This window comes from Rhinolophus ferrumequinum, chromosome 22, assembly GCF_004115265.2.
Source record: "Rhinolophus ferrumequinum isolate MPI-CBG mRhiFer1 chromosome 22, mRhiFer1_v1.p, whole genome shotgun sequence".
NCBI classification, from domain to species: Eukaryota; Metazoa; Chordata; class Mammalia; order Chiroptera; family Rhinolophidae; genus Rhinolophus; species Rhinolophus ferrumequinum.
Window position 1 is genome coordinate 3,719,841 of NC_046305.1, and position 452,415 is coordinate 4,172,255.

Here is a 452,415-nt window from a genome sequence, read left to right on the forward strand (position 1 = left end):
AAGAGTTGGGGCGCTCAGAGAAGCCTCGTTAGGGTGGTCTAGGCTTCGATGGAAAATCCCTGTGCGACAGCCTGGAAGGTGTGCAGATGTGTGTAGAGGAGGTCAGAGTATAAATGTACTCAGACAGGACTGTTCGGAAGGGTGGAATTGGGTAGCGATCGGGAACACAGATTTTTTTCACTCATAGAACCTTAATTTTATTCGAGTATCTGCCAAATAGCCTCCTTTTTTTAACTTCACTAGATTTTTCAACAACCACCACAGGAATAAAAATAGTTAATATTTTTTAAGTGTGTACTACGTGCCGGAACTGTTTCTGCACTTTACGCATGATTCATAGAATATGTACAACAACGCTCACAGGTGGGTACTATTATTACCCACATTTTACAAATGAGTAAACTGAAGTGTAGGCAGGTAACTTGCCAGATGTCATGGAACTGGTAACAGGCGAGGCTGAAATTCAAACGCAGGCAGGCGGACTCGGCACTGCACTGCTCCGAGCCACACTTACGTTTGAGATAGAAATACCAACCCTGCACTATCCCATAGGTACTAAATAAGGCCTGGGACCCATCGCAAGCATTCGATAAATGGTAAATATTACTATTTGTTTGCGAAGGAACTGCAGTGCCCTTTTGAGTGATAAAGCAATGAATTTAGATAAAAGGGTCTGGTTCTGTGTTCTAGATCTCGACATTGCTGGTTGTTTAACCTTGGAGAATTCATTTTCCTCCTCTGAGGCTCTCTTCCCTTCATCTTTAAAAGTTGGCATTAGAACATCTATCAGAAACAAGTTGTCTGTTTTGCGGAACCTTACCTAAAATAAAACCTAAGACGGTGCCCTGGTAAATTTGCAAATAGAATAGACGTGGAATATTAATAATGCAACGGGTGTGCACACACTTGCTTCTGTCCTGCGGGGTGCCGCTCACACTGAATAGGACAGAGTGATGGATTTGGGACCCACTCACTGCAGCTCCGCCCTCAGGAGCTAACTGTGTGCCCCCGGGGGCCTCTGTCAGGGCTGTTCATACATTGACTGGAGCTGAGATCGTACGGCGGCCTCTGCATCGCTTCCTTTTAGCAGAGGTGCAAACTCCTCCTTCAGAAGACTTGAAAATGCGTCCTCCTTTGAGCAAATACATTTACTTATGAACAGTTAGCGCAGGCTGTGGCAGGGTGTGGAGGGGCTGAGTACAAGGTCAGGCCTGACCTTGGGACCTTGGAGTAGAGGAAAGAAGCACCCATGTCACCCTTTCTATCATCGGACTGCGCAGTGTGATATGAGGAAGAGGCCTGTATGTTATCTGGGGTGCTAGTGGTGGTGTCACTTATTGGGATACTGGCCCGATGCAATTTTGGGGACATACTTATACAAAAAGTTATTTGTTGCTTATCTGGAATTCACATTTCACTGGGCAACCTGGGTTTTTATTTGCCAAATCTGGCAGCCCTACAGCACACCTAGAGTCTACAAGGATGGCTTTTCTAGAGAAGCGTCTGATGCTCCCACAGCTGCGCTCTGAATAAAGGAGACAAAAGCAGCTCCACTTCAGTGATAGTGGTGGTAGTGGCGGTGCTGGTGGTGCTGGTGGTGCTGCTGGTGGTTCTGGTGGTGATGATGGTGATGATGGTGATGAGGGCAGTGGTGCTGGTGGTGCTGGTGGTGATGGTAGGCACAGGGAGAGTGGTGGTAGTGGTGACAGGGTCACTGATTTGGGGACTGGCCCCTGCTAATTGATGAAAGCCCAGGCCCAGTTGAGAAAGGACCTCCCCAGTGCAGCATTATTCAAGAAGCAGGAAGGACTCTTCCTCCCTGGTCTCGCTCTGTTCTCTGTGTCCATTCCTAGTAGCAGAACCATGGGAAGGAAGGGAGGGTGAGCGCATCACAGGTACCCAGTGACTCACCTGCTCCCTTGTGAGGAGTAGAGGACAAGAGGAGAAGATGCGCCTGATCGCAGTGACAGAGGCAGAGCATCTGTGCCCTGGAACAGTGCACGTGCCCATCGCACTACCTTAGCTTGGAAATGAAAGTTCTAAGGGCCACATTTTCATTATTAACAAGGCCACTACTCCATGTCGCTGAAGACACAAACATGCACATGCAATCTGCATAAGTGTGACATACCGGGCACACTCGACACTTGGGTGTCACCAGAGCTGTTCAGTTCCTGCCGACCTGCTCACAGCATCCTCTGCATCCAGGGACATCTCAGGGTTACTCGGAATCCAGGGTTGGCCCGTGTGGCGACTTTATCCTTGCCTCTCGGTCTTATCTGAATTGAGGTAGAGCCAATTAAATTCCTTCCAAGAGCTGATTGCCAACAGATACTGGGACAGGTAGGACAACGCTCTGCCTGGATTTGACACCAAAGGCATGTCATCCATGTGTCAACCGCAACCCAGTGGCAGGAAAGATCACGGCCCTTAGCGTGGCATCAGCATTTCTCTTAATGACCCCACGTGTTCTGTGGAGAGGAGGATGACAGCTCAGAGCCCAGTGGAACGGAGGGCCTCCAGGGCGAAAGAGCCGTTGCTCTTGTCAGGGAGGGCTGACTTCAGCTGCGTGCGGCCCGAGGCCATGTTGCTCTCTGCCTTAGTTTGCTATATCTGGCTCACTTAAGTGCCTGCGCACTGCCTGCTTTCATTCCATACACCCACCCGTGGCAGGGAAATACAGACGGCTGCCATCCACACAAACCCCGGGAAGCTTGTAATTGCTCTCTGTTCCATAGCCAGGACGACTGGGTAAACAGAAAGGGAAGTTCAGGAAAACCGTGTAATGTACACTCACACCCCAGACCAACAGTTCTCAGCCAGGTCCCAGCGCTCGGTAAATCATCATTGGTTCTCAAGTTTGCTGACAGTGGCGTGTTACTAAAAATAAAGCAGGGCATTTGCAAATTGTTTACTTAACAGAAAGTAAGGTGCATGCAAACTTATCCCAGTAATAATCTCTCTCTCACCACTTTCATTCTGATAGGGAATTTTGAGATGGAGAAAAAGGAGCAGAGTTAAGGAGAGAACCCTGGGGTAAAATGCCTGTAACCCGTGGCCTGTTCTTATCAGCGTTGCTCCCATAATAGGGCAAGCGTGTGGGATATGTGCACAGGTAAATATCCCTGATCCCACTTCTCAGAAAAAGAAAAGTGAGACAGGATGCTCAGATCTGCGTAGACCTGCAACCTCCAGCTTACATGTGGGTCACATTCCAGAGCTATTTATAACTCAGGTATTGTCCAGTGGCCAGTGTTGTCCGTGGTGGCTAATTTCTAACACCAGTTAAATAAATCCCAGGTTTTCCATTGATAAAGAATGAAGACGTATCTTTTTCTGGGGACTGAAATGGGGTACTGAGGAGAAGGGGAGACGGAAGCAAGAGATAGAATGCTTCTGACTCCCGGTTAAATGTACAGATGGTTCCAAGGTCGACCTGACCAAAGAACTAGCTGTCACGGACATAACAGAGTCAATTGTATCCTCTAGAAATGGTTTGTGAGAGTTCTTCTTAAGGAAAGTAGAATGACAAATTAGGCGTTTCTTTTTCAAGCAAGGGAGGGTAATGACGCATGGCGCTGACCAGGACTAGTGTGGCCTGCCCAGTGGGCAGACGCAGGAATCGGAGAGGCATGGAGGAGGAACCTGGCAGGTTTACTGAGGAAATAGGTGGGGAAAGGAGACAGCAGGAGGGATGTTTGTGGCTGTCATGAGGATCGAATGCCTGGGACGAAAATCAGGTTTAGAGAGGCTTTCTAGAAGCTTCGTGTTTGGTACATTGGCTAAAATCTGAGGTTAACCCCTTTCAGTGAAAATTGATGCTTCAAAGCCTCTGGAGTTGGAGTGATGGTTCCATGTCATGTGACTCTACAGAGTCTGGGTCACACTGGCCCCTTTTCACAAGGAGGTCCCATAAGGATTGATTCACACCCTCACAGTCACAAGGTGAAGAATTCTTTCACCTGAGTAAGTGGAAGAATGCTGTATTTCTGAACACTGGCAATATTACATGTTCTGTCTTATGAAACTTGCCAAGGATTGGCACTAATCATTAAGCAAACGTGAATATAATGTTTTCAAGATCTCACTTTGCATGAGGTAGCATCGTAGGCCCCACTAGTCTGCAGATGCCTTAACAACACATTTTTTCCCTCAAATTTGCATAGTACATTCAAGCGTACAGTGAATTTTTATCTGCATTATGTCGTTTGGGGCTTCCAGTAACCTAGGATGAAGGCAAGGTCAGTATTACAAGCTAAGAAAACTAACACTTAGGGACATTTTACAGCTTGTCAATGTTCATCACAATAAGAAGATAGAGAACTTGGCAAGAACCCATTGCTTGTCCCTCCAGATACAGTGACCTTCTTTTGAAAAAAAATAAAGTATTAGCAGCCTAAGACAGAAGTGGAACCTAGAACTTCCAGGCGACGGGAAACGATCGTAGACAGTGGAACTGGGTCACATTTCAGTTACCCTTTCTACCACTTTCCATCGTGCATGACCTTGGAAACATGCGTAAGCTTGAGTCAGTTGCCTCAGAAACCAGCTCATCTCCATCACAGCAATCTGAGATAATAATCTGAGATAATAATTCTATTAGCATCATTTACATATGGACGGTCCACAGCCTGTGGTTACTTATCTTAGATCCTTTGGCCACGGTACCATTTCTGACCGTAGTCTTTTCCCGGTACCAATGTGACTTGAAAATGATCTTTCAAATCAGTGAACTGATGCGGTGACATTTCCACTTTGATCTAGCCAAACAGTAAATGGTCAAGATTTTAGTGGGCAACTAATGTCATGCTAATCATGGATAAATGTCGTAAGCATTTGTGTTTTTTTTAATCACTAGATGCTTTTGTATCCATCTAGAATTGAGCTCCAAACAATCCTTTGCTCGGTTAATATACCTGGCTCACCAGAAATCCTGGCTTCCCCTGGCCAGTCACTCAAAACCTGAGTCTCAGTTTCCTCATATGTAAACAAGGTAAACGGTACCTGACCTGAAGATGTGCTGTGCAGGTTCACTGAGCTCATGGAGATAAAACTGCCGAGCACAGTTAAGATAGAAAGATGATGGCTTCTAAGTATGACATTATGTAGCTCTTCCCTTGCCTTTTTTTCCTGGGAAAACTGGGGGTTGTTTCTAAAATTCCAGCCAATTCTCTCTGCCCGCCACTCTTTTCTAACTGCTTTGGAGTCGAACTCCATATTTTACTTCCTGTCTGCAATCTTTACTGCTCTATCTGTGACCCTTCTAATTGGCTCCTGTGCGTCTGTCCAGGTGGCCTGGGTCCTCGGACACTAACTCTGCTTTCATCATCCCAGGTCTGTGAGAGACTGTCCGGTGCCCCAAGCCTCCGTGTGGCAGGGCACGTCACCTGGGGTAAGTGTGCAGGTCTGGTGACCCGCCCGAAGTAGAGCATGCCCTGTGTCCCAGGGCACCAGACTCAGTAGGAGTGCAACTGATTGAGGAACTGGAGGCGAAAGTCTAGGTGAGAAATCAGTTTTTTTTTAAAACTACGCTCAAGGCTGAGCTTCAAACTAAAATCTGGGAACCACAAACATCAAAAGATCTTATTTAGTTTATTGCCCCACCCAATCCCCCAGGCTCGCACCCCCATGACAAGCCCTGCCCAGCCGAGAGGGCTGCCAGCCTATTGCAATGTCACGTGCATTTCTGGAGAAAACCTCAAGTCAGGTGTCATGAGAGCAGTGGGACCTTGGAGACTCACAATGTCTTCACACCCACCTCGGGAACCTCCCTGAGTGTGTCACACTACAGAATGTCACCCCAGTCCCTCCTCAGCCGTGCACTTGGCAAGCCCATAACCAAGGCTGAGGACAGAGGGACACACTCAAGGATGCCACTCATGAAAGACCGCTGGCGTCTCCTAGGGCCACAGAATTGTAACCCTTGATTTAGCTGGACCTTTGGAATAAGCTATGGATGAGGTGAGCTGAAGCGGCTTCCTTGATGCTTCTCTGAATTTTCAGGCCAGGGACTGTACGGGGAAAACAAATGGGTGAGAACCTGTAGTGGACACTGTGATAGGCCTGTCAGAGGCCCCCAGGCCTGAGGCACTGACTCCCCGCCCTCCTCCCTCCCTTGGGGACAGCACGTCTATAAATGTCCATCTCAGAGTCTGCTTCCCAGAAAACCCAAGGCACACAGAGATTGTCTCTGTCTCCGTTCGCAGCTGGAGGAGTCCCCAGATGCACCCCACACCTGCTGTGCTGAGGAAAGGGCCGCAGACGTGGATGGGAGGGGGCCTCAGCCATCAGTCTTCCCTGTAGCCCTGAAGTTTTGCAGAGGACAGACGGATGCTTTCTGCTTCCCCGTCAGGGCTCTCGCCTTGTGGAATACATCGAGGATTTCCTTAAGTAATTAGATTCTTTTTTCTTCCCATTCACCAATGCCCAAATTCAGAATATGAAGCTTTCTTATTTTTAAGAGTTTAGCGCATTAGAATAATCCCCAAAAATAGTATTGTCTGTCCTATGGAGTTTGCCTATTAGCCAGAGTTCCGTGGAAAGAAAATTTTGCAGAGGAAAAGATTTGTAGCCTCTGAGCTAAAACCGCGAGTGGATATTGCTCTGAGGGCTTGGTCCTCATCCAAACGCTTTGGTGTTGCTTCTCCTGGTTGGTTAATTACCCTCCTCACTTAGATTGTGTACTTACCATCTTTCTCATAAAGTCACGCCTGTTTGATAAACAACAGGGATTTATTATAAGCCTACAACATTCCATGCTTGTTAGGAGCATGGCTTCTGGAACCGTGATGGCTGAGTCCAAGTCTTGGATCCATCACCTAGCTGCTGTGTGACCTTGGGCCTTCGCTTTATCCAGCTTCAATTTCTTCATCTCTAAAATGGGCCGAATAATGAGCTGCTCGTCAGGACTAAGTTAACACGTGTAAAGACTCAAAACATACCAGATACAAGAAGTGTACCTAACAGTGCTGTGATTTCTTCTGCAACTCAAGAGCTCTTGCTGATCCACAGGACTTGTGCTTGCATGAGGGCCCATGGTCGACTGGCAGAAGCAGTGATCTTTCTTCTGCCTCATTTACACAGAATCAGTCCTTCTGATGCTCATTTGTACAGTGACTTCCTTCTCCTCGATTAAATACTCTGTCCTCGTCTTTACTGACTTTCATTAATTTTCTGGGGATACGCTTCCAACCCAGCAAACTTTTTTAAAAGGACAATAAGTCAGCGAACCCTCTCACACAATCTGGTCTGCACTACAAGCTTCATGATCCAGCTGTGTTCTAAGGGTTGGCCAACTTTTTCTGGAAAGGGTCAGATACTCACTATTTTAGGCTCTACAGACCTTCCAGTCTGTTGCAATCACTCAATTCTGCCATTAGAGTGCAAAAGGGGCCATAGACGATGCATAAACTGGCCAAGGCAGTGTTTCAATAAAACTTTATTTACAAAACTAGGTGAGGGGCCAGATTTGGTCCTCAGACCCCTCCTCTTCCATTTCCCTCCAAATTAATGTTTATTAAGTCACCTGAAGAGACAATGATCAACGTACTCCTACAGTACCCTCTTTGCCCGCCTTATCATTGTTGGAACTAGAATTTGTTTTCCAGTCCACTGGGAATGAGTCTGTGAAAGATGCGTTCAAAACCCTTGCAAAAGTTAAGTTCGGTTTTATCGATTGTGCCTCCTACCGGACCAGCCCTGTAGACCTCTGTAATAGAAGGATTACAGACCTCTGCAGTCTAGCTTCACGTACCATTGCTTCCCTGTGGGAAGCTTGTGTTCTAGAAAAACTGGGTACTTGAAACTTATTTTACTGGCACCCATTTTCCAAAACTCAGGTCAAATGGTACCTGCAATACAAAACTTTCGTAGGCTTCTGGAATGACGGGCGTGTCATCTTTGTCACGTCTCCAAGGCACATACAGACTAGTGCTCAGCTCCACGTCCTCTTCCAAGGACTTTGTAAGGTTCCCTTGCGCTCACCAGGAATGCTCGAGGGCACGGAACCTACCAGACGGTTCTCTCATGCCCATGGACCTGCCGCTGTTTCATGGAAACAAGGATCTTCTTTCGGGGAAACCCATGAATGTAACAGAATAAACACCGGCTGAAGCCTGAGGAGGCCCAGGTTCCAGTCTCGGCTTTGCTTTTAGCTGCATGACTTTGGATGAGCTTTTCCCTGCTCCAGGCCTCAGTTTCCTCGTATGTAAAATAAAGCAATTGAACTAAATGTTCCCTAGGATGCCTTCTGTCTGCCTCACAATGCTCCTGACAAAGGAGGCCAGGCTCTCGTCTTTAATTCGGTGGTCCCTGCGAGTTACCTGTCTTTGCCTGGAGTCCTGGAAGAGCAGTCCTGGGGCCTGCTGCCCTCCGCCCCCCTCCAGGGCTCTGGCACCCCTTTCCATCTCAGAACGTTCGCCTGGGCGGGAAATCCTTTTCTGGCCACTTCACTGTGAGCAGTGCAGAAGGAGAAGCCAGGAGCTCAGGGAGCGTGCGTCCCTTCTCTGTGAGGCTGGAGGCTTGCTCCAGGAGGAAGACGCTTCTCCGAGAGTCTGCGGCAGCATCTGCGGCAGCACAGGGGCCCTTCGCCCCTTTGCAGGATGTCCCTGGGATAGCTGTGCCACACCCGCTGGGACAGAGGATAATTGCCAGTGAGAAACGCTGTCCGCTCCTCGCGAGGCCTGGGGACACATGAGAAGAGAGCTGTGGCACAGAGCAGAGGAACTGAGGAAGAAACCAAAGGAGCCAGGAAGCACAGAAAGCAGTAATGAGAACAGAGAAGACTGAATGGAGGGATGATTTACAGCCGCGGCCTTTTTCAGGGACGGCAGATTGAAATTCCACAGAGCAGGTCTCTCTCCAAAGGCTTGCATTTCAGGGCCTCCCTGGGGCCCATCTCCCCTGGAGGACCCTTAGCGGCATGCAAGTTCTGCCCATCTCCAGTGGGGGGAGACCATGTTGGCACTGGGGCACATGTACTTCCCACAGTAATGGGAAGCGAACTAACGCTACTCTTTGGAAAGAGGGGGCTGAGCCAGAGAGCCATGGCCCATCTGAACGAGAGGTTGCTAAGCTAATGTGTTCCAAAGGTTTCACCTTCCATGGCAGTTGTCAAGGCAACAGACTAAAGTAACAAGCAAAGGACAAATGGCATCAGTGTCACGGGGTGTCATCACCAGTACCTGCCAACTGCAGGTTCAAGCAGCGCCCTCTCTAGCCTGGCAGCAGCTCCCACACCTGCTCCCAGACACACAGACAGCAGGATGCAGACACACAGACACCCTACCGTTCTCTGCATACAGGGCCTCTTCACAGACTCATAGAGAATTCGGAACCCTCTAGGGGCCTCACAACCTTTAAAAACATCTGTTACTTTTAACCATTCTGGCAATTTGGGGTGATGCATCATGGGAAGGAAACCCTCTGATGTGAAAAGCAACCGGCCAAGGAACCTCACAAAATAAAGCCAAAATAGACTTACGGTTCAAGGTGGTTTCCTTACTCTTAATTTCAGAGGGCAAGGTGAACATTCAGATTCAAATGGGCCCAGTAGCTTCTACCATAAAGAACACAGACAGCCTCAAGCATATCAGCCTCTGGAGAAGGAAGAAATCAGTGTTCAAATTGTGGTGAGCCCCAGTGTGACCGCCCCTCGAATGCAGTGCTGGGCTCTCCCCAGACGGAGTCAAGTGCGACCCTTGTGTTTTTCCTGGATATGCGCCACCAACGCCATCAGATACACCCCGTCTGTAAACTTTCCGAAGGGAAAAAGGCTAGAAAAACTTTGCAGTGAATTATGCATCAAAGCAGTTGATATGCTTTTAATTCACCTGTTTGCTCTAGACTCCTAAGCCGGAAATGTCACATAGACGCACCGTTGACTCTGTGTCCTGGTTTCAGTGACGCAGGCCGTGGAAGTCTTCCCAGAGGCGCCGACAGACTGGCTTCCCCTGCCTGCTGACCCACCCCCCTCGCACTTTGCGCATCCGTTTTATTAAAAACACCAACTACATTCGTCCCATATTGAGTTCTTTTGTGCCTGTCTTATCTCCTCGCTAGACAGACTCTACGCTCCTCGAGGACGGGGACGTTATAACAGTAGTCGTTGTTACAACCATCCTTCACGGCGTTTCTTGTTATGCATTTATCTATTCAACGAACATTTACTCAGCACCTACGAGGCCAGGTGTCGTACCCGGTACCGACGATAAGCAAGACAGAGAGTCTCTGCCACGTGGCACTACTTTTCTTGTGAGGGAGACACAAGTAACTAAACAAATGACCTGACGGCTTGTGATACGTTAGGATGGACGTACTGAAGCACTGTGTGCGTAATAACGGCTGACGTTTACCCCGTGTCCCACGGGCCACCAACTGTTTCAGGAAATTCATTTGCATCACCTCATTTAACCCTCACCAACCCCATGCAATATGTACTATTATTCTTCCCATTTTACAGATGAGGAAATGAAGGGACAGAAAATTTAAATAACACGCAAAGGCCTCAGAGCTAGTTAGGGCAGGGCTGGGCCCATGTTTTTCAGCCTCCAAGGAAGACCCTTTTGGAAAAGCTGGTTAGGGGAGGTCTCTCTGCAGGAGTTATGTTTAAACTGAGACCTGAAGACTGAGAAGGAGGCAGTCACAAATGTCTCCAGTGCCAGTGTCGAAATGCGGGACTCTCTGGGGAGGGGTGGCAATTGGGTGCAGCTGACTTCGAGCTCCTTTTGACTCACGAAGGAAGCTGTGGAATAAAAGGACTGTCACAGCAGCTTCAAGCATGGCATCAAGACTTCTAGTCTTTGTTGCAAGGTTTTCCACACTTCTTCCCAGAGTCCCTCTGTGCCAACCAGAGAAAAGTATTAACCTGCCTGTAGCCCTCTGGCTAATGGGCCCCGTGATCCAGTCAGGTTTTCTCATCAAACCAAAGCCATCACGGCCGTTTTCTGTAGGAATGGTCCTGGGCAGAACTGAGGTTGGCAGAGTTGGGCCACGTAACCGCCCTCCAGCGAGCATGCGCTGTGTGTGCCAGGTGGCGTGCTAAGGAGATACAGGAGACGCAGCCTGGGTCATGCGGAGATTAAAAGATTCGGACGCAGACACACCTGGGTGGACACCTAGCTCCCTGACAGCGTTCCCATGTCAGAACATGGCAAGGTGACCTCTCATCTGGCGAAAGTCCTCCCCTGACTTTCTCCCCAGAGCTGTTAGAAGGGTCAGATAAGGAAATAGTGGGGTCTGCACATGGGGGACATGTTAACCAATGCTGCTGTCCCCACTTCCCTCACCATCCAATGAGGGTTCGTAAGCCTGTGCCTGTGACAGAGGGTCATGAGCGGTGTGGCCTGGGGGAGCTGCCAGGTCTGAGAGGGACACGTGGAGGCCACCTCCCTGTCCCTTTCACTTTCTGAGAAGTGTCTTGTGTTACCTCTTCTGGCTTCCCAGACTTTCCAGTCTCTGCTTCTGCAATTCCCTGAAATGTGAGGTACCCAAGAGGTGTCACAAATTGTACATGTACTATCCCATTGACCTGTCCCAGCAGCCTTGTGGCCTAAGTCAAATTACTCTCTGTGGCATCCTCAGTTGTCGCCAATGTCTGCTCTCCCTCTCGTTCCTAGCACACAGAGGCATAAAATTCCTCACCCCTTTGTAGCTCAGCATAGCCACGGTACCCATTATGGACAAGGAAATGGGAGCAGAAGTGCCATTTCTCACTTCCAAGTGTAATGCCAGTGGTCAGCTCTACAGCACCCTCTTCCTCTGCTGTCATGACGTGGGGGGCACTTTCCCCAGACGGCGTTGCTGCAAAGTGATACAATGCAGAAAAGGGGGGCCCTGGAGAGCTGCTGGCCCGATGGGCAGACTGTGGGAATTAGAAATGAACCTTCATTGTGTTAAGTTGTGAAGCTGCTGGAGTTGCCTTCCTTTTTAGCATATCCTGGCCGATTTTGACAGACACATCCCTGAGACTTAGATCCTTTCTACTGGTATCCAAAGCCCATGCTTCTTCTTCTGTAATACTCTAGATGAAGATGCCACATCAAATATGTGCATTGAGGAAGAGTTCTGAAAACAAATGAGGAACTTAAAGGAAAGAATCACCGACGACAGATCATCAGGAACTCTGTAGGATCAGGAACGCGGAAAGGCCTTTGAAGTCGGCAGACTCTCCAGAAAGGGAGCTGCCTCTGTTGCAGCTCCCACTCTGAGAGTTTGCTGGACCCGCTGGAGCCAGAGCCAGGGGAGGGGCAGGGCCGGGAGCCAGGGCAGTGGTTCAGTCAATGTGATGGGCAGTGTTGACAGGCACTCTTGGGGGCTCGGGCGATATCCACCAGGGACAGCCCTCTGCCCCTTCTGTGTCAAGAACCAATAAGAAATGACTCAAGAGTTAAACGGATGGAGATCAACTTCATAAAAGGCTGGACTGGAAGACATGGCTTGGTCCACAGCAACATGGGCTATGTAATATTTCATCCCAGAATTACGTTTTCCCATCAAATCACAGATAGATGAACTACTTCACCTCCTGAGGAAGCAAAGCTTACCCTAGGAAGCCCACCCCATGAAAAGAGAGACAACGGGTGGGTACGAGAATACTTCCACTCCGCTAGGACAGAACAAGCACGAGTTCCTTCTTCCAGACTCCAGTGGGATGCGTCACGCCTCCTTCCCAAGGGTCTGGATGAGCTTCAGTCAACCATTTCTGTCCTCCTGCCTCAGTTTCTTCCTCTGCCGAAAAGGGGGTTGGGTTTAGCGAACTATGAAGTTCCTCTGGTATGTAATACTTAACACTAAAGCTAAGAGAGATGGTTTTCTTGCACAAAGCAGAGCAGTCCATCAGAAAGCCACTGGAGTATTTGCTGAGTCTTGAGAGGCACAGCAAACGCTCTGCAGCATTGCAGTTACTCCGGTGGGATGCTCACAGCGCCAGACGTGGCTGCAGGAAGCTCTCCAGACTCAGTGGAGCGGAGGTTAAGGAAAGGGTTTGCCCTGCAGTGGGCAAGAGGGCCAGGCCATGCACCAACGCTGAAAAAAAAGGTTCCAAACCAGGACACAGCCCGTTGGGACAAACCAAAAAGATATTTTGACATCTCTTTGATTTATGACCTACGATAGGACATTGAGACGTTACTTGTGATTGATACATGTGCCTGCTGGCATCTCACAGGAGCCGCTGACGTTGTCTCACGTGGCGGAGCTTGATCAGCCCAGTACAGCAGACACTCTAGCTGTGTCCTGCTGGTCCAGGCAGGAGACCCAGATGCTGTCATCTGTCTCCCTGAAAATGGTGCTGGGTGCCGCCGCCCGTGGGGGCTGATGCAGAGGTGTGGGTTTGCACGCAGAAGGCAGGCTGGTAGGAAGAAAACAGACTGTAACGCGCTTCTTTGCATAATTCTCATTTCAAATTTCGATAGCACCGCCCTTCTGTAATTCACCTTCTTTGAAGAACCACATAGAATAGCTTTGGGGCCTACGGGCACTCACTCTAAAGTTTCCTGGACATCCTTCTCCTAATACTGATAAAATGGAATGCTAATAAAGGTGAAAACTAATCTCGATGGGCATTTGATCAATCGCCATTATATACCGCATCTTATGCTAGATGATCTGGGAAACATAAAATTAGAAAGTATGAAAATTTTTTTTGAATATTTGTAAGAGTTTATTTGAGCCACACTGACCATATGTGCCAGGGAGCAAGATCTCAAATGCTCCCAACAGTATGAAGTATTTAAAATTTTGTTTGTATAGACTATACAACATTTTGTGTATGTAAAGTATGAAATTTAATTTGTACAAGGTATAAAACAGGAAGTTCCTTGTCCTCAAGGAGCTCCCTCCTGTTGGGGGCAGGGAGAGACCCGCTGTCCCTGGAAATTTAGCGGCAGTCATGTTCCTCGTCTTCCATTCAGTGCATGTACCCTCCCACCTCCAAGACTCAACATGCCTCCCAGTCACGGCACGTTCACTGCACACACGTGTCCCCTCCCTCGGAAAACTCGCTGTCATACCGCAGTGCCCTTGTGCGACTGAGTCCCACCTCTCTTATAAATGCAGCTGAAATATTAGTGTTCGTGGGAAGCCCTTGCTGAGGCCCCAGACGAGGTGAGAGTCCCCGGACCTGTGTGATCGGGGCGCCCTGTTCTCCCGCTGGCATAGACTCATCACACTCAGCTGGGATTCCGCGTTTGGTAGTCTGTCGCCTCAGCTAGGTGGTCAGGCGTGTGGGATAAGGGGCACGTCTGTCTCGGTCCTACCAATCTGTGTCCTCTGGCACAGGTTATAAATCCTGACACGGACCTTCCTGAAATACCCGTGGCCGCTCATGCTCTGGGAGGGCTGACCCAGCATCTGGTTTTGTTGGGAGGAGACCGTGGCCAGGAAGAGGATTTTGTGCATTTCCAGTGACTACGAAGTCCCCAGCAAGGAGGAAGTGGTCAATCAACATGAATTAAGGAATACGTATGATTCAGAGTAAGCGGATGAAATGATCACAGAATAACCCATGCTTGTCAGAGGAGTGACTGTCAATCCGAGAGCATCAGCCAATGGGATGTGAGAAGCCAAGCTGACGTTGCCCTTCCCCTCGCTGAGCTCAGGCTTGGAACCACGGGACTTGACCACATTTGTGACTTGAATATTCTTCCCCACCCACCCAGCCACCTCTTTTTGTTTTGACGCCTCCATTTGCTCAGCTGAGTCGTCACCAAGAGATGGGTGTACCCTTCCAACCTGCCCCCGTCTTTCCCTAGGACGTGTATCGCAAGGCAGAAGGTGAAACCCTTCTTGACGGTTTGTCTTCATCTTGACAATATGTCGTCATTATGTCAGCGGCAAAGCCTCCATTGGTTTGTCTGTGAGGAGCAGGCTAAAATCAAGAGGAGGGAGTGAAGGACAAAACCTGGTGATAACTGTAGACCAGGAGAAGTGGGATGTTCTCTTATTGGAGGTCTTTGCGGTTGCAGTTAAGGGGAGCAGACAGCGGCCATCAGGCAGTGGGTGGGGTCACAGCTCTCCCAGGAACTTGCCCTTTAGATGCTTTCGTCTATGGTTCTGGAGCCCCATTCCTGCTTCCCGTCCTGCCCTAGCCTGGCCTGGCCTGGCCCTTGCTGCTGATGTGGTCACTTCTTGTTGGTTCTTGGAGCTCCCCCTCTCAACCTGCTGTTCACTCCACAAATAATTGTTGAGTTTCTGTTCTGCGCTAGAGACTGGGGACTCAGTGGCAAAAAGCAAAACATGGCTGTTTTGCTTCAATGAAACCTACAATCCAGTGAATGGCACAGACCACAACACAGAACTGCAGATAATAGACGTAGGCTGGCACGTTGGGACGAAGGCCAGGAAGGAAAGGTATCTATCAGGTGTTGCGGAAGATTGTAATAAGGAAATGTTTTAAAGGAAGGGATGAGAGAGCTTGTCTAAGGAACGAGGGGCCTCGCAGGATGAATGGATTGAATCAGTAAAAGACCAGGGACGTCGTGCCCCCCGTGCAGGGAAGAGCTTGTGGGAGAGCCCCGGAGTAGGCAAGGGCTTTGCGCTTTGCAAGACATGGAGGAAAGCCAGTGTGGAGAGAGTGTTTGGGGAGAAGGGGCGAGAAGAGCTGGAGAGGTTTGCAGGGGCCTGATGCCCTGGGACTTTGCAGGTGGGCCACGGTAAACAAGTGGGCTTCCTCCGGTCAGAAGCTCTTGACAGTGGATTGAGGTGATCTTAGGACACGGGAAGGGGGAAGGGATGTGAGCTGCTCCGGACGGCGCTGCTGCTGCAGCCTGAGTGACACACCTGCCAGTGAAGGGACCGAGGGTGGTGGCCATACAGGCAGCATGACGAGGATAAACTGAGGATGTACTTGCAGATGAAATTGACAGGGCCCTTCGCCCCTGTTTCTCCACGGAACCCCCAAGAGTGGCTGGGTCTGCTTAAGCAATATGTGCTGATGTCACCCTGGCTTGGCCCCGATGACAGTCAGCGGGGAAGACTGTCCATGGAGCCGCCAGCTCCGCCTCGGCTGCAGTCTGCTGCTTTCGGCCGTGCAGACGTGGCCTTAATAAGTCTCCTTCTATCCCCAGGCTCACTGTCAAATCTGCTTCACACTGGACCGGAGTCTTTCATCCTGCTCAGCTCTGGGGGAGCAGTTTCTCTCCCAGGAGCAGCGTAGAGAGACAACCTGACCATTAATTTATAAAATTGGGGGTGCAGAGACATGATACAAGACGGCAAGAGTTTTCAGGACGAGAATTTTATGGTTTGGATTCTAATTAGTTCGGGGAGCTCTCCCTTTGCCAACAGAGGGAGTTGGCTGAGATGCTGAAGTGACGGACCTGCGCTTCGTGCAGGCACCGAGTCCACTTCAGAATGTTTTCTAGGGATGTTTCCCACGTCATCTATTAATTACCTAATTACATCGGCTAATTATGGGATTCTGCATGTATTTACACTGATTACGTAATTGGGTGCAATTATACCAATCAGGTTAATGAGACAGGATAACGGGCGACAAATTGCTTTAAAGGGACACTGGGAAGGCTGGTGGGCCCAACGCCCTTTGGAGGCAGGTCAGGGCCCGTTTCTTGGCAGCTCAGAATCTCCCTGTCCTTCTTCTTCGCCCTGACCTTTCAGCCCCACCCCAGGGAACAATGTGGGAGAATTGGCATAACTGTCGTCCGAGACCATGAGACCCAGGACAAAGCTCGGAAGGAAGCAGGCACGGTTTGTCGGGGACTTCTGTTTGTGGTGGACAGGAGAGTGGAATTCCTCCTCACAAGGATGGCTGTGCCCTGTGCCCAGAGCTGCGATTGCCTCCCACGGAAACGGGACTCTGCAGGTGTGATTAAGGGCAGGCCCTTGAGGTGGGGAGAGCTTCTGGAATGGCCCAGGTCTGATGACATGTGTCCTTAGACGTGAAGACCCTTTCCTCTCTAGATTAGAGTTGTGACCGTGGAAGGCAGAAGAGTCCGCTGGAAGATGGCAGCTTCAACAGGATTCAGTACCTCAGTGCTGGTTCTGAGAAGCTGCGGGTCAGGTGTAGGACCAGAGAGAGGCCTCTAGGGACGGGCGAAGGGCAGGCTGAGCTGGCAGCCTGAAAGATGGTGACCTTTCTCAGCAAGAAAACGGTGGCCTCCATCCTACAACCCCGTGGAACTGAATTCTGCCACCTGAAGGAGCTGGCAGTGGATTGTGCCCGAGAGCTGACAGGAAGGAGGGCGGCCCTGCGGAACCGTGACGCAGCCTGGTGACACTGGAGGTCTGACGTCTGGAGCTGTAAGGCAGGCGGTGTCACCGCATTTATGACAAGTTGTCACAGCAGCAATGGAAAACTCATACACTCCCTCATGCTCTGCAGCTCCTTCCTGCCTGGTGGTCCCACGTCATTTCTCTGTCACTGATTGTCGGACATCTTGCCTCGTCTGCTCTCTCGCTTATCAAAGCCGGTTTTCAAGGGGAGGTCTGGTGGCAGTCTTGTCCCCTGATATGAACTTACATCAGGGTTACCTCTCCAGTGACATTTGCTTTCTGAGTTTTGGCCTCAGCTGTGTGATAGAAGATTTTGTCCGTAGAAGCAGAGTGAGAGTTTGAACTTGGAGTCAGATTGATGTAGTTTCAAAGTCCAGCTCAGCCCCTTACTTGCTCTGTGACTATGGTGAGTGGGGACGTTGCGTGACTGACCTTCAGTTTCCTGCCCACAAAGCAGAGACAGCAGTAGCCTCTTCCTAGGGCTGTTACACATGTATAAGGGCATTGTCTGTGGTAAGTGCCTGGGCGATGTGTCCCTGGCTTTCCTTCTTTCCTCTGCAAAGAACTTGAGCCATCAGTGCCCAATGAGGAGAAGTACGAAGAGAGCAGGGGAACGTCCCTGTGTCTAAGAAATCACAAGATTCTATAGGGCAAAATGAAATGCTAAATGATTTATTTTTATCACCTTGGAACCACCAGTAGATGTGTCAGAAGTAAGGTCATCACCAAAAGGAACTTGGGGGTGGATGTCATTCCAAAGCACTTGCTCCCTCGCCTGCTTCTAATGGTGCAGGTAGGGAGTGGATGGAGACGGCCAGGTGGGGTTCCCCCCGCTGTGTCTGCCCATTGCAGGTAGAGGTGTGGATGGAGATGGCCAGGTGGGGTTCCCCCCGCTGTGTCTGCCCATTGATGGCTGGCCCTACAGACGCAAAGGGACAAGTCAGCTCAACATCTGGATTTTATCTGACTCCTGGCCATTTTGAAAACATAGGACTCTAAGCAGTCCTGCAAATACTTGTGGAAGACACTGGTAGAGAAAAGAGTAGAAATTGTACAGAAAGATAATAATAGTCGGAGTAGCTAACTTTTACATAACGTTTAAGCTGTCCAGAGTAGGAATATGTCTAGTCACTTAATCCTCCCCAAAACCCTTGCTGGGGACAGATGTACTGTTCTATCTGCAGTGACAGTTCAGGAGCCTGGAGCACAGAGATGGAAAGCGATTCCCCGTAGGCTGTCCAGCCAGTAGGCGGCAGCGTTGGGATTTGCCCCGGGTCCTATGGCTCTAGACGCAGTGTTGTGACCAGTTGCCATATCCTGACTCTCCAGAGCCTGGGGCCAGCGTCACAGCTGCTCACTGCTGGCTCCTGGTTCATTGCTCCCAGATCAGTCAGCAGTCCCAGCGCAATTGAGCCCCCAGACCCAATCGAGTCGGCATCTTGACATTTGCGTCAGATGAGGGTGATGGCAGCACCTGGGGTCAGACCCATCCTGTCTGCAGTCCCACCCCGGTGACTCCCTAGCCCGATGGCTTTGGAGAGGTTACTTAACCTGAGTCCTCAGGTAAACTGCGTAATGGTGGGCGGGCTAAAGATGGGAAGGAGTCTGGTTCTCACACGCCTGCGCCCCCTGCACGTGAGCCAGGAAGTGCTGTCCGTGGCAGCAGGCTTCACGGTGTGACCGAGGGACCCCAGCAGTCTTCCATCCCCCACAAAATAGGAGCTTACGTTTGACGCCGTGTCGGAAGTTCTGATCTGCTTCGGGAGCCAGCTTTCTGGGGCAGCTGCTCGCTGGCATCGAGCGGTTACCGACCCCGTCACGGGAATTAGCTCAGCAGCCGCCTCCGTGAAGTGGTGTCACCCCAAGTCGGAAAATGCGCCTGGTAATAACACCGAGGCTTATCTGTCGGGAAGGCTGATTTTGAGGCACTTCTGGGATAATTCACGTGAAGGCAATGAAAAGCGCTGTTTAATTTCAGCTCCAACAACTCTTATGTGGCACCTCCTCTATGCCCAGGACACGGAAAGAATTGTTCCTCAGCCAAATAGGTACTCGCTGAGTTCTTTTACGAAGTGAATCGAAGGAAGATGGAGATTCAAATACTAAGATATGCGATGAGAAACAACCCCGTGCATAGCTCCCTCATCGGATATGCTTCTAATGATCAAGTTCGATTTCATTTTCATCTGACCCAGTAAATATTCACGTCGTGAGGGCGAAGACTGTGTCGTGTGTACATAATAGATGGCTTCACACAACAGGTGCTCGGTAAGTATTCATCGAATACATGAATGAACAGAAACGTCCGAATAGAACTCCCCGCTGTCGCCTTCCTGGTCCTGCCAGTTCCCGGACTCCCGGGCCGTGAGGGCTCTCCCAGGCTCTCCCAGGCTCTCGCAGGCTCTCCTCGTTCCCAGGTGGCTGTGTGACCCTCCCCGCAGCTGGCTTCACAGCCCACTGTCTCCACCGGGAGCCACCCTGGCTTCTGCTCTTGGCAGGTGGCCCTTGGGGCCGTCTCCCTGGGCCGCTTCCGGGCGTCAGAGCTCAGACACTGCTGAACTCGCTTCTCCGCGGCCTCGTTGGCGATGGCTGCTACCTGGGGCTCTGCACAGCGTGTCGGCCCACAGTTATTGATCTCCTGTTTCAGGCCCCAGCAGAACGATTTCGCTTTCAACTGACTAATTGTGTAGGGGAAGGGCTTTAAGACAAGAAGGGGAAAATCCATTACGTTCTGTGAGACAGAGCCGAGGTCAGCCTGCTAAGTACTGCACCCACACACATGTGCTGTGAAAACAGATGTTCACGCAGACGCGCCTCCACTCTTAACAAGACTGCCGTGAGGAGATCGAGTTCTGCAAATGGCTCCCTAGGTTTGGGGGGCTTGGGGGTGAGCGGAAGGAATTCTGGATCTATATGAGGCAAACGTTTCCATTCATTTCTTCCAGTTCATTTGGCTGTTGTCCCAGAGCTGGAGGGCATGGGCACAGCAAGTGTCCTAAACGGGGAGGGGGCCTAAGGACCCTCCAGTTACACAGTGTGGACCCGTGCAGCTTTGAGGGTAACGGGGTTATCCAGGCCCCAGCTGCTCTGACTGTGCTCCTTGGAGGCGTAGAGTTCTGAGAACCACTGAAAGGGCCTCTGGGGGCGGAGGGGAGCTGGGCAGCGAGCTGCTGGGCTCCTGGTCTTCTGTCCATGTCTCACCCACCCTTGCCACCACGATTTATCTCTTATACACATATTATAGGATTGCTTTTGGAAAAAAGAAATGATTTTCTCTGCTTAAAAATACTTAAAGCTACAGATCTAGGCAGCGTAGGGTAGTGGTTGTGAAGGTCGGTTCTGCCAGCAGACTGGCTGGGTTTTTAAGTCCAAGCTTCATCACTAACTAAATGTGTGACGGTGCCAAGTCTGTACCTGGGCCCTGGATCAGAGCTCCTCTCTCCTACACGGAGACTCTGCCCGCCCTCCATTCTTCCCTCTCTCTCCTGTGTCAGCAACTTTTCCTTCTTAGCTGAATCATCCCAGCAACATTATAAACATCTTTTTTAAAAAAACAAACGGAAGAAAGTCTCTCCTCTGATCACCTACTTCCCCTGCTACATCTCTCTTCTCCTCTCACCTTGACAACAACTCTTCTCAAGAATTCTCCGTCTCGGTGTCTCCACGTCCTCACCGCCTTTCTCTGGAATCCACGCGACAGAAACGGCTCCTGCCATGGTTTCTGACGTTGGGCTTCAGTTCCGTGGCCAGTGCTCGGTCTCACCTCGTCCTACCTGTCAGCAGCGGTGACACGGTTCTGCGTACCCGGTCTTATGAAAACGTTCCTTCACTTGGTTTCCACAGTTTCCTCTTCCCACCCTGCAGACTCTCTCCAGGCTCCTTCCCAGCTCCTCTTCCTCCGCCTGTGTGCTGATCTCTGCAAACCTCCACGCCTCACTCTTCAAGGTGGCTGCTGCTTTCCTAGCGATGGTCATACCTGAGTGGCCTCGCCCCATCCTGTGGATGTAAATCATCTCTGTGCTGACTTCTCCCTAATTCCTATCTCGAGCTTCCAAACACTGCTCCGGGCGGCAGACGTATGTCTCCCTTGCCCACTTGACCTCTCTGCTTGAATATGTGAACAGCCTCTGAAACTTCACAGCCAAGACCGAGCTCCTGGTCCCTTCTTCCTCCAAACACGCTCCTTCCAGTCTTTTCCCCACCAGAAATGGCATCAAGTGGCTCAGGCCAAACCCCGAGAGTCAGCCTCGATTTCCTGCTGTCTCTCTCTCCCTCTCATGCCCACATTTAATCCACCAGCAAATCCCACTGGCGTGACCTTCCAGACATATCCCAGGACTAACTGCCGTCGTTTTCTCCGTTGTTACCAGTTGTCCTGACGTGCTGTCTCCCTCCCGGGGCTGTTGCAATAGCTTCTCCACCTTTCCGTCTTCTGTCTCTCGTTGTGCGCTCAGTCGGAGCGCTCCCTCCCACTGGGCTCCAAGTCACACAGAGAACAACTTCCGAAACCTTTATCTTCACCTACAGAATCCTCACAGGCCAAGCCCGCAGTCCCGTCCACCCCTGGCCTCTTGCCCTCTGTGAGGCCGGGCAGCCAGCTCTGCGGCCAGCAGCCTCCGGCTCACCTCCCTCACAGGAGGCACACTCGTCGTCGTCAGGAGGAGCCAAACAAAGGAATACATGTGTGCCCTCTGGGCCCTGACAGAACGGGCAGGCTGGGTCCTCGGCTGGGAAACACCACACCCACGACCGTGACCAGCTGCGTCTTGAGGGCAGATCAGGTGACTCTCAGGGACGGTTGTGTGCCACCCGCAGCGGGAGGGCGAGGGTGGCCTGAGAGTGGCTTTTCTGGACAGTGATTAGAAGAATGCTTTTCCTCTTCACCAGTGCTTACATTTTTATCCTGCTTTCCGGTGTCACAAAGCGTTGTCATATAGAGATCCGCCCCCCGCAGTGCCCGGACCTGGGAGCCCTGGGCCACTGGGAGGCTGGGAGGCAGCTGTCTCGTGGTTGGGGACGGTGATCATAAAAGTGGCCTAGGCTTTCTGGCCTTCACAAGTTAGCACGTTGTCTTCCCACCTGATCTGGGGTCTTGGGACCTCAGGGTGCCTGACCTGTAGTTTAGTCTCAAGACCCCTGTCCCTGGTCCTGCTCTGACAAGCCACCTCGGGTGTCACTGGCATACTCGTGCCTGCCCCACCGTGGCCCAGCCCCAGTGTGTGAGACTTAGTGGTACCTCAGTTTCCGAACGTAATCCGTTCCAGAAGACCGTTCGAGTTCTGAAACGTTGGAAAACAGCCAACAGCTAGGCCTTAGGATCTTGCACTCAACGGAAGCTGCGTGACATGTTCGACTTCCAAGGCGTGTTCAAAAACCGAAGCATTTACTTCTGGGTTTATGGTGTTCGTCAACCAAAATGTTCGTCTACGGAGACGTTCAAAAACCGAGGTACTACTGTACCTACCACACCAAACAACTTTTAAACATATAAACTGATTATTTTGAAATCATGAAGCTAGACATTACCTATCGGTGATGTCTGCCCGTTTGGTGGTAAATACACACATGCGTTTCTTGCCAGTTCAGAGGGCATGGGTGACGCTCGGATGTCTTTGGCCATCAGAACAAAGCAAGATCACTGCACGGGCAGAAACAAAACTGTCCTGGTCTGATACAACAAGCGCTGGGGTGGGCATACGTGAGTCTTCACCTCGTTGCCGCTGAAATCTCTCAGGGCAGAATCCAGTCTGGCTAATCTACCTGTTAATGACGTTGGTACGGAAATCAGCGAGTGGTCACTAAGTTAGAAAACAGCGAAGAAATAAAGAAAACATCTGTAACTACTGTGATGTAAAAGTAAAAGCAAGGCTTCCCTTCCCATCTCCACTTGGCACTTTAGGGGTGAAATAACCGAACCTCACCTGCCTCACCTGGGCTTGGATGTGATCCATCCTGCACACCTCTGAGCAGCTGTGACTTACTCTCATTTCCACCACCCGGTGAAGGACATGAGGAAAACAGCCACGTGGAAAACTGGGTAACCCTAGAGTCCCAGCTGTCTAACCCGCGGTGACGACTCGCGCTGCCGGGCGATACAGGACATGACGTGACCGAATGAACTCCAGGCACATGGCACGCGCGTTCAGTGGGCACTCGAGAAATCTCACAGAATGTGTGAAAACAAAGCATAAGACAAATGCAAGTTCTGTGGCCCCCGATCCCATGTGCCCTAAACAAAGGGTTTAGAACTGGCAAGCACAGGAAGAACCTAGAAAGACATGATGTAGGTCTGATGTCAGCTCGGCTTCCTTTCCTGAGGCCAGAATCAGATCACCCACCAATGCAGCTGACCCCCTTCTAACGGCCAGTGAGGGAAACACACACTGAGCTTTTTTCACGGGGTGCTAAGTGTTGGCTGCCTGTACCCCCCGAAACTACGGGGAAGTTGGAGGAAGTCCACCGGCGGCCAGGCAGGGACATTAAAGAAAACCCTGAGTCGTATAACATGCGGTGTCTTCTTTTTACTGCTTAGTTTGGTGCTTTGCCATTTTAATGGCTGCCTTAAACTCTATGGCCATAATTATCAATTATGCAAACAAAAAGCTCCTGGAGGGACAGATGATAATGCATCTTCTGTACATCTCTTCTGTGGTCTTTGGTGTCCATACGTGCCAGATGCCCACAAACACCCTTCGGCCACCATGGAATGTGATGGCTCCACCCAGTGACTTTCTGTAAACATCTAGACATTTATGTGATTAGTATATGGGTGAACTGATACATATTTACTGGTCTTCTTTTCGTATAAAAGTGGCCCCTTGCAACTTCCATCCCACAATGTGGAATCGTGGTAATGTCTTCAACCAGGCTTGGGGTGGTTAACCAAAAACTGTCTCCCTTGTAAAGCAAATGACCTCGCGTTGTGACAGGGTGACCCTTGTACCTGAAAACGAAAGCATAGCTCTCGGGGAAGCTAAAGGAAGCCCAGTAAGATCATGGCGACAAAAGCATTCCACTCATCTTCCCTGACCAGAAAATGTTGAGGTTACCTCCTAATCCCCTATGTTCTGCTGGACGTTTTATAACGAAAACGTCTCATTAGGCTAATGTGGGAGCCACATAATAACAAACCAAAAAAAAAAACCACTTAATGTAGCTGTTAGCCAGAAGATTTTGTCTTCTGAGGTGCTTCATTGGGAGATTTATGGGGGCTGTTTATATATGCTTTTACAGTTTCATAATCAAACTACGTGCTGTTAAGTGACTTAGGAGGTGGGGGGCGGGAGTAAAGCTCAGGAGCGGTAAATGCAGGCGGGGCAGCTTGAGAACCTGAGTGAAGCCGGGGTCTTCTGCAGAATCACAGTGGCATTTTCAGTGGTTACGCAGCATTTCGTGCTCTTCTCAAATCTTGTTCAGTGAAGATTAATTTAGTGGGGATTTCCTGGCTCTTAAAGGAAGGCCGTATGCATTTCAGAAACGGGCTGCCCTCCAGGACTGTCCCTGGGGAGTTGCTGCTTCAGTTCTGTCCTTGGGGAGACTGGGCAGAGGGTAGGGGTGTGGGGTCCCAGCTGAAGGGCAGAGAGAGCCCGGGCACAGATGGCTGAAATCCACATGGAGAGCCAGCCTATTTTTAAAAGGGCAGCTAGGACCTGAGGAGTCTGTGATTCTGCTTCTATTTGTGGAAACGTACAGCGTCAGAGTGAAGGAGCTATGAGACTATGGCCCTGCTGCTGTCCCCGTGACTCTCACAGTGCTGGCTGGCCACCTAGGTCCCCTAATTCCCTATTCCCTGATCGCCGTCCCCAACCACGAGACAGCTGCCTGCCAGCCTCCCAGTGGCCCAGGGCTCCCAGGTCCGGGCACTGCGGGGGGCGGATCTCTATATGACAATGCTTTGTGACACCGGAAAGCAGGATAAAAATGTAAGCGCTGGTGAAGAAGAAAAGCATTCTTCTAATCACTGTCCAGAAAAGCCACTCTCAGGCCACCCTCGCCCTCCCGCTGCGGGTGGCACACAACCGTCCCTGAGAGTCACCTGATCTGCCCTCAAGACGCAGCTGGTCACGGTCGTGGGTGTGGTGTTTCCCAGCCGAGGACCCAGCCTGCCCGTTCTGTCAGGGCCCAGAGGGCACACATGTATTCCTTTGTTTGGCTCCTCCTGACGACGACGAGTGTGCCTCCTGTGAGGGAGGTGAGCCGGAGGCTGCTGGCCGCAGAGCTGGCCACCCGGCCTCACAGAGGCGCTGCTGAACAAAGCCGTGTCCATCTTAGCAGGAGCAGCGGCTGCGGCCCTCATCTCCTGGGAAGGTTTGCAGCCCAGCTGAGGGCATCCCAGGGCTCCCACGGGCCCCACCACACTCAGGCTCTTGGCGGCTCCAGCATCTCTGCCTCGTGGGAAATCGCCACCCAGTCCCACTCATGCAGGACATGTCCCTGAGAACCACAAAGCCGGGCTACGTTTTAGTGCCATGTCACCCTAATAGGCACATGACACAGCGGAAGCTGGTAGTTGCTGTTGAGAAAGCTGCTGGCCCTGCTTTCCTGGTTGCCGGACCTCGAGTCCTAGAGGAGAGGTCATTATACACATGCAGGAACGATTCTGCGTCACTGCAAACAGTGTCATCCTGTCCTCTTCGGGACAGACGGCCCCCCACACAGCAGAAGGCAGTCAGCTCGATTAGATGCCACTACTGGTGACAGGTTAGGGGAAAATGCTGGGTGGGACGCAGACTGACAGGTTCGTAAATTTGGCTTCTAATTTTACGCGTTTATTTCTTTTAAAGGAAAGGGGGAGAGGGAATACCGAGAACCATGAGTCGTTCGGAGCCGTCCCCTCCTGGGCTGGGCCGCCGTCCCCGAGTGCGCATGCCGAGCAATCTCTGCAGCCCCAGCGCCACCCGACGGTATTGATCCACGTGTGGAAATTGGTATTGACTGCTGCAGCCCTCTGTGCACTCCGGCTTTTAAAGATACAGCGTGGAGGTGATTTCACTTTGTCCGTGACATAGCTCTGGAGACATTTGCTGAAGCACACTAAATAATACAGATTAAAAATCAGGCTCTCTACCTTGCTCCCCACTTAAGCCAAATGGGGGCCCACAGAGCTTCTGAACAGATGGCAATAAAAATGAAAGCCAATGGCGCTTTCTTAGGAGAGTTTCTGTGCGCTGTGGTTCCACCCCGACCACTCGTGAACGTCTTAGCACAGCCCCGTGTTGCTGAAATCCTTAGAGAGTCTGAAGCTGAATGGGGAGGGTGGTCTGCTCGGCAGAGGTGCTGTCCGACTTCTGTGTGGCAGCCTAACAAATCCCACAGATGCAGAGGCGTGACACAACACAGTTGCTTCCGTGTAGCTCTGCAGGCCAAGGGCCCAGCTGGGTCTCACGGGGCTGGCACGGGAGTGTCAGCAGTCTCTTCCCTCCGGGAGGCTCTCGGGCAGAATCCATGTCCTGCTCCCTCCGCCGTGTTGATGGCATTCGGTTAGTTGTGGCTGTAGGGCTAAGGTCCCAGCTTTGACGGGCCACTCGCTTTCCTTGGCTCATGGCTTCTTTCTCCATCTTCCAAGCCAGCGGTGGCAGGTCAGACCCTCCTCAGGTGGCGTCTCTCCAGCCCCCTCTTCTCACTCCTCTCTCATGTTTAAGGACTCGTGTGATTAGATGGGGGTGACCAGAAGAACCCGAGATCATCTCCTTCGTCACTGTCCTTCACCTAAAAGAGCTGTATGTAAGGTGACACATGACCGGGTTTGAGGACTTGGGACGTGGACATGCTTGGGAAGCCGTTATTCCGCCTCGCACAGGTGTCGTCACTCTGTGCTCCTCTCAATGTCTGTCTCAGGGGAGTCCAGCAGCAAGTGCTTTTGGAGGAAGCTCGCATTTGATTTTCAGTCATGGACATCACTGTTCTTCCTGCACGCTGTGAGCACCTCACGATGGACCCGCTTGCACAGTACAGAGAACTGGCTCCCCTTCTATCAGGCCTGTCTCTCGCAGGCTAAGCTGTTGAAAACACAAGTGCTGTGTCTACTCACGCGCACACGCTAGACTCTTGGAAACCCCAATAAACACAACACCACCTAGGGGTTCCAGAAACTCGCCGTTTAGAGGAAACATGGGGCGGCTGTTCCAACACCAGGCGGACTCGTGCTGCCATCCCATCTGCAGCCCACAGTGGGAGCTACAGGCTGGCGGCTGAGGTGTGTGCCTGCCTCCTGGAGCCTCCCGCCCAGGCAGGCACTGCTGGTCCCATTTTACAGATGGCTAAGCGAGGTCAAATCGAGGTCTGTTGCTCAGTGTCATGGCGGCCGGTGGGAGCCGGGCTCTAAGTGGCAAGAGCCCCCGTCCGAGTCCTGCTCTCGTGTAGAGTACTGCCCCCCACGGGGGCACGGTGCACCCAGACAGAGCGTTTTCACCTGCCCGTGTTCATTTAGGTGCTCCTGCACCTCTCCTCTCTGTTCCTGGGGGGGCCATGACTGTAACCTCTGCTCCACTAGAATCCCAGCCCAGGGCAAGTCTACTTCCCTCTTGCTTCTGCCCTGATGAGCTCATCATGGGTTTTCAGCACATTGCAGGCTAAGGGACCCTTGGCAGAGAGTCGCCCGTCAGCCTGAATGGCTAACAGGCCTGCGGTGTGCTGAGCTGGTGCAGCGCTGTCAGATGAGGGAGGAGGCATCATGAATATTTAATCGGGGAAAAGTCAATAGTAATGAAACAATTGTGTCTTGAAACGGTTAAGTTACTTTCCATGCTCCAGTCCGGTTTATTTCCACACAGACACTCACACACAAACACGCACACACTATACACTTTTTCACTTGTGCTAGTGATGTCCAGTATGATCTTTTAGCATAAGGAATCCTCTAAGCCTTCCTTAATTCACTCCCGAAGTTGGAAAAGCGATTCTGCCCTGAAACGTACAGTCTGCCCCTTGCTGGAATTCCAGTGGCTGCTTGAGTCGTGTCTACTCTGGTTTCATGGCCCAAAGCCTCACGAGCCATTGGGAGCGGAAAACCTTCACTTGAGCTCCTTGTGGTAATTGCTTTATTCTGCGTGAACTCGCTCTAGTTCACCCCAAACAAGGGAGGAGCTTAATTCTGAAACTTTAGTCCCCACGTTGTTTTCTCCTTCGCTTTCCCGGGTAAGCTGCCCAGGATATCTGGAAACACCTTGCTGTGGTTATATTCACCAAGATGCCAACAAGTTCTCCACTTGCGTTTTCCAGTATCGTCTCCTTCCGCGTGGTCTTTCCCTCTTGACGTTTTTGGAAGTTGAGTCAGTCCAAACTTGACCTCCTTGCACTTGTTTTTTCTGTTGTTCATCTTCATTTTCCCACTGTCAGATTCAGTCTTCCCCTTCACGTTCTCTCTTTTGCTTGAGTCCTACCCCTTCATTTTGTAGTTTATTCTTTGGTCACTACATTTCAGACATGGCTCTTTTAGGCTGCTTGGTTTAGGCTCTTCTGGGACCTGCATCATCTCCCCTGAGGCTGCTGAGCTCCTGGCTCCAAACGGTAACCTGGCTTCCCAATCAGCTTTGATCATCACGGTAGCCTTTCCTCGTCTCTCAATGCAACGCCCTTGCACCTAAAACTCATTTCCTGGTTTTCTGTTCCTGATCAAGTGACTTGATGGTCTTCCAGCCACTTTTCTGTCCTCTCCCTCTAGTTGTTGCGTCAGGGACCACATCCTGTCCTCCAGCAGTGACGGGGAAATGAAGTCACATGGGTGCGAGGACTCTTCCTGGGGCAAATCCAATCTCTTTGTAAGGCCAAGGTTCGATGACTCTTTGAATCTTCTCTGCAAACAAAGCATTTTCTCTGAATTCCATGGTCACATTTTACAGGCCATCCAAAGGTTACATCAATCTTATTATAAAAAATGTGATAGATATAGATAGGGATGGTAGAGATTCTAGAGATAGTGACAGAGAAAGAGAGAGATAAGATAGTGATAGAGATAGATATATATATATATATATATATAGAGAGAGAGAGAGAGAGAGAGAGAGAGAGACACACACACACATACTCGTCCGGGCCCCGCCCCGGGCTCCTGGGCTCCTCTGCGCGGATTCCATGGATACTCCTGGACCAGACGAAGCTGAAAGCAGACTTTGACATTCTGAGCTTCTGTAAAAACAACAAAGCTTGGAAATGATGACGTACAAACGTCTACATGCATACTTTGCTTCATAGGCTTGACTCCCCGGTGAATTATTTCTAAAAGAAATCCCATTTTACCTACGGAATAGCGTCCCATTTCAGAGCTGCCTTAGCTTCAGTTCTGTTTGATCTTCTGTTGGCGGCCGCGTCTGACAGTCGCGCCTTTTGCTGCCGTGTTTCTCCCCTTCCCCGCATGAAGGCCATCACCCGACACCCACTCGGTGCCACACACTGTGCCACGTGCCTTTATATCCTGGAAGGTTCCCTCACGTTGTTCATTTGACCTTAAAGGGGAAATTGCACCTGATTTTAGTTGTGGGCGGAAACTGCCTGAGCAAATGGATCCTGTGTCCCATCTTTTAATAAAGTGAAAAGAAATTTAATCCTTGCAGGGGAATAATCAGACTAATTGTCTCCTAAAGTGTCTATTTGTTCAGTGTGGATGGAGAGAGCATTATGTCTGTGCTTTGAATAGAGTTTCGATGTGTTTTGCGTTGGGAGTGCGTTTACGGAATGTCCACAGTGGCGTCCTCCCACGTCGGCCCTGTCGTACCTGATGGGATAAAGTCACGCTTGTGTTAGTTTAGTCCTTTGTTCTTGTACGAAACCGAGAACTGAAGCAGGTGACGCCAACGATGGCCAAACACAGTCCCTGACTTCTAGGCGCTCTTGGTCCCGTAAATACCTAATTATTGTGAAGCACAAGGGATAGAAAAATAGTGGTCTAACCAAACCTCGGGGGGAAAACTGAGGGGGCAGAAATTCACTTTGATTTAGAGAGAGCAGGAGCCAGGGAAGTGTCACAGAGGAGTCACACTTGGTCTGAGGGGCCCACAGTATTTCACCGGCGGGCTCGCGGCGAGGGGCACAGTGTGTCCGAAGGCGCAGAGGCTCAGAAGAGCCCGGCGTGGTGATTGAGGAGGATGTGTGCAGCGTGCAGCTATGACAGTGGGAAGATGACCTGTGGGGTGTGGAAATGGACCTCACCGCGTTCTGCACTGCACCCGTAGGGGAGGTTGCTAATCCAGGGAACGGCATAATCACATTTCTGTTTTCTATAGTCCAGTACGAGACATTTCAGAGATAAAATGTATAGATTCTAGTGCCCTGTGAGAGCCATGAAGAAGAGAAGGTGGTCAGAGAAGATGCCAGTATGCCGGCGTGGGTGACTGGAGAGTGATGCCATCAGAGATTACGGAGTACAAAAGGGAGAAGTGACTTTTATAGGTCAACTGAGGAGTGGAATGGAGAGAGCCCCGCAAAAATGGTAAATTCACCTTTGAACACATCTTTAGAAATTCCCATTACATATAATTCTAATAAAATTCTACAAAAATTCTACAAAAATTCTAATAAATTGTAATATAATTTACATATGATATATGACATACTGATACAATATAAATGCATATGCTATGTAAAAATGATATACCCTATGCCTGTGTGTTATATATGTAACATACAAAGTATGTTCAGACTGAATGTGCCGAGCCCCCATTCACACCTTACCGGATGTGTTTTGACAAAGCCCAAAGCACGTGCGGTGTAGACGCGGTGGGAAGGAGGCTTCCTGTGGCACTAGCGGCCGAGCTGGTCGCCGTGTAGACCACATGGAATTCAGTGTTTGGCAAACTGGGCCAAGGAGCCTGAAAGAAATCAAGCTACAGGACGCAGGCACCTTAAAACTCCTCTGCAGGAGAGCAGGACTAAGCAGGGGCCCTGGGGGCGGGTGGGAGGTCAGCGAGCATCCGTCTAGGAGAGGGGGAGGGGCGGGGGCAGGTCAGGCAGGGACGGGGACAGAAGGAGAAAGCATACCTATTTTATAGGCTGGTCCGGAGAGTTAAGTGAGGTAGGAAAAGTGAGGAGCTGGGCATCCACCACGCTCTGTAAACATGACTTCATCTTGCAACGTGCGCTGGGGACTTCAGAAAGGACGCTGGACAACTGTCATCATGTCCTTTTTATCAAGTGAGGCTTTGTGGTTCCTGGGACATAGTAACTCACTTTATGGAATTCCACGCAGAAATAATTCACCAAGTCACAGAGTCATCGTAGGACGCAAGCGGCGGGTGAACGTGAAGGGAACTTACTCAGTCCCAAGGGACCGTCCTGCTTGTACCCCGTGCTGCCGAGGCCCCTCTCAGCAAAGATGCTGGCATCTGGCGTTCGGACACACAGAAGTTTTTGCAATGGTTGCTCAACAAGTAAGTGACTAGTTATCGCCAGGAGTTGCTGTGGTGGAGAAAGTCTGTGCCGGCGTCCTGAGCAGCCTCTCCCGCTCCCGTCTCCTCTGCATCCGGGAAAGTTCTGAGCTGCGAGCTAAGGAGGACGCTGTGATGCTGCTCAGAGCCCAGTCACGCAGGAGCCACTACGGTGACTCCCCCGATGTCACAAAGGCTCAGCCTTGTTCTGGAACTCGGCTGAATTAAAGCCAGACTTCAATAACTTTTCAAAAAGATTCCCAACAGCAAGGCTACTTTTTAAAGTTTCAGCAGCCGGATGGATAATATTAAGCGCTCAAAAAGTATGAAGTCAAATAACGCGTTCAGTGGTGACACACGAATTTAATATTACTGTACAGTTAGAGACAGTTTGTTGATTCATGGGCTTTCTGGTTTTCTGAGCAGTGAAGAAAAGAAGGTTCATGTGACAGGGTGTTTTACACAAACATTTGGAAGACGGTATCTTGCACATTAAGTGAGAAACAGCTCTGTCCTTCCCCAGAAATTAGTTCCCTCTCACTGCATACTTTAGTACAAAATTAAGTACTTATTTTTAATATTCACTTAATTTGAAAGATTATTTTTAATTAGAATATTTTCTTTTAAAATATCTGCATGTCCCTATAGCATGCTAAAATTCTGCCTTCTTCACACTTGTAAGAAAACATGAAAGAGGTCCATGATTTTTGATTTTCACGGGAAAAAGGAAACCAAAAAATTAGATGTTGAAAAAGTAAAATAGGGCTCTATACGATTCCAATTTAAAATACAAACAAAGGGAACACAAATGACGCAAGACCAAGGAAGTCATACAATTAAAAAGGATTTTATTCCTGGATCGATATTTTGGCAGGTTAAAAAAAAAAAAAGGAATGCAGAGGAGCATTGCATGTATATATGAATGTGTATGTGAATGACGTCACACATATACCTGTACACACACACACACACACACACAGACCTGTTACACACACACACACACACACACACACAGACCTGGACTCAGATGTTTCACGATGCATTTCTAAATGGCTTACTAGTCCAAAGTGTGGCTGATGGAATTATGCAAATAAATAGAAATGATAGAAAAATGTGTTTTATCTTAAAATATCTCATAGTATTAGACAACAGCAGAATAAGAAGTCTACGTTTCCTCGCTTTGCACGATGAGGTCTCATTAAAGCTCACTGAAGACACGTGGAGAGGCTCCCTGTTACCGTGCTCCCCTTTCAGAGACAGAAACAGATGCACAGAAGTCGCATGACATCTCACAGACGATGTCAGTCTCAGCTGTCTTATCCAATACTCTGTCTCATAACTGGAAGGATCGAGGCTGGAAACCACTTTATTCCCTCCCTCCTCTCTTTTTATCCCCCTCTACTATTGAAGAGAGCACGAGATGACTTAGGTTTTCTAATACTCCAGCTCAAATCATCTGCTAAAATGATGTTCCGGTTCGTGGAATTGCCAAGTTAATTGGATTTTGACTCCACTTAAATTACTTTTAGGAGACCAATTTCTTGGTCAGGGAGGAAACAAGTGAGTGGGCTTCAGAACTACCACTCAGATATTGAAGTGACATCACAACACAGAATCAGCAGCTTATTCGGAGATGGCACATTGATAGTCGTTCCGTAATTTGTTGATTATGGACTCATTGCCCTTACAGAAAAACATAGCAGATATGCCTGGGAAATGCATCCAAACACTCACCAGGCTGATAAAGCCGTAAGACGTCAATGGCTGTGTGTGTGTGTATGTGTGTGATACAAAAAACACAGGATCCCAAAATGACAAATTTTAGCTAGCTACCTTCACGAAGGAATTGACTGCCAGGTCTATTCCATTTTTCTGTCTGTGTGGAACGTGGTCTTTTTCTAAAAATGAAAAAATAAAAAAACTGACCTACAAGCAATTTAATTTCCATAGACATCAACTACCCTGATGAAAGAGCCAGGATTTTTTGTCAGCTTTGCATTTAAGAGGAACGGTGCGCGGATGGTGTTTATTAGCATGAATAATAAATTTCACAGGAGTAGATGATCAAAAGCTGATATGAAAGACCAGACTGTGATCTGAAGGAGAGCAGTGTTTGGACGTAGCGTGGGAATAAAAATTAAGTGCAAATGTGGACAGTTTAATTGGTGATGTGTAAATGGCACTGAAGGAAGCAATGACAAGGAAACAGGGAGCCTGGCTAGGGAGCCACTTCAGTGTCCCAGAGTGGATGGGAGCCACAGTCGTTGTCCCACAAGCAGTAACAAGAGCGTAGAATAAGGAAGTAAAATGACATGGAGGGCAGTTGCGTATGAGAGAGGGCGTGGAGGTGAAATGGACAGAAACTGGAATCCAGTTGGATTTAGGAGGTGAGAAAAAAGGAAGGTAATCAAAAATCACCAACAATTTTAAGATTTAGGAAAGGAGATCCTGTGTATCGTGTTGGGCCTAGGAAAGCTCTCAGGGTTCATCGTGTACAATTTAGTCTGACAGATGAAATTTAAGTTCCAGAGAGTTTAGCAAGTTAACTCCAGGTCACGCAGCCGTTAGTGACAGAGTTAGACTGGAATCCCAAACTTGTGACTTCCAGCGTTCGTATAACTGATCAAAGGTTATGAAGGAGAAGTTATCAAGAGAAAGAATCAGCCTAAGGGAGCGCACACTTAATAACAAAAATAAGGACGAAGATAATAACAACAGTAAGAAAGTGGATGCTTACAAGCCGACACTTACCTGTAAGCTTATCTCTGTAGCCACTCGGTGATACAGGCTATTATCCTCCCCATTCACAGAAGGGAAAACTGAGACTTACAGAGTTTGAATTACTTCCCCCAAATCATAGCACTAATAAAGGGCAGGGTGCAACCCCAGACAGTCTGACTCCAAGTGTGCCTCCTTACCTGCTTTGTGTCTTACTGACTCTGAAGAGTCACTGGACACCCGAGTCCAAATGTCCAACAAGTTGTTATAAAGTCACTACCACGTTGGGGATGGAAGTCAAGACACGTAAAGGCCAGTGCTGCAGTCACGGAAACACAAGACTACAATGGGAGAGAGGGTAAGAGAAGAGAAGTAGCTGACACATGTTCTTGAAATGGGGCTGATTACAGAGCGGACGAGACAGCAGACCCAGGAGAGCAGTCACAGAGATGGGAGAAGCAGCGGAGTAATGGAGACTGCCATGCTTGGGGTTTTGTTTTAATTTTCCTTATTGAAGGGCCTCCCCAAGCCGACCTGAGGATAAGGTAACCCAAGAAGCTTATCCTGGCACAAAACATGTGCAGCTCAAGATGGCCTCTTCATCCAGAAGTTGCAGCTCTGCCTTTTCCATTTTGGATACACTCTACAATGCCAACTTTTGGCCTGATCCTCAGGTCCCAAGTTCTCCCCACCATTTGGGGTCAACTTCGCCTCATCTTGTGTTGTCTTTCTCGCTACAACCCATGGGACCCATCAGCTCAATGGCCCACCCAGTCCTGATCCTGATGTCACCAGTCAAGATGAGTTTAATTTCAAGAAACAGTAAGGATCTGAAGCAAGCTGAAGTAAAAGGAATGATTTTTTCATTCAGGGGTGTCGCGTTACTCAAGGCAGGAAAAAGTAACAGGCCACTAAAAGGGCGAGTACAAGGAAATGACACAAAGACGCTCTCTCTCTCTCTCTCTCTCTCTCTCTCTCTCTCTCTCTCTCTCTCTCTCTCTCTCTCTCCCTCCCTCTCCCTCTCCGTTTCTCTCCCTCTCTCTCTCCCTCTCTCCCTCTCTCACCCTCCCTCTCTCTCACACACGCGCACACACACACACCTATGTTGTGAACCTGCTTTATACTTTTTCTACTGCTGCTTGGTCATCAGACCCTCTGTCTGCAAAGCGCCACCCAAGCACCCCCAGTCTTTATGTTCCTGCACTTTTGGGGACCACCACAAACACATACACTTTTTCATGTCTCTTGCTTCAGATTCTCGCGTTAGAGAATCCGGTGGATTCACCTTGGTTTCACTGTTCACTGCAGTCTCAGCTCTGACCAACGGGCAGTTTTAAAAGTTCAGAGGTGGCCCCCCGGGCCCACACTTTCTACCGATAAGAAATTTCAGAGGAAAGCGTGTGGTGTGGTCCCTAGGCCGTGAGCAGCTTTTCCTGCCCCTCTGGCCGAGGGAACAAGCAGCCAGCTTGGAGCTTACAGTGTAGGGTTGAGAGGGGACAGGTGGGGTATGATGGGGTGAGCAGGGAAAGCCTCGGAGGAGGGAAGCCGTGGACGGCCTGTTTAGGCGAAGCATAACTTGTAGAGACACAGATATGTAAGAAGAGGAAGACAGCGCCAGGAGTGGCACAGAGGTTAGAAGGAGCTGGAAGTGAGCGCGGTGATGAAAGGAGGAATTCCGCACACGCTTAGCCTTTTCTTACCTTGGCGGCCTCCCTCTTCTGCTGAGTTCTTGACATCAGCACTTACCATGCTCCAATTTCTATCTTATTTAAAAACAAACGCACAAACAGCACCCTGACCCCCTTCCTACCCCAAGCCCTCAAGCTGATACCGCAGACTGTCTCGTGCATCCCTTTCATAGCCAAACACCTTGAAAGAGTTTCTACACTCACTGTCCCCATGTCCTCAAATTTTCCTTCCAACCATTCCCGTCAGACTTTGTGTCACCCCTCTATGGAAAGTACTGTCACTGAGGTCACCACAACTTCCGTCACTAAATCTAAAGGCAGGTTTTCAGCCTCCATCTTCTCTGATCTGTCAGTAGCATTGAACTCTGGTGGCCAAATCACCTTTCTCAAACTTCCTTTTTGAGGCTTGCCGGACGGAGTCCCCTCTGGGAATTACTCTTCCTCCCTGGCCCCCGCTCTCCTGAACTTGGACCTTCGGGTTTCCCAAGGCTCAGAACCCAGTTATTTCCTCTTCTCACTCGGTATGCGCTCACAGCAGTCTTCCCCATGCCGTTCTCATCTGTACACCGATGATTCTAGACTGCAGCCCAGCCACTCTTTCAAGGCCAGTACTTACACATCCAACCACCTCTTGACTTTTCCTTTCAGATCTTTCTGAGTCCAGTGTGTGCTGCCGGAGCCGGCTTACATTGGCTCGAGAGAGTCCATTCTAGGCGTTTCTTCCCAAGTCCGTGTTCAGTGCCCTCGTGCTGGTGAACAGAAATCCATCATGACGAGAGCGTTCGCACCGTGGAAATTGGCAGATGCCACAAAGTCATGTGATGTCTCCTCTTCTTCTTTTGGGAGAGCCAGTTGTTGATCGTTTACGAAACACCCCTGCTGAGGCTCCCTAACTTCGACAGCTCAGAACTCAATGCAGACTGTCCCTACTTCACCCAACTCAGTTCTGTTGCAATTCCCCCAGTTTTGGTGATGTTGCCATCCGACGTCCAGCTCATGGTTCGGCTCACGACCTCCCTCTTCTTCACTCACTCTTATCACCAACACCTTTTCCGTTTCTCTACCTAACGAAATATTCCTTCACTCCGTCAATTTCGATCTGCCTCCCTTGGCTATCACCACTTCTCCTAAATTCCCTGAAACAAATAGTCTACTAAACGGTTTTCCCGTATCCAGACTCTCCTCCACGTGGCAGCCAGTGTTGTAACGACACAGTTCTGATCATGTCCTCTCTTCCATGACATCCCATCACTTCCAGATGGCGATCGAGGCCCTGACCGTGGCCTCGAGCCTTTCCTCCCTCCCCCGTCTCACACCCACCCTCTGTTCTCTCTGCATCCCAGCAGACTCACCTTCTCCCGCTCCTTATGTGGGCTGTGCTCCTGCCAGCTCAGGGCCCGTGCACACGCGGCTCCTTCTGTCTAGAACAGTCTTCTCCTCTCCTCACCTAATAAACTCTACTCTTCCTTCAAGTTTCAGCGCAATGTTACTTCTTCAAGGAGTCGTCTCTGACCACTCTCATTAGGTCTCCATCTTAGTTACATGTTGACAGAGCAGCCCATACTTCCCCTGCACTTTCCACAACTATAATTAAACACATAACCATAGAATTACGTGTTCAATGTCTGCTTTTCACACCAGAATGTACCCAGGAGGGCGGGTAGCTGGTCCATCTTGCTCAACATGGTACCCCAGTAGCAAGCATGGCAGGTACTCAACTCATCAGTGAATAAATGCATTTTCAGTGAGTGAATGCAGACCACCTTCTCACGCTCCTGCTCGTTCATACAGAATAACCCATCAAGTTTCCTAGGCCACAGGGGTCGTCAGTGTAGGTGTCCCCCAAATCTAACAAAGAAACAGTGTGAAAACTGCACACACATCACCGCTCTGCCACCTGTGGAGCCAGAAGAGCAGAATGACGTGGAATGTTCCATTAACCGTCGATTTGACAGCCTAAGTGCCAGACATGACCCGGAACTCCTGGGAACGGAAGTCAGGAGCGACTCCACGCCCCCGGAACCACATCCAAATCACGGCAAGTGGCCCTGACTCTTCCTCACTCCTGCGAGGCTCCTCAGGAAGAACAAATCAGAGTGGAATGGTACAGGGCCGTTCCAGAAAAGTATTCCACCTCTACAGCCAGATGCATGCACTTTACGCCCACACTCCTAGGGTCGTTCTGGAAATGCACAGCCCAGGGAGGTTCTGCAAGGACTTGACAGAACCTGTGGATGGGGGCAGCGCCCGTCCCGGACTGCTGACATTGCTCTCCAGAGTTTTCTGAACCCAGTCTACCACATCACTGGCGGTGATGTTGAATGTATGAAAGAAATAATACAATGCTCATGACAAAAACAGTGGTAACAACTCCTCCTTTTCGTGATTAACAGGCGGAAGCGTCTAAGTGCTCTGACGTCCAGCCACACCGTTCGTCATGGCGACAGCCCCACTGACATCCTGCTACTCAATTTCATAGGTGAGCACACATGCGCAAGGAGGTCACGTCAGGGCCTCAAGGTCACCCCGTTCCCTCAAGTTCGCACAAATCCAGATGCAGCCGGGGCAAAGCCCGCACGGTGGTCACTGCACCACAGGACCTGATCTCTGCTTCCTGGAGTTTGGGTTTCGTAGAAACCAGGATCACATGGGGGTTCACGTGATCAGCCTGCACAGCACGCGCGTGAGGAGGAAAGCGACGAGCTTTCAGTCCCACACCTCTTGTGTCACCACCTGACACGAAGGGATATGCACAGCCTGTCTGGTTGACTGGGGTCATTCTCAGGCCTTTTCATCCCCCACGCTCACTCCATTCGTCACCGCCCTCGTGTTAGAGGCCCCTGTTCAAGTGGACGGGCGTCGAATGTTCGGTGGCACAGAAAAGCATGGGTGCGCTCACTACCCACTGGAGGCTAAGATGAAAATGGCAGGGGGTGGGCAAACTGGACGCCCAGGCGGGCAGCCAGGGCTCCTCTTGCGACACCTCAAGCCAGTGAAAGGCCAGCAGACCAGGGGTGTGCGGCCTCCTCCCCTCCTTAGTTGAATCATTGCAGGAGTGAAGCACAAGTATTGTTGGAAAGCCACCCAAGGGGGACAGAATGACACGACCGTATGGGCGTTTGTCTCGTGCCTTTGAAAGTCAAGCTGGCTGTCTCTGGAGCCGTCTCTCTTGCAGGCCCAACTGCGTATGTGTTTTGAAGAAAATGGTGTGTGTTCGGCTTGGTAGTTTTGCTAAACACTGAAAAGCATAAAAGAGAGTCATTGGAAAGAGTAGCAGCGCCTGGGAGCAGGGGCGGGCGAGGGGTGAGCGGGGGCGGCTTGGAGCGCAGCGCGTGCGCTTTCCTCTGGAGGAGCAGCAGCTCCGGGCTCAGCAAAAGCACCGTCCGTGGAGGCGGCGGCAAAACGTCAGAAGCCTGTCCCCGCGCTGGGGCTTAGGTCAGTGTCTGCTGAGTCTTTTTTCAAGTGCGTTTGACAGTAGCTAGTGAACCGATCAAGGTGGCCTCAGGCCCGGCCCTGAGTCGGTCGGTATGTGCCTCATATGGACCAAACGCCTCACAGCCCTGCTGCCCAGCTTGGGACTCACACCCACTTACAGGGCTAAGGCCACGGTGCTTCCCACGTCAATGTGTACGAGGAAACGCAGTAAAGGAACTGGTTTTCTCACCTTCTGATGCAGTGACACAAATGTGCTCACCGGGGGGTCAAGTCAAACCCAGAGGCTGTAAGACCAAGGCCTCCAGGTCATGCTCTTCCCAGAATTTTACGTTTTGTAATTTCATGTGTTCCTCATTTTTTAGGCAACATCTCCTGCCCCCGGTGTCTCACCCACCTGCTCCCGGGGGGAGAGAGTGCCGTTCCTCGGGATGAGAAAGATGGACGCAGACGCCTCCCACCTTCCCCGCGTTCCCTCTGACTCCCTCCCTCTCTGCCTTGGGCTTTGTCAGTTCCTTTCTCTCTACACTGCATCTCTTTTAGTTCCAAAAATAGATCATTCAATTTAGGAAGAACAATTAACTGGGATGAAAAAAAAAATCTGAAGTATGGGGAGGCATTTCAGCTTCCCTATCAGGCATGAAGTAATTGGCAACGCCAGGCAGTGTGTGAGCTGGGGTTCCGATTTGTTCTGACATGGGCGCGTCAAGGAAAACATGGCCTTGGAAAGGTCGGACTCAGTTTCTCCAGTTCCCCGGCACCTCTCTTCTCGGCTCCAGACATGTCACAGGACAGGGACACAGAGAAAAAAGACTTCACTGCTGTGGTCCCACTTGTGTTTGCACTAGATTTGCTTCCCAAAGAGCTCTTAGATGTGTTTCACAGTTTCCCGGCCAGTAGGTAAGTATTATCTCCTAATGCTTGACCTGTCCGTGAAAAGTAACATACGTGGAGCATTTCAATAGCCCCGAGAGGGTTCTCTTCCAAGACTGTAATCATGTAGGGCAATGGTTCTCAAAGTGGGATCTTCAGAAACACCTAAATCAAAATCACGTGAGGTCCTCGTAAAAAGGCATGTGACCGGTCCACTTCTCAAACAGGATATCCAGGTGATTCCAAAAGGCACTAATGTTTGAGAAATGCTAACGTACAGATTCTTCATGAAGATATGGCTGCTTTTAGAAATCTGAAGACCCTCTAGAGCAGTGGTTCTCATCCAGGGGCTGTCTGCCTTCTAGGCTGTCACAACTAGAGGACGTGGGTGGGTGACACTGCCACCTGGTAGGTAGAGGCCAGGGTTGGTACCACATGTGCCACAGTGCACAGGACAATTCTCCACAACAGAGAATCCCCCGGCCCAAATGCCAATGTTGCTGATGGTGAGAAACCCTGCTGTAGAGAGATGGGTCGTTCCTGACCCCAACTTGGAATTCCCAATTGCTGTACAGAAACCCCAAAAGTTTTTTAATGAGTTCCATGAATGCTTGCAAACTGTGAATCATTAAATCAGTGTAGTGGTTGATGGCCAGCATGGTTCTAATGGCACAAAATAAAACAGAGCAGAATAGAGTAAGGCAGAAGTGACCGAGTCAGAGTGTATCACACCCTGTTAGGGTAAGTAGTAGTTCCTGAAATTTGTTTCAGGCGCACCTGTAAACCTCATTCCTGTGGAGGGTATAAACGAGGATACAAAATGTATTTCTCTTTTATACACTTTAATGATTAAATATACCACATATCGAAAAAAGGACACAAACCGTACGTGTGTGACAATGCATTGTTACATCCATTGTTATTATAAAGTACACATTGTGTATCCGTCACCCAGGACAGGAAGTAGAACCTAGAAGCCCAGAGCCCCCGGGGACCCTTCACGTCATAATTTTCTTCCTCACCACTCGACATAAAAATTATCCTCACTTTTATGGTGATCACATGCTATTTTTCTTGTAATTTTTGGGTCCCCCAACTAGCGTAGTTGAGCTCTGCACAGATCGAACCTGATGTAAGTGGAATTCCATTATATCTGACTTCTTTCATTCAGCTCTGTCTTTAAGAGATTGTTCTACGTAGCAGCAGCGCCTCATTTTTCTGACCATATGGTGTTCCGGTGCGCGAATACACCGGTATGTTTATCCATTCTCGTTTCCTATATGGGGCTGGTACAAATAGTGCGTTAGCTGGCACACGTGTGGACACTGTGTTGAATGCACACGTAAGAGTGAAATTGCTAGTGTGAAGATGTGTGCGTATTTCACTCTAGTCAATGATGTTTCTCAAAGAATGTGTATTACCAGGAGAGTCGGAGAGCTCCGATTTCTGCACGTTCTCGCCGCACGTGGTATATATGTTCTGTATTCTTCTTTGTAGACATGCTGGAAGTTGTGTAGTGATATCATGTTGCAGTTTTAATTTTCTGTCCCCTGATTATTAATAAGATGGAGCATATTTTCCTGTCATTCCTCATCTTTTGGATATCCCGTTTGGCAACATGACTGTTGAAGTCACTTCACCATTTTTTGTCTTGGGTAGTCTGTTCTTTTTTTTATTAATTTGTTGGAATTTAAGAAATATGTTCTTTGTTGGTTTTATGTGTTGCAAATATCTTCTCCCACGAAACAGCTTGCCTTTTTAAAATCTTAAGTGTCCTTTGATGAGTAGATCTTGTTCATTTTTAATGTGGTCAAGTTCACTCAGCTCTTCCTTGAGCATTAGTGCCTGTGGTCACCCTACCCTAAGTCCAAGAAGATACACTCCTGCGTTATCTTCTAGAAACTTGATTGTTTTGCTTTTCACATTTAGGCACACAGTCCACTTGGAATAATTGCCGTGTGATGTAGAAGTAAATTTTCATGGTTTTCCCATAGGAATAGCTGTGTGTCTACCTTACACATTCAAAGAACTACCCTTGCACCAGAGTTTTAGAGAACCAACTCTGTCATGAATTGAGATCTCACATATGCATAGATCTGTTTCTTAGCTAGGTGTACTGTTTTATCTATTTTCTATTCAGTGGTCCTTGTAGCAATACCGTATTGTATAAATTAGGTTCATGGTGTGCCTTGATATAAGGTAAAGCCAATCCTCCTGCTTCTTCTTCTCCTTCAAGATTGCTTTGTCTCTTTGGTCCTTTGTATATCCATGTAGATTTTATAATTAGCTTGTGAAGTTCCTCAAAATATCCTGTGAGGATTGTGTTGACTATATAGATCAATATAATCAATATGGAAAAAGTTGGCATCTTGAAATATTAGATCTCCTGACCTAAAGACATGTTATCTGTCTCTATTAAGATCTTTCTAAATTAATTATGATTTAAAGTTTTCGGCATAGGGACCTCATCCACATTTCATTCAATTTATTGATCAGTTTTTGATATTTTTTGATATTGTCAATGGTAACTTTTTAAAATTTTAGTTTCTGATTATAGTTGACTATAGAAATATTTTTTATTTTTGTTTATTGAGCTTATATCCATCAAATTCACCTATCAATTCCAATACTTTATGTATGAATCCTTTGGGAATCTCTATACATATACATACTTTATATGCAATGATAGTTTATTTATTTTCTGATACTACTGGCTAGAAGCTCCAGTAAAAGACAGAATATTATTCTGGATATTATGCGTCCTGGTCTTGTTCCTGATCTCAAAGGAAAAGTTTTCAACACTGAACCATTAATATTCTTGTTTGCTAGAGGTTTCTTTACAAACAGTCTTTTATCAAATTAAGAATAGTCCCTGTGTTTCTTGTTTATCACAAGGTTTTGTTATGAATGGATGTTGGGTTCTAGTACATGCTTTTACTGCAGAGTCAATTAATGCTATTATTTTTCTCCTTTATTCTACTTACATGTCAAATAATATTGATATTTTCATTAATGCCAAACCTGTATTAATGAAATAAACTCAGTTCAGTCATAATGTATGCCCTTTTACATATTGAAGGATTTGGGTTGCTAATAGTGTGTTTTGTTTAGGATTTCTGCACCTCTGTCCATAAGAGAGACAAGCCTGTCGTTTTTTCTCTCTCACAATGTGTTGGTGGATCATAGATGTCAAAGATATGGCAGCTAGATAGTGTCGTTTTCTAATTCTCTGGAAGAGTATGTGCAAGACTGGTATTCTTTGCTCTTTAATTGTAGAAATACAACAGTGGAGCTTTCTGAGCTTGGAGCTTCTTTTGGGGGAAAGTTTGTAATTGCAGATCCAACTTCTTGAGCAGTTACAGGTCTATGCACGTTCTCATTTCTCTGTGTGGCCATTTTAGTAAGTTCAGTTTGCTAGAAATTTGTCACCTCGTTATTGGCAAATTTATTCACAATATCCTCTTATTATCTTTTTTCAGTTGCTACAGAATCTGTGTTGATAGCCCTTTTAAATTCCTAAATGCCTTCTTTCTTTTTCTCTTGATCAGTCTTGCTAGGAATTTATCCATTTTATTAGGCTTTATAAATGTCTGACCTATCATTTCTTGACAGATATGTGTTAAAAATGTCTGCCCCAAATTGTGAATTTTGTAGTTTTGAAAATATTTTGTCATATATTTTGAGACTGTTTTATTATGTGCATATAAATTTAGAACAACTGTGTATTTGGAAAATATTAAGTTGGACTCATATCTCAAATACATATCAGGATAACAAACTAAAAAAAAAAATGCTTTAAGAAATAATGGGAGCGATGCCCCATACTCTCTTTATAAAAGCCTTTTAGAATATCCCAAAAAACATAGAAATTCTAAAACAAAATATTGATAAATTTGACTATATAAAATCTTTTTTTTTTTTTTGGTATGGCAAAAAGCACCATAAGCAAAACTAAAACGCAAATGACAACACTGGAAACAAATATTTGCAAATCAGATCATGAAGGATTAATTTCTCTAAAACATAAAAACCTTCTATAAATCAGTAGCAATCTAAAAGAAAATGAGCAGAGTATTAGCCAGCAGTTTGATTAAAAAGAAATCCAAATGGCTTAAATCTATGATATAGTACTCAGTCTACCCACTAAAATACAAACTAAGTTTACACTGAGATATTATTCTTTCACCCATTAGTTGGGCACAGATCATAAAGTTTGGTATGTCATTGGCTTGGCAGGGAGGGAGGAAAATAGAAACTCAAACATAGATGGTGGAATTAAAAATTGATCTGACCTCCATGGAGGGCAATAAAATATGGCAGAATTTATCCCAGAAATACATGTACACAAGTGCAGAATGAGGTGTATAAAAACTGTTCATTTCAACCAGTGTTTGTTATAAAAAAAATTAACACAACCCACATATCTTCCAATAAGCCTCTCACTAAACTAGTTGTGGTGTATCCTGACAATAGACTAATCTGTAGCCACAAAAAAAAAAAAAAATCAGGCAATAATGTGCACTGATATAAAATTATTTTAAATATATATAGTTAAGTAAAACAGCACAGAATGGTGTGTATGCCGTCTATGCTACTCTTGTATAAAGAGGGTCAAAGAATGTATACACCTCACTAGTGTATGTATAACAACAATGTGTATGTTAGAATATATGCACGTGGATCTCACAAGAGTAGTTTCCACTCAGGGCAGGCTGGAGGTACCTCAGTGGAGGGATAGCAGGGGGCGACTTTTAGGTACATCCTGTTTTCTAAGTTTCCATTTTTTAACGATCTAAATTATTTCCTGTTCAATAAATAACATTTCGCTAACCTAAAACAGTTGAGTCAACAGTTTTAGTCATTTGCTCTCCTATTTCACTCATTTTTTTTTTGCTAGGAAATAGAATTTGGTGATGGCAAGGAAGGATCAGTATGGAAGAGAATTTGAGGAATATTATGCAGACATCTTCCTAGTTACGAAGGCTTGGTGATTCACAATTGTGCCTGCAACATTCCATGTCCTAAAGCCCAATGAATAGAAAAATACAGGCCAGAAATACTGTTGATACAAACACAAATCTTTACGTACTGTATAACATTAACTAACCCCGTGGCTTTTCAAGGCTTTTTGAACATAAACAGCAGTAAGAAATACACTCTGTATTCTGGCCCCGTGTATCTGTATACACACAAACACAAGTTTGGTTTTCAAAAAAATTAAACATTTTCTTGTCAATTTTATATATTTTTTATCTCTAAAAAATGATGTCTACTATCTAATTAATTGATTTTACAACCCACTAATAGATAATATGAAGAAATTTGAAAAATACTAAAATAACAATTATATAATATAATAATTAATAATAGAGAAGGCATTTTACACAGTGGGGAAACATCATACTATAAAAAAGTAATGGAGAATAAGAAAGAATTCTTAGGAATTAGACATGTAATAGACATAAAAAGTCAAATAGAATGCTTGGAAATATAAGTTAAAGAAATCTCCCCAAAAGGTAAAATGAACAAATAAACAAATAAGCAAAACAAATGAATATGGGGGAAAGTTAGAGGCTTGATCCGGGAGGTAGAAGACCACATAAACAGAAGTTCCATAAAGACAGAACAGGTGGGAAGAATTATTTAGAAAGTACAAAGGAAAAAAGTCTATTTCTTCTCTCTACCCTCAATACTTCTGGCCACCAAAATGGCGGTGAGGGTATCCCCACACCCTCCAATTCTCTAACTCTGCGCACCAGCTGGGTGTCCTCCAGGTCAGTTCAATGCTGACACTATCTGCCTGCACCTAGAGTTACATCCCACAAGTTCAGGACTCAGCCCCACAGACTGGCTCCCACTTCAGACATGAATCACCAACCCCACGTTGTTACCCGTGCTTCTGTCGACTCTCTGTAAATCAGGACACCCCCCTGGGATTTGGTATTTTGCTAGAACAGCTCACAGAACTCAGGAAAACAGCTCCCTTGCTGGCTCACCAGTTTATTATAAAAGGATGCAACTCAGGGACAGCGGGTGGAAGCCATGCATAGGGCTGCAGATACGCCACGCCCTCTCCAGGTGTGTCACCGCCCAGCGCCTCCACGTGTGCGCCCACCTGGAAACTCTTCAGCCCTTTGGGTTAGAGTTTTTACGGAGGTTTCCCTACGCGGGCATGATTTATTGAATCATTGGCTATTTGGTGACCAAGTCAATCTCCAACCCTGCTCCCCTTCCCAGAGGTATGAGGTAGGCTGAAGGTTCAAACCCCCGTGGATTTCCCTGGCAACAGCCCCCTTCCATCCATCCTCTGGGGTTTTCCAGAAGTTGCCTCATTAACATAATTTCAGGTGGGGTTGAACTAGGCTAATTATGAATAACAAAAGACTTCACTTTTTTTTATTCCACTGCCTCTTTTATAGCTCTTACCACGTGGGAAAGTCCAAAGGTTTTAGGAGCTGCATGGTAGGAAGGGGACAAAGACCCGGTCTATATTTATTACAAATCACAGTGTCACTGAAATCATACAGAAAAATTCCCCAGAACTGAAGGATGTAATATTCCAGAACGGAATGACCTAGTGTATGCCTAGGAGATGAATGATTAACAATATGATAGGAAATGGATACAGAAAGTCTTACTTTAAAAAAAAAATCAGTAATTTAAATATAAGTACACCAATTAGAAATATGGCAGTATTTAAAAAGTGCCAGAAGGAACAGCTAGCATTGTTGTTTATTGTCACTTCTGGGAAGCGGGACTCCACTGAAAAGGGACAGAGGACTAATGCTCTTGGTTAAAACCTAGAAGCATAACCTGATGTTTAAAGCTATGTGTATCTTACTTTGATTATTTTTTTTAAAACAGGAATTAAATGTAAAAAAAAAATATCCAACTCTTTTAAGATACAGTGCACTTATGTCAAGGAGTCCTTCCAGAAATTTGTTAGAATTCCACATATAAGCCTGAGTTCAAATGCAGTAATTACCTTGCCGGTTTTGGGGTAGCAGTCAGATTTTTTAATAGTATATGTCTCGGTGAACTCTAGAAATATAGCAGTTTTGATAAGTTGGCCAACTAGAAAGACCCTTAGAGCCCAGTGTTGGGACATGATTCATGATTTGAGAATGAGCTGCCGACTTAATTGCCTCAGGTTTTTCAGGGATTCTAAGAATTTACCTATCCGTTCATTAAATATTTATTAAGTGTTATATAAGGCAGATTTTCTAAGTGCTGAAAAGAATAGAGATTAGAGTCTAATGATATGACCAATGTCCAGGGATTCTTGTGAATCTGGGCTGGAATTAATTTCTCCAGGTGGCTGCGGGTATTTGAGACATTTCCAAGTTGTGGCATAGAAACCTGGGAAGGTCCACCTTTGGGGACTTAAAAAATATAGAGTCCTTCAGCAGAAGGGACCTGTGGCAGACCCTGTTAGTTACTTAGCCATATCAGTGCCCACCCCCTACTGTTTCCTGGCTAACAGGATGCTGACTTCATGGCCATAATACACCAGTGCCGGGAGATGGGTCATGATTTGCTTAGCCCATGTGACAATTGTGTTCCAGACTTTTACAGCCTCCCTTGCAGCTAAGCGAGGTCACGTGATCACTTCTGACCAATCATGTTAAGCTGAAGCCTGTTGAGGGAGTTTCTGAGAAAGCTTCTGTTTTACTGATCCAGGACGACAAACATGACTGGGAATAGCTGATCCCCCCTATCTTTCTGCCTTAGCATAGATATAAGGGTGGGTGCTCTAGCAGCTTCCTTGTCAGCCAAACCTCAAGGGCTCGTTGAGCAGAAGCATTAGGGTCTCAGTGTCTAAGGGCATCAGTGAGTCTCCGACTTAGCGACAGCACTGTCTTTCTTTGATTCTGTTGTTGTGTAAGTACTAAGATCTGTTCCTACCTTGAACATTTCTGACACCAAATGTGTGAAGGTTGGCTTTTTTTACCCTCACCAAACAATTCTCTACACCAGTTGGGTGTCCTACAATTTAATTCAATTCTGACACTGTCTGCCCGGAGTTGGCATCAGACGCCATAAGTTAATGGCTCAGTCCAATGAGACTGCCCCCACTTCAACATCCATCATAGCTCCAGGCCTCCCGTACTTCTGACCCACCAGATTTAAATCAGGGGTTCCCACAACCCCCTTCTTGGGTTTGATAATTTTCCAGAATAGCTCACAGAACTCATGAAGACACTTTACTTACTAATACTGATTTATTATAAAGGATACAACTCAGGAACAGCCAAATGGAACAGGTGCATAAGGCAAGGAGCGCTCGGAGCTGCCATCCCCTCAGCCGTTGCACGACCCTCCATGTGCTCACCAACCTGGAAGTTCTCCAAAGCCCATCTTTCAGTGTCTTAACCGAGGTTCCATTATGTAGCATGCTTGATCAAATCACTGGTGATTAACTCAGTCTCCAGCCCCTGGCCTCTCCCCAGAGTTTGACAGGTCTTGTGTTATAGTGAAAACAAACCAACGGAACAAATTTCAGGTCTTCTGTTCATCAGTGAGCCTCCATGCTAGAGAGGAAGCTTCCTTGTTTGCACGGGATGATAGCGGTGCCACCTTCACCATGGAGGGAGCGAAGCGTTGCGTGCACGTGTTCCACGCTCAGCTCCACTTGGCTCCTGATTGGTTCAGGCAGGAAGGCAAGGTCTGGCCAGAATCCTGAATTCAGCTTTTCTCTCTCTTCTTTGCCCTATTTGATAAGCAATGTCTTGCTTTCCTTTCAGTTACCTCATATTTGGGGAAGAATCAGACAAAACAATTATTTAATCCCAATTAATATAGGTATCAATATTGACTGAAGGGAAATAATTGCTATTAACCTATATATTTGACATTGACTTTATAAAATGTGATGCAATGAACAGAAACATAATTTTTTTCCATCATTTTGTCATCATGATTTAGTTTATTAAACTATTTTATGCTGACTTGAAATTTGTCAAAATCTAGAGTGCTAAATCAGGAATGTAAAATTCATTGATTTCAATTTACTTTTTCTGTGCAAAGTGTCTAAATACAAAGTATATAAATACAAAGTAAAGGGAAGAGTTTAGACAATTAGTTGTATAACTGAATTCTACTAACTTTTGATTTTCAAATATTCTGATGCAACAATTCAAAAAGAGAACTTTGCATAGAATTTTGGAGCTAGCAGGGATCTTAGGTCCAGCTTCTTTCTGAAACATGAATCCCATCCCAAAAAATAATTGTCTAAAAATGTTTCACTTTGTGTATGAAGAAGTAGATTGAGCTGCATGTTAATTAGAAGAAACAAAAAGAGAAGAAACGAATCTGTAAGGCGAGCGTGCCCTCTTTCCTCTTTCTTAGATACATGGAGATGTCCCCATGCGCCAGCCATTCAGGCACTGAGACTGCCCTCAGGGCACTCACAGGCCACTGGCAGATAGGTATATGAATAGAATGTAGGGGGCCTAAAGAATTAATCATGAATTTCGCCTGGGGAAGTCAGGGAGGAATTTGAGCTGGGTGTAGCCAATGAAAGGAGGAGGAAAACACTTCTGACAGAGCACCCACTGGTTTAGAGAAGCTGCAGTGCTGGGCCCGCTTGGGAGGCAGTAAGAGCAAACAGAGCTGGAGACAGAGGTTGAAGTCCTGAGATCCCACGCAAAGGCATTGGAACACAATCCAAACACACAACTCTAATATCCTAAAGCCAAGGAGCCCCGTGCCATGCTGGTTTTTCGGGATGCAGCCTTGCCAGAATCTTGGATTGGAGAGAAGGAAGACACGACCGGTGGATAGAGGACTGATGCAATCGTCCAGATGAGAGACGAGGTCTTGAGCCGTGATGTATAACTGTCTTTGTACATCTGTCGTCCTCACCCACATGCGCAGAAGCATCGGAGGGAAAGAGGGCGCGTTGGAGAGGACGTGGGCGTTGAGGGCTGTGGAACTGGAGGAGAGAAGACATTTTTTTCCCTAAGGGGAATGGGTCCATGGAGATGCCCTTAGCTGAGACGAGAGACAGACAAGGGAAGTTCAGGAAGAGAACGAGAGCTCGGTCAGCGCCCAGTCCGCCTCTCCGCGTGGCGTTCCGAGGCCAGCTGTGCAGTGGCACACTGTGTTTCCTTTCTCTTGTGAGCGCCTTCCCCGTCCACACAGCCCTGGCAGGAGTTTCCTTGTACAGGATTCCCATACGTTGCCCACCCCCAGTGTCCAAGCAGAGCTGATGATCCAGGGAGAAACCACAGACTCTTGATGACATTTGCTGTTCGTGGGAGAACATGGCTTCCTGCTGTCTCCTCTGCGTCACTTACATTGTTACAATGGCATCAGTTCGCACTTTTGTGAGCAACTTCCCTGGTTATGTTGGTTAAGCTAGTGTTTGGCTCCGTGTACCAGTCGGCCTCATACAGTGACTTCAGCACACACAGAAACAGTTTGTCTCACAGAACAAGAAATCCAGGGGTAGGTGGTCAAGGAGCAGTATGGTTTTCAAGGAAATCATTAAGGATCTAGTTTCCTCCTCTACCATCCAGAGCAACACTTCCTATTCTCATGGTCCAAAAATGGCTATTTTACATCCAGATATTATGTCTATGTCCCAGGCAATAAATAAGAACGGAAAGGGCAAAAGGCGTGTGTATGCTAAGCCCGTCCATTTTTAGCACTAAAAAATAGCTTTCCCAGAAGTTCAACCCAAGACATTTATTCTTATACCTCATTGCCCAGAATTATGACACATGACCACGCCTCAATGCAAGGGATCCTGGGAAATTAAGTTACCTGGCCGGGTACACTGCTGTCAAAATAAATTGTGATTTGTAAAAGAAGGAAGGTGTAGGTTGGGGGCATACAATTAGCTGAGTCGGCCAGTCCCATTTTCCTATTCAACAGACAAAGGAGAATGTTCTCTTACAGGTCGGAGTGTCTGTCGATCTTTTTGATCTACAAGCATCGTGAAGACAGAGGAAAGGGAAGCTGAGGGCTCCGCAGGGAGGATGCTGCCCTGAGACTGAGAGTCTGACCTGTTTTCTGCAGTAGCAAGTGCCTTCCCGATACATTCTTTTCTCCCCCCTCCAAACGTCCCTGTCACAGGGGAGAAGAGGTGCTTACGATTCCAAGACAAGGCTGACCCAGGAAGACTGGATGTGAGGAGAGCAGAGCAGCCTGGACTGGCGTTACTGGGCCACTGACGTACGCTAACTTCTGTCTAGTGACTGACTAGACAAGGGGTGAAGGAAACCCCGGAGGAGCAAGAAGGGCCCTAGGTCAAGGATCCATCTGATTCTTCATTCCACAAATGTCCCCAATTCTCCACCTCTTCCTTTGCAATGCGACTCTGTTGCTAATGTCATCGAGATGGTATAGATGGTGCCAGTTTCCCAACCCTCGAATCTGGGCTGGCCTTGGGTTTTGCTTTGGTCAATAGAATACCGTGGCTATGGGCCAGGGTCACAGGCCATCATGCAATTTTGCTTCCTCTGTTGGAAACCTGTCCCTCACAGAAGCAAGTCTGAGCTAGAACGATGAGTGACAAGGAATGCAAGACCCATCGTGGCTGACCCCCACACGATTAGCTCCCAAGTCCTGGTGGCTCTTCCTTGAACATGCTTGTCCTACGTGGCCTCTCCTTTGCGTCTCCTCTGCCACCTTCCTAATTCGTCTTCCTTATTTCGTCTTCTCAGAAGATTTTATGTTGGGCAACCAGATAATTCTTCTTAAAACCAACTTGCCTGCTCCCCTGCGTGAAACAAACCAACCGCTTTCCTCAGCGGCTCCCTGGTGTTCCCCAAATAAAACTCAGATCCTCGTAGTCAGACCTCTCTCATGATTTCCTTGTGCCTGGAGAGGAACCTGTACACCTTCCTGTCAGATGCCAGAACCCTGCCTTCCACATCCAGTTCATCCTTCAGACTCACCTCAGAAGCCACTTCTCATCCCCCTAACGGGCTCACCCCCCTTTCTCCTCCCATGCAGGATGCTTACGGCACAGTGTCCCGTCTATAGCATTTCTTATGTATTGAAACATATTTTGGCAACACTATAGGCACTAAAAGCACAAGTTTTGAGGCCAGACCACTGTGGTGATTAAATGAATCAAGCACTGACTATCACATGGAATCAATGCAAAGCACTTCATGCAGACTAACTTTCATTCCTATTCTGGTGGCATGCATGTCTTATTTCCTGCTAAAATGTTCCCAGGTAGCAATGCCCTTCTGGTAGGGATGGTACCTTTTCCATAACTTTGCCTGGCAAATTTTGGTCAGAGTGTTAGTGAGAATTACTTGCTCACAAACTGATTTCTTATAGGGCTCTGGGTTAATTTCGTTTCCTGCTTTAATGTGTGATAACTTCATCGTCGTGAGAAATATGATAATTCACACTCACTGTGATTGATGTGTGGTTTGAGGATGTAGTTTGAGGATGTACTCAACTTTTTATTAGTGTTGATTAAGAAAACCAGTTTACAAGTCAGGGTATGTGTGTGAATAGAACAGTTGTTATGAAGTAATATGACATTGTAGTTACAATTCACACTCCCTATTGCACGCCCTCGTGCCAGTGCCAAGTCGCTTGTTAAGAACTTTTTTGAAATCCTTTCGTAAGTGCCCCTTATCTTGCCAAACTAGTTTTTTTGTAATGAGGTTGGAAGGAGGTTGGGCTGATGAAAAGAATAACATTTTATTTGAGGTTCTCGGAGCAGCTGGCCAGGCTGCGTTCCATTTCACAGACTGAAGTGGTGCAGAGCGTTTCCTTTGGCTGTTCTGCCAGTCAGGAAGAGGGCTGGCTACCCAGTAGAATATGTCATATTCCAAAATATTCTGGGCTTTTCCTAAAGAATCCATCTGTTATTTTACCTTGTGGCCATACTCAGTTTTCCCCTCTCACCTTGCCTGATGAAAAGATTGGAGGCAAATTTATGGCCTACCTGGAACAGTAGTATAGGACTTTGGCTCTGAGTTTGCTATTAGTTTTTTTTCCCCTGATCCTATTTAACTTTTTTTCATTCTTTCTTACTCGTTTTCAATTTGAGTCATCTTGTTTGCTACGTGTATGTATCATTTTAAGCACCTTAAGTCTCTTTTCAAATAAGAGGGGCAAAATGTACATAACTAATTTTTACACTATTCGCTCATTTTTGTTAGATCAAGGCAGGCCGAGTAGCTGAAGCACCAGATTTTGGGAAAGAGCCAGAAGCCCGTTTGAATTCCAGCTTTGACACTTAGTCACTGGGGGACCTTGGACAAGTTGTTTAACCTTTCTGAGTTCCTGCTCCGTAGAATGGAAGTAATAATCCATAACTCACAGAGGGGTCTTGGGGATTACATAAAATAACTCCTGTAAACTGCTTGGTGCATAGTAGGCATTCAATAAATGTCAGGTTCCTTCTTATTCCAGTTAATAATGCTTATTAGACTATATTAAAAACTAGAACCAGGCTGTGATAATGCATTTCTTTATTACATATTTAAGCCAAATAACTAATTTCCCCCAGGGGAGGGGACACATATGTTGAATTCTGTTCATTTGGTGAACTTATTTATTAATCTGTTTCCCCAGCGTTACTTAGTTTCATACTCCATAATTTAGTTTTCATGCAACAAAAATATCACAGTTCGGTATTCCTCTTAACTCTACTGTGATTGTTTTTTAAAAATCGATTACATTTGCTGCTTATTAGAGATCATTATTAATGACATTATCAGCTCAGTTGTTTCCTACGTACTTTGTGCTCACAAACTTTTGCTCTCAACCATTTCCCTGAGGTCTGAGGATTTAAAAGGATCAAGTTTTAAATGGCAACGTTATAGCAAAAGAAAAACAGGGGTGGGTGGGGAGACCCACACCGCCTGTGTTCTTTCGTGTTAATTTTATACGTTTGCATTTAAGTGGAGCCACGTTTCCCTCAAGGAAGGACCTAAGGAGCGGCAGACAGGAACCCTGGGAGCGGACTAACAAGCTGGGACCAGGGTACCATTGCACCTTTAAGGACTGGAGGCTGGGTGTTAGCTCAGCCTCCTTCCCGGCCCACCTCTGAACCCTGATTGACAGGGCGCCGGGCGAGGAGGAGCCCAAGGAGGCCCAGGAGGAGGTGCCAGCAGGAAAGCAGGGGAGGAGGGGCCGTCTTTTCACCGATGGCCAATCAGGGAAGGGGGAGTGGCCCGTATTTTCTCGGAGGACCAATCAGAGAAAGGGGCGTGGCCACGGCCACCTCCCTCCTCTCCCCCACCGCCTCTCCCCGCCCCTCCCCCTCCCCCTGCCCCCTCCCCTCTCCTCCCTCCTTTTCCTCCTCCTCCTTCTCCTTCTCCTCCCTCTCCTCGCAGGCTGTGGTTTTTCTGTGTGTGTTTCTGGAGTCCTGAGCCTGAGCTAAACAAAAGCAGGAGGCTGGCGGGGCTGCTGGAGTTTGCAGAGCCGGAGGAGGAGCGAGCCCGTGCTCTGCCTGCGCCGCGGCCGGGGGATCGGCTCTGGCTACAGCCCACCCCCTTTGAGATCACTCCGGCCGGGAGTGGGGGTGGGGGGGCAGCGAGGGGCGGGGGGAAAGTTTGCATTGCAATCCCCCTGCCTGGCTCTCCTTTCTCCCGATCCGTGCATATTTGCAAAAGGATTAAGCCACAGATTTAAGCGCCGGGAGCCCATTCCTGCCTTGCCAAGGAGACCGGACTGAACAACCCCAAGCCAGCTCTGATTTCTTGTCGTCCAGTGGGAAGGTGGTTTATTTTCCTTGCTTTTTGGAGTCAACACCCTTCCCCACCAACCCTCCTCCCCACCCTTACCCCGCAACCCCTCCACGCCCCCTCCCCCTCCCCACTCCCCATCCTCCCACCACCCTGCAAAGAGGCAAAGGGATTTTTTTTTCTTTTGGTCTTCTTTTTTTCCCCCTGCCCTGTTTATCCTGAAAAGGATTTGAAGACAGCTTGACGGATAAAAGCCTGGTGCTTCCCGGAGCCGCGCTCAGGAGCAGGAACCGGGCTGCGCTGCTCGGAGATGGACGAGCAGCCCAGGCTGATGCACGCCCACGCGGGGGTCGGCATGGCCGGGCACCCCGGCCTGTCCCAGCACTTGCAGGACGGGGCCGCGGGGACCGAGGGGGAGGGCGGCAGGAAGCAGGACATCGGGGACATCCTACAGCAGATCATGACCATCACGGACCAGAGTTTGGATGAGGCGCAGGCCAGGTGAGACGCAGCCTTTTCTTTTCCTTTCTTGGGTTTTTTTTGTTTTTCTTCTCTCGCAGGGGGAAACAATGGGAACCGAATCAACACAGCGCTTTCTTTTAAAATGTTATTTCTTTTCCCATTTTGACGAGCAACTCTATGGCGGAGGAGTGAAATTTGAAGGAGCGTTGTTCTCTGAAGTGTAATCGCCCCTGCCGTGAGGTGGCTGTGTGCATATTGTGTGTGTGTGTATGTGTGTGTGTGTGTGTGTGTATGAACACAGAAGCATTCACAGATATCCACACAAACACTCAGGCACGCAGAAAATACTGCCAACTGATCCAAAAGCGGCCCTCAGCACTTTTTACTGCTTTAAAGAAAAGTGCCAGAGAGAACAGAATTGTCAAGTTTTGAACAGCATTCCATGTCTTCTTGGTTAGGGAACCAGCGACATTACAAAACAAAATGTTCCAAGAACACTTTATTTACAAATTTAGTTGACTCCTTACCTAAATCAGAGACTTCTGATTTTCTTTCTTGATATACCCCTCCAAAATTAATTTCATCTTTTCCCCTTTATCCCCCTTTTAAAAAAAGCAAGATAATCCTTTGTCACTAGTTGTCAGCTATCCAGAAAATATTGTTTTCATTTAATTCTTTCAAAAAGAGCTGATGGAGAGATATAAGAGGTACTTTTGCTTTTAGACGTATTTGTTACTTTTAAGAAACCAGGATGTTTAGTTTAACTGTATGGTCTCCTAATTTGAGCCGGTTTACTAACCTTCCATGGCACAGAATGTATGGTCCTTTAAAAAGGGGTTAGGGGACAAAAATCAAGCACTCTCTTTTCCCCATCTTCTCCCAGGGCCACTTAGAATGCAACTACATAGAAATGAAGGCATGTGTGAATTTTGTGTATTTCAATACTACAGGACGTGACGGTCTTCATTAAAGAAACATAATAAATAAACTGGGTAGCTTCTCAACTTCACCCATCGCCAGGTACCTAGCTCTCCACTCTAGAATTCTACGGTAAATTCTCTTTAAAATAAAACATAGACTCAGTGACAAGCCACTAATCTCTTGCCCTTGACCATCTCAAAAGGAAGAATTTTAAAAACCTAATGATCACATAGATGTTTATAGTTGCTCAGCTTTGTTAAATCTCAGAAGTAGTATTTAAATATAAAAAAAAAATACATACATAATTCCTGTACCTCAAATGACTCAGTCATGGAAAAGACATCGTCATGTATGTATTTTCATCTTAGGGAAATAGGAATTTTGAGTTGAGACGAGAAGAAACAGTTGAAAACATGGATGTTATGAATTACAGTCGTATTTAAGCACATGCAACATGTATACTCCAACAGTACTGAGGTTTACAGTGCTTGAAAACTTAGAAATGTTCAAAGACTGGAACTATTACAAATGTTGTAAAATAGGAGAAAGTTTTCCAAAATTAATCAGTGCTGTTTTTGAATTTTATTTTCAGAAAAAAAAAAAGCTAATATGTATGGTAAGGGAAGATTTCCCACTGGCAGTCTCTTTTTGAATTAGAACAGATTTCTCCATTATATTGTTCCAGAAAAACAAACTCAGATATACCAATAAACTGCCTTAATAGCAAGTTTGTGAAGTGGAAGAGGCCAGTAAGACTGGAGATTCACCACTTTTCTGGTGTTTATCCTGCTCCTTTTTGTAAAACTGAGGATAGCCGTTGCTTGGCGGTTCCCCCTTTAATGGCCTAGATGCCGAGAGAGATCAGACACAATTTGGGGACAGGGAAATGTCTCTTCTCTCGCTACAGCCCCACTGATATGTTGTGGAAATTCAGAATCTCTTCTGTAAAGCCGTGGGGGGGTTTCTTTTGCTTTTTTTTTGTTTGTTTGTTTGTTTTGTTTTGTTTTTTTCTTTCTTTTTTCTTTTGGAATTTGGGCCTATATAGATATAAGACTACAATTAGTGAAAACTACTATTTTAAAAGGCCCCCAAAGAAATCTTTGATACATTAAGTCTTTTCCACCTTTTTTTCACCGGACAAAACTAAATCACCACTAAGCTTTCTTTTCGGTTTAACAATGTAACTCTACTTAGCAAATACTGTATCTGTTTTTTTCTTTCCCTACTCACACCTTCACAAGATACATTTATTACTTACAAAGTAAACCACTGGTATTTTAGATACAATATATGTATTTATTTATTTTGATACTCTTGAATTTTGAGCTGATTACTCCTCTGCTGTACAGTACATAGAGCAGTGCTTCTGGTTTCTGTTCTCCAGGAGGACGTGTGTCTTATGTTTTTTTTTTTTTTTTTTTTTTTTATTTTATTTTAACTTTCAAAGGGATTAAAGAAGAATTGCATGCGTTTTGAATGCCAGGGGCTTTCATTTATCTTTACACATTAATTTTAGTTAGTACACAGAATTCCCTCAGCCAATAGCCAATTCGATCAGTGTTTTGTTTCCAAAACAATATCCTGCTGCTAAGTGCTTCCACAGTAAAATAAAGGGAAAGGTATTGTTTTGTTCTTCAAGTGCATTCTGAATGCAGACACACTCAAGAACCAGGTAAGTCACTAATCTAAGAGGCAGAATTGTATTTATTTTTTTCCCCAATGGGCGCAAGGTCCTAATTGTAAATAATTGAATTTCAACTCCTGCAAATAAGCGGTGTGTGCTCAAGAGGCATAATGTGAACACAGAGAAATGAATTTACTCCCCATATGAGTATGTTTGCCCCCTGGCAATGCATTTCCATACTCTTTAACTTGGGGACTGAAATTTTATAAATTGACAGTTCTGCTCAGAAGACCTTTCAAGCGTCTTGTGTTTATGAGAATACGGGGAATCTGCGGAATGAATTCGAACACATGGGTGAATTAAATTTGAAAACACACACACACACACACACACACACACACACACACACACCCCGAGAGGCAGACAGCTCCTAGACGGGGGAGGCATGGATTGTACAATACTGTTAACCCACGCTGTGGGCTACGCTGCGTACACTGCCCGACAGGATTGTTGGTTAAGAATTCCACTTGGATTCAAGTCCTTGAATAAAAAACCAAAACAGCTCTGCCTAACTGGGCGTAATTGGCGTTAGTTCTGTGCTGTAGTTAAACCCCTACTCTCCCCCTGCTAATTAATATGATTTCTTTTCTGTGGCGGGCTCTCTATATTAAGCCATGGAACAACTGAAGCAGGCCACAGACTTCTGCTTGGTATATCGTTTTGGCTCAATGTTCAGTTTTTTTTCCCCGCTCATACATTATCAGCAGTTTGATCTTGAAAGTGTACCTAAGCTATGACGTTGTTGTTTTTTTCTTGCAGAAAACATGCTTTAAACTGCCACCGGATGAAGCCTGCCTTGTTCAATGTGCTGTGCGAAATCAAAGAAAAAACAGGTAGGACCGAGATTCCGACACTTAAGCATTTTCTTTGGCCAATTGAGTCGCTTAACCAGCAATCAGGAGCCCATTCTTTAAATATTAAAATTGCAGAATAGAAGTATTGTCAAGATTGATCGCGTGTGCCATCCGCAGGGCGTCCCAGTGGTCTGCTTCCCAGACAAGAAGCACCAAGTGTCCTGGGCAGTTCTTTGCAAGCGTTGCTGGGTTATTGTCCTGAAGTCTGTTCCCGGCTTCTTTGGAGTTCGGGCTCACATCGCAGTTCTGAAGGGACATTTATAGAATGATGTGCCTTTGGGGGAAAATATGAAAGTAAAAGTCCATTTCCTGAAGGAATACGTTTGGTCCATCTTTGAAAGATTCATTCTGGGGGAGTTGTTTAAAATTGCCTTTCCTTTCGCTTATACTTTCCTGCAGCAGTTCTGCCGGTGTTGTCAGCTACCTCTGCGGGAAGTGCAGGCAGCCCCGCACCGCAGGGTCCGGGGGTCCGGGTGACCTGTGGTGTCCTCTCAGGGAGAACCCGTGCCTTTAGGAGAACACAGCGCCATGAGATCACTCTTTTGGGTGTTTTTCTACTTTCTAGACACCGTAACACGTCCCACGAGGGCATTTAAATTTTAAAGCAACAATTAAAAAATAGCAGCCATCCATCAGAGGTATTCTTAACAGATGTTCTGGAAAGGACGCGTAGCAACATCCGCTTGTTGGTTGATTTGAAGCCTTCACTTCCTCAAGTGGGTGAATCTCTGTCTCGGAGCAAGAAAGAGTGTAGGAGGCGATCTGAAGCCAGGGAGTCAGGAACCAGGAGGAACGCGGGGCGGTTCTAAGAAGCGGGAGCTTCTGCTGGGCTCTGAGTCGCTGGCTTCAGAGCAAAGTACCTGACATCCCCTTTATTTATTTATTTTTTACAACAAGGAGCGTAACAGTCAATAATTCATATCTCAACCATATAAGCAAGGGCATGACGTGAATGAAAGTGACAATAAATATGATTGCGTGCCCAGTTGATATACATTGATAGTTACACATAAAAACGGGGCGGGGGGCGCAGGGCACCCAGGGTGGTTTTCTATTTGAGAGCTCTCTCTGTGTGTTTCTCTTTTAAAAAATAAATAGTTTCAAGATGTGACCGTTGATGGACTATGTAATTACTTGGGGCTTGGATTGTGTGTAAAATTAGTAAGCAGCTGCTTTGTTGAATGTTATTTGCGCCGGGCATGGCATCCTAGACAAAGCGCCTGAGTAACGACACTGGGAGGGTCTTCTGGGTGCCCCAGGTGCCCTGGCCCAGCCCTAACCTTATTGCGAGGCTGTTAATTGCATTATTTCAGCTGTGAGACACCTTTTAAGAGATTTGTGGGTTGTGTGTACGAATAGCAAAGCGCCCGTTCAGTTTGTCACACTTTTCAGTTTTCAGTGGTGTTTTTTTTTTTTTCCTCCCTATTAACTCAGAGCAGGAAACGTAAGGGCATATATACATTTCGTGCCTCTCCCCTTTTTTCTTCCTTCTCATTTTCTTTTGTGGTCTTGATGCTTATTTACTCTGACTATTTGGTTTGTTGAAATTTGTTTCTAATCTAGTACGTGCCCTGCGGACCTTGACTCATAAGATGTAGAATCAAGATATAAAGACATATTGGTAATCCAGGCTCCAGGGACTCCGTTTTTGAGGACACGTTATGAGATTTTTATTGAAAGGAAGCTCATCAGGGCACTGAACTGGATGTTGTGGCCAAAGTGTTTAATTCCAGTCTTCTAATTAAAGCCCACTGAGGCAGTGGGTCAAAGTGAGTGAGCAGGAATGAGATCTGCTTCCGGTTTAGCTTGTGTCTTATTCACACTGGCTAAACTATGGTGCTGCGAAGCCGTTGCATTGGTCAAAATAACACACGGGAGCTGAAATTCATTGTTTGAGTATGTATTTTGTTTTTTTAAATTTTCGGTCATTTAATGACATGAATATTTGGAGATCTTTAAAAATCTAAATGAAGGTTTTATGTGTTGTCTTTAGAATAATATATTTAAAAATACTTTGTCAAGTACAAATCCTGTAAATTGAAAATGACCGGGGTCACTGCCCCCGTGGGAAAGGGGAAATATGCGTGCACACACGCGTGCACACGCGCACACATGCACACGCACACGTACACACATGCACGCGCACACGTACACACATGCACGCGCACACACACAGTTTTGGATTGAGGGCATCGGTGGGGGAAAGTGAAAAAAAAGAAAAGATGAAAAAGGGCCTAGTTCCCTCTTGCCTTCAGCTCGTGTGTTGGAAGGCCGAGGGGACAGAATCAACCTCCCCTGGAATGTTGTGTGTCCTGTCGGGGGGAGACCGTGTGGTGTTGCAAAGAACCCTCTGATTCTGGAGCTCGGTCACTTCCAGCTCAGGCTCTGCTGAAGCCTGGTCCCCGCCAGCCTGTGTGCATGTGGATGTGTCCGAGACACACCAAGTGTAAAGTTGCAGGAGCTTTTATTTTCTGTTGATACAGAGCGAGTGAAAAGGTCGCTGGGATGGTCAGTTCACATACATTCCTTCATTGTGTTCTTAATTTCAAGCCTCCCCCCCACCCCGCATTTAAGGAGTAATTTTGAGCTTCCATCTGAAGCCTTGTGGACGTGGCTTGGTTTAGGGTGGGCTTTGTGTGTTTGTTTGTTTGTATTCTCACTGGAAGTTCATGCATTTGGCTCACCTAGGTCTTTACAAGGCAGCAGGACTGAGAGGAACATGGGCATTGCATCCGTTTGCTGTTTTTGCTTTTGTTATTGATTTTAGTTGGAAAACTCTAAGTAAGTAGGAAAACCAGCTAAGACTATCTCACCAACCTTTTGGAACTTGAAGGAAACACATGCACCCAAAGTAGGCAGAACCGGCTACATTACAGTTGATTGATAGGTATTGAAGTCAGAAATTACTGTGGGGGTATTGAAAAAAAAAAAGAACCCATGTGTCTTCTTGCTTCAGAGCGTGGGTAAGCCTTTATTTGATACCTTTTTGCTTTTTAAAATAAATGCTAAGAAGAAAGAATGCCTACAAAATGCTCGGCCAGCAGATCTCAAACAGCAGCAGGGAAAACCCGTCTACATCTGCAGCAATGTGTATTTCAGAAGTGGCTTTTATCTGTTTGCTCCTTCTGGGGACCACTTAATATGTCATTTTCTTTGTTTTTCAGGAACCATTTCTTGTCTTCTGACATGTTAGCAATAGACTGCATTTTCCATATGTGTAAATGCGGTGGTAGTGGGTTGGTGGAATGGAAGAGAAGGAAAAACACAGGCAAAGATCGCTTTTCTTCAAAAGACCTTGAGTATCTTTTAAAACGTTTCTTGATTTTCCTTTTTACTTCTGTGTCAAAAAATCATGCCGGTTTAAAAATTAGGAAAACCCAGAAAATATTGGGTGCCATTTACTGAGGAGAATATTTATAGATAACAGTGAATAGCTGTGATTGTTGTGACTAGTTTTTAATTTTAGAACATAATAGCTATAGATGGCACTTTCTAGTTTTCCTTCTGTGCACTGAAGTTAACGCAAATCAAGTCACTGAAGGAGGTTAAAAAATTATTTTTTGCTCCCTTAACACCCTTTTGTTCTCTCTCTGTTCTTTTTTCTCTGTGTTCAATTAACACCCCCATCACAGAACTGTAGTTTTTTTTTTTTAAGTCTACTACTGTATTTCACTTTTGACACCTCCCTTATTATTCTCACCTGCCACTTCTTTTTAATATGGCAATTACATTATGGGGTGTCTACTCGTCTCCTTACAGCATTAGAGGATAATTTGCGTGTGCGTGCACACATGTGCACGTGTGTGTTTTATATGTAGGGGCAGGGGCGCTATGGAAGGACGCTGTATGGGGCAGGGCAATAATTGTGATCGTGTCAGGCCTTGAGCAGAGGACAGGGCTGAAATAACTTCAGACGATTTCGAGCTGCCTCTGATCAGATTCCCCTTGGAGTGGAACTGGCAAGAGTGACTTTTCCCAGAAGTCCATCTGCAGCAGGCAAATGCAAACCCTTTTTCTTGCTGATGAGAGAATTCAAGTATTTGTGGGGGTTTTTTTCCCCAAGGGGCTGAGAGAGAGAGAAGGGGCGCAAAGCCAAGGTCGGGGAGCCCCAGCGTTCTCCCTGACGTTCTCCCTGACACCACGCCTGGGGCTTAGCAACATGGGACACAGAAGTATTGTGGTCACACTGCGTCCCAGTTATTGTGACCTGGACGTCAGCTCCAGGGCTTCTGGACATACAGGGAGCTCATGGGGAGACGTGTCCCTCCGGTCCAGTCACTTGCGTGTAATCGATTTTTAGACAAATTCTGGCATCTGAGAGGTAGGGAAGAAGGTGCAAAGGGCAGTTGGGTCAAACGTAGCAGAAGAGATTTTTGGAAATTTGCTGTCATTTCTTCTAACAATAGGGGAGTCTATTTAGATTTAGGCCAAACCGAGGAAGCTGGAAGGGGATTTGTGAGAGGGGAAGCAAGGAGAGAGACTTGTGACCTAGGAAGCGTGGGGTGTCAGGAGCTAGGAGGAGAGGCTGTGGGTTTCCGGGGGCCGGGGGGGGGGGGCTGCCTGTGTGTCACTCAGTGCTGGTGCTGTCCTGTCATGTTTTTTCTACTGACATACATGAACTTCTGGTGGCTGTTGTGGGCAGGATTACAAAACATACCCCCAAGCAAGTAAACAATCCAAAACTTAGATACTGAACATACTTAACTAGGGAGGCGTTTTAATTCTAATGTGACACATAACCCTGGCTTCTTTGGAGATCCAGTTTTTACATGCACGCTTTAGGAAACCTTAGCCTTAATGCTGGTTTCAAACCTCTTCTAGATGGATGCTGTTATGCTTTGAACTTGGTGATGTGGATCTAAATATCCTTTTATTCCTTTTCCTTTTTATTAAAAAAGAAGATGTACCCCCAGCCCCACATGACAGAGGCAGTGTCCCAGGTCCAGCTCCCCAGACAGCTGTTATTCAGCGTCCTATGACCCGGGGGCAGCCGTCCATTTGCGCTGCCGTTTCAGCCGGGGCTGCGGGAATTACATAATGCTGGTTCCAGCCCTAAGCAAGTGTGGGGAGATGTAAGGAAAACCGTGATTGATAAATAAAATCGGGTGGACTAATGAGTTGTTTGCAAAGTGCTCTGCACTCTCTGGGCTGTATAATAAAAGATGCTTTAGCTTCTATAATAAATTATCTGAGGACTCATGTCCTGTTCCATCTCATAGCATGTCTTGTGTTAACTCTTTCGGGCCAACAAAGCACATCGACGCGTCTCTAACTGAGTAGTGGGTGGTTCGTGGTCCCTCGTGTCGAGGCGTCACGGGTTGAATCTTTTGCCCTGTCTGCATCTTAGAGATGTCACTCCTCCGAACTTGGCAGAGTGATTTCCAGAAAAAGAAAAAAAAGGGAAAAGAAAAAAAAAAAGTGCGGGTATAGACTGTCATAAGCTTATAAAACCTGTCTCCCTTTATGGCAGAATAAGGCCAGGAGTTACTCCCCGGAAGGTCTTCTTATCTCTGACAGCTCCGTTTCAATCTCTCAATTATTGGTGGAGATCAAGATGGCAATGGTGGAAAAATTGATCCCTTCTGGTTTAGGTCATGGTTTCAACGACATCTTCCACTGACACGAATATCATTAGTGGGTGCTGGGGTGGACGCCTCACACCTGTACTCGTTCTGGACCTTCCACAAAACAGTTACAGGATGACAGGCAAATTGCTTAAGTGACTTTAGGGGAAACTAGAGTAGTTAGGGACTTGGCTACGGGGCTAGCTGACTGGGCTAGCGTCACCGATCCCCCACATTTTGCTGTGTGACCTTATTCAAGTCACTAAAGCTCTCTGTGCCTCATTTTCCTCACTTAGCAGATGAAGATAATGGTATCTCTCAGGGGTTGTTAGGATTACATGAGGTAATATATGTAAATTACAGTGCCTGGTACAGAGTAAACAGTCAGTAACTGTTAGCTCTTATTATTTCTGGCCCTGTTTTCTTGGAGGGAAAAAAGAGGCTTGCACCAGATGGTCCCTAAAGACCAAGCCAATTCCAAGACTCTGTGATTCTATGCTGAAAAGAGACCAAAATTGCTGAATTTAAGATTGGCTTTCTTTTGTTTCTCTTGCCATTCTCTCAAAGTGAGAATTAGCTATCTCTGGCCAAAAGGCTGGCACTCAGTTGGAAGAAGAGAGAAGAAAAAAGGGGGTAAAAACAAAGACAAAGGTTTTTAATTATCCACACACTGGACACCAACCCCCTAAAAAGCTAGAATTGCATACATTAGTGATGGTGTTTTCTTAGTATCAGCAACTGGAGATATTATGTAATCACAGTGAAAAATATTTTCCCTCTAAAAACACATAGGCACATCCATTCAACTCACAAAGTTTCAAAGCAAGAAGAGTGTGTTTAGGACCTCTCCCTGTCTTCCTGAAATGTTCCTTATTTAGGAAAAATGTTCTCTTTGTCATAATAGCAGCCTTAATACAGAGTAGGTTTCTTTTTTATAGCTTTCTTGCGCTATATTTCATATATCATGGAATTCACCCCTTGTAAGTATACAGTTCAGTAGTTTTACTATATTCACAAAATTGTGCAACCATCACCACCGTCTAAATTTAGGATATTTTCATTCCCCTCCCCCCCACAAAACTCAGCACCCGTTATCAGTCAGTTTGTATTTCTCCCTTTGCCTAGCCCTCAGTGACCACTAAGCTCTGTCTCTATGGATTTGCCTGTTCTGGACATTTTCACATAAATGGAATCATGCAACACACGTTTTGTAAGTAGCTTCTATCTTTTGGCATAATGTTTTCAGGGTTCGTCCGTGCTGCAGCCAGTGTCAGTACCTCCTTCCTTTTTATGACTGGGTAATACTCCACCGATGGCTGCACCACTTTTTGTTTATCTGTCCATCAGTTGGTCGGTGGACATTTAGGTTGTTTCCGTGTGTTGGTGTTGCTGGGGATATTTGGTCACAAGTTTTGCATGGACATGTTTTTATTTCTCTGGTTAGATGCCTAGGAGTGGACTTGCTGGGTCGTATGCTAGCTCCGTGTTTCGAGGAGCTGCCCACTGTTCTGTAGGGGGGCTGTGGTAGGTGTATTCTGAAGTCATGTGGTAAGTGACGCTAAGTTTGTCGTCGGCACACCCAGCATTCCATTTTTTCAACCTTTTTCTCCAATCAGTGACCTCTCCTTGCCTCCGTGTTCAGGGCTCGACTGTCCTTTTTCGTCTTCTTTGGTCAGTACTTACGCTAAGAAAACAATATTGTGATAAATACGTTTGGCTTGAAGTGTGCATGGCCAGAATGTATGGGAAGGCCCTCTCAGCGATGTGCATGACGAAGAGGAAAAAACTCAGTCGAAGGAACAAATCTCTCCTTGGAGGTCCTGTGTCAGGCTCCCGAGAGGAAGCCTTTTGCGACAGAGATAGGATGGCTGGCGTGGCCTTTGAGGAAAAGCAACCTGGATTCCAGTCCTAGCTTGTTCTGTGACATGAGCACGTTGTTTGATTTCACGGAGCTTCAATTTCCTCATATGGGCAGGAAAGCTACCACGTCAGGTTGCAAAAAGGGCCCAACAAGACGAGACTGCAAAGCTCAGAGTTCCTCGGGTTTCCTCAGTAAATGGCCAGTACTGTTGTTTTCCTGAAACCACGCGGCAGACTGCTGCCCTTGCCTGCCACTGGTTTGGCTCTGTCTGTCCAGGCTGGGTGTTCTCTCAGCCCTGGCCGACTCGCAGGCCCACGGAGTGCTTCCCGGCCCTCCGTCAGATGCCTTAAATGGTTGTGGACATGGGAGGGAAAAACATCTTAGGCACAGCTCAGTGAAAGCAGCACAGCATTCCCGCATCTCCCCTCTTCAAGCCTCCAGTTCTAGGGAGAGCCTCGAGCAGGGCTGTTCAGTGAACACACACACACACGTCACTTGAAATGTAATGTTTCACATTTCTCGTAGCCCATTAAAAAAAATGTACAAAGAAACAGCGGACATTACTTCTAATAATACATGGTATTTAAATCCTGATATATCTAAAACATTTCAACGTGTGATCAACGTAAAAACTTTAATGAGACATTTTTTTTCCTTTTTTTTTTTTTTTTGTCCTAAGGCTGTGAAAGCCACTGTGTATTTTACACACACGGTACCTCTTCCCTTTGGACGAGCCACACTTTCAGTGCTCACAGCCACGTGCGGCTCGTGTCCACCTCGCCGGACGGCACGACCACGCAACGGCTGTTCTGGCACGAAGATTTGCTTTGTTCTTTTTTGGCGCCGTTTTTACACTCTGAGGAAGACATGTGGTTGTTCCTACTCAGATGTGACCTGCTAGTTCGGTGGCAATTGGAAGAAGCATGTCTGAGGCATCTCTTTCTGGGAGGGACCGTCCACGGCTGGGACGTCCCTCTCCTTCTTTCTTCCCCTAATGTCTTGCTTTAAGCTTTGTTTCCTTATTCTTAACAAACTCTGAAGTGATCCCTAAAATAGCATGACTGGGTGGCACAGCCCCCTCGTTCATTTTCTACAGCTAGAAACTGGGAGACGAGTACGGGGGGCTCCATGGTGTGCCCAGTTGGCTGGACCCCAAGCCTGGAGGCCGAGGCCTGACGCTGACGGCTTTCAAGTTCGCACGTTATTTTGAGAATGCCATTTAACCGCGTCGTCTCAGGTTTCCACATCCACGCGGTGGGTGTCTCTGGAGCGTCTAACGTGACCCACATTTGTGTGTCATGAGCCCGGCACGTCCCCTGCCAAGGCCAGGCTCCCTGGGCGGACGCCGCGAGCAGCACTGAGAAAAGGAAACACGTCCTTGTTGGGGCAGCTCTGACGTGTCCCGTGGCTCCTCTGGTCTTTTCCAGACAGGCCTGTGACACTGCTCGTGGCGGCTGAAAGCTGCCTGCACCCCTCAAGTCGAATTGGAGAAGGCGAATGGAAGGGCAGAAACTTCGTGCTAGTTCCCTTTTGTCAATTGAATCTTTGAGCATCACACCACAAGGCCCGGCAGGCAGGCCCAGGGCAGCCCCCCTGGCTGGCTCCGTGGCTGAATGCAGATAACGCTGCTCCTGCCTCCTGTGCGTTTGTAGCTATTGGGCTCTAGACTGGAAATGGCTTTTGGGAAATACCGAGACCTGCGGTTGCAGGTTGGGACTGCAGTGTATTCCTTTGCGAGTTTGTATGCTGCAGCCCAGGAGGTCAGGAAGCTCAGCTTTGGTTTTCACCTGGGCACTAAGAACTTGTGCACCGTTTACCGCCGCTGAAATCCTAAAATAATGTCTGCTTCCCACCTACCTGTCGGTGGGGCTGCTGGAAACTTAAAGTGGGGGTGTTCACAGAGGTGTTTGATTTTCCTTAAAGTGCGGTCCAGTGAGTGTGAGAGGAAAGCTGCGTCTCTGCCCGGCTTGGGAACGGTCGGCGATGCCCGAGGGCCTGTGCTGGGGGTGCCGAGAGCCAGGGGTCTGGCCGAGGGCGGGAGGTGCGCCTCCTGAGAGGAGCCCCGTCATAATTTTCATTGTCCACAGTTTGCCTTCATCTTCTGTCCCTAACACAGAAGGCGTCTCCCAGGCCCCAAAGCTGCGCCCAGCCTGCGTGCTCTGAACGGCTCTGTGGATAAGAGGGAGGAGAGGCACTTCCTTCCTATGGCATTTCATGACGAGCTCGGGGCCCTGCACCCGCGTAGGTGAACAGACACTTACAAACAGAGTGGGCAGCACAGGCCCAGCTGGCCTTTGTGTGGCCTCCTTTCCCGGGTGCCTGTAATCCTAACCCCTTGTGGGGCGCAGTGGGGGGGGCACCTGGGTGGGTGCCCGGGAGGTGCTGTGGGTGAAGGCTGACAAGGAACCACAGGGTGTGAGGAGTAAATTCAAGCAGCTTCGTCCTGAGGCCAAGAAGGGGGAAAGGAAAAAACAACAAGCAAAGGAAGCCAGCTCGGAGCTCAGATCAGGCGGAGAGAAGTCAGAGTCGTCTGGGAGGTGTTTCAGGGGATGCACTGCCCCCACCCCAATGAAACCTTTGGAACTTGAGAAAATGCTCAGAAACCCTGGAGGAGCCCCACGGCCTGGGGCTCAGACGAGAGGCCGCATTTGGGCAGGAGCGTGATTGCGGGGCCTTGGTGGAAACCCACACAACCAGCCTCGCAGAGGAGGGGCTAGGGGCATGAGGCCTCCTGTGCCAAGCTGCTGACCCAAGTGTGGGCCTCGTGCACGTGGCACGGGCACTCAGGCACGGAGAAGGGATGCGGCCTGAGCCCCCCAGCCCCCCAGTCCTGCACAGGCCACCAGCACGCACCAGGCGGCTGAGTGCCCAGCGTGGGGCTTGGCGCTGCCTTCGTTACGTCCCTGCTCGTTGGCTCCCGGGCCAGCCCCTCCATCCAGGCCGACCTCAGGGTGATAGAAAAGGGCCCCACCTCAGGAGAGCACTTCCCAGCCTGGGCCTCAAGGTACGTGCAGCTCTGTCCCCAGGCAGCAGCCCGGGGCCTGTCCCTGCACAGGTCCAGGCTGCATTTTGGGGGGCAGTGCCCATGCTGTGCAGACACCCTGGTGGTTGAGCGTACAGCAGTGAGATGCAGGGGAGGGCGGCGTGCACGCACATGGCCGAGTGTGTGTTCACACACGTGTCAGCGTGCAGCCCCTTTCTTGGGTGGCTCTGTGCTGTTTAGTCAGTAAGTATTCCCACTCATGCTCAGTGGTGTTGGAGTGAGTCAGACACCTCCGTGTGGACTTCCTGCAGTGACCCTGCCGTCTTCTCTCTCAGTTCTCACTGGGAGCACCGCTGAGCACCCATCTTCCCCCGAGCACTTCATCTTCCCCTGGGGAGATTTTTAACCCAGAGAACCTTGATGTCTTCAAACAGCACTGACATTTGTTTCTGTTAAGCTTGGCCTAATTTCTTTAACAGTTGGAGAAGGTTTGGGGCCCCCAAACCTGCCTCGTTTCTTCTATGGCAGCTTGTCTTGTCTCAGAGGAATGTCTGAAGGGGCCTCAAGCTGCCTTATTTTTGCAAGAGTCTTGGGAAAACAGAGACTAGATTTGGGTAGCTGCTCCCCCCGTTGCCCCCCCTCTTCCCCACACACAGAGTTGCGTCCCCTCCCCCACCTGGTCGACTGGAGCCCAGGCAGGAAGGGGCTGTCATCAAGCTCAGGCCCAAGCGGTGTCACTTTATTTTTCTTCTTAGAAAGTTCCACTAGGAAAGATGGTCTTGATGTGTGATTATTATTCTTAAAAGGATTCTTGTGCTTTCCTACGTGTTATAGCTGTTACAGTCTCGCAGGGCAACCACCAGGTCCTACGACAGACCCTCCAGAAACTTCCTATGGGATCAGTGTGGGAGAGCTGGAAGTCAGAAAGCTTGAATTCCCTAATTTCTTTGAAAATCTATGAATTGATTCTCTGTAAATTTCCACCGGCCCAGCCTGCGATCCACCAGCGGGAGGCTCAGGCCCCTTCTTAATCTCACAGGATGAGTTTCTCATCCCAGTGACTAGGGAGAGGGAAGGTTACTGTGTAGCTTGTGAGTTCCCATGTTACTATGTTACTTCTTATTGCTACAGTTGTGGCAGCTAAACGTAAGTGTAGCGAAAAGGAGAGCAGCGGGGGTGATAATAAAGAATGAAAGTAATTGCTTCCCCAGCTCCGGATTTGGACACTCCCGCCCCCAATCTACTGCCCTGACTCCTCCCTTTTGAGGGGATTTGGGTGAGATACCTTGGTAATGACCCCTGTGGAGTCACGGAGAGAAGCGGGACACGGTGGCTTCCATTCGGGCCATCGTGTCAAGATGCCATTGGAATATGTCTTCTCACCGCTCATGTCACCCCCGGAATGTCGCCCTTCAAATGTGTGGGTTGTAGGAGCTTGATTGTTTTTAAGTAAGTCTGGCCAAATATTTTTGAATCCCATTTATTCTGGAGATGTTGGGAGACCACCGGTATGTCCCACAGGTTGAATAAATGAAAAGGTTGAAAAGGAATTCCTGTTTCGTTCGGGTTTAGCTTTTCTGGACCAGTTAGCATTTTCATTTCAGATTTCGTGGAGGGCATGATGGAGTGGCAGAGTCTGTGCTCCATTTCGGTCCGCTCAGTGCTGCAGCAACTATTTCTGGACCTTTTCTGGAGGAGGCGTCGTGAAGGAGACGAGGAATCGCCGCGTGTAGCTTGTGGTCTTGTCCACTGGAACTTACGGCCCATAAGGGGCCTAAGTCACGGTCACGCTCCTGGTGTCGTGGGCCTCCGACCTGCCCCCAAAGCCCTGTGCCCACGACAGCCCTGCATTCCTTGAGCGTGTGGCTGTGACGGTCGTTCTGACTGAAGTTCATTACCAGTCGTGCAGAGGCAGCTCTGAGCCACCGTTGCTGCTTTTCACTTGGGCAGCTTGAGAGCCGCTCTGTGTTTGGGTCCTGGCACACGTGGCCTTCTTGTCTTTCCCTGAGGCCCGTCACCCAGGGCTGCATGTCCCTTCTGCGCTCCTTTCACTCTCTCTCGTCCCCTTCCCCCCTCCACAGGGGCCTCCCCCACACCTCCCAATTGCTATTTGCCCACTTTGTGACCTGAGAGCACTTGGCATTTCCCTGGGATGGCTGGAATTTACGGCCTGCTGACTAGGTATCCTGTGACATTTGCTCACCTGGGCAGCTTAAGCTCGCAGTGGGCCTGAGGGACCTGAGAGGAAGTGTGAAATTTACCTCCGGCCCCTGGGTTCCGGCAGGGAGACAAACAGCGGTGCGTCCTAGGAGCTGGAATTCGTTTTGATCACGGCACGTACTTAGTTATATATATATTCATAACACACGGATGATGTATTCAATAAATGCATTTAGACAATTTGTGCATTATCTCTCATTCTCTGGTCATTATTTTAACAAATTAAATTTTCACGGTTAGCTTCCTCGTTCACACTCGCACCGTCCCCGCACCCAGCTCCGTCCCCGCCGGTCGGAGGTGCTGGGCTAACGGAAAGCTCTCGGAGGCCTTCTGCCATTACCCCGTCTCCTGACAGTTCCCGAGATGCTGCTGCTGGCTTTCTCGTCGCGGCCCTTCTGCTGGTGAGGAAATAGCTGCGATCAAACTGGCCTAGGAGCTGGTTCAGTCCAGTTCCTGGGACAGGCCAGCCGTGGAGGCTGCTCGGCTTGTGGAACACACAGGCTCTCAGTCTGTCTGTCTGTCCTGCAGTCGGTTGAGGGAGGCAGGCGCACTGTCCTCGTCGACGGTTCACCTGTTACCTTATACGCATGTTTCCCACATCTAGGGAGCTCGCAGGGGCCAGTGCTCTGGGCGTCAGGTGGACACCTGAGGCTGGAGAGAGAGGGTCAGCAGCAGGTGCGCGGCTCCCGGCAGGGCAGGGCCCCGGCCGCGGCAGAAGGGCTGTGCACGCACACCGGCGAGGCCACACAGCTGCCGTGTGAGCCCCGGTGTTACGATGAGGAAACTGATCCAGAGAGTTTAGTAAACGTCTCTAAAGTCACGCAGCTAATGAGAGGCTGAGCTGGGACAGGTTTTATGGAGGAAGTTTGAGTAAATGTAGACTTTCCTACAAAAGTATTCACTCCCATTGAGTGACAGCCAGCTCTTCAAATTGTGATGCTTCCAAGAAAATTCTGTGGCATCCTACTCAGTTCCCTGGAAAACAGATTGTTTTCTTCTGTCCATCTCTGGTGCTGTTTCTCAGGTCACAGACGTAATCGCCCCTTGGCTGTGCTCGGCTGTAAACGCCAGTGCAAGGGGACACTTCCCACCTGCGTCTTGGCCTGTTTCCTGATTTTCGTTGGGCTTCTACCTGTTACCTTCTTAGAATCTACCTGATTTCTTTCAGGTAATACCGTGTTTCCCCGAAAATAAGACCTAACCAGAAAATAAACCCTAGCATGATTTTTCAGGATGATGTCCCCTGAATATAAGCCCTCATGCGTCTTTGGGAGCAAAAATTAATATAAGACCCGGTCTTATTTTAGGGGAAACAGTAAGTGTGACTACTTTTCATAGGTGGCCTAAAGCTTGGGTGCCCATCGTGTGTGTGTGTGTGTTTGTGTGTGTGTGTGTGTGTGTGTGTGAGAGAGAGAGAGAGAGAGAGAGAGAGAGAGACAGAGAGAGAGAGAGAGAGAAACCATTTCTAGCTCCGTAGAAGCCTGGCGTTGTGACAGGAACGTGAAGCCGGGCCCAGTGTCTTGCCTTGTCACCCTTCCTGGTCCTGCGATCCTGTCACCGCTGTGTGTGGCCATGCCTCAGGCGGGGTGCTCAGACAATGCTCGGTGGTGTAGGTGGAAGGAAGCCTCATTGCTGAGACCTCAAAGCCTCGTGTCCAGTGACGAGCGCCTCTTGTCAGAATGGCCCATCGAGCAGCTCCTTGTGTGGTAAGTGGGTGTTCTCCGTGTTGACGAGGTGACATCTGCTCCTCAGGTTTGCAATTGGCCCAGAGAGCCTGCTGGGGTGAAGGATTTGGGTGGAAATGACGTCCAGGTGATGGTTACACTTGCTGGGCCTGTTGTCACCATATCATCCCTGGTGTTGGAAGGGCATACAAGGTCTCCCGTGTAAATGTCTTGTTTCGAACACAGTGTAATGCCAGGAAGATCTTAATAAAGACAATTTTACAAAAGAAATTTAACCGCACTGCCCCAGCTCCATATCTGTTACCAGTATTTCCCCCCATGTCTACATTTTCTTCCTGTCATTTTCATTATGGCTGTCAGAATTTTCCTTTTTGGGGGTTGATTACGTTAGGGATATGATTGTCTTCTGTTTATCAACAAAACCTGTTATGTACCTTATTTCTTTATCACTCATCTCATCTCAAAGCACAATTCAAACAGGTTACCAAAAGATACAAGTGATACAAAGAGACTTAGTACATGAGTGGGGGAATGAGAAGAGAAAATTTAGGTAGAAAAATTAAATGCAAGAGAACGTTAGTGTGTAAGGCTAAACGCATGAGTCCTTTTTTATTGTGCTCTTCTCAATCTTTTTGCTGGTCTGGAAATAGCTACCCAACTCTTGGATCTTGTTCAGTCCAGATCCTGTAGACATTAGCTGCAGATTTGACTCCGCTTCCTAGAAGCAAAAGCAAAAAGGGAAACAGGATTAGTTTCAAATTTCAAAGCATTTAAAATTGAAAACAAATCAGTTGTTTAGGGAAAGCAGTTCTTTTTTTCTTGTTCTAGGTCCTGTGCAAAATTTCTCCACAGTTCCCAATAATAAGATGCTAAGAGATATGATAGACATTTTTCTAAACAGCATCTGCTCGACAATGACAAACACAATATCATACTTTATATTTTTTTATAGCCCTTTATAAACAACCTTCCCACAACACTCACCAAATTTTACTGGTTTACGATTTGATTTCCTCATTAGACTAAGGAATTTCTGCAAAACAATCAGGATTTATATGCCCGGCGCACTGTAGATACTCAGTTAATATTTTTCGAATTGAAACACTGTTTTACCTGTTTTGGAGAAATATCCATTTATTAACATTTAATAAGTACTTGCTACTAAAGAGAAGGATCAGTGAAAAGTCCCTGCCCTCAGAAACTTATGGTCTGCTGGGAAAAGATACATCTTAATAGATACATTGGTCTCTAGCTTGATAAGTGCTCTGTGAGAGAGGCGTTTTCTCTTTTGTAAAATGAGATGCAAGTTTGCGTAATTTACACTCTCAATACAACTAACTGCTCCCTGTGGAGTTTGGGATTTGGCTCCTTAAGCCAGGAGGGAGAGGAGAGAGGCAGCTGTCTTGCCGGTTTGCTTTTTGCTCCTGTTCCTTGGCTAACTAACCCAAACCTCCTTGTCCCCAGGTCACCAGAATGAGGGGGGTGAGGCCCCTTCTATGGACTCTCCCTGACGTGCCCTGGTGGCCTCCACCGGGAAATTCTGGTTCCGTTTTCTGGGGTGTCTGGAGTGGTGGCCACCAGGAGTTCCCTGTGACTGGTTCCCAGAGATAAGTCAGGTCCTGAGGCCAGGAAGAATGCACTGGCCCGGGGACAGATGTATAAAATGAAGCGTGAAAGGAGCAAGTGCCTGGCTGTTGTCCAGGTTTGCTAGCTTGGGGTAGTCCGAATTTTTACCTTCTTATGTCCCTTCCTCCCTCTTCTTCTTTTCCTCCATTTCAGATGCATTTCCCAGGCACGTACTTCTAAGCCAGGCAAGATGAGAAATGCAAGATAGGACCTTGTCCTCAAATTCCTTTCCACTGGAAGGAAAAAAGAGAGGGCTTCAAGGCCGGTAGTGATCAGGGCCTTGGAAAGTGACTAAGTGTAGCTTAACCCACCATGCGCACTCGGAAAACATTTCCAGAAGGACGCGTCTAGTTTGCTCTGATACTGTAAGCTTCCTGTTCCAGGTGGTGAAGTCCTGGAGAGCCATGCTTCATTCCTGTCTGTGTACCTGGCACGGTGCTTGGTGTATATAGGATGCTTCGTAATGTTCGTGGAGGGAAACATAGAAGGAAGTCACAGATAATTCATCTGAATCTAAACTGGACTTATATTTCAGACTGAACACCTATAGCAATTATTTCTAAAATTTCTGCTCTCTGCTGGGAGCACATTCGTGTCTGAACGTGACGGAGGCACCTTTGTGATGTGTCAGAGAACAGAGGCCAGGATGGGAGAGCGCTTGGGTGCGTCGGATGACGCCAGCTCAGGGCTCCAGAGTCCGTGTGGAGACAAAGAGGGTTCTGGTTGGAGCCACCCTGCTGTGGGGGGCGGGGGCCTTGAGTGGCTCCTCCGAGGTGGGGTTGTCTGAGTTCCCGGCTTGGTCTGGGGGGTATGAAGTGTTCCGTGGGGCAGACTGGGGTGGGGAGAGTGTGCAGGAGAGGACACATGAGAACCGTGTAAAGACAAGTGGTAATCAGACTTAGGAAGCCGGCGAGACAGCCTCCGAGTGCCAGAGGCAGAGGGAGAGGGCAGCTGCCTCTTTAGCTGATCAGTGGCTCAGGTTCCAGCACCTTCCTTTTAGTCCCACCCGCAAACTGCCTGTCTCTTCCCATCTGCAAAGCCTCCTCTGCCCTCCTGTCCCTCTCCCAAAAGTGAAGCCAACTTTCTGTGTGTTCATGCTGACTCTTTGCCCAGTTTTCCTCCCATAGGAAGAAATTGAAATGTTGGAAAAGGATTCCTTCATTAAAGTATCACCATCATCATCACCACAAATAAACCAAGAAGTTGAAAGTGAGATACTGTTTTTAGGGTGAAAGAGATTGTGGGCCCTGAGGCAGGGGAACCATTGAGGAGGAGGCTCCCTGGTCACCACACATCTCCCTCCCCCCAGTGTGAGCCCCTCCCCCCCATGTAAGCCCCTCCCCCCCATGTAAGCCCCTCCCACCAGTGAGAGCCCCTCCCCCCAGTGTGAGCCCCTCCCCCCAGTGTGAGCTCCTCCCCCCAGTGTGAGCCCCTCCCCCCAGTGTGAGCCCCTCCCCCCAGTGTGAGCCCCTCCCCCCATGTGAGCCCCTCCCCCCATGTAAGCCCCTCCCTCCAGTGTGAGCCCCTCCCACCAGTGTGAGCCCCTCCCTCCAGTGTGAGCTCCTCCCCCCAGTGTGAGCCTCTCCCTCCAGTGTAAATTCCTCCCCCCAGTGTGAGCCCCTCCCCCCAGTGTGAGCCCCTCCCCCCAGTGTGAGCCCCTCCCCCCATGTGAGCCCCTCCCCCCCATGTAAGCCCCTCCCTCCAGTGTGAGCCCCTCCCACCAGTGTGAGCCCCTCCCTCCAGTGTGAGCTCCTCCCCCCAGTGTGAGCCTCTCCCTCCAGTGTAAATTCCTCCCCCCAGTGTGAGCCCCTCCCCCCAGTGTGAGCCCCTCCCCCCAGTGTGAGCCCCTCCCCCCAGTGTGAGCTCCTCCCCCCAGTGTGAGCCCCTCCCCCCAGTGTGAGCCCCTCCCCCCAGTGTGAGCCCCTCCCCCCCATGTAAGCCCCTCCCCCCCATGTGAGCCCCTCCCACCAGTGTGAGCCCCTCCCTCCAGTGTGAGCCCCTCCCCCCAGTGTGAGCCCTTCCAGTGTGAGCATGGGGAACTCAAACCTGTGCTGGGGGGGAGGAAAGAATGGCTCCCACCCTCCTCCCTTAGGGAAGATTCCTAGTTGGACTGGATGTCTCCCACTGGGCTGTCACTTTGCAGGGTCACTCCCTGGGGATGCCCTTCCCCCAGGCCCAGTGCAGTTCAGATGCTTCACAGTGAAGAGCAGCGGAGGCTCCATTTGCCCCCGCCTCCCTCTTCAGCAGCCCCATCTGTTGGGTCCGGCTTGTGCTTTAGTGGCTTTGCTGGTGAGCCGTCTCTTGGGGGTGGTTTGTGGGGGGTGCGTCTTAGACACGGAATGTCACAGTGAACTTGGAGAAGGCTCCTGGGCCCTTGAGGACCAGGACATTTAAATACAAACTGCAGACTTCCTTTGCCTTGGCCTGAGGCCGCTGGGACCAGTTCTTGGTGGGACTCTTTCCTGTGCTTGGTCCACAGTCCCAGGACCTCAGGCTGCTCGAGGCTTCTTGTCTCTGGTCCGCTCAGGTGCCAAGACCCTCGCCCTGAGCCGGGCATCTTGGCAGCTGATAAACAATGTATGTCTCACAGAGAAACTCTGCATTTGGGTTTGTAAACCTTTTTCTTTACATACTATGCTCATGTGTAGTTTTTTCTTGCGTAAGGATCCCTTTCCTTTCTGTGATTAATCTACAAAATGTATTTCAAGGTATAGTCTCACCCCTTTTCTGTGACATCCCTTGAATAAATAGGGCTTGTAGGCATTGATTTATTCATTCAGATGTCCAACATGTGATGTCTTCCTGGGGTCCTGGGTGAAAGAGAAAAGCATCTGGGAACCTGGCGGGACGACTCTGATGGACATGCACAGGTAGGTGCTATACTCGCACCTTGGATGTCAGAGCACTTTGTAGCATGTTGAAGGAACCATAAATATAGGTGGTCACTGCGAATCCTACTGGCAAAGCCACGTGCCACACCCAGCAGGAAAGTGCCCCCTCCATCCACCCGTTTTCTGGGAGTTTGCACTGGTGGAGTTACCGCTTTAGGTATTCAAAGAGCGAAGGTGTTATCTGCAGGAGATACTCCCTGGCTGGCATGGAGCAAGTGGCTGCTGGGTGAGGACGCTGCAGAGACCCTTTGGGGAGAGGCGACATCACATCTGGCTCAGGAGTGCGTTTCCTCTTCGTTCCCGACACAGGAGGGAACCCCCAGGCCCGTTCCGAGCAGCACGTTGATTCAGGGACCAGGTCTAGGCTGTCCTGGTGTGGAGTGGAGGTGGTGAGGCCCGCCGCTCAGGGTGTCCCCTCACCTGGGACCTCACAGCCCCGTCCACCTTCAGCGTGGTGGTGCCTCTCCACTGATACGTGGGTGTGAAGTGCGTTTGTAGATGACGAAGCACGACCCGGCAGTGAGATCTTCTCTGTCACCTACACTGTCCCAGCTGCTCACAAAGTTGAAACAAGAGGACGAAGTCCCAGGTGGGCAGGCACGTGGAGGGTTTGCCAGAGGTTTGGAAGTCTGTGGAACGCAGCACTGGGGGTGTGCGGTGAGCATGGAGCTGGACATGCCAAGAGAGGCGCAGAGGGTGCGTATGGCCAGGGGATGGCCCGCTGGGACCTGCATGCCCACAGAGGGGACGGCGCTGCCATCTGTCGGGTCTGTACCCAGATGAAGCTCAGATGGGGACCTCACAAAGCCACACCCTCCCACGAAGAACGGAGCGCTGAGGACATCGCGAGGGGAAGGGCCACTGTGGTGTCTGCCGTGTGTGTCTGCCTGCTGTGTCCCTGTGTCCCAGGCCTGGTCTCCCACACCAGGCTGTAGTGGACACTGCGGCGGCTGCACCTGGTCAGGTGCACGGTGTCTCCTTCTTTCTGGGGGTGCAGATTGCAGCTGCGCCCTGGGTCTCAGTCCAGTGCATAGCTTCCCGGAGGGAATGTGCATGGTGGCAGGAACGGGAAGGGATGCTGGACGGGGCCTTAGGAAGATGGGTCCGCGGTAAGCTGCTGTGCTCTGCGGGGTCTCCACTGCCGCATGTCTGAGTGAGGGGCCCGCGTGAATGACTGAAGTGGCCTCCTCCTGGGGCGGGCGTGCCGCATGCCCTTCGTCAGGTGAAGAGCTGGTTTTGTACCCTTGCAGTTCGTATTACCAGCCTTTCTGTGCCTGTCGAGCGTTGATCTTTGTTTGGTTGGTTTTCTTAGAGCAAGGACGTCGTACAGTTAATCCAGTGTGTGGAGTTTGTTCTCCTCACAGGAGTGCAAAGTGAGAGGTTTTCAGTGCTCGGATTCTCTGAAGATGGGTGTGCGGCCGTCTTGTTGGCCCAGCTACTGTCTGTCGTCGTCACCGGTTTTGTGAAGCTGAGGCACAGACACAGAGCCCCGCCTGCAGCAGCTGGGCACCTGGGCACTCTCCTGGATGCCACCCCAGGGGCTGTTCCCAGGAGAGGGTGAGGGCCAAGTGCCAGAGGTTGCAGCCCCTCTTCCTGGCCGGGAGTGTGACTGTCCCACCCCTTCCCTTCAGCCCACTTTTTATATGCAGGGTGAGAGGGGGGTAGCCCAGGAATGTGGGCAGCCTGCCACCTCTCTGGTACAGACACTCACCTGATTTGGGGGAATTGTCTGAGGAAAACACCCAGAGTGAGGGTGTGATTGCACAACAGGCGCAGAGTGGTAGAACGGAGCTGGGGTGCCCCCGCTGGGCGCTGGGAAACCCCACGTCTAGAGGTGGCCAGAGGCTCACAGAGGAGAGCCCCGCAGAGCAGAGAGCATGATGGGTCATGAGTGGAGCCCACGGCGTCTTGCCGGCCTCACTGAGCAGAGGGCCGGCTGGCCCGGCGCTGGTACCGGTGCTTTCAAACAGCTCCGGTGCAGGGGGGGACGTGACCCGGCACAGTTGCCAGCCGTCGGGCCAGCGCACACACATGCAGGGGGTAGGCTGGAAATCAGGACCGCACGTTTCGGGGTTCGTGGGGCGAGGTGTGCCGGACGCTGACGTGCGTTTGCACGCACACTGCCTGCCATGCCTGTGGTCTGCCTTTCCCCATCCCCGGCGCCCTTCTCCTTCCCCTGCCCCTCTACAAGTCTGCTGTGGCTTTATTAGGAATTCCCTTTGGTTTGTGGAATAAAAAAAAGAGAGGGAGAAAGAGAGACCGGCTGGAGGGGGAAGAAACAAAACTGGCTCTTGGCGGGCCGCCCGCAGCATGGGCCCGCAGGCCCGGTCAGAGCCAGAGCCAGAGCTGCCTCTGCTTTCTTAAGACACCCCCTCCCCCAGCCTGCCCTCTTCTTCCTGAGGGGCCGGGAGGCTGTTTCTACCCCCTCACCCGCGTTCCCCCTTTCTGTTGTTTAAAGAGTCTCTCTCTCTCTCTCTCTCTCTCTCTCTCTCAGGCTTGAGTTGAGAGACCAGTGATTTCTCCTTGCTGGCCTCTCCTCTCCTCCCCAGCCCCCAGCTCCCCCCCCATGAAGAGTTCATCCAAAGTTCGCATCCAGACTCTGAACAAAGTGGCGCAGACCTTTTCCTGACTCCTCACCCTTTGTCCCCATCACTCAGTGACAGACAGGAATCAAATGCTGAGGACCCAGCCTGGAGAGGGGCCGTGGGGGAGGGACAGAAAGGAGAAGAGTTCCCATTAACTCACTGAGTCCTGAATAACTCGGGGGGGGGGGGGGGGGGAGGAGGATGGACGGGGAGGAGGAAGAGAAGGAGGAGGAAGAGGGAGGAGGGGGAGGAGGAGGAAGGGGTGAGGGGGGAGGAGGGAAGAGGAGGGAGGGGGCAGTGAAGAGGGAGGAAGAGACTGAGGAGGGAGGAGGGTGACGGCCCAGAAAGGCTGTCTGAGCTCCCAGGTCGTCTGCAGCGTCTTCATCTGGTTTCTGTTTGAGCAGCAGGGAGGGTAGAGCGGGGCTGGCCCCGGCGAGAAGGGACCGGAAAAGGCTCATGTGTGTGTGGTGCTTTTTCCTGAAGCGGGAAACGCAGAGGCATTTGGATCCTACTGTGAGGAAACAAGTTCTCAGGGCAGTCAGGGCCCCCCTTGTGGAGGTGGATTGCCCTCCTCGGACTGAGTGACCCTGGTGCCCTGGACAGAGCTCACTCACCTCCAAAAGGTGAGTTGTTTATCACCGGCAGCCGGCAGAGTATTGGCTGTAGTGCCACCCACCCATGCTCTCACATCCCTGCCAGGTACCTTAGGTGGAGGTGACATTCTCCGCTGGCACCATGGGAAGGGGGCTGACCAATGCCTCAGGTTCGCCTTCCCTGGTTGAATTGCTAGGGAGGGAGCGGAGGTGATTTGCCAAGGTCCTGCAGCCAGAGGCATCCTGAGGTCTCGTTTCTCGGCGGAGAGCAGCCTCCCGGAGAAAGGCTGGCAGGAGGATGTGTGCCAGCTCTCACGAGGGAGAAGCAGGCCAAGGGGACATGTCCGTGCTGTGTCCCCGGGGGTGGGCTGGCTGCTCCCTTGGCCTGCCTGCTTGCCGCCCTCCTGCCCACACTTCCCCGTGGCTGGCACCCCATGGCTGTGGGGTCAGTACTTGCGGGTCCAGGTGCTGGGGAAGGCAAATGGGGCCTCGGAGGGTGAGGAGAGGTTAAATTGCCAGGTGCTGTTTTGGGGTGAGAAAACCTGTGAAATCTTGGTGGGCGTCGTGGCCAGAAGACCTGTTGCCTTTTCCTTCTCAAATCATCAAAACCCCTAGTGAGCTTTGACTCCCGGAAGGAGATGCTTTCATGCCCTTCCCAGCGGGTTGCCTCGAGGACTTGGGTGGATTGGGACTTGATCTAAGGGGTCGGGACCCTGCGTTCCATATTCCTTCCGTTCATGGACTTGATCCGTGAACTGCAGACCAAATAAAGAACAGAGTATGTATGCTGTTTGCAGGGAAGTTAAGGGTTGGAGATTCCAGAAAGAACCTGGACTGCACGGCCACACCTGGTACACTTATTGAGGTTCTTTGTGCCTCTCACCGGGCATAGCATTCCCTGGGAGGTCATTTGTGTCGTCTCATTATCTCCGCAGCCATCCTGGGAGCTGGACATGGTGATTGTTTAGCCAGGGAGGAAACTGAGGCACAGGGAGATTAAAATCACATGCCCAGGTTAGTGAGCACTTACGAGCGTCATCATGCAAATACAGTGTGTCTCGGTGATGCTTTTGTGGCCCTGTCCCCAAAGGGGGCTGCAGCGAAGGACGGCCTTGTTACCTGGAGTCTCGGTAACTGGGCCCCGGAGTCATTTCAGGCTGCGCTGAATGCGAGTTACCTTTCCCCAGCTTCACAGAGGGCGCTTTCTAACTCTCTGAGTGGCCTCAGTGGTGTCCATGGAGTACTAACTTTCCAGAGATCTAGCAGCAGCACTTGCATACAATAAATGTTTTAATTACTCGACCCTCGCCAATTAATTCGAAACTATGTCTGTCATGGTGCCGCTTTCCTGGCAGCGCTTTCATTGATGAGGCACTTGTGTGCATGTTTCAGTCACACAGTGACACGTCTTTCCAACGTTTCCTTATTTCCTAACCCGGGTCCCCGTGGGGGGCATCCTGCTAGCAGCCATGGGCAGGTTTCTCCAGTCGACGGAGACACCCGTGCCGTCCCCTGGGCCTCCTAGGAACCAGGTGACGTGTCCACATTCCAACCCGGCACTCCTGCCTTTTCTCCGGAGTCTTGTAAAGGTCGTTTGCAAAGTTGGGGCCCTCTGCGAACGGGGCGGCGGGGGCGGGGGGGTACTGGCTGTTAGATGCCGTCTAGACTCCCCACCTCCCCGTGGCAGTTTTGGCAAGTTGACAGGTATAATTGATGAGTTATTCTAAGAATGTGATTCCGGAGTAACTCTAGAGTGCCGGGGCTGTGTTTCTGAGCAGCCAGTGTGGCTGGGGGCTGGGAGGCTGCAGGGAGACCCGGGGGTCTTTGTCTTTGTTCCGGCAGAGCTGAGTTCTCCGTCTGTGGTTCTGAGAGGGCCACAGAGAACCCTGGACAGCGAGCTCCTCTTAGGGCTTGTGGCTTCAAAGGGAGCAGGAAGCCCGTCCCTGTGACCTGTGAACTCCACGCCCAGCTTCTCCGCTGGGTGGTGGGAATTCCCACTGTGAGCAGGTGGTCTTGTTGCGGCCCTCATCCCCACTGGCCATTTCCTCCTGGGGGTCAGCAAAGTGGAAGGTCTGTTGAGAAGGAAAGGAGGCCAGGGTGGTGGCCAGCACCGGTCCTTGCCCCTGAAGCTGAGGTGTTTGATGTGCTGGAGCTGGCAGGGCGTCCTTCCAGTCTCACCTGGAGTGGCCGGCTGGCTGTGTGGAGGGCCGCTCCTCAGGGACCCCTCCTTTCCACCATGCCCTCCCTCCTGAGTGGAGTCTCTGCTGCTTCCTGCAACACCCCAGCCCCCGTCACCCCAGCCCCCGTCACCCCAGCCCCCCTGTCTTGCTGACCATGGCGCCTGCCTCCTGGGTTTTCTCAGGAGCACTGAGCTACAACAGTTTCGTCCCTTCCTCTCCCCACCCTGGGGATCAGCGTTCCCAGTGTTTGGAGCACACAAGCTGTACATTCTTTTTAAATCCAACCCACCTACGTATAGATCCAGACACACTATCTTATGGAGTCTGACTCCAGGGGGTTACGGTGGGAGCACTAATATTTCCAAATGTTAGGTGGACCCCCCTTCCAGGCCTACTCGAGAAGGATTAAATGGTGTCCTGAAAGGTTAGAAACACTACATTTGCCCATGTTCTCCCCTTTTTTTTCGTGATCGGAAGAACTAACCGGGTAGGGAGACGTGTATGAATCCCGGCGTCAGTGGGTACCAGCTGCTGACCTCGGGCAAGTCTCTTACCTAATCAATTATTATTTTTTTAATCTGTAAATATCTGGGAATTTGGCTCACCTTTAAAGTTGTTGGAAAGGCTAAAAAAGTAATGAAATAATAGCCACTACTTTATAAATATAGTGGTAATTTTCTTCTTTCCTTTTTTGAACTTTTACTGGGCCAGAAACACACACTATCCTATCTCCTGTGAGGTAGAAAGTATGTCGTGCTTTGTGGACCAGGATGCTGTCACACACCTGCCTGGCACTCACTGTCACCATCGCATTTTCTCCTGCATCTGCGTGACTGTCCCAGCCACTCTTGCTCTCCAGGATCTCAGCTCCCAGGGTCCATTCATCCAACAGCCTTGCAATGTGCTCTGCCTTCGGGAGAAGCCACATGTTACCTGCTGTTACCCCCCTGGTCCAGGTTGCTGTTTCATAATGGGGACCCCCGGGGAGGTCATAGCGTAGTGCGGTTATTTTAATGACTTAATTTGCATGACCGTTTACAAATTTCGGGTCACTTTCCCATTTCCTTGTACAGGAAAGGTGGCATTACGCCCGCGTTAGAGATTAGGAAATTGAGGCTCTATAGGAACCAGATTTTCATCCTGTCCTGCCACTGACTTGCCCTGGGGCGGTCACTCAGAGGCATAAAATGATACACCCAGCGTTCCAGCTGCAACTGAGACTGCGGAGACGCTCGGGCTAGTCCACCACTGAACACAAGAGATACCCTTTCCAGTTAAGCAGGAAATTTAAATTTGCAATCACAGCACTCACAAAGGTAAAAAGAATTAGGCGAACTTCATTTTTAAAATACTCCGATGTACCGAATGTATCATTTCACCGTGGAATCAACCTAAGAGCATTAGTGAGACAGTTTACATTTATTGTTCTGGTACCGTGTCTTCAGAATTGGGGGTATGTCACCCTTACAGCACCTCTCAATTCAGACCGGACCTCTCACGTGCTCGGCGGCCACAGGTGGCAGGTGCCACCTGGTGGGACAGCGCCCATCGAGCCTCCCCGTCAGTGGTACAGAGCAGGACGCCAAGGCCCACAACTGCGACCGGCCACTAAGTGGCAGGAATGAAACAGCCTGCGGTCAGAGCCCTTCCCCCGGCGCTCAGCTGTCCTCAGGATGAAGACGGAGCCCTGGTCTGCTGTTCTTTCACACGGTCCGTCTCCTGCTCCGTACCTCGGGCTTGGAGAGGGCTCCCACCGTTAACCGGCTTTACGACAGTGCCAAGCCATCGCCAAAGTGGTGCCACAGGCTTTCCGGCCACTGGCCGAGCGGGCCCTCTGCGAGCGTGGCCTTGCTGTGGGGAGTGTGCATGTGTGGACGGCAGCGGGTGGGCCCTCTGAGCTCCCTGTGCAGCCCTGTGGACTTGGCGTGACGCTCCCTAAGACCCCTGAAACTGTGGGCAGTGCCCTTGGCAGGCTGCACTGGTGAGTCCCGTGGGCAGTGCCACTGAGCAGTTTTCAGTTGTGGCCCATGCTGGCACTGGAGGAGAGCGTGCGTGATGTCTCTCAAAGCTAAGACTGAGCCCCTTAATTAGAAACAAGGTCAGTTACCCCAGCTGGGGACGACTCGGGCAGCCTTCTGGAAGTGAGAAGAGGAGCCATTTATTAACGGCCACTTCTGGCATGTTATGGACGAGCCATTCGTTCAGCGCCACCCCCCAGCTCAGCTTCGCTTCGAGCAGGTGTTCTCCGAAGCGGCACCATCACTGTGCATTCCGCCAGGGCGAATCGTATGTCTGGTGAGCGTGGTTATGGTACGATTATGACAATCATTATTATAAACATCATTGTTATTTAGTGGTACTCAACAGCAGTGAAAGAGGGGCTCGAACGAGCACAGAATTACACCCTGTGCCTGCCAGGGGGCTCGTGAGGATAAAAGAGGATAGAAACATTCACCCAGCCTGGGCTCAGCTGTGGAAAGTACATTCTAGGGACACACAAGTTGACTGAATAGCCAAAAAGATGACCATTTTCAGGGCTTTGGTGGAGTCCAATATGGCGCCCTGGAAATAATAGAATTTCCCTGGAAAACCACGTCAGTCGTTTCAGCCCCATGTTACTATTAGAAGGAGTTATAACGAGCGACACGAGGGCAAAGTTGGGTCTTTGGTTTCCTCGGCGTGTGGGTTCATGTTCACGCTCTGTCTGTCCTGTGTGCTGGGCACCTTTCTTAACGACTTTGAATGCCAGCTGTGTCATCACAGACCTGCCCGTGACGGGGGAGAGACTCAGGTCTAGTGGGAGGAGCTCCTGCCTGTGGCACAGGAGCGTCTGTTTTGTTCACCTTGGTTTCAGAAAACAGCGTTTCACTTTGCAGCTTCGGTTTCCGTCTGTATAAAGCTGGGATCGTCATAACTATATGATGCTGTTTTGAGAACTAAGGTATTGTGTTTTCTACCACAAGTATTCCACCCTAATTTTGTTTCTGTGTTCACCTCTGAGCTTTTTTTTTGGTTTGCTTCTTATGTATCTCACGTTCTCTAAGCTGAAATCCTTATCGAGGAGTGTGAGACCGGGTCTCGGATTTGGGTCGGCAACTTGGTTCCGCTGTGGCGCTTAAATTCCGGGAGCTTCTGAGAAGGCGTGTCCAGGATAGGACCGCTCGTTGGGCTTGGCTTTGGTTTATAACTTGCCTCACAGGGTAGGGTTCCGTTTGGGGATTGGTTATTGCAGGCACAAACCTTGAAGTCATGTTCACGCTTTGCGCATTGTCTGTTCTCTCAGCCCTGATGGCCTCCGAGGAAGGGCCTCCCCTCTGCTTGTCTTCTGTGCAGGGAACAGAGTTGGCGGTTGTGTGGTCTCCTTGGCAGGTAGATGGTGACTTCAAGGGTTGGTGGTTGGGAAACACAACACAGTGCTTGGGAAAGCTGGGACAATCTAGATTTGTCGGAATGTGGTATCTCATAGGGCTTCTGGGGGCACACACGTAGTTGTCTGCCACATTTGCAAATGTGGTGGCCAAAAAGCAGGAATTTCCCGGGTCGTTACATGGCCTTCTGCTGACCATGCCATCCATTTGGGTGTCCCCCGCTAAACTTGTGGCCTGGAAGCCAGGAGCTGCTGTGGACTTTTCCTCCATGAATCCAAGCTTCGTCCACTTGTAAGGAAGGGACTTTCACGGGCCTTCGTTCTGGGGTCAGAAGAGTTTGGCTCGTAACTCAGGGCCGTCAGGGAGCCGTTTAAGAAGCTCATCTGAGTTGTGGTCGTACGTTTCTGTAGGGTTCCCAATTCTTGGGTTTCCAGTGTGTGTGTGTGTGTTTGACCTGACGACTGAAATAAGAGTGCATTTCCCTGCGTCTTCTTCCTTTGTCCCTGCCCTTTCTGCAGGGCGGTGGAGCCCAGAGCTGGGGCGTGTCCGCCTGGAGTGAGGTGGGGAACGCAGCACAGCGGAGGACGTGGCCAGTGTCGTCCCTGTGGTGCCCTTGGCCATGTCTGCCGTCCGCCCCACATGGACTCCCACCCACCCCGTACTCAGAGCTCAGGGCGTCTGGGGGGGTTGACCGGGTGTAACCCCCAGTGTTCTGATGAGCAGAGCAGTGCCCAGGCATCTTTAATTGGATGCCCGGTGCCCTTAGTAGGTGGTGACGGCCTTGGAGAGAGAGCCCGGTCGGCTTTGGTTTTGTCCTTGGTCCTCATCCTTTCTGGGCGCAGGCTCCACCCTTCCCAGCTCCGCTCCACCCCCTTCCTCCTTCTTGACTCTTTGAAGGGCTACCTGGGCAGCCACATTTCTCACAGCCTCATGCCTAAAATAGCTTGACATTTGTGTAGTACCTCGGAGTGTACAGCATGTCTCATTCATATTATCAGCCTTGACCTTTAAAACCACCTGGAGGTAGGAACGAGAGGTATCGTTATCCCCTTTCACATCAAAAGAAATGGAGGGAAAGACGTAAGTGGCTCGCCCAGGGTTCTTCCACAGGTATGTGGGACAGCTGCTTTTGAATCCTGCTCGGTCCTTCCCAAGCCCTCTTAGCTGGTAAGGAAAGCGGGGGTTCTTCACACCAGACTCCATTTTCCTCCTGATGGTTCAGCAAAGAAGAGTCAGCTGCCGAATCCATGCTTCCTGTCCCCCTGCCTCTCCATCTCTCCCTACAGACTCCTGTCCCCGCGCCCCGCCTTGCTGTCCTCCGATGCTGACACAGACTCCACTTTTCCCGAAGTTGTGAAATTCTTTCTTCAGAGACCCTGAGCTTGGCCCCAGTCTCTCTCCCGCTCAGCCACGCCCCTCTCCATTTTTCTTCCTTTTTTTTTTTCTCTTTCTTCAGGCGAGTTTGGAACTGCTGGGCAAATATTTAGCTTGTTCTTTTTTTTTTTCACTATTCCCATGTGAATATTTTGTCAGTGGCCCCTTCCTAATTCTAGTGCTTTCTGGGGAAGGGTTAATAGTTCAAAGCCATCATTTTTGTCGTGAGGGTTGAGAGGACGAAAGCTGCCCCTCAGGGTGGGGAGGGCACAGGCCTGGGTGGGGCCCTGGGAATCCCGCTGGGGGGCTGGGGATGGCGAAGACCCTTGGCCCTTTTCTCGCCCTGCTGTAATAGAAGGGCTCGGAGAAGCAGAGACTAAATGAGTGGTGTCCTTCTACAAGGCAGCTCCCGGAGCCCAGCAGTGTGCTTTTTCCGTTGCATTTTCCCTGTTGATCTGCTAAGCAGACAGCAGGCTTTGTACAGCCCCTCCGTGTTTTCATCCCCCTTTTCTTAAAAAGCTTCTGTGCTCTTTTGAAACAAGCCAACCAAAGCTGAAGCCCGTATGTCCACGCCACTCGGACGTCATAGCCCTTCTTCTCCAAAGCGGGTTTTAATTCACAGCTGCCAGTTTCGGGGTAACGCTGAGTCCCTCTCCCGTGTTGAGTACTTTATAGCCGGTGCTCCCGCCTCCTAAGTGTTAACTGAGTCTGTTGGGTCTGATCATCGTGAATGTGTCCTAGGACATTTTGGATAGAATATCTGAGTCAGGACCGTCCTAAGGAAATCCAAGGTGTGTTGTTACTGTAACGTTGGACTGAAATGGGGAAGGTACGAAGGACCACAGTGTGGTACTGCTCCATCATTACCCAGCCTGCACGGCCTCTGTCGGGCTCCCAGGCGCCCAGGTCCCCGACCAGGGCAGCGCCAGGTGTGCTGGTGGATGTGGCTTACCAGGCTCATGCCCACCGTCGGGCCCACCCTGGGCTGCCCCCCACTGTGGTCCTTGGCTGCAGACACCATCCCTGGACGGGCATGGCCAGGCCTTAGATGTCCACTTCCAGTCGTACAGTGAACTCGGTGGGGGACAGAGTCCTTGGAAGATTGGAGCAGTCCAAACAGGTGACTTCTGATGGGTCAGCGGTCATGACCTTCACACCTGAGGACACAGAGCTCCTAACCGCGGAGCCGGGAGGTGATTGAGCCAGCCCACTGTTCCGTAGCCGCACCTGTGGGCGCTGGGCTGCCGCAGCTCCTGGATTGCAGCACAAGAAGGGGGCAGAGGAGGAGGGGAACCAGCTCGTTCTTTCTGAGGCCCTTTCACGGGTGGTAGACGGGTTTCCCAGGAAGCTGCTTCCTCTCTCAAGTGAGCCCACCGGGAAGATGACAGCGCTCTGACCACACTTGGTGGGAAAGGGGGCAGACGCCTGAGTGGTGGGGTTCGCGTCTCACCAGTGGGAGAAGCATGTGGGCCCTCTTTTCTGGGGCAGGTGGAATTGGGGGGTGTGGACTTGAGATTATACAGGGGGGGGGGTTGAGTCTTTGGGAAAGAGCGAGGTGCGGCTGTACCTGGTCCAGGTGCGGACAAGCCTTCTCTCCATCCCTGCCACCTGCCTCATTCTGAGCTTTCACCGTGTTTCCCTGCCAATCACATGGGTCCTCTGAAGTCAGTTCGGTAGCCGGTGGGGTGATTGGTCCGTGGAGCCCACACTGGATGGACTTGAGGAAACGCCTTTGAAAGAGAAGTTAGGACAGGACGGGGGCCCTTTGTCCTTCCCGTCCTGGCTGAGAGCAGCCTCCCCTCCAGGCCTAGGGGTCCAGGCTGTGCCCCGGGAAGGTTAATCGCTGATCGTTAATCCCTTTAGGTGAAGCTGTTTGAGGGAATCTGTTTAGCCCCCCCCAGGCGGGGCTGGAGTTCAAGTCTTCCCGACACTGGTGTGTTTGGGTCGATTGTTCACGGTGGCCTTGGGAGAAAAGCCGCCTAAGCAGTCCCCAGGCCCGGCCGAGAGCAGCCCGCTGTGTCCACGTGCACACAGGTGCTCCGTGCGCTCAGGTACCCAGGTACCGCAGAGAATGAGGAGAAAGCCTTGCCCCAAGGGCTCCGGGGCCCCACCCTCCCGGCCGAGGTCTCTGTGGGGGTGGAGGGGGTGGGCTCTTCCAGTTGTGGGCATTCTCCTCACCCTTTTAGCGCTGCTGGAACCCACTCGCCAATGAGTGTTGTGGTGGGTTTTGATTTTATTTTAATCTTCATGTTCTTGTTTACATAACTTCATGAACCAGGGTCTGGGTGTTTGGGGAGCAGGTCTCTGCCTTTAGTTCTAGAAGCATCCAGCACTTACACAGGACACGCGCCCACAGCCACGCACAGCCCCGCCGGACACACAGCCTCTCTGTCCCCGCACACGTACAGGCACCCTGGCCTGTCCTGCACCCACAGCTTCCCAGGGGCTCTCGTCCATTCCCTCCTCCACACCTCACCCCGCGAAGCCCCAAGGAGACAAGAAAAATTGTGCAAAATTGCTCGCTTGTGCAAAAGGGTTCTTGCCTTTGAGGAAAGCTCTCCAGGCACCTAATTCCTCTTAGGTTTCTTTCTGTCCTCAGAGGTCCCCAACGGCACTTGCAGAATGTTTGCCGTTAAACGGCTGTAAATTAGGGGCTGAGTCTGAAGCGTTAATGAAGCCGCGTAGGAACCATTGGGCCTCCCTCCCGCCTGGCAAGTTCTCAGTCCCCTCTCACTGCAGCCTAGTTCCTGAGTGTCAGGTTTCAGCGGTCCTTTCTTCCCTTTTTCTAATTTTCCTCGGCAGCTGTTTTTTCCTCTACCTTCCTTATCTTCCACCTCTTTCCTTCCTTCTCTCAAACCACTCCCCCCCCACCCCTCTAAGGCTTTTCTGAAAGTAACCACTAGGAACAGATAGGGAATATGGAGCTAGGAAAGCAGGATTTATTTCCAGTCCCCCCCCACCCCCCGTTTTTTCCTTTGCTCTCTCTTTCTGTGTTTGCTTTATTTCTTTCTCTTTAAGCCAAGCTTGGAATTGATGCTTGTTGCGAAAGAGAGGGATTTGAATAACTGCCGAAGTTAAACCGCATGTGTAGGAAGCTCAGCTTCGTCTCATGCTTTAAAAATTAAAATTCATGGAGAAGAATCCAACCGTCCCAGAGGGACTGGCCACATGTAGCTGGAGACCGTCTCTGAGTTGACACCTGGGATAGTGTCACTTAAGGCGACTCCGTTATGTGAAAATGGGGAGGGTCAGAAATACGCACAGCGGGGCCCATGCCTTCGGGGAAGTCTCTCTGTGAGCCGGTGGAAGACGTGGTTTTCAGTCGCAGCGTGAAGTAGCCACGGAAGCTAATGGGTTCTTTTCAGTTCATGAACTTCTGCGTTTGTTTAAGGGATGATTAACTGGACCAGAAATGCATTTCTTATCAGGGAGAGTATGCACTTAGGACAGGTTGTGTGGACAACACACGTATTCCACGTCCTCGGGTTCTGAGCGGGTCCCGGTGACATCCCGTGTCCACGTGGAGTTTTCAGTTTAGGCCGCGTGCCCTTCCCTTTAGAAACTATGCACCTATGACATAAACACAGTGAATTTTGTCCCACAGTGTTCGCTGTACATGGAGAAAAGCACCTGGTACATTATGTCATTTACTGTCATCCGCCTTCCCGTTTCAGCAATGAGGAAACTGAGGATCTCAGGCTCCGTATGAGCGGTCCTGGGCCCACGCTGGTTCACGGCTGGCCCTCCTCCCGTCAGTGTCTCGTCCTCGTGCTTCTGTGGTCCTCCTGCTCTTAGGATTGCAGTTGGACTTCTGAGGCCCCTTTCCCCCTGATAAGCATTCATTCATTCAATCAGTCATTCATTCATCATTCTTTCCCCGTGCTGAGTGCTTCCCGTGGACCAGGAAGCGCTGCCATTCAGGCCAGCCCTGGGTGATAACTGCTTGTCACAGGACCTACTGATTTAACCTGAACACATCAGGAGTGGACATGGCCCTTTCCATCTGTCCTGCGAGTCCTTGCTTATGCCATCTGCTTATTACTGAAGTACGCATAGGCCTCGAGTGACTTTTCAAAATAGTCATAAAGGATTGGCAGACAAAATGAACTGCTGGAGAAGCCTGCATTAAATTTTAATAGGAAGAATTCTTCGTAATAAGCTGAAAATGCGTCTTGGTGTAGAGCTGAGCCGTTCCTTTGATGTCTTCCCTGAGACCGCCTCATGTCAAGGACTGAGTTTTTTTCACTTGGGAACTTCATTTTTAGATGAACTGCATTTGAAATGTCTTACTCTGCTTCCCAAATAAATAAACAAAAGTAGAGATGGGAGAAGGTGTGACAAGCATCTCCCTTGATTGCAAAGAGGTAGCGAGTGTGCTGTCTGTGTACCATGCCCTGGGCCATCGCTGGGGAGACACCAGTGGGCGCACCCTAACCCTGAGCCCAGGGGCCAGTGGGGCAGACGAGGAGCTGCCCCTGCTCCGTGTAGGACGTGCTGTGAGGGGTACGGGCGCAGTGTTACGGGGTACACAGGTGGGCACCTCATATCGCAGCGGTGGTGAGGGCCACAGACATTTCTCCAAGAGCGGACGCGCCAGTCGGTCATCAGGGCTGTAAGGATGACGGGCCCTTGGTCACATGTGGCGGGGGAGGGGGGGAGCAGAGTGGCAGAAGGACATTTTTGTTGTTTTGGAGAAAGATGAGATTTTGTCTCTGAAATTCTACAGCAGAGCTTGCAGGGCTGTCACAGGGGTTGCGGTGTCCTAAAGAACATGTGACTGCTGCCTGTGGGGTTCCTGCAGAGGGGACCCAGTCTCCCATGCGCGCGCTCTCTCTCTCTCTCTCTCTCTCTCTCTCTCTCTCTCTCTGGTGCTGATGGCTTTTACTCTTCTTTCAGGTTAAGCATAATACAATCCCCTTAATTCAAACCCCAGTGTTAGAATGTTGGTGATTTGTGAATGTCATCCCGTCAAAAGCGGTGGACCTAGCCCTAGCGTGGAAGTCATATACCTTAATGACTGTTTACTGAGCGCTTAAGTATTTAGGGTGCTGGGTTTATAGGCTCAGATTGCTCAGGGGCGCGATAGCCAGTTCAAAGGAACAGACTTTTAAGAGACTTTATAGAGTGAGTGGCACGTGGAAGCTCTCCAACTCCAAGTGACACTCTGTTCCGAAAAGGCGGAAGCAGTTTACTTGCCGTGAGTGCTCACGTCTCACAGTTTTAAGATTTTATGTTGCACTCAAATTCTATAAACTCAGGTGCTTTTGGTAATTCCCGCCTTCCCTCCCGTTTCCCTCAGTTGGTGAGATTTTACTGCAATTGCGCGTTTCTTACAATAACAACCATGCCGACCATGGCAGCCATGCAGAAGGGCATGGTGAGAGCGAGTCCTTTCAATTTTAAGAGGTTTAAAGTGTTTTTCATGATTTCAGAGTTGTAATTTTTAAAATATATTTAAAACAACTTTCATCTCCCACGTTCTCCAATGACTTCTGCGATGCATGTACGGTGTCTGGTGATCTGATGTTGTGTTTGCTTACTGTCCGTCTTCCCCACTGGAATATAAACTCCCTGGGAGCTGAGGCTTTGTCTTTATTGCTGTGTCCTAAGCACCTAGAACATTCCCTATCATGTGGCAAGGACTTTGTTTTTATTTGTGGAGTGCGTGGAACAGTTAATGCTTTATTTGTGCTTGGACACTGATGACATTTGCAAATTTTGTATAAACTGGATTGTGTGAACATTCATACTGCCTTATGTATAACTTATTTTTTTTTGATGAAAGAGAGAGAGAGAGAAATTTCAGAATCTGATAAGATCATGTATTTACAGAGGACGGCGCCACGAGCCCTGCCAGGAGGCAGAGGGGACGTGTTTATTCCAAAGGGATGCTGGAATTGGGTTTCTGATCTTGAAGGACACACAGGTGTAGCTGAAGGGTGAGTCTGAGCTCACAGCAGGACCCGAGGCCGAGCACCTGTGACCTCAGTGGCCAGAGACCCGAGCCGTCGCAGGTACATGGTTACCAAGCTGAGACCTTCTGGTTTGAAGATTTGACCAGTAATGTCTTAAAGGGTGTGAAGGTAACCAGAGGCTGAACAGAGCTCGTGGGGCAGGAAGGTTAGGAGGACAGAGTGAGTGCGTTGGGGTTTGAGTAGCCTGCTGGACATTCGAGGGGAGCTGCCGGGGAGGCAGTTGGAAATATGTCTGAAGCTTCAGAGAGAGGTCAGGGCTGCGGACAGAGATGTGGGTGTACCCAGCAAGCAGATGGCAGTCGGTGTCCTGGGAGGGAAAGTGGTGGTCCAAGCGCCGTATGCCGAGTGCAGGAGGACCGGCTCAGAACTCGGAGAATGGCAAAGTGCGCAAGTTGGTGAGGGAGGGAATACGCAGGCAGAAGGAGGGCTGAGAAGGCAGGTCCAGCCACACCGCAAATGCCCGGCCTTCGTCTGGACCCCACACTTCTGTGATAACGCGTATCGTGTCACCTTTGTCTGTTACTGCCTTTCTCCGGATGATCCGTGAGCTCCATGAAAGCGGGGTGACAGTGTGTCTGATCTTTGTGCCTCCGTCAGGGATGGCAAGGGGGTTTCATTTCACATGGCCAAGGGCTCTGAGCTGGGCCCAGGTCTTCAGAGAAGACAGTCTCCGTCCATTAGTGATTTCGGATATGGGTTCAAGACCGCAGACCGTTGGCAGCTTGCCACGTGTTTTTCGTCTCTGCATTAGGCACTCTTTCATTCATTATTCAGCACACATTTACTGCGCAGCCAGCCTGTGCCAAGCACGGTGCCAGGTGCTCAGTAAACGTGTGCTGAATAAAGGCCGAATGGTTAAAGCCGTGCAGCCTTTCCCTGGAGTGGTCGAGGGGCCCGGCCAGCCCTGTTCTTCTCATCCACACTCCCCGAAGCGTGCTCGCTCGTCAGCCCAAGGTCCTGCGGACGGCGCGCCAGATGTCAGTGGCTTCCATGCAAGCTCTTCGCTTTTGTAAGTATTTAACTCTAATGAGAGGGCACTTGCCTCTCACTTGATCTCTGCATCACCCCGACAAGAACAGCGGGTCGCAGTTGTTACCGCATTGGGCAGGAGGGGTCACAGCGACACACCTCTGTTACTTGGAAGGTGCACAAAGCCGATGCAGGCGGACTCGTACTTCCAGCTCTGAGATCCCAGCACAGGGATTGGCTTCTCTGATCACAAAGGGCGGCTCTGAGCGTGGGCCCCACGCCTCATTTTTCAGAGCGGTTTTTCCGTGAATCCCCGGTGACAGGCAGCTTTTGGGGTGGTGGAAGGTCGGTAGGAGGAGGGAAGCCACGACTGGCTCCCAGAGGCGTCGGTGGGCTCCCAATTCATGATTCATGATTCCTTCTCTGTAGCTAATTTTTGTTAATATAAGAATTCCAGGAATCTTTCGGGAATTGGGAGAGACCGCTCGCTCCTGAAATATGAAACATCTGCTCTTGGTCTCTTTGGAGCTCCACTGTCTGGGGGAAAACAGGGAAAAAGGGTTGATATGAAACAGACATTGTTTCAAACAATAAATCCCCCTTTTCTCATTAATGAGAAAATAAATTTAGGGGCAGAGGTGTCAGACTTTTCAGGAGGCCTCTCTTAGTACAAACTTTTTTTTTTTTTTTTTGTCCTGAGAAAGTGAGAAGTCCAGAGCAGGAGATCCGGTCTCTAAGAGCACAGAATTGAGGTGTTGCTTGGATGTGGCCTTCCCCCCGAACCCCACCACCTTTCAGCATGTTAGGCAATTTTGGGGGGATCAGTTCTTTCTCCCCGATTATCAGGCACACACACTGCTGGGGACCAAGCCTGGCGGGACACGTGTGCTAACTGGGCAGATCATGCTCCCACCCCCTCTGCCCTCCGCCTGTAACCTTTCTCTCCCTTCCGTCCTGGGGCTCCCTGAGCCCTGCCCCCCCCCCAGCCCCTGGGCACAGTTCTTTGTGCAAATCACTGTGTGTGAACCGCATGAATTTCATGAAACCACCTCAAACCTTTGTACTGAGTTTGTAAATGGGGAAAGCCAACCAGTGTGGGGGTGGGGACCATGCGATTTTATCTCCTGTCCGCAGCACCCAACCCCATGAGCCCGGACCCCTGCTGACCGGCACACAGTAAACACTGGCTGTCTGTCCAGTGAAATGTGATGAATTGGGGGCCACGGTGAAAGAAGAAGAGGGGAGACCATGCATGGCTGTCTTCAACAGAGAAGGAAGCCCTCATGACGGGGGTGTCCCAGCAAATGCTTCCTGGTGGTGACAAGCGGTTAGACTCTCCAGAACCGAAACCTGTTACACCGAGGGAGGGGTCGTGCAAGTTCACGGATGCCTCTGGAGGGGCCGAGCCTTCTGAGCCTTCTGTGCCCGGGCGGCTCCTTTGTGGTGGCTGTCCCTCGGCTGCCTCCCTGCCCCCATCCCGCTTGCCTTCAGCCTGGGAACCTTGATGCTGCACACGCTGGCGCCTGGCAGCGTCTCCTGCTGAAAGAGACACTTGAGGGACTGGGCTTGGGAGGAAAACACAGGCTCCGAGCTTGGAGGGTGGTCCTCCCTCCCTCTTCTTTGAACCTGGAGGGGGCAGTTTTCTGGGCTCTGTGGGAAAGCGCTTTTGAAGGCCTGCTCTTGGGCCACGGGCACCATTCCTCTCTAGTGAGGGTTCCCTGTTGTGTTGCAAAGCAACTGTGGTGCGTTTCACATAAAAGCAGAGTTGAGCGACCAGGAACCCAGTGGGCCTTGTGGCTGGCCGGCGGCCGTCTTAATTGCTGGTGAATTAAGCCAAAAAGGCACTGGGGGAGCATGGAGGACTTTTGTCCGCAGTTAAATTCCTGGTGGAGTGATGACAGGATTAGCAAAAATTTGGTGGCAACAAGCAGAAAAGCAGGAGAAAATAGGAGAATCCGCCCTGCCCTGTGTCCCGCGAGCTCTAGTTCCAGTGGACCTGCTGTCCCCAGCGGTCCCAGGACTGGCACTGCCCTCCTGAATGTTTGCACGCTCCTCTGCCCTTAGAGACCCAGCTGGGCCACTGGGGAGAAAGGAAAGAGAAAGTGTAATGAAGTTTGACCAGCAGAATGAATGCGTTCTGTAGTCAGGCTTTCGTGTGTCTCTTTGTGTTTTATTTTCTGAATTTTCTTTCACCGTGAGTCCTTTTTTCTTCTCCTTTTCTCCTGAACATATTTTTAACTTTTCTGCCAGCGGATTCTGTCTGTCCCAGCTCCAAGGCCCTTCCAACCTTCTTTTTGTCACCGGAACCCCAGCCCTTCCCTTTGAAATGCTTTTTTTTTTCCTTTTTCAGATTTCAGGATTTCTTGCTCTATGGTTGGGTAGTCACTGGACCCATCTCAGGTCTGTGTGTTTCTCTGGCTTTGGGCCACATTCACATTTACGTCTTTCAAATACAGTTGTTCCCCTCCTTCACACGACCCTTGGGGCTCAGTTCCCTTTCCCTTGGGGCTCAGTTCCCTTTCAGGGTCTGTTTAGAGGACTCAGTCCTGCTCAGGACAAACACACACACACACACACACACACACACACACCCGGGCTTTGCCGTCTTCTGCCTAACTGAGTCTTTGCTTTGAGGCATGGGAATAAAAATTACTTGGCTCATCCACTCTGCCCAGAGAACAAAAAGGATGATGACCCCCCCCACCCCCCAACAAATGGGGGTAACCCCGTTCGGGAGGGAGGCCTCCTGATTTCCAGCAGATAGGGAGTGAGGGCCTGCCCGGGGCCTGGCCTCCCACCAACATTTCTCGGATCTCACTTTACCTCCAGCCAGAGGAGAGCTGACAGCCCGCGACAATGGCCCCCTTTCTTCTCCCAGGGCCAGTGTTTTGATAGTGTCACGTTACACCCCAGCCTCCCCCTGGCCCATTTATAAACCTGACACGGGCAACATGATGTAATGTTATTTTTCAGGATCTCAATGAGGGAATTTTTTGCCCCAGGTCAGAAGAACGCTAGTTGATTTTTGCTGAAATGAGCCATGGCATTCTATAATATATGGGCTTCTAGTTCAAGAGGGCCTGTGTGTGGGGGGGGGTTGGGGGGTGTTGCGCTGAGCTGGCCCTTCCACTTCCAGGCGCCTGTGCCAACCTCGGGCTGGGCAGCGGTCCTGTGGGCGGAGCCTGGCAAGGCCCTTTCAGGTCTCTTGCGGGGACCTGTTGCCCTTGTCTTGACTTCCAATGCATTGCCCCCGAGCGGCTGAGACTGAACTAGGAAGTGCCGACACCGAGGAAAGAGGGATGTGAGGGGACTTCCATGCACCTGGTCCGTCTTGCAGGCCCGAGTTCTGCCACCTCCTGCAGCCCAGTCTCCCTGCTGGGCTTTCGGCCAGTGTTACAGTCACCTGGGAGTGACGCAGCGGACGGGCCCAGGACTCCTTCCATGCCCTTCCGCCAGGCTGCTGCCTGTAGCCTTTCTGTGGGCAGTGCCCGCTGCCCCCTCAGAATGCTCCCGTTTCTGTATGTACATTTGTCATGAATCAAAAGGCTCCAGAGGCAGAGCCGAGTCTGTGGGGGGACCGTTGCCTGACGCTCACTGGGAGCCCTGCCCGACCCCGAGGAAGAGTGTTCTCATCCTGTGTCTCTTTCTGTGTGGGTCTCAGAGATGTGAGTGGCTCGTGTTCAGGCCTTACGTTTCCATGTTTCACCCATAATGCTTTGTTGCCACAAAAATAGGCAAGCCATGAGAGGCCTCCACCTAGACACGTGCACCAGAAGCCGTGCTGGACTGCCAGCCGCACTGAAGGTGTCACTGTTCTCAGGGGAGGTCACACCCTCTGCCCGCTCAGCCTTTGTGTGGTGTCCTCTGCCTGGACTGCATGCCCCTGACTGACTGCGCAGGACCTGGCAAACTGCTTTGTTCTCCAGGAGCAGCTCGGATGTCAGGAGTGCGGCCGGGCTCGCTCACCGTCCCCAGGCACCTGCAGTGGGTCCCTGCAGCCGGGAGAGCACTTTGTGCGGTTGCGGTGACCTGGGTCTCCTGTATGTGGAGCCCTGAGCGCTCAACAGGGCCGCTGTGGGGTCAGTGCCCCATGTTTTCAGTAAATAAATGAATAAACGCTTCTAGGTGACACCAAATAAATTCCCTTCTCTTACCGCCATCTCTGGGTGACGCTGCCTCACAGGAGAAAAAAGGAATCCAAGTCCCTGTGAGGAGGCACTGAATCCTGAACAGGTGGGGCGACGGCAGGCTGGTGCTGCAAAGCTGGGCTTCACAGGGGTGGGGGCGGTCCCCCGACTGTCCCTTCGGGTTCTCCCTCTTCTCCTCAAGCCTCGGGCGGTGATCCCAGGAGACCTGGCGGGCGCTCACTGCCTTGCCGGAGACGTGGCACCTGACTAAGTAACTACAACTCTCAGCATGACCTTTGTAGGATGTCTCCGTGGGATGCCTGATGGGGGAAGCTTAGAACAGAAGAAACCAAGCACAGTTTTTTGTCCAATACCACTCAGGAAGCAAAGTATAATGCTTTATTCCCTCCCCAAGTTGAGACGTCCACTAACTGGCTTTCCCTGAGTGCAGAAGTACACGAAAGCAGAATAGACACGCTTGGAGGATGAGTGTGCTTTCAGACCGTCTGTCTAACCCCTCTTGCTGCGAATGAGGACAGTGAGGCAGAGTGGTTAAGCGACCGTCCCAAGGTCACAGACCTTCCGTGGCAAAAGCTGCGTGCAGATCTCAGGACAGTGGTCTCTCCAGGCTGCCTGGTGGATATCACGTCAGCACGGTCAGGTCAGCCCATCGGCCCATGCGTTCTTCCTTATCTTCAGCTGGACCTTTCTTGTCCTGTTTCCTAGTTTTTTTCTCTCTGGCCCCCAGCCCCACTCCTCCGTCCTCATTACTACGCACATGTGACTTCTAGCACCTGAGCATTGCTACCTAGGTCCTTGACTTTTGCCGAGTGGCTGGTGAAGGGTCTGCTCTCCCCCTTTGTTCTGCCTCCATTTTCACCGTCAGAAATGCAGGAGCAGCTCATAAAAATGGGCTCCCACACCATCTGCAGATCTGGATGGGGTCTCCATGCTACAGGTTTGGTGGGGTGCGCAGGTGGCGCCTTCAGCGGGCTTCTCCGGTCCTGTCAGCTGAACTCTAAGCACGGTTTCAACTTTTTCCTTTATTTACTCATCAGAACTACATGTTTTTCAGGTAGTCAAAGGAACTTTAGGGGACACAATTTCTACTTGGAGTGACCAATGTAGGCACATTGGAAAAAGTTGAGTTGGAACTCATTTCTTTTCTTTTAGTAACCACTTTATTTCCATTTCTACTTGTGGCTGAAATGGTCTTTCAACTAACCACAGAAATCTTTAAGAAATGAATTCATTGTGCTTTTTCCTCCATTTCCTCTAATTTTCTCTGCACTGATATATAATATACAAAGATGACAGAGAAAGCATTATTTTTCTGTAGTAATTTTTCCTTCTTTCAGGCAAATGACTACTTGTAAAGGTGGAATAGTCCTGGTTTTATATGGCGGTGCTTCCCCACCGGTGACGTGTTCAAATGCTAGCCTTCCAAATGTTAGGTACCAGCGTGACCTTTTGGTGATTAATTGGTATTTATCCAGCTTTATTAACCACCAGCTGCTGCACCCTTGATTGGCTTGACGAGATGGTGTCCTGACAGTCACTGAACATGGCCAAAGGAACCGGACTGGCTTTGTGGCTTTGTTTCCTGGACGAGGCCTCTGTTCGTTAGAACACACTTGGTTGTGGCCAGCACGACGATGTAACCCCCGAGACAGTTGCAGATGACCTGTGCGTCACAGGAGGGGAGGAGGGACGTGGCAGAGGGACAGGGAGGGAGTGTTTGCAGGCCTCCTGCAAGTGACCATAACACCCCACTGACTTTGGGGTGTGGCTTCTCTGGCCGGATATGCCTGGAAAGTTCTTAGAGGTTAAGAGCCAGGAGTCTGGGGAAGCAGACGGCTGTTGTATTGGTTCCTGGGGTGCCTTCTAGGTGGTCACCAGGGAAAGACCCTCCACAGCATCTCATGAGCTGACGAGCCCAGGCTACGTCCATGTGGAATCTGGTCATATGACCCTTGGAACAGGGACGGAAAGACTGGCTTAGCGTCTTTCTATAATGGGCCTCTGCATTTGCTGCTGGGTGACTCCCAGTCACCCTTCCGATGGCCGCTGTCCAAACCTGGGGCTGATTCAGTGCGCAGCAGGTCTAGACCGGTCCTTGGCATGGCCAGCAGTGCCTGGTGCCGGCGGCACACTGCTGCAGCCGCCCTGGGCTGGGGGGGCCCACGTCCACTCTCCAGGCCTCTGCAGTCGCCCGTGTCCCTAGGCTGCCTCCCCACCTCTCCTTTCTCCTGCTCCTGTGAGGTGTCGTGGGAAACGCCGCTTACTGATCTGTTTGGCACTGGGAAACACAAGGCTGGGCCAAGTGATGGTGCCTCCTGATTACTTAGCGTTATGTTGGGTGTAGTTCCCTGGAGAAACAGATCCCAGGGAGTATACCAGTAAAGTGAGTTCAGATAGCTGAATCATGTTTTATAGCTTCTGATGTTATTAATGTAGAAATCTGTTCTCAAGGACAAAAGCTGGCCAAGGCCATCGCAACCCCACGCTGCCATTTTCAGTCAAGGTATAAGAGGCGTGTTCCGTGACAAATTAGAAGGTAAAAAACACTTTATGTAATGGGGGCAGAGAGAGAGCCAATACTGCCTCTTCCCGATGCTGACTGGAGAGGGAGCCGCATTTTCTGGGATTATTCAGTCCTTTTAAGTGTAGTGATAATAATTGATATTTTTTGATATTTATCATGTGCGAGGTGCAGTGCTAAACCCATGGAGATAGACCATTTTACATAACCCTCATAAAAATCCTTTGAGGAATAGAATATATTTCCCCTAATTTACAGATTTTGAGACCGAGGTCTAGCTAAGTAATTTGCTCAAGGTCACACAGCTGTGGAATGCTCGACCTGAGATTTGAACCCACCTGGAGTCCAGCTCCCGAGGTCATATCCTATTACCTCTCAACTGATTCTTTCCTGGTATAGGTGGAATAGTATACTTTCATCTCAAATATTATTTTAAAAATCCTTCACTTTATCTGCCAAAGCCCACTGGCCACGTGCCGGTGCCTTTACATTTCACGTCCCGTAGAGATTATAAGTAAGGCTAATGTGTGGGGCTAGTCAGCCCTGTGGGAGCTAATGGGAGCGAGGTGACAAGGTCCGACCCCCAGATGAGTCACTTAGCTGGGCTGAGTTTCACGGCCATGGAATTAACCTTTCACCTGGGCCAGCTGCCTCACCAGTGCACGCTACTGATCTGGGAGGAAGGAAGGGATTGTGGGTACCGTGGCGCACACCCCTCGACCAGCCCCACAAGGCTACAGCTGGTGCTTCCATCGTGGCGTCTCCAGGCTGGGACTAGGGAGCACTGCCATTTGGAATAGCTTCAGACAGCACCTGGGTGTCCTGTGGCGCTAACATTGGTTTCATGTTTGGGGTGAGGAGAGGTTGCCGTGTCCAGCGCGGGAAGTGGGGAGTTCACAAGCTTTCTTAACGGCAGGGCTTCGACGTGTCATGTGATGGGCAGGCGGCGTTTCCAGAATCCTTTGACTGGAGGACCTTTTCCCTGCTCTAGGATTCTCAGAAGCACCTTTGGGAAACTCAGTCTTCAAGTGTGTTTGCTCTCTTGTTCCATGTATTTCGAATTCCTGTAGTCGTGGTATCTTTACACACAGGAGACATTTGTTAGAGTTAAAAGGTGCGTTTGCACAGCCCCCAGCTTGTATGTGTGGGGGTCTCCCCCCAGCGGGTCGTCGCTTCACCTTGGAAGTACGTCCGCCGCTCTCGCCTCATTTTCTCCTCTTTTGCTTCACACCCAAGGTAGTGACACCGCGGGGACTGGAACCCACGTCTCTGGTTCGGGCCCGTTTCTCTTTCTCACAACGTGTGCTGCCTCCCAGTGGGCAGAGTGTTTGCAGGGAGCAGACATGGCGACACTGGGCCCTCTCCTGGGACGGCTTTGCTGAGCCGTCTCTGGCCTGCGATTGCCCCAGCATCCGACGTGGCGTGGTCTTACCTCTGGGCAAGCCTGAACAACCCCTTCACCCCCCGCCACAAATCAGCTGCATTGTTAATACACACTTACGCATCGCTTAAAGGGCCCGAGAGCAGATTCTAATCGACTTTTTACAGGGAAAAGAATCACCTTGGAGGGACTCGAGACGACGGGCACCAGCTCCCACCCTGCTCCACCCCCAAGGATGCTGAGTAGATCTGGTCAGTGCCGGTCTCCCACCCCAGGGCTCGCTTCCACCTCTGTTTCTCGGTTTAACTTTGTACAACAAGTGGCAGGTTTGGTGGTCTGATAACTTGGAAAATAAGGGCAAGAGTGGAAGGTAAATTTTACCTCACTTAAAGAAACTTAAACTCGAGCGAATAATCTTTATGCTCGACCCCGCAGTAATATTTAGGTGGTGCTCCTGAAGACGTCTCGGATTGCTGCCGAGGGCGTAGGGTTTTTACCCGGCTCTGCCGTCAGAATGCTATCCCTTACTTGAAGAATTCATTACACTGAAATAAACACCTCAGAAGGCCCATGAATACTGAGGGAGCGCCCAGGTGCCCAGCCAGCAGGAAGGAAGCAGGTGAAATCCCCAGCTACACGGGCCATGGCTGACTTGGGTTGCAACCTAGAGCTGCCCTGATGAGTCCCTATGTGGACATGCATTATCCTTCAGTTGTTCAAAAGCTACCTAATTATGAATAGGGAGGTATGAAGTTCCGGCTTTTAACGGAAGGCACTTACTTTTTAATTAGCCAGCGGCTTTGTGTTTAGCTCAGATGTATCTCCACTGGGATTGAAATGAAATGGGGAACTATCAAGCCAGTAAGCAGAGAAAAGGGAAAAATGATCCCTGATAATTAAGTGGCAGCGGGGAATTTTAAGGTTAGAGCAGAGGGAGAGAAACAAAACGAGGACATTCACAGGGAACCAGTGCCCTTCACCGCCCGCCCCAGCCCACGCCCGGAGCACCTTTTAATTCCCCTCTTGGGCCTTCAGGTGGGACCCACGGACACACGAGAGCTGCTGTCTACCAATTTGATCCTTCCTGACCTAAACGCTGAGCCAAGAGGAGGGCGGGGCTTTGGATGCTCCCTGTGCAAACTTGGCAGTGAAAAGAGACCGTTAAGTGAAGGCTAATTGGGAGCTGCCCCAAACGCAGACAGTTGCAGCCATTGACAACATCTTTTAAACAGCGACTCACCGTGGGTGGAGGGACAGGTGAGAAGGTGCTCAGGGGACGAAAATGACCTGCAGGACCAGCTGGTCTGGACAGGGTGGTGTGGGCTTTCTTACGCCCTTGACATATCAAGTGCTACCTGATCTCCGGCTTGGCACGCAGTTCAGCTGGCCCCTGACGGGATGACCAGCCCCTCTTCTGGGTCGTGTGTCCCTTTACATTTTCATGGAAGCCATGGCCTCTCCCCAGAAAATGAACTCAAATACACACAGTTTCTCCCTTTCAGAAAGCTATGGAACCTCTGAAAGACCATCCATGGGTCTTCTAATTTTCATGTTAAAAGTTCTTGCTTTACATGCTCGTCGGGAGGCGGGGGCAGGCAGTTTTCCAGACTCCAGAGAAATAACAGAGTGGGTTCCCAGGTGGCTCTGACCACTCTGAGGTATCCTGTCTGTTCAGAGCGTGTTGTTGGCCGTTCTCCCCGTCCTGCTCCACGGTGACTATAGGAAGTTCTGTTTATTTGTGATTTTGTAGTTTACAGGGCACTTTTTAAACCTCCCCTCTAGGTCTCCATGACACATGAAAGGCAGGCTTACCTGGCTCTTTGGAGATCACAAGCCACGTCTGGCTGGTGTGTGCTCACACACGTGCTGACACACACACAACACAGACGCACGGTTGCCATGTTTGTCACAACGCCCGTCCTCCCTCCCTCCTTCCATGCCTCCCTCTCTTCTCTGCACAGAGCACGCCCGTGACCTCCAGAGGTGAGATGTGCCCCGTTACACACGAGATGCTCACCACTAACAGGTAGATAGGGACAGAATGAAGGGCCCGGGGAGGAACAGAGCAATGTCGCCCGGGGTAATTCTCCGCAGAGGCTGTGTGCACCTGCTCTAACCACTCTGGAGAGGAGGGGGACAGCGGTGGGACACGCAGGGCGCACCCATGTGCCCCGCGTGGTAAGTCAGGAAGGGAGGGGATTTCTGTCCTCCATTTTCTTCTTGTCTAGGACATTGTAACAGCTTCCCCAGCCGGGCAGACTTCGCGCCTTGCCGGGCCCCAGTGCCCTCAGAGCTGAAGGCTGCGTAGGTCCCCCCGGAGTGGCCACGGCGCTGGCTCTCGGGTGCTGCCCTTCGGGCGTATGTTGCCTTGGCCTCAGGACGTGCGTCTTTCCCTCCCTACCTGTGTCCGCCCGCGTCTCCGTCCGTTTCTCTGTGACTTGGTGCCAGAGCCGGCTAGTCCCCACGTCGCGGCTTCTCGGTTCCTGCCGAGCCTGCCGGGTGCCTTCATTACCACATTAACAAACTCGAGTCGTGCCTGACGAGGACGCCTCATACGTTATGCTAATGATCAAGAGACATGTTAATGATATTTTAGAAGCCTAATTAGTGGAATATATAACTATATGCAATTTGGTAATGGACTGTGACAACAAGTTGTTAAAAGGGGGCTTGACAAATCCAGTTGCATGTGGCCTCAGACAAACAGCTGAGAATGGATGAGTGGAAGCCAGACAGGGAGACGGAGGGATGAGCCCTGTGCTGGGGTGTGAGTGCCGCGTGTGCGTTTACGTGGGGGTCAGTCTTTCCTGTGGGTGTCGTTCCTTTCCTGCCATCCCTCCACTGTCCTAAAACCACAAGAGGAACACACTGGAAGGTTTCTTTACTGATGTGTCATAAGCAATCGCTACAGTTGTCACTGACCACTCATTCACACACATCTTAGTTAGAAATGGTATTTTGATGTCGTTCTTCTCCGCAATATCCTTGCTTGCAATTTGCAGTAAGAGATGTATACACAGGAGACAGGAGAAGCGAGGTTCTTGTGCCAAAGAGAAATTGTATTCTGTTCTAAAGCAGCAGTCGAGACCGTGTGGACTGGGAAATTATTTGTGCCGTGTCTGTCCGTGTTCTGAGAGTGCTGGGAGGAGGGCAGCGAGGAGTCGTGTGCTTGACACCCTTCAGCTCTTGGAATGTCATTTTCTCTCACAGCGACTTGCTTAGAGGTCTGTGTTTCCTCCGTTGGGGTCCTCCTTCCTCGAGTGCAGTGATTCCCATTTCGAGGGCCAGGGAGGGACGCTGGGGAAGCCTGAACTTGTTGGAAAGGTTTGGCCAAGCGTCATCTGTAAAGAGGACAATGCCACGCACGCACACACGGATACACAGACACACCTAACATGCTTGGAATGCGTGAGATGCCGTGTGGTTAATGACAGCACATCCCCTCAAAAAAGCCCCTTTCGGTTCCTCTGGCCTTTGCTCCAGGTGCCCCTTTCCCCATCTGTAGAAGCTAAAGATGTAACGACTCTTCTGTGGTGGCCCTTGTACTTTTTGCCCCTTCAAAAGGAGACTGTACATTCACAAGGGGTGGGAACCTCTGCCCAGCCTGTCGTCATCAAGCCAGCGTACAAAGATTTAAGCAAGTGACTTCCCTTCTGACCGTTATTTTAATTCTAGGAAATATGTTTGTGAAAATTTCCTTCAAGTGTTCTCTGTTTCTCCAGTGACTATTAGTGTATATTTGGGGATCTGTTTCCATAGGGGAGGAACTCTTCTTAGTCAGAGTGGACTGGTTTTCGTACAGAGCATGTTACGCCTGCCACGTAGCGTCTTGGACGCTGCAGCGTACAGGGGGCACCGACATAGGGGACCTTCAACTCCAGATCCTTGTTCCCTTCTAGTGTCGTGCAGAACTAACTCCCGTGCCTGGGGAGGCACGCCTGCAGTATACGTATCACCACCAGGGAAAGCGCTCAGAAACATAAACAGATGCCTCCTGACTCAGTGGGGCTGCATCCCCATGAACGCATCTTAAGTCAAACATCCACTTAATACCCCACCTACCGGGCGTCACAGCTTAGCCCAGCCCACCTCCGGTGTGCTCAGAACACTTCCGCTACTGGACGAAACCCCATTGCAAGTCAAGGGGCATCTGTAACTGTCTTCCTCCTCGTCTCACCAGAAGCAGGAGACTCCGGTGGGCGCTTTGTAAACATGATGGGATGCGAAAGCACAAAACACGGTATCCCAAAGTGCTGGCACCACCATCACTGGAGAGCGTGGGCTGCTGACCCTCGTGCCCGCGGGCTGGTGGGGACCTGTGGCTCGCTCCTCTGCCCAGCACCATGAGAGAGGATCGGACCGCTCTGCTGGCCTCGGAAAATGCCAGCATTCCAAGTTCAGTTTCTACTCAGGGCGTGTTGCTTTTGCATCTTTATAAACTCAGGAAAATCGTTAACGGGAATGATCACAGATAGACCCACCGTAAGTCGGGGGCCATCTGTATTCAGCATGAACATGTCTCAAGTTCGTAGCTTCTCAATGGAGAAAGACAGTCACAGAGTTACGTTCTGGGCCTCAGTTACGGACTCGTGCAGTGCGTGACTGTTACCAGGTTATGGCAGCGAGGCGTGTTTGTGGTGTCGCCTCCGCTGTACTTTCCAAGGAGACCTGCCCTCCCACCGTGGAGGAGGGTGGACGGGGGTAGGCTGTTGTCTGTTTCTGAGTATTCCCTGAGCGCCAGCTCTGTGTCAGGTTTGGGTCTCTATGCTTTCTTTTGGCATGTCATCCCCCCTGGTTTGGTCCTGGGAGCGGCTCTCGGGGACAGGGTGGCTTCCCATCCTGACACTTGCCTCACTCTGTGTTACTTTAAAGGACTGATTTTGACAAGAAAGAAGGAAAAAGACGTATCAGTGCACTTATTGAATTGTGCTCTCTTGACATCCAACACATGTAGTCTTCTGAATGTAGACGCTGCCCACCGTCGGGCTTGTGAGAAAGGCTGGCTGGGGAGGGAATGTGGCTTGCAGAAGGTCGCGCAGGACCGACAGGACCTACCTGGAAGGAATGTTTTTGACTGCAGCAAGTCAAAAGCGCTGTGTGGTTTTGTTGCACTGAGGGACTGGTGCTTTTTTTCTCGTGTGTTCTTCCCTTCCTCCCTGACTCTCCCCTTCGAGACTTGACACACTTGCGTTCCCCGTTCCGTCACGGGGGCGGGGGGGGGGTAAGGTCTGCTGGTGGCGCCTGTGGACCCCCCCGCCCCCGTGTTCTGACATTGAAGGTGGACAGCACACTGCACTTCTTCCTTCCTGTTCCCCCATTTTTACCGACAAAGCACCGAGGGAAGGTTATGCATGAACCCAGGATTCTGTCATTACATCTGATACTTGTTTCCAATTAAAATGAGGACTAATTTTGGGGAGGGAGACGGAAGGAGGGAAGTTTGTAAGTGAGCCGGTGGAAAAAGCACATTCATGACCAGTGTCTTTCTCACTGAGTCGTTTGAAGCTGGGAAATTAGCAGGCGCTTTGAAGCTCAGATCTTTCATCTTTGTGTGTGTGAGTGCGTGTGCGTTAATATTAAGTTGAGATTCTTTTTCTTGCCTCTTATTTGGTTTTTCTGCTAATAATGAAAGTATAATGAGATCCCTGATGGGAATTTTTAAAAAAGGAAACAACACCTCCCGTGAGTTATCCCTTTGCCCTCGCTCCCCGGCCTGGCTGTGCCATCTACTCCGCACAATAGGCCTTTGTCTGTGGGTTGAGGCAGCACGGAGGGGGCCAGGAGTCCGAAATGCCCCCGCTGGGCTTTTTTTTGGGGGGGGGGGTAGGATACAAAGTTCCGTGAGGCAGGAAATGCTCTTTACCTGTACATGCCAGCCCTGCTCCCCTCTGCGCCCTGCCACCCCTCCCTCCCTAAGCCCCCCGGCTTTGAGTGGGAGGAGGTGAAGGCAAGTATTTGTGTTTGCAGGCCGAGTGCTCACTCCCTTTATTTCAGTCGTGTCGCCTACCTGCCCGTGACTTTCAGCGTCACGACTTGCTCTGGGGTAGAGGCCACATCTGTCCTGACGGAGCAGTCGGGAAACCTTGGTCAGGATGGTGGTGCCATCGTTCTCGTAGCAGCTTCCCTTCCTGTCACCCGGGTGCCTGTCTCCTTGTCCTTCATCAGTGGGCCTTTTGCAAACATCACTGCTTCCAGGGGGCTGCTGTCCTGGCCGCGCGTCTTGCTCAGGCCTGGGTTTCTACAGGTGGGCTGGGTAGCTGGAGCCCTGGGCAGGCTGGATTGAGGTCCAGAAGGTCCCAGGTAGACACATACTTCTCTCATTTCAGAATTTCTTTCCGCACGAAAGACAGCGCTGCGGTGTGTCCCAGGGAACAGTTTAAGCCTTGGCAACTCTCTGTTTCAGAAAATTCTTCCATGATCCAATCCAAATCTTTTCTGCTTCAGTGTTTTGTCATAAGTCAGAGGTAGCCAACTGCTGTCTGCTGCTCCTAATATGCTGGAAGAAGGGGGTGTAGAGAATCGGTGAACCTGGCTGTGCCTTGTCTATGTGAGAGGCTCAGTCAGAGGCTATTGCCTGAATATCCCGTGTTCAGGTTTTTCTGATCAACACTCATGACCAGTTTCAGGGCCTTACTCCCACTCATGTCTGGAGGGTCCCCCTCTCTTTCTTCCTTCTCACCATTAAACAGGTACAATAAAGCAGGGGGATCTTTACAGTTGGTGATTTTATATCATAGATCAAAGATCAAAGCACAGGAATACACAGCAACCGTAAAATTAACTGCTTTTTCAATTTTACAATGCTTTCCGTGATAGAGAATCTTATAAATTTAATATTAATTAAACACTTAGCTTTTAACCTCCTCCTGCATCTGCTTTTGGCTGGTGGCTGGAAGAAATTTATTGGGCATCTTAAATCTTGTGTCACTAATGCCGTGACAGGAGGGGTTTCAGAAGCACTTAGGACTTGAGCAGAACGTGGGGCGTCTGTCCTTCCACTCACCTAATTGAAAATGCCTTTTTTTTTTCCTGAAGGAAAAATGAACCATTTGCTAAGGTTTTTTTTAAGGAAAGTATATCTTCTAGTCCCTTTCCATAGCCGGAGCTTTAATTCAGTCCCTTGACACATTTAACACTTCACAAAATGGAAGCCGTTGAACTTCCATTATTATAAACGTCCTATTGATTTTAGAATGCGTTGGTCCCGACGTGTGGCTGGTGGTGGCTTGGCCTTTTCTCCGTGTCCCCCGCAGCCTCAGTGTGTTCAGTCCAGAGAGAGTTGCCTGCTGCTCCAGGGAGCCTGGTGGGAGGCAGGACTCGGCGGGGGGAGCCCACATGGCGGCTCAGAGGTGACGGCCCTGGAGAATGGACTGTGAAAGGGACAGTCAGGGGAGCAGAGAGACAGGAAACAGCCATCTGCGGGAAAGAAGTCCCGAGAGATAGGAAACCAGCAGGACGGAGGAGGTGTTTTGGGGAGGCCAGACTGGCGTGTGCACATTTTCCGAGCTTGGGAAGGGACTGGCTGTGGCCTTGTTGGGGGACAGACCTCACCGTGTCTTTACGAGCCAGGCAGGCGTTGTGTCTGTGCTTCATGCATGGCTTGGCGGAAATGAGAATGTCACTGCCCTGTGGCTCCGCAGTCCTTTTTCTCCAAAGAGCTTGCAGCACGTTCTTCCATGTCTCTCGGTTTCCCTCAGAGGTGGGCGGGGTCAGCCCTCTGAGTTTCCTCAAGCTGGTTTCCTGCTGCCAAGTGCCTATCTGGGAGTTGGAGTGCGTGGAGCCTGCACCCCCATGGGCATCTCTGTGCCTGTCGGATGCCAGGTGACTGACTGGGAGAAGCGGTGCATGGATTGCTTTGGGGACAGCTGTTCTCAGCACAGGGCCCAGTGGCCTCGCCGGGGATGTGCCCTTAACTTTGAGAAAGGCAATAAGAAACTAAATTTAGGGAGAAAAGAAGTCTTCATTCACTTTATAAACACGGTTCTAAGAGTCTCCTCGAAAATGGTTTAGTATATGTTTGCCTTCCGTCGCCGCGTGCTAGTCCTGTAAGCGTGGGGCGAGACGGTCTGCCCGTCACCACTGACCCACGTGTCTGAGGTGAGGCAAGCCCGATACAGCAGCCCATCTGCTGCACGGGGCTGCACTGGTCCTCGAGCTCCAGCGCCCCCAGGTCACCTCGACAAGCCCCGCTGGCAGGACGGAGGACGTACTGCCACTGCGAAGTGAGACGTCAGCTGTGGCGGCACCGCCGGGGCGGGGTGTGCTAGCGTTGGGCACCGGGCCGGTGTGCACGTCCGGTGACTGCATCACTGCCCCTTCTCAGAGCAGCCGAGCTTTCTGAACCTCCTCAGAGTGCGATTGGTAGGATGTGGGATTGGATGGCCCATCGGTTAAGGGTACCGATGAGTCTAGCGACTCTTAGAAGGTGGCCCGTTCAGTGTCGTGGCGACATTTACTTGTGTGTGTCTGTAGGTGTCCCCACACAGATCTTTATAGATGTGTCTCTCTGATTCTCTCTCTGTCTGGATGTAGATGATATGTGGGGTGCTGTAAAATTTTTAGTGCCTCAGTTTGGGCCGACCGCCTTATTACCCACGAGTGAGCTATACCGATCTTCCTTAACAAGTGGCAATAACGGCTTTACAGCACCCCTTCCGCTGTCACAGACTTTTGTTTAGGCCACATATTGTCTTTTTCCTTTTAAGTCTCCCTTTGCTCCTGTCCCTCTCAAGTACCTTCGTTGCCATGGCAACGGTTCCATCCTGGCTTCGGGAGGAGTGGAATGACATCGGCATGCCAGGGTCTGGACGCCGATGCTTGTTTGGGCTGACCTCAGCCACTCGGCTGGGGCCGGGGCTGGGGCCCTCATCCTGGTCATCTGTGGCACTCTTTTCTCTTCAGGGCCTGAAACTCTGCCTGTTAGACTGCGGTGGCTGACCCGACATTACTCATCCTTCCTGCCTGTGTACACCTGTCCTCTAAGGAATGTGAAGAAGCTGGCACTTAGGTGCTAAACACTGGGAAAAAAAATTACGTATTGTGAGTTCAATAAGGAGCCGTGTGAGGGGTTGGCTCCCTAGTAAACAGTGTGACGAGACAGAGCCGGGGAAACCCTCTGAGGAATCCCCTCGCGGACTCGTTTCTGCAGGTCAGCGTCCGCATTGGTAGGTCCTGCGTGTCTCTCGCTTTTCCCCTTCCGGCAGACTCCCCCTCTCCACGGCTTGTGGACTGTTGTTAGTGCTGGAAGGAGTCAGAATTGAGTCTCGCCACTCACTGCATTTATAGGGAAACTGAGGTGCAAAGCTCACAAGGCTCGCACAGCCTGCCGGAGGGTGGATGGGGCGGACACCCCCATCTCCCGGCCCTCAGCTGGACTTCAGCTTTGCCATAATTAGTTGATTCTTTAAAACCGAAATTATTTAAGAGGTATGACTGTCGGGCCAGCTTCCCATGCAGCCACCTCAGCACTTCTGTGAAACGTGAGTGCAGCCATAGTGGCGAGATTGGCAAAAGTAGACAGGTGGTGAGGCTCTACCCCCAAATTCCTCTGTTCTTTTTCCGACAGCAAGGTTGGCTTGCCAACTCCTTGATAAAAGGTAGGAGTTCCCATAATCTTTTATCTCAACCACATTTGGGATGCTTGCATATATGACTACGTATATTTATATATTTTATAAGGGCAATATTTTGACTGTTCCTTTTTTGAAAGACAGTGTGAATGAGTTTGCCAAAAATCACAGATGATATGAGAAATGCCGTCAATAAAAGCCAGTTTTTCAGGAAGGTGAATGAAACAATGTAAAGTGTCCCCTAGTATTTTGCGAAGTCATTAAGAAACCTAGTGCTGTGATCAGTGGGGCACGGATGTGGAATACTACGTGGCCAGCGTTCGTGATTTTTATTAGGGAAAGTGATTCAGATCTGAGAGTCTTTTGGCATGGGCATACAAAGAAAGATTTGTAATCCCTTCTTGGATGACATGAGAAAGAATCCTGAACGCATTTTTCCTTTCTGAGCGTCTCTTCGTCCGAGTGCGGTACTTTCCGTGCCTGGGGCGTGTGGCGTTGTTGGGCGAAGGTCTGTGCCACGTCCTCACTGGGCTTTCTAACCTGCACACATGGCGCTGTGTGTGCTCACCCTGTTTTCATGTGTAGGCCGTCACCAACTTGCCGTCAATCCTCCACCAGCCAGGAACATGGTAGTATTCCGTTTCATGTTATGTTTCTGGTTTCCAATCGCTGGGGAGATGAGAAAGCTAAGTCACGCTCCGACCACGCGGATGAAACACGGTCATCTATGGAAAGTACCCGACGACTCTGACAGTTGTTCCCGCTTGATGGATGAGGAAATCGAGCCCGAGAGAGTCAAGGGATTGCCCGATCTCCTACGACAAGGAAGTGACAACATTCAGGACTCCCCGATTCCAGAGCTCATGCTCTTTTCTCTAACCAGAGGGCCCCAGCGGGTACTTGGCAGCGCCTCCCTCCCGCCGTCTGTGGAGCCTGGCTTTCCTAATGCGCTCATACCTTTCTCCAGGACTCAGTCAGATAAGAACGGGGGGCATTTGGCATCATCACACAGAAGCCTGCGGGTTGGCAAGACTCCCTCATTATAAAGGTGCCTTTGTCATCCCGCCGGGTTTCCAGGCAGTATGACGTCACCAGTGTAGCACTACGTAACCGGCGTAATATGACGTCACCGGTGTGGTATGACGTTACCAGTGTAGTATAACGTCACCGATGTATGACGACGTCACCGGTGTGGTATGGCGTCACCAGTGCAGTACGATGTCACCGGTGTAGTATGACGTCACCGGTGTAGTACGACGTCACCGGCGTAGTACGACGGCAGAGTGGATTTTGAAATAGCACATGGACTGTGTGGAAGGGAGACCCCAGGGCCCGGCAGAAATTGCGGGGAGAGGGATGAGAGAGGAGGAGGAACATGTCGATCCTACTCACACACGCAGTTGCTCATCCTTTTTCTTGCAGGTTAAGGTACGTAACTGTTGTTTCACGGGTTGTTGTTGTTTTAAGACCCGTTTTAAAACCCTCCATCTGGCTTAGGTGCTAGATAAAGGTTCTGGTAAAAATAAAACAAATAGTTTCATAAACCCAGTAGCAGAGACAGTGTTTTTCTTCGGATGTTCAAAGTGCCTTTTGAACAAACGTCCACGTTTGCAAATGTAAACAACACAGAGAAGCCAGAAAAGGTAGCGCTCAGATTCAAGTAATAACATCAGGGGGGCCAGAGGAGGGGGACAAAGATTTAAGTAAGAGGGGGACTAAGTAGAAGCTGTCACTCTGCCTTGACCCTTTTACTGAGAGAAGGTGCAAAACGTAAATAATCCCCACGGACAGCGACAAGGCCGCTCATTAATTCATTATGTATTTTTCTTATTGGAGGGGCTGCATAGCCCTGGCCATATTTCCACGTGTCACAGAAAAGTCAGTCTCTGCCATGGCCATTTACAATCCACAATAGATAATACATAAACCAGACGTACCTTTTTTTGCAGATACTTACATCAGATACACTAAACAAACGAGGAAAGCAATTAATATGCATGTGAAATCTCGACGATAAATCAGCTTTTGTAGCAAATGAAGGGAAATACTACAAATCAAGGGACGAGGAACACGTTTGCTCCACATTTGACTGTTTTCATATTGAGAGACGTTATTTTAGAAGCTGGTGCAGCTGCCGCAGAGTCGGGAGCCGGGGAGCAGTGTGGCGACTTGCTTGTCCCTCGAGGCCAGCCTGGACGACAGACACTCAGAAACACGGTCACCTTCGTGGGCCGTCAGCTGGAGAAGCAGAGGAGAGCGGCGGCAGAAGCCACCCATCACAGGCGTGTTCCTTCCACTCAGCCCGTCCTCCTGGGTTTAATGAGTTCCCTACACGCCCCTCTCTGGGACCATGTCGGGATTGTTCCTGTCATCACCTTGATTCCTTGGGGCCGACCTAACACCCCTGCCCCCTGAAGCCAGAGGGCGTGGCCACGAGGCATTAGGCTGGACTGGAGTTGGCCTTACAAAGAAGGGAGCTGTATTCCGTGTCCCCACTGCCGTTGGCCCTTTGTCTTCATTTGCGTTTATTTGGCCCTGTGGTGCCCCCAGGTCTCCTGAGGAATTGAAGTCTCTGCTGCTCTGATCTCACAGTGGGGTGGGCAGGAGTCAGGCCCCAGTGCACGGGGAGCCATGAGACCCGCCGCCTGTCCTCAGGTTCACCGCTCTGCCCTTGTCCCGATCTGTGACCTGCAGTGTGTAGGTGTCGTAACCCATGGGCAGTTTCAGGGACAGCAGATGTCCTTTTGGAATGGAGCAGGCAGAGAGCCTGCGGCCTCCACGTGGCCCAAACCCTGCTGTGGGGTTTCCTCCCCCCCAGCACACTCCTAACTAGGCCTTTCTGCTGCTTCAGAGACGAGGACAGGGGCCACTCGCGATGTCCACGGTCTGGGACGTGTGTCCTGAGCTCCTCGGGGCTCACAGGCTGATGGTGGCAGGAAGGTGAACATGGAGGCACACAGGCATGTGACTGGGAGACCCTGGGGAGATGTGACGCTTGGACCCCAACCTGCGCAGGTGGGGCTGAGACCTGGAAGGGACCTCACTGACCCCGACCGGTTGTACTGGGAAGAAAAGCCGGAGTGGATATCAAGTGGTTTGGTTAGTGGCAGAGCTGGGACTGGGAACCGTCTCCTGACCTCAAGCTGTCTATCCTGCGCTCTCAAGGTCGAGGGTCCTCGAACCGTGTGACTGACTTTTTGTTTGGTTTTTCAGGGCCATCTTCTCTCTCCTTACACGTCACTTTCAATGACTCGCGTTTTCATGGCCAGGTCCGTTTCCTCTGATGAGGGTCTCGGCGTGGGTCTTCTTGGATGGGATGGGGGAGGGGCACGAATGGCGAACGTGGTCATGTCATAGCTAAGCGCCCAGGCTCTGGGCTCTGACCGGCCTGGTGTGAATCCCACTCGGCTGTTTACGTGCCAGCTCACGTGGGCCATCTTTTACCCAGTTTGCTTCAGTGTCCTAATAGATGCAGCAGGACGAGTGGCAGTGGCCCCTTCTTCTGAGGTGTGTTGCTCATAGTTGATAGACACAGTGAGTTGACACAGTGCGTGGCCCATGTCAAGCCTCCCTGTGTATTTGTTGTTCTTGGTAGTTATTTCCTCCGTCCTCCAGCAGTGGCCTCGAGCTACAACGTTACATAATTAACCTCCCACTTCCTGGAGGGAGGGGGCCCCCTGGAACATGACCTGGGCCATGGTCTCCAGCACCCCCAGTACCAGCTGTGTCTTCTCCACCTCACAGACCAGGTCTGGCCCTCTTCTGGCTCCCAGGTAGCTTCTCAGCTGCTCGCTGAGTATCCGCCTCCTGGCTGTCTTAGAGCCTGTAATGTTGGGTAGCTGGGACATTGGGCCGGACGCTCGTTCGGGGACGTGGTGGCCAAGTGGCCCTGGGCAGGACCCAGCCGTGTTCCCCACCTGTGGGACTGCCGTGGACTCAGGACGATTGTGCCACCTCCTGGTCCAGGTGAGAGCTGTGGAGAACAAGTGACCGTTTCCCCCTTCCTGCCTCCCGCCTTAAGCAAAATATTATTTCATGACAGCTTTGAAAAGAGGGCTTTCTCAACTAGACTTACTGTTGCCACTGTCTGGACCAGGCTGCCATGGCAGCACTTACTATCCGTTAGTTCTTCCCCTCCCCCGCAGTGCTCACTGGGTTCCGTTTCTGGATTACGAATTGCCCAAATTTGTTGTAGTGTCTGGTGGACGACTAGGCGCCCAGATGGAAGTGGCAGCGCCCCACGAACACCCCTCCCCCCCACACTTTCTTTTCGTGCAACATGGGGGGCGGTCAGGATTCCCTTGGGCATGGTTTAGGGCCTTTGTTTCAGGGGCTGCATTTTGGGGGTGCTTTTCTTCTAGCCTGTGGGGACTTGGTAAGGCCCAGACCATTGGGGCTCGGGCCTGCTGCTCAGTGTCCCGGGAGGACGGTGTCCCCACAAGTCCTCCAACACACTTCCTTACAGGGTCTGCCCACGGGCCGCCCAGCCCCCTGCGAGCTTCACGGTGACTGGAGGCCATGCCTTCTGTTTTTCACTCCAGCTGTGGGCAGGGGTTAACTCTTAGGCTGCCAACCTGCAGATGCTTCCTAATTTCTCCTTATAGAGGCAAGAGATGCAGCTCCGGGGAGGTTGAAGTGTGTGGGGAGGGGGTCGGGTGAGGGTGGGGGTGGGGAGGAAAGAAGAACAACTGTAAAAAATGTTAATTTATTAATCACTGAATATATAGCAGTTCATCTGAAATGCTGTTGCTATGCCAACACCCTGGGAGTTTATTTTCTTAATCCGTGGAGGAGCTCTCAGCCCCAGCCCCCCTGCTGTGTCATTTGAATTTGCTGGGGCCACCAAGGTGTCTGTGTTAGAAAGTGGGGGTGGAGGGGGTGGGGGTGGGGGGAGCTGGGCTGAACCACCGGAGCAGCCCTATGCAAAGCAGTGAGAGGCCTTTCTCAGTGCGACTTAGTAAAAATGACACAAATTAATATACTCTACTTAAACCAGAGCAAGATTAATGGTTCTCTTTCAGTGCAGCTTAGCCCAACTGTCACTCGACAGGCGTTTGTCGGACAAAATCAACACTAATCAACATTTATTCGTCTCTTGCCCTTGGGTCCGAGGAGCGTGCGCGGGCTGCGCCATTCTCCCGTCTCGCCACGCTTTTCACCCTCCATCCAGACGCCCCATACATCACCCTTCCTCCCGGTGCCTCTCCGCGGACGGATCCACACTCGCAGCTATCAGGGCACATTAGAGGCATGATAGATTTTCTGTTTTAATTTACATCTATTATAGTACAACATAACAGATTTTGATTCAGTGGAGACCCCGTCTCCTATAGCTGGACTCCTTGGGAGGTTTCTGCATTAAGGTATTAAGGTTTGTTAGGATGTGGCTTCAATAGGCGCCCGCGCGCGCGCGCTCTCTCTCTCTCTCTCTCTCTCTCTCTCTCTCTCTCTCTCTCTCTCCCCCCTCCCTCCCTCCCTCTCCCCCCTCTCCCCAGGCCCCCCCCAGTCCTTCCCCTCCCCCCTCTTTCCTTCTCTCCCTTTCCCCCCTCCTCTCCCTCTCTCGCACACTCAGGGTAGATGTCTTGGTTCCCCTAATTCACAAGCACAGTTCTATCTCTTTGCACGTGGCCTCCTGGGCCAGGTTCTTCCCGTACTTTCTGATTGGACTTTGATCAGCCAACAGTGGGCCCTCCCCTCTGGGTCCCTGGACTGGGGAGATGGTCCTTGACAAATCTGGTGGCCTAGTCAGTGGCCACCCCGTCCCCCAGGCATCAGTCCTAGCTTTCTACATCCTTTTTCCCCCCTCTTTGATTTCAGTTACAGTTAGATTTTATTTTGACTGAAACAGGTCTACAGAGCCAGGGAGGAAAAAGGACACAAGCGTTGTCTGGGCTCACTCAGGAGAAGGAGATAGAAAAGAGGACCGAAGGAATGAGTCTGAACAAGACCACTCTCCTTTCTACGCGACCACGTTGAAGGCTCTTAACTCCGTCTGGCCTGCCAGGGGGACAGGTCCGGCTGGTTGCTGGCACGTGGGCTGTGTGTTTGTCGTTCCCTTGTAGACTGCCCAGCCACCTCACTTATGAAATGAGCTTTTTCCTTTTCTCCGCCTTCCTTTCACCAGACGCTGTTCCGTGTCTCTTTTTATTTGGTGACGTAGTATTTCCCTTTGCTTTCTTGGTGGCACTGGGGTGCTGGCTCATTAAGCTTTGGCTATGGAGTGGCCTGTTAGCTGCAGACCGGCCAGGAGCCTCCCATCTGCCCAGACCCTTCCACCTGCATTGCTGGCCCGTGGACACCACGTCTTTGTCACATGCCCTGGGAGGCTGTCCTCAGATTGGCTGCCACGCTGGGTCCCTGGCCACTTAGAAGGCGAGAACTTTTCATTCTTTTCCGCAAAGCTGTCAATTCTAAATGGTAGTAAGTTTCCTTTTGTGGCCAGGGGCTGAGGTGGGGATGTGTGGTTGTGTGTGGCCGCCGAGACGCAGGATGGTGAGGAGGGCAGCACAGGACTTGTACTCCGCGTTCTTATTACGCAGCAGTAAAGTAAGTGCCGCTTAGTCTGGCTTTGCACTGACAGAACTGGAGCTGCGTTTAAGAAACAAAACTCCATCAGCAGGAGTGTTCAGCACCTTGATCTTGGGAGGCTGCCCTCGTTAATTTTAATGAGGGGAAAATTCTCCAGCTGGAGCTGAGAGGAACATGAAATACCAATGAGGGTATCACTTTGGATGAGCTCACTGAATTCGGAGTAGAATGGAAACAATGCTTGGAGAATTTTCTCCAATCCTGGGGAGAGATTTAGAAGGAAAACACATGCCCTTGATGGTGTGAAGAGCGTTTCCTGGGGTCAGGGGTGCGGGGCAGAGCAGAACTGGTTACGGCCCCTCCAAAAGGGGCTGTTAGAACAGTTATCACATTCAAAAGTGGGGCCTGAGTAAAACTGGAAGAAAACATGGCTTCACTTTACTCGTAGGTGGGTCCAGCCTGAAAACGACGAAGCTGACCTCACAGAGGCCCCGCCAGCTGACTGGGAGTCAGGGCCTCTGGCAGGTGTCTGTGGGGACACCAGCTTCCCTCGGGATTTGGGGAACCTGCTTTCTTTTTTTTTTTTTTTGTTACCGGAAAGCAGTCCTGTTACACCGTGGACAGTTACTCGATTTGCACGATGAGGTGATGCCTTTGGCCTTGCCGATGGCAACAACTGACGTTAGGTGACTGTGGCAGGGCAGTTCTGCCCTCCATCAGGAGCAGCGTGGCAGGGACCGCAGGAGAAGCATCACCGCTGCAGGTGTCCGGCCTCCTCCTCCATCCTCGTCCGCTGCACAGCTGACCCTGAGAAGAAGGGCCCCGCCGGTGAGCTCTTCAGAGGCCAGCTGTGGACAGACAGCTCAGGCTGCTTCTCCAAAAGCTCAAGCTGCCAGTTCACGATCGTTCCCTCCCTCGCTGGCACGTCACTGCAGCCATCGGTACAAATTCTAGTGTCCTCAGAGGGAGACTCTCTGATTAAATGGGGCCATCTGGGTATCAGTGGAATGTTGCAAAGCACCCATGAATACTTAGAAGCCCCCCCTGAAGTCCCGCCCTCCTCGCTGAAAGCTGTACGACGACAGTTCAGGGCACCATGGGTGCTGCTGTGGCTGCGAGTGTGTGTGACGGGAAATACTGGTTGCCAAGCAGCAGGGAACGGACATAACTGTGCTGCCTAGCAACAGCGCGGGCTGCGTGGTCACTGCGTGGATTTCAGGGCCTCTTCCTGTTTGGTCTGCTGGCAAATACAGATGGCTTCCTCGGGTCACTGTCTGCCTGAGCCACAAGGAAACGTGGTGGCCCAGGGCACACGTTTTACAACGATCGCTCCCCTAACCGTGCAGGGCCGAGCCCGGGTGCGTGCACAGCGTTCCTCAGTTTCCCCTTTGAAGTCACTGCAGTGGGGGGGCTGGAGGCTGCTTGCTACCCTGGAAGAGGAAACCGGCAGCCTTCACGCTGCACGTGTGCACATTATATAAAACAGCTAATTTGCTGCTGAAGACACACGCAAGCACTCACGCACACCGTGTGAAAAAGACCAGAGGAGCAGAGCGTGGCCACCCATTGTTCCTGGGGTCTGAGAACAAAGCAGTCAGGACAGATCCAGGCGGACCATCCTGTTGTTGGTGGGCCCTTGCGCCCGGCTGTGACTGGCACCTCTCCCTGGTGACACTCCTCGTGAGGTCACCTGCTCACTGCAGATTCTACGATGCCTGCTTGGCAGCGGCCTCCTGGGTCAGAGTGCCGGCCTTTGCTCTTGCGTGTAGAGCCGGAGGACTCGAGCTGGATGCTCCAGGATGGTGCCGGGCGGCGAGAAGGAGGGAGTGAGTGCGCTCGGCTCTGTTGGGGGAGTAGGCAGTGCCAGCCCACTTCCTGTCTGCAGGTCTTGGATTGGAGCCAAAGTACACGCTGGTGTCAGAGGCCCTAGTTCAACCCTTGTTTCACTGTGTCCCACCTCCGGTGGGCGGTGTGTGTGCAAGCGCTTGTCCCACCGGAACTTCTGTGTGCTCATCTCTAAGAGATGGCAGTGCCAACCTCACACAGTGGGCTCAGAGCTCCCAAAGGCACACGTGTGTGGGCACATCTGGCATGCAGAGAGTGTGCCGGAATGGCTGCTCTGAACGTCTCCCGGTGGGCAGCGGGCAGGAAGTGAGGAAAAGCTTGGGGAGCAGCCTGGTGGTATGGGCGCCGGCGTCTTGGCTTCTGTCTGCAGCCGTGGCCTTCCCAACCAAGAGCCACTGTTTCCCTCCACTGGGCCTGGAGAGGACGCGGACGTCCGTGCTGGTGACACCTGACTTGCTTCGCAGGGAGCCTGCAAGGTACTAATGAGTGCTTGGTATCCTCAGACAGTCCTCACGGAGTCCCAGCCGATGGGACAGTCCTATGGAACAGAGAGCTTTTTTGTGACCTATTTTGGTCCCGAAATGGAGGAGAATCTCAGGGCCTGCTGGCGTCACTGAAGCCCTGGCAGAGCCAGCAGGGCTGGAGCAGGTTGGGCAGTCACAGTGGGGGCAGAAGGTACTAGGAGCTGAGAGCCTGACTCTGAGACTTCAGACTTGTCTGGTCAGCCAGTGTCCTCCGGGCAGATTGCAGCCGGCTTCTCGAAGCCCAGCCTTCTCTGTCCTGTCTGGATGTGCAGGTCTACAGTCTGCAGAGTGGCCAGGGGGTCCCAGTGGGGGGGCGGAGGGCTCTCGCCTTGCGTCTCTCATTGCAGACCTACTAAGTGCTCTCATTCTTCCGTTTCCCCAGCGAGGATGAGGATGTTAAACTATTTGTCATAGTAAGGTCAGTCCAGGTTAGGAATTATTAGCTTTGACGTCTCTAAAGGGCTCCACTCGGCAGCTGCTCCCCACCCAACACAGACCCTTGGAAACGATGTGACAACATTGGCATGAAGGGTAGTGTTCTTACTCTTGGTGGCCACTTGTGTCTTCAAGCAAACACAGACTCAGCCTTTGGGACAGACAACTGTTAATCGCTTAACTTATCTGTCGAAAGCCGACTCGGTCTGTGAGAACCTTCTAGAGAGATCTCTTAGTGCTCACTTAAAGCCACCCCCAGACACCGACACCCCCTGTCTGGGGCTCTCCGGGCAGTGAGGGACCATCCCTCAGAGCTCCCGCCGTGGCAGCCACCCAGGACCCAGAGCGGAATGCCTGAGGCAGGTGGTCCTGACTCCAACCACCTGTTCTTTTGGTCGCGTCCACGCCGAGTCGCCGCTAACTGTCACATTCCATGGCCTGGTGCCACAGCGGACTCGTGATACGCATCCTAGCCTTTTGCTTGGGGGTTGGGGGCAGGGAGGACAGAGAGAGAAGAGAGGAGACACATGGTGGCGTCCGTTCACCCATCTGTCCGTCGTTAGAGGGGTCCACGGCTCCCACGGAGCAGCCGGGAGACGAGCTCAGGCCAGGAGGACACCCACTGACCGAATCCGGGGTAGGGCAGCAGTGAGGCCTTGTGCTCCCAGAACAGGCCCTCAGCGGCCAGCCTGTTTGACTGGATGTGGAACATCCTGCCTGTGGTTCTCTCTGAGACTCTTGGCAGGAGCCCTGGTGGCCACCAGCCCCGGCGGTGTCCCAGCTGCTGGTCGGGTGGGTGCACCAGGAAAGAGGACGGCTTCCCACCTGTGTCCCCCCCACCGTGCTCTCCCTTCCTGTGGATTTCAAGAATTCTGAGGTCAGAGAACATCGTGAGGACGGAGATTTGATTGTCTGCTGTTTCACCCCTTCCAAGTGCTGTGACCTCGTGGATTTGCATCCTTTCCATGACAAATATCACACAGTGTGTTTGGTTTTGCACGGTCACCGTGACTCTTGGTATTCAGCTGACACCCTTCCTTTAAGGAAGTTGTAGCATGAGAAGTTTGAAGCCTTTGATCCTCACAAATACCCCTGGAAAACTGAGGTCCAGGAGATGAAGTACCTCGTTAGTTACGTAGAATGCGTACTGCTTTTTGATTGTCTTTCTCTCCCAGTTTTTCGTTGAATGTACAGGTTAGTAATTTTTCAGTGTTCTGCTTTCCTGTGATCAGCCCATCTCTAGTACTTTATTTCCCTTGGGCCCCTTTTCTAGAACTCTCACGTGCATTTCCACGTCTCTGCGAGCGTCTGTACGAGAAGTCAGCAGTGACCCCTGTCACAGCTGAGGGAACTGGCCTGTTCCACCTTGTAAAGATGAAGCCCCAGTGAGTGCCGTGTCCTGCCCCGGGGACGTGACTGTTAAGTGGGCAGAGACACAGAGCTGGCTCCCCCATTCTGCCTCGGTGTGGTCTCCGACTAGGACACTTGGCGTCTCGCTCCATTTTCATATGACGAACCGCCCACGTGTGTGTCAGTGTTCGGTTAGGAGCGGTGTGGAAACGCATTGAGGGCAGCTCCCGGGCCTTGTCGAGTGACGTCCCTCTGAGAGTCCGTGTTCAGTGCACAGCTCCTGAGTTGGCACTTGCGTGCCGGCCCTTTACTACCAGCAAGGACGTAGTGAGCCCATGGCTCTTGCGCAGAGAACAACGGACATTGTGAGATGTGAAGGGCAGCGTGACCAAACGGTCTGCCCTCAGAGACCTCCCAGTCTAACGGTGGAGACCGGACGTACACACCCCGCCCTGCCCTGCCGAGACTGGCGTCACTGTGGTAAGTCTAAGATAACAGACCACGCCGTCCTCTCCACCCAGCCCACCTGTTTCAGGGCAGCGGACAGAGAGGTGCGCTTCTGCGGTGATGGAGGTGATGTTTTAGTTTAAGATAAAGCATGGAAACAGCTGATGGATAGGTTATAAAGTAGGAGGTCCAGGACGGCGCTTCGTTCGGGGGCATCAGTATATTTCACTGGGAGCCTCCTGGGCATTAATTCTGCTATTAATTTTGTTATTAGAGACCTAGGCAAACAAAGGGAGGTGGCACGCTCGAGGCTGGTTTAACCTTGATGAAACAGTGACTTCACCAAGCATGATATTCCCCCATCTATCTTCATCCATCAGGGCGCTGCTGAAATATGCTAATGAGCCTGCAGGTAGGAGCACAGCAGTTAAATGGGGCGTTGCAGGCGCTCTCTGTACCCTGTGACAGGACGATGCCACTTAACTGCCCAGATTTAGTGTCAGAGGGGAGCAGGGCTGACGTGGCCCCAGGTGAAGACGGACTAAAGGTAGAGGTTCCACCTTGCAGAAACGAAGGGGTCTGCGCCCCACACCACGAAGGACGAGCTTGCTTTGTTTGGGGTTGGCCTCTTTATTCTCCGTGACTCACCTTTGAGCCGATCCACAGAAGGAGCAGGTGCGTGATGGGACATACTTCACATACAGGAGCATTTTTGTTCGTAAGTTCCAGAACGGGATCCCCCACTTTGTGCCAAATCAGCGTATCTGTCACCACATCGGCTTGCATCACCGTGTTGGTTTCCAGTAGTTAAATGAGCTAATACCTTTTTTTTAAAGTTGTATTTATTGGGTACAAATTCCATATATGACATACACACATTCTTGGGCATATTACCAAGTTATGTTACGTGCCTGAATCTAATTAAATTCTTACAAACATCCTACGAAGAGGTGGAACTGTAGCATATATTTTACAGATGAGGTTTAGAGGTTGCATTCACGTCCAAGATCATGTGACCAATAAGGGGCGTGGCTGGGGTTCGAACACAGGTCCATCCATGTCCGTGACCCCTGCATGAAAGTGCTGTGGTCGGGTTCTCCTGTGGGGGTGTCTGTGCACCCCCACCAACAGTGGCTCGCTTACATCTGCTTTGGGTTCCCTTTCGCGTTAGTATTTCCACCGCATTTCTCTTCCCTAAACAGAGCAATGCTTTCTGAGGCCAGGCGGGACCCCCTCGCTAGGGTGCACACACCTCTGAGCAGTTTGATCACCCACTTGTCTGTGGCTGACACCCCTAGCTTCTCTGTGGCGGCGTCTTTGGACTTGTGCGTCTCGTGGGTGGGAGAACCGAGCTGGTCCGCCGCGTTCTGGTGTTTATACATTAGATGAAAGCCATGAAGGGCTTTATTTGTCTTTACAAGTTAATCCTACAGTAAAATTTCAATTTATCGGTGGACCCACTTCTGTGGGTCCTCGTGGCTCGCTGGCTTCATCCGAGCCAGCCGGGATCAGACCACGCTGAAAAACACGTGCAGTTTCGTTATCACTGCACAGTATCTCACGCCGGTCCATTCTGGGAGCTGCGTGCGAAAACCTGCCGACGTGGGACCGTGAAACTAGCCAGCCCGTCTTCTTCCCCAAGAGTAGGTCCTCAATTGCCAGGGGATGTAGAGAATCAGTAACCCCTGCCCCACCTTGTTTAATGGATATGAAGGAAGGCAGAAGCCAAAAGGAGAAAAGAAAGGTGTATTTTTAGAAAAACACAATTAAGATGCTAAGCTACTGTGAGCTCCCTATGTGAGATTGCAAGCTCCACCTGGGCCTTGACGTCTGTTCTGCCATTGATCCAGCCCTCCCTGGACTTTGCAGACTCTGCACTGTCGTTAAAGAGTTAATAACAACGGCCTGTGACTTCCAGGATGTCGTGTGGGTCAGTGTATCTTGCCAAAAGGTAACCTCAGCCAGTGGCGTCAGTTGGGCGCCCGTCTGGCAAATCTGTCTTCCTCAGCTGCCGTTCTTCCTCTCTCTAGCCTTGGAGTTCATATACAGTAAATCTTTCTCTTAATAAAGCCGTTTTTCAAATCTGACTTTGGGCTAGGGACTGCTTTTTCTCCAAATGCAACAGCTGTTCAACAGGGTGTGTTGGGCACGGCGTGTATCTCTTTGTTTAGTTTGGGGTTTTTCATACGAGCAGAGACATCAAGGGGTGGGAGGACGCGATGGATTGCGTCCGCTGTGAGTCAGCCTCCGGCCCCAGAGGCCGAGGGCTACCCAGGCCATGTGCCCTGGAGGACGAAGCCTATTGTCCCCTGCTCACCAGCGCAGGGTCTCCCCCTCCTTTTGGAGACGCAGAATTGTGGAACTCAAGGTGTCAGCCAGCAGAGGCCAGCGCCCTTGGCCCCTGGCTGTCCCGGCTGCACCAGGAGAGGCATTTGCCCCCTCGCTCTCATCCTTCTGTCACTGTCTTCTGTCCCCAGCGCACTGGGGAGCATTAATTCCCCGCAGGGGAAAAAAGTTCACAAAAGAAATGAATTATGCATATGGAATTCATTTCCGTGATGAATAGGGAATCCGAACAAACCCCATAGCTGTTTGGTTTTAAGGCAGAGGGGTAGGGGGCAGTAGGACTGAGTGGTATGGGGGCCGTGACCAAAAGGAATTTGGAGCAAAAGGTGGGAGCAAGTCCTTGGAACACAGTTCATGGTCCTTATTGTTGCCGACACACACACACACACACACACACACACACGCACTCGCACTCACACGTCCAGTGAGGGTGCAGATTTGTCGGCAGAGGAGTTGGGGTGGTGGGAAGAGGAACCCCGGGGAGAAATGTCACCACCATAGTGACAGGACCCCGCTGAGAAAAGCTTCGCAGCTGAGCCGCAGGCCCCTGGCACGGGAGGTAGTTGTGTGTGCAGAGAATTCAGGAGCCTGCAGGCAGCTCCCGGTTGCAGGCTGTGTGACCCTGGGCACGTCCCTTAACCTTCTCGGCCTCAGTTGTCTCTGCTGTAAATGGGTAGCATGGCCTCTGCGTCGTGGAGGAGATGTTAGGATTGTGCTTTCTGTCCTTGCCTGGTGCCCGGGACAAGCCAGACTTTCTCTGGAGCAAAATGAAGGTAACTGGTGGTTCAGGAGCTCATGGCGAGCAAAGAAAGGAAAAGGCCTGTTGTGACGCTGACCTCATGTGTTTATGAAAATCATTTACAACAAGCAACCTGATGTTTCTGGTGAAGTTCCCCGCGGGACCCGTGGTTGGTGCCCCCCAGCGGGGTTGGTCAGCAGGAGGAAAGCTTGTCACTGACAGCCACCTTCGCGGAGGAACCAACCGCCAGGCAGGAAACGTGGCCCAACTGACATCCGTGGTCCTAATTCCCCATCACGCCTTGTTGCTGATGGAAGGAGGGCTTGGGGACCCTGGGTCTTCAGGGGAGATGACAGAGTCACACGCACACATGTTAGGAGAGTTCCCTGCTTGCTGAGAGCAGAGATTATGTGCTAGTCTTGGGGAACTTCAGTTCGGTGTCAGGAGCCTGCCGTGTTTATTTTTCTCACAGCCCAATTGTAACACATGCAGTTCTCACTTGTTTTGCAACAAATGCCTTCTTTCTCTGTTTTTTGGGGGATGAAGATGTGCAATGGCACAACACTGTATCCTGTGGGCTGTTCTTGTCCTGTGGTGTGATGTTTTTCCGTCCATGCCCCCCAGGCCCCGGGAAGGGTGCGGGGTGCCCAGGGCTTGGCCTTCTGGCCGTGGGGGCAGGGGCGGCCAGCCTGTGAGGCTCTGGGCTTCCACCCCTGCTGTTGTGTTTCTTGTGTTTCGAGTCAACTTTATGGGTAAGAGTCTGCTTCAGAGAAATGTTTGCAACCCAGTCATGCACAGAATAGACGCATAACTCCTCTAAGTTATTTATTTGTTTATTAAGATTTTCATGGCACCTTTCCTCTGAGAGCGCCGGGCAGTATATGGCACACTTCAAACTGATAGCACTTAGCACTGAAGATGGAACACAAGGCCAGGGTGGAAGAAATACTGGGAAGGTGGGAAAAGAAGGAAGGAGAAGGAGCCATAGGAACAGGGGGTGAAGACCTACCCATGAGGAGGGACCCAGGCCTGCCAGTGAGGGGTCGTGTTGTTGAGAAAGTCACCTGTCCTTCCTGACACAACACGCAGGTGACCCCCAAACCCCACCCAGGCGTGATCTTTCATGGAGGGGAGCAGCTCACCTTTCAGTGCTAATAACAACGTGTCACTGTGCTAATAAAAATGTCTTCTCACTGCTGCGCATAATATACCCTTCAGTAACACGTGGATTGGGTCCAGAGGGGTGTGCAGCCCTGGCTGCCCGTGAAAACTGCCTGGGGAACTTTTACAAAATACACCTGCACGGGCTCCGTCCTGGACCAGTGACGTCCGAGCCTCTGGGGGCTCCGTGGGGCACTGGAGTGGCCGGCACGCCTCCGGCTTTTATTGTACGTTGTTCCCGGGCTGTAAACGACCACCATGGGTCTGGGGAGAGTGAGTAGAGGAGGTGAGGTTGTGGGTGCCCAAGCAAAGGACGGGACGGGCTTCTGACGGGCGTGATCTTAAGTGCCTCTCCTGACACTCAGTGGGGCAGGGAATCTCCGAGCCGCCTGTGATGACGTTCTCCCACTCTGGGTTATTCTTGCAAGAAGTGTCCCTGATGTGGCTTGTGTGGCTCCTGTTTCACATCCTTCAAAGCTCAGAAGATTCACCATTGTCCCAGCAACTTCGCTGGACACCTCTCTGCGTCCTGACCCCGTGGAAAGCGTGTCTCCCCCACGCCAGGCTCTGTTCTGGGCGTGCTCCCCTTACGATATTTAAGTTGCATGTAGCAGAGAGGTTGCTTTGATGCTCCCCATTTTAGAGAGGGGGAAACTGAGGCTCGGAGGAGGCTACACCATTTGCTTGGGGTCCAAAAACTTATAGACAGAGGGTATTGAACCCCTTATCTCATGCTAAAGCCACCTCCCTTTCCACTATTCTCACTGGTTCTCAGGACAACATGGGACTTGTTCATTTGTCACCTGCCCTCTTCTCCCCACTCCTTGTTTGGGAGGCCTTTGGGGGAGAAATCAGCTTGCAAAGGGGGGTTACCTTTGAGACTGAGAAGGCAGTGCTGTGTAGTGAAGACGTGCGCCTGAGCTGGTCGTCCACCCTCACGGCAAACTTGAAATCAGAACGGGGCACAAAGAAATTAAATGGTGGGGCCACACAAATGTGAACGTGCTGGGGAACATGCTTTGGCGTGACTTCCTGGGCATTCATTCCATGGGCGCCGGCTCTCTTGCTATACCCAGGCGGGCCTGTGCTGTTGCATCTGCGTCGGCCTGGACCCAGCTCAGGTGGCCCATGCCCATGCTGGCGTGTGTGACGCCGGCCTCCACGTGCAGGGTGGTCCTCTCCCAGGCCGAGCTCTTCACCCCGCTCCCTGCCTTCCCGAATAAATGGACTGTGCGTGTCTCCGTCCCCTAGAAAATGTTTTCTAATCGTATTTTCTTGCTCAGAACAAAATTAGTCTCTGAAAGGGGAAACACTTCTAAGGCCCTTCTGTAACTGGGCCGCTTTCCTTCGGGGATTGTGGTCCTTAGATAGGGTTAATCCATCTATTTCCACAGTGTCTGGAGAGGAAGGTGTTCACTGTTTTCTGAGGGGGAAACTGATGCTTTGTCAGTGTTGAATGTACACAGGACTTTTGTTGGGCTTCTTTAGACTTCAAACCCAGAGCATGTCTGACAGAATTGTGATGCCCCCCTTTTGTGACACTCCAAATCTATCTTGTTGCAGTCTGTGAAACAAACAGGCAGTTTTCTGACCTCAGTGGTTCCTACCTAAGGCCTGGGTCACTGCCACGTGGCTTCCTGGATCACGACCCACTAGTTCAAACGTAAGCGGCTCCCACAGCCTTCGCAGCCCTGCAGTAGACCCTGGAGCAGACGGGCAAGTTAGCTGTTTCTTTTGGCCCCCCAACCCCTGCCAGGGGTGTCACATTTGTGCACTCAGAATAACCACGCCGGGTCTGTTCCAGGGTGGAGCTCTGTCGCCGATCCAGCCTCCACAGACATTCCTTCGAATGCCCGTTAATACAGACGTGGTGGCTGTTTCCCTTTGGGTCATGATCTTGTCAGCTCTGGGCTGTCTCACAGTCTTCTTCGAGAAGTCCACGGCCAAAGGAAACGATGAATTTTGCTTTAAAGGAGGAACCTGGGCTCACAGCGTCCCTTCTCTCTGAGAAAGGCTTCTGGGAGGGGACATGGGGGAAGATGTCAGCTCTGGCAGAGGGGGGTGGTCTGCGTGTGACACGGGGAAAATCTGGCACTACAGAGACGGCCCTGGGCTCCCCATGGTGGCCGTGGGGAAGCCACCTTTCTCCTAGGGAACCGTAGGGAAGGGAGACGTCGTCTTGGCCCCTGAGGAGATAGGATCACGTCTATCCCAAGAGAAGAAGGCCCTGACTTAGTTTGATGGCAGAAGTTTGTTTCTTTCCCATTGTGTACAGAAGAGAAGGCCGTGGTGGTCCCTGAGACCCTCCGGGGCAGCTGGGAGCTGGGGGCAGGGCCCTTGCCCCTCTGTGTGCACACTCAGGCTGTGCTGGCGGGGTGTCACTCCTGCGGCCCTGCTCCGGCTCCGGCACCGGCTCCGGCTCCGGCTCCGGCTCCGGCTCCGGCTGCCTGGGCGCCTTTGTCAAGCTGCTCCCCTCCCCCCACACCTTTGAGAAGAGAGGGAGCACTGGACCAGCTTTCTGCTCCTCCTCCGCCCACTGCTCCCTTTAGTCACAGGGAGATGGAGGCACGGTGGTGGCTGAAGGTGGGGGAGTGATGCTGCTGAGAGAAAATCAGCCGGGGGCTGAAGGCAGGAGGAGGAGGGGCACTGCGGCCGGCCCCGCCCAGCCCCCCAGCTGCCTGCCCCCTCTGTCCCCTCTGTGTCCCCAGGAGGCTGATGAATTTGGTTCGTGCCAACATTAAACTGATAAATAAAATCTGTATGTTAAAACAATGATAATTTAATTGTATCTGTTTCCCCATCCACACTTCCGTCTCTCCCTCACCTCGTCCGCACTCTCCAGCTTGGGGGTGGGGGTTGCTGTGGGGAGGGGGCCCTGCAAGCTGTCGGTTTGCATTGTGCGGACCCGGAAAGGTCTCTACCTGGCTCGTTTTGTCCCCTTTGCTTAGGCTGTCACCGCTGACAGTCCTCATGTTTATTTCATCGCGCGTGGTGGCTGTCTCGTTTCCCTACCCTCCGATGTCATTAACGCACAGAGAGCGGGCCCTGCAGTGTTGAGCCTAATGAATTCCGCTGTGGTTGCTGTGCTCCCCAGCTCGTTACCAAAGCTCGAGGTGTCAAATTAAACCCAGCCCGGAGAGGAAGAGGGGCCGCAGTCCCCTCCAACAGCTCTCCAAAGGCGGGGAAGAAAGAGAGGGCAGGGCACAGAGAGGAGCCACAAAGGCTGCCTGCCGGTGACAGTCCAGGGGACCCGAGCCAGGCCACCTCCCTGACCCTCCACCACATAGAGCCCCCCGCCCCCCTACCCCCATGGGCTTCTGGTTTTGCTCTCAGTGCCAGCCGATTTATCCTCATGGTTTATGCAGATGGGGCACCTTGCAAAGGACACAGAGCTGGAGAGCAAGTGAGGACAGACAGCACTTATGGGAGATGTGTGTGTGCATGTGTGTGCACACATGTGCACGTATGTGTACATACACATGTACGTGCGTGCACACGTATACACGTATGCGTGCATGCACGTGCATGCATGTATGTGTATGTGTGCATGTACACGTGTACGTGTGTGCACATGCATGCATGTGTGTGTATACATGTGTATGTGTGTGCATATGCATGCATGCATGTGTATATACATGTGTGTGCATGTGTGCACATGCATGCGTGTATGTGTATATATACATGTGTGCCTGCGTACCTTTGTGTGTGTGTGTGTGCGCGCGTGTGTGTGTATGTGTGTGTAAGAAAAAGTGGAGGCCAAGTGTGAGCTCTGGTTTGTGGCTCTGGTCAGCTGCGGACATCAGTGTGTCCAAACGATGGGAAGAAAAAAATCGTCACACACGTGAAAATGACCCCGGGGGGCTGTAGAGTTCCTCTCCCCACCCTACCCCAATTTGGGGAATAAGGATTTCCTTTATCTCCTTTGTATAGCATACTATACCATTCACAAAGCATTTTTATATGATATTGGCATTTTATCTTTGGCGCATTTTGTTCCAAATGACCCTTAATACAGTTTTCCCATTTTCCAGATGGGAAAATGTGGAGTACAGATGTTAACTCGCCCAGGTGACAGGGCTAGAAGGTGCCAGCAGACAGGGCTTACGTTTCAGGGCCTCTATTCCCCAAATTCACTGTTCCCTATACCACTAAACTTCCTAGATTGACCTAAAGGTGGAAAGAGGCTGGTGATGAATAAGCTTGAGAATTTAAAAAATAGAAGTAAATTTGCACCCAGTAGCCTGGATAGATCTTAAATATACCCTTTGATGTGCTTTAACAAGTGAACGTCCCCATGTAACCAACACTCCAATTAACATACAGAACTCTTGTGTCACCCGAGAAAGTTTCTTGTTGCCCTTTCTGTTGCAGGGAACCATCCTCTCACCTTCCCCCAGACTACCATCATTCTAATTTTTGTCATCACAGATTAATTTTTGCCTGTTCTCACACTTCATGTGAATGGAATCGTGCACTATGTATACTTCGGTGCCTAGTTTTTGCTCATCATCGTGTTTTTTGGAGATTTTTACATGCTGTTGGTGCATTAATCATTTGTTCCTTTTTATTGCCAAGTGGGTTGGATGACCCACTGGATGACTGTACCACAATGTATTTATCCCGTCTCGTTTGTAATTTATGGCCCCACTTATCAAAGCTTGGCCCGCAGATTGGAACTTTAAACAGCTTGGGACTTACTTTCCTCTTTACTTAGGATTCTTTGTCCTTTGCTGTTATGACAGTAAGTGTGACAATAGGACATTTTCCTTCTTGGGCGTTTTGTCACTCTATGTTGGTTATTTGATTTTGAAACTCTGGTCCCACTTCTCTCAAGATTAAGTGGAGCTTTAGCTTTGAGACATTTCCACCATTTCCTTTTCAAACAGTAGAGTCAACTGAAGCATACCACAAACTGGAAGAAGAAATCTCTGGCAGATATTCTTGAAACACAAAGAATGAGGGCAGTCTAGCTATACTAAGGCGCCATTTTTTAGATGGGGACAATATGGAAAACTTTGCCAGGTTGTTTGGCAACTTAGAATAGCAAGAAAATTCAGGTTCCCTGACAAAACGTAGCCTGGTGCAGGTACTTTGAAACAAGCAGCAGTTTTGTGTGTGTGTGTGTGTGTGTGTGTGTGTGTGTGTGTGTGTAGGTAGTTGCCGTTTATGTTGACAGAAGAGGCCCAGTGTTTGGCACCCTGCCTAGTTAGACGTGGCATCATCGTAAGACATCAGTTCTCAGATCCGTTGCTGTGAACTTGTTAGGTGACAGTCATCCCCTGCTTGATCTCCGGGTTGTCTTTTTCCTGAAACCCACAGCTTCAGGCCTGCTGAGCACACTAGCATAGTGTCAGGATCGCGCAGCGTTTGAAAAGATGGGGACCTGGAAAGCAAGACATACCGGAGTTGAGATCCTTTCCTTCTTTACACGTGCCCTGGTGATACTCGTACGTTCTCAAGAGTCCAAGTGGTGAGAGAATGGTCTACGAGCAGACGTTCGGGCAGCACATCAGTGGTTCTACCCACTTCTCCATTACCACACATAACAGTAATGAAAAGACGTCGTCATCAGTCAGTGGAAGAGCCAAGGCAGTTCATGGAAGCTTGAGTGTCCATTTATTCATTTGGCAACATTTGTGGAGCTTGGGGATAAGAAACAAATCAGGTCAGCACCTCCCTTAGGGTGCTCCCGGCTGGGAAGTGGTCTGTGACTTGTATTATCACAGGGAGGACCGCGGGGTGTGATGGGAAGCGGGGGAGGCCCTGGTGTGTCCGGCGTGGGTCAGGACAGCCACCCTGGGGAAGATGACCGAGGGGAAGAACTGACTTTATGGAAATTTGCCCAAAGAAGTTATTCATTCGTAGAGCATGTCTGCTCCCCCAACTCTCACGTCTTTCTTGAGCACCCGTCTTGTTCAGGACACTGTGCCTTGGAGCATGGTCCGGCTTCTAACGTAGGAAAGCCCAATACTGAAAAGGTAGGGATCGCTGACGTGCCATACATGGGCACTGGAACCACCCTGAAGGTCCCAAAGGACGCGCTGCGCCAGGGGTTTTGCCAGGTAGCGGGAATACTCCTGGTGACAGTCTGTGAGTTTTCTTCTTGCCACCGACCTGGTTTCGTGTTGGCTGGTCTGGAGCTCCCGTCTCACTCCTTGACTGGGGTCATCTGTTTTGTTTTGTTTGTGTGTTTGCACCGGGCATTAGATTTAGGTAACACTGTGTACGGTTGTGTGATGTGGTCACACTAAACCTATGAGAAGGGGCTTTTCCATGGCGCCGACAGGTTGGCTTTGCAATGAAACCAGCACAATTTTATGAGAGTCGAGTTCGGACTAAAGACTTGATAAAGACTGTGTGTGACAGGTGAGGCCGCGCTGCCTTGGGGTCCGTGGAACAGGTGAGGTAGCCGCCCGCCACCGCAGCAGACACCACTCTGCCTGTTGCGACCATACACAGGGAGATAACTAGCCTTCCCCTGCAGGGACGGGGTGCAGTCAGCACGGCGCACTCCTCCACGTTTTCAAAATGTGTTTTCAGAGAGTCAAAGTAAGACGCTCTCATTATCTGATTAGTTGACCAGAAAGTGGGCTGAATCGACGGAATAGCTCTTAGGTTCTATCGATACAGCTCTTCAGTGGTAAGCTACGTCACTTACCTTCCTCCGAAATGACGGAACCTCTGGCCAGGCGACTGAGGCAGCTCTAGGAACCGAGGGACGCAGCAGCAAGAGCAGTTACGTCCCGGTGAAATCTCCCTTGTACTTGGACCAGGTACTAGAACCAGGGTCTTTGTCAAATAAATAACAGAGGCAAATGTTGTGTGTGTCCCTAGGAAACTTGTCCCAGCTGTATTTGCCTGTAGTCTCTGTATTCTTCTAATGAATTGAATCCATAGTTTGCAGCATCAGAAACTTTGAAAGAATAATGGAATTCATCTCTTCTGAGTTACTTCGGCTCAATAAGCTGGTGATGCTGAGCATTTAAGTTCTCTGGAAGGAAATTAGGAAAAATACTTCTTCCTAGCATTTCAGGACTAAGGCGGCTCCCAAGTCTATGCGGGACCCCACCTACCTCTTCTCTTAATCTCAGATACGTTAGGAGGAGAGAACTGTCTGGAAGTTAGCTGGAGCATGGAACACCCTTCGATGCCACTGGAGGGTTTGCAGTGTCGGCTTAAGGTTGTGTGACGGACGCTGAGGAAATGAAGCAAAAGCCCTTGTCAGTGTGACACAGAAAGTGTAAAGGACACGTAAAATGCTAAAATGTACAAGAAATTCTGGTACTATGGCTTCTTGTATACGTGGCTGTCAGTCCTGCTGCTGGTACCTAATTATGTAAATGGTGTAGCATTTACCATTACATCATCTATTAGGTGGTGTGGGTAACATGTTTATTATACTATTATACTCGACCAAGCGTAGATGGTAAGATTTTTTTAGCCACTGGCCACCCAAGTGCGAGTGTGTGGGTGGGTGATTACATGTATGACACTAAGCCTGTGTTCAAAATGAAAAAAACAGGATTAAAACTCCTGTGTGGGGCATTTGATGAAAGCGATGGTGTGAAGACACCATAGTGTCGTGTGAGTGAGTGAGTAGTCAGCTGTGTGATAAACAGAACAAACCCAGGGCGTGTATTGGGGTGCTTTTCCGCAGGGTGGCCGATAACAAGAACGCGTAGAGATGAGAACATGTCGCTGACTCTGAGACAAGCTTCTGAAACATGTGACAATCAAGGGACACGAGTGGAACTGTGTGTTCAGTGAGTGGCTCTACATGCTTGGGTTAAACGTTGTAGGCTGCAGGGAGTGTGGCACGCGTTGGTATCTACTCCGAAGGTGGGGACGTCTGCTGTCTGTCATGTAATGGGGAGACGTCCCTCTCGACAGTAGACGATAATAAAATGGGAACCCAAACCTCACATTATCGTGACGTATTAAAACTGGACTAATGGAAGCCAGAAAATAAAAACAACAGGAAATGCTTATGTAATGTGTTAAGTAGTATTTCCTTTAATCGTAGAAATAAAACAGTAATTTTACACTGTGGCCTATTTCCTGATACCTGTTTTACAAGGGCCGCAACAAGACACACAAGCCGTGCAGGACGCCCACTACTCCGTGGGTCCTGGACCGTGGGCGCAGGATGTGGAGGGTCCGTCGGCCGCATGTTCCGGTTCCACGTCGGGCTCTTTCTTGTTTGGTCTGCTCGAGTGGAAACGGCGCAAGACGGGGCACTGTTTGACTTGAGTCGGGTGGTCCAGGAGAGAAACGCCTCTTGCAGAGTCAGATCTGCTGTCGTCTTGCCTTTCATTTGCTCGCCCTGATCTGTGAGCTTTATCGACCGCGGTGTTTCGGCCCCCGCAGCCTGTGAGCTGTGTGGGATGAGAGGGATGGACAGTCCCAGAGTTAATCTTCCGGTGCCTCTGTCCTCCCTGACCCGCCACCCTGTCATTCCGGTGGTGCTGGGGAGGGGCTCCTGCTCAGGCACCTCTGGAGAGGCGGCTTCCAGAAGTGCGTTGTCATGGCTGCTGGCCTTTGTGCCCTGCGGGCAGGCGGATTCTAGGGGAGAAGGGAAAAGAGTGATGGTGGCAGGGGGTGGTGACTGGGGAGATGTACACTTTAACGGTTGGTCCCTTTCTGAACCACATGGCATTCAGAAGTTGTGGTTGTTTCTCAAAAAATAAATGAAAGACAAAAGGAAGAACCCAAAGAAGGAGCATTGGGGGGAGGGTGAAACGAAACAAAATCAGAAAACAAATCAACCCCACCACCCACAGTGATCCCGCAGCTGTGACTTTTAGCTCACTTGTAACAGGGACCCTGCACCCACACGCCAGGCGAGCGAATGCCGACATTTCTAAGTTCTCCGCAGCCCGGGGTGTAGACGGGCCAGCTGGAGACAGCGTCTGACCTGCTGTGGTCATCGGGCTTCTGGGAGTTTCCTTCTTGCTTTCTGCTTTTCTAAGAAGGACCAAAAGAGGTACAGATGACCGCTCGAGACGGAGCGCGAGAGGTCCGTTCATACAGATAATCACTGTGACAGGTCGTAGGCCTCACGACGGTGGGATGACAGCGTTTGTCCTGAATTGTGGCTTGATGTCCCCGAGTGCATTTGACAGTAGACGTGTACACAGCCTGGTGTCATGGAAATCACACTGGTTTTTCAGAGTCCAACCCGAGTTTGTCATGCCAGCTCTGCTACATACCAGGTTGGGTGTTACGACCGTGGACAGGCTACGTAACCTCTCCAACCTCCAATTATTGGTCAGTCAAATGGGGATTTTAATAGTGACTTTATAATAATAATAAGAGCCAGTATTTACCGAGCACCTACGCAGCAGGTACTGTTACAGTCTCTTTACATGTGCCACCTGTTTTAATGGCCCCTGCAGCCCTCCAAGGAGGAGGCCATTGCTCATTTTCAGAGAGGAAACGTTCCTGCCCCAAATGGCTAGAAACAAGGTTTGTTGTTTCCGGCTCTAGCAGTCACGTTCCCAGGGTGTGACTTCTTGAGCTTGATCCCCGTCTCAGCTGCACAGGGTGAAGGTTCCATTGAAAGACCGTCTGGGGAGGGGCACATGGAGGAGAGCCCCGCTCCTCTCTTTGTAAGCCTGGGACATGGGACACGCGTGTCCGCCACCTCCTCCCTGGGAATGCCGCCCCCTCCCTTTACGTCCATGCCTGACTTCTCTGAGAACAGCAGCTGTCATGTGTACGCGTACGCCCCGTGTCCACAAAACCCCTTGTACAGCCGTGAGCATGTTCTCCATATTCCAGAACTACTTGCGGCACCTCTTGAGTGAGTCAAGGGGAGCCGGGGTTTGTACTGAAGAGGCAGGAGACGCATCTGGGAAGAACGTCCCCTTGTCACTGGAAGGGCTGCTGCCGGGCCTGCCTCCATCTCCCACCGTCCCTGGCAGGGGGACAGGAGGAGCACTGAGCACTTGCCAATTGGACATACAGGCCCAGCCTTCGACTTTGAGGGACGTGAGCAGAGAGCCAGGATGACAGAGGTGGCGGTGGCAGGGATGCGTCCCCACAGCCAGCAGTGCAGTGCCTGCCCCCTGACTGGCTTCCTGGGGCAGCGTCTGGCTGTGCTGGGTTTCTGAGCCGGGTTCCCAGCTGCGGTTGGTTCTGAGGCCCCGCGCTCTGTCTTTAAGTCCCTGTGCTTTGTGTGCGGGAGCCAGAGTCCATGCCCGTTGTTTGCAGCCCAGACCTGGCCTGGTAGACAAGGTGGGGGGACAACAAATGCTGTCCCAGAAACTGCTCCCCATGTAAACGAGGAGGGGGCACGTGGGTCATTTTTTCTGCGGTTCTGTGATGGGACAGACAAGGTGTTTTGAGTGAGCGAAACAGTTCTGGTAGAAAGTAAGGTAGAAGCCACCTGGAGCTAGCTTGCACCTGGCTACAGTGCATACGAGAATGTTGTCTGAGCTGGAAATACTGGTTTGGGCTTTGAACAGGGGCCTCTGGGGACCTGGCCTGCGTGGGACATGCTGGGGCCTGGAGCTTGTGAGCTCACATGGGGTTGGAAAGCAACTGCCAGAGACTGGGCCTCACCTGCTGCTGACGTGGCAGCATGAGAACGCAGGGCACCTGTGTGGAGAGCTGGGCAAAGGACCCAGGGCACTTCCAGGATCTGCCGCGAAGGGCCTGTGCCTTCGTGTCCACTTGTCACCCTGTCACCAGAGTCAGTATCAGCAGCAGCGAAGGGAGAGGAGGTGGCGCTGTGCAGGCCACACGCAGGGGCTGCCGTGCTCACGGTGCTCGGCCCTTTGCGCACGTCGTCTGGGACCCCAGCTCCCCCAGCGACGTGGCAGGCGCAGAGCTTCGCACACCGAGCCCAGGATGTGTTCCTTAGTGTAGTGTTTCCTTTGGGTTCTGACAATAACAGACTGTGGTCTGTGCCTGTAAATAAACAAGGCATCAGCTGTTGGCAGGACGAGTCCTTTTTCTAGGATTTATTTCCTCCTCCCCACACAGTCCATGCACCGCCCCGGTGTCCGGCCTCACCCATGATGCTCCCCGGTGTCCAGCCTCACCCACAAGGCACCCCGGTGTCCGGCCTCACCCACGATGCTCAGCACCTTGATTCCTGGCTCTGTCTAGTGCTGAGGGACGGCAGCCAGGTAATGGCCACATGAAAACCGCCAGCACCTGTGCAGAGGCACACATGGCCTGTTCGCCCGACTTACGTCAACACAAACGAAAGTTCTTGTGCCTGCCCGTCTTCCCCGCTCTCCCTCAGTGGACTGCGTTCTTCGGACGTTGATCCCGTGCTGCCATGCATTGTCTCACCCTTCACTTGTTCAGCACCCACAGGGTGAGAAGGAGAGGCCGGCGGGCCAGTGCCTGAGCACCGGGCACGAAGCCAGCAGAGGTCCGCTCTCCAGGTGTCTGGAGCACCTTCGTCTGGCACGAGGGTTGTGTGGCCAGCGTTCATTCAGAGAGTCTGCTCGTCACAGCGACAGCCCTGAGCTGCCGGCGGCGTGTGGTCCAGGGACTCTGGCAAGTTCACTGTCTGCAGGTGTCTCCTGTAGGTCTTTACCTTCTCTTTTTGGCTTTAACGTGTACATAAGCATTACCACCTTATTGGGAGTTACACAGAGTGTTCGCAGCTCTTTGTTTATTTCACATTTTCGAGCAGGGGTGGATAAGTCGGTTATAGAGCAAAAAGGGGAAAAAAATTGAAGACCTCAATTGAGTATCAGGATGTTTTCTCCTTAAGTGCTGTCCAAGTCCTATCAAGTCAGTTCCTGCCAGACTTGAAGAAAGAGCCTTTTTTATACCTCCGCAGCCTGTTTTTGGAACTGTCAACCTGAGCAGATGTCAGGGCCTCCAGGGGACGTGGTGTGGGCGGCGTTCACGGACTCTCACCACCCTCGGTCCCAGGAAGCCTGGCCGTCTGGACACCCCAGCGCTGAGGTTTCCCCAGTCGGCCGTGCTGGTCTGCCATGACGCCCGACGGCTCTGGGTCAGAGGAGACTCAGCTCACCCAGACCAGCCTGGGGCCCTCCGGACCCATTGTGGGGTCCGGCCTGTGGACTTGGGGCCTCCCCTGGATGGAGCCACGTGCCCAGCCTGGTGGCCATGGGATACCTTTGCTCCGTGCGCAAGCTACACGAGTGTTTTGCACGATTGCCTAGAGTCCAGCTGCTCAGTTATTCTGATCGTTCTTCCTCCCCCACTGGTGCTTCCTGATGACGTGAGGCTTATCTGTGTTACCTGTGCCTGAGAATGTGCACGTGGATTTACTTTGTTTGGGTGTGTTTGGGGCGGGGGATGGGTATGCGAGGCGTTGATCACAAGTGGTTTTGCTTCCTCTGGAATCAGAACTGTCTCCCTCCTTGATCTTTCCACTGCCGTGTTACTCCAAGGAACTACACCTCTAAGGCACAGATGGTTTTGAATGCCGGGGGTGTCGTAGGCAGGCACTGGTGCCGACATAAGCACAACCTGGGCAAACAGGTCGTGCCCCAGCTTTGTAACTTTCAGATGTGCCCACAAACCATAGCCTCCATGCACGTCAGCCAAAGGGATGATGTCAGCAAAGTGTACGGCGTCCGTAAGTCTGTCACCTCCAGGTGTGGTCGGAGCAGACGGTGTCTTAGCGGGGTCCCTGTCGCCACAGGCACGTCATGGTGGAGTACAGTGACAGACTCCTGAGCACACGCCGGGCTTTTGGCCACGGCCCGTGGCTTGCCGGATCTAAGCTCTGAGAGTAAAGATGTCTGTCATCAACGTGCTGTGTGTTCTTTAAGAGGAAAGCTGTATCAGAGAGACTTCCGTTTAGTGAAATGAGTGCATCTGCCTGTCATTGCAATTAAAACATTTGTGAGCGCGTCCAACACCTTCGTGAGCACCCGTCAGTGTGCTGCTCTCGGTTTGGCGCCCGATCCATCCAAGTCCTGCAAATAGTTAACCTTTGCAAAGGGTGGCGAAGTGTGCTGGCACCTGAAACAAAGTATCAATCGCCAGGTAAGTTTGGGAGGGCACCCTGGGCTACCACTCCTAGTACAACCATTGCTAATCAGAGGATGTGTGTGTCAGTTACTCTTCACAGAAGCCAGGTGTTGAAGAAAGTCAGCCATGGGGTCCTCTGTATGGGGTGCGGCCTGCTGGCTGGTGCCTGGTGATTTTCTCAAGGGGTTTCAAATAGTCTCCCTACCCTGTTTCCCCGAAAATAAGACCTAGCCGGACCATTAGCTCTAATGCATCTTTTGGAGCAAAAATTAATATAAGACCCCGACTTATATTACATTGTATAAGACCTGGTCTTATTTTAAGTATAAATATTTAAATATTTACATTAAATATTTTAATTATAAATATTTAAAATAAGACCGGCTCTTACATTAATTTTTGCTCCAAAAGACGCATTAGAGCTGATGATCCGGCTAGGTCTTATTTTCGGGGAAACACTGTATGTGTTAGAGGTAAACCCCAGAAGAGCAAAAGGGCTGCAGTGTCAATCAGAAACCAGCAGCCGGAAAGGTTTGCATGTGGCAAATATATTGAATTACTTACTATTAATCCCCGTAAGAAAGGGAGGTAGCCTTATGTCTAAGAGAAGGACGCAGATGTCTCGGCTGAAGTAACGGACTGAGGTCGTGGAGTGTAGCGTCCAGGCTTCCCTCGTCATCCCCTGTTGACGCCTTTCCTTGTCGTTATGAGCTGACATTAACCAGCTGGGGCACCTTGTGCAGGTGTCCTGAGCTTTGAGGCGCTGTGACTTCCTCTGGGCAAAGAGGGACCTTTTTTAGGCAGTGGCTGGCCCTCTGGTCAGATGTCCATGTTGCTTCTCATATCAGTTGGCAGCAGTGCCAGCACTGGTCACAGTGTATTAGGGTTTGGGGCTGGAGCCGACCCCTCCGTCAGGACACACAGGTCCCTGGTGTCATCTGTGTGTAAGGACCTTAGGAAAGGGGCCTTCTGGAACGGCCGGGGCCGAGGACTAGAGCCTTCCCCATGGAGTTTCCATCCCGGAATAAAGTCTGTGAGCAGTTTAGTTACAAGATTCTCCTCTAGGTGGGCAGAAAGCTTTGGTGATTACTTTCGTATCGGCATCATAGCCGTATTGGTCAGAATTTTTACTTGCGTTAAAAATAACACTCTCCGGCTCCTTTAAGCAGAATAAAAAAACTTACTAAAAGATCTGGGGTTAAAAAAAGTACACGGTTCACTGAGCAGCTCCCAGGATGTCTGGGGGGCCACACAGCCTCTGTCCACAGCACCCCGCTCACTGGAAACACCCCTGCCTCTGCTGTGGCCGCCAGGACACATGGGACCTGATGCCGGCCACTTGGTCCATGTGCCCCTAAAGGACCACATGCCTCGTCACTGCGGCTGCCGAAAGAGCAAGTCCTCTGAATCCAAATTCAGCTGTTCTCTTCTTTGTCCAAGTCTCGCGAAGCTTCGTCTCATTGGTGGATCCCCTTTTACCCACCTGCCCCTCATGGCAAGGAGTCTGGTTTGCTAGTGCGGAGGTTTGGCCTTGGGAAGGTGAGACTCCAAGTGTAGGAAATTGTCTCGAAGACACGGGGCTGCCGTAAAATTGAGGGTTTGGGATTCTCAGTTTGGGGCAACTGCAGAGGGGTGTGGGGCCTGAGACCAGATGGCGTTGAGGCTGTGGGCTGGGACCCCCGTTCCGCTCCCTGTTCCCATGAAGGCCTCACCCCCCAGGGGACGTCCCCGTTCGCCATCCTCCTGGGGGCCATGTCTAATTTAGAGGCTCTCTCCTGGGGCTTTCTCAGCTGCCATGGGGCCACTCAGCTCATCCTCCCAACGGCTCCCAATGCTGGATGGAGAGAAGGGAGGCTGTGTTCGTGCCTGCACTCCGTGGAACATTATGAATGCCGAAAGCAGGCTCGAGTCCATTATTGTCATTCTTCTTATTTGCTGCTTTTGTATATAAATATGCCTAAGGTTTCAGAGATGTTGTTATAATGTTCTCGTGTGTTCATTTCTCAGATTGGTCTGAGAAAGAAAAATGAAATCATGATCGCTGCTCTAAGAAGCTTGATAACAGATTCTGGCAGATGGAGCAGATATTCTGGAGCTTGATAAGCTCCGTGGGACTGAGGGCCCTTGTTATTGCTCGTCTAGTAAAGGAAATGTCCCTGGACTGGCTTCAGAGAATATCAGTGAACGGTGCCTGAAATACATGGAGGACGAGGGGCAGGAATGAGCAGATTCCTGACTGTCACTGGATTTTAAAATGGGGAGGGTTTTCAGAAACTAAGGTCCTGACATTTGCCCCCGGCCCCAAAAGTAACAATTGAATCATTACTGTGCGTTCTTGAGTCCTGATTACGTGCTGAGGTCTTTATTAGCTCATCTCATTTAATCTTCACAGAGCCTTTTAAAGGTAGGCACTGATTCTCCATTTCTCAGAATCAACTGCGATTTAGAGATTTTATGCAACCAGTCTTTGTCACAGTTTGTCATGGATAAAGCTGACATTTTAACTTGGACTTGCTTATAAGCATTAAGCTACCCCCTTTCGTAGGTGTTTCTTAGGACCTGAGATCATGTCTGGCTTGGGATGGTTCTGTCCACTGCAGCTCATCTTCTGGAAACTTCCTTGCCCTCCCTGCCCAGACAGACGCTGCTTCTGAAGGATGTTTCCGGCCAGGTGCTCCATCTTCCTCGTGACCTTCCTTTTTTCTTGCGGATCTCATTTTAATCACACGTGTCTCTGTATTTAGTTCCCGTCTTTACATGGCAACGAGCTACGTAAAATGCAATGCAAGTGTTTTAGTTACGGTCCTTGCCTTGCAGAAGCTTACAGTCCAACAAAATAAATACTGGCAAAGCGATAACTTCGGTTCTGATGGGACGACAGAGTCCAGAGAAGCAGGACGTTTAGGCTGAGATGGGAGGGAGCCTGGGGTCGTGGCCGTGAGCTCTGTCTCAGAGCCTTTGGCAGCTGCTTCAGCCTGAAGACACCTCATGGACAACACCCCCGTCATACTTTGATAAGTAGTTTCTCAGTTAAGCACAGTGGAACCTTGGCATTCAAGGATTTCATAATCTTCGTTTTGACTATGAAAAAAAATGACCCCACATGTCTACAGGGTATAATTTTGCTAAGGCTCACATTTGAATGACTGGTGAGAGCCCAGCCAGCTGCTAGCAGCCCTTCTCCACAAGTGGCATCTCTGATAGCGGGTTCCCAGAGGCCCCAGAGACAGGCGCCCTGTAAAGGCGGTTTACGCTCCCCGCGTTACGTCTCCTGGCCTGCCCTTGTCTCAGGCGGTCCAGGGCATGAAGCGCACGAGGCCAGCCGGCCGTCCTTGTGGCCATACACGGGGGGTGCTGTTTGCAGGGGTCCTCCTGATGGATAGGCCTTGCGTGTGCTTCTCTGAGATGAGCTCCTCCTCGTCGTCTACGTGTTGGTCAGGAATGTGGCCTTGTTACTGTCCTCCCATCAGCTGTCCCCAACAGTCAGCCCTTTGCGACATGGTCCTGAGCTTGTCTTTTCAGGACTCTGTGAAATTGAGCACAAAGTTCCACCCGAGAGACTCATTTTTCCTCGAATGTCCTTTGTTGTCAACCTAAGCACTTGGTGAGGGGATTGGTGTGCCGTGTCCCTTTTCATCGTCCCCACCACAAACCTAATTGTGTCTGGGTCTGAGGCTCGGGAAGGCCTCTCACTTCTGTAGCGAAACTGGACAAGTGTGTATAAACCCTCACTCCTCTCCCAGGCCAGCACCTGCCCCACGCAGCCCTCTCCACCCTCGGGACCCAGGCTTGCCCCAGTGAGAAGCACATGGCCTCTTGGCCGAGACCTGGCCAGCAGGGTCCCCAGGTGACCTTCCGGTGGGTGGAGCTCACAGGAGCCTCAGAGCCCTGCCAGCGTCATTGGGCCACAGCCCTGAGATAATATTAGAAGTCCTCGTGCTCGGGGTGTCAGAGTGTGACGTGCTCTCCCGCTCTCCTTACCTTCCGCAGACGCGGCCAGCACTTGACGTCTTTTTATCAGATGAACGTGGCAGACCAGGCTCCCAGCGCCAGTGAGGCAGCGGCCACAGCCCCTCAGCTTGTTAGACTGAAAGAATGTGCCGTTTTAATTAATGATATGTAAATATCCTTGAATGGGCTGCATTTGCATATTAAGAGAGATTTGCGGAATCTGCGGAGTAATATATTTTAATTAAGGATTAATTAAAAATAATGGGAATTTCATTTCGCCTGGCAGAATCCGTTTAGATTTTAGCACACGTCTGCTTGGGAGTCTGGGAGGAAGGCTGTGTTACGATTCCCGCCGAAGAGAGGGCCACTCCTGTGTTTATCGTCCTGGAACCCCGTTCCGGGAGCTGGGGAGTCGGAAGGGGGGCATTTTCCTCTCGCCGTCCCCATCACCCACCCCTCGTCTTCCCTCCTCTTTGTGATTTTAGGGCTGTTTTGGTATTCTTTATGGTGAAGTAAGTAAATGGCTCTGAGACACGGAACACTAGTTGTGTTGGCAATTATGTTAATGGGACGCTATTAGGCTATGATTCTATATGAGCAATTGGGGAGAAGAAATGCCTTACTGAGAGAGAATGCTACAACAGACGTCTGTCTTATTGATACAGCGCCAGTGGTGCGTAATTACACTCGGCCACTTTGGTGGGGTGGGGGTGGGGCCGCCGCACCGGGGAGTCAGGGGCCGGGGATCGGGTAACGGGGACCCCTGACGGATGGCCAGGGGACACGGGGTGGCCGGCGCTGCGCGGGCCGCGGTTACGACAGGTGAGCAAGCTTGTTTCACACACACCCTCCTGTCCTCTTGCTTCTCCTTCTGCGCCCTGGAAGTTTCTCAGGGACGGACAGAGCCCTGGCTCCGGGCGTCCTTTCCAGAAGTTGACTTCTCTGGGACTACGCACAGCCTCTCTGACCGGCTGCCCGCATGTCTGCCCTGTCCTGAGTCCACACGGCAGACCCCGCCGTCCTAGGGAAGTCTCGGTCTCCCCTCGGCCCCAAACACCTGCTCACAGGCTCCCTACTTCTTGCCCCCCAGTGGGCTTTTGCTGTGGGTGTGCCCCGTTGGGGGCTGTCCGTGGACCCTCTGGACAGCTGCCAGCCCTTCCCTCCTCTCCCAACTCCAAACTGCCCTTGTCCTTCTGCAGGACTGGAGATGTCTGACTGCTTCAAGAGCCCGAGGGCGTAGGACGACAGGCACTCAGGAAGCCAGGCTCTGCCCTCAAGGGACCAAGGACCCCCCATAGCTGTCACCACGGAAAAGGCTTATTGGGTTCTCTTTCCTTCCTGTAACGCACCCTCCGGGAGATGGCGGAAATAGCCTAGGACCTCTTTTAGAGCTGATGGCCCGAGGCCTGCATCTTGACAGCAAATTTCCGGATTGTTTTGATGACTGCCAGGCCGCAGAAATGCTGGGGAGGGACCTGGGGGCCAAGGGCTCTGGCCGTCTCGCCTCCACACACCGTCCCTTCCCAGGAGAGGCCTCTGGGGGTGGATTTCAGCAAGTTCCCGGAAGTCTCAATTCAGTGTTCCCCTCACTCTCATTAAAACTATACATGTTGGCTGTCCCCTCCCGGTGTGACTGCTGTCATTCATGAATTTAGGGGAAATCCACCCGTCAGCTGGGCCGATGGCCTTTCCCTGTCACCATCCTGACATCTCAATAGCCAGCGGACTGAAGGCCTGAAAGGGAGCAGGGTCGAAGCTGAATACGGTGACACCCCGAGCACAGGGACGAGGGGTTTGCAGAGCCCCCAAGCCAGACGGGGGCTGGCAGGAATGCGGAGCCCAGCAGAGAGAGGGACCAGAGACAGACGGAGCTGGGTGCCCGTGAGGACGGAGGGGACAGTGAACACAGCGTGGGGTCCCTATCGGCCATGTCCCCGCGTCCGCGTGCCCTTTGCCGTGGCAGCAGGGCCGTGTCTCATGCAAATGGAGAAAATGTAGTTTCTGGGAAGTGTCCCCTAATAAGGAACATCAGGCCTTCTTCCCGATCAGTCTGTGACATCCCGCATTTCTCTTCCCTCGGCATCAGCCCAGGGCGGTTAATAATGTGCTACTCCCCACGGGATGTGAGGTCCCTGCTAATGGGTGCGCGTGAGATGGTGGGGCGCCAGGCGGGGTCCCCCCGCAAGTCCCCAGGCAGCTCCAACACACAGGGTCCTCTTTGTTTGAAAGTCAGCGAAGGTACCGTTGTTTTCTCTTTCCTTTTCATTATGTAGAAATCCGTCCAGGGCTGGAGGATTTCATTAACGGAACGAAGTAAAAAGAATCAATTTCACATGCTCCCTGTGAGTGTGGTAATGGCCTCTAACAATTCTGATTAGCCAGGCGCGATGGAATTTTTCTTTTAAATGACTGCATGTTGACATTGAACGTGGGCAAACTTTGGGTGTGCGTGTGCGTGCGTGTGTGCACGCGCCCTGCCCCACGGTGGTGCCTGGATGGAGCCGGGAGACGGGGAGGCCTCCTTCCTCCTGCCCACCCCTCCCTGTCCCTCCGCTGTCATGCCCGGTCTCCCTGGCGTAGCCCTTTCTCGTCCTTAGGCTTTCTGAAGGGCGGCTCTCTGTCCTTTGCTCTCTCCTCCTAAGTCTGGGCCATTTCTGGGAAACCTGGGAAAGGCTGATTTTTTTTTTTTGTAAGTGGAGGGGGAGGGTAGGAGGCTCTGGTTCAGTCTGCATTCAAATCAATAGAAAGCTGCTGGGCCTGGAGTGAGTGCAGGTTTTCTGTGAGTGGGTGGGTGTCTGAGCTGCTGGCTGTGTTATCCTGGTACCTGCCAGCCCCTGGGAACTCATCAGAAGGACCCTCACCTTCCCGTCTTCCCCAGACCCCCTTGTACTTCCAAAGAATGAATAAATTACATTGAAGGGAGTCCACAGTGGGTTTTCCATTATTAATGTTTCTTTTTATTTATTTTTCATGTATTTCTTTGCTATTCTTTTCTTTCCCTCTCTGATTACCCTGTTGACACACCAGGTATCCAGTCCCTCCCCGCACCCCCCACCCCTACCCCGTGCACGTGGATAGGATTTCTCAGCAGCCTGTGTGTGGTTCTGCACCAACACTCACAGGCGTAAACACACCAGCCAGGGCCACCGTGGGTGTGATTGTTGGTACTTCCCCTCTCAGAAGCCGTCATCTGTGGCCACTGCGGGGGGTTTGATCCCGGGGATCCCTCAACCCCGTAAGAGGCATTCAACACGGTCCAGACCCTGTGCCGTGTGCTGTCTGTGGACCTTTCACTCTCCTTTAATGAGAATTTCTCCTAATTATTTCAGTGGCTGCAGCAGGGAGCGCGGTGTACTTAGATCTCGATCCTGGGACGTGACTGTTATGCTGATAAAGGCAAGAGATCAATAATTTAGGCCCCAGCTTTAATGGCAAAGCTGAGAGCTTAAGTGTCTGCATTCAGGCTGAGCCTCAGCGGTTCCTGGAGCGTTCGTGATTGCGTTCAGGAAGGTGACCAGCCTTCCTGTCCCTGAGAGCCTGTCTTCATGAAAAGAAGTTTGAACATAGGTGCGTGTCTGACAGGCGTGTGCAGGGCCCGCCCGTGCCACGCGTGTGCACATCCCATGATTGGCAAATGCGTGTGCCCGCCGGCGCCCTGGTGGCCTCTGCTCCTGTTCGCTCTGGACAGGGCCCTCAGCCGTGTGTCTGCGTATCGGGCTGCCCGTGATTTGTCCTCGCCAAATTCTTCTGGTTAAATACGCAGGTGTGTCAAAGGCAGGGGTAAAATGTCATCCTTTCCTTTTGCTCTTCCTTTTTTCTTTTATTCTTTAACTCTCCCCCCCACCCCGTCTTAAAGCTACGATTGTGCTCGTTGGACGGGGGACCCCAAAGCCCTCACCTCTTCGAGGTGGGCGTGCGTGTGTCTGTGATAACGTCCTGAGTCATTGCCCCAGGTCGTTCTCTGAGGAATTCCCGCAGACCAATTGGAGCCCCAACAAATTCATACGTACATACATGCTCACCAGCCAGATAAGTGCTGTGAAAATGACTGCAGTAGGTGACATCTTTTCTATTAAGGTTGAAAAGGGAGGAAACAATGAAGCATCGCACAGTGCAGGAAATTTCTGGAAAATGAGTCACTGGATGGCCGCACCTACAGTACTGTAAGGTGATGTAACCAGTGCTTTTCTCAAAGGGTCAAGGTGGGGTGGGAAGCACCCGAAAAGGAGGGCACAGCTGGTCCTCCCCCGCGTCTAAGCTCTAGGGCCACCATTGTCAACACTTTTGTCAGCCCCCCACCCCTGTGGCATTTTTTTCTTCTTGAAAACACACAGATTTTTTTAGTTGCCTTAGGACACTAAAATCCTTTGAGTTGGCTTATAGCTTGGCATTGTCGATTCCATAGAGAAAGCATTTCTTTCAAGCCTGACTTTGCCAACCGGGTGGCCCTTTTGAGGGCATGTGGTGATGGATCGCGCTGCACGTGCCCCACCGGCCACAAGGGGGCAGAGTGACAGATGTGGTTTGGGAGGCCCGGGAGGGGTCTCCATGTCCACAGGCAGAAGCGCAGCTGGAGGGGACGTGCAGGGCAGTATAGAGGGGCTTCAGTAACCGTGTCTCATTCCCTGGGGACCTGGGGCACAGAGATGGAGTGACTCTGGGCCAGAATAAGACGTGGGTACATGTCGTCTCCGACAGTGAGCGAGAGACTCGGCTCCCATCCAGTTGCCCTCCCCTCCCGCGGCAGGTTTTGTTGCCCTTTTAGCCGCCAGTCACTGGTCAGCCCCTGTTCTCTGCTTCTTAAGTCCATTAAGGTTGGGGCTTCCTAATTTCACGTGAGATGGCATTGTTTTTGTGTCCCCAAAAACGCTTATTTCTATAATAGCAGTAGAGTCCCTTTCGTGGCCTCAGGTGTGGTTGTCCTGGGGTTAGGACTTCCGTGGGAACAAGGAGGAATGAGACGTTGAGCTCCAAACCAGAGAGCCCACAGCCTTGTGTTTGGAGCTGCAGTGTACAAACGGTTAGTCTTCCTCCCGCGTCCTTGACCTTACTTTGCTCTGCCAAGGTCATCATTGCTTTGCTAAGTGGGGACGCTTGGCCTGCTTTTTAGGAATGGTCACCAAAACCCTTTTCCAGTTGGGAGAGGTAACCTAGGGACTTGGAGTGAAAGCCAGGGGTGAGGGCATCCTGAGAAGACCGTCGGTAGACATGGAATGTTCTGGACAATTCTGTGGTGAGGAATTAATTCTGAACCACTAGGTACCATTAAGAACCTGATGCCAACTAAAAAGGCACACATTTTTACAGATGCTGCCAGAAGTAGGGAGCCGCCCAGTGTGCCGTAGCTTCAGGGGAGCAAAACTACTGAACAAACTGGGGAACCTGAAGAAGCGCCCAAAAGGCTGAGTCCAGTCCATCCCAGAGGCCACGGGCCCTGGGCTAACGGACACCAAAGGTGACCCTGGGTAGTTGGTCACAGAAAGCAGCCCCCGGCCCACCCGCCTGGAGGGACCTTACACTTGGAGGAGTGCTGCGATGGTTTCATGGTGCTGGTGAAATTCACTCCTTTCTTTGACGTCGTGCTTTAGAGTTTCCTAAATGCGTTCGCGTCTGCATTCCTAACCGATCCTCCAAACAGCCCTAGGAGACTGGCGAGGGAAATCCAGGGACCTCTGTGTTCAGATGAGGAAACTGAACTTGAGAGGTCTGGAGGGGCTTGTTCAGATTCACACAACCGGTAGGTGGCAGGGCCAGGACCGACCGCTGACCAACTTTTGCTTCCTGGTCCTGGGCTGATTGCTGATGTTAACACGTCTCTTCCCTAGGAGTTTTGGTGGAAAAAACTCTAGCACCGTTTCACCCATGGAAATGGGGTAGAAGTACAGCTTTCCTGCTGGGTCTTTTTCTCTACCTCTGGCCGCCAGCCCTGGCAAGGAGGACACGAGGGCGTGTCTCCTTCTGAGCCTTCACGTAAGAAGGATTAATAATAATGGTCTGTGTGGCCTGCTCCCCAGCTCCTCCCTGGGGGGGACAGCTGTCTCTGCCCGTCCCAGCCACCTCCCCAGGCCCAGCACCGCCCACGCAGAGCCGGCCGGAACCAGGCCTGGTGAGCGGGTAGGGGCTTCGCTTGTCCACAGGGTATCAGGAGCTGGGGTGAGGACGCCACACGTCCGGCTGCCCGTCACCTGCACCAGCTCCTTCACTCAGGCTCTGCTCTCGAAGCTGCAAGATCCTTCTACTCGGTGTCGCTCAGATCACCCCGAGTGGACGCCAGGACCCCGTGTGACACAAGGACGAACGCTGTCTCCTTGCGTTGGATCCGCCCGGACCCGCTTGGATGAAAACTCAGAAGCAGATGTGGGTGGGGACTGGACTTGAAATGCCAGTGTTTCACCCGTAGGTCACTGAGCTCAGGCCGCCATAACACAGCACGGTTCTTTCTCTCAGTTCTGGGCTGGGACGTGTGAGGCCAGGGTGCCCGCAGACTGAGTCCCTTGTCAGAGCCCTCCTCCGGGCAGGCAGACTGTCAGCTTCTCCGCGTAGCCTCACATGACGGACGCAGGAAGCTTGTCACAAGGCCACGGGTCCCAATGTGGGGCTCCATCCTCATGGTCTCATCGAAACCCAATCTCCCCAGAGGCCCCTTCTTCAGACCAACACATTGGGGGCAGGGCTTCCGCACGCATTTTGGGGGGCACATTCAGTCCATGGAACTAGGTGTTGTGCTTTTCGTGCGAGCCACATTTGGTGTGGCCTGCGTGCCAAGTCTCCTTCCATTTTTACAGTTGCAGCCTGGTCACCTCTGACCCACTTTCCCTCAGCAGGGGCTCTCCCATCATGCCTTGCTGTTCTGCTTGGCACAAGCTTGTGCAGGTCGCAGGCTCAGCCTCCCGCCCGGGTCTTGAGCCCCCATGATGGAGGAGGGCTGAGTCCACATGGCTGGCTGCACGGAGGGGAGCGAGAGGAGACGGAGGGCTTTTGCACTTTGGTGCCGCCCATCAGCCCGGGGGGTACACCAGGCCTGCACGGGCCCTGGACGTGCTCTGACCAATCCCTGGGCTTCCACTTTCAGTTCCAACTGTTTTCTTGTCCCCTTCTGAACGAGCCAACCTTGGGCATGGGCTTTGTGCAATAGAAGCCTTGGACACCAAGCGACTGGGCCCTCGCCCAAGAGGGAATGGAACTCGGAGGGAACCGTTGTGTGACATTAAAATCAAACCCCAGAAGACCAGAGTGTCACACCAGAAAGCACAAAAAGGGTGAAGAGGCACAATTGGGTAGGAAGGTGGGTGCTAGAGCCCCCAGCTGAAGCAAGATGGTCCCTAAGGAGAGAGGATACACGACGTCAAGCCCCGGGGCAGCCTGCCAGGGGCACACACCTTCTGGCCAAGGACATTTGGGGCTCAGACAACCATGAAATGCATGAGAGTGACGTGTGTGGGGACAGCCGCTGCAGTGGGACTGCCTGGTTCACAGCCGGCCCCTCGACGTGCTAGCCACGTGGTACTGAGAGCTTATTAACTGTCCTGCTTACTATGTGCTACAATGGTTTCAAAGAGCCCTGCCTGGTTCCCTCCCTCACTGCCAAGAGTTCCAATTCCTGAAGCTGAAACCTGACCTTTCAGCGAGGGGCTCAGGTCTGCGGCTAAAGGGACGTGCTGCTCGCGGGTCCCCCTCTGCCCCGGGCAGTGACTGCCTGGGTGCTTTTATTTTTGCATAAGGTGACTTGTCAGGCTCCTCTGATCACCATCACATGGATTTGGACACTCAGGGCTCTTGTTCTGGTTTCTACCCATTGCCGAGCTGGCAGGTCCTGCTAAGGTCTCAGCGGGACCAATGGCCAGGCCCCACGGTGTACGGGAAAGAACTCTGTCCCCGCGTGCACTGCGCTACAGTGTACAAACTGCATTGGTATGCCCCGTTTCCTCGCAATATTGAAGGTGCTGTGGGGCCCACGAGCACAGTGACGAACTGATGTCCGCCTTACGGGAGCTGCTAGTGTTTGGGAGAGTAGACGGCAACACGCAGAGTGCAGGTGATGCTGTTCAATGACGTTGTTCACTGGGTGTCGTGGATTAAGGGGACAGTGACATGTCCCAGGCAGAAGCAGTGGCTGGGGGCTCCTGGTAATAGCGCCGGCTTCATGGAGGAGAGGTGGCTGGCGGGGGGACGGCAGGCACGGTGGGCAGTGAGAGGGTCCCACGGAGGGTGACAGTGAGGGAACTGGCCCGGATGTTGTGCAGGGTTGGGTTAGAGAGGTGAGGGCGCAACCGAGTGGGCCGGGACCCCCACTGGAGTTCTGTGCCCCCCGAGGTCAGACGCGGAAACCCAGTCCCCGATGTGATGGCGTCTGGAGGCGGGGCCTGTGGAGGCGATGAGGTCGTGAGGGCGGAGCCTCACGAATGGGGTCAGTGTCCTTATGAAGGGACCCCAGAGGGCTCCCTCCCCCTGCACCACGCGAGGACTAGACAGCCTTCTCTGAACCAGGCATCGGGCTCTCACCACACACCCCGTCTGCCAGCGCCCGAATCGGGTTGGGGGCGTGAGCCGGTGGGAGAGAGATCGGGAAGCTGCTCGCGCCGCTGAGGGGGAGGCAGGTCCACCCTGTGATGCTCCACTGCGTGGGGTGCCTGTTGGTTGTCAGCAGCCAGCACACCCGCCCGCTAACAGTCATCCCGGGAAAGCCCCTCTCTGGGAAAGCAGATGCCTGCCTGGTAGATGCCGTGACCAGGAAGTTGTCAGCGAAGATCAAGAGAGGATGAGGCTTAGGGACGGTTCCAGGTCTGCCGTACAGCGTGTGGGGGGTTGAAGCTGTGAGTCTTCTCCAGGCTCATGGTTTGTCTGGTGAAACTGGTGTTCAGCAACCTGGTTTGCTGGCACTTGTGGGCAGGGGACAGAGGGACTCGAGCAGAGGCCGCTTTCTGGGTCTTCTCTAGCGGGTGGGCTCTTGCTGACTCCAGCCCACACGGTTCTCAGCCCTGATGATGGGGCTGGTGGACCCTGGAGGTGAACCTTTTCTCAGTAGCTTCTCAGCTCGCTTGCTAGAGATCATTTTCTCTTCCTCTATCACCAGCTCAGTGCAAGGGGACCAACGCTAAGGTCCCACCCCTACCAGCCCCGCCCGTGCCCCCGGCCTGCAGGGAAGTTCTGTGGACAACTGTGTTTGTCCCCTGAGCTCCTCTGTCAGGTAGGGGGCTGTATCCCAAACTCCAGGGGAGACCGGGGCTGGAGGTGGGAGGGGCTCTCAGGTCCTTTTCATTTAGATTTGTCTGAGACTGCAGAGAAACGTAAAGGGTAAGGAAATGTCTTCACGCAGCCTAGGGGAGGAAAAGTAAACCAAAGCAAATTCTGCATGTATCTTCTTGTATGGAGACTAATGTATTGCGAAATGGGCTTGCCAATAAGTGTAAAACCTTTCATAGATGTTTCCTCCCCCTACAGGGTACATGGGCTCCCACACTCCTAAGTAACCACATCAAATAATGTTTCTGGGCTGGCTGTTGGTTTGGTTCAGGAGAGGTAACCAGGGCAGAGATGATGGTGAGGAATGGAGGACTCGCAAACCCTTCCCAGACTCTGTTTGCACTTGGAAAGGGCTGAAATGGTTCAGCAGATAGTCCAGGAGACCCGGCTGTGGACACTGGGGGGGCCGATGGCCCCACGGGGCTCTCAGGGTTGGGGGGACCTCAATCAGACACACATGAAGTTAGGAGATAGTTGAAGGGCTCCCTTTGAAAGCAGGTGATGGGACACATATGTGTGCAGGCACCTGGGTCTTCAGTATAGGCAGACTCATTTGTCGTGTCACGATATGACGTCACCAGACTGTCAAACCACAATGAAAATGCCCAAACCATTGGATCTGAGACCTCACGTGGCTTTTCAAGAAAACGTTGAAACAGGTTGTATTCATTTAATTATTGTCTAAGTAATTAGCAGACAAGATTTCCTACTACTTTTGCTGTATGGTTATTTTTTAAAATTTACCCAACAAATAGTCACCCTCCTGGGAAAAGCACTCTAGGTCTCCATCAATGTCTGTGTTCTCACGTGATCTCTGTAACCACATGGGAAAGCTCAGAGAATGAAAGTGATGTCATGGGCTTCACACGTTTTGTCTTCTGACTCCAAACTCTCTGCTGCTGCTGGTTCTTCTCCGTCTGTTTCTTTTTTGTAAACTCACTGAGCTGATCTTACTTGGACAAAGGCGGTGTCGTTGGAAACACTAGTGACCATGTGAAAGTAAGGAATGCTTTCTCCCTTCCTGGCGGGCACGAGCCCTAAGCGTACAGCAGAGGCCCGGCCCCTGTGCTGTCGTCGGGAGACCTGGATGGTTTACCGACCGCAGAAGGAAAGCCCGCTTTTACGTAGATGGGTCCAACAGACAGCCCATGAGAACAAGAAATTAGTTGCTAAAAAATTATATTCTAGAAGATCATAGAGCAAACATTTACTATATTCACTTGCTTTTATTTTTAATTAAAAGAAAGCCTTTAAGCTAGTTTTGGGGGCATCAGAAAGGGAGGACATTACCAATTTTAGAATTACAGATTCAAAAGGGATCCACTTTTAAACTCCTACCCAGTGGACCTACCAAGATAGTGGCTGCTACAGAGCTGGCGAATGTCGTCTGAATATTGTCTAAATACTTCTAGAAATTGGTAGTAAGGTCACATTATTTTTCTACCTTAAAGGAGCCTTTTAGATAATTATTTTTAATTGAAAAGCTAGTAGGCTATTGTATACATCAAACAGGCTGTTGTTTTCCTCTGGCACTGAATCTGCCTCCGTGAAACGTTCCTCCATCTATCTGCGCTCTCCCCTTGGATACCTGTAAACCAAACCCATTGCTCTCTGCACAAAGGCCCCTCAAATGTTTGCAGACCAGTGTTTTTTCCTCTTCATCTTCTCTTCTCTAGGCCGAACACTCCCAATTACTTGAGTTTCTGTGTGTTATTTATACTTTCTTTATTCTTAATTTGTAATTCTACGGATATTTATAGAGTACCTACTATGCGTGAGCCTGACATTTAAAAATATGCAAACCTTTTCCTTGCAAAATGAATTACAGCCTGAGAACTGGAGAGGAAAACTGGTTGTAGTTTTTTATTTGTGCTCAGGTAGTAGAAAATGAAGTGTGTGTGTGTGTGTGTGTGTGTGTGTGTGTGTGTGTGTACACGTATACACACACACACTAACTACAGAGAATAAAACTGGAAAGCAAATAAATGAAAAATAAGGTGAAAAGTTAATTAAGTATTTAAAATAAATCTTTGGACTTTGGATGGTTTCAAATATTAACTGTGGAGTTAATTATAGCGGCCTTTTAGAAACAGCGCTGTTTAAAGATACGTGACCGCGGATTGTCAGGTCTAGATGCTGGCCGGTGAGTAGAGAAACTCTGCTTCACCAGCCTGTTCATCTTCGTTCCAGACTGGTACACAGAAAGTAAAGGAAATATAATTGCAAAAAGACATTAGTTTAAAGTCTACTCTTCTCAAGTTTTGATCTTTTGTCCCGGGGAACCCAGATTCACCTTTGTCTCTGCTGGTGAGAATATTTACTCAGTAATAAAGAAACTTCTTAAATAGATGAGTGGCATGAAAAAGACCTTAGGGGGAATGGTTTAAGTACTCAGCAAACAAAATCACCCCTGTTTGCGTGGTATACAATGTAAGCATTCCATAAACATGTATCAATATGTCACTTACATACCGTGGTAATATAATTCAAATCTTTGTTATAGACTTGTTAGAACAGAGGTGATGTACCAAAGACATTGTAGGCCTGATGGAAAGAGGTGGAAACATGTCGTCCTTCTGTCCTTTAACATCCTCTCTTAGCCAGCCTTCCCCAGTTTGGACAGGCTCTTGGCTTATGCTCAGTCAGTGAGAAAAAGGCACATACTCGTAAACTGCATTTTGGAATCACTCACTTTCTTTGCGGTGTTGAGAAATAAGAGTGATTTGGGTACAGCTCTTCCTGGACCCATGGGAAGCACCAATTTATCCAACCATCCTCCCATCTGTCTGTCCATCCGTCTGTCCATCCGTCCATCCATCCATCCATCCGTCTGTCCGTCCATGTCTATCCACCTGCCTGCCCAACCATCCAGCCATCGAATAAGTATTTATTGAGCATATATTAGATGCTAGGCACTGTTCTCAGTGCTTGGACTACATTAGTAAACAAAATAGAAAAAAAAAATCCTGACCTCAAGGAACTTTTAATTTAAGAATGATGACTTTTAGTCACTTAAAAGTTGATGTTTTTTGTCAACTATCAGCTCTACCCATGAGCTGCATACTTCCAGATTTAAGATCGAAACAGTAATCATGTGACCTCAGGATAAGCAGGTGCTGCCAGGTCTACCCCTTAGTTTTCTCCTCCTATTAAGTAGCCACCTCCCTCCACAGGCTGCTGATGGGATGCGTGGCTGAGTGACAGGCCAGTGTGGCCTGTGTACGCTGGTGGTCCTGCCAGGCCGAGCCCCTCCCGGATCAGAGCCCCTCACTGAGCTGGAGGAAGGGAATTCTCCCTTCCCCTTTCGCTCACCTCTACCTCCCTTCCTTCCTCAGGATTGCTGTGGACAGAGCAGCTCTCAGGGGTGTCAGGCTCCCCTCTTCCGTTCATTTATTTTCCCCAGGTGCCAGTTCCCTCAGAACCCAGGCTGCGAGCGTTCTGAAGAAGAGGAGAGCATATGCTGAGCAGGGAGAGATAAAGGGAAAGAAAGCCTCTTAAGAGAGGGCGGTTCTACCCGCATCATCCAATTTGGTTTCAAACTCAAAGTCGCCTGATAGAAATCAGGACGCATGGAACAACTCGCATTTGCAGGACCCTCTGTCCATCAGGGAGACTGGCATTTGTGTAGGGTGTGCAGCCCTCCAGCTCCATCAGCTGTGACTTCATTCGCTCCCCATCAGGGCGCCCCAAAGCAGGACAGGAGAGGAAACCCAGGATCCCCAGGAATTTGCCCGGGGTCCTGCAGAGAGTATCCCCAATGAGACTTTAATCTGGCCCTGAGATGGCAAGGCCAGTGCTCCTTTATCAGGCCCCGTTGTCTCACCCCGACCGCCGTGATGCACACGGCAAATGACACAAATAGGGCTGAGGTCATTGTCCCTGGGTCACAAAGGAGAGAACTGGGACAGGAGGCGCTGTGCATCCCCAGCGTTGCACAGGCGATGGTGCAGCTGGGATTAAAAGCCAGGTCGCGTGCAGGGAAGCTAAGTCTCTGCTGTCTCCTCCCCTTGTTGCAGTGTCGGGCCACACCCCACTTGCGCACGTGCGCACCGCCGGTCCATCACCAGCCGAGCTAGTTCCGGCCTGCTGAGCTGGTCCAGGAGCTTCCTGTGATGGGACCTTTTGGTTCTGATGTGTGCCTGTGCTGTGCTATGCTTTCTGGTGTTGGTGGAGGCTGACTTTAAGATTTATCATTATGCCCGTGATTTCTTCCCTGTTGCTTATATACAGACGATCGAACAGCTAGACGTACTTTAAACCAGCCTGTAGACATCCTTGGGACTTCCTCGAGCTCAGGTGTGCTGTTTTTGTTTTGTGGACGTATCCACACAGAGATCTACCTATCTCCAGCAGATAGCATTATCATGTTAACCCCGTTTCTGGATGTTGTATGAAAGTGTTGCAGAAACGACAGAATGGCCTTTATTCTTTGATCTCTTGCGTGCGTTATCAATTCTGAAAAACTGAGAGTGAACAAAGAAAATCGGTGCCTTACTGCTTTCCTTAAGTTTAGAGAAGCAGGTTTAGAAAATGCTTTAACATTTTTAGAAGACAAAATGGACAGATACTGGAAAAAAGGATCCCGCGTGGTCAGGGCAGACCAAGAGACTTCTCGGACCCCCGCTCTGGGCTTGGGCAGGCGACATGTTTCTGCAAGTGTCCTAGACTCAGAGACGTGAGTGGCCTGTCTGGGCATTGAGCTGTGACTTTATAGCCACATAGGTGTGACTTCCTAAGGATCGATGTTACGTCCTAAATACGGACAGACAGTCATCCCCCTGCACCCCCAGAAATCACTTAAAATGGGAGGGGGTGCTTTTCCTAAGCACTTCCTGGGACAGAGTCATCCTCATGCCGCGTCGTGTTGGCAAGGAGCGATTAGAGTCACCGAGCTCACGATGTCACTTCTTTGTTCTTTACTTACAGAATCCATCCATCTTTTGCCTGCACGCGTATCTACAATCTAGAAAGTAAATAAGCCTGAGGTAGCCTTATATGGTGAAGAACCACTTAGTCGTGAGTGTTGAACTTCACCAGTAAGAAGGAAACTCACTTCTAGATTTATTAGCTCATTTAGTCGCCACCGCAACCCTAGGAATCAGACATAAATTACTAGCGCCAATCATGAATTGGGAAACTGAGTCTTAGAGGGGTTAAGTGACTTCCTCGAGGACACTGGATGTCACAGACTGGGGTCAGGTCTCAAGCCCAGGTTTCTGAATCCAGACTCCCGGCTCCGTCTCTTAGGAGATGTCTGATAACCAGAAAGCACGAGCAGAATTCGGTGGTTCTGCTCAGACTTTTCCGCAGCCCACTGTTTGCAGGCTTCCTGCTGTCACAGCTATTCCTGAGAGATGGGGGTGGCTTCTCCTATATCTCTGTGCATTATTGTGTTGTTGTTATTTTTAGTCCTATTTTCATGAGAAGTGTACTTTTAGCTCACGAAAATAGCATCGCAGCGACTTATCGCGGTGTTCCAGAAACAGGAGGGCCTTATCTCACCTACAAATTAGGGCCACCTTCCTGCTTCCCAGGGTGGAGGTAACGCAGTGGACGTGGGAAGCAGCTATCAGCCACCTGAACCCTGGCCCCGCTCCCTGCTCCTAGAGACTGGAACATGTTTGGAGTCCTTCTGTCTCCCCCACAAGGGCGAGGGTTCCGGGAGACCAGAGGAGAGTTACTGTTCGTGGCTTCTGGACAAGAAGCAACGTTAGGGCTTCCGTAAATGTCTTCCCAGTGATCACAACAGTTCGATATGGTACGTCCCCTCTCCATTTTTCAGCCGGGGAGCTGGGACGTGGGTGAGTCACTTCTGCCAAGTTGCACAGGCCATGAGAGAGATTCCCAAGCCGGGCTGCATTCTGTGCACACGGGGGGCCCTCATGCTGCAGAAAACCTGAGACCGTGGCCTTCTTGCAGCCTCTGGGTGGAGACCAACAGGGGAGTGTCCCCAAGTGCGGCCCGGCCCGGCACGAAGAGCCCGGACGGAAGTCAGGCCCACGCTGGAATTCTGATGAGTCTGGGCTTGTTGCTTATCTCTCCAGACCTCCGTGACTCACCACAAAGGGGGAGCTACCCCCAGGCAGGGACCTGTGAGCACCAGAAGGGAGGGTACGCAAAGCCCTAACGGGGTAGGTGGGCATGACTGATACTCGCTGTTATGGTGGCTGCTGTTACACGTTTTATAGCTGAGGTGTCAGGCCTGGGTCCTGTTCAGCACACAGCCTTCTGATCTGTGACGGCACGATTTGCCTGTGTCCCAGTCTCTCCACTCTACTGGAGAGCCGGGTCTTACAGGCGTCTCTGTTTTGGCAAACCTGCCTGGTCTGGCTGAGTCAGAGAGAAAGATAAGGCTTCCACTTAATGTCCCTTGTCCCCTGGGCCCAGGTCAGGTACATCCTGAGCCTTGGACAAAGGAGTGATGCGTGGACCATTCGTAACTATTGGATGCAGAAGTGGCATTGAGACTATTTAACAGCAAGCCGCGTGACACAGGTAGAGAGGTGGGTTAAGGCACAGCCGTTTGTCACCAGCACGGAACATTTCGGGACTGAACTGGAGTAAGTACATTTCGTGTACTTACTGGTGTCTGTCGTGTGTCAGCCCAGTGTGTGTGACTGCCAGGTTTCAGTGCACATCTGAATAAAGCCAAACACACGCAAGGTCTTGAGAGCATTTTGTACGTATGTGTTACTGGCAATATGAGGTGGGACAGGCATCTAGAACTGTGACAGCATTGGCTGCTGGCACTTGGTTCTGAATTCTTTTTCAAAACCTCATATGTGGAGAAACTCTGGACTTAGCACTCACTTAAGGAAGAAGTAACTTCGATAAGAAACAGGTGGGTTTTTCTTTGTCCTTATTGGTTCCGTGTTTTTGGATCTCACTAACCTCCCCCAGCAGTGTCCTGCTGTGGGCACCTGTTTGGGACCGTGTGAGTTTGGCGAGGAATTCACTGGCCAGTTCCTCTAAGTAGGGAGACTCTGGTGTATCTGCGTGTGTCCACAGGCCAGTGACCATTGAAAGGGAGGTTTGGCTCATCGCTGGGGGGCTCTTAGCTACAGGTCAGGTGCTGTCAGAAGTGGAACTATACATGGAATCTGGTCACTGAAATGTGTTTGGTACCCTCGCTTTGCAGAACCCATCCATACGTTTGCCCGGGTGCTGGATGAGCCGCTGACCCTTTGCAGGGTGGAAGGGCTGCACTTTCTGGGGAGCATGGGAATGGCTGGCAGCTGCCACCAGGGGCGCCTCCCGTGGCCCCTAGGCCACCGCCTCTTGTGCACCCGTTCCTAAGGTCTCCGTCTGTGACACATGACGCTACGTCCACTCACTCACTCTCCTCCCAATGTTTGCCTTTCTGCAGGACAAGGCTTTGCTCTTCTCCATGAAATGATTAGCATCCTCTGATGTAGGCAAGAAAACACAGGATTTAACTTCCTTTCCAAACTCGGTCTGCACACAGCTTTTCCTAAGGACTGCGGTCGCGCGAGGCCCGTCTTCCCGGAAGTGGCCTTGTCGCCGGCTGACTGGGGAGTGGTGGGGTAGCAGTGCCATCTTGCCCCCTCCCCGCTGGCCCCACCCGAGAAGGGCTGTGCGTCTGGCGGGGGGAGCTGTGCCGCCCGCTGCCCGGGACCTTCCTGGGGGCTCCTGGTATCGAGCTGGGGAATGAGTAATTGGGACTCGCCAAAGTGTTTAAACACCAGAATTGAAATTAATGTCCCCTCATTGCTGGCTACGCTGACAATACATTACAGCAAACACCTTCCCAAAGTGAAATGAATGTTTGTTTATCCTCATGAAATATACATCAAAACATGTTGGTGGGAGAAGCGCTAATGAGGGAAGGGCCTGGTCTGCTGCTAATTCCTGGCGAAGAGGGAGCGGAGGTGAGGGGAGCGCTTTCCTCTCCGTCCTCGCTTCCTTTTTCCTTGTTTCCCAGACTAACCTGTCCACAGCTGTGTAGCTTGGACATTAATATGGGTTTAATGAAAACTCCAGTTGATCTGTCCAAAGATATTGATGAGCATTGCCCAGCCGTATTAATCATCCCTTCGAGGGAGGAAATGAAGGGATGGACCAGCAGGTTTCAGTCAGATGCCAATCCAGACGAGGGGACGCGGGGGGGGAAAAGGAAAATGTTTTTCAACCCTGCGTAGTTGCGTCCGTTTCCTGGGAGGGAACGAGAAGGACCCATGACAGCGCAGGAAATTCGGGGGCGCATTTCGCGTTCGATTGTGAAGCTCGTGCCAATAAACCCATTACTGGTGATTATGCTGAGATGGCCACGGGCCGCCGACGGTGTCCCTTCATTGATTTTCATTCTCAGGGAACCGACATTCAGGCTCCCACCTCATCCGTGTTTTCATGGGTTCCCCTCGCCTCTTCTGTCTCCCCCACGTCCCCGCCCCGTGTCCCCCGAGCTTCTGCAGTGAGGCGGTCCCCCCTCTCACTGGTGATACAGTTCTCTCCCTGAGTGCCAAATGTTTCTTGATAGGGAACAAGCTACACATTTCTTTATGGCTTATGGCAAACTGCCTTGATTACTTGTACTGCTGTACCCATTATGTGAATTAAATATGTATTCGGTTGCATGCTGCTTGCAGTGTTATTGCGGGGTGACATATGGTACTGACTCAATTAGAATGAAACTAGCATTAGATAACCCTTCTGATTACACGCGTCCTGGCCGGGTCCTCCGCCGTCTCCCCTCTGTGCCCCGTGCGCTCCAGCGTCTGCAGGCCGCAGGGTTTCATTAGGGGTCATCATCTCTGCCACGCCGGATGCCGGGAAGGGAGGGCGCGGTGGGTCTCTGTGACAGAAGGCACATCAGCCAGCCAGCCAGACAGACAGACAGACAAAGGCTGGTGGGGAAGGGATACAGAGGACTCTAAGCTTGCCTTTGGAACTAACCTTTAAAATTACACTTTTTGGAAGGGGATGTGAGGCCTACTGAGAGAAGAGTCCAGAAAGGTCTCTGGAGGGTTGGGAGCTGACGAAAGGGAAAAGGGTGCCCGAGGAATGACTGCTCTGTGTGCGATCGGTCGGTCCTCACCTTGAAAGTGATGCGTTTAAAAATAACAGCCTTTGCCCCCAGTGGAGAGCTGGTACTCTAATAGCAGTGACGCTTTTGTTTTTACAGCACACCTGTGTCCCACACGTGCTGACCCGTCTGATTTTGTCAGCACCAGACAAGTCAGGTACGGCCGGAGCCCTCGTCCCCATTTTATAGATGAAGCAATGGAGACACAGCGAGGCCACACCACCTGACAGGTCACAAGTCACTGGGTGGCGAGTGAGGGGCGGCCGTGAGGACGCACAGGGTTCCGAAGGGCAGCCTGAGGGCAGGTTAGAGGGTGATGGAGAGCCGGAAAGTCTTTAACACAAAACAAAACAGGACGCCCACGGGAAGAGTGTTGCGGGTGGGTCAGGAGGAGGGGCCGCGTCCTGTGTCCTGACCCAGCACAGCGCCCACCACGGAACAGCTGCTCATAGCGTCTCCTTCTGAGCAGGAGTTTCCCTCCGTGATCATTTGCACCACGTTTTGAGCTGTTCCGAGCCCCTTTCCTTTGCTCTTCCTGCCGTGTCATCGGCTCGCCACAATAGGAAGGGCCTGGAAGCTTTCTCTCCGGTCTCATCGAGCCCCACCCGGCGGCCACTGCAGCTCCCAGCCCATAGGCCACCTTGGACTTGCTCACGGCCGACGGGAAGCCTGCTGGACCCAAGGTTGCCTGACTGTTGCACCGCCGTCCAGTGGGGCTTCTTGCCCAGGCCCAGCTCAAGTCTGCAGGCATGTGTGAGCTCCTACTGTATGCATGTGTGTGTGCCATGCCGTGTGCTGTGGGAAATGTGAAAAACGTACGTGGTGGTATGTGCTCACTGACCACAGGCAGCGTGTCCCAGGGCAGGAAGGAGCACGAGGGTGGGGTAGGTGTCAGGGAGAAGGGCGTGGACTCAGAAGTGAGCCCGAAGCACTTGTTAAGCTCGGCGTTCCCAGAGAGACGCTGTCACCCACCCAGTGCCGGAGCGTCTAGGCCCTGAACAGACGTTGAATGGATGAATAAGTGCATGAAAGGGGTCGGTGCCAATGCGGAGAGAAGGCAGGTCCCCTCAGAGGAACCTGGGCCCCTCATGGGTAACACAGCCATCCTGCCTGCCCCCCTACTTTCAAGAAACACTGAAAAAATAAACAAAGGAGTAAAAGTGATTTATCTGTAGGAGCCAGGCCTGAGAGAGAGATGGGAGAGGGGGTTGAGGGCGGGGATGGCGAGCCAAGGGGAGCAGGACGCAGGGGCGTCTGGGCTCAATGACCGTATCGTAGAGGTGTTATTCGATTGTAAATGTTTTACAGTCCAATAACACATCTACGTCATACCACATTCAAAGTAATACCCCATTCAAAGAAACTTCCACGAGCACCAGCTCATCTAATCTTCCCAGTGACCCTGTGTGTGGGTGGGGCTCATTTTTATTAGGCCTGAATTTCACACAAGGAAACTGAGGCACAGAGAGGCTAAGAAACTTACCCAGGGCCACAGAGTTACAGTGTCAAGAGGAAACCCAGACTGGGTTTCTTCCACCACATGCCATGGCTTCTGTGAGCCTTGGCCCAACTGTGCTAATCCCCGGAGGCAGCCTGGGACCTCTGCTTGCTGCTGTCACTACGTGTGTCCCGAGTTCTCTGCAGGGGAGAGAGGTGGCTCGGGCTCGCCCCAGTCCTCGGCGACACGGCAGCTTTAATCTCCCAGTCACAGCGCTGGTGTGGAGGGACGTGGGGATGGCCTCTGAACTGGCCCTGCCGTTTGCGCTCTCTGTTGGGGCCTGGTACTCCCAGGGTGCCTGTGAGGGAGCTGGTACAATGACCCTGATGCCCCAGGACGGAGGGCGCTGGACAACACCGGAAGTCGGCGGTCTTGTAAGTACATTTAGACAAGCGTGGCGTGTGTTTCTCTGTGGGCTCCCCCGGGGGGCGGTGCCTCTGCCCCTCGGGTCGCCCGCCACGACACTCAGTGTGCAAAGCCACTTGCCACACCCGACTGAGAATCCTTCTCTGGCAGACCCAGTGCCAGCAGCTGCAGACTCTCAAAGCCATTGTGCCACGATCAGCTGGCACGGACGTCACAAGGAATGGTGGCATTAATAATGGCCTAAGACCTGAGGTTCGCAAGTTATTTAGAATGTTCATCTCATTCAAATTATTGCCATAACAACGTCACTTTCACGCCCTCGAATTCCCATGTGCTTTCCTGAGTGGGAGAAGCCGCAGCTTTCCATCTAGGCTGCTGGGGCTGAACCCTCCGGAGTGTGCTCTGCTTGTGGTCACCCCCGAGTGTGTGTGAGGGAGGCAGGTTGGGGTGTGCAGGTGAGCTCGGGAGACCTTGGCGGAGATACGTTAACCTCGTCCGTGCCTACCTTCCAGGGGTGTCCCCACCCTCTTCTTCTACCTCATTGTTGGCCACAAATGGGTGGTGTCCCCGGCAGGACCTGACACCTGCCGCCTTCTCTCTTACACCTTTGACGATAGTCTCCTCCAGCGGGAATTCCCGGTGCCCACTATCCCCTCAGTAAGTGACGGTCCATCCGCCACGTTGTCGCCGTCCTCTGACCCAGTCCTAGGTGTGCCTTCTTCTTCATAGTCCCCTTGCGTGGTGTGGGCCTTCATCCCAACTTACATTAGCTCGTCTCTGTCATTTTATTTCTTATATGTATATCTCCCCATGGGACTGGGAGCTCTCTGAGGTCAGTGCCTTTTTACGTTCTTCTCCCGACGCTTTGGGACAGGCTGGGGCACATAGGACGAACGCCATAACCATCCATCGTGTGAACGAAGGAGCCATCTCGTCCACCAGCCCGATGTTCTCCCGATGCAGGAGATTTTAGTACCACATCGTATCTGGATGGACTGAGAGAGCCCTAGACAGGGAGCCTGAGTCCTTGCTCAGCCCTGAGTGGTCATTTGGCCGTCGATATGCTCCGTAAAACTTACATACACCTGTGCCTATGTGCAGGGTCTGTCTGTGGGACTGTCCTTGGAAATGGTGGCTTAGACCAGGGTGGGGGATGTGTGGCGTCAGGAAATGTGGGACGTTCACGTCACCGTAAAGGGAGGCCTGCGTGGCCGGCATTGGCAGCGTGGCATGGAATGTCTAGCAGAGCAGGGCAGACGCAGGGTAAGCCATGGAGACCCAGTGGTTATTTACATAGATGGCAGATGCTGAAACCTGACGTAAGGACTTTTAGCTGGTAAAACGGGCGGGTGTCGGGATTGGACAGACACCGGAGACAAGGCTTTCAGCCAGGAGACAGAAGGACCTCTGCTCTGGGTAACTGAGTGGTATTTTGGGAATGAAAAGGATCAGACTTTTCATTGGAAAGACATGAACAGAGCCTGGTGACCATCTCGGTGTCGACGGTGAAGAGATGAGTCAGGGATGAGTGAGTCACTTAGTTCATTTATTAATTTGGAGTCCACAAAAAGTCTGAGATGGGCGATGACTCAGCACAGTGAACAACTGTTTAACAATCTTGCCCGTCCTCAAACAGCCGGGGTGTGGCCGCGTTATCGTGTAACCGCTGGGAAGGAGGCTTTGCTGGGCTTGTCGTCGAGGCACGGGCTGCAGTGTGTGCAAGTCTGGACGAGGCTTCAAGGTGTCTTCCCTCCCTGTGTGCGTCTGTGTTTATAGCTTTTCTGATCTGGTTTCCTGGGAGAATGGGCTTGGCTGGCATGAAGAACAAGGAAGTTAAGGAAAGGAGGGAGTTTGTATGGCAGGTAGAGTTTTGTCCCTGTCAGCTCGTGGCAGATCCGTCAAGGTCATGGACTTTGGGACCACAGCTGTGTGAGTGTCGATTTTCTGGGTGGCTGTGGCTCTGACATCCCTCAGCTTTGTTGCTCCAGAGACAAAGCATGATGTGCTAGGATCATGCCTCAGAAGTCGGGCCTCCAGTTCCCGGGACTCCTTTCTGGGGGGAGCCAGAGTTGGTGGTGGACCAGAACAAAACACAGTGGGGAGAACTTGGGCTTGGTGCCCTGGTCCTCCATCGGCTGTGTGACATCGGGCACGTTACCTCATGTCTTCCGTGTCTGTTTTCTTCACATTGGAAGTGGAGGGCATCATATTGCTGAGTTTATAGGGCTTCAGGAGGGGTTATAATGATCACCGCTAATCCTAATTGAGGGGTTGTGTACCCGGCACTGTCAGCCCGTTGGTTATTTCATTCACTCCTCCCTGCAAAAGCTGTAAGGTACATACTGTCATTGTCTCTGCTGGGTTGACCAGTGAACTGAGCTTAGGGGGGTCACACCACTTACCCTAACTGACCCAGGTAGGAGCTGGAAGAGGAAGCATTTGAGCCGTGGTTGACGGAGCAGCTGAGCCCGTAATGATGAAGGCACCTAGCCCCTCAAACGCCACTCCCCCTGTGGAAATCGGACAGCTCTCGTAAGACCCCGTTCAGATTCGTCACGCCCACTATCATGTCCCATAACAAAATACCTGTAGCTTTAATTAGCACGTACTTTGCCATTTTCTACCCCATAGTCAACCTCTCGTTTTAGTCACTGGTTCATATAGCCCTTCACTCAATTATAAACGTTAGAAAGCAGGAGCTGTGTCCACCTATGTATTTCCCACAATGCCTTCTTTACCCATGTGCGTCCCAATGTTAATTTGTCGGAGAGAAATTATATGAAAGGCTCACTCTTTCCCTAGGGGACACCTTGGATGCTGTGAGGTCACCTTTGCCATTGTGTCACGAAAACAGAAAAATTAAAGTGCCGAGGACTACTATGAGAGGCACTAATGAAACGCAATCATTTGAAATAATGAACTAATGTCCTTAGTCTGATTATGGTCCTTACTTCACCCCACGCGCACGCGCACGCGCGCGCACACACACACACACACACAAAGAAGTCATAAAAGCAGACGTGACCTGTGCCCAGTCAGGTGGGCTGTTGGTGGTTTGGGGGATTGAACTGGACGAGAAATGAAGTGTCAGGAGCCAGCTCCTCCGTGTCGCCGGGCGTCAGGCCTGCCATTCCTCATTCGGCCTTAACTTTTTCTCACGTGTGCCCGTTCCGTTGGAATGCAGGCATTCTTCTGAAGCTTTGCAGTGAGTGCCTAACCGAGCTGCAGTCTGACCTCCCCTGGTGGGGAGTGGGTCTGGGCAGGGGTGTGCGTGAGTCCCCAGGGTTCCCATTGTCAGGAGGCTTGGGCCCGAGCCTGTGCTTTTCCCCATTTGGCCGCCCCTGCCGTGGAAAAAGAAACTCCATGGCCCGCTGGGCAGCAGTACCAGGAGGGAGAGAGAGTCCCCTCTCAGTGCGTCTAGGTGCACAAGCACCTTTAATGCACTGCTGGGGGTGGGGGCGGGGGCGTGGGGAGCTGAGCACTAATAACGGCCCTGTTGGTGACAGGTACAGAGGGTCTCCTACCTGCCAAGGCGATTTATGCGTAGTAACTATTCTGCCTGTTCTTTCAGGGACAGCCCCGTGTGGTGGGATAGAGGGAATTACAGAACCGTGGTGGGCAGGCAGGGTTCCGTGAAAGAAAGGCCTTTACTTGTTCCTCCCGTACTGTCTTCTGCCCCCTGGTTACTTCTTTATCTTGAACGAGCTCCTCTGGTGTGAAGCTTCACCCTTCAGAACTCAGGGTGGCAGCCTCCCCCATCTGGAGCAACAGGGAGCCAGGGCGTTGATGTAGCAGGCCTCTACGCGACCGAAATAAGCTCTGTGCACGCAGGACACCCCGCAGAGTGCCCACGGCCACCACCCAAGCCCCGTTACTCTTACGCAAACAGTATTCTGAGAGTAGGCTTGTCTGCTTGCCCCGCTCCTGCTAGAATACATGCGTGGTTGTCACTGACATTTGCAGATCGCGTACTAACTTCAGACACCACCTGAGACACAGGTGTTAGCCCAGCGAACCGTCCCAGCTACCCCAGGAGCTAGGTAATACGCTTGTCTTCATTTTACAGGTGAGGACACAGCACGGCAGGGGTTCAGACACGAGGTCCCCAGGCAGTGCCTAGTCAGGTTTGGCTCCCACCTGCCATGTTCGGGCGGCACGGCCAGTGTTCTTTCCTACACCGTTACATACAGGACCTTCGACCAGGAGACTCGGGAGGCAGCAAAACGCCATGCAGGAGATCTGGAAGTTACCCAGCCCCGCAGGTAGAGTCTACAAAACAGGCAGGCCTGTGACAAATGATTCGGGTCATGAAGAAGAAGCCAGATGTTCAAGTGTACCCATCCATCCGTCTATCTGGATGTCTCTTAAAGAAGCAGGATGGAAGTATAACATGGTTTTAAGTGATTTATATCCAAAAGGATGGAAATAAACCCAGTTAGGGTAAACCCTGGGAAGGTGGAGACGATTTATTTCTCAGTAGTTAGCATTTCCCTGCCTTTCTACCTGCTCCCAGGTTCCAGGGCCGCTGCTTCCTGGCGTCTCCCCCAGAACAAAGGTTGAGGACCCGTGGACTGCCCCCCTCCTCCCGGGGATCTTGCTCCAGAAAAGACACAAGAATTTGGGGTGCACCCCACACCGTGCGTGGGGTGCCCTGCCCTCGCCCCAGGGCTGCAGGTACAGGAGAACGGTGGGCCGGGCGCCCGCCCTTGCTGGCGTGACCACCATGAAAACGGAAGCGGTGGTCAGGGGAGCCAGAAGACGAGCCGGGGAATCACTTCTTTGTCTGAGCGGGAAGTGCCAGGGCTGCCCCTTCAGGTCTGTGCCGTGTCTCGGGGACGAGAAGCGAGTTCTTCTCTTCTTGGCGCCCACCTCCCCCAGCCCCTTTATTTTTTCTCCCTTTGTAGAATAATAGAAAATAAAAAAGCCCGGCAGAAAGGGAGCCGGGATGCTGTCGTCCTGGCGTTGCTGTTATTTATTTTCCTCAGTTGCTGCTCTGGAAGCCCGGAGTTGACAGAGCGGTTTTGTAGAATAGAAACATTATAGACTGTTACTGTCAGAGTGTTAAATGTGATGGATAGAGAAATAGAGGCGAAGGAGGGGACTTAATACCGAGAGCCAGAGTGCTCATGGGAGAATAAACCATCCGCGGATAAGAAATGAATGAGGTAATGTGGCGGGAGGTAATGTGGCTCCAACACGCCGACCGGGGGGGTCTGGGGGGGGTGCTGCTTATTACAGGCCGTGCTTAACCCTCGGCGTGCCGACTTCCCGCCGCGGGCCCTCCGGGGGAGCGTGTGTGGCTTTTCCCCGGTGGGGACGCAGGCGTGGGGACCGGCTGCCCCTCCTACCGCTCTATTACCGGGAGCAGCCACACAGCAAAAGCCTGGGCTGCTCCGGAGGGGCTGGGGTCCCGGGGCTGTGGGAGACGCAGTGTGAGATGAGGGCTGGCCCGGGGACGAGCAGGGGCCGTCGGCGGAGCGCCAGGTTCTGCCGATTTCTCCCCTGGAGACTGAGGAGGGGCCTTGGTGACTTGGGGGCCAAGGGGAGTTGGGCACTTGGCGCTCTTATGACCCCTGCCCGAGTCGTCCCTGCCACTTCATGTGGCCAGAGCCTAGCTGTTCACCACAGACCAGAACGTGGTTGGTGGTTTTGCTGTAAGGTGGGGGGACAGATAGTGAGCGTCTGTGTCACCTCCTGTCGGCAGGCAGTGTTTGCTATACAGGAAATGACGTGGACATGTCCCATGGGAGGTGGACGAGCCGGGAGAAGTGAGCGCGAAGGTGCCCGCCAGGTCCACGGCGCAAGCTGCTCCTTGCCCTCGGGCTCCTGTGACCCTTCCCGCCCATCTTTGTGTCCTGGCCACCGCCAGCCCTGCCTCTGGCACATGACAAGCTCGTAGGAAATTCTGAGGACTCGGTTGCCATGGGCCCCCCTCCAGCTCTGGCAGTGACCTGCTCTGTGGCCTGGAGCAAGTCACTTACCTGCTCTGGGTGTTAGGGTCCTCCATTCTGCTGTGGGGACAACAGCACCTCATAAATTTATGATCAGATTAAGCTTAGGTATCCTTAGGAAAGTGTTGGCAGGCTATAAAATATAAAACATTATGCAAATACCACGATTTCTGTTGTTAGCACCAAAACACTAAATGTGTGTTAAGTGATAAGGCAAAGAACCCCCCCCAGGAAGCCACGTTTCCGAGCCGCAGCCTCTCATGCTCTTACCCGAGCAGGACCACGCTTGTCTGACCCTAATGTGTGTCCCTTTGCTTCCGGTGCTGGTCCCATCAGCAAGGAGACCACCCTGGACATTTGTATTGTCGGCATTGGGGCAGTGGGGGCCTTGAGTGCTCTTGCAGGCGCCCCTCCCTCTCTTGTTCAGCGTGTTCACGGAATCGCTGAATTTTGGACTTGGAAGGACCCTTCGTGAACATCCGTCACTGGCCTTGGTTTCGCTTGGAAAGCGCTTCCTGCTGGAGGACAATGCCCCCCCAGTGGCCCTGGGGTCTTGCCCTGGGGCGCTTCCCTCTGAGGTCCCTCAGCCCAGCCTCCTCTTCACGTCCCAGCTGCTGCCTCCGAAGTCGTGCCCCTGATTGCCCGTCCTTACTGTGACGATGAGAAGGCTCTCATTCTGGGGATATTTGGTTGTCATTTTGCTTCCAAGGATCCTCAGTAGCCGCACAGGAGCCAAAGGACCGAGGTTGGCTGGCATGGTCAACCGAGGTCTGGACTCCGTGCCAGGTCTCAGGGTGGCATGTGGTGCCCGCTGGCAAGGGGAGGGGCCAGTCATTCCGCCTTGCGTCCCTGTCCCTTCCTCACTCTCCTCCTGCTCCTTCTTTCTGTTCTCTGGGCATATAGCTCTGATCTCCAGCCACCCTTCAAACCAGCTTCTTCTGAGTGTGCCCGGCACCCACCGCTTGCACTGCGTCTGGCCGCCTGCGATTCCTGGAGTCCTGCTGCTGCAGGTAGCAGTTGGCACGTACCTGTTGGTGTTTCCCTGGTCGTTTCACACAAGAGCATCTTGTCTCTCCAAGGATGTTAACGTTTTCTTCAGAAAATGGTGTGCTCTGTGTATGTTTTTCTTGTCATTGGCATCGTGCTGTCCTCTTCTCCAATTAATTGTCATCAGTTTCATTCTAATGCTTTTAGAGCGTGGACCGTAGCTTTCTTTTGCTCATTCCCGGTCTTCCTCACCATTTTAGCGGTCCTTATGGAAAGAAGCTTTGTCTTAGGTGTCTTTGTCATCTGTCCCAAGGCATCTACTATTACTATCTAGTCTCTCTTATTTCTTCAGTGGTTTTTAACAGACAAGTTCTCTTCCTGCCCTGGTCCACTTTACATGCTCAGACATCCTTCCATTTTGCCTCGAACAGAATAGGAACAGATGCCACATGTAAATGAAAAACAGTACCAGCGTGCGGCAGGCTCTGTCTCTCACCAGACAATATTGTTGGTACCTTCGAGTAGGAGTAGCTCTGAGGATGAAGTGTGATCTACGTCTCGAGGGCTTCGGATGGTGCCTGACCCCCCGGGCTGCAGCCTTGTGGGCTAGGGTAGCAGTGATCACTGAGGAGGAGGAGTAGCCATAACACCTGATGCCCACTGATCTGCCTTTTGCTCCATTTACATCCTGGGAGAGTCCCACGCAGTGTCACGTAATGGACGGACTCCATGAGCTGAGGAACAGGGACACCAGGCCTTCTGACGGGAGCCTCCCCGGGCTCGTGGATCCTTGTGCCTCTTACTTGTCCTCAAGGCTGGGACCCCACCATGGTGTCATCCTGAGCGCCTCTGCAGACCCAGGAAACTGTCTTCAGATATGGTCCTACACAAGCCGACTCCTTTGGGTTGTGAGGGCAGCTCTGTTTTAGGACTGTTTTAGGACACAATGAAGCACACGTCCCTGGGTAGGTTTGAAATTTATAAGAAAGACAGTAATAAAGGAAGAGGAGAGATGCCACCGCTGTCCTTTTCAGGAGACTCTGTTTTTCTGGAATTGTTTAAATTCCACCGGGAGGCACAGAACAGTCGGGTGTATAGACCGTAGAGTTCAGGGGCCAGGGGCACAATGAGGCGGAGCTTCCAGGAAAACTCTTTGCCCTTGTCGATCGGTTATTTCTCTAAGTCCCTCTGTTTCTGTGTCAAAACACAGTGCCTGTCTTTGAACTTGACCAGCTATCATCCCAGAAATGTGTGTGCTGAGGCCCTTCCTTTTTGATAAAGGGAGTGTGTTTGGGCTTCTGGAGGGGACATGCTGGTGTCCTTCCGTCGGCAAGCTCCACGTTCTCAAGAATAGCCTGTGAATCTACATTTCACAAACACCAGAAGTCGATGCATGTGGTTCATCCATTACTGTCTGGGGATACCTCTGCCTGCACCCCTGTTCCAGGCCGCTGGTGCAGTGGTCTCCTTCCCGGTCCGAAGCTGATGACCGCTCCCCGTGAGAGCTTTGAAACCGCTGCCTCCACGCTCTCTCCGGCAGCACCTGTGAAACGTGGGGCTGCTAAGGGAAGGGCAGCATGGGTCCTGCACGAGGTGCCCTGCATGTTTGGGGAGCATTTCGTGTGTTTCCACCGAGCTGTGCACACTCGTGATGTGTGCACTTTTCTGTATCTTTGTTATATGCCAGATTTTTAACAAGCAGCATCTATTGCCCTTTCATTAATGTCACTGTGACATATGACCCAAACCCAAGAACTTGTGAGCTACCCTGAGAGCCAGCTGTGAGGAGGGTAAAGAACGTTTTTATAGATCCGTCGTTTTCCAGGGGGCTTCTACCTCTGAAGGGATATGGAGACACATGTGAGGACACCCCTGTGATCTGTGACGGTTCTGGGGGGTGCGATGGGGGGCAGGGCTCCTGGCTCCTCCTGGCTCAGTGCAGCCACTGCCACGCTGAGGCTTTCTGGTGTCCTCCTCCCATGGGTTAGAACGTTTGCTGTGTGAGCTGGGCGAGGAGAGGACATCGTACTGGGGCCTGACCGGTGCTGGAGATGGAATACTGAGCGGAGACAGGGCGCCCTGAGGCCCCCTCACGGGCGTGGGGCTCCAGCTCTTCCCCAGGTCACTGAGGCGCCTGCACCTGCCCGGTGCCTGTGCTTTGCCTCAGGCGGTGGGGCCGCTGCCCGGTGCACGTCACCTGGCGGGGCCTCCATGCCAGCACCTCCATCTTCGGGTGGACTGTTCCTTCAGAGCTGGCTGACGTGTGTTTAGTGTGAGCGTGCACTCGTACAGACACACACGTGTGCATACGTGCGTGTGCCTGAGGCTGAGACTGGCTGCGGAGTGCAGAGGTGACTGACTGGTGCCCAGTCCACGGATGTCTTTTGACTGTCAAAAAGCTGGTGCTTGCAGATATCTATTCTCATTCCTGTCTGGCCTTTTCCATTATGTTTTTTCTAAAGGCTGGCAGGCAGGGGGGGCTTCAGGGTGGTGGTGTGGACTTGTGAGAAAGGAGAATGCTTTAGTGCAGCTGGCTTGTGTGTAATGCATTGGTGGGTACGCGTTTTTTTATCTGTTGTTGAACTGTGGTGGTGGGACAGGGGCAGGGAGAGAGGATCTCTCTCTCTGTCTCTCTGTCTCTGTCTCTCTGTCTCTCTGTCTCTCTGTCTCTCTGTCTCTCTCTCTCTCTCTCTGTCTCTCGCTCTGCTGATTATCATGAGCCTAAACTCTTTTCAGCAGACATGACCTGTTACCAAGAGCCCAAGCCTACGTGTGACAGCTGGGGTGTCTGGCCCTGCTGGTCAGGCCAAGGCTCCTCCTCACTGGCTGTGCACCAGGGACTGGGAAACGGGCCACTTCTGCCCGCTGGACTCTGCTTCCTCTCTGAACCTAGAGGCGCAGACACTCTCACACTGAGAATGGGCCGGGAAGGAAAGGGCTGGTCCCCCTCCCCCTGCCTGTCCCTGAGCCTCTTCCCCACACAGACCCAACAGCACCCATGAGGACCCAGCACCCTGTTACAAAGGGCTCTGGCATTCAGAACAACTTCCCTACAAATCTCCTTTTATTGGCATTTCCTCCAATGGAACCGTCCCTGAATTGCATTTGAATCAGTTGAGAGAGGAGCAGAAGGAGGAGGGACCTTCACCTCCCCCACCCCCACCCCCGCTGTGGAAAAGCAGCTCACAACCAGCTTTATTTGGTAAAATGCTGCAATAGATGGTTGTCAGAAATAATTTATTCCTGTTAGCTGTAATCTGAAGGAAAACAGATACAAGTCCTATAGGTAAAAAAAAAGGAAAGTAGTCTTGCTTTCGCTGACAGTACAAAGGTGTCATATACAAGAAGGATTGACACAGACCAAGGGGTCTTGTGGGGATATGATAATAACTATAAAGAAGACAGATTATTCCCCAGTTGCCAACATTCAAACCTTTTTACAGTCAGTTCAAACATATAAAACTTTATTGCTCTAGCAGAAAGGGGAACAATTTCTGGTTACACAGCTTTCCCAGGGCTGGGTTTATACTGTCTGTGTTATTGCTCTATAGTGGCATTTTAAAGTTTATTGAACAAGACTTTTACAATTGAAGGAAGTATATAAAACTGTAAATTTATTAGATTTTTCAGGATAAGTGCCCTTTCTAGTTGTGCTCAAGAATTCGGAGCTACGAGAAACCGCTAGTTACAAGACTTATTAATATTAAAGACTCAGACTACACACATTTTATACCTTAACTCATCTCAAAAATAATATTATTATATTACTGAACGTCAGAGCTCTGATGCTGTAGAATTGGATGGATACACACGTATAGGACTCTAAATACCAGGCGTGTGCATTTTCCCACGGGCTAAAAAGTTAGCCTTTGCCGTGTCTTACCTGATTTGATTTGAACACAGTCGGTCAGGGTACACCTCTGTTCCTTGAAGGGTGTCTCAGGGTAAATGGGGTTTTCTCGGGTCCTCGCTGACCTGCCAGCCTTTCTCAGTGTGTGGCTCTAATGCCCAGATAGCTGGGACGTTTTACGGGCGTAGTTTAGGGGAAGTGAGGTATGGGAGCACGCACAGAAAGCAGCTATACGTTTGGTAATCAACATACCCCTAAGAGAAGGTCTCTTTTGTGTTTTCCAACTTCTCATTTTTCATTTCTTCCAAGCCTCGTAGAGACAGGACGTGGGGAGTCTCGTCATGTGTGTGGCAGTCTGTATGGGTCCTCAACCTCTGCCTGGCTGACTCTGGGGCCAGAGGAGTCCTGCTGGGGGGCCGCCCTGTGCCCTGTGGGACGTTCAGCTGCACCGTTTTCTGGCGCCAAGGCCACCACGTCCATTCCCTCCCTGTGACATCCAGCCGTCACCAGGTGTCTCCCGGGGGCCACTCGCGCCCTGTCGAGACGCGCTCACTTAGACAGTATTAGAATATGTCCTTGAACATGCTAAATGTCAGCATAAGGAAGCAACACGGGGTGTGTCTGGGAATCAAACACCTACCGTCACCAAACGTGATGAATCACAGGTTCTTCACTAGCAGAAATGTCTGACTGTGCACTTTTCTTACATCATGTGTTCCCCAGAAATGTCACGTAACTCGGTCTTTGAAACTTTGCCTGTAAACCACGTGACCCTGTCACAGGAAAGGTCGGGTGTGCTTCCCTGAGTCTGGGGGCCTGGGTTTGTGGGGGCGCCCGCAGGGAAGCGGATCGCGTATTCTTTTTGTGTTGTCTTACGGTTAACCACTTGTGTGTTTGCCTCTTTGATGTCTCATACACACATGCGGGAACATAAGCACGTACACACATGTTTATATTACGTGACCACGCGCCTAACTTCTCTGTTTGAGAAGTACAGGGACAATTTGGATGACAATGTTCTCACTTGACATGTTTGATTTTTGAGGCACCATCAGCTTGCCTGTAATTTTCAATTTGTGTTCTAGAACGTGTTTAACCTCTTCGGAAGGTTTCCTGAGTGGCTGCGTTAAAAACATCCACAGGGGTTGTTGAGCACACCTGCTCACCCTGCTGCCACCTAATGTTGTGAAGTATCTATCTGTGCGTGGCACTTTGATCTGCGATCTTGTGTTAATTTGCCTAATGGCCGCAGCATTTACAGAAATAATTAAGATAATATGCGTTCAAAAGAGATTAAATGATAATAGGCCTTTGGATTTTGACTGCCTGAGTTTTGGGATTCTGTGTTGGCCTTTTTGTTGTTCTTTAAAATTCTAGACGCTTGTGACTTACTAAGAGGTGTGTTGATAGTGTCTTGAGTCTGCTCTTTTGTGGCGCCTCTGTTCATTTCTGTCCCTGTGGCCTGGGTGGCTGGGCGATGGCAGCCATGTGACAATGCCTTTTCTCCTCCTCTTGCCGTGTCTGTGGGTCATTGGGCCCTACCCGTAGGTCCATCGGAGATTTTCTTTTCTGAAGACATGTGACATCCTTAAGAAGTATAGTGTAACTCACTTTTGTCACTAAATATCTTTCTAATAAGCTCGGTATAAATCGTAGGATTGGAAAGCAAATGGTATTAAAATTCTGCTCGTGAGTCCGGCTAAGACACCCATGGTGATCTTTCAGTAAACCGAGCGGTCTGCCCACAATCACCCTTCAGTTATAGCTGGTTTTCTTAAATTATCACGCACTTGGCTTGAGTGTTTAAACGACTGGTATCCACACCAGTGTGCCATTCCTTGTACTGATGGCTGCGCGGTCCCCACGTGTGAGGTGCCGAGTTGAACGTGGCCGTTGTAGAGTGTGCGTGGCCGCTGGGCCCTGCAAAGGACAGCCTCCGCATCTCTGATTTGCATCATCACAAGAACCTGGGAGACGCAGACACTGAATCAGGCACACACAGCATCCTGGGAAGCGCTCGTGGGGAAGGAGGAGTCTTCAGCGAGGCCCGTTAACCGCGTGCGGTCAGGTCCTGCTTGCAGCTCCCATGGTCGGGGCGGCAGGCACGCCGTGCATGAAACACCCGCAGCTTAACCCCGTCCCGGCGAAATCCCAGGAAGGCTTCATTCCTCTGCCGGTGCCACAGAACTGGACGCTCCTGGCAGGTCAGCAGCAGCCAGCGGAGAGGGACGGCCGACTCGCTGGGGGCCGAGCTGGACCTAGAAGCGGGAACTCCACGAGACCGCAAATGTCAGGGAAGTCAGTGAGCCCTGAATCTTTGATGAGACCTTGGGTATTCTGATCACAGCTCTGCTGACACGCGGTTGGAATACAGATTATGGGAGGGAGCGTCCGTGACATGGAGCCCAGGCTTAAATCTTCCCAAGGTTTTCACGTGCCTCACCGTATGAATATTTTGTTATTGTATTTGGCAGAGTTCCCGCAGAAGGCCAGGAAAGAGCGCTGACTGAGCCAGGGGTGGGGCGGGTCTGGGATGGGAGATGATTGCAGCCTCGGCCGAGACTAACACCTTTGTGGGGGGGGCAGGGGGAGGGCTGGAGGGACGCGGATCCCCTGTAATCCTGTCTCGTGAGGCCGGATGCCGAACCACTCGAGCTGTTTATGAATTCACTGTAGCTTCACTGTGAGAGGAAGGAAAGAAAAGAGGGCCGCCCCCCCCACCCCAAGCTGACATGAATTTTATGCTTAGAGCCTGTCTTGGGAATGCAAATAGCTTTCAGAGGCTCCAAACGAAGGTGCCTCTTTTGGAAAAGGGAAGAAAACCCCCATAACTTTGGAGACTGGAAGGGCAGTGGGAGGAAGTGGAAATGAGAAAAGCCCCTGCTCCCAGGGCAGCTGGTGTCCGGGCGAAACGGCACTGTGGGCAGGAGGCAGGTGGTCTGGGCATCAGCCCTGAAGGTGCTTGAATGTCCAGCGGGCAGGTGATTGGGGGCCCGGGGCCACACAGACGCTCGGCCCTGCGCAGTCTCGATGCGGCTTTCATTCTAGGCAAGAGAACTGGCAGGTCCCCAGCGAGCGGGCACCGAGGGGCACATGTGAAGTGGGCAGTGCCAGGCACAGGATGGTCTCACCAGGGCACAGCTGGGCAGCACATGGGATGGCCTGAAGTTTGCTTTTCCACACGTGTCCACAGGTAGGTCACACTGTCTCATAGCCCACCTGCAAGCCAGTTAGTGGAAGCAGAGTGACCACAAAGGACCGGTCACCAGAAGCAGAGAGGTTGAGTGGCCCAGTGACAATTGGCGTCCTAGCATGGCGGGATCGGAACAGCCTTCCCTCCATGCGGCCTTTTCCCTGGTCAGAGGTGTGTCCGGGCAGATGTGGGCCAGTGAGGGCTCGTCACTCACGAGTGAGGCATGTTTATCAGGCGACCGCTGTGTACCTGGTGCTGGGCCAACTCAGCCCCATTTTAGAGATGGAGAAATTGAGGCCGAGGCAGAGTTGGAAAGTGGGGTAGAGACAGCTTTGGACTTGAGGCTGTCTCCAAAGTACTTGGCCTTGAACAGTCAACGGGGCAGGTGTGGGCTGAGTCTTTTCCATCCTCTCAGCCGCCATTTCCTGACTCTGTGTATCAGGTTCCATGCTGGGGGCTGGGGACGCAGCCTGGAGCAGGACGGTGGCCTGGGCCTTCAGTGCTCGGTCATGGGGACACCTGAGCTAATCTGCGATGGCAGTGGCGTCACAGGTACTCTGAGAAGGCTGGGCACGGTGCCCACGGCCTGCCAGCCCACCCAACAGTCATGCTCACTGCTGTCACCACCTACCATCCCGAGGGCTCCACCTGCCTCCATGGACGCAGAGAGAGAAGAGGGGTCCTGGACAAAATGGGATGCAGACCCCCAGAGAAGCAGGCCCAGCTGCTTATTACAGGAAATCCTTGAGTCTCGTCAGCCTGAAACTGTGGCAGAACGAAGCTGGGTCCGTTGGAACACAGAAGCAGAAAACAAAAATAGAAAAAGGGGGAAGGGAAACAAACTTTGAGCTGAATAAGCTACCGCTGAGCTGACTCACATCCCAGGGTATTTTCAGTTCCTGACGGCCATTAGGGAGAGACTCCTGTAACCCCGAAAGTGTCCGGGGGGCTGAGCTCAAGACCCCCGAGACATGGCACGCGGACCACCCTTGTAGGTCCTGCAGATCTGCCGCCCGCGTCCCGATGATGCCACAGGGCAGACTAAGCCAGCTTTTGTTGGGCAAGCAGAAGAGCCAAGGCAGGTGTTGAAAAGCCGTGGAAAAAAAGAATGAAAACAAAAATGTGCCTCGGGCTCGGTTCAGCGGGCAGCAGGACCCCCTCCTCTTTCCTTTCTGCATTTGATATTATCACAGGAGCATATCACGGACTCGGGCGTCAGTGGACAGGGACGTTCCAGGAGTCGCCCTGGGCTGGAGGGCTGCGTGTGCGGGTCCTGCGGGGGGGGGGCATCCCACGAGCCCCTGTACTTCTGTGGGAGGACGGCGTGGACGGGGGACCAGTCACAGACGTGCAGAGGCCCTGGGACAGGCTGCTCCCCGGATGTGAGCTGCTGAGGATGCAGGAGACGCAGGAACTGCATGGGTGGCCAGGGAGGTCCCTCAGGTGACTCACGGACTGGTTCTGAGGGGCAAATCGGCACGTGTGTCTAGAACACCTAGACCAGTGCCCGCCTGGCCCAGACGCCAGGCTCAGTCAGTATGAGCTGCTGTGACTGCATTTTCCTGGCAAGCCAGTGGCCTTTCTCTGCAGGCCTGGGAACCGGTGTCGAGAAAGGGGGCAGTTGTGGGGCAGAGGGGTTTCCTTTGGATCCATTTACCTGTTTTCTGTCCTTCGACTCCGTCCTTTCATCCTCATTAGGAAGCCACCGGAAGTGGCATTTAAACGGGGGCTTCCCCAGTGCTGTTGGACGTATGACATCTGTGCACGGGCGGTGGAAGGTGCTGGCTTCCTGTGGTACAAGGGAAAAGACGATTGAGGGTTCAAGGACAAAAGGGGGCGGAGACAGAAGAGGGGCAGAAAAGGAAGGCCAGATTGAGGATATTTAACTAATTGAAATTTGGAGAAGCCTGGACGCCAAGTGGAAGGCTGGGTTGGCGTGGGGGCACCAGAGCTTATCTTCCTCGAAATCCCAGCTGCATGTATTGGCCCCATCTGGCCAGCCAGGTGTGCGCCCCGTGTAACCTCAGTAGCAGGGACAGCAAGCACCAGGGGACGCGTGCCAGCCGTGTCTGCCACTGTATGCGAGGAGGACGCAGTCAGTACCTTGAGCCCTTCCTGCCTTTTCCTCAGCTCCTTTCTTTCCACTCTGTGGTGACGCGTGAGGGGGACAGTTGCATCCCTGCCTGAAGGAACAGGGTGGCTATTGGCCATGTGCCCACAGCGGTGACCCAGGGCTCAGCTGTCAGCATCCCAGATGCCCGCTGACCCGGCAGCAAAGAGATGAACCGTTCCACCCAAACCTTCATCATCAGTTTCACCTTTTTGTTATGCCTCCCGTCCCTGACCTGCCATCCTACGTACAGGTGACTTTCAGTGACAAGCCTGAGAAAGGAGTTGTCACCACAGGGCATGGGGAGAACCCAGGTTTGGGAACTTGCTTTCAGGACCCAGACCCCGCCGGCAGGGGCTTGTCCCCCACAAGCGCGCTCTGGGGGGGCGTGGACACCTGCGTGCAGACACTGAGGAAAATGATGTGAACGCTCCTTTGTAAATATTCAGTCCCTGTGTGTTGAGCGCCTGCTGTCTGCGGGGCCCTGGCCCATGGCGCTCACAGGTGGGGGGGGCACTGGAGAAGCCTGGCCGTGGGGGACAAGGTCGGCCGGGGGTGACAGGACAGCTCATGGAAATAGAACTGGGGGGCTGGAGAACAGGGAGCTGTCCTGGTTCCCTCTGCCCCCTGTGCTGCTTTTTGTTTTGTCATCAGAGAATCAGAATGGCCCCATCTGCCTGTTAGGGAAGGGTCACGCTTGGTGACTGGTGACATCTGGGCCAGGGTCCAGTTCATTATACCACCCAGAATATCAAAGCAGTTTAGGGGCTGGCGACTAGGGAAGGAGGAGGGAATAGAAACCCAGCCCTGCTGCCAGCGGGCAGCTCACTGTCTGCCGGCTGCGGGCCGCTGCTACCCACTCGTTACGATTAAAATGAAGTGTCCGTCAGCGGCTATCTTCTCTGTGTGGCCCATATGTTTCTGAGCTGATACTGTCCGGATTATTCTGTTCGGGAAAACGATAACGGCTGTTTATAACCTTGGCAAAGACTGAGGCCTAATCAGGCTGGAGCACATTTTCACCGACTGGCTGATAACAGGCTGTTAGCAGCCTTATCGCTGGGGAGAGATAGGCCAAAATAAGCAGATCTGTGAGCCCAGGAGCCCAATCGAGTGGAGCACACTCTGGCCGGCTTTATTTTTAGACCCCCTTTGGCCGGTTGCTATCACAAGGCACAGAGGAAGGAGGTGGCGTGGGTGGTAATGTGTGCCCCCCGGGGTCAGAGTGAGGCGGAGGCGATGTTTAACCCACATGGGAGGCAGAGGGTCGGCCGCTGCCAGTGGTCTGGGCCCCCCTCAAATGACGGAAAGCACGTGCGCGCGGGTCTTGGGAGACAAAGGACGGGAAGGGACTGCTTCCCGGCCTGGTGTGTGGCCGGTGCCTGTTGGACGCAGTGTCTCCCACGGCTGGCGTCTCCGTCCAGACCGGCAGGCCCAGCTGCCGGGCTATTTCCACATTCTCTCCCACGTTGGGGCCCAACTTTCCTCTCTGCCTTAACCCACTTCCCCCGGGCGTCTTCATGGCTTCCGTCCAGAATGGCCTCCCTGTCCCCTCTCGTCGTCCTCAGACATCCTTAGAGACCGGGCCCTGGGTCAGGCTGAGAGGAAGCGACATGTCAGGCCCCTGACAATGCAGAGGGGACGCTGAGAAGCTCGTGCACTGCGGCCCCAGCGGCCGTCACGGGCTGATGACAAACTCAGCCCCCAGGGAGGGGCGGCAGTGGTCAGAGGGGTCTGGATTTCTGCCTCGTGGGAGGGCCTGCGGGCCCTTTGGACTTGGCGCTGGACCCTCACAGATGAAAGCCACAGGTACCGCCAGCTTGTGCTTCTAGACCCGAGTCTCCAAAAGCACCGGTTACGTCTGGGCCTCGACATATGTGTGGTTCTGGAGCGGTTTCACATGTGGGGGCGAAAAGTATCCAGCTAAGGTGTCAGGCAAGTGAAGGGCAGGACAAGTAGGAGGGAAGTGCAATAGCGAAAGGGAGCAAATTCTGGGAAAGGAGGACGTGTGAGGGTGGGTACTGTTAGCATGAAACAAGGAGACTTGAATTTTCTCTGTTCATTCTGCGTAACCCTTCCTACCGTAAGTGCACTGGGCTTTTTACTCCCTGCTCTGCCTGCCTGCCTTGCTGTCTGTCTGTCTGCCTGTCTCTCTGCCTGTGTCCACCTCTCATCTCCCTGTCCTGGCCTCTCCCTGCTCTCCCTGCACCTGCCTGACCCCTGACTCACCTCTGTCAGCCCACGATGGAAAGGTGGTGGGACAGAGGGCAGGGCCCGTGCCTGGGGGAGGGAGACGCTCCCAGCCTGAAGTGGGTGCAGGAGGCAGCAGAAAGCATCGTGACATTGTCATGCTACTGTTTACAAGGCCCTTTTATTCACTAATCTTTGAGCAGCAGAACTGTTCATCCAGTGTTTAGTGGGACCCCCCTGTGCCTGGAGGGCCAAACAAACGAGAGTTACGGGCACATGATATGATAGCAGGAAGGGAAGAATTCAGTATCACCAAAAGGACCCAAAGCCCGTCCTTCTGTCATTTAGATCTTTCCATGTGGGATTTCACAGAGCAGGTGTTGCAAAATGGCCGGCGGGTCAGCCACGCAGGAGACGCCCCCAAGTTCCGAGACAACCTGCAGGGAGGGCCCTCAGTGTCAGGAAGCTCCTCGTCTGCTTTTCAAAAACCCAAACAGAGGTTTTTCTGTATTTGTTTCTATTCTTGGTGGAAGTCAGTCCCCTTAAACGGAATATAAATGCTTTGGGTTAACACTTTAGAGTCACTGGTGACGTCAACAAAGGAATCTTTTATGTTACTTATCTTCCCGAAATTCATAGTGATATAATACAGAAAGCCTCAGTCCCCTCACTGTCGGGTAAACCTTTAATTAAGAGTTCTGTACACGTAGCCCAAGTCCCCATCCGTCACCTCACACATAGACTGGGGCCATTATCTCTGGAGCAGCTCTTACAGGGAGCAACTCTGCGATACAGACAATTAGCAGGGCCCTGCCAGGAGAAGCAGGGAAGGGCGCCCGCTTCCTTTGCCGTCGTTGGGAAGATGGCAGAGATACCCGCGGGAAAGGCCACAGAGGAGGACATGTCCCCAGGCCTCAGTGCCTCCTGAGAAGGCACGCACTGGCCACGGGAATGGAATGGCTTCCATCTTCCTCCAGGGAAGGGCTCTATGAGGTAGCTAAAGAACAGTTCTCTCTTTGTCCAGAGATGGAGTTCTTCAGTTCTAACCTCCAAGCCTGCTCGCTCCCAAGTGTTTGAACCAGAGCGTCTTAGAGCTGGAGGGACCCACTCTTAACGGACTGCCTCCTCCCTGTGTAGACAAGGGGTTTGAAACTCAGAGGGGGACCGGCCCTGCCCAACAGCTCAGAACAAGGACGAGAACCAGGGTATCCTGCTTTCCAGCTCGGGGCTTTTCATCTCTATGATGACTTTATATTATGATTTAGTTATAGGAAGAAGCATTTAAAATAAATCCCTTAACTGTCCATGGCACTGTCTACTCATCTGTAAAATGAGCATTGTAATTTCCCAATTGATTTTTAAGTTCCCCGAGAGCTGGGACTGTGCCATTCATCTCAGTGTTTCCCAAGGCACCAACCTCATCCAGGGCTTTGCACACGGCACTGCTCAATAAATGTTGACTATTGAATAGTTGAACGAATGAATGAATATGACTTTTAATTGGACTTCTCAAGTGATGACTCTTTCATTAACGGATTTTCCCCAAGCTGTGTGCACATTCTCAGCCATTTATCTCCTAAATCTCTTTTGGGAGAAGTCATGCAAACTGATGATGGTGTCTCTGGTGGTTCTGATGGAAGACCTTTCAGGACGGCAGAGGCCTGAGGAGACCTGTGGAAGTTTTGTTGCTTGTCTTCATGGAGCCTGGGGAAGGCCCAGTGGTCCTGAGACTCAGCTGCCTTTGGGGGTCTCGAGAGCAGGGGTCTGTGCATTCTGAGCGGCCCAAGGACCTTCTCCAGGAGACTGCTGTGGGGGCTTCCCATTTGTCCTGACCATAGAAGGAGAGCTTCCAGGGACCCTGATGGGGACCGTACCTAACTTGTTCCGTATCCCAAGGCTCCTCTCGTCACCACGCTGTGTGATGGCCACGCACAAAGGCCGCTGCCCACTCAGGCTTCTGAAAGCTGCCCTTCCGAGAGGTCAGAATCCAGGGCCCAGAGCTGATGGGGGATGGGGGGCGAGGGGTTATAACAAAATTGCAGTGTTAGTGGATCCAACTTGCTTCTCAGAGGTATGTGACGGGCATATTTGCATCATTAAAAATAAAGACATTCTGCGTATGAATTGTGCTGGCATGATGTTGTCAGATCGTGTGGAAACAGTGTGTGTGTGTGTGACTCGGAGCTCACCAGCCCCGGATCTGTGTAAGGCAGTGTACTCGGCACAAAATGTGACGTCACTCGTCCCGGGGCCTCAGCTCTCCTACACATTCAGTCACGTAAGACTCGTGTGAGTCAAATACTAATAACAAGACCCTTACCTACTAGAACACAATGTGAAGCCTAGACATCGAAACATTGGGCAGTTCAGCTCAGGGCAGAACGTGCAGGGAAAGCGTGACCTGGGTGCCCGTCGAGGTGCCAGCAGTGAGAATCCTAACTGTAAATATTTGATAGCAGCAGATACAAAGCGGCTTTGAGCGGGGGGGGGCTTTCAGCCATGTTCTGGCTTTTACACAGCACCCGCTAGGTGCCTGGTGCTGAGTTACGTAATTCCTTTCTTACGAGACCTAAAATGCCTTCTTCGTGTGAGCTCACTTTTGGTGCCAGAGTTCACCGTGGAGCATAATTAAAATATCAAATCTTATTATACAGACAGTGTGCCGATTGGCAGGCAGAGAGCTCCGGATGGGGTGGGGGCTGACGGTGGAGATGGGCTGGGGCTCTGAGCTGAAAGTAGGTGGACTGGAGTCAGCAGAGGGGACGAGAGTGGACACTGCCTGTGACAAGAGCCGAACAGGCAAAGGCAGGCAGATGGGAAAGAGGGAGGCATTTTCATAGCAGCTCTCACTATGTCTGTTTTCCTGCAGGTAAAAGTAAAGGAGGTAATACTGGTCACTAGTGTGCCACCAGAGGGACGCTAGCTGAGGGTGACTCACGTGGGAGCCGCCAGGGCCAGATGCTCTGTTCAACCTGCATCGGAGGTGCTGGGTTCTTGCATTTCCTGCGAGTTCTGCTTAAGAACGTGGCATCGGCCGTGCGCCTTGTGCCCACCTGCTGTCGGGTGTGCTCGGAACCGGACGTGGGGAAGAGGCAGGTCCTCTGTGACCAGAGGGAGAGTACAGACTAGCAGATGCATCCCAGTTGGAAGGCCTCCTTGGTGTTCCAGTGGCCCCTCTCTTCCAAGACCCGGCTCTGTCTAGGACGGTCAGGCAGGTGTTCAAATAAATAACATGGCTGAAAATGCTTCCCCGGCAGCTGGGACGGTCTTTGAGTAGCTCTGGGATGGTGGGAACGCAACCCCACAGCTACTTGGGCAGGTGCATGTTGGCTCCAGAAAGTTAGAACAAACCCCCTGGGGACACATCCCTTGGATGGACCACAGCCCTGTTTCTGACAGAGAAACAAACAAAACGTTTCTTCCAGTGCCGCCCCCCCCAACCTGCCTGGAAACAGGTGTGCCTTGGTTGGACCATCAAACACGGAGTTCACAACCAAATCGCCCAGGGCCTGGGGGGTTCAGTGCACTCTTAATCAGTGGCCCAGAGGCCTCCACTAGGGGGTGTGGCTTCAGGGCAGGAAGTGGGGTCACCGTTATCTGCTCCCTCCCCAGTTCTGTCCATCACTAACCTGGGGTAACTTCTAGGAGAAGGACCATCTCTGTTAAGAATTGTAATGATAACGGTGAACGTATAGGCAGCCTTTTGTTAAGCACTTCCTACGTGCCAGACGTAGTTGTTTTATTTAAGCCTCGAAAGAATACCAAGGTGGGTAATACGGTCCCCCAACTGCATAGACTGAGGATCTCAGGTTCAGAACAGTGAGGCCTGTTGCCCGAGGGCACACCTGCCTCAGTCGTGGCGCTGGGCGGTAGCGCCAGGTCTGATCTCTGAGCTGCGGGCACAGCAATCAGATCGGTAGTTGGCTTTCCGTGTGAACCTACCGGAAACAGCATGTTTTGCACTGTTTTGATTCTGGGCTTAAACGGATAGATGACTCTGCAGTAATGTCCTGTGGTCTTGGCATTATAGCATGTTCAGGGTAACTGGAGAATCCAGATTGTGTTTTGTAAAAGGGTCTGTCACCCCAATCTCTATAAAGACAGCCGTGCCTGGGGTGGAACTCAGCGGCTGCCCATGGAAGCTCCTGGTTGGGTCACACTGGAGAGCTCTGAGGGCCTGTCCCGAGAGGTCCGGACGTGGTGACCGCCGTCCTGTAGGACATGCATTAGGACTCCCTCTGGCACATGGAGGCCTAAGAGGAGTGCACGACCAGCAGGAATATGAGCATGGGGGTGACAGACGTGACCCTACAGAGGCGCTGGTGGCAGCTGTCCACACAGCGAGGGTCCGTGTGGCTCTGACTTAGGCTCCTTGGCATTGCCCAGGCTTGGGGACAAGCTACGTGCACCTCTGCTTTTGACTGTCTGACTGTGTAGACTTTACATAAAGGTGCTGGAGACATGGACAGACTCTCATCTTCGTGGCCGGGGCCAGTTTTGAAAGAGAAGTCGGCTTCAAAATGTCAGGTTTTAAAATGTGAAAGGGAATCGCAGGATAGGCTTAGTTTGTGTCTTTGGAAACTGCGGCTGGAGGGTAGTCCTGTCTGTCTGCCTTTGTGGTGCGTCTCTCTTCCCCCGCTGAGTGACACTTAGATTTACTGAACGAGAGGAACTGGCCAAATGACAACTTTTGGCTGATAACGCAAGTGTTTCAGAATTCGGCTCAGCCTCACTCCCAGCCAGTGACCCCATCAGATCTGATAAACAGAACAAGTGAGGGGTCCCCGGGAGCTGCAGAGGAGACACGCAGGGGTGCTGGGCCGTGCGCGGGGACGAGTGGTCAGCGTGGTCCCGGAGCAGGGAGCTTTGTGATGAGCCCGTTTTCTGTTCAGCCTCATTCAGGTTTAGCTTTGACGTGGGTTGGGAGGGATTCTGCTCTCTTGTGTTTCGTGCTGTGAGAGGGAAGTTAAAAAGCAAATTGTCCAATGTCTCAGGTAAAAGGTAGAATATGAGCCCTGACTCCAAAGGTGATATGAATTCCAGGACCTCAGGAAGGGCCAACCCGTCTTGCGTGGCCTGAGTATCCGAACGCTGTAGGCTGTTCATTGGAGCTGTAAGTATAGTATTTGCAGGCAGCCAGGGAGTATGGTGTGTTAGAATTACCTGGAGACCTTATTTAAGTTGCATGATCCTGGACCATAATCTCGGTGTGGGGGAAACCCCGGCATGTGTGGAAAGGCCCCTGGTGGTTCCGTGCGTTCCCCACTGCGAGGAGACCCAGTGTTCTAGGTAATTCTGTACCAACCTGCTTTTGTCCTGCAGCCGCCACGCCAGTGATGGCCCCTGTCCCTTTCATCCACGTTGGAAGGGTTTTGGCTCCTGGAGCATATGGAGTGCGCGTGTGTGCAAACGCGTGTGCGTGAATGTGTGTGTGCACACTCGTTTGTTTTCTTAAGCGCACTGTCTGCCGCTGGCCTGTGACCTGTGACCAGAGCGATGTGGGCATGGAAGCCGGGCGGGCTGGCTGTCCCCATGTCACCCTGTCTGCAACCAGAGTTTCCGTCCCCAAGGTAGAACCCTGAAATCCCACGCGGACCTGTTCGGGAAGTGTTATAATCAAGCTGAACATTTCCAGTTTCACCAGAAACGCATGCCCCAGGGGAGAACTCTTCCCTCCATTCTGTGACAATTGAGTCTGATTTCAAGGCACTAATTTGCACTGAATGCAGAACGTCCAGCCTCATCTGGGAGCCGGCAGGCCTCTTGTCCAGGCAGGTCCAATACCGTGTTTTTATTGGAAAGACAGGGAAACCATGAAAGATTGTGTTTTCTGTTCTCGAAAACCCCTCCTGCCTTGTTCCGCGTAGTTTTATTTCGTTGCCGTCCTGTGGGTCTGATGACAGCAGGAGCTCTGCAGCCACCCAGGCTCAGGACCGAGACGCCACCGCGTCTGGTTCTGAGGTCCCAGGTGGCAGAACCTGCGGGATCATGTGCTGTGTGCAGAGGCCCCCGTTGTGCCAAGGAGTCTGAGTGAACATGGCCCCTCTGAGAGCCCCTTGGAAATATGACTGACATTTGACTGCAGTCACAGGCAGCCTTTCACTGGCCACCGAGGAAGTGCTGCTGCTGCTCGCTCTGAGGATAGAAGCATGCACCCTGGGGCCGGCACCTCCTAACTCCATTCCGGAGAAGTCACAGGAACGAAAGCTGCTGCTACTTCTCAGGCTAACATGTGCTGACATGACCAGGAGCCCTGCGAGGGGGCCTCTGCCACGGCGAGACGGGGGCTCAGGAGAAATGGCACCCTCGGACCTGAGCACCCCAGGCCCGCTGATGCCTTGTCTTCAGCAGGAAAGGCAAGCTGTTTGGGGGGATGTGGAGAGACGCCTGTTAGGGTCACAGTGCCCGGGAGCATCGCGGTGGGACCTCGTGGCCCCAGCTGCAGGGCGCGTCCCCTCTGCCCTCTGACCCTGGCTGGCCTCGGGCCCTGGGCGGCCCCTGAGCTGTACGCACAGTGGCTGCAGCTCCACTGCAGCAAAAGGCAGGTTTGAGGGGCGTCCTTGTCGTCAGTGGGCATCGTATTTTGTTTCCTTGAACCAGCGAGAAGATGACTGCATGGGCGAGGGCGGGCGTGGGTGTCCGCAAAGGCTTCTTCTCAGCCCGAGTGAACCCTGTAAGCAGCTTGGGTTCATTGCAGGCTGTTCAGTCCTGTCTCTGGGGTCTGCCCCTAGGCATTGGCACGCAGGGGTTTTCTAGTTGTGCTTTGTGGTGGAAAGGTCAGCTGTGCACAGGAAGGTGGGGCTCACTGCCCGCTCCCCCCTGCACCCCGCAAGCCCTTGAGGAGGCATTTGACTGGGTTGCATATGAATTGGGGACACAAAGGGCCTGACACTCTTCTCGGTGCGGCCAGCATTCTCTTTCGGGCACTGCTCCAAATCTCGGTGACTCCATCTGTAAGGCTGGGTGGGCCGTGGTGGGTTTCTTCTCTGCACAGGATTGGGAGAGAATGGAGGGGGAAGCATAATGACTTAAAAGCAGAAACAATTGAATGCTTTGAGCTACATGCTGTCGTGAGAGCGTGGAGGTTCTCTGCAGTGGAACAGCCTCCAAAGCATCTATCTAGACTCTTTCCTTTCCCCACGGGCTGTCATTAGCTTGAAATATCGAGAGCCAGAGGGTCACGCGGGGCCCCCAGGTGTGAATACTGAACGTTTCATTTCGTTTCTCATTGATAGCTCACCTGTGCTCGTCCTTTGTCCGCCTGGCTCCAGCTTGGCCCAGGGCAATGGGGCCTCCCAGCCCAGGGCCAGCAGGGTGCGTGCACCCAATGGTGTTTCATTCATTTGTCCATCACGTGTTGTTCATGTAACCCAACTTTTTCAAGCATCTTTCTGGTAACAGGCTGTACGCTAGGCACCAAGAGCACAGCAGAGACAAAATCCTTGCCCTCACGGCGCTTGTATTTCACTGCGGGACATAGACTGTAAATAGGACAGAACAGGTGTGAAATGTAACCTGGCCTATAAAACCCTGGTGTCAGTCAAACCCAGTTTTGCATTGAACCCCGGGATGTGCTCTGAGCTCCAGGCTCCCTGGATGGCTATGCCTGGCTGTCACTGATTAAGGATACCTGCGGGCTTACGCTCGTGCTCTAACCATTTTCTGATACAGAATTTTCTTGCTCTCACCGAAGCCTTAATCTCTCACGCCGCGATCAATGGGTGTGCGCCTTTCCCACTTGGGTGCTCATTTTTTAATCCTTCCTGCCTCCCTCAATGTCATCCCGCTCCATTTTTCTTTATAGACTTTCAGGTCTGCTGTACCTGCTGATTACTTAGTGGAGAGTGCCAGACATCTCCCTTAATTAATTCCATCGATTTCAAATCCCACAAGGTCCGAGGTCCTTAGATTTTTGAAGCAGCTAAATGGAATGTCTAAATTCCAGCCTTTTGCTTTTGCAAATAGTTTTGCCACAGAGTTTCTGTGAGGAAGTGCTGTGGTTTCATTTATTTGAAGGAGCCAGTCCATGACAGAGGACTCTGCATTCCTCACGGGCTTCTGCAGACAGTAGGAGGCGTCAGGGGTTTGGCTCGCTCCCTCTGTCCCTTCTCCTTCTTCTCCCACCCCTCACCAGGACTCACGTCCTTCTCCTCTCCTTCCTCCTGGTCGCCCTCTCCCTTTGTCATTTACTTCCATAAACGCTGGCGGGGATGGGACCGTGTCGTGGCAGGCCAGGATTTCTCAAATTCTTTGGAGAAGAGTGTGACTGTCAACCAGGACTTCTGTTCGAAGCGGATACAGCTGACACCTCCGGCAGTGAGCTCGTGGGGTTCGACGTAGGGGGATTTATAAGACTGCCTGTGGGTAGGAAGCCTGAGATTCCGAGGCAAGAGTTCTCCGGACTGGCTCAGCGTCGTGATGTGTGTAGGAACAGAAAGCCTTCCACATGGAAGTGCAGAGATCAGCATGGAGGGGGACTCTAGAGATGGTGACTTAGCCCCCTCTTTTCCTGAATGCGGACGTGGGGTAAGGGACGTTCCGCCAACCCCGACTGAGCCCTTGCCGTGTACCAGGCCCTTTGCTGGGCGTTTCGCATGCATGGTCTCTGAATGGTGAGTGTCCGGCGTGTCACACGCTGCAAATAAACCCCAGCCTGTCCTCAGCCTCCTACTGCCTCTTCTGAAAGCAGATGGCCACAGAGAGGGCAGAGACAGTCAGTGTAAAGATGTTCCTTGATGCGTACGCTCTGCTCTGCCTTCCAGTTGGGCAGCAGCGATGGACCATCCTGAGAAGCTGGCCCTGCTCAGTCGTGCTGGGAGTATGGCAGTTACCAAAGAGTTCATGCCAGGCGAGCGTGGGTGGTGGCATAGGGAGGGATGGTGAGGAGAGCTACACAGCTGACCTCCGTTGTGCCATCGGACTGTGAGAAGTTGTGTGCACAGTGGATGGATGGACGAGAACACATTCTGAGGCGGGGCGGGGACCTGGGGAAAGGACGGTTCCTGCCCGCTGGGGCCGCTAGCCCAGCCCTGCACCGCCGGCCCAGCCCTGCACCGCCGGCCCAGCCCTGCACCGCCCTGCACCGCCGGCCCGGTCCTGCACTGCCTGCGGCTGACGAAGACTGTTGCTATGCGCCAGAAGCTTAATTTTATTATTGCTCTCCCCTATTTAATGTCTGTCTCTCAGGCAGCTGGTGATGTTTTAATGAAGCTGGAATTGTATAGTCTGTAGTGCTGGATAATCATAAGCTGCCGAGTCAGAATCAAATTAATAATTCATGAAATTAAAGTGTATAATTAATTTGAACCGTGCACAGGAGAAGAAGGGCCGGAGCCCACAGCCTGGAAGGAGCTGAAGTGTGGGTGCTTACTGAACTCGGCTTCTCTCCCAGGTGGCGTGCGGGTTAGGTGGGGTGAGTCTGTGGGCCCGTCTACGTGCATACGCACACTTACCTGAAAGCAGGTGCTTGTATCCGAAACGGGGACTACCCTTCTCAGGAGCTCCAAAGCTGTAGTTGGTTTGGATTGGCCTTTCCCTGGCCCAGAGGAATCATGGTCCACAGGGAAGTGAAATTGTCAGATGTCATTGGGCAGCGTGTCTTTGCAGCATGGGGTCCTGCTGAGAGCCCCGTCAGAACCATTAGTCTTCTCTGCCCTTCGCAGAGGCGTCCACCAAATCCAGAAGTTCGAGGGTTCTGTTGAGCTTGTATACCCCGTGATTTCTCTCTCCTGAGCGTGTGCTGTCACATACACACAGACACTCACATGGCCTGCGCGTGACTCCCCAGACAACGGTGCTGATCCGTTTCACATGTGGTGCCTGAGTTCTCCTCACAGCTGCCCTTTGCAGTGGCTGACGGCAGATGTTCTCAGTGCCATTCCCACCAAAAGTGAAGGCCAGGAACCCGAGAACCTCACTGAGAGCTGGGCACTGGCCTCAGGCTTCTGAACCAGCCTGTCCGTCTCGGATGCCACTTCCGGGCAGCCCTGTGATGTCCGTCCTCTCTAGGTATGAGAGCCACGGGTCCTGCTTATCACTGGTGCCGCTGATGTAACAAGTGGGTCATTTTGTCTGGATTCTGTGTCTGCAGGGATGCCCGAACTGGTCTCTTGTGCCACTCGGTTTGAATGACAAATGTGGTACTGTTGTAAGCAGAGGGGTCTCTGGGTCACGCTTTTCACTGAAAAAAAATCCCTTCTACGCATGATGTGTTCCTCCCCCAGTGGAGACCTGCAGAGAGTGAGAAAGCAAAGCAGAGATGTGTGACTGCGCGTTCCTTTTTGTCAGGCCTGTGAGAGTTTCTGCTCTGAGGGGACACATGGCTGGAAGCCATGATGCCGGCTAATAATGCAGAACCCCCAAAGGTTTGGGTTCAATGGAGGCTCAGTTGGCTTCCCATTCTTGGGTCTTTAGGGTGTTTATTTGTCCCTCATGGAGAGGCTTGCTCTGTGTGCCTCTGCTCACACACGTAAACACCAGGAGGAGGCTGTGCCAGCGGGAAGTCGCCTCGGAATCCCAGCGCCTCCACGCAGCCGTGTCCCGCACGCCGGCTCTCTACCCCGCGTGCCTCCCTGACTGCCTTTGCTCGAATGGCGTCAGCTCCTTCCCCACGGGTAGGGTCTCAGCCACAGTGGCTTGCCAGGCTGGCTGGTGACTCCCAAACACATCGCAAGGTTCTGTTTTGCCCCTGGCAGTCCTTAGCCTATGGCAAGTCTGAATCCTCAGACAAATGCACGAACCGGGAACGTCTGATGCCCAGGCCGTAACACGCATCGCAGGGTGCAAATCAGGTCCTGTGACCTGCCCGGCTTCTTCTCTGTAAGCAAAGCTGACGGGAAATCTTTCCTGTTGAGGCGCTCGCCATCACTTTTGGGCACGAAAGCCAAGACAGAGAACAGGAGTGACCTGCCCAAGACAACTGGTGTGACTGGTGACAGTATGGACTTGGCTTGGATTTACTTTTCAGTTGGTGGGTGAAGTCTCTGACGACCCCAAGAGCTGGAAATGAAATTTAACCACCTGACATCTTCTGGAATTGCCTTCTCTTGTGTTCAGTTGAAAATTTGTGGCTGCCCTGGGTGATTGGATGTTGTCTCGCTGGAAAAGTGTTATATACCGCGTGGTTTCTTGTGTGGCCCGTGCCGTAGGTCCAGTGTAGATAGGATGGGAAGGGTGGACCCTGAACAGCTGGACAGGGACCCCACCGGCCCAGGTATTTTGGTCACGCAAACAGTGAGTAGCTTAGATTGCCGTAGGATCAGCTTAATCAACCAGGTGGCATTCAGCCATAAATATGGCTGGAACCAATGAGTTAACGGTCACAAAATCTGGGCACATCTGGGTGCACGAAAAGGTACACGTTGAAGCCACATCAGGGAATTGTATAAAATGGTGAGCAAGGCCACTTACCTCGTCACTGAGCTGACACCATGTTCAAAGTCTACTGAAGACAAAATGGAGGTCCGTGGCATATAAACGTGGGGTTTAGAAAGGCTTTTAGCAAGAGAAGTACTTCTTGAAACTTCTAATGACAAAGTAACGCTTTACAAGGAGAAGCAGTGCTGCGTTCACACTACGAAACATTTTTCATAGATGTCTGCTGTTCGTGTCCTCCCAGCACTTGCTGTGTGGGGCTGGCGGAGTGCACGTCTGTGTGGGCAGAAGCTGACTGACGCCCGTCTACAGGAAGGGGTGTCGTCAGAGACCCTTCAGACGGGGCGCGGCAGCCATCCTGGTCCCCGCTTTCTCCAGGAGCCACTCTGTGCTTCCCTGATGCAGGAAGAAGCCAGCCCTTCAGTTTCGTGGGTTCCCTCCAGCCACACTCTGTTGGGTCACTCCCTTTGGGTCAGATGCTTGAACAGTAAGTGCAGGGTGGTGTTACGGTTTTGCTGAAGCTCGACACCACGCTTCGGCTTTATTGGGAGACAGATCCCTGGGGTTAGAAATGCCGACCCTTTAGCAGCTCCTGAATGAGTGAGGCACTCACCCCTTGGTAATGAACATGGGATACAACTCGGGAATTAACTTGGTTAATGTACGTATTTGTTTAATGTGTGGCCTTAATGTCTGTCTTGTGATCCAAGGAAATCACTGCAATCCTGTGGGTTTTCAGTGTGAGAGTCTAGAATATGGGGCTGTGTGCACTTTTCATACTCAGCGCGTCATGTTAGCAAAGCTGCATGTGTTCATGATCCAGACGAATCCAGTTCCTTTTTAGGGCATTCTGATCAAGCACATTTTGTAGCAACTAGCACAGTTTTAAAAGCAAATAGACAAATGATCTTCGTGTATTGGTTCTGAGCAGAGCGGGGCAGTGCTCTGCGTAGGTCGTCTGTCCTGCCACGTGCGTTCACACGATGGCAGCTGGTTTTTATTACTGGGATTTAGAGTTTGGTTTAGAGCGTTACCGATGGTGCTATGGGGTCTTGAGCTGCTTTGGCGCAAAAGCCAGCAGCCTCTCCCATGCATCAGAGATGACTCACGGCCACTGTCCTTTGGCCCCACAAGCCGTGAGGCTCTCTGCCATTGTCAGCTGCCAGAATTGAGGTGCGTCCCTGGCACCCAGGCTCTCTCTGTCCACCAGAGGCGTCCTCCCCAACTTCCAAGTTAGCGGTCAGTACTCCCCCGCCCCAGCCTGTAGGGGCGCTTCTGCAAAGTCATCTGTCCCTCCGCTGAGAGAGGCTCGTGCCCCATTGTTTTTTGGTGGGATTTGTCAACATTTGTGTCCTCGCTTCACCATCTACTGAGGATTTGTGAAAAGAAACATGTATAAACTGGCGGTAGCTAGTTCCTGCTCATTCTGGTGAGATCCGTGTGGCTGTGGTTAAGACAGGCGAGCCATTTCAGACCGTGCTTCCTGGAAAAGGGAACCAGGAGCCACAGAATTGAAGGGCTCCTGTGCAAACGTGTCCCCATTCCTTGTGCAAACCAGTCATTTATTTGTTTTCCAAAAGGAAGCCAAAAGTGTAGCAGTAATTCGTAATTTTCAGAAATTATTTATTATCATGATAACATTTCCCCACAGGCAGCAGATAGCCTATTATTCAGAATTATAACCTATCCTTGATTTAGACCTGGCCTGAGTAATGAAGTTGGAGGAAATGCAGAAAACATGGGTATTAATGTTAACTAAACATACTTCACTCACCAGAAGGAGGGAACCTCACTCAGCCAAAGATTTGTTTATTTTCCCCCGAAATGCATATTTTTTGCTCGGGGCCTCTGGTTTTTAACTTTGCAGCAGCAGTTGAGAGTCGTCGAGTAATTTTTAACTGCAGGATGCGTCTCTTTCCCGAGATTCTCCCCACCCACTGCAGCATATTTCGGTATAAATGGCCTGTTATTTTTCTTCATAGACCGGGTCTCTGCATGGGTGAGAACTACAAAAGCAGTCAGAAGGGATTTGATACGCCAGTGGGTCAGCTCATTATAACTTCTAGGAAACCACACAATAATTGTAGGGTTACTGCTGGAAGGCGCCTCGGCACTGCGTTAGGCATTTATACTCTGCTCTGTGCAGCTTGCAACGGCTCCATCTCCTCTCGCATTTTACAGGACATCTGAATATAAAGGCGGTCGGTGTACATTTTTAAGGCAGAAATTGCAAGGCCTCATCCAAGAATATTTGGTAACTGGCCTTAGAGTTTTAAAACAGCAAAAATAAAATATGTGGCTGAATTCTTGCAGTAAGTAGGAAAGAAATCTGGCTTCAAATGATTGGAGTACCTTTGTTGATAAAAAGGGAATTTTCCCTAAACGATATCCTATTGATAGATTCACTTGCAATGAAACGGTCAGATTTGACCGACGGAATTTTCTTTTGCCATTTATCCAGGTGTGTATACGGCGCCTTCATGTTTTGCTTCCTCCTTCTCCTCATCTTTATCATCAAAAAATACTTATTAAGAATCTATGTCTGAAGGCAGCATAGGTTGGGCCTGCTTTCTAGGGACTCACGAGTTAATACAGATGCTTTTAATATGGGTATAAAAATTTCAAAGGTATTGCATGAAGAGAATATATATCTTTACATATAATATATATTCCATCGATAACATACCAAAAAGTATATATGGTGGGCAACATTTATATAGTACTTATTATCTGCTTGAGACGCGTCTCGGCACTTTCTAGGCAGTTCATTTAAAAGAAGCAGATGAGGCAACTGCACGTGTTACCCTTCTTTTGCAGTTAAGGGACATGAGGCCCAGAGAGGTTAACTGATTTACCTAAGGTCACACAGCCCGTCAGTGGCGTAGTTAACCAACATAGGCAGGCAATCTGGCTGAAGAGTCTATGCTTTCACCCAGTACCCTGTGCTCTTCTAAGTTTAAGTGCAACAAGCAAAGGACAGGTAAGAATCATACCAGTTACACAGTATGGCCTATTGGCTACGCACCCGCGTCTGTGGCAGGCATTTTACATCCAAGGCGTCATTTAATCCTCCCAGTAATTTGGTGATGTCGGAACCATTAGTGCCCCCCCCCCCCCGTGTATTTGGAGACAGACCACAGGAAGTCACCGTGGGGGTAGCAGAAGGCACAGTGGGGCACCGCAGAAGCTCAGGAATGGCAGGTCGACCAGCTGGTCAGAGCGTGGGGTAGTCTGACTGTTAGTCCCAGAGCCGATGGCATTGATGAGGAAAGCCAGTGTGGGTGGGATGGTACAGAGCCAACCCCACAGCCAGGTCGGTTACCGGAAGCTCCTGCCTTAATTGGCTGTGACCTTGTGGTGCCAGCTGCGTGCCCAGAAGCCTGGCATGTGGCTGTGAGCACCTCTCCATTGCCACAGTGTCGGGGACAGGGAGGTGTGGGTCCTGGGACTGCTGTTCCTGGTGACGAGGAGGTAGTGTTGCTTTCTCATCCTGCCTTTATGACCTGGTCAAGTGTCAGATTTGCAGGGGGCGGCAGGTGATTCTCCCCTCTCGCCTTCTTTCCCCAGCCCTGTCCGATCCCTCTGAAATGTTTTCCTGAAGCAGAGACACCCAGGGCCCTCCCTTTCTCCTCGCCTGAGTCACCATAGCTACACTGAGATCCGACCACCCCGGAGACCTGCCTGGTGGGAGCTCGGTCACGTCTAGACCAGCAACGGAACATTGAGTCAAATGAACGCGCTGGTCTGTCACCTTGCTCTTCAAGAAGCAACCACAATAACCATTCCTATCACAATAATTTGCCATCTTTTCTCTCTTTTGAAGTTTCATTCACACCTGCCGCTGGGTGGTGGGATTTTGAGTGTATTCCTTTGTTTTAATGTGCAACCGCGTAACGCGTGTGTGGGTAGCACTCATCTCAGTGAGGTCAGAAAGATGGAGGACTCCAGTATTTTTCTGCCAGTGCATTCTGTGTGCGTGCACACTCACGTCCACGTGTGACGTGGGCCACAGCTCTTCCAACAGCTGGACTCCTTCTCTGTAGGCTCTACAGGGACCCTCAACCCACTTGACCTATTTCTGCAAGCGTCTTGCAGTTTCCTACCCTTGGGCTCCCTTCCCCCATCAGGCTAATAGCTCATCTCATCTTCCCTTTTCATCAGCCGAAAAAATAAATAAATAAATAAATCCCGCTTGGCGTCTCTGATTTCAGCCTGTCACTTGATGAGGGCCCTGCTATTTATATTTTTGTTTGTTAGGAGGGAAGGAGAACATATAAATAAAGCCCGGGCAGACCCAGCCTCCCTGCTGGATGGGCAGGGCTCCCTCCTCTCACCGGCGGCCCTGGTGGTAGCGGGGCCGCCTAAGTGGTAGTTAAGCAGGGACCAAGAGGTCCACACTGTGAAAGCATTGAAAGGGTTACTGGGAAATGCAAACAAAAACAACATGCAAATGAGGCTCCCGCAACAGGTAGACTTAATCAGATGCTGTCAGATGAATTCAGCGTCTCTCGGATTGTCGCCTCTCTTTGCCTGCGTTCGGAAGCCCTCATCTGCTCCAGATGTGGTTTAATTTACTGCGACTTGGCTAATTACTGTAATTAAGGATTAATTACTGTTAATTACTTTCACATAAACTCAACGCCAGTCAAAGAGCGGAGCCTTATGAAGTCTGCCACAGAAGTGAGCACGGCTCGGCGGCCTGCGTGCTCTCTGCAGGTCTCTGTGTATCGTGGGGGCCCCGCGGCCACACATCTTCCCGACCTTCCAGCATCACCGGCGGGATGGGAGGGCCAAAGGCGCCGGAAGGGTCAGTGCTCAGGCCCTCACAGGGCGTCACCTACCAGGCACTTCCTGGCACAGTAGGCAACCTGGAGACCAGGGCCAATGTTGGGGAGAGAGCCTGGGCAGCCTGCAAGGAGGCACCCAGAGCCCCAGACTTTCCCAGTGATGGCGGGAGCCCATCACGGCTTCCTGGCCTAGTCTTACACGGTTGGTGTTGTGAGCTGGGGAGAAGGTCACTTTTCATGTTGGTGCTGAGGCCCGGGACACGTCCCTCACAGGTCATTGGAGCAAAAATGAAACAGGAGGCTGGGAGTCAGTAGCAAGCCACCCGTTTCTTTCCAGGTACCGCCTGCCTGTCTCACACGTGGTCTTGTCCTCGGAGTAAAGGATGGCTGAGGCGTGGTGCAGTGGTGGCCCACTGCAGGCACCCAGTCTCACCAATATTAGGAACACCTGTTCCCCGGCTGCTCCTGGGCTCTCCGCTCTGCCAGTCGATGCTTCGCTTGTTCTAGAGAAGCTGGGTACCCTGGTGACTGTTAAAAAACGTCCCCCTGTCCTTAAGTCCTCAGTCGGCCTCCTCCCAGCAGGTGACATTGCCCTCTGCGTCATGAAGAAAATGGAACACGAAATCTGGAAGTCCCTCCACGTCCCCTCACATTGTCTCCTGATGTACCCAGGGCCTCTGTCACTGCTCTGCTTTCTCCATGAGACAGTCCCCTCCCGTGTAAAGGCGATGCCTCTCCCTGTGTCCCTTCCACTAGCCTGCGCCTCGTCCGTCGTTCTGTCTTGTGCGTCTGGACTGTCTCCCTTTCCGATGCTTCCTTTCCTCCAGCCCGTGGACATTCTTAAGTCTTTCAGCCTTTCAGCCTCCAGAAGCCTTCCCTTAGCTCCATCTTTCTCCAGCTACACACAGTCTTTTTCTTCCTCTTCTCATTCAGATTCTCAGAGAGAGACGTCTGCCCCTTCTCAGCCCACTGCAGTCTTCCTGTGTCTCCATCCTGGACCGAGACCGGCTAGTGCGTCACCCAGGCCCCGCCCACGGTCGCTGGAGGCACTGTGCATCTTTCATTCCTTGTCTTATTGGCCTTCTTGCTTTGTTGTATTTGACCCTTTTCCTCGTGATCTCTTCTCAGAGGCTCTCCTGCCTTGGCCTCTGGGGTTCTGGATGATTGTGTCCCCCTGAGAGGGCTTCTCATTCAGCATCAGGCCCTTAGATATTGGTGTTGCCTTAGTTCTGACCTCAGATGGGCTATGGATGGAGCTTGTTGGGTGACCCCATCAATCTCAGGGTGCTTGCGAGTCACTCTCTAGACTGAAAACTCTCTGACGCCCGGCCTTGTGTGTCATCCATCGCATCTCGCAAGGGGGCAGTGCTGTCATCGACAGTGGTGGGCGCCTCTTGCCTGCTGGGACGTGGAACGTGGGTCACGTACATCTTTGAGCACCACCTAGGCAAGCTGCAAGGGTCTTTCTCATTTCCTGTCCCACCCTTACGCTTACACACGACGATTTCTTTCTGTTGGGGTCAGGCAGGTCCTGGTGTCATTTAAGAAAATCCTCAGACTAGATTGTTTCACCGTGGGGTCCAGAGAAGGTCTTTTTGATTGTGAAATTCCAAAAGATGCATCGCTGGTGCAGAAAAGGCACACCGAAGTACTCTGTAGTATTTTGTATTCTGTGCACCACCATCTGTTTGTAAAAAGGGACCTGCTTGCACATAAGTGAGGTCGTCTTGAAATTAATGAAAGGGACCTTAATTGGGGGCTGAAGAAACAAATTAATTGTCTGCTATATCCCATCACGTTTTTCAATAAATTAAAAGAGAAAAATATTAAACAGCTTCAGACGTGAATCAATTACAAGTGAGATTTTAACTTTCATTAACTATTTTTAAATCTTGCACTAAACTTGTTGATCACGTAAGGACACTAACTTATATACAATTAAATCTTTTTTTTTTTTTTTTAGTAGATCCTCTTTTGCTTCTTGCTGTGTCCATAGAAGCACTTGATTTTTTCTTTACGTTGACTTGCAAATGGATTGTTGGCCTTTGTTGTACACATGCATTTACTGACTACATACTGCTGCCGTGTAAGTGAATTCGGCTTGTATGTGTGCTTGTATTTTTCACCGCGTGTGCGTGTGCAGACTGTGATTTTATTCAGATGTGTGTGCTTTTGTTGGGTGTGTGCTTTTCATACAGTACAAATATATCAGCAGCTACTACTGTGTACTCCAAAATTATCCACTTTCTCGTTTTCTCCTGTAGTTTTGTTGTACGGAGTATATCACTGAGAGTCCAGATTCCCAGTAATGGTGTGAAGGAAGCATTTCTGGTACATCATGAACCAGAATCGACTTCAATGGACAACTCACGGGCATGGTTAGAATACAGAAAATATGAAATCCGCAGTGCGAAATAACTGAGCTCCATCCGATTAGTTCTGGTCTGGATGATTTACTGCACGTTTTCATTTTCCTTTAAAGTCATTCTTGTTTGTTTTGCAAGCCGACACCATCAGATCGCGTGTTCACCGTGACTCACTGTGTACCATCTCTTGAAGTACGGGGTGGGGTATTTTCCCCCTAGTATGTGAAACAGCTGTAATAGAGGTGATTCACTTAAATACTTTTTGATGCTCATTGTATGCCACACACAGTACGGGGCTCTGAGAATAACGTGGTATTGAATTATCTGTAGTGATGAATTACAGAGGATAAAATTAATATTATCCCATTGCCATGAGGAACGTCGTTCAGCACATTGAACATTTTTCTCTCTTGCTGTGATATTTACTCACGTGCGTGGACCCCATGGAAGGGGCGAAGAACGGAAGGATGACATCGTACGTGATGGCACTGGATCTGGACAGGGGACATTCATATGCTGCCTTGCTGCCAACGAAGCCAGTTACTTTAGGACGATCTGCAGGAAAGGTGGAGTAAAGAGATAATATTGTGCCATTATTTTCCAGGCTGCACAGCAGGAGCTGTAGATATGAGGTGAAAAGTGAAAGAGCTTTCCAAATGCCTCTGTCACCCATGCACGCTATTACAAACCTATGCGTCTCCAGTTGAAATTTAATGTGAATGCTTAGTTTGTTTGATTACACATACTGTGCAGTTATTTACATTATGTTGCATAAGCTGCACGTGCACTATAGCTTTAGCCCATGTCTATTCCAACTGCAATATAAATACATTCCATATTTGCAACACTAGTGTCATTTGAAAAAGCATATATCGTCTTTGTGCATTGACGTATTTAGATATAAGCCTTCATTCAACACTGGGCAGCGTGAGAATCTGTTGAATGCTTGGGGAAGCCCAAATCAGCACGCAGAGAAAGGCATTGTCTAGACACCAGGAGATGAGGTGATGTATGTTACAAGTACGTAGCATGCGTGTGTTTTGCACGTCAGGACTCTGGTGTGCATGTGCCTGTGTGTGTGCTTACGCCTGCCTGCACACCGTCACGGCGCTGTAGGTCGGGCCTCCCGACCAGGGGCAAAGCTGGAGAGAAAGCCGGTGACAGAGAGGAGGCCGAGGAGCCACGAGCCGCGGTTCAGCCGCACGGCCCTGTCTGGCGGCTGCCTGCTGTTGCTTTTCCAGCCTGTGAAGATGAAACATGTTCATTTAGCTTTCAGAACGAATGGCTTTAATAAGGGCAGAGCGAAGGGGGTAACACTGATGGTTGCAGAGACCCATCAGGGCTCCCCCTAAGGCCCTGACGTCCGCGCTGAGGACCACATGACCGCTAAGTCTGCAATCAGGACAGGTTTTCAGCATTCCAGGGCATCCTTCAACGGCAGAAGAGTCATCTGGAATCCAGGGAAGATGTATATCAGCAGTAATTGGATTCTGGCCAAGGCTCTTAGGACAGCATTATCTGTGGCGAAGGGAGGGGAGGGGCTGGACCGAGAAAAGGGTGGGATTCAAGCCACCGCCAAGCGAGCAGTCGCCACCGCAGGCCGCAGGCCACGGGAGTCTCGGCACACAGAGCTGCCGCTGAGCCCAGGAGTCAGGATGGCCGGTCTGTGGATGTGAGCGATCCTCCTTCCGCAGCCGAAATGGGTTTCTGGAGATCCTGCGGGACAAAGCTTGGGGCTCAAAGGGCGCAGCCGCCCTGGTTGCACTTGACTAGACAAAGCAATTTGGGACCTGGAATACCCCGTGCAGTCTCTTCCCACTGCTGCCCTCACCCCCGCCCCCGCTCTACTTCATTACAGTCTGCCTTCAGGCCGGAGTCGCCCTGCTTAAGCCTCAAATCATTATAATTACCATTATTAGAAATAGCTGCGGGTGAGGCATTGGGACACCCAGTCAAAATGTGTGAGTGTGTCCGCTGGCCCTACAATCACTGCCTTTGAGCTCCGGGGACCACAAGGCACGAGGGTTCCACCAAGGCCAGCGAATGCGACGGCTGTCAGTTCCACTCACCCCACCTGTCAAGAGGGGGATGCAGAGGGGTTCATTTTTTTAATTGACACCTTCCTCTCTCATTCCACGCTCTCCTGTCTGAACCTAATTCCTCCTTTCATCTTGCTTCTTTGAGAAAAATCCATTCCTCTGCTACCCGAATAAAGGAAAGGGGAAAAGCCACAGGAGGAACGAACAATGACATCTGCGTCCTCCTCCAGAAAATACATAGACTTTAACAAAGGCACAAGCCAGGAAATGCACTGAACATCGGAAAAATAATGTCACCCACGTATGATGCAGAGAAGATGGACAGATGGAGAACGGAGACAGAAAAATCGTCATCGACACAGGGTCGGACGAAAGAGAAAAGAGAAAAACTTGCTTAAAACATCAGAGGGAAAATGAGGTGGAGGAGAGATGATGCAAACGCGTGTTCTTGTTGTCTGGTTCCTGCCAGGTCCTCTCTACATGCAGCCAAGCGTTTCCCTCCGTCGAAGCGAAGTAGAGTGGTGCAGCCAGAAAGTGTGCGTCACAGCAAAGCCTGGGAGTCTTCAGGTCAGAAGGAGTTCTTTCTGTAGATAGTTGGAGGGAGAATGAGGTGAGATGGCATGTGATGCTGTCGCAGAGATTCAAGGGGACAGGGAAGAAAGGTGTGTGTCCCGTGGGTTCCACCCACCAGGAGAGCCCAGGGTCTCCCTGCGCGGCTCCTGGCAGCCTGAAGAAGCCTGCCCACCCTCCCTCCTCAGCCGCTGACGGCTGAGCCCCTGACGACAGCTCCTCCCGAGTCGTGGGCCGTTCAGCTTTCAGGACTCTGATGGTTTAGCTGAAGTCAGATGGACATGAATCACATATATGGTTGGTGGTATTTAAAGATTGACCGGATCGGTCCTCTAAGTCAATAAACAAATGAGGATGAAGTTTGCGAAATATATCAGAATTTTTACTGCACTATTGGTATCTCTAGTTTGTTGTTTTAGTTTTTATTTTTAATTAACTAGAGGTATACATATGTCACATAAGTGCACCTGTTCTATAGGGATGGGTTTTGACAAATAGATGTATCTCCCCCCAGTAACCACTGCAGTCAAGACAGAGAACATGTCTGTCACCCCAAAAAGTTCACAGTTAGTCCCGCCCCACCATCTCTGGCCCCGGCAATCCTGGCCTGCTTTCTGTCATTGCAGATTATCTTCTAGAATTTCATATAAATGAAATTACACAGGCTGTCGTCTTTTATGCCGGGCTTCTTGCATATAAAATCCCCTAAATAATGCTTAGAGATGCATCCACGTTGGTGCTTGGCTCAGCAATTTGTTCCTTTTTGGCGCATTGTGGGAAAATACCACAATTTGTTTGTCCGCTCACCCATCACTGGACGTTTGGATCATTTCCAGGTTGAGGTTCGTATGAATAAAGCTACTGTGAACATTTTGTGAGCACCTAGGACTTACAGTAGTTATATATTTAATTTCACGAGAAACTACCACATTGTTTCCCCAGGTGGTTATACCTCCAGCTGTTCTTGAGGGAGATCAAACCGTCTTTTCCACAAAGAAAGAATGAGCTGCGGTATGGTACACTGTGGCCAGCGTACAATATGTGGCCAGGTGGTATGGGCTCCTCCGGCTCTACGAAGCTGGCTTTGTGCTCACACAAGTAGTTCACATCATTCCATTTTTAAAATTAATTACCAGTAGATTACACCTTTTCCTAAAATCTACAGGCCTTTATTAGTTGATCTAGTTGAATCGGGCAGTCATTTAAGGAAACATGAAAACGCGGTTCTGCTACCCAATGTGTTATGTGGGCCCATTTCTCACCTTCTCCAAGAAACCCTCCCTAAATAATTCCACCCTTAACGGTCATTCTTCCCACTATGACTTATGTAAGTTAAACTGTAGCGCCATCCAGGTTGGAAATCCTTTTGTAAGTATTCAGTTGTTTCTAGTTGATGTGATGGTCCGTCTGGTGATAACGATTTTGGGGTCGGTCCCTTACAGACTCGGAGCCTTTCCCCCCTTCACAGCCACCGTACGGCTTTCTAAAGGCATGCACACCACAGGTGACCAGTAATATTTGCATCAGTGAACTTACCCCCAGAAGCTGCCGTTCAGGAAACTCACCATCGCTCTGTCGTCTAAGATAAAACGTGACCTAACACAGAGGCTTCCTGGAGCCATCAGTCACAGGCACTCACTCACATGCGTGCTCCCGTCGCGCGCTTTTTATTAGGAAACCATCTCGCCTGCGCAGGTGGCTTCAGTGGGCTCCACACTCAGCTCCCTGCCTTTGAGTAAATAATCAGGCCATAAAGCTCAAGACGGATTTGGTTGTGAGTTTATTTTCCACCTCGGCTGCTGATGTGTTACCTCGTAGGCTGAATTGCGCTCGGCGCTTGGTTCTGTCCCCCAGCGTGTGGTAAGCGAAATTATTCCGAGACTCAATGAATACCTGCTATTGAGCGGCTCCCCGAACCACCCAAACTGGGCTTTTGTTAGTGGTTATTGAGAGGATTGGCACAGCGCTTGACCTGCTCCATTTTACTTCAAAAGAAATGAGCGTTTTTCTTCCCCTTTCATTTCTAAAAGCAGATATGGCAATTTGCTTAAATTGCTGTCTTTAAAAGTTTAGATGATTATGCTTTTTTTTCTCCCCTCTTGCCTTTTTTTTCTTCCTTTTCATTTAAGCAGCACAGTGCCGTCTCTTTTTCTGGGACTGGATACAGTTCCTGCTGCAGCATTTATGGTGCGTGTGTGTGTGTGTGTGTGTATGTGTGTCTCCACATACATTAGGATTCATTTACTGGAGATCTCCCAGAAGAAATAAGATTATATTGAAATATTTGATATTTTAATTCTAGGGTCCATTTTTTTGAGGCCCAAATACTAAAAGTTTACAGGAAAAAAAACCAAAAAACCACAAAATCCAAAGGACACTCTACTTCTTTGAGGAAAAGATATGGGCTATGGTAGCAACAGCTTCAATGCCTTAAGAGTAATCATATCGGTTACGTTGTAAAGATTTTTATATCTGAAGAGTAGACCGTTTGATATAAATGTGGGCTGCAGGGCAGGACTCGGGATGGGGGTGTAGGGGAGCGTGAGATGGGTGCACTCCTGTGGTCAGTTGGCATGGGCGTGGGAGGTCCTAGCCATGGGTCCTGTGCCCGTGAGTCACAGCTCTCTTCACCGCTCTGTGACCATGGCAACAAAACACATCGAGCCATTCCTTCGTGCCATATGCCTTATACGTGCTGGACCACATGACGAAGAACGTACACTTAAATTGTAGCATAGAAAGGCAAAAAATAGGAAAAGACTCAGTTCTGTCTTCAGGGAACTCACAGTCTAACGGCCACAAACTTGACTCTCCGTGGTAGCAGCAATATTTCAACTAGGTGACCGTGTCAGAGAGAGGACCAGCGGATGAAAAAACCAATTCTGTGACTACACCCCCCTACTGAGGGTCTGGGTGAAGTGGACTTAGGACATGTATAAGTACCTGACATGTGCTAGCGGTTTTGTGAGGTGCATGAGATACAACGATGAGTTTGTTAATTAATTCATAAAATATCGAATGTGTATTCTTTATGTGCCCAACACGAAGAGACCTTATCTTGGCTCTCCAGGAAGTCACAGTTAATGGAGGAGACAGATACATAATAACTTCTTTTCAGCACAGAATAATACGTGTTTTATAATACAGACATTTGCAAAATGTTATGTATGGGCGGACAGAAAAGGGAAAACAAATTCTGCCTGTGGGTGTTGATACTTGATCTCTGTTACTAGATACAGGATAAAGATTTTGAAACCATCAGATGTGGACTATTACTACAGATGGCAGCCTAGGTAAAAATGTAAAGATGGAAACCAAAGGAGCTGGTAATTAACATGTGTGAGAGGTTATGTTTGCATGCCTAAAGGGCCATTTCTCTCTCTTCTTCTTTGTCACCACGATGCAGGACACATAGCTTTGCTTGTCCCAGCTGACGTTAGACTGAGAGGTACTTTGCCTAAGAGTAAGCAGAGAAGTTGCCCAAGTAGTGTTTGTGGCTGAGGCTTGGGGACTGAAGCCACATCCATGGGCCAGGAGGACCTTTTGGTAAAATTCGTAGTGATCCAGAAGTCACATGATTCCAATATATGTTTCTACCATTTCCAAAGCTGCTGGACAGATTTTTAAGGTCATAAATTGCAAATGCTGTTAAAAAGCAGCTGGGAAAACGTCCTATAAGTAAAATGTATTTCAGATCCAAGAGTGAAAGAATGATGGTACACTGGATCATATAGTCTTTTGTTCATGGCGTTTAAATGTAAATAACCGTATTTTGCCGCCGAGTATAATGTGCTCCCCTGTATAATGCTCACCCATGTTTTTGGCCCAAACTTTCAGGGGGCAAATCTCTTGTTTTAATTTTTTAATTCAAATTTTGTATTTGTTTACATTTAGATACTTGTTTTTTGTATTATAAAGGAATTTGAGCATTTATTTTTTAGCATATAATGGTGCAAGAAATTTTATGTAACAGATAATTACAAAACACAAGCACAGATGCAAGGTATGAGGAATTTTATGTACTGGTAACAAATTTACGATATTTATACATCATAGAAGGCCAAAAACTCTTGGGCGTTGCAAATTGGTCATAAGTTCAACAAAACCGATTATTGGATTCCAGGGTATTATTTTGCATTCAGATATCGCTATTGGTTTCTAGAGTTACACTGTTAACTCATAAGCATAAATAAAAGAATGAAAAACATTTACATAGATACGGAATTAGTACTACCCATGTATAATGCGCACCTTTATTTTACCCTCACAAATTTGGGCAAAAAAGTGCGCAGTATACACAGCAAAATGCAGTGTCTGTACAAGGAAGTAACCACAGAAATGGGCTGTGCGGCCCTTTTGGAAGCACTGGGAGGGTGGAAGCTAACCTTTCTTCTTCACTCCACTGCTCTGGTAAATGGTGAGCGCGTTTCCGTAAGTGCCCTGGTCGTCATCACACTTACGATCTCCAGAGAAAGGCAGCTGTGTGAGGCTGGTGTCTGAGGAGGCTGGCGTCCGCATGTGTGCTTGTGTCTTTGTGCTTGATTTAGAAACCACAAAGCCACAATGAAGTACTAGGTAAAACTCACCTACGTTAACAGCAAAGAAATTCCAGGTTTAATTCTGTTCACATAGAAATTTCTTTAACCTTTCTGGCCGAAATTATATCCTTCTTGGGGGGAAAAAATTTATGGGCAAGAAGAAAAGCTGAGAGTTGTAGTTTTCATCTAAGAGCCAAACAAAAATACCCATCTTTGAAAGGCAGGCTTCCAGGAATTCTCGAAGTGAGGGGTACCTGTCCTACTGAGACGGCAAGGAGTTCTAGAGAAACTGAAGGGTGGGGAAAGCTGTCGATTTCTGTGCTCGCTGGGGGAAGGGGAGAATAGTCTTCAAAGCCTCCGACGGTGGGGTGTCTGTATTACTTATGGACTGGAGGACCCATCATATATTCCACACTAAAGCCCACAAACCTGGGTTTCCAGTGCAGTAATAGACTCATTTTAGACAGTGAGTGAATGAATGAATGATACATGGAGGCCAGTATCTATTGATATTGGCCAATATCAGGTATCTATTTCAGGAAACTGCTCTATAAAAACAATCTGTTTTTTAACTAACCTTGTTTAACCTCTGACTTTTAAAAAGTGAAATCAGAGGGCTGCAGCTTGACCCAAGAAAGACCACATGGAGGTCACTTTAACCGAATTCCGGCTTTTCTGTAGATATCTGCAGAATGGGAGTTAATAGTCCTGGCCAGCTTGTGGCTTGGAAATGCTCGTGGCATGACTTCTGACCGTGACTGTAGAAGAGTTGACAGTGATGAATGTGAAATCGGAATGAATAAGTTCGTAACCGCGCGGAGATGTCATGGCTTTGCATATGGGGTGCTGGACAGAGGGAGTGACACCAGCTTCGACTCCAATACTACGGCTGACTCTGCTGTGTGGGAGTCAGTTCCTGGCAACGCGGTCGGTGGAGCCAGGGAAGAAGATTCCTAGGGGCAAGAATAGTGATGGGGCAAAGGCAGGCGAACCCCGCTAGGCTAAGGGGGTGCTCCTGCTGGCATTCCAGCTCTTGCGTCCCTTTCCCTCAAACGGCAATCAATGGCAGCATAATAAGATGGCCACGCTGATAGTAATATTTATTGCCATGATAACAAAATGGATAACGGTTCTATTGATCTCTTGTGTCCATTTCCTTTCTCCCCTGCAGGGTCAGAGTCTTGCTTGCCCCTGGCATGCTGAATAGCCCCTTCCTCCCCTCACCTTCCCTCCTTCCCGCATCCCCAGGACTCAAGAATCTGACACTCCTAGCCCTTGCCATCCACTATTTTGGCGTTTTACTCAAATACTTACTTCCCTCTGCTGCTGTTGAAGATGATATATGTCCAACCTGCACTTTTGCATAACCACATGTGCTAGACCTCTCAGAATTTATTAGGTGTTGTCTGAGACGGGGCATCATCTTTCATATGTTTCCAGAATTGATTCCAAGGAAATCCAGGATTCTGTCAGACAGCTTCCCAACACTGTGTCACTTAGGATGAGGTCTGTCTGCTGGCAACGTTAAAAAAAAAAAAAAAAAAAAAAAAAAAAAAGTGGCTTAAACAATATCTGATGGACTAGAATTCCAATGGAGGGTGATCGGGGAGCCAGGGGCCTTATAAAGGCGTTTGACTCCCGTCCTCAAGACCACCGTCCATGTTCCCATTACTGCTGGATTTCCTGCTACCACATGAGTGTTCCAGGCAGGCAGGCAGGCAGGCAGGAAGGTAGGAGAAGACAAAACAGGGCACACTTCTCACCTGAGTTCGTTCCCTTTCCGGAGCCTTCTTAACACTCCCATATAACACTTCCATATGCATGGAATCATCCAGAAGGTAGTCCCATGGCTACACATGGCTTCAAGGGAACTGAGAAACGTGATCACCTGGGCACACTCTGAGTGAACCGGATTTCTGTTTCTAAGAAAGAAAGTTAGTATGGACGTTGGCTTGGCAACGGGGAGCCTAATGAGACCGTAAGCACACGTTTGGCGGATCCTGATTGCTTCGCTTTGCGTTTGTCGCACAGCACCAGAAGATACACTAGGAGGCAGGGTCACAGAAGACCAGAGAACAGAGACGGTATTTCTGGAATACGGGAAGACGCAGGGAAACCATGCCCACGTGTTGGGTGCCAGGAAGTTAAAGTCAGAAATGCAGTCATGTGTCTGACTCAACGGCAGATTCTGCTTCCTGGGCTTACGACTGGCTTAATCTTGTAACGTGAGAAGACTCGCTCTTCTCTATTCCATAGTTCCTTACTGCGTTATATTTAGATTGAGGTATCAAAAATGTTCCTGCACTTACAACGGGAGAATTTCCAACCACAACATCTTATGTCTGTCCAGTGAGCAAACTGCTCCTAAACCCACCCCTCGTGCATGAAATAACAGTCTGATCCATGGTTACTCTGACGTATTTGCGGAGCCTCTGTAGGGTACCCAGTGTGTTCAGATCCATCGCCGTCTCGGTTCCTTCCAACAACCTTACAGGGCAGGGGCGGTGTGTCACGACATCCTCAGCTGTCTGCATCGTCCTGCCTCCCTGGGAGCTAGAACAGAGCCCGGTACGTGGCAGTGGCCCAAAAAGTACTTCCTCCCCGTCTTCTGTATACATTGTACGCTCGGCGGTAAAAGGGTTAATAAGCAGGGGGTGCAGATGTGGCCTCTGCCCACGAGGTAGGGGACAGACGAGTAATCTTAGGAGATTCGATCCCGCAGCACAGGCAAAAATTGTACGTAGGTCCCAAACCTTAGGTGAGCTGTTTGGGCTCGTGTCTCAGAAGACGGGGTGTGGGGAGAAGAGAAGGGAGGACGGCATCTTGGTTGATTACATGTCACCTGCAAGATGCTTTTCCATGGAATATACCAAACCTGCAAGGTCCTATTTTTATTCTCTACCCCACGCTTGCAAGTTCATACTTGTGTTTTTATTTTAGAGCTGGGGAAACTGAGTCTGAGAGATTAAGGGAGTTGCTCAAGGTCACATACCTCATCAGTGCCAGAGCTGATGTTAAAATCCCTAGTTTTTCCACTCTGCCATATTACCTCTCCAAGGAAAAATATCAACCTAGGAAACTTAAACCTCCAAGGAAAAACATCAACGCAGGAAACTTAAACTTTACAGTGAAAAATAGAAGGAAAGCATGGGCCACAGACTGAGCAATGGCCTGGAAGTTAGAATTCCTGAATTCTGTCTCCCAGATGCTGCCCTGGGACGGTCTTTGTCACCACAAGCGGTGCGCTCCATAAAGGACCGAGCCCTTACTACACAAATGCCATTTCATCTTCATAGTGTCACCTGTGTCTTTACCTACATTTCTGCTGTCATAAAACTGGGCCAATAGTATCGTTTCTTGGCCAAAGTGCTATAATAATTAATATGTCGGAAGGTGCTCCGGACCACAAATGAGATGCCTTTTAAACATCACTACTTGTCAACACAAGATTTGTGAGGTGATTTTTGGATCCCCTCATTGAGTTGCCTCCTCTAAACTTGAACCACCCAAAGACGGAAGTAGTATTAGTAACAATATTGAGTCAGTAGGAATTAGTAGTAAATGTAGTCAGCCAGCTACAGGTTCGGCCACAGCTTCTGTGCATTTTCTGCCAGGGAGTTCACTCCTGTTATGACGTGTCTCAGGCAGAGAGTAAGAGCCCATCTGAGATCGGACCTTTCCAAGAGCTTTCAGAAAAGTGTCTTCATGAGTTCTGCTGCGTGTGTCTTCATGTATGTGTGTGACCGAAAGTAACGAATACCGTCTTCCCGAGTTCCATTGTCCTCCAGATACTTTCACGTTCGAGTCCAACCCGTGTTGACTTATTGAGTCAGGTGCTAATGAAAGATCTTCCCTCTGCCGGCTGCCATCACGCATTGGAAATATCAGAATCAAACCGTCTCTCAGTGACCTTTTGCTCCCACGTGACCCTTGGCATTACCCAGGGAAGTATGTGATCATTTTATAATAGAACAGTATGACACGTATGTTTTTACATGGCCATGCTACGTATTTTGAAATAAGGTGTTGAATCTAATTTTCTTACGGCCAGAGAAAAGCTCTGAAAGTCAGCTTTAGGTTTCTGAAGTATTCAGATGTATTTTTCCTGTGTTGGGCATCTTGGTTGTACAAGAGATTTAGAGCAGACAGGGTAGGAAGAGAAAGCACTCCGCCCAAAGTCTTAGTCACTCAGCATGGGATTTGTAGGTAGAAGTGGTAACGAGGAGTACAGTCCTCAGATGTAATTTGAGGCAGTGGGGTGAACAGTTGTCTTTTTTCTTGGCTAGAGTCTTACCAGCCCTCGTCTTAACAGCAGCTGTTTTATGTCACGTTTACATGAATCACCTCACTTCTGTGAGGGTTTGCACAGCATCCTCCACGGTTCCACGTGGGTGTTTGGAGTGGGGATGAGGTGAGAGCAGCCAGGTGAGCTGGCACAGGAGCCCGCTTTCTTCTGGAGTGCGGCGTCTTTGGTCTTTCTACATGTTGGGCTCCAGTGCATTTCTGTGTATTTTGTGGTCTGCTTGCTGGATCTTAGATTAGAACAGCCATGGACTCTGTGCAACCATAAACAAGTAATTATCCCTCTCTGAACCTTGAATGGCATGGGCATACCGGAAATGAAAGTAGCCAGCCTCTGCATGGAGTGGGCAAAGCAGGAACTTGTCTGCTGTCCCTTCCTGGGCCACAGGAAGTAGAGCAAGTGTGCAATGAAATCCTTTGAGTGGAGACATTTGGTGGACCTCGGTGACGCTCAGGTATCCTAGAGTTGGCCTGAGGTGCAGTGAGACCAAAGAAGTGGAGAAACATTTGTCACTCTATCTCCTAATACACACACGGTTTGTGAGTACTAAAATAATACACGCCAGACAGGCCAGGACGAAAGGTCTACCCACCCTTCTGACTCCAAAATGAAGACGTTTAGCCAATGAGATCAGTGGTGGTCTTTCATACTCTTTTTCATGTTTGGTTTGTCAGCAAAAGCGAAGGTGCCGCGAGTAATACAAACAGACGAGCAGAATTTGAGATGCAAAGTGTTCAAAGCTAAGAGCGTCAAATCCATACCCATTTTTCAACATAGAAGAAACAGGAAGATCATACCGCACCATAAGAAGTTATGGTGCAGCACAAAGAGTGCGCGTGCGTCCTCAGGGACAGGAGGGAAAGCCAGCTCTTTGGCACTGGACTGGCTTCCACCGCTGCCGGTGCTGCTGGCTTCTAGAAGCGGCCCTGTGCGTCCGCGGAGAGGCCAAGAGATAATGAAGTGGAAACAGGAACTCCACATCCGGCCTCTTCCCAAAGAGGCAGCACGTCTCCTGGGCCATTCTGATGCGTCTGCTTTGCTGCCCAAGGTCAGCGTGACTGCTGTTCCAAGAGGTCAAGCAGGCCCTGTACCCTCTATCATCTGAGGTTAAATGATATGTCATTGAAAGGGTCCGTCAGAAAAGAGCACCTTCTTTCCCGGTGTTTCACATACTTTGCAGAAATAAGCCTCTGGCTCCTTGGAATTTCTAGCACGCCTTTCAAAGCTACCCACAGAGATGTTTGCACAATGCAGTTTGTCGAAATCAGAGGCAGCTCTCCTGGAACTGTGACGGACATGGAAGTGGGGTCGGGGGCGCCAACGCCCTTGATGTTGTCCCTTCACTCTGGATGAGGAGAGAGGGCCGCCTCAAGTGAGGATTTGGAAGCAATGCCTCAGGACAGAGTGGGGATGAGGGTGTGGGCGCTGATGGAGAAGATGGGGACATCTTTCTCCTCTTCAAACAGATCAGAAGTATGAGGAGGAACCTGCGAAGGAAAAACTTACAGCTCCCTACATAGGAGGTTTGATTCTAGTCCAGTCTTTTCACCTTGATGTGACCGAGTAGGTCCACTCCCTTTGGGGAAACTTCCCAAGCCACCAAAGGAGAGAAAAATCAAACACAACTAAAGCCTGTTAAGATAGCCTTCCTTCTCTTCATGATGCTCAAGACAGTATTAAAGCAACACAGAAAATGTGGAAATCAGAGAGAAAAATACTAAGAGTCCTGTGCCCTAAATATAGCAACTCACTGCATTTCTAAGGATCCTTCTCCAGTTTTTATCCATTTACAGACTGATAGGCAAATAGTAGCTATAAATACAGATATAGATATAGATAGCTAGAATTGGGACATACACGAATATATTGCTTATTAAACACACAACTTAAAACAGTATGGGAATTCTTCATGCTGCTCTATTCCTTTCAAATAATTATTTTTTAAAAAACTGCTTAACATTCCTTAGATAGAGTTTTATGAGTCATTACCCGAGGAACAGGTGAAAGGATTGATGAATATTTACTAGTGTCAGCCTGGGCAGACACAGGGAGATAATGACCTACTTGTGGTTTTCCCCTCCTTCAAATTCTGCCAAATACTCCTTGTCAGCAAAACAAAAGTGAAATGAAGTCCATGTTCCGGTATTTTGTTTTGAGTTGCTGGAGGTAATTGGTAGATTTGATTATTCCCATGGACTTATTTTTATTAGCAAGGCTTGGACCCTTTGACCACACTGAATGCTTCATAAAATGGCAATAGCTAAGGAATGGATGGGTGGATGGATGGATGGATGGATGGGTGGATGGGTGGATGGGTGGATGGATGGGTGGATGGGTGGATGGGTGGGTGGATGGGTGGATGGATGGATGGGTGGATGGGTGGATGGATGGATGGATGGATGGAAGGGATGGAGGGAGAATCTGTCATTGATCAACACAGCAGTGTGAGGTTTAGGAGAACCATGGACCACGCAGGCCCGTGTACAAGGTCTACCAAGTCTGGTGGTGGGTACCATCATCTAATGGATCAACAATCAGCACCTAGGAATGATGGTGTGAGTGAATATAGATAGACTGAAGGCTTTTTTGCTTTACAGGAAAAATTAGGATTTAAACAAAAACCTTACTGCATAGGGGAAAACGTGTATTGTCTTTTTAGAAAAGGAATTTAATCTCTTTTTTTTAAATATATTTCAAATGTAGTGAACACTACACTGAAGGCAGTATACATTTATACTTTGAAGTTTCATTTAAAGGAGGTTTCAAGTTGGGACTGGATGGTGTGTGTGCGGGAGGGGGGTGGGAGGGTAGAGTGGGGAGTCTCCCTGGATGCTCATTGCTGTGGGGTGGCCTTTCTTACTGAAATGCATGTGTGTGTGTCTTTATGTATGTACGAAATATCTGAGAATACAGTAGTTAGACCCCATTAGTGAGAATAACAATGTACAGATAAACTGTATCATTTATGGTTATGATATGGCTACTGTCAAAATAACATGCTATTTTGACAGTTGCTTCATCTTCCCTCTCACTGAGTCTACAATAAGAAACTAGTTTCTTAGCAACTAAAATGCATTCTCAAACAAGAGCATTAGAAAAAAGCCCCCAAAAGGAAAAACACACGCATAGTTGATGCCTGGGCAAGCTGTTCCTGTTGGTGGGAACGAACTCCTCTGTCCTGGTGTTGGCCCTATTGACCAGGGGGCCCTATTGACCAGGGGGCCCGTGGGCTGCCCCACTGCTGGGAGGACGGCTTTGCTCAGACAGTAGGGAGGCTGGGAGAAGAGGCAGTTTGCGGGAGGCTCAGGAAAGGCTCTCGTTGTTCTTGTTCTTCTTCCTTTCAATGTGTTTTTTGTTTTTTGCACCGTTCCTAACCTTGCACACGAGGTAGGAAAGTGCAGTGAGAACTCGCTCATCGGCTCTGGAACAGGAAGCCTGTGTTCAGATTAGCCAGTGGCTCGGGCATCCTGTCACCAGCGAACAGGATCCGAATGGGGACGGGGCGAGCAAAGGAAGAATTTTCCTGTTTCAGGCCTGTGATGTTCTGTCCCTAAAACATTTTGAAACTCTGTAGAGGGACAGCTCCCAAAGTGCGGTCTAGGGGTCCTCAAACCCTCCTGTGGGACCACGAGGTCACGACTGTTTTCGTCTCCCTTTCACGCTCTTGGTCTTTTGTGAGTGTACAGTGGGGCTTTCCACAGGCTGTGTGATGTGTGATACCGCCAGACTCAATGTGGAAACCGCGACTTCACCTGCCCTATCGTCAGACATTTCAAAGATTTGCAAAAATTTAAAACTAACTTACTTCTTTTTGGTTTCAAAAATAGTAAATTTTATACAAACGTTGTTTATGTTAATGGGCTTATGGTTGTAAAGTGAATCAATAAACCTTTAAAAATGTCTTAGTTTCACGTTTCTAATACAGTGACCAGATAATCTATAGAAGGCGTCCTCTGGAAGTTTGAAGAGTGTAAAAGGGCTGCGAGCCCCCAGTGTTTGCGACCCGCTGCTCCTGAATACTGGCTGGCTGTCCCTTTGTGTGAGTCACAAGGCTGGAGAAGTCGCAGGTAGAACAGGTTCCTTTCAGATGCTGCGAGCATTCGAGGTGGCTCCCCAGAAAGCCTGCCCGTTAGTGTGTCAGTTTGGCCCCCGTCAAGTTGTCTTTGAATTTGAATATTCAGGCAGATGGAGAATCAGCCCTTAAGAAGGAGCCCCAGCTCTCCACGTAACTGTCTCCCCCGGTGCCAGTCGCCAGTGCGTCTCTCAGGAAGCCGCCCCCAGCACACAGGTGCCACCTCAGCCAACACCGCGAGCCGGGTTACGTTCCCGAACGATGAGATGCGAAAACCAAGACGGAGGGGAGAATGCAAACTGGAAGGAGGAGGGGGGAGCTGTCAATTAAGCTCCATTAGATATTAATTGAAATATAAATTCCAAACCTCACCAAGTCCTGACAGTGACAGGATCTAATTAAGTGACAGGGCCTGTTGCCCCACAGTTGTCATCCGGTGTATTGGGGCTGAGAGTGATCTCCACGTAAGCACCATGAGGGCTTAAGGAATCCCAAGCACTTGCCAGAAAGGTAAACGGGAAAGTCGGCAATAATGACAGTTGTATGGAACATGGAACAATTGTGATGCGGATGGATACGCGGGGGGCCCACCCAGGTGCTTCACCGGCCACGGCTCGGCCCGTGCCCGGGCGAGGTCCTCGTGTGCGCCATTCCGCGTTTCCATAAGGGTCTCCTGCACTTGGGAAACACCTATCAAATCCTTGGGACTAGTTTCAACTCCGTAAGCCACCTTGGGTGGGGTGTGTATGTGTGTGTGTGTGTGTGTGTGTGTGTGTGTGTGTGTGTTGGCATGAAAGTGTCAAAAGAATATAACTTGGAAGGGTTTGGGAGATGAATTTCATTTCTTACTAGCAAACGTGAGTATGTTTGTTTTGCAGACCTGGTGGATGGATGTAGTGAGAGCACGCAAGGCAGGATGGAGTCCTGTGTACACACTGCAAGAGGGAACGTGCGTCATTCTCTTTTCTAGATGTCAAAAATTCTTCATGGGAAATAAGAAAGCGCAGTGTTGTCTGTGTATTTTTGTTTCTTGGAATTATTTATAATGTTAAGAAATGCACACAGTGGGGTTCTGGGATTGTTTTCGGTGATAAAACTAAATTTTGAAAATACTGATCACAAGTGAAATGGGTGACTCCTAGTCTTTATTTTTAAAAAGCCTCACAGCAATGTTTACTCATTTCTCTGTAGAGAAGCAGGGTGATTTGACTTCTCCTTGTGGTTCCTTCTGGCTTGGTTTATTTTGTTTGTTGTTGTTGTTGGTGGTGGTGGTGGTTCAGGTCGTTTCGTAGCAGGACGTTTTTATACCTCCCTATTGTACACTCTGCTGGTCCTCGGTCCCCGAGTCTGTGAGGTGACCTTTCAGTTTCAGAGCAAGCCTTCCCAGGAATTTGAAAGTGTGTTGTGTAAGACTTTGTTGTGTCAGCCCCGCTGTGAGTGACAGCCTGTATGTGGTCTTGACCCTTTTGGGTCGTGGCCGTGGGGGTGGCTGCCACCCCTGGCCTGCGGTGGCAGCTGTCTGGGCTGGGGAGCGTGTAATAGAATTGTGCCGTGGTTTGCTCGTCACTCCCCGTATGTTAGCAATTTTACTGTGGTCTCTTTTATTTCCTTTTCGTTTGGGCCTGAGCACTTTCCTGAAGGAATGTGGGCTGGGGACAGGGTAAGCAGTGGGAGTAGGGCCCCCACCCCGTGCAGAGGCCCCTGGGCGGAGAGAGCTCTGCCTGGCGGGGTGGTGTTCAGGGTGTGTCTGAGTGGGACCTCCTGTGTCTGAAGCCTGCACCGGGCTGTGGGGGTTCCCGTTGGGGCCCCACCTGCCTGGCCGGCATCGCTGGTGACAGTACGCCCTCCGTGCCCGCTCGCTCGGGGACAGGACGGGTGGGTCACTGTGCTCATGGCAAAGAGCGGGGGCCGGGCGCCTTTGGAGAACTTGGCGGTGCCGCCCGCCGCTGCCTCGGAACACGGGAAGAGCAGCAGCAGGAGCCAAGGACCTGCCAGACGGTGTCGGGAGAACCTTTATCATTCCTGTCAGATACATCACAACTCGCATGTCTCACCATACATCTTCCTAAGTGTGACAGAATATTCAGCTGCTATTAATTGAATACTCTCTAATTTAACTGCTTAGCAGGAGGAAGAGTGACTGGTTTGTTTCAACACGTAAAACTGGCACCAGCCTATATGTGCTTTCAAGGCCGTTGCGTTTCAGGGCCTGGAAGAAGTCACGGTGTGAAGAGAAATGTCCACCCCACTTTGGACCAGGGTGACTGAACTCAGGGTGTTGTTCTGTGACAATCAGAGGGTGTGAGAGACAGCAGTGCACGTGGGAACAACATGTGGGCCTGGTCTCCCTCCTTCCGGCCCCAGTGGGTGCTCTGCAGGGGCGCGGCGCGCCCAGGGGCCTGAGTGCCTGTCTTTTAGCTCACAGCCTGGAAGAAGGAACTTCATTATTCTGTCTTTAGCTTTTTAATCAATGAAACGAGAACAGCCGGCCCCACAAACTTCTATATAATAGTGACCGTGAGGCTAAGGATGGAAAGCCATCTTGAAAGAGAAATTAAGAGATTATGATTTAAGGAACTAAGGATGGATTCTGAGATGCTGAAAACACCGCTTCTCTCTCCTTGGACCTTTGGTGGAAGAACAAAGGCTAGTCCCATCAGTTTGTGCAGCTGCCCTCGGGAAGCCCACGAGATTCCACTCCATTCATCCGGGAGACCCCAAAGTGTAAGCCAGACCCTACTAAACCCGTGTGGATTTTTAACATGTACTTATGGAAACATAATGGTGCATGGGGTATTTGTTTAAGGAAGATATAAAAATGCGCTCAGTGCCAGAATGCCTCTAGGTACATGGGACATACTCTTTTCTTAATACAAGAATTCCAAGTGTGACAATGAGTAGAAGCCGGTCTTGGCCTGAGAGGACCGTCGGCAGTGAGGTCCCATGAAGCAAAGGGCAGTGTCCCCAGCCAAGCCCATCCGAGTGAGTAGCAGAGTGAGTCCACACTGTACAGAGACGGAGGAGATTTCAGGACCAAGGACCGTGTGGCGCCTCCATACCGATGGTCCTTCCCGTGGCCCATCCTGGGACTATTAGCCTGAGCGTTCTGGAAAATATTATTACCCCCAGGGCGCCCTGTAAGTCCCTGGTTCCTGACAAGCTGCCAACATGGCTCTCTCTGGGCTGCAAAGCCGAGCTCCCCTGGCAGCCCGCCAGGATTTTAAGGAGGCTCTGGGGGCCCAAGGTGGCCTCCGGATGCCAGTCAATGTTCATTGTACAGCCCAGCTCAGAAAACCCGCCGCTTCCCCCTCTGCACACAGGGAGCTGGCAAGCAGGGACAGCCGTGCTGGCACCGGGCACTGAATCCAGGCCTGGCTTTTGCTTGGGGATGGCATGGAGAAGGGGATTATTTGCACTGTGGCATTTGATGTAAGCCATCATTGTCACATTATGTGAACGGCATTGCACAGGAATTCGCCAGGCACGAAGCCTAGCCCCCAACCTGTCCTTCACTCCGCCCCAAGGGCTTGTCACTCCAGGGCTTATGGGGTGCCTTCACCCTCTTACATAGCCTTATGGAAATAGTGGCCACTGTCGGAAACCTCAGTTTTTCACGAGGCCCCTTTAACTTGGGCATTACGAAACATGTTAAAAACTAGAAGAGTGTTTTTTCCAGAGAGATAATGTGCACATTCTCTCACAGAAATGCCGTACACATATGCTCACAGGCGTATTTACAATTTACTTTTTCTTTGCTATGACTTGAAAATGCATTTGGCTGCAGGTCTTAAGGTCCTCTAACGTTGCATACATAGTACCGAAAAAAAAGTATCACATCAATTTTGGTAATTCCGAATAGAAGCCTTTATAGTGAAAATCCCAGAGCCATAAAATCCATCCACTGGAGGAAAACCAACTGGCGATTCCTGGTATGTTTCTTAGCTCACCCCGACTCGGTGTTTGTAAGACAAATGCAGGAGAGCAGTGCGTTCGGTCTGAACTGGGTGTCTGGGTCATATATGTAAGTGCATGCGCTTAGGCTCATTGTGGCGTGTGCGTTATGTGCACAGGAAGAGTGGAGATCGGGACCCAGAGAAGTCCTGAAGTGAAAATGCAGCAAAAATCCCCATTCCAACAGTCGTTAAAGATGAAGTGTGGACGAGGAGACAGAGTGTGTGATTGTGTAGCAGCTCATTGCAGAACTCACTGCTGTCCGCTGAGTGACGCCTTGGGGGTTGTAAGGGAGGGGGTTTGGAGCTAGAGGAGCGCAGGTGGTTCTTAGCCGTTTATCTGAAACTAACTGAACTAGATCTTTTTGGTTGGTGTTTTTGGTCAAGAGAAAGATGCTCCTTTTTTGCACCGAGAGTAGGGGATCTGAACAGGATGGAGGATGTCACTGCCCCTCTGCAGAATGTAGAGCAGACGTGTATTGACCGAGTTGGGCTTCGTGGGCAGAACCTAAGGGGGTACAGTGATATTTTTGATGGGTTGATCATGACTTTACAAGTTTAAGTTCAAAGAGTACAAATGGAAAAAAGTCATAACTTTTTTTTTTTAATATGACACCTGGAAAGGTCTAAGCGAATGTCATTGTAACCTAATAATAATTGTCTTACTACTGTAATCTTAAGTCGTCGACTCACTGACGATTTGTGTTTCTAGTATTGTCTGAAGTTTGACCGAACGGGGAATCCAAAGGGGGTGATTAAAAGAACGTAAGGCACAATCCCACAGTAGTGTTTTAACTTTCAAACGCCTGGAAGGGGCTCAGGGACTTGGGAGGCATTAGCCCCCCTTTTAATCACATACATTACGTGACACGTTGAGCATATCTCTCCAACTGGGGATGACAGAAGGGAGAAAAGTTGTGAAAAGCGCGTGCTTTCCCAAGCTGCTTTGAGCCTGTGTGGTTACCCTCTGATCACGCCGTTGCTATTCTGTGCCCAGCGTACCTCCATTGGGTCACCTGGGTTGTGTTGACCCAGGAGCCCTTCCCGAGACTTATTCAGCTTCAGCCCCGCTCCCACCTTCGGCGGGAGGTCACAGCGAACCTTTGGATCTATCGGGAGCCAATAATGAGACCACGTGCTCCTGCCTGTCCTGTCGTGTTTCCACCACAGCACTTGCAGTGTACGGTTTCAAATGCTATGCCATGGCTTCTGACGGGGTTGGACTTTGGGGTAAGCTGAACTCTGTGACAGGTGTTGGGTGGGCAGCACACGTACTCAGAACCGCCCTCCCCCACGACCCCCTCGGGCGACACAGCACTTCTGTGCCACAGTGTTCTCTCTGATCCAGCAGCGTGGCCCCCACCTGTGTTGTCTTCATCTCTGACAGAGCCACACACCTGCACGGGAGGGTGGAGGGGGCTTGCATTCACTCAGCACCGCTGGTTGTTTAGACCATTTCGGTGGTTGTTTCAGACAACCAGCGTTTTCTAGTTCATTGTTGCTTAAACAGATCACTGCCTGGCTTATGGCTAATAAAACTCCCACTCCGAGTGAGTGCCGCCTTGCTGGTGGCAAGTGACACAGAGCTGCAGGCTGCCTCGGAAGCGGCAGGTTTCCCATGATGCTCGGGGTCCGCCCCGCTGCACAGAAAGGAGGACAACGGAAAGCAGATGGCAGAGGGCCCTGTGGCACGGTCCGGCCTGAGCACGGCAAAGGCGACTTCCAGGGCCCTGCTCGTGGGGGACCTGCCTGCCCTCGCTCTGTCTTCCTCTGTCACTGTCACCGTCCATGCTGCAGCCCCTCTTTCCCTGCCCCACAGCCGGCCAAGTGCAAAGCAGAGCTGTGAACTCTGGTATAAAAGGATACTCCCCTCTCAGCATGTGCTAGCCAGACGACTTCCTTCTCACTCTTAGTGCCAACGGCCAACACCCTGGGAGTAAAACCTGCTTCTCTTTCCTTTCAGTTCAGTCAGTCTCACTAGCATGTTGTGCCTGCTGTGCTCACCTAGCCCAGTGTCTGGCGCACAGTAGGTGCTCACTAAATACTTGCGGAAATGCTAAAGGAAGGAACATGCCAGGGTGCCAGGCCCCAGGGGAGTGATGAGGACCCAGAAGGGCAGTTCAGTTCAAAAGCAGCAAAGCACAACTCTGCTTACGAGGCGTCTGGATGGATATGGGTCTCCTGGGGACGGGACTACCTACCCCTCACGGCGAGGGGCCTGTGCAGGACTTCGAATATTCTGTCTCCATCCTGGTTCTGGACCCGGGGCCGCATGCGCTCTGAGCAAACCCAATAAGCCAAGCAGCCACGATCTGTGTGCTTTTTTAAATGGCTTCGGTGCTGCAATAAAAACATCTTTTAAGGTGTGTCTGTCCTCACGTCCCTCCCAATCCAATTGCGGCAGTACCCAGTGTATAGGCAATGGTGGTAAGACTCAGTTTCCAGCCGCACACTGTGACAGCAGGCAAAGCCAGGGTTGTTCTTAGCCTGCCCCTGTGTGTGGCATTAAGTTAGATGTCTGGGGTCCTCTCCGGAAGCCCCCAGGTCGAATGCACAAGGAAGCCCGCCCTCAGTACCTTTCGATGATGCAGAGAAGCCTGGGTGGCTGGTTCAGTTTTGTCTGCTGGCTCCCATTTACGATTTTTTCTTTTTTAAAGAAAGACACATAAGGAAAACATTTGCTTTGACATTGAATCCACCCCCACGTAACAGTAATTGCAGGACCTGGAGGGAAAGAAAAGTATCATTCCAATTTGGGGCCAACCAGCCTTGACAACATTGTGTTAAACCTTCGGAAGAGATGACACAGGCTGGGCAGGGCGGCCTGGCACAGGTGGGCAGGCGGGGGCAGGGAACCGTAGCTGGGAGAAAGTTCCGGAACCAGGAGAGGCCAGGTGGCCAAACGGCCATTCTGAGGCATTCCCAGGGAAGATGGGGACTCCAGGCCTGGCTCTTGGAATGGCTGGTGCTACTGACCCTTCAGGGGCTTTTGGCCACGAGCCAGTCAGATGCCCAGTCCACAGGGTAAGATCTACCCACTTGACCTCTACTTGGAGCCTGACTGGATCCCCCTGAAAACGGGCCTCTGAAAAGTCCCAAAGCCCACGTGCCTCTTCCTCCAGTCTCCCTGTGTCTGTGAAAGTTCAAATACCGAGTCAAGTTTATTGTTTCTATCCCGTTTATTTTAAGTATAGTTTTACACTTTATCATGTGCGGTGACATCTTAAATGGAGCCTGTCACTCCGTCTTTACTACTGCTAGGGGCTCAAGCCACTTACCATGTCACACATTTCAGCAGCCCTGATTAAGGGTATCAGAGCGAGCAGCTCCTGCTCCACCCCCCACCCCCAACCCCAAAATAGTGCCCTTATTTACATGAAGCGAGACACTGGGACAGCACCCTACATGTAAAGTGACAGGGGGTCTCAGAGTATGAAGTTTGTCCTCCCTGCCGCCCTCTCTCTCCCCCCTTCCTTCCCAGTCTCCCTCCCTCCTTTCTTAAGCTTTTCTGAGAAAAAGAAATAAATTAAAAGGTTTCTTTTTCCCCCCAGAGCATATTTTGGTATATATTCTCTCTTTCTCTCTGACAATAACATTTTGTTAGGTTAATTCATGCCCCCCAAACAACAACAATAAAACACAAGATCAAATGGGACCTGACTCCCCTCCCGCCCTCCTCCCCTCCCTGTCAGAGGCGGTGTTTGCAGGCCTACCATTGTGGCAGAGCCGGGAGTAATTTGAATATGTCGTTCTCCTCTCCAGTTCTCTTCTCCAGCACCAGCCGCCTGCCTTACAGATGGTCCTGGCTCCACCCTGCTGGACCTGGTTCAATTGTAGATGAAAGTAGGGAGCTGAGATTTCTCTTTTTGTGTCTGCTTAGTTGGAATAACACAATACAGCCTGATGGGTAGGAATTTCTCCACTGCCTGTCTCAGGGACAGGTCCCCGTTGGGTCTCTGAGCACTTGGGCTGCGCTCACATTGGAAGCCACACTTGCAACTCTTTTTTTTGGCGTCTTTTCTTTCCTCTCACTTGGACGAAGGCCGCATCGGGAAGCACACGTGGCCTTTGCCATCCCCTGCACCTTTTTCTTCTCAGTTTTATTTTGCCTTGATTCCTGAGCTCAGACTCCATGATTTATGCAAGAACCTTGAGTGAAACCACCGCCCTCTTCTGTGCCCTCAAAAGGCCTGTCCCCTCCCCGGCACCACTTAGGGACACGTCAGTGGTCAGGACCAAGGGGTTTCTTCACAGTAAAACATGTATGCTCTGCGTGCCAACTCAGTATGTAAACATAGAACACGTGTACAGTGCATTATGCAAACGAATGTAATCATGTGCACGATTATTAGACACTGGTAGTGTTTTAAGTGTGTGTGTGTGTGTGTGTGTACGCACGCGCGCGCTGAAAAACGGGTTTGGTGTGTTTTGGGAAATTAGAAAAATAGACATTGAATATATTCTCTTATTGCGGCATTATTTTGGGCAACATCTTGGTAAACAGAAAGCGTGGGGCTCGCCTCAGGCTGTATTTATTTGGGATCAGTGTTCTCCCCCTCGGCCCCAAATTTGTGAGCGCTGAGTGTTCGGCAAATACAGGGTTGCCGATAAGCCTGGCGAAAGGAATGGCTCCTTCGAATTTCAGAGAAGGGAGAAAAGCACTGACTGTGTTTCTCCTGGACGGATTGATTGGTGTCTCCTTTAGATTACACGGCGGCCCCAGGAAGGTCAGTTTTCTCCTCATCTCATTGTGTTTGTCACCTGCTGTTGGAAACCAGCTTCGCATTTCATGCTGGGAGTCTCACTGTGGTGGCCTCTCCTGTGACCTCACACGGGATGGGAATTCAGGTAACTGCTAACCACCTAGTACGTTTCCTCAGGTGTCAGTCACTCAAGTGAAAGAGAAAGTGACCTCCAGAGAAATGGCTGGTTGAAAAGAGAAAGGGTAGAATGAGGGTAGAATGTTGCAGGAATGGCTGGGACACCCTAGGTGGGCACAGGGTGGCAGAAGCTGCTGGTTCCAGGAACTCTGTTTTCACCAAGTTGCAACTGTCCTCAGCTCAGCGCCTCACGTCTTTCTCCCACCCAGTTAAATGGCATCCAACCGACTCGAGAGAAATCAGTGGAAATTAACCCAAAACAGAAGGCCAAGTTTTTCAGAAATGACATACCTTAAAAGAGAACATGTGCTTCATTTCCACCTTGTCTTGTGGTCACACACCTTTTGGAGGTGATCTGTAGTGAAGACCTGGCTCTGAGGTGTGCTGGAGGGCGTCCTCCGTGTGCCCCAATCCACCTGGTTGATTCCTGGCTCGGCTTCTGGGACCCAATGATCTCAGGTGAGCACAGGTGAAACCCTGGGCCTAAATGGAGTTACAAATGCCACTCTTCCCTCCTTGTCATGTAGCCTAAATAACTTATTGGCAGCAAATTTTTGAGGAACATCACAATTAGGAATGTTTAATAACCTGTGGTCACTTTCACACACCTAATTATCTTGGACTCACTTTGTGTTAATAAAAAATCTTGCCAGAAAAATGACGCCAGAGTCCTATTTTTAGCTCATTTTAATTTGTCAATCACTGGCCTACTTTTCTCTGGAAATTTGGAAGAAACTGGAAAATATTAGCAACAATACTAATATTGCTACAATAATGTTAAATATACAAAGTACTTATCCACTGTCTCACTTTTCCCTCTCACCGTAAATAACTCTGAAGAGGTTATTTTTATTTCTATTTTTCTGAGTTTGTGTATATTTATTTTATAAAATAAGTGTATTTATTTATATTTATTTTTCTTAGTTTATAGACTGGAAAACAAACTTAGAGAGAGGTTAAACCATTTAACCCAAATCACAATTCCAACCCAGTGTGGCTGTGTGAGGGTTAGGTTCAGCTGTGACAGACACCACAGCCACCCCATTTCAAGGAACAGAAGACAAGTATGACCCTTCGACCTTCTTATAATCCAACGTGGCTGCTAGAGCTCCAGCCATCTCCAATGCAGTCCAGGCATCGGGATAAAGGAAGACGTGAGGAACAAGGCGAACTCGTTTCCTTTCAAAAGAATTTTCTAGAGTACTGCCCACACTCCCACTTGCGTTCCATTGAGTAGGACTTAGGACCACATTTGGTTAGAAGAGGGCCTTGGAAATGTAGCTGGATAGAAATGGGTCAGCCATCTCTTGGACGCAAGACAAGTTCCTGAAATGGCACTTCCTGCACCTGGGTCTAGAAGAAAAGTGAGAACCTTAGCCCCAAATTTCCCCTGACCGGGTGACAGATGGGGTGGTCATTTTTATTGTTCAGATCTGATCTGGAACGTAGATGTCCTGTGACACCAGAGAACATGGTGTATCACTCTGGTCTCTTAATATGATTTTCCTTAGGTCACTAAACCATGTCGAATATTTGACAGTGTTGCTTGCTCGGATATTTTTGTCGCAGTAGTGTGGGGATGGCACAGCGGGGCCGTCCCAAATGTCAGGAGAAGCTTTATGGGGCTCCTGCCCCTTCAAGTGTTTTGTTTGGACCACAGATGTTCCGAGCCATAATTTAGTTGTCTTATTTCGTTACGTTTTTGGCTGCATTTTCAAATTCTCGCCTTTATAATTCTATTGGAATTTATCTAACTAGCTGTGGTCTATCTGCATGGAAAACGTCTGTATTAGTTGTGGCAAGTTTGGTTCTCAGAGCTATAGAATGTATAATGTGAACTGCACAGTGAAATGCTGTTACAGAGAAAACCTTTTCCACAGTCCTATATGAACTAGTTAGGTCAGTATATTTCTTCACCATTAAAAGTATCGAAACGACTGTCTGTGTTTATTATATCTGAAGACATTTCTCTTCTAATTTAAAGCTTTTGTTTCCTTTTTGTAAGTCCAGTTGTCGTAATTATAATTCTTCTGTGAGTTAATCTTCTTCCTTTGGGAAGGAACTTTCGCGCCCTGTTCGGTCGATCTCCACGTCGTTACCGATTAAATACGTTTCCTGCTCCCTGGCCTCTCCCAGGCAGTCGCTTCTACCAGCGGCCACATCTGTGATCACCCACTGCATGTGGATGCTGGTTTAACTCCGTTTCAGGAGCACACAGATATAATGTGCTGGTAAGAAGTGGCGGGCATTGCGAAGACATCCATACGCACCCCTGCTCTTAACTCCCCTGCAGCTTTGTCTCTGCCCGGCAAAGCAGATGTTATCTTTAAAAAATATCTGTCTTGGGTGTATTGTGTGTGTGTGTGCCTGTGCAGTGGAGTGGGCATTACATGTCCTTTTTCCAGTTGAAGAAAACAAGATAGTTTTGCTCTGATCAGGAAGGAGAAATGGGCCTTACCTGTGGAGAAGGGTGGCTCCTGGTGCCAGGTGTGGGGAAGGAGGCAGCCATCGGCTGGACGTGTCCTAACTGTTCAAAATGGATTTCACCTGGTGAAGGTGGAGAGAAGGCAGCTAGCACTTACTGGACGCTAAGCATCCTGTGTGCACGCGCTGTTCTAATGGTGTACACTCGCTAGCTCATTTACACAGCAGTCCTGCAAGATGATGTGGTTCTGCCCACGTTCCAGGTGAGGGCTTTGAGAAGTTAACTGACCTGCCTGGAGTCACACAGCTAATCAGAGGTAGAGGAGTTGAAATGTAACTTAGGTCTGTCTGGTTGTAAACCATCCAGTTTGCAGGGTACTGTGGAAACTTGTCCCTGGGAGTCAGATACGCTCAGGCTATCAAGGTGTGAAATGCCCATAACGTGCAGTGACGTGAGATCCTAACGATGGCTTCGTGTGCTGTGCTGACCTGTTGGAATAAATGAGCGTGTTCGTGAACCCGTTCCAGGCCCCTAGCGAAGTCCCACATGCTGGAGGGTCCAGAGGAGGGTGAGACACCGTCCTGCCCTGGGAGGGGTCACCCAGTGGGCCGTAGCCATGACAATGACCGGTAGCCATGACGATGGCCGGCACATTCTGCCCTATGGGGCACCCATGGAAAGCACGACGCTGCGTAGTCCCCTCCAGAGAGGACACTGGAAGCCGGGGGTAGGGGAGCATGTGCAGAGGTGAGCAGAGCCTGCAGGACGGTCCGTGTGCTGGGCGGAGGGCTGGGGAGAAGAACTTTCAGGAACAGCTGGACTGTGCGTTGGCTGTGGGGACAGTGTCATTGTTCGTGGGTGGAAGAAGAGTAGTATCTGCCAGGCCAGGCCCTTCCATTTCCTCACCTCAAGTGTCCCCACGTCCTCTCCACTGACATGCATGTCTCGTTCTCACCACCATCACCATCAGCCCCATTCTGCATCCACCAAGCACTGCTCCAGGCACATACTGCGCTCCCCGAGGGGCTCTAGGGGGAACGGATGGAAGGTGGGCTGAGAGAGAGGCAGCCACGCTTGCTCGTGGCCTCGCGGCTGGCGAGAGGCGCAGACCTGGCTGCATGCACACCGCCTGATCCCAACGTGGACGCAAAAGGGAGGCCTTTTCTTGGAGTCCGTGATCCCCTATCAATGGGTCCCGGCTTATGAATGCATTGTACCCCGGAACAGTTCTTTTAATTTATCTTTTGGTCCTGTTTTTTCTTTTGCAAACTCCTACAACATGTGTTGTAAAGCCACATCCCAAACACAGACGCGGGTGGTTCCACAGAACGTGCCTTGAGGACAAAGAACTCAATCTACTTCCCTTGTAGCAGATCGCTGTTTACAGAAGAATCTTCAGTAAGAAAAGGGCGTTCTGTGGCAGGACCGACTACATTGCTTGTGAGGACTAGCGCAGGAGCAAACTCGAAGCCCTCGTACTTCTAAGGATCTAAGAATCTCAAGATAACGGCACCAGAGCATGAAAGCAAATGCGGGTCTTTCTGATGCCAGGGCCCCGTGGAACCACACAGATCTGTGGTCCACGGAGGGGGAGGTTTGCTTGGAATACAGGAAGACATTCCGTCCTAGGAGCATCAGCAGGGCAGGGTCCTCCCTCCACGGGGCGTGGGAAGAGGTGCAGCGTGAGTGGGAGCTGGAAAGGAGCCGGCACAGCAGGGGCCCGTCTGTGTGGCTGTACCAGGAACGTGTTAACTCCCCAGCACACGAGGACAACATAGCTCTTTATTCGTCATCCCAGAAGAATTCTGATTTGGAGCAGCAGAGAGAAAAGGGAGGTGGTACAAATACCACAAAATGGACTCCCCACCAACTCAGATTGGGTCGTTTTCTAGTCTGTACGTTTATTATTGGAAGTGCTGGTGAGGTCCGCCCTCTGGAGAAGCCCCAGCACCTTCCACATATATTTCTGGCACAAAAACAGATGGGTAGTAACTTACACACAACTCACATCTGCCACTCTGGACAATTAAGCAAAACATGAAATTGTAGCTAAAACCACAGGGTATTTCAATGAACAAGGTTTCAGATGAAGGACTCACGTTGTGGTTTAACTCTACGTGTCCTGAGGGGAGGGCATTTTTCTGGTCTTTATCCGTATATGTTTCGTTTTTTTTCTGTTTTTCACATTAGTGGATGTAACCACTTTTTTAATTCAGGGGAGGCTTTGCCAAAATTTAGTACTCTCTTGAATCATCCATCAAAAGGGACATGAAAAGGGGGAACTACCCTAACATTTATTGCACACCCGCCATGTACCCTAGACTCGCCAAAATCATAGATAGGGAGCCCTGCCAGCTACCATGTTTCCCTGAAAGTAAAAGCCGGACAATCAGCTCTAATGCATCTTTTGGAGCAAAAATTAATATAAGACCCGGACTTATTTGACTATATCAGACCAGGTATACTATAATATAATACAATATGATATAATATAAGATATAATACCAGCTATAATATAATATGATATAATACCCAGTCTTTATAATATAATATAATATAATATAATATAATTTAATATAATATAATATAAAATACCGGGTCTTATATTACTTTTTGCTGCAAAAGGCGCATTAGAACTGACTGTTCGGCTAGGTCTTACTTTCGGGGAAACGGTATAATACAGTTGACACAAGCTTCCAGGTGCCACCCCAGGCCTCTCCACTGAGAAGTGACAGAGACGGGCTGAATTCCAAGTCCAAAGGCCACACTCGCCCCGCTCACCAGATAACCAATCCTCTTCTAAATTCCAACCCCCACAGTGGAAACAGCGCAAAGTAATCCAGCCTGTCAGCCTTCCAGGAGCCCTGTCATCGGGAGCGGGGGCCTGCTGGTGGCATCCGCTGGGTCCTGATGGAGCCTGAAGTCACATGCTTTATGACCTCAGGTGTTTCCAAAAGGTGACGTGGTATGTAGCTTACATTGCCTTTCCATGGTGGTCCCCGATGGGACCGTCCCAGCCAGCGGGAACTGTGGCTTTGTGCTGATGTAGCACGGTCGAGCGGGAAGCGTATCACTGTCCCACAAGAAACATCATTTTCTTGCTACTGTCTCTGCCTGCCGCCCTCTTCCCCACTTCCCCACCTTGGACCCTGAGCAGTCTTTGGGGCGATGGGAGCACTTCCACCAGGGGTCCTCCAGATTGGCTAAACATGAGCTTCACGGCTCTGCTTGCACGTGGGGTGGACCCCATTACAAATAAACTGCATTTGCTCGTTGAAGGTTGGGAAGCCATGAAGAATCTCACGGGATGAATGAGACTGGGGCCCCAAATTAGGGGTCCAGGTTCATGCCATTCCCTGGCTCCTGCAGAACTGAGCAAACTCACGTTCCCTTTGATGTCAAAAGTGGCTTCATTTTTGACTCAGGTCCCGAGAGGGGAGAGTGTGAGACATGGGAAGAATGAGGCTCAGAAAACCCTATAAATCACCATGCCCCGAATTCAGACACCGTCACATAACCGAGCCTCCCTTGTCACTTACCTGAGTGGCCCTAACCCCTCCTACGAGGCCGTAGGATCAGACGAGGTGTGTGCGATACAAATCCTGATGACAGCATCACATAACCGGGAAGTTGGCGTGGGAGCTGTCAGTCTAGGAAACAGGTGCCCGTGTGGCCCTTCTTACTACGGTGGCACCAGATGGAGTAGTTTATGAATAACCGTCCTGTACGAGATGAGCCCCTTTATTACCGGAAGCGATTTGGGTCCGGCTGCCGCACTGTCGCCCCACTTCCTGCCGCCCATACAGATGCCAGTGCCCTCCCGTCTCCACTCTCTCTGCTTGGCCGCACTGCCCCACCTCCCTGCCTTCATTCCCTCTTTCAGCTCACACCGTGGTGATGGGCTGGAGACCAGGAGGCCCCCACACACACACACACACGTCACCCCACAGCCTACGCTTCTCTGAGTGCCCAGCGCAAGCGCAGGACGGTGTCAGGAGCGTGGATGGACTTGGAGAACTGGGCTTGAGTGATCAGTGTAAACCGGGTGTGATGTCCACCTCTCTGAGCTGATTTCCTAAAGGAAAGCGAGGAAAGGAAATGGAAGGGAAGGGAAGGGAAAGGGAAGGAAAGGAAAGGACAGGAAAGAAGGAAGGAAGGGAGGAAGGAAATGGGCATCCAAGGTCTCCTTCTGATGACCGATGTGAGACCCGCCGCGATGAGGAAGAAGAGATGATGAAGTTCTCGGTAGAGTGTGAGGTCCCAGGAGGGGAGCCCACATCTATTCACGGCTGTCTGACCAGCCCCTCCTGGTTCGAAAATGCCTGGTTCTCCAGGGGCGACTCCTACCCCCCAGGACCTGTACAAAGGACCCCAGGAGCCTCCGAACCCCTCCTTCACTTTATATAGATAAAACGACTTGCCCGAGACCACAAAGACCAAGAGTGGCAGACCACAGGGATCAATCTCACTCGAAAACCAGTGCTTTTTCCACCAAAGCTGCCTCTCCATTGTGACATTGGCGCGGTTGGTCACTCAGAGTCGCCTCCTGGGCCCCAGCTGCCTGGGCCAGACGGGTGGTCGTGTCCTCCCCTGGTGACCAGGGCAGGCTAGGGCTGTTCCCGTCCCTCCTCGTGCATGCCTCATTGCCCACACGGCCTGCAGAATGATGCCCACAGCTGTTTTGACGCCCGGGGGATCCACCGTGCCAGGGCCTTCCCCTGCAGGCCAAGGCCAGGCGATTTCCCTACTTTTTCCTCTACGCTTTGCGGCCCGTCACCACCTCTGCCTGTTGACACTGGCAGCTCGGACAGTCTCCACAAGCAAGTGCGTTTCTGAAACCAAGTCCCATGAGTCTTCGATGTCCCCAGGCCCCTGGCTCCAACGTGCAGTGCAGGCTTTGGGGCATGTCACACGGGCGTGACAGATGAGCGGAGAAAGGACCTCAGAAAGATGGGCACCGGCCAGCGCGAGCAGCCCTCACACACCGTCCATCCTGAGGACCGCGGCTGGCCTGCCTCGCTGGTCCTTGTCAGAAAGGCCGACTACAGAGCGGCCCCTCTGGATCTCTGGCCTGTCTTAAGATCCCGGCTTTTGCGGGAGGGGCACGTTCCCCCTAGATCCCTGGAAGCTCCTCCATCATCCCTCCACCTCTGTCTTCCTTCCCCCTGAGAACCTGGAGGATTTGGAACACTTCCTGCCCCCGTCCTCAACCAGAGGACCTCTGGGGGACTTCAGTGTTTATTGCATTCTTCTCCGGGAATGCAACAGCTCGACCAGCTACTATGTGAAACACATACATGTATTGTTTGCTTATTATCCAAAGGAGAACGGAATTTTCTTGCAACTAAATGAGAATTCGATATCTTTGCTGTCCTGAGAGGTGTGTGTGTGTGTGTGTGTGTGTGTGTGTGTGTGTGTGTCCATGTGTGTTGGCAGAGTGGTGGTGTCCGGCCTTGCCTCTGCCCATCTCTGTGTCGTGGTACCCAGAGCTGATGTCTGCACCCCAGCGGAGGGCAGGCAGGTTTCACCAACAGACATTCAGTGACTAGCCTTCTGGTCGACCTGCCTCCGTCCCCCGTGCCCACGGGGTTCTGGTCTGTCTGTTGTCCGCACAGGGCATTTGTCTGTCTGGAACGTAGACCTCCCTGCACTTGACAACTGCTACAGCCTTTCTGCCTTTTCTCTTAAACAGCTATTTTAAAGCCCCAAGAGACCCTTAAAAAAAAAAAAAGAAGAAGAAGAAGAATGCAAATGGAAATTGTGCTGGAAGCTGAAAGGAACATTGTGAGTCGTGGGATCCTGGCCACACGGGGACAAACTCTTTTTTATTTTGGGTGATATTTCTTCTTCGGCATTTATTTCACCTCTGTTAAGCACAGCTCATGTGACACAGTGTGACTCATAGGCACGCAGAGAGAAAGCTGAAAGTTGAGCCATCGGCAGGGCAGGGCAAGGCATAGTTAATAGCAGCCATTAAAGCTGAGAGGAAAAATTACCCATCTGCCCCCGCCAGGCCCGCCTGGGGGCCCAGATTTGGTGCCCCAGCCTGGTGGGCAGGGGGCTGGGCGGGCAGCTGGGAGGAGAGTGGAACGCAGAGCTCCGAGCTCCCAGCCAGGGGTGAGAGCTGAATTCAAGTTGGGGTCCTACCCCAGGGACGGAAAACCCCACTGTCCCCAGAACTCAGGCCCCACTGTCTGCCATCCTTTCTCGTGACAGCACCTGGTCGCTCCCACCTGAAGGGCAGTTCCCAGATCCATTGTAGCAAGAGAGGAGACTCCACAGAAGGGCGGGCGTGCTCGCAGCGCCTGCTAATGGTACGGGATGGCGTTTATACCAAGACCCTCTGCCGTTGCACCTGGGGGTTCGGCAACGCCCTTTTTGAGTTTTGAAAAGCCTATATTTAAAAGAACATGTGGTTTAAAATCCTTTCATACGTTGTAAATCCCAGCTCGAGATGCCACACCATGTATGTACTCCATCTGACAAGCGCTCTGAAACTGTGCTTGTTTGGTGGGGCCGTGGAAGATGTCAGCTAGGGACAGAAGTTTGAGAGGGCTTTGCAGAGTGTCTGGACAGCTCACGGTACGTCCGGAAGGAAAGGTGGTGGCCAGTCCTGCAGGCGCTGCTGGGTCACTTGGGTGCAGAGTGGCCGTTGTCAGCAGGGCCACGTACCAGTTTGGAAAATTATAGTCGAAACCGTACTTGTAGCTCGGAGTATGGCCCCTGAGCAGCCCTGCTGCTCCCCTCTCCAGCCTCCCCTACCCTCAGGTGGGCTGGCGTGGGGGTGGTATGGCAGCCCTCACACTTTATGGGGTGGAGGTATTAGAATGAAGTGAGAGACTGGAATGAGGTTTGAAAGGCCAGTTGGGCGGCCTCCGCAGTGACCTCGAGGCTGGCTGAGCAGAGCTGGCGGTGCTTGGCATTCAGACAGCCCCTGGGCACGTGCTGGCCCGTCACCGGGGAGGTGTTTTGTGCTTGGTGTCTGATTTCTCTGAGATCACCGCGCTCCAGCCTTAAGCTTGTGCCTTGCCTGTCAAAACCGAGGTCAGGTCACATCCGCTTAACTCATCACCAAGGAAATGCTCGCTGGAGTTTGGCTCCCTCCTGCGTGTGGTGGCTTTGCCCCCCTGGGAGCAGTGGCTCTCGGCGTCTGCCTGTTGGTGGCACAGTGTGGAATCCTACGATTATTTTGGTTGCACTTTGGAATGAGTCCCGAGGTCTCTCAGGGCTCGTCAGCAGCATGCCACTCGGTGACTGGAACTCTCGTGTCCCCGACCCAGCTCTGGCATCCAGTGACCACACAGCCTCTTTGCTGTGAGCCTGTCTCTTACCTACGACTGCTGGCAGGTGGACTGTACCCTGAGAGTCGGGACTGGGTGACTCCCTCCACCCAACACCGCACGTACAGGCACTGCAGACACACTGTGTGTCTCATGCATAATGAGGTTGCACTATAGTCTGTTCTGCTATGAAAATGGGTTTTACGCACTTGTCAGTTGCTTATGAGTCTGACAGTTTGGGCCTCAGGATTTCCTGTCTGAGACCATGGAGGTGCAGGTCTCCACTGCAGGGTTTCCCGCACGCTGTGATGAAGTGTGGGGAGTGCTTTGGGGGTGTATGTCTTAAGGAATAAAATAGTGAGGGGTAGGGCGGGTGGTCCAGGCACCGTTTCAGAGCCCTCAGCAATGCCCCCACGCCTTGCCGGTCATGGCTCCCTCCTCACCTTGGACCACCTCCAGAGGGGTTTCCTGATGGCACCTGAGACACCTGCTAAGTGTGTTGGGAAGAACGGGTTGAGGTGAGATTGGAGGCCAGTGGGGCCCCAGGGGTGGGGGCCTTGCCTCCAGATCAGAGGAGCAGGACCCCAGGAAGCCTGGGGTCATTTCCCCAGTGTCCCAGGATTGTGGAGGCACGTTCCTCAACGTTATGTCCAGCTTGGAAATGCAAACAGGAGAAAAGGATAGATTGCAAGACAGATGAGGGATTTCCAAGGGGTCTGTGATGGTTTCTTCTTTAGAAGGGAAAGCTGATGAATTGTTGAATCGCATTACACAGAGGGGTGCTGGTTTGAGGGTGCCATGTTCGTCACAAAGAAACCGCGGGACAAGAGAATAAGCCTAGAATGTTTTTCCCTTTTAAGCAAGATATTGGGCCCTTCGGGAAGTTTCAAAATGTTCAGCAGTCGTGGTGTCTCCTCTCGTGGAATTCTCTGAGTAGAGACCGTGTCACCGCAGGTCATGAAGTGCTGGACTCCCGAGGGACATGAGCAGCGTCTGTCTGGGACACAGAAGAGGCAGCTCCTGTCTGCCGTGGGTGGTTGGCATCTGCAAGGGGAGGGTGGGCTTCTTGGAGTTATTTTCTTGGACTTCCGAGGCCGGGCACAAATTCCTTTGTGATTTCCACGTCCTCTGTGTCCCCGGCGTTGTACCCACCAGGCCGTGGGTAGAGACTGTGGGCTCTGACGTCGCTGCTGGAGCAAGTAGAGGGAGGCCGGCACCCTGGTCATGTCTGAGGGGACGGTGGTACGGTTTTCACGGGCCTGAGAAACCCGCTGGGACACACCAACGTGAAGGCTTTGCAGAGACGGAGGATACAGGACGGCTGTGGGCTCGGGCTCTGATCTGATTTTTCTCCCGTAATCCTCACGTTTCCCCGTGCATTCCACTATCTCCCAGTGCAAGTACCATCACAGGCATTTCCTGTTCCTCCCTGTAGGTGCAGCGCTGGGCCAGCCACCCCCGGCCCAGCAGGCGTGTACCATGTCCTGTGCCAATGTCAGGCGGGGCTTGATTACACTTCACGGCTGTAATTCAAGCCTGCTAATCCCCTCTGCGTTAGGAAAGAGGCCTGTTCTATTAGATAAGCTGATTACGGCCTCGTGTGTGCTTCAGGCCTCGCCAGAGTTGTTTCCGGTGGGGGTGGGGGGGATTATTGCTGCTGGGAGTCCGTGTCTCAGCACCGGGCATGCCTGCTCGGGGGTCAGGCCCGGCGGGCTTCCCCTCGGATCTGGGCGCACCGAGAAGTGGAGTCTCGCTCTCAGCGGCTAGTCGCTCAACCTCTGTGCCACCGGCTAAATATCGATCTTTCTCCTCTGTTAATGGAAGGAGCCAATGGGATTTTCGGAGCCGGAGACTTTTGCCCCGAGGAACCAGTCAGGGATTGGGTCAGGCCCTGGCCCAGGCCGTGCACGTCCCATAAGGGTGTAGGGCTGACCAAGCGAGGAAGACGGTGGGATGCCGCGGAGAGTTTGGTGCACTCAGTAGCCACAGGCCAGGAGGCCTGCAGACGCCATTCGAGTGCTTGTTCACAGTCAGAGAGGTTCCGTCAAAGCCGCAAAGCCTTGAAGCCACCCGGCCTCTCCCTCCGGCCCATCTCCGGTCTGGGGCAGCCTGCGGCTTGGGTGCCACAAACAGAATCCTTGCTGTCCAACTGCCGGCCATGCAACACTGGCGTGCCGGATGCTTCTGCAGTCGGGGCTCTTCGGGACAGGGTGGGTGTCCTGTCCTCAGATGCACAGCTGGCCTGGGCCACCTCTGTGCCCGCGGATGTTCACCTCAGTTTGTGTATTTGACCAGTGGCGGCCTCTGGTGCCGTAAGGAATTCGTGCTTCGTTGTGATCGTATCACAAGCGGGGCCTGTTGGTGAGCACACACCTGCCACAGCGCTGTGTCGTCACGATCTTTTTATTTGTCTGCTTTCCACCTGTTCCTTCTGGCAGGCACTTTCCCTTTCGTTTTTGTGCCTCCAGGACATATCCTGCCCGGGGAAAGATGGTTTCAATGGCATAAATGAGTGCACTAATTGCGAGATTTCATAAGGAAGGGGCCTGCCCAAGACTGAGTGTAAGTGTATGTTGTCAGGTATCTGTCAGAACACGGCACATGCTGCTCCCGTGCCCCCTTCCTGCTTTTCTCCCCGTGGAGCAGAGATCCCTGGGCTCCGGGGACATGGCTGATCCTTGTAAAGGTCATGGCCAGCTCAAGGCAGGACTGACACTACAAATCCAGGTGGTGTGTTAGGAGGGACACGGCAACGTGGATTCAGAAGAAGGGCCACCGAGTTGTGTCCTCGTCACCTGGCCTCTGGTCCGTGTAAGGCTCCATGATCCGCAAATGTCTGCAGAGTGATTTTCTCTCCCTCTGTTCTTCTGCTTTTTTGTTACCCCATGTTCCTTTCCTGACCCTCTTTCGTTCTCCCCCTGAGCCCTCCTTCCCTCTACCTTTCCAAGGGAACCATGTGTCCTAAGTGCAGCATATTCTCCAAACAGATGAATTGCACCCCCAGGGAGATTTCTTTTCCTTCTGACCCTAAATGGGTTTATACTCCTCAGGAAAGCCCAGAGGCGCCACACAGAGGGCGCTGCACACGAAAACAGCCCTGGGAAGGGACTGCAAAGTCGGAAGCCCAGTCTAGGCGGTGGGAGGGTTCTTGGATGTGTGATGGGTAACTTCCTCTTCTTCGACTTTAAGGGGTCATAAATCTGCCCGTCGTGTGTGTGTGTGTGTGTGTGTGTGTGTGTGTGTGTGCGTGTGTGTGTGGCTCAAGCTCCTATCATACATCCGAGCTGAACGTGAAGACGGGGTGTCTGCACTGGAGGCAGGGCTGTGGGTGGTGCGAGCGCCACTGTCCGTGGGGATGGGGCTCCAAGGCAGAGCCCCCCTCCCACCCATGCGCTGGGAGGGGGCCCGCTGTCCGAAGAAGAAGCGTCTGGGAAAACCACACCCTGATGTTCACCTTCGCATCTTCGAAATCATCTCAGGGCTTTTTAGAGTCGAGAGATGAATAGGAAGGCCGCACGCCCAAGACTGGCCTTCGAGCTCCGCGCGGCGTCTTCCCACAGGACAGGAGCACTGCAACACGGGCGTCTTTTGAGAGTCGAGGGGCGCCCCAGTCGCAGAACTGCGCAGATAGCAACAAAGCAGTGGGGGTTCGGAAGACCCTGCTTTCCCGTCTGTTCATTATTCTTTACATCCTCGTCACAGAAGGCGGGACAGCTGATCTCCTGCGTGTTGCCGCCGTCCTGAGCTCTGAGACCAGCATTGGGGGGTGTTTGCCTGAAGCAGAAATCTCTAGGTCTATACGCCTGGAGGTTTGGGGTCTATTCCTAAATCTTCAGGTCTACGCCAAGGCCAGTCCCCTGGAGCTGTCTCTAGAGGAGGGACGCGCACCACAGAAACGTGATTTGCATTGCTGGACAGGATGTTACAACTTAGCGGGTTTGTTTTTGAATGTTGACATGGTTTCATCGCGTGTCTGAGACAGTGAGGAGGACGATAGGCTGAGATGATTCCATAACCGGTTTTTTGTTGTTTTTTTTTTTTAGGTAAAAGGAATAAATATTATTTAAACATTCAATCCTCTTGATACGAGCGCTAGGCCCTTATTTCACTGGAGGACTTCAAAGCACCTCTCACTTTCCTAGGAGACCAGCTGTCATTTTTGGGAGCGTCTCAGGCCAGAGGGGTGGCCCCACAGTTCTGGTTTACAAATTGGAAACGGAACCCGGCACTGTAGGGTTTCTCCTAGGGTGTGATGTGAGGTCAAACCCTAAAAGTAGCGGGTGTTCATTGCCACACACGGTGCCTTGAACTTCACCAGAAGTAGAGACCAATTCGGCTTTTTTTAAAGAAAAATGTTTGTACAACTGCAATTTCTGATGGTTTGCTGTTTAAACAATCCTGTGACGTGTGGGTTGACTTTTCAGACAGAATAGGGTAGAGGGCGCCGACACTGAGACAGCCACCTGGCCACCTGTGCGTGTTTTTCGTTTGTTTCTTGGTTTGGAGAACTTGGAGAGAGCAGAGAAATGAAATCCTGCAAAAGGCAGCGTCAAAGTTCGCGGTGGCCTCCCGCCTGTGGCCGTGGCCAGCAGCTCATTCGGGCCCCGCCTCCTGGTCGGCCTTGTGATTTCTCAGGGCATGGCTCTCGCTGCCAGCCTTGCCAAGGTTGGGGGTGTTGGGATGTTGGGGTCCCTGAAGCAAGTTAGCCGCACAACTATGCGTGCTCCCCCCGGGGGGCTCTGTCTCTTCTGTGTGTCTGTTCCCTGTTGAATAAAGGGGTTCATAGCACCCCAGGATGTCCAGCGAGAATAGGAGCAAATAAGCAGATTTTTGGCACATGTTTTTGTCAAGTTTAATTCTCGCACAAAACATTATCATTGCTCCCACAGTTCTCCTACCACGTATGTCCACACCCCTAGTCCCTGTGTATTTTCACCTATGCTAATACTCTATTATTCTAGTCTCTTTGTATTGTTAGCCGATGCTTCTCTTCCTTCCGTGATGCTGCAGACCTATCTTATTTCTGGTCAAGTGTCCCCAGCGGAAATAGAGGCCTGCGCAGAGAGCAGGGAGAGCTGATGCTCAGTGTGTTATTTGCATGTACGGCTGACTAAGAGCCCAGCCCGGTCCTTGGCTGGACGGCGATGAGGTGAGATTGCACTGGTCGGTGCCCCTTTGTGCAGGCTGAGAGATTCGTACTGTAACTGAGCTGCAGGCTCTCGCGAAACATAAGTGGACGGGACCGGTCTGGCCGAGTCAGGCGGAGCGCTGCTGGCAAGGCCAAGCAGGCCTGCCTTCTAAGATGATCGTCCGTCTGTCCCCGAGAGCGGGAGCCCCTGTGGAGGCGGGCACAGCTGGCGTCGCCCCTCCGTCCTGTGGGGCCCTTGCTGGGTACTCAGCGCTCTGTGCCTCAGTGTCCTCGTCAAAGTAGACACGGCTTCGCCAGGGGCTCTCCTATGAGAGCAGATGTGGCCCAGGGAAGGACCGCTACCAGCCAGGGGCCTGAGAAGGGCCATGCTGGTCCCCAGCTGGACCAGGAGGGGGACTTTCACGCCTCGCAAACTTGAGAGCAGACATTGCGTGGGTCGGAGACATGTCGCTTACTGAGCACAGGAGAAGACAAGACACCGTTTCAGGTACATCCAGTAAGAACCCCAGTAAATCGGGCTCAGCCTCAGCGGGGCAGATCTTTAAAGGAAAATTAAGATGGCCTGTCATCTGTCTCTCTGTCAACCGTTGGTGCCTGTAGCCAGCTCCTTGTGGTGCTAAATGCTTTTTGATGACGGTGCCATGATGACCACTGTACGTCCCCACAAGGGGAGGGTGCCTCCTGCACGAGAGTTCTCCGTGAGACTCTGTCTCTAGTGCCCAGAGAGAAGAAACAGGCCGGAGCCCTTCTCCCTTCTCTCCCCGCGTCCCTGAGTTTGCCAGGATGTCAAAGCAAGCAGAGGCACCAGAAACGACAACAAGCCCTGCTGAAACGCGGAGCCTAATCGCTCCCATCTGGAGCAGCCCGGCATCCCCTCGCCGCCTGCCAGGATGGCTGCCGCAGACGCTAAGTAGCACATTATTTTCGATAAGTTGCAATCATTTACTTGAAATCCACTTCTCCTTTAAAATGTCCCCTGGAAACTTGAATCAGCATTTGAGAAGCTGGGCTCAGGATGGGATTCAAATGCTTACGCTCAAGTTCAAGAAAAGTTAAGCCTGTGTGACTGCCGGGCGTTTATGCAGTCAAGATTTCAGCCCCTTGGACTCCGTTGGGAGGAGGGAAGAGACGCCATAGGTGACAGCCCCGGAGCCCAGAGCCACGCCGAATCTTGATCCCCAAGGAGAGGCACAGGCGCTGAAATGGAGAAGATTGCCGAGATAGCTCCATAGGTCCCTCCCCAAAGCCGAAATGTCACGCCTCCCTGAAGACATCAAGCCAAGGCCGTGCCTGGTCCCCAGGAGATGTTTCTCTTGTGCCCAGAGAGTGGGATAGTGAAGACGACAGGCTCGCTTTGCAGTGGAGCTCGTGATCTCAAACTCTGTCCCGCGTTCTCCCACCCCCAGCAGGTCTTGGCTCACAGGTCTTGCCCAAGGTAAGAATCTGGGTGCCTCCAGCCTCCTGTACCACTGTCCCATCTTCCCTGCCAGTCCGAGGCTTAGCGCTCCCTGAGTCTGGAGAGGCAGCCAAAGCCTCCTGCTGCTCCTGCAGTCTGCATGCCTGCCTGCCTGTGGGTTCTGCAGCTCCCCTGTCTCAGGACGGCACAGATGACCCATCAGCAGCGAGGCGTGGGCTTGTGGGGGTCTTTGGAATGAGTGGCGATGGATCACCCGCGTGCTATCCCTGAAGGACCCTGATGACCTTGTCTGCCTTTGTGAGGTGACCGCCTGGGGTCACAGGTGTTGTGGGTGGTCATGGAAAAAGGCAAGCTAATTGGTATGTGTTTCAAAATGGACCTGGGGTACCCACAAATAGACCCAGCACCCTTCAGCCGCAAATTCCTGCTACCACCAAAGCAAATGGGGTGACGTCTCCTGTGTAGGCTGTGTTGGGATTCTCTCCCTTCTCCAGTGTCCCTCTTCTAATTCTCTGAAGCTGACAAATTCAGCAGGCTGGTTAGAGTACAAAGATTATTTCACTATAGTATAAGGAAATGTCCCAGTACGAGCTGTATACAAGTGGGCAGGGTCACCGTCTAAATGATTTGTTACAAGTCATTCTTACATATTGCTCCTGCTGTTATATTTGCCTGCAGGGTTACAGTTTAGCTTCCTCGGGTCAAGACAAAGTCCTCTATTCACTCCCTTCTTCCTCACAGAGGCAACAGACTGATCTTGGCTGGTTTCCATGTACATTCACCCCGTACCACCCACCCCTGTCTTTCCAGGTCCAGGGTGCACCCCTCCAGGCCACCCAACACCCTGATCAGGAGGCCTCTCCTTCCCCTGCTCCCTCACTCCAGACTTCTTGGATCTTCTCCCACCTCTTCTAATTGCCTGGGCGGTACCCAAGAGGCCCCCGCAATGATCAAGGCTCTTTCTGTCTGCTCCAAACCTTCTCTTTTTGCAGGAAGAAAACCTCCCCGGTGGCTACTCGGGTTTTTCTGTGCTTGCCTCTAGTTATTAAATCTGCCTCTTTCTAATTTCCTCTGTAACACTAACCAACATGAAATCACTGTGCCTTCTAGAGTCTTTCTTTCTTTCTTTCTTTCTTTCTTTCTTTCTTTCTTTCTTTCTTTCTCTCTCTCTCTCTCTCTCTCTCTCTCTCTCTCTCTCTCTCTCTCTCTTTCTTTTTTTCTCTTCCTTCCTTCCTTCCTTCCTTCCTTCCTTCCTTCCTTCCTTCCTTCCTTCCTTCCTTCCTTTCCCTTCCTCCCTCCCTCCCTTCCTTCTTTCCTTCCAGCTTATATTAGCTTGGATTGGTCAAGGTGCCAAAAACAAAGAAAAATCCTCAACCTCGCCCCCCCCCCCCGCCCCAAGTAACTTGGCTTAAACACAATACAAGTTCATTTCTCCCTTACTTTCATATAGTTCAAAGGCAACCATCTGGGTTGGTCTCTCGGGTATGAGAACTTCTATCTAGTTTCTCCCCCTAGTGTGGCTTCCATACCCCAGGTCAACTTGTGGTCCAGAGTGGATGCTAGAGTCCCAGTCATTATATTCATGTTCCAGTTAGCAGAAGAAAAGGAGAAGGGGGCAAGAAAGGCATTCCTTCTTTGAAGGACATTCCTAGGAGTTTTATATCCTACTTCCACTCATTTATCACTGCCCAGAATTTTGTCACAAGAGCCATGGCCACATCTAGCTGCAAGGGAAGCAGAACAGTGTCTTTCCTCTCAGTGGTTATGAACTCACCTAAAATCGGGGCTCTATGAGTCTACAGAGAAGAATGTGTTGGAACACACCAGCAGATAAACCTTTTCCTTCATCTTTGTGCCAATACTCTGCCAGGTCCTTTCCTAGGTGTCCCCTCTCCCAGGTCCCATGCAGGAGAGACCCACATACTCTAACATATCTCACACATCAACATAAATATTAGCAGAGTTAAAATGCACGTTTACATAAAATGATCCTGTTGTCAGTGGTAGTTGTAATGGTCAGGTTGCTATGGGATTCAGTGATTCCTTTTTTCTTTCCTTGTTCAAGAAAAAAATCACATGTCCTGTTTCTTTTCCACATTCAACTTTCCATCTTCTTTTAGAATGAAAGGAATTATGATTCTAATGGAGAGACAAGTAGGGGGACCGAGCCAAAGAGGCGGAAGGGGTGGAGTGCGCTAGAATGTTGCAGCTCTTATTCCAGACCCCATGCCTGAACCTGACTGGAATTTGCTGTTTGCTCTCCGTGACGCCTTCTATTGCCTGTCCTTGGTCTGCATACCTCTGTCCGTGGGGCTCATCTGGCAGATTTGTCCCTTTCCATCCATCAGGGTGAAGGTGTACTATTAGTAGTAGTATTTGTCTTCTATAATTGTGGAATTGGAAATAATCATGGAGCGAGTTAAACATTATAAATTATCAATGTCTTCTGTGGGGACCCTTCAAGGTCATTAGCACATTGTGTTAGGAAACCTGCCTTTGAATCACTCTGTGGCTTTCAAAACACTGAACGATTCTCGTGGGAACAAAAATGCTCTTTATTTCAAACTGAGTTCTGATGGAATTGTTTGGAAGGTTGGGGGAAAAACTAGTTCTGCTATGACTGAGTTTGTAAGTAACAGGCAAGAAAATTCCGCTCGTCACCCGGAGCCAGAAAAGCGTTTCAGTCTTAATACATTGGAATGATGTCCAGAAGGTGAGATCAGCGATGATACAGACGTAGCGGCATCCAACTGCTTTCATATTTTGATGTAGGCCTTCTCTGTGCCCCGGCAGCAGAGGGCCACTGAGAGGTCTGAATCCCACCCAGAAGTCAAAACCGAAACACGCATCCTCAGACCTTGATTTGAATGGAGTCTGTACTCTCTTCTGGTTATAATTTATTTATTTTTTAATGGAAATTTGAAAGCAGCCATTAGAGATGACTTCCAGGCAAGCTTGTCTGACACCAGGTGAGATTGCTTCAGAGCTAAGTGTTTCCCAGAAGGGTCTTTTTGCCTTCCAGAAGGACGGCATCTTCCCGGGCGAGCAGTGCCAGGTCGGAAGGACTTGGATGCTTTCTATCAGGACCACTCACGTCGGGCTGTGTGTCAAGAGGAGGCGTCTCAGATGCCAGAGGAAGTGGGACTCTTCATGTGCTCGGGAGGAGAGTGGCAGGGAAGGGACAGAGTAGAAAGAGGAGAAGAAGACATCTCAGCACTGACTGTTGCCCGAGGGTGGGTTTCCCGGCCTGTGAGGGTATCGGGAGCAGCGTGTCGGAAGCACACCTGTGCGGTCAGCATGCCTGTGGGTGTGTCAGCACACTCTCCCACCGATCCCGGCTCCTTCTGTGCTGCTGGTCCCAACACACAGAAACAAAACCTGAACTCTTAATCTATCTTGCTTTCTTATTCTTCCCAAAGGGACCTTTATCAATGGGATTGATTTAGATTTAACCAACAATTGAAAACCTACCAGTTACCAAGCACTGACGTGTGCTTTGATCAAAATGACCTGATTTACTCCCTACTACGAATTATGGTGTGGTGGATATTATCGACTGTTGGATGATGAGGAGACTGAACTGAACGTAAGGGAGGCAAGGTCACGCAGGGGGAGCCATGAACCCAGCTCTGTCCCACGGCTCTTCCTTTGTGCCAGGCCGTGGAACTAGCAGGAGAGCCCTGGGCCCAAACTTACATTTGGGGGGCGGGTATTAAAATATGACAGGAGAGGAAGTCTCTGGTGAACTACCTGTGGCAGGGAAGGGTGCAGTGCTCTGGGTACCTACCTGAGACCGAGCCAATGGTTTTCATCTTAGGGCGACAGGGTATTGAGGGATGACTGTTGCTTTCTCCATGGTCACTTCTTGTATAAACTAGTATATTCGAGAAGCTTCCATCTCCAGGGGACGCACAGGCAACTACCAACCTGTAGCTCCTCGTTTCTCCTGCTTTTTATGGACAGCTTGGCAGGAAACCAGGACTTGCATTGTGGGTTACCACGTGTGGTCCCGACCTCACACCCATTGCCCTGGTCCTCCCACCTCTGGGCATGGCGGGCTGGCCAAAGTCAGTGAAGTCACACCTCCTGCCACCTTCCACAGCCCTGCCTCAGGCACAGGGGTTCCAGCAGAGCGAGCTTGAGTTATTAAGGCACCGAGCCCCGAGCCCCTGCAGCCGCCTGCCCGGTCCATGAGCCTCATCTGTACCAGCTGGTCCACGGAGGCCCAGTGTGCCAAGCAGGAGATGTGCCAAAGGGATGCGTGCCCAAACATCTCCTGAGACATGGAAAATTCACAGGAGCAGAGACGCTGAAGCCCAGCCCAGAAAAATGGATGACAGGAAAAGTCGGTGTGATTCTGTGTAGAAAACCCAAAGACATAAACCCCAAACCCCACTGAGACATCGCACACAGCCCACACATTGCGGCTGCTGGCTAAACGTGCAGAGGCAGTCAGTCACCCATCAGCCCCGGGCAGGACCACATTTTATGTGAAGACCCCGCCCCGTGCCCGGCACCGGAGGAAGGAGCCAACACGTGGTTTTGGGATGAAATGCTTGAACTTCAAAACTTGCTGTTGACTCATTGAAGCCTGCAAGTCCCCCAGCTTGGTCTACCTACTTCACAAAACCAGAAGTGCGTTGAAAGGGCTGAAGATACATCTTCATGGCTGACCCCCTGTCTGCCCTAGCCCTGTGGGTCCCTTTGAGTCCCTGAGCTTCCAGGGAGCTGAGAGACAGCACGGGGCGTCCGAGGGTGGTTTTCAATGGAGATTCCATGAACTTGGACTTCTCCTGACAAGGCTGCCCCAGGCCAACTGCAGCCCAAAGGTCTCCACCAGGAGCTGGAAGGTCTCAGCTCAGGGTAACTGGTTGTCCCACGCCCACCAGAAGCTCGGACTGCCGGCTGTTGAAAGTGCGGGTTTGTAAACTTCAGGAAATGGAATTGTGAAGCACTCGCATTTGATTGATGGGCAAACTGGTTGAAAACCCACATATAAAAGAGCTTTTCCATCCAACAAATGAGGGGTTTGAGAGGTAGGGGTGGAGAACCTCAGGACACACTGCCCGAAGCTTCAAGTGCTGAAGGTAAGACTGAAATGTCCCGCCTTTAGTGTACGAATCACGTCGTAGTTAATTCTTAGCGCGAGGTGACGAGTCTCTGGTTTGTGAGGTAACTGTGCTCGTAGGAAACGAAAGGCACTGGAGGAAGGACACGAGGGCTGTGGCTGCTGGCACTTTTCGGTTGCCGGCCACCTGCTCTGGCTACGTCCCACATCCACCACCGGCCTCAGGGCAGTTGGTGTCCAGTGTAAGAGGGCCTGGGGGAGCATCAGCTGTGGGCGTCCCAGCGCCCACCTCACTCCTGCACCTTGTAGGTGCTCGCTCGGTAATGTGTGCAGTGACCCCAGCTCCTCAGAGGGCTCCTTTGTGTTCGGAGGAATCTCAAGAAATTGAGATGTCAGTGAGAACGTCCTTCCCTTCCTCACTTCTGGTTGTCATACTCCCCCTACTCGTGGCCTGTGCGCCAGGACTGTGTGTGAGTGTGTGTGTGTGTGCGAATGCAATGGATTTCACACCCACTGCGCGGCCATTTGCGAGAGAGCCAGAAATCCTTCGTTGTAGTCGAGGCTGAAGTGTCTCAGAGTTGAAATCTGGAGGCCGGTCCTGGCTGTGTCCACGCGCGTTGCCTTTGCAATCTTGTTACCTGCTGTGTGTGTTTGGACTAGGACTGCACCCTTTGTAAGGTGATGCAACAAAGTGTGTGCAAGTACTCTATGAACCAGTCACGGGTAACGGGTATTTCAGGAGGCAAGCACCTTGCTCTACGCGTGTGTCTAAAAAGGCAAGGGCACCATATTTCTGCCCCAGACTTCTGTCCAGTGTTCTGACCGGCAGGGACATGGCTGTGAGGCTGGGAGAGTTCCACCTCCCAACCCTTCTCCTGGTCGCGTGTCCTGAAGACTGGCTCTGGGACAGTGGACACCCTGCGTGGAGGTAAAGCTTTGTGCCTTCGTGTCCAGCAGACACTGGCCAGATCATGTAAGGGCACCCCCTCTGGAGGCCCCCTCATGCCCTTTCCAGAACCTGCCTGTTAGCTGGCTATCGGTGGGATATCTCTGTCGTCTGGACTGCTGTCCACATCTGAAGACCCCAGTCTCTGTAGGGCTGCCCCCCTCCGCACCACCTGCCCCACCTGTGGAAGTGAAGCCGGGCAGGGCCTCCCAGCTCACCCGTCCTCCGTGAAGAAACAGTGCCCTCTAGTGGCCCTGTCAGGAGCTGCTCCGGAGCCCTGTCTGCTCTGGGAAGGACAAAACCGCTGGCACCAGCCCTCCTGCCAAGGACTTTGAATGTGCCTTCAGGTTTGGTGTGTTTTTCTCCTTGTGTAAAGAAAAAGGAAGAAAGAACAGCGGGAGAGCAGCTGTGAGAGCGGCTCACTCCCTGCTGTGACAGTCCGCTTGTCTTGGGAGATTTACCAAAGAATTAACCCCAGGGCCAGTGATGGCAGCAAGCTGGATGTGACATCATATGCTTCCTAAAGGTCATGTGACGATTTCTGTAGAATCACCCCCCTGCCTTGACTTGTCTCTTACGTGTGGGGGTAGACTTGTGAAGAGGAAGCTTGTCCCCTAAGAATTACTGCCAAACGTGTTAAATCTCTTGTCGGGAACCCCTCTGTGGGGAGCAAATCCACTGCACTTAATGACGCTTTTGGTGGCGGCAGCGCGGTGTGTAAGGGGACTTGGTCTTCACAGCCTGCTTCAGTAGCAGCCGTTGGGCTGGGGGGCATGAAGGTGTTGGGTGGGGGCAGGGTGCCCGTCAGGGACGGGGGGATCCTGATCGTATGTGATGGCTGTTGGATTAGGTGAGAGCTCCGTGGGTGGGAATTGGATCTGGGAGGATGAGCTGTAACATCTCTGGTGTCCTGGCGAAAGGCTCAGCGGAGTGCTGCACGGCGCCACAGAGACAAAAAGGAGCTTTTAAATAATCATTTTGTCTCCTCGTTACCGGCGTGCTGGCTTCGAGCAACAAATAGATGGCATCGGACCTGCTTAGACATGTCACCCTTTCCATTTATTTATTTAATGTTGGTGGGATTTCCCTTGACCTGACCCGCTGCACAGTTCCCGTAGCAGAGGCCCACGCCCATGTGTACAGCGGTGCACAGATGTGTGTCCGTCTGTGTCTGTCCACACATGCGTGCACAGCCCAAGGCCATCAGAACTGAACCTCCTGTGTGAAAGAGGGGAAGGTGGCGGTTTCTCTTGTTCCTATATGTGCAATTTCTTTTCTTGGTGCAGGCGCATACCCTGACATTTATTTTCATAATAATCTGAGCAACCAGCATGTATGGTATGGTGTGTTGTATTTTATCATGCCAATTTCTAACGGTTCACATATAGAAATCAGTTGTATTAACTTTTAGTGGGTCCTAATTTCTTTTCACAAAGTATTTGCTTATAGGAGTCATAAAATGATAAAATCCAAGGAGGTGGTAACAATTTTACCGTGGGGTTGTTTTCCTCCAGCTAAATGGACCCGCCATACCTGAGGGTAAAAAGAGTCGGTGTTAGATGAGGGTTTTACCTGCTGTGACGCCCTCTGAAACCTCCATGACAGGCAGGGCTCACAGGGCGTCCTGGCGGCGTCCTTTCCCAGCCTTAGAAATTTCTCTCCTTCTGTTATTTAAAACCAGTTCAATGTCGAGACAAAGAACGATATTAATTAGGTAGGTGTGGATAGTTCGTGCTTCCCGTTGATTGTTTAAAAGAAGAAGTGGAGCGTGGGTAGGGGTGACGCTGAGAGTGCTGGAGGGCGACATGTTCTGGGGTAGATACTGGGTGTGGCAGGGTGGTCATCGCCTGCCCAGGTGCCCCCTGCCCCCGGAGGAACTGGGACCAGCACTTCGGTCACTGGATGCCTGTCTCTTTGCCCCTCTCGCTGCTCCGGTTACTGCCTGAGTTTGGAAGAGGGATAAGCTGCAGGAGTGAGCAAAGCAGACTGTGCCGTCAGCGCATCGGCCGTCCCCTCAGGTAGGCAGTGCACAGCCTGCCCCGGTGATGTCATCGAGGTGACCTTGCTCCCGTTGTTGAGACCAGAAGTCACTGTGAGATCATTCGGTGTCGGGCCACCGGCAGGAGGGCCTGGCTGTGAGTAGCCTGTAGGACCCATGTGGCGGCCTCACCCCTGGCTGCAGGGCTTCCGGCCTCCGTGCCTTTGGGACCTGCTGGTCCTCGCAGTCTCGCTGGCTCCGTCGCTAGAGTTCGCTGCCTCTTCTGGAGGACACTGGGCGTGAGTGTCAGGAGGGGGGATTGGAGACTAGGGTTTTGCCCCTTTTTTTTTAATGACCAAGCTAAAGTGGGACAATTAAGAATGGCTCAGAGGTGGTTCTTTTTTTTTTAATGGCCCATAAATATTTCTGTTGATACAGCAATTAAAATTCACTAACTAAAATTCACCAGAGAAACAGTCACAAACCCCACACAAGCTCTCACCTGGGAGAATCCTCCGGCTGGTGGTGCCAACGGGCTGGTGGTCCCCACTCTCTCACCCCAGGCTTGGGGGTCCAGGAAATGGGGACAGCACCCGATTACCTTCTTGAGGAAACCTGTGGTAGTGGTGATGTGTTCGTCAGAGTGCTTTGGAGATTTGAGTAAATACATTCAAGGAACGGAATAACATGACTCAGTCGTTATTCAAAGGTCAGCCAAAGGGGCCATTTCCTACGCGGTCTCCTGAGCCTCCCAAAGGAGGATTTCCTTGGGAAAAGTCCACAAAATAAGCCTCAACAACCCTCTCACCTGTGCCATCCCCTATAACACAGTGCCTTTATTTTAGGGCAGCAGAACGTTAGCCATGCAGTGGTGACAGAGGGCCTGGGCAGTAAGGTGCACAATGCTCCCGTGCAGGGGTGACCCCCTCCCTCCCCGCTGCCCGTCTTCCCCACGGGCTCCCTTCCCCTCCACCCTTTATGGCTTCACCAAGGAGCACGTTTCTACCCCGTGACTTTTATCCTCTGTTCCCGGCGGCCACCGGTAGTCCGCGTGGCTTCACTTTCCACCGGACTGTCTCGGGTCGCACGAGTCCATGCTGTAGAGTTGGGGTTTCCTTTCAGCAGCTTTCACGGTCGCCTCTCATCACGCCTGGTAGAAGCCAGGAGCATGTGGGCACCGCCAGCTGTTCTGCTGGGCTCCTCCGTGATGGAAGGCCATGGCCATCGCAAGTCCCCTCACATTGAGCTCATGTCACCTTCCTTGTCACAACCTCAGGGGGCCGCCTTCCTACACATGAACCGGCACCCGCCCCCGGGGCTCCTCAGATGTGCCCCACCCTGAAACAGCTCTTGAGTGCCACTGCTCAGAGCTCCTCTCTCCACTGACCCACGTGGACCCTGCCTGCCCGTCCCCAAAGTGTGAGGGGACACGGGACTCCATCTGCCCCTTCACTACGTCCCTCCTCTTCTCCACTACCCAATTTTTTTCAATTGGAAATTCTTTTCAACTTGCCTTTCTACAAAGACCTGGCCGCTGACAACTAAACTGGGTTTAGATGAGTGATTTATTTTATGGCAGGTTATCTGATGGTAGTAAAAAGAGACTGCCTAGCTCCTCGGCTGATTTACTAAATCGCTTGGTCTCTTTCAGCCCCGATGCCCCATCCCTAATGGTCATGGTAGTTTAATAAAAAGCGGAGCCGTCCTCCCGGGACACTGGTTTCTCCGAGCCCCTGCACAGCTTGGGAAAGGGCCTCGCCCTGGTTGCCAACGGGACAGAGTCCCCACCAACTAGAATGGCTAGTTCTCCACATTCCCGCTCCACGGCCAGCCCGTCTGCACTCTCTGCTAGCCTAGCGAAAAGGTCTTCGGATTTCACCCCAAATTAAGTGGACTTACCTGGCATAGGTTATTTTGGAAATGACAGTGTAGGCTGGTAACGATTGCAAAGTCAGAGTAGAAAACCACAAACTCACAGAAATCTAAAATTACATTTGGAGAAGGAAATGCTTTTCCTTGAGTTCAAATTTGGCAGTTTGGGGATGAAAGCTAAAATTATATTCTGATGTAATTAATTTTGGGTACTTTTGGACTTCCTTTTATTGTGGTGAAATATACATAACAGAGTTTACTATTTTCGCTATGTTTAAGCGTGCAGTTCAGTGGCATTAAGTATATCCACACGGTTGTGCAGACGTCACCACCCCCTCTTAGGGACTCTTCATCTCCCCGGAGGAACCTGTGTCCCCATTGAACACTGCGTCCCCTCCCCAGCCCCTGGCACCACTCGTCTGCCTCCTGCCTCCATGAGTGGGACAATTCTAGGGCCTGTGTGGAAGGGAGTCTGATTCATTTGGGGAAAAAGCAAATCTCTCCCCATGTTCGCTCTCCCTCCTCTCTTTGCAGCCCCTCACCCATTCCCCAGGTGCCACGTTGACACTAATTTGGTGACTTTTCAGCCAGAAGATACGATTGATTGTTTCAGTTTTAACTTTGTGGATGGGCCACTAGTAACAACCCCCCCCACTTGTCTTCCTGCAGTTTTGAGTATCCGGGGGGCCCAAGAAGAGGAGCCCACTGACCCCCAGTTGATGCGCCTGGACAACATGCTGCTGGCGGAGGGCGTGGCCGGGCCCGAGAAGGGTGGTGGCTCGGCAGCGGCGGCAGCGGCAGCAGCCGCGTCCGGAGGGGCAGGTTCAGACAACTCGGTGGAGCATTCTGACTACAGAGCCAAACTGTCCCAGATCAGGCAGATCTATCACACGGAGCTGGAGAAGTACGAGCAGGTAAGCGTGGCCACTGGCCCCTTTGGGAAGGATGGAGGAAGCAGGGCTGGGGCTCGCACACACTGGGGCGGCCATCCCGCCACTGGCTCCGCATATCCAGCATTTCCGCCTCATACAGAGCCACTCAGGGAGCTGGGGCCCACTCGTCCACGTCGTCTACTGTGAAAAACCCAGGCAAACCAGACATAGCAGCGTTAAAGCATGTTTACGTTATACGTGGCGATGTCAGGTAGCATGGACGGTCCGTAGGAGGGACACGCAGTACTGGAACCCGGGCTGACCGGCCCGAGGCGTGCAGCCAGCGCTGACCAGGGTGACAGAGGTCATCAGCAGTCACCATCCGACCCGCCGGGACGTCGCTGGGTTCCCTGGTCCTTGTTTGCTCCTTATCTGGGGGGATTCCTCATCTTCCCGGTGCTCCTGGAATCCTGTGGGAGAGGATGCAAGGCTAGACCTTGGCCGTGAAGTCCCCAGCTCTACCCAGATGCAGTCAACTGGGTGACACACGTTCTCCTTGGTAGAGACCATGCTGTGCAATGTGGTACAAACCTCCCTCTAGGAAATGAGTAGAGGGTCTCAGGACCCTTGGAGTCAGACAGAGGTGGATTCCAGTGCTGACACCCTGCTGAGGGTCTGTGGGACCCAGGGTTCCACACCTGCTACCCTGAATGCTGGGGGTTTATGGCAAAAGCTACAGTTTGGAGTCAAGGATATCACAGGGCCGTAAAAGTCATATGAAGCAAAGGATTAAAAAGGCCGTAAGTTACAAAGCCATTTATAAATGTAAGGTATTCTAATTATAAGAGAGCTCCTCTCCACTTGAGACCCTCTCCTTCTCCCTACACACACACACACACACACACACACACACACTTATATACCAACATGGCTTCCTCAGGCGAACTTGAACAATACTCCTTTTTAAGGAATGTCTTCATATCAGCCTTCCTGCCATCATTTAGTTGATAAATATGTTTGTTGTCACCTCTTTGGATGCAAGTTCTACAGTTGACTTACTTTCATTGAATTGTTAGGTTTCTGGCTTTCTTTTTTAAGAGTCACGAAAGAAGAGAGGGAAAAGTAAATGGTCGTAGACTCTCCACATCCACTTATGACTCTAGACAGAAGGCAAATGCAAACTTAATAGGAAATTTAAATTTTAAAATAGAAATAGGCAGTTTAAAATTTAAAGTGAAGAAAGTTTCATTATTGTACTCCTATCTACCTTTGAAATGGATTTCTACAAGGTCCCTTCTTTCACAAGAGAAAAAAAAAATTGCTGTGAGGCGTGAAGTCAATCATGCCGAAACCCAGCCATCAGACAGGCGTGGGGAGGGCTCGTGGGAAGGGACACGAAAGCAGCCCAGGCTCGTGTTAGAACCTGTGTGTCAGCACCCTCACCTTCTTGGGAAAGAGCAGACGTTCTTGCCATAGTGTTGGCTCATGTAGACATTTCCCCAGAGCCCAGGAGCTGCTGAGATCAGAGAGCTGGCTGACCCACGAGAGGGTCCCCCGCCTGGCCCATCGTGTTGGAGTCCAGAGTCTGCCCTAAGCTAGGGGATAACTTGAGAAGAGGGGCGGGGACATCTCCTGCAGAGGTCCCCAGGTGGCCTCTTGGGTTCTTCCCCTTCACTTCGCCACTGAGCCTGGTTTCTGGCATAACAATCTGTGTAAGCTTGTCATCCAGGATAACTCACGCCAAACTCCGGGGGCACAAAAAGAGCCCAGAGTGTGGCTTCCCCACTAAGCCCCTAAGTGGAATGGATGTGAGGCTGGAAGGTGTTGAAACCCGGCTCTATTCTTAGGTTGCCAGCAACATAGAAGGACCCCCTTGTCACCCCTTGTCCCTCCTTCATCCCCATCCAAAACGAGGGAAACACTTTTGTCCACATAATTGTACTCGTTCCTCCTGGCATTTGGCCGTGCTCCCAGGACAGGTACTCTCATCATCTCTATTTCCATAAAGGTGAGGAAATGCAGGTAAAGCGACTAGGTGATGTGTCCGGGTCACACCTCCAGTGTGGGACACAGTGTGCCCTGGAATCCAGTTTTTGACACTTAGCCCACGGGCTCTTACGGGAACGATGCCCGACTCCACTTAATATGGACAGAGCGCACCCTTCTGTACACACTGAGGTGACCAGCGTGTCCTCTGTTACTTCCGAGGACCAGGTCGCTGGTGCCTAAGCGAGACTGGTGATAAAAATGTGTCCTACAGAAGTGTCCATGGATATCTACCTATTCTAAATAATAAAGATGTCGGAAACTGGGAACGTCAGGGAAAACGCCATCATTCCAGAGCAAATGTAGTGTGGGAGTCAATAGCAGTCTACGTGGATTATTCTCGAAAAGCACCACAAAATCGTTTCCTATTTATGTGGGCATTTTCTGGGTGAGATATGAGCATGCTTAACACCCTCTGGGTGCTTGATCACTTATTAATATTAGTTGTATTGTTAATTATAGTAAATAGCAGGTTGTAGGGAAATTAGGCCATTAACCTTCTAGCTAGTATGTCTGAGAGATCTGTCTTCTTCATGTTTTTGTAACCATTCCTTGCGGGAGCTTGTTTTTTAAAACTAGGAAACCTCAGTAAAGGAAAAATGTCGCTCTGTATTTTCGGAGTATCCAGATGAAATGATGAAAGTGACCATGTCTTAGTAGCTTTCGTTGTTTCGGTCTGTTTTGTTTTCGGTGTGGTAAAGAGCTGTCGTAGCCCTCCTCACCCCACCGCTCCCCAAAATACCCGAAAAACAAAAACGACCTGAATCCGCCCTGGCTTCACCCCAAGGTTATTAAATAAAGAAGGCTTCTAGAGACTTCGATTAGAAAGAAAGGAAGGAGATTGTTTTTGCCGTTCCATGGGGCTGGATGCATGGGGCAGGGAAAATACTTTCCAGCAGATGATCCTGGTAGCTAAAAAGATAAGAGCTGGCGCATCCTACTAGATGGAACCATAATGGTGGAAACCTGAATATTGGCGCAGGTGCTGTTTGAAAAGGATGCCCATGTAGCTTTGCCGGCTTCCTCAGCTTTTGCGAATAACGCCGCGGGGCCTTTCCGGGGCTGTTCCTCCACTGCGCTGGGCTCGGTGCCCCAAATCCCAGTTCCATCCGTGGGTGGGTGACGTTGGCACCACATCCCCTAGAAAGATTAAGGGAAGAAGTCGAGTGCAGGGTGTAAGTAAGCGGAAACTCTAGGCCTCCCACGAGGCTTTCCAAGGGGCTCTTCCTTAGTTTGCTGCTCCCAGGAGTGGCTTCGCGCGGGAACCTGTGACCTGTGCTTTCAGAAGCCCCTCCACTCTCTGGGGGCCGGGCTGTGGGGAGGGACCATCTTCCTGACAATCTGCAGCTGCCCCCCCGTGTCACAGAAGCCTTCAGTCTGTGAGGGTTCCATTTATGAACGTCCTGACTCCAGCTCCTCACGTTACCAGTGGGGGCCGCCCCGCCTCTGAAGGGCCGAGTGTGGGCCACTGAGGTCCTGCAGAAATCTGGGTCACGACGATCCACCCCTCCGAGCTGGGCTGGGAGCGCCCGTGCGCTGTGCGCTGCTCCCCAGCAGCTGGTCTGCAGCTGCCTTGCCCCACCTGAGCGGTGGGTGAAGGGACCGCCCTGTCTGTGTAGGGCAGAGCCCAGAGGCCCCGATGGGAAGCCGCGGGTAACATCAGATAGTGCAGGGATTTTTATCCACCGGAACAAAATGTATTCTTATTGGCCCAGCACCGAGCTTCCCAGCGGGGAGCCTGCGTACTTGCCGGCACTTCCATCTGGCCCCTCCCCCGCAGGCCCCTCCAGGCCGGGGTGCAGAGAGCCTCTTAGGACGCTCGCTGCCCCCTAACCCTCCACCCCGTACCTCACCGCCTCCTAGAATTCCAGCCAACTCACTGCCCAGTTTTATTTCCCTCCTTTTCTTGTAGGAGGTGGGGAGTTAGGGAAGGAATAAGCGTATACTACAGAGCTTGTGTTTATAAGGTCAACTTTTTAGTGGAGAGAGAAGGGTAGCATGGAGCTCGTCTTCCATAGGTTTGTCCTGAGCACGTGCCTGTACAGTAGAAAGAAGGTGCTTATAAACCCTTTGTTTTTACCAAGAGGGAAACTGAGGCCTGGAGACATGTACCCAAACATGTTAGATTTCTAAGTTACCTGTATTTTGAAAAGGTAATGACGCCATGTGTATGTGGCCAGACACGTGTGTGGTACTCATCAAATGCTTTCCACACCCATCGAGCTGGGTGCCCTCGTCCCCGGTTCACACATAAGGAACGTGCAGAGATGGCAGGTCACTTCCAAAGGTCCCATAGCTAAGGGGCAGTGTGTGCCCTTCCTCAGCCTCGGTGTTGTGTTCAGGTGAGGGATTTACTCCATCCGCGGGTCACTGTACAAGAGCATGGGGACTGCCAGGCCTCCTAAGAGGTTTGGAACAATTACACCCACTCTCAGATGAATCAAATGAGGCTCTGAATAGTGACAGGATCCACCCAAACCCTCACGAGTCGGGTCAAAAGCCAGGCCCCCCAGGCCCCAGTGTGGACACAGCCCAGGGGATGCGTCTGCCATGTACCTTTGGCCAACCACCCCCGAAGGATTCCTTAGAGAGATGGACAGGAAGTGTGTCATTGTCACTGCATGATGAACGAGTCGGAGGGACTCGGTAGGGCCCCATTAGTGGACGCGTTTCTGCTGTTCAGATTCCGTGGGGCCCCAGAGCGCTCCGTTCCTGGACGCCCACAGCAGCCTTTTCCGTCACACATCTAATCGTGCCACGGCAGTGCTGAGTCAGCCTGCGAACTGATGCTTGATTGAATGCTCGGCTAAGAAAACCCGGCCCCAGGTGACAATAGGAACTATAAGAAAGGTCAGTGCTACTCAGAGGGCTCAGGGACAGGCCGAGCCCCTGGCCTGGGGCAGCAGCTGCTTGGGGCCAGCCTCGCGGCCACCTCTCGCTGTGTGGCTTTGGAAAGGGCCCTCATGTCTCTGGACCACAGCCTTCCCAACTGTCACGGAAGGCGGTGGGAAAAGGGACTCCCTCCCGCAGCTGGTGGCAGGTCGGTCCCCAGCCTAAGGGGGGCCCTTTCTGCTGGGAAGGCCCCCGACTCCTCTGAGGGCTGTGCTGCTGCTGTCTCTGGGCCTCTGGGGACAGGGTCCCTGTGTTACGGGCGTAGTGGGTGCAGAAGGCCAGTGTGGGAGGGACTTCTTCCAGTCCACGTGGAAGGAGGCACAGATTGCCAAGACAGCGCCTAATTCCCTCCTGGCTGCTTACTCATCCCCACACTGAGTGTTCGGAGGCGCTGGCCGTGTCCGAGGTAACGGACCAAGCAGGGAGTCCATGCGTCACGTGACCCCAGACTTTCTCTGGCTGTGAGCACTGGGGTCAAGGGCCGTGAGGTGTGTTTGGTACTAGAATTCACGTCCTTGTGTTTCACAGTAATAAAATCATGAAACAAAATGATTAAGAAATTTTCCCCTTAAAAAAAAAAAAAACTACATTGTGTTCAAAGGTTAGAGTCTGGTGGGCTGGCAGGGATTCCCAGGCACTTATCCTATGCCTCTGATTTGACAAAATGCTACGCGCAAGCCCGGTTTCCCTTCTCTGCACAAGTCTCTAGAATGGCAGGCACAGCCTTCCATGCAGACATGACACGCGCCATGTCTGGTACCCCCGTGCGCTGCAGCCGGGACCCCACGCTCCGGTGCTCACTGTCCTGCTCTTCCAGGCCTGCAACGAGTTCACCACCCACGTGATGAACCTGCTGCGCGAGCAGAGCCGGACCAGGCCCATCTCCCCGAAGGAGATCGAGCGCATGGTCAGCATCATCCACCGCAAGTTCAGCTCCATCCAGATGCAGCTGAAGCAGAGCACGTGCGAGGCCGTCATGATCCTGCGGTCCCGCTTCCTGGATGCGCGGTGAGTCTCCCGGGGCCCTCCGTCCTCGGAGAACCGCCGGCCCAGGGCTGGAGTCCCCCCCTCCAGGCTGTGTTCACCCTGTTAAATGCCCCACCGGTGGTGGCCGGGGAAGGTCCCCAGGTCAGGATAAGAGGGCTGCGAGGCTGGACATGCTTCTGGTTCTGAGGAGCTGCAGGGAAACGTGGGATTGGGGGGTGCGGGGAGTGAGTTTCGTCACTGGAGACAAGGGTGACTTAGCTACAGTGATGAAAACAGCAGGGCTCCGGGGTACCCCCTTCGCAGGTACGTGTGGTGGCTGGGAGCACAGCAATGACACACTTTCTCCAGTCTGAGAGCTGGGATCTTCTCCACACTATTTGCGGCTGAGCAAGCACTCAGCTCAATTCCACAGACTTTTCAGGTGGGGCACACGTGTCACACTCTAGGCTACGTTCTAAGCGTGCAGAGGTGGATGGACCTGGTCCCCGGGGCACAGAGGGGCAAGGTGCTGGGCCGATGGGGCCAAACCTTCACTCAGGGTTTGATGTTTGCTGTCTGGCACGGCTGCTCATGACTTTGCCGTGAGTTCAGGGAGTGCTCTGGAAGCCATGGATAGAAAGGTCCCTGAAGGCAGAAACGGAGACCAGAGGACAAGCCACCACTTCTTGGCCCCCGGACTCTGTAGACCAAAGGATTTATGCAAATCCCATTGATTTCTTTGGCTTCCGTTATCCAGCCTGTAAGAGGGTGCCTTTTCTGCGCTAGAAGACTATTTTGATACTTATTAGAAGAATAATTGATCTAGCAGATATCATTCAGTGTGTGGATTTCCTTTGTGATCCAGAGTTCATCTTAAATTAGCCACCTGCCACAAAGGCAGATTTCATCCTTCATTATTTCAATTTCTGAAAATAACCCCAACCTACGATTTTTATTATTAAAACCTCAGTTGTGTTGGGGTAATGTACCATTTCGTGATCGTAGTTGTGTCCCTTTTAATCAAAGATTGGCTTCTCTTATGGAATGTTTTCACGCCTGGAATCATGTATTTTTCAGCCGTCTTACGTCACTTGTGCCAGTGTTTTTCTCTCTGTTCACAATTGTGTCTGTAGAGTCCACAGACCTCTTTCAAACCTGCTGGCATCTCCTAAACCCCCTTTTATCCAGTCCGTTTGGGTCACATGGGACCTGAAATGAGAATGCGCCTAGCAGTATGTCTCTGGGCCAGTCGAACCCCAGAGTCCATCAAGAGAAAGAGAAAATGAAGGTAGCTTTCCCCAGCTGGCGAGGGGTGAAGTAGGAACCCCTGTGCGTCTCCCTCACCCTGGCCTGCTGCCAGCCGGACTTCTTTAAAGCAGGCGGTGCCACATGGCATGAGGTGCAAGGGCCTGGTGGCCTCTGTCTGGGCCCCTCCCTGTGTGCAGCCGCTGCCATCCCCATGGAAACTGCCCTCGTTAAAATGCTGGAGTTGGTATTTATGTTGGCAGATACTAAAAAAAGGAAAAGTTGGGCCCAGACTACATTCTGTCCAAGGAAGAAGTCGGGGAGAAGGGGGGAGCAGGGCTGGTGTCCACAGGATTCCTCCCAGCACGAGTTCTTCTGAGTCCCTAAAGGTCAGACCCTAAAGGACTCAGAACTGGGCGGGCGTTGTGCTCGGTTCCTTTCACTCCCACCAGCCGTGGCCTCTGTGCTCAAGTTGGCTCCAGAGGGACGATCGCAGAGGAAGAACCCTGCTCTGGACACTGTCTAGTATGTGGCTATATGCCTTTAAATTTTACTTAATTAAAGTAAAACAAAAATAAATAGCATTTTAAATTTCGCTCTCCAGTTATACCAGCCACATTCCCACTGCCCAGTAGCCACTCGTGGCCAGTGGCTTGTGTGCTGGCAGCAGAGATCCAGAGCGTTTGCCTCACTGCAGAAAGTGCAGTTGGACAGCACTCGCCAGACCGTTAGAGGACAGACAGTGGCTTTCTAAACCCATTTCAAAAATAGCAGTGACAGTAAGGATGGGACAAAAGGGACGGCTTTGGAAGAATAGAACTGGCAGGACTTGCTTCGTCTGCTGAAGCAGAGGCAGCAGGAGGAGCGGGGTATGACTCCTAGCTTCGTGCCCGTGCTAGGGGCTCAGATGTTGGAATGAATGAACGAATGAATTAGCAAATGCGATGAACCATCTCTGTGGTGACGCCATTCTATAATGTGGGTCACAAAAAAAACGGAGCTGCTTTGAGTGAAAGGTGGGACGAGTTAGGGAGACAGTTTGTGGACGGAGCCCGGGCTGTGCCTTGGGCGGTGTCCCGAGGAGAGGCTGAGGGCGGGGACAGCACGTTTGGGAGTTAGCCGTGTCCGTCCGTGGTAACCACGCTGCCCGGCCCCCGTCACTCTGATTCCAAAGGTTTCTTCCCTAAAATGCGACATTTATCCAGTAACCAACTTCCACATTTCTTAAATTCACAACCTAAATCGTTGGCGCTCCATGCTTTTGATCGGCGTGAAATCTCAAATGTTAGCTCACCGAGCCGGTAACACTTCAAGCCAAAGCAAAGCAACCAGGCGCCTGAGCACGAATAGCGTTATCTTCAGAAGCGTGCTGTTTTCACAAGGTTTCTTGAAACTGAAAAATCCTGGTCCCGGGATTTCACAGGCCCTAGACTGAGACCGCCTCAGAAAGAGGTGTCAGCAGGGCCGTCAGGGGCCATGAGCCAACTCAGGGGCCACTGCGCAGCAGAAGGAAGAGGACGAGAGAGCCAGGGCGGCGGTCGGCACCCCTCACCACCCCCTCTGCCGCAGGCTGCCTTTGCGCTCAGCTGGAAGAGTCCCCACAAATACACTGTGGTGCCAATGCAAACCACCTAGAGTGCGCCCTCCCGATTAGGGGAGCTTTCGGGGTCCGGGGCCCCAGGCCCCAAACAACTATCTTTAGGCAAAGAAGAAGCCAGAGATTATGCGCAGCCGAGGCTGCCGACTGCCTCAGCCACTGGCTGTCTCCCCGTCTCTCCTCCTGCAAGAGCTTTTAACACACGCCGACTTTTTAGTTGGGCTTTAAACCCAGTCTGCCCAATTTCTGATGCTGGGTGACCCAGAAACTCAGCGTGATTTGGGAGAGTGACTTGGTCTTGGTATGATCTGGACAGATGTGGTTCACACCTGTGGACAGATGGTGTTCCTCGGTAAAATCAGGCACTTCATTGTGTTAATTAATCCAAGTGGGACCCGGAAAACACACTATTAGCTGAATTTCCTGTCTAGCAAGGTGATCAGTGCTTTCTGTTGGCTAAATTGGGAAATTCTGGACCCTGGCATAACCAAGGATGTCTGGACGTCTTTCCCACAAGGAACAGCTTTGGATAAAAGCAAGAAAGAGAAACGTGCTAATAGAGCTGATTTAAAGGAGGACCCACCTGAGGGGGTGGGGGCAGCCGGCATCTCCTGAGCTGGGTCCCCACACAACTCCCCACTCTCCACTGCCTTTCTCCAGCACAAGGCAGTAAAGGGTTCTCACTTCGCATTAGTTCAATTAGCACTTTTTTTAAAGGCAGAAAATTGCCTTTATTCAAAGAGCGGCCTTCCTTCCAGCTACCTGTGTATTGGAGGTGTCTGCGGGCTGCTGGTTTGCCCTTCAGCAGCTGTTCTCACTTAGGAAACGTCGCTTGTCTCCTTTGGAGGGAGGTCAACAGTCAGGGGTCATTTCAGCCCGTCCCAGACCCTCTTCCCAGATGCCTTTTAAACATGGTGCGTGTACGCACATGGGGAGAGAATACAGAGGAAACGGCAATTTCTGTTTGACTCAGGGCTACCGAGGCCCTAGGCGTGGTTGCCAGGAGGCAGTGTGTACAGGAGGAGGCTGGCTTTGCCTCAGGCAGGCCTGAGTCCGTGTCTTGGCTCCATAACAGACCAGCAGCGTTACCGCGGGACTGGGTTCTTCCGTTGAGAAGTGGGAGTGACCATTCCTACCTCACTAGTTGTGAAAAGTGAGTCACTTGTATTGATTGCTCTGAGGGTTGAAGCCCAAGGCCTGGCACCTGGCAGTAGGAAGCCCCGTCCCCAGTCTGTCCAGGGAATGTCCTACCTAGCGTGGTGTGTGCACAGGTGCGTGCTGGGGGCTTGCCCCAGGTCGCCTTGCTTCTCCCTTCCTCTCGCCCCCGAGGTCCCTGTGACCCTCTTCCCTTTTAGCTGGAGAGGCCGAGACTCAGACACACACCTCAGCTCACCCGGCTGACATCCAGTTGATCTAGGATTCAAGGGGGCTTGAGTTTTGAAACTTCGTGCTCATGATGTATGAATGCTCGCGACCCTTCCGTGCACAGCTCAGTATTTAACAAATGCTTTTGGTGATGGTTTTGGCATCCAGTCCCTTTGCTCAAATCTCCTCTGATCTACTTTTTGCTTAAAAAAAGGATATCTCCCACCAGAAGTGGGTCCTCTTCTCTCCCTTTTGATGTATATTTGGTGTGAACCTGACTTTGTTGTCGTGTTTGTTTCCTTTCTCGTGCAGGCGGAAGAGACGGAATTTCAACAAGCAAGCGACAGAAATCCTGAATGAATATTTCTATTCCCATCTCAGCAACCCTTACCCCAGTGAGGAAGCCAAAGAGGAGTTAGCCAAGAAATGTGGCATCACCGTGTCCCAGGTGAGGGCCCCAAGGTCAGCCTGCGGCCGGTGGGGTGGAGCCACCTGGCAGGGACTGGAGGTTTGCTGCCTCATGGGTTCCACCAGCTAGAGCCCTAAGGTGGCAAATAAGCATGTGATGTGTGCAGATGGGACAGCTTCCAGGTAAGTACCAGGACAGCTGGACCAGGGCCAGCAGAAGCGGGACTGCAACGTCGTGCACACCCCAGGCAGGCTCCTCGCCCTGAGGCCCGCTGCTTTCAGTGGGGAGGGTTCTCACCGGCGTTCGGGAAGCTACCCGCATTTCTCATGTTTCCTCAAACACGCTCAGTTTCTTAGCTCCCTGTTGGTTTGCCCAGCCCAGGAACTTTCCAAGTCAATGGGATGGAACTTGTAAATGAAAGGGACTCAAATGCCTTCTCTTGATGCGCTCCTGCTCCCCGATGGAGTGTAGGAATTTTAACGTGTCACTGCGATGGCGTTGGCATGGTTGCCCAAAATGTCACCGAGTGCTCCCTCCCCCCGAAGAGTAATACACATAGCAGGTGCCTATTGACGCAGAAAGATGTGTGATATAAAAACTGTATAGAGCTGAGTCTTCAGCACGGATACGAAGTAGAACAGTGGGCGATGGTATATATGCGTGCACTTTGTCTCCCCAGATGGTCCGTCCACACTTCTTAGACTGAGCCCCGAATACTACCACCGGTCTCCAGCTGAGACCAGGAGGGAGAGTTCTGAAATCGCTCACAGAAAGTGTTTCTCAGGATTGTATCACATGCAAGAGAACCAAATATACTGATATTTCTGTAAAAGGGGGGAGTACGGGAGACCTACTCTAGTGAGAAATTTCATGTAACCTTTACACCAGCGACGTAGGTGCTGTTTTGTACGAGCTGAGCGTCTGCACTTGCTGCAATCGAAGCCTGGCTTCTATGTGTCCCTGCAGGGTGCCGAGCCCAACACCCTGCGTTTAGCCAAGGAGAATCAGCCCTAGTCAGAGTCCAGACTCCAAGAGGGTATTGTTGGAGAGATTGCGGGTCTCCCCAACAAGCTCTGGGTGGGTTTGCAGCAGCCTTAGAAACACTCTTCCAGAAAGATGAGGTAGAAAGGACAAACTCCTTTGCAACGCAGCCCTTCCTTAGCAGCTGTGGCCCAGCCAGAGGTTATCTGCAATCTCGACAGTCCTGGAAAAGCTGACCGTCAGGACAAACTCAGGTGGCCCAGTTTTGTCTGCGTATCTGAAGAGTCTTCTCCAAATCTAAACCCTGTGTCCATGAGAAAAGAGACTCGATGTGTTTCTGATGTTTGCTGCGTGTTGGAGGAGTGGCTCCAGGTGTGGGCCACGCCACTGACTCGGGCAGTGAGTGTCAGACATGCACTCTTCCGTGCTACCTGAACTCACATTCTGGGATTCGGAATTCCAGGTCCCTCCTGAAGATACCGCGTTTCCCCGAAAATCAGACCTACCCGGAAAATAACCCCTAGCATGATTTCTCAGGAGGACATCCCTTGGACATGAGCCCTAGTGCGTCTTTTGGAGCAAAAATTAATAGAAGACCTGGTCTTATTTTCGGGGAAACACGGTAGAATGAGTTCTTCAGGAGAGAGTCTGTATTGTACGTTGGTAGAAGATGCAGTCCGGGCCTGTCCCAGCAACCTGCACTTCCTTCATTGTGGAAACTCTAGGTGCAAATAGTTTGTCCAGGAAAACGACTATTTACATACCGGGCCACCTTTTCCTTTCCTCCGCCCACCCCAAGGCCATGCCAGTCTTCCTTCCCCATCCCACCACTCCCACCATTGCCAAGCAGGTCTCACGGGAGACAATACGGTATGATGTCATGGAAAGGGCACTTGGCTGGGAGCGTGCTTACGCCACGAGTCAGCTGTGAGATTTCAGGGCACTCACGCTTTCTTTTTGGGCCTTAGTTTCCCCATCTAGCAGCAGTCATGGTTCTTTGGACCACATGATTTCATCTCCATCTAGTTCCCAAACGAGGGGATGCCCTCTGAACTGTCTGCCTCCCTTTTTTCCTTCCACCCTTCATCTGTCTGTCCCTTCCTCTCTCCTTCCTTCCCTCCCTTCGCCCTTCCTTTCTCTGTCTCTGTCTCTGTCTCTTTCTTTCTTTCATCACCCATCCATCTTGAAATTCTTATACCTGGGCTTCCCTGGTACTGTTCTTTCTGTAGTTGCCGCCTTCCTCTGGGCCTGTCCTACTCAGTCTTCTTAGAGGATCTACTGTCTCTGCCTGCCCTAAAATAGTCTTTTTTTAGCCCTCATCTCTTCATGCCCCAACCTATGGCTCTTACTCATTTTGTTAAAGTCACAGATTCTTTTAAAATTTACTTCTTCTTGAGTCCTCACATGATCCAAAACCAAGTTACGCTCGTGCACCAACGTCCACGTGAAATCCCCCTGTGGGCCCTCCTCTCGTTGCCTCCATCACACCAGTGCTGCTGGGAGGACAGCACCAGCTTGTTAGGTGTGTGGACTCGTAGGTGCGCCCCAGTCCTGAATCACGGTGTCTGGGGGAGGGGGACACAGGAGGCTGGGAACCTGTTTGAACAAGCTCTTACTGTCCCCTAGACTTTGCCGTAGCCCTGCCCCCGGGCTCTTCAAACTTAACATGTTCAAAATGTGATTGTACCTATCTCAGACTGTGTCATCGGCGTGCCCTGTTGCCTCGCACACAGCAGACCCTTGGGGTTCATGGGATTGGACAGAGTTCATGAACAAGAACACAAGTTCTGTGCGTTGTCCTGGCTTGTGACGCCATCAGGTGGACGACACAGGAAGTGCTGAACTGACCGGGGGTCTCCCCTCTCAGTTCTGCGCTTCTCATTTAGATGGGCGGCGTCCCCACAGGACCTCCTCCACCCTCTTCCTTCTCAGTCGTCCTCTCCCGTTGCTGATTTAATTAGCCCTCAGGCATTTTCTCTCTGCCTCCAAAGTGCCCCCAAACTACCTTCATCTTTGCCCCCTTTCTTCAGAAAAATCTGAAGTTCTCTCAGAAAAATCTCTCTGCCTCTTTTCCTCTCTCTGTTCCACTTAGAAGTCAAAAGGCAACCACAATTATGATTGATGCACATGAATAGTGAAAAGTTATATCAAGAAAAACATGAGTTTGGGGGTAAAATTAGATGCGCAGTGGTCTTGAACGGACCCACAGGCCCTTTGTCTTCTGGTTGAACTCTTATTTTCTTGTCGGCACCAGCATGCACAATAATTAGTGAAGCATTTGCTTGCAGAATTTTCTCTCTCAGTTACGAATATTGCAATGGCATGGTTTGCGTTTTACAACAAAAACGTGGCATTTCCACTGTAGTATTCACTGCACAGGACTGTGAGGGTTAGCTCATAAGATTGTTCCATTCGGCTAACGTATTTAAAAATAAGGGTAGTTTTGCAAGAATTTTCTTGGTCTGCCATTTTCAAGGTACATAAAAATTATATGTGGGCTGTGGTGCCTGAGTTGTCAACCTCCCCTTCCCTCACCAAAGTCATGGTTTGTTTTGTAATTACAGAAAAACCACAGCATTTTAGTGTGAAATCACATCTGGATTATGTGGCATAAAACTTTCCTTCTCCAGGCAGAATTAGGGGAGTAACACTTGAATGTCACTATGTCTCCTCTTGTCTGGCACAGGTCTTGATGTAAAGGGAACTGGGGATCAGAATCAAGCCAGGACAGCTGCTGTGAGCCTCATGAAGGAACTAGATTAACAAACGAAAGTAAATTAGGTTTATTTTACTTACCATGGCAAGCCTGGAATTCAGAGGGATAGTCAGCGGTGTGCTTCCGTTTTTCCTCATGTCGCTAACAGCAGGCTTTGCCCACACTAGGAAATCTCGCGGATGGAAGTATGTGGATGCTGAAGCCCTGTAGTACCGTGCAGCCAAGAATCTAGTCCATATGAAAGTGTTTAACCCCTAAACATTTGAACATATTCCATCGATGAAAACACCCATGTGTTGATATTACCTTATATGGATGTTTAAAGGTCCATGTATTTTTGTCGCCCAGAGTCAGCGTTAGCTGTGATAAGACAAAGAAAATTCTTGCAAAAACTACACTTAGTTTTTCAAATGCCTGTTTTTTTGGAGTCATATACTTAAGAGGTAAGCGAGTTCAAAACGCTTGCCGTACACTGGAAGGGTCCTGGTTTCAATGAGAAATCGTCCATTGGGAAGTTTGTGTCGCGTGAGGTTTTGCTGAACTGTGTTCCACTGAGCGAGAGGATGTCTGGTTCTACCGTTGCTCCTCTGGAAGCTCTCACTTCAGACCTCTGCCCATGTGAATTCTGGAAAATCAGGCGTGGATGAGACCCCCCCCAGCTGTTCAGCCCCCTCATTAGCCCTTTTCTGCTGCGCTGTTTGTGAAGGATGAAACGTTAACTCTCTCGTCTTCTCTTCAACCGCTCTAGGTATCAAACTGGTTTGGAAATAAGCGAATCCGGTACAAGAAGAACATAGGTAAATTCCAAGAGGAAGCCAATATTTATGCGGCCAAAACGGCCGTCACCGCTACCAATGTGTCAGCCCATGGAAGCCAAGCTAACTCGCCCTCAACTCCCAACTCAGCTGGTTAGTTTTTCCTTTGATTTGGGGGGAGTGTGCTCCATTTTTACACTTGTCTTCCCTGCATCGGGGTTTTTCCTTTCATGCGTTAGGTTTCTGATCGATAGGTTTATGTATTTGACTCTCCTCTGGGTTGTTGACGGCCCTGTGGGTTTTTCCTTTCATTTCCAAAAAGCAGGCTGTGATACTGTTTATGAGACGGGCTGGCCTGCACGTGTGCACTGATATGTATAGTGAAGGTACCGTGGTTGCTTTGGATGGGAAGACCTCTGAATTCTCCTTTCAGAGATGCCAGTGAGGAAGCTCGAACTAATACTTAGGCGTGGTCCCCGGGGCCCAAGCATTTAATGTGTTTCATATCCCTTGAACACCCTTGTCTGTTTTGCTGTTCCCATCACATAATGTCTGAGTCACCTACTAGCGTGCATTCTATGCGTGAATATGCATTCTCCTAGCAAGTGTCTCCCGAGAATGTTTTGTTCTGCAAAGCCAGACTGGGATTATTTCTATACATTGTTTATATCTGTTATTCTTGACGGTTTTATTTTGTGGGTTTTCTTTATGTAAACTACAAAGGAAATTGCCAGTCATTAATTCAGATTATTCAGATTCCAGTTTTTATGTTATAATATCAGTCATGTGCTATGCTATTGGTTTTTTGCATTGTATCACTAATTTCCGAGTTTAGGCTAACAAAAAATACTTTGGGGTGTGCCTTCTATCGATAGTTCTGAATTTTTCACTTGTGAAAACAACATAGTCAGTAGTGCATAAAATATAACTTTAGTGTTTGCATGCTATGAGGACATGCTGGTACTTTTTTTAAAGGGAAAAACCAGAAATACTTCTCATTAAATAAGTTTGATCTCAGTTGCTGACATTTTTCCCCACGATGAGCAGATGCAATTGTTTTGGGCTGGGGGGGTGGGGTGCACGTCTATGAGAATGGGTGCCTCTAATTTTAAAGGGTCACACATTTAACTATGTTAGATCATAATGTGATTTAAAAAATTGAATTTCCACCATGGTTGGGGGTATGTGGTGGCTTTGACCCCAAAGCTTGTTTGTTCACTAAAATCAGTTTTCATTGTAGTGGTGGGGGTTGTTGGACATACCTAAGACTCCATGCTCACGTCTCCCGGGAGCTTCTAGATGTACAAGTACTCATCGTTACGCTGCGGTTCTCCAGGCCGTGGCGCTGGAGAATTGAGAGAGGCCCATTGAGAGAGGCTTTTAAACATGGCTGTGGGAAGACAATGCAGTGGTCAGCCCGCTTTTATTTTTCCCAGCACGCCAGGTTGGGGAATTATGAAGCGCATATGTGCCGTCTGCGGGTTGTCTCTGTGTGTGTGTGTGTGTGTGTGTGTGTTTCCTTCTTTGCCCATCGTGGTGTGACTGACAAGGCACTGGGGCTAACAGGTTCAAGAACCAGAGTTTCCTTGACCCCCAGCTGATCCATCATTAAACACTTCAGTCCCAGCAACACCAGTTGAATCGCACTGCGAGGCAGATATTTTCCCTCGTCTCTTTGGAAGAAGTACAGTTTTGTCAACATTTGCAAAAACACACGCAACTCTCCCGCAAAGGTTATCATAATGCAGAACAGATATCAAATGACTTCTTTCTGTCCCTCATGTGTCTGCATCGCAGATGGCTTCGCGTGATTTATGACGAGTCCTTCGACAGGCCCTGAGGACTCCCTGCGTTACTGCATCCGTAACTTTTTCTTCTTTCCGAAAGCACTTAGAAGGAGAAAAGCAAGCATGCGAACCCCCTATCTGCACTTAAGAATTATGTCAGGGCTCTTGGAATGTCAGTCTGTGATCACCGTTTTCGAAGGAATTTTTCTGGTGACTTCAGCTTCACATGACGACGTTGAGCCCCAAGTAAATCATTACGGAAAATGTGAGCGAAGCCTTCCAGTTGTGATTACGGTGTCGGAAACAATACTCAGAGGATCCGCTCTGTAGGGCTTTCTCTACATGGAGACAAAAGAAACCCCTGTTATATATGGTCCGTGGCGTGGAGCTGTAGCGGATAAACGTTTTATCAGGAAAACTGACAAATGGGCCCTGCTGTATTTCCTGTTGCTCTTAACGCGACTCACATCACTGCACAGACAAAGGGAGAAGTATAAAACGTGCACACTTCTCACGTAGAGGGTTTCTAATATCGTGTTAGCTGTTCGATAATTTGAAAGGATAAATGATCGTGAATATAGGCAGCGAGTTTTAAATGAAAGGTTAATACATGAAAATACATTGTAGCTGAGTTTGAAGTCTAGAGTTCTGGAAGCTGGGAACGTTTTATGTCCTAAATGTCAGCGCAGGGTTTTCTGGGTTTTTTTGGGTTTTTGTTTCCAGAAGCTTTACCAAATACAAATATTCATTTATACTCCAAGGACGATCCTTTGCAAGTAAATATTCTTCCCTCTAGAGGCTTCTGTGTGGAGAGCAGTACTTCAGTACCTTTATTTAGGCCACTTCTAAATATTCCTGTTTGTTGATATATGCCAGGTCCCCGATTTCTTTAAGCATAATTCATAAAAATCACTCAGAACTGGACCTGGGAGAATTAGAGGTATTTGGCAAACACTGTGTTTTAACCAGTGGGGTTCAGCAAAATGGATGGAGCAGAGAGGAAACCTAGAAGGAAGATAAGCAAATTCAGTTTTGAAAAACAAAGCAAAACCGGAGAGCAATGAAAGCAAAAGTTATAACCCTGGGTCCACAATTCTTCTGGTGTGACCCTGAGGGATATAGTCTCAATTTCCTATTTGGGGTGAGATTATAAAATCAAGAATTAAGATCTCAGAAAAATGGGACCTGTTGGGAAGGTTGGAGAATATTTTAATGTCCAAGAAGAATGCAATTGGCTGTGTGTCACAGAAGTTGGCTGTGTGTCACAGAAGGTTGCTGTGACATAGTATCACCGTTAGTTTCTTATCAGGATCTTTGATTGGCTAAGCAGCCCTGTGCTTCCTGGGTGTCAGCACCCCCAGATTTTAATTATTTTGCTTAGCTGCATACTCATGTCACGACATGGGCAGTTTCTACCATGGAAGTTCTGCCCCGGCATTGTTTAGTGAGCCGGAAAAGCCTGACCCTTGTGTATATTCATATTGCGGAGGTTGGTGGTTTTCTGGGTTGGTGGAAGATCGTCATATTATAACCCTGGACACCTGCTTCCTAGAAGAGTTTCTGTGTAGTTCGCACTGATGAGAGGAGGTCACACATCCAGGTTGGCTGACTGACACGTCTAGGAAACCCCCAGGAACCTTTGTGACTTCGTGAAAGGATGTCTCCCACTGCTGTTCTCTGCTGTGTTTCTCTCCCTTCGATGTCTAAGTGGAAAATAAAAACACAGCCTGGAGTTGGAATTCTAGAACCCCGACCTGCACACCCACCAAAGGCATTTCACATTGAACCAGACAATGCTTCCCTGTTTCACTTCTCCATGAACAGAAAGTAATAATGACTTTCAATTTGGGGGCGGGGAAGAATCGTAGCCTCTAGAGAGGCAAGCATGAGACAGAATCCAGCTTGACATCCAGCAGAGGCACTCTCTTCTGAGCCTCTGAGTGGTGTGGGGTCCACTGCGATCCCGCCGCCACCTAATCGGTCCAGTTTTTATTTCTAAGCTGCAAACCTTCGGCAGTGCTTCCATACACCTGCTTCATAAAAACGCTGAGAAATAATGAGCGAATACTTTAAACACGTCAAGTCCCTTAGGAAGAAAAAGTAAGTCCATTCTTGTTCTAGTCATTGGTGCTCCTCTGGGGAGCTTACCCCCCAGGGGACATTCTGCAATGTCGGCAGGCGTTTTGGGTTGTCACAATTTGGGGTGGTAGGTGCTATGGCAACGAGTGGCTAGACGCCAGAGACGTGGCTGACCGTTGTGCAATCCATATGACATCGCCCCACAAGCAAGAGTTATCTAGCCAAAATGTCAGTAGTGCCAGGGACAAGAATCCATGCCCTAAGTGAAAACTTTGTCATTCGTAGCCTATTTTTTGGATTATGAAGTTAATTGGTTTTTTCTCCCTGCACAAATTGAAGCCTCCTGAAATTTCTTCAGCTATACAGTCTTCGGGAAGTTTGTCTCATGAAAATGGATGTGAACAGGTCGTCACATACATCATCATGGTTGCCTGAGCGCATGCGCTAGAACCCATAGGTGACCCATTCTTTCCTCTTTTTCTAGTTGAGTGCAGGTTGCTGCTGTACCTGCCCTGAATGTCTGGATGGCAGCTAGTGCAAGCCCGTTGCCTCCCTTTCCACACCAAATTCCGAACTTTTTATGTAGCAAGCACACCTCAAAGCATGGTTCTACCATGTTTCCCTGAAAATAAGACCTAGCCGGACCATCAGCTCTAATGCGTCTTCTGGAGCAAAAATTAATAGAAGACCCAATCTTATTTTACTATAATATAATACCGGGTCTTTAATATAACATAATATAATAATATAATATAATATAATATAATATAATATAATATAATATATAATATAATATAATATAATATAATATAATATAATATAATACCGGTCTTATTTTACTATAAGACTGGGTCTCATATAATATAATATAATCCTGGGTCTTCTATTAACTTTTGCTCCAAAAGATGCATTAGAGCTGATGGTCTGGCTAGGTCTTATTTTCGGGGAAACACAGTAGTAATTGCTGGTTATTTTACGGCCACCCACAGGTAAGGATCCCAGCTGAGTTTGCCTGCAAGCCAGGGGATTCTGTTTTAGTTCTGTGAGAATCCCACAGCACGACTGGCGAGGCCGATTATTACTGTCTGGGTTACGTCCTTCCCAGGTCACCACCCCCATGATAAGTTCTTTCCACCTTGAGGTGCCTTCCCCTCATTGTTAGATTTCTGGGCGAACTTCCGTCTGCTCTTTTGTGGGCAGCTGGTATCCTCCCTCAGCGCAGTCACTGCCCCTGGATACGAATCAGAGTCAGAAGCCCTGGTCGTGCTGTACACACGTCTGGAGACACTGAAATGCCGAGACCACAAAGTCAGGAGCGTGGGGACATTCCTGCAGTTGGTGGTCTGAGTCAGACACGTCGGTACAGGAAGCCCATTGAGACGTGCATATTTATCTCTGCACATTGGGCGGCAGGCATATTTATAATGTATCTATGCACATAGATTTTTTAAATCATCTGTGTTGATGGCCGTGTAAATCTTGTAAACGCACATTCCAGGTCTCTGTGTTCTGGGGACACCGCATTACCCAGCGTCAGGGTAGCCGTTGGCAGCCTCTCCCAGCTCTCAGGGTGTGTGCTCGTTCCCAAGAAAGCATCAACCAAGCACCTAGAGTGTGTATTTATTCCAGGGTATTTGACAGGGAGAGAAGTAGAACACCTGGGCTTCTAACTGAACACTCTGGGGAGAGCAAAAACTCCGATACCACATAAACAATTATAACCTGGTTTCTGGGAGCTGACTCTTTGGTTCTGAGGACATTTAAATGGGAGCGTATGTTGTAACACTCGTGACAAAAAGGTTTTTATAATTTAGGTTATATTTCTGTGATTAAAAGCAAGATTTGAGAGGGACGTGACTAGGGCACAGAGGCCTGGGGACGGTGTGTCACCATGCCACTGTGACTGTGCCACACTCTGCTTCAACCCCACTTTGGGAGGACTGACCTCTCAGAACTTGGCCTAAGACCCAGCTTTTCTAATTCCTTCTGGATGAGCTACACAGAAATGTATGCCGACGAGGAAGGGTGTTTGCAGAGCTAGGAAGACGTCACAATTCCTCCGGTGTGCCCGGTCGTCCCCACCCCCATGAAAGCATTCTCACGAGAAGGGGGTGAGAGGGGACGGTCAGTGGGCGTAGCACAATGGCTGGTGCTTCCTTGCGTATGCATGAACCTCTCAAAGAACAGAAGAACAGAACCGTTTGTTCCCTTGAGGTCGTCCCCAAGTGAACTGTCCTCAAGTACAGCCTTTGCTTCCTTGCAGTGGCTCTTGCCTTGGAAGTGGGAGTGTACAGTAGTGAAGCACAGAGCAGAGGCAGAGTTTAGATGCGTCACTAGGGAAGGTGACCGTCTATGGAAAAAAGACAAGCCTTCCGTCCTGCTTAGCAGCAGCTCTTCCATGAGGCAGGACGGCTCTCCAGGAGAGCCCAGACCCCGTCCCGGGAGCAAAGCAAGTGTCCGAGCTGAGGCATGAATCATGGCTGGGCGATGCTGTCTCCGCACAGGAGGGCAAGAGGGCAGTTTGAGCACTTCAGAGTTGGAAACAGCAGAGTGGAACTGACCTGGGTCCCTGAGGTCTCTCCTTTTCCAGGCTAACGTCATGTTTTAACCCAATCTTGCACGTTGAGCTTTCTCTCCTCATGCGCTGAGCTGCACGATGACTTCAGAATAATCTTCAGCTTTTCCACACCCTTGGTGTAGGTGGAGGGTGGGCGAGATTCCCCCAGTGAAACCAGGGGCACCTGGGTGGTGCCAGGATGGACCTAAGGGCTAACTCTCTGCGAGCAGGTTCCATCTCTGGGAGGTGAAAGCAGGTGGTTAACTGCTCTTCTTGAGCCCACTTATTATTATTAGCTTTAGCGTTAGCATTTCATGCATGCCTGAGTATTTCTGGCCCATTATTCTGTTTCGTCTCCCTCCATAATGGCAGGCAGCAGGGAAGGGCGGCTCACTCTCCAGGATTCTGGCCATCCTGGAGGCTCTCTGGTGCCGTTTGCCACCCAGCGAGGAACTTGACCTTTTTTCTGGAAATCGTCCGTGTCAGTGGACTTGTATCCCAGGGCCAGCCCCAAAGGGGCATTGCCCTCGGGCAGCCCTCTCCCTGGGTGACAGGAGGTGGGTCTGGCAACAGCGTGTTTAGCATCCCGCTGAGCAGGTCACGGCTCCATGGTGGTGGCAGACGTATCACTGAGCAGCCCATGTTCTCCAGCTGTGCTCCCCGGGCCAATCCTAGGCTTTCAGAGGCAGGAAAGGGAGACCTTCAGCCTGGAGTCTGTCTCCACTTCAAGTAGGCGAAGTGGAGAAGAATAAACGTTCCCCTTCTCTGCGTGACGGTGCTCAGAGGAGACAGGCGACTGGCCTAGGCTGTGGCTTCACGTAACATGCGCGATGTGCAGCCTGTTTTGCTTGTTCTGTCCTTCATGCTACTAACCAGACTCTGTCGACGTTGTTTTAATTTTGGTTTTTATTTGCGGGGGTTGCTTTGCATGTCATTCTTCCTTTTGGCTGTTAGTTGCGGGGGTGGAGCCTTTTCCTTTCTGTGATTCAGGTGCCTCACTCTTTCCTTTCCAGGTTCTTCCAGTTCTTTTAACATGTCAAACTCTGGAGATTTGTTCATGAGCGTGCAGTCACTCAATGGGGATTCTTACCAAGGGGCCCAGGTTGGAGCCAACGTGCAATCACAGGTAGGGACCCAGCCAATGTGCCGCCAGGTGAATGCATTGGGCCCAAGAGCCTCAGTCGTATTGGCTCTTCCCGCTTCTGCCCAGAGAGAGAGAGAGACAGACAGACAGAGACAGAGAGACAGAGAGGCAGAGAGACAGGGAGAGAGGGAAGTGTAGAAACAAAACCTTACCATCAACTAAACCAATCTGCAACAAAGACACCCATTGCCGTGGGGAATCTCGTCCACACTTTGTGAATGCATTTGGCTCTGGCTTGTCAGTCATGCTAGGGAGGAGGGAGAGGAGCAGGAAGCGGAGGGTGAGGTGACCAAGCCTTGTCAGGCACGTGGAAGCAGCGCATTCTTTGTGCACGGAAGGGAAAGGGAGGAAGTGTTGAGTGCTTTCATCGTCTCGCTTTGCAGGTGTCCCTCCTGCCGTGGGTTTCCCACACTCAGTGTTTGCCCAACACGGAGGTAATTATGAGTAGCAAAGGCCGGAGCACCTCGTGTCCACTGAACTTGCCAAACACCCGGCCAGGTTGACTGAGCACCCCTTCTTGGTTTCCTGAAGGTCAAGGGCTGGGGTTCTGGTGATGAGTCTGAGTTCACGTTGGGAAGCAAAACCAAGTCGTGCACACTCACTGCTCCTCCACGAGCAGCTCACCTTCCCTGCTCCTCAGGAAGCCATCCTACGACCTCAGCGTGGAGCCCGACGGCAGAGGGGAAGGGAGAGTGCTGGGCCAGCATTACTGGGGGATTTCTGAGCCACGCGGTCCAGTTTCCCACTCTGCATGTGGAACTGGAAGCCTTCCATGCCTGAAATAGACCAACTGGCCAGCTTCCCTGCTCAGGAAACTGCCTCCACACAAGTTTGAGAAGATCTGGTCAGACTTTGGCCAGCTGACCAAACCACTGGCCACCGTCTCAGTCCTCAGACAATCCTGCTGTCTCTGTGAGGTGGCTGGCCGAGTCCCCTCTATACAGAACCTTGACTTTTTGGGGATCCCCAGCAAAGGAGCGCTATGTAGGATGGTCTGTAGGGAAGGGAAAACGCCTTCACTCCCTGCCCTCCACCCCCGTCTACCACCCCAAACGCTACCACCTTGTGTAGCATCGTTGACTGATTTCAGTGGTGGGAGCCCCGGCTGTGTGTTACCTATTCACGGTGTTACTTCCGGAACTCAGACACAACACTGGGTTTGGCTCATGCAGGAGGCCCAGCCTCCTCCTCCCGGGCCCCTCCCAGGAAGACTGTCTCCAAAGTGACGCCGTTGATGTGCCACGGCTGAACGGTGTGTGTGTGCTGCTGCTGTGCCTCGTGGCCCTGTGTCCCCTGACTAATCTCCTCTCTGTTGTTCATCTGTTTAGGTGGATACCCTTCGCCATGTTATCAGCCAGACAGGAGGATACAGTGATGGACTCGCAGCCAGTCAGATGTACAGTCCACAGGGCATCAGTGTAAGAAACCAGCCCCCCTTTGTTCTGCTGCATCCCTACCAATTATTTCAAAGCCCTAGGGCTCCAAATGCCACTTAGTAGGACTTATCTCAGCTTTCTAGTCACCTCGTTTCTTGTTTCTGTATCGGTCATGCCGTCGGCAGCATTCTACCCACAGAATGAGTGGTGATTGGGCGGCTTCATGCAGGCAGCTGGCGTCTGGGGCTGTCATACACAATCAGTGTTTGTATGGCACCTGCGGCCACATGCCTTCAGCTGAGAGGAGCTGCTAAACAGGTGACACCTTGTACAACAGTGCTGGGAAATGTCACCACAAGCTGGGCCTGGGAACTCAGGGAGGAAAACCAGTAGCCAACATCCATCCGTTGCATCCAGGTCTATGGTCTTAAAAAAACACCTTTCTCCAATCTGTTGAGGGACAATGAAAAAAAAAAATGAGCACAGAGGCTGGGTACATTGAAGGGATGGGAGGGGTGCAGACCACCTTCTCCTGGTTCTTGGGTGTGCTGGCGGCCCTGACTAGCATGAAAATTCGTAGCGACAAGCTGTGTCACACAGAGTGAAATCGATCAGACAGACCCAAGGAGAACCGAGTGTAGGTTTGGGACAGCAATCCAACTTGATTTCTCAGATCAATCGTCTGCCGTCTCAGCAGTGGTGACAGCAAGCTGGGACGAGAGGGCAGCCTGGAAAAGGAGGCCGTTCTTTACATTAGGGTGATTTCCTGGGCTTTTCGAGGTCACGGGAGGCTCTGGGGGAACTGTGGGCTGAGCACGATTGAAGAAAACTATTGTCGGTGGCGATGATTATTCATTTATTTCGTTGTTGTTGTTGCTACAATTAAAACAAATTTGGGATGGAAGGAAGGAAAGATAGGCATGATGCCTTAATGTCGTCCTAGTCTGTATTAATTGAGGTATAGTGTCTGCAGTGAAGGAGGTGATGAGTCCTTCACTCTGCATTGATCAAATCATATGTGACTATGGCTGCCTCGAAGGAATCGAGAGAGTACCAGCTTTTTCATCAGCTGGGGAATGGTAGGAAGCCTTCGGGGTCCTTAGCCTAGAGAAGAGAAGAGTTGGGTGGTCTATACTAGTTTTAGACACACTGTCGTCCCTGAGAGAGACTGGATTCGTCATGAATGGTCCACCTGACGGGGGTAGGATAAGGTCCCTGAGTAGAAGATTCAGAGAAACACATTTCTCTCCCACATTTGATGGGCCTTTCTCACAGTCAGAGTTGTGCAGAGAACGGATTGGCTGCCTCTGGAAGTCACGAATCCCCCACCACCGGGGCAGTCGGACAGGGAGGGGCTATGCTGTACGTGGCGGTCAAGCACCCCGGTGGGGGTGTCGGTCGTGGTAACCGTTCAGGCCCCTTCCAATTAGGAATTCTTTCTTTTCTGCCTTCTTTAGGCAGAATCCCATCCGAGTTGATGTAATATTTAACAAGTCCCTCTGGGAGGGAAGCAGAGATCAGAGTGGATCCTGTTCCGTATACTCTGAAAAGTTGTGTCCCTTTTCTAGAAAGGATTTCCAGAGCACAGAGACCCTTCGTTCTTGTGCTTATATGAGTTGTTATTCCCGTATTAATGGCTGACTTGCCGGAAACCTGCCTACAGAAATACAAGATGCCATGATGGAGAAGTATGTCCTCAAAAATAGATTCCAGATGAATTACGTGGCTGTGTGTGTGGGGGGGAAGTGGGAGGGTCAAGGGGGTCGAGCACAGATGCATTTATGCATTTCCTGAGTCTTTCTGAGATGTAAGATAGATTTTTCCAGAAAGAGCTTTGCTTTTGTGTAAGTGTGGGGATGAGAATATGGGCACGCTCACAAAGGGAACTGAAGAAAGTCTGTGTGACTGGGCAGGAAATGGAGCCGACCGGTCTGCTCTTTGGCATCTTTCTTTCCTAATCGGGTAGTGCAGAAGAGCGCAGCCAGCCCTCGGCCTCGGGGTGGGGGCGGGGGATCAACATGGACCCCTCTGACGTCATCTGGCGAGCTGGGAATCATTTCTGAAATAGTGTAACCAAACATGTGCAGACAATTACGTCGGATTACATAAGCCCACCACAAGAACTGGGCTTGAAAATGCCACTTGAAAGAGTTTCTCATTTTGCACTGTTTTTTTCCCTGTGAACTGTGTTTATTTTATTTCTGGGTCTTTAATATGCAGGGTAAATGAATCAAAGGCTGATCGTGACATGATATGTTCCTTTGGTATTAATTTTAAATCATGCCACCTGCCGGAGACTGAGCTTGTTAGAGCGAGATGGATTTTTAGATGGTGGCATGAGACATAAGACATGTGTATGTGCAGAGTGGGGCTGTGGCTGCCGGGAGAAGAAAGGGAGGGAGAGATGGAGGAAGACTAGAAGAGACGAGGACAGGAATGAAAGGGTCGAGCCAAGAAATAAAAATAAACAACTCCTAAACCCAAGGCAGCAGTGGAATTCCCAGCTGGGCTCTGGGTTGTGTTTCATTCCCTGGAGGACGTTTTCTGGGCAGCCTTCAGCGGCTGCCTTGGCTGGCTTTTCACAGCACCCGTATGTTACCCAACCAGCATCTATTTAAGTCCTACACAGTTCAGACCATTTGGCCTTGACTAAGACCACGTAGTGATGGGGTCACAAGGTGCCGTGGGAAGAGCCCTGTCCCGGGGATTGGGAGGCCGGTCCCGGTATGTGTGCCCAGTGGTGGGTGTCAAATCTGTTGTGCAAAACGGGACCAGGAGCACCCACCCTTATTACTGCAAGGGCTGCTTTAGGGAACATGCGACAATAAGTGGGAAAGGCCTTGCAAAGCATAAATCGTTCCATGTGAATGCAGTATGAAATGTGATAAGTGGTAACTTTCTAATTTGACCTTTTTCTCCTCTGGTGTGAGCAGTTTTCACAGTAGGTAGCTCCTAGTGAGGATAGGTTAGGACACAATTGTCACTTTTTTCCTCTTCTGATGGAAAGGTATGCTTTTGAGATGGATAAGGAGTTCCGCAAGGCCTAAGGACCCCTTCCTTAGCCACGGCAAGTGTTAAATTATACCTTCTGAAGTACTTTGTGTTCTCCAATGACAACGGCGACACTTACTAGGTTTAGAGTGGCAGTAAGTAATGGAGGTGGATTATTCCAGTTCTCCGTCAATCAGACATGCTGAATGATGCCTTCGCTAGCACGTCCATTCTGTCCTTTCCGTTCCCACCACCACCATCCTAAATAGTTCATTAGCTAGACTGCTGTGATTCTTTCCTAATTACTATGGCTGCCTGCCGTTAGCGCCTCCTTTCTCCGGCATGCACCCCTGAATCGTGTCCTTCCTTGCTTGCTCAGAAGTCATCAATACCTCTATGCTGCCCACCGAAGCAAGCTCAGGCCATGGGGCTGACCCCATGTCTCCCCCACTCGGACCCCATCTGCCTGTCCTTCCACCCCAGCCTGTCGTCCAGGTGACCTCCGGATGCCAGTCAGTGCCCCCAGCTCCCCATCCCTGGTGATGCCCTCTCCTACGTCCGCTCATGGGTGCCGTCTGCACACGTGGCCTGTCATTCCCACACCACTGGCCCTCCTGCCTGCTTTCAGAAGCACACTCTCCCACGTCCACTCCCTGCTGCGTCGTCTTCTCCTGGGGCTCCTGTCCTCTTCTCTGCACTTTATCCCTCACACACTTGCCTTGTGCTCTGGGGACGTGCGCAGACATGCCTCATCGGTCTCCATGCCTCTCCCTCCTGAGTGTGTGTGTGGTTCTAAACAGCATCTATGAATTGCTCAGAACACATGGGTTGAATGAATAAATCAGGCTGGAGAAGACAATAAATTAAAAAATGTACTTACTGACCAGTGGCCACCTCTTACCCTCAGCTGTGAAGCATCTAGTAACGATGTTTATTTTAAATGTTTACTAATCCACCAATATCCTGTGTTTTTACTCCAGAAATTCTTAAGTGTTCTTTTTTGGAAAGTTTCTAAACTTTTGGGCCACTGCAGATTCTCTGAGAGTAAGATTCCAACCAGCCTTCAATACCTGAAATTCTAGTGACGACATTGCTGAGAGAATTATCTCTTCAAGCCTTGAACTCCTCCTCCCCTGAGAGAATCCCCTGCCAAACCCTGTTGGTGGGACACCATCCGGGGAGCAGCATAGTATGGTTTCTGACAGGGCTCACTGCCGTCTCTGCCAGGCCTGGGGCTAGAACCTCCATGGACACAGACTGGTGGAAAGAGGGGCCTTCTGAAACGTGGGCACTTGGATCCTTCCTGCGGCTGTATCTGCCGGGTCGCTTCACCTCTATTCACCCGTAACTTTTACCAGATAAGCGAGCTCGAAGGTCCCTTTCAGCTCAGTTGCTCTGGAGTCCTCCAAGCATGACCTTTGGTTCTTACTCTCAGCTCAGGGACACCAGGCTCCCCTGCGCAGAAACTTCTTGTGTTCGAGTCCTTCTCTGCCTCGCCTTCCAGCCTCTCATTGCCTCTCCCTCCACCTGCGTCTCGAGCAGTGGAGAAAGAGCTGGCGTCGCACGAACTTTTCCGAGATTTTCTGGTAGCAGAAAGCATTATTCTTTAGGGATGAAGCAATTTATTTATATATATATTTTTTTCTTAATTATTTTTAAATGTGAGTGAAGGGAGTGCGTTCACTCCAGCCCATCTCTAGTGTAAATAGATAACCCCTATAAGATTTTTCTTATCCCGGAGTTTTAGTGACAATGGAAATGTCGTTATCTCTCTCTGAAGACCAAGTGCCATTCATGTGACTTTATGAGAGAAAAATCTCATTAGTTTTGTGGCAGTGGAAAAACAGATGAAGCTTTTATCTTTGCAAACATAGCATAGGTGTGTTTTGGTTTTGGTTTTCTCCCGTGTTAGATGAAGTGAAAAAAGAACACTTGCTGAGAAAATAAAGTATAAATCATTAGGACAAAAGTGACGTCCTGTTTAAGTGGGCACATTTCAGGCATTTGGATGTCACCAGAGTCACTTGGTAATACTTGGCCACGTGCCATCATTGCAATATTTTCTTAACTACTTCCGAGACACCTCCTTCCACTTAAGTATATATTAATAAGATGGTGCCACATGTAGAATTACAGGCCTGGGAAGCGAGGGTGATAATTAAAATGTACATGCAAATCTTTAAAAGCTCACTTTAATTATGTGAAGTTTTAATTCTCCCCTTTTACAAGCTGAGTTTGAATTTTGAAGGTAGGAGAACATATCCAAGTGTGTTCTCACTTAGTGCCTCTGGGGACCTTCTCGTGCTGCGGTCAGGGACCACTGGACAGCCCAGCCGGAGGGGTGAAGGGAGGCGACCCAGCAGGGCTGGGCGTGGCGAGCCAGCGTCGGAAGGCTTTGAAGGCAGCAGGTACCGAGTCCATGGACCTCTGCCTTCAACAAGCTTCTGGCTGGACTTCCTTTAGGATGGAGCCAAAGGGACACGGAGCCAGCCCCCTTTTGCTTCTCACACAATGAGGCTTGTAAAGCTTCAGACCATATCACCTGAGCATTTGAGACTGAAAAAGCATTTGCTTTGAACCCACTGTCACTGGAGGAACGAAAACACCCCAGTATTGTGATTTCGTATGCAATCCCGCATTTTTCCCCACCTGCCAGGCAATGGGCCATAAAGGTGCAGAAAGCGAATGAGAACAAGTCATTCAATAGCAGAGTTATAGATTCAGGCATTCGTTCATTCATCCACTCACTCAATAACCACGTCATCGACGGTAGTTTTGACTTTGCGGCTACGTCAGACTATATCCAGGTCAAGGTAGAGGGACCCCTGACCCTGAGAAGCGGCAGTGCCACTCGGATGTAGGTTCCGTCTCATTCAGTGCTTATCTGAGATCAGGCTTCCTGCTCTGGGAATGCGAGGGGAAGGGAGCCAGCCCACTCTGTAGTGTGGGAGGAAATCTGAAATGAAGTCATAGGGCAGAAGGGAGGGATTCCAGACCAGCAGCAGTAGTCTGAGAGTCTACCGCCCACCCCCACACCCTGCCAAACAGCCCCCCTGTGGTCTTGTCTTCAGAAGAAGCGTCCTTTTGTGGAGGCTCCTCTTCTCTGTAGAAACCACCACAGAGCTTTGCTGATCTCAGACCTCGTGATGCGATCGCTCCAAACTTATCACGTTGCTCGTGGGCACGTGGGTGTGCGGACGTGTTCCACCTCTGCCACCGTCGGCCTGTGTGACGGGACAAGTCACTTTCCCTGCACAGGACGTTTCCTCAACTCTGGGAAGGACGGCCGAGAAGATGATGCCTAAGGCCTCTTCTAGTATCACCTTCAACTTCTAAACCGTGATGCTTTTCCATTCCCAGGAAAATACAAGAGGAGAGTAAATACTTCAGCTATGAATAAAAGAAATCCATGGTTTCAGAAGGATTCCCGTCTGTGAGATGGCAATATGCCACTTTCACTGGAATGGCTGTCTTACAGCTTCCTGACCAGTGGGGCCCACATTTGTCCCTGCGGCTGGGCTGTCCTTGGACAGGGGCCGGGCTAGTTCCAGATCCAAGTGGGTCCCACCTTCTGCTCTATAAAGAAAACAAGCACAACCTCAGAAGGGCACTTTGTTTCTGTGGGCGCTCCTGAAAGGGTCACGGCCCCTCTGGACCTCAGTGAAGAGGAAGCCATCATATCGGCTGAATTGAATTGTGGGAACATCAGCATTGATTTTTGAAGATGGCCCCTCTTCGCCTCCTAAGAAGGAATTCCATGTTTTCTGACAAACTTCTTTTCTGATTCTTTTATCGACTTCTTTCTTAGAAATATTAGAAAAATCCAGTCGCTATGTTTCAACTTGGTACGTTTTTAACATCCCTACTTATCTCTGGCTTTATTTGAGCGTGGGGAAATTCTTTTCAGCATCTCTAAGTATTAATATGGAGATCTCTAAATACTCTCCAACCTGACAGAGAAATAAGGCAGAAGGCAGGGCCAGCTTGAGTCTGGAACAACTAACCAGATGAGTTGTCAATGAAGACATGCTTTCTTCAACTAAACGTTTATTGAGAACCTTCTAACATCCAACACCAAGAATTCAGACATTGATGTGACATGGTTCTTGCCCTCCGTGAAGCCACAGAAAGCTAGACGGTTTGGGGGTCAGCTGGCTCAGTGCCCTGCTTCTCTGAACGGGAAGGACCACCCCCCCCATATAGTCAATATAATACTATTTTTAAAGACTTTGGGGAGTGGCCATTATAAGAGGAATTTACATGTATATGGTCATATTGTCCTATTTACATGTATATGGTCACATATGTGTGGCTTATACCCAGGGGTTGACGTTTGCCATTCTTTTATGGTTTTGCAAGAGACTATGCCCAAAGCCATTCTTTCCTTCTAGAACCGTGCTGTCCAGAGAACTTCTTACATGGATGGAGAAGCCCTATGTCAGTGCCATCCAGCAAGTCAGTCCCTAGCCACAGGTGGCCGCTGGGCACGTGAAATGTGCCTGGCGTGGCTCAGTGAGTTACTTTGCAGTTGTATCCGAGCGGAACAACTTGAAATGTAAAAGCCAGGTGTGGCTAGTGGCTGCCCTGGTGAACAGCTCGGGTCCAGTGCCCTGCCGGTCATTCCGTGGCCACCAAAGGTGGTGAGGTGACCGTGTCAGGGATGTGACCACGCAATGAAAGCAGAGTAGCCTTCCTAACACAGAACACAGAAAAGCATGCCTTTTCGCGAAAATCAGCCTTTCCTAATAGAAAGAGAACTCTTTATTAACAATTCACTGTGTACAGGAAGTTAACTCAAATTAGCATAATAATGTATTTAAACAATGGAATAATATGGGGGAAGACTCAAAATAGAAACATGTACCTAACATCTATTTGCAGTGATACCCAACTCCGTCAGCCGCTAAATTCATTGAACCTAATAATTCTCAAGCATAACTAAGCAGGACCTGTCTTTGAACTCCTCTCAATGCCTCAGTATCCATATGAGAACACTAACTCATAATGTGTATCAAGTCCAGTGCCTTTATAAACATTCTCATCTCCATTTCATAGAGAGGTTAAGTAGTTTACCCAAGGTCAAAGAGCCAGGAAGTGATGGAGCTGGGTGTGGACCCAGATCAAGCATAGTCCAAAAGCTGTGTCCCTCCCCTTCGTGCAGAGGGAGGCCTGAGTCTCTGCTCCTTAGGCTAAGAGTGAAGGGTTGGGGAGACCCTCCCACTATGAATCTGTTTCCTTTCCTGGTAATAAAGATTTAGGAGTTTGGCTGAGACGGAAAAGAACTCAGTTCTGACTGTTCTGTTGTGTATCCTTTCAGGGTGGCACACAGGAGGCTTAGACGAGTTGGTTCTTTTATTAAAATTACATCTGGAAATGATGTAGAAAGCCCTTCGTTTGATATAGTCTTCTCTGCTCTGTTGTCACACCATATCTGGTTAGCCAGCATAGCCAGGGACCCGGCGACCATCCACGACAGAGAGTGGACACCTTAGATCAAGTGTCTCTTCCTAGAGAGACATGGTGGTTCAGTAAAGGAGATGGTTAGACTGTTCCAGGAGTGTAGGTGCAAAATACCAACAGAGGTTAACTTTATTTATTTATTTATTTATTTATTTATTTATTTATTTATTTATTTTTATCTGGGGACAGTAAAATGGAAGAAAAGGAAAATTTGGCCTATGAATGGACTAGATGACACATGTTAAATAATGGCTTTCGAGGGTGGAAGATCAGTGTTGGATGAACAGGGGTGTCCGCTGTAGAAGTAACAGTCTCTCCCAGCCCAACAGAAAGGGTAAGAAGGGGGTCACCCTTGCTTCCCTGAGCCAAGACGTCTAGCAAGACGGCCCCTCCTCTTTGTCATCACTTAACACTTGGCAGTTTTGATAAGTTAAAAGAATAAGTGTAACAAAATACAAGGACAATATAATATGAATAAAATGAGAAAAATTAAATAGAAGAAACAATGGCAGAGTTTAAATGAAAAAAGAGCTAGGAAATAAGAAAACGGGAGGAAGCGGGAGAAAGAATATGCTATTGACCTACAAGCCAATGGAAGGATGAAAATGGCAGGAGAATGGCAAAGTTGGGTGGGAAATGGCAAAATGAAGGTTGGAGGCAATCGGGATACACAAGCACGAAGGAGAACAAGAAAACAAAACCAGCTGGGATGAGTGGTTAAAACAAATAACGTCAGCTGAGCGCATCCGTACCACAATTACAGAACAGATCAAGTGGTAATCAAATAAGGAAGTGTTGTAAAGCAGTAAACTAAAGAACAATTTAAAAACAATAAGAATAGAAAACGACAAGGCTAAAATGACATTTAATAATTGCATTAATAGCTAACACTTGGGACTTCTTCCGCGGTGGTAGGTACTTTATCGGAATTAACTTATGTAATTCAAATTTATTAAAATAATTAGGACATTTTAAAATGGAAACAAAAAAGTGAGGAGTCATCAGAACAATAACAACAACAAAATCAAAGGTTAGTAGCACGGCCTGCAGATGTCCGTCTTCATTCCTTGTCTGTGTGATTCTTTTTGCTGTTGCAATGCACCAAGTACCTGGCCTGGAACTTCCTGTCCAGACCAAACCTTCCAGAAGAGGCTGGTGCTATAAATGTCGCTTCTCTCCTTGGCGTGTCCCTGTGAGCTGGGCCTTTCCTAGAGGCAATTCCTTCCTAATGGTTAAAGTTCTCAAGCAGTAGCACTGATAGCCGGGGACCTGGGGCAGTGGGCAGACATCTACAGTCCTGCTCCTTTTCCAGGGTTTCCCTCAGGATGTCTTCTGCTGGGAGTGCCTTGTGCCCTCCACACCACACCTACACAGTACGCAGCCCTCGGGCTGGGGACGTGGGCTTTGCTGATTCTTTCCTTCCTCTCCAGGCCCAAGGTTTCTGAAGAGAAGGAGCTTAGTTTTGTATCCAGCCTTCAATTCAGGCCTGGTACATAGTAGGTGCTTCACGTATGACTTTTGAAATGAGCCTACTTGAACCTGTTGTCAAGAGACTCCTTCCCTGCTCCCTCCTTCGTTCCCTCCCTTCCCTCCCTCCTTTCCAGCAGCCAGACTTGTGGCTGGGTTGTCTGCCGGCCTGGAACCCCCACAGACATATGCATGTTTGTGTTTCTGCTGTCCAGAGTCTCTCTCGCACAGAAGAAAGACATTTTTCTTTTCATGTATCACAGCTTCGTGCCCGTCTTTGACATCCAACTTATGTATACCTTGTACCATTTCATCTTCACCAACTCACACCAGAAATCTTCTATGGGAATATATTCAGAGACCAGCTATCTGTTTCTCCTTTCTTGTCTTCCCCATGCTGTTTTCTGGGGCAGGTGTTGTCTCAGTGGCCTTGAGCTAGATCGATATTCACTCATTCATTCATTCATTCATTCATTCATTCACTCATTCGTCCAGCAGGCATTTTTTTGATGTTTCTATTAACCAGGTGGGCATTAAGGCAAGGAAAATGGAAAGGAGACCCCGTGCCTGTTCTCCAGCAGCTGCCACCTTGTCTAAGCTGTTTGCTATGTCTAGTCTGCTTTCTTTGACCTTGTAAAGGGAAAGGCAACTGATCAACCCTGCTCACAGGGAGTTGTGATCCGAGGAGCATTAGGAAGTCATGTGCTCACTTGTCTTGTTTGGACGAGGGGCCCGGCTGCTGCCATCTTTCTGCCTCAGACCTGAGTGGACCATTAATTTCATCGGCGTCATTCTCAGGGGGTTCTAGAGGTTGGCCAAGACCTACCCAAGCCAGGGACCTCCCTGAGATGTGTGGGCTTTCCTGTAACGTGTGCTTAAACGGTAGAGTTCCTTCTTTTCTGGCTGCAAATTAACATTTCATGTAGAACCCTTGAGGCATGTAGAAGCATCACACTGACGAAAAGCACAGCGAACGTTCTGCTCTGCAGACTTCTAGCATTCTGTGCGTGCGCGTGCGTTGTGTGGGTGTGGAAAAGTTACCATCATGTTGAAGACGTTTCGTAACATACTTATTTCACTAAAAATGTGACGAATATCCTCCATGTCATTAAATATTCTTCTCAAACATAACTTTAATAACTGCAGAAGGAGCCTGTTACAGGGAAAGTCTGTAATTTGTTTAATCAGTCTCTACTGGGGAACAGTGAAGTGGTTTTCTATTTATTTTACTATTATGAATAATACTGTGGTAAACGTCACAGCACAGAAGACCAAGTGCCTATTTTCTATTATTTCCTTGAATAAATCCCTTGAAATGGAGTTGCTGGACCAGAGGACATGAAAAAAAAAAGTCTAATGCCTTTGTGATGAACTGGGAACTTTGATGAATCTGTCGCCTCCCCACCAGCATTTGATGACCCTCCCTATTCCTTCCCACACTCATTGATGATGTCTTAGCAGGTTTTCTGTCTTTGCCAATTGTTGAATTATAAAATGGTGCCTCACACTTATTTAATTGTAATTTGTATTTCTTTGATTACTGGTGAGAGTGAACATTTTTCGTTATGTTTATGAGCTTTCTTCATGTACTCGAAATGTTCATCTTTCTCGTATTGATTTCCAAGAACTCTTACCTAATCAGAAATACTTAGAAATTAGGGAAAACTCTGTTTCCAAAAGGAGGGGGTTCCCGTGGCCTCAAGGCCCCCAGTCTCATTCTTCTGTCTGTTTCTGTGGAAGGTTCTTCAGCACGAAAGCTAGATTGTTACCCTAGGAAAATTAAAGGCAGATCTGTAAGGGATTCGAGTGTTGATCTTAAAAAAAAAAAAAAAAAAAATCAACCTGCAATCAGAATTAGCTTGACGTTTTCTATATTTCTAGTCTACGAAGAACTCAGGGCTGTGAAATAGAACCTAAGCATTTTCTAAAAGAACCTAGAGATAAATTATAGTCAGATATTTCCTTGAAGATTTTCCGTATGCCTAGCATTACCCTAAATAGTAGGAGTTGCCAAATAAGGTCTTAGCTACTTTATAGCCAGGTTAAAAAATAAAACTGCATATATTTTAAAAGCTTTCTGAGGACCTTAGCTGGATGTAGGGCTAGAAAGTGGTCTCTGAGTGAGGGACGAGATGTTTTCTGTATTTTGGAAGTGACATCAGTCTCCTGGTGTCTGCCTTACCATCTATAAGGTACTGCATTCTCCTGGGTCATTGCATTTTGACATGCCACCGTCATTCCCCCCACTTTTCTCTTCCCGACGCCCGAGCCCACAGCACAGCTGGAAATTTTCCACTGCAGAGACTTCTGGGACAATCTAAAAGGAAGAACATTAAAATTTAAAAAGTCAACCCACTCTTATACTTGGCTGCAAATCCCAGAATAACGGAGGGTATCAATATAGCCCCTGACGTTCTCTGGGATGGTGTGAAATGCATTCAGAATTCTTGAGTACATAGAGTTTTCAGGCACTTCTTCTCCTCCTGTTGTCAGTGGACAGAATGATCAAAACAAGAATATCCTCCCCTAAACACACCAGGCATGAGGCAGGCAGGCGCCCCATTCTCCACTGCCCCCCACCTGCCCTGCACTAGCCCTCAGCTTCGCTCCAGTTCTCCCCCAGCCTCTATTAGCCGTAATGACCCTGCAAACACTAAATGGCATTGGGGTGCATTAAGCAGCAAACTCTCTGGTGACATAGCAATTACGGCTCTGAAATAGAATTGGTGCGTCACGGAAGATAAGGGTTTTGAAAGTTTCTGTTGTGATTATAGCCTGTACCTCCCACAAATAATAGGCTTCAAAATAAGAGGCTGCCAGCGCAGCCTTTGTGGCTTTGTCTCCGTGATGGCACGTAAATTGCTATGAATGTCCTCGATGTACTTGAATGTGCCAGTCTCTGGGATGGAGAGCTGGCTCGTGTCTCTGTCTGCGTGGCATGTCATTGTGGCTCTGGTAATCTGGGGTAATGGCTGTCTCCTGGACGGTCGGACGAGTGCGAGGGGCTTTGGCGTCCTGCGTGACGGCGCATGACCTCAAGGTGTCCTCCCGAGGCCCGGGCGCATTCCGCGTGGAGCACCGGCCACGGGAAGGTGTGGGAAGGTGTGCGTACTCTCTGTGTGTCCCAAGTAAATGAGGGCCTTTCATCGAAGCAGAGCCTAATCAGAGGTTATAAAAATAAAATGAAGAACTTGGGGCTATGTAGAATCAGCCAATCAGACCACTTATACTGAGAGTAAAAAAAACAACAAAAAACAAAAAACCGTAGCCTTTGCTTGAATTATCCCGATTTGGCTGTCGGAGTCAGTAGAATTGTTGTCTTATGCTACTCTTCCCACAGCGTGTCTGTGCGCACTCATTTTTTATATGCTATCTTTTCTGAACGTGAATTAGCTCAATGAATACCGTGTTTCCCTGAAAATAAGACCAGGTCTTATATTAAGTTTTGCTCCAGAAGACGCATTAGGGCTTATGTTCAGGGGATGTCATCCTGAAAAATCGTGCTAGGGCTTCTTTTCTGGTTAGGTCTGATTTTCGGGGAAACACGGTATACATGTATGATGGGATATGTAGGAAGTGTGTGTGTTTTTACACACTGTGTGGACGTGTAGAAGTGTGTACGTGTTCTGGGTTCTGCAGGTCTGAGTGTGGAGTGTGTTTATTCAGATATAAATAGTTTTCTACACTGAGACACCTCTGTTTAGCCAAATTAAGTTGAGCTTATTTGTCTTTGCCTCTGAAACATTAAATGAAACAAATCCTAAGTTTTAACTTCCTGTGTGTACATTGAATGTAAGGAGCGCAGGAGTCTGTGGGACGTGGAAATGTGGTGTGTGTGTCAGCCTGACTTGCACGTTTGACAGATGAGCAAGCCCCCAGCCCTAAACCTGGGAATGGGCCCAGATTCATATCCTGTGTGAGCTAGGCGAGGCCCAGCCAAACCGCCTGTCTCAGTGTACGTGGCGGCATTACTGCTGGGCCTTCACAACAGGTGAACTAGGACAGAATGACGCTAAGAAGCTGCCACTCCTGTCCCGCGGCACCAGGCTGGCAGGATGGCACACGGTGATGGCATGGCAGTTGATGACCTCGTGGCTGGATTTTGACTGGGCCCCTTGGAGAGCGGTTAGAGTGTGTGGCAGAGAAGGTTGGAGAAAGTGGCTTGTAGTAACAAGTTCATGTTCTTACCAGGCGAGCGTAGGTCAGCGTTCCCATCTTCCTGTAAGCTCTTAGGCCAGGCCTCTGCATTGCCGAGTAAGGTAAACCCCACTAACTAACGAGGGGCCCCTACACACAGGGCCGTGTCTCGGGAGGGTAAGCCTGGGGAGGAGAGTTAGTCTTGTCTAAAACCAAGTTTGGTGAGGTGCCTGGAGGCCCTGGGGTGGCGTGTGGGGTGTTAGAATGCCCCGAGAGACTTTCTGGGGGCCGGTGCACGATCCTCTGCCCTCCGCCCTGTGGTGCCCACACACTGTCACACACTGTCAGAAGCCCGAGCTTCTGAAACTCGAAATGTCCCAAAGGAGTGGCGCGGAGTAGGAAAGAGTTTGGAAAATTCTAGTTTCTGAGTCCTAGTTTCCTCGCCTAAGAAGTAGGAGTAGGCGTTCCCATGGGCTTAGGGACCGTTATAGATCCATTGGCCAAAGGAAGGGGATGACAGGTACATCTGGTGCTTGACGGGCACCCAGGGACGCTTCCAGTTGGTTCGACTCCAGTACTTACCTGAGCAGCTGCTCTGTCCTCTGGTGGCTTGTGGCTGAATGACCTGTCACCTCATTGGGGACAAAAGTCACAGCCCTTTCTGTGGCCTGCGGGCCTTGGCGTGACCTGCCGTCCCCCTCTGCAGCCCCACCTGGCTGACTTCCCCGCTCTGCTCCCGTGCTTCCTTCTTTCTCTTCCTCGGAGCCCCCGGACAGGTTTCTGCTTCTGCCTCAATGGCCGCTGGTCCCTCTGGCTACTTGTCTATTTTCTGTCCAGCTTTCAGCTGATGTTTCAGAAGCCCCAACCTCAGTGAGGTCCCTACTGTACTCTACAGCACGTGTCACCATCTAGAGTCTGCATTTGTCCTTTCGATGCTGTATCGACTGCCTGCTTCCCACAAGACCGTAATCTCCATGGCAGCAGACGCCGGACTTCTAAGAATCATGCTTTACCTGCCACTGCTCACCCAGGGCATCTTCACGGGGTGAAGAGTTAAATGGCAACTGTGATGCTCACGTGGATATTTAAATGAAGAAATGAAAGCTGCATGTGCTTATGTGTCAAAATGAAGGGTCCAAAAAGTCAGGGGTGCTGGCATTTAGGCAAGTGGGGGTGAAATGCCGTGAAGGAACCAGCGGAAGGGATCTGGCTCTCAAGTCGGGCCTTGAACGCTGGCCTGGACCCCTGGAGAGGGAGGACAGCAGTGACCAGTAGAGGCGACCCCCACCCCTTCTCCTGGGCCCTTAGGGAGAACACTCCTTGTCGGGATGGCACGCTGCAGCAGGTTTATCCCGATGGGCTCCCTGAAAACAAAACAGAACAGCGTGCATGTTAATCATAGTTACTTGCTTGGGACAAGCCGTGACGTACCACATCTCCTGACTCCAACTTAGAGAAAAGTTCACTTGCTGGACGTGGACGTCACCCTGGAGCCCGGCACTGCCTGAACTCCATCTCTTGGTTTCCGGGTGCCCACAGCCCCTCCGTGTAGCCAGTCTGAACCATGGAGGTCACAGCCCCGGTGCCATATATCTGCACACCCGGGACGGAGGTGGGTGTCAGTGCCATGCCACGTCACTCACTTCTCTGTATGGCCCTTAGTAAAGTCTGTGATGTGCCGGGTACTGAGCTAGCCAGTTTGGGATCCAAGCTGAGCAACTCAGTACTGCTGTCTCAGTGAGACGGCCATGGGAAGGGACAAAGGCAGTATGGCAGAGGGACAGCCAGAGAACCGGGGTCTTCAGGGGGAAGAGACAGTGCCAGGGGGCGGGTGGGGGGCAAGGGTACTAACACTCCATCTTGAGAACTATCCACGGTGTGAGGGGCATGTGATTGGATGACTGGAGTATTCAAGGGGAAGAAGCAGGCGTGAAATGGATGCTGTCGTGGGATTTCCTAAGTCGCCAGACACGGAGCTCTGAGTAAGAGAGGAAGCAAGGTCAAAGGCACTGGAGGCCTGACTGGGCCTTGAACCTCATCTTGAAGCCAGTGAGCAGCCATTGAAGATTTAAACAGTGGGGAGACACAGCCATACGTACGTTCTGGAAGGTCACTCTGGTGGCAGCTCGACATAGGACTGGACAGGGATCTGTTTAACCAGTATAAAATTCCCCAGGGAAATTGGGAATCTCTTGTCCCTAAGGGGAGTTTCCAGTAGCATCTTTTCATCTCAGAGCATGTCATGAAAAGTGTTTACTGTAGAATGTGGGGAAAGTGTGTGCGTATCAGGAAAACATGGTTCTACCCCGATGGGAAAATGGTGGCGCTAGGGTGTGACCGACCAGGTGAGCTGATGTCTCCCCTGATCTAGTGGCTGTGTGTGTGTGCACGTGCATGTGCCTGGGGGAGAGGGCAGGGGATGCATCCATGTTTCTGTGTGTTTCTCCCTGACCAGCCCCACTGGTGCCTGGGTGACTGGGGGCCTGGAGCACGCCCCTCCCCTCCCCCACCCATGCCGGAAGGTCCCCTGTGATGGCATCTGGCCCATATGCAGATTGAGCTCCACTCGGTGCTGACATCAGCCGTTTTGTGGCACCTCAGCGTATTTCTGGGTTGCAAATGAGAGTTTCTTAGTGCCAGGCTCACTTGGGCTGTCACATCAGGTGATGAATTCTCTGCATCAACTGTGAGCTGCTAAGGTAAGCTCAGAGGGAGAGCGGGAAAGGCGAGGGTGGGGCCGTCGCTGCTCGGAGTTGCAGGCAGCGCTGGGTCCACCACCATGGGTGCGAGGCCAGTGGTCCTGGTGGCCCCAGTGGCAGGGCAGGGGGCAGTCAGGGCTTCAGCTGCAGCTCTGTGCTCTTGCGTTTTGTCAGGAGAAACCCATCCACTGCTCCATGCTTGGCTCCATCTGCCTCCTGGGAGAGGTGTGCTGGGCCTTATCCCTTAGGTGGGGTTCTGGTAGAATTTGGTGTGCATCAGTCATGCGCCAAATTCATGAGGACGGGATAGAGAGGAAATAGGCGCGTGAGGCCCTGAAACCATTTGTTCCCAAATACCTTTCTTCACTCTGTGCTGTGAAAGTCCAGACCTTTTCTCAGAAGGCTGCAGCATTTCGTCCTGACTTTCTGGTCTCTTAGCTTCCCATAGCGAGGTTCCATGCTGAGCCCTGCTAGCAGGCTAAGGCTTCTCCTGGTGGAATGAAATGTGAGGTCGGGTCTTCTTTCCCAGCCACAGAAGTACCTGGAGAACTAGTGCTTTCCACAGGGATAGTTCAGAGATAGCCAGGGCACCTTGGCTCAGCAGATTTCTCCTTCCCACTCCTGAGCCCCTTGGTGTAATTTCTGATGTTGGCATTTTGACCAGTGACTGTCTTTATAAAGGGTAGTTTGCCCCGGAGCATGGACAGAGCCGTGGGCTGCAGACGTTAAATAAAAATGGTCTCTTCTCCCACCTTCTGTACATAGTGGTTAACAAGACTATCTCATGCTCCCAGAGGTAAACACACACGAGGCGGGCTGTCCCCCGAATGTCCCTGCAGTGGAGGAAGAGGGGAGGAATCGCCCCCTGGGCAGGGGGTGGTGAGCGAGGTCAGCTCTTCCCCAGGATGCACAGCCACTGACCGCCTTCCATGGAGGCCGGGAGATGCTGTGGGAGCGCCTAGTGATAACGGGCAGCCCGGCGAGGCTGGCTGTGCCGGCCGCTTCTGTCCTGGGGGGATGTTGGCAGCACCAGCACAGACCATGGTCCTGGTGGAAAGCACCTCAGAGGGCAGGGCTACTGTTCCGTGTCAGATTCACTTCTTCTAAAAGTTCTGGCGTCCATCTGACTTGCAGCCCTCAGGCTGCAGGGTCCTGAACTTGGCAAGAAGTAGAGGCGTGGCTGGGCTGGCCTGGGGTAGGGTGACCAACGACCCAGCTAGCCTGGGACTCCGGGGCTCACCGAATAGGGGCTTTCAGGGTTGACACTGGGCAAACTGGGACAGTTGGTCACCGCCTCAAGGTGTGTGTGTTTATGGATGGAGAGGGGAGTGAAGGAAAGGCAACTAAAGACGTTTGTTCTGTTTACTTCTTTTTAGTAGAAGGTTTACATGCCCTTCTTCACCGGGCCCCCCCAGCACAATGGAAGCGTTGGTTTTGATATCTGCGTGATACTCCACTTGCTGGCCGGCTGTGGGCTGGCATCTTGCACAGTGGCCCGAAAAAGCAGAATGTTTTCAGGAGAGAGATTAAATGTCTCCTGTTTGAGTTATGTCAGCTCAGAGATGACTCAGATAGAAGTCTCGGGAGTCTTCTGGTCCCTGTAGACTGCTTTGCCAGTCCCCTCCAACTGGGACGCCACCAAGCTCGTTCTCTTTGCTGATGGCTACATTTGGCTCCCCCTGGTTGTCCTTTGAAGGAAATCACAGCATGACTAAGTGATGTCATCGTGGTGACCCCAGAGCCTCGTGGCGGGGCAAGGACATAACTGCTTTCACAGAGCCACCTCCTCGTCCACCTGTCTCCTCTGCCAGGTCGATTCTAAGACACACACGTGGCTTCGTTTCCTCTTCAGCCAGCCCTTTCTACCTTGTGACATCGTACTTAAGGAACGTCTGTCAAGTTTTCAAAATCTTATGCTCGGCAAACACACACACGTCTGTGTTTATTCCTTTATCTGGTTATCTACCTACCTGGGAAACACACAGATGAGAAAGATTGCTAGGACAGACAAAAGGCTGACAGTACTGGTCTCTCAGTAACAGGATTATGGGTGTCGTACATTTTGTTTTTTATCATTTTCCTATTTTCTAAATATTATATTGCACATGTAATTGCAAGTATTAGATTTGCAAATATTATATAAGCCCATCTTTTGTAATCAGAAGAGATAGATGATGTTAACAGATTTTCTTTGGGGAAAAACAAATATAACCACCAATCTCAATCAGCCTAAAATGGCGCCAGAACGCACGTGTTCTTGGTGGGGAAGGGAGGCCATGGTGAAGTCCCCCCCTGTGACCATCCTGCATTAGGAAATCGAATTCATTCGGGTCTTGATTCTGATCCTACTACAGTCTTGGCCCCCAAAAGACAGAAAAGCGAATTCTCCTGGATGGAGACTGTCTCACAAACCATGGGAGTTGTCCTCCAGCAGAGAGGGAGAGGGGAGCACGCCTGCCCAGGTTAGGAGACGGGGGTCTGAACTTGAGGGCAGCTACTCATCAGTCCCCGACGGAGGGGACGTGTTCTGCCCTCGTGGTGTCCACACCTGCCCTTTCCTGGGGGTGGGAAAACCTGTCTTCATGCTAGTAGAACTGGTGGGAGCTGCTTTGAATCAAAAGCCTGACTTTCCTGGGAAAGTCGGAGCATGATTTGGGTGAGCCACTGAAAAAGGCAGGTGGATGAAAAGGGCAGAGATTCAAAGCCTGATTCAAAGGTTAGGGGCCTGGGTGTGTGTCGGCCATAAACTAGGAGCCTGCTCTCTTGTGAAAGAAACGTGGCGGGACACTTGCCGGCACCTGTTAGGTGCCAAGGATGCTCGTAAGTCCCGTGGGTGATGCTGGAGTAGAAGCCAAGATCCCACCCAGATGGCAATGGTTACACCTGCTCCGTGTCCCCCAAATGTTTCAGAGAATAAAATGAGAGGAAAGTACAATACAGCATGCCGACCGGGAATGTCTGAGACCTGTTCTGTTCACCCGTGACGTGTGCAGAGGTGAGGTCTGTTACCCCTGAGGCCCGTACCAATTGGGAGGAAACGCGTTTGAGCACACTTGTGTTTCAGTGTGTTAAATACATGAGCAGTCATGAGTCATGTCTCGTGAATTAAGCACGATAGCAAATCATTCCTCAGCTACGTGAATGGTGCTCATTAAAACCGATCCTTTCAGAACAATTCCATTGTTTGGATGCTTCCAGAATTTGAGTCTTAGGTGTGATCTACAAATGCAGATCAAGCGTATAGCTTCTGTCTCACCCTCTCTCGAGATGTCTTTGCGCGGACCAGTGCTATGTGGTCTTGGCATGATTTTCTTATTCTCCTGAATCACTCTCTGTCCTTTTCAAGGCCCCCCCAGAGGGCACCTCCTCCATGAAGCCTCTCCTGATCTTCAACCAGATGGGGCGTTGCCTTTCCTGAACCGTCTATGATTAGGTTCTGCCATGAACGAATAGTTCTCACATGTGCTGTGGACAGAAACCGTGTCTCATCCTCATTACCTCCCCGAAGCATCTAGCACAGAACCGTGCACAGAACCAGTACCCGGACTCCCATAATATATGGAAGAGCCAGAGCTGGAAAGGGCCTTAGGAAGTCTTTGGGCAAGCTTTTTGTTTTCCTCAAGGGGAACCCAAGGCCAGAGGGGTGCCGTGCTTGGCCAGAGTCACACATGGAACTCAGGTCCCTGGTCCTGCAGGGCAGCTGCCGTCCCAGCAGAGCCCACCTGTCATTGACAGAAGTGGGCGGTGTTGGCATTGTGTCCAGAGGAGCACTGGGAGGACCAGAACTCATCTCGGGCTGGGGGGGGCGTATGATCAACCCCAGTCATAGCCGCCGAGCTGACGATGGTCCCCATGTGCCAGGTACCGTGACAGGCCCTCCACACACATTCCTTACTGTCATTGTCACTGTCAGAGCAGCCCACGAGCGATCCCAGAGGACTGACTTGTCTCCCTTTTTCCCTTCCAGGCTAATGGAGGTTGGCAGGATGCCACTACCCCTTCATCAGTGACCTCCCCTACAGAAGGCCCTGGCAGTGTTCACTCTGATACCTCCAACTGACCTCCCAGCAGTCGCATCCCGGCTGACCCTGCGCCCCGTCGGCCAGGGCCAGGAGGGAGGGTGTCTCCCCACGCTGAAGCGGTCAGACGGAGGCCGAAGCAATCAGCAAACACAACGAGTCTCCTTCTCTTCTGTCCTTTGGGATGCTATCTCCGCCAATCTGGACACTTCTTTATACTCTCTTCCCTTTTCTTTCTGGGTAGAAGCCCCCCTCCCCTGCCTCCAGCTGTCAGCCTGCTGTCCGCCGTCTTCCCCGCCCTTCCCCTCTGCCCTCACACCCTGGGTCCCTGTCCTCTGCAAATCACTGAAGGATATTTTCAACCATTAGAGGAATTTAAAGAGGAAAAAGATACAAAGAAAATAATAAAAGTGTTTGTATGTTTTCATGCTGGTGGTTTGAGGAGCCACGTTTACCTCACTCGGGTCCCTCTGTCAGCTGGCAGCCCTCCTATTTCTCCTGTCACTCTTGCTACCTCTGTAGGAGTTCGCCACCCGCCCTGCCCTTCCCGCCTCCCGCCTCCTCTGCTCTTCCCTCCCTGGGGACAACTCCCATCAGAGCGCTTTCCTCCTCCTCCTTCCCAGCCCCAGGTGTTCCCTGGGGACTGCAGTGGCTGGGCTACTCAAGGCGGCCCATTTCCGGCTTCAGCCCCAACAGGTTGATTTCCAGGCAGGAAGTTGGCAGCAGGGGAGGCAGAATTCCTAGAGGCTTCTCGTCCTGCTGATGACAGACCTTGGTTTCAGAGGTGCAGTCTTTGAAGACCATGCACCACCTAGAAAGCAATGCCCGGAACCTGCTCCACAATCCGGTGTGTTAGGTGTGGTGCTGAATGCGTCACGAAGGAGGAGATGGGTCTTACCCTGAAACCCTTCAACTAGACACATGCACGCACACACGTGCACACACGCACCTGTCGGCACATGTACAGTCTCACGCATTCACTTCCCCAAGACCAGTCGCATGCCACAAACACCTACATTAGTAACCGTAGCCATTATGCCATAGGAGCCCGAGAGAGGGAATTAGCAACTCCAAGTAAAGGTCCCTGACACGGAGAAGCAGTCTGGACCTGGGGCGCCCAGGACCTGCAGGGCCCCAGCACCCACATGCCAGAATGACACCCACAGGACAGGCCCGGTTCCCAGTGTCCATTACTCTTGCTCCCACCGCCTCCGGAGCTCTCAGGGAGCCACGCACAGTACTTACGACGTCTGTAATGGATTTGGTTCTGTTTCGGTTTTGTTTTAGCAATAGGGACATTGCATTAATTACCTAAAGTGTTTTATGGCACCACGTCTTGTTCTGGAGGAGACAGTTGTATAAGAACCTGGCTTGGGCAAACTGTTCGCCTGCTTAATTTGAGGAGCTAAGTGATGAGGGAAAGGGGAGAGAGTGTTCTCAGTGAAAATATCGCGGTGATTTTTGTCTCCTGGGGTGTCTGAGGGAGAAGAGTGTGTAATGGAAAGCTAGTCTCTAATGTCACCTGAGCTCACATTCTTTGTAGCCAACCGTAAAGATGGCGGCTCCGTCATTTGTCCATTTGTTGAGTGGGAGGTGGTCACATGCCTCATTCTGGTCATGTGTAAAATGGGGGTTATTATTATACCTGGCTCAGCAAGTGGCTTGTGGGAGACGGAAGACATCAATGTCATCCGTGTCCAGTCTGTACATGTGAAGTGGGGAGTCGCGTCTCTGAGATAAACTGGTTCATGCCAGATGGGGACAACACATGGTTTTCCTAGTCTAACTTCTGGTTCACATAAGCGCCCTGATGTTATCACCATGGTGACAAAGAAAAGGGCTCTTGTTGTTGCCTTTTGAGTTTGCTTGTTTGTTTTGGTCTGTTTGGTTTCTTAGAATAGAGATAAGCTCCCAAACTGGAAAGATCCGACCTGGTTCTCTTGGTTTGTACTTGAATCCAATATGTGGCCTTGTAAGTACTTACTCCCCTGTCACGTCGGCTCTGTCTGAGAGGCTTCTGGGAAGGCATGAGACCCTGAAGGGGTGAGGATGGCCAGCTAACAAGGTCATGGAAACTCCGCGTGGCGCGGCAGTAATGAACAGAAAATGCTCCTGTGTGTGTTGGGGGAGGTTCCGTAGGAATCTGGAGGGCATGTGTATTTGAAGGAAATACAAAAAGTAAATATTTGGCCAGGTGGGATTATGCCTGGATGGCTAAAAGCGCTGAAAAGGCTGTGTCTGCCAATTTGGGCCACAATCAGAACAGGGCTCCATACAGAGGATGCCTAGGAGGCGCCATCATGTGACAGCTGTGTCGCCATGAGAACCAGTGGAGAGCTCTGTCTCAGGGGCAGGGAGGTGCTGACGCACCCTCACAGGAATATGGTTGGCTCACATCCACATGACTTTGGGCAAAGTACATAAGAGACACACAGGGTTCCCCTGCAGACAGGAAGAAGGACTCCAGGTTTGGATTGGTCGATTTTCATTGCAAGTTCGTAGAAAAGACCAGCGCTCAGGCCGTCTCCTTCCCTGCAGTCGCTTGCACTGATCCTCATTGTCACGGCACCTTCCCCGCCCAGCACCTCACACAGCCCTCTTTGTCCCTGTCCCGCATCTCCCTCCAGGCCACGGACACGACCCAGGTGGCAGCCACGAGATCTGTCCATGTTAAGCAAAGCGTGGGAGCCCTGGCCAAAGAGGGTGGGGAAGAATTTGCCTCTGGAAATACAGCACCCTGGGAATTCATGTTAGGACCCCCCACAGACACCAGCCATGCCCTGGGACTCTGTTTTCTAATGGAAGTGGAAGCCCCCCCTTTCCCTGGCAGCAAATTTCCCCGGGAAATGATACCGCCCTTGGGTTTGCCCACCTTGTAAGTAAGGGCTTCCTCGCATCCTCCTTTCCATCCCCAAATCCTCCTCCCCGGCGTGGAATTGACGCGTTCCTTTTGCCAAGTGACACCTTTTTGACATGACTTTTTATTTTGCTGTGGTGGTGGTTCTTTATTTGCTGGCTGCCTTCTCTCTCACCTTTCCCCACCGCTCTTTTCCTCCTGAGTTTGATTTTTCTGCCCAGAAAAACCTGACTTCGATACCAAAAAAGATAAAACTACAGAAACTCAAATTTAAAAAAAACTTAAAAAAACGACAAAAAAAAGTACTCAATGATTCTTTCAGCTTTATTAACATTTTCCATTGTTTCTTGCGACTTGTGTCTCGTTCTTTGTAGTACTGATGACGAACATTTGATAATGAATGTTCTTGTATATTCAGATAAAGAAAAAAAAAACCAAAAAAGCGGTCTGAATTTAATAGTGTTTATAATAAAAATTTTAAAAATGACCCTCATAGCACGCAAAACAGGTTGGGGAATTGCCCCTTTTCTTTCTGTGACAACACACATCATTCCTGCATTAGTTTTTAACACCGAACTACCTACATTCATCATTTCCCCCATTTTTCTTCTATTTTCTTGCATTTGTGAATTAGTTCAAGAATGCTAGAAAAGTGTCGAGTTGTGCACATCCATTTCCTGTTTCACAATGTTTAAAAGTGACAGTAATTCATTTTGTAAACTAAAAAAAAAAAAAGGTTGGACTAGTAAGCATCATAGGTACCGCCTAACACGTTCTTATGTTTATTAACTTTGAAACCCAGAAATAATTTCTTTTCTTTACTCCTGCTCTTTCAAATATAACAAAAAAGTTATGTTTTGTGTTATTTTTGGTTTGTTTATTGGGGGGGAGGGGCTCTTTTTTTTAATTGTCAGGATTATGACCTTGCTGTGTTATTCCTTAGATATGTATACAAGGTGATGTGAAAAGATGACATTTGTAGGGTAGCTGTTTCCTCTTGCTTCAGAATGTACGGACTTCAGAAACAAAGAGAAAGAAAGCCCATGCTGATGTCATGCGCTCACTCACCTGCATTTCTGCTGTCGGCTCCCCTGCCACCTCTGAGAATAACAGTCAGCTCTTGGGTTCTCCTTTAGGCTCTCTAAAAATTCAAGGAATCCGTCCAGCGGACCTTTCATGCTGTAGTTGAGGTTTTTGCTTTTGTTGATCGCGCATGTCACAGCGAAATGCTTTCTTTTCTTTCTTCCTGATGAGTAACAACATTCCAGGAGGCCCCTTCCAACTAGACAGGGTTTTTCTTCCAGAGAAGCCCCCAGGAGATCCTGGTGGGATGGGCACCAGTGATGGGCGAAGCGTCCCGTGCCTGGAGAAAGAGTTGGTGAAAAACTGAGCCAGACTCCATGCCGTCATTTCAGTGCTGGGGGTGAAGTTTGGTTCCTCGACAGCACAGCTCTTTTTCGGCAACTGTTCAAAGCAAATCGTACAACTGGCTTGATTCAGAATGTATTAGAGTAGCTGGAGGAAAAAAGAAGCAATATTATCTGGAAGAAACTTTATTTTTAACATCTTCCATTCAACAAATGATTACATGTTCAGAAAGCACCCAGAACCTACGTGAGAGAAGTGGGAGAATTGAACTGTGCAGTGACACTTTAGGAAAGCATTTCTGCCCCAACAATTGGACTCTTGTTTTTAAGTCAGACCAGATCAGTGACGGGCTTTTCACATCACCTTCGTGGTTTCACTCCCTAGCTCAAAGCTTGCTGGAACCCTTTATTTTTTGTAAACTTTTCCCCTCTTTTGTTAAAATAAATAAAACATTCAATGTTTTCCCCTTTTTCTCTCTTATTACTTCTTTCCTTTCCTTTGGCGTTTTCAGTTTTCAGTTATTTTGAAGTGATTTCCTTTGGTTGTTGGTTTTACCCTCCCGCGCACTGCCCCCACCCCTGTTCTTATTCAGAGTATAAACCTGCAAAGCTCTGCTCTGTTTTGGTTTTGAAAGTTTAAGCTTTTCTGCTTCTGTGAGAGCACAGGCTTCTGTCCCTTTTGATTCCAAGTGAACTTTCGTGTTCTCTAATGATACTAACACGGTGTAGGTTTTACAGTCTCCTAATTTGTACTGGTAATGCATATTCCAAATAAATAGTTTCTTTTGTTGCAAAAAACGTATTCGTATTTTGTGTAAATTTTTTCTCTTCCACGCCGGCATGCGTCCTCACCCCACTGGGGCTGGGTTAGTGTGCGTTCTGGTTTAAGTTGCCCTAATCATTTTAAAAGTCTGTGTACACTGGCAGTGGGACGAGTGACCTCATGGGCCACCTACCTCACGCAGGAAGGAAGAAGAGGGAGGGAGGGAGGGAGGCAGGATCGCTTGTGGTCACATATTAGCTGTGTCGTGGGGGGCAGAGCACCCCATCTTGTCTGCTGCTCTGTGACCGCCTGTGCCTCCACCAAGCAACAGCTGGAAGTCCAGGGAGGGTTTCCATCACAAATGTGAAGTTTGTGGGTCGGGCGATTTACTCAGTGGGTCTCCTTTCCCTTCCTCTGCTGTGATCTGCTCAGAAGGCAAGTTGTGGTGCCGAGAAGTCTCAGGGGAGGGTCTGGGTTGGAAGTGCTACACGGTTGTGGGCTCGCAGAAGTGTGCTGGGTGTCGCCCCATGAAGTGTGCACTCCTTCGCTGGGGGCGGGGGGTCATCCCACGTAAGCAGCTCTCCCGTGGTTTGTCTGCACTCAGGCTCAGTCCCCAGACCTTTGGCTTCCAGTCTGTTCTGGAGTTTGGTGTCTCAGTGTTCTAGCTGGAACACCACTTCAGCCGGCAAAGCTTCGGTCTGCGGCCCAGACTTTGTCACAGTCTTCCCGTCTGTGGAGCAGGGCGGAGCCTCTCTCGTCTGGCACTCCACGTGCTGTTCCTCTGGGGCCTCACCTGTGTTGTTTTCCCACTTTCACGCCGTAACCCCCAGGAGGCTCTGTCCAGAGCCCCAGTGACGCAAGGATGTACAGAATGTACCAGGCCCTTACCTTCTCATCCTGATCAGGTTCAATGCCAATCCATAGAAAGCAGATCAAAGGAAGGAAGAGTCAACGGAGATCCAATTATCATTTTTATTAAGGGGCATGCTGAAGGATCAGGGGCTCCAATAGCACAAGGCCACCTGCTAATGCTGGGCCCAGATGTCGGCCTGGCATTCCCTCCTCAGCTCTAAACACTGGACCCCACGGGAGGTTCGGGTGTGCAGTGCAGTTTTAGCCACTTCCTTTCCCAGTTGCCTGGAAAATTGGGGGCCTAACTCACCCAGCTAGTTCATTACCTAGCGTGATAGCGCTGGAGCACATAGACCAAAATATCTAACGTGTCTGATGCAGAACAAGACCTGTCCCATACAGAAAAGCCTGACACAGATGCTCTGATCAGGCCGCCATTCAGGAATCTAGCTCCTTCCACCCTCCGGAATATGCATCCCTCTCCACGGAGCCGGCAGAAGGGAGCAGGTACGAGGGCTCAGCTCTTCTGGGAAGCCTTGACAGAGACGGCCCTTCCGCTGACGTTCCATGCCACGGGCGGGCTGGGGTGGGAGGATGGACGAGCTGTCCCTGGAGAGGTAGCCACTTCCTGGCACTAACTCCACACAGTAACTCTGTGGATAGCTGGCCATCTGTCACACCTAGTAACCGAAAGGACAACCAAGAGCACAAGAGAAGCCCGTGTGACTGTGTCACTGCACTGGACATTCCCAGTGAAACGGGTCCATCAACACCGCAGACCTGGCTTTGTTCCGCTTCAGTGGGGAGACCCAGAAAGGGGTGTAACATCAGGGGCCGGAACTGTTCAGCCGGGCAGGAGAAGCGGAAGTGTCCTGCTCTGCGGGAATGCGAGAGTGGGCGAGAGACACCCCGAATATGCTCCATATTTGGTTGTTGCCCCAACTCAGGGCTCAGGACCAGCCTGTGTTCACCGGGAGGGAGAGCTGCCATCCCTGAAGGCAGCCTGTCCCCACCTTCATGTGGTCACCCCCACGGGTTTACTGTGGCCCAAAGGGTCAAGAGTGGTGGCCAGCAGTCAGAGGACGGTAGAGTTGTAAAGATTTAAAGGCACCAAACCTGACGTTTATCCCCATCACAGATGCCTGCCTGCCATCCTTAGGGCCTTCCACCACTTCACCTGGACAAGAAGACATGCAGCAGTGACAATGTGCTGACAGCCACTTACTATCCAGCATACAACTTCCCTTCTGGGCCAGCCCGCGTGGAGGGTGGTGCAGGATGGCAGTCTTCTGACAGCACCCCGTGGATGAGCCCAGGAGGGGCCTGTAGACCAGGGGACCAGAGTGAGGAACGAGGCTCTGCCTCGGGAGCTCCACTCACGGCTCTTGCGAATGTTACGACAGTACTAATATCGAGAGCCAGTCAGATCCGTCATGGCGTCTGGCCTGGGGCAGACTTCTAGGCCCCTCTGGGCCATGTGCGGTGTGGAACAGGAAGTAAGGCCATGGCCGTGGCCGTGCCCAGGGCCACATGCTCTGGGGGCGCTGTTGTCCTGTATATCCTCCTGGGACCCATGTAAATGACAGCTGAGCTCGTGCTCCTGATTGCCTCGGGGTCGATCAGTGTGTCCATTCATTACCATCCAGGCGACACTGCATCCTAAGCCAAAATTCTCTCTCCGCCACAATACCCAGCCGCTCTATCCAGTGTAGCTGCCAGCGTTATCAACAGCACCCCTGGGTGGCATAAAAGGTCCATGTCCTGCAGTACAGTTGAGTAAAATCTCCCGTTAGTAAACATCCCGGGAGAAACTGGAGTTCAAAATAAAATCCTCCTCTCTTGTAAGACACGCTAGTCCATACTCCCTTCCCTGGCTCACTCCCGAGTTTATTCCCAGCTCCATCTCCAGAGGTAGAGCTGCCTTCCCCATCAGAGTGCAACGGCTGTTCAGTCCTCTCCAAAGCTCGGTGAATCCAACCTCGAATCTCCCTCGTGCCCGCGTTTTCTAAAAAGTCACCTTAGAAGGCATGCCCATCCCATCCCAGCATCAGAGGTTAGGAAACACAAGCCAAACCCAAGCTCCTAGAGCAAAAGTAAGTCTCCAGAACCCAGATCACGGCAGCACGAGACCATTGCTAAGGAACCACCTCACTGGAGATTTGACAGTTTGGGAAGGGGGAAGGAAAGACAGAGAACACATGAAAAAGGACGAAGGAATTCTTCTTTTCAGCCTTTACAATGCCAGCTGACTAATATCCATTGGACTTGAGAAAAAGCCACCAACAAGAGGTTAATTTTGCACTCTGCTTGCTGGATCCTGAGGGAAACACTCCAATCTCTGCATCTTGCCTCCTCTCTCAGAGAATGACCTTTGAAATATTCATGTCTTTGTGAAAAATTCAGAAATGTAAAATGGGTCCCCTCCCGTCCACATGTCATCCCTGGTCTTCATATACATATTTAAGATGTATCTTGATTTCCATTTCCCTTTAAGCCCTGTGTTCCTAATCCTGGATATGTTTACCCCATGCACTGTGGCTTCTGCAAAACTGGCTCTGGAATTCCTCCAGCTCCTGACACCTAGGAGCTTGGCCTTTGTCTCCAATGGAGACAATTCCGAATGGCCATTGCTGATGCCGCAGGATGCTGGCTTTCTCCCCAGAGCGCCTCTCCTTCCCGCTGCCTGGCAGTCCTAGGCCTTAAGTATCTGCAGAAACATCCCTTTCCGCGTCTTTGAGGTTTGCCCTGAGGTTTCTCTCCTATTGTCCCCCAACTCCTTTTAAGCAGAAGCAGCCAAGTTTAACACTGTCCGACTGCGCCTTTCCCAGCTCCATCCCACCTGGCCTTCTGGGAAGTTCACTCTGAGAGCCCGGGGCTGCGGTCCTGGGGGTGATGGCTTGGGACGTCACAGACTGTGGTGGACAGGCAGCTGTCTGAGAGCATCCTACCTTTCTTCAGCCAGCGAGCACTGACCTCCTTACCTCTGGTGGGACGACCACTGCGAAGACATTTTCAAGACAAGTGATAAAACAAAAGCAACCCAAACCTCTAGGTCCTTGTTGATGAATACAACTGTATCCATCAAAGGACAAGCTTGGGCAAGAATGTAACATCTTGATGTGCATTAGCAAAGCCCTAAACCTGGGGAACTGGGATTAGGCTGGGCGGGTGGGAACAGATGAGGATTAAAACGAAAACGTTCTCACTACCGGGTGACATTGGGCAACTAATCCCATCAACTTGTAGAACAATGGGAAGCTCTAGACGCTGCTGAGGAAATGTGTGAGCCAATCATTTCACGTCCTCCAACTTCCCTGGGGACATGGAGTCGCAGGGACGCCAGGCGGGAACCCCTCACACCGGAAGTGGAGGCACCCGGATGCCAGGCGGGAACCCCTCACACCGGAAGTGGAGTCGCAGGGACGCCAGGCGGGAACCCCTCACACCGGAAGTGCAGGCGCACGGACGCCAGGCGGGAACCCCTCACACCGGAAGTGCAGGCGCATGGACGCCAGGCTGGAACCCTTCACACCGGAAGTGGAGGCACCCGGATGCCAGGCGGGAACACCTCATACCTGAAGCAATGACGATGTTGATGGGAAGCCTTCTGCAGCCTGGAGTGGAGGTCCTCTACCTTCCTGGTCACCCCGGAGCCCGGGTCGTCCAAGTCAACTAGTCCCTCTTGGCAGCTGAGTGCTGGAAGTACGCCAGTAAACAAGGTCAGTCAGCAATTGCTTTCTTACAAAATACGTATGTAAATTTGGTCAGGGAACCACATCAGAAAAGAAATGTCCTGAACTCTGAGGGGCCTTCCTTACCCTGCCCTGCTTTGCCCTGTGGGCGCAAGTAAAGCAGCTGGCTTTCGCCCCGGCCTTCTCGCAGCCCCCGGAAGTTCAGGCGAATGTCTGTCTTGGTGTCAGACAGTGGAGGGAGGGAGAGAGAAAAGGCGGGGAGACAGGGAACTAAAGGGCGGCAATAAGGGGTCGGAAGAAGGGAGAAAAGATGGAGAGGAGAGAAATGGGGGGAAGAAAACGAGGAGGACTACAGAGAGAGAGAGTGTGTGTGTCTGGGGGGCCCACAGGTGCCGAGGGCTGAGGGTTGGGGGAGGGGGGCCCACAGGTGCCGAGGGCTGAGAGGGGAGGGTCTGGGCAGCTGAGAGGGAGGCCCCTGGGAGGTGTCAGGAGGCGGGGGCCTGTGGGCTGCTTACAGGCCGTGGTGACTGTATTCACTATTTTCTGAAGTCCTGGCTGTTGAGGCAGACCTGTGTCCCTGGAGTCTCCTGGTGACATTTGTTACTTGGCTTCTCAGTCCTTAAGCGGAAATCCTCTCCTTTTCAATGAGTTGCTCCTCCTTTGCCGCCTTCCGCCTCCCTGAGCCCCAGACAGAGCATTTGACGTTTGTTATTAGTACAACAGGCTCATTTGCTGAGTGTGGAGAAAAAAGATTTCCCCAAAGGGGGGCGATGAGTGATTATCTCAGATCGCCTCCCCCTTTTCCTCTCTCTTCACACACACCGGAAACCGCAGCCGTGCTGGACACGGGTGGGAGCTACTCCAATCCCCCACATTCTGGCTTTGTGGGTCTGCTGCTGTACGGACGGTGGCCGAGTCCCTGGAGGGCAGACATGACGGGTCGCGGTGAGCTGGGACCGCAGTGATGTCCATTTCGTACAGGTGACAAGGGTCCTAAGGACAGGCACCATCCTCCAATCACCAGGTGTCCCCTGAGAGCCTGCTGTGCACCAGGCGTTGTTCTGGGGTCATGCACAGAAACAGCGAGGCCTGGGCCCTGCTCTCAGGACGCTTACCGTCTAGTGGGGTATCTGACAGCAGCACATTATTCACACAGCTGGGAGTAAACCCGCAGCTGGGTATGCAGCATGAATAAAAGATGTGTGGTCCTGGGAGAGTCTGTCTTACGGAGAGTGAATTAGTCAAGGGGCTCAGCGATGTCTTCTTGAGGAATCGCCTCTCACAGTGCACACTGAACAATTAGTTACTGTGTACGGATGGATGAGACGATGGCTTTAGCCAGGGAAGCATGGGTGCAAAGGAGGTGCCGGACCCGGCAGGTGCCAGGGACCTGAACGTCGGCCAGAGAGCCCGGGAAGGAAGGGCCCGAGGTAGACGGCAGGACCACAGGGGGCCTGGGGGCCCCAGTCACCCTGGTCGGTAGCTGCTGCAGCGGGCCACACAGGAGCTTCTGGGGGAGGGCTGCGGGCTCTGAGAGGCGGAGGGCTCTCTCACTCATCCTTCCAACAAGGACCAGCTGGGTAGTAACTTTGTGCCTAAAAGTGGGGATGAGTAATTCACAGGCTGCTGAGATGCAGAAACCGTGTGGCATATAGTGCTATTACTTGCCATGTGGTACAGTTGCCTCAAGGGTGGGGAGTCAGGGAGGGGCCTAGAGACTGGAAGAGAAAGAAGGATGTGGCCGCGGTGTTATTAGCTCCAGGACCTGTGACTGTCCCACCTCCCTCCTCTCCCGGCCCCTAGCCCTTCAGCCTCCAGTGCCATTCCGTGTAAATCTTTCTTGGAGAGCTGTTTCTCCTTGTGGTCATACAGTAACAGGCTACTAAACCTGCCGGTGGGGTGAGTTACGAGCTGGTCTCTGGAGCCCCAGCCTCTGTTGCCCACGGAATGAATTGTGGGGCTCTGGGCTGCCGGCATTTTATTTATTTATTTATTTATTTATTTGCTTTCGCATATTTTAATCTGATCATTAAATTGCAATCTGCCACCCATCCCCAACCCCAACCGTCTTCAGATGGAACAGATTTTTCACAGGTAATGATACCTATAAACTTCAGGGATGGCAGCCACCACAGCAGTCTATGGGGGGGGAGGAGTTGCAGACTGACACCCCCCCACACCCCGGCTGGGCTTTGGCCATTCTGCTGTTGCCCTGGGCTCAGTCTGACCTCTCCCAGGGCAGCTAGAGTGGCCACGTTCTTCTGGGCAGCACATCTGGCCTTTTCTAGCCCGAGAAACATGTGCTGGGGAGGCAGAGGTGAGCCTCTGCCGCGGGTCCTCGCGTGCGTAGTTCACCCCTGCTGCTCGGTGTGCCAGGCAGTAAAGGTGTCAGCCAGCCTGCCTTTATGGTGTTGCTCGGGGACAGAGCGGCACTGATAAATCACAGGCAAGGAGGGTGCCAGACGGTGCCATGGGGCTCGTGCTCCCCTGGTCATCGGTCTGATGTGGAGCCGCTCTGATCTGGACTGGATGGAATGCCGTCCATGGGCAGGGCCAGGGCACTGGGGAGGGGTCAGTCGTCAGGGCTATAATATTGGCACCCCCAGTGTGTCTCACGTTGTCTAGGGTGAGCCCCACATTCCTTTGGAGCCCCACAATGGAGTGGACCCTTGAACAATGTGAGTTTGAACTGTCAGTTGAACTTCGGTCAACCGAAAAAAACAATCTGCAAGCAAGTGGCCTCACGCAGCTAAAGACATGTTGTTCAAGGGTCAACTGTAATCTAATTTAAAAATAAATAAATTGCATGGCATCTGAGATACAAACGGGACCTCAGAAATCCCCTGGCCCATCCATCCAGAGAACCCTGGGTGTTAGGAGCCTTGTTCTGCTCAGGCTGGGCCGTCATGAGCAAGTTACTCAACCTCTCTGAGCCTTCAGAGCCTTTTCTTCATCGCAAAGCAGGGACCTCAGGGTTGCCAGGACTGATGAGACACGATATGCAAAGGGCCAGGTGCAGGGGACACACAGCTCATTCACCTGACTCCCTGATGTGCTCCCCACGTCCCGCATTTGGCCGCATACTCAGGATGGGGTATAAAAGTGGGCCCGTCAGACTACATCTTGAAGGCCATGCAGACAAAATGCCCTGCTGTGGACAAAGTGCTTCGAGCTGCGGAGGAGAAACCACCTTTGTAATTTGAAAATGCACACGCAAGTGGTCAGGTCCAGTGTCCCTGGAGCAGGTGTGGTGAGAGGGCAAGGCTGAGCGTCCATCCGGAGCGCGGCCCCAAAGCTGGGCCTTCCCTGCCCCGGCACACTGCCCGTTAGCTCTGAGGGTTCCGGACACATTTTGCAGGAAGAATAATAAACCACCCCCAGGAACAGCCAGATGCCCAGGGAGGCAGGGGAGCGGCGGGGGGAGGCAGGCTGGGTTTCAGTCACTGTTCACCAACTGCTTCGTGTCCCCATGGATTTCTTGTCAATGATTATTCAATCTCAGGCCTGACCTTTCTATTCTAAATAACAGAGCAATATCAGTGTGGCCCAGCCCGCAGCTTTGCAGGAAATTAACTGTATCTGGCTCTCACAGGAGACCCAAGAAATCCCCTCAGTAAGTAAGCCCAGCCCGCTGCACAGACAAAAAGCCTGAGCATTATCTTCTCATGCACTCCTCCTAATACCCGTCTAAATATCACGGGGTTCCCAGCTGTTTAATTCTAATAAATACTCATCTATTCTCAAAATAGACAAATGTTAGGTCTCAGGTGGGCCCCCAGCATTTGTGCGGGAGGAGACGAGAATGTGGAGAAGGGAGAGAGAGCGGCTGGCAGCTCGCTCTGGGTTTCCATTCGCGCACAAGAGCAGCTTGAGAAGACGGCTTCTGGGTCAGCCAGAGCCAGAGGTGACTTTTCTCCGACAGGAATTGTGCTGTACACTGCAGTTTCATTCTCTCCTCACCCCAACACTGCAAGGTGTGTGCTACCTCCATTTTAGACTAAAGCACACTGTGACTCAGAAAGGTTAAGTCACTTGTCTGAGGAGGCACAGCCAGGGCATAGCAGAGTCAGGGTCTGAACTCAGCTCTGTGTGACTGAAGGCCGCGCCCAGAGCCACTCGTGTCTGCAGCTTTTGTCCACATGGTGACTATTTTGAATGGGGCACGACAGGCCTCGGGCCTTGCAAACGCTGCAGAGCTGTTGGGCAGGGGGTTGGCTCATGTGTCATGATGCCTTCCCCTCGGCAGGCATGTTACTGCCCACAGTCCCCACCGTATGCTGAGAGAGAGCAAGAGGGCTTTGTTTGCCATTTTGAAGAAACCCAGTTTCCGGGCTGTTCCATGAGGCCCCTTACCAAATAGTAAATGGCATGAGTGTGGTGTGACTTGTTCTGGCCAAGTCACACCGGCTTCTGTAGACCCCAGATTCCTTTACTATGTGCTCTGAGATGCTGGTTTAGAAGAATTGAGTCTACACTCTTGCCCAAGAGTTTTGCTGAGCCTTCTTAGTTCGTCGTCAGGGATAAGAGCTGCAGGGAACGAAAGCCAGACGTCTTCTTCCGGATACTCCCTCAAACACCCTTCCTAAGTAATCATAGATCCGTCGTCCGGGATTTACACAGAGCTGCATGGAGTGGGCTTTAAGATCTAAGCCGGACAAGGTCCTAAAGGATAAGCTTCCATTTGCATCTGTGGTACTGAGCCACTGCCCAGTGACAGCCTCAGGCCTGGGCCTTACAGGGACAGCTTCTTTTTTGATTTTAATTACAGAAATGAATTCTCGTTGGCTTTTAATTTCTCAATGCTTATTACATTTCTTAATGCTTTCTTTTGTGGCAGACATCTTCGACGTGAGACAACTGGGGAGTGCAGAAAAAAGGCAGAGACCAGTCTTCTTTCAAAGATTGTTTACAGAGTAACAGTAAAAAAACAGAAACAAAAACAAAAACAAAACAGAAAACGGGACATAAAGGGAGGGGACAGTCACCTTTTGTTCTGATTCTTGGCTTGAGAGCAAAGACCTCCACAGGTGACAAGTGTAAGCAGCTAAGGGGGCTTCAGCCCCCAAAATCTGGGACATGCACTATCTAAGGAGCAGTTCCCTTATGGGGCTCACCTAAGTTTTCCCTTACCCCTGTTGAACACAGTTTGATAGAGGAACTAGACCATGAGACCCAGGTACTGGACCCTCTTGGAGTGCCGGCCTGTGTCCCCATCTGTCACGAGGCTCTGCACCCACTTTCACTCTGCTGTGACGTCCTTTCTGGGCTGCCGTGTTATGTGTGTATCTGTATTAGATCACTTGCGATATTATTCCTCTAATTATATGCATTGTTGCATTCCATGTTAAATATTATTTACGCAGGCAGATGACTTCTTACTGTGTAATTTTCACGCACGTCAATCCACACTCACAGTCGTCTTTCTACTGCGCATTTGAACGGAGGTGGGGACATTACCAGTTGTAGGAGGAGGAGTGCGGGCCCTGGAGCAGTGAGCGTTTTCCTCAAAGTCCCTGGCACAGGCGAAGACGCAGAACCCATGCTGAATCCCACTCCATGGAGACTTGCAGGAATCACAGAATGGATGCTTTGAAAGACTCAAAGCCGTCTACTCCAACATGTTAGTAAAAACACGTGCAGGCCAGACACTGGCCAGAAACGGCGTGGCTTCTGTCCAAGCAGCATGGACATAAGTTCTCCGGGAAGCAGACGCTCAGGTGACGTTAGGACTGAAAAGGCTCATTGGAGAGTGATGTCCGTGAAAGAACACGGAAAAAGAAGCGTGATCAAATAGGGGTGCGGACCTGGGAAAGGCTCAGCCAATCCAGTGGGGGTTCTGGAACAAAGATCACCCCTTAGGTGAGTCCGAGGTCGGAGGTGGGCCAGGAACCGTCAAACAGCCGCCCCGTCCTGGGAGCTGGGCAGCGAGCCTCCTGGAAGGGGGAGCCATGGTGTGTATCCAGGTCTGCACGCAGCTGGGATTGACTCTTGTGGGCTCTGAATCGGTGCTAGAGCGGTAAGCGTTCAGTGACTGTATAATAATAGGAATGCTTATTTTTACTCATTGTGAAATTAGAGTATTGTCTCAATAGATACACTACAAATGCCAAACAGGAAAAAAAAATATGTATATATATATCTATACACACACCAAATGGTTTTTCATTAAAGTATCTTACAGCAGGCACTTGGGCTGGGTGAGCAATTGGAAGTGGCCTAAGGTGTCTCCAGAGGGAAGGTCAGCAAACTCAGGCCGACCCCTTGGATTTTCCATTAGTGAGCAGTTAGATGAAGTAATAAATAAATTATTACGAAGCACTTTGCAAATCCAGTGTTACGTAAATGCTAAATAATCACGATCATATAGAAGTATGCTGGCTCGATCAACGGGTCGGCTTCCATGTCATTTAAAATGGATGGCTCAGCAGCGTCCTGAAGACAAATGAGGCCAGAGCTCCTCCTGGGAGGGGGGCTCCCCAGGAGCTGATGTGTTCTCCCCTGGTCTCTGCGGGATCCTGGGCGGCTGTAAGGGCTGGTAGAAAGGCCCCGCTCGGTGCAGGGATGTTGAAAGTGGGCTTCGGTGAGTGCAAAGCGACTGCATTTCTGGGAAGTCAGGCTAACCTATAAGGGGTGGGGCAGGGCGGTCAGCCTGCTGAGTGCCTCCCGTGGCCCAGACTCGTGCTCCGTGCTCTGCGCTTATTATCTTGTTATCCTGCAGGCCAGCATTACAAGGCATTGCAGCAGTTGGATAAAGCAGGTGCACTGCTCGTTTCTGTAGAAAAGCAGAACGACTGACGCCAGAGGTGAAGGTGTTTTGCTTTTTGTGTTCTGGGCAGGAGTGGGACCAGGGAAGATGGACAGAGTCCCCCTGGGCTTCAGAGAAAGCCCAACCCAGTGACTGAGCACAGCCCCCCAGTACTGGGACCTTGGGGTCCACATTCACAGCGCCCCAGTACTGGGACCTTCGGGGCCCACGTTCACAGCCCCCCAGTACTGGGACCTTCAGGGCCCACGTTCCTGTGATGACAGTGACTTCCTCCTTTGGGCTACACCCAGAACGACTGCTCCCGCTTGCCCCTGCCTTGGCCTGACCCCCCTGGTGAACCCTCATTTTGACCTTTCATGCACCTTCACTCCACTGAGCAGATACTGATAAAGGAATTGACGTGAGCCAGTCACTCCACTGACGGGTCTGCAGACCTCGTCTCATTTACTTCTCCCTGCAACCCTGGGTGTAGGACTTACCTCACTGAGGGTTGTTAAGTGACTTGCCAAAAGGTACAGGACTAGTGCAAGGGGAAGGAGCTGAGGCCAGGTGGGTCCAGAAAGCCTGGGCTTTCACCGTGTGGTCATCGTTTGTACCCCGTGGGACCAGAGGTGCTGGCGCTTCCGGGGCTGTTTCCCCTCGCCCATCACTGGGCTGGGTCATCAGTAATGATCAACCCCATTTGTGTACCAGGCCAGCTTTTGAGGGAATCAAAGAAGCTCAGGTGTTTGTGTTCTTCAAATGCTTTCTTGAGCATAGTTGATATACAATAAACCACACGCTTTTGAAGCACACAATTTGGTGACCTGTGGCAGATTATGCAACGGTGATGCCACCACCACAGCCAAACCTGTGACCGAACCTGTGACCTCCGAAAGTTTACGCCACTGTGATCCCTCCCTCCCACGGCCCCGCCTGACACCCTCCCCAGGCAGCCACCGGTCTGCTTCCCGTCACTGCAATTAGCTCGCACTTTCTGGACTTGTATATAAATGGAACCGTGCAGAACATACTCATATTTTGCCTGGCTTCTTTCACTCAGCATAGTTATTTTGAGATTCATCCTGTGTTTCCCTTTTTTTTGTTTTATTTACAGATGCTAAGGACTTTGAATAATTAGTATGCATTTTATTTAATTTTATCTTTGGCCCCAGTCCAGAGTTCCAGTTTCAGTTCTGTCACTATCTGTGTGACTAGTGGCAAGTTTCTGAACCTCTCGGCGCTCAGTTTCTTCCTCTGTGAAATGGGTACAGTAAAAGCTCCGTTACAGAGTTAGTGTGGGGATTAGATGAGGTAATGCAGGTCGGCTGGATAGCACAGAATCTGTACATGGTCTGTACTTGATTTTGCAATAGAAATAACACTTTGAAAAGAGAAAAACAATTTTTCATCAACATCCACGATATAAAGTGATATCACAATCATAGCTGGCCTGTATTGTGCGGTGGAATACTGCATGTGACATGAATTAGCTGTCAACCCTCACGAGGAACCTGTGAGCTCTGTGGGCTCGTTATTCCCCCATTTGGAGGTGAGGAAACCGAGATTGATGTGGTAGTTTTCTCCTGTTGTCAACAGCAGGTGGTGGGACCGGAATGTGGACAAGGTCGGCCATCTGTGTTACATCCATTACGCCCTGGCTGCCTTTCTGTGTGCAGCCACGTCATCCCGTAACACTCGGGTGCCCACTGAAGGACAAGAATATGTAGGTATCAGACTACATCAGTGACTAAGTAAAGGTTAGAGAAATGGTTAATACTGACACAGTTACTGTTGGGACACCCCTTATAATCAAGGGGTACAAATGCGTCATCGGCGTACACGGCAGGTCCTGGAATAAGGTCTTTCATTCTAACATTGATGAGAAAAAGAAACCGCTTCCCAGCCGGGGCTCCTGTCTGTGGAGTTTGCACGTTCTCCCCATGTCTGCATGGGTTTCTCCTGAGACCCCGGTTTCTCCCACGTCCCAGAGGTGTGCAACGGGGCGACTTGTTGTGTCCAAACTGTCCCTGCTGAGTGAGTGTGGGTGTGAGTGGTCCTGCGAGCACGGGCGTCCCGTCCAGGGTGGGTCCTGCCTTACGCCCTGAGCTGCCGAGAGAGGTTCTGGCCATTCTTGACCCTGAGCTGGAGAAAGCGGGTTGGAAAAGAATCATCTTACTTGTTTTTATCCATCTTTCTTAAAGGTCGGTATAGCTCACATGTATTTCAGTGTTTAACATTAGAAGTGTTCGGGGTCTTTATTTAGAAGTTCGGTGACATTTTAGTGACCAGAAATGTGCCGTAGGAAACTCATTTCTGTCAGTGAGCCAAGGGTAAAACCGGTTTTGTTGTAGGACGTTTCAGTGTCGATGACGTGAAGAGAGGACTTCCTTACCTGTAACTTGAAATCACAGAGGGTCGTCCACAGCTGCCTCCAGGTCTCACTGCAAACGTGTCAAAGACACTGAGGCAGCGGAGCAGATTCTGCCTTTCCTGGAAACGCTGGAGAACCGCCTAAGGGTCCCCTGTTCCAGCCTCAGGTTTCCGAGCCGGCCCAGAAGGGAAGCCCCTCACTGAGGTGGTGCGGTCCCGGCTGAGAAGGCTGACCTTACCCCAAGTTTGACGATCGGCTGTCAAAGAGCCGTCACAGTGGGATGGAGAATCTCAGCTCCATCCTCGCCTGTCTCAGGTGCAGTGATTGGCTGGTTTTCACTAACCAATGGGGAGTTCGGTGCAACAGAGGGAGGGAGGTTGAAATTCCGTTCAGACGAGCAAGCATGTTTTATTTGCCTGATGTGCATAGAATGTCTGTCTTTGAGAAAGTGCTGCTCACAGTTGGGGGACAGAGGGTGAAATCTCTCAGTCAGTTAGGTTCGGTGGTGGGAAAGGCCTGCATTCTGTGGCTGTTTTGAGGAGGAATCGGTAAGTTTGCCGTCTGCCTAGAAGCAGGCCTAAAGGAAAGGTTGGGGGTCCTTGCTTTGGACACTGTGAGGCAGCCCCAAAAACAGAGAATGGAGACAAACGGATTTTGTAAACTGGGTCATCAGGGCAGTTTTCATCTTGGGTTTGAGGAGACCCAGGTGGAAGGAAGGAAGAGGAAGGAGGAAGGAGGAAGGGCGAGACGGAGGCTTGTGAGGGGTGAGCGTGTAGGCTGTGCGTGCATCTGGGGGACGGACGAGACCTGCGGACAGCATGCAGGGGGGTGGGAGCCAGTGCTCAGCACGGCCGCCGAGCTGGTTAGCGCCCGTTTGTCAGAGGCACATGAAGTCACGAGAATGGACAATGTGTCACGTGTAGCTTTCCTATTCCCAACTTTTCAAAACCACTCATTTCAAGCATCTGCCATTGATTCCGTGATTAGACACAAACTCTAATCTGTATGCCATTGAAAGGCATACAGAGGGAAGCGGCTCCCACCGCAGAGGAAAGCCTGTCCCAGGTGCAGCCCTTTGCGGGAAGGACTTGGCGGGGGGCCGTGGGGGCATGGGCGCTGGTGGGTAGAACAGCTATTTTGATGGGTTGGATACAAACCTGCATAAACAGCGGTGTCTTCCTGAACATTTTTGTCTCTTGTCAAGGAAGGAGAAGGTTAAGATACTGAACTGAAAAAAATGTTCCGTTTTATGATGTTTAGTCAGCTTATATCTAAACGCCCTGCTTATCTTCTCGTCTTCCTGTTTCTCTGTCGTTCAGTCAGCAAACGCGCCTTGCGGCCTTCTGTGTGTGGGCCCTCGATCAAGTTTCTAGGAGTACAAAGAGGAGCGAGCGTCCCGGGTCCTGGGGTCCTGGCCCCGGGGAACAGAATCCGCTCGTGCTCATATGCTCCGCGGGCAGCATCCTTAATGCCTGTCAGGGACTCTTGTGAGCATTACATTATATACCCGACCTGACTGTGAAGGAAACAGGGCGACACTCAGGATGAGGCACCGGTCGCTGAGACACCGCGGTGGGTGACCCGGGGAGGCCAGCCAGTGGTTGAGATCAGATCTTTTGGCCAAGTGTCCTCTGCTAAGAGGACTGGCCTTTCCCAGCCCTCATCCCGGGCACCCTGCCTCTGCAGTTTCCTACTTGTCTGGTGTATGTCTTTCGGCTGACGAATTTGACAGGCCCTTGGGGAATACAGATGGAGGGCAACTCTCCTTTGGTCAAGTGCTAAATTCCACAGGTGAGGGGCAGGCTTTGGAGGAGCCCCCATCCTTCTCACAACCCCCTCCCCACCCCACTGTTTATCTGGAGGGAAGTCTGCTTATCAGGTCTGTGCAAACCAGGGAGCTCCAACTGGCTGCTGTTCAGGTAATTTAATAGCTAATTAAATTAGCTATTGTTGCATTACTGATAAGGACAGTTTGGAAAAGGAAGAAAGCCTCTCATCCCAGCAGCCAGAAGGCCAAAGCCAAGAAAAGGTGTCGATGGGAACACTCTGAGAGGAAAGCCCTCTGACCAGCAGCGGGACCTAGGGGTCTGTGTGCACTGTTTTCTGAGCCATCTGCTCCGAGCTCAACGCTCCCAGCTGTGTCTGGCTCTGGTACTGGTGGGCACTGCTGCTCTGCGGCTCCCTGATACCCAGCTGCACCCAGGGCAACCGTTTCCTTCTCCTCCCACCGTGAGCCCACCCTCCTGGGAGTCAGGAGAGAAGTAGGTATTTTTCAGGAGGAGAAGAGCTCACTCTTGTATGTATACTGAAATCGAATCTTCCCATAGCATAAAAGCCAGTGGATACATGTAAGAGCTCCAAAGAAGACAGGACAGAAAGACAGAGACAGAAAGAGGGAGGGAGGAAGGAGAAAAAGAGCTAGGACACTCCTAACAGACTACATCTTTTACTTCCCTGCCTATGCTCCTTTACTTGGTAACAGCTGCCCCACCATCACCGGCAGCTTTGGTGAGGCTGTAAATTAAAAGGTAGCTAGCTGCTACCTTCTAGTCTCTCACTCTAGTTTCAAAACGCTTTTATCACCCCACAAAAACACCCATACCCACTGAATAATCCCTCTCCCTCCCTCCCACCCCGTCACCTGGTAACCTCTAGTCTGCTTTCTGTCTCTATGGATTTGCCTGTTAGGGATGGCTCACAAAATAGGTGAGCTTTTGTGTCTGGCTTCGTTCACTCAGCATTTCAAGGTTCATCCATGTTGTAATACGTACCAGTACTGTTTTCCTTCTTACGACTAAATAGTATTCCGCGATATGGATGGACCACGTTTTGTTTACCCACGCAGCCATTGATGGGAACTTGGGTTCTTTCCTTTATTTTTTGCTGTTATGATAATGTTGCTGCAAACATTCATGTGCAAGTAAATTTCTGTGTGGACACGTTTTCACTTCTCTCGGGCAGATACCCAGGAACGGACTTTGCTGGGTCAGATGGTAACTGTGTGTTTGATTTTTGTGGAAACTGCCCCGTTATTTTCTGCACCACATTTCTGCCAGCAAGTTTCATGTGACGACCTTGCCTGGCCTTGTCCTGCTTGCTTCCCTCTGCGGCCCATTTAGTGGCATGCACCTTGCCACTTTAACAATGGGGGACATATTTAGAAGCTTAGCAGAAGCCGCTAAAGAGAGAATCGTCTGTTTGGAGGAAAATACGTGTAGATTTTGCCGTGTCAACATTACAAGGTGGGCGTGCCCACACAGGAGGAAGAGTGATGCTGTCTTTTTCATACAGGAGATGGATGTGGAGCCCTCGGGATACCAAAGAAGAAAGGTAGAAAGAAACGGGGAGGAAAAGGGAGCCTAGACGGTAGCCAAGAGCTGAGTCCTCGTGCTGGGTGATGCAGTTTCTTCCCCAGCTGCTGGGAATTCTGTGCATAGGACACTCTCAAATGCTAGGAACAGACCATCAGGAAGGTGGAAGTGGCTGCTACTCCCCAAGAAGGGGTTCAAGGTCACCCGGGCATGCAGCGGGGTGAGAAGCAAAATTCAAGGAGTTGCTGACAGTTTCCGAGGCACAGAGGGAGGTAACTGTCCTTGGTCTCTGCTGCACCTCACCTGCTCCACCTTGAGTTAGCAGACAGCAGGGGGAGGACGGCTGCCTTATTCCAGCCATGGAACGCTCCTGGATAGAAGGAGGCAGGATGGCCCCTTCCTTTTGATTCGATAGATTCTGTTGCAGATTTCTAAGTCATGGGATAATATCCCGAGAGAACAAGGGAAATATAAACCCGTTCTTGAAATTGTCCGTGTGTAAGTTCATGCTTGCACAGTATCTGTCTCGCACTATAAAATGTGAAAACTCTGTAGTTCAAGTTTGTTCTTAAGTCCTCAGTACCAAGGGCCAGACTACGTTCCAGTGAACTAATGAAAATTATAATTGAGGAAATGGGTAATATCGAGGAGAGGAACAGCTGTACTTATTTTTTAGGGCAGCCCGTAATTATAATTGGAAAAATGTGATCCATGCCTTGGTGTGCTATGCTGCAATGAGCAATTACTTTAAATTTAGAAGCACTGTCTCTCAGCCTCAGAGTTTTTTCATCTGCAGACAAGGAGTTTCACTGTCTCTTCTTCTTTAAGCTCTAGGAGTCTAAACTAAACTGGGAATTACAAAAGCTAGTGAATTAAACAGATATTAGAGATTACAAAAGGGAGTGAACTAAACGGAAGTTGGAGATTACAAAAGAGGGTGACTTGCATATATGCACTGAAGTCATTGATTCAAAAAGCTTCCAAGCCCTGGAGGGGAAACCTCCGGAGAGAAGCTGACCATAAAACCCAGGCCTAGGTCAGGGCCCATTACCTGGGACTCTACGGGAAGTTGCGGCCGTCTCTGGTCAGGTGCAGGGTGCTGATCCCAGAGACCCAGCTCCCTGTACCGGTGTGTCCCTGAGGAGATACTTTTAGTGTCTCTGACCCAGAGGAAATCTGTCTTCCACAAGTGTCAATTTAAGCAATTGTCATATTGGGAATTTGATAGAAAGGATTAGGCTAGCTCCGGGCAAATGGGTACTTTCATAGTCTGGTGAATTGACTCCAATTATTGCTTTATGTCTCCTTAAGTGAAATAATATAAAACCAAAACAGAATAGGTAAAAGTGGGAAATATCTTTGTAATTCTAGATCCCAACACAGCAATACCCATTTTTCATCATTCTCTTTAATATCCACCCAACAGGTGTAAGTCATTGGGTTGGCAATTTCTCGATAGATTTTTAAAAGATTGTTCAGCTGAACTTGGCCAAAATATGAGTTTCAGACGTTAGGATTACTGGTGCCTTTCCCAATTTGGCTCTGTGTTCTCTTTCCTTCCTCTGGACAAGGGGCAGCCACGAAATGGGGACACGGACACTTCCTCCTCTCAGTAGGACGGGGGCTATTGCTTCATGTCTTTGGGGTCTTCTCAGCTATTCAGAGACAAGGACAAGTTAATCTTAGCTACATCATTAACTGTTGAAAAACCTTTTATTCTCTGAAAGTGTTTTTGTATTAGGTTGGTGCAAAAGTAGTTGCGGTTTAAAGGGTTAAAAATAATTGCAACAACCACAATTACTTGTGCACCAACCTCATTTGAAGACTGACTGGCTTGCATGTACGACTCACGAAAAGAGGAGATAGTTCTGTAACGCCCCCTTCAACCTTCATTGTCCTCTAATAGGGTCGGAAGAGACTGTCTATCAGTCCTTCTAAGTGGAGGCAGGAAAATGAAATGCAAAGGAAAACCCGTGGACTCACGTTCAAAGCATGTAAATTCAAGTCCTGGGTTTGCATAATCTCGAGCAAGTTCTGTACTACTGTTTGGATCAGTTGCTTCCTCTGTAAAACGTGCATAATAATCACTATTTCTCAGGGTGGTTAATGAGGATCGGACGAGCTAATATAAGTGCTTCCCATTTTGTCCTCAAAAATAAGTTATAAACAAGTTACGCCGCTGAACTACTCCTAATATTTATCATGGAGAATTTTGCCCCGCCTCATATGAATGACAAAGTAACTTCAGTGTCGGATGGCTGAGGAGCCATTTCCTGAATCACGTAAGTCCAGGCCTCTTCCTTCCCCTCCTACGTTCAGCTGGTTAGCTGCCCACAGACATCTTGCCAGAGAGTGGGCAAAAGAAATATAAGCTGAGACTGGCCAATGTGACTCCGGTGGCACTCCTGGTGGGAGACCTGTGAGCAGAGGCTCCTGGTGTGGGGCCAAACTGGAATTCTGCCTTCCTACCAGGAAACTGAAGGACCTACTGATGGCTGGGACGTCCTGGTGGTGGCAGCTACTCCTCTCCTCTGGACTGAAGAAACGTCTTCTTCCACCTGGACAGTGGTCTGTCTTCCAGAGTGACACGTGCTGACGTTTGAACGAGTACGAGGCCAGTTGTATCAGCCAGAACAACTCCGGTGAGCAGTGTGCTGGAGGATGTTGCAAGGAGGTGACTGTTGCCTCGACAGCCCCAAAGCCAATGTCCCTCCTTTCTCTTTCCCACGAACGCAGCCATCAGGTAATCACTTGTAAGCATCGACCACGCACCACGTGGAAGATCGAGGATGGTGAGTGCCTGTCTAGAGAGACAACTTCTCAGCCCCAGTCACATTCTGCTGCATGAAGAAAGCAAGAGTTGTGCGTGTGGAAATACAGCTAACTCCTTAGGGGAGAAGACAGTGAACACATTTGGAGTGTCCCCGTATGCCCGTCACCGTGCAAGGTGCCGCACACGTCACTATCTCATCCCCACCACGTCCCTAGAGACGTTCCCGTCTTGGGCTGACGCAGAGTCAGACAGGCCCAGATCACACGGTGAGACAGTGCGGAGCCTGCTGTCACGTTTCGCTGTGACTGACTCCCTGGCCTACTGTTACTAACCGACTGCCAAGAGCGTCGGAGCTCAGAGACATCCTGTGTGCAGGTGGGCCAGACACGGCGCCTGAAAACACCTCTCGATAACACACGTGGATAGAGTCGGCCACGTCCATTCGTTGGTTTGGGAATGATTTTCAGCCAGAGAATTCTAGATTCCGGAGGCGGGTGGAGTGAAAATGGCATCACTCCAGTCTCAGCTCAGGCATAATCACACGTAGTCATCTCAGCAAGTTGCTTCCATCGTGTAGGAGTTTGTGGAATCATCACTAATACAGAGTGCTTCTAGATTACCTGATGTCCCTCATCACTGGGCACACGTGTGACATACTAGCTCTAAAGTCAGATAGACTTGAGTTTGAACCTGGCTCTACCCTCGAGCAATGAGCTGTTGGGCAAGACCTTTCAACCTCTGTACAGGAGACAATAATACCTACCTGTCAACTGTCTGTCACCTGTCTGTCACCTGTCTGTCACCTGTCTGTCATCTGTCTATCACCTGTCTATCATCTATCACCTGTCTGTCATCTATCTTCCATCCATCATCTATCACCTATCTACCTACCTCAGGGTCTTTGTGCTCATTGTCTGTCCTCCTTAGCTCGGTCTTCCCCAGTTATCCACAGAGGTCATCCTACCTCCTGTACGTCTTCACTCAGCTTGCTTTTTAGTGAGACTTTCCAGGAACATGACAGTTGAACTTGCAAACCATCAGACACTTCCGGTTTTTATAACTCACTTATTATTCTCCTTAACACTCAACACCTAACATACTACATATAGCATGTAATCATCTGTTCATTGCCTGTTTCTCACTTGTAGAATGTAAGCTCTTAAGCGCGAGGTTTTTCTATTCTTTACTGCTACATCTCCAGTTTCTAGAATGACTTAGATGCTTGATAAATACTTGTTGTATAAATGACTGCTTTTGTGAGGATGTGAGTCAAGTGCTTTGCATGGGGCCTGGTACATGGTAAACACTCCCTACCTGTTACCTGTTTGTTTTTATCATAATTTTATTGTTACTTGGCCACAGCTCGGGGGTCGCATGTGTTTTCCTTCCCTCCAGAGAACTGTGGGTGACTATTCTGCTCTCCTTGGTGACTGTGAAAGGCAATCTTTGTTGAGATTAGTCTAGAAGCAAGAGGAATGAGCCATTCCTCATCTATCTATCTATCTATCTATCTATCTATCAATCATCTATCTCCTGTTGGTTCTGCTTCCCTGGAGAACCCTGACTGACAGTGTTCCAGACCACGCTGACAGATCAGTGCTAGCTCAGTGCATGTGTGACACATACTTTTCCTGAGTTTGGGGCTGTTGGCAACACTGCCACTCCCCCCACCACCACCAGGGACAGGGGGTACCAGCTGTGCCCCAGCCCTGGCAGGTCCTGGCAGAGCCCTCCCAGCCCCTATGGAGGGCTGCTCAGCGAAGTGCTGCCTGTCCCAGGACACTCACCCTTGTGGCCTGTCCCGTCTCTTCTTACATGGCCTGTCATTCTTTCCAGTATGAAGTGTCCTCACTGGCAGAGAGGTGACAAAGCCCAGAGCAGGCCCTACCGAACGTCAGTCTTACATGTTCAGCAGACGCCCTGTTGAGACCTGCAGTGTTTTCAGGCAATCCTCCCGGGGGGAGAGGTGGGAGCGTGAGAGGGGAGGGCCCGTGGCTTGTGCCCCACTGGCCCGGTGTCATCTTTTGTAGGTTTTCTTCTTGCGCTGTGCAGATGCCTCTTGGCATGCATTTTAACGGTCATGGCTCTTAGGCTCTCTCGGCTGTTCAGGAAAAGGCTGTAAAACTTGCTGAGTTTTGTTTGAAAGCTTCTGGTTCACATGTGCAAATAATAAAAAAAGGAGAGCCCCTGGGGGAGGCAGGGGCTCAGAAAGCGGCCTGCTGTCTCCTTAGACGTGCCTCTGCTTTACCTTAGAAAAGCGGATGGAGAGCCTGCTGTTGGCAGCTCCGGGGCACTCTCCAGGTGTGTTACGTCTCAGATGGCCACCGCTGCCCTGTCCCAGCCCTGGGGACCCTGCAGCCAAGTGCTGGAATCCACAGGGCTGCGTGTGGCCTCCTCGGGTCGGCTTGGGGCCGGGAGTTAGTGGTAAGGCTGTGAGGTGTCCTCGGCTTAAATTTCCCGCCCTGGTGAGAGCTGCTAAAACCCCTCCCCTGGGCTTTGGACGTGACCGTCACAACATTGTCTGCTGGCGTGCTGGTACTGGGCTCCCTTAGCAAGCTGCATCCTCACTGCCCTCACCCTTCCCTGGTGGGTGATACGGGCACACACGCGCAGGCATGCACACACATGCGTGCGCACACACGTGCTCTCATGGTCTTCCTCACATGATGGTCAGCCTCCAGGATCTCTTGGGGCTCACCGGACTGCCCCTCAATATACGTTTTCCGAAAGGGGCTGGACTCGAGCCGGGATTTGTGAGGATGGGGATGAAGGCCAACAGCAGTGAGACAGAGCCAGGTGCCACCGGTGCACCTGCGTCTGCCCCGTGCGCCAGGCACCGTCTGTGCTTTCAGTCATTCTCTGGGCACCGAGAAGTGTGCCTCCTGCCGAAGCTGTCGCTGGGCCCACACAGTAGCGTGTAAATCTCCCTGCGCGTAGGGAGCGCGAGCGAGCGTGCCCGTGGCCCTGGCCCCCGGACAAACTGGACGTGCACGGCCTCGTGCTCCAGCGGGTCTCGGGCGGGTGAGGCCGGGGGCAGGCGGAGGGGGAGGGACAGCGGGGGCGCGAGGGCATCCCCTGCCTGCTCCTCCACACCCACGTGCAGGAGCACGGCACACACCCCAGGCCCTGTGCCCGTCTTCCCTGCGTTCTCCTGACGTCCTGGAGGGTTTGGGAGGGAGAGTGGGAGACACGCAGCAGAATCCGGCTCTTGATGCGACAGTGGAGAAGCCAGAGACGTGGTCGGGCAAAAGCCTTTGTCGTTAACTGTTCGCGTCCTCGTGTTCGCTCCCCTGGCCTGACTTTGGCTTCCTGAGGCGGGCGGCCTGCCGTGGCTGTCTGGGGGCCGCCTGGCCAAAGCACAGCCGGAGTGTGTGCTGCTGCTGGGTATGCGCGTGCGACGAAGACCGAAAGGGTCCTTGGTGGAAGAGGGCGCCACCCCACATCTGACCTGCGCCGGGCTGTGTGGGGTCCTTCCTCTCGAGGGTCCCTCTCTCTCTGAGAAAGTACCTTCTCTCGGAGGCAGGTGCTCTGTGGTCCAGGTGTGAGGCTGCTTCTCGGGAGTCGTGGAGAGTTGGAAGGGACTCAAAGCTCATTTCATCTAATTCCCTTCCTTATTGAATAGATGAGGAAGTTGACACGTTTTCTCCTCTGTGCTTTGCGCGTCCGTGTCACTCAATCCTCACAAAACCTTCTAAGATGAATACTGTTACTTCCTCCTGCGGGGCAGGAAACTAAGTGCCAGGGATGCAAGGTGACGTAGTGGCTAAGGTGACGTGCCCCTGGCCACATAGATGGCTAGTCGTGGGGTCAGAGTTGCCCCCAGGTACACTGACTCTGAGCCTCAGGCCTCCCCATCGTAATCAGGGGTCCCTAAATGTTACTGTAAGGTCCCGTGCTGGTGGGCGCTGCTATTGTCATTCATCGGTGACAAATATGGAATACGTGTGTATGTCCACAGGAGCTCGCCAACTTCCTTTCTTGGACAAGCCTGTCTTTTGTGTGGAGATGGTGTCTGTCCTACATTTTGGTCTTTAAAGTGCCATCTTGATGAAGTTACGGTGGTCGTAAGCGGGGTGGTTCATGCATTGGCTTGACAAACTCCAACACTGGCGATTACGTGCCAGGGCCCAGTGTTTGTAGGAAGGAGAAAATGAGCGCAGGCCTCTGATTCCGTTCACAGTGTTGGCAGCAGGGTGGGCCGTGCAGGAAGATGCTGCACACGTTTGACTTATTGTCTCGTCAGCAGCCATCACCACTCTGGGCGCGGGCGCGGCCTCGGCACCGCCGGGGAGGACCTTGCCCTCTTGGAGCTGGAAGCCCCGCCTGGTTCATTCTGGGGAACCCACACAGGCCCAGGAGCTGTGGGGTGTCTGTGACACAGGGGAGCCCTCCCCTGGGCAGCCTGTCACAGGAGCCTGAGGCCCAGGAAGTAGCTGGGCTCCCCTGACCCTGAATTTGACCGTCCCTTCCCACCTGTCGGGTGCCAGCCAGGAGAGCGAGTGCAAAGAACAGAGAATCACCTGTGTGCCCGATGCCAAGTCCTTGCCCAGCGGGGAGAAGTGGGATAGAGGGCAGGTCGCTGTGGAGGACACGAGGCTGGGCCCAGGGACATTCCTGAAGAGGCTGTGACCTCAAGCAGGTTCCTTTCTGAGCTTTGCAGTGTCGTTGTGACAATGAAGTCATGCAACTTAGAAAAGCCCCTGCTTTGGGGCTGCTGGGTGCTAATTGCCCAGTAGGTATCTGTGTCCGTCTCTCTACTTTGCCTCCGGGGCAGACCTGGGCAGGACTGTGAATTGTCTTTCTTTGGGGCCCTTGTGTCTCTACCTTCTCACACCTCTGGCTTCTTCCAGCCAGAAGAGTGTTATTTGAGATCCCAATTCACACTGAATGACTCAGAAGTTTATGAGGGAGGTTAATGTCCCAGCAAAGAAGAAATTGTGTCAGTGGCGTTTCCAGACTGCACGGCCCCCAGCTGAGAAGCTTTGCAGCCCAGCCTCCCTGCCACACAGCTGTGGGCCCAGTGCCCCCACCCCGGCTGGAGGCCGTCCTGGTGCCAGGCCTGGGCAGGGCACTGTAGCCACTGCTGTCACTGCCCATGTCTCTCCTGCTCTGTGTCCTTGATGTCACAGCTGACACCTGGGATGTCACAGGCTGACATAGGAGGCTGCGGGCGTCCAGAGGGGCAGGGGTACAGGCGAGAACTTGGCTTTCACTGCCAGGTACGCGTCAAACCAGGTCCCACTCAGGATGGGCTATCAGGCCCGGACCTGGAACTGATGTGGATCAGAGTGCGCGGCGCAAGTCAAAAGACAGCATTGGTCTGGCTGGGGCTCATCCGCCAGGACGTGCTCTCTGGCAGATCCCAGACCGGGGACAGAGGCTGTGGGACAAGGGTGGGTGGGGGCACGTCGTGATGCTCTGCCCCCTCTGCTTGTCTTCAGATTTGTCACCCCTGTTGCTTGCTGACATTCGAGAGATCGTGCTGTGCAAATGTGCTAGTTGGCTTTATTTTGAGTCTCCTACACGTATGCAGACCACTGGCTGTCACACAGGTTGCTTTCCACAGTCGTTCACCCAGCAGCAAGGGAGAGGCCTGGCTGGGCATGAGGAGGGAGGGTGTCGTATGGGCGCGAGTCCTGAATGAGGAGGATTTGTGTCGTAGTGCTCGCTGGTGATCAGTAGCTCGGGCTTTGAATCCAGACAGACCCGAGTCGGGCTCTGTGTGCTTACCTGCTGTGTGGCCTTCGGCGACTTTATTTAACCTCCCTGGTCTTCAGTGCCTGCATCTGTAAAGTGGGCATATCGTATGGGAGTATGTCAGTGAAAGCGCATGCAAAGCCGTGTGCAGAAGGCCTGGGAAAATTAGGTCTCGGTGTAATGATGGGGAGGCTGTAACCTGCTGTCCCTTTCGTTTTACCACTTTGTTATGAGTCTTTGTTTCACCACCAGTAAAATGAGCATAAGAAGAGTTTTCTCGTGTATTGAAAACGACACTGGCTCCATATGAGAGTGAGAAACGCCTGTGCTTACTCGTGTTAACCTAAGGGGGGCGGCACCACCAGGGTTTGGTGTGACCGTCACAGACTGTGTCTCCGTACAAAACCAGTTCGTTCCTCAATGTATCTTCCTTGAGTGACGTTTAGAACTGACCAGGTCAAAAGATCTCCCTTAGAAAAAAGTCTGGATGAAAGAGCAACGCAGTAGCCGCTGTCACTGAGGGTGAGTGGCATCGTTGGCCTGTCCAGCGACAGTCATTAGGTGGCGGTTGCGCAGCTGACTCCTGCTGGTACCTGTGCCCTTCGGTGAATTCTGTATCTGATTCTCTGCCCCCAGGGGCTTGGTGAGACAGGGCGCGTGGGGTCAGGAACACGCGGCAGTCAGGTCCCCGTCATTACGGTCAGAGGCCACACACGTGACACCCAGCAACGGAAAGGCCAGCGGCCAAGGCGAAGGGTGGTGCCCGAGGCCTGTCCCGCAGGTTACCCGCCGCCTCTCTGCGGATGTGCTGGCTGCGCTTGTTCTTTATAAACTTCGGAAGGTCGCCTCGCTTTTCAGGTAGGGAGTATAATCATGGCAGCTATAGAAGCACAACACCGGGAGTTATGGGACCGTCATTCTTCTAGGTGCTGAAAGAAACATGTAGATACATGTGTATATAAACATAGCGAGGACACAGCAGGCGGTTTCTAAGCAGGTCTGTCAAGCCCCAGTCTCAGTTTACTTGCAACCTAGTTAATCCACAAAGTAACGTTCACAGCTCTTTGTCGGAGGACAGACGAGACCACCTCAGAGGATCAGAAAGGGCGCTCCTGTCAGATCGATACAACCAAGTGCTGCGGGAAGACTTGTCACACTGTCATTTAGGGAACGATGGCAAGAAAAAAGTACTGCACATGCTCAGCACAGCTGCGCTGTCGTGGCCCTGACCACACAGCACCCACCAGCGACAGGTGGACGTTCCCCCCTTGCTCCACACGGTGTTCTGGATCTGCGGTTGGTTGAACCCCCAGATGTGCAACCCACGCACATGGAGGGCCAACCGTATCGTTAAATAATTATTCGGTGAGCAGTTCAGTAAGACCGAGGGCTCCTGGGAGGAGCCCTGTCACGTGGCGAGAAGCCCACTGGGTCCCTGGACGAAACCCCAGGACAAGAGCCAGGTGGTCAACACGACCTTAAACTGGGGCTGGGAAACAGCAGGATTAAAGGGACATTTGTGCCCACGGTCGGCAAATTGAGTGTTGGCGCTCTCTCTCCCGGCTACACGGATTCCTGGTCAGCGTCACGGCCGGCCACTCGCAGGCTTTCCCCTGCAGGCAGGTGGAGGGCAGCCTGTCCCTTCGGCAGGAGCAGCCTCCCGAGGAGGTCAGTGGCCGCTGTCCGTGGAGCTGTCCGTGGCCACAGGCCTGGGCCGTATGGAGCCGAGGCTGGGAGTGCGTCTCGCGTTTGTCCGGCGCTGGCTGGGGCGCGGGGTGGTTCCCGCCCAGGCTGGGTGGCAGCTGAGCGGTGTCACAGAGCCTGCCTGTCAGTCACTGCTCACCTCACCCCTTTTCATGTGCCTGGTGTCGCTTTTACTTTAAATGAACTGAACAGCGGTGCCCGTCTGCGGTCCCAGAGGGGAGCTCTGCCACCACGCTGCCAGGGCAGCTGCAGAGAAAAGTTCCCCATCAGATCGCCGGTGCCGTCCCACGGGGAGTAAGTGTCCCCTGGCTGCGGGGTGCCGGGAGGCCACGTGAGCCAGCCCAGCGCTCCCACAGCCCAGCGGGCGTCCTTATGGGAAGCCAGCTGCCTGCAGGTCTGCAAAACGGGAGCCATCTTGCAATTGCTTTTTCCTTAATTTCCACACCCAGGAGTATTTCAGGAGGAATTTCATCGCTGTTTCTGGTTCATTTACACTTCACTTGTCACAGGAATCGTTCCAAAGAGCCATTTGGTGCCCAGGAGAACTCGGGAGCTTTTTAAGCATATATCCATCTTTTTTGTTTTTGTTAATTTTTGAACTAGCCAGGTTCAAAGCCGTGTCTAAGCCACATATGACAATGAGATGGTTTTAAATTTCAAACCCAGTGAAGTCCCTAAGAGGGGTTCTGTGAGGCAGCCGGTGTAACGAATCAATCGATGACAAGTGACAGCAGGTATCAGCTTGCCCTCTCGGGGCTGGGAGTGAAAGTTGGGTGTGAAATGAGAGAGCAGGAAAGGGAGGAACAGAAGCAAGAACATGACGAGGAGGCTGAAGGCACAATTCCAGCTGCCTTGTCTGACCTCTCGCTACACACGAGGTTCTGTGTGAAGCGCTTTGTAAGGGACGTCCCTATGGCACCGTCAGGTGACCAGGAAAGGCCTGTCCCTGTTTCCCAGATGAATAAACTTCAGTTTAGAAGTACCCAGTTCACACGCGTAGTAACTGAGCCATCAGAACTGAGGGCCGCTCCAGCAGGATCCAAGTTAGCAACCTTGAAATGGGGGCTGGGGGGTGGAGGAGGGAGGAAGCAAGGGGGCCGCTCTGGGCCCCACCCTCTGCCACCGCTGTGCAGTGTCATGGAGTGCCAGACCCCCTTCCGTCTTCTGTTTCCATCCTCATCCCCTCCGAAAGCACTGAAAGTGGGACGGTGGCGCGTGTGGCCGAGTGTCCCCCTCACTGTGCAGACGGTGGCCCCACTGGAAGAGCTGCTTTTCAGCAGGAATGTCGAAACGGCCTCCTTCCTGCTCACAGAAAACGAAGCCTCCACAGAGCTGGAGGGCCGAGCTCTCTGACCTTTGGGTGAAGCCTGGCCTTGCTCCTGAAAACCACTGCAGACAAACACAAAAGACAAAGTTCCCTGCAGAAATAACTGCCCTTCCAGGCACTGAGGGCACTTACTGCTGGAGGGAGCTTGTCTTTTAAAGACAGAATTCCTTTGCATGTTCTGGAGATAGAAAAGGAAGAAATAGGTGTGTGCATGTGTGTGCACGTGTGTACGTGTATGTGCCTGCATGTGTGAATATGTGTGCATGTGTGTGTGCATGCATGCGTGTGTATGCCCGTGCGTGTGTGCTGACAGGATTCCTGGGAGCAGAGGACAGCTTGCAGCTTTACCGGAAGCCCATTTTGCGTCTCTGGGTTGAGCCGTTCCTGGAGCCCGTCTTCCCACCGCGTTCAGTTCGTGAAGTGCTGAGGACCTCTGATGGCAGGACGTGAAAGAGTCCACAGTGAGGAGGGAACCGTCACATGCAGGATTCGGGTTGTTTTCATCCAGCATCACTGCGTTTTGTGCAGCTCACACCGAGGGTCCTTCTCTTCCCCACGGGTCAGGGGACTTCCTGGTCCTTGGTTAAACGCATGGGCACTGCGCCCACCTGTTTCTTTCAGTGAGGACTTTGCATGATGTTGGTGAGAGTGGAACTGCCGGCACAGGTGACAAAAGTGCTAAGGGGCACCGAGGAGCAGGAGGACCCAGGAGGGTCTTGACTACTAGTCCTCCAGAGAAAAGCAGCCGAAGGTCCGTCCTGCCTGAGGAAGGAGATGCCTGAGGGGTTGGGGAAGCGTGACATGCAGCTCAGACCGGGCTTTCCCCAGGCCCAAGGTCATCAGCTCTTTCTGGACGCGAAGGCAGGAAGACGATGTACCTCTGCCCCCTCCCAGGAGCTGATGCTGCCGACAGATGTCACCCAGGACTGAGAAGTGCGAGGAGAGGGCCAGGGGCCTGCTGGGAGCCGCCCCCCTCACTCTCGCGCGTGGGCTCCGTGCCCCACCCTCAGCGAGGTCGCGGGGCCTCCTGCTGCACGTGGGCCGAGCCTGCACATCACCCCACCCCCAACTCACCTGCCTCAGATTCCTTCTCATTTGTACTCTTAACATTTCCTCAACAACCTGCACAAACCCTCCATTTAATTAAAACGATACATTTGTCACATAGGGTGACCCGCTGTCCCAGTCTGCCCAGGATGGGGGAGGTGGTTTCCAGGACACAGGTTTGGGGGGTTGGGCCAAGCGGAATGAGTAGGTTACCCTAAGTTCCTCCCGGACGAACAACTTTTAAATTGTGCTGCTCTGTACCTCCGTGCATCGCCTCTTACTGAGAATGCCACCCTCCTTTCTCTACCTGTTGGAGATGCACTCGTCCGCCAAAGGCCTATCAGTTCCAGCCTGGGGGACTCTTTCCCAGGCCCCCCTCAGTGACAACCCTTCCTCTTTTCTTGGATTCCAATAGCTCCAGCTCCCTGGGGGCTCATGGGGGAGCCACAGAGCACAGGGGCTGGGAACACGGACTTAGGCAGTGGGGAGACTGGAGCTCTGATTCTGACGTTGACAACTGCAAATGGGATGCAGTCCCCTCACCAATCCCACCCCAGTTCCCTCCTCTGTGAGGGGACACCATTATGATACCAGGTCTGTGGGAGGTTTACAGGTGGAATGAAGTGACGTGCGGGGCACCTGCTCCTGGAGTGTGCGGGCCCTGCCCTCCTTCACTCGGTAAGTGTCCGGTGCCTCCTGCGTCTGCTCTGCTCCGAAACGGGCGTGACAGACATATGTCTCTGGCCCGAAGGAACTTAGCTGCTAACGGGGGTGGGAGCAACATAATAGTACGGCAAATGGTGGCCACGGCTAGGAAAAGGGGGCAGTGGAGGGAGACAGGGCGCGTCTTACACCACGGTGGTGTGAGAGCCGTAAGCAGAGACCCATGGAAGGTGGGGGTGACCCTGCAGACAGCTAGAGGGCAAATTCTGAGAGGTGCACCTGCTGCTCGGGGGGATATGGCTGAACAGAGAGAAGGAGGGGCGTGGCAGAGGACGAGATCCGAGACGGGGGCCAACCGTGGGTGCTCATGTCGGTGACGGAAGGACGGGCTTACGCCCTGGATGAGAAGGGATGACACCGAAGTGTTTTGAACAGAGGGGTGACACTTTCTGACTTCACATTTTAGGAATCACTCCTGCCACGAGGTTGGGGATAGATGGTAGGTGGACAAAGGCAGAAATGGGGAGACCTGCCAGGAGGCTGTTGTGGCAGGAAACTGGGTGACAGAGGACGGTGACCTAGAAGGTGATGGAGGCGTTAGGTTCTAGCTATTTGGGAGCAGAGCCGATGTACGTGCTGACACGTGGTTGGACTCCACTCAGGAATGATCCACGGCTTCGTCCAAGGAAGGACAGGACGGCTGTGAAGTGAGATGACAAGCCTGGGGGCACCCAGCGTGCAAATGGGCACCAGAGTCGAACTGTGCCCTCTGTGAGTGTGTGACGCTGATCCAACACCTGCCCGGAGACTCGAGCTGCGGTGCCTGGCAAGGCGCCCTCCTGAATCGACCTCACGGTTACATGGCTAGACTGGGGCGGGTGGTTACGGGGTACCTAGCACGGTCACAAGCCTGCCTCGCTGGACACCACTACGGACCCAGAAGGTCACACCCACCATTTGTCCCTCTTTCCGAGCCCCCTCAGGTCTGAGACCAGTGTCGGCACAACAATCGCTTCATTAGTGCTGAGTAGCAACGACGAACCACAGAGCAGGGACGTGGGTTCCGTGAGCTCTTGCCTCTGAGTCCGTGTCCTAAGTGCTGTCCTGCACGGGGACTCCTCCTGAAGTCACCTCGCACGTTCCAGAGGCCCCTGTGAAAGCCGAGTGCGTGCCGGGCAGGCCAGGCTTGGTGGCGAACACCTTCAGTCCTCCAGGTCCCCGGAAACAGGAGAACAAAAGGCAGGAGATGAAGGGCCTTTGCCTCTGAAACAGCTGCCGCTGCTCCCATGTCTGCATGGCCTGTTGATTTAGAGATTTGTGGTGACAGCCTCTGAGCCCCTGGCTCCTGCCCAGGGAACTGCCAGGGGCCTCCCAGGGTAGTTATCCAGCACAGAGGGCTGTGTCCTGGGGCTGGAGGAGGAAAGGCACTGGCTCCCGGAGGAACTGCAGCCACCTGGGCACAGCCCCGAGGGGAAGGCCGTCCAGCCCTGAGACCGACGTGGAGCCACATCAGTCAGTCCCCTAACCCGCCGACTCCCGAGGGAGGCCGGGGACTCGCTGTGCGGAGAGGCCCCAGTCATATTGCCGTCTCTCCGTCACATGTGCCACTGCACCTGGACGTGGAGGCGGGCACCAGGGCACAAGCTGACAAAGCACGTGATCCAGAAACCAAAACCGTTTCCCCCGACGATGAGAGAGTGACCTCTGTGCCCTTTGCAGAGGTACCAGCTCATTTGTCAGCAGCCTCTCGCTCCAACATGGACATCTGTACGGATTCCTGTGACCAAACCAGAGTGGGAAAGCCCAGCGAGCACAATGGAATCGGCGTCTCTGTGCAGGACTCCCCAGAATCCTGGTCCCCTAGTGCACGAGAGTTCCCGAGGGGAAGACGGACGTTTTTCTGGAGCTCCTGTGCAGTGAGTGCTGCTCTAACCTCCTCAGGGAAGGACTTCCTCAGGCTGACAGTGACCACAGGAGCCCGGGGAAGGAGCCCGGGAAGACGCTGAGGGCCCCGAGGGAGGCGTCAGAGGAAAGGGAAAGGGGGCAGCTCCCCATGAGGCTCAGCCCCCTCCCGCAGGCTTTGCCTGCAGGCCTGCGATGGCCTTTGAGGGCCCCTGAGCCCCACGCTCATCACACGCGGCCAAGCCTGCGTCATTCCCGCCGGGAGCTGCTTTCTTGAACCTGCAGGACCGCGGGGCCCTGCTGCCCCCACCCCTTCTCCCTCAGTCGGCCCCTCTGGACTCAGCGTGTACGTCCGTTCTGGGGGTCTCAGCATCAATGCTTACTCTCCTGTGTGTTTGCTGTAAATCACCGCTCAAGGCATGACAGCTGTGTGTGTAGGAAACCCCATCTGGGGGAAAAGCCCTGGTGGTGGGCAGGCCTTTGCTCCACACTTGTCCCTCCTGCAGCTTGTCCCTCACCGCACATCTGGCCCCTCCGATAGCACCAGCCCGCTTCCTCCAGGCTCCTTGAATGCTGGACCCCTGCCCTGCCCTAACCAGCCGGGTCCAAGGCCCCATACATGCCCGCAAGACAGTGGTGCTTCAAACTCAGGATCTGGAGGCCACCTGACCAGCGTATATGAAGTCTCCAAGTGGGGAGCTTAGTCCCACCGTGCTATATGGGGCAATCATTTAGCAAATTGCGTGCAAACATTTGTGGGTGTCAGGTACATCGCTACACTGGGTTATTTAAATCAGAGATATTGCGAAAAGTTCAAGTGAGTTTCCAGCTCTCCTAAAAGCATCCATCATTTTTCTTCAAGGACATCTTTGGAAGATGGGTGTGTATAAGCAAGTAAAAGGACAGCTCTGGACTGGAGGGCTGGAGGCCACGTCAGTCTCCTCCTCCCACTGGACGACACTTCCGCCTCCCCTGGGGCTGGGCTGGTGACGGTGGAGATGGAGGAGGGGCCTCTGCCTGACCCCAGGACTCCCTGGAGTCCAAGGTAAACAAATCCACGAGCTGGGGTGACACCCAAGCCACCCTCCAAAGTTAAGACTGGGCGATGACATGTCCAGCATCGTGGTGCTGTTCCCATGCCCGTCACTCACTTCACGACACTGCCGCACGTACAGGTGGGCTCTTAGCTATTACACCAGTTAACCGTCAGGTGGGTGTCACCTGGGAGCGATATCTGCTCAGGGCCCACATACGTGGGAACTGAGTGAGCATCACCAGGGGTTCAGAGCTACCAGTTCCTGCCCTCGAGAGACGGATGACCTAAGACAGAAACAGACAGGAGGCATGATGGGAGAGCAAGAGAGACGCCCTTGGATCCAAAGACAGCCACAGTCAGACCCCTGACAGACAGTGATGGATGACAGGCGGCGCAGGTTGGCGGGTCAGGTGCAGCGTGGGGGCGGGACAGGCGTCTGCGTCTCCCATGTGCACAGAGGAGGAAGGAGAAGGAACGTTCCAGTTTCTGCAAGCACCTGGAAGGATCCATCCTCCTTCAGAAGTAGGACAAATAAACAGGTCACCCTACTGCCTGGCTCCTCCCACCAGCAGAGGCTCCCAGGGAGCGCCCAGCCTGGCGGTGGCTGCCCTGGGCTGCACATGGCTTTGCAGTGGCCTCTCCTCCTGCACTCACAGGCGGGAGGCCGAGCAGAATGCCTGGAGCTCACCCCGGCCCCCCCCCACCCCAGCCCCTGCAGAAATCCAGCCTTGCCTCCTGCAGCGCTTGGTGGGGCCCAAGGTCATGGGAGCAGAGAAGGCCCAGCCAGGTGATGGGCCCTTGTCCCGAGGCATGAGAGCTGCAGTGGCTACTGCTTGTCACACGGGGATGGGATGAAAAGGGTCGCCAGCCTGGTGGGAAGGTGCGTGTCCCAGGCTGCCTGCACTTGAAGATGCTCTGTGTCAGCGTTTCTCCTCGACTTGATGGTGAGCTCCTCGCAGACAGGGAGCTGTTGTCCGGCCACGAGTCTGTCCCTAGCTCCCCACAGGCTCCTAAAACCCCTGAGGACTTGAGAGTGTTTCTGAGGTCTGCGGTCCCCCTCGGAGCTCTGCCACCTGACACAATACAGACTCCTGGGACCCGCCCCATAATGGCCACTGCAGAACCCCTAGAAAGGCCACAGGAGAATCGTAGACGCTTCCCAGGTGACACACATACATGGTGTGTGCTGACCTACAGGAGGGTTTGACACAGCGCCATCGTGCAGCACTCGGACGCCAGGCCGCATGTTTTCAATCCCAGCTCTGCCCACTTTCAGCAAGACCTCGGCAGCCTCTGAAACCTTTCCTGCCTTGATGTCCCGTCTGTACAATGGGGACAATAGTAATCTCTACCTCACGGAGTTGTGAGGAGGAAATGAATTTGCACACGCACACACTCGGGACACTGTCTGCACACAGTAGGAGTCATACCGTCTGGTCCTGCTCAGCTTCTTGAAGAGGAAGGGACGCTCCGTGTGGGAACGGTGACAGCCAGGTCTCATTGCTGTCCCACAGGCGCTTTCTGCTCATGTCCCCTCCCCTCTCTTCAATCACTAAGAAGAATCTGAACATGCCTTGGTCCTCGGAACACAACACAGTCTAAATGCCGTTGGAGAACCGCATCTGCGAGCCGCCAGGGCCTGGTCGGCCAGAGCCGGGTGACAAGTCCGTCACAGGTTCTGGAGACACAGGGCCCCTGGAGCATCTTGTCCATCTCGTCTGAGGAGGAGGGAGCAAGGCCCTGAGCAGCAGTGCATGTGCACATGGCCAGGCAGTGACTCTTAGCCTTGTGGCACGTCCCCGCCCCGACCCCGGGAAGCCACCACTGGACGCCTGTGCAGACCCTCCCAGGCCCAGCATCCGGGAGCCCCTCTGCCAGGCGACAGGGCCCATTGCAGCTGAGAGCTGAGGCTGTGAGGCCGTCACCAGCAGGACCTGGAACAAGGAGACGCAGAATGATGGCCTTTGTGTGGGGAAGACCCTCTGGGTTCTTCTAAATCACGTGGAGCAAAGCATTTAAGATGACCTCAGCCTCGTCCTTTTCAGAACGTCCTCCAGGTGAGGGCACAGCCCCTGGGACTGGTAACCAGTTGCAGTGATATTGGACGTCTCTGTGGCCACCTGTCCTTTATGGCTTCCCTGTGACAGTCTTGGCTACAGCTAGAATTCCCGTCGGGTACCTCTTCTGTCACAGGTGCGGGGTCCCCGCTCTGGCGGTGGCAGGAATGGAAGATGGGTGCGCTGAGCAAGGAGGAGAGAGTCCGGTGCCCACGACCAACACAGTCTTGCCCTTTTTACTAATAATCCTTCCAAAATCACCAAATGGTTTCCAGGCATTAAAGTTATCGTCCCCATAAACCCCCTGTCTGTTTGCTGGAGGGTCTGATGTACGGCGGGAAGTGTCACCCATAAAAGGTGATGGCTGCGCTCCTGCGACCGAGCGGCGGCGGTAACTTACGACCTTCATAAATGTGAGTGGGTCTCGCGAGCGAGTCCATCAGTCTTTGGAGTAACTCTGCTTCGCAGTAAAATATTTTACGGTGCGCGCTCCTGCCAGTATTTGCCTCGGTGGGTGCAGACTTCCCATTGCTGCTCTCCCTCCTGCTCCGTTTTCATGAGCTCGCCCCCAGGCCCCAGGCTGGGACCCAGAGAATCCTGTTGGTTTTGCCGGGGCCGCGGCTCAGCTCAGCCTGTGTGCTCGCTGGCCGTGGGAAGTGGCAGGGTCCATGTGGCTTTGCTCATCACGGCCGATCCGGCTGCTTTCTTCCTCACAGAACTGGAGGGGACCTGCGAGAAAGCCACCAGTTTGCCGGGGAGAGTTCTTCAGTATCAAGGTGCTTCACAAGCTGTAGTGTCTTCTAGAAGCACGAGGCTTTGGTGTCACCTGATGCAGCACAACAGTTAACGTTCTGTGTCCTCGTCCCAGAGACCCACACGGCTTTCCCGGGGTCGCCCTTGGCCCGAGGAGGAGCCACGTTCCAGCCATAGCGCAGCAGCAGACACTGCTGGCTGCGAGTTCAAGTCCCAGCCCCACAACCTGCTCCCTGTGTGACATCAGGCAAACTACCCACCTCCCCAGTGCTTCAGTTTCCAAAGGTGTAAAATCCCTATGCCAGCTCCATTGCAATGCTGTTGTGAAGAACAAACTAAATACTTTACAAACAGCAGACAGACTCCAAAGTGCCAAGTGGTAATGATTTTATAGTAGAGAAGAGAGGAGAGATAAGGCTTAAAGGGAACCCACAGACGGGCACTGCCAAAGCAAGACACATGGCCAGGGTCACGGACCCAGGGGAGGGTGAAGAACTGGAGCCGAGAATTCAGTCTAGCAAACAACTTCACACAAATACCACTCGCAGAGCGCCCACGGTCTACAATGCTGTTTCACACACGTCATTCCATTAATTCTCATAAGAACGCTCTGGTACGACGCGTCTCCATTTCACAGATGAAGGAAAGAAGGCTTTTAAATGATGAGGTCGGAGCCACACCATGAATAAGGCCCAGGTCCCCCATTTCCACGTTGGCAGCTGTTCCCATTGTGTCACACTTCCAGCCATCGGTCCAGAGAGCAGACCCCCACACCCTGATCTCTTGGGTGATCGTCTCCAGAGCACAGTGTGATCTCAATGCGCCCAGGGAGCAGGCGTCACAGAAACGTAAGAGAATATTTTTACCCAGCGAGCGGCCTTGTCCTACACAGCTACTCCATTTGTCAGCCTGCAGAGTTCCAGCCTCGTTTGCTTCTCATTTTCCCCATGACTCGAGTCCCAAACATCCACAAGCCTTCCTTTCAATAATACCCTGTGTCCTCAAATTTTCAGGCAAGGAAGTTTCTCTATAGGAAATTGCTTTGGACTCATCTCCAAGTGACAATGATTTTGCTGGAGTGGCAGAAGCTGGCATGGCGTGGGATGGACAAGAGCACCAGAGGAAACGAGCAAACAAGTGGCGTTCTCTTGTGCCGTGAAGATACATTCTGAGGCGGCAAATCAGCTTTAGAAGGAAATAGAGCAGAAAAGATGCCATGTGTCCTGGTGCCGTGCTGTAGCACTCAGCCTCTCACATACTTTCTCAGCCAGTCAAAGGCAAACTTTTGATGACTTCAAAAAAATCTAATTAAAAATATTTGTAATCACACAGTTTTTATCAAAATATTTCAACAGATTAAATCTAAAAGAAGATATTTTTTAAGACTCATCTGAGGAGATTAATTCATAGAAAGAGGTCCATTTATTACTTCTGCTTATACCAGGGGTGCCAAAAAAATGTATAGACATGACTTGTATTTATCTTTTGTTATCGGTATATATTATTACAATTTTAAAACAGTGTTTTCCTTTCTTAAAATGTGTATACACGGTGGCCGGATGGCTCAGCTGGTTAGAGCGCGAGCTCTCAACAAGAACGTTGCCGGTTCAATTCCCGCATGGGATGGTGGGCTGTGCTCCCTGCAACTAAAGATTGAAAACAGCGACTGGACTTGGAGCTGAGCTGCGCCCTCCACAACTAGACTGAAGGACAACGACTTGACTTGGAGCTGATGGGCCCTGGAGAAACACACTGTTCTCCAATATTCCCCAATTTATTTAAAAAATTTTTTTTTAAAAAAAGAGAGAATTAAAAAAAAAAAAGCGTATATATTTTTTGGCACCTTAAATGCCCAGCCCCCAGCTGACCTCCCTCCCCTCTCAACCTGATAATGTAAGACACCTGAGGTGCCACAGGAGAATGATGTGCCCCTGACTCCCTGTGTGAACCGCAGGCGCCGTGGCTGCTCATCTTAACTGTTGTTCACCAAGTAACATCTTAATAGCTTTGGGTTGAAACTGACGAGCCGCCCTGTTCTCGGGACGCCTTGCAGGGACGTGACCTGACATCTTGTAGAAAAGAAGGAAGAGACACAGAGGTGTTAAAGTAACCGACTCTACATAGAGGAGACAAGTTTTAGAAAAGGTGTATCGTCCCTGCTCCACAACTTTTCCCAAAGAACTCAAAGCCCACTGGAGTTCATCTAACGCGCCTCCATCCTTCTATAAATGGGATGCAAATATTATTCTCTCCTTAGACAAGGGGAAAAGCTGAAGGAAGTCTTCATGGAGAGACAGCATAAAGTCTTCTCGTGACGGAAAGGTGAGCAGCTAAGCACCACGTTCTAAGTCCTTTGAGGGCACTGACCTCTCCACGCGTCTCTACGATGGAGCCAGTTGTACACGGTGGGCGTGGGTGCCACCGGATGGCTGAGAGGGCTGGGGAGCTAAGAGAAGAGGACTCGTCTCCAACGTCCAGGGTACTTCTGCGGAGGTCTGTCTTCAGCGCGTCCCTAGTGGCCCTTCAGCCCATCACAAGCCTTTGCAGTTCTTACTTAACAATCCCAGTGTATGCGCAGTGGCTGTGGCCACCCAGGCGCTCACCTGGCCCACAGTAGCCAGGACCTCCTCTGGCATCGTGCTCAGCAGTCCCTCCTCACAGCCCGGCCCCAGGGCCCTGTCTGGTCTGCTGACCATCTCTCCGCTGCCTGAAAGCCTCTCTCCAGGGGCATCCAAGACAGTGTCAATGACTCTCCACTAAGGGACTGTGACGATTGCAGACTCTGCTTGGAGAAGACGGGCTGCCATTTCCACTCCACAGTTACAGCACCAGGTGCTTCCAGGAAACTCTGCGGGGGTTGGGGGGTGTGAGCAGTGGGAGTGGGCGTGGGATGCAGACCCTGCTTAGGGACCCACAACAACCTCTCATTCTATGCCGGGCAACCTGGCTCTCCTCTGACGAGATCTGCTTCCGCAGAGAGCAAACAGGTCAGCATGTCTTCTTCCAAATCAAGTCACATGACGTAACTTCTGTTCTCTATGACCCGAAAGGACTACCTTTTATTACTCAAAAGCCAGGCTTCTGAAACTCAAAGCACCCCACCTCCTTCCTTTTATTCCCCCCAAATGATGCGTCTGTAAGGTATGTCTTAGTCCGTTCAGGCTACTATAACAAACCACCACAGACTGGGGGCTTATAAACCACAGAGGTTTATTCCCACAGTCTGGAGGCTGGGAGTACAAGGTGCTGCCAGATTCGGTGTCTGGTGAGAGCCCACTTCCTGGGCCATAGATGGCACCTTCTCACTGTGGCCTCGTGAGGCAGAAGGGCGGGTGTCCCTCTGGGTCGCTTTTCTCAGGACACTGATCCCATTCATGAGGCTCCGCCCTCACGACCTCGTCACCTCCACAGGCCCCGCCCCTGACACCATCACGTGGAGGTTAGGATTTCAACAGGAATTCTGAGGACACAAACATGCAGTCCATAACAAGGTGTGTGGAACAGAACAAAAGCCAAGCTTTGATTTTTGTCTTTCTCCTTGCATCTCTGCGTCCTGAGTGGTAGGCAGAGAACGCCTCACTGCTATCTGAGCTGGGAGTGGGGAGGCGATTAGACGATTTCCTAACAATAGTGGGAGGTGAACAGGTCAAACTATTCTCCCAGATCACAAATTTGTTCCCACCATTAAAGAAGAGGCAGAACAAATCCAGAGAGAGTGAAAATAGAGGTGCTCTCTTTCGTAAGAATGGACCCCGGAAGAAGAGGGAAAATGGAGAGAAGTTTTACGTTGGCAGGGGAGAAAGTAAAGAGCTATGAAAACATACTGGGTCTTTAGTAGGTGTCATTTTGTCACGTAGCATGCAGTCTAAGCATAGCTCCATGATAACTAGCTTCCCGGTGAGTAATATGGAGCTAAGGTTTATTTAGGGAACCCCAATGCACCCCATAGCCTATCTCGGTACACGTCACATGGTGTGTATTAGGAACAGTGTGGAAATGCTGAAGGCATCAAGTGACCATAGATGGGGGCGGTCCTAAATAAGTGGCTAGGAGTGAGGGTGGGGGTCGGACAGTGCCGCTGCAGACAGACCGAAGAAATGGGGGTTACCCTACTGGGAAAAGGGGCGTGCCTACTCTCATTCGCAGAGGGAGATCTGACAATGCTGAACGGTTGGCAGAGTCGCGTGGTGAGGTCTCCATGGCAGGTAACCTTAAAAGCGCGTTAGGAGTTTTGGGTGGGGTGGGGGCTATAGCTCTCAGCCAAGTCTGGAGGTGACCATTCTCCCATCCTCAATCTGTCCGGTCTCGGCGACACACCTCGACAGCTACCTAAGATTTCTGCAGATTCTGCAGAGAAGAAAACAGTATCGAAGAATTTCTGAATAATTAAATCAGACCTTCCAGGAAGCAATCTATTGGCATCAAAATTCAAACCTTTCTGAAGAAATGACACATCACACAAGACAGGAGCTTCTAATATGCACACACGCAAAATAAGTGGGTATAGTTTCAGAAGACGAGAACCTTAAAGTTGAAAGCGACAGGGTTGGTTGTGGCGTGGGGTGCCCCAGACAGCAGGGCTTGCGGGAAAAGCCAAAGTGCTGGCACCTGTTAGAAGTGCTGCCCCAGGGAAGGGACAGGGAGGGGAAGTGGGGGTGCAAGGGACAAGAGGGAAAGGCAGCTCCGGGGTGTTTCCCAGCCGAGCTGCGGGGCCAGCTCCTGAGGCACCGAGAGAAGATGCTTTTCAGGAGGGAGGGGACTGACCCACCTGCTGAGCCCCTTCTCCCCTTAGCCACAGGCTCCTCTTGCTGGGGAGCTCTCTGCCCTGTTCTTGGAGGCTTATGCTTCAGGAGGGACAGAGAAGTCCCCAGGCAGGGGGTGGGAGGGGCGCCGGGGAGCAGTGAAGGTGTGCACAAGTGCTTGGCCTCCCGTGCACCAAGTCAGGGTGCACGGCCTCCGCCAAGGGCCCCGAGATGGACGCGCATATAACCTAACTCTGTGTCCCAGCCTGTCGGGGCGGCTATGACAAACGCACCACAGACCGGGGGGCTCACATGAGGACGTTTATTGTCATAGTGTGGAGGCTGGGAAGGTCAAGACCAAGGCATCAGCTGATTCCGTGTCTGGAGAGAGTCCTTCCTCGTATGGACTTGCCGCCTCTCACTGTGACCTCTCCTGGGGGGCGGGTCCACTCACGGGGCTCCGCCCTCACGACCTCGTCACCTCCCACAGGCCCCGCCCCCAAATGCCCCCACGCTGAGCATTAGGTCTCAACAAGGATTTTGGGGAGCCAAACACTCAGTCCGTAACACTGTTCCCATCTGTTAAGTATTTCGTTTCCCATGTTCTCAAGCAGCAGAAGAGACGTGCAGTGGGGTTGAGCAGTCAGTCATCAAACACAGGAGCCTCACGCAGGACTCCTTCCCGGGAAGTGAGGCGTGTGTGCGCTAAAGCTGTCCGACCGTCCACGTCAGTGGGAAAAGGGCTCTTTACTGTCGGGTCTTAGCTGCCTTGACATCAGAGAACCCTGACACAAATGTCCGTTCGGGAGCAAATGAAATCCTGGCAAGTGTCTCGAGCAGCACCCGTGTGTAGGGGTTAGGCATTGCTTTAAGAGTTTTGCTTTGAATCCTTGCATTCATTCGACTACAGGGCGACTGAGACACACAGGAGTCACATCTCCTGCCCAGAGGGAGGTGGCATTACAGGCTGAGCTAGGATTCAAACCCGTGCGTGCTGACCCCGAGCCCAGGCGCGGAACCACTGCGGTGAGTTCTGACGTTTTGCTAGCAGATGAAACTGTGCAATTCCTTCTCTGTTCCAAAATTCTTGCCTGCGTCTGAGAGGTCCTGAGGTTTTCTTGAAATGTAATTAAGATTAGGCCTATTTCACAACGGATGTTCAAACACCATAGCCTCCAGAAAACAACGAAACTGCAAGAGTTGTGAGACGAAAAGGAAAACCACATCCCAAACTTAGATCCAGTAATAAGAGCGAAGCCACAGACCGACCATAGGTCCGGGTGGGTCACAGCACCACCCCAGCAAACCGCCCAGGGACTCCAGGGCATCTCGGGTGAACTAGGAAACACAGCCCTTCTCCAAGAGGGTGCCGCCTGGAGGCTTTTGCACAGTGGACAGCGGGCAGGAATGCAGTGGGGTGAGGGGGCTGATGGGCCTGCAGAGAACCCCACCCTGAGCCAGCAAAAGCCTCAGCTCCGCATCCCCACGGCCTCTGAAAGCACAGCCTCCATATTCTTCCGTGCACCACAGATGTCCTTTCTCGTAAATTCAGAAGTGTCTGCACGTCCCAAGGTGAGCTGGTATCGTCTTTTTATTGCCGGCAGTTTGCAGGCAAGGACCTGACATTAAAAACATACGGCGCTCCCTTGGGAGCGTGCCCCTCTTCCCGAACTCTTTCTTCTCCTTCCACTTTGCTTTGCGCTTCTCACCTGTGTGCTCGTGGTGGGCCCACGGCTTTGGAGACCCTCCCCGATCTCGGACTTCGACGCAAAAGACACGTGTTGTCCACAGCTCGCCTCACAGAGACGCTGCATCGCAAGACAGAAGGAGCCTCCAGAGAACTTCCTTCCGCTGTTTGCCACCTAACCCGTTTGGCAGGCTTCTGGGGAGGGACGACTCGCGGGAGGGAGCAGCAGGGGTGTTGGTTCTGTGCAAACATCGCCAGGGGAACTTATGATGCCGGCGGGAAACGTACGCCCCTAAGACAACTGCTGGTTTGTGAACAGAGGGAGCACGTTTTTATCACCTCAGCCTGTGCTTTCTCTCAGCCCCTGAGGGACAGCAGCCATGGATCCAGGGGTCTCTCTACCTGCCCTCCGTCACCACACTTGCCGTGGACGCTCTCGCTAGAGCATCAGTTCAGCTGCTTGAGCAGATTTGTGAGCTTTTAGGCAAATTCTTATGGATATACGTAAACACACTATGTGACCTGCAGGGACAGTTGGTTCTCTACCCACCCTCTGTTTTTTTTTCATTCTTCTTTCTAAGGGAACCCCTATATTTTGGGGGTTAGCCATGTACCAGCTGAAAGACACTGTTAGTATCGTCTAACCCCCAGGAGTGGCCAGTTGACTAAATTCTGGCCAATGAGATGTAACTGGGTGTTGTTCAGAGGAAGTGCTATGAAAGCACCATAAAAGAGAGAGATCCTGGCGCTCCCGTCCGCCCTTCTGTCTCTCCTCCTTTAGATCCGAAACTTGAACAGGCGGCCTGGAGCTTCAGCAGCCAACGTGAGCCACGCGGCAATCTGGAGGGGGGGATTTTCAGACCACCGTGGCAAGAAGAAAGATGAGGATTATCGTTTCCTGATACCCAAAGAACTGCCACATCAGCCCCGAACTGCCTACCTCTACATGGATTTTATCCAAGACAGAAATGAAGTTGGGCCTTATTTTAGCGAAGGCGGTTTTGGTTGTCTCTTCTAAATAGCATGCATTACCTCTGCGTAGCTGACCGAAACCTCTGTGACGAGAGGGGCCCACAGTGCCTCTCCTAACAGGCTGAGTCAGGCACCTGCCACCATATTTGTTACTGTTCTTTAGGTGACAAGTGACAAAAGCCAACTCGAGCTTGTGCAGGAAAGGGGACGTTATTATGAGGTACAGGTGTGCCTCCCAGAACCCAGGGCCTCCGAGCCTCTGGGAAGCACTGGACCCAAGACCTGGGAAGTCCCCTGGAATTGCCCCTGTCCCCTGGAATTGTGTTCTTTCCTGTCCCTGCAGGCCACTCTCCTCTGGGCCTCAGGGTGGACATGATGTGATGCCCAGGCCCGCTATGCACATAACGGTACGTTAGTCAGCAGTGAAAGGAGTGATTTATAAGCACATATGAAATACTGATGAATCGCACAAATAGATATTGGGAGCAAAAAAGCCGCCTCCCCCCCAATAATATATATACAGTTTGACGCCAGTTCTAGAGCGGATAACGGAAGCACATTTCTACACTGGGAGCCCGGAGAGTGGTGACACCTGGGCTGAGTAACAGAGAGGGAACAGAGGTTTTCGGGGGCTCTAGGAACGTCCTGTTTGTCCCTCTGGGTGCTGCTTACGTGATGTTTTCAGTTTATAAAAATTCACCTAGCTCCATCTTCTGTACACTTTCCTGTGTGCATGTCACATTTAAAAAGAGAGAAAATCCAAGCAAAAAAAATACCCATCTCTAATATGATAACAGCTTCTCCACACTGGGCCCTGTTTTAAGTTCTTCGTTAATGTATTCTATATTAACTTTTAACTGGCCACAACCAATCATTTTTAAAGACTACAAGTGGACCAATAAATGCGTATGGATATATTTTATCAATTGCACAAAATATTTGCAACTGACATTCCACTTGTTGAACTTAATTTGATTTACCAAAAAAGCAGGTACTGGGTAATGTGCGGTCTGTGTATATGAAGGGCGGTCCCCAGGACGATGGGGAAATTGGTTAAGTGTGTTTTCAGTGGCCTCTCTGTTCAACGCCGCCCGTGGGCTTTCCCACCTGAGGCCCGCGTCCCTGTGCCGTTATCCCAGCCCCCTACCTCCAGCCACACAGCATGCGTTTGTCTGGGATCCATTCTCTCAAAACTCTGCTCTTGACTAGAACTAACCCAACAAACTAGTTTGAACCCAAGATTTAAGAACTGATAATGACTAGATGTTTTATGTGTCCCAGAAGACAATTTTATTTAACTTTGAACTTTATTGTCCTAAACTATAGAAATGAAAAACGGGAGAATGACGGATCCTTGGCTGGCTACTAGGGGATGTGTCTTTGGAAAGGCAGTGAGTTACAACTGGCATTCTTCAAAACACAAGACCTAAGCAACGAAACCCACATGAGCCTGTCTGGGACATATTGTGACTTCTCCAGGGTTTTCTCCACAGTTAAAAAAAGAAAAAAAAAAAAAAGAAAAAGAGCTATTGATCCCCTTTAATGACAATTATAACTTCTCAATCACACTCTACTTGTTCCTTCCTTCTAAGTCCCCTCTTGAAATGACCCTGATTTAATAAACTGGGAGACTCTATTTCGTTTAAGCATTGGATTCTGTAGCTCAGAAATTGAGGGAAGGACTGGCTTTCATCAAGCTTCCCAACACAGTCCAAGTGACAGAGGCCCTATTTTGACCCATTCCCTTCTGACGTCTCTGAGGAATCAACAGAGCAGACGAACCGCGGACGGTTTATTAGCACTCTCTGTTCTTCTCAGAGGCAGAGGACTGAATAACTAACTGACTTTTTCCCTTTGGAAAATTTTCTACTAGTAACCATAGCAATAATAATTCCATCTCCAAGTGAAAATTATTACTGTTGTCTTCGTTGGCAGCCCCAGTTTCTTTGCTGTCACAAGCAGATAGAAGGCAGACACCATCCTGAGGTCCATAAAAGACTCACCTACGCAGGAGAGGGAGCAGCTGTTTCCTCTCTCTGTTGGCTGAGAGCGGACCCAGAGAGTCATGGCCCAACCAGCAGACGAGGGGCTCAAGCTGGACACCAGGAGGTGGTTCCGGGCAGCGTGCTGGGCAGGTCCTGGTGGAGTCTTCTTTCAAAGCCTTCCAAAGAGCTCAGATGACCTGTGCCTGAAGTGGCCGATGTGTGCCCTGTGTGTCTGTGTCCCCTGTGCATTAAACGTCCCCTTGTAGGTCCAGCTGTGCCTCTACTAGACTGTGAATGCGGAGGCAACAGACCCAGCCCCTGGCAGCAGCAGACATGGCACATAGGCTCTGTAAATGGGAACAAATGAGTGAACGTGGGAGTTGGGATAAAATGACTTAGCAATGCTCAGTGACAGTCACTGGTTTTTGGCTGGTCCAGTATGGTTACTTTCCAACAACCATGTCATAAAATGGGGTTTGACCAGATGCACACCATTTGGCCTGGAGGCTCTTTGAAGAATGACTGAGCCCAGCTCCTTTCTTCTGGACGGTTGAGTGTGTCCACTTGATTCTACACAGGCTCTTGAGTAAGAAGGAAATGTTCCCTGCAAGGGCAGGAGCTTGCAGTCTTTCAGAAATTACTCAAATGTCCACGGAGAAAGCAGTTTATAGAAAGAACTTCAGCCAGAGTTAAATCCAAACATCCCTTTCTCCAGCCCAACTGATCCCTTCTCATCGAAGCAATGTGCTAACCTTTTGCAAAGTGCTTTCATTTCAAAAGTCATGGTCAGAACCCTGCTCGGTCCTTCAGCAACAATATTTTACCCCAGAGTTGACATTTATATGCCAGCAACTCATTTGTTACAAATTCTAATTGCAGAGCAACAATCCAAAAAAGGCAGTGCAAAAAGCAGCAAGAAAAAAGGCTCAGAAACCCTTTGAGATCCCATCTAATTAAAAATGCAAATGAAGAGAGAAACCTCCAGTCATAAGTCCCGCTCAGTCTTTGCAAAGGCACCGATTACCAGAAATTCACTGGGAAAGGGGCTGCCTTTAATTTTAAGCCAAATTTTCCAACACTATCCCGTTGGCAGGAAATCAAAGTGACTCCGTACCAGCTCAGCAGTCCAATTAATGCTTGGACCTCTGTTATCCAAACTTCACCTTCTTGTTGTTCTGTTCCTCTAGCAACCAGCGCTGCAGATAGGTTTGCACTGCATTTTCCTGAGGTCCCAAGAACACTTTGTTTTCCAGTGCGAGGCAATCTCATCTCTGAGCGAATCCACCCCTTCCCATGAAACCATACTAACGGACATTCCAGAAAAGAACATACTCCTCCCTGATAGCTTCTCTTTTCTGAGAATACTTCCGAAGGCAAGATAGGAGAGAATGTCACTGCAGAACAAGGGCCCCAGACGGGCCCCGGGGGTCACTGAGGACGCTTGTTGGCCTGCGTGTGGCCACATGTTATGACGGATCCATGTCGTACGTCAGGGTCTCCCTTGTTGTTTTGTCCTCGGGCATTAGTTCATAATTTGTGCGTCACACTTTCTAGTATCATCAGCGGTAATGCTCGGTATGGAATGGGATGTTTTTTTAAGTCTAAGAACTGGAAGACAAATATGTGTACGAAAGCTTCACTCGTGAGTCTAGGGCTCACCTAACATGGCTTAAATGCCTGCATCAGTCAGGGTCCAACGAGGAGACAGAAACCACACAATAACCCGAGCAACAAAAATTCAATTAGAATTAGTAACTATCACAAAGTAATTGAAGTGACGGGATTGGCCAGTAAGGAGCGAAGGGCCCTCTAGGAACATAGGACAGAGGGTAGAAGGAGCAGCCACTGCACTAGGGTGACACGGAGAGCTCAGGAAGGAGCCCCCTCTCGTCTCCCCCGGAGCTGCGATCCAGAGACAGTAGGGCTAATGAGGGATTCACCAAGGGGACAAGGAGATGGACTTCGGACGGATCTGTCCTCTGGGAGCTGGGTCGGGGAGCTGCGGGCACAGAGGCCGCACCCCCAGGATTCACTGAGACGTCTCACCAAGGGTCAGCCAGGAGTGCAGACGACGGGGAGGTCCCTTGCCCGGGCACTAAGTGCTGGGTGCTGGGGAGCTGCCGGCCGCTGTGCATGCTGCACGGGCCACGGCCACGATAAGACACTCGCCCTGCAGAGCCAGCAACTGAGAAGGTCGGATTCGCTGCAAGGCGTAGCCAAGAAAGCACAATGGAGGAAGGAAAACATCCACGACCAGTGTCCTTCTAGCATCCTCTACAGACAAAGCTGTACCTTGTGCCGGCGGACAAAGGCGGGATACATAAAGGCTCACAGAGCAGACCATGAAGTTCGGATTTGGAGCCGACAAGCAATACTCTGATATGTGTTGTCTACTGTATGGCAGGTGCTTTACACACATCTAATTTAGTCCCTACAACATTTCTTGTGAGTCAGTATCATCACGCACAATATACAGAGGCCCAAAGAGTTGGAGAAAGGTCACGGAGTTAGTCAGCAGGAGGTGGACAGTCACATCTAAACATGGCCAAGAGACAGCCCGTCGTCTTCCTGTGCAGCTTTTCTCCAACGAGGCCGGATTCCCAGGAAGAGTGGACACCTCGGGGGCCGACCTCAGGGCAGGGTGGGGACCAGGAGTGTTGACTGGGGCAGGGATTCTACCAGGATTCCCTGGGCTGTCGCAGGAGTGTGGTGGGTGGCTGTGAGCCTGGAGAAAGCTCAAAGGCAGAGTCTGGAGCAAAACTGAGGTGAGAACTAAATTAAACGAGTCCAAAGGGGGCAGAGACCGCGATGAGGTTTCAGGCAATGGGATGAAAGCAGAGGCAGGAACGCGCCGACGCACAACACGCAGGTCCCAAGCCGACGTCAATCAATCCTTGACACGCCCATCTCCACCCCTGGGGGGGCTGTGGCCACGCCCACAGGTAGAGAGAAGGCGGCTGAGCGTGGGTGCTGGTTCAGACAGGTCAGCAGGATAACAGCCAAGCTAGCACGAGGACTCGTCTCCCGTGGCTCCCATTTCTGTGCTGTCTACACCTGTCCTCACCATCCACGAGTTCCAGAGTTGGGCAGCAACAGACAAAAGTGAGTGGAAGAGCTGGACACAGAGCCCTTTGCCCAGTGAAGTGATCAGAGGACGTGCAAGCGGAAAACATGGACCCAATGTAGTTCAGGTCAAACATCTGATGTTTTCAAAGCACGTCCTGTTGTCCCCGTGAACCTGCACGGGTAGGTAAATGATAAGCATTCAGAACCCTGTCCACAGACCGAGTTTCACCTCGTCGTGGAGGTAGGATGAGCCCTTCTCGTCGGGGATCCTGGAATGATCTGGAAAACTGCCAAAATGTACTGATGCCTGAGCCTATTTCCAGGCTTGAGCATCACCGGCATGGCCGAAGTGCAGCAGAATGGCACCAAAAGAGACAAAAAGTAAGGCAAAGCCCTCTCACTGGGGATTCTGAGAACCACTCCCGGTCCAGAGCAATGGCTCCCTGGGCTGCATCGCAGGCTGCCGTCCAGGCAACGACTCTGAACTCAAAGTCAGTCAAGGGGGTTAGTGATTGTGCGGAGATACGTGGAAGAGATGGAGAGGCTTGTACAGCTATGGACCGAGCAGACATGGCTGACCGGCTCGGCTGTTGGAAGGGAACCAGTTCCAGGGCTGAGGCTGACCCATTCGTTATGTAGAGGATGTGTGCTCCCGACGGACGACGAGCCAAGGGTGAGATTTTAACTAGGAAATCCAAATGTTCGGTGGTATATGTGGGGGAAAAGCAGGGAGACGTCCTTCTGCTCGGTGATGGGTGGAGCCCTGAACACTCAGTCTGGTCTTGATAAACGTCCTCGAGTCAGGACGTGCACATCCGGCCGAGGCAGGGGCTCCCGCCAGTGATGCTGAGAAGAAGTCTGCGGTTTCTCGCTGTGTCCGGTTTGTTCAGTTTGGTATAAATAAATACCATCACTTCTGTCCTGGGGCATAAACAACAGGTTTCTCTCCTGTATCCAGATGCCGTTACTACCCTTGGCTGTGTATCTAATGAAAGACAACCTTTTATGTAACCTTCAGGTTTCTCTACGTCATGTCATTCCACATCATTCAAAGTCGTTCCCTTTAGCTTTGTGAAAGAAGAAATGACACTCAGGTTTCAAACAAGATACAATTATTTTTTTAAATTATTACGAAAACTTTCAATTGCGCGCACAGCATAGTATGCTAAACTCTACTGTACGCGCCATCCAGCCTTAAGTACCAGCTCGTGGCAAAGCTTATTCAACCTACATTCTTGCTCAGGCCAGGTGCCATTTGCAAGCAGTACCTCTGTGGAAACAGCTCGCCTGCTCTTCCTGTCTCCAGTTTTGATCCATTAAATCCACCCCACTCCCCTTGCAGTTAGATTGCGCTCTTTAAAATCTAAATTCTGCCTCCTCACAACCCTGCCCAATGCCTTTGAAGAGGTCTGTGTCACCCTCCCAATACACCCAAGCACATCCAAGTATCAGCACATCCGAGGTCGCTCGTGGCGTGGGCTACCAGCTCTCCAGACTTGGTTCCCACAACGCAGCCCACCTGACACGGTCCCCTCGGCATTGCTTGTGACCCCCACACCAGGACACCAGGCTGTCCCACTGTCATGGCACCTGCTCCTGTGGTCGCTTCCCCACGTCCCCATACCTGCCTAACTCTTACTTATCTTCAAGACTCATTGCAGACACGGTCATCTCTAAACATTATTTTCTCCCCTAATCTTGCAGAGAACTCAGGTTTGCATCTGTCTCTACGCATCATATTATATTGACTTGTGTTAAAGACCGGGTCTGCTTCCTTCGTCGGCCTCAAAATTCCTCAAGAACAAGAATGATGTCCTGTTTGACCCTGTACTTACAGCCTCCAGCTCCGTGGTGCACAGAACAGAGTAGGAAGCTATGAATTCAGGCCAGTGGGAAGCAGGGAGAACAGGTCAAAGGTTTCAGGGTGGAAGCCTCAGCCTCTTCCTTCTACTCAAAGGAACCATTGAGGTCCGAAAGCAAAGTAAGACGGGACCAGTCAGGGAGACAGTTAACAAACACCTTCAAAAACCAGGCAGAATAACTGCAGTCTGAAAGCGATTTGGCCACACGGGTTTGATGTCATAATCATAGAAACGATTGTTCAATAACAAAACAACAAAATCTGGGAGAAGTCAAACGGCATTAAATACTCCTAACAAAATACAGTGAGTGTTCTGGATTTACAATCGCTGGTGCAGAGAGCCAGCCATGGTCCGGGGGCCTAGCGCTTCTCCTCCTTCAGAGGCCCCTCCTGTGCATTGCCGTGCCAAGCTGCAAAGGCACCATGCGGACATGGCCACGAGTCTATATTCAGGAGCCAAACTTCCTGAGACAATAGGGTGTCTGCTTCTCGCTGACTGTGTGCCTTCAGGTAAATGACTTTGGGCCTGAATTTCCTCATCTGCAAATTGAGGTACTAATAACATGACCTCAGAGGACGGTTGTCAGGTTCCACAAGTGTCCGTCTCTTCCAACTGGGTCTGCCACGCTTAACACCACACAAGTGTTTTTTAAATGCAACATTAGTATCTAAAATGCTAGACCTCCTGGTCTCAAACAGGCAATGCGTGTGAAAAGGACTATCAGGTGTATCTCTCCAAGCCAAGGAGCATATGAAGACTGGGCTCGAGAAAGGACTGGGTCAGCAGAAGACACAGAAGTCCCCTTGGGTCTCCAAGTTGAGAAAGCTTTGACCCAGCAGGAGATAGTTTGTATTCTGCCTGCTCACTAACGATGATGGAAGAGACCTGTTCCTTTCACAGACTAACCATAAAGCATCTATGGCTGAGATTAAGCCCTTAGGTTGAGGGGCCATAACCGAGGCAATTTCTGAGAGCTCCATTAATAAGCTTTTCTAGAAGCTGCCAAAGTCTAGCTGCAGTAATTATCCAGTTAGTTTGCTGAGTCAGCTCATGTAAGCTTCCCCAGCCCTGTTGCCAATTAGGCTCTCATCTCATTAATAAGCTTCCAGTTCATTTGCATGTGCGGAAAAATTGTGGGTATCGGGGAGCTTAATAGAAACCCAAATCACCTTCAACATGTGTCTTTTTTATTAAAATAGTTAACCTTTTATTATGACTCAGAAACATCTGTTGGCATTACACTCTGAAGAGACAGGTTAAATTCAGCTTTTGCAGGCAGCTCCACAGCCCTGCCTCCCTACACCTGGCCCGTTCCCCACCAAGTGGCAGGAAGAAAAGACCAATGCACGTGATTCACTCAGGGTCAGAAATCTGCACTTGGAAGAAACTATCTGGTTCCATCCCTTCCTTCTACAAATTTGGAAACCAAGGCCCCAAGAGGTGGGCTCACTCGCTCAAAGACGCGCGGGGCTGGGACTAGAGCCGCGGCCCCCCTTCCCGTGACCTAGTGTGCGTCATTCATGGTTAAGCATCTCACCTGCAAACATGCAAGCACCCTAGCTGACAAATTGCAGGAGCCTGTTACCTGATATTGGGCTGTAACTTCTCCCTGCTTGCATCTGTCTTCGAGAGGAATATAATCAGTGTCCCTTGAATCCATCTCCAAGAACTGTTGATTTTATCTCCTTAATTAAGCTTGTGTGGTAGGCAGAATTTTGGCCCCGTGGCCTTTGCCTTCTGATGTCATGGCCACAGTTATGTTATATGATGTGGCCAAAGGGATGTTGCAGATATAATTAAGATTCTTCATCAGCTGGCCGTAAGAGAGAGAGATTATCCGGTATTAGTCCAGTGGGCCCCGTGTGATCACACAGGCCCTCAGAAGCAGAAACAGAAGCAGAAGAGGAAACAAGGTAGATGCAGGGGGAGGGGAAGTTGGAGGCTCCCAGCCAGAGAATAATCTGATGTTGGCTTGAAGAAGAAGGGGGTGGTGTTTGGCGGAAACAGAGACCCAGTCCCACAGTTTCAAGGAACTGACTGCTGCCGACGGCCTGTGGTGAGTTTGGGAGCACAGCCTTCCTGAGAGCCCGCAGGTGAGAACGCTGGCCAGCGAGGCCACAACCTCAGCCTTGGGAGGGGCTGAGCAGAGCACCCCGCTGGGCAAACTCTGCCAAGACTTCTGACGCACTGAGACCAGAAATGGGTGTTGCTTTAAGCCACTGAGTTGGTGTTAATTTGTTATAGCAGCAACAGGGAACTAATACAGCTTTGCTCCATCTCTGTGGTCATTCCTCTTGCCTAAGCCAACAACACGCTGGCCTGGATCACAACGCGGCCGCTAACGCTTCTCCCACATCCCTCAGGCTCATCCCGTAGAAGACCTCGACACTGCAGCCCAAATAAGTATTTTCCAATGGAAACCTCACCATGTGATGCCAGCCCCAAGCCCCATGCACACGTGCCCTCTCCAAGACATCTTAAGACCCGTCAGCATCTACCCAGAGGATTTTAGACAAATGACAATATCCCGTACGCAGCCTACCGGGGCCGTCAGCCCCACTTCTTCCTGACCACTGTTTCCCTCGGCCCCTCGGCCCTCTCCCCTGCGCCCACTTACGTCCACTCAGCCCGTTGCTCTCCATTTAAATGGGCTTCCTAGCCGTGGACCCAGTCTGCTCACCTCCCCAACACGTCACAGCCCTGTGTGTTTTTCTTCAGAGCATTTGTCAGAGTTTGAAACTACACCTTGAACTCCATCATGATTCAACTGTACTTCTAACCAGAAAGTAAGCTCCATCATGCATCACAGGGCTTCTCTGATCGAGAGAATATATGTTAGAACATTTCTCCTAAGACTCGAAAGTAAAAGGCACTCAATAAATAGCGAATACTATCACACATGCACCATATATCGTCTTACTATGTGTAATTTAGGATGCTCACCCGGGACCACAGACAGGAACCCCCAAATCCCACCTGATGGGCAGAGAGCCTCCCTGGAAAGGTTTTAAGTGATGAGCAGGGTTCAGGCAGGTGAAAGAGTGTTGGGAGAGGAGGAGAGGGCACGAACAGAAATATGGGACTGAGACAGTGTGATGAATGGGGGCCACCGAGCTGCTGGCATCAGCAGTTACACTAATCCCATAATAGACCTGCTTTGTCAAAGCAGGTGTCCCAATGCCTGCCTGGCATATAATTTGGCACGTGTGCGTGCCCAACCAATGAACTGAATGTCGCCATGGTTTCTGGTGCCCTTCGTCCAACTTGGCACCGCCTGCAAGTGCACCAAAGGGACACATCTGAGGCTGGCATGGAACTATGGCAGCACCGGAAGTGACAGGGTCTTCAACTCTTTGATTTTAGGGTTTTTTTATTTTGTTTTTTTCCTCCAACCCATCAACAAATATTTATTCAGCTCATCTCTGGACCAGGTTCTCTGGAGAATGCAAAAGACGTCTAAGGCTTGACCCCTGCCATCAGGATGATAATAAGTATAATTGAAGGAGCCGTACAAAGACCTGGAAACAATAAGGAATACTGAAGTTTGTGGCGGATGCTGGTTGCCTAGCCAACAGTCCTGCTCACGAACAGAACCCCAAGTTTGCTCAGCTATGACACAGACGCCAACATGTTCTGGGACTGTAGGTCCCTTCTCCCGCTCCCGGGAGGGAACTGTGATTGGTGTCAGATAATTACAGATGGTGCGTTTCTTATTGCTGGCAATTGGTCTGGGGTCAGACGCGTGAGCCTCTTCTGCACAGTGGGACGTGAAGGAAAGTCTCTGGGGGCACGGGTTCTCTTCTCTGCATCTTTCTTTCTGTGTGAAATGCTATCATGTGTGACTGTTGTGCTCGGGGCCATTTGGAAACCATCAGGCAATGTCCCTAACGACAAAAAGCCAACACACTGTGATGGCAGGGAGAAGAGATGGAGTGAGCCTGGGTTCTCGGTGATATACTGACATTCTGCAATAAGCCTGGGATTATTCATCTCCAGAGTTTTGTGCTGCAAATTACATCTCTCCATCGGCAAAGCCATTGCCGACCAGGTATTGGGTTTCTTGGAGTCAAACACACCCTAAATGGCACAGCATATATGAGACACATGCCGCAAAGGAAAGGAATTTGCATTTGTAGGAGTTAATGGCAGGGGTTCCAATTCCAGCTCCATCCTTCAGCCTCTGTGGGCCCTTAGAACTGTGCTAGGGAAAGACAGATACACAGGGTGGGGAACGGGACACAAAAAACGAGGAAGCCACTCCTATGTACTTTAAAATCCAGTGGGCAAAGACAGACATCATTTTTGAAATACTGCCTAAACTGTGAGGCTCAATGGAATGTACATTGGAAAAGCAGAGCTGATACCCAGCAAGTATGTGCCCGTACAGCCAAATGGGGCATTTGTGGGCACGGCCAGTCTCACAGGTAAGTGTCCAGGCTGCACCAGCTTTTCAGGATCTCGGATACAACAGCTGGAAAACGCATTGCACCCTGGAAATGGAGTGTTTGGGCTGCATCTTGAATGACGGGAGGACTAGCAGACAACAGGGGCAGGCGGCCCCTCCAGCTAAGGGACCAGCACACGCAAAAGCACTGAGCTGTGACAGCACCCACCATGCTCAATCTGGTAGCTACTCGTTAACCTACGGGCGCCGATATGTGAAAAGTACATTGACAAAGAGTACACATAAGGGGAAACCCAAGTTTGCAGAGGATGTCACTTGTTTGAGAAATGTCAATTCAAAAAATTTTTGAAACATGTTGTACTAGCAAAATTATGTGCTTGTTTACAGATAATGACATAATTGTCATGTCTTAGCAGAGCAGAGATGTGGAAAACGAACGTGTTAACAGCCAGTACCTGAAAGAGAACCAGACGCAAATAACAGGTTTGTGGAACTCCAACGGCAATCAGTGGCAAAGTGAAATTCAACTCACATCTGCTTTTTAAATAGTTGTTGTTTTTTTGTTTGTTTTTTTTTTATTTGAAATAATAGTTTAGATTTATAGCAGAATTGCTAATACAGTAGGGAGGGTCCTCGTGTGCCCTCAGCCACGTTCCCCTAATGTTAACATCGTAGGTAAACATTTACAAAACCTACAAAATCCATCTTAGTGCCGTACTATTAAGCATAGAATTTACTCAGATTTCAGCAGTTTAGCCTCTACTGATCTGGTTTTTTTTCCCATTCTAGGATCCTACCCAGGACCCCACACTGCATTTCAGGGTCTCGTCGTCACCTCCAATCTGTGACAGTCACTCTGTCTTCCCTTGCCTTCCATGATTTTGACACTCGTGAAGATCACTGGTGAGGTATTTTGTAGAACGTCCCTTGCTTGGGTTTGCCTGGTGTTTTCTCATGACTAGCTTGAGGTGACGCGTTACGAGAAGGGTGACACATAACACTCTGGCTTGGGAGGTCGGCACGGGAAACCATTAAAGGGCAAATATTTCTGCAGGCCAGGAGTCAGCCTATTCTTTCTGTGCTTCGTCCTCAGGGCACGGCAAGCTGCATTCTCTGGCTCCAGGACAAGACGAGAAGGCCACGTCCAGTGGGCTTGGCACAGAGCCAGCCTGATGGAGGAGTCATCAAGCTTGCATGTGCCCGTGTGTGTGCACGTGTGTTCATGTGTGAACACATGTGTGTGGCTGTCCATGGAGGTAAACGTGTGTTAGCATGCACAGCCGTTATGTATTCCCGTGCTCACTGCCTACAGACGTGTGAGTGCCCTGACACTTGGAAGGGTGAGTTCCGTGAGCAGACGCTGTGGGCCTGCCAGCTTTCCTTCTGCACTGACGGGTCGGGGCCATTGTTTGGTACAATTAACCTGAGACTTAGAGACTTGCAGATGCATCCAGAGGGGCCCTGGCTTGGGTGCCTTCCAGCTCGCGGTGTGAGATGCGGCTGCGTTTCAAAGGCTTCATCACACGAGGCTGCCAGCTTTCCTGAGATCACAGGCAGAGTGGGACCACCAGACTGGATGGCTGCCCAGCGATCTGTGACAAACATATTGTCCACTGCTGGAGGCTCCGGTGCCCGTCCCTGCAGCGATGGGTCAGCGCCATTCCCTCTGGCTGTTGGAGAGACTCATCTGGTCTGTTTCAAGCTGCTGTGGGAAACATCGTGCCCCGGGATGGAGGCAGTGAGAGGCTGGCACATTGTCTGAGCGTGAAGGACGTACTCAGTGTGGGAGAGCACGAGAAGGGCGAGTGCACGCGGCCGGGACGGGGAGGGGGCATCCCGCCCCCACGGCCGCCTCCATCCCAGGCTGTCCCGAAGCCCCGCGTCTCTGAGTGCGTCTTCCATCTGCTCTGACGGCCTATCAGGTGGGCCCCAGAGGACCCGATGACGGTGGCCAGCAGCACAGAGACCCACAGAACAAAGTTACTGCAAACCCGGCATCCAAAGGCCTTGGCACAACAGCCACAGACTCCCTGATAAGGTCCGAGGCTCCGGGAAGGTCCCCCGTCTCAGAGTGGCTGAATGTCGTGCTCTGGCCTTTGGCTCTGCACTTCCTCCATTAACTCAGCTTTCATCTCAAGAAGGGACGTGTACTTTAATTTAGAGCATGTTGTAATCTGGTGGATTTCCTCAGGTGACCCAACCATCACCCGCTTGGTCTCTTGCTGGGGAATTGAGAAAACGGGGGGGACAGATGACGGGTAAATTTTGGTGAGAAGAACCAGAAGTCAGAGCATCGCTGTGTGTGTGTGTGTGTGTGTGACTGTGTGTGTGTGTGAGTGTGTGTGTGTGTGACTGTGTGTGACTGTGTGTGTGACTGTGTGTGACTGTGTGTGTGGCTGTGTGTGACTGTGTGTGTGTGTGTGACTGTGCGTGTGTGTGTGAGTGTGTCGCACATTATGGAAAACCGAGATGGGAAACACTAAGCACACTTTTGCCCCAAGGAGCTTGCAGATGCCCTAAGGGACAAAACACACCTGAGCACACGTTAGGTGACATACACTGAAGAGCCGGACGATGCACGTTCCCAGTGAGTGACGTGTGTGGAAAAGAGAGGGCTGGGTGGCTTTCCTCTGCGGAGCCGCCCTGGGTGACTCTGACCTGGGGTGTGAAGGGCTGAGGGATCAATTGGCATCACAAGAAGGCCAGAGTCGCTGGGCAGGGAGCGGGCAGCCGGTGACCTGCTCTGAAAACACCCCACCGGCTCAGGAAAGCCACGCGCATAAAGGAAACAAATAATTGAAATGGACACAAATCAATTAGTTGGTGACAGATAAAAATTTTAATAGCCCAGGATGAGGTGTTATTAAAAACGACTTGTCTGAACCTGCCGCCTTTAGACTGACATTTAAATGTAATTAACGCTGAGTGGCACGTACTGACTCTCCAGCCGGGCACGGGGCTGCTTCAGAAAACCTCCGTCCCTCTCCCCACTCGTCTGTAGCTTGGTGTCCTTCGTGACACGGTACGAGGACACAGCATCTGCGTCCAGCCCCGCCACCCCCGTCCCACCTCAGCTCCCAATGTCACAGCATCTCTGCACGGGCGTATGGGCCACGAGCATGCGTCTCCCTCCTTGTTTGTTACTAAAGGGGTTTGATACGGAAACACAGGCTGTTGATCTCCTAAGACTTGGGGCCACGTGTTACTTCTCTTTCCCCAGAGAGATGGCTGTGATCAGTGTGGAAGCAAGTGGACCTGCTCCCCCACTCAGTGCCCTGCTATACGTTCCCCGTCGTGAAAATGGGGGTGGCAGCACCGTCCTGGCAGAACCGTTGGCAAAGATGAAACAATGCATGGACGCTCACTCAGCGAGTGTCTGCTTCCGGATCCTGTGTGCACAGCCACGTTCCATCAAAAAGGCAGAGAGACTGTCGCTCCAGGCTTGGGTTATTGATTCTCGTGTAAGCATCCACTCCCAAATCGGGTGGCTTACAACAGCAATCATTTTGTTACCTGTTACAGTTCCGGGACTCGGTGGGGCTCACTGGGGTTCTTCTGCTGGGTTTGCTTGGGGTCCCTTGTCAGATGCACTCAGGGATCGAGTGGCCTGGGCTCAGCTGGGACACTGAGATGGTTGGGTCACTCTTCCATGTGGTCTCGGGGCCTCACCGCTCCCTGTGGCCTCTGCACGCAGCTTCTCCAGAAGGATGCACTTGTTCCATGGCCGCTCACGGCTCCCAAAGGCGTCCAAGAGGAACCCACCAGGCCTTTTCAACGCCAGGACTGGGAATGCCCGGCAAGTCACCGTTTGTCCCGTCTATTTATTCTCAGGTCACAGGCCAGCAGAAGTATGTGTGGCAGGGGACCACACAAGGGCACGAAGGCCAGCAGGCCTGGCTGATCGGGGCCAGCTTTGGAGACGAGCCACCACGTTCCCATTTCACTTATAAGAAAACTGACGCTCTGAGGGTTCAGCGACTTCTCAGCATCACAGAGCTAAGAAGTAGAACTAGTCATCCAACGCCTGCGCCCTGAGCTTCACAGCGTGAGTTGTTAACCCCGACCCTGCACTGACCATTAAGAGTCCTGAAAATGCCCTAGAAGAGCGTCTGGCACGTAGAACACACTCATGGGATCTAATTTTGTTTCCGCTCCCCTCTTCTTTCACACTCTTTCATGAGAGTTGTACTATATCAGTTACACAAATATTTATCAAGCTTCTAAACGTGCCAAGCGCTGTGCTGTAGATACTGGGGAAAACGCAGCAAACAAGACAGATCTCTTACCCGATTGCCCGCCTCTCTGGAGCTGTTCCCTGGATCTCCGTGTAATGAACACATCGGCGCTTGAGAAGTGAGGTCAGGCCTTCAGGATGCATTTGGGGTCTGGCCTCTGGTTTTAGCAGCGAGGTGGGGTCCGGAGAGGGGAGCAGGAGGGGGGCTGCACAGTCAAGGCTGGATGAGCCCCCACAGCCAGGCCCCAGGAGCTCATCCAGCCTGGACTTGAGCAAAGTGAAGGTCAGGGCAAGCCGTTCAGTATCCCCTAGGCCCCTGGTAAAGGAGGCATCAGATAGTGATTGTGGGGACAGAGCCCCAAAAAGCAGTTTCCAGGCTCTCAGCCTCACATAGAAAGGTGCTGGCTCAGGTAGTAAATGGCCATCAGCTGTGGCTAGTTGGCCATCAGCTGTAACCAGTGAGCCATTGGGCACTAATATAACTGCCGTGGCTAGGCTAGCAAAAAAATGGGGGCTAGCAAGAAGATGGTGGCTGAGTCTGCAAGCGGCGCAGTGAGGGGTGAGAATTGTGTAGCTCCTGGTTCCTGTGTCTCCAACCCAGCTGCCAGTGAGAGTATAGTGGTGTGACTCCCCTACCTATGGCTCCGTGGGTGTTCCTTTTTGGCCTCACCATGTCCTGCGTTCTTATGTGGGGAGTGGGACCAGAGACCCCGCAGGATACCCCGCATGACACCCTGCATGACACATGGCGAAGTCAGCAGGATCCCCTACACGACAGTGATCTATACGTTTTAAAAGTAACTTTTGCTTTTTCTGTGTTACACAAATAATACTTGTTCAGTGGAGGAAGAGGAAGAGAACAGAAAGCCGAAAAAGAAAAAGAAAAACTCCCATGAGCCACCAACTAGGGGTGATAATCACTGACACTTTGGCCTGTGTGCTCCTTCTTAGACTTGTGTCCCCGACACACTGCATTTTTTTCGGAGCACACTCCATGTCAGGGACACACCAAATGCACCTGTTTGCAATCAGTTGCTTCATTTAGCAATATAGTGTGAGCATCTTTGGGAGCCAGTAGATACAGTTACACCCCCTCACTGACGCGTGTCCACTGGACGCCTGCATGTGGATACTGTGTAGTATATTAACACGCCACTTACTGTTGGGCACCTGATTTCTCTGCAGTTAGCACTCAGGCAGCTAAATGTGTGTGCACATTCTTACACGTTTCCTCAGGATACATTTCTCAAGGTGAAAATACTGGGCTAAGGTATGTGTCTTGTCTTTCACATTTTTGACACATTTCACTTTTTTCACATCAGTAGAGATCCTGTCATTCAAAAGGACCATTGAGTATGTATATCCATTTCTCTACGTCCTGACCCACGCTCGCTGTTTCTCAGCCTAAAAAAAAAAAAAAAAAGTCACTGCTATTTTGATTCCTGAAAGGTGCTATCTTATTATCTTATGTTGTTTTAACTTAGTTATTCAATTAATATTAAGGTTTAGGCCAATATCCAGAGTTTAGGCCAATAATTCTTAAAGTTCTTGGGGTCACAGATTGATTTGAGGCTCTGATAAAAGTTGTAAACATTCTCCCCAGTTAGATGGACGTGATCAAAACAAGCTGGTGGTTCTTTTAAAAGAAATCATAATAATACCGGTCATCTGATCCTGCCCAAGACTCTAAATCAGATTCTTCAGTGATATGGGTCTAATCTCCTGCAGATAATTCTGAGGTTCACTCAGAATTAGGCTCTGTTTTAGCGCCTTCACGGGTTTCCGGAGCCCAGCCCCTCGGCCCTAGCAGTGCAGGCCCACACATCAGGCAGCAGGCGTGACTGCAGCCCGGGCCTGACCAAGGAGGCACGGCCGCGTCACGGATGTGCTTCTGATGGTGACACGGGCACAGTGTCTCAATATGCACCTGGGGTCCGGGAAAAATGATAAGACTGGAAGAGGCAACGGTCAGCCTTCCTGAATTTTCTCTTTGGAATCCATGGCAGACTCTTGCAGGCCCCCAGGACTCTGAGGAAAGAGGCTGACCATCCCTGGAGGCGGGGAAGCATCAGGAGTCTGTGGTTTGGGGTCCTGTGTCTGGTTCGCACCAGTGTCATCTTCAAGACACGGGCCTCACAGTCGGACAATGAGTTAAGAAATAAATGGGTGACGTGACACTGAGTCTTTCCCATCAGTGTCCCTCCTGCCTTTGCACCTCCCGCCTCCCGCCAAAAAACTACCAAACTACTACCAAACTGCTTCTCTTTTCTTAACCTAAGGCGTATAGTGCCCACAATTCTGGAACTGGAAACCTCCAGAGCATTGTAGGCTAATACATTAAAATTAAAGAGAAACAGCAGCCATCACTACAAATTGCAACAGTATTGTTCAAGCCAAGATTGTCCTAATTATAAACTAGCGTTTTTATAGATGTCACAGGGGCTGTTTTAGTGCCGCTTTGCTGATGCTAAAAAGACACTGTGGAAATGTGATCAGGGATCCTCACAGTACTGTCTAACTAGAGGGAAAAAAGTTAATTAGGCTCTTTTTGGCATATTAGTGAAGACAGGCTTATTAGACACATTTATAAGCTAATGATATGCATATGCTCTGCTATCAAAAACTGCATTGAAATAAACTGGTTTACAGTTCAGCCATTTCCATCTCTTTAACTGGTACATTCACAATCACATTACCGACAGGTAATGGGCTCAGAATCCGAGCATTTCCAGGGGCCATGCCGTGAGGTGCTACCGGGATGGTGTGCTCTGCTCCCCAGGGCTTCCCCACCCTGCCTTGGACCAAGGAGCTCCCACCTGCTCACCGCCCATCTTCTAGGAGGAACAGCCTTGATGTGGCGAAACACCATTGGACCCCAGGGATGGACTTCAGAGCTGTCACTCATCAAGAGTGCGAATGAGGGCGGAGCAGAGATGGCCGGGACCTGGGCCACCGGAGGAAACGGGGACGCTGGAGGAAGTCTCCACACATCGCAGCTGCCACATTCGGTACTTGTGGTAGCAGGATCATGGGAAATGCATTTATTTCTCCTCTGCCCGCAGCCCCCCAACTAATAACAAAACCCAGTCCATCCTTTCATGACAATAATCCTCTTCAAAGACATCATTTGAGTTTAATGCCTGAGAACCACTGGCGTGCCAGCGACTGACCCTATTACAGGCGATTATTTCTTTAGAACACTATTGCTACACCATCAAGGAAAATGTCACTTCGGTACGGTACTAACTGAGGTTTATTGGGACAGTGGATACACCGAGGTCAGGTCTGCCATCTCATTGGCTGATGGCTCATCCTCAGCCACTCTGGGACGTCACGTCACTCCCGAGTCGCTATCCTCCAAAACGACGTCTCCTATTTGTCTGAGGCATCTTTTGAGGGACAAGGATTCATTCGTCAAATAGGAGAACTGGGGAAGACCCACCCTGCCCAGAACAGTTTCCACCACACACGTGGAACTGCCCTTTCGCTCCCGGAGCATTCTCTGGAAACATTCCTATTTGCCCCCATTGAGCTCGGGAAAAAAACATACCCGACCGTGGGAGTGGAGAAGGGAGAGACACGTCCTCTTCTCCAGATCACAGAACAGTCACAGCCCCGATACTTCTTCAAGTATTTGCTTCAATATTTGCCTTTTCAAAAGCACCCCGAGAGCGCCCTGTTTGAAATGGAAAGCTGCCATTCTTCGTCTGCACTCCTAATCCCTTCTCCGGCCGGATATTTTACCACCTTTCTTACCTACCATAATTTACTGAGAATTATGTTTATTGCCTGTTGTCTCTCTCCTCTCGCTAGACTATGATTCCACAAGGGCAGGGGTTCTGTCTTCTCCTGATTTGCATTTTGCTTTTCCCCAGGCTCCCAGGACATTGCTGGGCATTTGGCAGGCAAGAAATAGTGGTGAACAAATGAGAAAAGGTCACTGGACACAAAAGGATAGCAGGACAAGGGACTCGAGGGTCTCTCTGGCCCAAACCCTCTTTTCTTAGATTAAGAAATTTTAAATTGTTTCCCAGAAAGATTGGGATATTTCTCCAAGAAAACGCCATGTGTTGGTGCCTCCCTGTGTTGTTTTCCCAGCCCTTAAGCCTTCCATCCTTGGTCATGAGACAATGTTATTATGCAGTTTTTCTTTCTGGACCTTGAGTACAAAGAGCAGATTTAACTATTTGTGGCAGATTCTTGACTCTTGGGTGTCAACAGGGCCTTTTCCCATCCCTCTCCGCTCCCAGGTGCCCACTGTTATGTTTCATGCAGATACTCACAGATGTACGTGTGGCCAAACATGCTATCGGTGTGTGTGTGCTTAGTGTGTATAAATGGCATCATGACACAGAACGTAGGTGTCTCTCCCGCTGCTCACTCGACTGCCTGGTTCGGTCTGGCCGCGCGCGTGTCTGTACCTACACTAATCCGCTGTTTAGTGCTGCATGCGTGTCCTTGGGGAACCCACATTGCCCTCGTCCACTCCTCTACGCAGCACACGTGAAAAGCACATACCTGCCATCTTTTCCTCTTCCGGGGTCTGCAACCCTCATCACCACGGGAAGGCCCTGCCCAGTGGTTTAAGGCCAAACATTTGGGCCAAACGTCCGCCTCATGTCGCTGTGTCCGTGTGAGTCTCTTTTATAGCAGCACAATCTGTACTTCACCTAAAACTAAACCCATCTCCTTCCCTTAGGATGCTCTTTCTCCCGGGACTTCCTCAAAACCCTAAAAACAGGTCTCAGTTCTGCTTGAAACCTTTGGCCTACACTTGGTCATGTGGTCACATTTCATGGCAAGAGTGCTGAGGAAACGTGGTCTCGAGCTGAGAGCCATGTGCCCAGCTAACCTCCTGGAGGGAGAAGGGGCGGCTCTTTACTAAAGGAACAAGGGGTAATAAGCTCAGCAAGTACTTGTGATTTCTGCCACACCCAGCACCAGGCAGTGGTTGTTGGAAGAAGAATGATTCTGGTCCCTGGAGATCGAATCCAGCCTCGGCCCAGCCGTACGGACTGGAGTCTAGGCCCAGTGAGAGAGAGTGGTCTAAGGAAAAACTAAAAGGTCCAACGTGCTTATTCAAATCAAGCGTAGACCTTTGGGGCACGAGCTAAGTGGCTGTAGGGCCCCTGTAATGGATTGGAACGCGCCAAAACGGGGAGCTAGAGTCCCCCATGCAAACAGAACCTCTGTGGAGATGGCACCTCAAGAACTCAGTCACAATTCCTGACAGATTTCAGGGTCTGGCTGGAGATGGGAGTGGTGACCCGGGGACAGCAGTGTCTGGCAGGGCCCTGAGGTATCTTATAGGAAGCAGTGGAACCAGTGGCAGGAGACGTGGCATCCCTGGGAGACGGGGTGGGCTCATTGGCAATGGCATCGGTGCCAGGACAGGCAGCCAAGTTGCTGAACAGGGTAGAACATCAGCTCTGCCGGGGGGAGGGGATCAGCAGGGACACTCACGGGGGACAGAGAGAGCAGTAGTCCCGGGAGCACCTCAGGGTAGCAACTGGGCTTATTCCTGAATACACACGACACCTATCTCTAGAGGACTGCCGGAAACGTGTATGTGTGTGCACAAGCGTGTGTGCACGCGTGTGCATGTGTGTGTGTGTGTTTGGGCCGGAGGTGCTTAGCACAAAATCCTCTATGAGCAGATGTCAAATCTCTATGATCAAAGCTCACGGGCCTCACTTGCATCCACAAGAGAGCAAGACCCAGGGAAACGGGTCAGGAAAGCAGTTTCACCTTCCAGGTGCCAACAGGTTTTGAGGAACCTCCCAGCACTTGCAGAGCAGAGGAATCACGGCCTTTAAAGTGTACAATGGAGCTCCAGTTTCTCTTTGGGGAAAGAAAGTGGAATTAGAGGCTCTAGGATGTGCCTGGTGTTTGCCAATGAGAAAGGTGCAGAACCCCAGCCTGGACCCGTCACGAGTCCTAGCCCCACCTGTTAATACCATGGCAGGCTCTCTAGTGGATGACGTCTCCACCATGGGAATTCCAGTTACCCACCAGCAACGGGGGCCGTGTCGTACGTGAGGCAGAGCTGGGGGTCTCCAGGCACTGCGCCACAGTGGGGAAACGTCAGTTATTAATTTTCATAAAATATATTAATAGGCTTCCCGTTAATTCCTCTCATTATTCTGTGCTGCTTTTCTGCTTCTCTGACACTTAACTGTGACAATGTGACACCGAAAATATCAGGGCCTGTGGATCCGGTGACCCCGAGCTTCTTTTCTTCCAACAGCTGGGACCTTTGACCCTTGCCAGCAGGCTCTGCGTCAGTCAGGGCAGAAAAGTGACCCCCCCACACACACACATTTTTTTAAATACTTAACATAGGTCACGTACAAGAAAGTATGGAGGACACAGTAAGCCTTCAGCACATTTTAACGTCCTTCCTCCCCTCTGTGGAACTTCTCAAATTCTCTCAATGTGGTGTTACCCCCCCACCCCCCGCAAAGGGGAGAGGTCTGGTTTATCACTTGGGTATCAGAGAAAAACTTCAAATTGCCAAGGGCACAGCCACGAAGCAAGTCCCAGCAAATGCCCAATGAGCCGTTCAGAGACTGAAAACAAGCAGACACGAGCCGCCCCCCCCACCCCGGGGACGGTGGCAGGCATTTCTCTCCTATGACAGCATTCTTTTCTCCACGCGCTTTCCTTGAAGGGAAGGTGCAGCCCAGCCACTCTCCTCGGAATGTTCCACGCAGGCCTCACCAACTCCCTGGAGTCAGCACATGAAACAGAAGCCATTTCCAACCCGGTGCACGTTCATCGAGAGAGAGAGATTCAAACAAACCCTAACAGGAGAGCAGTGCTCGGTTGATTCTCTCGGATTCCTTTTATCTGGGTAGGTCGGTTTCTAACAGGCGCAAGTCAGTCAGATGTGCCCGGGTCAGCCCCCTGAAGTCAAAAAAGGTTCATGGGACTCTGGACACCCTGCCAGCTCCCCAAGGGGACAGTGCCTTCAAGAGTTACGGGACCAGCCAAGGAAGCAGAGAGCTCGGGCATACAAGCTGCTGCGAAGGGACATGCCGCATGAGCCAGCATGAGGCACAGAGAACTGAGGGGGGCAGGGTTGGAGGACGCAGAGGGCATGAGGTCAGAAGTCATGGGGACGGGCAAACGGTGGGTGAGGACGACAAGCCAAAGGTCAGAGAGCTGCAGTCCCCGCACAGCTCAGGTCGCTGCCACGAGACTCGTTTGAATTATTTAACCCCAAATATTTCCCCTGCTAACGTCTTCACTCCTCTGATCCCACCTGCATTAAAGGAACAGGAAACCTGTACGTAAACTCCAGTTCTTTCACTTATGGATGGGCAACGTGCCCTTGGATGAGCCTTGCTACCATGTTTCCACAGATGCAGTCAGTCAAGTTGGGGTCTCAGATCGCTTGTCTTTTTGAAGTTCTGTGATTCTGAGGTGCAAAGAGGGGCAGGCCAGGGACGGGGCTCTGGATGCCACAAAGCAGAAAGGAAACGTTAGAAATTGTTTTGCTATTTAATAGTATTTTGGTTATCACGCACGAGTTTACCTTGGCTAATCGGGGAGTCAAACATTTTATTCCTCATTAACATCCCTTTTTGACTGTTCCATAAAACCGTTATAAAAGTCAACCTAATTTGACAGCTAATAGAGTCCCAATTCTTTTCATTGACTATTTCAAGCCTTATGCGTTAAAATTATATAACGATAGATAGAAATGATGGTGGGGGCAGGCTTTTCTATGTGCCAGGTACTATGCTAAGTATTTACATTTACAAACCTGTTTGATTCTCTCAACAAAGCTTTTGGGTACTTCCACCACGAGTGGGTGAGGACACAGAAATTTAGGGGGATTGAGTAATTGGCTCAAGTTTATACAGCGAATCAATGTTCTGGCTGGGTTTTGAATGTAAGCAGTCTGACACCAGAGTCCTGGGAACCCTGGGGACATGTGAGTAATAGAACGTGCTTTCAGAGAAAGTAGGCCTATCAGACAGCCTTATAATAAACAATACATAGTTTACACGTAGCATGTTTATATGTAGATTTGCCATAAAAATATAGCTGTGCTCAGAGAGCTTCTGGAAAGGAATGTCACCACGAGCCGTCTGCTGGGTGGCTCTGTGACGCCTTCAGCACTGTGGCACACACACAAAGGTCACGGCGACTTGAAGGTCACATGTTCTGCCTCTCCAGGGCCAGGGTCACGCCCAAGGGGTCGTCACCGGGGCTGCGCTGGGTAGATCTGCTCCTCGTTCCAGAATCACATTATGGGACTGTGACCAGGAGGATGAATGTGTGTAGACACACGGATGCAAATGGAGTCAGCATATACTAAGGTGGGGTCGGGGAGGAGGCAGAGAGGGGAGGAGGGAGAGAAGGAGAGAGAGGGAGAGAGAGAGAGAGAGAGAGAGAGAGAGAGAGAGAGACCTCTGCTTCTTTGCGAATTGTCTGCATTCTCAGCGTCCACCAAAATGGGGAGACCAAGACGTGAACCAAAACCACGCCTTCTCCGTGGACAAGAAATGTGGACAAACACAGACGCCTGTTCAAATATTACTAAGGAGAAATAAACCAACATGGGAGCGTGAAAAAAATAGTTGCCACCAAGGGAAAATGCTGGGAAGACCGAGGATAAGATCGTTTCTCTAAAACATTTTGTATCCTATGGAAGAAAATGTCCAGCAACGGACAGGTACCCTTGACGGAGGTCTAAACGAGGTACCTCTCGGATGTAGAAGCAGGAGATAACAATGCTGAACAGGCTGAGAAGATAGGGCAAGCAACAACGCGAGACAGAGATGGTGAATGAGGAAATGATTCCAACAGACCGGGAAACAAAAACACAGCTCAGATCCTCACCCAAAGAAGCAAAAAAACATAGAAGAACCGATGCTGCAGGAAAATGAATGAATAATGCCATGGAAAAATTTCAAGTAGTCTTTCGGAAGGCAGAAACTCAGATGTTTAGGGGTAGAAAGAAGATAAAAGGTCTGGAAGTGGCGCTGGGGAGCAAGGCGGACCTCTGTCCCCATCTGAGGGATGCAGGACGCGAGGGAACAAACAGCCGCTCCGTCAGGACTGTGGGAAAACTTGTGTCCTCAGGAGACCGGTGGGTTCCAGTGAAATGAAAATAAAATGGAAATGAAAGCAAGGAGAAGAGAAAGTTGGAGAAGAAATTGAAAATGGAGGGGAGTTTGTTTTTCCCTGTCTAAAGACTCACTTCATATCCTCTCCTCCAACCTCCCACTCCCTGCCCTTCCAGCCCCAACACCAACAATGCCTCGTAATTCATTCAGAAAAATGGAAACCGTGCATCTGCCTGCACCCATCTTCTCCACCTTTGCTCCCAAGGGAATAGCAAAGTCGTCCACGTCTGTGTGACTCAACGCACCTCTACGTCCTGTCCCCTCGCTCTGTCTCTAGGCCTCCACTCCAGCTCTCCCTGCTCTCATCTGTTCATCGTCAGTCTCTCCCCTTCTGTTGGGTCGTTCCAATCACCATGGAAATGTACTTTAGGGAAACACTTCCCCTTGGAAGGGGATCTCCCTCTGGCTAATAACCCTTTATTCTCTCTGCACACTTAACCTTCTCAAGCCAGTTGCCAGCGCCTGCCATGACACTTCGTCACGCGTATTCACTCCTCAGCCTACATCTGGGTTCTGTCCCATGGCTCCAGGGACACTGCCGTGCCTTGGCGTCCTGACCACTCAGGGCCTGTGGCTCAACCTGCAGACACCAGCTCCTGAACCCCTTTACCCAGCCGTCTTTTCTGTCACTGGCACGCAGTGTGCATCTCCTTGGCAAACCCAAAATGCCAGCAAGTCTGGGCCCTCTTCCCACCGCAGGAGCAGGATGCGCCCACTGGCTGGCAGGCTGGGATGCTTGGTGTGTAAATGGTGCCGGGGGGCCCTCTGAGGGGTGTGTTTTGCACTGGCTCCCAGAGTCGCCCCACTGGTATTAACCATCGGTTGCCTGTGCGGGCAGCCGGCTTCATCACACCTCTTTTACTGGCCGCTTTTCTTCCCTGCTCACTTCCATGCCTCTGCCTGCACCTCTGAAATCAACTCCTTCCACTCGAACCTTTGTGTCTGCGTGTGCGTCTGCAGGCGCACAAACTGAGCCGACCTTCCTGAATTAGGTCTGCTGACTGTAGCACGTCTCCTGTCCCTCCTCACTGGCCAGTTAGCAACCTGTGACCCAGAACACCGCCCCATGTTCCTTGAAAGCTCGCTCCTCTCTTGACTTTCAGGGCACCATGCCCTCCTGGTGCTCACCACCCCCCTACACACACACACACTGGCGACTCTGTCCCCACCCTGCCCATCACGCTGGCGTATCACAGCCTCTGGTCCCCACCCTGCCCCTTCTCCTACGTCTTCCATCTGATTCCACATTTACAGCTCTGCCGGCCTCGCTTCAGAATTCCAGACTCACCCGACGTTCACTGAAGGATGACTCTTACCATTGAGTTTCCTTTCCATGCTCTCTCAGATGGAGATGATTTGCCAGCTGTGCCGACCAGTGGCTGGCATTTAAACCACAGGATCCCTTTGACTGTATCTCTTCAATACCCACTCATCCCGCTAAGGCTATTTGTTGTGCCGTCTCCAGCGCAACTAAGCCCAAGCCTGTGTCTGTGCAGCAGACGTGACTAAGAACTGAAAACAAGGTGGCGGCCATCCAGCTCTTTGGAGACGACAAACACCCAGACATCTGGGTGATGGACTGACTTGCTCAGTTTTCATCCGGAAAAGGAACATCCTGCAGACAAAGCAAGCTTTCCTATGTTAAAAAAAATAGTTTATGTTCCATTCAAAGGGGAAACCGATAAAATAGGGCTGGCAAATTTGTTATTACAACCCTCATTCTAGGTCTCTCGCCTGTACCCTGGGGTTTCCAAACCTGCCGAAGTGACAGACGCCCCAGAACTGTGTATTTAGGCTCTCATCTGCTTACATAAGACAGTGACTTTTTGGCATCACGGCAGAATGCCAAAGGCTTGATTTTGAGTGGTTTCTCTGTCACCGAAAAGACAAAACAAATACGTCTGGGGCTTAAGGGCTGCTGACAAAGAAAGGGGACCTGACGCTTCCTTGAGTGCCTGGCGATGAGAATGGTCAGTGAACAATATGCTGAGTAGGACAGTGAGGCAGGGTTCATACCCCCCAAAGTGAATCCACTTATATTCTTTCTCCGATGGAGGAAGGAAGCATTGCATAGACTGGTGAATAAAAGAAGCGTGATCCTGGGGTTGAAAGACCTGTTGTCCTTCGAGGGGAATTATCTCTCCTTTAGTGGCAGAAACAACTCTTGGAGTGACGACGGCAGCTGCAGTGGTGCCAGCAGCAAACAACAGTGGCCTGGTAACAACAGCAGCAGACAGGGTGCGTGTCGCTTTAAGGGCTGAGATCAGAGATGGAAGTTTGGCACCTGGGGGTGGAGAAGGCAGAGAGCTGAGGCACCCGCAGTTTCTTGAACCAAACCAAGTGTGGGCTGGGGATCAAACATTCTTTCTCTTTTGCTGCCATACTCCAGGAAGATAAAAATCTGGAGCCAAAGAAAATCTGAGCATCTTGATGTCATGTTTCCTCTGGGCCATGTTCAGGAAAATGTCTTAAAATTTGCACCTGTGAGCTGCCTGCCACACTCGGGATGTGCGCTTGCTGGCCACCTCCTAGAGATCACCCGGGAACACCACGAGGCAGAGAGTGCAATTTGCACACCAAAAAAGGAGAAAGACGTTGGACCCAGAAATAACGTTCACACAAACGTATGGAAAGCCACAAGGCCAGTCATCATTTCACAGACAACCCAAAGCTGAATCTCACTTGCTGAATAGCCCTTGAGTCCCTTGCACATTTGAAAACCAAGTGTTCCAAACCAAGATGCTTTTCTTAGACGAGGTCTGTCTCTTGACCAGCCAGCAAAAGAGAAGGAAAAACAATGCATGCTGAAGGCCCCTTCAACTGTGTAAACAGAGAAGGTCTGTATATATTCAGGGCCTCCATTCCCTTCCACCCTCTTGTGCTGCAGTATTTAAAACCAGACGCTGGCTGCCCTGCCTCTCTCTGCTGGAAGAATTACTGTCCACAGGCATTGTTCCTGACAGAAACTAAAGGCCAGGCAGTCTCCAAGTTCTGTAATTAAAACAACCTAAAAGAAAAACCAAAAACAGCCTACAACAAAATTCTCTGAGTTTAACACTTTTATTACAAAGACACCCCTTAGATGACGGAGAACTAGCTTAGAAGTGATTGAAAAACACTCCGACCCTGGGTGTCATCTCAGAAAGGCTCCCGCCCGCCCATGGCAAATTGCGTCTCATCTGGGAAGTGAGTGGTTTGGAATTCCACAATCCCCAAGGTCCCACCCGGCTCCCTGGGTCTTTAAAAGTACTTTCTGTTGGTGGAGGGGAGCCTATGGGAGCCCTCTGTATTTTCCGCTCAATTTTTCTGTAAATCTTAAATTGCTCGAAACAATCAAGTCTTTAAAAACATACACAGGCCCAGGCTAAACATCAGACAAACCCAACTTGAGGAACATTCTGCACAAAACCTGACCAGTTCTCTTCGAAAACGTCAAGGCCATTAAAAATAAGGGCCGAATAGAAACTGTCACAACTTGGAGAAACTGAATGCCACATTATATCCTGGATTGCATCCTGGAACGGACAAAGGAAAGTATTTGAAAACGGTTTAAATCTGAAGAAAGCCTGCTGCTAAAAAACCAGTAATAACTAAATAACCACTGCATTAACCTTCAGCAAAAAAGAAAGACATGTCACTCTGAAAATGTAGGAAGATGACAGAAAAACAGGTGAACAGCCCTTAGTACAATTATTCATACGTAACTACTTTGAACATTATGGTGATTTCTCTCACCAAAAAAATTGTATAGTTCACATACTTGGGGCCATGATAAGAACGAAATATTGACTCTTCTTTGTAATTCACGTATGTCATAAATATTTTATCCTTTATCCAAACTCGTCAATAATATAATTTTAACCACTTTGAAATATTTGCACGTTACGACATCAATATCACATTTATTTGTCCTTATAAATGTCCGTTCTCAATTTATTTATAGATAGATAGCTGTTTGGTTGAGTGGAAATCTTAGCCATCACTAATGTTACTTCCCTAAGTGTTTCATTCCGACTCTGTATTTGGTCCAGCGAGGAAAAGAAGGTGTAAGAGAAGGAGAGTGTGGAGACAGCACTGGTGTCTTTGTTTTCAGAGAATCTGAACCGCAAAAATCTTCCTTCACTGAGAGAACATAGGAATTCATGCTGTTTCTTAATTTAATTCCCTGCAAAGCCTCTTTCAGCGACTTGCTCCTTGCGGAATCCAAACCTCAAGTCCCCTTTACTGAAATTCAATTGACCAGCTCCTGCGGTACCCTCTATTGTCTGTAACTCAACGGCTCCGAGGGTCGGCATGAAATCTTTCTTTCCTGCAACCTTCTGGTTCATTTGGACATGATTCTGTGTTGATCACTGACTCACTGTTTAGAAGACGCAAGTGGGGCCCTAAGAGATTTAACCAAGGTCAGCAGGAAGCACGGCCCCAATTTCCAGACGGGCGTGTGCAGATTCTGTTGCGTGAGTTGCCGTACTGCGCAAGGGCCCCCCCGGGCAGTGGTGGGGCTGAAACCCGCCCAGGCTGCACTCGCCAGCCACACACCCAGCATAGGAATGCATTCTCCCCAGCAGGCACGGACGGGCCAGTGACAGCCCTGGGACAGGGGCCAGCTGTGTGACGGCAGCCCCCATGCCACACGAGGTCCAGGCCTATTCAACATCTGCCCCCACCTCTTTTACAGTGTTCTTCCCAAGGCCCAACCTCCCCAGAAAAATGTTTTCAATTCTTTTGCTTGAAGGATTTCACTCTAGGTCCGAATTTTCCAAACAGTGTTCTGAGGAGCTTCATCCTATGTGATAAACATCAGACACACACACACACACACACACACGCACACACACACGCACACACGCACACTCGAGCCTGTGGTCACATCAATCTGAGAAGAGCATATTCTACTTCCCCCTTGGGGATCAATAGCACACATTAGTATATTAAAGTCTCTGATAAGTCCTGCAATTAAAAAAAAAAAAACCTGGCTAATTGAAAGAACATTCAGTGCAATTGACTCAGTTTCCCCAATACAAAGAGTCCCAGCTTCTTTCCTCTTCCTGTTTATGTGCCACATAATTAACCTTTTCCTGCTTGCCATGTCCCTGGGCGTCCTTTCCTTCCACTGGCTGAGTCTCTGTTGCTTATAACTTAAATCAAATAACACAGGGACCACCCCTCAGGCACTTCAGTCTCCCTAGAACACGACACACAAAATGCCTAGGAAACACATAAATGTTTACCAAATACAAACATTCACAGGAGGACCATTTTTAAACATTGAAATCAACAGCTGTTTGGTGTTTAATATTCCTGTGTGTATGTGTTTGTGTGCGTGTGCACGTGTGTGTACACACAACCGGTGTGTCTCGGGGACTCCTTCCGCGTGGTCAGACCACCTTTTCCTAGAGGCTCCCGGCTGCCGTAGCCCCATGGTCCCCATTAGCTGAAGCCTCCATGGTCCCCTCGTCTCAGCTTGTGCCCTGTCAGGACTTATTAAGCTCTTCCTTGCTCAATTCACGGGCCATCATGACTGTAGAACCTGAGATGGGAAGGCAGTAGATTTTAGGTGATTAGCCGCTGAGATAAATGTTAATTAGTTTTCAATTTCCATAAAGTACCCCACTGACAGAAAGATTTGCTAAGTCAGTTAATGGCTAGAGATGACGGTTCCAAAATTGGGGTGGGGGATAAAGAGCTACGAAGACGGGCTGGCAGGAGTGAGCATGAAGCAGCAGCAGCACGGTGGATATTATGAAAATAAATGGAAATCGTACCAATGAATCGCTGCGTGACCTTACACTTGATAATCATTAGCAAAAGCAGCTGGGGATTGGAAAAAGGAGACATAAAGAGGGTGACAGGTCAAGCACTTTTATTGTTTGGCCTTGGGGGAAAAATATATCATTGAGTCCAAAATTCAAGAATAAGGCCATGTGTGATAGCATAATCCTAGACCCAAAGCCATGTCAGACGTGGACCCCATTTTGTTTTAGTCCCATCCAGGAAGCTAAGAAATTCTCTCATGTCTTCTTCAAGCAGGCAAAATTGTTTTGGATAAGAAAGGACAAAGAGAGGGACAGGTCAGTAGCTTATATTTGTCTCAGATAGCACAGAAACTAACATTATGGGTTTGGACACCAGAAATTTTGCATTCCTTCTCCACCCCGCGCTTACTGGCTTGGCCAAGCCTCAGAAGCTCCCCAAGCCTCAGTTTCATCTTTAGGGCACCGGGGATGTTATCTGCACCCACCTTGTGAAGCTGTAAGAATGATTAAAAGAAAGAAAGCACCCACTGCCCCATGCACCAGAAGCGTTGCACACACGTTAGCTAACACTGTGGGGTGAGTTCCAAAGTCAAGGTACCTCAAGGCCATTGACGGTTAAGTTTCCAAAGTTTGCTAATTGCCAGAGCCATTGGTGCTGCTATTCCCGCTTCTAAAAATGCCCAAGGCAGATGAGAGTCTTGCCAGACACAAGACTAAACTCTGCGGTAAGCAGATTCCAAGGCCAGGGTTGCGCCAGTGCCTCCATCCCACCCATGCCCGCCTCCCAGCCAGTTCACTATGCCAGTCCAGGAGGCATTGTCAGGGCCACCGACAGCTCTTCTCCTCACTACTTCTGGGTCTACGGGTCAAGACACGTCCCTGTCTTCCCCGTTCCCCATCCAATGTCATGGACTAAATTGAAGGGCGTAAGATCCCACAACTGACCCTTTGATTCGTTCCAACTCAGTCTCCTCCATCCCCACCCCCACCCCCCAACCCCCCCGACAGCAGGCTGCTCAGACCCACCTGCTACTGAGGGTGTGGGAACGCCAGGCTCAGAAGTTTGGGTCAAGGTACTCACACATGGCACACGACCTCTTAGCCCAGCAACACAATGGCTTGCTAGAAGCACTAGCTGCCTTGGTTTAGTTTTGCTGTGTTCCTGCGGGAGCTCAGGAATTTGAGGGAGTCAGGTCACAGGGGGTGTGGCTGTTCCAACACCAGGTTACCCAGGGGAAATAATCACATCTTTAGTATTAAGGATTTAGTGAAACATGGCCGTGGCGTGTCCTGTCTTAGTTAAGCATGTGCTGACACACTAAACCCAGAGCAATTTTCATCAAGAATACCGCCAATTACTCTGAGCTTCTGCTCTAGGAACACAGCAGGGGTTGAGGGGCACAATTCACCTGTTAGGGTTTCTTAAGAATGTTATGTTTTCAAAGTCTGGGTTCAGTATACACAGGTCAGGCAGTCCTGAGTAAAAAAGCGTAGGGCTGCAGGGAGAAGAGGTGAATTAGAAAGAGACTGCTCCTCTCCATGCAAAAACAAAACCAGCAGGAAAAAAAAGGGAAGAAACAGGAAGGAAGGAAGGAAGGAAGGAAGGAAGGAAGGAAGGAAGGAAGGAAGGAAGGAAGGAAGGAAGGAAGGAAGGAAGGGAAGGAGGGGAGAGGGAGGGAAGGAAGGAAGGAAGGAAGGAAGGAAGGAAGGAAGGAAGGGAGGAAGGAAAAAGAAAAACATTTCACTAAATCATCAGAACAATTAGCGGATATAACTGGAAATAATAATATACAAGGAAAAAATTCTTCACGGTAATTTTTTGTTATGTACCCAAATTAAGATGTTTGATTTTTTTTTCTGGTGAAATTTATAAGTAAGCAAGAAATAATAATAAAGCTTTGGGGTTAGAACACAGCTTGCTTCCACAGAAATAAGATGGTCTCTGGAAATATTCTCTGTTTTATGTTGTATTTTTAACACAAACAATAAAAAGCACACGATACAGTTAGAGGTGGATTGACAGTGACATTTCATTAATGGTTTGAATAAAGCAATTTCGTGCTAGCTCATGGTCCCCAAACAGGCAACCACAACAGAAAAGCAGCACCCCCTTATAATTCTGTTGCAGAAATATCCATTAAAGATACATAACCACACATAATTATATGTATTTAATTTGGGAGACGTTTCTTCAAGAAAAGGAACTTTACACAATTTTCAAACTCAACCCCCTTTCCCATTTCTCCTGTTTTGTGTCTGAAAAGAGAAGGCGCTTGTGACTGTATAATGATCTGGCAAGTCGGCCCCCCTGGGGACGCTTATCACACAATACAACGCAGCCTCCTTAGACGGTTCTGGCATTCAATGGCGCTCTCCGCACAGCATTTACATTCAAAAGTCCGCCTCAGATCCTAGAGCTCTGGTCCCCACAGCAAAAGGATCTGGAAAACCCACTGTCTGAATTACCTAGAGACGTCACTATGATTGTGGGACTAAACGAAGACCATCCAAAAGAGAACAAGCAGAGGCTGTTTGTTCAGAGCTTGCTGTAGCAAGGGAGCAGCCACCATCACGCACACTCGGTCCAGACACACACACACGGGCGGGCAGAGGCGTGGGAATTAGGAGGCTTCCGGTGTGCCTGCCTGCGGGCGACTGTCGGCCAGGGGATGGTGTCCGCGGGAGAAGTAGGACCATCCTCTGGGACGGGCTTGGGGTGCAAATCTGTCCTGCTCCAGTTGGCCCTCCGCTGGAAGTGGGGGCAAATGTTGGGGAGCATTATTTCTCTGCTGGCTCTTTGGGGCTGATGGCTAAGGGGTTACTGTTCGGTTGCCGGCACTGGTCACTCCATAGCAGGCTGCTTCCGGGACTAGTTACATCCGCAGTAGGTTGTTTCCTTGTCTCCTCCGTCCTCAGCCCACCCCTCGGCCCGCGCCTCAGCCTCCTGTGCTTCCCCCCGTGGCCAATGACTAGAAGAAAAGGCGTTGGGTGGTGTATGCCCTGGTCTACCTAGTACGCGGCAAAAAGCCCGCAGGTACTGCACTGTCCCCACCCTGGGGTGGCCCCGACACACGGTGGTAGGGGAGACGCCACAATGGGCACACGTGCACGCAGCATATTCTGCACATACTCTGTGTGGGAGAAGAGCTGGCCTGGGGTCTTATCTATGCTGATTCATGGGCCGTGGCTACTGGCTTGGCCCGCTGATCAGGAATCCAGAAAGGACAAAACGGGGAAACTGCTTACAAAGTGTACTTAAATAGAGCGCTGAAAATCGACCAAGAGAAAGTGCTGATACATGCCCATTGGAGGGCACCCACAGCCAAGGAGACCCCGATACACAAACGAACAAGAGGACCCATCTGGAAGACGCCAATCAGCCACTTTCCCCAGCCACCCCCGTGCCCACATGGTGGCCCCAGGGACAAGGGTGGCCATGGAGGGCTGGAGGCAGACTCCATGTAGGAGTAACAGCACGATTTTCCTCTTCCAAGGCAAGTCAGCTGCCATCATGGCATCATGGCGGCGTGGCCATCTGCCAACAGCACAGGTCCATGCTGGGTCCTCTGTGTGGCCCGCTCCCCAGAGGGACCTGCCAGCGTACAGGCTGTTTGCTTTGGACCCCGCTTGCTGTAAAGTCGGTAGCACCTCATCCTCACGGGAAGAAACACGTTTGCTTTTCCTGTCTGAAGTGTCTCAGTCAACGTCGTCGTGGGGACTTAAAAACGACTCATCCATCACGATGGCGTCTCACACAACACCCTCATCTCAGCAGACGGATTTTTTTTTTTTTTAAAGACCGACGTATTTTACAACCGCGGAATTCAGTGGTTTTATCAAAGGCCCCAACTTCTCGAGGCATCTGGCTTGAGAAAGCGGTGGCCTGGCTACTGAAGGTTCAGCTACGGTCCCCGCTGAGAGCGACAGCCTGCATAATCGGGGTGCCGTGTGCTTCTCATTGGGACCTTACCTAATATAGTTGGTAACCAACATGGAGAAGATGAAAGAGAAGGTGATAAAAGTTAACTTGACCTAAAGGGATCATGGTGTGGTGGTCTTATCACACACCCACACAGTCTTTGATCTTCTCCCCTTTAAGTCGAGCTTAATTCCCAGCATTGAGTGTGGGCTGGACTTGGTGACTTGCTCTGAATGGACAGAACCAAGTGGAAGCGACGGTGCAGAATTTCAGAGGCTAGGTCATAAAAGGAACCCTACTTCCTCCTTGCTGGCAAATCACTAGCTCTGAGGGACACCAGCTGCCCTGTCATGAAGACACTCCAGGAGGCTCGGAGAGGCACACGTGACGAGGAACTGGGTCTCCAGCTGACAGCCGTGTGCGATGGTCCCCGGTCACAGATGCCGGGGCCTGTGGCCTCTGCCGACCTCCTTCCCTTCCTGAACTACTGTTTCTTTCCCTGTGCTATTTGCTAGTCACTGCCACGAGGTGGTGGGCAAAACAGAGGCCCTGCCCTCACAGAGCTGACAGGCGAATGACGACAACAGGTATTTCTTTCAATAAATCGACTCTGACAAATGCTACAGAGGCAAAGATCAGAGGACTCACCTCTGGGAGAGTAAGATGGGACATAACCTGTGGAAACGTCCGCTGTGGGAGCTACCTGAGTACCACTAGTAACAATGAGGAGATTCAGGTTGCCAGATGAGAGAGACGTAGGACTGCACCGGCTGCTCGGCTGGGATGTGGAGAAAGAACGAGAGGCAGAGAGAAGAGGTCTCTTACCAACTGCGTTTCCCCCTCACCGCCTGCTCCTTCTCCAAGCTGTGACCCCAGCTGGCTCCACATTTCATCGACAGTTCATGCAGCCCACAGCCATGTTTTCTCTCCGTGACCTTTACGTCGTTTTTTCCCCCGTTTGGAGCAGGGAGGTGACCGGGGAGAGGAAGGGCGTGCAGGCTGAGTTCCTGTGCCCAGGCGCTCCAGCCGGGCAGAGGAGGACACTAGGGAGGCTGAGATCTCCAAACCGCCCTGTCAGGGTGAGCGGACGCTCGTTGCTAATGCCTTTGACGTTATCAGGCTGGACAGAAGGATGTCACTGTGAATCATTTTCAACATTATTCCATATTCATAACGGACTAAATATAGTCAGAGGGATGGGACCAGCGGGCACAGGCCCTGCGTGGTCCCAGTGCATAATGCCTATGACGACATTAAATGCCAGCCCAGCTTCTTTGTCCCCCAAGGGGCAGAGAAACCCACATCCCACCGTCCAACCCACAGATGTAACCAAGGCACAGTTGTTCGATTTTTACCCTTCCTCGCCAGTAGCCAAATTCAAATACCATTTCATGAGGCCAGGCACTGGGCTCTGGCGTGTGGGGACTTGGGGTGCACAGACCCAGACAGGGGCAGCAGCCAACCTGCTCTTCCTAAGGCAGCCTGGGCCTCTCTCTGCCCAGTGCCAAAGCCTCGGGCCGTGATTTCCGCTCAAAGAGAAGGTTAATGTTTTCACTTCTGTGAAGGGGGAGGCGGTGGGGTGGGGCGAGGAGCAACTATGGAAATAAATAAATGAGCCTTTTTCTGTGCGACGCCATAAAGGGTGCAGGCGGAGAAAAGGAAGAAGGGTCCCTGGCCCACTCATAGGATTCGAAGCTAAGGACTCAGCTGGTCGTGCCCAGGATGCTAGAAAGTTCCAGACCACAGGTTCTGATAGATTGAATTTAAAGTAGACTGCATGCACGCAGTCCGTTTTGCTCTCAGTCCCAAATAAAGCAAAAGAAAGGATGTATTCTACTACGTAGCGTTGCTTGGTCCCGGCCTCTTGCGTCCAGCTTCAAAAGTTACAGCTCCCCTGTCCCTTACCTAGTCTCCTTTGCTCTCCCTCTCCCTCCTTCCCTCTCTCTCTCTCTGTCTCTCTCTCTGTCCGCCTCCCCACTCCGTGACCTTCTTTTCATTGCTGTGTTTTCCAACTTTGAAATTTTATTTACTACCATTTTAGTGGCTTTTCAAGCGGGAGCAAAGATAAATGGGTGCAGTCAATCAGTCATATTGTTTTGTGAAAGTTTTGTAGAAGGTTTTTAAACATTGGTATGAAAAAGGGTAAGTTTGATTTAACCGAAAAATTAACTGACATGACCGGCCTCTTGCGTCTAATGGTCACCTGTAAGCGGAAGGTCACGCATTATCATAAAATGACAGTATTGAGGCTAAGACTGGATTTGACCCCCACTTGACCTGAAGTACACGGGTGTCACTTTACCCCAGCAGCTTCATCTGCCAACTGTCAGTGTCATAATTACACTTGCTCCTCGGTTAATCAGAGTGTTTGGAGGTTAAATGAGAAGTTACTTATGAGACATGCCCAGGACCTGCCTGGCAGCAACTTAGCTCCATGTTTCACGTAGCTCCTGGCTCTGAGTTGCCTCAGACCCTGCACGGAGTTGTCTGCTCCCCGTTTCCTTGGCCCACTGGACAGAAGCACAGTGCAACAGGGAGAGAATAGCTCTGGAGTCCGTCACACCTCAGCTTGAGTCTGACCTGAGCCTACCCGCAGAAAACGGCCTGAGACAGAGGCCTAGCAACTCTATGTAAAAGTGCAGCCAACCGATCAGAAAGCCATTCGCCCTAGAGGATGGTAATATAAAAGCCGACAATTCGCAGGAGGACAAAATGTTGCTAACAAATGAATACGTGAAAAACGTTCAGTCTCGCCCTTAACTGTTAAAGATGCAGAAATTAAACCAAGATATTATTTTCATCTATAAATTAGCACATATGTCTTTAAATGACAACACACATTACTAGCCAGTGAAATATCTCCTGTCCACAACCCTGTGGCACTACCTCACCATACAACCCTTTGTAAGGTGCTTTCACACAGCACGACTCAGGATGCACAAAAATGCTCACATCGCGTGATTCAGCCATTCCTCTTTGGCATCTATACCTGTGTGTGTATGTATGCACACATATACATATACACGCATACATATGCACACATACATATACACACGTGCATACACAGAGATACACATACACATACGCACTTGTTCAAATACATACATACCTACACACATACATACACATGTGTGCATACACATACACACATGTACATACACATCTATATACCCATGTACATATATACATGTAGTATACACATACACGCATATACAAAAGAATTTTTCTTCTTTTATGTATATGTGATTTTACTTCTTTATATATCTTCAAATACTTTATATGAAAAACTGAGGAGTCCGATTTCATCCCTAACCGCATGGGAAGTGCTGCAGAGCCATGAAGCACATCAAGTTCTAAATAGTTTAGTCGCCATTAATTCCCACGCTTTTCATTCACGACTTGCTCTCTTCTCTCTGTCACGCACCCTTCCCCCGATGGACTAGTAAATTCTCCTTTTATGCTCTTCCACCCCTGGCAGGCATTCATTCAGTCTCCACTGAGGATCTTTGCATGTTTCCCCTTAAATCTTCCGGGAGCCCCAGTTCTTCTGGACGAGGATACCCAGGGAGGGCCAGATGCTGGCCTGGGCTGTCGGACCCCTGACGCTGGCTGGAATTCTGGCCTGACCACATCTCACTCCATGATGCTTCTGTGTCAAGAGCTGCTTGTGACTTGGTTTTATTGCAGGTAAAATGGGACTCGTGACATCTGCCCACTGCACCCTTGACAGGGACACTGGACAGGGCAGTTCAATAGGTGGCCCAGTTTCCTCCCCTGACTCCCCAGGGGTCCCCCGGAGGCCCCCTTCCCCTGTGTGGTGGGTGTAAGTCTGACATCACTGCACTCAGGTGAAGACATGGCACATCACTCAACTTTTCTAAATCAAATTGCACACGACCCTGAACCTCCCGTGTGAGAGTGCCGGGCCTCGCCTCTAAGGACCCTGCAGACGTGCCAGGGGTCTTAGCCACTGCTCACATCACGAGTGGCCCCCAGGGCTTTGTCCACAAAAATCACTGTGCTATGTACCAGTCCAAATGGTCATGGTCTCCTGAAAGTGGAAACTCGGGTCCTTGCTCCCAGGGTCCTTGGAGCCGATCCCTCTGGGGCCCTTCCCAGCCCTGAGAGCCAGGGAGTCACCCCAAGTAAGACCCCTCCCTATGAGGGGCCGCGCTCCCTTCCTGAGGGTCAGCTGTGCTACCTCCCACCGCCTCTCCAACTGCCTCTGTCTCCCTCCCCACTCCCCCAACTGCCATCCCAGCCCCCTTCACAAAGTCTCAAAAATCATTAGAAACAGGTTAGGTGCAGAAGGGAGTCTCTTGCAAAAGAGACTTTTTAATAGAGTGTCTTTCGCAAGTTTTTAAAAATTCAGTAGTAACAGATGAAAGTTTTACTGTCTCATCTGTTTCAAAGGTCCCTGCCCCCACCGACCAGCACCAGTGGGAAAGAGGCTCTCTCCACCCCACCCCCACCTGCTAGCCTCTCCAAGGTCCCTGCCCCAGGTGGACGAGGGGATGGCAGAAAGGTCACCAGTTTGTGTGGCCTTCTGCAGGTTCACATGTAGACACCGCACTTGGAGATCCCAGCCCCACCTACAGTCGTGTAGCCCTGGCTGCACTGAGACTCCTGAGCACCTCCGATCTATCCTCACGTGGCGGTCGCCTTGACCTTCTAGGCCAGGAGGTCAGCCTGAGAAAGAGCCTCATGCTTGTCCCCACCGAACGCTGGAAGAGCAGGCGCCCAGCACAGGTGGCGTCGGCCATGCTCTGTCCTGGAAGGTTTTAACTCGTAAGCCAGGCACCAGTCCCTGGAGACCCCCAAACTCCAGGAAACACGTGTTAAAGTCTCCCCAGTAGCTCTCTTGAGATCCCACTGCCTTTCCCCACCACTTGGCTCTCTCTAAAGACATCCTGACCCCAGAACTCTTTACATGCCCCTCCCCGAGTTAATCTTGGCGTCTTCGGTCAGAGCAGAGGCTGGCATCTCCTGCATGAGCAGAGAGCAGCCCGCTGTTCTCAGCTTTGGGGCCACACAGACAGGACGGTTTTACTTTAATATCCTGTTAGGCTCACATAGCGTAACGTCCGGTGGAGGTGAGTGTAACACAAAGAAATAAATGAGTACAAGGGGAGGAAACAGACGGTAGGGATATTTGAAGAGGTGACAATAGAGCAAAGGTACACATAGGTGGAGGAGAGTCCGGGCAGGTATCTGGGGGAAGAGCATCCCAGGAGGAGAGGGACGGCAGGTGGCCCGGCCAGGAAGGGGCACAGCAGCTGGGGATCAGAGCGTGTGGGGTCCCACAGACAAAGCCAAGAGTGTGGGTATGATTCTAACAGGTGAGGTCTGGGAGCAAAGGAGCGGCATCACGTGACAGGTGGAAAGGATGGCCTCGCAGACCCGGAGGAGCAAGCGTGAGGCCCCATGGGAAGGTCTGGCAGGGGCTCCGGTAAGAAGAGGCCACATTCGCGCTCTGTGTTGAAAACTGAGGCAGCAAGGTGTGCTGATCAAAGGTATCCTGGCTGTGAGAGGAAGAGAGGCTTGTAAAAGGAAGACTTAGAACTTCCCAGCTAGCTCCTGCTAAGACCGGTCCTGTCCAGGGGGACAGTGTCCTCCGGGTAAGTGGGAACTCTCCCTCAAGGACTCAGTCCATTTTCAGAGTCCCAAAGCCACTTGACCACAGAACCTTTCTCCAGGGCTCTCCTCTTGCACCTCGTCAATGGCGTGGGCTTGCAAGCTAGTGCCTGTAAAGCCATCTTTTCAAAGTACAGTTCAAGGGCTACTGTCACAGGCAAGGAGCCAATTAGAGAGTCACCTGCCTCCTCCTGATTTATATCCGGATCTAGCAACAATAAAAGACAAGAAGCAGTTTGATGGGGACATAACAAAAAAAAAATGAGAGGGAAAATGAAAGGAAATATCACTTTTAAGACAGTCACTTTCTCCACTAACAGAATCCAAGTTTCATTTCCAATCATGGCCTAACTCTTACATTTCCTATCAGGGTTACAGGACAAAATACTAACTTTTCCTCAAGGTGCTCCATCCCCAGGTTTCTAACGACCCCCATGTTGCTTGTACGGCCGGAATAACATTTTAATTGAATAGATTTTTTTTTTTAACTTTTTCATAGATGCATTAGTTTTTCATTGCTATTACAAACTCCCATTTCTCTCTGAAATCTATATGCTTCAGTGCAAGGACTGCAAAATCTGAATGACCTCGGGGGTCAGGCAGGTAACAGCTGTGGAGAGGGGTGAGGCCCAACGCACTGGGGAGAGGTGGGTGCTCTGGAGAACAGCCAGGTTCAGACGCCCAGAAAGTCATTCCAATTAAGAAAAGGAGAGAATTCAACGCGGTGCTGACAAAACGAAACACAGTGCTTATAGGACCCCTCCCACGTTGTCTCTCCTGATACGTGAAACAATATTTTCTCTTAGACCCCAAGCCTACATTTCTCCTCTCATCAGTGAAAAACAGATGCAAAAATATGCGCAAACCAGCAAAAAGCAAAATGAAACCAGAAGCATTCCTTGGCTTGCTTAGCTTTTTGCACACTGTCTACTGTCTCTCCTGCGAATACGTTCGCTGTACTTTCCTTACATGGGGTCACCACTGTACTATGCATTTAAATTTGATTTTCCACTAACAAGAAGATATTCTTCAACAGGCAACACTTTTTGCTTTTCCTCTGGGGTGCTTTAAAAACCTAAATGGAATGTTTCCAAACTTTGAAAATGAGAGGTTTCTTCGTTCTTATATTCGAATAATCCTTAATACTGTTCAAAGCGCCTGCGTCCAAAGTATTAGTTAGGGCGTGCTAGGTTATACTGCAGTAACAAACAATGCCAAACACTCAAAGCCCAAAGTAATGAAGTCCTTACTTAATGCTACATGTCCAGCATGAGTGAGCAGGGCTCTGCTCATTGTAGTTACTTAGGGACCCAGCCCACCAAGAGCAAGACGTCACCAAGATGTCATGAGCTTCTATTGCATTGAGAGGGCATGAGGCAAATCAGTCACTAGTCCTTAAAGTTTCTGCCTGGGAGTGACACACATCACCTCTGCTCACATTTCACGGCAATAGTTAACCTCAAAGCACATGTGAGAGAGAAATGGGTTATGCAAGAAACCTGACGAGCTCAGTGACCCAAAGTAACCACCCAGGATGGGCCGCTCACAGATTCCTAACTGGGCAGGTCATGGCGGGTAGTCACGTCGCAGGCCTGGAGCTTCCTTAGCAAAGGTCAGTCTTTGCCTTCAGTGAGCCTGTGCACTGTTCTTACGCATCTAGGATAACGTGCCATTGGAATGCCAGAGTAATCTCCTTTTCCAGACCCCTCAGGGTACGAGCCACAGCCCCAGAGCACAAGACTACAGAGCCCCTCGTTGTTATCTTGTTTGCCGAATACCATGTCTATGTGCTGTGAACGGACATTATTAACTATCCTGCACCTGCCAATGTAAAAGAACTATGTGTTTCTACGTTTTACTTTTTATCCAGAGATTTCCCCGCTTTGCTTTCTCCCACCCCCTTAATCTGCCACCAGCGGGTTCCACGTAACCCTCCTCACGTCTCCTTCTTTGATTGTAACGTATACAATAAGCTGCAAAACTGCCGTTCTCCAGAGCGTGTTCTCAATCTGTTGAGATCTTGCTTCCCGGCACGTCCTCAAACATTAGTCTCAAACCAACTCTATGAAACTTTCCTATAGGTTTGGACGTTCTTTCGTGGACACGAGCAGGAAATGCAAGCCTACCACACACTAACGGAGGTGACCCAGAAACGGGTGTGGAACTACACTAATGCACACCATTCGTAAAGTCCTTCCCACAGGTGGGGCCGGAGACCTTTCTATTTAGCATAGAAGAGACCAAGACTCCAGCGAGTTGGTGATTCTTCCCTAAAATCCAGCGAGTTACTGGAGAGAGGAAGCAAAAGCCTTGTTTTCTTTCACCTCAGTTTCATGTCACCATCGCAGCCTGTTCTCAACCCTTGGCAGAGTTAGCTAGACATTTTCTTTATTCGACCCACCAATTTATTTATTTAGGGCCTCCTGATTTCAAAGGCTATTTGAGTCACATTCTGTGATAGTTGTGTCACGGCCTTATTTAATTACATACACACAGAGTTCCTGGCAGAAAACACAGCTCCTATAACCATCTGAATTCTTTTCGTTTATTTCAATGACCTATTAAAATAATAATATGGTTCATTCAGTCAACCCAACCGTTCGAGATTGTTGAAAATAATGATTCCCTTGAACAAAAATGGGGTCGACGCAGGGGTCACCTGTGGGTGTGAAGGCAGAAGCCTTCAAGTACAAGGGACTAAACTGTCCCCTATGCTAAGAGTGACCGGGACAGCATCGCCCAGAAAGCCCCTGTGCCTTTGAGAATCGGGGCAACGACCTTCCAAATCTTCGTCACCCCTGGGTCTTTACAACATGAAAAAGGCCCTTTGGCCAGTAAAATGAGATGAGTCACCTAACACTTTCTGGGGCAAATGAGTTTTTCACCTTGGACAAAAACTAAATACACATTAGATAATAAGGAAAGATCTGTAACCCCAGACGGGCGGTAGCTTGAATAATTTTATAAGTTTAGGCAATGTTTTCTGTCATTCTCATTACGTATTTTTTTCCAAGCTCATAATTAATGAATTCCTTAGATGACTGGCACCCTGGTGTTTAGTTAACAGACACATTTGCATAACAATGATAAGTCGTGTGTGTGTGTGTGTGTGTGTGTGTGTGTGTGTGTCTGCACTCGCATGTCCACGAGATGTGGTGTGTTAGCGAGTGGGATGCCTGTGTCTGCGTTTCTAGGGCCCCCGGGATGAAATTACGGTGAAAAATTTAGAGGCAGTCTATTTTTCTCAACTTCCCGAAACTGGTTTCATGCTTCTTCATTTTAATAGGAATCAAATGAAGGATGCTGACTCATTAAGAGGCCCGATTGAGAGGTGTGAATTCATTGCTGAGGGCTGAGCAGAGCGGTGGGCTAGTATTTCACAAAGGTGAGACAATGATTTTGCCTAATGTTTAAGGAATTCCGTTTTAAGGTTAGACCGGGAAGATCTGTTTATAAGGGCTTCCAAAATTGAGGGATATTTCAAGTTGGCAAAATTGAAGGATATGCCAAGAGTATACTGTATTCAAAAGTAACAGAGGATGCAAAAAGTGCACATGTACTTTTTATTTATCATCATCATCATTACAATAACACACTAGTGGTTTTCAGATGTGTGGGGGTTTTTTTTTTAATTTTTAACCGTAAAATTCATTTATTCAAATATTATCTTAAATGAAAGCCCTGTGTGCAAAGTGTGTATGTAAAACAAAATTGCTTTGCTTGGGGGGAGAGTAAAGGTCGTGGGCCCCACCAGCTCCCCCAATTCCAAGCCCTCCCCCTCTCAGGGCTCCACAGAACATACAGAGAAAACCATGCTTTATACAGGTCTCCCCCACAACCCAAAACGACAACATTCCTTTGTGAGCCCAAATGGCGTCAAGTGAAGAAGCAATTACCGTGCATTCCTATGGAAAAATTCTGAGCGTTCCCAGGCCCAAAAACTAACCGACCAAATCAGATGAAATGACACAAACAACCTAAAATAGCAGTGACATACAGCAGAAGCAGGAGTGATTGGTAATCGCGAAGCCCACAGAGAGTGGAAGTAACGTGTGTACCGTGTCGCTTCACTCGCCAGCATGCTGCCTCTACAATCGTCCCCTGCACAACCAATGCTCAAAGCTGGCTGCTTTTCTCCTTTTTCCATAAAAGCAAAAAATCCTCTTGGGATTTTTTTCCGTTAGAGAAAACATGTAGGTCTTTCGTAAAAGCGAAGTGACGTAAAGCAGGGGGAGACCTGTAGCACCTTGCATTTGTGTCTGAATTTCCACCTACACAACCCCCTGCACACACACACACACACACACGCACACACACGCCCACACTCACTCAGAACAGGTTTTTGGCACATGCACTAAGTTTAGGTCATTACTAACAATACGACATAACAACTCTCCTGTACTGAGTGCGCGCCACTTGCTCACCGCTTCATACGTTTTTCCCTCTAAGTCTCATTTCAACTCGGTGTGATTGGTATCATTACCCTCATTTTACAAATGGGGTGAGACACAGAGAGGTCACCCTACTATTATTAAGTGGAAAAGCTCGGATTTGACCCTGACTTTGTCTTTTGTGGAAAAGCTTAAGCTCTTTCCACGTTACCACGTGCTTTCCAAACTGGCTATCCTGAAAACTCTATGGGATTTCTGCAACAAGCTCTAAAATTCCGTTTTTATTTCTATAATAATCCAAAAACTTTAATGTCCAGGTATTCCGGATCATCTCAAAAACCAGCTTAAAACGGAGCTCCTTTTGCAGTGACCTGTCCCCAAGTGCCACTCTTAGAATGGGTCCCACTAATAAGAAAAGAACAGCGGCAAACTGAACAGTCAGTGATGCATCGGGGCCAAAGGATATCGCAGCAGGCTGCGCACAAGCATCCAGGGGCGCAAAGTGATGGGACGAGCCAGCACGCAAGGTCAAGGTCAGGACGTGGGCACGCAAGGTCAGGACGTGGGCACGCAAGGTCAGGACGTGAGCACGCAAGGTCAGGACGTGGGCACGCAAGGTCAGGACGTGGGCACGCAAGGTCAGGACGTGGGCACGCAAGGTCAGGACGTGGGCACGCAAGGTCAGGACGTGGGCACGCACGGTCAGGACGTGGGCACGCACGGTCAGGACGTGGGCACGCAAGGTCAGGACGTGGGCACGCAAGGTCAGGACGTGGGCACGCAAGGTCAGGACGTGGGCACGCAAGGTCAGGACGTGAGCACGCAAGGTCAGGACGTGGGCACGCAAGGTCAGGACGTGGGCACGCACGGTCAGGACGTGGGCACGCACGGTCAGGACGTGGGCACGCACGGTCATGACGTGGGCACGCAAGGTCAGGACGTGGGCACGCAAGGTCAGGACGTGGGCACGCACGGTCAGGACGTGGGCACGCAAGGTCAGGACGTGGGCACGCAAGGTCAGGACGTGGGCACGCAAGGTCATGACGTGGGCACGCAAGGTCAGGACGTGGGCACGCCAAAGTCAAAGCTTGGGCTGGGCGGCTAGTGTCGCGGTCGTGTTGCAAACTGGGGTTGATTCCAGACAAACGTGACTCGTCCCAGACATGAATGTGGTTCATTTGATTTTGATTACGTTTGTCCTTGAGTTGGCGTTCAGTTGGGTAGGTTATTCTAGGTGTATTAGCGATCGTACGTGAACAGTGAACGTCGAGTTTTATGTGAACATAAACATAATGTAACCTAGGGACCTTTGGGCATCCTTTTCCCTTTAGTCGGGGTCTGTGTACCTTGCTCAAGGTTGAGAAACACTGGTCTCGAGAAACTTTTGGGGTAAGACTCTGAAGCCCGGTCAATTCAAGCAAAAGTCTCCTCAATTGCATCAAACAATCAGTTGACGAATTCTTTTTTCAAGTTGACTAAAACCTCATCAAGAATCCCGAATGTTAAATCTGCTAAAGGTAAGGAGTGTGTGTGTGTGTGTCCGTCAGTGTCAGAAAGGACCGATCAGACACCTTCTTTGGTTGCGGTAATTGATACTCACTTTATTAAAGTGACTAATTCAAAAACTATCCTTCCTTAAGCTTATTAGTTCAATTTATTAGTTCAATTTGTAAATCTGATTGTTTCGTCTTTAAATCTAGCAAATCTTAACAGTCATATTTGGGGGGACGGAGATCGTATTAATGTTTAATCCCACTTACAAACTTGGTTAAGCTCCTTTACAAATTTTAAACTACATTTATAAACTTAATATATTCAATTTTCTCTTTAAACGCTTCAATTATCTGGCTGGAAAACTATCCCCATACTTAAGTAATTCTTATAAATCTAATAAATTAGACTTAAATACAGTGAACCGTAAGTTCTCTTAAATATTTTAACACCGTATATAAAATTAGTAAGATTTCAACCTATATTTATAAGACTAAACCAATTACTCAATTCTGTATTTTAAATCAAAGTTCCAAAGCTCAACTGTCATTCTCGTGGGTCATCATAAGTATCTAAACATTAGCAGGTGAACTAAAATTCCAGATTTTTCCGGATTCCTGAGAAAACGACATTAATACTATGCATTCTGGTCCTGTTAACCTCGCAATGCTTAATTCTAAATCTGAGTTTTGAAAGATGCTTACACACTACAGAAACAATTGTGCTACCCACACAATTCGGGGGATAAGATCTGAGCCGGTTGAGGTTACGTGACACCAGGGTTTTCAGCAGGGATGCTGATTGGATGTTTGCAGTAATACCGACGGCCGAGCTCGGTCCGTCCACCGCGGCTCTACCGAAACCCTCCAGCCGGTGGCCTCACAGCCTGCGCAGTCCGCAGGTGACATCGCTCACAGTATATGAGCAATGCCGTCCCCCCAACACCCCACCCCGGAAAACTGCGCTCCCAACTCTGGCTTGCTTGATCGGATTTTGCTTTTCCTTGTTTCTTTAAAACACATAAATACGTTTTCCACTTAACTCTAAAAACTACTGGACCTCTCAGAATCTTACATTCTTTTCCTAGCTGTCCTCGCTCTTAAAATTGAATTCTGCATCCCTCTCACGACTGGCTGACTGCTCAGTCACGACTGTTAAGGTCATTCCTCTGACACAACCTATTTCTAAGGCTCACGGAGATTGGTTTGGAAATCGAGCCCAGTGAGTTTCAATGTTTGTTTGTTTGTTTACAACTGTTTGCTCAGTCCCAGTGTCATACAGAACTATGGGCAAATACAGCAGACAAGAGCGTCATATTCTATCATTTTCCAACAATGTGGAACTCCAGACATGAGATCACGGGGGAAGCTTCTCCTACCCTTATTTTTATGGTCTTGGCCATCCACCGTGAGCTGTCACGTCACCCCAGCTCGCACAGTGATGACAGAGCAGGGGGCCACGTGGCGTGCAGGCACTGTGACAGTAAACCGTGGTCCTGATTTCCAGGGTGATTGTTGGGCCACGTACAAAGTCCAGGTAAGGCCTCATGGTAAAGGGTGGAAGGGGTCGGGATGACGGAAGACTGCCAGCTGGCATTCACGGCATTCACGGTATTCATGTTTTGCTCCCCTTTGGGGGCACATAGCCAGACTACATTTCCCAGACTCCCTTGCATTTAGATGTGACTGGCCAATGAAAACGTGAATAGATAGGATATGCTCCACTGCCAGACCTGGACCTGCCTTTTACATTCTTTTCCCCTATGACCGGCAGGAATGGAGACAACCCCCGGGGTCGTCTTCGCAGCCACAATTTGAAGATGGCACCTCCTCCATCAGCAGGCTGGGTCCCTGAATAATTGCATGGTTGAGGCCCACTCCATCAGCTTGCTCTCCTACTCAGCACTGCAACACATCAAAAAACAAGCCTGTGCTGTGTTGGAGCCATTATATATTTGGAGAGCTATTTGTGGTGTCAGACTAATTAATTCACCTTAATTAATAGTGTAATCAATAGGGTCACCCTCTCCAAAGGGCCCTTCACTCTAAACCCCAGAAGAAGAGTCTCATTCATTATTCATTTATCCAGCAGAAGGTACCACTGGCCAGATCCACTGAGTGACGTGAGCTTGGGGCCAGTGGACAGTGGGACCGGCACATGAGCACATGACAGACTCAAGCTGGTAGCACTCTGAGTATATTCTCATGCTCGTGGGTCCACCATCACCAGTGTCGGCGAGCAGGTCTGCGGCCTTATCTCCTAGTCAGCCTGGACGAAGGTGGGGGAGGGGTGCAGCCTCTCTGTTACTTGTGTGTGAGGTTTTCCCTGATGGTAACAGATGATTCTGGAGGTTTCAGGACGGGGTGACTATGTGCAGAATGGCCACCTCCCTCACAACACACATGGGGTTACAGCAAAGGACATTTCCACCATGGAACGGGTCACGATGGAGTAGCCCAGGTTGGAGAATAGGTTTGACCAACTAGGATGTAGAGCCAAATGGCCTTTGGGCCTCACAGAGCAGGATCACCAGCCTGGGCTGGCCTTCACCACGGGAGCCATCCCACCATGGAAGGGACCGTCAGACGTCCCCCTGGGACTGTGCCCACCCAGGCAACTGTTCTCCATGAACAGGGCATCTGTATACGTTATTTCTTCCCTCTGGAGTGACTCATCTCTGCTCCATAGCCAACTAGCTTCTCGACCCTTTACCATCCAGATCCAGTTTATCTGCCCTGAGCAGCCTGGGATCCCTCAGAAGGGGTTCCTTCTCCCTTCTCTGTGTTTCCGTAGCGCCCTGAGCACATGTCTGTGTGTTAGCCAGTTCTGCACTTATTTACTGTTCTCTCTCTCTCGCCAGACTGTGACTTGGGGACAGTGGCTGTGTCTGTCCTCTTAACCACCCTGCCTTCCTCTTTAAGTACGTGTCATTGAAGAAATCTCTGCTCATGAATTAATGACTGTGTATCTGGCATCATACAGACTGACCAACAGACTAAGTAGCTGGGATTTCAGTCTCCAACTATTTTGTCACACGTCGCCAGAACCTATATTTTACCAGTCACAACTTCCCCAGATATCTGATCTCTCCCTCTTAGCAACCCAGCGATAGTTCTTTAACTTCTGCTTTATTTCCCAGGATAACGACAGAATATAAAAGGCATCAAAGGGTTAACCGTGTCGCAATCTGTTTGACATGAAAAGAAAAACATAAATTTTAATAAAAATACAACCCTACCAGGATTTGGGCTCATTACCTCTGCGGTGTAAGGAAGACGCAGGCAGTGTGAATTTCCAGGTGTTAATTAGCCAACAGAGAGCCCCCAGATTGTTCCCAGAATACCATCCGAACAGAGAGAAACAGAAAAATTCAATCAAAGACCATCCCCAGCTCCCAGGAAGCACCGCACGCAAGCACGATGTCATGCAAATCAGGTTTAATTTACTGCATGTTTTTTTGTTTCCACCAAATTTGTGGAAGGAAGTGGATCTTTCTCTGCTTATGGCTGTAAATTCCTGCAGCCTCAAAGCACTCTCAGATCAAGATGGTGTGTTCCAGCTGGTGCTTGAATCCTAAGAGAAAAAAACCCTCTATGTGAAAGTACTAAAGAGCTAGTCCCAAGGGGGGGCGTTGCTTTGGAGGTGCCCCCATTGCTCTGTGGAGTTTATCCAGGTCATGAGAGCATGAGTAGGACCTTATTTTGAACCCCAGCGGACACTACAATAGGGTTCCTGTTCCCTGCCAGAGAACTGAGAATTAGCTATTATAATGGTTTGCACGAGGGTGATTTAAAATAAACCCCTGCAGCCACAATTAATTAAGCCGTAGTCACAATTAAACAGAAGTGACACTTTGGGGGACATATCTACACAGCACCAAACAGAGATCTAATGTTTCCCTCGCTGCATCAATCCATTCTCACGGTGCCCTGTGGGCACAGGTGCAGGTGAGATCAGCCTGTCGGTGCCAGAGAGACGGAAGGAAACGGGTATTCCCAGGCCAGGGTCTGGAAAGGTGACGGCAGCTCCTCAACCGTCTTATACACACAGACCAGCGGTTGTCAAGCTTTATGACCACGACCACAGCATGAAACACCTTTTATATCGCACCCAGTCCACCGATACGCACAGTCAAGTAAAAGCCCCATCAAATAACACTGACTTGGACCAGTGCAAACCCATGGCATCAATATCTGGTGTCCTGGACTTTACACTTTATGACTTTGCACTTGGAGAAACGTCTGGCTGCCATCGAGGATGTGAGGCCAGAGCGGCCCCTGATAACTAGTCTTTACTGTGGAGTTGATTTCATCAACATAAGGGCTGCTCTTAACTCACCTGATTCATCTGCCACGTATGAAAATTGCAGTGTGAGAGGAAGGGGACCCTTGAAGGAGCAGGGAAAAACTCGCTTGTGGGTTCCATGTCACTCCCGTAAGTCTGGGAGATAAGGAAGGGACCCATCTGGTCCCTTATGAGCTTCTCTCTACCCAGAGCCTTACACGGTTCCATCATTGGACACATGTTGCTCTGTTAAGTGTTTGCGTTTGCTGGATTCAATTTGTTGGATATTTATATTGACAATATATTGAAATGAAAATAATGGAGATGTACACAGTTAAGTACAATATATTGTTAACATTAGAGTTCACCCATTTCTTTTCACTTTTGTAATGTAGCTACTGCATTGTGTTACGTATGTGGCTTGCACAATATTTCTACAGGACAGTGTGGGTCTGAGAGGTGAGCACGTGCTACACCCTTCCAGCATGTTCCAGAGTCCCGCCCCTTAAACAGTCACCATCCCCCCTACCCTTCCATACAGTTCTCTTCCCACACATCCAGCACCAGCGCCTTTTGTACACGTTAGTCTACAAGTCTGTGAGCTGCAAGGGTCACCCCGTTTTCCATGCAGTAGTAGGCTTTACACCTACTATTGATATCCCACACCAGCTTGCAACTGTTTATTGGCTGTTCATCTTACTAGAGTATGAGTAATTCTGTGTTTCCCCCAAAACAAGACCGGGTCTTCTATTAATTTTTGCTCCATTAGGACGTATTTTCAGGGGATGTCTTATCTTTTCATGTACAACAATCTACATTTATTCAAAGACAGTCATGTCATCTTCTTCTGGGACATCGTCATAATGTACTAAATGTGTCCGTCTGGCTGACGATCTTAACTGGGGCTTATTTTCGGGAAACACAGTTTCAGGGCCAAACGCATGCCCGGAGAAGTTGGATGTTGAGTTTCTACTTAAAGACCAAACCCCCAGTGATCCCATGCCCTTCCATCTTCCATTCCCCACTGACCAGCCAGAGGAAGAAGGCATGTGACCTCATGATTACTGTTTGGAGGGGGAGGTCTGCGATAGGAAAAGGAGTGACTCACGTGACAGTGTTTTAATGGTCAGGCCAGACTCCTTGCCAGGACAGCTCTGGTTTGGAGGGATGGATGGGGACATATCACATGCACGGTCACTGTTTAGTGCAACTTCCTGATCTGAACATTCTGGGATGCTAGGAAGTTTAGGCGCTGCCTACCTACAGCTGCAAAAGGCCCCTGCAAGGTTGGAACAAACTGCTCAAGAAATGTTAGAAGGCTTCTGAGATTCACTTCCATGAGCTTCGAGAGTTGCACCACGTGGAGCAGTCCAGCCGGCTCCCTGTTCAGACAACCGAGGCAGACACAGCATAGCTGTTCAGGCAGCCACATCTGTGAATGTCGCTGTCCAGTGGCTGGTACACCGTGGGAGCTGGACACACGCGGAACAAATGCATGACTACCTCTGGAGAAGATCAGGACAGAGTTTGATCACACCTGCTGCCGCAGTAGCATCAAATGACTGCTCTCTAAGTGTGTTTGCTGGGAGAGCGGCTGGAAGGGCAGCGGAGGAGAGAAACTGTAGAGGAATTCCCTCCTCAGAGACCCAAACAACGTCAAACGGAGGCTTGACGCTCTGTGAGCTGTACAAACAGCTCTTCTTGGAGCTTAAGTAGGGAGATCAACGAAGACAGTCTCGATCCGTTACTTTCATTCTTTTAAGCTCTCGCCCTCCATTAATTAGCTGATAGAACCTTCACGGTGGGATATGTGTTTAAGGCCATCGTAGAACGTGTATCGTCATGGAAATCTGTTTTGTGGGACTTGTTAGCACAGATATTATTTAGCTAAATAGCTCTTAAGGGTTCCTTCACAGCCTGCTGCATCTGTTGGGTAATTTGTTTTATCGTTGGCGACTTTCAACATTCTATTTTTTAACTGACTCAACCCTAGTGACCTGTCTCTAGACGAGGGAGGTGAATGGAGAAAGACTTGTGTTCAGAAAAGATTGAAAATACTTCATTTATCTTGGAGTAAGGAAAAGCCCCAGAGCGCGGTGTTATTGTATTCCATTTTGAAGAGTCATTAAAAAATATATTATTTTTTCCAACCAATTGTTTCAAGGGTAAAGAACTTTGAATTACAGCAAACACTGGGCTCTTCTGAAAATAACCTGTTGAATTCAAAGATCTGAGAGTTGATGTGGCTTTGTTTTCACAAACCAGCTCGTGCATCTGGGACAAGTGAACGTGGTTCTGAAAGGGCCACCCCGTGACTTCCGTGGCGATCGGTAGGCATGAAGAACAGATCACGGGTTTCAACTTGCTGCAGGCCACGCCGTGATGTGTCCTTGCAAAGCTCCCCAGCAGCTCAGGGCCAGGGCAGCCTGACGAGCACTCTGTGATATCAGCAGGAGCATTCTGATCAGAGATTCCCGTCGCTTATGAAATGCAAATATTCAAATGATGGGGCCGGAAAGGAGTATGTCTTTAATAATTCTGTGATGCCGTCAGATGTTCCGGTCTTCAAGGAGAACTTTGAATATGGCAGATGTTGGAACCCGACGGTGGTCAAGAGACGTTTCTGTTTGGCCGTCTTTACCTTCCATGCTTCAAGGTGACCTAAATCTCTCAGAAACACACCCCAGGAAGCGTGTCTGATGACACTCCATCAATGGCCCCTGGTAGGCCTCAGAGCACCCATTCCAAGCACAGAGTCGACTTGGTTTTCTCGAAGGAGAATAAGTCTGAATGCTCGAGGGACTTTGTCCTGAGAACTGACAACCTCAGACCCTTTACAACAGCGAGATTCTACTTTTGGACCCAACAGTGATTTTCCTTTGCGTTGGTTCCAACAGAAAGTAGGCAGGGTGTTCCCGCAATAGAGTGGTTAGTAGACGAGGAAAGAGAGAGAAATTGAATCACAATCTCATTCCTGCCACTTACAAATGCTACGAATGTGGACACGTTATTCTGCAGTCTGTTTAAACGTACTCATTTGCAGAAGGAGGATAACTTCACAGGACTGCAGTGAGAATCCCATGAGAGGACGTATGGAAAATGCTTAGAGACGTGTCACCAACGTTGTAAGTGCTGACAAACAGATCAGTGCTTCACGGGATCTTACCAGATGGTGGGGAAATGCGAGTCTTTTAGGGTGGCCACCAACAGGCAAAAGGTATGTGTTCCCGTTAAACTTTCTGACATAAGAGGAACATAGAAATAGCATCACCTACTTTCTAGGACAGGAGTCGGCAAACCTTTTCTGCAAAGGGTCAGAAAGTAAAGATTCCAGCTTTGCAGCCATACGGTCTCTGTGGAAACGGTTCAACTTGGTCATGGTTACATGGAAACAGTCAAACGATATGTAAACACGACTGCGGCCAGCCGTGGTCCCATACAGACCAGGCGGCCAGACGTACATGGTAGTTTGACAAGCCCTGCTATAGAATCAAAATACTTGTTTCTCAAAGAACGATGGCCAGTGAGTCAAAGGAACATGAACCAAAATCCCATCCTATCATGCACTCCAGCCTTTCATCCACCCATAACCCATACAATTGGGTTGATTTGAGTCCCATAGAGGTTTTTTAGATAAAGTTTCCAAAGGTACTACTAATAAATCATGAACAGGTTATTGGACAGTGATAAAATTTAATAGGCCAGGTTTGATCAGCTACATACATGAATCAAAAAGGAAATAAAAACTTGGTTAAAAATCACATTTTGCACAGGAAAACTAGATGGTCTACGCCAAAGAGAGTTTGCACAATAAGCTATTGATTCCACTGACTCTCTGGTGAGTCTATTTTAAACGTCCTACAAAACTTAGAAGGCACAGTGAGAACTGGGAATTTTCACAACATCAAAACACGCACACACACATAAATATTCAACTAATCTTCAAAAGAAACACGACCTTAGAAATCGCTGCAGGATGAAGTCCAGCTGCGTCCACACACACACACGTATTTTGTAAGAAGGAAAATGAGTGTTTTTGAATTCACTCCCTTCACTGACTATGTTGGAAACAACAAAACAAGCCACAATGGTTTAATTAGATTTTTTCAAGTTAATCAATCAGCTAGTTGTTTTGAAAATAACTGGGTTTTCAAATAAATTCAACTTTTTTTTTTTCTTCCAATTTTAGAGTCTGACAATTTATGACTTTGAAATGCAAATCTGAGCAAGTCCGCCTCCCACGGCCTCCGGTACTGCTTTTCACTCTCTGGGGTCTTGAGATAAAGACGAAACACATAACCCGGTCCATATTCGGGGTTTGCTTGGTCCCCACACACTTCCCACTCATTCCATGTCATCCAGACACCCCCCCAGTCCTCTGAGCCTCCGCCCCCCGCCCCGTGTCCCCATCTCCCTCTCACCATGGCTAATTCACCACCACCACCCTCCGCCCACCCGGGATCACCACACACACACCATCCAAGTCTAGTTCACGTGAGCTCCAAGCCACCTACTTCCTCACGGAGCCTTTCCTGAGCCCCAGTCAGCTGTCACAAATCCCACCTGGAGCATTCAAGCTCTCACTGCAGTTTGTCGTTACCCATTCCTTAGGCTGATGGTTGAATGCCTCTCTCGCGCACTGGGCCAGGAGCCCTAAAGAGTAGGAAGTGTGCAGAGGGCTAAGCTCAGTGCCTGGTGTGTAAGGAGGGCCATGGCAGACAGAGAACGAGCGGTGGTCATCAGAAGGACACAGAATAAGGTCTCTTTTCTTTAAAAATAGCCATAAGAGGTCAAAACAAAGAATATTTCTAAGGGATACTGCACATATTACAGACAAAACATTGCCATTTTAAAAACACAGGTTTTCATGTTTGCTCATTGTTCCTAACTGATGATCTAGAATTGGATTGACAAGCTTTGTGTAAAGGGGCAGGCAGGAAGCATTTTCGGCTTGGGGGCCTCTGATTTCTGTCTCAACGACTCAGCTCTGCCGTGGGAGAGCCAGAGAGAGCACAGAGCCCATGGACGTGGTCGGAGTCCTGTAAAACCAGGGGTTCTCGTCTCCCATACCCTTGACATTGTGGCGGGGTAATTAATTCTGTCATGCACACTGCAGCATTTAGTGGCATGTCTGAATGCCACTCACTATATCCCAGTAGCGCCCCCACGCCCACTCGTGACAACCAAGAATGTCTCCAGACATTGCCAAATGCTCCTTGGGGAGTCAGGTCATCCCAATGGATGCCACTGCCATAAAATTTTATTTACAAAACCAGCGGCAAACCGCATTTGGCCCCTGGACTATAGTTGGCTTCATGCTGACCGAGAAGAAAGAAAACCAGGAAAGTCCTCAATGGTGCTCCAACCTGGAGGGCTGTTAATTTGCTCTCTCCGTCCTGGATCCTCTCCGTAGAGAGAGGATCCTGGATACTTGCTTTCTCAGAGGTGGGCTCAGCCTTGCAGTGAGTGAGCGCCCTCAGGAGAGGCGGGTGACAGTGTGAAATGTACCAGCTCATCTAAAGGACGCTGTCTGGAGCTCAATGTCATTTCCCGTCCACAGCTGGACTCCACCATCCCTTCAGTTATTTTTATTTAGTCTTTAACTAGCTTTCAGCAGAGTGTGCGTTGCAAAGCAACTCAAGAGCTGAAGGTACAGAGAAGGCCAGCAGAGTTGACTTAGGTTTAGAGCTGAAGGCCAAGACTGAGCCTCAAGTTGGCCTCCGAGGACCCTTGGTTCATTCCTGCCCACTGCCCCTCCCCCCTTTTGGACCACAAGTGCACAGGCGTGGATGTATTGTGATGTTTTGTTCCTGATTCCCTCTGGTCACTGGTCTGGCCGGGGCCTGCTTTGGGCTTTGTTTTGTTTGTTTATGTAATAAACACCTGCCCCCAACACAACAAGTAGCACGTAGTCACTATCTAACAGGGCCCTCAATGCTTCTGTCACTCCCTGTCACCTGAGAGGACCACGTCCTGAATCTTGTCCTCGTCCTCGTACTTTCATTCCCAGGATGAGGGTGGGTGTCTCTTCTCGCGGGGCGGGGGCGGGGGGGTGTTCAGGAAAGGGCTAATGATCTGACTTCTCCTCTTTTCAAGCTCTGACACCATGGTCCCGACACAGCCTTCACGTTCTGTGACAATCCTCTGACACTGTGCCACGCGTGTGTTTGACATCTCTAAGTGAGCGCGGAGACCCAGGCAAACTGGACTCGGGAGACACGAAGAAAATAGAGAGATACACGCTAAGGACGCGACCATGGGTTGGGTCGAAAAACGTTTCTCCTCCGACAGCCGAACAGTCTTAAAACACGTGGAGGCTTTCCCGGTCCTTGGCTAGCGCTCTATTTTAACGTGAAAAGACTCGTATCATGTGCACAGCGTCTTTGGAGAAGCTCGGCCCACCTGCCCTTGGGGCGGCAAGACAGCGGGGTAAACGTCCACACAGCGCCTCGCTCTGGATTCTGCAAAATGCCAACGTGTCTGCTTTTTAACAGAGCGGAGGGATAAGGCAGCCCAAGCCCGGGGGCGCTGGAGGCCTCTGCGCCCTTGAAACTGACCCTCGGGGAAGAGGACCCGCACACGGTGTGTCTGAGGAAGCTGGCGCTGGCACCCACGTGAAGGAGAAGATACAGGACCGGGGACATGGGGGGGGGGGGGGGAAATAAGCCCCGCGCGTGAGTAACGCGAATACGTAGCAATTTGCATCGCTCTTGCTTTAATGGGGGGAGAAACGGCCTTCTCCCCCATTGGGTGGGGTTCCGGCGCCCTCCAGTGGACAGCGTGTAGAATTGCCTCCCCTTCCATAAGTAACGTTTTGCGCGCTCTCTGCTGTTTGCATCGAACATAGTTTACGCGTGCCTATGATTTCAAAATAGTCCATAAAAATCCTGATGGTAAGGTAAACATCCGTCATTTTTAAAATAAAGTTAAACTAAACACAGGTATAAATATGTATAAAACAATCGTCTGCCTGTAAATGTAGAAATGCCCAGCCCGACGTGTTCTAGAAGACATAATTATTGGAAACGTACACCACGTTGGAATCACCAGACTGAATCACAAATAGTGGAAATGTGTTATATTGGGATTACACGTGCCACCAGCAGCGTAGCTGGAGGTTATGCAATTTTTAAATTTTATTTATTTATTTATTTATTTATTTATTTATTTATTTTATTTATTTATTTTTTTGCAGTAAGTTAAAAAAGAAAAAAAAATCTGGTATTATTCTGACCAAAACAAAGAACAATGTTCCCTGGGATTAGCACAGCAGCTTCATGTCCGGGAAATTGAAGGTAGGTTAAATTTTGCCAAAAACCCTTTATGTTTTTATGTGAAATGGAGCTAGAGTCTCAGCTCCTCAGGCCACTATGCAGAAATGGGCTTTTCCACCTGCTGTGGCAGAACTTTCCAAGGCTGTCGGGACGCTGTGACAATTCTTTGTCATGCTGAGCTGCCCATGGCTTTTCAGAATGTTTGGGAACGCTTGTCCCTACCCACAAGGGCCCATAGGATTCCTCAGTCAGTGTGATGGTGAAAAACGCCCCCACCACGTACCCGGTGGGGCTGCGGGCAAGAACCAGGCCTGACAAGAACCACTGTGTGCACTCAGCCTGTCCCAGCAGCCCTGCTCGTCCCGCCCGCGGGTGGCTGACATGTTCCCAGGAAGGAAGAGAGGCTGCTGTCACCTGTCCTGCCAGCACGTGCCACCTCGGAGAGGGAGGGGGAGAACGGAGCCGCGTGGCCACGGCCCCTACCATGCAGGGCCCACTTGTATCACCAGGCACATCTGTCACAGCCATAACGCATCCTGGCTTGTGGTTCCGTTTACACGACCCCGAACAACCAATGCGACCAAGATCTTCACGAAAAGACTGATGGGGTAGGGCAGCCAGGGGACAGACAAAGCTGACATCGTTTAAATAGACAATTGGAGGCAGCCTTAAACAGGTAACTGCAGACATCTGATTGCCTAAGCCACACTGTCAGTTCATCTCTAACACTTCCAGAGCCTTCCTAGTACGTTGAGTGACAGCAAAAAGCAGGCAAGGCGTGAGCAGGCCCTGTTCTTAAACCCGGTAGCTCTGTCTGGAGGCCTAAGGTACACAGAATGAACCGTAACCCTGGAAAAGCTGCAAACACCGATATTCCACACCCCGGCACAAAGAAACCCTGCCCCTCCATAACCAGCGTGGTCCTCCACCGGCACCATGATAACTTTTCAGGGGCTCTTGTCAGTATCGTCATGGTGACAGCACTGTTACTTTGCAGTGGTCCCCAGCCCTGGCTGTCTAGAATAATCACAGAAGAGCTTTAACAACAAACAGAATGAGTCCAGGCCCTCCCCCACCCCATAACTGAATTAAAATCTCAGAGACCAGAGCTCAGGAATTTGAAAATTATGAAACTGCCCCCGGAGATGCTAACATTCCACCTAGGTTGAGAACCACTGTTCTAGCTGTTTATGTAAACATGCTAGATGACAGCATCTTAGCAACTGCAGCGCCAAGGAGAAGAAAAAGAAAGGTTGCTTCCTCCCTTCCTTGGTGTCCTGGCCTCCCACACGGTGCTTCTCAGAGCTGCCCACTCATTAGAACCACCTGGGGAGCTTTAAAACCAATCGCTGCTGGCCCCCACCCCAACCCAATTAAGCCAGAATCTCGGGAGGGTGGGAGGGACATCAGCGTCTTTTAAAAGCCCCCTGGATGGTTCTCCTACGTGGCCAGGGTTAAAGACTGCTGCTCTAGTTGCAGGCTTTTCAACCTTGGCTGCACAGCAGAATCCCTGGGGAGATGCTTTTAAAATGCTGAGACCTGGGTCCCATCTACAGAGACCCTAATTTAATTGGTCTGCTGGGAGATGGAGGCAACAGGAATTGTTAGAGCACTTCCAGGTGACAATAGCCGGCAGTCAAGGCCGAGACCACTGGGTCCTCAGGACGAGAGAGAATGAATGAGTGAATTAATTTAATCAGTCCTTTCCAGCAGTGCGATACGATGAGAAACTGCAGAGAAAGGGCTGCGTGGTTTTCAAACTGCAGCCTGTCCTTCTTTCTGACCTAACAGGTAAGATTTGCTCCATCGCACTGGGGAACAAGAAATGTGATGTTGCTTCATTTCGTTTGGCTCAAGCCTGGGTTGGTGACAAGTTGAAGGTCTGTCTGTCAAGGCTTCTTCCCACTGTCCCAGGCCCCTGGGGGGCGCCAGAGACACGCCCCTTTCAGCAGGCTGGTTGGAGCATCTTCCCAGACAGCGTTTCCGCTGTCCTAAACCATTCCTTCTCTTACTCACAGGGTCCCTGCCCTCTTTGGGGTGGCAACGTGCCCCCCAACCCTGTTTCCCAGCCCCCCCCAGAGGTGGCCACACCACAGCTCTGACCAGTAAGGCATTTATGAACGTTGGTGGGAAACTCATTTTCTGATTAGGAGTCCTAAGGCTTTGTCCCGTCCTCCTTCATGCCTCCTAGGCGGCCGACATGAGGCAGGAGGGGAAGTGGGCTTGAAGCAAAACAGAGAGACCAGAGGACCTTCACGGCGCCCCCAGCACCAGCCGGCTGCTCACCTCGTGACTTCATGTTGAAGTCAAACCTAAGCCCAAATGGGCTCAGCTGCTGTAATCAAATTTCCCTTCATGCAGCTGAACGGCGTTCCCAAACAGAAAGCTCCTGGAACACAGTCCGTGCCTAACTCTGTCATCGTTTTGCGCTATGACCTGAAGCCACCGGTGAGCGCAGGGCATCCACTCTCGGTCTAGCTCTATTCTCTAAAGGCTGCAGGCTCTTTCCATCATCCTAGCCCCCCACATCCTGTGTGCCAGGGGTGCCACCCCTCATGACACAAGAGGGCTGCAGAAGCTCTGCACAACACACATCCTCAAATGATAATGTTTCCATTTGGAAAAGGAAGGGGCAACTCCCACTCTTTATCAGGGTGAACATATTTTCCAGAGGTCTCCAGTAGACTTTCTCTTCGGTCCTGTCAGCTATGTGAGGTTGCCTGCACCGCCCCAAACCAATTGCTGACGGAGGAGCACGGGACGGCGTGATAGCTCTGACCCACCACCCACGCCCCCCCCACCCCCCCCGCTGGAGCTGCGGGAAGAGCCTGCCGTCACTGAGCACATCTCGCTCCGAACCTGAACCGCGTGGGGGCTCTTGCAGCAGGAAGGAGGAGCAGGGCTGTTTGCACGCAAGTCACGGGGTCTGCCAAAGGGGCCGCGCTGTGGCAGGCGGAGGAACGGTGTTAGAGGCAGAGGGAAAAGCACGCACCACGGTAAGGACACGTGAAAAAACGCATTGTGTGCAGGGAGTGTTGAGCTAGTCACCATGGCCTTTTTCGAAGGCATCGAAAAAGAAAAAAAAATCCCGGAAGAAGGCAATTGGAGCAGTTTAGTCAAAGACACGGCAGAGAACTTCTTACTTGGACGTGGCAGCAATCTATCTCCTTATTGATTGTCATGCAGCCCCGTGTTTTGTCCCTGTGTGGTAAGGATCTGCATTCAATGGCACTCTGTGCTCAGGACAGCACAGAGGTGGAGCGCTCTGGGTGACGAGCACCGCTCACCAAAATGTACGTGTTCAGCTCGCAGGTCCTGCTGGGCCCACGACTTGCCAGATGAGGGTCCCCCCACCAGCCCCAGGCAAACTCCCGCCCCTCCAGCCTTCCCCATTCGAATGGAATCTTTCCTCAGTCTTGGGCTGATAGATGCCAGGAAACCAACCTTATGAAAACACTCCTCCCCCTCGATAATGATGTTTAATGATTAGCCACTGTTGCATTTAAATTACTTCAAATAAACACTCAAAAGCATGTCTTAGCTCAAAGGTGTTGTTTATTGTCCTGTTTTTATGACAGTGAAAAATTGTATTATGTCTGTACAGAAAATGGTGAGCTGAATTATGTGCAACTAGGGAATGACAAGATAAGCTTAGTCTTAACTAGAAGTATTTAGCTGTTAGATTTTAACTATTTAAAAGCATGGAAAGGTGTCTGTGGTGTAAGGTTAATTAAATAAAACACGATCATGAGAAAAAGTAAGATGCCGGGCCTTCTCCACTTCCTGCCACACACGTAGAGGAGAGAGCTAGGAAGGCAATCGCGCCCCTGCTATTATGTGGGGCTGTTGTGACAAACAGCCCCAGGCTGGGTGGCCGACAAACAGCAGGAAGTGATTCTCACGGTTCTGGAGACTGAAGTCCGCGGTGAGAGGCGCTCTGTGGTCGGCTTGTGGTCAGAGCCCTCGTCTGGGTTGTAGACGACCAACTTTTGCTGTGTCCTCATGCAGCAGAGGCCAGGGGCGCCCTGGGGACCCTTTTATAAGGGCACGAATCCCATGCATGAGGGCTCCATCCTCGTGATCTAATCACCCCCCAAAACCTCACCTTTTAGCGCCACCACCTTGGGGGTTAGGTTTCAATATTTCTGGAAGACACAAACATTCAGTCCATAAACGCTCTGTTCAAATTCCAGAATGAGATTCACAAGATTAACTCCTTACGGTGGGAGAAGAAGGAGAAAGAAAAGACAGGAAAGGGATATGAGAGAAGAACCTGACGGGACCTGCAACAGGCAGGTAAGTCACTTCTTCAACTCCTATTTTGTCTTAAATATCTCATAACACGTAATAATATTAAAACCTCCAAACTACTTTTGAGAATTCACCTTTGCTGCTCTATAAACAAGAGGTAGAATCCATACCCAGAATCCTATGAAGCTGGAAAATTCTAGGGCCAACACAAAATACGCAGAGCATGCTCACTGCAGAAAGCACATTGAGTGACTGTTTGAGTCTCTATCGCAACGTCAGTGACTTAGGCTCCATGCTCTTGACGAAGAGAAAGCCAGCTCCATGGCCATCGTATGTCATTGAACCTAGAATACCTTAGACTCTAAGATGTTCACATGTGAAAACCCGTGCATCTTACAGTCGATGAAATGTGGGACGACAGACATCAGTTTTCACTGAGTCTCTTCTGTTTCGGGCACTTTATAGACATTCTTTCTAACACCACATTTCTATGTGGTGTCTTCTGTGACGTTCATTTTACTCACTAGGAAATTAAAGCCCAGAGAAGTTAAGGAATTTTCGTGCCAAGCCGTATAGTGAGGGAGTGCTGGGGCTGGGATTCCAACTGATGTCATCTGACATTGTTTCGTTATGCCACACTGCTTTCAACAACCTCGCAAATACCTTCCTTCAGGGGGAGAAGCAAACTCAGGGGTTGTGTGCAGAGGGCAAGCTGCCCTGACCGATACCCAGCTGTACAGCCTGGGCCGCCAAATGGCGTAGGGTCACGTCTCACAGCCGCTCAGACGTCGGGGATGTAGGTAATCAGAATCAACAGGACGCACAGCCAGACCTGATGACCTTCCCACGGAAACACACAGCACCGCTTCTGAAGTAGTCTTAACAACAAAGCACATCCGAATTTGAGCAACCTTATAGATGTCAGCACGAATCTTAGGAAACAGAGGAGACGGAGCAACACATGAACCACCACCACAGGAATGAGCACGGAAAAACCCAGACCACGGGAAAATCCTTAGGGACAAACAACCTGGCTTCTTCACAAATTGCAAGGAGGGAAAAAAAAAAAGTAGAGAAGTAAGAGACATGTCAATCAATCACAGCGCACGGACTCTGAGCTCTGTTCAAAACAAACTGTAAAAAAAAATGTTATAACAATAGGGAGCAATGAGAACACTAATGGAGTACTTGATGATATTAAAGAATTGCTGTTAATTTTTTTTAGGTATGATAATGATATTACAGCTCTATTTTTTAAAGAGTATATATTTAGAGGTATTTTGTAAAGTATTTATATAAAATGATATAATTCGTCTCAAAATAATCTCAGTCGTAGGGGTGAGGCAGGAAGTAGATGCGATACAAAATGAAAAGGTGGGCTATGAATCGATTGCCACCTGAGGCCATTACCCTGTTCTCTTTACTTTTGTGTACTGTGACTTCAAACCGTGTTTTCCTTCAAGGGGCCTATTTAAAATCAGTCACTTGGATTGCTCTAGCAACCCCTGTACTTTCAATATCCACACTCTCTTCCCTCCTTACTAGGGACCCCTGACTAGTGTTCCCCATCCAGTCTCTGTCACCTTAGAGCTCCTCCAGCTGTCTGGTCACCGTCAGCACTAAAAAGCTGCAGCCTTTGAAGGGAGGCGTTCCCGGAGGGGGTAAAGGAAAAGCCCCTCCCGAGTCTCCCCTCTGCTCTCACACTCCCAGGACAGGGAAAGGCAGGGGCTGCAGGCAGCGGAGGCCTCGTGGGGCGGACAACCTGTCCAGCCGCACAGGTTTCCTGCACGTCCGGCCCGGGCCCTTAGCGCGTTAGCAGGTGTGTTTTGGAATTGCCGCAGAGGCGCTGCAGTTCTGCGTTCGACCACAAGATGGAGCCTGCGCCCTTCAGACTGGAAATCCTGGAGGGGACCGGTGGCGGGTCCTGGCGCCCTGCGCTGTCCTCGGGAGTCCTGGGCAGAGCCTGGCTGACGCTGCCCTCTCCAAGCGGCTCAAGTTGGTCGTTTTTGCTCAGTTTAAGTCTCACCCACAAGGTTCAGCCTGTCAGCTCTGTGTGATTTCTGCTGGTTTCCGTTTTCTGGGATATTTTCCCATTCTTTTTCAGACCAATTCCCCCTTGGTTTTTTTTTTAATCTTATTTACTTTGATTCCGTATTTAAAGGCACATTTGGTAGGAAACGGTCTGTCCGCAAAAAAGCCATTTGGAGATGAACTGAGTCTGACCTCCTGTCTGTCCTCTGCTCTAGTGAGCAGACGCCTGGTTTTCAGACTGTACAGTGAGACATCACGGAGCCTTCACGGACACACACACCGACACGCAGAGTCACACATGCACACGGCCACTCACACGTGTGCACACGTCCATATGTGTGTACACGGACGCATATTCATACCCTCGTCGTTACACGTGCATATACAATTATACATACACTCTCACAAACATGCATGCACACACATGCCCTGAGACGAGCACACACTCACCTACACACGCTCTCACGCTTTCACATGTGCACTGTCACACGCACATATGTATACACACCGTTACAGTACGTACTTCCATCCATATCCAGGTAAGACGTAGGAGGTGTCAGACGTTTTTCTGCACCTCACACAGCGCCGGGCGTCAAGTACAAGGAAAGGCGAAAACAAAGAAACAAACTATAACTCGTGAAACAGAAACAAGAATATTTTAACTGATCAACTCTTTCTCTCCGGGTAATTTTTGAAAGAACAAACTCTGGTCCATATGTCGCTCACCCAAACTTTGTTAGAAATGTCAAAAACTGGACTCTGTGGCACAACATACATCCACAACACGTATCAAAAGTCACAATGAAAGGCACGCAAGATTGGTCGTTGCTGTCAGTGAGCTGTCCCGACAAGGGACGGCATGATTTCGAGATTAGCATCATCACGCCCATTTGCCAAAGGCCACCAAGGCCAGCGTTGACCTGGAGAAAATAAATGGCACTTGTCACTAAAGGGAAGTTGTGTGGCAGGACCATGTCTGGAACATGCCGGTGTGTCTCCCCCGTGCTAGCAGCGTGCCTGGGGGTGTAAATGCAAGAACATGGTGTGCGTGTGTGTGTGTGTGTGTGTGGGTACGTGTGTGTATTTGACAAGTATTAGCTGAATAGAAGAAGGTGGCTCAAAGTCACATAATATAGACGGCACTTGAGACCGACTCTGCCGTGTCTTTAAATTGCACAATCTTTTCAGTGTGACGATTGCCGCGTGAGGCAGACACGCCTCTCAGCACGATCCAGAGGTTCAGGTCGGCTAGCCTGGAATGCGGTCCAGGGCTATTCTCTGACGTGTGCCTGGGTGTGATGAACTCTGGGTCTTGGGCACACCTGGTGCACGCAACTGACAGAGGGCAGCGGCTATTCCATGTGCACGGTTCTGTTTCCTTCATTTAGATACGTTTTTCTCCCCACATATTTTAAGCTACAAATTCCAGGTTTTGACATTTTAAAGAATCATTCACTAAACGTTTCAAGCATTTTTTTTTTTTTAACTGTTTTTGTCTATTTTTCTTAGGTTTTTCTCTAGGAACACAGAGGTACTTTGGGGTTTCCAAGATGTAAACATTTGGTTAGAGATTTCCTGTAAAACTATTGTCTTTTCTAAATATGTTTAATTCTTTCAGAGGCACAGATAATTCAGTGTCTTTATCAGACAACAAACGATGGAATAAAATCGGCTGTTATTTCAATGACTGTTGAGAGAGGTTGGAAGTCCCCTCACTTGTTTGTTTACAGATCCTTTCATCCACTCAACCATTTGAAAAATTGAGAAGAATTTTGTCGGAACCTCCCACCTGCTCTTCGCTGCCCCTGCCAGCTCTTCTCCTGTAACAGAAAGAACCTGGCCCTCTGCACAATACCTGTGACTGACCTTCAAGCTCCTCGTCTTAGGCTCTCTTCTAAAAAGGAAGTCTGCAGACAGAGGTTTCAGAGCAGTCTTGAAGGGGAGCCGACACTCACCACATGGACCAAGGGCGGAGAGCTTCCCCGGCAGCGCACCCACCTGCAAAGCTGCGGGGCTGTGTCTGGGGAGACACAGGCAGTCATTGAGGCCCGATACCAGGAAGTCTCCTTGCCACACACACTTAGGAATAAAGACTTTGGGCTTTATTCAATAGGCATAAAAGGCTCATCAGTCTTAAAACGAAAACAAGTGAATCTTTCACGATTTATAACCAAATGGATGCCCGTAACATGTTCCCAGGCTGTGTTTCATGTCACCTGAAGCACCCTGCCTGGTATAAGTTTATCATATCAGTGACTACCGCAAGCTTTATCTCAAAGACGGGGGAGGGGGACTGCGCAAGAGTAAGTGACACAGTCACCAAGCTGGCTGCTCTGGCTGTTATTTTAGGCTATAGTAGGAAGGGAGCAAACTTGACCCAAAATTGCCACCAAAGCAACCACACACCACACAGGATGTGCTTGGTGGCTGGAACTGGAGGGGCGTTCCTCCGGTCTTCCCTCACCCTCGGCCCTGCCCTGCTGTGTGGCACCACAGGCTCTGCCAGGACGCAGTGCAATTGCCTGGCATGTGCCCAGCCCCCCAGCAGACCTGGTCTCCTGGAAGCTAGGCTGGTGCCTTAGTCAGGAATCATTCTGCAAACATTTGTAGGTGCACCAGACCCTGTGCTGCGAGGAGGAGTAGCCCTGCCAGGTCCTGTGCTGCGGGCAGAGACAGTCACCGCTCAGCGTCTTGAGTGCGGTGACTGGAAAACACGGGGTGCAGGGGGCTCCCCCGAAGGCCTCCCGCAGGGGACATGAGGGGCCAGAGCGTTTCCTGGAGGCACAGAAGTCTAAGGCTGTGTGGGGTTGTGTCCTTGGCATTTCGGCCACGCCCCAAATGTTGGGCAAAGGAAGGGCAGGATGGAGGGGACAGCAGGCAGATCGTAGACCGAGGGCCTCCCGGTCCCGCGCGGATTCCTGCGCATCCCGCCGGCTCCTCCCACCGCCCGCCCTGGAGAGGAGGCGGCCCTCTGGTTGGCTCCCGTCCAGTCCCATCTCCGACCCGCGCTCAGGGTAATTACTTAAGGCTTTTAAAGTTTCCTCCTCTTTTCCACCCTTCCTTTTAACCCCAACAGCTTCAGTGACAACTTGCCAGAAGCAGGCCTGCCAGGCCAGCTGAGAGAGGGGGCGGCTGGTGGCGGGGCTCCCCCCGCAGCTGTCCCCGCAGGTGCCGGCCCTGCCTCCACGTGCGCCCGCGCGCAAAGCGCTGTCACGACGACTCGGTGGCCGAGGTGATTAATTAGCGGTGTGGCCGTGCAGGGACGCGTGCTGGCTTCCGCATCTGCCCTGTGACAGCGGGGGTCAGTATGCGGTGTCACTCCTCTTCCTCTCACTCCCTCCGAAGCCTAATTGGCTGTGACATGCGGGCCAGCTGTTCCGAGAGGTGGAGCGCGGCGGGCGCTTCAGGCGGGGGCTGCGGGCAGGTGGACGCAGCGGAGAAGGTGCGGCCGACGCGTCTTTGTTCCAAGTCCCGGCAGCAGCTTTCGCCTCCTTTCCTCGTGGCACAGCCAGGAGGCTGGGGACAGAGAAGGGAGGAGGTTTCGGGGTTCCAAAGTGGGGCATCAGGAAGCACACTTGTCCCCCAACACCTGGAATTGCCCCCTCTAGGGAAATCACAGCGCCCTCTTACTGCTCTTATTGCGAAGTAAATGCCGTCAGACGTATTCCTGCTGAGGAAGAGAGAATTGTTGAGCTGGAGTGGGAGGAGGGGACGAAGAAAGAACAGGAGGTTTTCGGGGCTCCCAGCATTGGGAGGGGGAGCTGCCCGGGTTGGGGGAGGGTGTCTGTACCTCCAGGAATTGGCACAGGAGGGAGACGGAGAAGCTAGGAGAAGAGGACAGGCCTGGTATTGGGGAAAGTGCAAAGGACGATCCCCAGTTAGTGCGACCAATACATTCAAGAAGGAACACACTTTTTGACAAGCCTCACAGGTGGCTCCAGAATGAACACCTTCGTACCCCGCAGTAGACGAGTCCTGGGAAGCATTCTGATAGTCACCCTCTAGTGAAGTGACCAGTGCACCCCCCGGGGTTGAGGGTCACAGGGGAAGAGCCCTAATGTTTGTGGGGCCCTCACGGTGCCAGGGAAGGTGCTCCGTACTTCTAAGGCCCTCGGGTAGGGTGGGATGGGGTGGGGGGCTTCTTGGCCTCTCCAGGTCCCGCCACTTACTCAGAGTTGAGCTAAGCGGGGACTTTGAGTGACGGGTTCGTTCGTGTCATTCACTCCACAGCCTGGAGGGAGCCCAACCCTGTGCCAGGCACTGTGATGGGCGCCGAGATACAGAAGAGCAGGGGTGCCCACTGCCAAGCTGGGAGGTAAACAGGGGCTCACGGGGACAAGCCAGTGGGGAGGCAGTGCGAGCAGGCTGGAGCCAGAGGCAGGGTCAGCAGCCAGAGCCCAGGGGGCCTCCTGCAGAAGGGCCCGGAGCCGAGTGTGGGAGGAGAGGCCCCGGTCAGGAACCACGGGCAGGGTCCAGCAAGGGGAGACCTCTGCTCCACTCTTCTGTGTCTGGAGACGCCCCAGGAGGATGGGGCATGTCCCCCTCTAAGTCCATGGGCCCAAGCAGTCCCATTAGGGAGTGGAGGGCCGCTGGGCTCAGCAGTGGGTGCACACAGGGGTGGAGAGGGCCTGGAGTGGGGAGGCGGGAGCAGCAGGCACACAGGTGGCCCCACATGCTGTCAGCACTTTGAGCAAACGTAACTGTCCCTGCCCTTCTTCTCATTAGCCCCCCCGGCCTCCCCCAGGGTCACCCCCTCAGGCAGTGAGGGGGTGCTCCTGCAGATCACCCTGCTTGTTGCCTGTCCCCTCGTTCTAGGTCCTCCAGCCCTTGAAGCAGGGACATCCAAGCCAGGCTGGGAAGAGTGAAATCAGCTCCATTCTTGGCTCCCTGTGCCCAAATGTCCCGACGTCCCCAGGCCCTCGGGAGCCTGAGCAGTGCCTGCCCTTCTCCTTGCTGGGCTAATGCTCACATCCGCCTGTTTGGACCGCACAGGATGACGACACACCTGGACAGGGAACAAGTGTGATTCTTCAGCATCTAACAGAGGGGCGAACTCACAGTGAGGCGAGGACAGCAGCCCTGCAAAGGTGCAAGAGACGGCCTGACACCAGGTGAGGACAGCGAGTGACACACGGCGTGAATGCAAAGAAATGCAGGAGCCAGGGCTTCGCAGGCACGCGTGGAGCCTACTGTGTGCTGTGACTAGGGCTACAAAGACCAACCCAGAAGGTGTCCCCTGCCTTAGAGGTCACGGGCCAGCAGGGAGGGGCAGACGGAGGCCTGGGACATTCCAGGCAGAGCACACAGTGAGAGCAGAGGCAGCAGGTAACAGACAGACGGGCAGGACAGAGACGGACAGGAGTAGAGCAGGATGGGATGGGGCCGTGACAGGGAGGGCATCGTAGATTTCGGGGCCGAAGGAGCAGGACAGCCTGGGCACGGTGCCCGGGCCGGGGGGCTTGTCATTCTCTGCAGCCTCTCCTCTTGCTTCGCCCTTCCTTGCCTACGTAATGAGGCAGCACACTGCTACCTGGGGCTTCTAGAGCTGGAACGGGCGTCACTGCTACTGCCCGTCCCCTTTCTGCCTCCATCTCTGTCACGGTGGCTTTCCTTCTGTTCCTCCACCGCAGCCCACAGAGTCCTCTAACAGGCTTTCATTTCGCTGCACACGGGCACTCTTTCTTTTAAAGTGTGTGGTCAACCCGTTTGTCTCAGGGACTTTGCATGCGGACAGAACCAGGAAGCTTTTGAAAAGTCAGCTGGGGGAGGGGAATAGTCACTGTCTGTTTTTAACTCTGTGTTATCGAGAAATGGACTTGACTGATTTCCAGCCACTGCGGCTACTCTTGACAGCGCCTCCCCGAGCTGACTAAATTCTGGATGTAATGAGCGAGGCAGTAGTTTAGGCCTCTGAGGGGCATAGCTTTCTCCAATCCCGGGGCAGGTCCTCACATCTCCTTCCTCTGTGTGCCACGCGCAGAGCCCACACTCAGGAAGTGTGCTGGTGAAATAGCCCAGCTCTGTCTGAACCCTCAAGGTCACCCGTGGCAGTGTGGGGACAGCCAGTCAAAGCTGAATCAGGTGCACGTCGGTGGAAGAAAAGGTGATACCTGAGGCTCGGGCCGAGTTGGCATGTTCCACCACCTGTCTGCTGCCCCACCTGGCATGCAGGTGGCTCAGCCGCTGGAGGCAGCAGCTTGTCTTGGACGCACTTTTTGTTCACGTCAGCCCTGCTCGTCTCCCTGAATTTGGCATCTGCTTAGCTCTCCCGGCCTCTCCGGCAGCTTGTGCCAGAATCTGTTCAGTTGAAAATCTAGACTCTTGGGACACCTAATTTTAAACATAAATAATAAAATAAATGGCTGGGAGGGTTTTGGTCTTGTAGTCATGTACGTTTGGGAAATGTGACTTCTGCATCCCCCTCGTGGAATTCGTTAGGCACCGTAGCCCAGTCAAGGCTCTGAGAAGTCCTGCAGCTCGGAAAAGTCGGCCCAAGTTTATTTCACCACAGACGCCCCCTTTTCATGTAACTAACACCTGTTCGCGGCGCATGGCACTTGGGTTTTGCAGAATGCACTTGGGTAAGTGTTGCCAGCCTCCTGGACCATCCGTGATAGAGGTACATACACCCTTTCTCCAGACTGCTCTTGAAGATGCCAGCCCTTCTTGAGCCAAAGTCCTAATTCTTTCACGGCAACCTGTGGGTAGGTAGCTGCCTGTGGAACCACATTTCATGTGTGGTCCACTTTATAGCCAACCAGCAGAGAGCTCAGTAATTGTGGCTTCTATGGAGGCACTAGGCAGCCTTTCAAAGACCAAAAGCTTGTCTCTTTCATGACAGAGAGCGAGAGGTTGAAGCAGACCGCCTCAAATAAATTAAGCCTTAGCTCACACTGTTTAGGAAAACACCACACCATCCGCACACAGAAAAAAGGCAAACAGAGAAGGATGGGACAGCCGCCTTCCTTTTAATGTAAATCTCTCCAGTGCATAACTTTTTAATGAAGGAGAGGCCGTAGGAAATCGTTCTTCAGTAAACAGTGTGTGTCGGCTCTTTTCCACAGCTCCTCTGGAAACAAAGTAAGGGGCAAGAGCCACCTGAACCAAGAGACGTCTTTAATGTATTCTTGCACGGAATAAGGGCTTATTGGGTACATGCCGTGTGCAAGAGTCTCTGGCACCAAGAAGAAAAAGAGAGTTTAGGTGACTCAGCCAGTCTGGCCCTGAAGGAATGAGCAGCTTTGTAGGAGACTTACCAGCTACTCTGAATTCATAACCATGGAGTCCCTGGGCCGTAGAGGCGTACAATCCACACCTGTCATGTTGACACTCGAGGAAACGGAGGCTCAAGGAGATTGAGAGACTCCGTTAAAGCCACACAGCTTTTTGTAAGCAAGCCAGAGCTCAGGCGTTGTCCTCCCGACCCCATCAGGGTTCCTCCTGTTAGTCCACCAAGAGTGTGACCGAGCCCCAAAGAGTTGCCCCGAACGTGCTCTGGGGCTCAGAGGGCCGGCCCCTGGAAAAGGAGCCATGTAGACTGGATCTTCAAAAATGTGTAGGACGCTGATCGGTTGGGGTGGCACTGAGGACAGAAGGGCATTCCAGGAGGACACCACGGCAAACAAAGCTTTAGGAATGAAAAAGGACAGCGCGGGTTTGCATAACAGGCAAATAGTCCAGTTCTTGGTCTGATTCCTGGCAGAGGGGGAGAACTTGATAATGCAATTGACCTGAAGAGTCACGGTCCGCCTGGCGTGGTCCGGCCAGGAGGCCAGGCCGTCATCCACACCTGAGCAAGCCAGGCTCAGAAGGGTGAGGGCAGGGCGCAGGGCACAGACATGCTGGCGGTTTAGGAAATATCAGAGAGACGACAGTGCTGGAGTCGCCGGAGGAGGCATGTCCAGACAGCGAAGGAGATTAATTAGGGGGCGGGGTCATAAGGTTTCTTTTCCGTCACAACTTTTAGTAGCAAGTCAAGTGTCATCGGTTCGTTTCTCCAAGTGGTTGTAGCCTTGTGCTCGGTGAGACCTGAACTTGAGGGAGAACAGCTATGAAGCCTAAAAGTCCTTCTAACCCTTGGGGTGATGTGACCTTTGGGGAGAGATTGACCGACCACCCACAGGCCTGGGTTTGCCGGGTGTGCCAGGGACCAAGGAGTGATGACCTTCCTGGGCCATGGGGGCAACATCGTGATGATTTCAGACTCTGTCTCTTTAACTCAAACAGGTGTCCATATAGATACATTTTTTTGTTTGTTTGTTTTAACTGCTGGGAAATGCTTCATTGTGGAATACCGTGGTGCTCTAACCATGCCTGATCGGAATCTCCATTTTCTAAAACTTTTATTGGCAGCTTTTACGTCATTTGGCCTAGAGGCAGGGAGATTTACGAATGGATGTTTCCAATATTTTGCCCCGCTGATCATTTGAATCACCCCATATTTGAATATAAACAAATACCCCACGTGGGATGTCCTGCTATTTTCAAATACTCGGACACTCATCACTGTAGAGGCAAGATGCTGATGGATTTTTACGTGGCAAATGGTGCAGATATTGGTGTCATGGCGACACAGGTTCAGAACTGGGTCACAGTTTAATTCTTGATCTGAAAGTCTGACCTGGGTGATCCCCCAAATGCGTTCTGTGGCTCCTGCCTTTCCTGCACAATCCTCTTCCATACACGCTCCCCAAAACAGGTCTCCATGCGAATACCAGTGAGGCTGCAAAAATGCCCCCGTTCCCGTGACCTCGGGGTTCGCTGCCAAATCTGAGACGGGAAAGAGAGCTCAAGGGCCAGCCTTGGGTCCAGGACAGAAAATCAATAAGCTCATCCTCACAAAGAAAGAATAAATGAAAGGATGGAGAAAACAAAGCAGGAGGAAACGGGAAACCAGAGAGCAGGGGAAAAGAAGGAGAATGGTTCACAATCAACCCGCGCTGCAAAAGAACAGAGAGACGGGGAGACGCCCTGGCTGTGGGCGTGAATAAAGAAATCACGTGTGTGTATCACAGTAGTAATTAAAACCTCTCAGTCAGATGCTAGAGAGAGATTAGTTGTCACATTGTGTTAAAGGAATCCTTGCCTTATTCCCTAGAAGGGGACAGACTGCCTGCCGGCCTGTCATCTGTTCGGTGCTAGCAGAAGCCTCAGCCAGAATCTCACTGGCAGATTCTGCGCACTCAAGCCCTTTGCTCCTGGGGAGCATTGTGCCTGCGAAACAAGAGAGAAAACGGACCACACCTACCTGCCCAGCTACTCCAACCCCGGGCCCCAACGCCACCAGTTCACTGCTGCGAAGACCCTAAGCCCTGCTTAGAGACTCCAGGCTTGTTTCTCAGGAAGGTGAGGCAGAAAGGTAGAGAGGCCACGGGGAGGGTCGGCATGTGGCTGTGATGACAGTGACGTAGGCAGAGACAGCCCCTGGTCCTTTGCTCTATTTGTTCTCTGGGCCCTGGGAAGAGTCCTTCACTCCCTCTCCTGGAGGCCTGGTCCCACCCCAGCCAGCTCGAATTCTACTCTTCCAACCAAACAGAATGGACCGAGCGGTCCACACATGCAATGAAAAGCAGTGAGGTCTGTGGACGGTTTTCTCATTAACAAATTATTAGTTGGTTCAGTCAATCCTCTGTCAGCCCAGTAAAAAAGAAAACCCAGCCACACCAGCGTTTTGAACAGCCTGCCATTTGGACACTGAATTTATGGGGCAAATAGTTGGTCACCAAAGGATTCCAACAGACTACCCGAGAAGTCCGTGGGCACCAGTCCTTCCACATCGCCCACAGCCCCACCTGGGAGCACCTCTTCCCTGTGTTGTATTCGTGTCATGCCCTCTCCTGAGAGCTAATTGGAGGGAAGAAACTTGTCTTCAACACCTTCAAGAAAGTGAAAAGATAACTCACAGAACGGGGTTGCGGGGTGGGGGGCGGGGAATACTTGCAAATCACAATTCTGATAGGGGACTCGTATGTGGGTTACACGAAGAACTCTTACAACTCAATAATAAAAAGACACATGACCTAAGTTTTAAAATGGGCCAAGGATCTCAATGGAGATTTCTCCAAAGACGTACAAATGGCTCCAAAGCTCACGAGGAGGTGCTCGAATATCACCAGCCATTAGAGAAATGCACAGCCAAACCACGAGGATTATCCACTTCACACCCACTAGGATGGGTCTCATCGAAAAGACAAAGGCAAAACCAAGGGCAGCTGAGGACACAGAGAGAGCGGGACCCTCACACACCGCTGGTGGGAACGTGAAATGGCACAGCTGCTTTGAGAAAGAAAGAGTCTGGCAGCGTCTCAAGAGGTTAGACAGAGAATGACCGAAGGATCCAGCCATTCTACTCCGAGGTATCGATCCTGAGAAAGGAGAACCCGTGTCCACACACAAGCATGTCCAGGAATGTGTGTAGCACCGGTCATAACGTCAGAAAAGTGGATGTGACGAATAATGACGAATGCAGCAACGACGGGGTACATCCATACAATCGGCCATTTTCGGGAATAAAAAGGAACAAGGCACCAACACTCGCTACCACATGGATGGACCTTGAAAACGTGATGCTGAGTGAAAGACACCAGTCACACAAGGTCACACGCTGTATGATGCCATTTCTATGAAATGTCCAGAACCCAGAGAGACAGAGAGTAGCTTAGTGGCTGCCTGTGGCCGGGGTGGGGGAGGAAATGTGAGAGGCAGGGGTAGTGCCTGCTAAGAGGCACCGGTCTTCAGCGATATCTGGTTTATGAAAAGCTACACCCGCAGGCTAGATGTGACAGGCACTCGGAAGCAGAAGCAACAACGGAGGCCACAGGCAGGAATGGGGCGGGGGTTGGGCCCTCAGCGTGCGGTCGCGACCTCTGGTGCCCACCTCTCTATGGAATTTCCAACGTGCTTCATCCCACCCAGATTCATAAACGAGGAGACGGGAATCGCACATCCAGGGAACTGAAAGGGAAGTTCACAAAACACTGTGGCTGCGTGCAATGCTCTCAAATATTTGTGTTCTGTTTCTGTTTATAAAACGCTGAGCGGAAGCTCATAAGCTGTTTCCACGACCCATGAGGGGACTAGAACTCTCAGTTTGAAAACCGCCCCATCTCAGGTTACCTTTGCCTCCCCACGCCCTTCCCTGTGTGCTCGCGCCTTAAATAAAGCCTGTACTTAAGAAGGGCCTCGTTCCTTTCCATCCCACTGGGACCGGAGTCCTATTTTTACCTTCACAGCAAATACTCGAATTTTCAGCCTTAAAGCTGAAAGAAATCTCTGATCTCTTTTTCTTTTAATTGACGAGCTGACAGATGAGTTCAGAAAGGTTAAGTTCTTAGCATAGCTGGCTGTAGATTGGGGATCAGAACCCCGGTCTCATGATATGGGGTCCTTTCCAAATATTACTCTAACGCGTCTCTAAATGAAGGGCGGTGCCCTCTCGTAATCAATTTCAAGATTAAGGAGATGTAAAGAAAGAGTTTTGTGGAAACAGGTCGTGGGGTACCGGCAAGGTCCTCAAATTGGATGCTTGCACATGTGTAGTTTTGATGATCAAAGAAGATATTTCATTTTTTAAAAAAAATCTGTTCTTTCACAGAGTTCCCCGGATTTTTTTATTGTGGTAAATCACACATCATGCACTTTCCCTTCGTCACCATTTTGAAGCGTACAGTTCAGTGGTGTTAAGTACAGTCACATGGTGGTACCTCCATCGCCACCGTCCATCCTGAGAGCTCTGCATCTTGCAAAACTGAAACACCGTCCCCACGAAACACTGACTCCCCGCTCCCCTGTCCCCTCAGTCCCTCGCAGCCACCTTCCTACTTTCTGTCTCTACCCTAAATTGCATTTTCAGGGAGTTTTTTTTCCATCCAGGCCACCCAGCCATAGATGTGGAGTACCCGGGCAGGCTGTGGGCCAGCGCCATGCCGAGGCACACTGCGGTCTAATTTTAAATGCCACTCCCACGCTCGGCACAGTGGGGCATCAGTTGCCTCTGAAGCAGCTCATGGAATTAAGGGAGCGGTTAACCCACGCCGGCCGAAGCTGGTGTGGAAGGTAGGAGAGGGCGGCGAGGAGGCAGACACCATCGGCGCCGCACGCTCTGACCACGGAAGCCGTGTCTCTGCAGACAGGCAGAGGCAGACCCCGTGACTGACAGCAATAAAGCAGGAGCAGCTGCTGTGCCATCAATAATCTCCAGCTCCCGGGAATTCGTACCCCCCCGCAGAAGAGGACAAACAGTGCAGGCGGTGGTCGGATTGTGCTGGGAACCCCGTTCAGCCACCCCAGAGGGCACAGCTTCATCTGTCCCTCACCTTCTCCACTTGCTTCTCTAGGTGCCTGTGACATTTATTTCCTGACCTCAAGGTGACATCTCATAAAGGCAAAATTATCCCAACCCTGCACCCTCTAAGCCGTCAGGCTTAATCCATGCAAATCATCCCTGTAAGTGACAGCATCACATCACCGTGGACAGAGCCGCAGGGGGTCCTAGCGTCCTCCCCTCTATTTCTTTCCTGTCACACGCCCCATCCCTGCTGTGGACGGTGCACTCATTTTATACAGACAACACGAGCAATTTACAAAGTCATCCTATGAGCCAGAGTCTAGAGCCCTTGCCAACCGTCGGCGCTAAGTTAGAAAAGACCACGGGCCGTCAGCATTACCAGTGGGCCTCGTAACACGTGCCATGTTCCAGCACTAAAGAAAGGCCAGCCCTCCCAAAGTCTCCACCCAGAGACCCAACATGAAACATTCCAGGAAGAAATAACAGGGCGCCCTCCTCAGCTTGGACACCCAGAAGAAACTCTGCAAGTGGCCAGTTCATAGAAGCAGCACCCCTTGCCTTAGGAGTGCTGCAGGGGTAAATTCCCCGAGAATGCACTGAGGCTCCTGGGTGGTGTGCACGAGAAAGCCTGCGGTCTAGAGCCAGGTACTTGGGCACAGACTCAGGCGTCTGCTCTCACGAGCTGTGAGCTTTGAATCAAACATAAACTGTCTGAACCTCTCTTTAAAAATCGGGCAAAATGGGTGTAATAGCACTGGCCCCGACTTCTTCACAGGGTCGTGTGGACAGAAGCAATGCATTACAGTGATGGCTTGAACAATTTCTTTTCGGGGCGCCCTTAAAAATACAGGAGATCCCTCCAATGGTATGGGTACCATCTTGTGAAAAGGAAGTAGCGTGGTCCAAATCCATGGGCCACCGGTGTCAGAATCAATGAAGAGACTTTAGCAAATGCAGATTTCTGAGCCCAAGATCTGAGGTTGATGACTCAGTAGATTTGGGGTGTGGCCCTGGCAGCTACAGTTTAAAGAATTCCCATTGGTGATTTTAATGCATCTCCAGGTTTAGGAATGACGAGGCCGGGGCGGGCCTTAGTGAACTTCAGGGTGAGTTCAGGCTGGGTCTGATTTGAAAATAAATCCTTCTCTGTCTAGAGTCACGTCAGAAAAGCCTGCCTTGTTAGAGCTCAAGATGAAATGAAGATACTGACCAACTGGCTGGTTCTCCTGGATTTAAATACTTGCGTTTATAAAGCGGGTTTAAGCCTCGGAAGGGAGCCTGAGCTCAGACTTTCTCGGAGGCTCTTAGATGAAAAGGCCCAGAGCAGGTGCTGGGATTGGAGAAAAGAGGACAGGAGTAGAATTTGAGGTACAAATAATACTAAATGAGAAACAAACGGCATAGAGACATTTCAGAAAAGTAAGTAGCAGGATTTTTTTGCGGTCACTTGCAGGGAACGAGTGAGGACTTGACCTGTCACTGAAATGGTTCTGCAGCATAAGGTTTTCCCTGACACTCATTTAGGGAACAGGGAGATTCAAAAGTTCACAGGGAAGAAACTCAGGGATGCTGAGGAGACAGATTCTCCATCATACGATAACCAGACAATATGTGCTTTTTCGTTGCCATTAAGTGAGGACTGGCAGAAGAGAAGTCATCTAGACCAAGTTTTTGGCACATTGGCCCTGTGTTTATGCTACAGACTCACCAAATTCAGCAAAATGTGAGGAAACAACTATTCAGTCAACACTTATTGGGCCCTAAACTTTGTGCAGCTTCCTGCTCAGTGGTCTGGAGACTCAGATACAAATTTCACCCATTTCCCCAGCAACCATAACTTACGCTCCACAAAATAAGTAACTTTAAATGTTACACGTCTTTAGATGCTACCAAGTTATTTCTTATCGATTGAACACCAGACTTCCATCTCTAACTGCCTATTCTACGTCAATATTTAGATAAAAAATAGGCACCGTTCTTGTAACATATCCAGAACTAAACTCCTTATGTTGCCCCCCAAAGTGGGCTGCACTGCCAGTCTTCCCCATCTTAGTGGGAATTTTGCCCTTCCAGTTGCTCGGGTCCAAAACCTTGGAGTCCTTCTAGACTCCTTTCTTACTCTGAACAGTAGCAAACCCTCTGGGACTTCCCCTCAATATGTATCCAGAGTCTGTCCCCCGCTACGACTCTGCCGTGGGCCAGACCCCAGCGTGTCTCACCTGGGTGACCGCGGCAGCCTTCGTGCTTTCCTCTGGAGCCCGTGTGACCTACTCTCAATGGCAGGAGTGCTTCCTCTAAACGTAAGTCGATCATATCCCCTCCGGTGGCTTCCGTTCTGCCCAGAGTCCAAGCCAAATCCGTGGATTGTCGTCTTTCCCTGTTCTACATCCTCATTCACACCTCCTTCTTTTACCTCATCTCTGTTCCAGCTGCACCAACCTCGCTATTCTTCCAACATACCAGCAATATTTCTGCCCCAGGGCCCTTGCACTTGCTGTTCTCTGTGCCTGCTCTTCTGCACTTGTCTGCGTGACCCCCTTCTCCTTTGCTTCAGGTGTTTGCTCAGGTCGCACTTTCACAGTGAGGCCGCGCTGCGTGTTCTATTTAAAATGTCAACCTCAACTCCCCACACATTCTTGTGAGGCCCCTTACTGTATGTGGGGTTTTTTCCATAGCTCTTATCATTTTCCAGCCATTAGGTAATTACACATTGACTAAGTGTGCTGTTCATTCTTTTCTGCCCCCTGGTATAATGACAGTGCCACCAGGCCCGGGGGTTCTTGTCCGTTTCTTCACTGAGCAATTCCAGGGCCTGCACAGGGGCCAGGCTCCATAAACAATCAGAGAAGAGACTTTCTAGGAGTGAGTGATTCACCGAGAGCTTCCCGTAACCCAGATGTCTTGTGTAATCCTCACCGCAGCCCTGCAGGGAAGGCCACATTATCAGCCCTGATTTACACGTAAGAGATGCAACAGTATTGGCTGTGTAGACAGAGGAAGGGGCCATGAGCCCAGACCTGCGGGTGCCTGTGGAGGCTGGAAACGCAAGGCAATGGATTTCCCCAGAACCATGGAAGGAGCACCTCGATTTTAGTTCAGAGGGACCCGTGTTGGACGTGCGACCCACTGAACGGTAAGATAACGCATCTGTATTGTTTAAGCCACTGAGTGGGGAGTAATTTGTTGCAGCGGCTGTGGGAAGCACAGCAGTGGAAAGCGACTTGGCTATCACACTCTCCATTGACTCCACCTCCACCCTGCAGCGACCAAAACACCTCTGCTTCGTTCTTCCCTAGAGCAGAGTTTCAACTTTCGGAAGACACATTTCAAATCCCCCCGACATCCTTGTATTGTCAGTGCTTCCTCGTGTGACAGTTTGCGGACCCCTCATCATTGTAACCACATTATATTTTTGTCCTCACCTTCACCCCAAAAAGAAAGGAGGTGCCTAGAACAGCACACTGCCCTCCAGAGCGGAAACCGACAGGGGAGTCAGCCTCTAACACGCTCCAGATCACGAAGGCGCCCCCCTGGAGCCCAGCGCTCCAGGCACCGGACACCCCCGCCTGTGTACGGGGAGCCCCACCTGCTCTGTAGCAGCCTCGTGTGGGAGGTGGAAAGAGCAGAGCTTTGCAGTCAAAGCGACCTGAGTTTCAACTCTGACACTTCTACTCTCTGGCTCCACAATCTCAAAAAAATTAATTAGCCTCTCTGTGCCGTGATTTGGTAACTTATGTATGAAGAATGAGGTTCGCAGCTTGTGAAAAAATAAAGTGAGATAATATATGTGAAAACAGTGAGCAGAAGGAAGGCATTCAAGTTCTGTTCTCTCTGGGAACTGTTACCATTTCAGTATTGAGATCCTTTTGTTGCTGGTGTTTCTTGGTCAGAACGGAACTTTAAAAACCATCTTCTGTCATCTGGTGCCCTTTGGTTTACTTACCAATGGCCCCAGAAGTCACTGGCATGGCGTTCTGTCCAGCTCCGTGTACAGGCGCTCAGCTCCACGCCTCATTTCTGTCTGAACTTGCAGACACACCCCCTGAAGACCACTCAGCTGCTCTGAACATCCTTTTCCTCTACGTTGAGAATTCTTTGAAAACGTCTGTGTACGTGAGTCCTCTACCTCGGTCTCTGTCTATGGAATTTCCCCTATCTTTTCTCTCAACTTCTTGAAATCAGATTCTCAAAGTGTAAGGTGCATATCTGACTCTGTCCTACCCTCTCGAGTGCTGTGAGCAGTTAAGTGCCGCAAATCGTGAGCTTGTCCAGTCAAGTTTGGTCCTAGCTCTTCAGACATGCCCTTGGCCTAACATGTCCCCAGTCTCCATCAGCTGGAAGAGCAAAGGACCCACAGGGAAGGCAGACCCTGAATGCTGAAAGCGACAAAGTGATGGCTCCCCTCATCCTGTGTTTTTACAGAGTTTTCTCTGTAAGAAGCTCAGAAAAACAACTTCCCCTGGTCAGAAGCCACGACCTTGTCCTTCTCGCTTCTCTGTACTTCCCTTGACTTAGAGGCCACCTGCTCCTGCTGCAGGACACTGAGGAACCCAGAACACTGGCTAAGAGCCTTTCTCTGGAAGCAGACACACACATGAGTTTAAATCCCAGCCTCTATGAGTCTTAATTTCCTCCCCTATAAAATGTGGTTGATAACAGAACCCGCCACAGACGGGTATTAGGACAATGAAATGCAATAATGTCTGCAAACCGCTTAGCTCAGTGTCTAGAAATAACCTACGCCAATTAACATTTGCCATTATTTTCCCCTGAGACTATGTCCCTCCCATGTGAAGACTCAAGCTTGGGCTGCTCCGGCCACAGTGTGGTCCAGGTCACCACAATGGGGCATTCAGCCACCAATGTGACAACGGAAGAAAACCAAGAACGGACCAGACCACGGAATGGTGGGTTCTATGGTCCGTTTATAGACGTGGCTTCAAACAAAAGCCAAGTCTATAAAACATGAGGGCTAGACCTCAACTTGGCTTTCTCCGTGGAGCTAATAGTTAATCCACCAGAAACACTCAGTCAGTCCACTATTTGACTTAACCACCCTGTTAGTTATTCCTGGAGAGTATATTGCAGACCCTCGTGGAAAATATCCCGGTTGGACCAGTTTGCACAGAGAAGAGCGAATGGCAAGGGTGCTTTTTGTTTTTTTCAATCTCAGCACATGGCTGGGTTTGAGAGAAGAACCCAGTTGTGGAGAGGACAGCAAACACAGCTTCCCTTTGTCCGTCTGTCACAGCTGGCACCGAGTTCTTGGCAACCTTTTGGGAACCTCTGTGCCTGGGCTGGGCTAACTTGGCCCCGTCCGTTTAAGAATGTTTGATTTGATTGCACAGCAAAATGCTTTTGAAAAGCTGGGCTATTATCCCTGAAATAGAAAAATTAAAAAAATTTGAAAAGCACCTTTGAAGTCAGCTACCCAAACGAAACCTGTGACATCAGAGCGATGGCAGATAAGTGGGGGGCAGAACAAGGCAGCCATTGACCGCCGGGCAGGCCAGGCCAACGCCACACTTTCCACCTCACCAATATAAGTCAAAGATGAAAGATGCTCCGGGCAGCTCGCCTGACCCCTGGGCCTGTTATCTCCACTTGATTGCACAGTGTTTCGCTCTGAACAATCCCTCACTGTCTACCTGCTGCAGGTGAATGTCAGCGGCATGGGGGCTCGGGCGGCTTGGCCAGGTTGTCGGAATGCCATGCATAGCACCGGGGGCCAGCGGAGGGCTTGCTCGAATCAAGCGCCGGCTTTATTACTCCTCTTCTCCTTCAGATGCTGGGGACGGGGCAGCTAAGTGCAAACTGAGGGCAACAAAGAAAGTCCAGGGCGTGTGTGGTGACAGACAGGCGGCTCGCTCTGCCACTGATAGAACCTCAGACTGAAAAGCAGCTCCAGCTGCCACGCTGCCCGTGCATATCTCAGGCCACGGCGTGACCCGTGGGCAAACCTGGGTTACGTTCTTGCCTTCCCTTAATATGGAGCAACTAGTTACTGGAAAAGTGCAACTGCTGAGATCAGTCTGTCGCTGGTTCTCACACTTGAGCGTGTATGAGAATCAGCTGGAGGGCTTGTGGAAGCTCCGCGGGCTGGGCCCACCCCCAGGCTGTCTGCTTCAGTGAATTTGCATTTCTGGTGAATTCCCAGGTGGTGCTGATGCTGCAGGTCCAGGCCCACTCTTTGAGGACCACTGGTCTGGAGGGTAAATGGCAGGCTCTGTTCAACACACCATTATAACTGGGGTTCACTTGAGTTCAGTGCAATTCAATAGGAGTCAGGTGGCGTACAAAGGGCTGAGGGTCCAAAGATAGGTGACACACTGCAGGTGGACAGCTGGGCACAGTCTGAGCTCGAGAACCAAATGGGGCCAAACAATGCCCTGCACGCAGACTCCTTCCCAACAGAGCATTTGGGGAGTAAGCAGGGTGGGTTGCAACTTTCAGAAAAAAGTAAAGATACTTTGTATGTATCAAGAACTGGTGGATTGGGCCCGGCCAGGTGGCTCAGGCGGTTGGAGCTCCCTGCTCCTAACTCCGAAGGCTGCCGGTTCGATTCCCACATGGGCCCGTGAGCTCTCAACCACAAGGTTGCCGGTTCAATTCCTCGAGTCCCACAAGGGATGGCGGGCAGCGCCCCCTGCAACTAAGATTGAACACAGCACCTTGAGCTGAGCTGCCGCTGAGCTCCCGGATGGCTCAGTTGGTTGGAGCGTGTCCTCTCAACCACAAGGTTGCTGGTTCGACTCCTGCAAGGGATGGTGGGCTGCGCCCCCTGCAACTAGCAACGGCAACTGGACTTGGAGCTGAGCTACGCCCGCCACAACTGAGACTGAAAGGACAACAACTTGAAGCTGAACGGCACCCTCCACAACTAAGACTTAAAGGACAACAACTTGACTTGGAAAAAAAAAGCCTGGAAGTACACACTGTTCCCCAATAAAGTCCTGTTCCCCTTCCCCAATAATATCTTAAAAAAAAAAAAAAAGAAGAAGAACTGGTGGACTATGCCGTTTAGGAAGGAAATTTGGCAGATAAAATGAGTTTTACTCTGTTAAAAAAGAAAACCCAGCATTTTGGGGACAGAGGCAGAATGGCGCTGCAAGTGTGGAAGACATACTGTGAAACAGAAATGCATGAAACTGAGGGCAAGAAACTGTGGCTGGAGATGAAAGCCACAGAGGGAAAGAGGCCGGGTCATCAACTGCGCAGTAGGTGGACAAAACAACCCTGATTCCATCTTCCTCGGGAGCCTGACTTAGGCAGCCACGGAAGAGACGGCTATTTCAAGCCTCCCTCTGTGGCACCGTTGAGGCAGAAGAGGAAACTCCACTCTCCTCCAAGCCAATGACTTGGTTGCTCACAGTCTTCTTTTTCTGAGCTGGCATTCTTTCCTTCATCATTCATTTATTCAGGTAACAGCCTTGAGCAGCTCCTGGATTCCCAGTAACGTGCTGAGCTTGGAGGGAGCGAGCTCTACACTCAAAAGTATATGACACCATCTCTGTCTTCAGAAGCACATAGAAGACACGAGAGGGCACCGTGAATAAGTTATTCATCACTGAGTAGCAACTCCAAAACCACTGTAAGAGACACACGAGGCACAATTGTGCTGTGAGCAATTCAGAGGAGGACAGCTGGGCTGCAGGAAATAGATCAGTCTTCACAGAGGAGCAAGAGGAAACTCAGTGAAGAATGACTAGATATTATACAGATGGGCCAATGCTGAAAGGAAAGAAAGAAGGAAGGAAGGAAAGGAGGGAGGAAGGGAGGAAAGGAAGGAAGGGAGAAAGGAAGGAAGGAAGGAAGGAAGGAAGGAAGGAAGGAAGGAAGGAAGGAAAGGAGGGAGGAAGGGAGGAAAGGAAGGAAGGGAGAAAGGAAGGAAGGAAGGAAGGAAGGAAGGAAGGAAGGAAGGAAGGGAGGGAGGGAGGAAAGAAAAGAAAGAAAGAGGAAGGAGGAAGGAAGGAAAGAAAGGAAGGGAGACAGAGAGAGAGGAAGAAGGAAGGAAGGAAGGAAGGAAGGAAGGAAGGAAGGAAGGAAGGAAGAAAAGAAAAGAAAAGAAAGGAAGGAGGAAGGAGGGAAGGAGGGAAAGAGGCAGGGATGCGTGCACACTTGTATACACAGCTTATCTTGGCTGAACCTGAGGGTTTGGACCACCCAGAGCAGGTCGAGTAGACTGAGTAAAGCACCGAAGGCTGCCCTAAGGAATTACACGTATGACATGCTTTCCCAGGAAACAGAAAATCACTCACGCATCTCACTCACACATTTGTTCAATCCACAATTATGACCACACGCTGTAGGCCAAGAACAGGGTCCAGGTTCAGGCTCAGAAATCAGTCAGACTTTCCTTGTGCTTCAAGCGTTCACTGTCCAGAAAGGAGACCCTGTGGGGTCGGACAGTAACACAGAGCAGTAAACCGCACGTGTGCACAGGACAGTGGGGGCCAGAGGGCGTGGCAGCTGGCTCTGCCTGGGGGCACTCAGTGACGCTTCGCAAAGCAGGACTCCTCGCTCCAGGGCTCGGAGACGGGTAAGCCTGAGTGAAGGCAGCAAAGGCCCCTGGTGGCTGCACCCTGCGGCCACCCTTTCTGTCCTGGCAGTCATGTGTCATGAGTGAGTGCAAGTGTGACTAGAGAAGGGACAGAGCGTGGGAGGAAGGAAAGCACAGGTCGCAGGAGGGGAAGACGGTGGACGTTTAGGAGAGACGCACAGTCTGTAGGACGCCGTCGTGTAGGCACAGCAGCCTTAGCGTGGGCGTGTGTGGGGTGCCCAGCACCTCAGCTGCCAGGTAACAACAGAGGGACAGCCCCCCCAAGAGGACACTTCGCCGTATCCTTTCCATGCACACTGTGTATGGCTGGTCATCGGCCTGGCTCTCTCTACTCAGAGACAAAGGTCCCCCGGTTGAGAGGGGGAAGAGATGACTGGCCTTTGGTCTGGTTTGAGGGGCACCCCGGTCTGTGCTGCCACATCCTCGCAGGTTGGGGCGCTCCCCTCAGGCCTGATGTCACAGTCCCATAACAGGGCTCTGTCACTGGCTAGGGAAAGGGCAGGTCTCACTGTCCCCAAAGGCCACCGCTAACACGTGCGTGTGACAGCCCGCAAGCTCCGTTGGCCCCCTCCAGAGCGTGGTAGCGGGTTTGCACAAGACAAAGTGGAAGGCCCTTCAAAAGGGGAGCCCTGGAAGGATATGTGTCCTCCTGTGAAAGCTAACCTGGGACCACCCGGCTAGTGAGCAGAGGGAAGACTCCTTTTTTTCAGAGCAACTCATGTCTCAGTGCCCAGCAAACAATCTATGTGAATGGATCATGTCTGTGAAAAGAAAACTTTCAACAGCTAGAAGATCAAAAGAGTGATTCCAGTTCAGCAGGAGATTTCAACTTTCTTTTGTCATCAGTATATTCCATTAAGCACCCTTCTTCAGTCTCTTACCACCCACACCCCCCTTCCCCAAGTATAATTCTACCTAAGAGGGGAGCCGTGCTGGCCTGAGACTCTGAATTCAAGTGACCTGGAGGTTATGTGGCCACACACAATTTTCCCCATCAGGCGATTTCTTCCTATCAGCAAGAAGGACCCCGTACGGCTGCTGCCGTGGTTGGATTCCAGGTCACCGCCATGCCCTGGGTAATTTACGAGCCTCTTTGATTATGCAGGTGAATAGCTCCACTTGTTCCCTAGCAGATGTGTGGTTGAAGTCCCTTCCCCGTGATTACAATTTTCTTTGGTCCAAAGGAGAGTAACTTGAGAAAGCTGGTCCAGTAATGAAGAATGGGGAGGCAGCCACAAGATGGATTTTTGAACTCTCCAGATTGCACTTTTGACCATACAATCCGTGAACCAACCTTGTTATTAAGTGTAATTACCAGCCCCAGGCACCAGCTACGGGGCCCCACAGAGGACCTGAGCTCGCCACTGGAGGTACCACCAAGCTATGGTACCTACATCTGACCGATTGAGGGGTTATGAACCCCGGGGTGACCTTTGGGTCAAGGTAGCTGCAAAGGCCACAAGACCTTGATGGGATTTTAAAGAATGTGTAACATCCATCATGAGAACCTTAAAAGCGAAGTGGCCCAGGCCCCACTTAAACACATGAAAGATGTATTTAACGCAACATATTTTTTTCCAATATCATCATTGGAAAACAAGTAGTTTCCCAGCCCCCCCAGGAAAGACCTGCGTCAGCCCCACCTCTCAGGAGGGGGAGTGGGTGTCGGTTTCAGGATCACTACTTCCCACTTCACGTGAGCCTTGCTAACCAGGTATGTGGTTGGCACCTGACCGCTCTTTTCCACAAGGTGGTTGTGAAAAGTGCACACATCTCTACAGCACACATGATCTAAGTATCGCCCCTGAGATTGCTCCACTGAGGTACGCCGAGCAGGGGGAGGGTGGGAACTTGTACGACGGCGTGCGAGGAGAGAGTGTGGAGCCCGGGGATGCAGGCGGAACCCACCCTCTAGGAGCAAGGCGTTTCCTTGAAGATGAACATCTTACCCTAAATATTTAGGAGGGTATTACACTCCACTTCACAATATATTCATCCCCCACTTCAAGCAATGGCTTACATTCCATACCCCCCTAAAAGTGGTGCCCTGGAAGGCTTGCTATGTCCGTTCTGGAGGTAACCTTGTGTACCCCAGAAGACCTGCACTCCAGCTGGAGAAACAAGACCACCAAGGACATGGTGTCTTGGCGAGGAGGCAGGCCACCGACCCCATTCTTTTCCAGTGAGAGAGACCAGCCCAGGAAACTTTGATCGACAGAAACCACAGCCCCCTAGTGGGTATCTTAGCCAGTCTGGTGTATTTGGGGCCCAGTGAGTATCTATTGGGGAAACATCATTCTAAGTAAACATTCATTCTAGCCCCATTCTAACTGTCTGGAGATCCAGCCGTCAGAAAGGGATGCTACCCTGTTAGCTCATTAGCTAAGCCAGGGAGTCCATGGGTCTAAAGGTGCTGAGAAGTTGAGGGGGGTGTGTGTATGTGTGCGTGCCCGTGCATCCTGGGTGTGGGATCAGTCACAGCAGTGCTCTGTTGTACCAAGTGCTAAGGAGTCAGGGGAGAACCTGGAGGAACTATGAACCCCAGCAGAGCAGGTAAGGAAGGAGGCGCCCAAGGAGGAGCTGAGACGCCACCTAGAGGCAGAAAATGGCTCTGGGCAGGTCCCACTGAGTAGGAATGAAGTGGAAGGAGTGAGGGTCCACGATGCATTTTCCAGCTGTTGCCAAAATTACACACAGAGCCCAGGTAATGCGTGCACAACCCCCAAAGGAAGGGTTATAACAAGACATTGTATTTACTGAGCACTTACCACGTGCCCAATACTGGACCAAGCACCCGGAGAGCCGTCTCAAGACCCAACAACCCCATGAGATAAACATGATTCTTAATCCCATTTTTTAGAAGAGACAACCTTGGCTTAAGAGAGATTAGCTAACTTGACAAGGTCATCATCGCTCCTTTCTTCCCCTTCCCTGCTTCCTCCTTTTCTTTACACTTGGTGTCAGTCATTGTCACGGGCACAGTGGGGGACCAAAGAGACAGCCTGGCCCTCTGGAGCTCACACTCTGGTTTGGGGTGAACGGACTTCATACGGAATATGGACTCTATTCTGCATAGCAGAGTGGCAGAGAAGAGAGTCATGGAGAGGAATACGCCAGGGTCAGGGGTAGAGAGAGACCGTGGTGAAGGGCTCCTATTTAACGCTGATACTCAAGGGAATTTCTCTGATAAGGTGATGTGTGAGCAGAGACCTGAAGGAAGGGCAGGAGGGAACCACTCAGGTATCTTTGAAAGCTTATCCTAGACAGAGAGAACAGCAAAGTGTGCTTGGGAGTTATGGGGACACCAAGGAGACGGCTGCCCCTGGAGCAGAGAGCAAGGGAAGGGTCCCGTATGTCCCTTAGCAGAGAGTAAGAGGGGGGACAATGAGGGAAGAGGTTGGAGAGCGACCTGAGCACATACGTACAGGGTCTCACCCGGCACGGTAAGGACCTGGGGATTCAAATGCGATGAGAATATACCAGGTCGTGGGGGCACAGGAGCCTGAATGGATAATAGTGCAAGGGGTGTGGTGTGGGTGGTTCGCATGGAAAGCTGTGCTGCAGTCTAGGCGTGGGCCAGGGTGGTAATGCCAGAGCCAGCGAGAACTGGCTGGATTCAGGGGGCATCTGGCAGTAGGACCAACAGGAAGGGATGAAGTCTAGATCCAAGCCTAGGCAGGTTGGCGGCCCCATGCCCACCCTCTGGCCGACACGCAGACAGCAGGCCTCGTGTCACCCCACTGGCCCCCCAGTCCTGCTTCCCAGTGCTCTCGGCGGCCCCCAGGCTCACACACTGCCCCGACTCTTCCCAGCCCTTGCTTGAGTGCTGCGCCCAACAAATGCTTATGAAGAAATTTCACCTCTGTGGGCCTCAGGTCCTTCATCTATCAAATGTCAGGGCTGGGATAATGGTCCTCTAAAGCCACTTGCAATTCTTATTTTCTATGACCCGTGATCTATTTCCTTATAACGGAGGAGCAGGGGGCATCCAAGGCTTGATTATGGACATCTGTGATTTTTTGTTTCTGTAGGAGTACATTTTTAAACGTCGCCTGGACAGAGCCTAAGCACGCTGCCCTATTGCTCAGAATCATTAGGTCTTCTGGAAAGTTGGGATCGAAATTATTTAATGATTATTTAAATTAATGATGAATTAAAATTTCATAACATTTAAAATTCAGCTCCAAGGAAAACAGTGTGGTGGGTTCTCAAAGAGTTAAATACAGAATTACCATGTGACCCAGCACCCCCCTGCTAAGTATACGCCCCAAAAGAACTGAAAACAGGCACTGGAACACATCCTTGCACAGGAATATTCACAGAAGCATTGCTCTCAGCCGCTAAAAGCTGAAGCAAGCCATATGTCCACCAACAGATGAACGGGTGAGTGACATCTGGTCCCTGCAGCCAGTGGACTATTACTCGGCCATGAAAAGGCATGAAGCATGACCCAGGCTGCACTGTGGGCGAGCCTTGCAAACATGACGCTGAGTGAAAGAAGCCAGACACACAAGGTCACAGTGTGTGAGTCCGCGCAAACAGAATACCCAGAACAGATAAACCAGAGTCCACGCAAACAGAATACCCAAAATAAACCAGAGTCCACGCACACAGAACATCCAGAATAGACAACCCACAGAGACAGCAAGCTGACGGGTGGTTGTCAGGACCAAGGGGAGGGTGCTTAACGGGTACGGGATTTTCTTTGGGGGTGCTAAACATAGTTTAGAACTGGACACAGGTGGTGGTGGTCCAGCAACATAAATGCTGCTGAAGTGTAGAATTTAAAGTCATTAACTTTATGTTATGTGAATTTCACCTTCATGAGAAACAAATCGGGTCCTCGGTCTCCCTCGCCGCGCACAGTGCATGAGGGTTAGTGACACCATATTGGGCAGCGCATGTAAAGAACGTCTCCATCACTGGACAGCGCTGAGGTGGACAGTGCATGTTTCTGACACTATGGGGGGAGGTGGCAGGGTGCAGGAGGAATGGGGAGAGCTGGGTCCCCAGGCCCTGTGGTCCCCGCTCTTCTCAGAAGCCACGCACACCATTGGAAGTCTGTCCTGCATCGCAGAGCAGCCTCAGCTCAGCATTTCCAGCCCAGTGCCCACCAGAGGGCACTCGCACACCCCGGAAAGCAAGCACGGAGATGACAGCACCAGCATCCAAATATATTGTCAGCATCCAGAGCTGAACTACTGGCAACAGACGTGCGTGGAAATCAAACTCGGACATGACAGTTCTGTGTGAACTGTCCCACCCTCACCTGGGAAGCTGTTCATAATTGGGGGAAACTTTCCTCCTTGGCCCCATTGGATCGCAGCCCAACGTCAGTGTGGTGAGTACGTAGGAAGTACGTTTTGTGTCCCGGAGAAAGTAGGTGCACACAAGTGCATGCAGAAACACACGCAAGGCGGAGTGAAGTGCACGCATCCAGCTACGCCAGTTACACGCTGAATCTGCCCTGCCCTCCAGGAAACTCCTGCAAACACGGTGCTCACGCGCTGCAGAGAGGTAATCCTCTAATTAAGGCTCAGGCCATTAGAGAAAACATTGTCCATTTCTGGGCTAGGAACTACACCAAAACTACGGTGAAAACATTTCAAAGTCATCATGCCTTCTGGCTCATTCGCTAGTGTGAGCATTTCTGTGTCACCGCTCGCGTCTTCACATGACTCATCTCATGAGCTGCTGTAATCAGAAAGGTGACCGCGGTCACAGTAGGGCTCCGGCATTGCTGTCGTTCTGGAAATCTCCATGTGAAGAACCAGCCTGTGAATTTCACAGTGATATCGTACAGGACTCTGTGGCCTCTACCGCTGGGCGGTTGTGGGGACGAGGACATTTTCCCTCCTCTCGTGAATTTGGAAATGTTTGAAGAGAGAGGTGTCAACCGACAGGCCTGTAGACCTGGCAGATCTGTTCCTGCAGGTCCTCAGGACGGGCGTGTGAACGGGTGGCCTCAGGACGGCCACCTGCCCCCACAACGCCTGGCTGCCTCGTCCCATGGGTAGAAATGTGGGCTTTCCTGCCTCCCTCTTCCCGGTCCTTCTTCCCGTCCCACTCGACAGAGATGGATTTCCCCAAACGGGGACAGCCTCTCCTAATTCCCAGCTCTGCCGGAGGTATTATTATTACAAAGAAGAAAAATGACGAGACCCTTATCAGCTGAATATTTAGAAATGAGCTACTGAATTGAAGATGCTGAGTCTGTCCCAAGCTGCGGGTCTTTTATGCCACAGCCAAAAGCTGTGGGCATGTGTGAGGGAAAAGAGACCTGCATCTGTGCATATAATGAGGTCCGCTCGGACACGGGAGTGACCACCTACCACAAGGCAATTATCAAACGGCACAACGCATACGACACTTTGCTAGAAGACTGACACCTGGCAGAAGGGCCTGATCCAAGGCAGGCAGAGACACAGCCCGTGACAGAATGTGCAAACATCACCACGGTCTAATCCACGGCCCCCACGCCTGTGGGGGAGGAAGCACTCTCCCCATGACCCTAGTGCAATGGCGGAAGCCGGGGCCAAAGCCAGACCTTTGCACCTTTTCGTTCTGTGACACTGAGAAACGCACATTAGGTGTCTAACCTGGGGTTTCCTGTAAAATAGAGGCAATGAAACGCCCCCCTTGCTTACCTCATAAGCTATTGTGAGAATCACATGAGACTACAAATGAGGAAGCATGGTGCCTGCTCTGAACTGGTTCTTTTAATATAATTGACACTTAATTCTCCCCAGAACCATGCAAGACGGGGCTAAATCATCATCATTGGAACAGTCCAATTTTTTCTCTTTTCTCTTATAACTACTTGTTTGGTATGGTTTCAAGCCACAGAAATAAGAAAGTACAAAGAAAGTCTGACTGACCTTTACCCAGGTGTATCCCTTTCCTCCCTCCCGCCCCTTCTCTCTCCCCTTGCAGACCCTAAATACCTTAGTGCGTAGGTCCCCAGAACACAAACATCCCCATGTCCTCCCAGTACAATTACCCAAACCAGCAAATGTCACATGGCTGTAACGCTCTAATTCAGTCCCTATTCAAATTTTGTGGATTGTCGATACCGTCCTGTCCAGCTCTTTGTCCTCATTCCACGATCGGAGCCGGGATGAGGTTGCATTGCATTCCTTGCCATGATGTCTTAGTCTCCTTTAACCTGGAACAGCTCTTCAGCTCTCCTTCTCCTTCCAGATTTTGAGATTTCTGAGGAGTACAGGTCAAGTGCCTGGTAACGTGTTCCTCACTTGGGTTCGTCTGAGGCGTCCTTGGGATTCGGTTCCAGTGATGCAATGTTGATAGAAATACCACAGAAGCAATCTCGTCCTCGGTGCCTCACACGCCATCGGCTTGTCTCAATCTTGGCACAGTTGACTGGTCACTTGGTTGACTGGTCACTTGGTTGACTGGTCACTTGGGTAAGGTGGCTTTCTGCTCTTTGAGGTCACTATTTTCCCCCTTTGTAATTATTACGATATTAATGGGAAGATACTTTAAGGTCATGTAAACATTTTGCTTCTCATAAAACTAACACCCACGAGTTTAAGCATCCATCGATCCTGGGCTGAATGAATTATTACTCTGATGGTTGGGCAACGTAACTTCACTCCACTTTTTCTCCTAATTTTTTTGGTGGGAATCCTATTCTAAGACAGAACTGCTCCTTCTCCCCTATTTATTTGTCTGTTCATTTACTTCGTTAGATCAGCATCGACTCATGGATTCTTATTTTATTTGACAGGTTTTAATTCATTATATTATTATTAACTTTCAAACTACAATCTGGTGACTTTGACCTATTTCCACCACTTATTTTTGAGCACTTCCTTACTTTCTGGGACAACAAACTGGTCCAGGTACATCTTGTACCTTCCATGTTCTTAATTCTCCATTTCTCTAAGGGGCTCTGGTCCTCTAGGCGTGCTTATTGCTCCTGGGGTATCATTGCTGCCACACCCTCTCAGGAAATAGATATTTTAAGAGGTTTTCCAATAATAACTGACGATATATAGATAAGCTGTCCTAAGACAGCTCATACATAGTTAAACATATTACATGCATATTATGTTACACACACACACACACACAAACAAATGTATACACATGTTAAGAAAGGAAAAAACGGTATTAAAATTAGAATACTCAATATATACCAATAACAAATGATGAATACAAGTCATGTGTACATATTCTTGGCATCCCGATAATGCACAAATAAAGAAAATATGAATTCATACTGTTACTTCCATTTAAACTGGTGTCACCTGTTCATTCCAGCCTTTCCCTTCTCATGTTTCTAACTCTCCTCTCTGATAACAAGGAGTATGGCTCCTGGCCCCAAATACTAATTTGTCCAATCCTGGAACACCCACCCCACTAGGAAACACAAACCCACTAAGTAGCGTTCAGCATTTGTTTAGGGTTCTTTCTCACTTCACATGGAGGGTATATAGTGACAATACAGTGGTCAAAAGTTATGTGGATGCAATTTATTTCCTCCTTCAGCGTGACTGGTTTTCGTATGACATGTAAGTAGATCCATTTTTTTCTGTTTGTTTTCCATTTTAGGTTCCCCACCCCCCACCCTTAGTGATTTGACTTTTTTTTTTTTTGAGGAGTAAAAACATTAACATGATTCCAAAAGTTAACGTTGTAGAAAAAGGATTTTTAAAGAAGTGTCACTCCCCAATTCCTTTCACTCCCTCCCTACCACCCCCTACAAATAACCAGTCTCCTTAGTTTGGGGTTTACCTTGCCTGTATCCTTTGGGCAGAAATAAGCCGATGCATGTGTAATTCCTACAATAGTTAGTAGCGGGATTCTTCCTGACTTCCAGAAAAGCCGCCCCCTGCGGCCACTATGCAGTCCCATGAGGCTGCATTTCCTGCTGCCTCCAGGAGCCTGCAGGGGTCAGCAGGGGACAAAAGCAGCCTTCGGGTGCTGAGTGGATGTTACAAGTTCACTGCAGTCTGAACCCACATCCATCAACTGGCTGCTAATCCTTCTTGACAGACATCCCAGAAGAAACTTGAAGTGTTAACTAGTTCCAGAGTTTAACGAGTGTGAAAGCCAAGGTTTGTGTTTTGGAGGCTGGAAGTAACGTGATTTATTCCTACATTTAACTGACAGTGAGAAGTCACCAAGAAAGTGGCCGGACGCTGTTGCCTGAATGCTCTTCCCCCACCCCAAGCCCCGAAGAAACGCCCTCATTTCTAAGGTTTCTTCCTTTCCTCCCCATAAGCCTGTACCTTGGACACCCAAGAGCCTCAAGCCCCAAGCCCTTCTTAAGATGCATTTGATACACCACCCCGTGCAGGCGACAATAGCAGGTCTGTCTGCTCACCTGTCATAGGGGCCTCTCAGCCCCGCAGGTGAGGAAAAAGGACGGTGGCTCCACCTGGGTGCACCTGTGCTCACCTGAGCAGAGTCAAGAATGTGAACAATTCAAGTATTCCCCAGCCGAGAAACTCAGTCGCGAGGACTGGGAAGAAGCTGGGTGCACTTTTCTCCTTTGTTTCCATTGCTTTTCTTGGCAGAAGGGCACGGCCCGTGCTGGATGGCAGGTGGAGAGCCTCAGGTGGCTGCCTGGCTCAGGTAAGCAGGGCCACAGCAAAGGAGGTGGCTTCGGCAGGTCTGCCTGTCTGGGAGCAGTATGAGCCCACCTGGGCATAAGGGAACCCCCACCTGTGCTCGGTGTGCAGGGGAACAAAGCTTTCCTGTCCATCCCTAACTCTCCATGTGCTCTCCAGCCCATCTTTGCTTCTCCTTTCAGTACACTTAGCTGAGAAGTGTAAAGAGATACGTGCCCTTAGGGCAAAGGAAAGATAACTTGTCCCCATTCCTGATCCCGGTGACACCCTCTTCAGCTTGACAGCAGCTCCCTTCGAGCCCTTAGCATGAGGCTAAGAACTGGGAACAGTGTGTTGATAGACGGTAACATATATGCCAGCCCAATAACGTCCCACGACCGTGGCTCTTTTATAGAATCTTGGGTTTGGAAGGGCCTTAGGAGTCACCCAGGCCAATCTCCCCCCGCCCCAGTTTTTCCTGTGCAGCAGGCCGTTCAGTCTCTGTCTGACGCTTCCCGTGATAAGGAACTCCACGCTGCTGAAGCACGGACTCCTACTCATCCTTCAAGACCCTGATCAAATGTCACTGCCGGGTGAAGCTCCCCAGCGTCCCCAGTGGGACAGTTTCTCCATGACTCAGGGTCTCTCTGCACTTGCCCTCACTCTGCCAGAGCAGATTACATTGGACTTTATCTGTCTTACATCCAGGTCTGTCTTTCCTATTGCTCTTGGAGCTTCTCAAGGGCGTTTAAAGCTACGTGCCATTCATCTTTGTCTCCTCAACGCTCAATATTAGGTTGGTGCAAAAGTAATGGCGGTTTTTGCACTTAGTTTTAAACTTTTAAACCGCAATTACTTTTGCAACGAACTATACAACCCCTGCCACTTCGACGCTCTTCCAATAATCGTCGTTGGACGTGCAGACAAGTGTGTCCCCCCGAGACAGCGCGTGCCATCGTCACACAGAGCTAACTACCAGACACTCGTGCTCACCCTGCGTCCACATCTGCTACCCTGCGTTTTCCACACCGTGGTCCCGATCCTGCCCCTGGGAACTAGTGTATTACTTTTGTAGTCACAAAAAGGAATGCCTTCATATTTCCTTTGATGGAAAAATATATATAAAGGAGCCTACAGAGATTAACAAAGACCTCGCGTGCATGTTTGTGACAGATTCCTAACGCGAAGGAGGTTAGTGGGGCTGCTGTGGCATCACAGTTATGAGTTTGGGGTTTGGGTCCCGACAGACAGAGGTCTCCCTTCCGGTTCTGTCATTCTTCCTTACGGGGTCCCCTCATTCATCAAATGTGTACCTCTGCAGGAGGGGAGGGCACCGTCATTCCCAGTGCCCAGACGTGGAGGCAAGTCTGAGAGGCGCGAGCTCCTTGCTCCCAGCAAACCCGAGGTTTCCACCCGAGTTTCCTAACAGGACAGCCACGCTCGGTCTCCACACCTCAACCCAAATCTGCACAAACGCCGCACACGTTACTACTTGTTGATTGGGCACAGCAAAGTCAACAACAATCAGAGCATTTCTTCCTTGCTTTGACTTTTAAAAGCCGTCAAGGCGGTGTCTAGACTCACAGAGAGACAGAGCTGCACATGTGTTTAGTGACTTTGAAAAGAAGGAAATGAACATCCAGGGAGGTCGACGGATATTGTTGATGTTTGGGGGCGGGAACGAGACCTGACAGCCCATCCGGCACCGTTTCCACCCCACCCACCTCGGTCAAGACCTCCTCACACCCTTCCTCGTGGGACATGTGCCTGCGCCCGCCCACCCTGTAGGATCACCTCTCCTCGGCGTCCCTTCCCCAGGAAAACGTCATCGGTCCCCTTAGTTCTCTTCTGGGGCGTGTGGCCAAGCCTTTCATCATTTCCACGGGTCTCTCTTGATTTTTTTTTTTTTTATCTTTAGTTTCTGAAGCCCAACTAAGGGTCAGTTTCATATAAAGAGCGATTCTTGAATTAGGAAAGAAATCACAACGCATCTGCTCGTGGGCGGCTGTGGTGAGGTAGAGGGGAGAGCTTCCCCGGTCATCCCTTGTGCTCAGGGTCATCGGGCACGGCGGCTGGCCAGCCAGGGGCAGTGGGAGGAGAAACGAGATCTTAATTTCCAAAGGGCCTGGGGAATAGAGCTGCTTGGGAAAAATGTGATCCTTGCAAAGATAAGACGGGCAGAGAAGAGTCAATAAAAGGCTAGCTTACTATGAAAACACTTGACGACTCTGTTTTCTATGCAGCCTCCTCCCGATACACATTCACGGCCCCCACCCCACCCCCCACACACACTCAGCTGATGTTCTGATCACAACAATACCTTCCGACTCAAAGCATTTGGGACTTGCCCTCAGTGCCCGAGTTTAGCTGGTCACCTGTTCTCCACTGAAGGACACCTCTCTACACACACCTTCCCCACCCCTCCAGTCTTCCTTCGCATCCCCATTGCGAAGCCACATGCGAACGAAAATGGAGAGGGAGGGTGGGCAAAACAGAAGAGACACCGACGTGCCGTTCAGTGGGTTGGTAGAAAATCCCCTGAGCTGCAGATCCCAAGATTCAAGCTTTAGTTCCTCATCTCCCAAAACTCTGTGAACATCAAGTAACTCCTCCAGCTTTCCAGGTCCCACCTGCCCCTGACGTAAAATAAGGACGATAATCAAACTCTGCCTACCTACAGGCAGGCGGCGGCGTCAAATAGATTTTTCCATGAGTCCCTTCCAGGCGCCACAGCTCATTTTTATATCTATTTTTATTCTTTTTACACAGCTTTCGTCAGATATGATTGGCATACAATAAACGATACATAAAGAAAACAATTTGATGAGTGTTGACACACGTGGACACCCATGAAATCAACACCACCATGAAATAAGGACCGTATCCGACACCCTAGAGTCTCCTCCTAACACTGTGTGACCTCTCCCACCTGTCACTGTACATTATTTTGAATTCCCTAACACTTTTCGGTGGAATCACACAGTGTGTACTCATTAATGTCTGCACATGGTTCATTTATGTAGTCAAACATGTTTCCCAGCTCCGTTGGCTCCAGACAAAATCTCGTCCTTGAGACAAGTGGTGAGTGCTGGAAAGAAAACGAAATGAGGAAAGAGGAGGCAGAGTGGGAAGAGTGAGATTCTTGGTAAGGTGGTCGCTCTTGAGCCATGTGGCCACTGGGGGAAGCTTCCAGAAGGAGGAAGAAGGGTGTTCTCTGAGCATATGAACTCCACTCTGCACGCATTCCCCAAGGTCAGACGGTGTCCCAAAGTCGGCTTTCGTTAGATGCCCTGCCGTGGACATGCCAAGTATTGAGATTAGGGGAACGGACCACTGCTTTTTGTTCCCGCTTCTTCCAGGACCAGCTGGAATGTGCCCACCTGTCTGTAGGAGGGATTTTCCAAGAGCCCAGCTTCAAACACAGCAAATTGTCTCTCGTGCAGAGAGCCCTGGGGCAGCGCCACCACCCTCCCAGCTCCTGGGAGGAGGATGACACTTCTTCCAAAGCAACTCAGAAGAGAAAACTTCTCCCGCTGACCACCCCACGCCCGCCTTGGTTCAGGGGCCACGTTCTCTCACACACGCAGGCAACCCTGCGGCACGTCTCCCAGAGCCGAACATATAAGGCAGACAGACGTGCTACTGGAAGGAAATAAACAAACAAGCAATAAAACTTGCTCCAAAATGCTGTGCTGGCTGTGAACGAGGAGGCCCCAAATTTCCACTGTGTCATTTTTTTTTTTAATTAAAACAGTGAAGTCGCATTTTAAAAAACACAAATATGACACAGTGTTGATAACACATCAGAGTGTTACCTGCTTTTAATACCTGTAGCGGGTTGCATCATGGCCCTCCAAAATATATGTCTGCGTGCTAACCCCAGAGCTGTGACTGGGACATTTGCCCCTACACCTGGGAGAAGAGGAGAAACACACACAGAGGTGCCCATGTGACCACGGCAGCAGACGTGGAGTGATGCAGCCACAAACCAAGGAATGTCTGGTGCCACCAGAAGCTGGAAGAGGCGAGGACCCTCCCCTAGAGCCTTCAGAATGCCAACCCTGCCATGACCTTGATTTTGGACTTCTGCCCTTCAGATTGTGAGAGAATAAATTTTTGTTGCAAGCCACCCAGTTTGTGGTCATTGGTTTCTACAGACTCAGGAAATGAATTTAACCCCTCAGAATTAGTGTATTATATTAGCGTCTGTTGCTTTCCTGGACCTCAGAGCTCTGGGCCTTGGGACACTGACAGGTTTCACAGGGAAGGGAGGAGCAGTAGGCCACGCTGCTGACGGGGCGTGTGACGAGCAGGCCCAGTGGGGCACAAAAGGTGGCAGAGGGGTCACACCAGAACACCATCGGACAGGAGGATGTGAGCACCGGGGTGAGTGGTGCAGAGGGAGGGTGGCGCCTGGCCCTGGAGGGTATGACAATCACCCCAAAGTCTACCCTTGCTGTCCCCGCAGTATTATGTCACGGCGGCTGCCAGCCCAAGCTCCGAGACCCAGGCTCATTCCCAGGGAGGACTCCACCCCCAACAATAGCAGCCCATCCAGCTCAGTGTCCTCGGAGGAGGCCCTGGGCTGAGAGCGGACAGATTTATTTTTGAGGAACCGTCTGACTCGTGCTCAAAGGCACATACCCAGATGTTGGCTTCAGATGAAGAAGTCGCAGGCAACACAACCCTGGCTTGGAAGACAGCTGGCCTGTGATTTGTCACACCGAGAGGGCCCCAGGGACGGGGAGAAGTGCCTGAGCGAGCAGGCTGGCCTGCGTCCAGCTGGGAGTAGAAACACACACAGTCCCAGGGCGGCTGGCGGTTGAACCTTCTCCCCCGAATCCCTTCTCTTTGCTGGGTTTGATGGCAGTGATCAAACGGCCTCCTTGGGAAGCACCTTGAGGATACGGGGGGAAGACGGCTTCCTTTGGGGTTTCCCAAACACTCCCTATTCATGCTTGTTTTTACTGAGTCATTGCCGCCCTGCCGCCCGCTCAGACCCGCCTCCTGCCTGCCCCAGGTAACTGGAGCCTGCCGGTGCACAAAGCCCCACTGTGCAGGTGATGTTATCAGGCGCGGGCCTGCTCTGCGCGGTAAGACAGCGGCCGAGCCAGGGTGGCCGGCCCGGGGCTGAAACAGGACTCCCATGCCGCTGGCAGAGGACAGAGTGGCCTTTGTGAGGACAAATCACATTTAGGCTCAGGCCTCATTAACACGGCACCCATCGGACCATTTTCCTCCCGACTTCCAGCGCCAAACCCTGTATAGGCTCCCAGAGGATTGGATCGACCCTGGAGGTGACGCTGGGTGGAAGGATGACCTGGCTCCACTGGCTGCAGTCTTGGGGGCCATCAGAACACTGAGCGCATGATGACCCTCATGCAAAGCAAACCCTACGGCCAAACCTTGAGACTTGATTGAAAGCTTGACAAGGCAGGTTGGACCAGGAAAGGTTTGGTCATCAGAGAGGGCAATGGTGTCTTCCATAGGACAGACTACAGACTTGGACCCATACAACCTTGCACATCTATTTGCACCCTGACCCAAACCAGCGCTGTGGCTTTGGACCAGTCTCTTGACCTCTCTGAGCCTCAGTTTTCCCATTGGTCAAATGGAGACACTAGTGCCTACTTGGTAGGGTCACCGTGATGATTACAGACAGCCAATGCAGACACTGGCACGTGGCAGATGCCCAGAAAACAGTAGCTTCAGTATTTGAAAGATTGTTATCCCCACAACTTGGAATGATTAGAACAGAATTACGATTCTCTATAGCCCTACCACACGCATGGATACGCAGCTTTGTACAGTGTAGATATTGGCACAGATCAGAAGAAAATCAGCAAGTAAACCAACAAGGGTGTTAAAAGCCAGCAGTTTGAACACTGTAACTCCTTTAATTACAAAAGCCACCCACGTCTTACGAGCAGGGCCAGGCCTGGGGAGAATGCCATCACGTAGAAACAAGAGAACTCGGTCCTTGGAATTCTAGTCTCCCCTCTCCAACTCCGCGTTGGCTGTGCACCTCCTAACACAAGGCTTGGTGGGGAGGACAGGAAGACGCACGTGTCACCGTCCAGCCACCGCAGAGCCCAGTGAGCCCTGTGGTGAGGAGCCCGGCCTGGGAAACCGCCATTTCCATCCTGGCTCTGCCACTCCCACCAGCTGTGCGTCTGGGTGTGAGAATGCAAAGGACTGGTACACAGAGCTCAATAAAGATTTGCTCGGTGCATGACTTTAGTGGTGGGAGTTATTCTAGGGAGAAGACGGAGGCCGACGCAGGACATAATTGGGGGTGAGACCCATTTTGTAGGACCCTCTGACCCTGCTGGGCTGGCAGGAGGCAGAGCACTCCCCTTACCAACCCTCTGCACATTTTGGAGAGAAAAGGGAGGCCAACCACAAGCTTGAATAAGTAGTGAAAGCTTCGTTACACTGGAGAAGAGGAAATGGAAAGGGGGGAACGCTTCATTACTGTCTGCTGTGTGCAGGCACGTGTGAGGGGCTTCCCCTCAGCTCTAGTGGTGAATTCTCACAGCGACCCTACTGCATCCATTTGAAAGGTGGGAAAAGGGCATCGCACAGATATTAAGTCATAATAGCAAACAACGATGGAGCATATACTGTGAGCCAAGCAGGCATGGCTTCCCAAAACAGGGGTTTTGAGCGGGTCCTAGGAGAGCCTGTGGTCCGGGTTTGGATTTCATTGCGGATAAGCCTTCGGGGCACATTTCCCCTTTAAGTCAGAACTGCTCCTCCTACAGACAAAGATGGTAAGCAGCCAGTTTCAATCCTGTGAGTGAGAAAAGCTTCCACCCTCAACCCCACGTGATAAAGCCCCGGGACCTTATTATCCCTACGGCCCTCAGGGATCAGGATCCGCTTATGATTCTGCAAACTGGTCTCACGGCTAAAACTCACAGGTGCACAACTGTGTCGGACACGTGGAAAATGCATCCTTCAACAACCCCCGGGCCAAACCTCTTTAACTGGCCCAGGCTGCAGCAGCCCAGGGTGCAGACTACCCACGCAGCCAGAGCAGAGGAGGTAGTCTGAGAGTGAAGATACTAGGTGTGCACTGAGCGGTTGTCCATGCACACAGGTGAGAGCAGGAAGAACCTGCACCTCCAACCCCGCAGCGGCAGCCGGAAGAGGCAGTGCGGGGAAGGGGTTGATCTTTGGGGAAGTGGCCAGCCCAAGAGCAAAGCAAGCTTTCTCCTAGCGGATGGCAGCGGGCAAAAGGCTCTCTCCTACGGGACCCTCTCAGGCAGCCTGGACACGCTTTGCTGGAGTCGCTGACCCCAGACCTCACAGGTTTGCAGACGTTGCTGGCCGAAATGAAGAACGCTTGTACAGGTCAGGACAGCTGCCCTGGTAACACAGGCCTCCCTGATTTTCAGGTGGCCAGCCATGTAAAGGAGGTGCAGGTGGCTCCAAGAGGTGTGGTGCTCACTCAATGGCCAGCCCTGGGGCTACTCTGAGCAGGAAGAAAGACTGTGCCTGCTGGGGGTCGGGGAGGGGGGTGCGGGTACGGCCAGGGATGGAAGTGGAGGAAAGAAATGGGTCATTAGTCAGAAGACAATGCCTGCGGTCAGCCTTCTTTCAACCTCAATATACGTCTCTAAGGCACAGGATGGAGCCCACAGATCAGCTTTTCTTCTGGAAAGTGTCTACCATGCGCTCGAATAATACCCCGCTCTCCTCTGCAGTAGGCAGAAGCCGAGCCTCTCATATCATAGGATTTTGCCTTTAGGTGCAGTGGGGAGGCCACTTTACTCACTCCTAATTGTCCATTATTATCTGGAATTCCACAATTAGACATGCATTCCTTTGGCTTAGTATTTCCTTCCCCGTTGAAATACAAACGTCCCTGGCAGCCTGTGCTTTGAACCGATCAGTCATATACACTTTATATTGGTTGATATAATCCACTCCTAACCTCAGGATTTGCTACCTGAGTCGGGGGAGTACTCTAAAGAGGGTTTCAAGTCCCCAAGTCACTGTCACCTCCTTCTCAATTTTCCCAAGTGATTTGTCCCACGTGGTGGCCATGTTAAGTATTAATGATCCTGTGATACTCTTCCCCATGGCTACTTCTTTATTTATTTTTTCTTTCTCTGCATTTTCTACCTCCCTCCCTCTCTCCATCATTTCTCTTCTCTCATTCGATTTCTTCTGTTTTGCTCTCTGCTCCATTTACCCCACACCTGCAGGAACGTCCATCTTATGGTCGTGGCTTGTTTATCACAGGGGCAGAAGCTTGTATGGCTCAGTACCTGTGTGACTTTGGACAAGTCACTAGTCTTATTTTCCTCCTTTGGAAAATGGGGTAGTAAGTTATAGCAACCCAGCAGGGAGCTGGGAAGAGGCAATGCAGTCTCGCCAACATGGTTGGGTTGCGGCAAACCCTTTCTCCTCCCCCCTTGATCTCCCTCTGGGCCGGACAGGCACCCCCGGCGGCCCCACGGGCATCACTGAGCTCTGTGGATGGGATATCATTAACTCTCTCATGACCCATCTTCCTCTGTCTCACTTTCCCTGGCTTTAATCTTCCTCCTACCCTGATGTTCTCAGTTAAGTTGCCATAAGTCCACAGCGTGGCTGCCTTACCCTGAAAATACAGAAGCTTTTTCTGATCAATTCGGAGGGCATCCCCAGAAGTTTAGAACAGTGCTCCTCACGGCAGGTGTGCAGTGTACCTACATCAGAATCTCTAGGAGCGTAGGAGAAACCTGCAGACTCTCGGGCCGGCCCCGGGCTTCTGGGACTGCGGCCTGGAATCCAGCGTCTGCGGAGCAAGTGATTCTCATGTGCTCCAGAGTCTGTGAGCTGCCGTCCTCCAGGAGAAGCTAACACCCAGACTGACTGTTGCAATAAGGATAGGAAAGCAGTCATCAGCCCTCACTGGCTAGTCATGGCAGTGAGACAACCTTCACCACTGGCCACTGAGACCCAAGGAAATGACTTGCCTGGGTGCTCACAGCTGGTTAGTGATAGATAGAAGGAAACCCACATTTGATGCCCCCAGGGTCAGCTTTCTCTCCACAGCACCAAGCTGCCGGACTTTCCAAGCGTCCCCAGGCCTTCTACAGACTTCTCGCCACCTGACAAAGGACCCACAAGAGTCCCAGAATCTGCAGGCAAAAACAGAAAGTAATTGGTGTGTGTGTGTGTGTGTGTGTGTGTGTGTGTGTGTGTGTGTGTCAGAGAGAAACAGAGAGACAGAGAGAGGAAGACAGAGAGATCTCCCTCTTTTCCTTCCTGCGTTCATCACATTTTCTCTTATTTTCAAATTCATCATAGAGGTTAGATGCCTGATATGTTCTTTTCATATTCCTGAAAATATAAGTTCAGTTGAGTATAATCATAATTAAATTCCATTATGGGGAAGGAATTTAGATGACTAATGACATGGCGTTTTTTAATACTGAGATTTGATCTATTTGTCCATTTAAGTATCTTATGTACTTCCTTATAGTTGGGGACTGTTCTATCAAGTTTCATGCTTCCACCTGATAAAAGATGTTTGGACCCAGGTAATCATTTAAAACATCAGCTATTATCTAGCAGAGGAATTAATTTAATGGTGCCGCAGGAAGAGCGCAGTTGAAAGAGCAGTGGTCTGAATGTCAGCAGATTTGAGGTTCTAGCCCCAGGAATGAGCGGTGGACCTTTGGCTACGTCGCTTATCCTGCGGGCCCCAGGTTCCTCGGTGGAAAAATCAGACAGAAAGTGGGTACTTTGTGAGCTGTGCCCTGCCGAGCCGTGTCCCCCGAGAGGTTGCTGGTGACTCGTGGGAAATGCTGCCGTCCACCGCCTCTCATCCTGGAGGGTCGACACGTATTCTTATAAGAAAGGCTGTGGAGGCTCTGAAGGCAAGAATCCAGCTTCCCCCAAGCCCACTTCATTCTCCATCAAGAAGGATTTATCGAGCGCCTCCTCTGAACCAGGCCCTCCCCGAACTGTGGATACCGCGGGGGACAAAGCACACAGAAATGCCTTCCCATGAGCTTACAGCTTAACGGGGGAGACACCACAAAACATAAAAATTAAAATACGTAGCATATGAGATGATGCAAAGGATGACGGACTGTACTAAACCAGGGAGAAGAGTTGAGCGACTGATGTTCTTGACGAATAATTCGTGTCCTCTGTACTACTGAGTAAAGCCAGCTATTTCCCTGGACAGGTGTGGCAAGCAGGTGGGGGTGGGGGTGCCTTTGGCACCATAACTGGGCGTGGGGTTAGATCACTCTCGTGACGTCACACAGAGTGGAATTTCGTCCACCTGCCCTTTGCTGGCCTGGCGCTGTGCCCTGTGCCATCAGGAGACACTAAGTTAGAGACCGTTGACCTCGCCCAAGGCCTCTGAGAGTCTCAATCACTAAACGTGAGGACGACCACTGCAGGTCAAGCCCTGCCGCGAACAGAATGCAGTGAAAGCCATTAGACAGAGTCCTGAGCTGGTGATCCAGCGGCCGTCCTGTCCCTCGTCAGTGACTTGGGCCTCTATTTTGTTACACTTAAAATGCAGGTGTTGGACTAGAAGGCCACCGAAATTGCTTAGAGGGGTGAAATATTATTTTGTGTATTTGTATGGGATAGATTTATTCATTCACTTTCGCTAGTTGGTGGCTGAACCTTGGACAGTTTGAAATAGGCCAGGGCAGGAGCAGACCTGGTGCAAAGTGACTAACACCATACATCAGGTTTTTGGTTTTTTTCACAGGGCAGCAGAGTAACCAGCAGCCCGGCGACTGGACTAATGATTCCTCAGATATAGTACAAATGGAGACTTCGCAGATTTGCCAGTGTTGCCAGAATTCGCAGAAAAGAAGAATCGCTGCAGTGTAGGACAGTGTCATGAAAAGCGCCGTGAAATACAGCAGAGCGTGGAAGAGTCTTTCAAACAGCAGAGCAGCACGGAGGTGGCCGGGGGTGTCGTGTGTGAGCACCTGGAGCAGAGGGCCGTGCTGGGCACATCACTCCCCATCGTGAGACGCTGGCACAGCGCAGTGTCGTGAGAGCCGGAAGACAGTCTGCACGGGAGGGGTCTGGACGGAGCCCAGCCACCTACCAGATGGGGTGGGGGCTGGGGCGCTCACAACTGTCCATCACGCACGACCCAGAGGCCCAGGGCACAGGGTACTGGAATGGGAGGGTGGGGAGCAGCGTCCCGTCAGAGAGGACGGACACTAATGTGAACCCAGCTTGACACAAGCTCATGTCAGCGGTACAGAGCGGAGTGTGACTGCTGAAGGTGGCAGGCACATGACTGGACAATGGAAGCGAGCACTGCTTCAGGAGCTCGCTTCCGTTTCGGCAGTAACTCCACTAGCAGGAAAAATGCAAATTTGTCAGCATTGGCATTTTCTCAGAGCCCTGCCGTGCAGTGTCAGAGTAACCGGTCGACGAGAAACTGTTCCAGCCTTTGTGTCCGCGCGTGTTGTCGTGTTGTGAGCAGCGCACATCAAAAACCCTCGCCGCCGTGTGTCTAACGCCCTGTTGGCGCCCCTTCTGCACCTCCTCAGACCCACTCGGCCTAGTGGCTGCAGTCAGCTTGACGCAGGAACAGCTGGACGGTCCCTCGTCTCAGACCCTCAGCATGCGTCTCCACCTCTGGCCTTCTCTGCGGACGCTGTGCCTGGGGGACCCCCCAGGACCCCCCGGGAGCTCTGACCTGCACAGCTCAGAAGTGCAAGGGCATTGACACCCCACGGGCTATCTCTGAGCAGGGCAGACGGGAGCCGAGCGCAGCTCCCCGCACTCCACTGTGACCCAGCACTCCCACCTCCTGCTATGAAAACAACTGAGATCAGCATCTCTAAGCGATAGCCGCTCGCCACTCCCATTATTCACAAGAACCAAGACGTGGAAACAACCCACGTGTCCATCGGCAGGTCAGTGGACACAGAAAATGGGCTATCGGCGTAAAAGGGAATGTAATTCAGTCATACCGACACGGATGACGCTGGAAGACATTACACGCAGTGAAATGAGCCCGTCACAGGACAAATCCCGCATGACTCCTCGTGAGGAGGGATCTAAAGTAGTCAAACGTGTGGAAGCAGAAAGTAGGATGGTGGAGACCAGGGGTGGGGGCGGGGACGTGGGGAGCTGTCGCTGGATGGGTGGGAGGCTTCAGTTACAACAGGTGAGTGAGTTCTGGGGACCTGCCACACAGAGCCACCTCTGTGGTTAGCCACACCTCGGCGTGCTCCTAACACTTTAAGAGGGTGGCTCTCGTGTTGAAAGCGTCCTTCCCACACACAGACACAGG

At 50.8% G+C, this 452,415-nt stretch overlaps 1 protein-coding gene across 6 annotated transcripts; it reads left to right on the forward strand.

The window, feature by feature from the left end:
- The first annotated feature begins 54,589 nt into the window (after positions 1 to 54,589).
- On the forward strand, positions 54,590 to 301,279 carry PBX1 (PBX homeobox 1). 6 transcript variants are annotated; one of them, XM_033092290.1, is made up of 10 exons: positions 54,590 to 54,996; positions 55,190 to 55,464; positions 58,790 to 58,863; positions 252,783 to 253,027; positions 258,741 to 258,931; positions 263,409 to 263,544; positions 267,951 to 268,110; positions 275,394 to 275,506; positions 276,853 to 276,942; positions 297,622 to 301,279. In XM_033092290.1, the coding sequence occupies exons 2-10, from the start codon at positions 55,274 to 55,276 to the stop codon at positions 297,712 to 297,714; spliced, it is 1,293 nt and encodes a 430-aa protein (XP_032948181.1). In that variant the 5' UTR covers positions 54,590 to 54,996; positions 55,190 to 55,273; the 3' UTR covers positions 297,715 to 301,279. The 6 variants fall into 6 exon arrangements, with proteins under 6 accessions (XP_032948181.1, XP_032948182.1, XP_032948185.1 ...); XM_033092291.1 differs by having other exon boundaries at positions 54,590 to 55,464; XM_033092294.1 differs by lacking the exon at positions 275,394 to 275,506 and having other exon boundaries at positions 54,591 to 54,996.
- Positions 301,280 to 452,415: the final 151,136 nt, after the last annotated feature.

Bases quoted from the DNA above. Each gene is read 5' to 3' on its own strand.
- PBX1 (XM_033092291.1), top strand. From the start codon at position 55,274: ATGGACGAGCAGCCCAGGCTGATGCACGCCCACGCGGGGGTCGGCATG. The intron at 58,864-252,782 runs GTAGGACCGAGA...GTCTTCCTGCAG, and splicing joins CGAAATCAAAGAAAAAACAG to TTTTGAGTATCCGGGGGGCC. The intron at 275,507-276,852 runs GTAGGGACCCAG...TCATCTGTTTAG, and splicing joins GAGCCAACGTGCAATCACAG to GTGGATACCCTTCGCCATGT.